This window comes from Schistocerca nitens, chromosome 2 (genome assembly GCF_023898315.1).
Source record: "Schistocerca nitens isolate TAMUIC-IGC-003100 chromosome 2, iqSchNite1.1, whole genome shotgun sequence".
Taxonomy (NCBI): domain Eukaryota; kingdom Metazoa; phylum Arthropoda; class Insecta; order Orthoptera; family Acrididae; genus Schistocerca; species Schistocerca nitens.
This window is the reverse complement of record NC_064615.1, coordinates 489959297-490516824: the sequence shown is the minus strand read 5'-3', so window position 1 is coordinate 490516824 and position 557528 is coordinate 489959297. Positions and strand designations below refer to the sequence as shown.

At 40.5% G+C, this 557528-nt stretch overlaps 2 protein-coding genes, 1 long non-coding RNA gene and 2 other non-coding genes across 5 annotated transcripts; 4 read left to right on the top strand and 1 right to left on the bottom strand.

Annotated features, from left to right (window-relative positions):
• The first annotated feature begins 14901 nt into the window (after nucleotides 1-14901).
• On the top strand, nucleotides 14902-36495 carry LOC126236437 (uncharacterized). Its single transcript, XR_007544913.1, has 3 exons — nucleotides 14902-17528; nucleotides 17684-17795; nucleotides 36484-36495. It is a non-coding gene; the product is annotated as an uncharacterized LOC126236437 (long non-coding RNA).
• A 37517-nt stretch (nucleotides 36496-74012) lies between these two features.
• Nucleotides 74013-223859, bottom strand: LOC126236435 (nuclear pore complex protein Nup85). The gene is made up of 12 exons (XM_049945738.1): nucleotides 223756-223859; nucleotides 223584-223680; nucleotides 196617-196806; nucleotides 172492-172646; nucleotides 162467-162726; nucleotides 156920-157042; nucleotides 156593-156808; nucleotides 139858-139967; nucleotides 125606-125823; nucleotides 122135-122353; nucleotides 108001-108100; nucleotides 74013-74391 (listed from the first exon to the last, which is right to left on the bottom strand). The coding sequence occupies exons 1-12, from the start codon at nucleotides 223774-223776 to the stop codon at nucleotides 74085-74087; spliced, it is 2016 nt and encodes a 671-aa protein (XP_049801695.1). The 5' UTR covers nucleotides 223777-223859; the 3' UTR covers nucleotides 74013-74084.
• A 360-nt stretch (nucleotides 223860-224219) lies between these two features.
• LOC126236434 (poly(A)-specific ribonuclease PARN-like) lies at nucleotides 224220-531897 on the top strand. The gene is made up of 14 exons (XM_049945737.1): nucleotides 224220-224447; nucleotides 246850-247063; nucleotides 264025-264167; nucleotides 284660-284816; nucleotides 291070-291355; nucleotides 316360-316481; nucleotides 330625-330743; nucleotides 372875-372985; nucleotides 390386-390452; nucleotides 421984-422039; nucleotides 426829-426915; nucleotides 427904-428108; nucleotides 470347-470423; nucleotides 531276-531897. The coding sequence occupies exons 1-14, from the start codon at nucleotides 224429-224431 to the stop codon at nucleotides 531356-531358; spliced, it is 1746 nt and encodes a 581-aa protein (XP_049801694.1). The 5' UTR covers nucleotides 224220-224428; the 3' UTR covers nucleotides 531359-531897.
• Trnat-ugu (transfer RNA threonine (anticodon UGU)) lies at nucleotides 513395-513469 on the top strand. Its single transcript has one exon. It is a non-coding gene; the product is annotated as a tRNA-Thr (tRNA).
• Trnat-ugu (transfer RNA threonine (anticodon UGU)) lies at nucleotides 513835-513909 on the top strand. Its single transcript has one exon. It is a non-coding gene; the product is annotated as a tRNA-Thr (tRNA).
• Nucleotides 531898-557528: the final 25631 nt, after the last annotated feature.

Here is a 557528-nt window from a genome sequence, read left to right as displayed (position 1 = left end):
GAAGTAATACTGCTACACTTGCCAACACATGTGCTATAAAAAGAAGTCTCACTGTAGTATCAACAGTCATTTTATAACAATCGAGAGTATGAAACAAACAGCTCTTTGTAGATGGTCTGTAAAATCAATTTTTGTGAAGAAGAAAAGATCAAATTCTGAAGATTCTCCAAGAATGTTGTCTGTACATTGCTTCATCTGTATAGTATCAGGTGAAGTGAAGCTTTGCAAAGATATGTTTTTGAGTACACTGCTGATAGTTTGAAGGAGCTCAGAGGTCTTGTAAAAGTTAAGTCAAGTGAATTCCAAGACAAAAGAGGAAGATATGTGCCACATAATAAATTTCCTGAAAAAAGAATTCATTGAGTCAGAAGTCGTATTAATTCATTTCCATGCTAAAGGAATTACTACTGTTAAAAGGTCAGTCCCAGTAAGGAACATTTGCCTTTCAGTCTGAATTTAAGCTTGATAAAGAGCAATGGGCAGACTCTGAAGTTGGGTCACAGTCGCTAAAGGAAAAATGTTTCAAAACTGAGTTTAGTCTCATATTTAAATCACCACAAAAAGACCTATGAAAATTGTAAGGTTGCTGTTGTTGTTGTTGTTGTGGTCTTCAGTCCTGAGACTGGTTTGATGCAGCTCTCCATGCTACTCTATCCTGTGCAAGCCTCATCATCTCCCAGTACCTGCTGCAGCCTACATCCTTCTGAATCTGCTTAGTGTATTCATCTCGTGGTCTCCCTCTACGATTTTTACCTTCCATGCTGCCCTCCAAAACTAAATTGGTGATCCCTTGATGCCTCAGAACATGTCCTACCAACCGATCCCTTCTTCTAGTCAAGTTGTGCCACAAAATCCTCTTCTCCCCAATTCTATTCAATACCTCCTCATTAGTTATGTGATCTACCCATCTAATCTTCAGCATTCTTCTGTAGCACCACATTTTGAAAGCTTCTATTCTCTTCTTGTCCAAACTATTTATCGTCCATGTTTCACTTCCATACATGGCTACACTCCATACAAATACATTCAGAAACGACTTCCTGACACTTAAATCTATACTCGATGTTAACAAATTTCTCTTCTTCAGAAATGCTTTCCTTGCCATTGCCAGTCTTTTTATATCCTCTCTACTTCGACCATCATCAGTTATTTTGCTCCCCAAATAGCAAAACTCCTTTACTACTTTAAGTGTCTCATTTCCTAATCTAATTCCCACAGCATCACCTGACATAATTCGACTACATTCCATTATCCTTGTTTTGCTTTTGTTGATGTTCATCTTATACCCTCCTTTCAAGACACTGTCCATTCCGTTCAACTGCTCTTCCAAGTCCTTTGCTGTCTCTGACAGAATTACAATGTCATCGGCGAACCTCAAAGTTTTTATTTCTTCTCCATGGATTTTAATTCCTACTTCGAACTTGTCTTTTGTTTCCTTTACTGCTTGCTCAATATACAGATTGAATAGCATCGGGGAGAGGTTACAACCATGTCTCACTCCCTTCCTAACCACTGCTTCCCTTTCACGTCCCTCGACTCTTATAACAGTTATCTGCTTTCTGTAAAAATTGTAAATAGCCTTTAGCTCCCTGTATTTTACCCCTGCCACCTTCAGAATTTGAAAGAGAGTATTCCAGTCAACATTCTCAAAAGCTTTCTCTAAGTCTACAAATGCTAGAAATGTAGGTTTGCCTTTCCTTAATCTTTCTTCTAAGATAAGTTGTAGGGTCAGTATTGCCGCATGTGTTCCAATATTTCTACAGAATCCAAACTGATCTTCCCCTAGGTCGGTGTCTACCAGTTTTTCCATTCGTCTGTAAAGAATTCGCGTTAGTATTTTGCAGCTGTGACTTATTAAACTGATAGTTCGGTAATTTTCACATCTGTCAACACCTGCTTTCTTTGGGATTGGAATTATTATATTCTTCTTGAAGTCTTAGGGTATTTCGCCTGTCTCATGCATCTTGCTCACCAGATGGTAGAGTTTTGTCATGACTGGCTCTCCCAAGGCCATCAATAGTTCTAATGGAATGTTGTCTACTCCCGGGGCCTTGTTTCGACTTAGGTCTTTCAGTGCTCTGTCAAACTCTTCATGCAGTATCGTATCTCCCATTTCATCTTCATCTACCTCCTCTTCCATTTCCATAATACTGTCCTCAAGAACATCGCCCCTGTATAGACCCTCTATATACTCCTTCCACCATTCTGCTTCCCTTCCTTGCTTAGAACTGGGTTTCCTCTGAGCTCTTGATATTCATACAAGTGGCTCTCATCTCTCCAAAGGTCTCTTTAATTTTCCTGTAGGCAGTATCTATCTTACCTCTCGTGAGGTAAGCATCTAGATCCTTAAATTTCTCCTCTAGCCATCCCTGCTTAGCCATTTTGCACTTTCTGTCGATCTCATTTTTGAGACATTTGTATTCCTTTTTGCCTGCAGCATTTACTGCATTTTGTGTATTCTACTTTCATCAATTAAATTCAGTATCTCTTCTGTTACCCAAGGATTTCTACTAGCCCTTGTCTTTTTACCTACTTGATCCTCTGCTGCCTTCACTATTTCATTCCTCAAAGCTATCCATTCTTCTTCTACTGTATTTCTCTCCCCCATTCCTGCCGATTGTTCCCTTATGCTCTCCCCGAAACTCTGTACAACCTCTGGTTCTTTCAGTTTATCCAGGTCCCATCTCCTTAAATTCCCACCTTTTTGCAGTTTCTTCAGTTTTAATCTACAGTTCATAACCAATAGACTGTGGTCAGAGTCCACATCTGCCCCTGGAAATGTCTTACAATTTAAAACCTGATTCCTAAATCTCTGTCTTACCATTATACACTCCTGGAAATGGAAAAAAGAACACATTGACACCGGTGTGTCAGACCCACCATACTTGCTCCGGACACTGCGAGAGGGCTGTACAAGCAATGATCACACGCACGGCACAGCGGACACACCAGGAACCGCGGTGTTGGCCGTCGAATGGCGCTAGCTGCGCAGCATTTGTGCACCGCCGCCGTCAGTGTCAGCCAGTTTGCCGTGGCATACGGAGCTCCATCGCAGTCTTTAACACTGGTAGCATGCCGCGACAGCGTGGACGTGAACCGTATGTGCAGTTGACGGACTTTGAGCGAGGACGTATAGTGGGCATGCGGGAGGCCGGGTGGACGTACCGCCGAATTGCTCAACACGTGTGGCGTGAGGTCTCCACAGTACATCGATGTTGTCGCCAGTGGTCGGCGGAAGGTGCACGTGCCCGTCGACCTGGGACCGGACCGCAGCGACGCACGGATGCACGCCAAGACCGTAGGATCCTACGCAGTGCCGTAGGGGACCGCACCGCCACTTCCCAGCAAATTAGGGACACTGTTGCTCCTGGGGTATCGGCGAGGACCATTCGCAACCGTCTCCATGAAGCTGGGCTACGGTCCCGCACACCGTTAGGCCGTCTTCCACTCACGCCCCAACATCATGCAGCCCGCCTCCAGTGGTGTCGCGACAGGCGTGTATGGAGGGACGAATGGAGACGTGTCGTCTTCAGCGATGAGAGTCGCTTCTGCCTTGGTGCCAATGATGGTCGTATGCGTGTTTGGCGCTGTGCAGGTGAGCGCCACAATCAGGACTGCATACGACCGAGGCACACAGGGCCAACACCCGGCATCATGGTGTGGGGAGCGATCTCCTACACTGGCCGTACACCACTGGTGATCATCGAGGGGACACTGAATAGTGCACGGTACATCCAAACCGTCATCGAACCCATTGTTCTACCATTCCTAGACCGGCAAGGGAACTTGCTGTTCCAACAGGACAATGCACGTCCGCATGTATCCCGTGCCACCCAACGTGCTCTAGAAGGTGTAAGTCAACTACCCTGGCCAGCAAGATCTCCGGATCTGTCCCCCATTGAGCATGTTTGGGGCTGGATGAAGCGCCGTCTCACGCAGTCTGCACGTCCAGCACGAACGCTGGTCCAACTGAGGCACCAGGTGGAAATGGCATGGCAAGCCGTTCCACAGGACTACATCCAGCATCTCTACGATCGTCTCCATGGGAGAATAGCAGCCTGCATTGCTGCGAAAGGTGGATATACACTGTACTAGTGCCGACATTGTGCATGCTCTGTTGCCTGTGTCTATGTGCCTGTGGTTCTGTCAGTGTGATCATGTGATGTATCTGACCCCAGGAATGTGTCAATAAAGTTTCCCCTTCCTGGGACAATGAATTCACGGTGTTCTTATTGCAATTTCCAGGAGTGTATAATCTATCTGAAACCTTTTAGTACCTCCAGGGTTCTTCCATGTATACAACCTTCTTTCATGATTCTTGAACCAAGTGTTAGCTATGATTAAGTTATGCTCTGTGCAAAATTCTACCAGGCGGCTTCCTCTTTCATTTCTTCCCCCCAATCCATATTCACCTGCTACATTTCCTTCTCTTCCTTTTCCTACTATTGAATTCCAGTCACCCACGACTATTAAATTTTCGTCTCCCCTCACTATCTGAATAATTTCTTTTATCTCATCATACATTTCTTCAATTTCTTCGTCATCTGCAGAGCTAGTTGGCATATAAACTTGTTCTACTGTAGTAGGCGTGGGCTTCGTGTCTATCTTGGCCACAATAATGCGTTCACTATGCTGTTTGTAGTAGCTTACCCGCACTCATATTTTTCTATTCATTAGTAAACCTACTCCTGCATTACCCCTATTTGATTTTGTATTTATAAACCTGTAATCACCTGATCAAAAGTCTTGTTCCTCCTGCCACCAAACTTCACTAATTCCCACTATATCTAACCTATCCATTTCCCTTTTTAAATTTTCTAACCTACCTGCCTGATTAAGGGATCTGACATTCCACGTTCCGATGTAATGTATTTCAAATAAAAACAAAGTCTTTTAAGTGTGCATGACAAAGACACCTGAAAATGTGAATCTCTTGCAGATGTAAACTTGGGAGAAAGAGAAATGCATTGTCGATAGATCAACCTTGCGAGGCCAACTTTGCAAAAAGACAGTGAGAAAGAAATAAATGGTAATTGAAAATTTCTTGCTTCAATTTGGGTATCTATTATTTGGGTGCGTCCAAGAAACTATGCACTTTTGGCATGAGGGAATTGCTGACTGGGGCCCTTATGAGATAGGATTTTGTCTTTTAAAGCATGTAAATGGTAGTACTATAAAAGAAATAGCAGCGCTTTGGTCAGACTCATGTGGTAGCCAAAATAGAAATACAACTTGTAACCATTCTAGTGCAAATAGACCCTGCCCAGCATATCAGAGAGGTCACTTAAACATATGTAATCCCAGGCTACAGTTCTCCGCTCAGTGACACCTGTATTTAGTCACATTGAGAGTAAGATGAGATGCAGTCAACACATCTACAATCCTTATGAAATCCAAAACATAATCAAAAAATTCAGGGTCTAGGAAGAAAAGTTCAATGTAGTGAAAATGAAAAGTGATGATTTCTTCAGCTCTTACAGTTTAACTTCAATTTTAAAATGTAAGAAAAAGGCTGACGGGCTAGCTATAACTTGGATGAACAGAAGATGCCTCAATAAGCAAAGAGAATCCCAATGCAATTCAGTTGAAGTGCCACAAGACTTAGAGGTCAGTCAGCTGAACTTCACAACTTTGCCCTGAATCCCATGTATCCCAGATGAAGATGGCTTATGAGTGCAAAGAAGAAGCCCGTGAGTCAATGCTGTGGTTCATTCCCACTACTTGACATGATTTTTCAAGAATTTACCAGGTGTTACCAACATAGCTGGAGATTCCAATGAAGTTGGTTAGTCAGAAGATAAGTGACATTCTCCAAAATTCTATTTAAAATATACAGGACGTTGTCTCTTAATAGCACATAACATATAATCTAATAAAATGAAACAAGACTGTTGTACTCATAACATATGCAATGAGACAGTACAATCATCCCATTCTTTCCACTTCCTTGGAATGAGCATATTTTTTGGGTTCTAATGTGTCCGTTCTATACAAAAAGCCAATAAACAACATTGCATATGTGTTAGGAGTCTGCTTTAATAAATGTGTAAAATCTGGCGCATTATATTATTGTAAAATATGTTTAAAAGTTATGTCAATTATTTTAATCTTACTTATGTAAAGAATAAGTCATTGTGTGTGTGCCTGATGTGAATTAATTTTACTCCCATCATGATACCACATCCCAATGATGACCTCCACTCTAAGTGGTTTGTCCTGATCCTGCAGAGCTTTTACATGCTCTATGCACTAAATCCGGTTCTTGCAGTCGCATTGTGAAAGTGAGTGACAAACATGTCAACATGGGTGTCAGCAGAAATTTTATCAAGAGGGAACAAGATTGGTAATTTAATGAATTCAAAGACAGATCAATATGGTGCCCGTAACATTATAATCTTGCCAAGAAGTACACTAGACTTATTATACTCTAAACAACTGATACTTACCAAATGAATATATTTTCGAAGCTAAATTACTTTGGTACGTAAAGCAATAAGTGTATCTCATCATAAGTGTATGCAAAGTATAGTGTTTCATACTAATAAAATGATTATGGATGCCACCTTTTCGTGAGTTAATGATCTGAAATTACATCCTCATATGATTAATTACGTAGTATTCAATAAGTTAGGAAATAGATTTAGAAAATATTTCGATTCATGTGCTAATAAAGTTAGTTTGACACTGAAATTTAAAAATCACATGTGGAGAGAGAATAGGAATGGCAATAAAATCTTTATGGATATCAACAAAAATAAAAAGTGTCATTGATCAATACTATCAAAATAGAGAAACATGAAATAAAATTTAATAAATTGCTTATACAACTTTGATGTCAAATGTAATACTTGTTCATGTACAGAACTTTACATTAGATCAACATAATGGATTTATTAGAGTAATTTCACCTCTTGTATTTTTAAAAGCTGCCCTGCAACTAAATGTGAACAAAATGCTTTATGAAAACTACATTTTGGGTTGTTTGTGTAAAGTGTAGTGTAAGTAGATGAGTGTGGAAAACCTTTGAAAATCACTCCCCCATAGGCTAATATACTGCTTTAGCAGCCCATGTCTGAAGTAAGATGGTCCTTGTGTCTCCAATATGACACATTACTATGCAGCCATGCCAAATGCATTGCATAATTCATAATTGTGTGACTTCATGTTTCAGAGTGTTGCACTTCACAGGATCTGAGATGATGCTAACTCCTAGGCTGATATCTTTTTTGACCTTAAGTGTTACTCTTTTCTAGTGTAAACTCTTCTCTCTCCTGCCCCCTTCCCTCCTGCTCTGACCATTACCTTTGGTTCTACAGATGAGCTCTAAGGCATTGCATACCACTCCAGTGGGCTTGCACATCCCTATGTATTCTTACTGATGAATGACACTCACAAATGAAAACCATAAAACAAGTTATCATTGAGGAGAGTGCAAATATTGTTCAGTTCTGTTATTTTATTTGCATGTGAGGAACCATGCGGAGGGGCAGCACGTCTTCAAGGTGGAATGGCGATTGGAGTAACTTTGTGAGATGAAGTACGTGCACAGACGCAAATATATATGAGCTTCTAGCATTGCCAGCCCACATTGGAGAAGTGGAACCTCCTCCGAGAAAATTGTTGTGTTTGGACCCTGGCAAATGAAATGACATTCTGATTCCATCATTCCTTGTATAAACTTGTATGAGGAGGTTTCGTGTTGGACATTCTGGTTTGACATTTAATGTTATGCATTATGTAAAGGATATTGTACATGCTTCTGAATAATAGAAAGATTGAGTATACAAAAGGTGTCTTCATAATTATTCTAGAAAAATGGAAGTTTCAGTGTTGCATTTCCTTTCACCATGAAGCAAGCGAGGGGGGGAGTTGTAAATGAGCGGTAATTTTTTTGGTCTCGTTCTTTGACTGGGATTTTGTTAAGGTTTATAATAGTGTAACCGTATTTCATATGGAGTGAGATTAGTATCTACAATGACAACACGTTCAATCTTGTAATAAAAACATAATATGTTTTGAAATTTTTTCTATGATCCTTCATTTTGGGCATGGGCATGCAGTAGCCAGTATAAACCTTTTGATAATCAAGCACACTGTTAATGTGACTTACACGCTAATCTGAAATTGCTAACCCTGAAGCAGTTTAATGTCATGTGACACACAGTGTGATGAATCAGTTCATCAACTTGTTTCTTGTTGAAGGACTAACTGTTGTCAATGACTGTTCTTCTCCTGGTTTATCAGCATGTGCTTCTCCAGCTATGCTCTTTCCGAGACAATGCTGTCTATCGCTTATATGAGCACCCTCACCTCCATTACTGTTAACAACTTTTGTCCATGTATCTTCACTGCACTAAAAATTTGATGACAGCACTTTACTTGGGTCTGTGCTCATTGTTCAATTTTTACCTGAGCATACAAATAGCAATTCACTTTGATGAGTTGGTTGTAGGACAACCTCACACAATATATTATAATGTGTTTCATGTTGTTTAAGCAGTCTGATCATATAGGCATTATATGTCAGTCAACCTTATCATTTATATGTATCACAGCTACTTTCTGTTGTATTATTTATGCTCAAAAATGTTGCATATCGTTTGATGTCAAAGCATTCATGTAGTTTATTTGGTCTGTTGCATGTTCACTATGTCACTGGTCAAAGCTGATGGCTCATATCACAATTTCGTCCTCATCTGAAAAAGTTTTGATTATTTAGCATGTAACAAAAATGCTTAATTTTTCATGTGACTTATTTTTCCATTTATGAATTATTAGTAATGTCGTGACTTCTCACACTATATTGTGCATGGCAAAGACTGTTGCACAGATCATATACCTGGACTAGGGCAAGGAACAGTATAACTAACTCAAGAGAAAGGTGTAAAAATTGAAATATTGGGCAAGTTTAAACCGCTCTCTGTTGACTGTTAATCTGTCGTAAGTTTGTTCTGTACTTAAGGTAAATTAATGATGTTATACCGAAGAGTCACAAATATAGTGACCAAGTCTAGTAAATAACAACCACACAGTTAAAACGTACATTTCCTGGTACAAATGTTAATGATCTTTTTTTATTACTCAGTACCTTATACTGTAGTGTCAGGCGTCATGTGCTTTAGCCACAAGATTCGAAGATTGTGTAGCAACCACTGATGTCAACTCTTTAGAGTTACCTGGAATGCACTACATGGAGGCAAGCTGACATTGCCTCTTTTCAAACTCATTCCTATAACTTAAACTGAGATGTGCAATTACATAGCTGTTTTCATCAATAGTTTTCTCGATCAAAGTCGGTTTCTTAGTAGGGTAACCACATCTTAACGGATACGGAGTTGCAGGTTGCCCTTATTCATTTAAACTCATGGAGAGGAGCTGCTTTACTTTGAAGTTCAGGGTTCGAAATGTGGCTCAAAATGAAAAGCCACACAACAGGTGTGTGTGTGTGTGTGTGTGTGTGTGTGTGTGTGTGTGTGTGTGTGTGTGTACACATACGTACGCATGCATGCGTGCTATTGAGTCTAACGGTAGCACTTTATTCTACAGTAGAGTAGACCATTCCAGGTGCTGAAGTGCACAGAGTTTCAACAGTGGGGAGCCCCAGGTTATTCACACAACTTATGTAGATTGTTGTTCCTAGGTCATGTCTTCTCAGTGGGGTTTTGCAGATGACTTTTATATGACAGTGTTCAGTAACACCTAGATATTTTAGACTACTGCAACACATTCAGCACCCAAAAGCATCCATAGAAAACAACATTAAGTCATTGGAAGAATATAATAAGCTCTCGGTTAATTTCATATATTGATCAGGAACTTGACTGTATTACATTTGATGAAAAGTGATCTGCAGCAGAAAAAAAATTATATCACACATAGTTATTAATTAGGAACTCTGTGTAAGCTTTTTTTTTTTTAATTGTTGTAAAGTCACTTTCAAGAAAGTTCCAAAAACAATAGATAATATTCATGATTTAGACAGTATTATAAAATTTGCTGACAGTTGTGTGTACAACGAAGAAGAGAAACATCTTCAAGATATCGTTGTTAAGTCACTGTGCAACTTAAAATGAGAGAGCAAAACTAAACCTGCTGTTGAATACATAAAGAGGCAGCGTGAGCTAAGCTTTTGATCCCCTGAAAGACGTAGGTTTGCTCCCCGTGTTAAGGTGTTTGCTTCTTTGTTGTTTTTTATTTCAACCCATGCTCACTAATTCATATGTAACACTGGAAATATTATTCAGCCTCATCCTGATACTATTAGAAACATATGTGGAAAATGTTAATGTTGATGTTAATCTTAACAGTCAAAACTTTCTACCTTACATTTGGGAGAAAGTATCCAATCTGAATCATCATTAGTGTTTTGTGACACTCAAGTTGGATGAGATAGATGTTAAATCAGCCATGGATTAAAAAAGTTGAAACTTATTTTATAAGATACTACCAGCCCTAGATCTATGTTATTTGCGGACGTGAGCAAAAACTTGATAGTGACACCCCCTTTCCACTCCAGCGTTTGAGATAGGATGTAAAAAATTTTTAAAAATTGTTTCTTCAAAAATATGTTCGTTTTGTAGCGCACATCTTCGTGAAGGGTTTCATATGTATAAAACATATGTTCGAGGAAAAGTAAGACAGTGCAGTGCCACACCTCTTCAAATGGCTTTCTTCTATCACGTATCACTGTATTTCGCTCTGTGGAATTCAAATGTGTGTATTTTGTAATGGAAGCCATCAAACCTATATTCTGGATAGTGGAAATTAAAATGTCCTGTGATGCCTCTCCTAATCCCACTTGGCTGGTGTGACATCCTACCCCACAAAAAAACCTCACAATTAATACTTTGTGGGATTACCTTGTAACCAGGAGAATAAGAACTCTTCAGAAAATTTGCACTCTTTTTTTTTTTTTTTTGTCTATCAGCAAATAACATTCTCTTTTGTGTGGCATAAAATTAAATATAGAAAACTTAAAACCAGTAAAGACAAGGGACAAGCAAGGCAGTAGCTACACATTTCTTCAATCCTTAGGTCTCAGCATTTTTTTCTCTCTAACCTTGCTGCAGCTTTACATGGTGTGCTTTCCTTTCTGCGAAAGAATCTATTACCTCATCAAAGTTCATCATACGTTTTGATACATGAAAAATCAAAATGTCACTGTCTAGTATTGAAAAAGCTCTTAATACGAATATTACCCAAGAGTGGCATGGTTTCTCTTTTTGATTACGTCTGTATTGTCACTGTCTGCAAGATAAAATTAAATAGGCCTTTATAATATTTCAGCAATTGTAACACACGCCGAATAAGCGAGACCCTTTTGGCACAAACAGTCACTTTTACCTACCTCATTTACATAACACAACATAATATAATTCACAAAGTACCAATATCAAATGCCTATTAGGCCTACTACAGGCAAAAAGTCATATGTTACGAAATAGTTTCACATTTCATTCATATGCTCCAGTTTCTCAAGCTTGAGATCAAAAGTAGTAGCAGTACGAAATTTTTATATAAATTTGGAATCATCATATTCTTCCATATAATTCGCATGATGTCCCCTTTTTTTCACATTCCTCGTTCTAACAATCTTGTTATCACTAATTCTGTCACTATTATTGCCACTGAAAAAACTTATTTTCCGGTTAACTTCACTAACCCTGCCAGAATCACCGGTTCAGTTATCCTCCATTTATCCTCTAGTTGGGCATTATTATGTGTTCGTGCAATGCATTTTCCGCGAACAAAACATAAGGTGCTGGCCGTTAGTAGTGTAGCAATAAGACAAAAATTTTCTGACAAAGTTTCTTTTTCTTGGGTACACCATGAAGATAATATGTAATCTTTTTTACATGTTATTCCTGTTAGTGCCGGTTTTACAATCTCCGGTTAGCAGCCGGTTAAGCGCTATTCTTGGAACAGTGCGAGAAACGCTTTCTACGAAACCGGAATAATGCCTAACTAGAAAATAAACTCGCAATAACTTACCCGGCAAATTCTGGCCGGTTAGCAAGCTTAACAGGGGAATAAGTTTTCAAGGTGACAGGAACAGTGACAGATGTAGACAAAAAATGGCTCTGAGCACTATGGGACTTAACTTCTAAGGTTATCAGTCCCCTAGAACTTAAAACTACTTAAACCTAACTAACCTAAGGGCATCACACACATCCATGCCCGAGGCAGGATTCGAACCTGCGACCGTAGCGGTCGCGTGGTTCCAGAATGTAGCGCATAGAACCGCTCGGCGACCTCGTCCGGCAGATGCAGACAGCGATGAAGATATTTTGGCTGAAGTGTTCATGAGAATGAGGAAGGAGAAGAAAATGAAATGACGCTGATTCCGAGTTTACATTCACATTTCGCTTAACAAAAGAAGCCGTACTTCGTGTTTTCAATCTGTTACTCGGAGAAGCTGGGACTACTGAAGAATGGGATACAACCCGTCGGCTTTGACCAATGACGTCAGAATTTACCAGAGATGATTCATTATACAGATTTAATAGCAAAGACGAATGTTCATCAACAAAGGAATGCAGGAGACAGAAAACAGTTGGTAGATGTCACAGTCTAACATAACAGTCGCGACACTTCACCTCGATTTTGTTGCCTACCCCGCCAGCAGCCAACACCACCTAGGAACAAGGCCTCACATCATGAGTCTAAGGAGCCTGTGACGTCATGAGTAGGGCTCTGAGAAGCTAGGTAGCGACACACGTGATTCGAAGCATTTCCATATTGTACTTTGTGCTGATTGTGAGTGGTTATTTGATCTATACTCAGTTACAATGCCCCGAAGGTGTCGTATGCCGAATTGCAGGGGCAATTACGATAATGGACCTAAAGTCAGTGTATATTATTTTCCATCTGATGAGAATTTAAGCCCCCCCCCCTGCCCCCCCCCCCCCCCCCCCGCCCCCCATGAACCATAGACGTTGCCATTGGTGGGGAGGCTTGCGTGCCTCAGCAATACAGATAGCCGTACCATAGGTGCAACCACAACGGAGGGGTATCTGTTGAGAGGCCAGACAAACGTGTGTTTCCTGAAGAGGGGCAGCAGCCTTTCAGTAGTTGCAGGGGCAACAGTCTGCATGATTGACTGATCTGGCCTTGTAACACTAACCAAAATGGCCTTGCAGTGCTGGTACTGCGAACGACTGAAAGCAAGGGGAAACTACAGCCGTAATTTTTCCCGAGGGCATGCAGCTTTACTGTATGGTTAAATGAGGATGGCATCCTCTTGGGTAAAATATTCCGGAGGTAAAATAGTCCCCCATTTGGATCTCCGGGCGGGGCTACTCAGGAGGACTTTGTTATCATGAGAAAGAAAACTGGCGTTCTACGGATCGGAATGTGGAATGTCAGATCCCTTAATCAGGCAGGTAGGTTAGAAAATTTAAAAAGGGAAATGGATAGGTTAAGGTTAGATATAGTGGGAATTAGTGAAGTTCGGTGGCAGGAGGAACAAGACTTTTGATCAGGTGAATACAGGCTTATAAATACAAAATCAAATAGGGGTAATGCAGGAGTAGGTTTAATAATGAATAGAAAAATATGAGTCCGGGTAAGCTACTACAAACAGCATAGTGAACGTATTATTGTGGCCAAGATAGACACGAAGCCCATGCCTACTACAGTAGTTCAAGTTTATATGCCAATTAGCTCTGCAGATGATGAAGAAATTGAAGAAATGTATGACGAGATAAAAGAAATTATTCAGATAGTGAAGGGAGATGAAAATTTAATAGTCATGGGTGACTGAAATTCTACATCCATATCCATACTCCGCAAACCACCTGACGGTGTGTGGCGGAGAGTACCTTGAGTACCTCTATCGGTTCTCCCTTCTATTCCAGTCTCGTATTATTCATGGAAAGAAGGATTGTCGGTATGCTTCTGTGTGGGCTGTAATCTCTCTGATTTTATCCTCATGGTCTCTTCGCGAGATATACGTAGGAGGGAGCAATATACTGCTTGACTCTTCGGTGAAGGTATGTTCTCGAAACTTCAACAAAAGCCAGTACCGAGCTAGTGAGCGTCTCTCCTGCAGAGTCTTCCACTGGAGTTTATCTATCGTCTCTGTAACGCTTTTGCGATTACGAAATGATCCTGTAACGAAGCGTGCTGCTCTCCGTTGGATCTTCTCTATCTCTTCTATCAACCCTATCTGGTACGGATCCCACACTGCTGAGCAGTATTCAAGCAGTGGGCGAACAAGCGTACTGTAACCTACTTCCTTTGTTTTCGGATTGCATTTCCTTAGGATTCTTCCAATGAATCTCAGTCTGGCATCTGCCTTACCGACGATCAACTTTATATGATCATTCCATTTTAAATCACTCCTAATGCGTACTCCCAGATAATTTATGGAATTAACTGCTTCCAGTTTCTGACCTGCTATTTTGTAGCTAAATGATAAGGGATCTATCTTTCTGTGTATTCGCAGCACATTACACTTGTCTACATTGAGATTCAATTGCCATTCCCTGCACCATGCGTCAATTTGCTGTAGATCCTCCTGCATTTCAGTACAATTTTCCATTGTTAAAACCTCTCGATATACCACAGCATCATCCGCAAAAAGCCTCAGTGAACTTCCGATGTGATCCACAAGGTCATTTATGTATATTATGAATAGCAACGTTCCTACGACACTCCCCTGCGGCACACCTGAAATCACTCTTACTTCGGAAGACTTCTCTCCATTGAGAATTACATGCTGTGTTCTGTTATCTAGGAACTCTTCAATCCAATCACACAATTGGTCTGATAGTCCATATGCTCTTACTTTGTTCACTAAACGACTGTGGGGAACTGTATCGAACGCCTTGCGGAAATCAAGAAATACGGCATCTACGTGGGAACCCGTGTCTATGGCCCTCTCAGTCTTGTGGACGAATAGCGCGAGCTGGGTTTCACACGACCGTCTTTTTCGAAACCCATGCTGATTCCTACAGAGTAGATTTCTAGTCTCCAGGAAAGTCATTCTACTCGAACATAATACGTGTTCCAAAATTCTACAGCTGATGGTTGGAAAGGAAGAGAAGGAAACGTAGCAGGTGAATATGGATTGGGGGGAAGAAATGAAAGAGGAAGCTAACTGGTAGAATTTTTCACAGAGCATAACTAAATCATAGCTAACACTTGGTTCAAGAATCATAAAAGAAGATTGTGTACATGGAAGAAGCCTGGAGATACTGACAGGTTTCAGATAGATTATATAATGGTAAGACAGAGATTTAGGAACCAGGTTTTAAATTGTAAGACATTTCCAGGGGCAGATGTGGACTCTGACCACAATCTATTGGTTCTGAACTGTAGATTAAAACTGAAGAAACCGCAAAAAGGTGGGAATTTAAGGAGATGGGACCTGGATAAACTGACTAAACCAGAGGTTCTACAGAGTTTCAGGGAGAGCATAAGGGAACAATTGACAAGAATGGAGGAAAGAAATACAGTAGAAGAAGAATGGGTAGCTTTGAGGGATGAAGTAGTGAAGGCAGCAGAGGATCAAGTAGGTAAAAAGACGAGGGCTAGAAGAAATCCTTGGGTGACAGAAGAAACATTGAATTTAATTGATGAAAGGAGAAAATATAAAAATGCAGTAAATAAAGCAGGCAAAAAGGAATACTAACGTCTCAAAAATGACATCGACAGGAAGTGCAAAATAGCTAAGCAGGCACGAGTAGAGGTCAAATGTAAGGATGTATAGGCTTGTCTCACTAGGGATAAGATAGATACTGCCTACAGGAAAATTAAAGAGACCTTTGGAGAAAAGAGAACCACTTGCATGAATATCAAGAGCCCATTTGGAACCCAGTTCTAAGCAAAGAAGGGAAAGCAGAATGGTGGGATGAGTATATAGAGTGTGTATACAAGGGTGATGTACTTCAGGACAATATTATGGAAATGGAAGAGGATGTAGATGAAGATGCAATGGGAGATATGATACTGTGTGAAGAGTTTGATTGAGCACTGAAAAACCTAAGTTGTAACAAGACGCCGGGAGTAGACAATATTCCATTAGAACTACTGACAGCCTTGGGAGAGTCATTCCTGACAAAAGTCTACCATCTGGTGAGCAAGATGTATGAGACAGGCGAAATTTCCTCAGACTTCAAGAAGAATATAATAATTCCAATCCCAAAGAAAGCAAGTGTTGACAGGTGTGAAAATTACTGAACTATCAGTTTAATAAGTCACGGCTGCAAAATACTAACGCGAATTCTTTACAGATGAATGGAAAAACTGGTAGAAGCCGACCTTGGGGAATATCAGTTTGGATTCCGTAGAAATGTTGGAACACGTAAGGCAATACTGACCCTACGACTTATCTTAGAAGCTAGATTAAGAAAAGGCAAAACTACGTTTCTAGTATTTGTAGACTTATAAAAAGCTTTTGACAGTATTGACTGGAATACTCTCTTTCAAATTCTGAAGGTGGCAGGGGTAAAATACAGGGAGCAAAAGGCTATTTACAATTTTTACAGAAACCAGATGGCAGTTATAAGAGTCGAGGGCACGAAAGGGAAGCAGTTGTTGGGAAGGGAGTGAGACAGGGGTGTAGCGTCTGCCCGATGTTATTCAATCTGTATATTGAGCAGGCAGTAAAGGAAACAAAAGAAAAGTTCAGAGTAGGCATTAAAATCCATGGAGAAGAAATAAAAACTTTGAGGTTCGCTGATGACATTGTAATTCTGTCAGAGACAGCAAAGGAATTCTAAGAGCATTTGAACGGAATGGACAGTGTCTTGAAAGGAGGGTATAAGATGAACATCAACAAAAGCAAAACGAGGATAATGGAATGTAGTTGAATTAAACCGGGTGATGCTGAGGGAATTAGAGTAGGAAATGAGACACTTAAAGTAGTAAAGGAGTTTTGCTATTTGGTGAGCAAAATAACTGATGATGGTCGAAGTAGAGAGGATATAAAATGTAGACTGGCAATGGCAAGGAAAGCGTTTCTGAAGAAGAGAAATTTGTTAACATTGAGTATAGATTTAAGTGTCAGGAAATCTATTCTGAAAGTATTTGTATGGAGTGTAGCCATGTATGGAAGTGAAACATGGACGATAAATAGTTTGTACAAGAAGAGAATAGAAGCTTTCGAAATATGGTGCTACAGAAGAATGCTGAAAATTAGGTGGGTATGTCACATAACTAATGAGGAGGTATTGAATAGAATTGGGGAGAAGAAGAGTTTGTGGCACAACTGGACTAGAAGAAGAGATCGTTTGGTAGGACATGTCCTGAGGCATCAAGGGATCACCAATTTAGTAGTGGAGGGTAAAAATCGTAGAGGGAGACCTAGAGATGAATACACTAAGCAGATTCAGAAGGATGTAGGCTGCAGTACATACTGGGAGATGAAGCAGCTTGCACAGGATAGAGTAGCATGGAGAGCTGCATCAAACCAGTCTCAGGACTGAAGACTACAACAATAACAACAACAACAACGAGAATTTAAGGCGAAAATGGTTATCAGATGTTCACAGACAAGACTGGACACTGAGTAAGCACTCTGTTGTGTAAGTATCAGTGTGTTTGTTTGGTTAGTGTGTCGTAGTTACTTGAAATGTAGTCCACCTGAACAAAATGCAGTAAATAGAAGAATGTATTTATAATCTCATACCTCATTAATTTTCGTTATATGTTTTAAGGAGAACTGTATGCTTCTTTTTAGATATGTGAACTGCATTTCAACAAGGACGGTATTTTAAGCAGTACCAGCATGTATAACCCGAAAACTGGTACACTCCTGACAGCACCGTTGGATCGTCGACACTTGAGAAAAGGTGAGTTATGTAACACGCTCTTAGTAAAGTACAGTGGCATAAGAACTATCTTTATGTCACTTGTATGCTGTGAGATGGGTTTCATATTTCGTTATTAATTTTTCAAATGCTATCTCATCGAAGTTGCCTGGATGCCCATCTTACTTGTCGAGTCATCAAACTGCAGTACGAGAGTACCCAGAAATTCGTAGGGGGCGTTTAGAAAATCGTGCTCTTCAAATTGCTATCCAAGAAAGTGTGGACACACATGTGAAAATGATTGATGCAATATCGTTCGATAGTTTAGAACAACTGAAAACAAAGTTGAGTGAATGTGAGAAGCACAGTGACTGGGTAGTGATAAACAAATCTGACAGTGTGAGCCTAGTGTTACTAAAGTATGATCCTTACCCAAGAATTTTTTGTCACGTAGTTATAAGCAGTGGTTTATTACTCAGTGTCTTCAATAATGATGTTGACGTGAAATGTATTGGAAACATGAAATTTCCCATGAAAGTAAACAACATACAGGTGGTAAGTGATGTTCTTAAGAACATTTATCATCTGTATAATAGTTCTGAGGCTCCTGTAGATAACATTTTGTCTTTAATTGATCAGTTATTGCAAAATTTATTAGAAAAGTTGTCAGGAAACGAAACTAAAATTACATTTTTGAAGGAACAGATTTCATTTTTGAAGTGCAGAAGTTCAACTCAATTTACGTATGATGCTAACTCTGTGATAATGTGGTCATTAGTACATTCTATTAGCCCACATGCTTTGTAGTAAACTCTCAACAAATCCTGTCATTGAGCAACAGGGTGATCAGTTTATGAGCTACATCACAAATAAAGTAGGTACTTTATCCTCAGATGATAAAACTGTGCTCCTGTTGATGGCTGAATTTCATCTGAAGTCTCAGCTTGATTACAAAGCTGGAAATGTTTTATAATGTGCCTTTAACACTGACAAATGTTTGTGTGCAACCAGTGCCTATGTTTTTATGGTTCAGAGCATGGAATCACCTTACAAGGATGTGGTATCTATTCTGCCAGCTCATACTATTCGGGGTGATGCTCTGTTCTCTTACATTAAAGCAGTCATTCTTAAATTAGAAGCAGTTGGACTTGAGGTGGTTGGTATAGTAGCAGACAATAATGCAATTAATAAGAAAGCAGTGTCTAAGTTTTCTACTCCTCCAGATGTGAAAGTAAAGTATGATCACTCTGTACAGTCTTCTCCAAATCGCCCATTGTATTATTTTGTGGACACTGTCCATATTTGGAAGTGTATCCACAATAACTGGTTTAGCCAAAAGGAGCAGATCTTGTGTTTTCCTGACTTCACTGACAGTTTGAAGGGAGGTTTGTCATCTGTTGAAGCACTGAAAGAATTGCACTTGATAGAAAAAGATGAACTGCTGCAATATGGCAGTTCCTTAACTTTGAAGTCTCTATTTCCTAACGCAATTGAGCCCCAAAATGTCAAGTTAGTGTTGCGTATTTTCAATGATACGACAGTTGTTGCTTTGGACACATTTGGTTCAAAGAAAGCAATTAGCAACTGCGAAAGTACTGCAACATTCATAAAAATAATAAATCGTTGGTGGGGTATTGTAAATGTAAAAACATTACTCAAGGGACAGAGGTTAAGAAATATTTTCCAAGAACCTGTGACTAGTAATTCCCATCACAAACAAGAATTCTTACAGTGCTTCATCTCATGGTTATGTTCTTGGGAAGATTGTAGTGATGAAAGAAAACTTACTCGAGAGACACATAGCGCTTTGAAACACACAACTGCTGCTTTGATCGACTTCAGTGACTACTGGCTTTCTGAGAAAAACAGATCATATTTGCTGTTAGGAAAAGTACAGACAGACAGTTTAGAAGACAGGTTCGGCAAACACCGCCAGCTATGTGGGGGAAAATTATCATGTTTCTCTAAGACAAGTTTTTGAAACTGAACAAAAACTAAGGGCACAGTCTATGTTTTCCCTTGTGCTTTGGTCAAAAGTAGTTGGGGATGTTGTTATTAAGACCACTGATATTTTTTTCTACTCATACTGGAATTCAGGAATTAAAAGAAACATCAATACCAGAATTTTTAAATGTAGCAGTAGATGAAAATGATGTTGATGGAATAGATGAGAATACTTGGCCACTGTTGCATTACATAGCAGGTTATTGCTCACACTACGCTATTAAAAAAAACCCAATGTGAATATTGTAAGGTATTCCTTATTACAGATGAAATGAAGCAGGGTGATGATTTGATTATGGTAAAAGACAGAGGAGGGTTGACATATCCTACAGATGATGTAGTAGTGTGTGAGATATGTGTCTATTTAACTCTACAGAAAATTCTGAAAGACCAGGAAATTTTATTTTTAGAACAGGCAAATCAGCGAAGTGTACTTGTGAAGGTAGCATCCCACAACATTACACACTCACTTGATTCAGTCATGAATTGCATACTGTTTTGCTGTGCAAATATTTTGCCAAACAATTTCACCAAGAGGAGAAATGATGAAACTACTGTTAAAAAAGTAACTGTGTACAAAAGATTGAAAGAAAAGTTAAATTATACTGTGGTTGTATATTTTCACTGTTTGAGGCTTGAGAAGATGATGTGAAATAAATGTTTATTTCTATTTTCTGTTTTTATTTCATGCACAGTATCCCATACATCTTGTTGGTAAATGTTATGTATTGGATCCCTTCTACTCTCTTCGATATGGTGCAGCCGTAAAAATGAGGCTTTGCTACAGATTAATTTGTTACCACAAATTCTCTGTGAAACCCCAATCTCATAGAATTAGGGGAATAGTCTTTTCTGTTCATCAGTAAATGTATAATTAATGCTGCTCCTGCTCTATGGTTGTTTTTGTATATACTTTTGTCCAATCAGTAAATTAATTATTCTCACAAGGAGAACAATTCATTGCCAGTATTAGCATGTCAGTCTGCCATCATCATAAGTAAAAATTAATCTGCAGAACAGGTCCAGTCTGTCAATACAATCAATATTTCAGGGGGGGATGACAATACTTAAATTTATCCATTCTTCATTTGAGATAAATTCTATGCAATTTTATTTGATAACATTTTTGGAGTTTGGAATAGCAGTGCTTTTTTTCCTCTGGGACAACATTAAACAGTGAATAATAAAAGAATTTTGTTGTCGTTTAGCTGTTGCAGGAATAGACAGTCAGATTACAATTTTTTTAAAAGTATACAGCATGTATACAAAAATTACTTTACACAAATTAAAAAACAATATGTTACAACAGATTTTCCATAAAAAAATATTCAAGCTAAAACGATTTGTGTATTACATCTTAAACTGAAATCATTAAGGAAATTATGGTACACTCATCGAGCAGTTATCACTGTGATATTTATACTCATGCATTCAAGTGAGTAGGAAGGATTTACCGATAACCAACTGTACTACTTGTGCTTGAATAAATCAAATAAAACTTCTACCCATTCTAGAGGCAGTTTGTTAAACAGCTTCATACTCACTACATTGCTGTTCTATGATTTAGATAATCTACAGTAAGGTATGTGAAGTTGCCTACTATATCTAGTTCTGCCATTACTGAAGATTGGGATACCACTCATCTGCTTTCACAAATGGCCCTATAGATGACATTTTACACTGTAATACCCATTGCCAATGATCAGTGCATCAAATGACAAGTATTTTAATTAAAAGATGGGGATCAGTATGTGGATGGGTGAATATAAATGGATCAGTTTGTACAGTAAAAAGTAATAACAGGTTCTTAAGATATGTCATTACATGAAGCTGATGGGTGGTGTCCCATTCTTCAGTTAAACCCTAGTTCCATGAGAGTGTAAATCCTGCCTAAGCTGGTATTCTGGTAAGTTAGTCTTTTATACAGTAGAACAGTGTAAATGTGCAAGTTTATAACAGTTAATATTTTCAAGTTGATAAACAATGGCTTACAGTGGGCAAGTTTTTCAGATTTTGTAATAATTCTAATGTGTGGTTCCCATGTCAATTTATAATACCTAAAACCTTAACACTACCTAGTCTTCTACGGGAAAATCTCTTAAACTAAGTAGTATGTAGAAGGTTCAGTGAAGTTTGCACTAGTTTCTGTACGGTAATGTTTTCTTAAGTATAAAACTGTAGATGACTGCCAAATGAGGTATCTGCCATACAAAAATAAAATTTGACATAGATACAAGTCTCAGAGTACCTACTTCGATTCATTGGCAGCCTTTCCAATTACGGTACCTCATTTTCAATTAAATTATGCAAGGCGACTTACACGGTGAAAATAGTGCTGTCAGAGTTATGGAATTAAAAATTCGCATTTTCAAAACGCGAGTGACGGAAATTAGGAAAAAGTTTTTTAACCTTCGGAGCTACAGTTTACGAGATTTGAATAATTTAATTCTGAAATGAGAAGTTTTAATGTTAATTTACATATTTACTTAAACAATGCATAATTTACCAGGAAAGTGTTGAATGTCTTTATAAAAGTGACACTGCTGATTATAGAAATTCGCAGTAGCAAAACGCGTGGGTGACGGGAATTACGAAAAAGTATTTTCACCTTTGGAGCTATAGTTTACGAAATTTGAACAATTTAATTCTCCAGTGAGAAGAATTAGCGTTTGTTTACAGATTTATGTATAAAACACTATGAGTAGTCTACCAGGAAAGTGTTTAATCTTTTCATATACGTGGCGCAGAGCCTAACAAGCTGCTCGGCATTTCAGACCCCTAGTCATGACGTCACGAGTCGCGCTGTGAGGCCTTGTTCCTAGGTGGCGTTGCAGCAGCGCGCCAAGCGGCCAGTAACTTAAACTGTGAGTTCGGCGCGATCGTGAAAGCGAATAGTGGTTGTTTATTTTGATTTCTACAATCGTTTTTACAAGCGGGACAGTTTGTAGCACAATAAATTGCAACAACAACAGGAAGAAGACACCACAGCTGTCTTTTTTGGTTTCCTATGGATCCTGAGAGGTATATACCACCATGTTACTAAACTGTATCGCCAGGATTCACTTGCAAATTACATCTGTATTAATGATTAATGTTTCGTTTTAGGAGCAGAAAATGGGTAATTAATAGCAGACGAGAAGACCTTAAGAAAAAAGACCCAGTTTACCTGTATAATAATATTAGGTTTTGTTCGCTTCATTTCGAACAAAACCAGTTCATGAACGCAGATAATAATAAAGTCGTGTGGAATGCAGTACCCACACTGTTTGACATCACAAATAAGCCACCTCAACTGACTGCCACAAAGATTCGACAATCCATCTAAAGCTGTAAAACAGTCCTATGACACAGAAGCAGCCATTTCAGCTCTCTATGTATTAGTGCCAGATTCGTGTGAATCGTCAACACAGACCTGCTTTGACGATGAAGTGGTTAGATTAAGTGCAGTTATTCGTGTCTCGCTAAAGTGTAACGTTTGGTATGTATTTCATTCACTTCTATTGTTAGTCAATTTTCCTTGCTTCCTTTGTGGGATGACATTATTTTGTTAGCACCTTGTTCACTGGTTCAAATGGCTCTGAGCACTGTGGGACTCAACATCTGAGGTCATCAGTCCCCTAGAACTTAGAAATACTTAAACCTAACTAACCTAAGGACATCACACACATCCATTCCGGAGGCAGGATTCGAACTTGCGACCGTAGCGGTCGCGCGGTTCCAGACTGAAGCGCTTAGAACCGCTTGGCCACTCCAGATGGCCCTTGTTCACTGACAGATTGTTTGAAAATTATTCAAATATTTGGTTTTGCGTTAAATGTAATGTAATCAGCTCATTATAATGTTTTAAATATATTTCACCCACTATATGGCATTTGCTTGGTCCACTTAGATAATATAAAGATGAAGGTCGTACTTGGGGCAACAGGCGACAATGACAAACACAGTAGGTCTACCAAACGATACATGAGCTGTCGATCGCTTTTGCATGTAGAGGTACATGTCTGTATTTCTTACGTGTGAATATGTGTGTTCTTCTTTTGATATCAACGAGGTAAGCTGCAATTCTATCCAACGTCACAAGTGTTTCATCACGAATGTGTTGTAGCTAGCCACTCGATTCATGGTTTTTGTCCATACTTGTGCTTATTTTAGAATCAGTTTTAGAAATATATATGTGTCCTAATACTACACAAACCCTTGGAGGCAAGAAAATAACTAAAATATTTCGTAAATTACGTAGGAAATGGATGCAAAACTAACATTATGCTTATGACGCGTCTGATGTTCACCTTGCTCGCCGCTTGGAGCGCTAGTGACACTCCATCTGTCAAACGGTAACAACTTTTACAGTAGTGAGTGTCGCGACTGTTACGTTAAACCAGGGGCGGGCAAACGTTGCACGCGGCTCATGAGCGCACAGCGCTGCACGTGTGCTGCTCGCGTGCAGGCGTCGACCGGGGCTGTGGCGACAGCCGGCAGGTTGCGACAGTGTAGTGCCAGGCTAAGCTGCGGACGTTGATGCGAAGCGAGCACTATGTAGTGAACGTTGTATTTCAAGAAACGGAGAAGTGGAGATTTGCTATCTTTTAAAAAGTAGTGGGAGAATCATTTTTTCTTTGTGCAAAATCGTGAAAATTCGAAATGTTTAATATGTGGCAGTATTCTCGCTGGTCAACGGATGTTTAGTATTGAAGGCCATTATAATAAATTTTACAAGGACGAGTACAATTTATTGTCGGATTCTGAGCGGATGGGGAATTGACTGAGCTTAAGAAGACCGATCTGACGATACCAGATGAATCTGTCGTAGTTGGCCGGCCCAAGTGGCCGAGCGGTTCTAGGCACTACAGTCTGGAACCGCGCGACCGCTATGGTCGCAGGTTCGAATCCTGCCTCGGGCATGGATGTGTGTAATGTCCTTAGGTTATTTAGGTTTAAGTAGTTCTAAGTTCTAGGGGACTGATGACCACAGCAGTTAAGTCCCATAGTGCTCAGAGCCATTTGAATTTGTCGTAGTTGCTGTTGTCACGAGAGATCTGCGACTTTCTCTCGTCATGTCTCTCATCTAACTGATCGAACATTTTATGGAGCACTGTTTTCAAGTTTTCAGGACGACAACAATAATAACCCAGCTTAATATAGCGAGAGCTGGAAAACCATTTGCTGAATTAATACGTCTCGGTTAAGAGCAAACATCAGTGATGAAAATTTACGTAACTGTTTGTGTTTGTCTGTATGTAGAAATTTTTTTTCAGATATTAAACGTATTGTAAACTCCACCTGCGATAATTAAATAAAACGTATTGTAGGTAATAGGTACTCTTTCAAACCATGATTTCTTTCAAGCACTCCTACTAACCTTATTGATTCACTCAATAAAGCAAGCTAGGAAACAAAACGCATTACAGAGGAAGGAGCGGACAGAAGGTATGGTGGGGATGGGAGATAAGCGGGTGGCCAGCTTGCCCCTGTGTGCACGCGGAACACCTGTTAACTGCACGCGTGCAAGTGCACCGCACGTGTGCAGGATTCCTGCCCGCCCCTGCGTTAAACTGTGGTAGATGTATAACACATCAATTAATATTTAGAACATAATGTTAAAAATATTGCTTGTTTGAGTCCTAGTATCCTATTCTTCAGTTCTGTATAGCTCGCGTGAAAAAATGGGATACTTCTGCAAAAAGTTAAAAAAAAAGGGACAGAAGTAACGTTATGATGGAAAACCTCAGTTGACACATACATTAGTTGTATCCCGAACTTCAGTTGATCCGTGTAGGTTAACCGCAGTACAGGATACAAATTTAACGTACGTCGATATCTTCGTTTTCGTTAGCATTAGTATCCTAGTCTTCAGTTGACGTATATAGGTCAAATGAAGGACAGAATAAAAATTTTGCATGCGTTGCTTTATTCGCCTCCGCTGCTACTGGCATTCTGTTCTTCCATAGATACTATTGCTATCGAAGGCGAAAAGACTTACACATATAATATTTGTACCCCATACTTCATTTGACCTACACAGGTCAACTAAAGAATAGGATACTAACACTAATGAAAAAGAAGAAATCAACGTACATAACATTGCCATCCTGTACCTCAGTTGAACTAAGCGAAGGCAAAAAAAAAAAAAAGAAAGGAAAACAGCACACACAAAATTTGTATCCCATACCTCGATTGACCTATATAGGTCAACTGAAGTAAGGGATACAAATTTTATTTTTGCCTTCGATAGTAATAGTATCGACCAAAAATTATCATAGTCTTATTAGCGATGACAAAAAACCGAGCAACAGTAAAATTTGTAATATCCACGGGTGTAAAATTTGTATCCCATACTTCTGTTTGAATTATGTAGGTCAGCTGAAGAATAGGATAATAGTACTAGCGAATGCGAAAATAACGATAACATGAGTATCCTGTACTTCAGTTGATCTATTCAGGGTGGTCCATTGATCGTGCCCGCGCCAAATATCTCACGAAATAAGTGTCAAACGAAAAAGCTACAATGAACGAAACTTGTCTAGCTTGAAGGGGGAAACCATGTGGCGCTATGGTTGGCCTGCTAGATGGCGCTGCCATGGGTCAAACGGATATCAACTCGTTTTTAAAAAATGAACCCCCATTTGTTATTAAATATTCATGTAGTATGTAAAGAAATATGAATGTTTTAGTTGGACCACTTTTTTCTCTTTGTGATAGATGGCACTGTAATAGTCACAGACATATAAGTACATGGTATCACGTAACATTCCACCAGTGCGGACGGTATTTGCTTTGTGATACATAACCAGTGTTAAAATGGACCGCTTACCAATTGCGGAAAAGGTCGATATCGTGTTGATGTATGGCTATTGTGATCAAAATGCCCATCAGGCGTGTGCTGTGTATGCTGCTCGGTATCCTGGGCGACATCATCCAAGTGTCCGGACCTTTCGCCGGATAGTTACGTTATTTAAGGAAACAGGAAGTGTTCAGCCACATATGAAACGTCAACCACGACCTGCAACAAATGATGATTCCCAAGTAGGTGTTTTTGCTGCTGTCGCGGCTAATCCGCACATCAGTAGCAGACAAATTGCGCGAGAATCGAGAATCTCAAAAACGTCGGTGTTGAGAATGCTACATCAACGTCGATTGCACCCGTTCCATATTTCTATGCACCAGGAATTGCTTGGCGACGACTTTGAATGTCGTGTACAGTTCTACCACTGGGCACAAGAGTAATTACGGGACGATGACAGAATTTTTGCACGCGTTCTATTTAGTGACGAAGCGGTAACGTAAACCGGCATAATATGCACTATTTGGCAACTTAAAATCCACGATAGCTGCGACAAGTGGAACATCAACGATCTTGGCAGGTTAATGTATGGTGTGGCATTATGGGAGGAACGATAATTGGCCCCCATTTTAACGATGGCACTCTAAATGGTGCAATTATGGTGATTTCCTACGTAATGTTCTACCGATGTTACTACAAGATGTTTCACTGCATGACAGAATGGCGATGTACTTCCAACATGAAGGATGTCCGGCACGTAGCTCGCATGCAGTTGAAGCAGTATTGAATAGCATATTTCATTACAGGTGGATTGGTCGTCGAAGCACCATACCATGGCCCACATGTTCACCGAATCTGAGATCCCCGGATTTCTTTCTGTGGGGAAAGTTGAAGGATATTTGCTATCGTGATCCACCGACAACGCCTGACAACATGCGCCAGCGCATTGTCAATGCTTGTGCGAACATTACGGGAGGCGAACTACTCGCTGTTGAGAGGAATGTCGTTACACGTGTTGCGAAATGCATTGAGATTGACGAACATAATTTTGAGCATTTGTTGCATTAATGTGGTATTTACAGGTAGTCACGCTGAAATATAATGTTCAAACGTACCTACACTCTGTATTTTAATTTAAGAAACCTACCTGTTACCAACTGTTCGTCTAAAATTGAGAGCCATATGTGTGTGACTATTAAAGCGCCATGTATCACAAAGCGAAAAAAGTGGTCCAACTGAAACATTCATATTTATTTACGTACTACACGAATATGTAATAAAAGATGGGGGTTCCTATGTAAAAAAAACGCAGTTGATATCCGTTTGACCTATGGCAGCGCCATCTAGCGGGCCAACCACAGCGCCATCTGGTTTCCCCCTTCAAGGTACACAAGTTTCGTTCATTGTAGTTTTTTCGTTTGACGCTTATTTCGTGAGATATTTGGTCCGGTCACGATCAATGGACCACCCTGTATACGACAACTGAAGAATAAGATACTAATGTAAGAGAACGCAAAAAATAGCGACATACATAACATTCAGTCAACTGAGGTATGGGATACAATTTTTTTACCCTTCGATAATAATAGTATCGACATAAAATTATGAGTGTCTTACTAGCGACGACAAAAAACCCAACAACAATAAAATTTATATTCAATTCTTCAATTGAGCTATATAGGTCAACTGAAGAATGGGATAATAGTACTAGCGAATGCGAAAATAACATATATAACATGTGTATGCTGTATTTCAGTTGACCTATATAGGTCCAGTGAAGAATAGGATACTAGTACTAGCGAAGGCAAAAAATAGCGATATCATAACATTTGTATCCTGTTCTTCAGTTGACCTATATTTGTAAATTATACCAATGTTATATATGTCACTTTTTTCGTTTTAGCTAGAACCTGTATCCTATTCTTCAGTTGACATATAGGTCAACAAATTTTACGTATGCCGGTCTTTTCGCCTTCAGTAAGTGCTAGTACAGACTCGAAAAAATCGTAGTAATACCGGTGTTAGCAAAGCAAAAAAAGAGCAACAACTGTAATGTTTGTATTCGGTACTGCAGCTAACGAACCCATACTTAAAGCAGAGCAATATAATACGACAAAGAATTACATGAAACAAGACAAACTCAGTACAACATAAAAATAAAAAAAAACTAAACTTACCATACTCAGTCTCCTCCAGTAAAAACCAAAGCTCGTCTTCAGAGATGTCAACAAAAATCAAATACCCACATAAATATGAAACACATCATCACAAAAAAACATACACACATTCAAACATATAAACCCAGAAGTTAACATCAACCAAACGAAGTAAAATAATAAAAAAGTCCACAGAAAAAAGTTACCTAACATAAGAAAATAAAGAATGATGGATCAAACCCAAATCAATATCTTAACCATCCCAACCAAACCCACCCTTTTCCTTAATTATCATTTAGCGCCACACCATCGCAACATGAAATTAACCAACAAATTTTGGAGGATTATTTGCCCAACATGTTTAACGAAACACTTACACAAGCAATATATATCGGGTGCACTACGCCTACATGAATATTGAATATTGGTTTAAATGACTCTGTAATGTCAAATTGCGTCGTTTCCCCCTCTCTACAACAGATTTTATGGCCGACCAATAACCTTTGATACTATTGGTACAAGCCCCAGCTGATGAAGATCTGAACTCAATATTATGATTCACAACACGAGGCTAAAAACCCCTATTCCCCAAATTCGTATGTAAAGAAAAACCATTGGAAATAATTACAGAAGCCTGTGCCACGTGATATTCAATTAATTTTACCAGCACTTTCTTCGTTCGATTAAAAACTACTTTAAAAACTACATTATCACAGTCTGGACGTGAAATTACAGCCCTCAAACCCATAGTCGCACCACAGTTTCCCCCCTGTTGTACTTCGTTTTGCCAAAATGAGACTCATCGATTTCGACTAAAACAACTGGAACCGCCATAGGCCCCTATACTTTATATATTTCCCAACAAACTTCCGTACAAAACGAATACCAATCTAAAATTGGCAGACTCACTCACATGACATTCATGTACACACAACCACACAGGATACCTCAAACACAAACAGTATTTAATTTTTATTATATCTCACAAGACCAGCTTCGATTTCTCAAATCATGTTCTTCGCCTAATTGAGCACCATAGTCGGATCTTTACTACACCTCCATATGAATAAATCATGAGTACGACGAGCAGACATACTTCTCAGGTGCATATGTTCGCCGCACACACGATAGCGAACATAATCAGCCAGAAGATCACACAATTGCAAAAATCGAATGGTTGCCATCATATCCATCCCGAAAGCCTGCTTTAAGTCTTCCATATCACAGGAATAGATAAATCCATACCTACAAACGAAAATCAAAAAGTAAAAGTAGTTCTAAATGAAAAACTATTTGCTAAAAGAAAACAAAAAAATTGCGTGAGGTCTATGTTTATTTGCTGCTCCATGACTCTGCTGTCAATGTCTTTATTCTTGGCTTTTGTGTAACTTCTGTGTTTTTTTTCAGTAAATGTGTTTTTTTCGTATCCAGGGTGTAATTATAAAGTTAACAAAACGTCTTCTTGCCTTTAAAATAATATTTTTCATCAGGTTATGGGCCCAGTACAAGTGTGAAGGCAAGCAACATAGTTTAATTAAAACAATAACAATATTTGAAATGAGCCTATGTCTGTAAAGAAACATGATTGTTAGCGGCGATTATAAGGTCATCATTCATAAGCTTGAAGGACCTGGGGACTGAGCCAAATGGAAATGGCATATTTCTATGGTGCTGCGTTCATATGGACTAGACACTAGAAGATATTATTAACGGTACGCGTGAACGTGTAGAGTTGCCGCAAGATGCGACTAGTGCACAAAAAGAAGCGTATGTGGAATGGCACAAGGACGACGCAAAGGCAGCACAGCACGTCTTATATAGCAAGTGCGCTAAGTAAACCTGTTGCAGAGCTCGTCTTAACGTGCAAGAATGCTAACGAAATCTGGGACAAATTACGCGCCCGATTTGAGCGTCACAGTACTCAGCGTTTGAATATGTTGATTGAAACATTTTTCCGTGGTAAACGTGATGAAACGTAAGATAGTAGTGCACATGTGGCCAAACTGCAAAAGTTATTTGTGGACCTGAACGATGAATTAGCAAAACATGAAGAAAATATGCCATCTGAAAGAATCTTAAATGGTCGAATTTTGTCTACACTGGGAAAAGACTACGACAATTTTAAGGATCTCTGGGATACGTTACGATAGAAAAGCAAAGCTTGAATTTATTAATTGAAAAACTCAGTACTATTGAACTATGTGAACAAGACATTAATGGAAGCTTTCGTCGTTTCTAAAACAAGAAAACGGCGAACAAGTAATCAGCACTAAAGATGACGAAGTCACAATTAAAACAGAAGTTTCCGTGTAATATATGCAAACAATTAGGTGACTGGGCAGCAGTGTGTCCACAGAACACTCGTGACAGCAATAAAAGAAAAGAGAAGAAGCAAGAAAGTGAACACGCTGCATTTACTTCATATGTATGGGTGTGTGTACCAGTAATCACAGTGACCCAAATAAATGGTATTGCGACAGTGGCGCTACAAATCATATCACTCCCAACAAACAATATTTTGTTTCGTATAGTGAATTTGATGCTCCTCAAGTAATTTCATTGGGAAAACGAGATGTCAAAATGTGTGCGTACGGTCAAGGAACAGTTTACATCCAAATTCGACGAAACAATAAATGATACAATGCTAGAATGGACAATGTTTTGAACGTCCCTGATGCAAGTGCTAATCTGTTCTCTGTGAGAGCCATTGCTTGCAGAGGCTACTGTACTAATTTTAGTTATAATAATGTCTGTGTTCGAAAACAAGTCAATGGCAATATTGTTATGACAGGTTATATGAAAAACGGACTTTATGCGTGTTGTTAGAAACGGAAAAATTAATCATGTGAACTTGATGACTTCATCCGAAACATTGCAAGTATACCATGAAAGGTTTGGTCATCAAAATAAACAACATGTGAAGAATTTCTTCTGTGAAGAATATTTAAAAGGAATGAACATTAATGTGGAAGATGCCAAGAGTGGATTTTGTGACGGCTGTGCGGTTGGAAAGATGGATAGGCTGCCATTCAAAACATGAACAATACGCTCTACCAGTATTGGTGAATTAATCCACACGGATGTCGATGGACCAATGAGCACGAAATCTTATTGAGATAAGCATTATTATGTATGTTTCAAAGACGATTTAAGTAAATTTCGTCGAATTTTCTTTTTAAGACACAAAAGTGAAGTGTGTACTGTGCTTAAGCAGTTTCTAAATGAAGCACGAACTAATGGACATGTTGTCAAACAATTTATATGTGATGGTGGCAAAGAATTTAACAATAAGAATGCCAGTGAACTGCTTGCAGACAAGGGAATAGAGCTTCTGATTCCTCCTCCTTACACTCCTGAACAAAATGGTGTGGCTGAACGGGAAAATAGGACTACTGTTGAAGCTGCCCAGTCAGTGCTAAATCCGAGTAAATTACCTAAAGGGTTTTGGGCAGAGACATGTAACACAGCAGTCTACCTAATAAATCGTACTGGAAAATCTTCAGTTGAAAATAAAACCCCTTATGAACTATGGTTTAATCGACCAGTAGGACGACTTGATCATCTCAGAATTTTTGGCACAGGCTGCTATGTTCACGTTAACAAACAATTCCGTTCCAAGTTTGATGTTAAGGCAGTTTTTGGACGACTTGTTGGATATGTTAATAACAAGGATGGGTTTAGAGTTTGGATTCCATCTAAAAGAAAAGTGGTGTTGAGTCACGATGTGAAATTTAAGCCAGAAATTGTTTGTGATTTACATAGTGATCATGTTGAATTTGAAGTCCCTCAGGAAGAATTTAATGGTCCAAATTCATCTAAAGATGACCTATGTAAATCTCCTAGGCTGTACACTTCTGGAGGAAGTCAAACTCAAGAAAAAATTGGCACTCTCGATTCTAGAGGAAGTCAAGAGTCGCGTGAATCTGATGAAAATAAAGAAGTAACAGAATTTCTAAAAGCAGAAGCTGCTGAATCTTCTAATGAGGAGAAACAGAGGAATAAAAGACAACGAAGAAAACCAACTTGGAGGGAAAGTGGTGAATTTTGTATGGCAACAAAAGTTGATGCACTTGAATACAAAGATCCAAACTGTTTTTCAGAAATATTGCAGTCAAACGAGAAGGAAGAATAGATGCAAGCTATCAGTAAGAACTTCAATCACTAAAGAAAAACAATACCTGGGTGCTGGTTGACCCTCCGAAGAGTGCCAAAGTATTGCAAAACCGCTGGGTTCTACGGCGAAAGGTCGCAGTCAATGGAGGTACTCGCTTTAAAGCCAGATTGATTGCAAAAGGCTGTATTCAGAAAGCAGGAATTGATTATGACGACGCCTTTAGTCCTGTGGCACATTATGACACCATACGAACTCTGTTGGCTGTAGCTGCTTCAAAGAAAATGCTGCTAGAACAATTCGATGTAAAGACAGCCTTTTTGAATGGAATACTTGAAGATGAAATATATATGAAACAACCAGAAGGTTTCGAAGATGTGTTTCTTAAAAAAGAGTCTTTATGGGTTGAAGCAAGCACCACGTTGCTGAAACAAACGCTGTGTTGAGTTCATGAAGAAAGCTGGTTTTTCCAACAGTGATGCAGATCCATGCCTATTTTATCTTAGACAAAATGGAAATAGGCTTTATGTGGCAGTAACAAGAAAGAAATTGCTGTTTTTATGGATGTTTTACAACATGAATTCGAAATAACAACTGGCAGTCTTTATAATTTTCTTGGCATAAAAATAAAGCAATATGAAGATGGAGCAATAATAAGTCAAGAGAAATACACAGAAGAAATTCTGCAAAGATTTCGAATGGCAGAATGCAATACAACTCCTATTGTACGTGAGTACAATAATCAAAACGAAGAAGTTTCATCATCTGTACCCTACCGTGAAGCAATTGGTTGTCTCAAGTACCTTTCAACAGTAACTCGTCCAGACAATTCTTTAGCAGTCAATAAAGCAATAGAGTAAAGCGCATTTTCCGGTGCAGATTTCGCAGGTGATAACCGGACAAGGCGCTCAACAACTGGAATTCTTGCAAAGTACTCAGGTGGTGCAATGTCATGGACAAGTCAGTTGCAGAAATTAGTGGCCACATCCACAACCGAGGCGGAAATAATTGCAGCTAGTGAAGGATTAGAATTAGTGGAAATGTCGGGGCAGCCTCCAGTTCTTTTCATTGCCAATGCTAGTTCGTTGAAGTTAGCAGAAAACATCGACGTTCTAAACAGATAGAGGTCCGACATTTCTATGTTCGTGAAAGATATCTGAATGGTGAGATTTTCTTGGAACACATTGATGGACACAACCAGTTGGCAGATATTTTGACGAAACCCCTTGAACGAGTTCGATTTAATTTTCAATGTTCAGTAATTGGCATGGAAGAGACAAAGGAATAATTTCATGATTTTTATCTTTTGGAGGAAGTGTTAAAAGAAAAGAAAAAATTCCTTGAGGTCTATATTTATGTGTTGCTCCATGACTCTGCTGTCAATATCTTTATTCTTGGCTTTTGTGTAACGTCTGTGTTTTTTTCAGTAAATGTGTTTTCTTTTATCCAGGGTGTAATTATAAAGTTAATAAAATGTTTTCTTTCCCTTAAAATAATATTTTTCATCACCATTCTTCCAAATTACTTCAAACTGACTAAGAATAGAAATAACTACTGAATGAATAGGAAAGTATGGCGTCTTCTGTCATCATCCAGCACCATGACATGCGCGGTTGTTTGCAAGTACAGTGCCGCGAAACTTTCCTGGTGGACGCCAGAGACACTATACACAAGCGACGTATGTTCTCTGATTTACTCTTTGATTGTTGATTTCTGTACCACGTCCTACTTCTTGACTAAAAGCGTGAATCCAAGTATTAGATACGGAATAATTTACCATACTGAACTTCATGACAAATTTTGAAATGTGACAGTAAATCCTTATTCACAACAGCTGAAAAGGTTCTGAAGAGTGTGCAACAGTGGTTTTACGCTAATAAGTTAACACTCAATTTAAATAAAACAAATTACATACAGTATGGTAGAGTAAATGAGAAGGATAATCACCATTTATCATTGTGTGACCATGAAATAGAGGAAGTCTGGTCTACAAAATTTTTGGGCATGTACATTGATCAGCACATGAGCTGGAAAGACCATGTCACATACATTTCCAAAAAACTCAATTCAGCATGTTTTGCACTGAGAATAATTTCTAGAGTTTTCAGTGAAGAGTGTACAAGATTAGTGTATATGGCTTATTTCGATTCTATTACATCCTTTGGAATAACATACTGGGGTGCAACTAAATGTCGCCCGAGATAGGTTTTTAAATTACAGAAAAGGGCCATTAGAATTATTACACACAGCTCCCTGCAAACACACTGCAAGCCCCTTGTTCATGCAGCTAAACATACATACAGTACCATCTTTATACATATCAAAAAGCCTACTGCATACAAAAACACACTTGAGTAGTTTATGTGTAAATTCAGATCAGCATGACTACAATATACCTATCTGTAAGAATCTGCATGTAGAAAGAACAAGAAAAACAAAAACTCAAAAACATGTGAGCCACTATGGAATAAAGCTTTATAATGCTCTGCCACTCTACATCAGGGGAACAGAAGATGAAGGAAAATTTAAGTCAGAATTAAAAAAGTTTATGATAAATAAATGTTTTTATAGCATAGAGGAATATTTTGAATCCTGAAATCACTAACTGATAGTTTTATTGTCAATATCATGTTGTTATCATGTCAGTTCTATGTCTCATTTATACTCCTTTAACTCTAAAATTATGTGTAATATGTGTTTTCCAAAATGTTCTAAATGTAAATAAATCCGTCACATACGGTACATGTTAAAAGAAAATGTAAAAGAACAACACATTAATTCAATGTTTTAATTTTCTACATATTATATAATGTTAATTTTATGTGTTTTAATTCAATGTTTTAATTTTCAACATAATGTTAATTTTGTGTGTTTGATAGAAATTTGTAATATTCTGCTGTGCATATTCTGGACAGTATCATGACAATTCCTATATCATGTAAATGATGAAAAGAATGATAATAAATGAAATGAAATGAAAAATGACTGTTTAGTTTTATTAAGCATACAGTGCTATAATAGACTTAAACAAATCGAAAAACCACATGTGTTATGTGTACTATTTGTTTTAACAGTTTTTTCTGTTTTAGACAAAACATCAATTTTCGGGTTGCAAAACGTTTTGATAAAGTAGTAGCGTCCCTTGTTTGCCTACCGAAGCCGCGGGCTGGAAATGACATAAATCGAACGAGCGATTCTAAATCGATCACGCGACTGTGGTGGCGGGCTTTATGATAAATTATTTGTGTGATGCTAGGAAAACCCAAACGACTTATGACGGTAGTGAGTGGGATGTGTGGTATTGTAGACATTTCTTCAGCCGATTGCCTCACGTGGAAGATTGTAATTCCATGCTTATGCAATGTAGAAAATTGTTTGAATTTTGGATGGAAATGTGACACAGTAAAATTAACAGGAAAGTCAGTTTTTTAAGACAGCTATAGCAGATAGTTGTTGTACTTCTCAGTTATTAATGTTATCCACATAACTACATCCACATTTATCATAAAGTAATTGTTATCTTTGTGTTATAAGAAGACAGGTAGGTACTTGGCATTCAGTTAACGGGAATCTTTAGTTACTGAATCTATATAAGCAGAATAGTGAAAGGGGTGCCTGGCAAGTTATATTTTTAAATTTCATTTGAATTGTCTCATGTCATTCTTTTCTTCCTTTCAGAGTAACTGTTCCACCAATGAACCAGCTACTATTGACACTCAAATATTGGCCTCTGGTGATTTCCTTCTGCCTATTGGAGACTTCATTGGTATTAAGAGTATGCACATGACACTGGACAACATGCATAAGACAGTTTTTTAGAATTATTTCAGTTCTCTGATGTAATTTAATGAAAATAAAATACACCATTGTGTATGGATTAGTGTATTTTTATTGTGAAATCATTTGTTTCAATTTTTATTTTTTGATTGTAATTTTGAGCATTATGCTTTTTCTTTTTTTCTTTAACCGATACTGTTCTTCCTCCATTCTCTGGTTCACTACTTTTGAAGCAGCACCATCTGTGACTGCACTACTCCTTTCGCACTTGAGAACAGGTATTTTTATTCTGAGAACAAACCTGACTGCTCTAAGCTGAGATGACTGCAGAAAGGAAGGAAGAACACAGTAAAGGTGTCATACCTCCAATTATTTTCCCTTTCCTCCCAGATTACATACAGCTGCTAGAGATGACTGCACAAGCCAAAATTATGTATTAAATTGTCGCTGCTCCTCAAACATTCAGGGTGAAATACAATAACAATAACCTCCACTTTGATATGTGCCATAGGTACATTCTTGTTCCAGGATTATAGGAAAGATAATGGCTGCTTGTTGTAAATTCTGGCATCTTATTCTTCACATATACCATGAATATAATTAATAAGCACCATATTACAGAAACAGGATTTATACATGCCAAAGAACTGCAAAGTGAATGCATAAATAGTGTTCAGTAATTCAGCAAGGATATTTTCTATAGAGCACCTATTGCTGCTGTAATGACATAAATACAACAGCAAGCTAGCCACTAACACCTCTCAGAATTTTCAGTCAAATCAATCTCCATGATGTCACTGTTTATTGGAGGTACTGAAAAGACCGACTACGTCACAAAGCATACTGCATTTCACAGTTGCTTATATATTACGTACCTACTTACACTTCAGCATCTACCGTACATCTACATTTGATGAAATACTACTGTGCGTGGAAATGTTACATTTGAATCGATCTGACAAGGGTGTCCTGTTGACAACTTTATCAAATCATGTACTTCATTGTACACAATTTGGAACATTCCAAATATGGGGCACCAAAAATCTGCAGCCGCTGCTACCTTTTCTGGATATGAATATTTGTGTGTTTCTCAAAAAAGGAAAAAAAAAAAAATCTTGCATCTATTATAGCTGCTCTGTCGATCTGTATGAAGTTGTTTGTGAAAGGAAACTTTTGCATATTTTTCCTATACTTTAATCAGAAATCTAAAAAGATTTCTTACTGGTCAAGAACAAAATACCTTATCCTTTAATCAATTTCAAGATAGGTCGTTAGTATAAGTACCCTACTGACTTAGTTGAATGCCATGCACTAATATTTTCATTGAATAAGACTGCAGCAGTTTTTGTGTTTTCTGCTACTATCTTGAACTCATTTACAGCATCTACTAGCCTCAAATTATCCTCAAGCAAATAGTTTTGCGATCTGGAAAGCTGGTCAGTCATGTTTGACAGTCTATTTCTGCAGACGACAGCTAAGTAAATATGAAATGACGTATACGAAAATACGTAGAGTGTTCTTCAGTCATTGTCAACTTAATGAACACGAATGCTACGCAGGGAATAGCTAACCAGGGAATAAAATGCCGTCATACAATGCACTCTCCAAGTTAGCTCGTGGTTAGCCTATTCCTCAGTTAGCTATCCCTTGATTTATCCCCAGATTGTACAACTGGTCCTTAGTCATTTATTTACACTCTCGTAGTCTGAATCTATTGTTTTCTGTAATAACTACACCAATGCTTATAATTCACACACCCAATCAATCACTTAAACAAACAGCAATTGGCATTTACATTCGAGTTTATTCAGCTCAAATCTTGCAGCCCCATCCCCTTTTGTCTGCGAGAAAGTTTTTTTTATTTCTGGATGCGACAGGATTCCCCTGGCAGAGACATTTCATACACTATGTGTGCATCCAAAAATCAACTTATGGTTCATTCAGAAATCAACTTAGAATGTGTTTAAAAATGTTCAGAAACCAACAAGGATGCATTTCAAAATCGTATGAATATTCGATAGACAAATGTGCACTGGATGCTAGGCACTTTGTAAAACAAGGCCCTTCTCTTCAAGAATATGCCTTTGGTGCACCCTGACATTGCCGCACAGGGCAGATGCCCCAGTTTGCCCCCTCCTCCTTCCTGCCAAATCGGGCCTGGGCACTACTAGTCTTGCAACAACTGCAATTTATGGTGCAAGGTGTGAGGTGTGATGTCACCATTTAAAGATGGTGTTCATAGCTTGTCTGTGAATGAGATTACTACTGACCAGTTGTTCAATGGAATGAAAAAATGGGTTTAAAAGCTGTTTGTATTTCTTCTGGCAATAACTCAATTAACAGAAAGGCAATTTGTAATTTCACAAATCCAAATGCCCTTGCTTTATGTGATGAACTGTACATATTTTAAAGTACGTCAGAAATAAAAACCTAAATTTGAAAGATGATTAGTGACGTTGTACCATAGCATTAACAACACATCTAAAAGAATGTAAGGTTCTTTTTCTGCATTTTGGTCTGTATTTAATTGTGAAAACAACAGATTGTTAAAATTTGGGTATAGTTTAAAAATTAAAGCACTGTGGTCCCTTCATTAGAAAAACAAAATGTAAAATGTGTTTGTCAAATTTTCATTGACAACATCAGATATAGCTTACTTGAGTAATATTGGAAATTATGAAGGCACTGCTGAATTTATTGACATAATAAGCATATGGTGTAAAATTGTGAATATTAAGGAAAAGACTTAGGGAGGAAATCAAGCAACAAGGATGATGAAAGGTGTAAATTTCTAGAAAAGTTTTTAAAGTGGCTTGACAACTGAAACTCCAAGAATTTGTCAGCTCGTAAGCTCACTCTGCACTTAAGCATACAACATATACCTTACTAGAACTGAGAACTTATTGTGTGTCACAGCTTAAAATCTGTGTTTGGACAGTACTGACAGTTGTCTGGCTACCAGTATCAACATGGCAAATATTTCAGGCAGAGAAAAAGCTGACGTTTTGTCTTGATGTCATCTTGGACAGCTAAGTATAAAATATTTGTAAACTGTCAGTCTGATTTGGAACTTATGAGCATGAGCCAAATGAATCCAGAAAATGAAAAAGAAACCTAATCACCAAGTGGTGGTAGGAGAAAACATATATAAAGGTTAAGGAAATGTGCAAGATTTTAGAGCCAGTGGCTCCTCCTCCTGGCAGAAGGATTGAAGGGTAAGGAAGAGGGATGAAGTAAAAGGACTGATGAGGTTTGGAAATGGGGAGAGTTCAGAAAAGTCACTCAGTACCCCCAGTCAGGGGAGACTTACCAGACAGACAGGATGACAAGGAAAGACTAATTGTTGGGGACTGCATCAGACAAGATTTTTATTGATGTTGATTTCATCCTCAGCGATAGTCAGATACACACTTCTGCTCACATTAAATCAATTAACTAGCAAACGTTTTGACAGTTGACATCCTTTCCATGTCAAATGTTCCCTTGTTATTCTAGTCAAACATATTTGTTCAGATGCAGACAGTTTAGAGAAGTACACCACCTGCCAGCCGGTGTGGCCGAGCGGTTCAAGGCGCGTCAGTCTGGAACCGCGCATCCGCTATGGTCGCAGGTTCGAATCCTGCCTCGGGCATGGATGTGTGTGATGGCCTTAGGTTAGTTAGGTTTAAGTAGTTCTAAGTTCTAGGGGACTGATGACCTCAGATGTTAAGTCCCACAGTGGTCAGAGCCATTTCAACCAAGTACACCACTACTCTCAATCCAGCCTCCACTGGATGTAATTAGCCTACTAGCTTAGTTCAAATCCAGTTCTGATGGTACTGATCCCTTACAAATTAAACGTCTCCACAAAATCCTGGTCAGGTCCTATGCTGCTTTTGCATCCTATCCCTGTGACTGTCCCCGCAGTAAGACTTATCCTATGCATCCCCCTACCACCACATATACCAGCTCTGTAACTGGCAAAACATATACTATTAAAGGAAGTGTCACCAGTAAAACAACACATCTTGTGTACTAGCTGTTATGTAAACACTGTTCAGTACTTTACATTGGTATGGCTACCATCAAGTTATCAGTACGGATGAATGGGCATAAAGAAAGGGCATTTATTGGCAGAACAGTCGCAGAGCCTGTTCTACAGCGTAGCAGTTGTGACCTTGGTGTCTTTTTCACCACATGTGCCATCTGGATTCTTCCCCCAGATGTCACTTTCTCAAAATTCCACATTACCTTAATTTATATTAATTATGTTGTCTGATTTCCTTGGTCTCAGCATTTCTTCTCAGTAACTATTCTTTTCTTCATTCCCTTTTAGTTTTCTACATCTTTTATTTGTCCCATTCCCCCCCCCCCCTCCTCCCCCCTATCTCTACCATATACGATGATGCATTTAGCTTTCTGCTTTTATTAACTCATGCACAATGTTTTGTCAGTATTCTCTGTCTTACCTGTTACCCTATATTCCACCTTTAGTCTCTCACCTTTTTGAATGTAGTCTGGTGCAGTGACATCTCATGAGCCCCTAACCTGGAGTTTTGGCTGACCTTTCCAAACTCTCCCCATTTCCTAAACCTCACCAGTCCTTTTCCTTCTCCAACCTGTCTGCCAGAAAAAACAGCCACTGGCTCTGAGGGTTGCAAATTTCCTTAGCCTTTATATTCATTTTCTCCTGTCACCACCTGCTGTGCAGATTTTTTTATCTGTCCAGTTACATTGAATGAATATTTCATTAGTTTTCTTTATTAGAGCAATAATGAGCTGTTTAATGGAATTAATAGCATTTTCATTAAGACCATAGTTTTAGCAACTGAGTTCTTGGTAAACTTTTTTTTTAATGATTTACTTCAAACTACATGTTAATTATGGAACAGTTGTATATTATTACATCACTGGTTTTCAGTTTGAACATATGTGTATACAACTTCTTTAGATGTCCAGTGAAGCATCATATTGTCATAGTGTTATACTTTTTCAAAGTGTTTAGTTGGGTTTTGATAATTATTTAGATATACCATCTGTATATTTTACAGTTATGTTTGTTGTGGCAATGTTATGGGAATGGGAATAAAACTGAATCAGCAGAAATAAAACTTTGGCACAATTGCAGGGATCAATTGAAAGAAGTGCCAGCCCTCAATTTAGATCATATTGTCTGTTGCTTTCCAACTGCACCACATGTTACTAGTTTCATATGTAAAATAAGAAATCACTGTCTGCTATGTAAATTCTTTTTATCTTTCTGAATATAACAAAACATGTGGCAAAATATGCCATTATGGGTGAGCACCTTCTGCCACTGACCGCTTCATTTTGATGCATCATATCCATTACTCTACGTCTCATATACCTTTTTTTTAAAAAAAAGGAAGAAGAAGAAGATGCTTACGTTTAGTTTCCAGGATAAAAACAAATAACAGTAAGCACTTGGTATATATCAGCTTCTAAAAGATATTAGTGCAAAGATTTGGCAAAAGGTAGGGTTGATACTAAAACCCTCACCTGAAGTGGATGACATCACAGTCAAGCTATGAAGTCTCATTGTTCAGTAGGTGCTGACCCTGTATGTCCAGAATCTCCTCCCAAGCCATGGATCAATTACAACGAAAATTGGCACAGAAACAGTGGTCTTCACGAGTATCAGCACTAGGAGGGTTTATAACCACCTAACTACAATGGAATTGGAGATACAGACAAAGATGTGTTTTTCCACCCCCCAGTATACAGCTGCCCTGCACAACTGGCATGTTGTGTGAGAACAGTATTATCCTTCCAAATCAACCTGCTTTGCAAGGCACCCTACATGTCAGGGGCTGGAAGAATGCAGAAGCTGGCACGGCACTTACCATTGCATGCCATCTGACATCCTCTCTCTGATGCCTCCCCTTCATCTTAGTCTTTGCTCATTCTCACTTCAGGTAGGTCCCCTTTCCTCTTGGGGTCCGAGTGATCTGCCACAGGCAATGGGATTTCCAAAGACTGGTAGTGTGTTCCATTTACTTTTGTATGTGTCTGTCGGTAGTACGGTACAGTTGTTAGTCATAGTTCTGTCAACAGTTTTCAGTCCTTGAGTCTCCTTTGTAATGTGACACTATGAATTTTACTTTAATTTTAAGTATTAATTTCAAATTTTATGTTTCATCAAGAAACCAGATATAATGTGGATGCTTTTGTTATTTTTGTGCCTCACTTCATGTTGCACCTTTCTATTCTTGTGAGATACTTACATTTACATAATGCTACAAACTTGTTAGCTTTGCATGAAAAATTTCTAATTAATTTTTTAGTGACTTTACATTTATATAATTATTTCACTGTGACTTAATATTGTTTTTCGATTGTTATTATTAAGGCTATCATATTTTTAGAAAGCGTTTAATGGGTGCTAAAATGAGTCTTTTTTCCAGTCACTTTTCACATACACTGCTTGAACTTTGTCATTAATTTAATAACTTTGATACATGAACTAAACTGTACTTCTTGTATTCAGTATTGGAACTACATACAGTACAAACTTACATTTTGATATTTCTTTCCTGAGGAAAGATACTATTTGCTAAAGATTATGGTTGTCAGTCCTGAAGGGACAAAAACTGAGAGTTGTTTCTATATATTGATTCAAGATTATTAACAGACTTTTTCATTAAATCTAACTATTTGAATGTAATGGAAAATTGAGCAAGCAAGCACAATTTTGTTTTTATAGTTTTGCAATCGACATTATTGAAATACTCAAAAATAATAACTATTTTTTAGTATCGCCATAATTCAATTAACTATAAGAAATTAAATAATCACCTTTATTGTGTGCTGAAGGCCCTTCATTTCTACTTCCGTTAAGTCACATTAGCATTACTGCACAAACATTTATATGGCCCATAATTATCTTTGAGTAACAATATGACTTTTGAAATATAATTTTGGCAACTGACATGAGAGGAACAAAATAGTAAGCTTTCATGTAATACTAACACATGTTATTGTAAATGAAGTCTTTTTGCCGACAATTAATTATCATCAACTGTTTCCAACATAACTGATTCTTCCTTCACAGATCGAAGTAGAAGAGAAAATTTCTTGCCTTCTTAACTAAACCATATACTTATGGTATCTTCACACCTCATATTAAACATGTTGCTGCTGCTCACGATGTTGCATTTCTTTGCCATGGTGCTTGCTGGACTTAAGGTGGGAGCAATGATGACAGAATTAGCTTTCAAAAATCTTGTATCTGAGGGCATTACGTACTTACTACTGTAACTCTATGAAAGCAATGTCTCCAGTTAACATTTTGCAATAATTTACTGCACAAAATTAACTGCTTATTGGGCACACTAGCCATCGACTGCACTGCACCACTTTCTGTCTACAACAGACTAGAAGTCTCTTTACACATTGTGCACCAAGGAAAGAAAAAAGACACCAAACTAAAACATGTGGTACATTATCTCCTGCTTTTGTGGTTGAAGACCAGGTTCAAGAATTTATCAGATAATTGTTAACTCAGGAAGAGAGCAGTTATTTATCAACATTAAGAGTGAAAATAACTGGATGTAAACATAATTTCAATAAAAAACTTTATTAAGTACATATTGCAGAATTATTCATAGTTAATCAGTACTTGGGGGATAGGGCCTCATTGTACGTTGCCAGAGACAACGAATATAAAGATCTTCTGACCTTCCTCAAAGATCGGAAGATCGAACATTACACGTACAGAACGCTGGACGAGAGAACCCAGCAGTACGTGATCAAGGGAGTGGATCCCAGTACCCCAAAAGAAACAGTACATGCGGCCCTTTGTTATCTGGGATTCGACTGTAAAAGTGCCTCCCGGATGACAGGGTTTCGTACACACGCACCGTTACCACACTACATGGTTGAGTTAGCCGACTCGGCTGATTCCCACGCCATCCTGCAGATAAAGAGCTTTCTGCAGATGGACGTACGTGTAGAACTTTACGAACCACCCAACGTCCCCCAACAATGCAACAACTGCCAGCGGTTCAGCCACTCGGCCCTCCGCTGCGGCCTGGCAACTCGCTGCCGCGGATGCGCTGGCAATCACAGATCCAACACTTGCACACAAACACAGCCAAACCAGCGATGCTGTGCCAACTGCGGTGGGCCCCATGCGGCAAACTTCAGACAGTGCAACTCATACAAACAGGCGCTGAAGCGAAAAAAAAAAAACAAAAGTAGGGTACTGTATGACATACCACGTCGAAGGGCAGCGCCGAACCCAGTAAGGAACGGCGTAACGTTTGCCACGGTTGCACACCCTGGCGGAATGGCACAGGCTGCGGAACCTCAGTGCCCTACACACACACGTGAAACAACCGCTGCAACAGCCACACAACAGCCACAGGCAACACCTGAAACCCAACAAGCATCGGTACCAACACCTATGCCCCCAAACAACACGACCCCACTCCCAGAAATCACGTGCTGCGAAGAAACGCACCATATACAAGAAAACACACCCACACAAGAACCCCCCGAACCCCAAGCCCAGAGGAGGAATAGACGTACACGCAAACACAGGGCGGGGAACACGAAATCACCACAACAGGCCACACAGCAACAACAGAACAGCAACACACAAGAAAACAGTCAACAAGACACCGAGACTGTAACTCACACTACCATCCCCCTCACCACAGAAGTAACACAGGCGCCACAACCTCTGTCACAAAGCACAAATGCCGCTCCTAACAACACACCAATACCCGCACAAGCGGCCGCTAACTCCAAAACAGCACCTCAGGCTGCCACACCCAACACCAACACACCACCTGGGGGAATACTGGAAACACTATTCCCTCGACACACGACCGTTCAAATCCTTACCAAGGTGCTGACGGCCGTCGCTACACTCATCACCCAGCTCATGAGCGCCGAACCCGGGCAATACTGGGCTGTCATTCACACTGCCATCACAACACTCTTACATGAATAATATACCACACCCGGCCCATAACACAGACCCGCATACACTATCACAGATCCTGTTCTGGAATGGAGACTCGATCCACAACGAAAGGGCAGAATTTGCTGCGTTCATGGAGCGCAAGGGAATCCTTGTCGTGCTACTGAGCGAGACTAAACTTAAACCGCACAAACAATTAAACTTTCCTGGCTATTGTGTCTATCGTACCGACCGACCGACCGGGCGACGCCGTGGCAGGTGGAACTGCAATCGTCATACACAAAGACATTGAGCACACAAACATAGAGCTCTCTGAACTGGAAAAAATCGAGGCTACGGCCGTCAGAGTCAACTTCAATGGAGCCTACACCACACTGATATCGGTATACAACAGACCTGTAGGCATCTCAACACGCGATATCAGCACATTACTCAACATTTCACCGCGAGTAATAGTCGCTGGAGATCTGAACGCAAAACACCCAGAATGGAATTCATGCATACGAAATCCCAACGGCAAAAAAATGTACGAACATTCGCTAGGCAGAAACTACATTATACTAGCGCCGACTGAACCGACGCACATTTCCTATCAGAGGGGACACAGGCCAGACGTGATAGACATGGCCCTCAACAAGGGCATTACAGCGACACTCAACATTGCCGTTGAAAACGATCTGCCCTCAAACCACCAACCTGTAATACTATACATTGAGGAAACACTGCAGCACACGGAACAACGCAAGATGTTGGACTACGGGCGTGCGAATTGGACATTGTTCAAGCAAACGCTTGATAGCCACATCCCACCTACAACAAAACAGGACAAATTGACGAGGCAGTAGAAACCCTCACTAACGCCGTTCGGGACGCAATGGCAGGCATCGCACCTCACAACAACGCAGTGCGGCCCTGCCCCAGGAAATCCTGGGCCTAATCTCAATGAGGAATCGCCTCAGGAGACAATGGCAGCGCACCAGGCATCCGTACTTCAAACGGCACATTAACAGAGTACAGGGCATCATACACGATAAAATACAAACACATAGAACACAACAGTGGAATCAAAAACTCGAAGGGCTGGACACCGCACGACCTGGCGTGTGGCAACTAGCCCGACACTTCACCAGGGAGAAAATATACACCCCAACGCTTCAAGGACCTGACGGACCTGCATACTCAGCGGAAGAGAAAGCAGAACTAATGGCTCGAACACTCGCAGCGTCATTCACACCGAACCTGGTACCATCAGATCCAGTGTTCACACTTGCTACTGACCAAGAGGTTACACGCATTCTAGCCCAACTATCGCGCGACGACATTCGACATGCTAGCACAGCCGAAGTCTCCTGGGCTATAATGCATTCCGCTGCTAGTAAAGCCCCTGGTCATGATGGCATTCAAAACCGTGTCCTCCAGGAGTTCACGGATAAAGCAACTGAGTACCTAACACACATAACGAATGCCATACTAAAACACCAACACTTCCCCGCCTTTTGGAAGACGGCCAAGGTCCTGAAGTTCAGGAAGCCGGGGAAAGACCACAGCCTCCCACAAAATTACCGACCCATCAGCCTTCTGAGCTCGCTCAGTAAGATTGTTGAGAAGGTGATTCTCAAACACATCACTAGGCACTGCATAACAAATGACATCCTGAGACAGGAGCAATTCGGCTTCAGGAATCACCACTCCACAACACAACAACTCCTACGGGTCGTTGAACATATAACACATGGCTTCAACATAAACAAAGCTACAGGGGCAGTGTTCCTGGACATCGAAAAGGCTTTTGACCGTCTATGGCACAACGGCCTCATCCGCAAACTCAGCGACGTGGGATTCCCCAACGGGCTGCTGCGTCTAATACACTCATACCTCACAGACAGGAGTTTCAACACTGACGTGCAGGGAAAACAATCAACACGACACGGTATACACGCGGGAGTACCCCAGGGAAGCGTCCTAGGGCCCCTACTGTTTAACCTCTACATAAACGATCTCCCAACCACACACAACACAATGATGGCAATCTACGCGGATGACACAGCCATCCTAGCGCAAGATTGGAAACCATCAAACATTACGTCACGCCTACAGACTGCACTCAGAGTGGCCGAGCCTTGGTTGGAGAAATGGCGTGTTAGAGTAAACGTTGACAAGTGCGAAGCCGTTCTGTTCACTAGAAGACCGAAGCAACTGCGCAAACACCGCTACTGCAGACCAATAACTATACATGCACGTCCAATACGTTTCCGCGAGAAAGTCAAATACCTCGGTGTCTGGCTGGACCGGAAATTACTTTGGGGGGACCACATACAACACATGACCAACCGAGCTAGCGCGAGGCTCAAACAGCTCTATCCTATGCTCAACAGGCGTAGCACACTGAACAGAAGGGTGTTGAGGTCCATGTACATGACACTTATCCGACCCCTGATGACGTACGAAGCTCCTGTCTGGGGATACGCTGCGCCTACACGCCTGCGCCGTCTGCAGCTCATACAAAACAAAGTACTCAAAATCATAAGCAATGCTCCACGATACACACGCATCGCGGACCTTCACCGGGAATACCGACTTGAGACTCTCACGGAGGTAATCCACAAACTCACCACAAGACTATACAGAAACTCCAGACATTCGCAGAACCCGTTTATTCTGAATCTGGGGAACTACGACCACAACCATAGATGGAAACATAAAAGACCAAAAGACATACTTGTAAGGACATAACATCTATGGCCAAGCATACACAAACATAATGGCACAGGCGAGCTCCTGTTAATCAGACACCATTACTGGATATCCAGCTGAAATCACTGTCGAATAACTGGCACCACACAGGGAAGCAGTACCGTACACTGCATGCAAACAAGCTCCACACATCCCCCACACAGTGAGATGATCTTTGGCCGATCTCCCACTACTGTATAACGATCTTGATTGTTCCAGGAATGAAGCACCTGCAGCAACTGGGACACATCGCCATCGCTTGTCACGGTAATGATGCATGATACCTATACTAACAAATCCAACCTTGCATGAGCTATCGCAGCTAGTAAGCCACTACTGCTCTTACTACCCATCCCACTGTCGCCGAGGTTTTTTTCCCACGGCACGAGCCATGGCACTTTTTTCCCTCTGCTCTTCAAATCGCTACCCTCACTCGCGTTTCGTCCACTATCTATCACCTGATGGACCGTGTTAATGCGTAGCTTTACCCAGACGCACGGACAACATCACAGCCCAGCATCCTGTGATCCACTTACTAGACAACTAACATGTTTACGGAGGTGACAGTAGAACTTTTGGTTTGGTCACCACGTTGGTGCGGGCATGGAGGGGCCCCATCTCTTAGTGGTTTTACTAACAATGTATGCAAAATGTAGCTGAAATTAACTTAAGATTGAAAAAGAAACAAGATAATAAGCAAAATACAGTGTTGTTAAGTTACACCCTCCTCTTCCTATTTTAAAGCTGGGAAAACCTTCAAATTTGTCTGTGCATGTTGTGCTGTGATTACTTTCTCATTAATTTAGAACTAATTTGTATTGTTGCCCACAAAAAGCGAAAATGGTCAATGCATCTACGTCTATACTCTGCAGACTATTATGAAATGTATGGCAGAGAGTACGTTCCATTGTGCTAATTATTAAGATTTTTTATAATTCCATTCATGTATGGAGTGCACAAAGATCATTTATTTAAATGTCTCCACGTGTGCTGAAATTAATCTGTCCTCACAATCCCTATTGAAGAGTACATAGGGAGTTGTACATTTGTGGAGTCATCAATTAAAGCCAGTTCTTGAAATTTTGTAATTAAGCTTTCTCTGAAAATTTTATGCCTGTCTTCAAGAATCTAGCATCTCTGTGACACTCTCCTACCACTCAAACAAACCTGTAAACATTTCTGGTGCCCTTTTCTGTGTATGTTCCACATTCCCTGTTAGTTCTGTTTGGCACAGGTCCCACACTTGAGCAATATTCTAAAATGAGTCAAACGGGTGATTTGTAGGCAATCTTCTTTGTAGACTGACTGCATTTCCTCAGCATTCAACCAATAAACCAAAGCCTATCGCCTGCCTTACCCACGAGAGCCTATGTAATCATTCCATTTCATACCCCTACAAAGTATTACACCCAGGTATTGATATTATAGTTGTAAGACACCACACACTTTTCATTTTGTTAAGTGTTTAACAACGTCCTTTGTTATGCACATTAGATGACTGTTAATTGTAATAAATGTTCATGGAGTAATTAAATATTGTTGGCTGGGTCTAGTGGTAGTTTTAAAGAAAAAATACTCATATTGTTTTTTGAAGGTCTCCTTCATTCTGTTGCTTGAATTCCTTCTGTCTGGAAGCCAGGTTCTCTTGTAAGTCTGGAAACACTATAGGTTGACGTGTTTGTAGAATAATGTAGACAACAAAACTGATTCGTATGTAATTTTCATATTTACAATGTTCACTCAGTGAAATACATTCCATTTGTATGCAACTCCAGAAAACTTTATATTTCTCATTCCTTCCTTCCCACCACACACACACACACACACACACACACACACACACACACACACACACACACACAAAATACCAGCAAACCACACTCAGTTAACATCATTCCAAAGTACATCAGTAAAGATATAGTTGTACTAAGGTCAAAACATACAACATTAAATTGAAATTAATTTACAAAAAAATGGCATTTACTCAAAAGCACAATAGAACAAATTATGATAACATATATTCACATAAAAAATATCTTTTTGTAGTACACTAATTTTATGAAATTTGTTTTTTAATCACAGGAGTTAATTGTGTTAACACTACATATACTACTAAAATCAGAGAGATTAGAGCCCACACAGAGGCATACCGACAATCCTTCTTTCCACGAACAATACGAGACTGGAATAGAAGGGAGAACCGATAGAGGTACTCAAGGTACCCTCCGCCACACACCGTCAGGTGGCTTGCGGAGTATGGATGTAGATGTAGATGTAGATACAGTCCGAGTTTAAATACATTTCAAATAAGATGGAAAGAATGATAAGATTGTAAATTTGAGAATATACATATAAAGTCTTATTGCACGTTACAAGTGCACAATTTTACATTTCTGAAAATTAAAATCAGGTTTGCCATTCTTTGCACCACTTTGAAATCTTATCAAGATTTGACTGAATATTTATGCAGCTTCTTTCCGACAATACTTAATTACAACTAATTGCATCATCTACTAAAAGTCTGACATTACTATTAATATTGTCTGCAAGGTGATTAATATGCAACATGAACAGCAAGGATGCCAAGATGCTTCCCTCAGGCATGCCCGAAGCTACATCTACATCTGTCGATGACTCTACATACAATATAACTTGCTGTTTCCTCCCTGCCAAAAAATTCTCAGTCCAGGCACAAATTTTATTTGATACCTGATACAATTGTGCTTTTGATAATTAGTAAATATTGGAAATCTACCTGATAGTCTTGATCCAAAGCTTTCAGTGTGCTGAAATGAGAAAAACGTGAGTTGGGTTTCACTGGTTGATGTTTTTGGAATCCATGCTGACTTGCATGAAGGTCTTTTTGTTCAAGATACCTCATTATGTTTGTGCTCAGAATATTTTCGAAGCAATGTCAAGGATATTGGACAGTAGTTTTGCTGATCACTTCTACTACCCTTCTTGTAAACGAGTGTGACCTGTGTTTTCTTCCAACTTCTGGGCATGGTAATTTGTTCAAGGGATCTACCTTGGTGTATACTTAGAAGAAGGGCTAATTCAGCTGCAAATTCAGTAAAGAATATGACAGGGATTCCACCGTGCCCTGTCCAGTTTTAACAATTTCAACTGTTTCTCAACACTACCGACACCAACACTTATTTCACTCATCTTTTCAGCGGTACGAGGATTAAACTTGACAAATATCCTGGGTTTTTCTTTGTAAAGAAACATTTTAAATGGAGCCAAGCATTTAAGCTTTTGCTTTGCTGCCATCAAATAGAGTTCCTGTTTCATTCGCAAGTGACTGGACACTAACTTTGGTGCCACTAACAGCCTTTACATGCAACCCGAATTTCTTTGGGTTTTGTGAATCATCATTTAACAATATTCTGCTATGGTAGTCATAGAAAGCCTCATGCATTGCTTTATTGGCAGCCAAACACATTTCATTCAGAATCACTCTATCTATAGCCCTATGATTTGTTTTACACCTACTGTGCAGTAATGCATGTGCTGAAAATTTCAAGTTGCTCACTGAGATATGATGCCACTGATTGTTTATTTAGTTTACTGAACATGTACATCTTTTTGTTTCTTTTACTTGACCTTTGTATTTTTGTAATCATTGTTGCCACATCCTCAAAGACATTAGGTCCATTTGTTGCCATTAGATGTAATATGTTTCCAACATGTTTGGGATTCCGAGCTATCTGATCAAGATAGTATTCAGAGAAGACATTTAGTAATCTTTCACAGGATGTCTTGTCATGCCAACATCAACAAAAATATAATTTTCCCAATTGATTATTAAATAATTAAAGTCTCCAATGATGATTATAGTATGAATGGGGAGCTTACATACAAGTGAACTGAGGTTTTTTCTAAAATTTTCACATGTGTGTGTGTGTGTGTGTGTGTGTGTGTGTGTGTGTGTGTGTGTGAGAGAGAGAGAGAGAGAGAGAGAGAGAGAGAGAGAGAGAGAGAGAGAGAGAGTGAGTGAGTGAGTGAGTGAGTGGGTGGGGGTCGGGGGGGTGGGGGAGGGGAGGCATTCCCCTGAAGCTTACAGTAATACGTCAGGATCTCCCACAGCTGTTGCTATCTGTGCTGGATGGGGAGCCACCTAATCTAAAAAAAACTTAAAACCCTTGTGTGCCCAGCTGTCACAGTGGTGCAGACTGAGATTAAAAATTCTTTGAAGAGGTTTTTTGCATGATATGCAATTACTTAAAACTGTTATTGCTTATGACATGTTTCTGGCACCAGTGATCTGTTTTTGTAACATATACTAATGTATTCTGTTTTAATCTTTTCGGACACACAACAATTAATATTCATTGTAGGTTGCTAGAAGAGTACTGAAATGTGCAGTTGCATTCTGGGGGATGAGTGAGCAGTGGCGACAGGTCGGTAGGACCAGTGGAACCACTGTTGATAGTAAGCAATGTCTTTATTTAATTCCAGTCATCAAGTGTCATGGCTCAGCAAGATAAACACACCTCACTTTGTTGTCCCCGGCCAGCACTCATGCAGGCTTCCATCGTTGTTGCTGCATAGGCATCCTGCGATTCTGACGGAAGGCCCATGGCAGGGCATTGGCTTCTGGAGACCACGACCATGAGTCAGCGGCGTCCTACTCCTCTCACTGGCATGGAGCCCTGGCAGCCCCTTGGCTCTGCAGGCCTTTACTGCAGCAGCACATGGAGACTGCTGTACATGGTCTTTGACTTGCTGTCCTCTGGCAGGAGTGAGATGGTGGTTGGTGCTGGGGCACAAAATCCTACTAGGAACTTAGTGTTGGTGGTAGCAAGCGCATCTCGGTCTTTAACTCACAGCTGCTGCTAGTGATGCTCAGTCGTCTCGCTGCCCATCACAGCCCTTGCCATCGTGGAGGTGGTGCTGCATTCCTGCAATGAGAGAATCACTTCTGCATCAAAATCCGGACATAAATATCAGTCTGAGATGCTTTTCTTTTTCACAGAAACCTTGCACCTTATTAAGTTGCCCATAACAAAAGACTTGCCCTGGTGTGGTGACATCGAGATGCCTTCCACAGTCATTACCACTGTGTGGTGCAGTTTTCCCCTGAGTGCAGTTAGCCTCTTCTTGCAATCCCATTACATGTATGTTGTTCTGACCTACATGTTGCCGGCCTTGCAGCTACCAGCCCACGACTGATAATGCAGTGCTTCATGGTGGCTTTCTTACTATGCCTCACTCATTATCCTAGCTAAAATCGAATAGTGCTGTTACACTGCCCTCCTCCACAGAGAAAACCCGGCCACTCGGTTTTTACTTTGACCAAGTTTCACGCTAAGATTACTCTTCCCCTTAATCCATACACAAATACAATTATCATTAGACAGGTTACTCCTATTTACAACACAATTACCTCATTAATTTTAAAGCTAACAATCTATTCTCCATCCCTCACTTGGGGAATCCAGTCCAAGGGAGCTTGAATCATCCCTGGATCAGGTCTCCAAGCCGCTCGTCTCAGACGCGTAAAGGCTAAACCAAGAAAAATCAGAGTTGCTTTGGCACTAGGAATTGTGGCACTCAAGGTCACAGTTATTTGACATCTCCCATCCCAATATTGTCTTACATGCAGCAACAACTGTTTCACTGTGATTTGCCCCTCCTGTGCAGCTATCATCTGACTCAATGAATGGTCCAGGCTGGGTTCCCAGGTGTTATTAAGAAAAGCGAGGTTCTGTTTGGACATCTCCAGAGGTCCATCTGGCCAATACGGCTGTGGCTATGTTATATTCAACAGAATAATTCTCATCATAGAGACTGGTAAATGAAACATAGGTCTTCTAACATCACACTTAGTCCTGTTGGTCAAAAACCCACTGCCTTGCAACTCTACACACTTTGCTCCCATGAGTTCTCCACACTCACAGCAGCTAGCTAACACTGCTATGTTGTTGTATACTGAGTACATCCTACGTAAAACTGCTCTCCAAAAACACAGTATTGGTTCAGTCACTTCTTTCCGGCAGGTATAGCCCTCTGCTTTACCTCTCACAACTGCATGATGCATGTACTTCCAATCGTTGCAACCGTGCATGTCAGGCATATGGCGACCATTCCACTTTGGCACTGCTAAAGCTCACATTTGATCATTACCATGTGCCAGTGACTGCCTTCTGCCACTAGCAACACTCCTTTTTCTCTCACTTGAATAATTTTTTCAATTGTCCCTAACTTCAATGGATAGGTGTGCACCATGTAACATCTGAATAATGCATGCTCAATCAATACTGTTGTTTTTACTGATATGTAGAGCTGTGCCTTATTCATCATTACATCCACAGTTGCATTTGGTAGTAGAATGACAAGTACTGCCTACCCAGTTCTGCTACTAACTGTAATTCTGGTGGTACTTCCCATTGTGCCTTCCTCAATCCCCTGAAATACTGATCAGGTGACAGCAAGACCAGACTGACCTGCCGGCGAAGCACGTGATGAATGGCTTCGTGCAGGTTCATCAGTTTTACTCTGCACCCATGCTTGTATGGCTTCCAAATCTCAGTTCAGATTACTAGCTGATGCCCTGGCATAATCCATAACTTCTTTGGCAAGCTGCCGAATCAGGCATGTCTTGTTTAGCACTCTACTCTCCAGAATCATAATGTGTGTGGAATGTCTCTGTTGTTCTATTCGCCTCCACTAACCCTTCAGGACTTCCATTGTTTCATTCAATTTGTTCACATCACTTGCATCTGCAGTCCTGAATATGGTTTTCAGAATTCTACCTCTCACATTTATCTGTCCCCTTTTTACCCTCCTTGGTTCATGTGGTATGCTGACCACTGGCACTACTCTGATTACCTCCTGCAAATGCTCTTTTAATCATGCATATGCCTCGAGTAACTTCCTGTGTTCCTTGACGACCTCTTTAAGCACCCCATCTGCTAATTGTTGTACCCTTGAACAAATATTAAATCTATGACCATCTGTGACTGAACAACACTATCTCTTGTTGCATGGAAAATACAATTCCCCTGTGCTGTTGATGACATGCAGTGCTCCCACTCTCCAGCAAGGAATACAGTGCTGCCAAAACTAGATTCTTGCCCTTTGTCTGTATGGCAACCTGAGGACAGGGCCATTATCACCTCTCCTCCCCTCAGAAGTCACCCATCTCCAACAGCATGTCTCAGTACACTGCAGATACATCCTATCCTAACAAAAACTCACAACTGAAACAATGTAAACAACCTGTACTACACACAAGAGAAAAAATCCTAAAATTACAAAAACACAATACATATGGACTTTTTTCCTTGAGCACAGTGCATATGGAACATGAGTTATCCGAACCTCCTTCTCCTGTTGTTGATCCCCTTGTTTATTCTTTTCTGACTCTTTACTCACTTTCGTTCCCACCTCCTATGGAATCGCCTGCACCCTCTTGAATGGCTGTAGATGCTCCAACATGCACAACTGTTGACCTTATTGGAAATTGTAGCTTTACATTTACTGGTGAAGTGGTCTCAATCATTTGGTACAGGCTCTGGTATCATGTTACAAACCACTCCGTTTTTACCTTTGGAGTGCATGGACTTGATAACATCATCCATTGTCCTACTTTGTGTCTTGGAACTATTCCCATTCGCTTCACAGCATCTTGTTGCTACTTCAATGCCTTAGCATTCGCTCCCTGGACTTTTTCCTTACTTCCCTTGCAGATTCTCACACCGACTCACTGTTCCTGCCTCCTTTTCGTCCAATCATGACTACTGGTGATGGAAACTTTTTTCCATATGACGCCTCGAATGATGACAACCTTGTGCTAGTGTGTACTTTGGAGTTACAAGCACTCACCACAAAGGGTAAATACAGGGTGTGTCTGGAAATAAATGCAACACATTTTTTCATGAAGTGACTATAAGTCACAGAGAGAGGTTGAACTGGTTGAGGAGGGTGGGAGAGGACCCTTAGCTTTCCAGTGGCAAGTCATTCAATTGCCTTCATGCTCTTGGAGGATTAGGACAGCTTCTTCTGTGAATCTCTATATAGTGGTCAGGTCAAACTTATGATGGAGGAAACTTTAGAGCAACACTATGTAATGAAGTTTTGTGTGAAGCTCAGAAAGATGCCGCTGGAAACTTTTGGAGTGCTTAAAGAAATCTTTGGGGGCAATTGCCTTCCAGATCATAGTCAAACAGTGTAGTTGAACAAGTGGCATAAAATGGATAGAGAAGGTCTGGAGAAAGTCACCAGTGATGCCTGTGCAGGTTGACCATCAACACCATGAACCGACAACCATGTGACGTGTGCATCAGTTACTGAATTCAGACCATTGAATGAGTGTTTGCTTGATGTCAGAATTATTGGACTTGCTTTCAACAGTTGCTCATGAGACTGAACAGGAAGACTTGGCCATGCGGAAGATTTGTGAAGAAATTGTGCCCAGAGTTTTGACCAATGTGCAAAACAAAAGCAAGACAGTGTGGAAGTGTGTGAAGAACACAAGTAAGTCTCTGAAGATCATCCCAATTATCTAAACATGTGATGAATGGGGACAAGTCATTGGTCTTTCAGTACAGTCTGGAGTCAAAGGGCAGAATGCGAAATGGCACTTGACATTTTCGCCATGCCAGAAGATGGCTCACATGAGTGAGTGTTTTTTTTAAAAAGGGGGGGTTGTCCACCAAGAGTTCGCACCTCTGGCCAGACCGTCAATGCTCAACTTTACAAGGAAGTGCTCCAAGGACTGAATAACAGGTTTGTCCACATCCAAAAGGAGTTCTGTGCTTCATGGAAACTGCACCACATGCTGGCTCACACTGCCTTTGTTGTTATGGTCTACCTGGAAAGGATCAGTGTGACAATGGTGCTGCACCCACCATACAGTCCCGATCTGTCCCTGGTGGATGTTTTTTTTTTTTTTTGTTCCCTGGGCTGAAAAGGGACCTAAAAGGAGAGTGTCTCAAGTCAGTGGATAACATGCAAGATACTTCGACTGCTTCTCTGAAGAGCATCTTGATTGAGGGGTTCCAGAAAGCTTACAATGCATGAAAATCACACTGGCGAAAATGTAGTGATGCAGAAGGGTCATACTTTGATGAATTTCAAGTTGTTAAACCTGTCCAATCAATAAATTTAAAATTAAAAAAAGAAATGTGACACATTACTTTTCAGACAAATCCTGTATACCTGTATGTCCATATCTGAAAGGTGTGCACTCACCTAATAACCAAGCATCTTTTCAATTGTCCAATGAACTCATTCTGTCATCCTGTTAGCCTGCGGCTGAAGTGGACTCATTCTTAACTTTTTAACTCTTAATAACCATCAACTCTTTCATTAGGTCTGACAAAGTTTGCCCCCTGGTCAGTAATTATTGTACCTGGCACCTCAAACTTTAGTATCCACCTATTCACCAACACTATTGCAAGTATGACTGCTTGTTGCCCCTTCATCTCTACCATCTCTATGTAACAAGAAAAATGGTCTATTACGGTTGGCACTGAATGGTTACCTGCTGGTGTTCAGTTGAATATTTCTAACATGTCCACACTAATTAAACTAAGCAGTTTTGTTGCCTCTGACAACCTCTGCGATAGCACCTCCTTTTGACTCCAATCTGTCTGCAGCACAATCTGTATACAATTTATAATGTATTGATCAACATCACTCTTTCTTTTCACGAGCATTTTTCCACCACTCTTCAATTTATCACCGTGCATCCTCCATGGCCCAAGACATGAATATGCATTTCACTTCCGCCTTCAACACCACTGGCACAACCACCTGTGATCCTAACTTGCTCATTCTGCACAACAACCCATCACGCATACTGAACTGTTGCTGCTTGCCATATCATTTACATGCCTCATTGGTGCTCTGCACAGCTTGCCATTCCTCAGGTCATGATGTAGTACTCATATTTTTGCAGTCTTCCTGCTGTCTGCCCCACGTAGCTGTGTGGTCAGCGCAACAGGCTGTCAATCCTAAGGGCCCGGGTTCGATTCCCGGCTGGGTCGGAGATTTTCTCCGCTCAGGGACTGGGTGTTGTTTGTCCTAATCATCATCATTTCATCCCCATCGACGCGCAAGTCACCAAAGTGGCGTCAAATCGAAAGACTTGCACCCGACGAGCGGTCTACCCGACGGGAGGCCCTCGTCACACGACATCATCAGTCTTCCTGCTAAACCTGTGTGTATTTACATGTTTTTTCACTGGTTTATGGATTACTTCATACTCAAATCACCAAGTTTTAATAATGAGCTTGCCAATCTAATGGATGAGTTCCTAAAACCTAGTAACCATTTCATAGTAGCATCATCCACCACTACCTTGAACTTTCTACTGCAGAGGTAACACTAGAAGTATGTTTCTCTGCAAACCAACCAAAGCTGTGGTAGCTGTGTTCAACTTACCTCGATGCAGAAACAACAGGGTTTTCTGACCATCAACCTCTTGACTTAAAACACCCCCAAGAGCATGATCTGATACATCACACGATAATATGTGTGAGTGGTCTGTTATATCCGCCGTTCCTCTTATAAACTTCTTACAATAATTTATATCTAAAAACAAAGATGATGTGACTTACCAAATGAAAGTGCTGGCAGGTCGACAGACACACAAACAAACACAAACATACACACAAAATTCAAGCTTTCGCAACAAACTGTTGCCTCATCAGGAAAGAGGGAAGGAGAGGGAAAGACGAAAGGATGCGGGTTTTAAGGGAGAGGGTAAGGAGTCATTCCAATCCCAGGAGCGGAAAGACTTACCTTAGGGGGAAAAAAGGACGGGTATACACTCACGAGTGTATACCCGTCCTTTTTTCCCCCTAAGGTAAGTCTTTCCGCTCCCGGGATTGGAATGACTCCTTACCCTCTCCCTTAAAACCCACATCCTTTCGTCTTTCCCTCTCCTTCCCTCTTTCCTGATGAGGCAACAGTTTGTTGCGAAAGCTTGAATTTTGTGTGTATGTTTGTGTTTGTTTGTGTGTCTGTCGACCTGCCAGCACTTTCATTTGGTAAGTCACATCATCTTTGTTTTTGGAAATATCTTACAATAATTTGTGAGACAGAGAAAAGACTGTAACTCCTTAGTTGTTACTGGTACCAGAAAAATCTCGCACTGCTTATATGAATCTAGGATCAATCCTCACACCATCCTTACTAGTGATATGACCTAAATAGTTGATTTCTTCCAGCACAAAGTGACAGTTTTCTGTACTGAGCTGCTCATTACCTCCTGAACACTTCCCTCAACTGTTGCCTACACTACAGCATATTTATTGAAAAGACGATTACGTCATCGAGCTAAATCAGACACTGATGCGGTTTTAATCCTTTCAGCATCTAATAACTGTTGGAATGTTATCGGTGTGTTTTTTAACGAAAGGCATCTTTCTACATTGATAGTGGCCTCAAGGTGCTGAAAATGCTGTTTCCCATCTATCCTCTGGAGCCACTTCCAACTCATCGTAACTACTCTTCAAGTCCATTGTAGGATATGTACTTTCATTGCCCTAGATTATCTATCGCTTCTGTGATGTTCGGAATCACGTAGGCATCTGTTGTAGTCTTACTATTCAAATTACAATAATCGCAAAAAAGGCAACACTGCTTTGATCTACCTAGAGGCTGCTTGTGCACGATTACAATTCCGGTCCCCATCAGCCAATTGTTGATTTATAAATTCCTCCAAAACTGGTTTCAAAGATCATGGTATTCTGTACAATCTCCAGTTCACTGGTGCTTCATTCCCTGTCAGAATCCTGTGTTGTGTTACTGGTGTGGCAGGCAACAGATTTTGCTCAAAAAACAGATCTTGAAATTCCAGTAACAGGTTCTCCATCTGTGTCCTCTTTGTTCCTTATAAATGCTTCAGTTTCTCATGAAATGGAGTCCTAGCAGCATCCTGTGCTCAGCTAGAGCCCAAACCTCCTGTGCAGCAATCTTCGTCATTTGTAATCTGCAACAATGTTCCTTTCAATAACTCCTCAGCACCATAATTATCTACGTCAATGGGTATTAGTGCGTCTATGTCCCTCTCTTGCACACATACAATACTATGTTTCACCAAACAACATTCAATGTCCAACACCTCACAACCTTCCAGTAATTCTAGTATACGGGCTACCCATAATTAATGTTCCAGTTTGAAAACACTGTAGAAAGGAAACAACTGTGCAGAAAATCATCAAATTTGAACAGCATATTATCGACACAGAAACAAAAAAATTAATGAAAATTTGATCAACAGATGGCACTTTAAGCATCAAAATATACACACCAACAGACAAGCAGCACACGACTTCCTCAATTTGTGTCCGACATGTCCAACTTTATTCAGGGTGTATACGCGGACAAGGAAAAAAATTCCCGGATTTTTCGGTTAAAAATACATTTTCTCCCGGGTGAAAATACACTTTTTCCATGCTAAGTGATAGTATACTTTCCCTCGGAACTGTAAACGTTATCAGTCCTTTGAATGACTACGGCTTTATACACCTGCGTAGTATTTCTCGCACTTCAGTAAACGAAATTTTTTTCTCTCTGATCTTATTACAGCTTTACATGGCGTGCTTTCCTTTCTGCAAAAGTATCTATTATCTAATTAAAGTTTGTCAAACATTTTGCTATATGAAACATCGAAATGTCGCTGTCTAATACTGAAAAAGCCGTTAATACAAATAGTACCGAAGATTGGTGTGATTTCTCGACCTGATTACATCAATTTTGTCGCTATCTGATAGATGAAATGAAACAGGCCTGTCTAATACTGCAGCAATTGTAACACACACCAAATAAACAAGACTGTTTTGTCACAAATGGTCATTTTTATAGCACAACAGAATATAATTCACGAAGCACCAATATCAAATGCCTATTAGGCCTACTAAAAGCAAAAAACTTTATGTTAGGAAATAGTTTCACACTTCCTTCATACATTCCAGCTTCTCAACCATGAGATCGAAAAGTAGTAGTATGAAATTTGTGTATAAATTTGGAATCGTCATATTCTTCCATAATTTGTGTGATGTCACCGTTTCTTCTCCTTGCCCGCTCTAACAAACAATCTTGTCATCACTAATTCTGTACTATTCCTGTCAGTGTCAAGACTCATTCTCTGGCTAACTTCACTAACCCTGCCACAATCACCGCTTTAGTTATCCCGCGTTTATTCTCCGGTTTGGCGTCATTATGTGTTCGTACAACATCTTTTCTGCGCTACTCCCAGAACTGAACTTACGCAGCTGCTAGCCGGGGACTGTACAACTGGCCCTTACAAGTGTAGCGATCTGGCTAAAACTTTTCTGTCCAAATTTTATTTCCTTGGATACACCAAGAAGATTATGTATTATTTTTCTTAACTGTTATTCCCGTCTGTCATTTACTTCCACTCTGGTAGTCTGAATCTATGGATTTCGCTAGTAATTATAACAAAGCTGATTATTCGCAAACCCAGTCAACCACATAAAAAACATCGATTGGCATTCACCCGTTCAGCTTTATTCCGCTCAGCTCGTATAACCCCGTCCCCTTTTGTTGGCAGGAAAATTAATTTCTAGATGATTCGTTCAAAAATATGTGTTCAGAAATATCAAAAGGGATGCATTTCAAAATCCTATGAATAATCAATAGATCAACATGCACTGGATGCTAGGCTTTGTGAGGTAAGATTTTTCCCTCACGAATATGAATTTGGTGCCCCCCCCCCTGCCCCCTCCCCACCCTGAAATATTTGCCTTGGGGAGACACCATGGTTTGCCTCCCCGGCCCAGAGATCCAGGGCTGTTGCGCATGAATGCATTTGGCAGCTTGGGCACGCCAGTAAAATTTTTCTGGGTATCATCTGGTTGCTTACTACTGCTACTGCTTATACATTACTGTAGCCAGAAGCGGGAGAAGGTAATACCCATACGCAACTCTACTGTGCATGCGCATGAGCCCACTCGCAACTGCTTGAACGAATCTAATGTGAACAGTTGTGATGTCCCGCTCATCAGAGGCATCGACGGAGAGGTTGGGGGTGACATCTCTTGTGGAATATCACATAGAATTATCTGACAATGTGCCTATTAAGAAAGCACCGTATAGGTTGGCTCCACCTCGAATGAAATAGTTGAAGGAAAAGATTGAAAAGATGTTAGATCAGGAAGCAATTCGGCCCTCTAATTCACCATATGCTGTGCCTATATTTCTTGTCCGGAAACCCAATCGGAATTATCGCCTGGTGGTCGATTATAGGGATTTGAATTAAAAAGTGGTATTGCAGTCAGTACCTCTTCCTGATCTGCATTCTAGTTTTGGATGGTTTCACGGTACTAGGTTATTTACCACCTTAGATTTAAACCAGGCTTATAATCAAATTCCGCTCGCAGAACCTTCCAAACTGATTACAGCCTTTGCGACCAATTGGAATATTTACGAATTCAGTTCGGATTATCTACGGGTGCTGCAGTTCTATCTCACCTCCTACACAAAATATTCTCGGACATTAAGTTTAAGTTTATATACCACTACTTGGACGACTTGGTAGTTTATAGTAATTTCATGCACGAACATTATCAACAAACTTTTGCAACCTGCACCACGCAAGTAACGAGCAGCCCTTAGTGGCTGCCCATCACAGTTTTTTATCTTAAATATCTTTGTGACTAATGCCCTTCTGGCATATTTATTATTTTATAAATGACATATAAGTACTGCCAGTCTTTCACGATGATTCCGTACTTAAACTCTGTATCATACATTTTTAGTCATAATTCTGTGACCATGTTATAGACCATTCTTTGATTTAAATTCTGAGGAAGACACTCCTAGCAGTGTTGAAACCTGGTTAATTCGTTAAAAATTAGTGAGCGAGGGATGTTTTCTTTCAATTGTAACTATTCACGATCTCTGAACGTGCAGCCATGTACAAAATTTTAAGAAACAGATGTCATTTTGCTTTTATGTGATTTTTGGCTCCAGGACAGTTAAAAACCAATTTTTCCCATCTGATGTGGTATGACGTTGCTGTGGTGGATGGGCTTACCTACCTAACAATGCCACAACTGTTGACTGCTGAACTTATGCAGTCATACACATTGGACAGGATGGATTGTGAAATGTGCAACTCAAACCATAACCATTGTATTGTGATTTGTATGTCATCTGTAGCCAACCCCATTTACGTTAGGATGCTTACAACGTCATCCATTGGTACAATTACCATTAATCTATCGCTCCCCCCCCCCCCCCCCCCCCCCCCACTGGGCACACAATCACACAAATCAAATTGTAATGTAATTCAAGAATCATAAAAGAAGGTTGTATACATGGAAGAATCCCAGAGATACTAAAAGGTATCAGATAGATTATATAATGGTAAGACAGAGATTTAGGAACCAGGTTTTAAATTGTAAGACATTTCCAGGGGCAGATGTGGACTCTGACCACAATCTATTGGTTATGAACTGCATATTAAAATTGAAGAAATTGCAAAAAGGTGGGAATTTAAGGAGATGGGACCTGGATAAACTAACTAAACCAGAGGTTGTACAGAGTTTCAGGAAGAGCATAAGGGAACAATTGACAGCAGTGGGGGAAAGAAATACAGTAGAAGAAGAATGGGTAGCTCTGAGGGATGAAGTAGTGAAGGCAGCAGAGGATCAAGTAGGTAAAAACACGAGGGCTAGTAGAAATCCTTGGGTAACAGAAGAGATACTGAATTTAATTGATGAAAGGAGAAAATATAAAAATGCAGTAAATGAAGCAGGCAAAAAGGAATACAAATGTCTCAAAAATGAGATCGACAGGAAGTGCAAAATGGCTAAGCAGGGATGGCTAGAGGACAAATGTAAGGATGTAGAGGCTTATCTCACTAGGGGCCTACAGGAAAATTAAAGAGACCTTTAGAGAAAAGAGAACCACTTGTATGAATATCAAGAGCTCAGATGGAAACCCAGTTCTAACCAAAGAAGGGAAAGCAGAAAGATGGAAGGAGTATATAGAGGGTCTATACAAGGGCGACGTACTTCAGGACAATATTATAGAAATGGAAGAAGATGTAGATGAAAATGAAATGGGAGATACGATACTGCGTGAAGAGTTTGACAGAGCACTGAAAGACCTGAGTCGAAACAAGGCCCCGGGAGTAGACAATGATGTGTTGGCAGAAGAGCCAACACCGTGTTGCTAGAGGAGGCCGAAATGCACGCGTTTAAGCTCACGCAGGCTGGCGCGAGGTCTGGAACAGTTAAAGGAGTAGAGTCTAAGAAATAAAGTAGGGAGCTCTTGGAATACTTAACTTTAATCCATAATTGGAGAACATCGCTCTTGATGATACATTAATTACAATCTCAATATAAACTGGTAATGGCGCCTTGCTAGGTCGTAGCAAATGACGTAGCTGAAGGCTATGCTAACTATCGTCTCGGCAAATGAGAGCGTATTTGTCATTGATCCATCTCTGGCAAAGTCGGCTGTACAACTGGGGCGAGTGCTAGGACGTCTCTCTAGACCTGCCGTGTGGTGACGCTCGGTCTGCAATCACTGACAGTGGCGACACGCGGGTCTGACGTATACTAATGGACTGCAGCCGATTTAAAGGCTACCACCTAGCAAGTGTGGTGTCTGGCGGTGACACCACAGACCACATTCCATTAGAATTACTGACGGCCTTGGGAGAGCCAGTCCTGACAAAAGTCTACCATCTGGTGAGGAAGATGTATGAGACAGGCGAAGTACCCTCAGACTTCAAGAAGAATATAATAATTCCAATCCCAAAGAAAGCAGGTGTTGACAGATGTGAAAATTACCAAACTATCAGTTTAATAAGTCACAGCTGCAAAATACTAATACGAATTCTTTACAGAGGAAGGGAAAAACTGGTAGAAGCTGACATCGGGGAAGATCAGTTTGGATTCCGTAGAAATATTGGAACATGAGGCAATATTGACGTTACGACTTGTCTTAGAAGAAAGATTAAGGAAAGGCAAACCTACGTTTCTAGCATTTGTAGACTTAGAGAAAGCTTTGACAATGTTGGCTGGAATACTCTCTTCCAAATTCTAAAGGTGGCAGGGGTAAAATACAGGGAGCGAAAGGCTATTTACAATTTGTACAGAAAGCAGATGGCAGTTATAAGAGTCGAGGGACATGAAAGGGAAGCAGTGGTTGGGAAGGGAGTGAGACAGGGTTGTAGCCTCTCCCCAATGTTATTCAATCTGTATATTGAGCAAGCAGTAAAGGAAACAAAAGAAAAATTCGGGGTAGGTATAAAAATCCATGGACAAGAAATAAAAACTTTGAGGTTTGCCGATGGCATTGTAATTCTGTCAGAGACAGCAAAGGACTTGGAAGAGCAGTTGAACAGAATGGACATTGTCTTGTAAGGAGGATATAAGATGAACATCAACAAAAGCAAAACGAGGATAACAGAATGTAGTCGAATTAAGTCGGGTGATGCTGAGGGAATTAGATTAGGAAATGAGACACTTAAAATAGTAAAGGAGTTTGGGGAGCAAAATAACTGATGATGGTCGAAGTAGAGAAGATATAAAAATGTAGACTGGCAATGGCAAGGAAAGCGTTTCTGAAGAAGAGAAATTTGTTAACATCGAGTATAGATTTAAGTGTCAGGAAATCGTTTCTGAAAGTATTTGTATGGAGTGTAGCCATGTATGGAAGTGAAATATGGACGATAAATAGTTTGGACAGGAAGAGAATAGAAGCTTTCGAAATGTGGTGCTACAGAAGAATGCTGAAGATTAGATGGGTAGATCACATTACTAATGAGGAGGTATTGAACAGAATTGGCGAGAAGAGGAGTTTGTGGCACAACTTGACGAGAAGAAGGGACCGGTTAGTAGGACATGTTCTGAGGCATCACGGGATCACAAATTTAGCATTGGAGGGCAGCGTGGAGGGTAAAAATTGTAGAGGGAGACCAAGAGATGAATACACTAAGCAGATTCAGAAGGATGTAGGTTGCAGTAGGTACTGGGAGATGAAGAAACTTGCACAGGGTAGGGTAGCATGGAGAGCTGCATCAAACCAGTCTCAGGATTGAAGACCACAACAACAACAACAATGTAATTTCTTGCAGTTTCACTCATCTCATATAGTAGAAGCTCTTCGCGTCAGTTCAACATTGACAACAGTTCCCCCTAGTTGGAATGCCTTCCCACTAAGCTCCACTATACATTGTCAAATGCCAGTTATGGCATGATGTTGGTGCAGAAAATCTAGCAATACAATCATGTTGTAGCTCTTGATTACATATGACACCACTTCCATATATTCTCTAAACTTTGTTGTCTCAAGTGAAAAATTCATCATTACTGTCCCCAATGGTTGTATATCATTATCCCCTACTCCACACTACTTTTAACAAGGCATGTTCCAACACTGCCTATGTACTAAATCTCTTGAGGCCACCGAGACATGCGCGCCTGTGTCCAACAAAACCTTGTACTCTCTACCGTTTTTCAAACGTTTTATGGGACATTTCACCTCAGCGTTTGTTTTTACTATATTTATTTTTGCCAGGAACTCCTGTCAGCGGCTCTGGGATTTCATCTTAATTTTAATGGACATTTCCTCCCCCCAACCCCCCTCCTCCTCACCACCACCTGTACCACTATACCTATATCCCTGTTCATGACGTACACTACCCACTACCACTGGTCCTATTAAATCAATGGTAGCTAGTGCTATCCCAGTCACTCCTAATCGCATTGCCTCTGCTTATCCCCATACACCCACAATTGAAACACTACATCTGATGAAAAAACATGTCTTCAATCCTGTATCCCTGTTCACCTAGCGATTTCCTCATACTTCAGTGTTAACCTAACCTCTGCATGGAGATCTTTAAGCTCCGTGGCATGCACGCTCCTTGACATTTCTGGTGCTAAACTTCTCAGCAAAGCATCAGTTGCTTGTCGCTTGGCCTCCTGTAGTACCACTTTGTTCACTTCCTCACTCTGACAACTCCTAAGTTTAGCACTCAACTTCCTAATCCTAGTCATGAAGTTGTATACAACTATCACCTCATTATACCTTCTCGACACCGTACCCAGTTGACCAAGAAAAAAACCATGCACTGTTTTCTCTCTGCTCCAATCCACGACTCAGCTGATCAAAAGTTTCTGCATTGCACAACACTTCTGTGAACGTCATAAACAATGTCACCTCTCTTGTTAAATGCAACCTTGCAATTAGCAATAAATGTTTATCTAACAAACACTCATGTCACCCAGTGACTTGAGATCCTCTACAAATGGTAACACATCCTCAGACTACCTACAAGAAAAGGGAGCGAGAATGTTACCAACAGCTGGATCCACTCCTAGGATCTGTGACTTCATTAATTCTATCTACTCATTCTTCTCTGCCGGTTTACTATCAACAACCACTCTATCTGCCCTTAATTCACGACCAGTGGAAAAAATGTAGATGGTAAAGCACGCCTTTACTTAAATCCAATAAATGACGTAGCTCTGTTGTCCCTGGCAGGCACTGATGTATGGTCAGTGGATTCTGCCTACAATGCTGATGGCAGAGCCATGGCAGGCTACTGGCCTCTGGAGGCCACAGCTGTGATGTCAGCAGCATCCTACTCTCCTTGGTGACATGGAGCCCTGAAGAGCAGCTGATTCCACATACATTTACCATGGCAACACCTGGAGATGGCTGTGCTTGGGCTTCGACTTGTTGCCCTCTTGCAGGGGTCGGACAGCAGCAGGTGCTGAGGCCTTAAGTCCCACTACTAACTCAGTGCTTGCAGCAGCGGGCATGGATGACGGTGCTACTCTTCTACTAAAAGCCTCAGAAACATGATACAAAAAATAGGATTTTTGATGCGATAAATAAAATTATCCCCCATCCTAATCCAATTGAGATAAAACCTATATGTTGGCAGGGCTGTGGCACTAAGTCCTGTGAGGAACTTAGAGCTGGCTGTGGCAAGTGCAGCCCGGTCCCGAACCTGTTGTTGCTGCTGGCAATGCCCAGTCATCTCGGTGCCCGGCATGGCTCTTGGCATCATGGTGTTGCTGTTGGACTCTGGCAATGAGAGAATCACTTAGACTTAAAATCCAAACAAATTTATATCACTCTGAGGTGCAATTTTTTTTTTTTTTTTTTTTGCTTAAACCTGGCCCCTAGCCACATCGCAAATAACAAGATACTTGCCCCAGTGTGGTGACATTGACATGCCTGCTAGTCATTACCACTGTACAGTGCAGTTTTCTGCTGAATGCGGTTAGTCTTTTCTCGCAATACCATTATATGTATGTTATTCTGACTCACATGTCACCATACTTGTGGCTACCTACCCATAGCAGTTAATGCATTGTTTCACTGTAGTTTTCTCACTACTAATTACTTTACCTAAATACTGGGTAGCAGTGTTATTTACAGTTACCAATAAACTGGGAGACAGGTGAACAATTGTTTGTTTTCTCATTTTTAAGTCCTTTTTTTTTTTTTACTGTGTTAACTTGTGTAACATTCAGATTCAGGGTAACTGTATTGGCACGAGTAAGGTAAAGGTATAATCAGATTTCTACATTCTGAATCAGTTTTGATTTAACAAAGGCATTTGACTGTGTTGATCTCACAATATTGCTCCAAAAGTTGGACCATTACGGAATAAGGGGAGTAGCTCACAATTGGTTCACCTCTTACTTTAGCAACAGGCAGCAAAAGGTCATTATTCACAATGTTGATAACGGCTGTGATGTGGGATCTGAGTGGGGTACTGTCAAGTGGGGGGTGCCCCAGGGATCAGTGTTGGGGCCACTCCTGTTCCTTATTTATATAAATGATATGCCCTCTAGTATTATGGGTAACTCTAAAATATTTCTGTTTGCTGATGACACTAGCTTGGTAGTAAAGGATGTTGTGTGCAACATTGACTCGGTTTCAAGTAGTGCAGTACATGACCTCAGTTCATGGCTTGTAGAAAATAAACTAACGTTAAATCACAGTAAGACTCAGTTTTTACAGTTTCTAACACACAATTCAACAAAACCTGACGTTTTAATCACACAGAACAAGCATATGATTAGTGAAACCGAACAGTTCAAATTCCTAGGTGTTCAGATAGATAGTAAGCTGTCGTGGAAAGCCCGCATTCAGGATTTTGTTCGAAGACTTAATATGCCATTTTCACTATTCGAACATGAGTGATACTTCGACACGTAAATTAGTCTACTTTACTTATTTTCATTCACTTATGTCATATGGTATTATGTTTTGGGGTAACTCTTCCCATTCTAGAAGGATATTTTGGGCTCAGAAACGGGCGGTTCGGGCAATAAGTGGTGAGAGTTCACGAACATCTTGTCGGCCTCTGTTCATGAGTCTGGGTATTTTGACATTGGCCTCTCAATATGTATATTCCTTATTGTTGTTTCTTGTTACCAATATTAGTTTATTTCCAACAATAAGCAGCTTTCACTCACTTAATACTCGACAGAAATCAAACCTCCATTTGGATCGGACTTCCTTAACTCTTGTGCAAAAAGGTGTGCAGTATACTGCTGTATCCATTTTCAATAAGCTGTCACTCGAATTCAAAAATCTTAGCAGTAATCCACACGCTTTCAAATCGAAACTGAAGAGTTTCCTCATGGGTCACTCCTTCTATTCTGTCGAGGAGTTCCTTGAAAAATTAAGCTGATTTTCATTGTATTGCTGATAGCGTTTGCTTAAACTTATGGACTGATTTTCTTTCAGGTTCATGAACATTTATTTTTATCTGTTATTACTTTTATGTTGTAAGTTCATGTACCGACACGTTCCATGACCTTGGAGATATGCTCCTCAATTTGCTCCTACGGAACTTGACATGTAAATAAAATAAAATTTGTTAAAAAAGCACATTCAGTACTGTAGCAATGAAGTTATTTACATACATATTTTTAAGCAGTTTTTCTCTTTGTTGAAGCAGAAAGAACAAAGAACTTTGCATTTTTGATACTGAAAAAAGTATTCTGTATCTTGCAAATTTTGCATCTTCCTATTGTCTTATTCCACAGAGCATAGCCTTCACTTTTGTCCTTTGACCCCGTACTTCATCTAAGATCTCCCGACCAAATTTAAATTCTTTTGTCCACTTGGCAACAGTTGAATATGAAAGAGGAGTGTATTCTGGAAATTGGCATGAATGCCCTTTGCTTTCATACCTTTCTTTATGAAGTACTTAATCACTGTTCGAATCTTGATTTTTTGCATCTTCACAAATCACTACGCGGGAACAACAGTGTGTCAGCTCTCTTCCAAGCCATGGCACATGTTTACAAGCAACAGTCCAATGAATATCGCATGAACAACTCGTTGTACTAGCGCTGACCTATCAAGGTGATTCCGATAACTTTTCAAACCACCCTCCTATTGTATGCCCATTTTAGTTCCAGTGTCTTTCATAACTTTATTAATTTTGGTGAATCATGTGGGTTTAGATTTAGTTGTTGTTTGGTAGGTTGAAGATCTGGCTGGTTAGTTCATTGCTATCCATTCGGTTATGAGTGTCCATAAAATTGTAGCCTTCTTTTCCTCATTACATCACTCAGCTTTTCCACTTTCAAATAGAGCTCTCTGATCTTAATTTGTACTCAACATTAGTATTATTTCAAGAGCCTAATATTTTCCTTAGAATTCTTCTTGTCTTTCATGCCTTACCACTGTTTGATAGTGTCCTAGTTTTGTGTTCCAGAACAAAGCTTTTCTTTTTCGTTACTTTTTTTTTGACATATGAAACACTCTTTCCATTTTATGTACTGTATTCTGTTTTACAAGGCTATCTTTTCTTTTGCATTGGTTTGTATCCATTCTCCTAGATATTTAAAACTGTTTTAGCTGTTGTGTTGATATGAACTTGGTTTTGAGGAGGGGAGGGGACATCATTGATATTTATCACAAAGTGTGGTTTTTCAAATGATATTTTTAGTCATATTTTGTCTTCTAGATTCTGTGACTTATTCCTTGGCACTATCCAGTGAATCAGTAGCTAATGCTATGTCATCTGCAAAAGCATGACAATCTATGGTGGCTTTATTTCGATTTCTTTCAAGATATCCACGTTTGGTACTGATGGATTTCCACCATTCTCTCACTGCCTTCTCTAATGCGTAGTTGAAAAATAGGGGTGATAAACCTTCTCCCCATTTTCCTCCTGGGTTCCCCCAAAATTTTTACTTTTGATGTGTTTGTTAAAGTTCCTTTAATTATTTATGCTGTTTTAGGTAAAGTTCAAAATCCTTTACAATACTGATTTGTGTATATCTATCAACTGAGTCATACGTCTTAATAAAATCTGAAAAAGTTATCATGTATTTCAAGTTTATGATTTTTCTCATTTCTACTGTGTTCTTTAGATTTTGTATTTGCTCTGCACAAGACTCTCTCTTCCTAAATCCTGCTTGATATTCTCCTAGTTGTGTCGAGGACTCCTTCAGCTCTCTTCAAAAGTGCCATGGACAAGATCATGTATGTCACTGACAAGAGGGAGTGTCCTCTATAATTGTTAGGATCAATTTTCTTTCCCTTTTTAGTTAGTGGATGAATTAATGGCGATGTCCATTCTAACGGTAAGCTATTTGCTGTCCAAATTTCATTAATGATTTCTGTTAGACATGGAATCATGTTTTCAGTTGAGTGTTTCCACAATTCAGTAACTATATTGTCTTTTCTTAATACTTTGTTGTTTTTAAGTTGTTTTATGATTTCCTCTATTGTTGGTGGTTTTGAGTCTGGTTGTATTTTAATTATGTTATCAAAATGAAATTCTTCTTTTGGTGGATCACAGTTGTGTGATTCTTTTAAGTAGTCTGCAAGTATTCCGCAGTCATCCGTGTTGTTATACGCAGTCTTCTGTGTTTTTGGATCTATAAACTGTAAACTTAGTCATGTGTTCTTCTTTAAACTATTTTTTGAATACTTATAAAAGTTATTTTTTGTTCTGCTTAAAATATGACAACTGACGCTAACCAATTTTTTAAATGTCATACTCTTGATCTCTTTGAGACCTTTTGACACACATTTGCGTGCTTCTATTCATTTTTTTCTGTTCTTACCATACCTTATTGTTTCTTTATAATCAACTAATCACACTCATCAGTCCTGCAGGCATATCTGCATTTCTTTTAAAGAGGAATACTTTCTTCTGCATTCTGAATAATGTCTTGCTGAAGTTGTTCCCAACATTTAGGGTATTCTCTTTTTTCTAATATGTTGTAATCATTTTCTCTAGGTAACTTCTGTATGCCACACGTTTTGAGTTGGTACTGGTTCCTTTTTCAAGAGGTTGGTCTAACCCTAAGTTTAACGATAGACAGATAGCAATTCGAATCTAAACTGATGCTCTCGGCAACTTTTACATTGAGTACCACCATTGCATAAAAGTTTCTAATTACAGTACAGCAACATCACGGAGTCTGTTATCACCACAAATTGGATTTGGTGACACCCATATAATTTGTTTTCTAGGAAGTTTTTTTTGAAGACTGTACATTTCACCATTTCTCTCTCTCCGGAATAAATATTCCACTCTGCAGTGGGTGTAAGGCTTATGAAACTTTCTGAGAGATAAATGTCTGAAGGGGGACTTTAATCTGGGACCACCTCCTCAGAAGCTTCTCAAATACCTTGCTGCAATGCTAATCTTAGGAGAAAAAACATTGCACAGAAATGGCTTAGCTTATTTCAAGAATGAATCTTTCCACTCTGCTGACTGTGTGTTTGAAAATAGATTAAAACATGTGTGAAAATGTGTCCTGCACACACTTTTTATATGAAGAACTTTCATCACAGTGTAAATTCTAGAAACAAACCTTTTATCATGGGGAAGGTGTTCATCTATAGTGTTTTTTTCCCCAAAGCACTAGTATAGCAAGGTATGCAAGAAAGCATCTAAAGTGTTTCAAAAGTGGTAACGTGGGCACGAACATCTGTACTTCACAAGCCACTTTATGGTGTGTGGCATAGATTAAGAGTATGGTGGGGTAGGCCAGGATAGATCACCTGATAATACCATTGTCTTCAAAAGGTACATGTTTGATTCCTAGCCTTGGTTAAAGTTACAGTCCACAGCTTTTTATCTGCATATATATCTTATGATCCAATTTAGCACCACATTTAAAAAAAAGTGTAAGTATTTCAGCAATTTACTTGAGTGTGCATTTCATTTGATATGTGAATTCCTATTCAACTAATCTACCTTGTCGGAATAATAACCTTGCTCGTGTCATTTGTAAACTCTCACTGTGCAGGTACTCATCTACCCTTCTGAAGTAAATAAATGCACTACTACTTTCTTACAACTTTCTCAAATGTTTCTCTCACAGTTGACTACCCCTAGTGAAATCCTGTGTTTCCAAGTTGTGCTCTGCAGTTTTTTCAAGCTTATTTACCAAAAGTCAATGAAGATATTGTATATGAACTGCTGAGGTGGGATGTACCTCAGTAATTGTTGTAATCTACAATTTGGTCCTTTTCAGGATTACGGATTTCAGCCTGTTACCACATATCAGCTACTATAACCAGATCTCAAAATAAATAGAGAAGTACTAGTTACCAGATGAACTATGTGGTGATTGACAAATAGTTTTTGTAAAATTCAGTTCATGAAGCTTGCTTTAAAGTGGAAAAGGTCCATATTTTTTCACTAAAGAAACTGAAGTGACTGTCGCAGTGCGCCCCTCACCTCGCCCCCTCCCTCCGAGAGGGAGGGGGGGGGGGGAGGAGAGAGAGAGAGAGAGAGATACAATTGCAAATTTTTGGAATAAATGAATGAATTAGGTAATTCTTATACACACACACAGCCAGATGTTTATTGGTACCAAAATTACAAATGAATAAGTTTTACAGAAATCTTTCATGATAATAAAAACACATCTTTGTCTGGAACTTCTTTCTTTACTATATGGCATGCTTCGTAATTAAGTGCTCTTGCAAGATTGCGAGCTAGAGCTACTCTTATTAGATTAATTTTGTCTGGCATTTCTGCATCATTTACAGACTTTTGGCTCTTTTTACACCTTGAAGTAGACAGAGAGACTATGCCCTTTTCCAACAAGAGTTCTTCCAGGCATTGGCTTAGTCCATAAGTGTCACTTGATGTGAAAATGATGTCATTTGACTCCAAAAGAGGCAAAGAATCAATCAGAAGTGTCATCCAGAAACTGAAACAGAAATAAGCAATAGGCTATTGCATTTCACATCAACAATACTGATAACATCATCAACTGTGATTAGTTAAGTATTAGTACAGGCTACAAAACTTCAGTGCTCTCGTGCCAAGTTATTCTCTGCTTTTGTGTAAATTTTTGTATCAAACCATGTGTGACAAATGTGGTGGTTGCCGTAGAAATCTAAAGGAGGGGGGTGTTCTGTGAAGACTGTAGGTTATGGTTTCATTGGGGTAAATGTAGCGATGAGGAAATGGTGATAGATAATGAGGCTGCAGAGTGAAAATCTCATTCTGGAATGTAGGTTATGTCGAAAGGACAGAAAAATCACTGAACAGGAGGCAAAAATTTGTGCCCTTAAGGCTGAATTTGGAATTATGTAGGCTAGGGGAGGAAAGATAGGGGGGTGCTGGGAAAAGGTAGCAAGCAAAGGGCGAAAAAGGGAAACTGTTGAAAAAACTTTAGAAATTCAGTTAATAAATCAGTTTGGGTTGCTTTCTGAAGTAGTGGAAGAAGGGCTTCATCCAGATGTAGTTGAATGTAGGTTGAAGCAGAATATGAACTTAAAGAAAAAAAGACAGGTCAGTATCAAATCAGAATAGGAAAAGAATAATTCTGCTTCTAGGTAGCAGTCGTGTGAGGGGTGTAGGCCAGCAGCTTCAGGACAAATTAGGTGCAGGGTATCAGGTCACAAGTTTTGTGAAACCAAGTGCTAGCCTTATCCAGGTGACTAAACTTAGGTCAGCTATGCAAGGACTTTGAGAAGGAAGGTCAGGTAATTATAGTTGGGAGAGCAGGAAACAGCCTGGCTATGAATCCAAGATTGGGAGTGGCCTGGACAAAATAGAAGCAAAAACTGGGAACACAAATGTGTGGTTTGTGGAGTTCCAGTTGATGCTATTGGTAGGTAGGGATACACTACACATGGCCTACAGCTAAAATAGGAAGGGAAAAGATAAGTTAGTTTCTCTACTAGCAGAGACTGTGAGGGGGGAGAGGGGGCACAGTCACACAAGGGATTATCCCTTGTGGTAATGGGACCAGGCATACAGGTTTTTTTTTAGGTTAAAGCGAAAGTCCAGACAGACAACATTCAAGAAAAATAGAATAAAAGAGGCTTCATGTACACCAAATAGCTATAAAGCTAAGGGTAGTATCAGTTTACTTCATCAAAATACCAGGGGAATAAAAAATAAAGTAGATGAGCTGTTAGTGTGTTTAGATGATCTCAAAAATAAGAATGAGATTGATATACAGAGTGTTCCACTCAAACCTTCCTGGTTTCAAAGACACAGGAAAAAAAGCCACACCACAGTAGATACAACATTGAAAAATACACCACATTGTAGAGCATCTCAAAGAATTTACTTATTTATCATCAGTACACCTCTACATGTGAACTTCTTGTAGCATGAAGAATATCGAATCTATATTCAATTTCTTCTTTGTAACATTTCCTCTGTTATTGTTGCAATCACATTAGTGATATGATGTCGCGACATAGGAATATCGTTCCACTTTGGTCGCATACACGCGGTCCTTCACGAATCCCCACATGAAGAAATCAAGCGCCGTAATGTCAGGTGAACGTGGTGGCCAGGCAATGGGTCCTCTGTGTCCGATCCAACAATTGGGAAATTTCCTATCCAGGAACTTGTGAACAGCCATTGACAAATTTGGCGGAGCTCCATCTTGTTGAAAAATGATGTTGGGTTGCAAGTTTTGTACCTGAGGGTACATAAATTGCTCCTACATGTCCACATACAATGACCCATCCACTGTTTGTTCTGCAAAGAAGAACAGTCCAACATACCTGTCATGCATTAGCCCACACCAGTAGTTTAGTTTACGGCTATCACAAACATGTTCAATGACAACGTGTGGATTTTGCAAACCCCAAATCCGAACATTATGCCTATTAACCCTACCTTATAGATGAAAGGTTGCCTCATCGGAGAATAAACATCCTTCCAGGAAGCTGGCATCCATATCAATACACTGCAGCATATCCGCAGCAAATTGTTGTTGGCATGGTTTGTTGTTCAGTGTCAGATGTTGCAGAATTTGCACTTTGTAAGCACACATAAATTGACATGTTCCACATCCATGAGGATCTCCTCAGCACGGATCTATGGAACGAAAAACTAATCTAATCTAATCACATACGAAGATGCTGGTGAACTACAGGATGCAATGTTGATCGAGGTACATCAAGTTGCCCAGACGCTTGACGAATTGACTTATGTGGGCTTCTGAGAAATGTTTGTCACTGTCTCTTCTGAAACTCCGTAACGGGCACCGCCACAATGTTTCAGAACACATCCTGTTGCCAGAAACTTCCTATGCCATTCCTTAATTGTTTTCACAACAGGTGGATAACATTCATAAACACAACGATAATTTCTTTGACAGTAATCTATGATTTTGTTTCTGCAAACCACACCACTGCTTGCATGTGCTGCTGTGGAGTTGCCATTTTCACTTTATGCGGCCATGCTGCACTCTGATGATGATACTTAGCATTTCTGACATGGGAATGTAAATTCTTTGAGATGCTCTACAATGTGGTGCATTTTTCATCATCATGTCTTCTGTGGTTTTTCTCTCCTGGGTCCTTGAAATCAGGGAGGTTTGAGTGGGACACCCTGGACTGTCTGTTTGAACACCATGAAACTGTGGGGAGGGAATTGTCCATATAAATGGATATAATTTAGCATCTAACTCTTGCAGATCTAGTTTGGATAAGGGGGGAGTCGCCATTTACACACAACAAGGGTATACGTACAAAACAGAAGAAGAAAGCAAATTTTGTGTCGATCAGAACTTTGAAGTTTGTGCAGGTGAACAACAGCTAGATAATGTAGTGTTGATATTAGCAACAGTGTACAGGTCCCCATTAGGAGATTGGGAGCTATTTATAAATAAGTTTGACTCCCTATAATGCTGTCTGTCAGACAAAAAGAAGAAGTTACCAATCTGTGAAGATTTCAATGTAAACTTTCTAAGTAATTCTAATAAGAAAAATGAACTAGATGTGTTATTAATGACATAGAACTTCGAATTAGTGATCAACTTCCCAACACATATAGCTCAATACAGTAGCAGTCTAATAGATAATGTATTTGTACAGCAAGATGATGTAAAATTAATACATGCTTTCCCTGTGATAAACGGATTATCACACCATGATGGACAACTGATTAACTTAGAAACATTTCAGTGATCAACTTCCCAACACATATAGCTCAATACAGTAGCAGTCTAATAGATAATGTATTTGTACAGCAAGATGATGTAAAATTAATACATGCTTTCCCTGTGATAAACGGATTATCACACCATGATGGACAACTGATTAACTTAGAAACATAGCAGGGTGTACAGTTCAGAAACCATTCAGTAGAAGTGTAAGGTGGTCAACCCAGTATCTATAGAGCACTTCAGAGAAAGTTTAAGAAAAGTTAATTGGAGAGATGTATACGATGAGCCAAATGCTAATGAAACATGTACCATATTTCTTGTTAAATTTATATCCCTTTTTGTACATTGTTGCCCAAATGAATTACTAAATGTAACACCAAACAGTTTTCAAGGAAACCATGGATTACTACAGGTGTTTAAGTGTCTTCAGAAATAAATAAATAAAAAATGTATGAGACAACACGAATTAATAGACCCAGAAGCAATTTTACACTATAAAAATTGTTGTAACATACTGAGAAAAGTTGTCAGAAAATCGAAAAATATTTATACCAGAGATGAAATTAACAACTCTGAAATAAAATCAAATCAATATGGAATGTTGTTAGAAGGGAGACAGGAAAAGCAACCACAGGGGTAGGTAGTATTACTATTAAAGAGAATGAGACCATCTTCACTAACAGCACACAAGTAGGTAATACATTTAATAACCATTTCTTAAGTGTAGGTGAAAAAATTGGTGAGAATTGTTCAAAAGAAAAAGCCAAGTAGTACATGGAAGAGTCAGTTTTGAGAAATCCTTGTTAGATCTATTTTCATCTAACAACCTCTTGTGAAATAAGGAAAAATCATCAAATCTTTGAAAAATAAATGTTCTGTTGGACTAGATGACATCTCAAACAAGATATTAAAACAATGTGCAGCAGTTACACCTGATGTTCCGAGTCACATCTGTAATGCATCACTAACACAAGGTATTTTCCCAGATAGGCCGTTGTCAAGTCTCTCTACAAAAAAGGGGGACACCACAGATGTCAATAATTACTGGCCAGTACTCTTGCTTAAAGCATTTTCAAAAATCATTGAGAAAGTATTGTACTCGAGTGGTTAGCCATCTCAACAGTGATGGGATACTTAGTAAACCACAGTTCCGATTTCAAAAATGCTGTTCCACTGAAATAGCGATGTACAATTTCACTGCCCACATAATAGAGTCATTAAATAGTAAAATGTCACCAATAGGAATTTTCTGTGACTTATCCAAAGCATATGAGTGGTTTAAGTCATATCTACAGAACAGGAAGAAAAATGTTTCTTTAAATCGTTTAAGTGATTTAAGGAAGTTTCCCACTTCATCTAACTGGGGTGAAATTACACTAGGTGTTCCACTGGTTCGATCATGGGTCCCCTTCTGTTATTGGTATATTTGGATGACCTCCCTTCTCATTTGAAACAAGAAGCTAAACTGACACTGTTTGCTGCTGATACAAGTATCTTTATAAATCCAGTAAAAGAATCTCCAATAGCAAATAATACAAATAATGTCTTTGGAAAAGGTATTGATTGGTTGTCTGCTAATAGGCTTGCTCTGAACTTAGAAAAAAACACAGTAAATCCAAATTTCTACTAGAAGGAGTACAGTTCCTTCAATAAATACAACACATCAACAGTATTCCATAGCCACAGAAGAACATATTAAGTTCTTGGGTGTAAATATAGATGAGAATCTTAATTGGAAATTTCATATTTTGGATCTCCTAAAGTGACTAGGTCCAGCAAACTTTTGCAATCAGAATAATTGCCAACTTTGACGATACAGAAATTAGCAAGCTAACATACTTTGCATACTTTAACTCTCTGATGTTGTACGGAATGATATTTTGGGGTAGCTCAACACTTTGGCAAAAAGTATTTGCTGCTCAAAAGAAAGGAGTTAAAACTATGTGTGGGCCTCATAGTCACACATCTTATAGGCATCTGTTTAAAAGGTTAGAAATTCTTACAACAGTCTCTCAGTACATTTACTCAGTAATGAAATTTGTTCACAACAACATGGACCAGTTTAAAAACAACAATGGCATTCGTGATTATAATCTTTGGCACAGAAAGGGGTAAAATATGCTGCTGTAAATCTTTTTGATGAATTACCAGATGAAATAAAATGTCTGACAGACAGCAGTAATCGTTTCAAAAATAAATTGAAATCATATCATCTTGACAACTCCTCCTATAACACAGATGAATTCTTATATAGGAATCAATAAATCCATACATATAATATATGCACTTTCTGCCATTTGAGGGAATGGGGTAGTCAATAAAAATTTTAAGCTTGACACCAAAAAATGTTTTATGAATACTCAACATCTTTTACAAGGAAAAACAATTGGAAGTAATAGCGGAACAAAATTGATTTCTTAGCTCTTAAATATTTCTTATGTGTGCAAAGTTGTGAAGATCTACACATCTGAATGTTTCTTCTACGAAATAATTTCACACAACCCTTAAATTTCTCATGGTTAGGTAACAAGGCCAAAGACAATCAAGGGAACAGTTTATACAGTTGTGTAGACAGTTTCAATATTTGATTCAGCGTTTTTAATCCAATCCTGACAGTGAAATGAATTAATATTCATTCAGTTACCTAATTTTACTATGGATAGGGCAAATATACAGGGAAATAGCAGTCACTGACAAAATTTTGCATTAGTCTTTAAATACACTGGTTGGTATTACTCCCAAGTTTCTGGCCTTTCATAATTACATCACCTCAGCATTTCAGGACACTAATTATGTTCGTTGTGGCTTATTCCACAATGCAACTTCTCGCCCTCCTCCCAAAAGGCTAAAGCCAGTATCATACAGGCAGTGACATTCAACATGCAAAGTGCTGACTTTACCATGCTGTTGAATGCTCAGAAATAGCCCGGTTTGTGCACATGGTACATGTGTCTCAGTGTAGGATACATGATCACAGTGCACTCCAGCTGCTGTTGACAGCTTGCAAATCACACAGTTTGTTAACAAAATTGGCAGGAATAAAATTCCTGTTAGCTCTATTAAAACATTTCCTCCCTTGTCTGTATGATAGTCATGTTGTTCTGTCTATGGTATACATAAACGAAAACTTAATATCCATGATCATGCTACAGGGCGTAAAGGATAGAATCATGTCTAGTTAGTAAGGACATCAGCTTATAAAAGTGCCATTGCAAATACAAATTTACAATAGTGCTTCACATAAGAAAAAATTATTTCATAATTCTCACTTTTTAGTAAAACTCTGCCATTCTTACTTGATCACTGTTTATATGCATCAGCAGAATCTTTAGAAGTGTGAAATACATGTCTTTAAACAAGAAATTTCTTACTGCAAGTTCTCTTGCAGATGAAGCCAATTGAAACACCTCACTTTTAAGAGAGAGCCCTCTTATATCTACATAACATTGAATATTTGAAAATGTACTTCTATTAAAGTAATGTGCAAGTATGACAATATGACAACCTTGTAGGAATCAGGAAGATGCGGTGTGTGTGTGTGTGTGTGTGTGTGTGTGTGTGTGTGTGTGTGTGTGTGTGAGAGAGAGAGAGAGAGAGAGAGAGATAGTGGGGGGAGATTGGATTTAGAGGTGTTAATTGCTGATTTATTGTGCCTTGAAGCAACATAATTTTCTAACATGAAGTTACTTAATTGCTGATGTATTGTGCCTTGAAGCAACATAATTTTCTAACATGAAGTTACGAGATGAAAATTTTTGTATCATCATTTTATTTCTTGTCATTTTATCGCAACATATCATACCAATGAAGATATGTTCCAAGAGATCCTCAATTTTCTGGCGCTCTAAAAATAGCATATATTCAAAAGATATAAGTCGTGGTATAAACCCCACCCTATAAGGGGTTCAATTAAAGTAAAATATAGCATCTGCCAATCCCATAGTCTGTACTGAAAAGAGAGATGGCCTGCATGTGACGTAAGTGGTGTTCTTCAGTCTCACTGGTCTATGTTCAAATGCATGTTCAGAATATCTGACATGCTTGATATTGCTCTGCATATTGGAAAATACTCCACACTGTGCTTCTTCCAGACTATGACATCAGAAACTCAGCACACTCAATGCTGATGTTCAAATGTGATGACAACTTAAGCCTTGTCTCTGCATCCACGGCTTTCTTTCTTCATCTCCATGTAAGAACAACATTTCACTTTATCATATATTTTAAATAGGATGTTCTTGGTCACCCCCCTTTTTTTCTTTCTGCAGTCTTCCCCTTGAAAATGTTTTTTAAAAGAAATATCGCATGTAATTAAGTGTCCAATGAGTTCTGCGTTGTGTTGGCCTACAGCTTTCAGGAGTTCATTCTTCTCGCCTATTTCTTGCAGAACCATCTCATTTATTGTTCTGTCAGTCCAACTAGCTCTTGCAATTGTCTTCAAGAACCACATTTCCGCAACTTCAAGATGAGCTTTCTCCTGCCTTGCAAGTGTCCATGTTTCACACATCCAAATGTCAGAACACTCTGCACAAAGCCTTTACAAGTCTTTTCTTAGTGTGGAAGCTCATAATCTTATTCAGTACAATTTTCTATTTATTTTGGAATGCATTCTTGGCCAGTGCTATTCTTCTCTTGATTTCCTTGAGGCATCTATTGTTTTTCTCCACAGTGTTACCAAGCTAGTGATACTAGGTTGCTGTCTCAAGTTGTTCACTGCCTATTCTTATATCAATCTTATGTCCACTTCATTTCTTGTCCATAACCATGACTCTTCTTGTTTATTATCTTTTGATTTAAGACCTTAAGCATATAAAATAGCTGTTTCTCAGAGTCTACCACTATTGTAATGTCATCAGCAAACCTCATGCAGTGAACAGGAATACCATAATTTTGACTCCAGTTGTCTTTCCTTATATGGTTTTTATTGCCATCTTGATAACAATATTAAATAAGTAAGGTGACAGAGGGCACCATTGTCTTACTCCCCTTCTGATTTTTACTTCTTTCTGGCTACCATTATTATCCAGTTCTGTGTTTTTGTATATACTCTCTTCCAGTCAAGTCCTACTTTGTTCATTGGTTAAAAAAAACTTTCCTACCAACCACCATATCAAATGCCTTTTCCAAGATGATATATGCTATATAAGCTTTCCTGTTTACTTCTAATATTCTGTCCTAAATCTAACAGAGCCAAAACTGCTTCTCTTGTTCCTTTTCCTGATGTGAAGCCAAACTGATCATTGGCTAAGTTCCAATATATTTTCATTTTAATCCTCTCTTTAACTATTGACAGTAATATTATTGTTGCATGTGATGTAAGGGCTAGTGTATTATAATTTTGAATTTGCCTTATTGGGTAAAGCAAAAGTTTTAATTTTTGTGGTATGATACCCCCTTCATAACACTAAGAAACTGCAGTGAACTATTTACTTTTGAGGTTGTGACTACAGGTCTGCAGGGATGTCACGTGCACCCATTGCTTTCTTTGATTTTAACCTATTTAGTGCAAGTAAGAATCTTCTTTTGTTGTTGGTGGCCCTTATTATTCTCATCAATTAGTTTTTCTATCTTCAATATATTCGTCTAAACTTCCAATTTCAGCATCACTGTACTTGTCTTCAATATACTCTTTCCATCTGCAACTTATATCTTCTATGTCATACAGCAGCTTCCCGTTGTTACCCCGCACTATGATATTTCTGGTTCTCTGTCTGTAGTATCTTTGCTTGTTGTTCCCAGATCTTTTCCATTTTCTAAATGGCACATTGTTGTTATCTCGTTTTTTAGTGCTTTATATTCTTCCGGGCTTTTCTCTTTTAGTCTGTTCCTTTTGCAAACGTGTTCCAATATTTTTGTGTTCATCTGAGGATTCCTACATTCTAACTTTCTTATTCTTAGGGACCTGAAAAATGTGCACGTCTGATAAATGCAAATATAGATGCGAATGATGACTCAAACTGCAAAATACTGACAAATGCTGTTTCATAGAGAACTGTCTCCAGATGAACTATTTTATCAGACATGGTTTTAAACATCTTTATTTTATGAATGTACACTTATCACCATGAAAAGAACTGCATCCAGACGGACAAAGAGAATTGCAATCACTGTAGGCAGGCAGGCAGGCAGGCAGATGGTACCATACACATGAAACAACTACACTTTCAATTTGGAAGGAACAACATGTAGTGCGCTACAGTGCCGCAAATCACGCATGCTAGCACAGTGTTGGGCCCCCGTGGTTGTTAATACATGCATTGAGATGTGTGGCATGGAGTTGTACAGGTCTCGGGTGAAGTCCTGTGAAACTCTATCCCCTCCCACTTGCACCTGACTGCACAGATGGATGTGGAGTCCTGAAGACACACTTCATGAAATCCCACACATTCTTGATTGGGGAAACAGTGTGGCATTCAGCTGGCCACAGCAGACTATCCACAGCTGCAAGACACACTCATAAGATGGCAGCACTATGAGGATGAGAGTCGTCCTGTTGAAACAGGACATGAACATTCACGAACAGCAGAGCTACCACTTACAGGACCTCATCCACTTACCATTCAGCTGTCATGGATCCCATTAGGAAAATTAACTGTGAATGGGCACCATACAATAATGGTATCCACATCATCACACCAGGCTGGCTAAAGGGTAATGAGAGCCCACAAACTACTCTTAGTGGCACACTCTATTGTGCCTCCAGACACAAACCCTGTGGTTGTCACCTCTAAGGTAGAAATGAGACTCATCACTAGAGATGACCTGCGACCAATCTGTAGGCCTCACGTATGTTGTTGCCGACACCAGGCGAATCAGTCACAATGCTGTGCAGGAGTGAGTGGCAGACGTCATAACGGATGGTGTGTGGTGAGCCCTGCTTCATGCAGCTGCCTGCCAATGGTAGCAGCGCAAACAGGATGTTAAACAGAAGGCAGGGAATCCCAAAGAATGGTCCCTGTTATTGCTACTGGATCTGCTTGCATGTGGCAGCCTATCTTTGTGGTGCTTATCACACATCCAGATACATGTTGCGCATGAATGCCTTCCTGTGTCCATTGTCACCAACAAGGGCAATGGTGTTGTCCACATAGCCACTGTGTTGGGTAATATGAAGCTAGTATCAACCACCCAGCCTTCCACAGCCCAATGCTGCAGCTCCTCTCAAACTCCCAGCTGGGAAACATATGGGCAAATATGTCACCTGAACATAGTGCATGTTCAGGAGTGCTTGCATGTGGTGGCCTATCTTTAGTGCTTATCACACATCCAGATGATACATGTTGTGCACGCATGCTTTCCTGTGTCCATTGTCATCAACAAGGACACTGGTGGTGTCCACATAGCCACTGTGTTGGGTAAAATGATGCTAGGACCACCCAGCCTCCTGCAGCCCCTCTCAAACTTTTCCAGCTGGGAAACCTACTATCAAATGTGTCACCTGAGCATAGTGTAAATTCAGGTGATGCTTTAGTGACATTACCCGCTGTTGTACTGTCCAGTACAGCCATTTGGGGCCCTCTTACATCAACCTATGTGCAAGACATCACGGGCCAAACTGCACTCCCTGAGTGCAGGCCAAACATGTGATAGTAATCATTGCATAGCTGGTGGTGTGCAATGTACCCATCCAGTTTGCAATGGATTGGTCAGTTCCTACTGGATGCAGCTCTTTTTAAGACAATAATATCGAAAATGTAACCGTGTTTGCTTCCTTGTATTGCACATTATCTGACGAAGTCCACTTGTGAGAAATAATGTGCATAAGGCTATATTTGCTGACTGGGAAGTGCATGAATGTAACAATGTATCAGTGTGTTTGATGCTCTGGTGTCACACTGACAGTGGTCAGTTAAACTTTCAGTTTAAGATGCACTGTGCATAATGCAAAGTAGGACTCAGCCACGGGACCTAGCACCTTAGAACAAAGAAACACTTACGTTTGTCTGGTAGCTAAAATTCAAGAGTATACAGGGTGTTTCAGAAGTGATAGTCAATATTAGATGGGTAGATCACATAACTAATGAGGAGGTATTGAATAGAATTGGAGAGAAGTGAAATTTGTGGCACAACTTGACTAGAAGAAGGGATTGATTGGTAGGGCATATTCTGAGGCATCAAGGGATCACCAATTTAGTATTGGAAGGCAGCATGGAGGGTAAAAATCGCAGAGGGAGACCAAGAGATGAATACACTAAACAGATTCAGAAGGATGTAGGTTGCAGTAGGTACTGGTAGATGATGAACTTTGCACAGGATAGAGTAGCATGGAGAGCTGCGTCAAACCAGTCTATGGACTGAAGACCACAACAACAACAACAACAACAACAACAACAAGTCAATATTCAGGGATATGACAGAAATCACCATTTGAAACAAAAACGTCAAGTAAACATACCTTCAGAGCTATTAGCAATCCTTGATCTTTGATACTGTGAAAGATATCTCTTCTACTGCAAGCTCTTTGCTTTACATATTTTTGGAAGTGGCAGTATTGACAAAAACAAAGGGAAAAAAAGTCCAGTAAACATGTGCTCTAAAATGCATACCTTAAATGTTATGAGCATTTGTTCATTAGAAGAGTTAAGTTTCAAAATAGCGAAGATGAAAAAGTGCTCATAGCTCTTAACGTATGCATTTTAGAGAACATGTTTACTGGACTTTTTTTTCTTGTTTTGGTCCACACTGCCACTTCCCAAAATATGGAAAGCAAAGAGCTTGCAGTGTAGAGATTTGTTTCACAGTATCAAAGATCAAGAATTGCTAATAGCTCTTAAGGTATGTGTTCAAGACCCCTTGTTTACTTGAATTTTTTGTTTCAAATGGTCATTCCTGTCATATCCCCAAATATCGACCATCACTTTTGAAACGCCCTGTATATAATGCAGATACTTTAACATGGCAATTTTAGCGGACGAGTGTTCTGAAATGTGGTTGTGTTAAATGCCAATAGAGGTTGGGCTTGAATTACCTCATTTACAACACTGTCAGCCTTGGAAAGCAATTGTGTAACAGCCATTACCAAATACTTTTGTGTTGTGCATTGATAGTTTTCTTATTTTAAAATGATTGCATAAACTAATCTGGGCCACAAGGGGAGTTAGATTATGACCCTCGCAATACCAGAAGAGATCAGGTCAGCGATCTCTATTGCCATGTGTCAGTTCTGCTTTTACAGAAACACAGAACATGAGTGAAAGGGAGACAGGGCTCATTTCCTCACACCACTTCTCTCCCCTCTGGTGCTCATAATTTTAGTTCACTTATGTTCACAGCCCACTGGCGATTTATGGTGTCCACACCCTGCACTACAGTGACCAGAAAACAAAATATGTCAACGTATTTCAACCACACTGAAAGTCTTCTCCTATCATGCAGACCGAATTATTTTTGGTTCTACTTTTATGCTAAAAACCTTGTCAGTTCTATGTGTAACATAGTTAAATATGGGTCACACTGCTATGAATTACCATGAAAGGTTGACATCAGTATTCTGTGGATTTTGTAGTTATCAAATTGGATGGGAAAAAAATAATGTCATAAACACTTTAAATCACAGGAATACTGTGTTCACCAGCAGGAAAATGCTGCTTCTCAACAGCAGCAATTATTTGTTACGAGCTATTTTTTAAGCTTATTTTGAAATGAGTGAAAAGAATAATCCTGTTCCATATGGCGATCCCTCTGACCATCCCCTCTGGCAGTTACAATTCCTATTTGTTTTCACTCATGGCCCACTGCCATTTTATAGTGTCTGTACTCTACACTATAGGGACTGGAAAACAAAACCTGTCAGTGTATTCAACCATGTCAAAAGTCTTCTGCTAACATGCAAATAAAGTAGTTTTTGGTTCTACTTCTACGCCTTGTCGGTTTTATCTGTAGCGTTGTCAGGTATGGGTCAGACAGCTATGAATAGTCACGAAAGATCAAAATCAACATTCTGCCTATTTTGTAATTTTCAAATTTGGTGGGCAAACAAAAATAATGTTGAGAACACTTTAAATTGGAGAAGCATGGTTAATTGGTGGGAAAATGCTGCCGATTACCGATGTAATCCCTTGTAGAAAGCATACGTAGAGCCAAATGAAGAAAACCACAAAAGCACATTTTACAAGGGGGGTTGGGGGAAAGAAATAAAACCCTGCTGAAGTTTCTGCAAAAGCAAACTTTCCCAGTCAAAGAGCTCCCCATCGTCACAGTCAATTTCAGTGCACTAAAGCTTTGTCTTCAGGCACTGAGTGACAACCTTTTACATTTGAACATCTAATCATTTACAAACAAAAAGAAATAGATGTTAATTTTGCCAGAAATGTAAGCTACATTTTCACATCCATACAGTAATACATCAGTGGCTGCATTTGTTATATCTGACTTGATAACCTCTCAACTTCTTTCTTTCTAGTCTGTTCCACTGTTGGACAGTTTAATTCCCGCACAACCTCAGGGTCCTTCAATTTATATACTGCCCATTTCTTCGGATATTTCAGGTCATGCTGCTTAAATCTTATATTGCACTTCGCTGCAACAAATGTATGCTCATTACCTATATAGGCACCAGTTCCTTGATGTCTCAAAATGAGTCCTATCAAGCGATTCCTCCTCCTAGTCTGGATGTGCCACTAATTTCTTTTCTTTCCAGTTCTATTCAGTACCTCCTCGTTAGTTACATGATCTACCCACCTAATTTTCGGTATTCCTCTGTAATACCACATTTCAAAAGCTTCTATTCTCTTCTTGTCTAAACTGCTTATCACACATGTTTCACTTCCATACATGGCTATGCTTCAGACAAAAACTTTCAGAAAAGACTTCCTGACATTTAAATCTATATACAGTGTTAACAAATTTCTCTTCTCCACAAACACATTTCTTGCCATTGACAGTCAACTTTTTATATCCTCTCTTCTTCGGCCACTACCAATTACTTTGCTGCCCACGTAACAGCACTCATCTACTACTTTTAAGTGTCTTGTTTCCTAATCTAATTCCCCCAGCATTAACCGGACTAAATTTGTCAACATTCCATTATTCTTGTTTTGTTTTTGCCGATGTTCATCTTATATCCTATTTTCAAGATGCTGTCCGTTACCTTCAATTGTTCTTCCAAGTGCTTTGCTGTCTGACAGAATTATAATTTCATTGCCAAAACTCAAAGTTTTTATTTCTTCTCCCTGAACTTTAGTTCCTAGCCTCTTTTTTGTTTCCCTTACTGCTTGCTCAATGTACAAATTGAATAAAATTGACAGGGTTGCCTGTCTCATTCCCTTCTCAACTGCTGCTTCCCTTTCATGACCCAATATATAATCATCTTATATCTCCCACTACTGCCTGATGTCTTCCATGTGTAGCATATACTCTTTGGAGCTTCATACCATGTGTCTGTTACAACCTTTGATGATGTTCCCAAAATTCCAATAAGTTTTCATCTCTTGAGTTCATTCTTCTCAACCTGAACTTACTAGCATACATTTGTTTCTCTCATATGCCTCCTAATGCATTAAAATCTACCATGAGACTAACACTGCCTTTGGTGTTTATTATTTCCATTAATTCTCCAATGAAATCACAAATGTTTTCTATTTCTTCATTGTTACAGTTTTTTTGTTGTTATGTCAAATGGGCTATCTTTCAACTGTGATATCCTTCACTCACATGGTATGTGTTCATTAAGTGGCACCCATTTCTTTGTTTAATAAAATAGCTGTGCAATTTTTCCCTGACTTTTGGCTTCCACTGTGAATTATTTTGAAATAATCTGATCTAAAGTCACTATTTTCAGCCTAAATAGTCCTATCTCACTGACACTGTCATAGTCCGACTTCATCCAGTTTTTCCACATTTAACTGTGTTCATGCATTCCATGTACCAGTGTTAAATTTATCTTTTCCTTCTTCTTTTTGGTTTTCTTCCTCCTGCTCTGCAAGGACTTTGTGGAATGATGACCTGAGAAGCTCATCATTTCTCCTGCTGGATCTTGTTATCCGAAACCCACAATCAGTAAAAATAAGTACATTATTAGACACTGTCATTGTTGCTACACATGGGATATCCAAATTGATGTTTCATGTGATAGTCTCCTGTTGCTTTCCACATCACTACGTGGCCTTGGTGGCTTATATCTGCCTTCAGGAATAGTTTCTCACCCCAAGGGTGAGGGGTAACCTACCTCCATCTGCTCATCTGCCCTCCAAGGGGACGGCTGACACTCAGAGATTCCAGGTGACATTCCTTATCACCACCAAAAGACTTTTTTTTTTTTTTTTTTTTTTTTTTTTTTTTTTTTTTTTTTTTTTTTGCATAAGTGCACCACAATTTTCTCCCCAAATGTATGCTTACATTTACTGTGGAATATATTACACAACAATAAATTATTTTCCCCATACAACTGTAAATCATTTTCCCCATATTTACACCTAATGTATAGTTATGAACTTACACGTTCATCAGCAACTAAATTAAAGATTGCTGTAATCTAAGACTAAGTGCTCCTGTTGTGATGGCTTACGGAATCTTTCAGCATGACATGTAGCTGCAGTATCTTAATACCTCACAGCAGCTTTCAGAGTGATATCAAGTGCCCCCCCCCTATGAACTACGGACCTTGCCGTTGGTGGGGAGGCTTGTGTGCCTCAACGATACAGATAGCTGTACCATAGGTGCAACCACAACGGAAGGGTATCTGTTGAGAGGTCAGACAAACGTGTGGTACCTGAAGAGGGGCAGCAGCCTTTTCAGTAGTTGCAGGGGCAACAGTCTGGATGATTGACTGATCTGGCCTTGTAACGCTAACCAAAACGGCCTTGCTGTTGTGGTACTGCGAACGGCTGACAGCAAGGGGAAACTACAGCCGTAATTTTTCCTGAGGGCATGCAGCTTTACTGTTCGATTAAATGATGATGGCATCCTCTTGGGTAAAATATTCCGGAGGTAAAATAGTCCCCCCATTCGGATCTCCGGGCGGGGACTACTCAGGAGGACGTCATTATCATGATAAAGAAAACTGGCATTCTACGCATCGGAGCATGGAATGTCAGATCCCTTAATCAGGCAGGTAGGTTAGAAAATTTAAAAAGGGAAATGGATAGCTTAAAGTTAGATGTAGTGGGAATTAGTGAAGTTTGGTGGCAGGAGGAAAAAGACTTTTGGTCAGGTGAATACAGGGTTATAAATAAAAAATCAAATAGGGGTAATGCAGGAGTAGGTTTAATAATGAATAAAAAAATACGAGTGCAGGTAAGCTACTACAAACAGCATAGTGAACGCATTATTGTGGACAAGATAGACATGAAGCCCACGCCTACTACAGTAGTACAAGTTTATATGCCAACTAGCTCTGCAGATGATGAAGAAATTGATGAAATGTAAGATGAGATAAAAGAAATTATTCAGATAGTGAAGGGAGACGAAAATTTAATAGTCATGGGTGACTGGAATTCGGTAGTAGGAAAAGGAAGAGAAGGAAACGTAGTTAGTGAATATGGATTGGGGGGAAGAAATGAAAGAGGAAGCCATCTGGTAGAATTTAGCACAGAGCATAACTTAATCATAGCTACACTTGGTTCAAGAATCATGAAAGAAGGTTGTATACATGGAAGAACCCTGGAGATACTACAAGGTCTCAGATAGATTATATAATGGTAAGACAGAGATTTAGGAACCAGGTTTTAAATTGTAAGAAATTTACAGGGGCAGATGTGGACTTTGACCACAATCTATTGGTTATGAACTGTAGACTAAAACTGAAGAAACTACAAAAAGGTGGGAATTTAAGGAGGTGGGACCTGGATAAACTGAAAGACCAGAGGTTGTAGAGAATTTCAGGGAGAGCGTAAGGGAACGATTGACAGGAATGGGGGAAAGAAATACAGTAGAATAAGAATGGGTAGCTTTGAGGGATGAAGTAGTGAAGGCAGCAGAGGATCAAGTAGGTAAAAAGACGAGGGCTAGTAGAAATCCTTGGGTAACAGAAGAGATACTGAATTTAATTGATGAAAGTAGAATACACAAAATGCAGTAAATGAAGCAGGCAAAAAGGAATACAAACGTCTCAAAAATGAGATCGACAAAAAGTGCAAAATGGCTAAGCAGGGATGGCTAGAGGAGAAATTTAAGGATGTAGATGCTTACCTCACGAGAGGTAAGATAGATACTGCCTACAGGAAAATTAAAGAGACCTTTGGAGAGAAGAGAGCCACTTGTATGAATATCAAGAGCTCAGAGGAAACCCAGTTCTAAGCAAAGAAGGGAAAGCAGAATGGTGGGATGAGTATATAGAGTGTGTATACAAGAGCGATGTACTTCAGGGCAATATTATGGAAATGGAAGAAGATTTAGATGAAGATGAAATGCGAGATATGATACTGCGTGAAGAGTTTGACAGAGCACTGAAAGACCTGAGTCGAAACAAGGCCCCGGGAGTAGACAACATTCCATTAGAACTACTGACAGCCTTGGGAGAGCCATTCCTGACTTAACTCTACCATCTGGTGAGCAAGATGTATGAGACAGGTGAAATTTCCTCAGACTTCAAGAAGAATATAATAATTCCAATCCCAAAGAGAGCATGTGTTGACAGATGTGAAAATTACCGAACTATCAGTTTAATAAGTCACAGCTGCAAAATACTAACACAAATTCTTTACAGACGAATGGAAAAACTGGTAGAAGCCGACCTCGGGGAAGATCAGTTTGAATTCCATAGAAATGTTGGAACACGTGAGGCAATACTGACCCTACGACTTATCTTAGGAGAAAGATTAAGGAAAGGCAAACCTATGTTTCTAGCATTTGTAGACTTAGAGAAAGCTTTTGACAATGTTGACTGGAATAATCTCTTTCAAATTCTGAAGGTGGCAGGGGTCAAATACAGGGAGCGAAAGGCTATTTAGAATTTGTACAGAAAGCAGATGGCAGTTATAAGAGTCGAGGGGTATGAAAGGCAAGCAGAGGTTGGGAAGGGAGTGAGACAGCTTTGTAGCCTCTCCGCGATGCTATTCAATCTGTATATTGAGTAAGCAGTAAAGGAAACAAAAGAAAAGTTCAGAGTAGGCATTAAAATCCATGGAGAAGAAATAAAAACTTTGAGGTTCGCCGATGACATTGTAATTCTGTCAGAGACAGCAAAGGACTTGGAAAAACAGTTGAACGGTATGGACAGTGTCTTGAAAGGAGGGTATAAGATGAACATCAACAAAAGCAAAACGAGGATAATGGAATGTAGTCTAATTAAATTGGGTGATGCTGAGGGAATTAGATTAGGAAATGAGACACTTAAAGTAGTAAAGGGGTTTTGCTATTTGGGGAGCAAAATAACTGGTGATGGTCAAAGCAGAGAGGGTGTAAAATGTGGACTGGCAATGGCAAGGAAAGAGTTTCTGAAGAAAAGAAATTTTTTAACATCGAGTATTGATTTAAGTGTCAGGAAGTCGTTTCTGAATGTATTTGTATGGAGTGTAGCCATGTATGGAAGTGAAACATGGACGATATATAGTTTAGACAAGAAGAGAATAGAAGCTTTCGAAATGTGGTGCTACAGAAGAATGTTGAAGATTAGATGGGTAGATCACATAACTAATGAGGAGGTATTGAAAAGAATTGGGGAGAAGAGGAGTTTGTGGCACAACTGGACTAGAAAAAGGGATCAGTTGGTAGGACATGTTCTGAGGCATCAAGGGATTACCAATTTAGTACTGGAGGGCAGTGTGGAGTGTAAAAATAATAGAGGGAGACCAGGAGATGAATACACTAAGCAGATTCAGAAGGATGTAGGCCGCAGTAGGTACTGGGAGATGAAGACGCTTGCACAGGATAGAGTAGCATGGAGAGCTGCATCAAACCAGTCTCAGGACTGAAGATCACAACAACAACATCAAATGCGGGATGGGCAAAGATGTTTAATGTAAGTATATCTGGTTACAGCTAGATCATGTTCGTGTCGATTTCATTTCAGAGTCCATGCAACAAGCACTGAGCTTCTAACAGTTTTACTATGCAAAGAATGTACAACGAAAACCTTGATTTGGGGAAAACAGACACTGTTGTTGTAAAATGCCATGGGCAATAAAGTGTTAATGACAGCAGTCATTTTCAACTACTTCTCTTTTCAACAGCAGATAGACAGTACAAGGTGCAGTAAATTACTTGTCAATTACATGCTGGACAACAGCAAATGTACCATCCAGAACTCAAACATCACTACCATTTCACCCAGAAGTGTACGACTTGCAGCACAGAGAGAACTATGGGCACCCAAAGCATGGAAGATAGTGGTCTGTACTGAAAGGTCATGATACATAGCAGTGGCAGGGTATGAAGATGTTGGATACCACGTAAAGGGTGCAATCCACTTTACAATAACACAGTGTTAAGGCATTCTCCTGTAAGGAAGATCTGCCATCATCTGTCACTTTCTGATGATACAGGAACATACTGCCTGATCATGGGAATCTATTTGTTTGCCTGTAGTACCCCAAATGTATGGAAATAAACCAAGATTATATGTTGTGTGTAATACCTCTGCAAATGTCATAAGAACTCAACTTGCTGATTGTGTTTTGGGTTAAATTACATACTTTATGTGCTCAGTGTATATTAGGTTTTACCAAAGATACACACTTACATTCAATTATAAAAATCTAAACAGTCTGTTTTCCATCAAAACTCTGACTTGCAAGGCAGAAAAATAAGTCACAAGTCAACTAAATTATGTTAGTCTTCATGACTATCTTAGGCTGTTGTTATTGTGGAGTGACATGGCATGGTGAGCAGAGCAGTGCTGACAAAACAAACCAGTGCTGGTCAGTACACGTGATTATAGTGGCACTACACGTAGAGTGGCATGGAACAGAGCGGCACTGAGTGAATTGAACATGGGTGCTTCTGAAAGCAGTAGCCAGAGTGTTCGAGTGACTCCGCCTGCATTTGAGCAACACCAGCAACATTCAGCTGTCGCTGGGGGTAGCAGTGTGCTGGCACTTGTGTTTCTTTTGTTGTACTGTTGAGAAAATGGGATCAGTGGAAACCTTGACAACAGCTGTTTTTATTCTGTATCTTTTGTGGGACCAATGAAACAACTATCATCAGAACTCATTCATTTTGGACAAATTATCTGACAAGCTGACAGCATAATTACAAGCAAATACAGAATAAATTTCCTTAATACCTTATTTCTTTCACTGTCTTAAAACAAGAGGTGATAAAGTTTAAGTAGCATAGCTGACAAACACAGGAAAACCATGTTTTAGTATGTGAAAAGTTTTCAAAGCTGTTTCATTCTGAAAGCTTCATGTGAAGCTCTGTCCAGTCTGCTAAGAGCCTTGCGCAGAATGCTATATTTCTACAGTATGTTGCTCGACAACATTCGGGGTCCTTCTAGGTCAATGAATGTTGTGGAGAACATGCAAATTTCACTGTATCATCAGTAAATTTTGCTGACATTTCTGTTGGCTTTCAAAATATGCTATACTATGCACTCCTTTTCTAAAAGTACATTCAATTAATTGTCATTGATTAATAGATTCAGGTGGTTATGGGACTAAACAGCAAGCTCATCAGTCCCGAGATTCCATAGTTCCTTGCGTAAGAGTGAGGTCCTGCTAGAAGTGGACTGATCCAGTCAGAGCATTCAACTTATAAAGTGAGGAAGTTAAAACAGACACAGTAGAAAGCATAAAACGCCAGGTCAAATCTAAATACTGGAAAACCAGAGGGATAAAAGAGCGGTCTTTGCACAGGGGAATGGTTATGGATCCCAGACCTAGAAAAAAATGGAGAGAGGCCCGAACTACAACCACTCTACCCCTACTCCAGGAATGAAGTAAAACCTTGTATCTGAAAATAAAAACCTCTTTCACATAGGAAACTGAGGATAAGTTGAACCATCTGTGAATTGTCTGCTAATACTGAAGACAAGGAATCTGGAAGACCATACTTAGTATGAGGGACAAAAGAAGGGGACATTCCACCAATATATGGGATGCTGTCAGTCTGCTTCCACAACCACACAGTGGGGGTGGTTCATTACTCTAGAGAAAACAATGTGGGGTGCCTGGTATGATCAATACATAGACAGCATAGGACAGTGGACTACTCCTGAGAGCAGCAGAAGAAAGAGTGCCAAGCCACAGAAGTCTCCTTGATTGTGCACAGTTTATTACTGAGAAGAGTAGTGCACCAAATGTCTACTTTTGGACACAGAGAGATTTTGTGCGTATCCTTATATCTGCACCTGGAATCATGAAAGGGAATTGGGGGGGGGGGGGGTGTAAGGGGGATAAGTAACTGCCTGTCTAGCCAAACAGTCAGCCAGTTCATTCCCTCAGATGCCCCATGCCTCCTCAGATGCCCTCATGCCTTGGGACTCTCGAGGCAGACAATAGAGCAGGCAGCACAGCCAAGGGCAGAGAGGTCATGGATAGCAATGATCAAAGGGTGACAAGAGTAGCATTGGTCTATTGCCCGTAGCTGCTCATTGAGCCGGTACATATTAAAACGCCATGGAGGGAGGCCTGAGTAAGAAAATGGAGGGCCCAGTTAGTGGCTTGCAGCTCTGCTGCGAACACATTACATGACCCCGGCAGTAAACGGTGTTCCATCCCAATAACAGGCGTAAAAGCATGTCCCATCTTATCTACTGTTTTAGAACCGTCAGTGTAGTAGATGGCGGCAACCTGGAATTCTTCAAGGATGGAACATAGCCGGAATATCACAGGGGCAACAGAGACCTTATGAACTGGAACAGGTTGGTGCTAATTCGTGGTCAAGGCACCATCTGAGGGAGAGATAATACATGGGCATCTTCCAGTGAGTGGATACGGAGACCCGACAGAAGGAAGTGAGATGCATTCCAACCGGCAATCCCACCAGATGTCGAGTATCATGAGGGAGACATCCCTCATTTGCAAAGATGATGGGGTACATGGGATTGTCAGGGAATCTTAGAATGGTGATTGCGTAAGAAACCAGGAGTTGACTCAATCATTTGTAGAGGGGGATTCCCACTCCTGCAAGGAGACTGTTGACAGGACTGGTGCGAAAGCACCAATAGCCAGACTCATCCCATAATGATAAACAAAGTTAAGTAGTTTCAGAGTGCAAGGAGCCGCTGAGCCATAAACCTGACAACCGTAATCTAGTCTGGGCAAAACCACAGCATGATAAATTTGGAGAAGATTAGTATGGTCTGTAGCTCAAGATATGTGGGCCAGGAGGTAGAGAGCACTGAACTTCCACATCACATAGTTTTCAGATGATGAATATGGGGCAGCCACGTCACCTTTTACTAAAATACAGCCCAAGAAACAATATTGTGCTGCATCATCTAGCTGCTGGTTGCCTAAATAAAGTTCTGGATTGGGATGTACTGTGGGTCAACAGCAAAAATGTATAACCCACATTTTTGAGGAAGAAAACTGGGCGACATGGGAGAGGGTCCATGCAGAGGCCCACTGGATGGCACCTCGTAGCTGGCATTCAGCAGATGCTACTGACTGGGTGCTGCACCAGATGTAAAAATCGTCAACATGCAACGCTGGGGTAATCAGTGCCCAACAGAGGTTACAAGCCCATTGATGGTGATGAGGAAGAGTGTGACACTTAACACAGAATCCTGTGTGGTTCTGTACTCCTGGATCTAGGGATGCTGAGTGAAATACCAACTCGAGCCCTGAAGAGCTGGTGGGATAAAAACTCGTGGATAAAAATCTGAATGGGGCCGTGAAAGCCCCCATCAAAGATGGTAACTAACACGTGATGGTGTCAGCCATATCGTATGCCTTATGTAGGTCAAAGAAGAGCGTGGCAAGGTGCCGGCAGTTAGTACAGGCCTGTAGGATTGCTATTTCCAATCTGAGTAAATGGGCAGTTGGAGAGGGTCCTTCCCAGAAGCTACACTGATATGGGGACAAAAGGCCCTTAGGTTAGAGTACCTAACATAACTGGAACCTAAACACCCTCTTGAGCAGTTTACAAAGTACGTTGGTAAGGCTAATCGGGAAGTAGCTGTTGAGAGATGTTGGGTTCTTACCAGGCTTGAGGATGGGGATAACTATGCTGTCTCGCCATTGTGGGGGGAAGGCACCCATGAGCCACATGCAGTTGAAGACCCTGAGTAGATGTTGCTTCTGGGTAATGTCCAAGTGTTGGATCATCTGGTTGTGGATGGGATCTGGGCCTGAGGATGTGTCATGTGAAGAGGTAAGAGCCTGCAAGAATTCCCATTCAATAAAGGGTTCAATATAGGATTCAGCTTGGTGGGGGGTTCAAACAGAGGAGTGTTTCTTCATCTCGTCGTTTCTGCTGGAGAAAGTACCAGGATAAAATGAGGACGCTGATGTTGTCACAAATTGTGTCGTGAAGTGTCCTGCATGGACCAATGGATCAGTACACAGAGCATCCTGTACAATTAATAAGACCCTGAACAGTTGATTGTCACTGGCTGCCCAGAAGGCTACAGAGCTTGGACTAAACCTGCAATGGCGAGGCATACATTCCCAGGGAGGAAACATACCACTCCCAGCATTCCTTGCTTAATAAGGTTGCGAGCCTTAGTGTGGAGACATTTAAAAGCGATAAGGTTGGTCTGTGAAGGGTGTCATTTAAACATTGCGCTGTGTGTCAGCATTCCTGGGTAGTGACTGCTGTGTCTTTGGTGCACTGCAGGACCAGTTGACGACAACGGGGACCTGTGGGTAAGAGGATAGCTGCACCAGCGGCGTGAAGAAGAGTGGTGGAGATGTCTTGCATGACCGCGTCAATGCAGTCCGGGAGAGAGATGTCAAAATGCACAGCAGAAGAATATAAACGCCAATTGGCTCCACAGAATGACCAACACAGGGGCCTGTCTGTCTGGTAGCGGCAGGGGAATTATAGGGTCACCGGAAAGTGGTCACTGTCACTAAGATCTTCATGGGGTGACCAATGTAGGGAAGCCATGAGAGGAGGGGCGGAGATCATGAGATCAATAGCAGAAAAGTTGCCACGAGTGGCACTGAAGTGAGTAGGGGCATTGCCACTGACAAGAAACAAATCAAAGTCAGTAAGAAGTTGTTCAATTAGAAGACCCCTACCCATGGAAGTGGCACTCCCCCCACAGGGGGTGGTGTGCATTGAAGTCCCCAAGGAGGATGCATGGGGGCAGGAACTGCTGTATTAAGGTAGGCAGTTCAACATAAGGTAGACATTGCAAATGGTAATTTCAGGGGTCATTCGCACCCTTACTGCTGTTGCTTCCAGGTTGGCACAAAGGGGGATCTAGTCACTAATGACATCAGTGTGAACCAAAGTGCAGATCTTTCCAGATGCAGTTCTGGGGATGGCGATGTTCCAATAGAATGCCTGATAACCACGAAATGTTGTAGCTTGGTCATCACTGGTGTGTTTCTTGAAGAGCTAGGCAGAACGCACTATACAAGGAAACAAAGTGTTTTATTTCTGGTAGGTGACGACAATATCCATTGCAATTCCACTGGATCAGCGTGCGGGGAGATCCCAGTTTAGACATAAAGAAGCTGAGGGGAGGTCATCTCACACCACCAGTGGTCATCATAGACAAGGATGGGGTGACATTCATAAAGAAGATGTCAGACTAAGGTCTTGAGAGGGGGGGATGGCCTCTGGGGGCACCAGGGGGCCTTGTGCTAGGGCTTATACTGTATTTCTTCTTCTTCTTCTTCTTCTTCTTCTTCTTCCTCTCTTTCAGAGGATGAGGAGGTCAGGGCACGGAGGGAGAGTAGGCTTCTGCAGGATCCAGGACTAAAATGGAGCACATGACCTTGGGGTGCACAGATAATGCACCTTGTGGCTGAGTTGTGGTAGCACGCTTTCGGCCTGAAAAATGCCTTGGGGGGGGGGGGGGGTGAGGGTCCTGCATGGCCCCCATCACTGATGGTTGCTGAAGGCGGAGGGCACTTCTTCAGCCAGGTAGGGGGAATTGCACCCTGAGGGGAGGGCGTGGGATCCACAGGGGACGGGGGAGAGGGAGTGGAGCTAGGGTAAGAAAGAAGTACGAGGGGGAAAGTATGTAACAGAAGCAGAAGTAGAAGAAATCGAAGTCTTTCATATTTTTGGTGAGCCTCAGCAATCCAGGGACTTGCACTCCTCAATCTTCTTTTTCTCTTGCAAGCTGGACAGTCTGACGAGTATGGAGAGTGGCAGTCACAACAGCTTACACACACAGATGGCAGAACACGGGCTTTCCTCAGGGAGTGGGGTTCACAAGCACCAAACAGAGGGACCACTGTACATTGGGGAGACATATGCCCAAAATGCAAGCACCAAAAGCACCTCTCACGTGGCGGGACATATGGCTTCATATCATATTGGTAACACATGACTGACCTCCTCTGGGAGGGTATATCCCTTGAAAGCCTGAATGAAGGTGCTGGTACTGACACAGCTGTCTACATGACCCTTCTGCACAAGTCAAACAAAGTAAATGCTGTGTCATTTCAGATTAGCTCAGAGTTCATTATCAGTTTGCAGGATAACGTCCCAATGAAAAAAATCACCCTTGGACCATATTCAGTGGCTGATAAGGGGTAGCAGGACATTGTCAAGACTATCGCAAGTATGAAGAGCTGCAGGTTGAGCGGCAGAAGCAGCTTTAATCAACAGGGAGCCGACCGCATCTTACTGAGAGACCCAACTTTTCCAAACTTGTCCTTGATATTCTCCACAAAAAATAATGGCTTTGTGGCGGTGACTATGTTCTCATCTGTCCTAGTACAGACCAGGTAGTGGGTAAAGTATTTCATCTCAAGATGGAGAGCCTGACCCTCCTCCCAGGGTGTAGCCAAGGAAGGGACGGCTGCAGGGTCATACAAAGCAGCATACAATGAGAATTGAGAATGGCGAGATTTTTGGAGCTTGATATGCCAACCATCCACCCTGAGACCACCCACTCCGATCAGGGGCACTACACAGTCACAGCAAGGGCTACTTGGCACAGCAGCCGTTGCCGGGAGTTCTGATGCTCCAGGATGACAAGCAACCACTCCCTGGCATACATGGGGAGGCAACTGCTCAGGTATCAATAGTGTGAACTCTGTGTTGTCAGGGGGCTACACAAGGTGGGTACATAACAGTCCCACCACAGGGACTGGCTACACGTGCTCATGACACAGCAGTGTGGAGGGGGGCTACGGTGGGGATGGAAGAGGTGAAGAAAGGGGTACAGAGGAATACATGCCATAGACACTAGGGAGGAAGTTCTTCCCCAGATGGCTAACACTAAATACAGATAATTTAGAAGTGGAGGTCAAAATGCAATAAAAGGATGAAAGAACAGCCAAGAGGAGCAAAATTGCAAGGAATACCGGGAACCATGTGGATAGCCAGGTTGACATAAATCAGAAAACCGAGAGAGGGGCAGGAGAGGGCAGCAGAGAAGGAGCGAGGATGCGGAGGGATGGGCATAGTGAAAGAAATGCAGCCAGGGAAGGAAGAATGGGTTGCAATAGCTCGGGATCCTTTGTATGCCACGCACAAACTCATGAAAGAACTGCGAGGCTCCTGGGGGCAAATTAATTGTCATGGTAGGATAAAGTGTCTGTTGAAATATTCTTTCCGTGGATCTAAAACACACTGACTACAGTATTTGATAGAATGTCTCAACAATGGATTCACCATGTTCGCAATGAATACGAAAGGCAATACAACTGCTGTCTTTGGTAATGGAGAGACTGGCACCCCTTTCACTTTCCTTCCCCTATCACCCAACATAGATTATGATGAATTTCCCATTAGGATTTGCCATTACTTTTAGTATTATTGAATGAAAATGTTTACAACTATAAAACATTGTACCAGAATTTTCTGGGCATTTTAGACAATTTTGTTATCTGTCAATATCACAGACTGCTTTTGAAAAGTTATGTATGTTATATAAATCATTTACAAAATTTAGAAAATGATCTTCAGAAGGTACTCTCAAGCGGAGTGGTTGCAGGTAAGCCCACAACACTTTCGTAGTTGACTCTAGAATTCTTACAATAGTTGTGGATCCCACTTCTGGTTTCTAGGAACCTATATAAAATTTTTGTTTCACCATTCACAGCTGACTCTTAAAAAAAATCACATTATTGCAATATTTTACCATGCTCGGTGAGGAAGTTATGCACAGTAACAATACGGCAACCTACTCTCCTCTTTGTGTGCTATCAATTGCCAAAATCTTGTTTCAATATCTTGCACCATTTGGGATACATGGGGGTTATGAATATTTCACTTTCACTTTATCCTCTGGGCACGAGAGCAGAACACAGTATGCTATATGCAATCCATTTTCCCCAGAATGGAGCGAGTTACAGATCCCACCCCCAGTTTAAAAAATAGTTCAATAAATTAACCACATTCAGTACACAGAAACGTATTACCTAATATACAGTGGCGGTCGAAATAATAGAGCCACCTCTATTGACGAGATTAAGAACTAGGATATCTATTAGTTCGCGAAATCGCCACGAGTGCCGTGTTGTCAGTCCCTTGTAGACAACATCAGGGAAGACGTTGCTGCTATCTTTAGTCGTCCGAAAGGAAGCGTTTGAGCTAGACGTGTGAAAAGAGGCATAAAGGTAAGAATCTTATGGGTCAAAATAATAGAGCCGCTTTACACATGTGCCTTTAAATTGATTTTTATGCAGTTGTTTTGTATGTAAATTGACGTGTGGTTTTGTTTACATTCGTCTAGATGGGCAGAGCAAAGCATACCAGTGAAGATGAGCGTATAGTAATGTTCCGGATGTTCAAAAGTGGGATGTCCATGAATAAAATAACCAATGTCTTGCACGTTTCGCGAAAACGAGTCCAGAACGCCATGAGACGGTCAAAACAAACAAAGCCGCAGGTGGAGAACAGGGGGCGACCTCGTGTAACTACTCCTCGCGTAGACAGACTCATCACTAGGGAAGTGAAGAAAGACCCATTTTTGTCAACACCACGACTGAAAGCCATTTTGTTTAGCGACGACCATGATGTTCAACCATCAACCTCAACGATTCAAAGACGACTGAGATCTGCAAAATTGAATGGGCGCATTGCAAGAAAGAAGCCACATGTTTCACAAGCTAATGTTCGGAAAAGGTTAGCCTTTGCCCGGAGAAATGAACAAAAACCTAATACTTGGTGGAGGAACATCCTTTGGTCCGATGAATCCAAGTTTAATAGGTTTGCCTCAGACGGAAAAGTCTATGTGCGCCGCCCACCAAACCAGGAATTTAATCCCAAGTACACTTTAAAAACTGTGAAATACGGTGGCGGAAGTGTTATGGTATGGGGATGTTTTTCGTGGTACGGCATTGGTCCAATACACCGTATCAACGGCATAATGAACGCAGAAATGTACAAAGACATCTTGGCAAATGTGATGCTGCCTTATGCTGAAGAGGAAATGCCGCTGAAATGGAAATTTCAGCACGATAACGATCCAAAGCATACTGCAAGGATCATAAGGCAGTTTGTTCAAGAGCACAATATCGAAGTATTAGAGTGGCCACCTCAGTCCCCTGACGCATCACCCATTGAGAACTTATGGGAGATCTTAGACAAGAGAATTGACCGCTCAAAAGCTACATCTTCAGAAAAACTGTGGGAAGAAATCCAGAGAGCCTGGTATGCGATCAGTAGTGACGAATGCAGGCGTTTAGTAGACTCTATGGGTAAGAGGTGCAGGGCAATCCTCAAAAATAAGGGTTACCCCACGAAGTACTAATGCAGTCCTATGCAAAAAAGACTGTTCCTGTACGTTTCATAAGACTGAGATCAAGTACAATATATTTGTTTCAATTGGCTCTATTTTTTTGACCCTGTGGTCTGGTATTCTTTTGAATATTATTGATTATTACTGATTATTTTGTGTTGTGTTATCTATATAACTGACTATAGTACAATGTGACTCGGTTGTAATGGTTTCCATCATAGTTCAAACATGTCTAGTAATAAATGTGCACTTTATTCCAAACCTTTGCCAGGTGGCTCTATTATTTTGACCGCCACTGTATATCAAATACAAAGGCATAGCTACCTCTAGTTTTCATTGCCTATTCATTTTTCTTGCAGTAGTTTAATTAATTTTGCAGTATCACAATAACCCTGACGATTTAAGAAATGACAATCATTTCCTCATGAAGTTGACAAATAAATCATGAAAATCAATTTTTTTACTGAGTAGTTTCTCTAAAATAGTTTGAGAAATATTTTAGATTGGCTGGCTTGTGCATTTGCTGTCCAACCAGTGAAGCGAGCCTGGTAGTTGCTACACTGCTCCATGTTCCCACTATACCTGGGCATGAAGCAGTGCTGCGGCAGCTGCCCGATGCACAGCCACTCTGTTGCACTGCTCCACTATAATTCTGGACTTACACATGTCACCTTCACCTTCTTATCCCTCAAATAAGCACACGCGTGCGCGTGTGTGCAGCCCCCCCCCTCCCCCACACAAACACATACAAAGGAAAAAAGAAAAGAAAAAAACCTCTGCAGCTACAGCAACATCACCTGATGATGAGTGCTTCAGCCAACTAATTATGGAATTATGGCAAGTGAGATAAAGGTAAGTAGTGTAATTGTATAGTGCAGGGCTTCACAACACACGTGCTCGCAGAGCAAGCTGTGAGCAGCAAGGCGCGAGCACGGAGCAGCGTGAGCACGCTACCCCCACTACCGGACCAGAGCGGAGAGTCACGTAGGGCACACAACAGCTACCGCCAGTCAATGTAAATCCACGGCCACCTGCAGGGATATCACTCACAAATTATACTGCGACAAATGAAACAAATAAAGGAGAATGTACACGTGCCAGATAATTTTATTAGCTTAGTGTATGCCTCTACATTCGTATTAATTTGTGAACTGTTACACAATAAAAGGTGTCACTGAAGTGTGGGATTCTCGGATATCTTGTACTTTTTGTCCTTTACAATTGTGTTTATGTTCGGAGTAATTGTTCTTGTGCATTGTAGGAACAGCGTGCAGTTTAAATTTCGATCAGAAAATGCGTTTCTCAGGTGCATCTTGTTACATTTCATTGCAGGGAACAGTTGTTCACAAACATACGTGGAACCGAACATTGATATTATTGTAGCCGCCAGTTTGTGCAAACGAGGAAATCTATGCTGAGGGAGGTGTCTTTAGAATTCCAAAATGTTTTTCTTGTTCTGAAATTTGTCTCTGTATTCTCTGTCACACTGTAGGTCAATAATTTCTAGTTGCAGCTCAGGACGAATCTCTTCAATATTCGCTGAATATGGAGAAGAGAACAGATCAAAATCACTGTCTAGTGCTGTCAGATCTTGAAAGCGTTGATCAAATTTTTGCTTAAGGGCAACTAAACTATGTGAATAACGTTCACAGTTTTTGTGAACATCTTGCATGGATGGTAATTTAGGAAAATGAGCTAGATTTCCTGGTTCCAGCTGACTCACCCAAAGTGTCAATTTCATTTTAAAAGCTCTTATTCGATCTATGAAATGAGTAATTAGCAGATCTATACCTCGTAGTGAAATGTTCAAAGCATTCAGATGGCTAGTTAAATCTGCTAAGAACGCGAGATCACATTTCCATGAAGGCTCTTTCAATTCAGAAACACACATGTTATTTATTTCCATGAACATACACTCCTGGAAATTGAAATAAGAACACTGTGAATTCATTGTCCCAGGACGGGGAAACTTTATTGACACATTCCTGGGGTCAGATACATCACATGATCACACTGACAGAACCACAGGCACATAGACACAGGCAACAGAGCATGCACAATGTCGGCACTAAGTATATCCACCTTTCGCAGCAATGCAGGCTGCTATTCTCCCATGGAGACGATCGTAGAGATGCTGGATGTAGTCCTGTGGAACGGCTTGCCATGCCATTTCCACCTGGCGCCTCAGTTGGACCAGCGTTCGTGCCAGACGTGCAGACCGCGTGAGACGACGCTTCATCCAGTCCCAAACATGCTCAATGGGGGACAGATCCGGAGATCTTGCTGGCCAGGGTAGTTGACTTACACCTTCTAGAGCACGTTGGGTGGCACGGGATACATGCGGACCTGCATTTCCTGTTGGAACAGCAAGTTCCCTTGCCGGTCTAGGAATGGTAGAACGATGGGTTCGATGACGGTTTGGACGTACCGTGCACTATTCAGTGTCCCCTCGACGATCACCAGTGGTGTACGGCCAGTGTAGGAGATCGCTCCCCACACCATGATGCCTGGTGTTGGCCCTGTGTGCCTCGGTCGTATGCAGTCCTGATTGTGGCGCTCACCTGCACGGTGCCAAACACGCATACGACCATCATTGGCACCAAGGCAGAAGCGACTCTCATCGCTGAAGACGACACGTCTCCATTCGTCCCTCCGTTCACGCCTGTCGCGACACCACTGGAGGCGGGCTGCACGATGTTGGGGCGTGAGCGGAAGACGGCCTAACGGTGTGCGGGACCGTAGCCCAGCTTCATGGAGACGGTTGTGAATGGTCCTCGCCGATACCCCAGGAGCAACAGTGTCCCTAATTTGCTGGGAAGTGGCGGTGCGGTCCCCTACGGCACTGCGTAGGATCCTACGGTCTTGGCGTGCATCCGTGCGTCGCTGCGGTTCGGTCCCAGGTCGACGGTCACGTGCACCTTCCGCCGACCACTGGCGACAACATCGATGTACTGTGGAGACCCCACGCCCCACGTGTTGAGCAATTCGGCGGTACGTCCACCCAGCCTCCCGCATGCCCACTATATGCCCTCGCTCAAAGTCCGTCAACTGCACATACGGTTCACGTCCACGCTGTCACGGCATGCTATCAGTGTTAAAGATTGCGATGGAGCTCCGTATGCCACGGCAAACTGGCTGACACTGACGGCGGCGGTGCACAAATGCTGCGCAGCTAGCGCCATTCGACGGCCAACACCGCGGTTCCTGGTGTGTCCGCTGTGCCGTGCGTGTGATCATTGCTTGCACAGCCCTCTCGCAGTGTCCGGAGCAAGTATGGTGGGTCTGACACACCGGTGTCAATGTGTTCTTTTTTCCATTTCCAGGAGTGTATTTATCTCATCTAATAAGCAAAAAAATCGATTTAATAATTCGCCACGACTAAGCCAGCGGACCTCACTGTAATAAGGCAAGCTACCATACTGGTTTTCTACATCCTCAAGAAACCTTTTAAATTGTCTGTGTTGTAGCCCATGCTTCCTTATATAATTGGTTGTACGAACAACAACACACATCACATTTTTTAGAGTGATACTCTCTGCACATAAGTTTTCCTGGTGGATCACACAGTGAACGCACCTTATTTCATTCGGCATTTTCTCCTTCAACAGCGCAATGAAACCTGATTTTTTTTCCCTGTCATCGCTGGTGCACCGTCTGTAGACACTGAAACTAAAGAATTCCACGACAATCCTATATTTTCAACACTTTCTTCAACATTACTTAAAATATCACCTCCAGTTGCAGTGTTCTTCATGGCTACTACATCGAGGAGCTCCTCCCTCACCTGAAGATCTCTATTAACACCTCTAATAAATATGGTAAGCTGTCTGTTCTAGTGATATCAACACTTTCGTCCAGAGCTAGAGAATACGCCATAAAATCTTTACAGATATTTGCAAGTTCACTCTGGACGTCGTCTGCCATGTCCTGTATGCGACGCATAATGGTCATGTTAGATAATGGCACAATCAGAAACTGTTCAACTTGAGATGAACACAAATGTTCCGCTGCAGCTACCAAACATTCTTTTATTAAATTGCCATCAGTGAAGGGGCGCAGGGATTTTGCTAAAAGCAAAGCAATTTTGTAACTCACTCTGAGAGCTGCCTGAGTTTATTTTTCTTCGTCGTCCAGATCTTCTTCGGATAGCTTCCTTTTAAGTTTAATAACTTCCTGTGCACGATCTGGTCCATCACATTTTCCACTTCCGTAGTCTTTCGCGTGGTACGACATAATATGTCGCTGCAAATTAAATTTCCTAAAAGAATTCAGCGTTTTGTGACATACTAAACATTTTGCAACTCCATCTTTTTCTGTTAACAGATACAATTCCTACCAATGGGGGTTGAACTGCGAAAGCATGGTTGGGGTTACACAACGGCGATTTGACATGATTCTTAACCAGTGAAGTGACTGTTAGAGCTGATCGTGGTACTTTAAACGTTACACAGTCGGTGCGAATTCAATAGGCATGCTGCGGCCCTATTCAAACGTGCGCGCGCATTTCCCCTCCCTCCCCTCCTTCCCTACTCCGCGACCTTGCACCTGCTCGCAAGCACATGCCTGAGCAGACGCGAGTACTCACGCTCAAAACCAGCCAGTTGTTAAACCCTGGTATAGTGGAAATTGGGATAGGGAGGGGTGGGGGTAGATCAGTCATTAGTGAAGTGTTTTATACTTGTGCAGACACCAAGAGTAAAAATACTTACTATTTTGGAGCAAGCTTTGATATCATAATAGAAACCAAGAGTGTTGCAGCCTCTCTGAAGTCACCTGCTCGGTACAGCTGATGAAATTCGCAGTACTTGCCTGTTGGGGAAAAAAAAAAAAAAAAAACACTTTTTATACAATACTTGTGAACAAGCTGCACTTTATGAAACAGGTTTCCAAAAGCACACAAGTACTACTACTACTACTACTACTACTACTACTACTACTACTACCACCACCACCACCACCACCACCACATTGTTTTCAAAAATTAAAGAGACTAATGTATATAAACAATTGTCATGTTTCACCTTCAATGTACTTTTCTACTGTGACAGCGTAATAATGGGAAAATTGTTGACAAATTGTATTTTCTATAAAAAATTCTAGGTCTCTGTCTGTTGTGAAGTTGATTATAAAATCAATGTTTCGGCTCCTTTTGCAAGTGGGGGTGATGTATTTACTACAGTGCCAGTTCTGTGTTCAGTTCTTATACAGGGTGAACTAACAAACTGCAGGTATGGATTCCTGACTGGAAATAGAGGAAAAAAGGTCCTATGAACATGTATCCCGAAACACATCGTTGCTACAGCTGATGGCGCTGATTAGTGACAGTTCCTCTGACCACGTGTTATGTGTTCCTTGTGTGTTGCAGATCGTGTGATTGACGCAGTGTGCTCTAAGCAGTAGAATGGTCTGGTACTCGTGTCAGTAACAAGCTGAGATAGTGTTTCTGTACTGCCAAGCAGATGGAAATGGTCAAGAGGCAGTACGGTTTTACCACAACAAATACCTTCACAGATACCAACCACATCACACCACATTTAAAGCCATTTTTAGATGTTTGTGTGATCGTGGGTCCTTTCAGACAGACAAATGTGTAAGGAGATGACGGAGTGTGTGTACACCAGCTCTGGAGGACCGGGTTCTACAGGATATTGAAACGAATGCTAGTACAAGTGCCAGGAAAGTGGTCCATCAACACGGAAGCGAAACTATGATCATGTGTATCCTGCATAACAACTGTTACTATCCCTATCACTTGTAACCCCATGGAGGCCACTCTGAACATCTGTTGTGATATGGAGGCAATGCAGCTCTGTTCTGTGTTCCAGGATGATTTGTTATCATTGCATGAACACTGTCCATTTCTGGACACACGTCCGTAAGACTTTTTTTCCCCTCCATTTCCAGTCAAAAATCCGTCCCTGCCCTTTGTTGGTTTTATTAATGTTCACCCTGTAAAATGTAATTTCATCCTGTTCATAATGTCAGTTTGTTGGGATTCTCACTTAGCTCACGAGGTTTTTATTTTAGTTCCTAATGGCTGTTAACAGTAAATATTATGCAATCCAATACAGTGACATAATATTTTGCTTCCATACAAGACAACTCAATGCACCGTGTGTATGGCTACTAAGTGTATTACGTGCCTGGTAGAGTAACCTTGAGAATGCTGTCAACCCTTAAGCTGGTTATTGCTGGCAGCCAAACTGATAGTACCCTGTTTCTGCTGTCAATCTGCTTCACAATTTCAATAACCTCCTCTAACTTTCTTTTAACGGTCATTGGGTGCCTGGCCACTACATGTGCTTCCCGAGTTCTATCACTTTGCTGCTCTGTTTGTGATATTCCAACACTGCTGGCTAACTGCAGCATCTAAGTTGTATATTCATTTTGTGTTTTATTAGGTGTGTGCTGATATGATGCCTCATCTCAGAAACATATTCTGTTCTGCACCTGCAGTTTACTTTGTACACTCCAGGCAAGTAGATTGTCTATACCACCCTTCGTGGCCTGAAGTACACTTCTGATTTTGTTTCCGTTCCTATTTATTGGCATGATGCCCATTCAGTGAAGAACGTTCCAAATTCATTCACTGATGTCCTGCACATGTAGTAGGAGGGTGATGTGCTTTTGTATCATCTTTTTCTCCCTTACAGTTTTATTTTATGATGCCACAATGCTACATACTATTCTGTTGTTGACTCAGGAAGTGGCTTGCAGTTTAAGATGCAAGTGTCTTGGGTAACTTACACAGAGTGCCCTCTATTGTTAGCATGTGCAGGGCAGATTTATCCCATTTTTGCTGATGTGCGAGTTGGCTTGCTGGTATATTTCAATATTGGTATGTTTCTGGATACACTGCCTGAGGAGTCATCAGGCTTTCTGTAAACTTCCACATCAAGAAAGGGAAGAATGCCACTATTTTCTATTTCCACTGTGAATTGGATATTGGCATGCTCTTGATGGAGGTGATAGTAGATGTTATCCAACTTTTCTTCATTGTGTGGCCAGGTGACAAAGGTGTATCTGTATAACAAAGCCAGCATATGGGGCAAAGGTGAACTGGTTCTTCAAATGCCTTGACAAAGATGTCTACTGCAAGTAACCAGAATTGGGATCCACTGATGGGCCATCTATCAGTTCATAAAATTTTCCTTTCAATCTTAAGTACCCAGTTATTAAGACAGTGATGCATCAGCATTTAGACCTTAGGTGCCATGCATTCCTATATATGTTGATGGTTTCCTCCTGTGATAGATTGATGAGTAAGGACTGCCATCAAACCTTTCTATAAGGTCTGTATAGGAGTCATATAAAATTGGGTGGGGTGCTTGATGAATGACAGTGTGGCCTACCAGACACCACAGCTTCTGAGTTACAGCCTGCCAACACAAATCTTTATGATAGATAGCTTCCTTCATCTTGGTTGCGTAAAGCCTAAGAGCATTTGCTGGGCTGCTGCATCAGGCACAGCAGTACACATATGGGTTGAAGGCACATAACACACTGAGTTATCTTGACTGTTACTGGGCACTGTGAGAGCAAAATATTGTGCTGGTTACATAACCAGTCTAATTGGTAATTGACATTTTTTACTTTATTTTAATTTTCTGTTTTAATATTCTCCTTTAATGTTAAAGTACAATTCATTGTGGACTATGTGCCAAGTAGGATTGTCACTCCAACAATGGTTGTTTGTTCTCACTATGCACCTTTGTGGGCAGCCAGTGGGGAGCATGGGAGAGAAATCATGCATTAACTATTCCTGGCTGCTGCCTGGAGAGTCAGAGCCAGGCTAGAGATGCTCTCTGGCACCAGCTTCTGACCAGCAATTATGTGAATTATCAATTATCGCCTACACGTTGTTCCTCGGACTACGTTCTGACACCAAAATTATCATGATCTCATGACTGTCACGATTAGCCAAGGGCCTCAAAGATTAATCTGGGGCACACCCTTAAATATCCCATCACTGGAAAAAAATGCCAGTACTGACATGCCCACTATCTAGACCAGGCCCCCTCTACATCTGTGCAGCATCATATTACTGTACTTCACTGATATCTGCCAGTATGTTTAAATAAAAACTGATATTACTGGAGGTTCTCAGTCCCCTTATTCCCTCTCCTGCCACCCAGTCAAAATAGAGTTCAATAATATTCTTGAAAATCAACTCTACAAGCACGATTAAATTCTACGATTTTAGACCTGAATACAGCACAAGCTGCTTGATCTATATATGTCCTTGATTAAGGTCATTTGCAACAGTTGGTTTTATATAAAACATGACAAAGATTTCAGATGTGTTTTATTGCAAATGACAACAGCAGCAGAATCCTATTGTATTGGCACATGAAGCTCTTTTAATCCCCAAATACAGGGAGCGAAAGGCTATTTACAATTTGTACTGAAACCAGATGGCAGTTATAAGAGTCGACGGACATGAAAGGGAAGCAGTGGTTGGGAAGGGAGTAAGACAGGGTTGTAGCCTCTCCCCGATGTTATTCAATCTGTATATTGAGCAAGCAGTAAAGGAAACAAAAGAAAAATTCGGAGTAGGTATTAAAATCCATGGAGAAGAAATAAAAACTTTGAGGTTCGCCGATGACATTGTAATTCTGTCAGAGACAGCAAAGGACTTGGAAGAGCAGTTGGATGGAATGGATGGTGTCTTGAAGGGAGTATATAAGATGAACATCAACAAAAGCAAAACAAGGATAATGGAATGTAGTCAAATTATGTCAGGTGATGCTGCGGGAATTAGATTAGGAAATGAGACACTTAAAAGTAGTAGATGAGTTTTGCTCTTTGGGGAGTGAAATAACAGATGATGGTTGAAGTAAAGAGGATACAAAATGTAGACTGGCTATGGCAAGGAAAGTATTTCTGAAGAAGAGAAATTTGTTAACATCGACTACACATTTAAGTGACAGGAAGTCTCTTCTGAAAGTATTTGCATGGAGTGTAGCCATGTACATAAGTGAAACATGGGCAATAAATAGTTTAGACAAGTAGAGAATAGAAGTTTTCAGAATGTGGTGCTATAGAAGAATGCTGAAGATCAGATGGGTAGATCATATAACTAACGATGAGGTGCTGAACAGAATTGGGGAGAAGAGGAGTTTGTGGCACAACTTGACCAGAAGAAGGGATCGGTTGGTAGGACATGTTCTGAGGCATCAAGGGATCACAAGTTTAGCATTGGAGGGCAGCGTGGAGGGTAAAAATCGTAGAGGGAGACCACGAGATGAATACACTAAGCAGATTCAGAAGGATGTAGGCTGCAGTAGGTACTGGGAGATGGAGAAGCTTGCACAGGATAGAGTAGCATGGACAGCTGCATCAAACCAGTCTCAGGACTGAAGACCACAACAACAACATGAGATGGCCCATGAAAAAGATGAAATGCACATGACAATAAACATACTATATTGAAGCAACTGGCTGTTCAAAAGTATCTCCTGGCTGTGTCCTTAGGAGTTTCTTAATGAATTCATAGTGTTTGATGTAGATTTTTATGTCACCTTGAGAGCACTGGTATTTGTTCCAACCGGCAAAGCCTGCCTCAAAGTATCCCACATGTAACCAAGACCAAATGGGCTCCTTTTTACCTGTCCACAGACGCAGGGGGATGAATGTGGTATTCTACTGGATACCAGGAAAATAAGGCTGCAGCAAATAAAGCTGCTCAAGAATGTTGCTAGAGCCACAACATAACACAATTTGCTGTGTGTCTACATGCAGTCACGTCATTGTTGAGGCATCAGACCACGTGTCAACAGAAGAGAGAATGGCTTGGGTTGAGGGAAAACACACTTCTGTTAAGCCGGTAATACAGTAGTGGCATTTCTTGATTTCCTCTCCTGTCTCACCAGTCAAGAATTAATTTTAACGCACCTCTAAGTAAGTCATCCTACTACAACAATTGGTCTTGTGCCAACTAGACCCATCAGTTTGTGATGCTTGAGGAGTATTGATTTTTATGTAACGTTTTAACAGGATGTGGTATCAAGACAAAACAGTAGATATCAGTTTATCAGCTAATCTGACCAAAAGACAAATGCAATGTGCATTCAGTACCATTATATCTACCTTCTAACGCATGCTGTAAAATAGAAATTTTACTGAGTTTAGGTTGGTTGGCTCATTCCTACAATTTGATACTTTACCACTTTTGAAAAGCTAGATTCTTTCCTACTACACACAACAGCCACTAAATGTGACAATGCTGTACTGCAACACAAAAACATAGATCCCATTCTTTGCTGGTGGAACAAACGGGTATCAAGCATTATAGTGATGTTGCACACTCATACATTGACCATGTTCAACCAGTCTCACACATACTGCAGCTTCTAAATCAAAAAAGGCTTTTTAGGAATAAATTTTTGTATGGGTACTGAAAAACCTGAGATTGTTCAATCCAGTTCGTTTATTTAAAATGTATTTGGAAAAAATATTTTGTGGAAAAGTATTTCAAATAGTTCTAACAGCTTGCATTCTTCCCCTTAATTTCTGTGTGAAATACAGTGAATGTTTTGGATGTAATTTAGTACATGTTCATTCTGGTACGTATGATTATCACATGCTGGTAACGGCACCCTTCAGCATCTATGCTGATGCTTGCTTCCTTAGGTGCACTTTGATTAACACCTGTCCTTTGACTAAACCCTAAATTTTCTGGTCTCTTGACAGTGTGTGGTGTGAGACTATGTGGGGCACCTATCTGGAATCTGCTGGTACATTGTCCTACACCTCATCTGAGTCTGGATTCATTTTGCCCATTCTTTCTGGGCATTACAATTTTCACTAATTTCAATGTATATACTTCTTTACAAGATTTTTTTTGTGCAATTTGTGACAAAATTACAGTTGAACATACCTACTGCTATCACAATTGCTTTATGAGACTACTTCATGAAGCCAAATAAGTATAAGGAGAACAAAGCACATATCATTCGCAGAACTTTAAAATTAACTTCTGTTTGCTAATCCCATGAAAATGACTAGTTTTGGTCTTACCTAAAACAAGTGAACAGATCAGTCATCTACAAAGTAGTCATCACAATGGCACTAACACAGAACGATGAAGAGAAGGCCAGTCTAGGGAATTTTGTCTTCCGATTGCCACACAGAGAAATATTTTACTTGAGATCAACTGAACTGTCACGTGAGTGCTGAACTGACATATTGACAAATGAATATAAAATTAACTAAAAATGCCAATTCCACAATGAGTCAAACAACATATTAGCTCAGAACTGGGATCTTTGCCTTTTGCGGGCAAGTACTCTACTGATCGAGCTATCCAAGCTTGACTCATTGTCTGGCCTCACAGCTTTATTTCCACCAATATCTCCTACCTCCCCAACTTCACTGAAGTTCTCCTGCACGTCTTGAGGGACTAGCATTCATTCTGGACATATTCCCCAGGCTATGGCTAAGCCGTGTCTCTACAATACACTTTCTTACAGGGGTGTTAGACCCACAAGGTATGCAGCAGAATTTATGTGAAGTTGAAAGATTGGATGTGAGATACTGGTGGAAGTAAAGCAGTGAGTGTGGGTTGTGAGTCATACTTGGATAACTCAATCCCTAGAGCACTTACCTGCGAAAGACAATGATCTCTGGTTCGAGTCCCTGTCCAGCTTACAGTTTTAACCTGACGCCGAAAAAACACACCCAGACATTTGAGAACGTGTCAAATCTTACTGAAAGGTCTTCCTGTGCTGCATCCATGAATGGAACAGAAAAGGAAAGAAATATTAATGGCACATTAAATGTATTCTGACACACAGCACGAGTAGCTTAAGAAGTATATAGATGCAAATGTATGCAAGAACTAAAGCACAGCTATAAAACCAGGATAAGTAATCATAATACTGGCCCACTAAAATTAATTGAACAAGCATTTACTGAAGAAAGAAAGTGATAATTTTTTGTTGTAAGGAACAAAGTTCTGTTGTGAGATGCAACTGGAGTTTATGCCGAGCCTGCAAGGCTCCAGCTGATAGTAATATTTTAGATTATGTTTGATAACACACAAAATAATAGTTTTCAGAAAGCATGTATATGTGATTCTGTGAATATTTTAGTTTGAATTAAACATACTCAGTAAGAGGACTAATGACCTATTGGCTCTGTTAATGATCTGCAGAGTATCAGTAGGATCTTGTGTTTGTTCATTGACGAGTGGTGCTGAATCAAAATATCATCAGCACCTCCTTGTCCACATAAGGGAAACAAACATCTTGTGGTTAGCATTGACACAGCGAATGAGGGTAGCTTAACAACGAGCCGGAGACCTAAATTCAGTCTGCAGAGTGGTTACATTACTATTTTCAGGCACGCACGCACGCGCGCGCGCCTGAAAAGGAAAGAAATATTAATGGCACATTAAATGTATTCTGACACACAGCACGAGTAGCTTAAGAAGTATATAGATGCAAATGTATGCGCGCGCGCGCACGCACGCACACACACACACACACACACACACACACACACACACACACACACACACACACGCACGCACGCACGCACGCACGCACGCACGCAGTAGAAAAAAACGATTTTTTAAAAACAGACAAATTCCACGGTTAGTAAGAGAAGACCCTACATAATTTTCGTAACTAATCAGAGTATTGAAAAAATTACTGAACTGTTTAATCACTGATATCATGCAATCCACATTTAGTTTTTCAGACTATCAATTGGGATTAAAGGTCATTAATTTTATGGTTAACAGTAACTTGTCTGCAGTGTTTTAGTTGTATAACAAATTTGTATACATAATGATGTTCCCTGCTGATTAGTAGTAGTAGTAGTAGAGGGGTTTTGTGGGCGCACGACAGCAAGGTCTTCAGCGCCCGTTCAGTATCCTAGTGAGACGGGTGTCAAGAAAGAAAAGCTCAGAGCATTTACATAAAACGGAACATAAAACACGGGGAACAATCATTGGAAAATATGTGCTCACCCACACCGAAGCGTGGGATGAAGCAGGGCGTCAGCAGTAAAACATGGACAACACAGGAAGAAAATGAGAGAGGGAGCTAAAACAATGTAGCAGATGGAAGTGGCTGGCTGACCGCAAGGAAAAAAAGGGAGGAGTCAGCCACTCTGCAATACACTAAAACCTCCAGCCTAAAAGTTTAGGCCAGAGTCCAGACACATCACAAAACTTAAAAACCCTAGACACACATGTCTCATCGTTAGCTAAAACACAAGGCAGATCCCCATCAACTTGTGCTGCTGCCCTTGCATCACGGTATAAAATGCAGTCTGTTAAAATGTGCCGGACAGAGATGTGCACACCACAGGCATCACAAAACGGAGGATCCTCCCGCCGTAATAAATAGCTATGCGTCACAGGACAGTGCCCGATCCGCAGACGTGTGAGGGCCACCTCTTCCCGCCTGAGCAACCGGCAGGAGGAACGCCACGGCCGAGTGGTTGACTTTACCGACCGCAGTTTATTGGCCGTCACCGCCAGCCATTTGTCCTCCCACAACTCCATGCACTTCCTGTGGAGTGCAGCGATGACTGACTGCAAGGGGATAGGACACTGGACCACATCCTGCTCTCTGCAGGCCTCCTTGGCAGCCCGATCAGCCTGTTCATTGCCCCATATGCCGACATGACCAGGCACCCAGCAGAAGGATACCTCTTTACCCCGCTGTTGGAGCAAGTACAGTTGGTCATGTATCAGCTGGACCATCTCCTCAGTCGGGTATAGGTTCTGCAGTGATTGTAAGGCACTAAGAGAATCGGAGCAGAGAAGAAATCGATCGCCCCGAACACGATTCATCTGCTCCAGTGCCTTCAGGATCGCGTGGAGCTCCGCTGCGAAAACGGTATATTCAGCAGGGAGGCGAATCCGGGTAACATTATCAGGGAACACCACAGAACAGCCAAGGAAATTCTCCTGTTTGGAGCCATCAGTGTAAACGACAGTGAAACCGTGATGCACATCTAAAATGCTAAAAAACAGTGACTGGAATGTAAAATCTTCTTAAAACGAGTCAAATCTAAAATAAGTTTGGGTCTCCGGAGGAGCCAAGGTGGAGATCTGCTCCAACCGCGACGTAAAACACGAAGACCAGCCATAGACATTGCAGCGAGGCAATCCTGTGCGCGAATCCCATAGGGCCGCGTCGCACGTTGCCGGTTATGAAATAACCGTGCCAGAGGAGGCTGAGCAACGGTATGGTATGCAGGGGTGTATGGTGTGGACAAAGTTTTATACGCCTGGCGGACCGTAAGTAGCCGTCGCCGCATATGAAGTGGCGGTTCACCAGCCTCTGCACAGAGGCTTGGTATGGGGCTAGTTCGGAATGCCCCAGTGGCCAACCGAAGCCCTTCATGGTGCACCACGTCCAACATCTTTAAGTAAGAAGGCCTCGCGGACCCATACACCGTGCACCCATAATCGAGCCGAGATCGCACAAACGCCCTGTAAAACTGGAGCAGACAAGTCCTGTCAGCTCCCCATGTACTGTGGCTAAGACATTTTAAAATACTTAAAGCCTGAAGCGACCGCCGTTTCAGGTCTTTAAGATGAGGTAACCACGTGAGCCTCGAGTCAAAAATGAGCCCCAGAAATCTCACCGTGTCTTTAAAAGACAGAATAGTGTCCCTCAAGCGCAACTCAGGAAAGGTGAAAATCGAACGAGAACGGTTAAAAAGAACACATACAGACTTCTCGGTGGAAAACTTAAATCCACTCTTCAGCGCCCAGTCATCCAAACGCCTAATCGTAAGTTGCAACTGACGAGTTGTCGTTGCAAGGCTTGAAGAAGAGCAGAACAAAGAGAAATCATCCACAAACAAAGAACACTGGACAGGACTTTTCACTATCGACGTAATGCTATTAATAGCGATGGCAAAGAGAGTCACACTTAAAACGCTACCCTGAGGGACACCATTCTCCTGCTCAAAGCGATCAGACAGGACATCACCAATTCGGTATCTAAAATATCGTGGCGAGAGGAAAGACTGAATAAAAAGAGGAAGACAACCACGAAAACCCCATTCGTGAAGCTGCTCCAGGATGAGACGCCTCCAAGTGGTATCGTAGGCCTTCTCGATGTCGAAAAATACACCTATAAGGTGATGACGGCGTAGGAAAGCTTGTTGTATAGCCGCCTCCAGGAGGGCAAGGTTATCGAAGGTGGAACGAAACCTCCTGAACCCACACTGAAAGCGACTAAGGAGTTGCCGGGATTCTAACATCCAGACAAGGCGGCGGTTGACCATCCGCTCCAAGGTCTTCCCTATGCAACTAGTGAGGGCAATACTACGGTAGCTACTTGGGCACGTGCGGTCTTTCCCAGGTTTTAAAAAAGGGATTAAAACTGCCTCACGCCACGCGTCAGGAAAGTGACCCGACGCCCAAATGTCATTAAAAAGTGCGAGGAGTAGTTCTCTGTTGCGCATTGTGAGGTGCCATAGCATACCGTAATGGATTCTGTCGTGACCAGGGGATGTGTCACGAGCTCCAGACAATGCAGAATCCAGCTCCCACATAGAAAAAGGGCAGTTGTAAACTTCATGAGAGGTGGACTGGAATTTCAGACTACACCTCTCAGCAACCGCTCTATGGCGCTGGAAACCTGGATCCTGATTGGTTGTGGCAGTAACTGTCGCAAAATATGCTGCCATAGTCTGGGCAATGTCTCGTGGATCTGTGTGGAGAGTGCCGTTATTCATCACAACAGCTATGGGGCACCTCCCTCCTCTGCCAGAAATTCTCCTGATGGTCTCCCACACAATGGAACTTTTGGTGGAACGATTAACGGTGTTCAGGAACTTTTGCCACGACCTCTTCTTGCTCTCACGAATAATGTGGCGACATCTTGCCCTCTCCACCCGAAAGGCTGCAAGATTCTCAGCAGTCGGCCGACACTTGAACCGATGCAGAGCCGCACGCCTGGTCCTGATTGTAGAGCGGCATTCGTCACTCCACCAAGGCACAGGTGGCCTTTTCCGGTGGCCTGTGGACTGTGGAATGGATGCTGCAGCGGCGTGGTGGACCGTTTTGGTAATATGATCCACCCACACCTCAACATTCGCACAGTGTTCGAATTGGGCCAACTGGCTATAAAGTGTCCAGTCAGCTCCACTGAGCACCCATCGTGGTGGTCTCCTTTCGGGCCCCACGCCATCTGGCAGGTGAATCCAGATTGGGAAATGATCACTGCCGTACAAGTCAGCGACCACTTCCCAGTGAGCACTAGCGGCAAGAGCTGGAGAGCAAAGCGAGAGATCTATGGCAGAGAACGACCCAGTCGCCGTGCAGAAATGAGTACTCTGTCCTCCATTGAGCAAGTAGGCACAGGATGACAGGAGAAGCCTCTCAATTGCTCTACCCCTGGGGTAGGTAATTGCAGAGCCCCAAAGCACATTGTGGGCATTAAAATCACCACAAATAATGAATGGCTGGGGGAGCTGTGTAAGGAGGTCGGTGAGGGCCGCTCCATCAAGAGCATCATGTGGGGGCAAGTAAAGTCAATGGATGACGCACGTGCACGGACACAGCGACGGCCTGTAGAGTCGTCGTAAGTGAGAGAGGCGAGGAATGGTAGTCCGTCCTGACGAAAATACCTACGCCTCCTCTAGCTCTCTCTCCTCTCAGGTCGTCCTTTTTGTGGAGTGTATAGCCTCGTATCTCAGGGGAGTATGATGGATGGAAATACGTCTCCTGGAGACAGACACAGTGGTCTACCCTGAGAAAGTAGACGAAGTTCCTCCACATGCGTCCTGAACCCTTGCAAGTTCCACTGGAGTATGGGAGCAATCTATGTTGGGGGTAGCAGCTTCATCCTGTCTCTCCGACGGGGTGGGGAGACCGCAGCAGGTGGAGGGGCAGGCGTGGGACGAGATGATTGCCCCACACATACATCGTACTCCATCAACTCTGGGGAAGAGTCAGATGAAGCCTCGCGTAAAACAACATCCGCATGGTCAGATGGTTTACCACGGGATTTGACCCGCTGTTGCTGCTGCACAGTAGCTTTCTGTGGCTTGGTGGACTTTGGGGGAGCGGATGTGGGAGTGGTAATTGGCGCACTGGGCTTGGGGACAACCTCAGCTGTTGGAGGCGCGAGGGGCTGGACCAAGACCGCCACTGTACCTTTGTCTGCCGTGCGAGGAGGGGCTACTGGCTCTGGAACACTGGCTGCGTTGCAAGTGCACTGACAGCTACAGGTGTTAGTGCCAACACTCACCACCGCAGTTTGCGTTGAGGCATCGACTTTTGGAGTAGGCTTCTGTACCAGGGATGCAAAAGATGTAGCAAATGTGGGAGGTTGCATCGACTTATAAATCTTCTTGGCCTCACCATAGGGGATACGCTTGGTTGTTTTTATTTCCTGGACCTTGCATTCCTCTAAAAATATGCGGCAGTCCCTACTCCAAACAGGGTGGTTCCCAGAGCAATTAATACATCTAGCCGGAGACGAGCAACCAACTCCTTCATGAGCAGCCTGACCACAGTTTCCACAAGTCGCTTCGCCTTTACAGCCTATGGTGGTATACCCAAAACGCTGGCATTTGAAACAGCGCATTGGGGCTGGGAAATAAGACCTCACACTAAGGCGAAGGAAGCCAGCTTGAACATGTTCAGGAAGTTTTGTGCTACTGAAGGTCAGAATAAAGGAGTCGGATTTGACAAGAGTGCCATCAACCCTCTTCATGATGTGTTGGACATCAACGATACCTTCCGGAGCCCACTCACGTTGCAGTTCTTCCTGGGGAATATCAGCTAGATCCCGGCATGTCACAACACCTTTGCTATAGTTCAAGGTGCTGTGCAGTTCAGTGTCTATGGCATACTCTCCAAGGCATTTAGCAGATTGGAGGTTAGTTGCTTGCTGAGAAGTGGAAGTTTCCACTAGCAAGGTCCCATTACGTAAGCGCTTCACCGATTTTAAGGAGCCACAGATTCCCTCCAATCCCTTTTGAATATAGAAGGGCGAAACCTTCTCGAAACTACCCTCCTTCCGTTTCACAATGAGAAACACATTCGGATTACCAGAATGCATTCTGTTACCTAAGACTGGACTTTTCAAAGAAGCGCCGGAGTCAGGGGGACTGACTGCACGGGCCCTCTTAAGAGACTGGGTGTTAGAACCTTCCAGCGGCCCACCCTTTCCGCTGGGAGGAAGGAAAGAGGATTTCGAAGGATCCATCTCGGTCCCACGAGCAGCTAGGGAACTAGAAGTCCACCTAGACAGAGCCCCGCGTGCCTAGGTAAGCCTTATACAACTGAGGTGCGGCAGGTTCCCCAGAGGTTGCCCGCTATCGACTGTTCCACCTCAACAGCCATGCATCTCATCGGCGCGCAGCACACCTTGAGATTGAGGGGTTTGTTATAGAGGTTTATTCCATCCTCGCGATCCGGGCGGTCAAGCCAAGATCCCCATTCCCTGAGACACACAACGTTCCACCGCCGCGCCGCACGGTGGTCGTTGAAGTATGCCCAGAGGTTACAGTGACAGGGGACTGGCGGCGCTTACCAGTCCCCAGCTCAGGACCCCGGGGTCGCCAAGCCCGTACCCAGCAAATGAATGCTGAGCCCCTGGGGGCCCCTGCTGATTAAACTGATTAACAAATGGTGCTTGAGGGCAAATTGGTTCACGTAACAGAAATACTGCTGTTTGTAATATGTGTTCATATATACCCGTATTTGCAGTTTTCTTTGAAGGTCCATGAGACGTTACTGTTGGGTGACACTTTACAGTCAACTAGAATAAAAATTATTTGCTGGTGATTTGACTGTTACTTCAACAACCAATTACTGAGTAAGCAACTGAATTTTATGTTATATAATACACACACTTTACTGACCAAGGAATGTTAGACGGTCACTTAGTAGCATGCTTGATCCCAGATTTTCAAGTATGTCAATAGATGAAAATGATCCCTTTGCACAATATTCTTGTAGGTACTGATCAGCAAGATATGATGCCATTTTAGAATCTTGTGACCGCAGAGCCCATGTCAATGCTGCTCCCCATCTTCCCAATCTTAACCACCGACGCACCATCACTCTGCTAACAGATGACACTGAAAAAAAAAAAAAAAAAAAGTGTTTGAATCTGTTATACTCTTTACACTCTGTAGTTATTATACAAATTATTTCTGTGGAGTTTTGAGAAGGAAAATACTCACAAATATTATCCAGCAGGCAATATATTAGAATGGGAAAAAATGTGTTCCTAACCACATGATACTTATTAACCATTTAAGCATATAATTCATAAAACATTAATAAGCCATTTTATTTATTATAAAAGCCTTTAATTTGGATAGTCTTACATAAATGTGACACAATTAACAAATAGGTATATCAGTTCCTACTTTTTAACACAAAGATCCAAAATGGAAGAGTTGCTTTAATTTTTTGGCGATTTTTTTTTTTCAATATTGTTTTCCAGTTCATATACACAATGACACAATGGAAAGCTTTCACATATACGTCACAAATATATTTTCCTATTGTCTTCACTTCTGCGTTTACATCTGCAATAGGAAGAATCTCACCATCATCCTCAGCAGCACTTCTTGCACTGTTACAGTTTTCCTGGGTATGAATGTCAATCACATCTTCAAAGATGTGCTTTCAATAGTGACAACGTTGTCACCAATAATTGGCACTGGAGTATGCTGGCAATTATTTTACTTTTTTAAAACACTGTATTTTTATTTGCCAAACACAAACTATTTAATTTTTCAAAGCTATAAGCATATACGTCTAGCACTACTGTAAAGTGCACTTTGCCATTTCCCCCATGACAATTTTTGCCTTTAAAGGCAAGTGTTTTGTACATAAGTATGCTGAACCAAGAGACTAGCTTCATTTATGCTGAAAATGTTCTTCGATTTATATTAATGTAGAAGGTCTTGTCATCTACCCTCTCTGGCATTCACCAATGGTTTTCATGCCTACATTACCTTCTTCACGACATACAATTTTGTACATCACAATATACTACTTCTTCAATCTTTTGATCCATCCGTCAGATGCAAAGTATTCCTCAATACCAAGCATATTTGCCAACTGCAGTGCCTTTTCATATATCATCATGACATTAATGGGGGTGTTGGACACTTGCTGTCTAAAACCAGTTTTTTGCAATTTTTCCTAGCACTGCATGTTTTGAATTTGGTCCACTGTTATTTGGGTTTTCCAAAATACAGTCTGTTTTTGATGGTGTTCAGCATAGACACGTTTCCTTAAAATCTGTGTTAAAGCAATGCATGTTCCTCTATGAACTTAATGACTTGAGAATTTTACATCCTCTTCCATTGAAAAGATGTTCTCTCTCTTATTGTGATATTTTCCATCTTTAAATGGGGACAGAAACCACCAAACTTCTACTAGAAAGAAAAAGCTAACAACATAAAACACTTCAATCTCTAAAGCAATGCTAGATGAACGTTACAATGAACACACAACAAATGGTGGTTGACAGGAGTAGGTGTCAACTGAAATCTACTTGCCTTGATCTGTAGCTACATCCATTGTAGTCAATCTTCAAATCTTCACCAGCAGATGACACTGTGTTCAGTTCCCCCCCCCCCCCCCCCCCCTCTCAAACCTACACAATATACTCATCCATCCTTACACAACCCCTGCTCCCAACCCCCTTACCTCATGGCTCATACCCTGTAATAGACCTAGATGCAAGACCTGTCCCATACATCCTCCTACCACCACCTACTCCAGTCCGGTCACGAAAATCACCTATCCCATCAAAGGCAGGGCTACCTGTGAAACCAGTCATGTGATTTACAAGCTAAGCTGTAACCACTGAGCTGCATTCTACGTAGACATGACAACCAACAAGCTGTCTCTCTGCATGAATGGCCACTGACAAACTGTGGCCAAGAAACAAGTGGACCACCCTGCCAAACATGACATCACTCATCTCAATAACTGCTTCACAGCCTATGCCATATGGATCCTTCCCAACAACATCAGCTTTTCTGATTTGTGCAGATGGGAACTTTCCCTGCAATACATCCTATGTTCCCATAACCCTCCTAGCCTCAACCTTCGTTAGTCACTGTCCTCACCCATATAACCCCCTCCTGTTCCCATTCCAGCACTAGACAGCCGTCATTTCACCGCCACACCCAGTTGGTTGGTTGGTTTTGGGGAAGGAGACCAGACAGCGTGGTCATCGGTCTCATCGGATTAGGGAAGGATTGGGAAGGAAGTCGGCCGTGCCCTTTCAGAGGAACCATCCCGGCATTTGCCTGGAGTGATTTAGGGAAATCACGGAAAACCTAAATCAGGATGGCCGGACGCGGGATTGAACCGTCGTCCTCCCGAATGCGAGTCCAGTGTCTAACCACTGCGCCAGCCACACCCAGTCTTTTAATTTCTTTTTATTTCTCTCCTTTCTGCTACTTACCCCTTCCCCCCTCCGCACCTTCTCTTCTGCCCTCCATCTAAAGTACAACACCTCACTGTCCACCACTCCCACCATACTATCCCTCCCCCTCTCCGCACCAGCCTCCTCCTTACCCCCACCCAGTCGCCACTCCCATCATGCGCTGGTGCTGTTGCTCACAGTGTAGTTTCAGCTCTCTGAGACTGCAGACATACGTGTGTGTGTGTGTGTGTGTGTGTGTGTGTGTGTGTGTGTGTGTGTGTGTGTGCGCGCGCGCGCGCGCGCACTCCTGACAAACGTCTTAATGGCCGAAAGCTTTAATTGTGTGAATCTTTTTACTGTGCCTATCACGACTCAGCATCTCTGCTATATGGTGAGTAGCAACTTTCCTTCTCCAATTGAAAAGTACCTTTGATTCACTGTTTAAATTTTCAAAGAACAGAGCTATTAATGAATGCTGACATGCGCCAATACTTTTTTTGTTGCCACACACTGTATGCAATTGTGCACAGTGAAACCTATTAATGGTAAAAGCTGGCTGGATAACTAGACCTGACATGAAAAATATTTTTGACTGGTAACAGTACACAGATGCTCAATTTTTTCAAATTTAAAATGGTAAAATAAAAGTGTGAAATTTAAGTGATGAACCCAGTTATGAATCTAGTGATATGGAAAGTAGTATTGTAGTACATCTAGGATTTTGTAAGGGTATGTGTCTCAGAGGACAGTAAAACATTCACTACAGTTTAATTTGGCACAGATCTTAAGTTTAATGGAGGATCAAAGAACTTGATGTGAATCACTTGGTCAAATTAGTTGAAATAGTGAGGATGTAGAAACACAAAATAATCCAGTGAGATAACTACAATAACCAATTCTGCACATTTTTTCAGATTTTCTAATATGGAATACAAACCTATTTCAAAGAGCCCTCGATTCCTTGCAACCTGGACAACAAGAAGAGCTTTGGATTCATTGGAAATTGGAACATGTGACAGCAAAAGTTCCAGGTAGTGACGTCCATATGTTTTACAGTGGTCTAAGTAACTAACCCCAACCTGCCACAGTGACTGATGGCTCATTAATAATGCACCATACTCCAGCAGTAGCTGTTCGTGTAGGTCGCTTGGTATTCTGTGGACACACAATATGTAAGAATGACATAAGAGCATGAGCAATACCTTTACATAATATAATATAATCCATAGCAACACTTTAAACAATACCCTTCAGTTTTTTTTATAATTTGGATTGGGAGACTTGAGGTCTTAGGAGTTTGGTATGAATCTTTGCAGTCACACATCAAAATGCACGATCAAAATTTTAGCTCAAGCCTTGTGCATTCCAGGACAACCTCTGCTGCTATGCCATCTTACACAATCTCAGGTATAACAATATTTATTCACTATACATATGGCAAATTCTCACTATTGTTCTAAATTAACATTATGAATTAACTCAGAATTCTCAGCAAGCACCAACTGAAGAACGAAAATTCAAGACATACTTTTAACTGTCCTCACAAACTTCATTCTTTCAGAATAATAAATGTGTGTATTTTACTCATATCTTTTGAGGTCATCATCATCAGCCAATTCAATCATTAAATGATGTGGCCTCTTCGAGTCGTGGATTCAGGTAGGCTTTCAGCAGTCTTCTCCAAGTGGGATGGTCTTTGGCAGTTCTCTGCCAGGTGATACCAGCGATCTTCTTGATGTCTTTGTCCCATCTGTCTGGTGGTCTTCCTCTAGGCCTCCGGTGCTCTCTCGGACTCCACTCCAGTACTAGCTTCATCCATCTGTTGTCTTTTCTTCTTGCGATGTGGCCAGCCCACTGCCATTTCAATGAACCTACTGCCTCTAAGATGTCATTAACCTTCGTCACAGACCGGGTGTCATCTGCCCTTTTCCTGTCCTTTCTTGTATAGCCCAGCATTGATCTCTCCATGGCTCTCTGTGCTGTCCTAAGTTTCCCTTTTGTAAATGAGTTCAGTGTCCATGTCTCGCAGCCATACGTCATCACAGGAAGAATGCATTGATCAAATACTGCTTTCTTCAAATTTACTGGCATTTTTGATCGGAATACTTTTGAATTCTTCCCAAATGCTTGCCAGCCAAGCTTGATGCGTCGATAGATTTCTGGCCTTATGTCTCCCTTCATATTTATAATCTGGCCAAGGTAGACATATTCACTGACCTCTTCTAGTAGACAGTCCTTGACTTTCACATCTCCAGCTGGGACCCATTTGTTGGACATTACTTTTGACATTTTGATGTACACTAATAAAATTTAAATAGGCTCATATTTTAGACTTAGCATCATTAGTTGATGCAAAATGCTTAGTTACTACAGAGAAAGTTAAATGTTCTAGTGTTAAGCTTAACTAAGTACAGAATTAATGTTTTTGTTCATGGACATCTAACTAGGGGATCTTGTGGCATGGCCCGGAATAGTTCCTCCAATTTTCTTCATACTTATATGTTTTGAAGGTCAGTGCCTGGACATCAATTTCCTAAAGCAGTATGATACAATTCTCAAGAAACCATTTGAAGATTAGAAGAGTCCGAAGTGCTGGTAAGTACGTTTTTAATCTGTTGACAGATTTATTAGGAGCTCAGTAGGAAGTGTACTCAGATTGAGTGCACAAAGTCACTGGTCTGAATTTCACTAATAGATTATTTTATACTGATTTTTGGATTCTATATGTATTGAAAAATGGAAATATTAATTTACAAGCATGGCATCAGTTTAATAAAATAAATCCTTTAATTATTAATTTGCATGAAAATGTGAGAGTTCACAAAAAATTTGACACTTCAAATAGAAAAATCAAATACTTTTTTCATTCAACCTAATTAAAAAAGAAAGGCTTTACTCATATCGATACCGAATTTTAATTTATTTTCACATAACCAATAATTTAATATAAGATTTTATTTTTATTACAATATTATGATTCAACATTTGTTAACTAACATTTTCATTTGTGAATAAAACTCCAACTTAAAAAGGTATACTACTAAACAAGACTCGAACTAGTTATTGCGATTCCAGTACATCACATGCTTAGCTAAAGAAATTCATTAATTAATCACAAATGTTTTGTACTCAATAATGGTCAGAAATCTTATCTTCAAAGGATAACAGTTAAATATGTAAGTAGGAAGGAGTCGGAAATCAGATGCTTACTCTTTAAACTGCAGAAGGAAAGATAGTAACATCAAGGGCTGGAAAACATGCAAACCGGCAGCATATTCTCTTATTATTAATTGTTTGTACAAACAAGCACCTAAAATTATCTTTTAATTTTCTTTAGAAATTGTGGCACTGTCCACCATTGCCTAATGGGGCTTCTTGAATTTCTGTCATGAGCAAGAATCAGTATTATGTGAGAAGTTTTAGGTGCAGTTCCTACTGATGTGATGCAGTATGTGATACAACACACTGCAATTAATGTTGTGCGACACAATACTTATCTGTGTGACACTTGTTTTCCCACTAGGGCAGGCAACAAGACAGCATGAATCATGTTTCTGCCTCAGTTGCAATCATGAACTCTTCTGAAGATGAAATTATTGTGGCTTACCATTTTAAGCTCAGAAAAAAGAAGAAGAAAAGGAAGTACTGGGTGCAGATTACAACACTTTAAATTTCAAACAGTTTTGCTATGATTTTTGGTGAGCTCTCAACATGAACACAAATTTCATTAACTTAGCGAATGAGTCCACACAGTTCCCGCTTTTTGGAGCAACTAGTATCTGCTACTCTATCAAAGCAGGACACACAACGAAGCAAGACAAGTTTTGAACTTGCTATTTCTCCTGCTGAGAAGCTACTCATTACAGTAAGGTAAGTTGGTCCAAGTGCTTCAGTGATGTTAAGAACACCACTTTGAAAGCTTTATTTTTAGGAAGACCTCCTAGTGTGATGCTTTATATAACATAGAAAATTGCTACTCACCATATGGCAGTGATGCTAAGTCGCAGATAGGCACAACAAAAGGACTGCCACAAATAAGCTTTCACCCAACAAGGCGTGTGTGTGTGTGTGTGTGTGTGTGTGTGTGTGTGTGTGTGTGTGTGGGCGCACGCGCGCGCACACACGCGTGTAATAGTAGTAGTAGTAGTAGTAGCAGCAGCAGCAGCAGCAGTAGTCTACTTTTGACAAAGGCCTTGTTGGCCAAAAGCTTATTTGTGATAGCCTTTTTGTGGCGTCTATATGTGAATCAGCATTTCCACTATATGGTGAGTAGCAACTTCCCTTTTCATAATACTGTTGTATTCCATCCTCGATTTTCCATTGATTTTACTTCATGTGGTACATATATAAATAATGGTTACAATTTAATAAAACTAGGATAGTATTTCTACAACTATTCAGTTTTGGAAAGAGGTATATGATTCAGTTAGAAGAAATGTTGCGAGATTTGAAGTGAGATCAGTCACCATCGATGATGTAGCAGAGTATGGTAAACTCTGCACAGGAGCCAGTCTTCCCAGATTGAAAGCAAATGTGCAAGTGGACATTTCAACTTGTATCAGCAGCTTACAAACATGAAAAAAAAAAGAGGTAGCTTCACATAACAAGCAGCAATAGCTTCACATGTGACTTGTCACTGCCACTGCCAAACATCTTTAACAACTTCCAATGTATATCACCTATTTACTCGCGACTGGAAGGAGGTATGGCTATCCTTCCTGTGTTAAAAACAGTTTCGATATGTTAGCTACATTTCGTATGCAGCAATCTATAACTGAAAAAGCATAAACTGGTCAGCAACTACATTTTTCACTGAAAACTTTTCAAAATATGTACAGTGGTTTTTTTCTTAACTTGAAAGTATCACTGTAACTATGGGTAAATTGCAAAAAAGAGAACCAGTTCACTGTTAAGCTATGAGGCACAGTCAATAAAACTTAATCGGAATAAATTTAGTGTGAAATTTATCCGAATATTATGATGATAAATCCTAATGGAGTGTATTTAGATATAAATGTGTTAGTGAAACATGGAGAGAAGCATATAATTTTATTCAAAGACACAGACAGGAATGACAAATAAATGGTAAAAATATTGTCACTGAACTGAAGAAAGAAAGAAAGAAACAAAATTAAATAAACAGGGGAGGTGTCAAGCACAGGAAATGAGGAAAGACTTGTTGGTCTTAGGATTCCAGGTGAGGGCACCCAGTCATAAGAACCTGCACATGCACAAATACAAACAGCAATCAAATAAAAGTAAGAGCAAATGTTCAACTCATATGAAACATACTGAGGAGCATTTAGTGAAGTGGTAGGGGGGTAAATACTTATGTAATAGCAGATACCTGCTCACATTCAGAAAATGGAACAGCAAGTTCAGAGTTTGTAGCAGTTGCACTTTATCTGAAATTTCTGGGCCCCATTATGTAACAAAGCAATAATTCAAGCTAGTAACTGAGGTTGGAAAATAGGTAGTTCAAAACTCAGGTACACTAAACTGAAAAAGAATGGTCTGCTGTGCGATTCAAAGACATCTAACAGTGTTCTGGTATGCTATTACATCTCAGCAATGAAAATTTTGGTCACAACAGATAATTTATTGCACTCAAACATGGCAAAAAAGACATGACGCTACAGCCAAATTCAGCCAATAATTTTATTGTATTTTTGTTGGGATAAGGTGGTAAATGTATAGTATGAAGCACAGGAAATTAATTTTGTAAACTACAAACAGTAATTTCTACATTAAAGTTTTTCTTTTGGTAGCACCTGGAACTTTGCCTCTTGGTCAGCCATTGTATCAACTTCTTATCTAACAGTTTTCTCAATGGAAGTTCCCAAAGTTGCACAAGAATCTATACTTCTGTCACATTTCATCAACGTTTGATACTAGAACTGTTGAGGGGGAAGAAGAAGATAAATAATCAATCAGCTACACATTGTAAATATACTGCCAGTTTTAGAGCTGTATAGTTAAGTATTGATTTATTATTAGATATCCTGTACATAACAAGTTAGCAGCCTGCTTATCCCCTTTAGAGCAAGAAATGAACGGAAAACTATACATGTACATGCTTGGCAATAACCATTTTGCTAACAGCGGTAACTGCATGTAAGTGACACAATAAAAGGAGTCTGATTTGTCTGTCATTTGATTTCATCACGTATCAGATTTGTCAGGAACACTTCATGTCGACTTCACTGTTTTTTCATTTCTGCAAATGCCAGCAAACTAGCACTCATAGTGTCAAAACTGTACTGTGAACTTAAACGTTGCAGTTTCTGTTGGTAGCGTCGAGTGCTGATTATGTTAGTATTTCTCTAACACGTCCCTGCCCAGTGCAAAGACCAATCTTGTCATTTAGATTTTTGTTCATCAGTTTCAGCACATTTTTGGAAGAATGCTGATGTGAAGAAGTAGCATCCTAGTTATGTTAAAAATTGCTTTTTAAGGCAACGGGTGTGCAATTTTATCACATCAGAAATATTGTTATTCCATTCACATTGCCACTGCTCCCAGACTACGAGCAACAGCGCATGATGGGAAAGGAAACCGGGTGGGGGTAAGGAGGTGGCTAGTGGCTGGGAGGGGGAGGGATAGCAGGGTAGGGTTGGAGGATGGTAAAGTGCTGCTAGTGGGAGTGCGCAGGGATGAGGAGGAGACAGGGTAGGGCAGCTGGTACGGTCGGAATGTTAGACAGAGGGCGGGGCAAAGAGAGGGGAGTGGGGTAGGGAAAAGGAGATAAGTGAAACAATGGGTTGCTTTGTTGGACTAGATGGCTGTGTAGTGTGGGAATGGGAACACAGAAGGGACTCTTGACTAATGAAGGTTGATGCCAGGATGGTTACAGGAATATAGGGTGTATTGCAGGGAGAGTTCCCACCTGCACAGTTCAGAAAAGCTGGTGTTGGTGGGAAGGATCCAGGTGGAACAGGCTGTGAAGTATTCACTGAAATGAAGTACGTCCTGCTGGGCAGCATGCTCGGCAACAGGGTGGTCCAATTGTTTCTTGGTCACAGATTGTTGATGGCCATTCATGCAGATAGACATTGGCTGTCACACCCATGTAGGATGCAGCACAGTGGTTGCAGCTTAGCCTGTAGCTCATATGACTGGTTTCACAGATAGCCCAGCCTTTGATGGGATAGGTGATGTTTGTGACTGAACTTGACTAGGTGGTGGTGGGAGGATGCATGGGAAAGGTCTTGCATCTATGTCTATTACAGAGATATGACCAATGAGGCAAGGGGTTGGGAGCAGGGTTTGTATAGGGATGTATGAGGATAATGTGTAGGCTCAGTAGGTAGTGGAATACCACCATGGATGTGTGGGAAGGATAGTGGGTAGGACATGCCTCAATTCAGTTCCTCCAGTTCTGGTTGGTACTGAGTCACAAGGGGAATGCTGTTCTGTGGCCAGAAATGGGACTTTGGGAGGTAATGGGTGACTGTAAAGATAAGGCCCAGATGATCCGTTTTTGAACATGGTTGGGAGGGTAATTAGGTTGGCAGGTGAGGTGCACTCAGCCCTTGTGAGGCAAACTGAGGAGCTACTTGATTGAGAAGTAGCGACCCTGTCTCGTGAAATGACATATGGCCTGGGGAGCAGTGTGCTGACCACATGCACCTCCATACCTGCATCCAATGACGCCTGTCAGGAGGATGACACAGTGGTCGGTTGGCACCACTGGGCCTTCATGGCCTGTTCAGGCAGAGTTTAGTTCAGTTTAGTTTTATAGGCCTCAGTGAGACCCTCGGTATATTTTGAGAGGGAAATTTTGTCACTGCAGATGTGACAGACATAGGTTGCTAGGCTGTATGAAAGAGACTTCCTGGTATGGAATGGGTAGCAGTTGTCTAAGCAGAGATATTGCTGGTGGTTGGTAGGTTTGATGTAAACAGAGGTACTGATGTAGCCACCTCAAAAAGCTCTCCACTCCACTGATTTCCTACTCCTGCCCTGGGCTACCATTGTCCACCACCTTTACAAAACCTCCAAACCTCAACCACATCTCCTCATAGCTGACAAACACTGTCTTGCAGTCCTATTACATTTACCCCACTCTCCAAAACTCCATCCATAATCACCACACAGAATTCAGAACCTAAACAGACCCGAAACACAGTCCTGAACCTTTCCTCCAAAAGCCTTGGCCCCACAGAAAACAGCCCTTTCCAAAGGCCTCACCTTTTGCCCCACTCCCAAATTCAGTCATGCAAGACTTGTTAAAGACCTTCTCTCCTTCTCCTGATCCCTACAGTGGAAACACTTTTTTGCCACCAACCCTACCAATCAGACAACCAGAGACCAATGTTCAACCCTGCCTAACCCATTTCACTCTTCCATCCAACTGTGATCCACCCTCACTGCTCCCAAATCACTCCGTTAACTCTCCACAATTTCTTAACCTCAAACCTTCTCTGACCATCATTCCCCAAATCCCTCAACATGCAAACTAACTTTATAACCACAGAAATAACTACAATTCCCCACCTAAAAACGGATACCAACCTTATGATACTACCTGCTGGCAAAGGCTCCACCACTGTTGTTTTTAACCATAAGAAATATCTATCAGAAGGACTCTGCCAGCTGTCATTTCATCCACCTACAAACCCTGCCACAGTGACCCCATTACAGAAATACAGCAGGATCTCCAGTCTCTTCTCAAATCTGTAGGCCCATCCCAGAACCTCTTCCCGGAATCCTCTCTTCCCTCACACCTACTACCCCCTGCACTCCTACCTTCTACATGCTTCCTGAAGTCCATAAACACAACCACCCAGAATGCCCCATTGTGGTCAGTTACTGTGCCCCCACTGAGAAAATCTCTGCTCTCTTCGAACAACACCTTCAGCCTATTACCCACAACCTACTCTCCTATATAAAAGATACCAACCATTTCTTCCACTGACACTCCACTGCTCCTCTTCTTTTACCATACAGTGTCCTGCTCACCACTATTGATTCCACCTCCCTTTACACTAACATCCCTAATGCCCATGGCCTTACCGCTAGTGAACACTACATTTCCGAATGCCTGACGGATTCCAAACCAACAAACTCTTTCCTAGTCGCCATGACCAACTGTATCGTCACCCACAATTGCTTCTCCTCTGAAGGCATTACCTACAAACAAATCCGATGTATGGCTATGGGTACCCACATAGCACCATCCTATGCCAACCTATTCACGGGCCATCTAGAGGAATCCTTCCTAAACACCCAGAAGCCCAAAACCCTCACACGGTTTTCATATTCATTGATGATATCTTCATGACCTGGATCTGGGGAGGACAACCTATCCACATTCCTCCTGAACCTGTCAGATTTATCCACCTTCAAACCCTGCCACAGTGACCCCATTACAAAAATCCAGCAGGATCTCCAGTCTCTTCTCAAATCTGTAGGCACATCCCAGAACACCTTCTCCCCCATTCGCTTTACCTGGGCCTACCAAACACAACAAGCCACCTTCCTCAATGTTTACCTCCACCTCAAAGATGGCTATATCAGTACCTCTGTTCACATCAAACCTTCCAACCACCAGCAGTACCTACACTTCGACAGTTGCCACCCGCTCAATGCCAAGAAGGCCTTCCACACAGCCTAGCCACCCATGGCAATTGCTCTGCAGTAATGAGCAGTCCCTATCAAAATATACCAAAGGTTCTCACTGAGGCATTTACAGATCTCCCATGCCTCATCTTTCCAGTCGCCCACCACCTCCCGAAGTCCCACTGCCTGGCCACAGAGGAGCACTCCCCTTGTGTATCAGTACCACTCACGAATGGAGCAACTGAATTACATTCTCCAGCAGGGTTTCGACTACCTCTAGCCGTGACCTGAAATGAGAAATGTCCTACCCACTATCCTTCCTACGCCACCCACCATGGGTATTCCATCACCCACTTAACCTACACAAAATCCTCATCCATTCCTACACAACCTCAGCTCCCAATCCCTTTGCATCATGGGTCATGTCCCTGCAAAAGACGTAGATGCAAGACCTGTTCCATACATCCTCCCACCACCACCACTGGCCCTATGTACTCCAGTATGGTTACAAATATCACCTATCAATCAAAGGCTGGGCTATCAGTGAAACCAGTCATGTGATCTACAACCACTTTGCTGCACTCCACATTGGCATCATGACCAACAAGCTGTCTGTCCACATGAATGGCCACTGACAAACTGTTGCCAAGAAACAACTGAACCACCCTGTTGCTGAGCACACCGCCCAACACGATGTTCTTCATTTCAATGACTGATTCATAGCCTATGCCACCTGGATCCTTCCCACAAACACCAGCTTTCTGAATTGTGCAGGTGTGACCTCTCCCTGCAATATATTCTACATTCCCACAATCCTCCTGGCCTCAATCTTTCCGTAGGCAGCAGGCTGATCTGGCAAACACAGCAAGCTTTGTGCACAAGGTGGAAATGTAGCCCCTTCACTGTTCCCATTTCTGAACTACACGGCCTTCTATTCCACTATTCCACCAATGGACCTAGTCTCTTTACTTCTCTCCTTTTCTGTTAGCCCCCTCCCCTCTCCTGCCCACCATCTAAACTCCTGACTGCACCAGCTGACCTACCCTCTCTGCCCGCCTCATCTCTGCACACTCCCACTAGCAACACTTTACCGTCCCCAACCCAACCCTACCCTACCATACTATCCCTCCCCCTCCCTGCTCTGGCCTCCTCCTTACCCCCACCTGACTGCCTCTCCTATCATGCACTGCTGCTGACAGTTTGGCTTCAGCTGCCAGAGAGTGTGGTCGGGTGTGTGTGTGTGTGTGTGTGTGTGTGTGTGTGTGTGTGTGGGGGGGGGGGGGGGGGGTTGCTATTTTTGACAGAAGCCTTGTAGTTCGAAAGCTCATTTTGTGACAGTCTCTGTTGTGCCTATCTGCGACTTGGCAACTCTGTTATTATCCTTTTCATAATACTGTTACGTTCCATCCTGGATTTTCCATAGTTTGAATAACTTACCTGACTTTAATACACATGTTCCTCTAATTCTTTTTAGCTGTGTACTTAGATTCATCCATTTTTGTTTGTTTGTTTTGTTTTGCATCTGTAACAACTACACTACGTATGATACAGTTCTATGTGCCAATATGGCAATATACATTGCACAACTACTGACATTCAACTCATCCTTTTGACATATGTTCCAATAGGACGTAACATGAAACATAATCTGCAATAGAAGTAGCCTCTTCCTGAGTGCAGTACACACCTAACATACTAAAAGGAATCAAATATGCTTGGCTAGCAACTGGAAGCCAAAAACTTTCCAGCAGTGTGTCACAGAATTGTCTGGACCTGCCCTCCACTTTTCTCCAAGCAAGAGGCTGTGATAAATACTGGCAACAATTCTTCGAATTATGGGCTACATTTCCACCTTGTGCACAAAGTTTGCTGTGTTTGCCAGATCAGCCTGCTGCCTACGGAAATTGAGGAGGACCTCTGAACTTGGATGGCATGTGTCCGTCATGACAAGACGAACTACAATTTTCTGTTGGCTGTGCTTGGTGCATTCTACATCAACTAGGATTGCCATCTACATTTATATTCCACAAGCTACCTTACAGAATGTGACAGAGGATACTTGTGGTATCACTATGTATTCCCATCTTTCCTGTTCCATTTGCAAATAGTATATAGTAAGAATGACTCACTGTAAACCTTTGTATTAGCTCTACTATGTCTAACTTTCTGTTGTGGTCATTTAGGAGACATGCGGGGGGAAGTAACATATTTCCAGACTCCATTGGAATATAGTATCTTGGAATATCAATAGTAAATCTCGCTGTGATGCACAACACTTCTCTTGTAGCATCTATCATTGATTTGTGGATGAATTACATTCTTCCTATGAATCTCAGCCTGGCATCTGCTTTATGTGGTCAACCCCCCCCCCCCCCCCCCCATAGTGGGGGGAGTGGAACTTTCATAGTTGCAACTATTTACAGCGTATACAAAATAGGTACATGTTTCAAAGTTTGACTTTGGTTGGTTGGTTGGTTTGGGGAAGGAGACCAGACAGCGAGGTCATCGGTCTCATCGGATTAGGGAAGGAAGTCGGCCGTGCCCTTTGAAAGGAACGATCCCGGCATTTGCCTGGAGCGATTTAGGGAAATCACGGAAAACCTAAATCAGGATGGCCGGACGCGGGATTGAACCGTCGTCCTCCCGAATGCGAGTCCAGTGAAAGTTTGACTTTCCTGCAACGTAATCACCAGCATTGTGTATAACCCCATTGCCAGCGATGTGGAAGTCCTAGGATACTAGGATGCCCTCAGAAGCACCTGCTGTGTTGATAGTTTGAGTGTAGTGGTTTATTCCCCAATGAATCTCTAACAGTTCTGAACCAAATGCCATAAAGTGCTTTCTTTAATTTAGGATTCAAGTTGGAGCTGCAAGGGCTTAAGCCCAGGGAGTGTGGTGGGTAATACAGCGCATCCCAGCCCAATTGATCAAGCCAATCCATTACAACTTGTACCATATGAGTCCAAGCATTGTTTTGCAAATGATGGGCAAGTCCAGCAGAAACTGCCACTACTTCTTTCTCTAAGCTGTTCATTTTTGGAACACACCCTGTTACCATCTTACAGAAAAATGTAGACACTTCCTGCAGGACTCAGCCACAATTTCGCAGGACAATGCTTGGGCACACATGGCAAAAGTTGAGACTGATTTGTTTGACTGGTGGGCTGGGAAATGCTGTACCACCAATCACATTCCCCGGACTTAAGCCCTTGTGACTTCAATTTTATTTCTAAATTAAGGGAAGCACTTCATTGCATTGACTTCAGAACTGTTACAGACATCTGTTGGGCAACAGAATGCTTCTCTTGAACTACTAACACAACTGGAGCTGCTAAGGATATCATATGACATCCACATTGCTCGGAACAGGTTGTTCACAGTGCTGGTAATTACTTCGAAGGAAGTAAAACTTTTAAGTATCTATCTGTTTTTGTAAGCTGTGAATAGACAGTTGCCATCATTAGCGATTCAGACCTTGTGTATATATTGCGAATACACTTCCTTGGAATCCTCCTGAAATAACTTTTATATTTGCTGAATTTGAATTTGTTCCATTACGAGTGACGTGTTCAGTTATACCTTCAAAGAAGTTCTGAACTCCGTCAAAAATCTGGTCCAGTATTTATAGGCTCATAATTTTTCATGAAATGGTAGTGCAGGACAATGGCATATGCTTTCCTGCAGTCAAGGAACACGGCATCAACCTCAGTGCCGTTGTCTACAATGCTATGGATCTCAAGGACGAACTGAGTGAACTAGTTTCACAAGATATCTGTTTGTGGAGTTCATTTTGATTGTTATAAAAGAGTGTTTCCTGCTCCAAAAGTGCCGTAATACATTAACATAAAACATATTCCATAATTCTACTACAGATTGATGTCAGTGCTATAGGCCAATAATAATGGAGTTCTGTCCCATGACCCTTCTTGGAAACTATAGCACAGAAGATGTACTAACCTAACCTATCTGAGATGAACTAGACTATGACACTGCCACAACAAAATATTGAAATACCTGACTTTGAAGCTATAGGTGGCATGGCACCACAAAGCTATATTACTCAAAAAGCAGGAAAACAAGAAACCAAATGAACCCTGGAGCCTTTAAGACAGTGGTAACATTACCTATACTTTTCCCTGCAAACAAAACACAAGTTTCTGAGTAAGCACTGACCAGGAAGACCATTAAACCCAAAGCATTCAGCTATACATTGTTAAAATTATGTAACTGTGGCACTGCAGGCACAAACCAACAAATGAAACAATGTGCTACAAAGAATAAAACCAAGGAAAAAAAAAATGGTTCAAATGGCTCTGAGCACTATGGGACTTAACATCTCTGGTCATCAGTCCCCTAGAACTACTTAAACCTAACTAACCTAAGGACATCACACACATCCATGCCCGAGGCAGGATTCGAACCTGCGACCGTAGCAGTCGCGCCGTTCCGGACTAAGCGCCTAGAACCGCTAGACCACCACGGCCGGCAAAACCAAGAAAAAAAATAAATAAAAAAAATAAAAACAAAAAAACAAAAAATAAAAAAGTAAAATAAAAAACCTTAGTTTATTTTAAGAAAGTTTATATTAAACAGAAGAGAATCAAACAACTTACTAGCTGTTGCCTATGATCCTTTGTACTGATTCACCAAGCACTTACACCTTTGCAAACAGAAAATAAAACCAGAGATTTTTTATGTTGAAATGAGCTCCTCAGTTTTATACTTTTAATGGAAGTTACTTGCAATGCAGAACAGTGAAAAATAAGTAAGATTATTGTGTATGGCAAGTAAACTGGTCCTTACAGAAAACAATTACAGACAAACAGTGGTGAAGCAAGTAAGTGATATAGAAAAAAAGAATGAAAAATGTGGGTGTCTGAATTTTCCATTTGAAAGAAGCAAGTTAAAACAATATGTATATATTCCTCCTTATCACCTGAAGAGGAATGCAAATTAATTCATCAATTTCCAACCAACTCAGCTTTTATTAAATTGTATTGTAAACCTCTCATCCACCAGAAGCACCAACTTACCTAATTCTTTTATTATAATTACAAGCTTTTCAGAAAACCATTCCATCTGCAAAAGCCATCCTCAATGTGGACGGCATGCAAATTAAGTTTTAAAGTGAACAATGCTCTTAACTGGTGCATGCCTACTGTTTCTATATGGGAGATTGTTCTGTTGATGCTTGTTTGTTTCTGTTACTTTCTGTTTGCTCTGATGTAAACCAGGCATTAGATGCTGATGGCACTAAACTTCTCCACAAAATTTATAGACAAAGTTACTGCGCAAGCACCGAGCACTAGCACATTGCACACAGGCAGACAATAAAAATTGCATTAGTTTTAATGGATGACTACTAAGGTCTCTTCTAGTATCGACAAGTTGTTAAAACCTACTCTTTATTTCTGTTTGAAATTGAAGAATACAAATATATAAATATTTGTAATATCGAGTTATAAAATGTTGGCTGTGAACCCACTACATCCCTGAACTATTTGTGTGTGTGTGTGTGTGTGTGTGTGTGTGTGTGTGTGTCGCGCGCGAGCGAGCGAGCTGCAACATTAATTGCCATTTTATGATCAACAAGGCTCCAAATTATTATGTTGTAGAAAAGATACTCACTTCCGTTGGAAACTTCCTTGAACTGGATGTAACGATGAAAGGAAAAGTAAATTTGTCAAATGTGCAGCAAACCAGCCATTTTCTGTTGTGGCCGAAATGTGTTTCACCACCTGAAAAACATACATCTTACAGTTACAAGCGTACTCTGCTAATGACAGTCAAGAGAAAAGTAGCACCTGAATAAAATAAGAAATGATGTACAATGCCACAAATTCTCTTTTCCATCACATGACCACATATAATAGCACTCACATGAGTTTGAAATAATTTTACTATTTATAGTACTTGTCAACAATGTTATTAATTCACACACACTATATAAGAAGCACTCTAGAACACCAAGATACATGTAGAAGTATTGGAGTAACTGTTTACACACACACACACACACACACACACCTACATTGTAATTAGAAAAGCCATACCTTGCCACAGTACAGAAGAAACTCGACACATGTAGAGATGTTAATGCCTCCAAATTTATGTGAAACTCAAAGATTTTTAAGTAAAACATAATTTATTAACATTCTACATCTTTATTCTTCATGTCTATATATTTATTTCTCAACAGTCACCCTGGTGACAAACACATTTCCCCTTACGACAGACCGTTTGTTGATACTATCACTGTAGAAAGTTTGACTTTGTTGATGGGGCCACAACCTCACCTCTGCTTGCATTGCTTTATCACCAGCAAAGTGAAGTCCTCCAAGGTGTTCATCAAGTTCTGGAAACAGACTAAAATCAGATGTGACGAAGTCGGAATTGTATGAAGGATGATCAATGACGTGTGGTCTGCCACTGTTGTGCTGAAAGTGGGGGTGCTCCATGCGTGGACAAACTCGATTACAGCACACTGTTTCTCATATATCGACATAGTTACAGTATACACCGCCACGTTACACGCAACAGTTCGGAGCCCTCTAGCAGCAGAGAGCTGCAAATATTTTGACATGAAGAATAAAGATGTATTGTGTTAAGAACATTCATTTTGTTTAGACAGCTTTAAGAGTTTTCATCCAAAAAACTCGGAAGCATTACTTTTCTGCATGCCCTCGTAGCATCTCTGGGGGTGTACTTCCCACTCAACTCACAATAGTCATGTTTACATGATACTGTCCTAGTATCAATGAACTGTAGGTAACTTCAGCATAACTTTATAGCTTCAGAAACTTATCAGGAATTTAACTCAAGCAATTCATTTCATTGTGATTAACCTTCTAGGAAGGGGAAAGCTGGGTGTGATCGGTTGTTTTAACTGACCTACATTTATTCTCTCTCACTACAATATGCTTACTTTGTCACTGTCACTGGTAGTCAGACTGTACCTCAAAACAGGGCACATAAAGAATTTTGTTATCTACAAGCCCCAGGAACTTCTAGGTAAGCATATATCCCAGAACAGATCAATCTCCTTCCTTTGCCTCTGCTAACGGAAGATACATTTTTAAATACAAAAATACAACCCCCCCCATCCCCAATCTCTCTCTCTCTCTCTCTCTCTCTCTCTCTCTCTCTCTCTCTCTCTCTCTCTCTCTCTCCCCTCTTCCTCTCTCGTGTGTGTTTGTTGGGAGGGGGGGGGGGGAGAGGTAGATAGAGAGAGAGAGAGAGAGAGAGAGAGAGAGAGAGAGAGAGAGGCGGGGAAGGGGGTGTAGCTTACAACGTAACAAAAAAATTTAAACAATGTAATTTCTGCCCACACAACCAACTAAATATTTGAGTATTTTTCAACTAATACCATTAGAATATGCAACCCCAAAACCATTATGTCCACTTAAAATTATATGGAACCCTTTTCCCTTTTATGATGGATATCAGTTCAGACAGTGGTTTGATACAGTGCTCTATGCTAATTTACCTTGAACATATCTGTTCATCCCTGTAATACTACAGCAACCTATAGCAATTTCAATCTGTGTACTGTATTCCAGCCTTAGGTTCTCTCGTCCTTCACACTGTACCAAATTAACTACTCCTCGATTATGCATAAGTATCCCACTGATCTATATCTTTCTTTGACTCAAGTTGTGCCATGAAGTTCTTTTCTACCCAGTATTGGTTACCTGAAAAGCGGAAGATTAGGATTTAAGATCCCGTCAAGAATGAGGACACTGCCGAGATCTTTTTGTTCACCTTATTGGGTATTAACTCAAACTGCTACTAATAATGTAGTAGCTCGTACTCATTTCTGTTCAGAGTGAAGCTGCACGGCTTCATAAATACTTTGTGTAATCTTGATTTATTACTGTACTGTCCATAAACAGGACATTGATGCACGGAACGACCGAAATCTGTTGCTGCCCCTGGGAGTCAGAGTTGCCACATTCATCATAGATAAAAAGAATGCAGCACTATCTTATAGACAGAAACAAATCTGTCATGACTCTCAACACAACCACCACCCACATAAGTGCTACTGCTAGCTTGACACCCACCCCCTGTTTGGGTGAAGCTTCTGCTTTTATTCTCAAGGCCAGTGGCATCCCTCCCATGCAGGCAGACAAGTCATGTGACAATTATGGCATGTTTTATGATCAAATTATGTATTTCGTAAATTTAAATTATTTTGATGGTTAACCACAAAGATAATTCAGTGAATTTAAATGACATTAGGAATCTCTCAAACTGTCAGTTCTGGCTGCATGGAAATTTCATTTACGATATTTTGATGGAATCACTTTGAAAGGTGTGTGAAGAGTTAAATACATATAAAATCAAAAATCACTGGAAAAAGTTTCATGACATACATTAAATGATGCCATTCGATCAGAGGATTAGAAAACTGTAACCGATTTTATCTAGGCAATGTATTATGAAAATTACGGATACATCTTTATCGATGTTTCAATTAGTAGAAATTAAAACACTGTCTCAAGTGAAAAGTTGTCAGAATTCATTTTGACCTCCCACTTTGATTGAAATACACGAATTACTTCAACAGGCATCCCCCAAGAAACCTGTTACAGCACTATGAATAAAAGTGGTTCTGACTTCCAAAATATGTTAATACAACTGGGGAAAGTATGTAAAAGAGGAACCAAATATGAAAACTTTAACCGCATGAAGAGAGATGATGAAGCAATTGTAAGTGAAGGGATCAATACGGCAAGGGACAGATAATTTCAAGTAATTTTGTGTACTGGCTGAATGTGTGTGCTCTGTCACATCAAAACCACCTCTTATTATGTAGAATTTGGGTAAAGCACTTTTCATCTGAAGCAGTAAATTTAGAAAAGATTGACTGGTCACACTCAATCTCATAGTTATAGCCATTTGAACAGAATTATATCACACTCTTGTTTATTTTCCATGTTTCCATATAATGTTACACTTCATTCAGAAAAGACTATCTAACCTTTTAATTTCTATGTGATGTTAATGCATTTCTCTTTTTTAGGAAAGCTTTTCTTGCCCCTATCAGTCTGTGTTTTCTATCCCGTACTCCTGACATGTTTAAATTACATTCAAACATCTCATTCTTTATGTTCTCTTAGCAGCATCTGACAAAGTAGCTCCAAATAAATATACTGGAAATTATTTTATGCTGTGATCTGTTAAGAACACTGCTGTATATTTTTACTGTAAATGATCCAGTGCCTTCGTCTCAGAAATTTTTACAGTGACATCCATTCTTTTGTAATGTTTCGGGATACTTAGTAAATGTTGGGGAATATCTCCGAACTTTTTACTTTGCTATTTAACCGCTCAAGCTTTTATACTATGGATATGAAAGGCTCAAATAATGGAGGAAATGTTAGATCTTAATGCCCTACTGATTTCCTTAAGACCCAAGCACTATCTCAAGTAGGTACAGATGGAGAGGAGGAGGAGGAGGAAATTTGCTGCAATCATACTGAAGGAAGAACCCTATATTTGTCAGATGCTTAAAAGAAGTACAGAAAGACTGAGATAAATAGCCAGATTGGCATTTGAGGTCTGCTCCTTCCATATACAAGTATAATGCCTTAATCAGGGTTCCACCTAACTTGTGAAGTGTTACAAGACACCAAAAATTACAGTAATGCTTTACGACTGCCATTAGCAGCTCAGTGATCAATGTTTAACTGTAGCAATTACAGTATGTTGTACTTTGCTAGAAAATCGTGAGAATGTATCTCACTGACACATTGCATCTTTTTCACAATATATCTTCATTTGGAACATGAGAACATTTTAATTTGTGTGGACAGTTCATAGTTACTTCTAGAAGCAGACCACTTTTGGCAATGTTATTTGTAAGCATTTAGAATATTTTAGAAATTTTTACGAGACAACAACCTTAAAGATCTATCTATTCGTGGTATACAGGGTGTTACAAAAAGGTACGACCAAACTTTCAGAAAACATTCCTCAGACACAAATAAAGAAAAGATGTTATGTGGACATGTGTCCGAAAACGCTTAATTTCCATGTTAGAGCTCATTTTAGTTTCATCAGTATGTACTGTACTTCACCGCCATTTGGCCCAATTGAAGGAAGGTAATGTTGACTTCGGTGCTTGTGTTGACATGCGACTCATTGCTCTACAGTACTAGCATCAAGCACATCAGTACGTAGCATCAACAGGTTAGTGTTAATCACAAACGTGGTTTTGCAATCAGTGCAATGTTTAAAAATGTGGAGTTGTCAGATGCCCATTTGATGTATGGATTAGCACGGGGCAATAGCCGTGGCGCGGTACGTTTGTATCGAGACAGATTTCCAGAACGAAGGTGTCCCGACAGGAAGACGTTCGAAGCAATTGATCGGCGTCTTAGGGAGCACGGAACATTCCACCTTATGACTCGCGACTGGGGAAGACCTAGAACGACGAGGACACCTTCAACGGACGAGGCAATTCTTCGTGCAGTTGACGATAACCCTAATGTCAGCGTCAGAGAAGTTGCTGCTGTACAAGGTAATGTTGACCATGTCACTGTATGGAGAGTGCTACGGGAGAACCAGTTGTTTCTGTACCATGTACAGCGTGTGCAGGCACTATCAGCAGCTGATTGGCCTCCACGGGTACACTTCTGTGAATGGTTCATCCAACAATGTGTCAATCCTCATTTCAGTGCAAATGTTCTCTTTATGGATGAGGCTTCATTCCAACGTGATCAAAGTTTTAAATTTTCACAATCAACATGTGTGGGCTGATGAGAATCCGCACGCAATTGTGCAATCACATCATCAACACAGATTTTCTGTGAACGTTTGGGCAGGCATTGTTGGTGATGTCTCGATTGGATCCCATGTTCTTCCACCTACGCTCAATGGAGCACGTTGTCATGATTTCACACTGGATACTCTACCTGTGATGCTAGAACATGTGCCTTTACAAGTACGACACAACATGTGGATCATGCACGATGGAGCTCCTGCAGATTTCAGTCAAAGTGTTCGTACGCTTATCAACAACAGTTTCGGTGACCGATGGATTGGTAGAGGCGGACCAATTCCATGGCCTCCACGCTCTCCTGACCTCAACCCTCTTGACTTTCATTTATGGGGTGCATTTGAAAGCTCTTGTCTACGCAACTCCGGTACCAAATGTAGAGACTCTTCGTGCTCGTATTGTGAATGGCTGTGATACAATATGACATTCTCCAGGGCTGCATCAGCACATCAGGGATTCCATGACGGAGGGTGGATGCATGTATCCTCGCTAACGGAGGACATTTTGAACATTTCCTGTAACAAAGTGTTTGAAATCACGCTGGTACGTTCTGTTGCTGTGTGTTTCCATTCCATGATTAATGTGATTTGAAGAGAAGTAATAAAATGAGCTCTAACATGGAAAGTAAGCATTTCCGGACACATGTTTACATAACATCTTTTCTTTATTTGTGTGTGAGGAATGTTTCCTGAAAGTTTGGCTGTACCTTTTTGTAACACCCTGTATAGTACAAGACAATCCATAATATGACTGTTCTTTTAAAAGAGTGAGAAAATTTTATTTTCAACATATTGTGACTCATCAAAAGTGCAAACTGTTTTATTGGTATAAAGATCTGCCTGAAAGCAGTAACACTGTACTTATTCTAAACTTATGCAATTTATTGACTGTCTACATTTTTATAATATGAGGAGAAAGAAGATAAACAAAATGGCATATTTAACATTAATTTTGAAATGAACTTCCTTTTTTGTTTATTAAGCCAGTCACCTATGATATTACTATCATCATCATCATCATCCACCTTAACAGTACAGCTGAAATTACAGTAACTGAAATGAGTGGCAATCAAATATATAATCTTGGCTGTCACAAATGTTTGGCATTTTCTTCTGAATGTGTTGTAATTTTAGAGGTGGAGGTTAGGCTTGGAGCTAATAGTATATCCGCTGCAGGTGAAACAGGCAGCAGCAAAATTTATAAACTTAGTTAACAGAAATACTGACTGTTTCTTCTGAATACATTACAATTTCCAAGGTTCGAGTTTTGGACTCTTGCTTCCAAACATGTCATCTGCCTGCTGCTCTCTCACTGGCTGCAAAGAACCAGCAACTGACACATCCCATTTCATTTCCATCATACCTTACCGCAAGTGTTAACAACACTTATGCACAATACATGTAAGTATGCTACTGGCCCCTATCAACACTGTTACCATCTCCTGTAGAAATTTATACTATTGTTGAGTCTTTGTCCAATTTTAAAGTAAGTTCCATTCCAAATACAAACCGATTCAGGCAAACTCCAATTTAAATGTGGTAGACTTTCTTAAAAGCCAAAGTATATTGTGTACATTCCTATTGTTGACATACAATGTACAAGACCTGGTCTTTAAATATGTCTGCTTGTCTCTGCATATGTGTGGATGGATATGTGTGTGTGTGCGCGCGCGTGTGTATACCCGTCCTTTTTTCCCCCCTAAGGTAAGTCTTTCGGCTCCCGGGATTGGAATGACTCCTTACCCTCTCCCTTAAAACTCACATCCTTTCGTCTTTACCTCTCCTTCCCTCTTTCCTGATGAGGCAACAGTTTGTTGCGAAAGCTTGAATTTTGTGTGTATGTTTGTGTTTGTTTGTGTGTCTCTCGACCTGCCAGTGCTTTAGTTCAGTAAGTCACATCATCTTTGTTTTTAGATATATTTTTCCCACGTGGAATGTTTCCCTCTATTATATTAATATCATTACCTTGTAATTGGGTATACATAAATGTACTGATAGTATAATCCACAATTGGCACCCATTGTGACATTTGCTCACACTGTCGTAACGTAAGGGTAGATAATTTCAAAGGGAGCTATAATCACTATCTTCAGTGTTTGACTGTGATCTACACATGGGTGCAACACTAGCGAAGTCTCATACGTTGCCTTATGCACATTGCAAGAGTACATGAAATATCAACAGATATGCAGAGGCACTGGAGTAGGTTGTAAGCAAATTTACCAGTTGCTGCAGTGCCTCAGGAACACAGTTAATATTTGCACACAATTACAGAATCAGTTATGGGATATTCTGTTAATAAAAAGGAGGAAAATCAACCCCCCCCCCCCTCACTCCCCCCCTCTCTATCTCTCTCTCTCTCACACACACACACACACACACACACACACACACACACACACACACACAGAGGTGCTATTTGCTATTTTATGTTTTAGAAACAAGGAAAGCAGATTCCCTGCTACAACCAGGGGAGAAGCAGTTACTCACATTAGGATCTTCGTGTCACATTAGTATCTTCATGTCAGTACTGTAATTTTTATTACAGTTGTGTGTAATGGTATGAAACTTAACAAACATGAAATGCAATATGTCTCAATCCGTCAAGTTATTAAAAATCCTGATGCTGCATCCACACTACAAATGAAATGAATCACACATGGTTTAGAACAACCCTGATGAAAAATATATAATGGTAAGTTGAGCTGAGCAGCAGGAGCAGCACAATACAGTCGTGCGTGTGTGCATAGTTAGGTGTGCGTTTTCTATTGGCTCTGAAGGATGATTCATCTGAAAGCTACTAATATTCTCAGTGTTGCTTATGTGCTTACTGCAAACACAATGCAGGCTAGAAAAAAACCGGACTAGTACTGGTGAAACAATAAAACGAATGCAATAAGGCTGAAAGTCGCGTGGCCTGTCATGTGACTCTCGCTCCGCCTACTGCTCGAGTTTCATCTGCCTCCTGCACTCAGTCTGCCCGTGGCGTCTGTTTTAAGTAGTTGACGCTTTGTCTGTGCGTCGGAAAATGTTGAGTGTACAGAAAGAACAGCGTGTTAACATCAAATTTTGTTTCAAACTAGGAAAATCTGCAAGTGAAACGTTTGTAATGTTACAACAAGTGTACGGCGATGATTGTTTATCGCGAACACAAGTGTTTGAGTGGTTTAAATGATTTAAAGATGGCCGCGAAGACACCAGTGATGACACTCGCACTGGCAGACCATTGTCAGCAAAAACTGATGCAAACATTGAAAAAATCGGTAAACTTGTTCGACAAGATCGCCGTTTAACAATCAGAGCAGTGTCTGAGTTAACAGGAGTTGACTAGGAAACTGTTAGGCAGATTCTTCATGAAAGTTTCAACATGAACAAAGTGTGTTCAAAAATGGTTCCAAAGTGTCTCACAATTGAACAGAAGGAACGCCAAAGAATGATTTGTTCTGACATCCTGGAAAACATTGAAAGTGATCCCACCTTCTTACAAAATGTTATTACTTGCGATGAATCGTGGTTTTTTTACTTACAATCCCGAAACTAAATGCCAATCGATGCATTGGAAAACTCCTGGTTCTCCACGAAAAAAAAAAAAAAAAAAAAAAAAAAAAAAAAAAAAAAAAAAAAAAAAAAAAAAGCGCGAATGTCAAAATCGAAATTCAAGGCAATGATGATTGTTTTTTTTGACATCAAAGGGATTGTGCACATTGATTGGGTACCAGAGGGACAAACAGTGAATCAGCATTACTACATTAGCGTCCTGGCTACCCTACGTGAGCAAGTACGGAGAAAACGGAACGATTTGTGGAGAAAAAAGTCATGGATCCTTCACCAAGACAATGCCCCAGCTCACAGTGCGTTGTCAGTGAAGACGTTTTTGGCAAAACACAACATTCCCATCTTAGATCATCCACCCTACTCACCTGATTTGGCCCCCTGTGACTTTTTTCTTTTCCCTAAAGTCAAGTCAGCTTTGAAAGGAACTAGATTTGAGACTGTTGAAGCAGTAAAAGAAAAAGCGACGGAAGTAATGTATGGACTTACCGAAAATGATCTGCAGCATTGCTATGAACAGTGGAAAATTCGTATGGAGCGGTGTAGAGACCGAGGAGGGGAGTACATTGAAGGAGATAACATGAAATTGTAAATAAATGTTTTTTCCAGCATCAGTCTGGTTTTTTTCTAGCCGCACCTCGTAGAGTGAAATGGTATCTTTACCTCAACCATTATTTAATTGCACAGTTTTTTTTTTCCATAGAGTGAACGGTAGCGCAAGTTACTTTACTGCAAAGTAAATATTAAGTCACACACAGTTCTCGTAGATTCCAGATGAAATACAAACAATAAGTACAGATAGCCAGTCATTATAAAGTGGAGACTCAAAGTATTAGATAAGAGTATAAAACTGAGACACTGCAGTTGTGAATGTCTGCATGCTCTGGAGCAGAACAAAGTTTGTATGCTGAAATAGTGTATTCCAACACTAGTTTAAATAAAAGATAAAACTATAGGAAAATTTGGAGCAGAAGCTGGACCCCAGAATCACACTGAGACCACTGCCAGACAGCTGGTACTGGTCACTGTACTGCGTGATTAGCTCCTGTGTCGCAGACCACAGGTGCCAGAACCAGGTCAGAGCCTGGTGTTCAGTAACTGATCCCACTTGGACAACCTACTGCTGGGTGACGCCACACCTTTCGGACATTGAAACACTCCAGATGCTTCGACACAACCCAGAAACATCACTGTTACCATAGAATCAGCAAGGAGAAGCAGTATTTAACCACGGCCAAACCAGCTCGTCCTTGTCCAACCAGCTGGCAGTATGTGACACCCACTGTGTATCAGCTGGATCTGTCCCCGTATCTCTGCCACTACTGCATTGTGAACCAATGACCACTGCCAGCCTGTCAGCCAGCAGCATGCCAGTCGCTCGCCCCTGCTCTTCAGCATATGCCTAGAGGTTGACTCCAGATAATGCCATTGCAGTGCCATTGGTACGTCATAACCTTCCACAGCAAAGAAGGCATGGAGGCTCCCTGTGTTTGCATGGCCGCATCCTCCAATCTCAGCTCATCTTGCATACCGGAGATGCCAGTGAAGTGCTCTGTCTGTCTGACAGCGCATGTACACCACTGGCCATGACTACACCTGCTGTTCAGTGTGGAATATGAAGTGAAGGAGGAAATGCATTTTAATGACAGTACAAGTCGGATGGAAAAATTAAAAACTTGTTCATGTTCGTGGAGGAATCAAATTGAATGACTAAATAAAGAACTTGTATATGCTCACCGCCGGTCTGTTGGCCATTTTATCACGTGTCTCCCATCTCCCAAACCATCTATGCACCACACCATGCCCACAGCAAGACTCCAACTCATCCCAAAAAGCAAGAACTGTTCACGTTTAACTCCAGTGTCTCTGCAGCTATCCTTGTCATGCTACATTTTGGCTCCCAACATAGACTGACTGTGTTCCTGGGATCTATAACTCTTATCAGAATTTAGATGGCTTGGAGACTGACGGATCAATGGCGACAAAGAAAATGTACAGCATACACAGGCCAGAAGACTTCAACCAGTAGTTAAAAAGGAACACCAAGATATGTAAGTAACAGGGCAAGCTTTTACACTTTCACTTGTAGGATTACCTACATCCTTTGGTTTGACATTTCCCTACCTATTTCTATAATGTTGGAATTAGATACCATTGTAATGTTTGGTACATGGCTAAGGGCCAAACTATTAACTCCAGCAATATAAATCCAGTGCAGTTTATCTGGGTGTTCCATCCCACGCACTGAGTCACAGCTCGTGATATGTTGGGTTTGCCATACAAAAAAAGCCAATGCAGAGAGAGAGAGAGAGAGAGAGAGAGAGAGAGAGAGAGAGAGAGAGAGAATGTCTGGCTCAGGTGTGAAAAATATCAGGGACCCTGAAAACTTTGATATGGATTAGCAATACGAGGCTTTTGCTAATAAAATGGAACTGTGTAGAAATAATGTTTTAGAATGAGATATAATGGTAAAAGTAACATGTATACTAGTAATTGGAGATAGGCAAAAGGTAGGAATTAAGGTCATGGTTAAGGCATGCATATTAGGAGATGAAATCTGGAAAATATGATGCCAGGAAAAATAATTAAAAGGTACTTCTTAGCTCATTAGGTTTAAACTGTGATACAATGCCAGTGAATGTGAACTAGAATAGAGTCGCAATGGTTTTGTTGGGTTAGGTTTTACGGTCTTCACATCATACAGCATTGTCTCAAACCAGCCAAAGCAATGAGATAACATGGCATTAGTGTCGGATAGTGTGTCAAATAGTTTGTGTGCATGTGAGATATGTTTTAGTGCTATACTAGAGACTTCCAAGTTGTCAGAGAAATATGATATAAACAGTTGAGAATATGGGAGATGCCAAATTTTATCAGGTAAGTATTATGCAGAAAGACTTGACCCCATACCTCGCCCACAGTGTGAATAATGGACGAAAAGTGAGATGATACGAAAAGTGTGCAAATAGCAGCATAAAGACTTAGTTGTTGAAATAAAATGTAAATGATGCAAAAGACAAGGTAATACCATGAGTGTAGTAACAAATACAAAGTTTAAATAAGTACAAATAAATTAGTGTTTTTATTTCAGTGAAATTCATGGAAGAATTATCTTCAAAGAAAGAAAGAGATTGTAACGGATAAAACTATAGGAAAACCTGGAGCAGAAGCTGTAAGCCAGAACTGTATCAAGGTCACCACCAGACAGCTGGCATGGGTCACTGAACTGCACAATCAGCTCGTTTGTATTCAACTCATGAGCACCAGAACCGAGCCACAGCCTGGCATCATGTAATCAACGCAACTTGGCCAACCTAATGCCGGTTATACAACACCTTCTGGACATTGACACACTCCAGACTTACTGTTACCGTGGAATCAGAAAGGGGGAAGTAGCGTATAACCAAGGCCGAACCAGCTCATCACTGTTTGACCAGATGAGCATAAGTGATGCCCAGTCTGTGTTAGCTGGAGCTGTCGCCACAACTCAGCCGGCACCAGGTCATGAACCAATGACTGCCCCCTGTCTGCCCAGCCCGGGCAGCCAACACCATACCAGCTGCCCACCCCTGCTCTTCGGCAACAATTCAGAGTTCCACTCTGGGCAATGTCATCGCCATGCCACTGGGATGTCGCGACCTCCCACAGCAGAGAAGATGTAGTGGCCATCCATGTCCACAGAGTGGCTGCACCTGCCTTCTCTGCTTGCCTCGCATAATGGAGATACTGGTGCTGTGCTTTGTCTCCTGGGAAGCAGGAGCACACCATTGGCTGTGACTACTTCTGCTACTCAGGGCATGGCATTACGTGAATAAGGAAATGCACTAGAATGACGGTATGAGCTGGCTGGAATAACTGAAGACTTGTTCATGTTCATGAAGGAATCAAGTTGAATGAGTCCTCTAATTGTCCATTGGCCATTTCCTCACATGTCATCTCCCAAACCATCTAGGCATCTTACCAAGCTTACAAGAAGACTCTAATGCATCCTGACAACCAAGAACTACTCATGTTTAACTCTGAAATAATTTTTGACAATATAATGTAATTAGATAGATAAACAAATCTATTCGCCAAATGATGGCAGGAGAACATACACATAAAAGAAGGTTATATTTACACAAACTTTCAGAGCCTCTGGCTCCTCCTTCCGGCAGAAGGGTTGAGGAGGAAGGAAGAGGGATGAAGGAAAAGGACTGGAGAGGTTTAGGAAAAGGTGTAAATTTCTTCCTTCCCCCTTCTACACTTATGCTGGAAGAAGGAGCCATTGTCTAAGCAAGTTTGCTCAAGTATAACTTTCTTTTATTCGTGTGTTCACCTTCTGCCACTTGGTGTGTAGATTTTTCTATCCATCCAATTACATTATAATGTTTAACTCTGGCTTCTCCACAGCTATCTCTGTCCTGCTACATTTTGGCACCCTATGTGGGTGATTCTGCATTTAATAGTTATAATTATATTCTTATCTACAGCACAATGCCTACGTTGCAAAGTGAGTGGTTGTTGATTAATATTACCCTTTATTTAATGGCAAGTATATATACTTTCATGACAGTCTTAAGTTCTTCGCAAGTGCTAGTTTTTTCGTAAGGAGTAATCATGTATCAAATATCGTTTGTAAGGAGTTTAATCAGGCAAATGTAACAAAACAACATGCACGTGGAGAGAGAGTATTTGGGTCATTCCATGTCAAATCGCCCAATTACTGATCATCATCTCGATCAACCATCACTGAGTTCGATAAAATTTTATGTGAATGTTTGCACATGCCCCGAATGAACATTTCAATAAAAATAAAAACCACATGCAATGAAAACTGCACAACACGTTACTGCAATGTAACCTGGTGCTACGGTACATTCCCTCTAATTTGTGCATCATTTTCAGGTACTGTTAGCACACACTGGAAAATCATACATGATTTTCTAAAAGCAAATGGAATGTGACCTATTTCTGTAATTTTTAAAAATCAAGTTTGAACTGACTTTGTAGAAATCTGGAAAGCAGCACATGAATGATATTTTATACTGGCCAACATTATGTTGCCAAGTTGTTGGGTCCAAAGTTTCATGTTCATCATGGCTTTAATCAATGAGATACAAAGAGCTGAAGTTAACACTTTACTCACAGTGTGAATTTTCCTGCTAGTTTGCCTCTATTTATGTGGCCTTGTCAGCCCATGTTGGTTTTGTAACAGAAGTGTCCAATATATCCTATTTTCATCTTTCCATAAAAATAATCTTTTTGATGAATTTGTAGATTATTGGGAAATAGTAGGTGAATGAAATTTTGTATTCCACATCCTTGTGCAACCGAGCTGTAAGTTTAATTTTCAGCATGCGTTTACTCTACGAGATTCTTGAATTTGAAGTTGATATTTCTTTGTTCCCACTTTTGATTCAAATTATTTAGTATTGTAGCCCATGTTGGATAATCAAATAGATTGTTTTTCAGCTGAAACCATGGTCTTCCTAATGAGCCCAGTCAGGAGTTTTGCAGAACAAAATTTAATGAAAAATCAAATTGAAAATACTGCATTTTTTAGCTTTTTACAAAATCATCATCTTTGCACTTTATTCAAAATTGGAAAGTTGCACATAAATGAAAGGTTGTTTGAAAAGTTCTCGGAATCACCATGAGAGGTCAATGCTAGCGCGACAAGTTGTTCATGTGATATTCATTGGACTGTTGCCGGTAAACACGTGCCACGTCAGTGCTTTTCGAAGAGAGCTGTGGTGGTGACATGGCTTTGTTGTTTTTCCCACGTAGTGATCTGCAAAGATCGGGAGGGGGGAGATTGAGATGTGATTAAGTACTCCATAAAAAGGTATGAAAGCAAAGGATATTCATGCCAATTTCCAGAATACACTGGGGGACTCTGCTCCTTCATATTCAACTGTTGCCAAATGGACAAATGAATTTAAATTTGGTCGGGAGAGCTTAGACGATCTGCGCAGTGGTCGGCCAAGATGTGTCACTACTCCAGAAATCATTGCAAAAGCGCACAAAATGGTCATGGAGGATCGCTGATTGAAAGTGCATGAAATTGCTCACTCTTTCCAGATGTCATCTGAAAGGGTATATCACATTTTAACGGAAGAATTAGAAATGAAAAAAATATCTGCAAAATGGGTGTTGCGACTCTTGATGCTGGATCAAAAACACATGAGAACAGACATATTGGAATAATTTTTGGCTCGTCTTAGGAGAAACGAGGGAGATTTTTTGGACTGGTTTGTGACCACGGACGAAACTTGGGTGCCCTACTATACCCCAGAGACGAAACAACAGTCAAAGCAGTGGAAACATGCTGATTCTCCACCACCAAAGAAAGCAAAGACAATTCCTTCAGCGGGAAGGATCACAGCATCAGTGTTCTCGGATGTGAAGGGGAGCCTGTCTGTAGATTATCTCGCCACTGGGCAAACAATTACTGGACAAATTGCAACAAAAGATATGTGAGAAAAGGCCAGGTTTAGCAAGGAAGAAAGTCATCTTCCATCAAGACAATCCGCGCCCACATGCATGTGCCATCACCATGGCAAAATTACATGAACTAAGGTATGAATCATTGTCACACCCGCCTTATCCACCTGATATCGCTCCGTCAGACTTCCATCTCTTTCCAAAACTGAAAAATTTGCTTGGTGAACAAAGTTTCACTTCAAACAAAGAATTGATAGCTGAAGTTGACAACTATTTTGCAGGCCTGGAGGAAATTCATTTTCGAGATGGGATGAAGACACTGGAACATAGTTGGGTCAAGTGCACTAATCTACAAGGAGACTACATTGAAAACTAAAAAAAAAAGTTTCAGTGATGTAAGTACTTGTTTTCTCTTCTGCTCCGAGAACTTTTCAAACCACCCTCGTACTATATGCCAAGTTTTACGTTCGTCATACCTTTAATACATGAGTATAAGAACCAAACCTCGAAATTTTTAGAGTTTCTATTTTTTCATGTATTTTGCCTAAAATTATCTAGCCAAATAAAAAATTCTTTTCATTATTATTCACATGAGAACCGTAAAAGTTGAGCTACTGAGATATATGTTTCATGTTCAGCATGCATTTACTCTGAGACATAATAATTTGAAGTTTACATTTTTTCAAGCCCAACTTTGGTCCAAATTATTTAGTACTGTAGCCCATGTTGGATAATCAAATTGCCTGAGATATAACAGCTCAAAGTCACCAGAAATCCATGCTTGCTCTGCACAAAGTTGCACATGGGTACAAACAAGTGACTATATCTTAGCCAGTATGGCTTTAACAGATCTTAAGCTTTATCAATGTTTGTTGGTGACGTGTGAAGGTTCACAGAAAATTTCAACAAAATCCAAGATAGTCAAGCAGGGAGGCCTAAGTGAATTGAGATCTAATAACCCATTTGATATACCCACTGGGTCTGTGACATCAAGATTTCCAGAAACTATTCTCAACTAATGTTTAAGCAATATGTTCTTGTCAGCTATATGGCTATTAAAGAGGACTCATAATGATGAAGACATTGACTACCCACCTGAATATTATTTTCATTTCATCCCACATATGAAATAGGCAAAATCAGACATTGGAAAATCCAGGATAGAATGTAATAGCTACTATTCACTACATAGCGGAGATGCTGAATTGCAGATAGCACAACAAAAAGACTGTCAGAATGTGAGCTTTCGACCAACAAGGCCTTAATCAGAAAAGGTCAATGAAGGCCTTGTTGGCCAAAAGCTCATGTTCTGAGTGTCTTTCTTGTGCCTATCTGCAAATCAGCATCTCCACTATACAGTGAGCAGCAACTATCCTTTTCATTATATTGTAAGTTTTGAAGTAAACAACAACAACAACAACAACAACAACAACAAGAGTAATCATCCACTAAATGTTGACAATAGATATGTTGGACTGCAACATAAAATATATAAACTAGAAATATAAACAACAATAAAGAGGCGTTGAAAAGAAACAACAACCAAATGCATATATTAACTATATGTAATGCACAGCATCATAGGGCACTTGTATGTACCTACTTGGTTCACATTACATTCCAAAATAGCGAGAAGCACCAGATCAACTTCTCTGAGTTCTGACTGACCAAATGCTGTCATACATTTTGAAGCATGGAAAGAAAGATCAAATGTTTTTACAGTAGGTTCTGTATACAGCAACCAGGCAACCATATACTGATACCAGGTACCACACTGCGACCGTACTTTTGCAAAAGCATCTGGTTCCCCAGCCATCACCTACAAAAAGTAATATATTAATTACATGAAATAGTTACTTAACTGCATCACATGCCGAATTCATGAAGTCTGAAACATACAATATGGCAAATATACTACACAGTTTTGTACCTGCATTAGAAGTTCCAGTTCTGGTTTAGAAGCAAATATTCCCGACTCAATTTTGGATTTCAGTTCATTTTGCCAGAATTTCCATGTCATATTAAATTCTGTTACTGATAGTCCACCATAAGCCTGTAACAACGGTGGAGAAATTTCTGTCAAGTCAGTTTCCTCTCTTCCCTTCCCCTTGCTCCCAACTTTTCTACATTTATTTATTCTCATCTATGGCTAATGTATATGTGCACAAGAATATCTTTAACTTACATTAATTTTTTCAGTGCTCATTATTATGAATGAAATAAGGGAGAAGCTAGTGCCACTGGAAGTTTACTGTAAAGTGAAACCACAATGACGTGCCTTCTGTAAAACTGCAGAGCAGTTGAGAAATCAACTTTTAAATGCCATACTGGATTTCATCTTATTTTTGTTGTTTGCATAACAACTTACACGTTATGATAGTACACCATTTCAAGGCAATGGTGCAATGACGATTTTTCACAAACAAGTTACTCTTGGTACAATTTGCCATAATTAAACATCAGTTGAAAACTTGTGTTAGATCACCACAGTGTACTGGTTACGATGTGGAATTACAAAGCAGAAGAAGAAGGTCCATGTCCTGCTCTATTAAAATATTTTCACGTACACCTTCACATTTATAACAGATTCTGAGACTTTCTGACTAATGTAATAGACGTATGTTCCGCAATAGAAGAATCCTCTCTCTCTCTCTCTCTCTCTCTCTCTCTCTCTCTGTGTGTGTGTGTGTCTCTCTCTCTCAGGAGTGAGTTTGTTTCATTTTGTGACTTCAATCTGATTAAAAAGTGAAAGATTAAATTGCTGTGAGTGAAATGTGCAGCAATGACATTTATATTCTTACTCGTCACACATATCTGGCTGTTTATTTCCAAATATGTCACCTTTTCTGTGTGTAAGATTCTCACATTTTACTCCCGTAAAACTTGGTTAGACAATGAAACTTTATAGTCGACAAATGTCTTGGACAAAAACACATTTCAACATCACTTCCCAGTAAACTTTGAGTGAAACTAGGTTCTACTTTGCAATAATGGTGACTGACATTCACCTTCTTACAATCTTAACTAGTGCCTATGCAATTGGAAGTTTTCAAGGGTGCATTAACTACAATATTGAGTTTAAACTATTCTTATCACAAAAATTTTTTTTAATATTATGAAAATCTAATGTATGATCTCAACACAACATGTAACACCATTATTTTTGAAAAGCTGATCTCAGCAATGTAATGGTTTTGGGAAGAGGACTACAGGTAGCTTTGAGAGCATCCAACACATGCTCTATGGAATTCAGGCTGTGGGACAAAGCTTATCACTTTACACAGCGTAATGACTGCTGTTGTAGAAATTAATCCAGGACACAAATTATGTGCTGTCGAGTGCAAAGTGAAATTTGTGCCACTTGCATCAACATAAATGTGCACATAAAGCATATTGAATTTCATCCATATAAGCCCATCCATTCCCATTTCCATGTGGAATACTGCCACCCTGCACACATTATTCATCTGTCTGTCAGTTTGCTCTTTAAGGTATCTGGTTAACAAGGCAGTGTGTGTCAGCCAGAGGCACATGCCAAAGTATGTCAAAGTACTGCCCTGAAGCTTATGAATTTAGAGAAAGAGACTGATTTAAATCACATACAAGAGACCATTTGACTGTTTTCTGGAAATTGTCTTAAAAGATTAATTGTGTCACTTTACACTTCTAAAAATGCTTTTTTCCTCCTGAATTTCAGTATTCTTTTATAAAAACAGTAATCAAATTCGAATAATCTGAAAGCCCGCTAAAGAGCTCCATTCGAGCTACACAGTGCCTGTGACCTCACTGGCTAGTTCGCTGCTCCTGCTGTCATAAAGCTCATTGACAGTGATGTCTTGTTTTGGAAAATGGGTTACAAATGATGTGTGTACTACCATACTGTACAAATACACCTATAAAAGCTCCTGAAGTCATTTTTTGAGAGTTCCAGAGAATGAGAAGATGCGTAAAATGTGGGTGCACTGAACAAGTTCACGAACTTAATTAAAAATGTGTTGCACTATGAAGTTGAGATTAATTTACCTCCAAGATATGCTCTCCCACTGATACAAGGGAGGACAGCATCGTGCAACATAATTAAAGTCCCAGTGAAAATTGTCATTTTGGCCAAATCTATCAAAAGTGCTTAGTAGCTTATTTGTTAGAGCTGTACATTGTTGAATTGTAGAAGATGATGTTCATAGCTCGCTGTTTTGAATCCAATCCGAAAGTATATTTTAATTTATTTGTAAAGTGACTTGACAGCCCTCTCATATTAAAACCAAATCACAATTGCAAAACTTAACCACACTGATCAGAAACAGAATATTCCTGTGTTTTCCTTGCTGTTTAAATGAGCTTACACTTGCAATAACTGTTCACACACGTTGCATTCAAAAAGATGTTTCTAGTGAATGTGGCCACACACTTTTTACTTTATTAGAAACAATGTTCTTTTTATCTTCCTACTGTCTGGCTAGGATCCTTAATGCATAAACTTTTGAAGTTTCATCATCTTACATAAAGATGAATTAAGTCTGCTTTCGAAACTAATTTAGTTTATACTCATAAACATCACAGCACTTACATTTACGTTGCCTGCATGTTATACACGCTTTATATATCTCCAAGCAGAAAACCTCTTCGTGCTACACCTTGTTGTACTGTGGCAGCATGGTGGTACCTTCACTACTAGCAGTGCTTCCCAAAAAAAGTGAATTGTATGTTAACAAAATAAATGTATTTTTCATTGTCCATCTCTCAGTCTAAGATTAATGTGAATATATGTATATAAAAAAACCCACTATCGAACAATTACTACAATCAGTTCTTGCTAATGCTATTCTCGTATTTCATGTAAAACTTTTAAAACTATATGACCTTTCAGTGACTGAACACATGATCTCTTTACTTTCAGTCCAACTGTGCTATCCATTGCGCCGCTGAGTGCCTTTCTGGTCCAGTGTCTCTGCCAAGTGTCTTCCAGAAATGAAATCAGCACTAAGGTTTGCCAAGAATAATTTTATTGTGCTTTTGGTCACAGCTCATGGTCATGACATAGTTGACAATCTAGTTAGAATATACAGTAATTTACAAATGTTCTACAATTCCTTAGAGAATATTGAATTGTGTTTTATTCATCTCATGGCGTACATTCGTAATCCTTTGGTTTGCGTACAGGAAACATGTCAAAAATTTATAACACAGTTACAATGATTTTTACATTAATAAATAATAGCACTATAATAAATAATAACACTATAAGGATATTTCTTGGAATATGTAACACAATGTAGCCAGCTCAAATTTCCAGTTTGTCCTGCATGAATTCATTCACTGAGTAATAACACTTCAGTGTCAGTACCTCAAATAGCTTTCTTTTAAGTGAAACTAAATTCATCTGCATCAACTTGTTCCCTTTTAATTTATTACCAATTTTCATTCCCATGTATTGAGGTCCCTGGGCATACAGTCTGAGGCTATGGGTGGGGAGCATAAAATTTTCTTTGTTTCTAGTATCATGTGAATGAACATTATGGTTTCCCTCAAATAATTCATGTCTGGTGTACAAAAACATAATAATCTCATATATGTCTAAGGATGGCAGAGTTAATATTTTAAGTTTTCTAACTGATGATCGACATGTTTCTTTGTGATTTGCAGTGCACACATTTCAAATGATTTTCTCTCTGTATTTTTAGTATCCGCACAATGTTTGTTGAGTTACCCCAAAAAACAATACCATACCTAAGATTGGATTCGAAGTAGCTTGTATATGCTACTAAACAGAGAAACTGTTTGCAGAAAAACTACATAAAAACGTCGTAACTTTGACCAACACTCCTGTAACATGTGTAGCTTCATCTTTACTCCTAGGCTATGACATCACCAGAGCATCAGCCAGCAGCAGAATGTTTTGATCATGTGACCAAATCTTGACATGTAATGATTTTTAAACTTTATCTACATAAAAATAACACATACTTTGTGAGAATATTGATCAGATATGCCATTTAAATGGTACAATCAATCAGAATAACAACAATCTGAGACATATTTTTAACACAGGAAAATAACCTAAAGCATTTCTATACTGGACCAATATCATTAAATAGAATAATGCTGTTACTATATGAACATGTATATGTGTATTAATATTGTAGTAAAACAGAGCTCTGAAGCGATTTTGAAGAACTGCCCATGTTAACACATTATTTTGTCTATTTTAGTAAAAACATCCCACTCTGCTATGCATGATGAACCATACATACCACTTTCATAAGCCTTCTAGATGTGCTGCAAGCTAACACCTTTGTTGTTAAGGGGTAGTGGTTCTATGCTATGAAAACTAATCTTTTTCCATTGCTGAACAGCTTACTAAAATAATTTTTCTCTTTGTTGTTTAAAAGTGATTTTTTGACCCATTTTGGGCTCTGCCCATCAGCAGAAATATCAAAAATAATTGTCTCCATACAGAGTACTTTCTTATTTTTGATATTTCTTATGATGGTCAGAGCCCAAAATACGCCAATAAATCAATTCTGAACAGGGAAGTGAAGAATTATTGAAGCAGTGGAAAAAGATTCAGGTGTACACAATGGTCACATGCCCCCTATGCTTCCTCATGTCACACCTGAAGTTATCCTATGAACACACTGATCACCGCTGCTCTGTTTAAAAATTTTGGATGCTGAAGCTACTGTTAGAAATTTTCACCACAGCATAGGAATAAAAGAAGGATGAATATCTAACTGACACTTCTGTCTTTGAGCTTCTTCCTATCTGCCGGTTATTCTCACAGAGTGTGTAGGAAGTGTCTTCCGTCACTCCGAGAACATCAATTTATATTCTGCTCTCAAATATGAAGATGACTATGCACAGGGAACAACAATATATAAATTTCATGGTAAATTAAAAGCATGTGCTGGACTGGGACCAGAAACAAGAATTTTGCCTTTGCGGGATATCTAGGTATGACTTTTGGCTTTCCTTCACAGCTCTACTTATGCCAGTATCTCTCTTCTACTTTCAAACATTTACAGAAGCTTTCCTACATATGTAACAGGACCAGGAAAAGGCCAAGTTATGAGTTTTGAGTCCTGGTCAAGTACACAGTCTACATCTGCCATGAAGTTTCAAAACAGTGCACACCTAACTTTCACATTAACTGATTTATACTTCCCTGAGTTTTCACAGTCTGTGGTTTTCCTTAATTTATCATATCCACAGTATATTAAAAGATTCACTGCATTTATTGTCTATTTAAGAATCTTATATCAAACACTATTTTTAACAGTTTTCCCTTAAGTTTGTACGTTCCATAAATCGCCATTAGGAAATGTGCAAATAATTAATACCTCCCATACTATGGAACTGAATTCATATTAGGTGGGAAGGTCACAGCAGTTTCATGAAAATAGCACAGATAATCATACAAGAGGGCAAAAAGACTGACAGTTTTCAATTCTAAATGGAAATGGTGGACACTATTACTCACTGAGTACACTGGCATCGTTTGGAATAATGCATCTGCTGCACAAATGGCGTCTCCATTGGCAGCTGAGTGAAGCTTCAGCACAGCACGAGCCGCATCAGTGCGACCTTGCAGCACGAGGCCCGTCAAGGTTTCCCAGTATTTTGCCTGTGTTTCTGCTGGGCTGCTACGACCACTGGTAGTGATCATCGCTGCAGCTTGCCGCTCATAGTGAAAGTAATGGAAACGCACCCATTCTAGCAGATGGGGCAGCACAGCATCACCTTCAAGGGTAAGCAAATTCGTAATTTTTTTTTAAAGCAAGAGAGACACATGTTAATATTAACGAATGCTTTACAAAATACAATTACACATTTTGAATACAGATTCCCTATAAAATATCCCATGCCTAAACTTACACCTTATATGCTTGTGTTAGTGTAGATAGTTTTGCATTGCTGTCACTATTATTAACTGTTAGGTTACTGATGTTAGAACAATAAAAAAACAGTGACAGGGATGGTGTTAAAACTGACAAACTAAGAGGGGGGGGGGGGCATGTGTATTTATTTACAGTGGTCAACAGAAATGCTATTAGCACCCTTTTTAAAACTTTTTTGTGCGTATTTGATAAAAAATTGTAAGAATGTTATCAATACCCTTTTCATAAATACCTACCTACGAAAGTCTGCCATTTATCTGGGAAGTGTTGTCTTTGTGACACCTAAAAAAACCTTTCCTAGCCAGATCTTGGCAAAAACTCTTTTAGTAAAAACTGTGAAGTTCCAATGATAAGACTACGAATGGATCAAAACACACTGCCCAATCCTACCCCAATCAACTTGGTGTGGAAATCAAATGCAACATACAGAAAAACCAAAAAATTAAATTTTATGAGGCATTTTTGAAAAGTAAGTCTTCTCTGTCAAACACACACACACACACACACACACACACACACACACACACAAAACCGCTACCTCTGGCCAGATTGCAACCATTACATTAAACAAAAGCAGCAATCTTGAGTGTGGGGGGAGAGCACGATATGGGTGGAGGAAAAATGTTGTTTGATGGAGCATGTAGGGACTAGAAAGTGGCAGGACAAGGCTGACGAGTACAGCATCAGGAGGCTATTGAGGAAGGTGGGGATGGGGGGGGGGGGGGGGTTAGTGGAAAAGAAGAAGAGCAGGGAGGGGAAAACACTGATGGGTGCATTGGCAAAGAGAATGTGATGTAACGGTAACTTCCATCTGCGCAGTTCAGAAAGTTGGTAGTTGAGGGGAAGGTCCAGATGGGCTGGACTATGAAATAGCTATTGAAATCCAGCATGTTATGTTCACCTGCACATTATGCCACAGGATAGTCACCTTTGCTCTTGGTCACAGTCTGGAGGAGACCATTCTCCCTGGTGAGCAGCTGGTTGGTAGTCACACCAATACAAAAGGCAGTGCAATGACTGAACAGAGCTGGTATATGACACGGCTGATTTCACACGTGGCCTGGCCTCTGATGGGGTAGGATAAGCCTGTGACTGGGCATGCCTCAAATTTGGGCAGGTCTCGCACTTGGGTCTTCCACAGGGATATGATCCCTATGGCAAAGGGATGAGGTTGGGAGTGGCATAGGGATGGACTAGGATGTTTAAGAGGTTGGGTGGGCATGGATCATCATCACTTTAGGAGGGGGGGGGGGAGGATCTTGGGTGTGATGTCTTTCATTTAAGGCATAGTGGTGGACAATCACAGCTTTGACAAAGGTCATGGATCAATTTTTCCAGTCCACCATAGTACTGGGTGATGAAGGGGCCACGTATTTGTAGTGTTTCTTGGGGATTGTGGGTTGGATGGAGGGAGGGGGGGGGGATATGTCACATGTCACTAGAAACCTGTTTGCAGACTAGGTCTAGGGAAGGGACTTTGGGAAGGATGGTGAGGCCAAACTGTAGGTAAGGAATTCTTGGAAGGCGACAGGGGATGATTAGGTGTGAGAGAGGAGGATCATGGCTGGATGGTGTACGAACTGGAAGAGGCGGGGTTCAATGTTGGGATTATGTTGGCTTTGCTTGTAGGGATTGATGGCAAAGAAGGGTTTCCATTGTAGGAATTGGGTGGAGGAGAGTAGATCTTTTACTAGTCTCATATGTTTAAATTTGTGTGCAGTGCCAACGGTGAGGTTTTTGGATAGGACTGAAACTTCTGTGAGGCTGAGGATTTTTGTGTAAAAGTTAAGCACAGTGTTTTGAGATCGTAAACATAAGCAAATGGGTAAATTCAATCTTCCAAGGTTTTTGGAAAGCATTGGAAAACATTTGGCACTATACTGTAATGTTGACTGATCCAAGATCTGGTAATATAGAGTATTTCTTTCATTTAGTACGTATTATACTCTAGATGGAATGACGCAATGTACCCGTGTATTTTTGGGAACTGTTTGAGAACTGTCAGCTTGGAAGAGCAATGGATGTCGAGGCTGTACAATAAATTATTTCATGTACACAGTTTAAAGAAATAACCCTTCACTCATTACTGGCTGATTTTAGTTGCTTTCTGAATAATTATTCTGTGACAATAAAGACAATGTACAGATTATCACAATTCTGTTTTTATGTACATAATTCTACATAGAGCACTAACATCATGCATGCACTGTTTTTCTTTTGCACCCTTGAGCACCACGTGCATATGGCTGCCAGGCTGTTTGGCACCTGTGCTGCAATGTGCCTCTAATTGCTACTATTAGTATGTCAGAGTGTCATGTCAGGTAAGTATGAAACATGCTACCATCAATTTTTATGTACTCAGGTAAGACAATTGTGACAGTTTGTTGCTTTGCAGTTTTGAGAGACCTGAAAAATTGGAGGTTATGAGATGTCCATTGTGATTTGTGGGCATTCTTATTTTAAGGCTATAAAAGAATAGGACATGGAGTTCGATATCACAGACAGTAAAGAGAAATGCTGAAAATCCACACATCAGAGAATGTATGGTGAGACAAATTTCAGGAGAATGCCAAGAACATTTAAGGTTTGCACCACCACAAATGAGCTCTTGCGGGCAATAGAAGTTTTTAACACGAGTTCACAAAAGGAGTCTTAAGTAAAATAAAATCACAGCTTCTACGGAGAAAATCTTTTTTAAAAGCAGCAAGCACACTGACAAAATTTACAAATAAAATAGAAGACTTCTATGAGCTAAATAAGTCAACCCTTTGACATGTTATTCAGAAACTGAGATTCAGATAGAGAAAAGTTAAAACAAACAGCCTGTGCTGATGGAAAATAACTGCATACTAGGAAAGAGAGTTGAGTTCTTGTAGGAAATCTAGAGACTTATGAAATATTGGATCAACTATTTAATACACTGGCTTCGTGTGGTGCATATCATTCCACCATTTGGATGGAAGGAACAGAAAATGTCTTGTGTATCAGGAAACAGATATGATCATCACTGATAAAGTGTTCAAATGTTGCAGAAAGAGAAATATACAAGAGTGAATCAAATACAAATGGGATTTCATTTACAGAAAATTGTTTATTGAGAAACAAGACAGTTACAATGTATTTTGCAACACAGTTTCCCCACTTTAGAAGTACATTTTTCAGTGAGAAGGAAGGTTTTGTATTGCAGCATCGTAGAATGAAGCTGGTTGCGTCAGGTGCCAACTGAGCACAAACTTCTCCATGCCCTCATCATCTTCCAATTGATGCCCTCTTAGGGATTCTTTAAGCAGTCCAAACAATTGAAAATCAAAGGGCGACCGATCTGGGCTCTAAGGAGGGCGATCAAGATCAGTCCAGTGCATTTCCTGTAGTTTGGAAATCGTTAGAGCAGCAGAATTAGACCTGGTATTGTCATGAAGGAAAATGACCCGTCAAATTGGCTGGTCTCGTCTTTTGGGATGATGTGTAAACCCTCATCTTCAATAGTTTGCAGTAGTATGCAGCACTGACTGTATGTTACTCATGCAAAAAATCAATGAACAAAATGCCTTGCTGCTCTCAGAGGAGGGGGGGGGGGGGGGGAGTTGAATGAAGCTTGCCTGCTGACAGTTGAGTCTTTGCTTACACTGGGGCTCCCTCCTCTCCTGGCTTGTTTGGATTTGGGAGTGCAGTGGTGGAACGACATTTCATCACAGGTGGCAATCTGACTCAAAAATGCTTGCTGTAAGATTCTGACAGACCTTCTAATGCTTCAGATTTTCAGTCAAATGGCAAGGGACCCATCTGCAACTCAATTTACAGAACTGTAGGTCATTTGTGGTGATCACTTGACAGCTCCTATCACTTATTCTGACCTGTTCCACAATTTCTGATACTCTCCCCCAAAGATTACCTTCAAGAATGCCTCAAACCGCACAAATGTTTTCATATGTAATGCTAGTCTAAGGATGCTGATCATGTTGCTGATGATCTTGGCCTTCCTTGAACTTTTGTGTCAGATAAACACAATGATCACCAAACTATGCAGTCTCTCTCTGTGAAATTTCCATTGCTTGATCTGCTTCACAAGCAAGAAATTTTAAATTATGCATTGCACAGCGGAGATGTGCACCCATTTCTTCAACATTGTTAGTGTTACTGATGAAGCTGTTGGAAGTATGTAACGACTGACTCTCCCCATGCCTAACACTAGAAGTGTGGGTCTGGTCCTACCAACTGTTGATACTCAGGACCAAATTCCCATTTATATTTGACTCATCCTTGTAATGCTGTGCATCAAAGACAAAGATAGGTTTGTGCAAAAGGGTAGCTTAATTTTATTGGGCAAAGAGGCAGTACAGATTACCATTCAGAGATGAATGAAGACAAAGAAATTAAATTCTGTGGTTGCATGTCCATTAGTCATAATGGGTAAAGAAACAATAGTACTTGGTATCTGATGAAATTTTAATATAGAAACTACTAACAGCTGTAAAATGACGTGTCTGGGACTGAAAATAATACTATTCTATAGTAACTGACAGTTGCAGACATTACACCATCAAATTGTTATTTTAAACACAATGTGTTGCCGCTATCTACCATCTTTTGTTTCTATGAGGCCTTTAATGATGTGGCACCTATTCAATCATATCTCAGTACTATTTGTCCACTGCCTCTCACATTAATGACAATGATATAAATTACTCAAAAATATTTTTTGCTACCTCTACATATCTGTGAATGTGTGTGACCTTAGATTCATGGGCAACTGGGAACAAAAGAATGAGTCTTTTGAAGGTAGAGAAATAATTAAAGGAGTAAATATAACAGCTCACTAAATAGCCTCTATATTTTGTGAGTTGTTTAGCTTTACTCTTTAAATGATTTACATTCAACCAGGGCTTTCCATTACCATATGAAACTACAAAAACAGATTTAGCGTGGAAAAAAAAAGGCATTATGCTCAATGGCGAACATCTTTACATTGCTATGAATCTCGGATTCTCGAAGGTGTGCTGTCCGTGAGTTAACAAAGACACTCCTGTTCAATCCCATTTTGACAGGGGCCCTCCTGAAATGATGCAAAGTGTGAAGAAGGTTCTTGCTATGGTGTACTGGCAAGTTTCTACTAAGCCCAAAGCAAGCACAATCAGTTACCTGTCAGAAGATGCTGTAGGACATTCCTCCTGCCAACAGATGGAAAGTGTTCAAAATTTGGGTCCAATGTGCATGCATATCATCATCTTGTAAGACAAACCCGTCACTGAAATACTGACTGTAGTATAGTAAATTAAAATGGAAAATTCTTTCCCGTTACTGCATAACCCTCTAATTCTCCATGACTGCACAGATGACCGACATCCATCCAGGATACTGGCACAAATCGTAACTCACCCAACCTGCAGCTGAATCCACAGAAATGCATGCCTACGATATGAACTAGTACCTGTCCACCTCTGCATGCTTATGGAAATCATCAGATGTCAGACAAATTCTGCATTCCTTGGTGAAGAAAACATTCATTTAGGTTCCACTCCAGTGCATTCTATGTGCACCATGGTGCTAGGAGAGTTCATAATGTTGTTTGTAATGGATGACTGCAGAGCGGATTGATTGTGTGGAGGCAGCTGAAAACTGTTTGGTTTTCTTCACAGCCCTCACAGTTGTCCCAAAAACAGGAAGTGCACAGATCTGTTGCATTTTATTTGGGAGTACATATGAATCAAAGGCCATATTTTAGGCAGCAGCCATCAGATAACGTAGCTGACAGGAAGTGATCGCTATCAGGAAGATAATAGTTGAATATTGTTGCACTGACTGTATCGCTTAATTTGCACTTTTATGAAACTTTTGTATCATTGCGAAATACATGTGTACACGCACGCATGCACACTGATTTCATTGTTTAGTTGCTCAAGAAAAGATGTATTCCAGAATTTTTTGATATATCTCTACATGAACAAACTTTTTTTTAGACGTTTTGGAAGTTATTAGTGTTTTACACAACATATATTGTAGTAAATTGGCATTTATAATTTTCAGTTAATATAGTATGTATTATATATACTTTATTTTAACTTTACATGTGGCAAGGGCCTTATCAACCATACACCTGCTCTATGAGCCTCTTCCACTTCTGCCTGTCCAATGTGCTGTTTGTCCAGTTGCTGCTGCTGTTCATCCTCATTGTGTCCTCCCGAATGTTATCCAGCCATCTGATTCTGGGTCTCCCTCTTCTTCTAGTTCCTTCTATTGTTCTGCTGAATGCCATTCTAGATGGTCTATTCTCTGCCATTCTTGCTATATGGCCTGCCCAATTCAACCTTCTCCTCTTGAGCACTTTGAAGATGTTGCGGTGTTTGTTCAGCCCTCTTAATTCTTCATTTCTTCTTATTCTCCATTCCATGTTATTTTTGTCGTATACAGGCCGAAAAATTTTCCTTAGTACTTTTCTTTCGAATATTAACAGTTTTTCTTCATCTTTCTTTCTAAATATTAATGTTTCACATCCATATAATGTCACAGGTATAGCGGTCGATTGATATAAGCAGATTTTGAAGTTACTGCTAAGTGATCTTTTTCTTAGAATTTTGATGAAACTAAAAAGTGTCTTGTTTGCTGTTGATAAACGGGCATCTATTTCTATATCTGTTCTGCTGTTATTACTGAAAATACTTCCTAGGTACTTGAAGTGGTCAACAGTCTTGAAATTAAATCCATCTACAGTCAGAGGTGCATCTTTTCTGGTTTTCTTACTTATGGGCAGGTATTCTGTCTTTTCTTCATTAACATGTAATCCTGTTTTCTCAGCAATTTTGTAGTAATTTTACATCATTCTGATTAATTCTCTTTTGGAACGACTTATTAGTGCTACATCATCTGCATAGGCAAGTCTTGTAATGTTCACATCTTGTAGCTGGATCCCTTGTGGACTGGTTTTAGAAAATTCTCTATCAATCTTCTCTAGGACAAGGTTAAATAAAATAGGTGAAATGGCGTCCCCTTGTCTCAGTCCAGTGTACACCTTAAAATCTTCAGTTTCTCCTACCGGTGTCTTTATGAGACAAAGTTTCATCGATACACATTTTAACTAATCTGATTAATTTTGATGATATTTTAAATTCCTTCATTATATTTAGGAGTGTGTCAGTGTATGCTATCATAGGCCTTTTTAAAATCTACGAATAATATGTGGACATCTACACTGAATTCTCATGCCTTCTCAGTTACTTGTTTTACGGTGAATAAGTGATCTAATGTGGATGTGGATCTGTTTTTGCAGAAACTGCATTGGTAGTCCCCAATCAGTTCTTCTGTTATTGGTATCAGTCTGTTTAATAGGCAGCTTGGTAAGATTATGTAGGTGACATCCAGTAAGGAAATTCCTCTGTAGTTATCACAAACTAGTGGATCATTCTTCTTAAATGTGGGGCACACAATTGCAGTTTTCCAATCTGCAGGAATGGTTTCCATCTCCCAAATTGTTTCTATTAACGCCTGTGTTTCTAATTCCAGTTGTGGGCCTCCATTCTTTAATAACTCAGCGTATATCTTGTCCTCGCCACAAGCCTTGTTATTCTTTAATTTCTTTATTGCTTGCTGTATTTCATTTACTGATGGGGTAGTAACTGTATCAGCTGTATCAATTTTATCAGGTTCTTCAAATTTAAAGTAAGAGAGTGGGTCATTGCAGTTGAGAAGTTGTGAAAAGTATGTCTTCCATCTGTTTTGTATATAACTTTTGTTGGTCAATATTTTCCCGTGCTGATCCTTTATAAACTGTTCCCTTTTATTGAATTTACCAAAGGATTTTTTTATGTTTTCATAAATCTGCCTTGTCCTGTGATGCTGGAAATCATACTCTGCTTCTCTGATCATATTGTTATAGTATTCCCTTTTATCTTGTCTTAGGGTTCTTTGCGTTTCTTGGCGGAGTTTATCGTATCTTTCCTTCAATGTCATATTGTCCCTTTCTTTAATCCATGCATTCCTCCCATTTCTTCTTATTATATATAGCCAGAAAAAATTTACATTTTGCGATAAATGTGACTTCTGCCTCAAAATGCAAAAATGCGTAATTATCTAATAGACGTTATTTCATAATGAACTGCATCCAGATGAACCATTTTATCAGAGAGAATTTGAAATACTCCTGCTTTATTTCCTGCATATAAATATCTGAAATTAAATTAATTTAGACAATCAACAAGGAAAAGTTCTACTAACTGGAGACTGTGACACATTAGTGCAATTGATATATGTTGTCTGAGCTCCGAAGTCATATTTTGATCAATCCAGAGAAGGAAAAAACATTTCGATTGCACTAGAGATCTTGAAGGCGCCTTCACTATCTGTCCTGTGTGGTCTAGTTAGCACTGTTGAGTCAGCCGTAGTGTCATTCTGATCATCACTGCAGGGGCAATTTTTGTACACAGTCTTTGCCAGTATTATCACTCTTGTGATATGGATGGTTTGAAAAAGGACATGAACCTGAAACTAGCCAGCATTAAGAAATAAAAAAGATTCTTCTTAATGCAGCTTATGATGGAGTTACAGCCATTTATTTCTTTTATGAAACAATTTGTGGACCTATGTTTCACTTGCAGCATGCTGTAACTTCGTAAATAATGAGCTATCTCTAACAGGATTACCACCTCCACATCAATAAGGTGGCTTCCAAACCTATCTTTCGTATGGAATCTGAGATTCATTTTTCTCACGTGACATCTTGCAAGCCATACATAATGCACTCGAGGAGATGAGACTTTTGAAAAGCATTTAACTCAGTGCCACACCTCCACTTGTTATCAGAAGTATGACTGTATGAGATACCAGAGGATATCTGTGAATGCAGCAATGATTTCTTGGTAGGAAGAATGCAGCATGTTACCTTGGTTGGAGTCACTGAAAGACAAAAAGTAACTTCAGCTGTGCCCCAAGGAGTGTGTTAGGATCTTTGTTGTTCAGGTTGCTTGTTAACAATCTGGCAGACTATATTAACAGCAAATTCAAACTTTTTCAGACGATGTAGATCTTTATAACATTTTAGAGTAGTGCAAAGAGTGAAGATTGTTTTAAATGTTCAGAAATGAAAAACTGTGCCTTTATCTTACATTAATTCACTCTGAATCTTTAATGGAAACATTCATGTTCATCCAACAAAAATATAGAATATGATACATTACTTTCTGCAGGTTACGCTTTTCATTTATTTCCTTCCCCTCTACACATTGTTCTATGTGCTGCAGAAACTGTGTTCACTGTGCTTGCTACTTCTGTGCTTAGAATCACATGTTTCATGGTATACAAGTAATATGCCTAAAAGACATACATGACTTTTCATTGAGGCTTTTAAAATTGATGTTTATCCTCACTCCCCCCCCCCCCCCCCCCCAATAAAAAAATGTAACTTATGAGATGTGTAGGCTGAAAACAATAGTGGTTGACAATTGTTGTCAAGACATTGTTATAAATTCACAAAGATTAGAACTATAACTATCAAACAAAGAAATTGTCAGCATAACTTGTTTGTAATTTAAATGAAATCTCATGATAAAATATGGTTCAAAAATAAGTACAAAGCACAAACTGATAACTGTAAAAATTCTGTGAATGAATTTTGTACCTGGTATAATATCTACGAACAAAATCTCACTTAAATGCCACAAAAATTCAATGTTGTAGAAAATAGTAACCAAATGCAGGCAGACATCCTTTTCTTCATCAGTAACAATGGATGCTTCAGTTTGGAGATCCTCAAGACATGCTCGGATAATAGATCTGTAAATTAAAGTACATTTCATCAGGATTAATGCAGTCACATATTATATGTAAAGAAAAGTAGTTACTTTTTTATGTAACTTCAGCAATTTCATCTCAAACTATCGGCTATCAATATATTGGAAAGGGCCGAAACTAGTTTAATAACAACATTAGTGTTAACAGGAATTCACATCCCAAAGCACAAATATTATGAAAATTATATAATAAGTTGCTTAAAAAACACTCTTTTACCTTGGTCTTAAACAGCTGGCAATTTCTGATTTCCTATCTTGCACCTGACATCTGGCATCAGCCCATTAAAGACATTTTCACCTTAATATAAAACTACATTCTGAACACTAGACAGGGACAAAAGTTTAAAAGAACATTACTTTTACCTGTAGTACTGTTGTCATAAACTTCACAGTTCATCCTAATTTCATTCTTACTATTAACCACAATCATGATTAGGAAGCCTGTGAGTGTAAAAATCCCAAGTCCAAGGACTGGTAGAATATTCTGATAATTATAGATCTCCAGCTAGCAACTTCATATAATATTACTACGGTATATGTCTGTAATATAAATACTTTTTTGATCATAGCTGCATTGCCACAGCAGATTATGTGATAGGATAGTACCAAGTGAAAGTAATTTAGAAATCTCTCTAAATGTGTCAATCTGCAAATGGTAATCGTAAGTGAAAGCTTGTAGAAGTGGCCAGGTTAATGTATCTGCCCACTGGTGGCACCTCAGACCATTACATGTCTAGGAATATCAGACAGTTTAATTTAGTGAGTGTACGTTGATTCCTACTTCTGGCACCTGTAAAGCCATTTTATTTGTCTCAAATTGCTTATGAGTTTTTGTAAGAAATAGTTATGCTGTTGCCATGTACAGGGTGTATCAGCATCCTATTGGCTGTGCCAGCTGTTGATGTGTTTGGACCCTTCTCCAGTGTACTTTGGTCAGCAGCAAACATCACAGTTTTTGAGGAGTTCTCCAGCGCCACTAGTTAATCATTTGTGTAGGTTAAGAACAGGAGTCAGTCATGTACTGAACCTTGCTAGGCACAATATTTAACTTTCCTCACTCAGAACTAAGTTTTATTCCTTTGGTACCATTTATTAATGCTACCTTCTGTTATTGAGTTCTGAATCAATCCATACCATGGATATATCTGTAAGGCCATAAAATTTTAGTTTTCCAAGTAAAATTTTATGATTCGACATCTCAAGCCACACCAATGTCACACAATATACTGTACCTTAATGTTTCTTGTTGATGTCTACCAGAACAGACTTTGTATGATCATATATTGCTTTCTCTGTAGCATATATTCTTCACGCAAACTGAACTCCCTGGTTGTTGAAAGGTTACTGACAGAAAAATAGTTTAATTTTCTGCTGTACACGATATTCTGATGTCACATGCTGGTCCATCCTTTCTTTTAGCTTCCAAGGAAATTATCCATAATATTGAAACAGAAAAGTGGAGTCATAATTTACTAAGAATATTTTAACAAAAGAATAAAGTTTTCCATCTACTATGTTCTTGATAAACAGTCATTTTTCATCCAAAAATCTCCCTGAATAGTGTGGCAGTTGCCATTTTTGATTTTGTGAAACTGTAATTTCCCCCTTTTGAGCTAACCCTGATCAATTGGGGGGAGATTTATTGCTGTCACTTTACCGGAACTGCCAGCCAAACCTTCTATTATAGCACTCAATTTAACAAAAAGCATATTTATAAATAAATTAGTAAACTATAAATTGATGTTGTGTAATGTCTTACAGTCCTTGAGAATGTTATATGGGGAACAAACCAAACTCTTAGGTGCACTTTATTAGTACTACCACACTTAATACATTTGAGACAGTGCCCAGATATCACTTGGGCACTGGCTATTAACATTTTGACAAAACTAATCACTCATAAGAACACAATCACCTTCATTGTTATTGTCAGAATCACTTTAACACATGGCTGCCTTATGCTTCTTTATGGGCCTAATGCTGTCACAGTCACTGGGATTGTCCTCAGAACCATAAAAAAATTCAAAGTAAACAGAAGTCCACTTCAGCCATAAATTTTGAACTCTCCCTTAAACTACCCGTTTCATTGTTACATTACAACATCATCAAGCATCTGTACACACAACAATATAATCAAGTGTAACAACAGTGGGAAATACTACTCCTCATCCCGTCCATTAAGTCTCCCCTGACCTGGGGCCTGGGTGACGTTTTCGACCTCTCCCCATTTCCTAAACCTCACCCAGTCCCTTTCGTTCACCCCTCTTCCTTCTACTTCAACCCACTGCCAGAAGAAGGCGCCACTGGCTCTGAAAGCTTACAAATTCAAATACCTTTATAAGTGTGGTCTTCTCCTGCCACTGCTTGATGAGTAGAGTTTTTTTTAACTATCCAATTACATTTTCAAAAACTGATTATTTTTGTTGATATAATACATATACAGAAACATATGATGGGTATTACAAATTTGCTACAGAACAACATTACAACACCATGCAGAAGGAACTTAAAAATTTAGTTGACAGTGAGTGAGCAAAAATTAAATGATTGCTGGATGGGATTCACTGTTCTGTGCATAAAGAAGAACTTTATGCTAAATGTGCAGGCATGGAAAAATGTGTGTGAAATTTTATGGGACCCAGAATGATTTTTCAACTTAAAACCCTCTATTGCTGAATATATGATGGAAAAAGTAATGCAGAAACAAAAGTCAGAACACCCGGAATGGATTGCAGGCCTCTCATTTTAAGTGGACTTGACTGCAAACTGCCCACAGTAAGACAATTCAAAGTGAGAAACTGCTTTTTATGATTTGTGGGGAACAGCTGTAAAAAGAAAATCATGTTACAGATGAGACCATTCTGACACAGTACAGTTCCCGAACTAACTGGTGTTAAAGAAAACGAGAGGTTTGAAGAATTCATCGTGGCCTATAAAGTATTAGGAGGCTAGTTTCCTAAAAGTTTTGAGCACACTGTCAATCTTATATCTGTTGTCAAGCTTGTTTGCCACTTCAGTCGAGAGTTCTCCTGCGCATGTGCAGATGTAACTGGTTGATCTGCAATGTAATTCCCATTTTAAATACATTAAAATTATCCAGGACATCTACAGTGTTTTCCTTGCATCAAGTTTCCACATGTTCATAGTGAGGTTACAAAAGTGCTACAATATTTCAAACAACATTAGTGTGTGTAAGACCTTTATTTGATTACGAAACTAAGTAAGTCCCAACTATATGGCAACCTGATTGCAAAAATCTGCGAAGTTGTTCACATCTGCCCATACACTAATAGTTTGTACCACATAAAAATTAAGTAATATTTTCCCCATGCCACAAGTAATTAAATTACCTGAATTTTTTATTACCTTTTTGTGATCTATGATGAGAAACATTGAAATATAAATCCTTGTCTTATACAGTGCAGCTGCATTGCCATTTAAATGTGACATCTTTCCAGTTTCCCCCTCTTCATGCTCAGATAGCCATGCCAGTGCAAGAAGTGTGCAGGCAGGCTGAACGCTAAGTCTTCCATGCCTGGGCATGGCTTGTGAGCCAAATTCTTGACTGCCCCTGCTATAGTGGAGTAGTGCAAAACCGGAACAAGAATGACAGGTGACTCAGTGGCTGTGCAACAAGACGAAAGAAGCTCAGAGGATAAAGCACGTTTCCATGCCTCTCCACTTCTCTCCCCCTCCTGGTACGCTTCTCCACATCCACATCCCCCACACTCCATATCACGTATACTGTTATGAATGGTGTCAGTTGTTATGGTGTAAGTGGAATTGATTGTTTCCACTTTGGAAGCTTCAAAATGGCTCTGAGCACTATGGGACTTACCATCGGAGGTCATCAGTCCCCTAGAACTTAAAACTATTTAAACCTAACTAACCTAAGGATATCACACACATCCATGCCTGAGACAGGATTCGAACCTGCGACTGTAGCGGTCGCGTGGTTCCAGACTAAAGCGCCTAGAACTGCTTGGCCACACCGGCCAGCACTTGGGAAGTATTAAGGCCCAATACTACAAAGTGAGCAACACATCACATATGATTCAGTAGTCACTGTGCATTTTGTATCCAGAATAAATATAGTCAAATGTTCAGTATCCTGAAGAATGAGGAGATAATCTTCTTCCCACAGCTGCCATTATTTTTTGCCTTACTAAACAGACTTAGTACACAGCAAACAGTAAACAACCATTAGTTTCAGATCCACATTGATAAAATAATATCTTTCATAATTCACTACTGTATTTCACCTATTTTACTAGAAGTGTCCATCTCTGCTTTTTGTGAACATCTGCCAACCTGCATAAATGTATGCTGCTGCTCTTACGGAATGTCGCACCCAATGATCAAATAGCCGAATACCAGCTTATGGTTTGTGCACAGTTATTTGCATTACAGGTGACCTAATGACAAAGATTTTCTACCTATCTATAAATGTTATAGTTAGGTCTGCTCTAATAATATTCCTCACAGAATCAATGTTCGCTTGCTCTGTAACGGTTTATGAAAGGGATAGTTGCTACTCACAATATAGCGGAGACACAGTCTCAGATTGGCACAACAAAAAGACTGTCACACAATAAGCCTTCGGACAACAAGGACACACACACACACACACACACACACACACACACACACACACACACACACAGTCTCTGGCAGCTGAAGCTGAGTTTGTGTGTGTGTGTGTGTGTGTGTGTGTGTGTGTGTGTGTGTGTGTGTGTGTATTTTTGACAAAGATCTTGTTGCCTAAAAGTGTGTGACAGTCTTTTTGTTGTGCCTATCTGTGACTCAGCATCTCCACTATATGGTGATTAGCAACTATCCTTTTCATAATATTGTTACATTCCAATCTGGATTTTCCATTATTTGTTTTCTTGCTTTTATAGTAATGCCAGACATCAATAATGCAGACTAACTTCTGAAGTACTAAATCCACAAATTTTGTTATTCGGTGCCAGCACTGAAAAATAAGTGAACATCAAAACACATGTGGGCACTGGAAGTTTAACATGGCTGTAAATAATGCAGCAGTGCCATAAACACATTTGCAGCCTGGTTAGAGTCCAGGAAGTGAGTACACCCAACACAGTTCGTAGCATTTGACTTCAAGATGATGACTGGGTTGGTCTTTGAAATCAATATAGACGCACATAAAAATTAAAGTGTTCTTGGGTAAAGCTGATGATACCTCCAAACCTACCCACAAATGGTGGTAGCTGTTGTAGTTGAGTTGGTGTGAGGGAAGTGATCACCATCTCTCTCTTTCAAACCAATGTGTTTTTCAAGTGAAACAATTTGAGTTTGTTCTCGAGCTTCTGTGAATAATCCTGAATGCTACTTAATGTTTTTGAATGTTCTAGCAAACTCTCAAATGTTCTAGAACAGATCTTTGAAATGACATATATTGCAATGATCTCCACTCCAGCAAAACTGTGTTACCTGATGAGCTGTGCACTGTAGTGAAGACAGAACAGTTCACTGAAAAAGTGAATCCATTTATAGAGAGAACTACGTAAATCGGGATTGGTTGTGTGAATGAACAATTCTAGCAATAAAAAACGATATAGTGCAATAAACAAATCAGCAAATACAGAATGTGATAACAGCTGCAGACAAAATATTTAAATCCATTGATAAAATGATGATCCAAGACAAAAGTGTAAATCTGCTGACAGAATTAAATTTATTCAATGACCCTAATATGCCCTTGAAAAAGTTTGTAAACATCAGCATGGAAAAAGAAATATTAACCAAAAAAGGAAAGGACAAGTCACTATTCACCCATGAATTGCTCTCGATTTCACTAATCTACCATTCAGCTTCAAAATTCTTCAATTTCTGGTAATATCAGCATACGGCCTGGCTATCAATAAATCACAAGGATAAACTTTATAGTGCTGCAGGTGAATTTAAATGAATGGAGTTTCTTGCAGGTGCAACTGTACATAGCATGTTCACATTTTGGACTTCCACAAAACTTTAGTCTTTGCACCTGAAAGCTAAATACGAAATGTTGTTTTGTAAGACTATATTTTGGGATCACTTACTTACTACAAAAACGAAATGTTTAATTGCAGATGTTTCCCAATTCAGAAATCAATTGGGGAAAAAAGACCAAGAAAGCAGGTCCTTTTGAGACATTATTGCGCACAAAAATGGCATCAACAGCTCGGTTCAGCAACAACTTATTATACTGAGACTTGCAAGATCAGGTCAAGGAAGTTGTTTGATGGATTCCGAGAGCTAAGAAACAACAGTCTATGCCTAATGAAAAGTAAGCATATGACATTAGAAACCACACAGCAGTGTCAAAGATGCATGTAGCTGAAGAACACAATCCAGTGTTAAGCCTGGAGGCAGCCTTTACACAGCAGTGAATGGCTGGCTGATTGGTTGGTAGGTTTGGGGAAGGGGATCAAACAGTGAGGTCATCTGTCCCAATGGATTAGGGAAGGATGATGAAGTAAGTAAGCACTGCCCTTTCAAAGGAACCATACCATCCAGGCATTTGCCTAAAGTTATTTAGGGAAATCACAGAAAACTTATATCAGGATGACTGGATGCAGGTCTGAACCATCATTCTCCCGAATGCAAGAGCAGTGAATGTAAATGGCTGATGATAATCTAAGATACGAATGTTTACTGTTGGAAGCATTTTCTTTCCCCCACCATCCCCCTCATCCACCCATTCCTCTCTCCTGTCTCACTCTTTATATCTCATGACAATGAAGTCTGATCTTAGCTACTGGCACTACTTTATGGCTGTCAAACCATTCGAGGGTTTGTTTATATTATAAGTTATCGCATTGTGACCTTTCAGTAGTCCACGACTCTTCCGTAACCTTGAAAACTCTCATAGTGGGTATAGCTGCAAGCAAATTCTATGTATGGAGATTGTAATTTTTCTGACTACCTAACTGTTACGGCAGCAGTCTTGGGCAGACCACAATGGACAGCCACAGTGGGCGGTGGGCCAGCCACCCACATGATTTTACAGTGAGGTCCTACAATAACACTGGCATAGTGTTCAGCAATTCAATGGTCAACTGTAGAGTTGGGACAAATTGCTATAGTCAAATTAAAATAACTTGATAGTTGACACTTGAGGCATCTTAGCTAGTTTCCTCCAATCAGAGCACTCAACGTCATACCCAAACCCTTCACAGTAGCTAAATTGTCAGTTCACTTCCAATTCCCTGTCCAGCTTTCTTTCTTGATGCTAAGTTTGTTTTATCACACACAATAATCACCCCCCCCCTCCACACACACACACACACACACACACACACACACACACACACACACACACGCGCGCGCGCTAACAAAATACACGTGTTTTACACCAGCACTAACCAAACACTATCAGATCCTTCTGCTCAAGGCAAGGCACGATTCAGCATGATTTATAATTATTATAATCACAGGGATCAGCTTACGTTAGATAAGGTTTGCACGACATTGTGTGAAGCTGAACTTTTGAAGACTGTCAATCATTGCGACCAGGCCACCGCAGTCATATATGCAACACATTACTGCAATAATGGTGTGGCATAATGGGTAGGATATAATTCTGACATGTAGAAGGTTGAAGGTTCGAGTCTCATCAAATACATTCAATTTTTTTAATTTTGTGAATCTAATCAAAAATTAGAATTATCATTTTTATTCAATTAATGAGTCAACTGCTTTTTCTATTTCTGATACTTTGCCACATAATTTTCATCATCATATTAACTTTTTCACTTGCTCTTATTTTCCTTCTTTTCGTTAGTTCTTTGTTTGGAATCTGCTTGTGTCACCTATAATCTGCAACCAAGTGCCAAGAAGGACTACTGATCGGTTGGTAATGCAGCATCCCGTGTAGCCAATTTCATGTAACCAATGACAGTGAGAAATTATAGGTTGCTTTTACCGCTAAACCTGAAATTTTGCTGCACAAGATGGCTATGCAAACAAATATATTATGAAATTTTTCAGTCTTGATTAGGCCCTAAACGCCATAAAGAAGCAATCATGATTTGAGTTCTGCCACAGATTGTTGATCTCCATATTCTTGGATACATTGGGCATCATGAGGTGGTTGTTAGATTAGGACAAGAGTTTAAACTCTTGTGGTACAAAACCCATCGTCTGCCACAGTTCAGTCACTGGTAACTTAAAATCAGCTGTCGACAGAGTATCTCCAGTTTCCATCATAATTTCATAGTGCCTGCTTCCAATATTTTTTCAAATTATATATTAACAACCAGCATTTATTAAGTGACCCGCCATGTTTATACGTCGCCTACATCCGAGCGATAGCTGGCAACAGATGTGGCAACACTGTAGCGGCAAATGACACATATCAACTATCAAATAATTTTATAATCTGACTATCCATGCTGTAGCATGAAGCAACTTTTCACAGCAAGTTAAGTGATGGGAACTGAGCTACTGTTCCAACACATCCAGTCAGGGCAAGCACGTATACCATCAGATCAGATGGTAGCTTTGTTCAATCACCACCATGTATTCACTCGGTGCAATCACCACGCCGGTCGGACACAAAGCTACTTTGTCAAAGCAAATTGTTAACTAGGCGACGCCACAGATCTGGGAGCCTTTGGGAGCCCCAGCAGTTTCAAGCTTTGAACTGGTAGATTAGATTAGATTAGATTTACTTTCATTCCAACTGATCTGTAGTGAGGAGGTCCTCCAGGATGTGGAACATGTCAGAAAAACAACAATACATGACAAATATTTACAACTAAAACAAATAAGCTAATGCACCATTCCACAGGTCCCAAGTGGAATGATCGTCATTTTTTAATGAACACTAAGAGTCAATTTACAAATACTAATGCACTGAATTTAAAATAAAAAAGATTTTTATTTATATGTAATACAACTACTGTAATACTTATTTACAATGAACACATTACTGCACTGAAATGGTGCAGAAGTTAGATTATACTTACACACACACACACACACACACACAAATTTTCAATGAACACATTACTGCACTGAAATTGTGCAGAAGTTATGTTGTACTTATATACAAATAAGTTGGTTTTACTAAGAAATTCATCAATGGAGTAGAAGGAGTTGGCCACCAATAAATCCTTTAGGATTCTCTTAAACTGAATTTCATTGGTTGTTAAGCTTTTTATGGCTGCTGGTAAGTTATTGAAAATATGTGTTCCTGAATAATGCACACCTTTTTGTACAAGAGTAACTGACTTTAAATCCTTGTGAAGATTATTCTTATTTCTAGTATTGATTCCATGAATTGAGCTGTTGGTTTGAAAAAGTGATATATTTTTAATGACAAATTTCATTAAGGAATTAATATATTGGGAAGCAGTAGTTAGTATCCCTAATTCCCTAAACAGGCTTCTGCAGGATGTTCTTGAGTTCACACCACATATAATTCTTACTGCACGTTTTTGTGCCCGGAAAACTTTAGCTTGGCTTGATGAATTACCACAAAAAATAATCCCATATGACATTATGGAATGAAAGTAAGCATAGTATGCCAGCTTTTTTATTTTTATATCCCCTATGTCTGACAAAATTCGCATTGCAAACAGATTTGTTAAGACGCTTCAGCAGTTCTGTGGTGTGCTCCTCCCAGTTGAATTTATTATCAAGCTGTAATCCCAAGAATTTAACACTGTCCACTTCTTCTATCTTCTTGTCATTGTATGTTAGACATATACTCTTGGGACACCCCTTACAAGTTCTGAACTGCATGTAGTGTGTTTTTTCAAAGTTTAGTGACAAAGAATTGGCTAGGAACCAGTGATTAATGTCCACAAATATTTTATTGGCTGATCTTTCTAAGACTACACTTGATTTGCTATTTATTGCAATGTTTGTATCATCGGCAAACAAAACAAGCTTGGCGTCTGGTAATGTTACTGATGAAAGGTCATTGATATACACAAGAAAAAGTAAGGGCCCAAAATGGAACCTTGTGGGACCCCACATGTAATTAGTACATTACTATTTCGAAAATTTTTGAGAATGCTGGCAACAGTGAAATTGGACGGAAATTTGATGCTATTTCTTTATCTCCCTTCTTAAACAGTGGCTTAACTTCAGCATATTTCAGCCATTCAGGAAATATTCCACTGATAAACAACTGGTTACACAGATAGCTTAATATGTTACTTAACTCCGAATCACATTCTTTAATTAACTTTGTTGATATTTCATCATACCCACTAGATGTTTCTGATTTTAAAGATTTTATGATGGACATTATTTCTGTTGGGGTAGTGAGGGTCAAATTCATATTATGGAAGTTACTTGAAATGTCTGGTCTAAGGTAATCCATAGCATCATCTACCGAACCTGACAACCCCATCTTTTCAGTAACAGTTATAAAATGTTTGTTAAAAAGTTCTGCAACACTATACACATCTGTCACCATTTACTCTTAATGCTATTTGTTCCTCTTCATGTCTGGTTCTACCGGTCTCCTCCTTCACTATATCCCATATTGTCTTTATTTTGTTATCTGATATGACTATCTTTTCCTTGTAATATATTTGCTTTGACATCCGTATTACAGTCTTTAATATTTTGCAATATTTCTTATAATGTGCTATAGCATCAACATTGGAAACATTTCGGATTGACAGATACAGTTTTCTTTTTGTTTTACAAGATACCCCTATTCCTCGAGTAATCTATGGCTTCTTTGTAGACTTTGCTCTAACCTTGGTAAGTTTTGGGGGAAAGCAGTGTTCGAATAAGGTAAGCACTTTATTAGCAAAAATGTTATATTTTTCATTCATGCCATGAGCACTGTAAACATCAGTCCAGTGAATGTTTCTGAGGAGTGTCCTAAAATAATCAATTTTTGGCTTACTGATTGCCCTCTTGAGCTCAGATTTAACAGATTTTATATCCTGTTCAGTATTAACATTTAACAGAAGGAACTGCATGTCATGGTCTGAGAGGCCATTGACTATTGGTTTTGTAATATAATTTTGTTCATTGGACTTTTCTATAAAGATATTATCAATGGCTGTTTGTGAGCAAGTGGCTATCCTAGTGGGGAACTTTACTGTGGGAATTAAGTTGAATGATAGTGTTACTAACTCAAATAAGTTCGTATTGGGAGAGTCTTTAAGGAAATCTACATTGAAATCACCAGCAACCACTATTTCTTTCAGAATGAGATTTTCACTCTGCAGCGGAATGTGTGCTGATATGAAACTTCCTGGCAGATTAAAACTGTGTGCCCGACCAAGACTCGAACTCGGGACCTTTGCCTTTCGCGGGCAAGTGCTCTACCGACTGAGCTACTGAAGCACGACTCACGCCCGGTACTCACAGCTTTACTTCTGCCAGTACCTAGTCTCCTACCTTCCAAACTTTACAGAAGCTCTCCTGCGAAGCACTTGCCCGCGAAAGGCAAAGGTCCCGAGTTCGAGTCTCGGTCGGGCACACAGTTTTAATCTGCCAGGAAGTTTCACTATTTCTTTGTTTTTGGTTGTTAAATGGGCCAGTACAGCTTCAAGGTGGTTTACAAACAGATTAAAGTTACCTGCAGGTGATCGATATACACTTATTATTATGAAGGATTTTTTGTGAAAATCTAATTCTGTTGCACATGCTTCCATATGCTGTTCTAGGCAAAATTTATGAATGTCTATGTTCTTAAATTTATGACAGTTCCTGATGAATGTGGCAACTCCTCCTTTCTCCATTTCTGATCTACAAAAGTGAGATGCTAACCTAAACCCTGTAACACTTGAAAGTTCTATACCAGTGGTCACATGATGTTCAGAGAGGCAGATTATGTCAGCTTGGTTTGAAGACTAATTCATTTATGCAGATAGTTGATTTATTAATTTTATTTCTCAGTCCTCGAATATTTTGATGCAATAAAGATAGCTGACATTTCACGTTGGGTGGAGTTAAAATATCTGCTGACAGTTGAAAATTCTTAACCAATGGCTGTTTATGCTGATGTAATAAGCTGGAATTATGTTTTTTGGTTTCTTTCTCAAACTGAAGGTTTGTCTCAGTTCTAACCTCTCTTAAAATTTGCTTTCTTTCTGTCCTCCCTACCCTAAAAAAGGGTCTTTTCTGAACCCTATAACCACTGGTATTTTACCACATGACAGTGCCTCCCCCCTTTAACTTTCCTGCTATTTCCCCAGCCAATTTACCCTTCCCCTTCCTGTTGAGGTGAAGGCCATGCCTAGTATAATCCCACCTACTGAGAGAATCAACATGAACCACACCAATGTGTGACCCCGCACCCGACATGAGCAGCCGTTCCAGCTCCAAATTAACTCTCTTGACAGAAGAGTTCAAATGAGGTCGGTCATGGCGCCCAAGAACAGATACAAACTCAACACTAGTATGCAATCTTCGCCAGGTCACTCTCTATACTGTACCCAGGATCTCTGTCAATACTGTAACCTGCCCCACCCACTATAACCACGGTGTCTTCCTTAGTGAAATCTTTGCAAAGTGATCCTAAATCCTCTGTCACCTGCTCCAGACCAGCACTGGGTTTAAAAAAATTGGTGACCTGGTATTCTGATCCTAGTTCATCCTGCAAAAGATGGCCAACACCTATTCCATGGGAACTACCTAACAACAACATTTTCTTTACTGATTTCCCTACATTCTTACTTTTCAATTTGCTGCTGAAAGTTTGTTGTGCCCTGTCTACACCTGCAACTGCTTGAGGCTCACCAGCTTCTAACTGAAGCAACAGGTCAAATATATTTTCCACATTCACCATAAAGCTGTCAGATAAAGTTCTAGGCCTGTTCCACCTGTTGTCTGTTGGCACTTCCCACCTCTCTTTACCCTTCTCCCTCCTTAACCTGTCAAGATCTCCCCTGGCCTTGTCTAACTCAGCCTGAAGGGCGGCAACTTTCCCCTCCTGTTCTAGTATCTTCCTATCTCTACTACAAATCCTACAAAACCACTGATGAGTCTCATTTACTTCCCCTATTCCCACGCCACTACAGTCACCCACATGGAAAAAACTACAGCACCCATCACACCAAAGCCCCGACCTAACAATTCTACGGCAAGTCAAGCACTTTTCACTCATGATAAACGTAATAGTTTATTAAGAATAAATCAGTTAAATTACAGATAAACACGAAAATATGGTTACACAAATTTGGCCTATACGCAACTGTGTGTAAACAAAAACAAAAGTGCAAAGTTTCTGAAACAACAACTTAAACTTTACGCTACTTTCCGGAAATGCTAGTTAAATAATGAAGAGGTACGCTAAGTTAAATTGCTGGAGAGAGCAAGGAACAACTAAACGAAATTCTATATATTTGCTGCAGCAGAACGTAAACAGGAAATACGACTGTACGGTCTTTTCGCGTTTTCTGCTATATTACGTAAAGAAAAATGAAACCTTTAATGGTACACTTAAACGGCACACTAATACATTTATTTACCACGTAATCAGTACTAATCTATATGTTTTATAATCTAAAATGACTTATCTTTACGAGAACACCAAAACTCGCGCTAGTCGCCTGGCTGCAGGGCTGGTCCATGACAAGCCCTCTCTTCAGCTGGTTTGGTTTGGTTTTGTTTCGCTTTGCTTTGCTTTAGGGCGCAAAAAACAACTGGGGTCACATGCGTTCAAGTGAAAACTAGAGAACACGAGGACAGAGAGGAGTTGAAAAACGACTATACAACAGTCTCAATTGACGTAATAGAAGACAGCTAAGAACAGGAACATGGAAAAAGGGCTAAAAATGACACCATACAGAAATGGAGGTCCAAAACCAAAAATTAAATGGCCTTCGCCATATCGCTTTGGCAGATAAAAAGTAAAATGCGTTCAACAGTTCGCGCGTCATTTGCTAAAACGGCCGATAAATCAGACGGCAAACCCAAGCTGGAATGTAAATTGTTAAAAAATGGGCATTTCATCAGGAAGTGGCGGACAGTTAAAACTTGGGTGCAATGTGTACAAAGTGGTGGGGTAGCGCCACTTAGCGAATGACGATGGCTAAAAAGGCAGTGCCCAATATGCAGCCTAGTTAAAATGACCTCCTCCCGGCAGAAGGGCCGAGAGGAGGTCGTCCAAGCCACTGGGAGAGGACCATTGGCGATACCAAAGGGACACCACCTCCTGACTGACAGCAACACAGAGATCATCGGAGGAATATACGTACTCGCAGGCTGAGGGATGAGGACTGCAGCCTTGGCAGCAATGCCAACAGCCTCGTTTCCTGGCAGACCGACATGGCCAGGTACCCACAGAAACATCATACTGGCTCCACTAAGAGTGAGCAGGTGACAGATTTCCTGGACCCACTGCACTAAGGGATGTGTGGTGTACAGCGAACATACTTTGAAGGGTGCTGAGTGAGTCTGAGCAGAGAACACAATTGAAAAGGCTGTGTCACCGGAAGCAATACAGCAAGGCTGGAGTAGTGTCCCTGGGAAGTGAATGAAGACCAAGGTTAACATGGGCCGCTTCACAAAGCCAAGGTTGTGAAGGGTTCACACCCACTGGGGAATTCGCAGGTAGTGTGAAGTTAAGCCACTGTATCAAGTGCCAAAAGCGGACTCCAGGAGGTACCAGAGAAGAGGGATGCACCCCATACTGACAATCAAAGGAATCATCAAAGAAGGAGGCATAGGATGGGTGGCCATGCTTGGCAGACAAACAGCATACATATCTGCTGAGGAGAAAGTCACAGCAGTAGAACAGCGGTAGTTTAGCAGCTTCATCATACAGACTCTCAATTGGGCTAGTGTAAAAGGCGCCCATGGCCAAAAGGAAGCCACGACGGTGGATAGTGTTGAGATGGCGTAAGAGGAATGGGCATTCAGATGCATAAACAAAGCACCCATAGTCAAGTTTCAAATGGACAAGGGACTGGTACAAATGTAAGCAGGCGGTTCAATTGGCACCCAGGAAGTACCATTGAGGACACGTAGAACACTGAGGAACCGTGTGCAGCAGGCTAACAGATAAGACACATGGGAGGACCAAGAGTGTTTCCTATCGAGCGTGAACCCCAGGAATTTCGTAGTTTCAATGAATGGAAGGGCAACAGGCCCAAGGTGGTAAGATGGTGGGAGAAACCACTTGCGTCGTCAGAAATTCATACAGATGGTTTTGTCAATGCAAAAGTGAAAAGACATTGTCAATGCTCCAGGAGTAATTAGATGATCAACACATTGCTGAAGATGCCACTCAATGAGACAGGTCCATGGAGAACTGCAATGGATGGCAAAATCGTCAACAAATAGGAAGCCGGAGATGCCCAGTGGGAGACAGGCCATTACAGGCTTAGTGGAGATAGCAAAAAGGACGACACTCAAGGATGGAACCCTTAGGCACACTGTTTCAAATGGCTCTGAGCACTATGGGACTTAACATCTATGGTCATCAGTCCCCTAGAACTTAGAACTACGTAAACCTAACTAACCTAAGGACAGCACACAACACCCAGCCATCACGAGGCAGAGAAAATCCCTGACCCCGCCGGGAATCGAACCCGGGAACTCGGGCGTGGGAAGCGAGAACGCTACCGCACGACCACGAGATGCGGGCCGCACACTGTTTGCCTGGAAAAAGACGTCTGACAAGGCAGAACCCACATGCACCTTGAAAACTCAATCTTTTAAAAATGCCTGAAGGAAACAGGGCAGGCAGCCACGGAAGCCCCACATGTAAAGAGTACGGAGGATACCAGTTCTCCAGCAGGAATCTTAGGCCTCTTCCAAAACGAAAAACACGGCCACAGTCTGGGATTTCTGCACAAAACCATTCATGACATTGATGGACAAAGTAATGAGATGGTCAACTGGAGAATGCCACACTCTAAATCCGCACTGTGCATTCGTCAGTAAATTGCGAGACTCGAGTCAACATACCAGCCTGGCATGAATCATACACTCCATCACCTTGCAAATGCAGCTGGTAAGAGAGATGGGGCAATAGCTAGAAGGAGGGTTATTGTCCTTACCAGGCTTAGATATCAGTTTGACGGTGGCTTCATGCCAGCGCCTGGGAAATGTGCCCTCTGCCCAGATTCTGTTTTACGTGTTAAGCAGAAAGTGGCTGCCCGCAAGAGAAAGGTGCTGCAACATCTGAATGTGGATGGCGTCTGGCCCTGGGGCGGAGGATCAGGATGAACTGAGAGCATGTAAAGGTGGCATTGTAGCACTCACGATTCAGAGAAAACAAGGGTCTCGCCCAAGCCTCCACCACTCGGATCTGTTAAAAGAATTAGTGAATGAAATCCAGCTAGCTGCTTTGCTATCCCGAAGAACGTGACAACATGTTGCATGCATCTGTTTATAATGAATGCAGTTTTCCATCGTACAATTATTATTAAAAAGGCGGAGAGCACATCTCCGTATGAGAACTGCGTCACGGCATGCCTCAGTCCACCAACGGACTGGGACATGACGTGGTAAAGAAGAAGTGTGATGAATGGAATGTTCTGCACCAGTAAGGATAATGTTTGAGACACATTCCACCTGGTCATCACAACTGGGGAATCTTGTTCTTCGAAGGTCACCAGTGAGGAGTAAAGCTGCCAGTCAGCTTTAGTAAGCTGCCATTTGGGCATGCAAATGGATGGGGTAGAAGTTAGCAAATGGATAGCACATGGGAAATGGTCGCTCGAGTAGGTGTCAGAAAGAACAGACCGCTCAAGATGATGGGCAAGCAGGGCAATGAAAAAGTATAGATCAAAATGGGAATATGAGTGTGAGGAGTCTGAAAGGAAAGTGGGTGCTCCAGTGTTAAGGCAGAAGAGGTCAAGTTGGTTAAGAAGGTCAGCCAAGGGCGCACCTCTCTGACAGGTCCTGGGAGAACCCCAGAGGGGACGATGAGCATTAAAGTCACCGAGTAGCAAAAATGGGGAAGATAGCTGCCCAATAAGCTGAAGGAAGTCTGCCCTGGTGATAATGAATGGCGGAGGGACATAAATGGTAGAGAGGAAAAAAGTCGGATGGGGAAGAGAAAGGTGAACTGCCACAGCTTGAAGATGGGTAGTCAGGGAAATGGGTTGACTATGAATGAGCAGCATGATGCCCAAATGAGATGGAATGCCATCAGGGGGAAGGTCAAAACAAATCAGTAACTAATGTGAAAGCTCAAAGCGGTTTTGAGGGTGCACTTTCATTTCCTGAAGGCAGAATACAAAGGGATGCTGTGATGCTAAAAACAGCCGTACATCCTCTTTGTGGGACTGAAGGTTGCGAACGTTCCATTAGGGGACAGTCAAGATGAGGAAGAGATGTAGGTGTGTCAACCCGACAGCTGCCGAGTTACAGCCGGCGTAATGTCACTACTACAGGGCACAGAAGCAGGAGGATCCTGCTCCATTGGGTCCACAGAAGCATCGGCTTCTTTTGTGGTGGGTCTGTGGTGTCCAACACTGAAAAACGGTTGGTGGTGTGCACTGGCGATACGGAGTCTGGCTGGGCTAAGGTACCACGGGGCGACACTGTCTAAGAGGATCTTCAAATTGGCGAATGAGAAGACCATTTGCCTTTGGTGGACTTCTTCGAGTCTTTCCGGTTAGAGGAAGGCTCAGGTGTTGTTTGGCTGAAGGGATGGAGGAAGTCTTCATGGGAGTACTCCTGCTGCCCTTTCCGGACCACCAGTTGTCTAGCTGGTGGCTTTGCCCTCGAGACGAGAGTTTGACGGTTTGTTGCACAGCTGGACAGGGGGATGGCGATGCTACCTTGACACTGGACGATTTCACTACCTCAGAGCTGAATTTGAGGTTGCATGTCTGTGTGGCCATGTCCTTCATGGAGTGAGGGGTAACAAGAACACAACTATAGGTGTCAGACGGGAGAACACAGGGTTTGCGTCTAGCCAGTAGCTTGCGAGCTACTGGGTAAGGCATATTTTCCTTTCTCCAGATCTTAGACAGTCCGCTCACCAGGATACACGGCATGGCCGACGTTTCAGTTGATACAGCAGGGACAAGGAGGCAGACAATCGCCCTTGGGTGCATCCCTACCACAGGTTGCACATTTGGCTGGGTGTTGACAAGACGTTCTAGTGTGGTTGAAACGATGACACTGGTAGCAGCGTATTGGGTTCGGAATGTACAGCCAGACTGTGATAATTTCATATCCTGCTTTGATCTTGGACAGCAGCACCACTCTATCAAAGATGAGGAAAAGAGTGCAAGTGGGCACTAAGGAGGAATAGACCTTTTTCATTACACAATGGATGGCAATGACACCCTGTTCAGAGAGGTAAGATTGGATTTTGGCCTCTGTTAGACCATCTATAAGTCTGGTGTAAATTAAACCACGGGAAGAATTCAAAGTTCTATGGGCATCAACACGAGCGGGTAGCCACAGAGAAGTGAGGCAGCAAGCAGTAGTTGTGCTTGAGAATCAGAAGCAGTCTCCAAAAGCATAGTTTCATTCTGTAAACGAGAGCAGGATTTCACAGGACCAGCGATTGCATCGACACCTTTCTGAATAATACACGGATTGACTGTGGCAAAGGACTGACTGTCTTCAGTATGTGAGACCACTAGGAACCGTGGTGCAGTGGGAAGGGTCTTGAATCATTAGCCTCATTACGTTTACATTTTGTAGACATTGATTGCCAGAGTCTCCGATGGTGCACACCTTCCAACTGGGGGCTCCCTTCACAAGGGGGAGCACCTGCCTTAAGTGATTGTTCACACCTCTGGTCATACCTCTGCAACACTGACAGAGGGACCAATCGGCTATTTGGGAAGGCTACAGCTCAGACAATTACCCCACCTTGGGCCTGGCGTGTACCAAAAAACCCAGTCACCTGTTACGCGTCAGACGCATGGGCCAGTCTTCAGGAGCACACAGGGAGGAAGAAGAAAAAGAGGAACCTCAAACACCGAAGCAGAGGAATGAGAGGAGAAGGAAACAAAGAAAGGAAAATAGCAAAAAACAAGGGTGAGACTGTTCTTACGTCAGCGACAGACAGTGCAGAACATTCCCAATAACATCCCAGACATGCTCCCCAAGGGAGGGGAAAAATAATAGCAAGAGGACAGACATGCAGCACAGAAGGAAAAAAAATGCTGCTAAGCCTGGGACCCCATGGTAGCTAAGCACAAACCCACCGAAGAGTGGTGAGACCCCTGCAAGGCTCTTCAGCTGGAATCACCTGACACTCATCTAGATTTTGAGACTCCTGGGTTACAGTCCAGGGATTCTGCTTAAGACTGCAGGCAGTGTACACCAGCCCAGACGTAAACACACCATGCTGCTGAGGGGACACACATCTCGCATCAACAAGGGTGCCATTGCTGCCAGCTATGTACACTGCTACAGCATTCTACTGCAGCAGTGGATTTACTCATTGCCACTAACCATGGACAGAAACTGGGCACATAGCCATCGATCTACTGTATGAGAACTGTTGAATAGCGGTAATAAGGAATGCTTTACAGAGAGAGCACTCTTGACCTGGCACTCACCATTGTATTTGAACGTACTATCCCCGCAGCTACCTGCACATGCCATTCTGGGGACACAAGTGGTCATTTGGCAACATTGGTGTAAGCACAGTGGTCAACAAAAATGTAACACCATTGCAAAACATATCTCTAGTTTCATTTGCATGTTATGTTAATGTAACAATATTATGAAAAGGAAAGTTCACCATAGAGTAGAGATGCTGAGTCGCCGACAAAAAGACCCTTACAATTAAAGCTAGCGGCTGTTAAGGCCTTCGTCAATAACACACACACACACACACACACACACACACACACACACACACACACACACACACACACACACACCTGTAGTCTCAGGCAACTGAAACCACACTGCGAGCAGCAGAAGCAGTACATGATGGGAGTGGCGAATGGGTGGGGTAAGGAGGAGGCTGGGGTGGGGAGGGGGAGGGATAGTATGGTGGGGGTGGCTGGGAGGTGGGGGTGGGGAGTAGCGGAAAAGGAGAGAAATAAAAAGACTGGGTTTGATGGTGGAATGACAGCTGTGTAGAGCTGGAATGGGAACAGGGAAGAGGCTGGATGGGTGATGACAGTGACAAACGAAGGTTGAGGCCAGGAGGGTTATGGGAACATAGGATGTATTGCAGGGAAAGTTCCCACCTGCGCAATTCAGAAAAGCTGGTGTTAGTGGGAAGGATCCATATGGCACAGAGTGTGAAGCAGTCATTTAAATTAAGGATATCATGTTCAGCAACAGGGTGGTCCACTTGTTTCTTGGCCACAGTTTGCCGGTGGCCATTCATGTGGACAGTCAGCTTGTTGGTTGTCATGTCTAAATAGAATGCAGCACAGTGGTTGCAGCTTAGCTTGTAGATTAAGTGTCTGGTTTCACAGGTAGCCCTGCCTTTGATGGGATAGGTTATATTAGTGACCAGACTGGAGTACGTGGTAGTGGGAGGATGTATGGGACAAGTCTTGCATCTAAGTCTATTACAGGGGTATGAGCCATGAGGTAAGGGATTGGGAGTAGGGGTTCTGTAAGGATGGATGAGTATATTGTGTAGGTTTGGTGGACAGTGGAATACCACTGTGGGAAGTGTGGGAAGGATAGTGGGCAGGACGTTTCTCATTTCAGGGCACAACGAGAGGTAATCTTAAACCTAGCGGAGAACGTAATTCAGTTGCTCCTGTCCTGGGTGGTACTGAGTTATGAGGGGAATGCTCCTCTGTGCCTGGACAGTGGGACTTTGGGAGGTGGTAGGAGACCGGAAGGATAAGGCACAGGAGATTTGTTTTTGTACAAGGTTGGGAGAATAATTATGGTCAGTGAAGGCTTCAGTGAGACTCTCAGCATATTTCGAGAGGGACTGCTCCTCACTGCAGATGCGATGACCATGGCTGGCTAGGCTGTATGGAAGGGACTTCTTGGTATGGAATAGGTCGCAGCTGTTGAAGTGGAGATATTGATGGTGTTAGTACGTTTGATATGGATGGGGCACTGATGTAGCCATCTATGAGGTGGAGGGCAACATTTAGGAAGGTGACTTGATGGGTTGAGTAGGACCAGGTGAAGCAAATGGGGGAAAGTTGTTGAAATCCTGGAGGAATGTAGATAGGGTGTCCTCACCTTCGATCCAGATAGCAAAGATACCATCAATGAATCTGAACCTGGCGAGGGGTTTGGGATTCTGGGTTTTTAGGAAGGATTCTGCCATGTGGGTGCCCATGGCCGTACCCCGGATTTGTTTGTAGGTATGCCTTCAAAAGAGAAGTAATTGTGGGTGAGGATATAGTTGGTCATGGCTACTAGGACGGAGGTTGTTTAGGAATGGTAGTGTTCAATAGCGGTAAGGCCATGGGCATTAGGAATGCTAGAGTACAGGGAGGTGGCATCAATAGTGATGGGCAGGGCACCGTGTGGTAAAGGGACAGGAACTGTGGAGAGTCGGTGGAGGAAATAGATGGTATCTTTTATATAGCAGGGTAGGTTCCGGGTAATAGTTTGAAGGTGTTTGTATATGAAAGCAGAAATTCTCTCAGTGGGGACACAGTAACTGACCACAATAGGGTGTCTTGGGTGGTTAGGCTTCCTAACTTGAGGAAGCATGCAGAAGGTAGGAGTACAGGGAGTGGTAGGGGTGAGTAGAGACACGGACTCCAGGAAGAATTTCTGGGATGGGCCTAAGGATTTGCGCGTGACTGGAGACCCTGCTGGATTTCCAGAATGGGGTCACTGTGGCAAGGTTTGTAGGTCGAAGTATCTGACAGCTGGCAGAGTCCTTCCGCCAGGTAACCCTTGTGGTTCAAAACAACAAAGGTGGAGCCTTTGTCTGCAGGTAGGATTATAAGGTCGGGATCAGTTTTTATATCGTGGACAGCAGTTCTTTCTGTGGATACAAGGTTAGTAGCACGTTGAGGGATTTGGGGAATGATGGTGAGGCAAGGTTTGAGGTTAAGAAATTCTGGAAAGTTAACAGGGGTGATTTGGGGGCAGTGGGGGTACATCACAGTTGCATGAAGGAGTGAAATGAGTTAGACATGGTTCAATATTATGTTAATGTAATTCTGATGTTGAATTTCTCTTTTGTATTTATATGAACTTAAATTTTAGCACTTAACAGAACTCTCTAAATTTCATATAAATTTACAATCATTACTTTTAAAATTTACCAATATGACAAAATAATTTACCAGTATGGGTGAAGACACTAGATACAAAGGTAAATAAACTACTCATACATACACGTAACTTGAAACAGCTACTTTGTTTACATTTACGGGAGTTTGGCCTTTTCACTATATCTCTGCAGAGATTGAAAGGTAATTTTGTTTTAGTTTACCTAGGTTTTGATGCCAATAACGATATCTTCTTCAGAACCTATAAATTAACCCATATGGACATATATTAAACATTGAAATACATCATCAATCTAATGATTTCACAATAAGAAAAATCATGATATTTACAAAAAGTAAATTATTTTGAGGGCCAAACATTGGCCATGCCACAGAATAAAAGTAATACAGAATAAAGACGCATAATCATAAGATTATGTCTGTGTATACTAAAAACTATATAAAAAAATAAAAAATAATACTAATAAGAAAAAACAGACAGAGCTACGCCGGGCCAGGAATAAGGGTCATACATAAGCAACAAGAAAACTAAGCATTACGAGTAGTTCCATGGCAAGGCTCAGAAAGCGGCCAAGCGCACGCGTGAATGCACGCATAAGCGCACGCGTTAGAGATAAGCTTTCTCAAAATTACTTGGTGCAACTTAAATTGTGAACAAAATGTGACAGGAAACAGACCTGCAAATGGATAAATGTCTACCTATGGTACAGTACATTAAACAATTTTCTTAAGAACTAGCTACTAAGCCCATGCTCCCAAGCCTCTAAAAGATATAGAACTTTTGCATAATGAAGTCAGAGGATGTAAGTTAGACACCCTTGAAGAATTGTAAATTTTTAAACATCTTACTATTGATAGAGAAAATTTACTTAATGATCAGCTGCAACTAAAAAATAGAAATTACTTCGAAGGATTTCAACCTTTACTCCAGTGGAGTTGACCCATGGCCCACTTCGAATGGCCGATGCTGTTTCCTATCTGCTTTGCCCCTTTATTATAGTGAGTTTGTTTAGTATGTCTTCCTATACTTGTATTATACTGGTAATGACACCAGTTGCAAAGGTGGTTCTTAATTTGCCTGTTTTATGTTCAAGATATTTCATGCTTCGCACGCCTATGTCTCCCATACTAATTTATTAGTTACTGTAGTGGGATTTCGCCCTTTTATTTTAATATTTTAATGTAAAGTTTTTCTGCCCTAGCTTCGTAGCTAGTTCTTAAGAAAATTGTTTAATGTGCTGTACCATAGGTAGGCATTTGTCAATTTGCAGGACTTTTTCCTGACACATTTTGTTTACAATTTACATTGCGCCAAGTAATTTTGAGAAAGCTTATCTCTAGCGCATGCGCGTGCATTCACGCATGCGCTTGGCCGCTGGCCGAGCCTGCAGAACTGCTTGCGACGCTTCGTTTCCTTGTTGCTTACGTGTGACCCTTATTCATGGCCCTGCGTAGCTCCGTCTACATTTTCATTATTGTTTGTAGCATTAACATATATAATCTTATGATTATGCATCTTTATTCTGTATTAGTTTTATCCTGCGACATGGCCAATGTTTGGCTCTAAAAATAATTTAATTTTTGTAAGTATCACAATTGTTCTTATTGTGAAATCATTAGATTGATGATGTATTACAATGTTTAATATATGTCCGTATGGGTTAATTTATAGGTTCTGAAGAAGGTACTATTATTGGCATCAAAACCTAAGTACACTAAAAGAAAAAAAAAATTACCTTGCAAATGAAGGCTGAATTCCTTATTGTCTGAACAATTCATGGTTGTTGAAGTGCTGCATTATGTTAAAGATTTATTTCTCCAGAGAAGTAATGTACTGTACAAACCAATAAAAACAATAACGAAACTATCTTCCTTGCCTGTACTGCCGGCTAAGTTTCAGCAGTCTGGATCTTACTTCACTTGCACTCTCCTTTTTTGCAATTTTTTGACCAGCCAAGAATGCCCCATTGGATTCATTTATAAGCTTCCTTGTAACTGGATGGAATAATACAATATTTTGTCTCAGGTGATGTAACTTTACTTCAGTAGTCTGTACTTTTCTTTTTTCTGAAAGAAAAGAAAACAAATGTTAAAATATTGCAGACCAAAATTTATAGGTGAGATGTTTTGCCACAAAATGTTCAGACACTAATTTTCCAATTTGCATTTTACTTGAATCTGAGGAGTGAGAAAGCAGTTTTAAGAAAATTTTTGTGCTGTAACTGAATATCTACATGTGTACAAATGATGTGGAACAAGTCTGGTGTATTACATAATAACACTAAAATCTCAACAGTTACATTTTCATCAAAAATGATTTTTTTTATTTTAATAACTGTCAGATTTCTTGACCACACTTCATTTCTTCCAAAAATTGCCTTTGAAAACGATGAAACGATAATAGACGCAATGCCAAATTCTCGGTTAAAAATGTTGACAAGATACAATGTATCTATTGAACAATTTTCTATGACAAATAGTATTGTCTTTAATTGACAGAATATCGAAATGCAGTATGCGATTTCAGAAATAATAAAAAGTGTGGTCAAGACCTCAAAGTTATTGAAGTGCATCCAAACGACCATTTGATCTCAAAGCATTTTCATACAAATTGTATCAGATTTCTTTATTGGTGGTCTTGCCTGCTGTACGAGAAGATATTTACACTCACACTAAATAACAACAAATGTTAATGTTGAACAAAACGTAAGAGACTGTTTGACAGTTATCAAAAGTATTATCCTACCTGCTTTTTCTCCAGTTGCTATGTAAATGTCTGATACAGTCTGAAATTTTCTGTGATTAATTGGATGTAAAAAGATAACAATGAAAAAAATGCAACAACTCCCTGGGCTTGTTCAATTTTATGAGTATGTAATTGACAGAGACCTTTGGGGGGTGGGTTGGTTGATTGATTGATTGTGGGTCAGGGGACTAAACAGCATGGATATCAGTCCCTCAATCAAGGCGTAGTTCATCTGGAATTAGTGACATCAGTGAAGTATGTTTCCTCATAATGAAAGCACATAAGAGCAGTAAGACCGAGGCACTGAAGGCAATACTGATGTCTGAGCCGAGAATATATTTATGGAGACGTGTATGGAGTGGGCTAGTACATATGTCAGAACAGACGAGACATCTCTCAGCTCTCATCCAATAGCTAGGAAGGGCCCACCCATCTGACTCCTGCCAGCCTGACGGTGGGTGAAGACAGTTGCAAAGCAAAGAATGTCTTCCTATCAGTGTATTCAGAACAGTAAAAGTGAGAAGGCTAAAAATGTACTGGACATCAAGCGGACAGTCAGTAATAAAAATGAGAGGGGAGAAAGAGGAAAGGTAGCAAGTTGGTGCCTCAGGGATTCTGCATGAAATGGGAGTTGCCTTATCCCCATCCATGTCAATCCTGCTCCAGTGCAGTCAAGGGACCAAAGAGCACCCAATCTTCAACAGAGTGCAACCTGTAAAATAGAAAATAAGGTGTGACACAAAATGAGACTAACTGTGTCCAAAAGCAAGTACAACAGAGTAAGAGAGGGATGAAAGAGTGACCTGATCAATGAGGTGGGGTCTGAGGTCCCCAGACCCAGCAAGAGATACTCAATTTCAACCATCTTGTCCCTATCCTGAAGGTAGCTTGAACTGTTACATCTGCAAATAAAAACCAGCTTCATGGAGAAAATTCAGAATCAGTTCAACCACCCAGGGATTGTCTGCCAGCATTTAAAGCAAAGAATTCATGAGGGGGCCAGAAGAATGGGGCATTCCACCAGGATATCAGCTGTTGTCTGTAAGGCTCTACATATACAATGTGGGGGTTGCTCATTATATAAAATGCAGAGGCGACATAGTACACTGGATTCCTTCGGGAGGGGGGGGGGGTTGGTTTATTAGGAGGACATTAGCCAACTAGATTTCATTCCATTTCTGAGTAGAGGTCTTATTTGCATCCAACAAATGTGCACCTGGAACTGGCAAAGTGAACGGGATGACGGTTGGCCAGTTCATTCACTGGAAGAGCCACAACTTGGGACCTGGACAGCGAGTACCTCGCACACAGTCAGTATGACTCCGAGTACTGTGCAGTAACTTCAGTGAAAAGGTCAGGAACAGCAACTCCCACAGGGTGATAAGACTAACACTGTTCAGCGGTTTGAAAACTGCTCATTCAGTCACTACATATTAAACCACAGCTAAGGAAGGCATGTTCAATAAAGTGGAAGGCTCTGTTAACAGCTATCAGTATCACCGTAATAACACTGTATGGTCCTAGTGATGAATGTTATTCCTGACTGGCAGAGGATGTAAAAACATATCCCAACTTATTCAAAGTTTTAGAGCTGTCAGTGTAAAGTATGGTTAGCACCCTGAAACTCCTGAATGTAACAGATGACGAAAGGTCATGGAGGCTACAGACTTTAGGACTTTGAAAGAGATTGGTCCTAATTTGTAGCTTGGACACAAACAACATGGAGAGGGGGTGCACACGAAAACACAGTGAGCACATTCCAGGCACAAGAGAGAGGTAGAAATCCTGGCAGAGGGCTGTTTGGCGGATTCCAACTGGTAATTCCAATTAGGGGTGGGTATCGAGAAGGACGATACTCACGATACTCCTTGTATGCGAAAAGAATTGGATACGTTGGATGATTAAGGAATTGTCGAATGAAGGCTGCATAGGAGACCAAGAGTTGGTACTGTTGGAGCCTAAGAGGTAAGGGCAGAGCTTTGGCAAGGAAATTGTCTATGGGTCTAGTCCAGAAGGTGCCAGTACCCAGAACTCCACAATGATGGACTGGATCTAATAATTTCAAAGTTGTGGGAACGAAAGAGCCTTAAACCTGGTGACCACAGTCCAGTTAGGATGAAACGAGGAACCAGTAAATATGGAAAAGAGTACCACGACCTACACCCCAAGAAGTGTGAGCAATGATACAGTGAGCATTAAGCTGCTTCATGCAGCTCCTCTTCAGTTGATGAGTAAGGGGCAGCCAAGTCAGCTTTTTAACAAAAAGTCCCAAAAATGGGACTCTGCAACAACATCCAAGTACTGTGAACCCAATGAGAGATCTGTGTCAGGATGACCTGTACCACCATGCCGAATGTATGACTGGCAAGAGAATTGGAAACACTGGGAAAGTGTCTGCATAGAGGCATATTGCATAGCATCTTGGAGCTGACATTTGGTCCTGGCTACTGATGGGTTATGTAGCAAATGCGAAAGTCATCTAAGTAAACGACAAGGGTGACCTGTAGTCTTCTGGTTGTCCTCTTGGACCCATGGAGAGCCAACTGAAGTGTCAATTCAAACCTGGAACAACCAGTAGGATAAAAACTGAGGAATAAAAATAAGTAGGGAGTCCTGGAAGCCCTAGTCATGCAGGGTAAGTAAAATGTGATGACGATATGTGATGTAGTATGCCTTATGTAGTAAAAAAACTGCAATGAGGTGTTGCAATTTAGAAAAGGTATCTCAGATTGCTGTTTCCAACTGGACCACATGGTCAGTTGTGGATTACCTGTATCTCTCCTAGAAACTACACCGATAGGGAGACAAAACGCCCCAGAACTCAAGAACCCGCATAATCTGTGAGCAACAAACCTTTCAAGCACTTTGTAGAGCATGATGGTGAAGCTAATCGTTCAGTAGCTGTTGAGAGATGCTGGATTTTTGCCTGGATCAAGAACTGGGATGATGATACTAGTTCCCCACTGTGAAGTGACAACACTTGCAAGCCAAATACAAGTGCAGACCCTGGGTAGAAGTAACATTTGAGTAACATTCAGGTGTTGGACATGTTGTGCCAAGAGACTTAAGGAGTTCCTGATCAGTAAAAGGTTCTTTATATGATTCAGTTTTGGGGAAGGGGTGTGTGCTAAATATGGGGGGGGGGGGGGGTGTCATTGTTTCTGCAGTAGAAAGGTACATGGATAAGAAAAGAATACAGATGCTATTGTAAAGAAGGTCACAGGGTGTTCAGCAAAATTGACACATCCATACGAAGATCATCCTGTAGGGAGAGACCTGGAATCGTTGGCAGCCCAGAAGACTATGTAGCTTGGCTGACACCAGGGATGAAGTAGTATACATCTTCAAGGAGGAGAGTGTTCACAGCATTTCTTCTTACCATGTTTATTTAAAGAGCAAGCTTTAGCACAAAGCTGCTTAAAACTGGTAAGACTGGTCTGCGAAGGACGTCGTTTCAAAGGTTGCTGGACTCTTCAGTGATCCTGAACAGCTATTACAATGTCTTTGCACCATGATGGCAGAGGCCAGGGACCTAAGAGGAATACCAGTACCAGTGGCATGGGTCGTCATGCCTGAGCCATCTAGCACAGTCTCACTAATGCAATCTCATAGAATGGCCAAAGGTAAAAGCAAAGGCATGCAGCTACCACTTGGCTCTTCAAAAGACCCAATTTGGTAGTGACTCTGTCCAGCAACGACAAGGAAGTGACAGGATATGAAACTTACTGGCAGATTAAAACTATGCCGGACTGAGACTCGAAGTTAGGACCTTTGCGTTTCATGGGTGAATGCTGTACTGATTGAGCTATCCAAGCACAACTCGTGACCCATCCTCACAGCTTTACTTTCACCAGTACCTCATCTCCTACCTTCCAAGCTTCACAGAAACTCTTGCTGTGATCCTTGCGAAACTAGCACTCCCGGAAGAAAGGTTATTGTGGAAACATGGCTTAGCCCTAGAAACAGGTAGAAGGGATAAAAAAAGACAGCAGATGAGCGTGGCTGGCCGACAATGAGAATAAAAAGGAAAAGCCAGCCACTCTGTGACACATTAAAACATCCAGCCTACAAGCATTGGAGAGGAGAACACAAAGGGACAAAGGACATGCACAGAAACTTATACAGGATGATAAAACCCACCGTCACATATAAAACTTAAAACTAAATTAGGCGATGAGGTGTTGTCAGCTAAAATTAATGGCAAGCCAAAGGAGGACAGCTCACCAAGATATGGGCCACTGTCAGCTGGGCGCTGTGGGTCATCACAGTGCAGGAGGTAGCAATGTGTCACCCAAGCATGGCCAATGTGGAGCCAACAGAGAACCACAGAGTCCCTGCCAGAGGCCCGCATTGAGGTCTTCCACACATTCGTAGTCTCCTTAAGGGCACACAGTTTGTTGTGTGTACTAAGGTTAGAACATTCTGTCTCCGAAAGCCACAAAACCTTGCGGCATATTACTGAACGCAGGCCAGTTGCAGAGAAGCCAATCTCCATAAGCGGTTTCTGCGTAGACTGTTTGGCCAGCCTGTCGACAAGTTCTTTGCCTGGGATTCTGATGTGACCTGGGATCCAGACAAACACCACTGAACAACTGGACCATTCCACGGCATAGATGGACTCCTAGATGGTTGCTACCAAAGGATGACTAGGATAGCACTGGTCGATAGCTTGTAGGCTGCTCAAGGAGTCAGTACACAAAAGATATGCCTCCCCAGGGCATGAACGAATGTGCTCAAGAACATGAGATATAGCCACCAGCTCAGCAGTGAAACCACTGCAGCCATTGTGTAAGGAATGCTGTTCAATATGTCATCCATGGACATGCGTGAAGCTGACGTTATCATCAGTCATCGGGCCGTCAGTGTAAACCACTCCACGGCCTCGGTACATGTCAAGAATCGAAAGGAAGTGGCGGGGGAGAAGCGCGGGGTTAACTGAGTCCTTACGGACAGGTGAAAGTTCCAGGCGAAGCTGTGGGCTAGGTGTATGCCAAGGAGGTGAATGGACCTCAAGTATATGTGGAAAGGCAAGGACTCCAGTTCGGAAAGAAGGGATCGGACACTAACAGTAATTAGTAGTCATGACCTGGGCCGCTGATGCAGGAGATGAAATGCAGAGGGGGGGGGGGGGGGGGGGAAAGAAGACGGTAATTTGGATGTGCAGGAGAACTACGAACATGTTCAACGTAACTGGCCAGCAGTTGTGCATGCCTAACCTGCAATGGAAGGACTCCAGCCTCCACCAGGACGCTGGTCACTGGACTCGTCCTAAAAGCTCCTGTCGCTAGGCAAACGCAACAGTGGTGCACTGGGTCGAGTAAAGGCAATGCTGACGGTGCCGCCGAACCATAAACCACACTCCCATAGTCAAGGCAGGATTGGACAAGGACTTTGTAGAGGTGCAGCAGCGAAGAGTGATCTGCACCCCAGTTGCTGTTGCTCAGGCAACAGAGGCCACTGAGGTGCTGCCAGCACTTCCACTTAAGCTGACGAAGATGAGGAAGCAAAGTCAATAGGATGACGAAAACCAGAATACCAGTCCTACGAAGTGACACGTCTACACTACAGTGAGTGGATCATTAAGGTAAAGTTTTGGTTCCAGATGAACGGTACGACACTGACAGAGAAGTGCATCACACAAGACCTTGTGGCTGAAATCTGGAAACCGTGCACCAGAGCCCATGACTGCGCCTTGTGGATGGCTCCCTGTAGGCACTGCTCAGCAACACTAGTACTGGTGGAGCAGTACGAAATACAGAAGTTGTCTGTGCACAGACAGAGAAGGTAAGACGGACAGCCCTACAGCTGCTGCTAGACCATTAATGGCCACTAAAAATAGATACACTCAATACAGAGCCCCGTGGGACCCCATTCTCCTGGACATGGGGGGCTATGGGAGGCACCAATTTGGACACCGAAAGTACGAAGTGACAGGAAATTTTGGATAAAAATCAGGAGCAGACCTCAGAGACCCCACTTGTATAATGTGGCAAGGATATGATGTCACTAGGTCGTGTCATACACTTTTCATATCTAAAAACAAAGATGATGTGACTTACCAAATGAAAGTGCTGGCAGGTTGACAGACACACAAACAAACATACACACAAAATTCAAGCTTTCGCAACAAACTGTTGCCTCATCAGGAAAGAGGGAAGGAGAGGGAAAGACGAAAGGATGTGGGTTTTAAGGGAGAGGGTAAGGAGTCATTCCAATCCCGGGAGCGGAAAGACTTACGTTAGGGGGAAAAAAGGACGGGTATACACTCGCGCACACACACACACACACACACACACACACACACACACATATCCATCCACACATATACAGACACCTATTTTTCCTACGTGGAATGTTTCCCTTTATTATAATCAATCATATATATATATATATATATATATATATATATATATATATATGACGGCAACCAGGTGTTGCATCTGGAAAAGACTGATGGGGTGGCAGACTCGAGGGACACAAGAATGTTAGTGGTAGAGCAACCCTGGTAGAAGCCACCCTGACGTGGAAGCTAGTAGGCCACGTGAGGACCCAACCCAACTGCGAACACACCATACATTCCAGCAGTTTACAAAGAACGTTGGTGAGGCTGATGGGCCGATAGCTATCCATATCAAGCAGGTTTTTACTGCGTTTGAGCACGGGAATGATGGTGCTCTCCCACCATTGCAATGGAAAGATGCCATCACACCAGATCTGGTTGAAGATGACAAGGAGATGTCACTTGTAGTCAGATGAGAGATGTTTAATCATCTGACTGTGGATCCGATCTGGCCCAGGAGCAGTGTCAGGGCAATGTGCAAGGGCACTGAGGAGCTCCCACTCTGTAAATGGTGCATTTTAGGATTCACTGTGGTGTGTAGTGAACGAGAGAACTTTCCTTCCAGCCACTGTTCGAGAGTGCAAAAGGCTGATGGGTAATTCTCCGATGCAGAGGCGCGAGCACTCAGCAAATTGCTAGGCAATCACAATTTCTTCGGTAGATAACATGCTATTTATGTTAACACCGGGAACACCTGTTGGGGTCTGGTACCTGAAAACACAATCGATCCTTGCCCAGACTTGGGACGGTGACGTAGGGCACCCAATGGTCGTCGCATATCTCTCCCAACACTTCTGCTTCCGTCGTTTGATAAGTTGGCAAAGGCGGGCACAGAGCCATTTAAAGGCTATGAGGTGCTCCAGGGAAGGGTGCCGCTTATGCTGCTGTAGAGTTCGCCAATGCCCCTTAATTGCTTCAGTGACTTCTGGCGACCACCAAAGGACTGGCCTTTTTCCGGGGGCCTTCTATACATTGTTGATGAAGTTCAATACTGCTTTCTCCAAAGCCACCCTTCACAGCTGCACAATGTTGAAAGTTCCTTCACGTAGTAGTTGAGATGCAAAGGCATCTGCTGGTGAATTCCAGCTGTAACATGCCATCCATAACATGATTATTCAGTGGAACTATAATAGATATTACTGTCGCCGGCAAGAAATACAACACCTGATTTCCTCCTCGTCTGCAATTTATGTTGCTCTATACAAGACCCAGCTTCACTGATGCTCATTCTCAAGCATTCCGTGGTTAATGTGCATTCTGTCAGAACCATGAGATCACATCCAGATCGGTCTGTACATTGGTTCACCCAGATACAGTCAGTGAGTGGATTCCCCTGTATACCACATTGGAAGCAATACTGGTGCGAGTGGAGAAAACATCAGTGATGGCCATTTGCAAAGGTTACATACCCCCAGGCAAGCCACTAATTTACACCGAGATGACCTCGTTAATCCCACAACTACCTTCCCCCCCCCCTCCCCCCCTTATCTTACTTAGGGATTTCAGTGTCCATCACAAGCTTCTTACCAAACATAGTTTGTGTCTTCTCAGTGATTCTAGTCCTATTCATTTCAGTGCTGTCCATGGCACCTTTTCTGCTACTGATTTCATGCTGTCTTCCCGCAGTCTCGTGGCTTCCATGGCATTGGTCACTAAATGATGAGCTTTGTGACAGTGACCAGTTTGCAGTATCTTGTCACTTCCTAAATGAAATTTTCACTCTGCACCCCCCCCCCCCCCCCCCGGGTCCTGGAGTTCAAATAGGCCGGAGGTATTCCTGCCTGTGGTAAGAGGCGACTAGAAGGAGTCTCTCATGTTTTGGTCTTTATGTGATAGTCCCCTGTAGGGTTTGACCTCCATTTTTCAAAATTTTCCTGAAGAGCAAGCCAATTAGGGAAGGGCCCTTTACATGGTGCATCGTGTCCATCAATCATCGAGACCTATTGCATCCTTTGTGGATCTGCACTTCTGTTCATTCTCCAACTGTTGGGTGAGGTCACCCTCCTGGGTGCATATTTTTCCATCAATTGTGCAATATCGTTTTCTACACTGACGATGATAATGGACTTGTTTGCTTGGTTGCACCTGATATTCAGCACGGCAGCCAGTCCATTTTGGTGGGGTCACCATGTACCCTGTTGTTTGTAGCCCCCTGACCATACAGGGACCGCTCTGCTGATGCCTGCGTCGTTAACTCCCCACATATGCGGAGAAGTAGATGCCCACCACCCTGGGATGTAGGGACTCCCGACAATGGCCAACCTGTCATGTGGCCTTTGCTACGGCTGGGTGGCACCAGTGGGGAGGACCCCTAGTTTGAGTGGGTGGCATCAGGGCAGATGACACGCGATGAAGCACAGTTTTTTTGTTGATCATTTAGAGGACAAGTTTGAGGGGGTGGAGGGCTTGTACAAAACGAGATCTGGGTCAGTCTTCATCAAAACAGCATCCTCTGCCCAGTCACAGGCATTACTCGCTTGTGACAAGCTGGGGATGTTTCTGTAACCATCGCGCCCCATAAGAGCTTACATATGGTCCAGGGTACCATATATCACAGGGACCTTCTTTTGCAGTCTGACGATGAGCTACATGTCAATTTAGAGTGGCAAGGTGTCTGTTTTGTCCGGCGTGTCCGCCGGGGTCCAAGGGATAATCAGGTTGCCACTGGTGCCTTCATCTTGGCCTTCAAGGGTGACAGTACCCAAAAAGGTCAAGGTGATGGTCTACCACTGTGACATAAAGCCATATATCTCTCTCCCAATGCAGTGCTTTAAATGATGGAAGTTCAACCATATGGCTTCCTGCTGGGGGGGGAGGTGGAGGGGAGAGGGGGGCAGGAGTGAGGAGAGAGGGGGGGTAGTAGGAGGAGGAGGAGAGAGAGGGGGGGGGTAGTAGGAGGAGGAGGAGAGAGAGGGGGGGGTAGTAGGAGGAGGAGGAGAGAGAGGGGGGGGGGTAGTAGGAGGAGGAGGAGAGAGAGGGGGGGTAGTAGGAGGAGGAGGAGAGAGGGGGGGGTAGTAGGAGGAGGAGGAGGAGAGAGGGGGGGGGGTAGTAGTAGGGGAGAGGGGGGGGGGTAGTAGTAGGGGAGAGGGGGGGGTAGTAGTAGGGGAGAGGGGGGGTAGTAGTAGGGGAGAGGGGGGGGTAGTAGTAGGGGAGAGGGGGGGGTAGTAGTAGGGGAGAGGGGGGGTAGTAGTAGGGGAGAGGGGGGGGTAGTAGTAGGGGAGAGGGGGGGGTAGTAGTAGGGGAGAGGGGGGGGTAGTAGTAGGGGAGAGGGGGGGTAGTAGTAGGGGAGAGGGGGGGGGGTAGTAGTAGGGGAGAGGGGGTGGGGGGTAGTAGTAGGGGAGAGGGGGTGGGGGTAGTAGTAGGAGAGGGGGTGGGGGTAGTAGGAGAGGGGGTGGGGGTAGTAGGAGAGGGGGTGGGGGTAGTAGGAGAGGGGGTGGGGGTAGTAGGAGAGGGGGTGGGGGTAGTAGGAGAGGGGGTGGGGGTAGTAGGAGAGGGGGTGGGGGTAGTAGGAGAGGGGGTGGGGGTAGTAGGAGAGGGGGTGGGGGTAGTAGGAGAGGGGGTGGGGGTAGTAGGAGAGGGGGTGGGGGTAGTAGGAGAGGGGGTGGGGGTAGTAGGAGAGGGGGTGGGGGTAGTAGGAGAGGGGGTGGGGGTAGTAGGAGAGGGGGTGGGGGTAGTAGGAGAGGGGGTGGGGGTAGTAGGAGAGGGGGTGGGGGTAGTAGGAGAGGGGGTGGGGGTAGTAGGAGAGGGGGTGGGGGTAGTAGGAGAGGGGGTGGGGGTAGTAGGAGAGGGGGTGGGGGTAGTAGGAGAGGGGGTGGGGGTAGTAGGAGAGGGGGTGGGGGTAGTAGGAGAGGGGGTGGGGGTAGTAGGAGAGGGGGTGGGGGTAGTAGGAGAGGGGGTGGGGGTAGTAGGAGAGGGGGTGGGGGTAGTAGGAGAGGGGGTGGGGGTAGTAGGAGAGGGGGTGGGGGTAGTAGGAGAGGGGGTGGGGGTAGTAGGAGAGGGGGTGGGGGTAGTAGGAGAGGGGGTGGGGGTAGTAGGAGAGGGGGTGGGGGTAGTAGGAGAGGGGGTGGGGGTAGTAGGCGGGGGGGGGGGGGTAGTAGGAGAGGGGGGGGGTAGTAGGAGAGGGGGGGTAGTAGGAGAGGGGGGGGTAGTAGGAGAGGGGGGGGGGTAGTAGGAGAGGGGGGGGGTAGTAGGAGAGGGGGGTAGTAGGAGAGGGGGGTAGTAGGAGAGGGGGGTAGTAGGAGAGGGGGTAGTAGGAGAGGGGGTAGTAGGAGAGGGGGTAGTAGGAGAGGGGGTAGTAGGAGAGTGGGTAGTAGGAGAGGAGGGGGAGGAGAGGGGGGAGCTGGTTGTGGTTAGTGGCTGGGATGGAGGTGACGGGTTAGCCAGCTACGATTACAGGAGGTTCAAATGGCTCTGAGCACTATGGGACTTAACTTCTTATGTCATCAGTCCCCTAGAACTTAGAACTACTTAAACCCAACCAACCTAAGGACATCACACACATCCCAGCCCGAGGCAGGATTCGAACTTGCGACCGTAGCGGTCACACGGTTCCAGACTGTAGCACCCAGAACCGCATGGTCACTCCGGCCAGCAGACTGCAAGAGGGAGGGGTGGCATATATATGGGCTCGCACAATTGTGGTGGCCAGAGGGAAATGGTACTCGCTGCAGCTGATGAGGAGAATTGAAAGAGGAAACAGCCAGATGTGGGGACAGTGGGAAATCGGAGACTGACACCAGGATTATTACAGAAGCTGATTATATGATGTAAGTTTAGCTCGATCTTGCAGTTCTAGATGGCACACTGGACGCTTCCCTCTCAGCTGCTAAGCACCTGCCCCCAGTTCCATTCCGTGCCTCACCCGACGCTAGCCCCACCAAAGACACAGTGTGTCTGACAAAAAATAGCACTGGCACTGTCGGTCCAGCCAGCACCATGTACGTGCATAAATATGCATGTGTCTGTGCACATGGGTGTGCATGTACTTCACTCTGGCTCATCAAAGGCTAATTCAGAAAGCTAGCAGATTTTCCTTCTTTTGTGTGTGCCTATTGACAAGGACACTTCTGCTTTTCGGTGAGTGGTCTTCTTTCACCCAGAATCATTTACAGTCCCAAAGAAGATTTTTACAAACCACTTGTGGGGGTTTAACGTCTCGCTGACATAGAGGTCATTAGAGAAATCACTTGTGCATCCTATCTTACAATATTGCCCTTGTGTGTGGGATGTACCTGAGGCATGATTAACAGAGGTTTTTGCATGTATTCAAAGAAGGGCACCATGGCTCATCACAATTTCATTTGACTCATGGTAGAGCATCACAAGAAACTCTGAGAAACCTGAACTGGTAGACTCATTTAGAAACCTGAACTGGTAGACTCATTAAGATAGCTGTCAATCTCTCATGAAAGCATACTTGCAAAGTTTCAGGAACCACTGACGTGAAATATTTAGAAATATGCTTCATTAAGTGAGTAGATGCAGAACAATTCATGTTACAGAATATGTGTACGTAAGTGGTGTGGATATATTCATCCATAAAGTTTCAGTTCTTGAAAATATTTTTGTAGCTTCAATGACAAAATAAAAATACCCTCAAAAATTGTAAAGTTACTATGGACAATATGGCCACACAAATGAAGAAAATGTTTCAAGACTTGTTTCACTCCCGGTGTATATGGGAGAGTCTGCATAATAACTATGATGGTTGCATGAGTTAACAACTATCAGCAAAATGTATGCATTCGACCCAACAGTTGTGAGCAGGTAGTGTTCGAAAGTAGGTGTGCAACCAAAGAGTATCAACGTCGTCATCACATATTGCAATGAAGCAACATCTCTACATAAAGTGTTCCAGATGTTTCTGGAGAATGTTCCGGTGAAGAGAAAACTGCGTGCGTTGGTCCTGCATACCTTGAACCTGAACAAAAGCAATGTGTGGACATCTGCCACAACTTGATGGAAGCGCAAAATGCAGACGAATCTTTTGTGCAAAAAATCATCAGGGATGACGGGGTTTAGTGTTATCCACACAAACCTTCCAAAACTGACAAAGTGGAGAACTTCATTAAGAGTCAATGCTTTGATGACATAGCTGACATTCAAACTATGCCAATGCTAACAACATCTCAATGAAGCACTTTTCTGACAGTTTCATGTGGTTGTATGAAATTTGCGTGTTGTACTCAATTATGGGGAGACTATGTAGAATACCTAAAACATTAACACCATCACCTTAACATTTTTCTGTTCTTTTATTAATGGATTGACTGAATATGTAAATAGCACAGTGGCTTAAATTTAATTAAATGAATATACAGTAATAGTCTTTTGTACTTATACTTCTAATGACAAATGTATTACTACAACACAAGTTAATATCTGACTTTTACACTACACTGGACACTAGTTTTTAATTTAAAAATCATTTTACAGAATAGAAGGATTTGGCGGAAGAAAAAATCGAGTTTAAGGTTTGCTTTGCCAGCTATCAGACTTTTATGTTGTTGCATTTACAAGACATTCACGATAGTCCATATCTTCTGTGGAGTCTCATCTCTGTAACGTGGAAAAAAAAAAAAAAAAAAGATGAATATGGACAGTTAATTTAAATATAATACAGTGAACTGAATAAATAAAAGTAATGTCTACTGGATACCTTAAATATGATTTCCAACAGTGAAGTGATTTCTAATTACAGATTAAACAAAAACACAAAATTTAGGAGTTTGTGAGGATACTCTTCAGTGGAGCAGTAGTAGTAGTAGTAGTAGTAGTAGTAGTAGTAGTAGTTCACAACAGAAAGTTCTTTAATTCAGTCTCAAACTTCAACACATTTAAGGTGCTCTGGTATATTATTGTATACACGTGTATCCTTGTATCAGACTTCTATCTGCACTGATGTTTGCCCCTTGAAATATTTGGTCTTTTTTTACAAAAAGGAAATACTGGTTACGAAAGAGAATGCTAATAAATATACACTGAAGAGCCAAAGAAACTGGTACACCTGCCAAATATCGTGTAGGGCCCCATGAGCACGCAGAAGTGCTGCAACATGACGTGGCATGGACTCTACTAATGTCTGAAGCAGTGGTAGAGGGAACTGACACCATGAGTCCTGCAGGGCTGTCCATAAATCCGAAGAGTACAAAGCAGTGGAGATCTCTTCTGAACAGAATGTTGCAAGCCATCCCAGATATGCTCAATAGTGTTCATGTTTGGGGAGTTTGGTGGTTAGTGGAAGTGTTAAACTCAGAAGAATGTTCCAGGAGCCACTCTGTAGCAATTAGGGATGTGTGGAGTGTCACATCGTCCTGCTGGAATTGCAAAGTCTGTCTGAAAGCACAATGGACATGAATAGATGCAGGTGATCAGATAGGAGTCTTAACTAGACGTATCAGGGGTCCAGTATCACTCCAACTGCATATGCATCACACCATTACAGAGCCTGGACTATCTTGAATAGTCCCCTGCTGACATGCAATGTCCATGGATTCATGAGGTTATCTCCATACCCAGACATACCCATCTGTTTCATAAAATTTGAAACGAGACTCGTCCAACCAGGCAACATGTTACCAATCATCAACAGTCCAATGACAGGGCTGACGAGCCCAGCCGAGGCGTAAAGATTTGTGTCGTGCAGTTGTCATGGGTACACAAGTGGGCCTTTGGCTCTGAAAGCCAATAGTGATGATGTTTCGTTGAATAGTTCGCAAGTTGACACTTGCTGATGGCCCAGCATTGAAATCTGCACCAATTTGTGGAGGGGTTGCAATTCTGTCACAGTGAAAGATTCTCTTCAGTTGTAGTTGGTCCTGTACTTACACAATCTTTTTCTGGTCACTGCAATGTCGGAGATTTGATGTTTTACCAGACTCCTGATAGTCACAGTACACTCATGAAATGATCGTACGGGAAAATCCTCACTTCATCGGTACCTCGAAGATGCTCTGTCAAATCGCTCATGCACTGACTAACATCATGTTCAAACTCACTTAAATCTTGATAACCTGCCATTGTAGCAGCTGTAACAAATGTAACAACTGCACCAGACACTTGTTATCTTATATAGGTGTTGCCAACCACAGCACCATATATTAAGTACTTGTCACAACACCCAGTTTTTTAAAGATATTTCTGCAGGATGTTCTACAATGGAGCCAGATATAATTTATTTTAACATGCTTCTGTATCCTGAAAACACTATCAATTTAATTGTCCCAGAAAACTATTCGTGAATGGAAATGCACAATAAATGAGTTTCTTCATTTTTGAATTGCCTACAGCAGAAATCATCCTTAACTGCAAATATAGCTGAATCAAGGCACTTCATTACTTCTAGGCAGAGGGTTTTCCAATTGAGCTTGTGATCTCTCTTTAGTGCTTAAAAATTTCATATTACATGTATTTTTATTTCATAGTCTCAGAAATCTGTTTGTATAGCTTATGGAATTCTATGAGAAGAACTGAACTGTATCACTGAGCCTTCTCATAATTCAGTGATGATCTGTCTGGTACAAACCATCTGTTGACATTTTTGAATATTTTGTTAGGGACCTTTGCAGTAAGGTGCCTGGTACTATATTTTTATTTCTGTACTTTTATCATGAGCAAAAAGTACAAAATTTGTTTCTTTTGCACCTACAAGTGAGATCATTTACGTATATCAGAAACAACAGAGTACTCCTAATCCAACCTTGTGCTCAACATCAGATCGCTTCAAATTCTCAGAGACTATCTATCATGTTGTTGACATGAAACTGAGCTTTCTGTAATAATACAGATGCGATAAAAACCATTAACCCGCATCATCTACTATTCCGTAGTATTAGGATACCATGGTTCAAACAATCAAAAACCTTACCAAATTACAAAATATTCCCAATGGTAACAATTTCCGAGTTATTGGTTCTAGCATATCATTCACTAAGGTAAATACAGTCTGTTCAATTGACAGTCCTTGTGGAAATCCAAATTGTTTGCTACTATGTTTTCCTGCACTAGGTACATAAGAAGTCGCCTGTACATGATCATCTCGAATATGTTTGAAAATATTGACAGTAACAAGATGAGTTGGCAATTCTTTATTAGCATTTGTCTCATTTTTGTAAAGTGGTTTGACAAAAGCATGTTTAAATCTATCTGGAATACTACCATTGTGACAGGAGTCTTTATATAAGGAACTCCACATACAGTGATCAGACAGAACATTATGACTACCTGCCCAATAGCTTGTATGACCACCTTTGGCAGAGGTAACAGTGACGACACATTGTGGCATGGAACCAATGAGGCCTCAGTAGGTCTCTGGAGGGAGTTGGCACCACATCTGTACATACAAGTCACCTAATGCCCGTAAATTCTGAGGGGGACGTGGCGATGAGCTCTGATGCCACGTTCAGTCACATTCCAGATGGGTTCAACCGCATTCAGATCTGGCAAGTAGGGGAGGCAGCACATCAACTGGAAATCACCACTGTGTTTCTAACAACATCATGCTCCTGGCTTTGCGACAGGGTGCACTAGCTCGTTGAAAAATGCCACTGCCACTGGAAAACATGACTGTCATGAAGGGGTGTACATGGTCTGCAACCAGTGCACGATAATCCTTGGCCCTCGTGGTGCCTTGCACAAGCTCCACTGGATCCATGGATGCCCTTTTAAATGTTTCCCAGGGCATGATGAAGCCACTACCAGCTTGTGTCCATCCACAATACAGGTGTCAAGGCGCTGTTCCCCTGGAAGATGAGAGATTCACATCCTTCCGTTGGCATGATGAAGAAGGCACTGGGATTCATCACACCAAGCAATGCTTTGCCACTGCACCGATGTCCAGTGCAGATGGTCATGTGCCCATTTTCGTCATAGTTGCCATCGTGTTAACATTGACATCAGTATGGGTCATCAGTGGCAGAGGCACATCATTTGGAGTGTCCAATGGACTGTGCATTCAGACACACTTTTACTCTGCTCAGCATTAAAGTCTGATATTAGTTCTGCCACAGTTTGCCACCTGTCCTGTTTTACTAGTCTGCCCAGACTGCAATGTTTGACATTAATAACGAGAGGTGGCTGCCCAACCAGATGACTCCTTTGAACACCCGAAATGGAAATTTGTGGTAAGGTCTTATGGGACCAAACTGCTGAGGTCATCGGTTCCTAAGCTTACATACTACTTAATCTAACTTAAGCTAAGGATGGCACATACACCCATGCTCGAGGGAGGATTTGAACCTCCGATGGGGGAATCTGTGCCAACTGCGACAAGATGCCTCAGACCGCTCAGCTACCCCGCACGGCTTGAACAGCCAACAAGTGGAGTAGTTTCCAAAATGCCAATCCTTCAGGCTATCACAATCTGCCTCCAGTCAAACTCAGATAGATCATGCAACTTCCCCATTCTACACACGGACAGCACACTTACTGATACTACACGACACCACGCGTGTGTCTCATAGCAGTCATTCCTCACCAGGTGATGCTGCTATCGCCTGGACAGGTTTATAATGATAGCAGGTCAGTGGTCATAATGTTCTGGCTGATTAGAGTATTACCACATTCACTTTATAAACATTTCATTACATTACTACTGAATTGAACATAACCACTTAACATTTATGTTTAAGAGAGGTGGTAACACTGAATATTTCTTTTCGAGATGTACAAAGTGGGCCAGTTGTCAAAAATGTGTTTGATACAATAATACTGAGCAAATGACAATACAAATTTATAATCAACACAGAAATACATGTACAGTTCAATGAACCCACGAAAGATGCTCAAAGTTGTTTCCATGCTGTCCAGCAAACATTGCACCTTTCCAATACTGATTTACAAATTTTGTTGAAAATCTTTCATAACTGTAGGTTATCAGATTCAGATTGGATTCATTCCTACATAAGCTCAACATCATGAATCTTGAGGGAATGAACTTCATTTTTTAGTATTCCCCAGACTGAAAAATTCACATGTGTGATACCTGGGGAACATAAAGGACATTCAATAGTACCCTGTTTGCCACTCACCGCCGAAAATCCCTGCCCTTATACTCACACCAAGAGTGTCTTCATTGCCACATGAAGCTTAGAAGAATCCCAGTAGACGTAGTTAATATTGTTTGTTCTGCTATTCACCTTAAAAGTCACACTGTCACCTCAAAGAATGCTTTTGTAAAACTGGATCAGTTTTCAGTTGGATTGTGTACAAGTCACAGAATTTCATACATCTGTCCAGATCACCTTAATTTAGGCCTTCAAGTAAAGTGGGCCACCATGGTCTCAATTTCAGCTTTTTATGTATCCCTCGTAGGCTTGTTCTTGCTATCCCATACTCCTTGGACACTTTTCTTCGACATTTTGTGATGTTTACACAAAACACTGCATGCCAAGTTTAAGATTCTTATCTATAACAACAGACTTTGGCCTAGCTGAACGAGGAAGCTCTGCTCTTGACCTAGTCTCTTCAAATCTCTAATTTGCGAATATTTTCCACAGGGAATCATAACTTTCTTGGCAAATGCCTTTCCGAGATTTATGTCTGAAATACTCCTTGGTGATACAGACGAGAGGGAGATTGAGTCAATAATTAATTCAATGAAGACTAAGGACTCTCGTGGTTATGATGGAGTGTCTAGCAGAATATTAAAGTACTGTGCTGTACATGTTAGCCCTGTATTTAGCCATATTTGTAATTTTTCCTTTAGGAATTGTCAGTTTCCTGAATGATTAAAGTACTCAGTAGTAAAGCCACTTTATAAAAAGAGAGAAAGGGATAATGTAGATAATTTTAGACCTAATCCTATGCCATCAGTGTTTGCAAAAGTTATTGAAAAGGCTGTGTATGTAACGATAATTGATCATTTTATATCACACAATTTGCTATCAAATGTACAGTTTGGCTTTAGGAGTCTTAACAACTGAAAATGCTATAGTCTCTTTCCTCTATAAGGTTCCAAAAGTTGGACCATTACGGAATACGGGGAGTAGCCCACAACTGGTTCACCTCTTACTTCAGCAACAGACAGCAAAAGGTCATTATTCACAATGTTGGGAATGGCTGTGATGTGCGGTCTGAGTGGGGTACAGTCAAGTGGGAGGGGGGTGGGGGGTGGGGGTGGTGGGTGCCCCAGGGATCAGTGTTGGGGCCACTCCTGTTCCTTATTTATATAAATGATATGCCCTCTAGTATTACGGGTAACTCTAAAATATTTCTGTTTGCTGATGACACTAGCTTGGTAGTAAATGATGTGTGCAACATTGGTTCGGCTTCAAATAGTGCAGTACATCACCTAACTAAGTTCATGGCTTACAGAAAATAAACTGACACTAAATCACATGACAACCAGCATGGATTCCAATACATTGATCACGTGAAACTGAACTCACACTTTTATGTCACATGACAGTGAAAGTTTTGAATCAAGGCAGTCACGTAGATGTCCTCCTAGATTTCTGAAAAGCAGTTGACTCAGTACCACACGTGCCCTTATGGTCAAAAGTTTGATTATAAGGGGTATCGAGAAATTTATAATTGGACTGAGGACTTTTTGGTATGGATGTCAGATGTAGAAGTAACTTCAGGTGTGACTCAGGGAAGTGTGTCGGGATCCCTGTATATTAACGACCTTCAGGACAATATTAATAGGAACCTCAAACTTCCTGCATATGATTTGGTTATCTATAATGAAGTACTGTCAGAAAGAAGCTGAATAAATATTCAGTCAGTTCTTGATAAGATTTCAACGTGGTGCAAAGATTGGCAACTGGCTTTAAATGTTCACAAATGTAAAATTGTGCACTTCAAAATTAACGAACAAATGTAGTCTCCTATGGCAATAATATCATTGAGTCACAGTTGAAATTGGCTAACTCTCACAATTACCTAGGTGAGACACACTGTAGGGATGTGACATGAAATAATCACAGAGGTTTAGATGTGGGTAAATAAGGTGGTAGACTTCTGTTTATTGGTATAATACTAGGAAAGTGCCATCAGTATGCAAAGGAGATTGCTTAAAAATCACTCATTCGAGACTACTGCTCAACATGTGAGACCAGTACCAAATTGAACTAACATGGGATATTGAATGTATATAGAGAATAGCAGAGCGAATGGTCACAGGTTTGTCTGACCCACGGGAACGTGTTAGAGATGTGCTGAAGAAACTGAACCCAGGCAGACTACGAACGAAGTCTACCAACAAAGTTTCAAGAACCAGCTTTAAATGTACTGCTCACACAGGGACTGTGAGGATAAGATTAGAATAATTGCAGCACACACAGAGGCATTGAAACACTCATTCTTCCCACACTCCATATGTGAATGGGACAGGAAAAAAGTGTAACAACTGGTACAATGGGTCATATCCTCTGCCATGTACTCCATGGTAGTTTGCAGAGTATAGATGTAGATGTACATTGCATAATTAATGGTATAAGAATAATTTTTTAGAGTCTGCCAAAATTATTAATTGGCAACAATTCTGTAAACATGTTTTTAGATTTACTTTTATCCACATTTTAGCTATCACACTGCAATGTAATCACATAAATGATTTTAAGAAAAAAAATACATGGTACACTGGCGACACCTATTGGTCAAATTGTCAACACCTATCCTTTACTGGTCACCACCTGCCAGTCTGTTGGCTCCCTGGCTGCAATGATATGTACTGTTGAGAGCGGCATAAAACAGATGTATGTGATGAATAACTGCATATATAGTTGCCTTAATTTTGACAGCTGATGCATCAGTCTTCTAGTCTGTGACGAACCTGCTATTTTATGAGAAAGAGTACTCTTACTGCTATGTTAAGACATATGCAATAACCTGTCTGTTGAGGCATGTTGTTGTTCTGCATTTTTTAATTTTATTTTGTACCTGATACTGTATATTAATATTACAACAAAAACAATTTTTGACAAATTAATTTAACTGGATAGATAAAAATAACTACTCACCAGCAGTGGCAGAACACACACATAATAGAAAGTTATACTCAGGTAAGCTTTTGGAGCCTGTGTCTCTCCCTTCGGGCAGAAAGGTTGAAGGGGAGGAAGAGGGGTGAAGGAAAAGGACTGGGAAAAGGAGTAGATTTCAGGAAAGTCACCCAGAACTGCGGGGTTAGTGGAGACTTATCGGACGGGATGAGAAGGGAAGGCTGATTGTTGGGGCCGGCATTGGGCAAGATTTGAAGACCTGAGAGCTTAACGGTGGAAGGAAGGGTAATATGCAAGACAGAGATTACGGCATTATCCAGATCTGCAGTCTTCCCTCCCAACACCGGTTCCTCAGAACTCCGCAAGAAGTAACAAGTGCTACAACATGTTCTTGGTTCGTCATCCCCCTGGCCTTAATTTATGGTAATTTATTCCGTCTCGGCATTTGTTCACAGTAACAATTCTTTTCTTCAATCTATTATAGTTTTCTACATGTTTCATTGTCTTACCTATCTATATTTCACTGCCCCCCCCCCCCCCCCCCACTCCCATTTCTGTTACGCACAAGGCACCCAGCTTTTCCCTCTTATTAACTCTTGTGCAACGTTTAAGCAGTAATCTCTGTCTTGCATATTACCCTATCTTCCACCTTTAAGCTCTCAGGTTTTCAAGTATCTTCCAATGCAGTCCCCAACAATCTGTTTTTCTTTTCCATCTCACCTGCGAAGTCTCCCCTGACCAAATGTTTTTCTTTACCCCTCTTCCTTCCCGTTCAATCCTTCTGGGATGCCACAACATCTGAAGATAATGAATTGCATCTGGCCTGCAGTGACCTAACCGCTCCGAAATATGGGCTCAAGGGAAGCATCTAATTCCACCTGTCTGCTTTAGGGTCATTCCATGCCAAGTGGTCTAGAGGCTCCCACATGACCCTCATGGATTTTGATGAAATTTTCTATGAACATTCACACATGTTCTCAATGAACACTGGTAAAGTTTCAGTTTCAGAAATTCAATACTTTCGGAGATACAGTCACTTGTTTAAGACTATAGCACAGCTTTCTATAGCGCGTCCTTGAATTTTCAGCAACTTTGAGATGAAAGAAACAAAACTTGGCTATCTTATACAACTTTTAGAACTCTTTAAAGTAAAATATTAAGAAAAGGATTTCTGAGCAATTTTCATATAGATAATTTGAAGCAAAGTTGGGTGAAAAAATAGCCATTTTTAAAAAAATGCCAACTTTAGTTTTTTATATCTCCAAAAGTAATTGTGGGATGTACATGAAACATTGCACACCATACCTCACCAACACAAAGTCTTAGAATATAAAATTTCATTCTCCTATTGCTTTCCATTATTTCACAAAACTAGGGTAAAGTTGACGATTTTTCAAAAAGTGCTAAAATCGGTATTTTTAGTCAAATTTTTCAAAAAAGGGTTTTCTCCAAACTCTTCTAAACTATGGTCATTAGAAAGAGCATATTCTAAACTATCTAGAAAAGTGGATTTGGTTTTCAAATGCAAGCATATAACGCCCTAAAAAGTAGCATCATCAAAGAGGCACACTGGAAGTTTGAACACATTTTTCTGGCACTCAAATTATACCTGAAATCTTTTATTTTGCCTTATACATGTTCATTAATTCCTGGGATAAGTGAAATAAGAAGTCCTGATGAATAGGACCTAGCTTAAGTCCGAACAGCAAAAGAATAAAAATAGAAACAATGTTATTTCTTAATTGTTGCCCCCCCCCCCTCTCTCTCTCTCTCTCTCTCTCTCTCTCTCTCTCTCTCTCTCTCTCTCTCTCTCTCACACACACACACACACACACACACACACACACAAAAGAATGTAAATTGTAAAATTTATTTGCATAATTATCTAATTATTAGTTGCCTGTTTAATGAACAACACCAGCTTACTGATGGAAAAGAAGTGTATAAATGAGTTGCTATGGTGGCTTAAGCACTGCTAGTTTCATTTCACCTGAGAAAACCAGCATTCCCATTGCCATAGAGGCCACGCCCGATAGCTTAGCAACAACAGCCATGGGTGGGTTTCTTCACCACATGATCCCAAGCCTGAAAAGTGTTTTTTTACACAGGTTCCCAAGCCTGATAGTAAAATTATTTAAGTGCCCTATGTAAAATTAGAAAGTACTCTTGGGTTCCTTAGATTCTTTCCTCTAACCTGTTTCAATTTTTGATATGCTACATTAATTTTCTGATAAATATCAAGAGGAATGGTGTATTGCCGGCCAGATGACATTTAAGGCCTTTAAGATGCAAGCTTTGATGCTTGGCAATGTAATGATGGCATGACAGACTCCATATTTTATTTTTTACATCTTCAATAAATTCATCCACTACCATTTGCTTCGTGTCCAGTGTGGCCCGATCGGTATGTATCCATCGCTTAAACACAATAACTTCCTGTGGCTCATGATCTAGGAAATGGCTGGCAATTTCAGATGCTATAGCTTTGGGCCCAGGACACCTTTCACAGCGATGTAGCATGCACTGTTTAGAGTTCAAACTGCAAACTGCCTTGCTGAGAATCTCCTTATAATTTTCACGTATACCAGCTCCGCTAAGCATAAGCTTAACATTTTCGCAAAATAAAAAATTTCAGGTATAATTTGAGTGCCAGAAAAATGTGTTCAAACTTCCAGTGCGCCTCTTTGATGATGCTACTTTTTAAGGCCTTATATGCTTGCATTGCAAAACCAAATCCACTTTTCTAGATAGTTTAGAATATGCTCTTTCTAATGACCGTAGCCGGCCGCGGTGGTCTCGCGGTTCTAGGCGCGCAGTCCGGAACCGTGCGACTGCTACGGTCGCAGGTTCGAATCCTGCCTCGGGCATGGATGTGTGTGATGTCCTTAGGTTGGTTAGGTTTAAGTAGCTCTAAGTTCTAGGGGACTAATGACCACAGCAGTTGAGTCCCATAGTGCTCAGAGCCATTTGAACCATTTTTTAATGACCGTAGTTTAGAAGAGTTTGGAGAAAACACGTTTTTGAAAAATTTGACTAAAAATACCGATTTTTAGCACTTTTTGAAAAATTGTAAACTTCACCCTAGATTTGTGAAATAATGGAAGGCAATAGGAGAATGAAATTTTATATTCTAAGACCTTGTGGTGGTGAGTTATGGTGTGCAATGTTTCATGTACATCCCACAATTACTTTTGGAGATACAAAAAACTAAAGTTCGCATTTTTTTGTTAAACAGCTATTTTTTCATCCAACTTCGCTTCAAATTATCTATATGAAAATTGCTCAGAAATCCTTTTCTTAATATTTTACTTTAAAGAGCTCTAAAAGTTGTATGAGATGGCCAAGTTTTGTTTCTTTCATGCAAATACTTAGAGATATCTCATCTCAAAGTTGCTGAAAATTCAAGGACACACTATTGGAAGCTGTGCTATGGTTTCAAACAAGTGACTATATCTATGCAAAAATTGAATTTTTGAAACTGAAGCTTCACCAGTGTTCATCGAGAACATGTGTGAATGTTCATACAAAATTTCATCAAAATCCACGATGGTCATGTGGGAACATTTCTCGATATTAGACCACTTGGCACGGAATGGCCCTTTGACCAGTGGTGTAAGTGTTGTGTGACATTATTGTGGCACAGTTTTTTGAGTTTGGTCATGTTCGTAGATGGTGAGCTAACTATTTGGTGGGGCAATCTTATTGGCAGGTGTTCATGTTTGAAGTTATTTTTGCTACGTGTGGTATTTGATCATTTGACTTTGTGGAACCATTATGTGAAGTGAAGAATGTGTTGTGTCGCCAGCAAGTTATTTGATTTATTGTTTCAGAGGTTTATGCATTCTTGTTTGCGTTAGGTATGATAAGTGCCTTTTCTATGGACCAAAATGAAATATAGTTTTTTTTTTTTGCCTTTTTTTAGCAATGGTTATGGCAGAAAAATATAATAGTTATTCACTTTGGGTTGCAGTGGGTGATGATATCATGACGACCATAAGGTTTTTGCAGGGGTTTGGCTTAAATGCAGACTACATAAGGTGTTGTGTGCAATGGAATTATCAAGTTGACTAGAGTCCTGGCTTCTTGAACCAGGGACCTGTGTATGTAGTGGTGTTGCAATGACAATAGTTGTTGATCTATTTGAAGGGTAACTGGTTCGAGATCAAGGCAGGCCTTTCTGGAAGATTGTTTTACTAATGTATTGATTTTGTTATCATTCATCTTTACATTTTTTGTGGATGTGAAACAGAAGCAAGTATGTGAAATGTGTAGGAATGATTTTCCTTTTTGTGCGGAAGCAGGTACTGAGTATGAAGTATAACAAACACACACAAACACAGACACAGAAAAAACTGCAGTCTCAGGCAACTGAAACCACACTGCACTCACAGTTTGTTCACAGGTGACATTTTTATTACATGGCATATAAAGAAATTGACAAGAATATTTTTAAATAAATTTAGAGACAGTCATATCTACATATGTTGGAGGCCATATATCCTTGCACATTTCACTGTTTTTAGGTCATTAAAATCCAAATCCCAGTTATATCCATCTATATTCACCTTACATGCATTTGTTGTAAAATGAATTTCAGAAACAAACATTACATCTACATGATATACAAGCTGCAGTTCCTATACACAAATCAGAAGTCCATTTATCTAATTATTAACCTTCTAAGATTTTTGATGTGTTAATTTTAATGTCGTCTTAATCTTCACACATTTTAGTCGAGGACGGGGGGATAAAAAAAATTCAGTTATATTTCGGCCTACTACTATAAATTTTCTAAATGTATAACTTGAAATCTGAGTTAACCCTAAAACAAGGTGCCACCATCACAACAATGACATTGGGGATACACTCATGAATGTCAGTATTCCCCCCCCCCCCCCCCCCCCCCAACAGATTCTGCTATAAACCCAGCTAGTTGCCCAATATCCCATTCACATTCCTGTAGTGATAGGGACCAACCTCTCTTGTCAACAATGACAACAGAAACCAGATCTAAGTTCGACCCATCACCTGACAGAAGCAACTGATCTAAATGTTAACCCAAGTCATAGAACTGTTTGACTGGGGACGACGATAATGCCTCAAAGCAGGAAAAAACTCAATGTTTGTGCAACTTGTTGCAGAATCTTTATTTACACAGTCAGAACTACCAGGATACTCAATTTTGTAGCTCTGGTTCCTGTCAATACTCTTTCCTGTTTTACCAACTACTACAACACGCTCACCCTTTCCAAAATATTTGCAAAAAGTATGTAAAATGTGGTGAGTAGAAATTATTAACATATGTATTTTTTTAAAAAAGGAGAAAGAAGCTTTTAAATGGTCAGCAAGAAGCTATATTAACATATGAATTTGTAATGTGAATGTAAAATGACTCTTACCACATCATTATTGCTAATCGTACAAATGACCCATGGAATATGAAGCTGATATATAGGGCCTAGACTACCACACAGCTAAGACGACTGGGCGAACAAAGATTTTTTGTGGATGCATATTAAACATACTTTCTGCACCACTGCACGATTTGGTGGCAAGTTGACAAAATTTCCCACAAAAATTCTTTCAATCATAGGTAGTAGATAAGCTAGAAAGTAATTCAACTTTATAGCAACCAGAATGTAAAACTCATTTTGAGATTGCTCTATTACTATTTAAAATTTTAAGTTTTTACTTTGTCTCATGCCTGTAATTAGGAGCTGTCTTCTCGTTCACTCTGTGCGTTTCGAAAGGGACAACTCCACGCATACAAACTAGATTAGAAAAGCGACTAGGGATAAACTGAAAACACATTACTTACTGTCATCCTGCAGGTTAAAGGAGAACGCTGCGATTTTGTCGCCAGGCAATAATTTTGCTGCTACGCCCAGTTCTTCGCAGAGTGAGTCCGGAATTGCCTGTTGAATAGAAATATTTCAATTAGTGCACTAGCGGAAACCAAATAAACACTCAAAATGTGACACTCCACCTACTAAAGTCTTCACGCCCTCCATTCCGACGCCTAGCGATTCACATTTCGCGCATACAAGGGCGGACTAATCAAGACTAACCACTCGTCTGTTACGACTTGATATCGATCGATGTGAGATAATCGGTGTCGGTAGAGTAAAGCGAAGTTCGAATGTAATTTATGAACACGTGCAGAACTATTACCAGTAGTTAAATAACATTCTGTGGACGGTAGATTTTTCTTGATGTCGAAAAACATACTGCATTTATCAGAAATGTCGGAGCGTGAAGTATTAATGAAATTACAACTGCAAAAACCAATTTCCGAAACATGAATCTGAAGTAAAGTTATTCATTTAGAGTGATATTAATTTATTATATTGCTCCTTCTCTGTTTCCCCGTTGCGGAAAATCGTGGCTCTATGTTATCTGTGGTTATCGATACATTCATTGAAAAGTGGCACATGTGAAGTACCGGCTTGTTTTATGTTATAGACTTTGAGATATTGGTAAACAACTGTGCGACGAATGCAACTACGCTACAGACGGGGAAATACCGTACACCACCCATGAGTATCAAGCAATGACAGCCATCAATGAAAGAGATACTTCTCATGATTGAATAGATTTGAAGCAATTTGCTTGTTACTCGAGCTGAAGTAGGGAAGAGGGGACTCCTGTTTAGCACTATCAACAATGGAAGTCACCAAGAAAAGTAAGTTTGTTCGCTTTGCAAAAACTGAATTGATTGGTGTTGATTAAATTTGTTGCTCCGCGGCAAAACCGAAAAGATGTATTTTTGGTCCACGACTCCACTCGCCTGCCAATCCTTCTGAATTACGCATAAAGGAAGGGAAATTAAACACTAGAAAATTTAAATGTTGCAAAGGTATAATCATTCGAATTAGTTCTCAATCGATTTATATAAGCTTATTAGATCATGACGCAATACGCGGGCAGCTGTAATCAGAATAATTAAAAAAACAATTCCAGTTGTACGTTGCTTATGTAGGAACTTGGTAGTGTATCGTCAGATGCTGATTCTGATTGTGCTAATGAAGCATAGTAGTGGTGCCACAACATCTGTTAATTTATTATAGGCTTAACATAGTTGCGGAACGCCTGTGCTGCTTATAGTAGTCTTACACGGATAATTAACTAGTAATTATGTTTTCCATGTCGTAAAGTAAAAGCAGCTTGATGCACGTGCTTTACTCTTGCATGTATTGTTAAAAAGACCCCATGTCTCAATTCATACTGACATTACATTGGTAAGTAGTAACACGACTTACGCGGCAGTTAGCGCTCGCATACATCTCATCGCAGTCCATAATGTACGAAATAGTTAGTTGGACTATTACGCTTCAAATGTTGACAAAGAGCTGTGTAGTAATGCCCCCACCCACCTATCCTTTTGGATAGATGGTGTACGATATATGTAGGCTTCTCAATACGTTCCAAAATAATCGCCAGTTTTTTGTATGTTAGGTAATACAGCGTTTCTGAATGTAACTGAAAATTCGGTATCTATAATGAAAAGCAATAAATGTGGATCAAAGCAAAGACTTAATGTTATGTTACAGTTCCATCTGCTACCAAAACATGTATTTCTTATTCACTGGGTTGGTCACAACCAGTCACAGCCAAGTTAGCTATTAACTTCTCCTCTGACATAGACATCGGGCTACATTGCAGATCAGTCTTGCACCAGTGCTACAGTTTACTGTCTTTTATTATGAAATTGGCATCTGGCTACATTGCAGATCAGTCTAGCACCAGTGCTACAGTTTACTGTCTTTTTATTTTGAAATTAAGATCAATACACCAACTTATCTGTTCAGTTATTGGGGAACCAATATGTGAAAACAGTTATTCTGGTAAATAACATGTACTGTCCATTCTCTGCGTCATAGTGGACACCTATTCCAGTTGAAGAAAGCTGGCCCAAGAAGTAGTAAAATACAGTGTTGGTGACTGCTTCCATTTGTCACAGTAATGAGGACATTTGAAAGACTTTGTCATTGTGAGTTTTCTTTTTATCTTTTAACAAAGATGTAAAATTCAATATGTGTACAATATTGAACTACACAAACAACATTGTTTCACTTTCTTAGGGTGCTAAAAGTAGATTCCATTTTGTTGTATGTATGTGATTCTGTTGACCTTGCAAGTAACAGTCACAGCGAAAAAAGGCTAACGGAAGTTTGTTGTCCAAGCTTACTGGGTCATTCCATGTCAAGTCACCCAGGCCTTGACACCAACCATGTCAGATTTTGATGAAACTTGGTACAATTACTTCTTTTATCATCCTGAAAGCACTTATAAAATTTTTTGCTCTATCTCTTATAGTTTTGTTTTTAATAAATTTTTAAAGTTTTTAGATTTGGCGTTGTTTCAGCAGTCGGAAATCGTAACTTAAACGTGTCCTCACAACTAAAACAAATTGTATGTTAAAGAATACTCAAGATATCAGTTTGAAATTTTGGTATAAGTTTGTGTATTATATCTAAATGTTAAAAAAATTACCATAAAGATATATTAAAATCTTCCAAATGAAAAAAAATTACAAGTTTTTTATATTTTTTTAGCTAACGGATGTTTAGTTTTAAAAAAACTGCAATATCTAGAGTCTCAGACCTGATAGAAAGCTCAAATTTGTTTTAAAATACTCTTATTCGTATAGGCTATTAGATAAAAGAAAAATTATGTTGGCTTTTTAACCTGTTTAATAGTTATCTAATTTTTAAAATAATATTAATTATATTTTAAAATATAAAAAGTACCAAGTGACTTAGACACTGAAAATAAGTTTTTGTCTTCTTGGAGTAACAATGTACGCTTGGATTTTGTTTTGTTACTCCTGTGTTTTGAAGTAAAAAATTATTACAGTGTTAAATAGTGCTTGGATAGTATTTTATTAAGTTTATTCGAACTTTCAGTAAGTACTGTTACTTAGTTTACAGAGATTCTTTTACAATATCCTATAAAAGTAACCAGAACAGTAATCAGACCAAAAGTGAAATCAGTATGTTAGATATTCAAACCTGTAGCGTAGGATTATTTAAAAAATCTTGACTGTTTCCAAACAACCTACACACCTTCAAAAAAGTTACAACCGTTATCTGAATTGAGTGAGGAAGAAAAAGATTTGATCCACTTACGATCTGGAATTAATCTGTGTGAATTTAAGAATATATGTTCACACCACAGCTACTACTTTTTAAATGTTTTTGAAAAGTATCAAACAACATGTGTAGACCCACTAAAAAAAACACAAAAAGCCCATCAAAAAATTGTTGAGAAGTGTAGGCTTGGATCTTTCTAAACAATTACTGACAAAAAATATTAGCATAAAACCTGGACAAAAGCTTTGCTCAGCATGCCGTAACTTTTGTGAGGAAAAATTAAGAGTTGAAATCAATGAAAGTGAAACAGATGATGAAGTCATGGTTGAATTAGAATCATTGTAATCCAGAAATGAATCCCTCGTACAAACAAACATCGCTCTTGATAATTTAGGTTTAGTACCGATAAAGCTTCATGGCTTGTCAGAACAAAGTAACGGTTCTTATTTTAAAAGGAAGGTTAGCAGTATTGAAAAGACTGCAAAAAAGGCGGTTTCAAAAGCATTAAAATATGATGCACCAAGTTCTGATGATGACGAAGAAGATAAAAGTGTGGTTGAGAAAGCAAAGGATTTTGATGTAATGATTTCTCTTATGAAAGAGAAGATTTCATCTGTTGGGAGGTCTAGAAAAAATCCAGATTGTGACCTTGGCTCCCGATTCTTGGAGTCGAAATAAAATGATGAAAGAATGTAATGTAAGTGAGTACATGGTGTGACAAGCTAGAAAGCTAAAATCTGAAAAGGGTATTTTGGAAACTCCTGGTCCAAAAAAAGGTAAAACTCTCTCTGAAAATACAGTAAGACTTGTAACAGATTTTTATGAAAAGGATGAAAGTTCCAGAGTGCTACCTGGAGCAAAATACAAAGTAAGTGTTCAAAAAAATGTGTACATGCAAAAAAAGACTCATTTTGTGTAACTTGAGAGAACTCTATTATTCTTTCAAATGGGAGAATCCCGAGGTAGAAGTAGGATTTTCAAAATTTTGTTTCTTGAGACCTAAATGGTGTATCCTTGCTGGTGCTGCAGGCGCACACACTGTATGTGTATGCAGTATCCACCAGAATGTTAAACTATTACTGGATGCTGTGAAAATTGAAGAATCTTATAAAGACCTAATTAAGATGCTTGTGTGCAATACGGAAAACCAAAACTGCATGCTACATCACTGCGACAGTTGTCCTGCAAATACTGCACTAACTGAGTACTTAACTGAAAAACTAAGTGAAGATTATGACTTAGAAGAAGAAATTGTAATCAGTCAGTGGGTTAACACAGATAGGGCAGAAATGGTCAAACAGTCTATCAGTGTTGAAGACCACATTTCTTTATTGGTTAGGTCATTGGAAAAGCTCACCCCGCACTCGTTTATAGCAAAATCCCAATCAGCAGCCTTTAAAAGATTGAAAGAAGACCCACCACCAAAAACAGCAATTATTGTGATGGATTTCCGTGAAAATTATTCCTTTGTTATACAAAATGAGATCAAAAGTTACCACTGGAATAGAGGTGGTTGTACTCTACACCCAGTTGGAGTTTTTCCAAGAAATGAGGAAAACAATGTTTTTGTTTCCAACCACTGTTTTATTAGTGATGAGAACATGACACTGGTTTTGTCAACTTTGTACAAAAAGAAATTACAAAGTGGCTGTCATTACATCATACTGACATTGACTCAGTTCACTACTTTACAGATGGTTGTGCCGGGCAGTACAAAAATAGAAACAGTTTTAAAAATTTGACTGAACACTTGGGAGACTTTAATTTGAAGGTCCAACACACTTTTTTTTTTTTTTTTTTTTTTTTTGCAACAAATCATGGGAAGCCAATTTGTGATGGCGTAGGAGGAACTATTAAAAGAATTTTAAGGAAAGCCAGTCTACAGCTTTCAGACGAAGAACAAATAATGACAGCAATCGAGGTGTACAAGTTTTGTGAAAAAAATATTGAAAACATTCATTTTCACTTTATTGACAAAGAAGAAGCTGATTTGCTACGGTTAAAACTAGAAAATCGTTTTTCAGCAACCCGAACCATTCCTGGAACAAGAAGTTTTCATAACTGCAAACCACTTCCAACAAACAACCTTGAAATTAGAAGGACTACAGATAGTGTAAAACCCTCCTTAGTCTTTTCTTTCCATTCTTCTTCTGATTGGGTTCGTGTTGAACCATCCATAAATAGCTATGTGGCTGCAAATTATGTTGGTAACTGGTACTTTGGACTGGTAAAAACAATATTCAATGATGAAGAAGATGCAGAAATTCTATTTCTACATCCTTCAGGACCAGCTGCATCATTTTATTGTCCTGAAAGAGAAGATTCTTGCATAGTGCCTTTGGAGCACATAGTCTGTGTAGTAGACGCACCTCAATCAAGCGGCACTGGAAGAATGTATTACTTCAAAAAAGACTGTATCAAAAGAACTGAAAGCTCTTGGATGAAGTGGAAAAACAGTTTGAACCAGCATTAATGTTTATTAAAAAGACAAAATTACTCAAAAAATTCAATGTTTCAAGCAATCAGTTGGGTTATACATAAGTGTCGGAAGTACACTATCTTTGTACATAATTCTAATGTAATCTACTATAATTAATAAACATGTTAAAAAGCCATCATTATTTTTGTTTTATCAAGTAGCCTATATGTTTAAGAGTAAATTAAAACAATTTGAGCATTCTATCAGGTCTGAGACTAGATACTGCAATTCTTATAAAACAAAACATCCGTTAAAAAAAAAAAAAAGAAAGAAAGAAAGAAAGAAAGAAATACATATATTTTTTTCATAGAAAATATTAATATATTTTAATAATATCATTTTTATCTTCAAATATGTATAATAAATAAACTTGTTGCAAAAATTCATGATGTTATCTAAAAGAGTTTTTAAGATAAGCAATTTTAAAGTTTTGAATACAAATTAAATTTACCATTTCCGAAGGTTCGGAAAACGCAAAACATAAAAACTTTAAAAATTTATTAAAAAAAACTATAAGAGATACAGCAAAAAAAAATTTGCAGGTGTTGTCAGGATGGTATTAGAACCATTTGAGCCAAATTTCATGAAAATCTAAGGAGGTGGGTGTAAAATTTATTTTTTATTGGGTGATTTGATATGGAATGACCCTACTACTATGTATTCTTAGTAGCCCTTGCCAGTTAAGGTGCTGTTTCAAAAGTTTGGTCTTTTTTTGAATGTCCCTCTTGTGTCTTTCCTCCATTGCCATAATTCTTTTTGTCTGTGCTTCAGACCTTCCACAGTATTGCATGAAATCTGATGCATTGCTGGGACCAGAATCTGAACACTCTTAATGATGTGGAATGCTACAGATAAATTATTATGCGACAGATTGATGTGCAGATTTACTTGGAAACATTTGTTGGTGAACTCAAAATAATTCTGTGCATAATTACTCTTGTTCAGTCAGTGTAAATAAGGGTTACCAGCCTCACATTGATGTACAACACTGTGCTAACTTTCTCTACACTCCAAAATCAAAAATTAAAAGCTCTGTAGCTGCTTAACTAATCTCAGGAAGATTCTAATATCTGACCACCCACAACAACAAAGCAGATAATAGTGCATGAATAAATGAAAACTCTTAAATGTGCATGGAATACATTATCAAATTTGCAGAGAGATGGCAGTCAGGTAGGTGCAGCAGCCCTCAACGCCTGTGAAACAATTTTACAACTGGAGCAGTTCGGGGTTATGCAGTGGAATATCAACTGTTCTTACTCCTGATTACTACATGCAAATGGGTTAGAAAGGCGCAACATGATACTTGTATACAATGTAATCTCTGCCAGAAATCAATGACAGCTTGTGAAGGATGGATGTAGATGTAAAGAAAACAGTGCAGGTACTTGAAGAGTTCTCTAAATTTTTCATGGTTCATGAGATGAATAAGATGCAAAGAAAAAGAGGCTAATAACATTCTGAAAGTGATGCCAGATGAGGCATACAAAGCCATTCCATTTACAAGGAAACAAAATCCATGCCCGGGGTGAGGGCTTTTCAGTAGAAATGGTTAAAGTTTGAGGTGAAGCAATAGAAAAGAAGTTTGTAAAATTGTTGACAGCTAACCCCCAAGAAAGAGGCACTCAAGATATAGGGGGGGGGGGTGGGGGTGTCTGTAACTTCTCCTTGATGTTATAGATATTTATTAAAATTGCACCAACATCATTCAGAACATTTTGGATTTTTATATATATAAGCAGGCTTCAAAAGTGGATTTAGCATAATAACCATTTGCAAGTCATGAACAGAGTAATGAGTGTGAAATGCCACTTTCTCTGTGATTTTATAAATTTTGAGAAATCTTTTGACTTAGCTTCTACATGTACTTTCAATTTTTGAGGAACAGTTGGTCCGAGAATTGGTAATAGCAATACCAGTTACAATCAGGTAGGCGATACATTCTTATGCAAACTTTTGATGCACTCTAAAGTATGTCTCTCACTGATATGCCTTTTGGTGCCAGACATTTGCACTGCTATGGGTGACAGACTCAAAGAATTTTTGAAGTAGTTGGAAGCAACAATCAACTATTATTATTTTGTTTGCAGTTCACCGGTACAGTGAGAGAACTATGAATACCTTGAATGGAATACATCTTCAACAAGAGTTATAGGATGTGGAAAGTAATGCACACAAAGGTCGTAATAAAATAAGACACTTGGTACGTTGCTGCCGTTAAACACGGCAGCGCAGGTGATGAAGCTTAAAATTTTTTTTGATGTCTTAAGAAACCATGTAGAACTATGTAGAATATGGTTATGGATTGTTGCTGCAAGTCTTCTACAATGGTTGTAGCAGTGATTGGTTCAGATTGTGGTCTTTGTCTATAAAAGGGGCATTCAAATGAAAATGAGCCAGATGGAGAAAACATAAGAACACTGTTCATTACTTCAAAATTAATCACCATAAGTAGTTACACTTTTGTCGCACTGTGAGGCAAGATAGTCAATGCCTTAATGGAAAAATGTTTGCAGTTGCCTACAGAACCATGATTATACAAATCAACAACCTTGAATGTCTTTCTCAAAGCTCCAAAAATTGGGAAATCGCATGGGGAGAGATTGGGACTGTATTGAGGGTATGTATAGCTTACCAGTGAAACTTCTGTGGTGTAGTCTAAACAATCTTGGCAGTGTGTAGGCCTGCCCATGATTGACCACAAGGGGATAAGGCTGGCTCCATATGTCTACATGATCCTGCCATTGCCAGTACCTGAGCTAAGGTTGGTGAGCCATCTCTATCCCTCTTGCAGCAACTCCTCATGGAGCTTTTGAGTTATCCAGAGTCACCAATAATTCATCTAGCATAATGGACACTCACAGAAATAGCATTTTTGGATCACCTTTGAACAATAAAGCCATGTAGGATTCTCACAAAAACAGACCTACACTCTGATTAAAATAGCTTGTCATTTGACTTTGTCCTGTGACACCGCAACTCCATGTTTTTAGGCTGTTGGTTGTACTTCGTTTGAGAGCAGGTTGCCTGCATGAGCATAATGTTTCTTTGCCCGCTGCAACAATTAAATGACTTGTGCAGACTAAGCTGTCTATTTGTAGTATCGTTTGTAGGGTTGATCACAGACGTCTGGTTTGGAGCAGAGTGGAAGCTCTAAAAGAGAGGCTCAGGTGACTGTTACAGTATCAGATGTGAATTTCTGAACATCCGTATTGGGTACAGAATTGCAGGGTTCTCTTTAATAAACTTCAGGAGCATTCAAGGAAAAGGCTGAGAATTAGTATCGCTACTGAAGGTTATAAACCACATATACTATTAGAACAGAAAGTAGCTTGAAACCAGATGTTAATGACAACAAAATCCTAAGTTCAGATTGGAATATTTATCACAAGGATAGGTTAGTTGCCAGTGGTTGCGGTGTGTTTTATTGCAGTAAAGAATTCGATAAAATCTAATGAGGTTATCACGGATTCCGACCGTGAATTAATCTGGATGAAGTTAAGTATCAAAGATCAGTCAAAAATGGTGATTGGATGCTTTTATAGACTTATTGAGTCAGGAGCTGTAGTCATAGAGTGCTTCAGACAGAACATGCAGAATATTGTTAGTAATTTATTTGATCATGCCATTGTAATAGGGGTGGCTGCAAATTGCCAGGTACTGATTGAGAGTGTCATGCTATTGCAACTGGTGCCAGAGACAGGGATTCGTGTGACACTGTTGTGGATGTCTTGTCCAAAAGTTACTTTGAGTAGATAGCCAGAGAACCAACTCATAGGGAAATGTCTTAGACCTCCTGGCAACAAACAGAACTTAACTTAACAAATCAGTTTACGTAGAGGAATGTGTCAGTGATAGGCTGTGATAGCATTTATGACAACGGATCTGACAAAGAATGTTAATGAAGGTAGGGAGATATTTTTGCATAGCAAGAGTAACTAGATACAAACTTCAGAATATCTGAGCAGTCAGCATCAGATATTCAGCGATGCGGAGGAAGATGTGGAAAATAAATGGAAAATATTCAAAGGAATTATGCAATATGCCCTAGTCAAATATGTTCCAAGTAAGGTCTTCAGGGATGGGAAATACACACTGTGGTATAATAACTATGTTAGAAAATTGCTACATAAACAAAGAGAACTTCTCCTCAGATCCAAGAGAAGATCATAGCTAAAAAACAAAAGCTGAACGAAGTGAAAATGAGCATATGGAGAGCAATGAGAGAAACGTTCAATGACTTTGCAAGTAAAATTTTGTCCACCAATCTGAGTAACAACCGTAAGAGGTTTTGGTCATATGTAGAACCTGTAAGTGGATCAGTATCGTCTATTCATTCACTCACTGACCATACTGGCACCGATATGGAAGATGACAGAGAGTAGGCCAAAATACTGAATTCAGTCTTCCAAAATTGTTTCACCGCGGTTCCTCCTTTCGACCATTGTGCGAATGTCAAATGGCGGATACTGAGATAACAAATTGCGGAATAGAAAAACAACTACAATCACTTAGTTGTGGAAAGGCACCGGGACAAGATGAGATACCTGTAAGATTCTACAAAGATTATGTGAAAGAACTTGCTCCCCTTCTAGCAGTAATTTATCATAGATCGCTTGAGACCCGAAGGGTACCTAGTGACTGGAAGAAAGCGCAAGTCATTCCAAAGCGCAGGTCATTCCCATTTTTAAGAAGTGCTGTAGGACAGATGCACACAATTATAGACCTATATTGTTGACGTTATACTGTTGTAGAGTTCAGAATGAGATTTTCACACTGCAGCGAAGTGTGTGCTGATAGAGAGAGTTGTGGGACAGGTTTTTTGCTTAAGAATTGTGACGTTCTTGGAGAAGGAAAATCTCGCCTATAAAAAGCAACATAAATTCCGCAAACAAAGATCCTGAGAAACGCAGCTTGCTGTGTTCCTCCGTGAGATCCACAGTGCCGTAGACAATGGTGCTCAGGTTGATGCTGTGTTCCTTGACTTCAGGAAGGCATTTGACACCATTCTGCATTGCCATATACTGAAAAGAATAAAAGCTTATTGAGTATTGGAGCAGATTTGCGACAGGATTCAAGACTTCCATACAGACAGAGCTCAGCAGCTCATTCTTAACGTAACAAAAAAGACAGGTGTAAAAACAATTTCCGATGTCCCCCAAGCAAGTGTAATAGGACCGTTACTGTTTACAATATATATAAATGATGTAGAAGAAAGTGTCGGATGCTCTCTAAGGCTGTTCACAGATGATGCATTTGTGCATAACAAAGTAGCAATGCCAGGAGATAGTAACAGTTTGCAGAATGACCTCCAGAGAATTGATGAATGGTGCAGGCTCTAGCAGTTGACCCAGAATGTAAATAAATGTAACATATTGCACATACATAGGAAAAGAAATCCACTCGTGTATAGCTACACTATTGATGACAAACTGCTGGAAACAGTATCTGCCATAAAATATCTAGGGGGTAACTATCCGGAGCGACCTTAAGTGGAATGACCTTATAAAACAAATAGTGGGAAAAGCAGACGCCAGACTCAGATTCGTAAGAAGAATATTAAGGAAATGTAACTCTTCCACAAAGGATTTGGCATATAAGCTTGTTCGACATGCTCTTCAGGACTGTTTGGGATCCCTACCAGATAGGACTGATAGAAGAAATAGACAACATCCAACGAAGAGCAGCACATTTCATCACGGGATCGTTGAGTCGGCACTAGTGTGTTACGGAGATGCTCAACAAACTCCATTAGCAGATGTTACAAGAGAGGCGTTGTGCAGCATGGAGAGATTTCTATTGAAACTTCAAGAGAGCACTTTCCGGGAAGAGTCTGATAACATGTTACTTTCCCCTACATACATCTCGCATAATGACCATCAAGAGAAAATACGAGAAATTAGAGCCAATATAGAACCTTATCAACACTCAACGCTATTCACTAATGGAACAGGGTTGGAGGGTTCAGTTAGCGGTACAAAGAGTACCCTCAACCACACACGATTAGGTGGCTTGTGGGGTATGATGTAGAACTAGGTGTGGATGATGGCAATGCACAATAGTAGATTAAGCATGTGCACCACACTACTTGAGAAGTGCAAGTGAAATGACATTTTTTGTGATGCATTAGCAGTGGCACATAATGTGCTCTTAACATTATGTTTCAAAGTGTAAAATATCAACCAGCAAGCTGTTTTAGACAGACCTTAGTATCGTTTGCTACACAAAAGATTTCAGTTTGTGTCCAAAACTGGAACTGTATACCATCTAATACTACGAAGGAGCATGAGTTTATTCTGGTCTCCTGAATGGATGAGAGAGAGTATTCCAGGTTAAATGTTTAAAATAAGGTTTTTATAAATTCTTATCCTAGTAGAACATTCCATTAGAACTACTGACGGCCTTGGGAGAGCCAGTCCTGACAAAACTCTACCATCTGCTGAGCAAGATGTATGAGACAGGCAAAATGCCCTCAGACTTCAAGAAGAATATAATAATTCCAATCCAAAAGAAAGCAGGTGTTGACAGATGTGAAAATTACCGAACAATCAGTTTAATAAGCCACAGCTGCAAAATACTAACGCGAATTATTTACAGATGAATAGAAAAACTGGTAGAAGCCGACCTGGGGGAAGATCAGTTTGGATTCCCTAGAAATGTTGGAACACATGAGGCAATACTGACCTTACGACTTATCTTAGAAGAAAGATTAAGGAAAGGCAAACCTACGTTTCCAGCATTTGTAGACTTAGAGAAAGCTTTTGACAATGTTGACTGGAATACTCTCTTTCAAATTCTAAAGGTGGCAGGGGTAAAATACAGGGAGCGAAAGGCTATTTACAATTTGTACAGAAACCAGATGGCAGTTATAAGAGTTGAGGGGCATGAAAGGGAAGCGGTGGTTGGGAAGGGAGTGAGACAGGGTTGTAGCATCTCACCGATGTTATTCAATCTGTATATTGAGCAAGCAGTAAAGGAAACAAAAGCAAAATTTGGAGTAGGTATTAAAATCCAGGGAGAAGAAATAAAAAACTTTGAGGTTCGCCGATGACATTGTGATTCTGTCAGAGACAGCAAAGGACTTGGAAGAGCAGTTGAACGGAATGGACAGTGTCTTGAAAGGAGGATATAAGATGAACATCAACAAAAGCAAAACGAGGATAATGGAATGTAGTTGAATTAAGTCGGGTGATGCTGAGGGAATTAGATTAGGAAATGAGACACTTAAAGTAGTAAAGGAGTTTTGCTATTTGGGGAGCAAAATAACTGATGATGGTCGAAGTAGAGAGGATATAAAGTGTAGACTGGCAATGGCAAGGAAAGCGTTTCTGAAGAAGAGAAATTGGTTAACATCGAGTATTGATTTAAGTGTCAGAAAGTCGTTTCTGAAAGTATTTGTATGGAGCGTAGCCATGTATGGAAGTGAAACATGGACGATAACCAGTTTGGACAAGAAGAGAATAGAAGCTTTCGAAATGTGGTGCTACATAAGAATGTTGAAGATTAGGTGGGTAGATCACATAACTAATGAGGAGGTATTGAATAGGGTTGGGGAGAAGAGAAGTTTGTGGCACAACTTGACAAGAAGAAGGGATCGGTTGGTAGGACATGTCCTGAGGCATCAAGGGATCACAAATTTAGCATTGGAGGGCAGTGTGGAGGGTAAAAATCGTAGAGGGAGACCAAGAGATGAATACACTAAGCAGATTCAGAAGGATGTAGGTTGCAGTAGGTACTGGGAGATGAAGGAGCTCGCACAGGATAGATTAGCATGGAGAGCTGCATCAAACCAGTCGCAGGACTGAAGACCACAACAACAACAACATCCTAGTAGTGCAAATATATATCAGTTTACATTGACAGGTCTAAATCAGAACCTTATTTGCTCTGTGGCGTGGTGTACTAAGATCTAACTACCTGTTGAATTAACCATCCATGACTTACTGTTGCATGGATGTGTGGTGGTACTAGAACAGGTGTATTTTAACTTTCAGGATCACTCACTCGAAGGACTATATCTCATTCACTCTTCACTCCCATTGCAGACTTCAGGCCATTCACTACATGTGCCCAGCAGAGAAACCAATCTAGTCCATCCAGGACACCAATTTTCAGCTACAACACATAGGACAAGAGGTGTTTTTTCCTTGCTGGACACCTGGACGTATGAGACAACATGGCAACGAATTGGAAGATGTAGCAGCTGAAGAGGCCTGCAGTTTACCTGCTAAGCTCATTGTAAAGTCTGCCTACTTGCAGTGTACACTCTATTTACACACAGGAGCAAATATTAATTGAAGGAGTGGCTTGAAGTGGAATAACAGTTTGTGGCTGGTGAAGTCTGCAACTCTTCTAATTCTATATGTTAGTCAATACCTCTCGACCTTTCTAACGAAAGCCCACATTGAATCGCTCAGTGAACTACTTTGCACAACTTGAAGCATTGCCACTCCCACAGGACTAACCCTTAGAGACATTTCAGGAGTTTATGACTGCCAGCATGATTTTGTCATCATTTCTCCACTGCTTACCTCCAGTACATAGGAATAGTCTGAATTATAGAATTGTCAATCACTCTAACAAATAGAATGGTGCAACTGTTGATTCACTTCATGGATACATTGTCAGTTCCTCCACTGTCTTCATATCTTGAAGCTGTTGCGTCATCTCAGTTGACTACAGTTTTTCCCTATCACTGTTGTCCAAACCAAAACTGCTCAACATTTGCAGAAGGTTCAGTCCACTAGGCCAATCAGATTTCAGACAGGAAAAACTGGGACACTCGTGTTTATACTTTATACCAAACTTCATTACTATACTTACGCTTACCTTTCTTGTTAGTTATCATGATATTTTGAAATCATTAACAGGCCTATGCTGATGAAGCAGCTGAAAAACCTACAGCAAGAATGTGTCTTCATTTTGTGAGTTGGAAAAGAATATGTAGATACATTACACATACATAAATTTTTTTCTTCAGAAATAAAAAAAGACATAGTAATCATATGCAAATTATACATTTCATACTAAAATTTAAAGTTTTGTTTGATTGCGGACTGGTAGGGCAAGTGTGCGTACATACCAAATAACATTCAATAAGCACATCTAACACAAGCCACATCGTTCACATTCTTCACAAAATGAATTTCCATATGGCTACCGGCCCATTAGGAGATGCTCCTTTTTACCTTCTTTGGTTTCAATCTCCCAGGAGATTCAAAGCTGTTTTGTGAGTACATGTGTGGAACACACAGGTCCCCGAGCTATTGCAGCCTTTCTTCTTTTCTGGGCTGCTTTACCTTCTCCTTCCCTGTCCTTATTTCTTTCTCTGTGCCTCTTCCTTTCTGGTGTTCTTATTTAGGTCGGCCTGACTATCATCCTGACTTCACTTTGTGCTGCTGTCTTGTGTTGTTTACTTTTCCTCCTCCTTTTTGGCCTTTCTTTTTTGAAGAGGTTTGACCTCTGTCTCTAAATCTGAAATCTGTTGTGTGAGCCAGGTGGGGAAAAAACTGTCCCTAGTGTGTTTGGCATGGGTACCTCTCCCCATCCGCCTCCGCCTCTGCCTCTCCTTTTTCCCCCTTCCTCCTCACCATAGTCCTTTTGCCTCCTTGCTAGGTCACGAGCTCAGTAGCCAGTGGGTGTTGCCAGTCTGTTATGTACGCATCTGGCTGAGCCCCCTGACACCACGGATCACAGTGCTGGTACCAGCACTGTGAATGTCTCGTGCAAGCCTAGGAGTGGTTGCCCATCTTATCGGGGCATTGGAATTCACAGCGATGACCGTCCAGCCAGATGGCCTTTGCTTTGGCTGGGTGGTGCCCACGGGGGGGGGGGGGGGGGGGGGGGGGCTCCTGTTTGAAGTGGATGATACCAGGGCGGATGTTTAACACATGAAACGTGTTAAACTTTCTGTCCACTCTTCAGTGGCCTCACCTCTTCCTATGAATAATGTTGTCCCAGTTCCTGTTCCTGCCTTTCCGGCCTTTTCCTCCCTTGGCGATCCTTGGGAGGAGGGCTAGGACCACTGGCTTGGAGCAAAACACTTACTGTGGTTCCTGGTCTGTCACAGGACTGACAGGGAGACTTTTGCCATCACCAAATCCCTTTTCTTTGTGGAACACATTGAGGACAAGTTCGGTGATGTTGAGTCCTTAATCGAGACGAGATCTAGCTCCTTCCTTATAAAGACAGCTTCTGCCTCCCTCCGTGCCTGAGACCATTTAGGAGACTTCCCAGTGAATATCACACCTCACAAGTCTCGGAGTATGACACAGAGTGTAATTTTCCATAGGGACCATCTCCTCCAGTCCGATGATGAACTAAATGCTGATCTGGAACAATGGGGCATTCACTTCATCTGGAGTGTCCAGAGAGGACCTAAAGACCATTGTGTAGACACTGATGCTTTCATCCTGGCATTTGAGGGGTATACCGTGCCCAAAAAGGTCAAGATAATGGTATACAGATGCAACATCAAACCACACGTTCCACTTCTTGTACATCGCTTCTTTTGCCTTAAGTTCAGCCATATGACCTTGCAATGCTACGCCACTTGCGTGTGTGGTGATTGTGGCCATCCTCCTCATATGGGGAGCCCTTGCTCCCCACTGCCTAACTGTGTAAACTGCTCTTGTCTACATTCTCCTCCATCACTGGAGTGTCCAGTGTATACAGAGGGAAAAAAGAATTTAGGAAATAAAGATCCTTGACTGTCTCAGCTACTTTGAGGCTCGGAAGAAGGCTGACAGACTTCACTCTGTGAATCACTCATCCGCTTTTGCCTCAGTTAAGTCTTTCCTCTTCCTTACCACCATCCTGCCCTCCTACCATTTCCTCTTCTATGCCTCCTGATAGTGCTGAGGCTCCCTCTTGGAGGGCTTGGGACACCTCTCCCCAGCCTTCTCATGATAGCAACCTTGGGTCGGACAAGGGACCGTGCTCCGAGGGACCCAAAGCCACTCATTCTCTGTCCGATCCAGACATCGCTGCCATCTATTCCCTTACTTACAACGCCTCCTCCCTCCTTCTGAGGGAGAAGAAGAAGCAGCAGCAGCAGTGCAACTCAAAGGACGAGGCTTCCCTGGTATCCCAGGGGGGTTTCATTTCTCGTCCTCATTCTGAATCAGACCCAGTTTTTATGGATGCCACCCCATCCTCATCGGTGATGACCACTGACCCATTAACATGACTTCTACTCAGCTTCTTTATGTCTAACCTCGACTTTCACCATATGATAATCCAGTGGAATTGCAATTCATATTACTGTCACCTACCAGAAATACAACTCATTTCCTCTTATTCTGCATTCTGCCTTGCCCTCCAAGAAACGCACTTCTGTGATGACCACTCTCCAATGTTTTGTGACTATCAGGTGTTCTGTCGGAACCGTGCTGGCCACAGGATAGTGTCTGTAGGGTTCTGCACTCTGGTTCACACCAGTCATTAGTGACTGGCTTCCCCCTCATACCAACCTGGAATCAATAGCAGTATGAGTGCAAACAACCCCAGCAATCACCATTTGCAATGTCTACCTCCCTCCCGGTAGGCCGCTTCATTATGTTGACCTGCTTACCTGAGTACAGCAACTCCTGCTCCTCCTCCTCAAGGACATCAGTGCGCACCACTCCCTGTGACAGAGTGCCACTTTGACAAGTAGGAGTCTTCTAATTGACCAACTAAATACAGATTTTGATTTGTGTCTCCTCAGTAATGGTTCCCCTGTCCACTTCAGTGCCTCTCACAGCACCTTTTCTGCTTTCGATCTCACGATCTCCTCCCCTGCTCTTGTGACTTCTCTGCATTGGTCACCCAATGATGATCTTTGTGGCAGTGACCACTTTCCGTTCATTCTGTTGCCCCCCTTCCACTGCCAGGCAAACAGATTGCCACATTGGGTATTCCCCAGAGCCAAATGACTTTTATAAATGTCCGTTGTGCACTTCACCACCTCTCTCTCGGATTGCACTGTTGTGGTCATGCAAGACCTCTCTGTGACTCATCTTCATGCTGCTGGCAGTGCTCTCCCCCATCCACTGGTGCCTCTTATCGTTGACTGGTACCGTGGTGGACCAAGGATGTAGCTGACACTATTCATGACCACTAACGCAACGCTGAAATGATTTAAATGACACACCCTTCACAGACCAACTTATCGCTTTTAAGTGTCTCCGTGTTAAGGGCCGCTACCTTATTAAGCAGAGTAAAAAAGGATGATGGGAAAGCTATGTTTCTTTCCTGGGGACATCGGGCTCCAAGCTCCGTAGCCTTCTGGATGCTCCGTAGCCTTCCGGACCACTAGCGACGATCAACTGTCCAGGGTCTTATTGTACAGGATGCTCTGTGTACTTATCCATTGGTCCTTGCAGAACACCTTGTGACACACTGCGCGACAGCCTTAGCATCCTGTTCCTGTATTGCTACCCTTTTCTGGCAGGAACGACAATTTGAACAAGCCCCAGTCTGAATCCCCACCAAGCTGAATCCTATAATGAACACTTCACTGAATGGGAATTATTGCAGGCTCTTACCTCTTTACATGACACGGTCCCAGTCCCAGATTCCATCCACACCCAGGTGATTCAATGCTTCGACGTTACCCAGATGCAACATCTCCTCAGGGCTTTCAACCACATTTGACTCAGAGGTGTCATCCACTTGCAATGGCCAGACAAATTAGTTATCCTTATCCTTGTCCTTGAGCTCGAGAAGGACCCAGTGTCTCTCGACACCTACTGCCCGATTAGCCTGACCAACATACTTTGTAAGCTGCTTGAGAGGATGATTAGCTTCGGATTATGTTGGGTACTCGAATCTCTGGGCCTTTTGTCCCCGTATCAGTGTGGCTTCTGAGAAGTACGATCTCCAACTGACCACTTACTCAGATTGGAAACAGCAATCCAATAGCCTTTTATTAACTGCGGGCACCTTATCATGGTTTTCCTTGACCTACATAAGTTATACAATACAGCTTGGTGCCATTACATTTTACCCTCCCTCCCCGCCCAAAACTGCTCTTCCGCTTTCAAGTTGACACTTCACTCAGCACCTGTCGGATCCAGGAGAATGGTATCTCCCAGAGTTCTCTGTTAAGTATCACACTCTACCTCATCATCATCAATGCCTTGTAACCTCTGTTGGGCCTCTGGTTACCCCGGCATCGTATATCAACAATTTTTTCATCTGTCCCATGGCTTCCAGATTTCTCTCTCCAAAATTTGGGTTATGTATTTTTTCTGTCACCCCACAGTACACCCTGATCCAGAACTTTATTAAGACATTCACTACATAGATGATACAGTACAGTCCCATTTCCTGGTTCTTACTTTTGGTAAAAAGCTGCTGTGGCTGCCCCATACTTACCACATGAAGACTTAATGCTCTCTGCCTATTGTCCCACACATCTTGGGGTGCAGATAGTACTACTCTTCTCAATCGTTATCACCCTCTGGTTTTGTTCAGAGTAGATTATGGTTGTCAGGTTTATGGCTCGTCATCTTCTTCCACTCTGCGTTTCGCACTACTCCTTTCCACAGTCTCCTCGCACAAATGGAGCCGACTCCTGGTTTCTTATGCAATCGCCATTTGTCGATTCTGTGACCATCCCGTGTACTCGTCCTCTTTGAAAACGAGGGATGCCTCTTTCTTGATACCTGCCCTCGGGTGGAATTGCTGGTTGGAATGCCTCTGTCTTCCCTGTGTGATCTCCATCCGCACTCACTGGAATGTGCCTCACGTATTTCCTCCCGCCCCTCTCCCCACTCCCCCCATTCCCCTAGATGATGCCTCGATCATGGGTTAGGACCGATCTATTCCAGGGTCCTGAGGTCTCTGTCGCCCCTATAATATTCCGGCATATTGTACATTCCGTCCTTGCAGAATTCCAGCGTGCTACGAACTTTTACACTGATCATTCTAAAACGATAGATAAGGCAGGATATGTTTTTATGCCTCCTACTGGCATGGAACACCGTTTACTGCTGGGATCGTGTAGTGTGTTCACAGCAGAGCTGCAAGCCATTAACAGGGCTCTACATTATTTTACTCAGCCCCCGCCCTCCATAGTGTTTTAATATGTACTGACTCAATGAGCAGCTTTCAGGCTACAGATCGATGCCACTCTCATCACCATTTGGTTTCTGCAGACGTACCAACTCTCCCGATTTAAGCAGGAGACTCCCGATTTTTCCTTCTTCCTCCCGATCTCCCGACCGTGAAGACCGATCTCCCGATTTTCAGAGCAGTTTCAATACTTTCCTTACTATTTGACAATCCTGTGCCTTCGATGTATTGGTGGATGACAAGGTATGGCTGCTACTTGTCTGTGTTAACTTGGAAGATTCGTGTGGTGGCTGTCGGGAGCGACAGTAGGCGTAGCTCGCGCTTTGTATCTACAAGGAAGTAAAGAACTTATCATTGGCAGCGTTCGGAATCAAATGAATATCTTTCAACTAGTTCCAATTTCCTCCACTTCTGGTAGCACCAGCGCAATCGTAAAGGTATCGTGGACGGGGAGTAATCTATAGTCGTTTCGAGTGAAGTGAGTAGCGTTGTTGTGTCTACAAGGCAGTGTTGCCAAGTTGGGGGATTTCCCCCTAAATTTAGGGCGAATTAAGCTGCCTAGGGGGAAGTTGGAGAGATAAATGGTTCAGGGGGGAAAATATTTACCCTCCGCTCGACAATTTAATTCTTGACTCCCTTTTACTGCTCCACCTCCTCGCTCGCTTATCCGACAGTGTGATAAATTATTTAGGGGAATTTGAAGTGCGATATAAGGGGAAACGGTACCCAGGGCTTGCATCAGTGCTACAAGACCATTGTCTAGAACGTAGGACCATTGTGTTCTCGGTTCTGCTGTGCGGTTTGTATACTCTGTAGTAGTTGTAGGCTGCATATCTTGGAGATGTTGATTATTTTTAGTGCAGAATGGTGAAGAAATACAATGCAGTGTTCAAGAACGTGTATAAGGAAGAGTTACCGTGTTTAAGTGAATCAAGGAAGGGACAAACTTACGCGTTTTGTAGTGTATGTAGATGCAAATTTTCAGTGGCTCATGGCGGGAAATGTGACATTTTTAAACATGTGCAACCTAAAAAACACAAGGAAAGTATCCAGTGTGTAGAATGGAACCCGAAACTTAACTTCTTATGTAAAACCCAAAATGTAGATTCTGTGACGAATGCCGAGGCTTTATTTACCTCATTTATTGCAGAGTGTAACTTGACTATAAACTGTGCCGACCACACTGGGCCTTTGTTTTGCAAAATGTTTCCCTATTCTGAAATTGCGAATGTGTTGTAATTCACAATGGTACATGGCTAAAATTCTCCTGATTTTCCCTTTTGAAAGTTGGCATGTCTGTTTCTGCTATCCATGACCACTTCTCTGCCTTTGGCCATCCCATCTGTTCCATTGTCCTCTGGGTCTCAAGACGTGGGCATCCCAGGGAATGGACTGGCTGACCATTTGGCCAGAGAGGCTGATCCTTACCGCATTCCCTTTCATGATTTCAGGTGCAGATATGTGAATACACATCAAATCTCTCTTTACCCAAAAGTGGGTTGAAATCTGGTGCACTACTGCTCTTAGTAATAAACTGCACACAATCTGGGAGACTACTGTAGTTTGGTGCTTTTCCTTCTACTCCTCTCGGAAGGAGTCCACTGTCTTATGCTATCTACTCACCGGTCATATTAGGCTCACCCATTGTTTTCCCTTGTATAAGGAGCGAGACTGATGGTATCCAAAATATTGATGGAATGTCCCTTTCTTTTGGCCCTTCATACCAAGTTTAGTCTTCCAGATTCCTTGTATTTAATATTAGCAGATGATTCACAGGTGGTTCAACTGGTCCTCAGTTTCCTACATCAAAGTGATTTTATTTTCAGCTATAAGGTTTTGCGTTGCTCCTGGAACAGTGGCAGGGTGGTTGTGGTTGGAGCCTCTCTTCGTGTTTTCTAGCTGTGGTACCCATGACTACTCTCCCATACAAAGACCACTCTTGTATCTCTGTTTTCCCAGTTCGCAGTTTTTAAATTTGGCCTACCCTTTTATGCCTTCTGCTGTGTGTGTGTATTTTAACTTCCTTCGCTCTGAATGGATCCACCCACTTCTAGTGACCCTCTATCTTACGCAAGTAAATTTTGAACTACGGGATTGATGACCTCGCTGTCTAGTCCCATGACCCCCCCTAAATCAACTAATCAATCAGTCATTCTTTGGTTTCGATTTTAGTCATGTCTGTTGTCTGTTCCTCATTGGAACCACTGATGGTTAACAAGGGGATGATGTAGAATGATTACAGCCAGAGACATTAGGATAGACAGTGTTGACATGTGAGAACCAACCAATTTGGAATGTGCTTACCCTTTTATCTGAGTTGTTGGTCATCCGGCAATGACTCGCCATCTTCACATATGTCCTATGCCACAGAAATACTATCAAGAATTTACTGATTTACCAAATACGTTTACACCACAGTCTGTAACTTTCTGAACTACAACAACAACAAAGCCCAAGCCAAAATCATAGGTTCACTATTTATTTGTGCAAAATTCAGTCCATTGGGTGGGAGCGGTTCATGACCTTCTTTTGTAAAATTCTCATGTTGTCCGCCACAACCTTCTGAATGTCATTTGAAAGTTAAATCTTAACCATTTTATGTGTATTTTTATATTTGGAAAGAGGAAATTGTCCAGATATGACAAATCTGTCGTATGTGGTGGAAGGTGAGCTACTGAGTTTTAGTTCTATTGAGGAACTGGAAATACATTGTTGCTAAATGAGTTGGATCACTGTGCAGAAGATTTTTTTTTGTTTATTTTTATTTTTTCCACCCTGGTGATGTGGCATTTTCTCAATCAGAACTCTTTGTTTTTCCAGTGATCATTGAAGTCGCATCCTACCATTAGTCGTTTTTTACTAAAAGTTTTCTTAATGGTTAATTATGGAGTTACTTTGCAAGGTTCAGTTGAGTTGTCCATAAACTTCCAGTATCATACCATGTGGGGTAAAATGAATGCAACATTCACCTGTTTCTGTTCCATTCTGAAGCCAAGATCCACAAAACCACATTTAGGGGAAGTTTAATGTCTCTTGTTTCATCTGAGACGTCACTTTCTGGCCCTCATTAATTGGTCCAGGAACAGCTACAACACTCTAATTGGCCCAAGGTGTTGTTGGCCAATTTCTTCATTCATTATTCTCCTTGGCCTTCTCCTAAGTAAGTCGCACCCACGAGTGGTCAATCTCTCTCTCTCTCTCTCTCTCTCTCTCTCTCTCTCGCTCACACGAACCTTCGCGCGCGCGCACACATACACACACACCATTACAAACTTAACAAGTGTATGAATGTTTTATGGGAAGCAAATGGGGAAGAATTGACCCACACGAGAATTGTCATCCTGTATTGTGAAATAAGGCGAGAGACTAGGAGGAAAATGTAATTTTTGAGATATCAGTACTGATGTTGGAAAAAACAATTTGCAGATGTACTAAATTTTTTATGCTTTTTACAGATTTTGCCCAAATTCTGGAGGAACTAGAGACTGTCATTCCAGCATCAGAATTTCTTGCCATAGATGGAGAATTTACTGGGTTGAATAAGGGTGAGGAAGTGACAGCATTTGACACTCCAGCTTTGTATTATGAAAAACTTCGCAAAGGATCTTCTGAGTTTCTTATTGTCCAATTTGGCTTGTGTGCCTTTTTATATGATGAAAAAAGAAAGAAGTAAGTAGTTTTTTTGAATAATTATAAATGTCTGTAAATTTAGTCATTTTGTATATCAGCTTTTTAATTAATTGTTTCCAGTGCATTTCGTCACACTAATATTACTGATTTTGCAGTAAAACGGATAGTATATAATATCTGTTTAAAGTGTGTGGTTACAGTCTTATTTCGATGGTAACAGCACCATGCATAATAATTTTAATTCGCATTTATTACCAGATTATTATTTTGAGGCAGGCATACATATAAACTGTGGAATTTGATGAAACTTTGAATCCAGTACACAAGCCATGTGTATGAAAAATAAAAAAAAAGGGGGATTTGGGGTGAGGGAGAGGGAGGGTATTGGCAGAAACGAAAGCCTTGAGAGTGGGATGGGAGAGACACTTGGATAACTCAGTTGGTAGAGCACTTGACCGTCAGTGGCAATGGTCACAGGTTTGAGTCCCGGTTTGACACACAGAGTAAATCTATTTGAAATTTACACATCAGGAGAGGTATCTGTGGAGAGACCAGACAAATATATGGTTCTTGAATATCAGCAGCAGTATCTGGCTGTGTAACATTAGACAGCAGGGCCTTGCTACATTGTTACTTTGGATGGCTGAAAGTGAGAGGAAATTACAGCTGCTATTTCTCCCATGTCATGTCTGCTGTATAGCTTAATAATGATTGCATCCTCTTGGTTAAAATATTCTGGAGTCAAAATAGTTCTCCATTCAGATCTCCAGCGAGGTACTACCCTGGAAGATGTTTTCATCACAAAAAACAAAACTTGCATCCTATGGGTTGGAATGTGGAATGTCAGATCCATTACCTGGGTAGGGAAGTTACAGAATTTAAAAAGAGAAATGGATAGATTGAAGTTAGATGTAGTGGGAATTTGAGAGGTGCAGTGGCAAGAACAACAGGGCTTCTAGTCTGGTGATTACAGAGTTATAAACACAAAATTGAATAGGATTAATGCTGGAATAGGTCTAAAAATAAACAAGAAAATAGGATTGCAGGTAAGTTGTTATGAACAATGCAGTTATTGTAGCCAAGATAGACAGAACCCAATGCCTACCACAGTAGTACAAGTTTATGTGGCAACTAGCCTTGTAGGTGATGAAGAAATGGAAAGAATGTGTGATGGATAAAGAGAATTGCTCAGATAGTTGAAGGAGATGAAAATTTAATTGTGATTGGTCACTGGAAATTGGTAGTAGAAAAAGGAACAGATGGAAAAATAGGAGAACCTGGGCTGGGGGGGAATTAAAGAGGAAGCTGTGTGGTAGAATTTCGCATCAAGCATAATTTAACCATCACTAACACTTGGCTTAAGGATGCTGAAAGAGGGTTGTATATGTGGAGCAGGCATAGGGACTCTGGAAGGTTTCAGAAACATTGTGTAAAAGGCTCCTTGAGAAAAAATTTATTTTTACATATTCTGACTAATCAGAATCGCAGACTGCTTTATTGATAGAGTTCGAAACCAGATTTTAAACTGTAAAGTGCTTGCAGGTGCAGATTTGGGCTCAATCATAATTTATTGGTTATTAACTGTAGAGTAAAACAGAAGGAACATGGATAAACTGTAAGAACCATACGTTGTTGAGAGTTTCAGAGGGAGCATTAGGCAATAATGAACTTGAAACAGGTAAAGGACTACAGTAAAAGACAAATAGGTAGCTTTGAGAAATGAAATGGTGAAGACAGCAAAGGTTCATGTAGGTAAAAAAAAAAAAAAATTCAGTGGAAATCCTTGGATAACACAGAAGATACTGACTTTAATTTGTGAAAGGAGAAAATACAAAAATGCATCAGATAAAAACAGGTGAAATGGAATTCAAATGTCTAAATAGTGAAATAGCAAAATGGCTAGGCAGGAATGGCTAGAGCACAAATAATTTAAGGCTATAGGAACATACATGGAGGAAGATAGATACCACAAATAGGAAAATTAAAGAGGTCTTTGGAGATAAGTTAAGCAGCTCTATGATTATCAGGAGCTCATATGGCAAACAAATACTAAACAAAGAAGGGAAAACTGAAAGGCGAAAGGAATATATAGAGGGTCTGTACAGGGATGACAAACTTGAGGTCAACATTACCGCATTTCCCCGGGAGTAAGATGACCCCCCCCTCCTCCTCCCCCTTTTTTAAGAGGCTCCTCGAGAAAAATTTATTTTTACGTATTATGACTAATCAGAATTGGGTCATTCCATGTCAATTCAACCAATTTGAGAAAATGTTCCAGCTTATAGTCTCAGATTTGGCTGAAATTTAGCACACCAATTCTACCAAGTGTGGTACACTCATGTACAAAATTTTAAGTTCCCCTGCCCAGAATTATGGGTTGTGAAAGAAGGTGGCATGACCCGGAAATTGCGAGCTGCATCTGGCAAACTATCTTCAGACCCAACTTCAGGTCTTAATAACTTTGGAACTATTCCTCACAGTCCAGTGAAATTTTTACAACCCAGTAACATCCACTTAGAGAACACACTCTATCAATCAAAACACCAACAACATATTTCTGAGGGAAAATAAAAAATTCCAAAATGTGATTAAAAAATATAATACATTAGAAGGTACATATTGTAGGTGCCCTCTATGCCAAATAGGTATAATTTTTTGTGGTAAGCTTAATGTGGTCTAAACACACAGAACTCATCTTGCCCATATCAGTCACACAAACAGAGTTACATGCACACGAAAATACAAAAATTTGAGAAATTACCTGAAAAACATGGATTTTCTAAGTGTGCTAGCACAAAAGGGACAAGTGATATCCAAGCCAAACACTGCATAAGTAGACCATAATATGACATGTGGCAAAATTTCAACTTGTTATTGCAAGGCATTTGTGTACAATAAAAGTTGACAGAGATGTATTTGCTTATGTTTCTTTTAACACGATTTAGCAAGTAATAGTGATGATGCAGACAGCTTGTTTCAGATAAAGCTGCAGCAATTGTTGGGAACCATTAGGCAACAGGAAGTTAAACAATGGTAGTTTTCAGGGACAGGAGGAGTCATTGTTAGGCAGGAACAACAAAGGAAACAAGTAACAATTACAGGTTACTAAGGTTTTTAAGATTCTAGTTCAGACTGGTCAGTGCTGTTGTGGAAAGTCAGTATGGAGGCAGAAGAGTGTACTAGTGGTGCTTTTGACAAACAAGTTGCAGTATTGGTAGAGCGCAAGCATCTGAATGTCATAAAACAACATATTGAACAAAATGTGGCATTCATTTTGTACTGTATGATCTGGATGAATCGGACCAAGATTTGTTGCTATGGGGATCCGGGGTGCACCCTGTGGGCACAAGAAGTACAGTTCCAGGAAACTTTAGTGTTTGTTTTCATCATATGAAATTGTTTCTGGATAAGTATTCTTTCCTACAAAGAAGTTGTTTTGATCCATTTCGGATTCATAAGAAGACAGTCAAGTGTAGCCTCAGAGAAATTGATATAAAATCAGCACTGTAAGTGAATCAGTGCATGGGGCTTAACATGAAATCAGGACAAAAGTTATGTTCCAGGTGTGTTACACTGCTAAAAAATGAAGAATATTCTGATAATTTACATGACAGTGACGAAGAGTATCAGCCACCTACAACCACAGCGGATGGCAATTAAATACTTCAGTGACTGCTCGAGCAATTAAATACTTCAGTGACTGCTCTTGGTTTGTCTCCCATGAAGACACACAAAGTTGGGAAAAGAGACAGGCTCAGCTATGGTAGAAGAAAACTACAAGAAGCTCAAATGGAATTAAAACACAAGATAGCCAACACACTAATGGTGGAAGAGGAAGAACTATCTGCTCCAAAGGAACAGAAAACATATCAGAAATGCTCTGATTTGGACAAAATTGTGCATGATTTGAAAGAAAAATGTGCCATATCCACACGCCAGGAAAAAGTAGCTGTTCTTACCCTTGCACCTTCCAGCTGGTCTATTGACTACACTGCAAAGGAATTCAATGTTTATACATATATGGTAAAGCAAGCTAGGAAAATAAAAGCAACCCAAGGAGTGCTTCCACAACTTCAGCAGGCTCAGGGTAAGCAATTGAGTTCAGAAGTAAAGGTGCTAGTTTTATGAAAATAATGACTACAGCCGAATAATGCCTGGAAAAAAAGACTATGTAATGGTGAAAATGGGAAATATACGTGTACAGATGTAAAAAAGACTGTTGCTATGCAACATATCGGAACTATATGTAGAATTCAAGGAAAAGTATCCCAATATCAAAGTAGGTTTATCATCTTTTTTTCAATATTCGGCGAAAATGGGTTGTGCCTGTAAGTGCAAGGGGCACACACAATGTTTGTGTATGTGAGACCCATCAAAATGCTAAGCTGATGTTTGCTGCTATAAAGGATTCTGGTCTGGATTACAAAGATGCAATGAAGATGCTAGTGTGTGACATCAGTTCCTACCAGTGCATGATACACGGGTGTGAAAAGTGTCCTGGTAAGGCAAATCTTGCAGAACACATGAATAACAAGCTGTATGGTGAACTCCTTATGGATGACGGTGAACTTGTTTCTTATAAACAATGGACACACATGGATCGCACAAGTCTTGAAACAAAGCAAAGTACAGTGGAAGATTTTGTTGAAATGTGTTGTCAAAAAATGTACAAACTGACCACACACAGCTCCACAGCAACAGCACAATCGGCTTATCTCCAGTTTTGTAAGGATAATTTGAAACAAGATGAAATTATAGTAATACTAGACTCTTCTGAAAATTATGCATTTATAGTTCAAGATTCCATCCAAGGATATCATTGGGACAACAGTCAAGCCACTCTCCAGCCATTTGCGATTGACTATAGAGGTGAATCAGGTGATGTGTCTGTCATGAACCTGTGCGTTTTTAGTGACTGTTTAATTCATGATGCCATTGCAGTTCATGCTCACATTCGCACTGTCATGGCATATGTGAAAAACAAGCTGCCTCACATACATTTTGCGAAATACTTCAGTGATGGGGCAGCTAGTCAGTACAAAAACTGTAAAAATCTGAAAAATTTATGCGTGCATTACCATGATTTTCAAGATTCACGCAGAATGGAATTTTTTCGCAACAAGTCGTGGAAAAAATGTGCTACCATTAAGCGCATGGCATCACAAGCTAGTCTGCAGCACCCTACAGAAGGTCACATTCTAACACCTCTTCAATTATTTGCCTGGGTACAGAAAAATATCTCTGGCATACAGTCATTCTATGTTTCGAAAGATGAGGTGAAATCAGTCGAAGAGTTGCTAAAAAGCAGACTAGAACATGTTAAAACTGTTGCAGGCACAAGGAGCAATCATCACTTCTCTCCAGCGGACTCTGACAATGTGCATATGAGCAGACTGTCTGGTTATAACTATAAGTTCATGCACAACATGTGTCTTCACAGTGTTTCTGACTCAGGATTCAGAAGCAAAAGCAGCGACATACAACCAGGTTGCTATGTTATTGCTGTTCATGATGACAAATGGTACTTAGGATGCGTTGCAGAGTGCTGTGAAGCAGAAGGTGATGTGTTTGTGAACTTCATGGCACCAGCAGGACCAGCAAGATCATTTCATTGGCCATGTTTGGCAGAGAGGTGTTGGATTCCTTTTGAACATATTCTTATGACAGTTCCAGTTCCTACCACAGTGTCAGGAAGACAGTACAATTTGCCACTCAGTGTACAGAGTACAGTAGCTAAAGTGTGGGAGAACTTCTGTTCGAAGCACAATCGACTGGTTTTTAGCAGTTAAGGTGCAGTAAACATTAATGATAGGTTGTGTTAATCTGTCTATATGTTGTTGCTTAGTGATTAAACAGTTGTGGGTGAAGATAAGAATAGGCAGAACAGTTTACGATATCTTTTTACAAAATTGTGTTGTGGAACAATGGCCACATCACCAAATACATCTGTCAACTTCCATTTTACACAAATGTCTTGCAATAACATGCTGAGTTGGATACCATTTGTCCCTTTTGTGCTACCACACTTCGAAAATCCATGTTTTTCAGGGAATTTTTGAAATTTTTGTATTTTCATGTGCATGTAACTCAGTTTTTGTGACTGTGTGTGTGTGTGTGTGTGTGTGTGTGTGTGTGTGTGTTTAGGCCACATTAAGCTTACCACAAAAAAATTTATACCCTTTTTGAGTGAATTATATTTGGCATAGCGGGCACCTGCAATATGTACCTTTTAACGTATTACATTTTTTTAATCAAATATTGGAATTTTTGATTTTCCCTCAGAAATATGTTGTTGGTGTTTTGATTCATGGAGTGTGTTCTCTAAATGGATGTTACTGTGTTGTAAAAAGTTCACTGGACTGTGTGAAATAGTTCCAAATTTATTAAGACCTGAAGTTGGGTCTGAAGATAGATTGCCAGATGCGGGTTGCAATTTCCGGGTCGCGCCACCTTCTTTCACTAGTCATAATTCTGGAACTAATTGGCAGGGGAAACTAATACTTTGTACACAAGTGTTCCACACATGGTAGAATTAGTGTACTGAATTTCAGTCAAATCTGAGACTATGAGCTGGAGCCCCTGGTTGAACTGACATGGAATAACCCAATTACAGACTGCTTTATCGACAAAAGTATCTGCCAAACAGTTAACATTATGCCTATTCTAAATTCACGCCATTTATTGATTTTCTACTCTTTGGTAATACTAGGGGAAATAAAATAAACAAAAAGAAGTGGTGTACATTAATTTTTCGACTATTTTCTTTTCTGCCTTTATTGCTTACTGACCTTGTAGTCCGTGGTATCGCTGTTTTTAATCATCATCATTGTCATCCAGCTGTGAAATTTATATCTTTGTTGTCACAAATATTTGGTTGTTTGTTCTAAATATGTTGCTATTTTTGAGGTTGTCGCTACGGTGGGACCTCCTTTTTTTTTCTGAATACATGTTAGGTTTTGCTTCTATACGCACCAAGAAACACCTAAGTACGCCACTGGCCCATATGTAGACGTTCACGGTCTCTCGCAGAAATAAATACTACTGTTGAGTGTTTGTCCAATTTTAGTCAGTTCGATTTCGACTGCAAATGGATTCACGCAAACTGCAGTTTAAATGTTGCAGCTGTTCATAACAATCCTAAACACATGGTATAGATTCCCGTGGTTGGCAACATGGTAAGTCACAGCTGCACTCATATCCTCAGAAATGTCATGCAGAAATAATCCGTTTCATAGACATAATATTTTTTGTTTACCTAGTTTCTGTGGTCAGGTAATCATGTTTATCTCTTCTGATACAATAATTTACACTCATTTGAGTTTTACCAAATCACAGAATTACTTCGTAGAAACTGTAATCACCTTGGGCAATAGTACAGCAAGTACTCACTCAGATCTTCTTCGTTGTTGGCTTGTGTTGCTTGGGGCAACATGGTATTTTTTTCTCTTGTTTTCTTCAAAATTTCTTGTAAAATCACAAATGCTCTCTCCTTTCCACACGTCCAATTCATGTCCGACACCAGGGAGCCAAATGAGGTGTTGTGGTGTTACTGCATGGTGTTGTGCACTTCTAGTAAAACTAATCTACATTTTCAGCTCTCTCCAACATCTTTTGTCATCCTTCGAGGATAAGAGTGGAACATGATATTCTGAAGAATCTTATGTTATGCTTCAATTCGGAAGTACTGTCATAGATGAAGGGACAGGTTTGATATTGTAGTGTTTAATAAAAAAAAGAAAATGAGAAGAAAAGAAAAAGAAAAGGTTGAAAATGTGATAAGAAATGGTGAATAAAAAGGGGGGTTTTAAAATCGTAAATGACCGTGAAAAAGGGAAAGAATGAAAAGCAAATCGGACTTCGTGTTACAGAAAAGCTATCGGACTTCGTGATTCGGAAAAGCTATTGTTGGGATGGCCCTTGTGGCGTTTTTGAGCAATAGTTAAACCAATTTCCACTACAAAAATTATTGAAGAAGTACAGAGAATAACAAAACGTAACTGACAGGGGGAAATGGTGTAGCTTAGAGTTAATTTTTTACCATGTTAACATGTCTTCTTGTTTCGTGCGGCGTCCAGGTCTTCAAAAATCTCCTACTTCATTTCTGCGTGAAAAGTCTGCTCCGAAATCTTGCAATAAGTTTCATTGTCCAGGAATTTCTAATGTACACAAAACCGTCTTGATATTAAATACAATTTATTTTACGTTGCTTCCCTCCTCCAAATTTCGTAACAACTTCCTCAATATTTTTACACATTAAAATCAGATCAAGACTAGCTATAAAGTTTTTTATGTTAGCATCAGATCACGTCTGCATTAAGCTTCCGCTCTCGAGAGACAATAGAGAAACGGATAGAAAAACAAAAAAAGTTACAATTTTAGTATTTTCTCTGCCGTCGAGCGCTCATACCACTGTGACGGTATAATTTTTATCTGAGGGAACGAGTGTAGCGCGGCAAAATTCAAAGTCCCGCTACAATATGCAGTTCTCAATTTCAATTAAATATTGCCCGTACCACATAATTTTACAAGCACGTACATTTTCAAGTATAATGTTTTTACAATTACAATTATTTGTAGTTTACATTATTTCTTATTACATTATAATTCATGATAAATTGAAGTGATAAGAGCATTTTAGGATAAACCACAATATCTTAATTTAATTGGGTAACAAGTTATTAAAAACAGCTCATTTAACATTGTGGATTTTTGCTGTTAAAGTTGATCTTCTATTAACCATATGGAAGTCTGTTCTATGCCTTGTTTCATAGTTGTGAATATCCATGTTTCATTTTGTGATCTTAGTGTCTTCTTTCACTAGCATTATAATTTCTATTATATACATGGCAAAAACTGTGAAAATATTCTGTCTAATGAATAGGGGTTTGCAAGAAGTTCCTGGTTTTACTTTTGCTATGATCCTCAAGGCTCACTTCTGCAGTATGAAAACCTTTTTCATATTAGTTTGGCATGTCCCACCCCACAGTACTAGTCTATAACATAGGAAATGGTACACCAATCCATAATATATAGCCCTTAGTGTTTCAGAATTAAGATATGATGATAATCTTCTTAATACATATAGACTGGGTGTTATTTTTTTACAGACATAATCAGCTTACTGTTTCCATGAAAGTTGATCATCTATGCATAAAGTCAAGAATTTACAATGTGTACAGGTTTTTGGTAGAATTTCATCAATCACAGTATTTTGTCTGTTTGGACCACTTAGTTTAAAATGAATAATGGTAATTTTTTCTATGTTTACTCTTAGGTTGTCTGTCTCAAAGTGAGCTCTTGCCTTTTCAATAAAGTTATGTATCTCTTCAACTAGGCTGGGCTCACTGTCAGCACAGCAGACCCTTGATGTATCGTCTGCATACACAGTGATCAATTGCCTATTGTCAAGAGAACTTGCGAAATCATTTACATAGCATGTGAATAGGGCTGGACCTGAAATGGAGGCCTGAGGAACACCAAAATGTGTATTTCTTTTACGTGACCTTCTCCTCCCCAGTATTTCTCCATGTTGTTGTTGTTCTGGTGGTCTTCAGTCCTGAGACTGGTTTGATGCAGCTCTCCATGCTACTGTATCCTGTGCAAGCTTCTTCATCTCCCAGTTCTTACTGCAACCTACGTCCTTCTGAATCTGCTGAGTGTATTCATCTCTTGGTCTCCCTCTATGATTTTTACCCTCCACACTGCCCTCCAATGCTAAATTTCTGATCCCTTGATGCCTCAGAACATGTCCTACCAACCGGTCCTTCTTCTTGTCAAGTTGTGCCACAAACTCCTCTTCTCCCCAATTCTGTTCAATACCTCCTCATTAGTTATGTGATCTACCCATCTAATCTTCAGCATTCTTCTGTAGCACCACATTTCAAAAGCTTCTATGCTCTTCTTGCCTAAATTATTTATCGTCCATGTTTCACTTCCATATATGGCTACACTCCATACAAGTACTTTCAGAAACGACTTCCTGACATTTAAATCTATACTCGATCATAGCGTGTAGGCTTTCACGGCCGGTGTCTTCAGTAATTAAAACTTCCGGGCTAAGAGGCCGTGGTCCAATAGTAGAAATACTTGTCCCTAAAACTTCCGGGCTAAGAGGCAGTGGTCCAATAGTAGAAATACTTGTCCCTAAAACTTCCGGGCTAAGAGGCAGTGGTCCAATAGTAGAAATACTTCTCCCTAAAACTTCCGGGCTAAGAGGCCGTGGTCCAATAGTAGAAATACTTTTTAGGGAGAAGTATTTCTACTATTGGACCACGGCCTCTTAGCCCAGAAGTTTTAATTACTCTATACTCGATGTTAACAAATTTCTCTTCTTCAGAAACTCTTTTCTTGCCATTGCCAGTCTACATTTTATATCCTCTCTATTTTGACCATCATCAGTTATTTTGCTCCCCAAATAGCAAAACTCCTTTATTACTTTAAGTGTCTCATTTCCTAATCTAATATCCTCAGCATCACCAGACTTAATTCGACTACATTTCATTATCCTCGTTTTGCTTTTGTTGATGTTCATCTTATATCCTCCTTTCAAGACACTGTCCATTCCATTCAACTGCTCTTCCAAGTCCTTTGCTGTCTCTGACAGACTTACAATGTCATCGGTGAACCTCAAAGTTTTTATTTCTTCTCCATGGATTTTAATACCTACTCCAAATTTTTCTTTTGTTTCCTTTACTGCTTGCTCAATATACAGATTGAATAACATTGGGGAGAGGCTACAACCCTGTCTCACTCCCTTCCCAACCACTGCTTCCCTTTCATGCCCCTCGACTCTTATAACTGCCATCTGGTTTCTGTACAAATTGTAAATAGCCTTTCGCTCCCTGTATTTTACCCCTGCCACCTTTAGAATTTGAAAGAGAATATTCCAGTCAACATTGTCAAAAGCTTTCTCTAAGTCTACAAATGCTAGAAACGTAGGTTTGCCTTTCCTTAATCTTTCTTCTAAGATAAGTCTTAAGGTCAGTATTGCCTCACGTGTTCCAATATTTTTATGGAATCCAAACTGATCTTCCCCAAGGTTGGCTTCTACTAGTATTTCCATTTGTCTGTAAAGAATTCGCGTTAGTATTTTGCAGCAGTGGCTTATTAAACTGATTGTTCGGTAATTTTCACATCTGTCAGCACCTGCTTTCTTTGGGATTGGAATTATTATATTCTTCTTGAAGCCTGTGGGTATTTCGCCTGTCTCATACATCTTGCTCACCAGATGGTAGAGTTTTGTCAGGACTGGCTCTCCCAAGGCCGTCAGTAGTTCTAATGGAATGTTGTCTACTCCCAGGGCCTTGTTTCGACTCGGGTCTTTCAGTGCTCTGTCAAACTCTTCACGCAGTATTGTATCTCCCATTTCGTCTTCATCTACAATGTCTTCCATTTCGAGAATATTGTCCTCAAGTATGTCGCCCTTGTATAGACCCTCTATATACTCCTTCCACCTTTCTGCTTTCCCTTCTTTGCTTAGAACTGGGTTTCCATCTGAGCTCTTGATATTAATACAAGTGATTCTCTTTTCTCCAAAGGCCTCCTTAATTTTCCTGTAGGCAGTATCTATCATACCCCTATTGAGATAAGCCTCTACATCCTTACATTTGTCCTCTAGCCATCCCTGCTTAGCCATTTTGCACTTTCTGTCGATCTCATTTTTGAGACGTTTGTATTCCTTTTTGCCTGCTTCATTTACTGTATTTTTATATTTTCTCCTTTCATCAATTAAATTCAATATTTCTTCTGTTACCCAAGGATTTCTACTAGCCCTCGTATTTTTCCCTACTTGATCCTCTGCTGCCTTCACTACTTCATCCCTCAGAGCTACCCATTCTTCTTCTACTGTATTTCTTTCCCCCATTTGTGACATTTGTTCCCTTATGCTCTCCCTGAAACTCTGTACAACGTCTGGTTTAATCAGCTTGTCCAGATCCCATATCCTTAAATTCCCACCTTTTTGCAGTTTCTTCAGTTTTAATCTACAGCTCATAACCAATAGATTGTGGTCAAAGTCCACATCTGCCCCTGGAAATGTCTTACAATTTAATACCTGGTTCCTAAATCTCTGTCTTACCATTATATAATCTATCTGATACCTTCTAGTATTTCCAGGATTCTTCCATGTGTACAACTTTCTTTTATGATTCTTGAACCAAGTGTTAGCTATGATTAAGTTATGCTCTGTGCGAAATTCTACCAGACGGCTTCCTCTTTCATTTTTTTCCCTCAATCCATATTCACCTACTATGTTTCCTTCTCTCCCTTTTCCTACTCTCGAATTCCAGTCACCCATGACTATTAAATTTTCGACTCCCGTAACTACCTGAATAATTTCTTTTATCTTATCATAAATTTCATCAATTTCTTTAACATCCACAGAGCTAGTTGGCTAATAAACTTGTACTATTGTAGTAGGTGTGGGCTTCGTGTCTATCTTGTCCACGATAATACGTTCACTATGCTGTTTGTAGTAGCTTACCCGCACTTCTATTTTCCTATTCATTATTAAAGCTACTCCTGCATTACCCCTATTTGATTTTGTATTTATAACCCTGTATTCGCCTGACCAAAAGTCTTGCTCCTCCTGCCACCGAACTTCACTAATTCCCACTATATCTAACTTTAACCTATCCATTTCCCTTTTTAAGTTTTCTAATCTACCTGCCCGATTAAGGGATCTGACATTCCACGCTCCGATCCGCAGAACGCCAGTTTTCTTTCTCCTGATAACGACGTCCTCTTGAGTAGTCCCCACCCGCAGATCCGAATGGGGGACTATTTTACCTCCGGAATATTTTACCCAAGAGGACGCCATCATCATTTAACCATACAGTAAAGCTGCATGCCCTCGGGAAAAGTTACAGCTGTAGTTTCCCCTGGCTTTCATCCGTTTGCAGTACCAGCACAGCAAGGCCGTTTTGGTTAATGTTACAAGGCCAGATCAGTCAATCATCCAGACTGTTGCCCCTGCAACTACTGAAAAGGCTGCTGCCCCTCTTCAGGAACCACACGTTTGTCTGGCCTCTCAACAGATACCCCTCTGTTGTGGTTGCACCTACGGTACAGCCATCTGTAGTGCTGAGGCATGCAAGCCTCCCCACCAACGGCAAGGTCCATGGTTCATGGGGGGGATTTCTCCATTAGAGTATATAATCTCCATTAGAGTATATAATCTCCGTGCACAGCTGTCTATGCTTTAAATATGTTTCTAGCAATTGCATGAGTTTTCCAATGACACCACTCTACTCTATCAAAAGCCCTTGAGAGGTCCACAAATACTCGTGCTGCTTGGGATTTTTCATTTATTTTTTCAAGTACGTGATGGACAAATTGTACTGCTGCTGACATGGTACTTCGACCTCTTCTGAAACCATGCTGGAAATCACCTAATATGTCAGCATTATTGTAATGTTCCAGGATTTTTTTGTGTTATTTTCTCTATAAGTTTGCTTAAAGTTGAGATTAGGGCAATGAGTCTGCAGTTTTGTACGTGCTTTATTTCCCCCTTTTTGTGTATTGGTTTGACTACTACCGGTTTCAACTTGTTAGGGAACACACAGTCTCCGAGAACAGTTTATTAGATGAACTAGTGGCTTCATTAGTTCATGTTTGCATTTTTTCAATAGATATGGAGACATTTTATCTAATCCTGCTAATTTTTTGAGCCTATCAATAAGCTGCAGAATGTCATATGTGCTTACTGTGGGTAGTGTACTGCAGTTCTGTTTGTTACTGGACTCAAATGTGTGCTGTGTATCCTGTTTCATAGAGATGTCATTTTCGACAGTACCTATGAAGTAACTATTACAAATATTGCTAACTAGAGGGGTATCAGAGATATTGTCATTATTCACAGTTAATTGTACATTAATTTTAGTTTCTACTTCATTATTTCTGATTGTACAAGGTGTATAACTTTGCTTCCGCCATTTTTCCCCCAACATTTGAGGCTTTAATAAAACAGATTGGTTACACATGTATCATTCAAAGTATTTTCCATCACTGGCCACTACTTTCTCCCATGTTTCGGGCAGTGTATGAATCCCATGTCAAAAAAATTGTTCATCTTTTGAAGCGATCCATGAATCGATCCAATTTGTGACTTCTTCATAAGATCGGGAGTGTTGGTCAGCCAGGCCCTGCGCCATTGATCTAAACAGGTGTCAGTCAGAGGGAGGAACGTCAGGAGAACATGGCGGGTGGGGTAGGACTTCCCATTTTAACGTTTCCAAGTATGTTTTGTCCTCTTTTGCAGCGTGAGGTCAAGCGTTGTCGTGCTGCTAAATCTCTTTATCCTGCCTCCTGTTGTATTGCGGCCATTTTTCTTTTAAGGCTCTGCTCAAACACATCAATTGCATTCGGTAACAAGCACCTGTGATTGTTTCACTTGGTTTTAACACCTCATAGTACACGACACCAAATGCAGAGCATGATCTTGGAGCCATGAATATTCGGTTTGGCCATCATCATGGAAGCATGGCCGGGATATCTTCATGATTTCTTGCATTTAAGGTTATTGTAATGAACCTATTTTTCGCCCCCGGTCACAATGTAATGCGGAAATCCCTTCTGTTTTTGCCTCTGAAGCAACTATTTATGAATGCCGTTCAACATCTCTTGGTTTCAGCTCACACGGGACCCAAGTTCCTTCTTTCTGAATCATGCCCATAGCCTTGAGATGTTTTGAAATGGCTTGCTGTGTCACTCCCACTAATTTTGCCAATTCTTCTTGAGTTTGATGCAAGTCTTCACTCAGCCGTACATGTTGGCTGATTTTTTTCTGCTTTTAATCTCCTGACTTCTTTGCAGTACTTATATTTGTACTGCTTGTATAGTTCTATATGTATCTCTTAGTCAGTCTGTGTAAGCTATGTTTTCCATTTTTTCTTTTTGTTTTAAAATCTAATGGCACAGGTTTTGATTTCTTCTTGATCACCTTGCGGACAGTGTGCCAGCTAGTGCTCAACCCTGTTGCAAAGCATGTGGTGGAGGAACATAATATTTAATGTTATCCGGTGGCAGACTTTGATTTCAGAGATGTGGGAAAATATGTACTTTTGAGAAGGTGGCTCTTATTTTAGTTACTTTTTGTTTTTACTTCACACTAACATTATTTTTTTTACTTTTGTAAGGCTTGTTTTGTTCTCTGCTCCCTTTGAGTTTAAGACCCCACATGGTCACCAGCTTGCAGAGTTGCAAATCCATCCTTGATAATATTTGACTTATTTTTCGTGAGAAAGCACCCACCTGTACAACCAGTATTCTCAAGTAATGGTTAGCCTATGTGGACACGCTAGTTGCTGACCATTCCTGTAATTAGTATCTTATCTCCTTTTTTTAAATAAAAAGTCTGAAATGCCTCTATATCAAGACTCCAGTGGTCTTTACGAAGTCCCTTTCAGAAGTGCTGTCAGAGATTGATAAAGAAAAATTCTGATGTGGAGGCTGCAGAAAGATAATTTAGGATTATGTTAAAGGTCAGTGGGATTAATTTGAAGGATGATATTTGACATACATTACTCTCCGCTGAAAAGGCATGGGAGTGGAATGTATGTCCTAATCTTCTCCTTCCCCTGTCTCTGTCCGTCTCCTCCTTTCCCCCTCTACCTGACTTTTGAGTCTATAGTTTATTGGTATTGCAAACGGAATCTTTAATGAGGATTGAAGTTGATTAAAATGAATGGGTAAATCAGTTGATATCATTGGTATATGTGGTGAGAGAGCAACCTGCCCAGCTGCTGGATCTGTGAGGCTAGTAGCTTCAATGACAGTATTTCACATAGTTTTTAAATCTGTTAATTGGTAGGATTACAAATTTCAGATGATTCAGATTCCGTAGTGGTATCCCAATCAAAAGCCAATGAACCATAAATACAACTTCCCTGTTTTTTGTTAAAACCGACTGCAAGGAGGAAAACAAAACAGCACATTCTTGTGTATATGATTTTTGTTAAAAATAATATATGTAATGTGTGTGTGTGTGTGTGTGTGTGTGTGTGTGTTTTCATTTTAACTGAAGACATTGAAAGAAAACTACAAATCAGACCAAAAAAAAATTTGGAATTATAATTTATTTTCTCAGATGGGGATATCCAACGATACCACACTGAACCTGCTACACCAACCTGTGCATGAATGGTGGTGGCGGGGGGTGGGGTGGGGGGCACATTGAAATCCTCAGTGGGAACCCCCCCCCTCCTTTTTTTTTTAATTGCAGAAAATGATTCTATGGCAAAATCTGATTATGTTTCATCTGAAGCTCTTTCTCAATTTTGCCACAGATGGCACTGTAATTGGAGGAATAGAAATTGGTACACAGTCTTAAATTACAATATGCTACTCAATGGCCCATGAATATCCAGTGGCATGTGGGAACTCTTTTCCCTTGTTGATTAATTTACTACACTGGCTACTTTAGGGTATGTGCAGCATGACTTCAGTGCAGATGTATTCACAGCTTTGGAAACTTCATGACAAGTGTTCAAACAATGGAAAATCCAGGATGGAATAATCACAGTATTATGAAAAGTATAGACTGCTACTCACCATATAATGGAGATGCTGAGTCGCAGATAGGTACAACAAAAGACAGGCAAACAAATAAACTTTCGGCCGAGAAGACAATCCAAAACACACACACACACACACACACACACACACACACACACACAGTCTCTAGCTGCCATGGTCAGTCTGTCTCTCAGCGATTCAGCATCTCCACTATATGGTGAGTAGCAGTCCATACTTTTCACAATATTTTTGTTACAAGTGGTGGTGTTTATGATTTTTTTAATTTTATTTTGTGGATGTATGCCGAATTCTGCAAGTATTTCATCAGGTTATTCAGATTTTTTTAAGACATTACCATAACTATTAATGTTTCATGTAATTTTTTAGACAAATAACTAAGTCCATCTTGATCATTTTCATTGTAATTCTTGGGTTTTGTTATCTGCCTTCTGTTAGATTCTTGATTATTAGAATTTGTTTCTTTGCAGATTTACTCACAAGGCATACAATTTCTACGTCTTTCCAAAGCCACCTGACCAGCGAGGCACAGAAAAATGTTTTAAATGTCAAGTATCAAGTATTCACTTCCTTGTTGAAAATGGCTTTGATTTCAACAAGCTTTACAGAGATGGTGAGAAAACACTTTGGTTCTACTATTGGTATGGCTGGTATATTGATATGTAGCAGTAGTAATTTTATTTATCCATAGATCTCATTTTCAAGGATATTGGACATGTCGTGGTGTTACAATTTATGGAAAAAAAAAACTATCCTCTGTAGCAAGCAAAGAAATACTTGTTTTGTAAATAAAACCGCCTTTTCCTGCTGCCACTTTATTTATCCCAGGCGTGTTTCGCCTTTTTCTAGTTCTAAGGCATCGTCAGTGGGATCTATAACGATAAAGTTTTGTTAGTTTTAGATTATTAAACAGTTAACGCTGCGATTTTGTATGTAAAAAAGTATTTGCCATTTTCTGATCTTTGTTTCCTTTCATCTGGTCTGGAGGTCGCACTAACACTTTATTAAAGACATATAAGCACAACTTTGCATTCTAACCTTCTTCACACTGTTCACCATGTTTCTCCTTCTTTTTGTGATGTACTGTTGTTCTTTTGCCACTCAATGTAACTATTTTGTTGCACACTGCTTTTCAGAATGTAAATATTGGCAACTCCTTTATTTATTTCATCCTCTTTGGAATGTTTACTTAATTGTTGCAAACTGAATGAAGTATATTATGTTAAAGACTAACTTCTATTCATGATGTTTATACCTTGTGTGTGTAAGAGAGAGAGAGAGAGAGAGAGAGAGAGAGAGAGAGAGAGAGAGAGAGAGAGGTTGGTGGTTTGAATTTTATGTTGTAGTACTAGCTGTTAGCGAGTGATTGAAAGCTTTGGTAACAGCTGATTTGACTTTTCGTTTCATTATTCTGTGGAGGGCTTCGTGGATGAGTTAGTGTAAAGATGTTGGGTGGTATTATTATTATATTGGATAGAATTATTATATTATTCCTCTTTGGGAGCGTTATTCTATTATTTTATGTGTTAGTGTAAATAATGAATTGATTGTCGTGTGTACTTGATCATTCAACAGGGTTTTCCTTTCTGCTTTGGTTTTCTGTATGTAGTAATTTTTCTAATTATTTTCGTGTCATCTTCTGTAGTGGTTGGTTTGAGGTGTTCTGCTAATGTCAAGTGGTTTGTTTCATATTTCCAGGCTCTCATGTGTTCTTCATTTGTGGCATCAAATCTAGAATATGATAACCAGTATAAAAACATAGCAACACAAAACAACAAGAACACACAATCTACGACACTCAGAAAACTTGGGAGAAAACTTCAAAATGATAATGTCATCATTTCAAAAGCAGACAAGAGGAACACAGTAGTATTAATAGACAAAGAACAATACATAGAAAAAAAACACAAGAATTCATCTCACAAAATAACATTACAAAATTAAAATCAGACCCAACTGACAGATTCCAGACAAAAGTAAAAAACACTCTGAAAAATATTGACATCATACTGGATAACACACAGAACAGGAAGTTGATACAGATCAATCCCACTGCACCTGTCCTCTGAAGCCAACAGAAAGTCCACAAACCGAATCTTCCTGTGGGGCCAATATTGCATTTCAGAAAATCCCCCACTTAGAAGCTTGCAGAATACATGTTAAAATTACTGTCAGAAAATTTCGAAGTACAAGAAGACAGAACCATTAAAAACACTACACAGCTAATACAACAAATAAAAGACATAAAAATCCCAGGCACAGCAACACTCCTCTCATTTGATATAGGAAGCATGTTTTCCAACATGCCAGTACCAGAAACAATAGAAATCATAGATAAGAAACAGAAAACTTATAGTCAACTCCCCGATGAACAGATTAAGGAAATACGCACATTAATAAATCTCATAACAGAACAAAATTACTTCCAATTCAATAATGAATTTTATTTACAAGAAGATGGATTACCAATGGGGTCCCCAGTTTCAGGAGCCTTAGCAAATATTTTTGTTAACCACATTCAACACATCATTTTCACAATAACAGTAACAAATGAATACATGTTATATTGGTTCAGGTATATGGGTGACATCCTTTGCTTAATAGATGAACCACAAACAAAAATTGAGAAACTACATAATGGTATCAACAAGATACCTAAAAATATAAAATTCACAATTGAAAGAACAGAACAACCAAATTAGCTGTCTGGATATAACAATCAAAAAACAAAAAGTAGGCATATGTTTGAAATTTACCGCAAAGCCACAGCAATGGACACACTCACAAAAGCAAGCAGCACCTCAACAAATGCTCCATAGACTCAACGAAGTGCCACTCACCAAAGAAAGCTACCAAAAGGAACCGGACATAATGCAGATAGCACAAAATAATGGTTATAATAATAACAGTCACAAAGCTAAACAACAAAATTAAAAGTAAAATAAGATAAATTCATGGAGAAGAAGTAAAAACTTTGAGGTTCGCCGATGACATTGTAATTCTGTCAGAGACAGCAAAGGACTTGGAAGAGCAGTTGAACGGAATGGACAGTGTCTTGAAAGGAGGATATAAGATGAACATCAACAAAAGCAAAACGAGGATAATGGAATGTAGTCAAATTAAATCGGGTGATGCTGAGGGGATTAGATTAGGAAATGAGACACTTAAAGTAGTAAAGGAGTTTTGCTATTTAGGGAGTAAAATAACTGATGATGGTCGAAGTAGAGAGGATATAAAATGTAGACTGGCAATGGCAAGGAAATCGTTTCTGAAGAAGAGAAATTTGTTAACATCGAGTATAGATTTAAGTGTCAGGAAATAGTTTCTGAAAGTATTTGTATGGAGTGTAGCCATGTATGGAAGTGAAACATGGACGATAACCAGTTTGGACAGGAAGAGAATAGAAGCTTTTGAAATGTGGTGCTACAGAAGAATGCTGAAGATAAGGTGGGTAGATCACGTAACTAATGAGGAGGTATTGAATAGGATTGGGGAGAAGAGAAGTTTGTGGCACAACTTGACTAGAAGAAGGGACCGGTTGGTAGGACATGTTCTGAGGCATCAAGGGATCACAAATTTAGCATTGGAGGGCAGAGTGGAGGGTAAAAATCGTAGAGGGAGACCAAGAGATGAATACACTAAGCAGATTCAGAAGGATGTGGGTTGCAGTAAGTACTGGGAGATGAAGAAGCTTGCACAGGATAGGGTAGCATGGAGAGCTGCATCAAACCAGTCTCAGGACTGAAGACCACAAAAACAGCAACAAGAAGATCAGAAAGCTCCAAACCACAGACAACAACACAACAGAACCAAACACAAACATGCAGTCCCATTACTACTAAACAGGATAAGCAGAAAAGGATGAAAGAAAACACAGGGTGGTACACGGTGACAAACAAACACAAACTCACCCAGAAAATCACCAACATTTTCAAAAGACAGGGAATAAACATAGCATACACGACAGACAATTCTATACAAAAATACATCCCAAAACTGACAAAAAACAGAGACATATACCAGAGAGCAGGTATATATCAACTACAGTGTAACACTTGTGAAGGCAGATACATGTGAGAAACAGGTAGAACATTTTCTGTCAGGTACAAAGATCACATGAGAGCCTGGAAAGATGGGACAAACCACTCAACATTTGCAGAACACCTAAGAGAACATGACCACAAACCAACCACTAGAGAAGATGACATGAAAATAATTAGAATCAACAATAAAAAAACACCTCCTAATGCTGCAACAAAATTACTACATACAGAAAACCAAAGCAGAAAGGAAAACCCTGTTGAATGATCAAGTACACATGCCACTCAATTCATTGTTTACACTAATAGATAAAATAATCCATGAACCCCTCCACAGACTATTTAAATGAAAAGTCATATCAGCTGTCGCCAAAGCTTTCAACCACTCGCTAACAGCTAGTACAACACCACACAATTCAAACCACGAACCTCCCCCGCTCCCCCCTCCAAAAAAAAAAAAAAGTGTCTCTTCAGCTCTCTCTCTCTCTCTCTCTCTCTCTCTCTCTCTCTCTCTCTCTCTCTCTCTCTCTCTCATACACACACAAGGTATAAACATCATGAACAGAAGTTAGTCTTGAACAAATACTTCGTCAGGTTGGCAACAAGTAGGTAAACACGCCAAAGAGGAGGAAACACGTAATGGAGTAGCAATATTTACATTGTGAAAAGCAGTGTGCAATGAAATAGTTATATCGAATGGCAAAAGAACAACAGTACATCACAAAAAGAAAGAGAACTGTGTGAAGGATGGCAGAACACAAAGTTGTGTTTATATGTCAGTAATAAAGTGTCCGCAGTCCATGGTCTTGCGGTAGCGTTCTCCCTTCCCGCGCACGGGGTCCCGGGTTCGATTCCCGGCGGGGTCAGGGATTTTCTCTGCCTCATGATGACTGGGTGTTGTGTGTTCTTCATCATCATTGACTCGCAAGTCGCGTCAACCAAAAATAAAGGACTTGCAATATGGCGGCCGAACTTCCCCGCATGGGGCCTCCTGGCCAACAATGTCATACAATCATTTCATTTTCAGTAAGAAAGTGGTAGTGCGACCTCCAGACCAGATGAGAGGAAACAAAGATCAGCAAATTGTAAGTAATTACTTTTTTACATAAAAAATCATGATGTGAATTGTTTAATAATCTAAAACTAACAAAACTGTATCATTATAGATCCCACTGATGATGCCTGAGAACAAGAAAAAGGCGAAACACATCTGGGATAAATAAATTGAGTGGCAGCAGGAAAAGGCAGCTTTATTTACAAAACAAATATTTACAGACTTACAGATCTAGGATGACAAGAATGGGACAGGTAGTCAGCTGCGGCCATATAGTCAGAACCATCCTGGCATTTGCGTGAATAATTTAGAGAAACCACAGAAAATTTCAGTTTGGATCGCTGGCTAGAGGTTGGAGTCTCCACCATTCCAAATACTACAAGTCCACTCTGTTTCAAACAGGGCTACCTCATTCGGTTTACCTCTTGTGTACAATGCTGTTTTACAAATAAAACAGAAACATCTAGGATGGAATAATGACAATATTATGAAAAGGACAGGAAATTCTGTTGCAGATAGGCATGAAGAACATACTATTATACAAAGCTTTCGGCCAAACAAGCCTTCATCAAAATTAGACAAACACACACACACACACACACACACACACACACACACACACACACACACACACGACCACGACCACAGTCTCTTGGCTTTGTGTGGCTGTCTTTTTGTTGTGCCCATCTGTTACTAGCATCTCTTCTGTATGGTGTTTTGCAAATAAGTTATTAAATAATGATACAAGGCTAATGGTACATTGTTCTTTCATTTCTCACTTCCAGTCACTGCCCACACGACACAAACTGTACACACATTGTTTTATAACACTATACTCATTATCAGGTGATATTAGGACCATTTTGTGCACCACAACTTCCCACTTGCTAGCCTTAAAAAACGAGTCAGCTTCACTCTGTAAAGAATGAGATGTTTAGCCCCTAAAGAAGATAAGGTGTTCTACATTGCATAGCTTTGGAAGTATGATGTTTTAGAAAAGGAAAAAAAGAAGGGAAAAATATGATGTGAAAGTGCTATGTGGAATGTTAGGTGTTTTATATTATTATTATTATTATTATTATTATTATTAGTGTTACCTTTTTTGCCCCTACTCTGTGTGTTTTTTTAATAAGTTTGGTTTAACAGTTTCTTTAATTTCCTTTGTTGGTACAGTTTTATCACTTGGAGGGAAATGCTGTTTTGTGTTTTATGTTTATTCTTTCTTGGTAAATGTAAGTTCAGTTAAAATCTTGTTCCATGGTCATGGACAGAGCCATTTGTGCAGTAATTATGAATGTTATTTTGGATGTGTGCAACTGTTCGGTAAATGTATTCACATGTTGCATTTAAAATTCCCAGTGGTTTGAACAGATCTTTACAGTGAGCTTGATTAGCATTTTTGGTTATTATTCTTATGGCTCTTTTTTACAGTGTGGCAGTTGAGTTCATGTTTTGTCCATTTGATCCCCAGAAAAGAATGCCATTGCTAGAAATTGATTGTACATATGAATAGTATGAAACTAAAAGACACTGGCTTTGTTCACTGATTACAGGACTCAAAGGGATGTAACATAATGATGACATTCTGTTGGCATGTATCTTTGTGTGTTCAAACCACTTCAATTGAAAATCAATATTCATTACTAAAAGTTTTACACTTGTTACATGGTCTATAGAGATGCCATCAACATTTAATTTAATATTGCCATTTCCCCTCTGCAAACTGAAATTTGTGGCACTTATTTTCATTGTGTTCAATGTAACTTTATTGCAGCTGACTACTAGTGAACTTCCTCGAGGGCTCCATTTGCTTTTTCTGCAAGGAGTTCTAAGTAGAAGTTTTTTCCCTGTGATTTACGCTAGTGGCAAAGTCATTGGTCTATATCAGGAACAGTGTTGGTCATAAAATTCTATGCTGAGGAACCCCATACAGTGGAACTTTGATTGTACATTCTCTGATTTTATGTTTTTCGTGATTCTACTCCATAAATTCATAGCCTCTGTGAAAAACCCATAAGATCAGCATTAAAAATTCCCCAATTTTACATTATTTCCTAGTTATCAATATAATAGAGGGAAACATTCCACGTGGGAAAAATATATCTAAAAACAAAGATGATGTGACTTACGAACGAAAGCGCTGGCGGGTCGATAGACACACAAACAAACACAAACACACACACAAAATTCAAGCTTTCGCAACAAACTGTTGCCTCATCAGGAAAGAGGGGAAGGAGAGGGAAAGACGAAAGGATGTGGGTTTTAAGGGAGAGGGTAAGGAGTCATTCCAATCCCGGGAGCGGAAAGACTTACCTTAGGGGGAAAAAAGGACAGGTATACACTCGCGCACACACACACATATCCATCCACACACATACAGACCAAGCAGACATGTCAGTCGAGGCGAAAGTGAAGAGGCAAAGATGATGTTGAATGACAGGTGAGGTATGAGTGGCGGCAACTTGAAATTAGCGGAGATTGAGGCCTGGTGGGTAACGGGAAGAGAGGATATATTGAAGAGCAAGTTCCCATCTCTGGAGTTCGGGTGGGTTGGTGTTGGTGGGAAGTATCCAGATAACCCGGACGGTGTAACACTGTGCCAAGATGTGCTGGCCGTGCACCAAGGCATGTTTAGCCACAGGGTAATTCTCATTACCAACAAACACTGTCTGCCTGTGTCCATTCATGTGAATGGACAGTTTGTTGCTGGTCATTCCCACATAGAATGCATCACAGTGTAGGCAGGTCAGTTGGTAAATCACGTGGGTGCTTTCACATGTGGCTGCCTTTGATCGTGTACACCTTCCGGGTTACAGGACTGGAGTAGGTGGTGGTGGGAGGGTGCATGGGGACAGGTTTTACACCGGGGGCGGTTACGAGGATAGGAGCCAGAGGGTAGGGAAGGTGGTTTGGGGATTTCATAGGGATGAACTAACAGGTTACGAAGGTTAGGTGGACGGCGGAAAGACACTCTTGGTGGAGTGGGGAGGATTTCATGAAGGATGGATCTCATTTCAGGGCAGGATTTGAGGAAGTCGTATCCCTGCTGGAGAGCCACATTCAGAGTCTGGTCCAGTCCCGGAAAGTATCCTGTCACAAGTGGGGCACTTTTGTGGTTCTTCTGTGGGGGATTCTGGGTTTGAGGGGATGAGGAAGTGGCTCTGGTTATTTGCTTCTGTACCAGGTCGGGAGGGTAGTTGCGAGATGCGAAAGCTGTTGTCAGGTTGTTGGTGTAATGGTTCAGGGATTCTGGACTGTAGCAGATTCGTTTGCCACGAAGACCTAGGCTGTAGGGAAGGGACCGTTTGATGTGGAATGGGTGGCAGCTGTCATAATGCAGGTACTGTTGCTTGTTGGTGGGTTTGATGTGGATGGACGTGTGAAGCTGGCCATTGGACAGGTGGAGGTCAACGTCAAGGAAAGTGGCATGGGATTTGGAGTAGGACCAGGTGACTCTGATGGAACCAAAGGAGTTGAGGTTGGAGAGGAAATTCTGAAGTTCTTCTTCACTGTGAGTCCAGATCATGAAGATGTCATCAATAAATCTGTACCAAACTTTGGGTTGGCAGGCCTGGGTAACCAAGAAGGTTTCCTCTAAGCGACCCATGAATAGGTTGGCGTACGAGGGGGCCATCCTGGTACCCATGGCTGTTCCCTTTAATTGTTGGTATGTCTGGCCTTCAAAAGTGAAGAAGTTGTGGGTCAGGATGAAGCTGGCTAAGGTGATGAGGAAAGAGGTTTTAGGTTGGGTGGCAGGTGATTGGCGTGAAAGGAAGTGCTCCATCGCAGCGAGGCCCTGGACGTGCGGAATATTTGTGTATAAGGAAATGGCATCAATGGTTACAAGGATGGTTTCCGGGGGTAACAGATTGGGTAAGGATTCCAGGCGTTCGAGAAAGTGGTTGGTGTCTTTGATGAAGGATGGGAGACTGCACGTAATGGGTTGAAGGTGTTGATCTACGTAGGCAGAGATACGTTCTGTGGGGGCTTGGTAACCAGCTACAATGGGGCGGCTGGGATGATTGGGTTTGTGGATTTTAGGAAGAAGGTAGGGGTGCGGGGTGTCGGTGGGGTCAGGAGGTTGATGGAGTCAGGTGAAAGGTTTTGCAGGGGGCGTAAGGTTCTGAGGATTCCTTGAAGCTCCGCCTGGACATCGGGAATGGGGTTACCTTGGCAATCTTTGTATGTGGTGTTGTCTGAAAGCTGACGCAGTCCCTCAGCCACATACTCCCGACGATCAAGTACCACGGTCATGGAACCCTTGTCCGCCGGAAGAATGACGATGGATCGGTCAGCCTTCAGATCACGGATAGCCTGGGCTTCAGCAGTGGTGATGTTGGGAGTAGGATTAAGGTTTTTTAAGAAGGATTGAGATGCAAGGCTGGAAGTCAGAAATTCCTGGAAGGTTTGGAGAGGGTGATTTTGAGGAAGAGGAGGTGGGTCCCGCTGCGACGGAGGACGGAACTGTTCCAGGCAGGGTTCAATTTAGATGGTGTCTTGGGGATTTGGATCATTAGGAGTAGGATTAGGATCATTTTTCTTCGTGGCAAAGTGATATTTCCAGCAGAGAGTACGAGTGTAGGACAGTAAATCTTTGACGAGGGCTGTTTGGTTGAATCTGGGAGTGGGGCTGAAGGTGAGGCCTTTGGATAGGACAGTGGTTTCGGATTGGGTGAGAGGTTTGGAGGAAAGGTTAACTACTGAATTAGGGTGTTGTGGATCCAGGTTGTGTTGATTGGAATTTTGAGGTTTTGGAGGGAGTGGAGCTGGAAGTGGGAGATTGAGTAGATGGGAGAGATTGGGTTGGTGTGCAATGAGATGAGGTTGAGGTTTGCTGGAAAGGATGTGAAGGGTGAGTGAGTTGCCTTTCCGGAGGTGGGAAACCAGGAGATTGGATAGTTTTTTGAGGTGGAGGGTGGCATGCTGTTCTAATTTACGGTTGGCCTGTAGGAGGATGCTGGTCTGTATATGTGTGGATGGATATGTGTGTGTGTGTGCGCGAGTGTATACCTGTCCTTTTTTTCCCCCCTAAGGTAAGTCTTTCCGCTCCCGGGATTGGAATGACTCCTTACCATCTCCCTTAAAACCCACATCCTTTCGTCTTTTCCTCTCCTTCCCCTGTTTTCTGATGAGGCAACAGTTCGTTGCGAAAGCTTGAATTTTGTGTGTGTGTTTGTGTGTCTATCGATCTGCCAGCGCTTTCGTTCGGTAAGTCACATCATCTTTGTGTGTGTGTATATATATATATATATATATATATATATATATATATATATATATATATATATATAACAGAGGGAAACATTCCACGTGGAAAAAATATATCTAAAAAGAAAGATGATGAGACTTACCAAACAAAAGCGCTGGCAGGTCGATAGACACACAAACAACCACAAATATACACACAAAATTCAAGCTTTCGCAACAAACTGTTGCCTCATCAGGAAAGAGGGAAGGAGAGGGAAAGACGAAAGGATGTGGGTTTTAGGGGAGAGGGTAAGGAGTCATTCCAATCCCGGGAGCGGAAAGACTTACCTTAGGGGGAAAAAAGGACAGGTATACACTCGCACACACACACATATCCATCCACACATACAGGCACAAGCAGACATATTTAAAGACAAAGAGTTTGGGCAGAGATGTCAGTCGAGGTGGAAGAGTAGAGGCAAAGAAGTTGTTGAGAGACAGGTGAGGTATGAGTGGCGGCAACTAGAAATTAGCGGAGATTGAGGCCTGGCGGATAACGAGAAGAGAGCATATACTGAAGGGCAAGTTCCCATCTCCGGAGTTCGGATAGGTTGGTGTTGGTGGGAAGTATCCAGATAACCCGGACGGTGTAACACTGTGCCAAGATGTGCTGGCTGTGCACCAAGGCATGTTTAGCCACAGGGTGATCCTCATTACCAACAAACACTGTCTGCCTGTGTCCATTCATGCGAATGGACAGTTTGTTGCTGGTCATTCCCACATAGAATGCATCACAGTGTAGGCAGGTCAGTTGGTAAATCACGTGGGTGCTTTCACACGTGGCTCTGCCTTTGATCGTGTACACCTTCCGGGTTACAGGACTGGAGTAGGTGGTGGTGGGAGGGTGCATGGGACAGGTTTTGCACCGGGGGCGGTTACAAGGATAGGAGCCAGAGGGTAGGGAAGGTGGTTTGGGGATTTCATAGGGATGAACTAACAGGTTCGAAGGTTAGGTGGACGGCGGAAAGACACTCTTGGCGGAGTGGGGAGGATTTCATGAAGGATGGATCTCATTTCAGGGCAGGATTTGAGGAAGTCGTATCCCTGCTGGAGAGCCACATTCAGAGTCTGGTCCAGTCCCGGAAAGTATCCTGTCACAAGTGGGGCACTTTTGTGGTTCTTCTGTGGGGGATTCTGGGTTTGAGGGGATGAGGAAGTGGCTCTGGTTATTTGCTTCTGTACCAGGCCGGGAGGGTAGTTGCGGGATGCGAAAGCTGTTGTCAGGTTGTTGGTGTAATGTTTCAGGGATTCCGGACTGGAGCAGATTCGTTTGCCACGAAGACCTAGGCTGTAGGGAAGGGACCGTTTGATGTGGAATGGGTGGCAGCTGTCATAATGGAGGTACTGTTGCTTGTTGGTGGGTTTGATGTGGACGGACGTGTGAAGTTGGCCATTGGACAGGTGGAGGTCAACGTCAAGGAAAGTGGCATGGGATTTGGAGTAGGACCAGGTGAATCTGATGGAACCAAAGGAGTTGAGGTTGGAGAGGAAATTCTGGAGTTCTTCTTCACTGTGAGTCCAGATCATGAAAATGTCATCAATAAATCTGTACCAAACTTTGGGTTGGCAGACCTGGGTAACCAAGAAGGCTTCCTCTAAGCGACCCATGAATAGGTTGGCGTACGAGGGGGCCATCCTGGTACCCATGGCTGTTCCCTTTAATTGTTGGTATGTCTGGCTTTCAAAAGTGAAGAAGTTGTGGGTCAGGATGAAGCTGGCTAAGGTAACGAGGAAAGAGGTTTTAGGTAGGGTGGCAGGTGATCGGCGTGAAAGGAAATGCTCCATCGCAGCGAGGCCCTGGACGTGCGGAATATTTGTGTATAAGGAAGTGGCATCAATGGTTACAAGGATGGTTTCCGGGGGTAACAGATTGGGTAAGGATTCCAGGCGTTCAAGGAAGTGGTTGGTGTCTTTGATGAAGGATGGGAGACTGCATGTAATGGGTTGAAGGTGTTGATCTACGTAGGCAGAGATACGTTCTGTGGGGGCTTGGTAACCAGCTACAATGGGGCGGCCGGGATGATTGGGTTTGTGGATTTTAGGAAGAAGGTAGAAGGTTGGGGTGCGGGGTGTCGGTGGGGTCAGGAGGTTGATGGAGTCAGGTGAAAGGTTTTGCAGGGGGCCTAAGGTTCTGAGGATCTCTGCCCAAACTCTTTGTCTTTAAATATGTCTGCTTGTGCCTGTATGTGTGGATGGATATGTGTGTGTGTGCGAGTGTATACCTGTCCTTTTTTCCCCCTAAGGTAAGTCTTTCCGCTCCCGGGATTGGAATGACTCCTTACCCTCTCCCCTAAAACCCACATCCTTTCGTCTTTCCCTCTCCTTCCCTCTTTCCTGATGAGGCAACAGTTTGTTGCGAAAGCTTGAATTTTGTGTGTATATTTGTGGTTGTTTGTGTGTCTATCGACCTGCCAGCGCTTTTGTTTGGTAAGTCTCATCATCTTTCTTTTTAGATATATATATATATATATATATATATATATATATATATATATATATATATATATATATATATATAGAGGGAAACATTCCACGTAGGAAAAATATATCTAAAAACAATAACATGAGGTTGAAATATATATATATATAGGGAAACATTCCACGTGTATGTTTGTGTTTGTTTGTGTGTCTGTCGACCTGCCAGCACTTTCATTTGGTAAGTCACATCATCTTTGTTTCGTGGATGTTATACTTTGTCAAGAGTATCGAGTTCCACTTTTGTGAATTGTACTATGGTTGATTCTGCACTTCCATCAGTTTTGAATGTCAACTGTGATTCACTGAAAAGGTTGTATTTGTCCAAAGAACTCCTTAATATGTCTGTCATTATTATGTTATTGTTGTTATTATTAGTAGAAGGATGACAGCAGGGAAATACAGTGGTAATTTTCTATGCCTTCTACATTGCCTTTCTGTAGCAGAGGTACGACTCTTGATTGTTTTAATTATTCTGGAAATTTTCATGATGTGAAGGATTCATTTATTATGTTTGGTAAAGGAGATTGTATACTCTCTCTGCATCGTTTCAGCATGCACATTGGTACTTCACCTAAGCATAAAGACTTAAAAGGGCATGCAAAACCCTGAAGGATATTTATGAGGGTGCTACTAGTTTCATTTTATTATTTCTGTTTGTAGACAGTGGTGAAAAGAAAAGCAATAAATTGTGAGACATATTTCAACTATCACATGGTTATCGTCCGTGCATATAACAACATTAGTCCAAAGTGTCCTGTGGTGAACAATACTAATTGGCATAGAGCATACGAGAGTCTAACATGAACATTGTCTATGTTAAATTCCTGTACACCCTGCATTAAACAATATTGTTTTATTATATGATACTTTGGACTGATGTGAGATGTTGCTATATACACTGAAGATGACTGTGTAATAGTTGAAATTTACATCTGTTGTAATAAAACAACGAATCTTGTGATTGATTGCTGTTCTTTTTTTCATTGCCTGTATTCAACAGTTGCTGCACACAATGGGATCATATGGATTCCAGTTTAATTTATGCCGCCACACAAAATTATGTTCACATTTGTATTTGAGATTTTGTCTAGAACTTCTGTTACTTTATTGAAGAAAGTGTCCACAGTACCACTGGGAGATTGATACAGACACAAAATGACAAATTTCTTGATGTTATCAAGTATTGTTAATTCAATAACTGATATTTCTTAGTGTTTGCATTTTTCTAATATAAATGCATGATCATCTGCCTGTGGGAGTAGGAGTCTGTACTTTCATACAGTGATATTAGTTCTATATCTGCATCTCTACACCAGTTACCAGCAATGCAACTAGTGTGCAGTTCAAAGATCAGAGCTCAACTTCAGATAGTGGTATTTTATTTTCTATTGTTTGTGTGTTTTGATAAAGGTTTGTAAAGCCTATGAAATGCCACATGTTTTTTCCAACGGTTTGTTTTCTTTCTGACATGTTTGTGTCATTGGACGTGTTAGAATTATTTTTGAGTGATTATTTCAGAATTTTTTAAGCTGCCGGAGATACTCTTTAGGCAGGGGAATCAGTTGTGTGCATTTATCATAAAAGAAGTTCTACTTCACCTACTCGTGACAACAAATATTTTTTGACTATGTGTGGTCCAAGACCACCTATACTTTCATGAGTCAGTTGTACCAGTCCTCCCTTCGGGTCATTCCATGTCAAGTATCCAGTCCGTGACACCCATTATCTAGTTGTGAACTGAGATTTTGTGTACTGTTTTTGTATCTAATATCTTGAACTTTTGCCAAATTTTATTGCTTTATATACATTCTGTTGGTAGCAATTGCTGAAAGTTTGTTGCAGTGTGTTACTTCAAAACAAACTGCAAAAAATTGAAAATTGGCTGCAGTTTTTAAACAAAAAATGGTATGCCGACAGTTTTATTCCTGAATATCCTTCCGGACATGTAGTTTCTGAAAACATGTTGAAATTGTCTAATTAAATTTTTATAAATTTTATTGTTAAATTAGAAAAAAATATTTTGGACTATTGCCCCCTCTGGACAGCACTGAAAAAATTAAGGTGATCTACAAATAGTAAAGTTTCATCACACACAAAATCAGTTTTGAGAAATGAATGGCACTGGGGAAAAAACATAAGTACACATAACAATATCTAGATTGAACAAAAATTGCAATATATGAAACAAAATTACACATTATAAAATATAGTGCAACTTGTACATTACATGACATATGAACTTAGTGTCAAAATACATAGCGTTTGGTTTACAATATTTAAGCATTTTGTCAAAAGCCAATATTGTCAACACTGCTCAAAATGCTGGTGCTGCAATCTGCATTCAGGTTGATTCGGAACTACACATGTGACAAGGCATTTTGATGCTTAGGTAATATTTTTTTGTATGAGAACCACTTTTCTTCCACCAACTTTTTTGCTCAGAAAATAAGTACGGCCTGTTGCTGTCGTGATATCAATCAACTTCATACAGAATATGAGAAAAAGAAACATCACAAACATCATTATCAGGCTAATAGAAGGACAGCGGTGGTCCATGAGGATGCATGAGCCTTACTGTAACATCTCCTCCTTCACAATTCACCTTCTCAACAATTCTCAAACACCAAGAAGAGTCATATCCACATGCAACATAGCACTTGGGATGCACAGTGCATTCTGGCATTAGTAGCGGAAGTGCGTCTGAGAAATTGTGCATGATACTAAAATTCATATCAGAGCTCAGCCTTTTTGCTCCAGTTTTGGTTGGTGATATTGGTACAGTATGATGCACAGATCGTATTCCAGGAATTGTTTTTGCACTTGTGAAGTTCTGAGAAAGATAATGTCGGACGTGTACCATTTCATCTTTTGAAACAAAGAGAATTAAAATGCCTTGCAGATTCTCACGACAGAATTCAAATATCTGTGAAGCTGTAATTATTTGATCTTTATAAACTCTTTGCAAACTTGTTTTTGTGACAAGTCCATTAACAGTGCCACCAATGCCATCACAGGGAGATTTGCCACAGCTGGTAGCAAAAAAGGACCAGCTGCACTTGATGTTGAAGTCTTGTTCATGGTAGCAGATATTTCTGAAATTCTTACAAGTTTTATATTGTGCAAAGCAACCATCGGTGAAATATTCAACATACTCAAGATGAATTTCAAGAAATTCACACTTTAAAAAGTTCGGTACAGTCTTTGAGTCTGGTACACCAAGGCAACATCATGTTCTAGACCATCAGAAACAGTACAAATACTTTTTGCAAGCAACTGTTTGTTCTTTTTGTAATATATATGGACAGTATGAAGAGTGCAGCTGCCATTGTTCCAGTGGTACCCCTGTACTTCATCTTGAACAACAAAATTGAGATTTTCACTGAAATCCATTAAAATTAACACTGGTCCTTTGTCAAATGTTTGCTTCTTCGTTTTCAGATAATCAGATTGTGATTGAGAAATAAGAGTAGTCATTCTGTCAGTTGATACCCATTGACTGTACTGAACCGTCTCATCAGGATCATAGTCTTCTATTTCAGTTTGTGTGTTTGAAGCAATGAACTGGTGGGGCATTTTTCACAGAGACGAAGCATACAGGCACAGTTATTTATATCACTTTATTATTTTAATTAGATCTTGGTATGTTTCTTTACTAGAAATGGAAATTAGAGGCAATTTAACAATTTGGTGGCAAATACACACACATATGGTATGTGTTCCTGATGTACCTGCAAGAACACACAGTTTTGATTGAAGAGAAGCAAATTTTGAGAATCCTATTTCGTCTTCAGGGTACTTTTTTTTTAGAGAGAGAATATAGTTCAGTTAAATTACTGAAAACAAGGTGCTTTTGTTCATAGGTATTTTTGCTGGTGCTCACTTTGTCTTTCTTCCCAGGCATTTTTATTGTGTTTTCGTCATCCAAATAAAAACTCTTCAGCTTTTTGCACTGTATGATGTGGCAACGTCTTTCCTCTTTTCTGCTCAGCCATTGATAAAATACACTTCTCTATTAAAAGAGCTCTTGCTTTTCGTACCAAATATTCAGAAACCTGAAATTTGGAACTGACTTTCTGTCGAGACCAAGTTGGCAGCACAAGAGTAAGTAACTGAATTTTTTCACAATTATTTGCATATTCAATTATCTGTTTGATTTTGTCCATGAGTTCATCATGATGTTTTGCCTTTTCTTCCAGTTCTGTTAAATCACTTGTCAGGGATAGTGCTTGCATCAGCAGCCAGCTCAGTTTGAAATTTTAGTTCTCAGAGCCCCAGCTGCTGATCCCAGTTTTCGTTTGGCCGCTGCATACCTACTATGCCGAGCAACTGAATGCAGCTTTGCAGGAGATACTCCTAAGCTAGTTAAGCTAGTATTAGCATAGATTTTTCAGGAGTCTGCACCTTCACATTTCTGTCATTTATATAGTCTGGTGACGAGTTGTCACTTGCTTATTTTTTGTTAATAAGTTTGATACAGGTTGGGCACATTTTCTCCCCAGGAATAATGCTAAGGCTTCTCATTTTGAAGGTCTTTGCCTTTTCTAAACTAATTTCACGCAATCCAGATGAAACTGATCGTTTATGGCACTTGAAGGGATCACAGCAAATTTTCTTATGTAGAGAGAATCTGTGCGCGCGCGCGCGCGCGCACACACACACACACACACACACACACACACACACACACACACACACACACACACATGAAACACTTAAGTCACAGTATGAATGACTGTTGCTTCACCATAACAAAAATTCTTGTTCTTCACTGGTCACTTCATTCACACAAGTCAGGGTGTTATCACATATATCTTGCAGATACTGTCCAAGAAAACACTGCCTACTTGTACTTTCCATACTGCTTCAGTCATAAAACCAATATTTGTCGTAAATAATTCAAAAGATGATTGGTGTAACCTAAAAAGTAATTAAATAATGAAAACTCATTCTATCCCATTGTCTCAATGCAAAAGTATTTCACATTATTATTGTAAAATTAGGGGACTTCCTTTTGTTTTGGAATGAATAGTTAAAAACTGCAACAGTTTAATTTTTAACCAATAATTGACTCTCGGTACAACTCAGTATAAGGGCTCAGAACTGCATGCTCAGTGAACACATGACTCAAAACAAAAAACTGGATGATGCAGTACATGTAGTGGCAATAAAACAGTGTTCTCAGATATGATTTGTTCCTAGGGAAATCCAGTGTAGCCAACTTCTGCAATTTAGTGGTGACATGGTAGAAGAAATATTGAATTTAATTGATGAAAGGAGAAAATATAAAAATGCAGTAAATGAAGCAGGCAAAAGGGAATACAAACATCTCAAAAATGAGATCGACAGAAAGTGCAAAATGACTAAGCGGGGATGGCTAGAGGACAAATGTAAGGATGTAGAGGCTTGTCTCACTAGGGGTAAGATAGATACTGCCTACAGGAAAATTAAAGAGACCTTTGGAGAGAAGAGAACCACTTGTATGAATATCAAGAGCTCAGATGGCAACCCAGTTCTAAGCAAAGAAGGGAAGGCAGAAAGGTGGAAGGAGTATATAGAGGGTCTATACAAGGGCGACATACTTGAGGACAATATTCTCGAAATGGAAGAGATTGTAGATGAAGACGAAATGGGAGATACAATACTGCGTGAAGAGTTTGACAGAGCACTGAAAGGCCTGAGTCGAAACAAGGCCCCGGGAGTAGACAACATTCCATTAGAACTACTGATGGCCTTGGGAGAGCCAGTCATGACAAAACTCTACCATCTGGTGAGCAAGATGTATGAGACAGGCGAAATACCCACAGGCTTCAAGAAGAATATAATAATTCCAATACCAAAGAAAGCAGGTGTTGACAGATGTGAAAATTACCGAACTATCAGTTTAATAAGTCACAGCTGCAAAATACTAACGCGAATTCTTTACAGACGAATGGAAAAACTGGTAGAAGCGGACCTCGGGGAAGATCAGTTTGGATTCCGTAGAAATGTTGGAACACGTGAGGCAATACTAACCTTACGACTTATCTTAGAAGAAAGATTAAGGAAAGGCAAACCTACGTTTCTAGCATTTGTAGACTTAGAGAAAGCTTTTGACAACGTTAACTGGAATACTCTCTTTCAAATTCTGAAGGTGGCAGGGGTAAAATACAGGGAGCGAAAGGCTATTTACAATTTGTACAGAAACCAGATGGCAGTTATAAGAGTCGAGGGGCATGAAAGGGAAGCAGTGGTTGGGAAAGGAGTGGGACAGGGTTGTAGCCTCTCCCCGATGTTATTCAATCTGTATATTGAGCAAGCAGTAAAGGAAACAAAAGAAAAATTCGGAGTAGGTATTAAAATTCATGGAGAAGAAGTAAAAACTTTGAGGTTCGCCGATGACATTGTAATTCTGTCAGCGACAGCAAAGGACTTGGAAGAGCAGTTGAACGGAATGGACAGTGTCTTGAAAGGAGGATATAAGATGAACATCAACAAAAGCAAAACGAGGATAATGGAATGTAGTCGAATTAAATCGGGTGATGCTGAGGGGATTAGATTAGGAAATGAGACACTTAAAGTAGTAAAGGAGTTTTGCTATTTGGGGAGCAAAATAACTGATGATGGTCGAAGTAGAGAAGATATAAAATGTAGACTGGCAATGGCAAGGAAATCGTTTCTGAAGAAGAGAAATTTGTTAACATGGAGTATAGATTTAAGTGTCAGGAAATAGTTTCTGAAAGTATTTGTATGGAGTGTAGCCATGTATGGAAGTGAAACATGGACGATAACCAGTTTGGACAAGAAGAGAATAGAAGCTTTCGAAATGTGGTGCTACAGAAGAATGCTGAAGATAAGGTGGGTAGATCACGTAACTAATGAGGAGGTATTGAATAGGATTGGGGAGAAGAGAAGTTTGTGGCACAACTTGACAAGAAGAAGGGATCGGTTGGTAGGACATGTTTTGAGGCATCAAGGGATCACAAATTTAGCATTGGAGGGCAGTGTGGAGGGTAAAAATTGTAGAGGGAGACCAAGAGATGAATACACTAAGCAGATTCAGAAGGATGTAGGTTGCAGTAAGTACTGGGAGATGAAGAAGCTTGCACAGGATAGAGTAGCATGGAGAGCTGCATCAAACCAGTCTCAGGACTGAAGACCACAACAACAACAACATGGTAGTCATGAATTAGCAACTTCAGTATTTCTTTTACAGTAATGTTGTTTTTCACACTTCCCATTATTTCTACAAACTGATTCTTTTTGTGTGACATAATGGAATATTTATAATAATATTGTAAATTTTTCAGAGGTATCTATGAGGGGGCAATACTTTAAATAAATTATAATGTCCATGCCTGGATTTTCTTTAAAAGAAATTATTTACTATTTTTTCTGAGATTTAGATGATGGTTATTCACTACAAGAAGCTCAACTATGAAAATATAAACCTTCCTCTTTAACTTAATAATAATAATAATAATAATAATAATAAAATTCGAGGTTCCACTGTAGGAACTACTGCATTTGTAAATTATAAAAGAGCTTGTCTATGAAAGCCTGAATTCCTGAATCTATACAACTTCTTTTTATCATAAGTGAGAAAGTAATTGACCTGAAACATTTACACTTTGGAAATGTGAATATATCTAGGTAAACTTACACTACCCAAAATTTCAAGTATTTGCGTGATGATGGGTGTCATTTCCTAAAATTTCTGGATGATTTCACATAGAATGACCCCTTCCAAATCCTGTTTAGGTGCAGGCTATGCCGCATGATACTCCTGACAGGCACCAAAGCAACATGGTTAAAGTTGACTCCATCGGGACCTTTATTGATCTGAAATTAATCCACCTCACAGGTTCATTAAGGTGTGGCTGATTGTGACACTGCAACAACTCAGTGAAGTGTATGTTGGTGCCACTAGTCAGGGAAGCTATCTTGTTCGGATCACCCCCTATCCCTGTCCAAACTGTTTCGTGCCCCGCCCACTATTAGTACAGGGTCCTCTTATGAAAAATTCTGATGTAACATCCCTAAGTCCTCCATCACTTGACTTGGCTCCACGTTTGGTTTGAACACATGTACACAGCCTCTAAACTTTCCTGTAACTGAGGCCTTACACCTCATCCATGGCCACTATGTAGCAATGGCAATTTCTTCTTCCTAACGCTTCGCACATTCTCAGATTTCCTGACATCAGTTGAAGCGTGCTGCACATTTTCTGCTGTTGTAATAACACGTGTACACTGTGAATGATCTTAATACTAGTTAGGCAATATAAAACATAGTTTCATTATTTTACAGGTATTCCGTACCTCAGACAGGATGAAGAGAAAAGACTGAGGGAGAAATTAGAGGAAAAACACAAAGCTAGTAGTTCTGCAAAGAATTGCAGCAATGGTGATGCCAATGATGTAATTCCAGTACCTGCAGACAAAGCGGAATTCATAGAAGATATGTGGTTAGTTAAATTAATTTTTATTTAGCTGAAATTAGAATATACAGAGTAGTACTGTACAAACAGAATTATGGTGTGACATCAATAAGTGGAGAAACTGTCGTGAATACTCAATCCAATTTCGGAGAAATGACATTTTCCTGTTCTGTAAATTATATTATTAATTTGGATTATAGTTATAGATTTCAGCAGTAGACTTCTTTGAGCCATTGCGCTCACTAAGGAAGAATCCATCATGGCTACAGTTAAACTTAAAAATTTCAACTTTTGTCCTGATCTTACTGCAGTTAATCTCAAAATGACACCGTTATATTTACCTCCTCATCAACCACTGCCGTGTTTCCAGCTCTCTGTCCAGGGAGCAGTAGTGCAGCTGCAGACTAGAATTTTGCCATCTTCTTCTTAAAATATTATTGCCTTGTTTCAATTTGCATCCACATACTTTTATTTTACTAAAAATCATTGAGTCTTGTACCACAAATTTTAAAATGAATCACATATTATGTTCCATGCATTACTCAGCAAGGTGGACTGACAATCTGACCATAATGGGAACTAACTTGGCCGCATGACTAGAAACATTCACGTTGCAATTAAAAGTAGCATGTGCTGTTATCTTGCAGCACGAGCATGAAAAGTGATCATGAAAGTGATTGTGGAAAATACCTGTGCAGAAAGCCGTGGCAACTTGCTGTTGGCACCATTGTTTTACTGGCAGTGAGGACGAGAAAGGTGTGATAGTACCAAAAGACCGCCACAGAAGGTACAAGCAAATGTTTGCAAACAAAATTTAAGTAAATGAATGGTGTGAAAACTATTCAGAAAGGAATATTATACTGAATGGAGCAGGATTTGAGTACATGTCTCAAAACAGAACAAGTAAAATGCGAGTGTCTGTGATATTGATAATCCAGAGAAAACTGTCTTTGCAGAAACTTCTTGAACTCGACTTCCAGGCAAGTAGAGAAACTGCTCCATCTCTTTAATGTCAGTCTAAACCATATGTGAATGAATGAGTCAATATAAATGAACAAGAGAACATACGTGTAAAAAGAGTTTAGTAATTAGAGTTTGTACAAGAAAGAAAGCAAAAAAGTTAAAGTGACCAGTGGTTTATTTGTGTTTCATACATACTTCACTGTGAATAATTGTTGTAAAGTGACAGTGTCCAGCAAGTATTTTGAAACAATAGTGCCAGGCAGTGTATCATTGTTATGAATACAGATTTTTGTTTTGTGGTCACTTCCCCTCTGTGACTCCTCATAAACTAACATGTAAAAGTGGCCGGGTGGGGTGGGGGGATGGTACTACATAGAGACATGTACATTCATACTCCGCAAGCCACCTGACGGTGTGTGGCGGAGGGTACTTCGAGTACCTCTATCGGTTTTCCCTTCTATTCCAGTCTCGTATTGTTTGTGGAAAGAAAGATTGTCGGTATGCCTCTGTGTGGGCCATAATCTCTGTGATTTTATCCTCATGGTCTCTTCGCAAGATATACGTAGGAGGGAGCAATATACTGCTTGACTCCTCGGTGAAGGTATGTTCTTGAAACTTCAACAAAAGCCCGTACTGAGCTATTGAGCGTCTCTCCTGGAGAGTCTTCCACTGGAGTTTATCTATCATCTCCGTAACGCTTTCGCGATTACTAAATGATCCTGTAACGAGGAGCGCTGCTCTCCGTTGGCGCGCTGCTCTCCGTTGGATATTCTCTACCTCTTCTATCAACCCTATCTGGTACGGATCCCACACCGGTGAGCAGTATTCAAGAAGTGGGCGAACAAGTGTACTGTAACCTGCTTCCTTCATTTTTGGATTGCATTTCCCTAGGATTCTTCCAATGAATCTCAGTCTGGCATCTGCTTTACCGACGATAAACTTTATATGGTCATTCCATTTTAAATCACTCCTAATGCCGCTGACCTGCTATATTGTAGCTAAAATGATAAAGGATCTTTCTTTCTTTCTTTGTATTCACAGCACATTACACTTGTCTACATTGAGATTCAATTGCCATTCCCTGCACCATGCGTCAATTTGTTGCAGATCCTCCTGCAATTCAGTACAATTTTCCATTGTTACAACCTCTCAATGTACTACAGCATCATCCGCAAAAATCCTCAGTGAGCTTCCGATGCCATCCACAAGGTCATTTATGTAAATTGTGAATAGCAATGGTCCTACGACACTCCCCTGCGGCACACCTGGAATCTCTCTTACTTCGGAGGACTTCTCTCCTTTGAGAATGACATGCTGCATTCTGTTATCCAGGAACTCTTCAATCCAATTACACAATTGGTCTGATAGTCCATATGCTCTTACTTTGTTCATTAAACGACTGTGGGGAACAATATCAAACGCCTTGCGGAAGTCAAGAAGCACGGCATCTACCTGGGAACCTATGTCTATGGCCCTCTGAGTCTCGTGGACGAATAGCGTGAGCTGGGTTTCACACGATTGTCTTTTTCGAAACCCATGCTGATTCCTACAGAGTAGATTTCTGGTTTCCAGAAAAGTAATTATACTCAAACATAATACGTGTTCCAAAATTCTACAACTGATTGACGTTACAGATATAGGTCTATAGTTCTGCACTTCTGTTCGACGTCCCATTTTGAAAATGGGGATGACCTGTGCCCATTTCCAATCCTTTGGAATGCTACACTCTTCTAGAGACCTACGGTACACCACTGCAAGAGTAGGGGCAAGTTCCTTCGTGTACTCTGTGTAAAATCGAACTGGTATCCCATCAGGACCAGCGGCCTTTCCTCTTTTGAACGATTTTAATTGTTTTTCTATCCCTCTGTCATCTATTTCGATATCTACCATTTTGTCATCTGTGCGACAGTCTAAAGAAGGAACTACAGCACAGTCTTCCTCTGTGAAACAGCTTTGGAAAAAGACATTTAGTATTTCGGCCTTTAGTCTGTCATCCTCTGTTTCAGTACCATTTTGGTCACAGAGTGTCTGGACATTTTGTTTTGATCCACCTACCGCTTTGACATAAGACCAAAATTTCTTAGGATTTTCTGCCAAGTCAGTATATAGAACTTTATTGAACACCTCTCGCATAGCCCTCCTCACACTACATTTTGCTTCAGGTAATTTTTGTTTGTCTGCAAGGCGGTTTTGCTGTGAAGTTCCCTTTGCTTCTGCAGCAGTTTTCTAACTCGGTTGTTGTACTACGGTGGCTCTTTTCCATCTCTGATCATCTTGCTTGGCTCATACTCATGTAATGCATATTGTACAATGGTTTTGAACTTTGTCCACAATGAAAACTGAACTTTTCTAATTAATTAAAAGCAGCTTCTCTGCTTCATTTTAATGACAAAATTTTGTCAGAAAATGGTTCCCTATCTACTGCCACCATAACTTCTAGACCTACGAAACTAGTCCAGAATCTTGAAAATAAGAAGAGCCATAGTCACAATATCTCGGGCATCTTCCTCTTTAAACCAGGAAAATAATGGTTGATGATTTTGCTGTTATTAAATAAACATCATGTGTCACCTTGCCTGATGCTAGTCTTTCGATGCGATGCTGCTTCAATTACCTGTGTTTTAGTAGGTGCTTTCATGTTCAGCTAGCTTTTCATTCGGTCTCAATAGGCAGAGTGGACCTCTTTCCAGACCTCTCTATCAGAAAAAAATTGAAGTGGTTGCTGGAAATCGAACTGGGACTACGTAGTCAGTTTGCTTTTGCTGTTGTGTTATTAGCTTTCTATGTTGTGACGTTAGAAGACTTGAAAGGCTATGTATCATGCCAAAAAAGTGTGATGACTGCTGAAGGAGAGAGACTTTGACGCCAAGAAAACTGAAAATATAACAAAATCACTCTTCAAGGATTTAACATAGTGTTCACACAGAAACAGCAAATGACAAATGAACAGAGGCCACTGGGGAAAATGTCAACATCACTGGGCAAGGCAGTTTTATGGGAACTGACAGTGAAGGTTCATGAGCAGCTAAGGTGAGATGTATGGTACATTTTGTTTCTCTTCTTGTTCTAAGTGGGCGCTTGATTCAGAGGTGAGTAAAGATGTGTGGTGTGTGACAGTGCTCCTCTTGTAAGACTACCAGAGTGTATGCTGCTGCTAATTCCTTGCCCTGCTTATCAGGCTATACATGATGGTGCTACCACTGTGACCAGATAACCAGTTCACCTTGTGAGGTGATAGCTATTCTTCTTCTGAAAAATGAAATTTATTATGTGCGTGAATTAAAATTTTGCTGTATTATAGACAACATTCTATGTGGTCTTGATGGCATGTGTTGCTTGGTACAGTCTGTCTGTTTGTGAAGAGCGAGAAGTGATCTTGGAAGGGGGGAAAAGCATTTCTTTGGGAGAATACTTCAATTACTTGTACGGGCATGATATGAAACTTTTTCCTGTCTTACAGTGTAGTTAAGGTACCCAGTAAGAGTGTTAATTAGTTAAGTGAGTTGATGGGCAAAACTTCCACATCACAATAAAATGGCCATAATGCAATGAAAAGATATTTTCATAGTAGAGAGTGTTAGTCAGTCGTAACATAGTCAGTCCTCATACTAAAGAGGAACACTGAAAGAAATCTTACGTAATGTTGAGAGTGCTAATCAAAGGACTGCAATGTATGCCAGTATGAGAAAGGAACATCAAAATAAAACACATGATTTGTTGGAATCAGGGAAGAACTTAAATGATTTTGACTATAGACCTTCTTTTGTGGATGTTTGAGAAATAGATCACCCAGCAAATGAGGCTCGATTTCCATCCTAATCAAAAATAATACCATCATTTTGTAAATGTTTGTATGCGGTAAAATAGAAGATTGATTTTCCCTTATAGAAGGATGATTTGCAAAAGACACAGTGTGGAATGAGGTTTCAAAAATCTATCTCTTAATTACTATTTGTCCAGTTCTATGAAAAATGCTGGCTGCTTAAAGCCTTTTCTCAGTGGTGTTGCTGCATATGCTGAAACCCCCCATCAAAATTTGTGTACTGATTTTCCAGTTGTAAGCAGAATAGGTTGACATCATTGGGACAATTGTTTTCTTCTATCACTTTATGTAAAAATAGTCTGTCCCGATAGATGAGTGGTCAGTGTGACTGATTGCCATCCTACGGGCCCGATTTCGATTTCCGGCTGTTGTGTTGTCTTCTTCATCATTTCATCCCCATCCGGCACGCAGTTCGCCCAGTGTGGCATCGGATGCAATAAGGACCTGTCCTGCGAGGGGCCTCCCAGCCAATGACGCCAAATACTCATTTCCATTTTTCCATGTAAAAATAAAACCATTTAACTTTCAGTGACTACTCAACTGATATTTTCTATTGTAAGAAAATGTACTAAATTCCTTGAATTAAATGAACTGTAGCTTTTATGTTGAAAATCTAACCAGACTCTTCCCATACCAGACTCTTCCCATACCAGACTCTTCCCATACCAGACTCTTCCCATACCAGACTCTTCCCATACCAGACTCTTCCCATACCAGACTCTTCCCATACCAGACTCTTCCCATACCAGACTCTTCCCATACCAGACTCTTCCCATACCAGACTCTTCCCATACCAGACTCTTCCCATACCAGACTCTTCCCATACCAGACTCTTCCCATACCAGACTCTTCCCATACCAGACTCTTCCCATACCAGACTCTTCCCATCCAGTTAGGAGGTGAATGTGATTGTGATTGTACATACTTTCAGATGGACAGGCACTGCATCCCATATTTGTAGTAATTGCATAAATATTATGATTTTCAATCATCTTTTAGCTTAATTGACTCTTCAGCACTATGATTTGAAAGGAGATTATATACTGTATATGTATAGATTTAATGCATGCGCCCCCCCCCCCCCCCCCTCTCTCTCTCTCTCTCTCTCTCTCTCTCTCTCTCTCTCTCTCTCTCTCTCTCTCTCTCACACACACACACACACACACACACACACACACACACACACAGTATAATTCCTCAGGCCTCTTTTCTGGTTGTGCACACTGTTTCCCCTGATTTAAAAAGCACTCTGCCAATGGCTTGTACAACCTCTTTGTCTGTTGGTGTTCGTTGTGAAGTAACGTAGTTGGGTTAGAAAATTGGGACTCACATTCTCACTCTTCATGTGCTGGCAGACAGAATAGGAAAAAATATTAATTTTTAGTATATTTGTTTCAGTTTCTGTTGAGTTGTTTCATTGTGACTAGTGATGTAAGAAAAAGTTTTATGAATTTCTGAAATGTGTGTTGAAGATATTTTTATTGATTGTTGTAGCTCACAGATCAAAAATTTCCTGTCGGAGGAGGGGAAAGAGGAGCTTACTCTAGAGGGCTGTAATGGTTTTGTACGAAAGTTGATGTACCAGGAAGTCTCAGAGCGCTTCCATGGAGTGCGACTGGAGACACGTAAAGCTGCTGGTGGTGACAGAATACTGGTTGCTTCAAGACTCGGGACAAATGAAGAAGAGCAGCAAAGACTAAAAGATTTACAACTAGCAGAAATTCAAGATCTTGATTCTGCCGTTGGATTTAGTCACGTTATCCGCATACTTTCTCAGTCGGTGCGTCAACATTCCATAAGTAAACAGCTGCTGTCCATATGATCAAATATTAATTTATATATGGTGTATTACTTAATAACTCACAAGAGTTATTTGTTTGTTAAATTTATTTCCTCCTAAATGATTAGTTACAGCAAATACTGTTTTATTTTAAGAGACGTGTTTGGAAGCATTGAGGCTATAACTTCGGAAACAATTACCTTCCTTTTTTATTTATTTATTTTTAGAATTGTGAAGATACAATTTTTTTTGATAACATATCATTTTTGAATTCCTAATTTAAAGAAAAATTATAAGCTCTTTGCTCTTAAATAATGTTGTTAAGTATGTCACAGCAAAAGAAAAGGAAGAAAGTACTTTTATCATTCACCTAATGGAATCGGTAACTTTGCACCAGCTACAAGGCACCCAATGGACAAGCACTACACAAATAAATATTCTGAGTTTGTTTCTTTTAAGAAGTATTGTTTTCTTAGGGTGGTTGAAGGACAGATCATTTGATGTTGATTAATATAATGTTTGGTACAGTCAGTTAGTGTGTGTAGCATTTTGATATCATTTAGGAAATAACTGTGATTATATCACTACCAAATATGTAAATAAACTGCAACTAGAAACTTCCTGGCAGATGAAAACTGTGTGCTGGATGCGGAATCGAACCTGGAACCTTTACCTGACACAGACAAGTACTGTACCAATTGAGCTACCCAAGTATAACTCACAAGCTGTCATTACACATTTACTTCCACTCAGGCTGTGTCGTAAGCCATGTCTCCACAGTATCCTTTCTCCATGGGGTGCTAGTCCAGCAGTTTATCCAGGAGAACTTCTGTGAACAGTCTCCTTGGGTTTGTTGCCAGATCCTAAAATCAGCATTACTCGAAATGATCTATCTGCCCGCCATTCCGAGGAGAACGCTGCTGCTGCTGCTGCTACTGCTGCTGCTACTGCTACTGCTGAAAGCTGTTGCTGAATTTGCAAATTGTTATCCCATGTAGGTCTCGTCTCCATAATGTACACGGTGCATGTGCTACCCACCACATTTGCTACCCTTGAAGACAGGGTTGGTGATGCCAAACATAGTAGAACACCAAAAACAATAATATTGTCATGTAGAAGAAGGTGTAATTAGATTAATGACAAACACTTGACTTAACGAAGGTTTATTTAGCACTTGCACGTACAAGAGGGCGGAATGAACAGCCTCTGGCCAGAACACGTACAGTATATATATTTATATATATACAGCTACAGAACATCCCAATACAATGATTCTTGACACTTGTGGATACTTCTAGAATGTACTCGAACCAAATATAGAAATTAAAATTGACAGTCCAGGTGAATTTTGAACTCAAGAGCCTCCATGCAACAGTTTAGTATCATAACCACTACACCATGGTGCTACTCAGCTTCTTCTGTGACATTGCTCCCTCCTTAAGAGAACAGCGTCTCAGTGTTACGTCACCCTAGTCTGGGAACGAGTCATCGGTCCTGCACACTCCATCTCCTGATGACTGATTCTCACCCTGGCGGTGATCTTCTTACAACTTCTTTTGCTGCTCACTCTTCATCACCTTTCCACTTGTTTCCTGTCGTTGAAGCTTCGAATTTATCCTGGGTTGCAGGATCCTTATAGGGCTTCATTTGAAGGATGTGGACCATATCTCTGAACTCTCGTCGTCTTGTGTCGGGATCGAAATCTTTAACTTCAGAAGTAACATAAGACAACTGTTGAAAACCTTAAAAGGTCCAAAGTAGCGTCTGAGGAGCTACTCAGAGAGACCAACCTTCCGAACAGGAGTGAAGATCCAGACGAGATCACCAGGCTGGTAGACAACAAGACGGTGGCTCGCGTCATACTTTCGGCGATTGTTTTCTTGAGCCTGCAGCGTGCAGAGTCGAGCTAACTGCCAACCTCTTAACTTCCTCAGCTCTGGTTAACACCTGGCCGATGTAGTCATCGTCTACGTCATCAGGATGTAACTGAAACACAGTGTCCATCATCGTAGTCTCCTCACACCCATGCACCAGGAAAAATGACGTAAGACCTGTGGCATTTTGGTTGGCGGTGTTGTAGTTAGCACCTCGTCCCCATTGATAGCATGTCGGCCAAGGTCTTATTAAGGCGTTTAGTAAGCCCGTTAGTTTGCGGATGGTAGGCAGTCGTCATGTGATGAGCAATGTTGCATGACTGTTTATCTCTGTCACAAGATTCGATTGAAAAACTTTCCCTCGGTCCGTAATTAAAAGACCTTGGGGAACCGTGTTTTAATACAATGCCTTCCATGATAAATTTGACTACCTCGGATGCTTTGGCTGTTTTCACGGCTTTTGTAATGTCATAGCGTGTCAGATAATCAGTGCAAACAACAATCAATCTATTGCCACTAGCAGACATTGGAATTCATCCGAGGGGGGGGGGGGGGGGCGGCAATCCCGACATGCTGGAAAGGCGTTTCGGCTGGTGGAATTGGTATAAGTCAGCCAGGTGGTTTCTGAGGAACTGCCTTTCTCCTCTGGCACTCTCGACAGTGCGACACATAGTGACGGACACTCCTAAATAAACCTGGCCAGAAAAATCTCTTGCGGATTCTATCATATGTCTTAATAAATCCTAAATGTCCAGCCTCAGGTGTGTTATGGAATTTCTGTAGAACATCTAAGTGCATGTGTTTAGGAATCACTGGTAGCCATCTCTTTCCAAATGGATCAAAGTTTTTCCTGCAAAGTAATCCATTAACTACCTTAAATTGTCCTTTCACATCCTCCGAGTGATTTAAGGCAATCGTAACTTGAGATATCTTGGTGTTCTCCTCCTGCTCAGCTGAGACATCCTGGAGTGCAGTGAGACAGTCACTATCTTCATCAAAGTCTTGATGGTCTTGCACAGGGTTTCTTGACAGACAGTCAGCACCTTGGTGTTTTCTTCCACTCTTGTCCACTATTTTAACGTCATACTCTTGACGATGTAGTACCCACCTGGCGAGTCATCCCGCTGGATCCTTAAGACCTGTCAACTAACAAAGTGAATGATGGTCTGTAACAACTGTGAATGGCCTTCCATAGAGATACTGTCAAAATTTGCACATGGCTCAGATCACAGCAAGACATACTGTTTCTGTAGTTAAGTAGTTTCTCTCGGCTTTTGTAAGTCAGGGTGTATACGACCCGGGAGATCCGGGAAAAACCCGGGAATTTTTTCATCCGGGAGAAAACCGGGAAAAAGCCAGGAATTTTTTATAATTCCAGGAATTTTTCATTGTTTTAGTTTTCAGTTAAATTTGTGTGATTTTAACTGGTAAGAACCAATACTCTAACAAAGAATATTACTGTATCCAGCTTAATAATACTGCAGTAACAAAACATGAATGAAAAAAAAAGTAAAGAAAACTTAAGTCGGAAAGGAAATGCACCATATACAACAACAAAACACAGTGCTCATACAAGTGTCTGCCAACAGCAAATTGTGTCATAGGCTTTAGGAAGACTATACAATGCTTCGTAACAACAAATTGCCTCCGATGAGCGCAACGTGACAGCTGTTTACACTAGATTCGTTTTAATGCAAGATCTTTTAATGTTTAACACGTACGAACATACGGGCTTCCTGCGTCATCGTAGCTGCGCAAGCGCAGTGATGCCTGTTATCTGGTGCTCTGCAACTGCTGAAACGAACCTATTTCTAACAGGTGACGGGAAAATATTGTGAATGGTGGTTTGAAAAACATTACTTCCAAAGTAAATTTCCTTTTATGCAACGTGAACTATATGTGAGAATGTACGACGAATTTCTTAACTCACTCTTTGGGGACGACCATCTAGAAGAATTTCGAGCCCAGAAGATCAGACATTTATGTCTTTATTAAAAATTTTACTGGCATATTTGTGTTATGTATCTTAAAGTGTAACACCCGCAAAAAAGATCAACATTATATGTCGAAGCTTAGTTTCTCTTGCAGCTTATTAATCTTATAGACCAATATTATATGTGAAAGCTTTGCTTTTCTTGTAGCAACAATATGTATACTAATTTAAACCATTAACTTTTCTTATATGTGCGTTCACGCTACTTTAGAGTGCTCTTGCTATTGGCTGACTACATTACGTGTCCTACGCTGTCATCAGCTGGTGAAATCATGTGACATGAGCTGTGACTGGCTAACAAAAGTGCATTGCTATCTCGATTTCAATGCTTCAGAAAGTAACATGCGGTGTTTGGTGGAATTTGAATTTATACCTTCGTAATACCAAAATATGCAGCGTACATGTTGCTGCACATCAAAGATCTAGATTCATTTTCTAAAGTGCTGGAAAATTCTATGTCGGTGTAGAAAACCATGAACCATCAAAGGATTGATAAGTTTTACAGTGCCGAGGAAAAGTATACTGTCACTTAACACGGAAAAAGTACTTTTCACCCGGTAGAAAGTGTATTTTCAACCGGGAAATCCGGAAATTTTTTTCCTTGTCCATGTATACACCCCGTTTTGTCCTAGAAGCATAGGCTATAATATAACCTTCTGTTTTCCATCCGAAATTCGCACCAGAACACCACCGATCCCATACCCGCTGGTATCTGTGTGTTGTTCTGTAGGTGCTCTCTCATCATACAGACCAAGTACAGAGTTAGTTGTCAGAGCTTTTCACAGCACATTGAAAGTATCTTGTTGAGCACCACCCCAGATAACAACTCTTGGAGTGGCTTGGCTTTGATAAAACGACGGTAATAAGAACAAAATCTGAGGAAGCTTTTCACATCTCTAGTACTTTTCAGAATAGGAAATTCCGTTATAGATCTCACCTTTTCTGGGTCTGGCCACACACCTTCGTTTAACACAAGGTGTCCAAGTATTTTGATTTCTTTTGCTCCAAAGAGAGACTTTCTTGGATTAAGTTTCAGTCCACCTTGTCAGAGACACTTAAGAACGGCCCTCAATCTTTTTACATGTTCATCAAATGTGTCTGAGAACACTACAATGTCATCTAAATAACAAGACACATCGTCCACTTCAGGTGACTTACAAGATTATCCATCATCCATTTAAAGGTTGCTGGTGCATTGCACAAACCAAACAGCATTACCTTAAACTCATACAGGTCTTCAGGGGTGGTGATTGCAGTTTTCTCATGATCAGCCTCATCTACTTCGATTTGCCAGTATCCAGAGTACATGTCCATGGTTGAGAAAAACCTAGCCCCCTTCATACAATCTGGTGTATTGTCAATTCGTGGAAGAGGGTAAACGTTCTTTTTAGTTATCTTATTAAGCTTCCTGTAATAAACACAAAAGTGCCAGCTTCCATCCTTTTTCCTGATGAGAACCACTGGTGACGACCATGGGCTCTGCGAAGGCTGAATGATGTCATTTTTCATCATTTTCTCTACCTCGTCACAAATTATTCAACATTCCATTGCTGACACACAGTATGCTGTCTGGCTTATTGGTTGATGGTCTCCAGTGCTAATCAGGTGCTTCACCGTCAATTTGTCTAATTTGCTCTTCACCAGTGGATTGAAGCATTCAGAGAACTCTTGAATTAGCTTCTTCTGTTATTTCTGGTGATAGTCGAGCTATAAATTCATGTCTCATAGTGATAGTGCTAATTTCGCCCACAGACTTGGCTTGGGAGCTTTCTATGATTCTCAGCTGTTCTTCAATTAACAGCTCAGCATTTGCTACGCACATGCGTCTTGGTGGAAGAATCTGTGGTTCTCGGCGACAGTCTTCGTAGCACACAGTCTGCACACACTCAGATGCGCATCTTCCTGTCCACAGTATCTCATCTCGCCTAGCATAATCTTTGATCGACCACAATCTATAATTGCCTGAGAAGCTTTCAAAATGTCCCATCCGAGAATGACGTCATGACTTCACTCATGTAAGACGATGAATTCTAAGGGCTGTATATGGCCGCTTATACCCACACGAATGACACATCTTCCTGTAGGTTTTACATATTTTCCATTAGCCACCTTCAGCAGAGATGTTTTGTTGTCGACAAATATTTTTTATTTTTTTATTGCAACTGGCAGTGGTATGTCTCCGAAATGACTGAATATGATGCTCCAGAGTCCACAAGAGCTTGGGCTGGTCGGCCATCCATGAGGATATTGACGTAGTTTCCTAACATTTTTGTAGTGATTGACAGCGGAGGATTTTTCTCTTTGGTGGCGTCACCTCCAGGGAAGGTCACACCCTTTAGTTTTCCATGTTGCGGCAACTAGGTGACCAGCTGGAGCTTTTAAACTGTGATGGAGACCTTGATCGGCGTCTTGGGAAGTGTCCTCTCCAGCGGCTAACTTGTGGCGATGGTGACCTACGTCATCCTGCACCTACATCTTGTTCATCTTTGTCGTTGGGGAGTTGGCGTCGCCTAAGATCGGTCTGCTGTCTTGTGGCAAGGGCGTCATCAAATACTTGCCGCTTTTCTCGACAATAGCGCACCCCATGTCCCTGTCATCCGCAGTGGAGAAATACTGGTTGGTTATCCTGGGTCCTCCAGACGTCTGTCTTCCTTGGTGTCCAAACAGGTTCCTCATGCGGCGTTGTAGGAACATAACTCCACCTGGGTCTCTACTTTTTCACCATTTTAAAGGGAAAGGAAGGACAAGAGATTGAGTTCAATGTCTGTTCCACTTCCTCCCTTATGAGCTCTTGAAGCGTCTCAGTTTTTTGCTCACTGTACAATCCAAGTGCCATCTGAACTTTCTCTCTCACTATCTGACGAAAAACACTTATGAAATCAGTTGCTTCCTCCATCACAGACATTGATACAACTCTTGGAAGCCATTCAAACTTCTTGCATGTAATCCTTTTTTGATGCAGTGTCTCAATATACTGGCACCATTTTATGAAGTCGTCTGCTGTCAAAAGCACCTTCAGAAGTAGGGCTTGATACATGTCCTCAGCAACACCATTCATGAGATGTGCATCCTTATCTTCCTCCTTCATTCTAAGATCCACTATTTTACAGAGCTCCAAGATGTCTTGAATATAGGATGCTGTAGTTTCTCCTGGACACTATGCCCTGCACTTTAATTTATATTCAGCCTTGCACTTCTGTTGTGTGTCGCCGAAATACTTGTGCAGTTCTGCCTTGGAATACTTCCCAGCTTGTGAACTTCTCCTCCTTGTTCTCATACCATTTGCTTGGCAGTGCCCTCCAAGTAGAAAAATACGTTAGCCAAACACACAGTATCATCCCATTTGTTAAATTTGGCTATACGCTCTTATACCCTCAGCCACTTTTTTGGATCTTGGCCATCATCGCCAGAGAACACGGAAGGATGTCTCATGTGGTGGCACAGAGTGAGGTGGCGCAGTGGTTAGGACACTGGACTCACATTCGGGAGGACGACGGTTCAATCCGGCCATTCTGATTTAGGTTTTCCAAGATTTCCCTAAATCGCTTCAGGCAAATGCCGGGATGGTTCCTTAGAAAGGGCACGGCCGATTTCCTTCCCCATCCTTCCCTAATCTGAGTTTGTGCTCCGCCTCTAATGACCTAGTTGTCGACGGAACGTTAAACAGTAATCTCCTCCTCCCTCCATGTGGTGGCACACAGTTGTTATCATAACGTGCTCTTTTTCTTCTGTCTCCGATAGATTACGATCAGTTGAATATGGCTCGAATTTGGGTTTCTCGCCATGTAAACGGCGGCTCTGTCGTGGCCTGATGGGAGCCACTGTGTCGTCGATAATGCGCGCTATCACAAGTTACAATACCCAGCGCCTCCCCCAGAATAATATTATGTAGAAGGAGGTGTAATTAGGTGAATGACCAACACTTCACTTAACAAAGGTTTATTCAGCACTTGCACATACAAGAGCGCGGAGCGAACTGCCTCCAGCCAGAACACATACACTTATATATACAGCTACAGAACATTCCAGTATAATGATTCTTGACATTTGTGGATACTTCTAGAATGTACTCAAACCGAATATAGGAATTAAAATTGTACAGTCTGAGAGTGAGTTTTGAACTCGCGATCCTTCATGCAACAGGTTAGTATCATAACCACTACACCACAGTGCTACTCGGCTTCTTCTGCGACAATATATCATACTCAAAGATTATTTTCAGGCAATGTTTTCATTTTTTTATTTCATTTTATATGTTCTGTAGAAGCAAATTGAGGAGCAACTCTCAAAGGTCATGGAACTTGCCAGTACATTAAATTACAACATAAAAGTACTAACAGATAAAATAAAATGTTTATGAACCCAAAAAAGGCAAACCATAAGTTTATGTAAATGCAATCAACAATATAAAACAGGAATCAGCTTAATTTTTTGAGGAACTCCTCAACAGAATAGGAGAAGTGAGCCATGAGGAAACTTTGCAGTTTCGATTTGAGAGTTCGTGGATTACTGCTAAGATCTTTGAATTCTTGTGATAGCTTATTGAAAATGGTTGTAGCATTATACTGCACACCTTTCTGCACAAGAGTCAAGGAAGTGCAATCCAAATGCAGATTGGCTTTTCACGTAGTATTAACTGAGTGAAAGTTGCTAATTCTTTGGAATAAGCTGATCTTGTTAACAAGAAATAAAAATAAAGAATATATGCAGAGGGGTCTAAAAAAATGTATCCACAGTTTAAAAGTCCGTAACTGCAAACTAATTGACGGAGTTCTCATTTTTGGTGAAAGTGTAGCTTAAAGTGCAACTTAAAGATATCACTGTGGGTGTTTGAAATGGTCACCATTAACATCCACACACAAACGATGCCGCCAAACTGCAGCACGAACTACTGACTGCAATGTGTTCAGTTGGATATTTGCACATGAATGTACAATGGATTCTCGAAGTTCCCAGTGTGCGTGGCTTTTGTCGATAAACAGCATCCCTACAGGTAAATTTCCAGAGGAGTCAGGTTTGGGGAACTTGGTGGATACTCACAGTGCCTCTTCGGCCTATCCATCTTCCTGGTAGATTTTCGTTGAGATACACCCTAACACAATTTTGGTAGTGTTAAAGTAAACTCTTCCGTCTCCATACAAGTCTCAGATGGCAGGTAAAATGGATGTCTGAAGCTTCTGAAGGTACACCTCACCGGTAACTGTGTCGTCAAAGAAGAATGGCCCAATCAAGCTGCGGTAAGACAACCCACACCACACATTTACTCCTGGCAAATTCACGGCTTTGTCTACATGGGCGTTCGGATTTTCGGTGGCCCAGTAGATGCAATTGTGGCGATTTACTGTACCATTGAGTTTGAACTGTGCCTCATCAGACCACACAATCATCTCTACAAACTCTTCATCGTTGTACGCCATGTTAATAACCACTTGCAGTACTCCATTCTACGATCTGGGTCATCCTCATTCGTTGCGTGTAGCAATCGTGGGATGTAGCACTTCCACTTTGCTGTCTTCAAAATTCGCCGAACACTTGAGCGACTCAATCCAGTTTCACGGGCACACTGTCTCACAGACTTTTGTGATGAGTGAGTGAATTGTTGTAACACTCGACAGGAGTTAGCTGGACTTGTTACTGTTATAGGTCGTCCAGATCGTTGTTTGTGTACATCTTTAACACAGCCTTCGGCTTCAAATTTGTCTGGAATGCGACGAATTGTTAAACGTGTTGGTGGCTCTGTTTGATACTCATTTCGCCATTGCCATTGAACCTCATTAATGTTTTCCTACTTAAAATACCACTTCAAAACTGACTTCCTTTTGACGAATGTAAGCCTTGCGCCAGCCATGTTTACTTTAGTAACTAGGTGCAACTAAGAACAAAACACTATCTGGCAACTGTCATCTGACAAAACAGAACAACGCAATACAATACTTGTGTGGCGATTGGCGGAACTACAAACTATTACACTACCAAAGATGAGACAACTCCATCAATTAGTTTGCCAGTTATGGACTTTTAAACAGTGGATACATTTTTTTGGACCCGTCTGTATATTGAGAGGCCAATGTCAGAATACCCAGACTAATGAGCAGGGGTCGACAAAAGGTTCATGAACTTAAACCACTTATTGCCCGAACTTCCCATTTCTGAGCCAAAAATATCCTTTGAGAATGAAAAGAGTTACCCCAAAATGCAATACCATACATCATAAGCAAATGAAAATAACCAAAGTAGACTACTTTTTGTGTCGAACTATCACTTACTTCAGATACTGTTCGAGTACTAAAAATGGCAGCGTTAAGTCTTTGAACAAGATTCTGAATGTGGGCTACCCATGACAGTGTACAGTCTATCTGAACACCTAGAAATTTGAACTGTTCAGTTTCACTAATCAAATGCCCATTCTGTGAAATTAAAACGTTGGATTTTGTTGAAGTTAGAAACTGTAAAAACTGGGTCTTACTATGTTTTAGTGTTACTTTATTTTGTACAAGCCATGAATTTATGTCATGAACTGCACTAGGTGAAACAATGCCAGTGTTGCACACATCATCCTTTACTACCAAGCTAGTGTCATCAGTAAACAGAAATATAGTACTGGAGGGCATATCATTTATATAAGTAAGGAACAGGAGTAGACCCAGCACAGATCCCTGGGGCATCTCTCATTTGACCATGCCCCACACAGACCTCACCTCATACCCATTCTCAACACTGTGAGTACTGATCATCTGCTGTCTGTTGTTAAAGTAAGAAGTGAACCAAGTGTGAGCTACTCCCCTGATTCCTTAATGGTCCAAATTCCGGAGCATTTATTTTTTATTTTATTTTATTTTAATTTTTGTTGTGATTAACACAATCAAATGCCTTAGTTAAACCTAAAAGATTGTAGCATTTGAAACGTTTTGTTTAATCCATCCATTACCTCACAGAGAAAAGAGAATATAGTATTTTCATTTGTTAAATCACTTCTAAAACCCAACTTTACATTTGATGACAAATTCTGTGAAATAAAATGATCAAATATCCTTACATACACAGCCTTTTCAATAACTTTAGCAAACACAGATGGCATTAAAAGAAGTCTAAAATTGTATACATGATCCCTTTCTCCCTTTTTATAAAAAGTGGTTTTACTACTTGAGTGCTTTAATCATTCAGGAAACTGACCATTCTTATAGAAAAAATTACAAATATGGCTAAGTACAGGGGTAACATGGGCAGCACAGTACTTTAATATTCTGCTAAGCACTGCATCATATCCATGAGAGTCCTTAGTTTTCAGTGATTCAATTATTGACCCAATGTCCCCCTTGTCAGTGTCATGGAGGCGTATTTCAGACATCAGTCTCGGAAAGGCATTTTCTAAGGGAGTTATATGATTCTCTGTGGAAACTAAGTTTGTGTTTATTTCACCAGCAATGCTCAGAAAGTGATTGTCAACTGCTATACATATATCTGAAATATTTTTACTACAAACTGACTTCATACTGTCGATCTAATGCTGCTGACCAAACACTTCGTTCACTGATGTGGGATAGTACAGTGTTCCATGTCCTGCTAAGAGGAAAATCTTTCTCTTTCTTAATAAAATTGTTATAGCCACTATTCCAGAAAACAGGAAGCATCACAGTCCTGTCATATTTCATCCTGTGTCTCTTACTGAAGCGATGTCCTGCTCCGGCCAATTTTTCAAGCTGTTGTAGCCTTGTATGGTGGCAGTGTACCACACACCTGACCTGAAATGTGTGAAGTGAAAGACTGATGTAAGCCTTCTCACATTGACACGGTATTGTTATATGCCAAACCATCTTTAATAGAGTCGAGTAGTGCCCTAATCTTGGAATGTGGTCGGAACACACTCTTAAGGTTAAACTCCTTAAAATTCTTCCAGTCTTAAACAATATGCCTCCAGTATGCCCCAAGAAATAAGGCTACAGATCTGTGCTCTCCATGCACCTCTGGGGAGGGGGATTGCAAACTCCAGTGATGAATAAATTTGCTTGTCATTGTATCAGTTTTCCTTAAACACAGCAATTAAATGTGCAGGTTCCTGGGGTAAATTGTCCATATCGGAAATGGCATATGCTCTACTTTCCAGAGTCCTAAGGATGCCATTGCATGGGTATGATGGTTTCAACTCATAGCATGCAGATACCAATTGGTGTGTGTCAGATTTCTGTGAACACTATGTCCCAGGGTACCATCGTTGTTTTGTGAACCATAATGCCCAAAGATTAAACCCTCTCATCTCACTCGACCTCCATAATAAATTTAATGCTGGAATGAAAACAGTTAAAGTATTCCAAAAAGCTGTTGAGAGCCATGAGGCCACTCTATCTGTCTTCAGCCCAGCATTAAATTTATCATGGAGTTTGAGAGTGTTGAGAAGCTTCCATTTTTGGACGTTGTGGTTCACAAAAAACATGGTGGTATCCTGGGACATAGTTTTCACCAAAAGCTGACAAGCACCAGTTGATATCTGCATACTATGAGCTGCTGTCCACTGTCCCAGTGCAGTGCCGTTTCTGATGCAAACAGCTTAATGCAGGATCTTGCACATTTGATAGGTATATTTAAGAAAAATGGATATACTGAGAAGCAGATCCATCAGACTATGGAGTTCAGACCATCCCTGGAGGTGCATATATGTGGCCTTTATTGTTAGGTGCAGGGGACATATCATTCAAGACTGGTAGAATTTTAAGGAGTTTTAACATTAAGAATGTATTCTGTCTACCTTCCAAGATTAGGACACAACTTGGCTCAGTCACAGATGATTTGGGACTTACGAAGCATGGCACATATAAAACTCTGTGTCAGTATGAGAAGGCTTACATCAGCTGTTCGATTTGCACAGTTGTGGGCAGGTGTGTGGTACATTACCATCACATGAAGCTACAGCCCCCTGAAAAAGTGGCGATAGCAGAACATTGCTTGAATGAGGAACATGGAATCAAATTTGAGGAGACTTTAATACTTCCAGTTTTTTGGAACAGTGTTTATAAAGAGACAGTTGAAATGAAGGTGCCAGACAATTTGTTTAATAGAGACAATGATTTTTTTCCTCTTAGCAGGATGTGGAATCCTGTACTATACTGCATAAAAAAACAATGTTCTTTGATGTGGCCAGCGTGCATGTCTGAGAATAATCTCGGAGTGTGATATATCGCAACAGTGCTTGGCAGACTGGACGGTCATGCATCCAGGTGCTAGCCAAGCTCGACAGTGCTTAACTTCGGTGATCTGACGGGAACCAGTGTTATCACTGTGGTAAGGCTGTTGGCAAAGGTGCAATTCACAGACCATAAAATACATTGAACTTTAGCATAGCCTCCTTATCATTCAACACATTCCTTCAGTGTGTAGGAAGTGCATAAACTCCTGGAGGAGGAGGAGGAGGAGGAGGAGGGGGGGGGGTGAATTTTGTTAGTGTGCAAAGCCATTTGTGCACCACCTACTACACTTGTTCATCGAAATGAAATTTATTTCCTCCGATTGCCTCTTTGAGTGGTTCAAACATGTGGTAATCACTGGGGGTTAGGTCTGGTGAGTATGTCGGACGTGGCAGAGTATCAGAATGCAGTTCATTGATGGTTGCAAGTCTTGCATGGATGGTATGAGGCTGAGCATTGTCATTCTGCAAAATGACACCTTTAATTCGCCTGTAATCAGAAGTCCATGTCTCTTTGATCTTATTACAGGCTGAAGCTAATTTTTTAACATATTGGAGTATGACACATTGTTGATGTTGTTTTCCCTAGTCATTTAGCATTTTAAGATAACGCGTGGTTCATCCTGAAAGAGAATCAGAAAAATAAAAACGGCTTTGGTTTTGGTGATAAGGAATGGAACCATTCCTTGCTTGCTCTCTTAGTTTTGGGTTGGTGGTGGTGTACCCACATTTCATCTCCTGTGAGGATTCTTACAAAGAAGCCATCAGCTCCTGCTTCAGAGTGGCACAAAAGTTATTCACTGATGTCAATGTATCACACTTTCAGTTCTGGAGTTAGCTGCCTTGGCACCCATCTTGCAGACATTTTGCAAAACTTAAGATCTTGGTAAATGGTGTGATGTGCTGAGCCACGACTAATGTTCAGATTTGCACGTCTTTCATTCACCGTTACATGGCAATTTTCCATCACAGTGACTTCAACTCTTGTAGTAGACTCTGGTGTCAGTTTTTTTCAGAATAAATTGTACAAGTAGGACTAATGACAATTTTAAATTGTAATTACAGTTTCAAATTAAACTGGAAACAAATGTTGAATCAGTTTTGTATATTAATTCTAATTATGACAAAATGAATTAGGTTTATAGATTTACTATTTTGATTCTGTTGGATCATGGCATGAATTTAATTAGAGTATTGATTCTACAGTATGTGCGAGATACAGATGTAGTGACCAGTTCCATTACAGTAACCCCCCGTGAATTTTGTAAGTGTGAATATGCAAACAAAATTCTGATACCAAAATGATTTAACTGCCCAAAGCTCAAATTTTGAAAAGAGTAAAAAAATTTAATAAAGTTTGTGATGTGTACAGTTGTTGTATGTGCAATAAGACAGAGCTAACATGATCAGCGTAAATTTGAATTGGCATATTGGATAAATATATGCAGACCGAAGTGACAAATGAAAATCTGTAGCGAGGCCGGAATTTGAATATGGGGTTCCTGCTCACTAGGCAAATGTGCGAACCACTCTGCCACCCTGGCACAGTGGCTTTGCACAACTTCACTGACTATCCTAGCATGCCTCCCTCCTCAATACAAATTCCTATTAATGCCTCAGCCCACTGGTATTCCCCCCAAACTTGGAACAGCATTGCAGAGGCTCTCCAACTGTATTGGAATAGAACCTCAGCAAAGCCACTCTGCTGTGGTGGCATAGTGATTAGCATATCTGCCTAGTGTGCTGGAGACCCAGGTTCAAATTCTACCCTTAGTACAAATTCTCATTTGTCGCATTAGTCCACATGTGAGCATGGTAGATGTTTGAAACTTGGAAAATGTCTTTGGAACCATGTAGTTTCATTTGATTTAAGCACCTGTGCCTGGATTTCAGTCAGGATCCCCCTTTCCAGTCGATGCTGACGTGCTATTCCAATGCAGTTGGAGAGCCATTGCTATGATGTTCGAGTTGAGGGAGCATATCAGTGGGCAGAGGTGTGAATGGGACCTTGGATTGAGGAGTGAGGCATGCTAGAGTAGTCGGTGCTGTTGTGCAAAGCTGCTGGCATAGTGGTTAACGCTTCTGCCCAGTGAGCAGGAGACCTGAGTTCAAATTTTCATTTGTCGCTTCGGTTTGCAGATATACATCATAGAATTTTGAGACTTGAAAATGTCTGTGGAACTGTGTAGTTTCATTTGATAATGAATAAAATTCGCATCTTACGAACTCATTACAAAGTTTTAACTTTGATGACAAAATTATTACTAGTACCATACAAGAAGAAAAATTAAGTTTGAATTATCTGAATCAAAATATTTTCAGAGAGACTCGTGCACAAGTATTTTCATCAAAACATGCAGCAGTTAGCGTACGCAAAATTCACATACACAGAATAGTTTTCATGCATCTTCAAAAATAATAAAATATTAATATTGTTGTTGTTATTATTAAACACCAAATTAATCGCATCAGGTAACATAACTTACAAATCTAGCTGGGAATTTACTGCAATAAGTAAGTGCATGAAAATTAACTCACTCTAATCAATTATACAGCATTCCTTAGTAGAACAATGTAAAACAAACAAAACTGATTATTGGCAAACACAAAAGCAAAATTTAAATAAAGGTTATATTTTCCATTTCCATTTGGAGATAATTTTTAGGCAAAGTCTCATTGTATAAAAATTGTGTATAAGAGAAAATGGTTTCACATAATTTTCCTTCTTTTTGTAAAATTTAGAAAAGCAATTTCAAATGTCCACCTTCAGTTTTAGTCACACCTCATTTTTTTTTGAAAAATAATCATAGCTCTTGCATGCATTCTGGTGGTATAAATCAGTGGTCAGTAAATTACAAATATTTTCCCAGCTCATTCTTCTGCTGTTTTCCATTATTGCTATTGCCCTAAGACATATTTTATCACAAAAGTCCTTAGATGTTCTCAATTTAACTTGCTCTCAGCCATCAGCACCACAGTAATTACATAATGAAATCTCAACATATTTCCAAACACAATCATCTACTCTGTTAATGTTACACATGTCAAAATACATTTCCCTGACATTGACTATCTTTATCTTGTGAATCGTCATCAATTGGAAGACAATTTGCAGTTTGTAAGCAGCTGTAAAAAGTGCCATTTCCAACCCTGTTAAAAATCTGTGTAAAACCAATTTCTAAATAATTGTCTTGAAAGAAAAACACCTGAGTACACTATTCTTTTCCCCTTTCCCTGAGGGCTAGGCCCCCCTTGCCCCCGAGTATGAATGCCCGTGCCTCTACCATCACTTTTTTCTCAACGTCTCACAAAATCCTACTTCAATATAAAGTCACAACATAATTCTCAACCTAGCAGTTTCATATTAAAGAAATTGTCTTCATTATAGTGTATCATCATTCACTGTATTATCTATGACAGTACATTGTTCACAATTTCTCAAAATGTTATCACCATTAATAAAGTTGACCTTAAACATTACTTTCAGCTCTCACCTATTTTTAGAACTTTCCTTATGTGTGAGGTGTGGAAAAAAGTTTTCTTTCTTAAATGTCATTTATAGCACACTATCATTGGGGCACTTGCTTAAAAGTTGCTGTTATACACGAAATTTCATGTCAAAAGCTTTTACTTATAATCAGATTATTTTTTCTTTTTTTAAAAGAAACTCATTTATTATGGAACAATCCGTATCTTGACTGTAACACTACAGTGTGACGTCAGTGACTACTCAGTCTGATTCATCTTACACTTACTTTATCTAATTAAATTTTTCCAAACAGATTCAGATTCCCATAAATATTGTGTAGCAAATCCCCTATTATATTGAAAGTCATATACAAGCATTCTGATTAAACAAGAAAGCCCAGAAATCCAAAAATATAAAAAATAACAATTTATACCAAATATTTACTCTTCATTGATTGTATGGCACAAAATTCATTTCAAAGTAATATAGTATTTTTCAAATGTATCCAAAATTAGTTACAAAAGCATAATAATGTTGCAAACTGCATTAAAATAATAACAACACACCTTCCAATGCTACTATACAGCAAAAAACATGAAATAAATCTAATGCAAAATCTGTAGGTAATATTTACAATTAAACTGCATATTTCGTTTTACATTAAGGGGATACGGAATCACCTATCCCCGCAATGTTAATATATGCCTACTATAGGGAACATTTTCTCACAAACTACTGGAGACAGAGAGGTAAAAATTTTACTGTATGTGCATTCATATGTTACAACAATACTGAAACAACAGTTTATTGTCAAAGTATTTTCTTACAGAGATATTGTACATTTATTTTTAAGTAAATTTTTTCCATCGCTTTTTACTAGACTATCACCCCTAAGTCTTTTGTAAATCAAGTAATTAAAAAATCGTTGTTTCAGTATGTAATAGGGACCTATGTCACTACGTCATAAAAATTTCAGACTTCTAGGTTGACCAGTACCTGAGATAATGTTCCTAGATGAAGTAAAAAGTAAACTTACGGGAAACAGAGAAAGAAGATTAAAACATTCCTGATCCGTAGCTAATACCCCCTTCACAGTCTTCATAATCATCTTCAAGTCTTCTTTTGGCACCCCTCTGCACCTGTCTTGCTTTTTTCACTAATGTCTTGATTATATCATCAGCATGCCTTAGTCTGTGCTGATCTAAAAAGAACATAGCACGTACCGTACGGGAACCAACACACATACCCAACTTTTGAAGGACCTGGCATTTAGTTATATTTCCAAGATTGAAGGTTGCCACAGCATCATACACACCAAAATGTAGTGTATTAATTCCGACAAACACTGTTTTTGGGAGACGATGCCATATCACACTATTCAAGCACTCGTTGGGGTTCTGCGTTTTTCCGTGAAGACATTTCATCAGAAGACTTCTGTCAGCCAGATCTCTGAAAATGGGCTTTATTTCTGCCATGATGGCTGATGGTAGACTGTGGTGGTGAATGTATTTCTCTCCTGTTGTTAGTCCCCTATTGTATTTACACCAGCTGTTTTCACCTTTGGGGCACAAACCATGTTGTGGATGCTCATCCGTGGATGCGGTGTGGAAATATAAAGCCCATATAGCTCTCCTCATTTCTTCAAGATTGCCTGTATTTTGCCTGATTGCAAGGCCATAGCAGTTCTGAATGTGGTCTATTATGGAATCAGTCAATCTTCCTCTGCCATCCAAGGTTTTCCCATCATCTAGTTTTTTCCCTTTCATAACTGATTTTAACCTTCTCAGCCTGGCACCCATTCTCTTCTGCACATGTCCTATACATTCAAGTTTGCTTATATTTACACTGTTCCCATATGGTTTGCTTTCCAAAACTTCTTTGAATGCTTTAGAGTCACCATCTCCCAGATATTTGACATAGCGAACATTATACCACTGTGAAGAGCGATGAAAAATTTTCTTCACCCCAGCAACCTCCATGCCACCACTACTACCATAATAATTAGCAATACAGTCATCACTATGTTCATTTTTCAGCCTGCCTGTGCACCTACAGTATTTAGACATTATTGCAACATCAATAACCTTGCCAGTATCAACACTAGTTGCTGTTACAACACCATTGTTGGAGGTGTGGCCCCTTTTCTGCCACGTGCCATCAAACGCCACTGTGAGGTCACGACTGCCGTCATTTTCTTCCACTGCTTCGTCCACAGCAACCTGCATTGACTTCTGTGCTACATCTTCAACTGCAGATCCTAGTACATAGTTGTAAGCTTCAAACTTTGAAGGTGCACTTGGAAGATTTAGAACACCACATAGCATATCACCAGCTGCTTTGCCCTTACCAATTGCTCGCAATCCATAAACTAACCTAATATTTACACTATAAAGTTCAGTTTTCTTGTATCCATTATTTACAGTTACTGAAACCGAACTTGGAAACTTACAGCTGTATTTACAAACACTGCATATTAAATTAAACTGGGCAGCCAGGCCAACATGGGATTCTACTTTCAGAGAAACGTTTCCATGACATTTTTTGCAGCACAAACTGTTTTCAAGAGCTTCACACAATATATTCGTATCAATGAGTTCAAAAACTTCATTCCCTCTATCAAGTAAATTATATTTCTCTTCCAAATCTCTTAGTTTTTTATGAGAAGCACTGTTTTCATTTGGTGTAAGTTCGTTCGGCAAATCAGTAATAAGTGGATTCACATTTTCCAACAGTGATGATGATGAACTGCTTTGCTTTGCTAATGAATCATTATTTCTTTTCTTTTGCCAGTTCACACGCTTTTTAAATACTTTTGCTTTAGCTCTAGGCATTTTCACTGCGAAAAATGAAGCACTAAATACGAAATAACTCAACAACAACTACTTTCTTATATCACACTGTTTACAAAACAGTCCCGCCACAAAGTCAAAGAGTAACTTGAGGAAACCAGAGAGAAACATTTTCGGGCAACTAGTGTATAAATAGTCGCTGGAAACCGGGATATTTGAATTCATGTCACTTTAAAGGTACTGCCAAAAAGTTCATGGTCAGCCACGAGAGACGTGTATAACTAAAGCGCAATACCCGATCTCACAAATATATAAAAATAAAATAGTTATAATTGTAGTAGAGCTATGTATGATACGTCATTTTAAAGAGGAAACATGGCAGAATATAATACGCCAATAAAAAAAAATTCGATTTTTTAACCCAAAATCCGATTCCGTATCCCCTTAATATGGTGTTTTTCAAAAAGAGACAAAATTTACCCACAAACCTTTCACAACAACAGATGAATGAAAATACATAGTACACTTAAGATTATTTCATGCAAAGAATATTCTTTATCAAAAATAACATAATATGTGTATTTTTAAGAGAAGAATCCTTTTTCAAAGTACAATTCATATTTTTATTTTTTAAATTTTAATTTCCACGTCTCAAGTACCTTTCACTGTAAAATACATTTTGCGTACAATTTTTGGTTTCTACTTTGGTTTGATGACATTATTCTAGTCATATAACTATTCAGTTAAATTATTATTCTACATACCTCTGGACTTGCATGTTTGTAAATTCAGCTAATCGAAAAATTTGCTTTTTCTCTTGTCTCAGATTTTTCATTAATTATTTTCTCTAATTACAAATGCTTCACCATGACTTCATACCACATGATTTCATAAACATAATTTACTACCATACATGGCACTAGTCCCTAACAACTTTCTTCCTCACAAATCATCATATTTATCCACTACATCTCTATATTATCATTATTTTTTCATCATATTCATCTGATTAAAGTTTCTCATAATGAGGGGAGAGAGAGAGAGAGAGAGAGAGAGAGAGAGAGAGAGAGAGTGTGTGTGTGTGTATGTGTGTGTGTGTGTGTGTGTCTGGACCACATTTAAAACTGTTTTCTATTGACCTGTTCTGACAGGTAAAACTGTCATTTTCAGATCTGTATCACATTTGAAACTGATTTCTGTTGCCCTGTTTTGTTGGGCAAGACTGTCATCTTCAGATCTTTAAAAACTTTTTTGATTGTACATTTTTGTCCATTGTGCATTCATTACTTGTGCCATATTAACAGTTTAGTAGAAAGTATATTGCACGTTCCACACAGATTTTCCAAAAGTAAAATTACAAACATGTTTGTCATAACTAAAAATATAGGCAGCTAAAATGCTCCTTATGGAACTAGGCATGTCTACATATGTAGCACCAACTTGAGGCTTGTCAGTTGTTAAAAATCCATAATATATAGTAAAAGTGTACTTTTATTTCTGTTACACTATGTATTTTAAGTGAGGAGGTTCCACATGTCATGTAAATGTAAACATCGACGTAAGTGTGCACTTTACTATATAGTACAGATTATAACAACTGACTAGCATCAAAGGAGTGCTACATATGCAGACATACCAAGTTCCAGAAGGTGCATTTAGCTGCCTATATTTTTACTTGTGACAAACTTGTTTGTAATTTTGTTTTTGACAAACTTGTGTGGAATGTGCAATATACTCTCCACTAAACTATTAACATGGTATGAGTAATGAACACACAGTGGAAAATGATGTACAAACAAAAAGAATGTTTAAAGATCTGAAGATGACGGTCTTCCCCATCGAAACAGATCAATAAAAAATAGTTTTGAACATGATTTTGGTTGTAAAAAATTTCTTTAATAACAATAATAAAGCCGTATCATATTTCCATTTATCCTCTTTTCTCTCAACATATTTTAATAACCGTACAACCTAATAGTTGTACATAGAAATATTGCTTCACTGTGGCTAATTAATGACTTCATGGCAATTTTATTTCCTAAAACCAGTGCACTAATGAATGATGACAATGAAATTAAACTTAAATTTCTTTTACTTGATGGGGCAGCTAAATATAAAACTTGACATTTTTACAATTAGATGCAGCCTTAAGATGAATGTCATTTATGGATAAAGTTTAAATTGACATTAATATGTATTTTGTTACATTTTTATTCACACGTTAAACAAAGAAACACTGCATGTAAATTGTTGCTACTTATTTTCCGTTTCACTAAAGCATCATTGTCTGCTGCCACTTCCCAAGCACTGCTGATTCGAAGAGAAGCTTTTAAATTGCAGTATGTCAGTGACTCTCTGTGGGCAGAATTTGCACTCTCTGTTGTGGAAATTTTTTTTTTCTTTCTTCAGATAAACATATAGGTCCACACATTGACATAATCGTAGCTGCAAACTTGTGCAGTTGTTATTTATGTTGGAGAAATTTTTTATCTGATTCTTCAAGAATTATTTTATTAGAAATTTATTGCTCAACTGCTTGTCGCCCTATAGGTTTATAAATTCTGAATATAGCTAGATGCCCTCCACTAAAACTACAGCGAACTTAACATGTTGTCATTCCTCTGAAGATAGTGTAGAGTTTGCACTTCACTGGCACTACATAATGATGTCTGACAACCACATTTTACTGTGAGTACTCACTACCCCGGTGGTGAGTGAGTCTGAGTGCTTGTGTTTACCTAGCTACATCCTGAATAGCCCTGGTATACATCTTAGTAAAAAAATTCAAAGTCCACATTACAAATAAAATAAGACAACAAGTAAGATAATAATATAATTTGTTCACTTGTAAATACAAATTTGTATGCAAATAACTATTTTCCTTAAAACACAATTAAAGTTTTTCAGATGTAACTAATAATCCGAAATGCCTTTAGGTTCTCAGTAAGAGACAAAATATTTCTATGTTACTTTTGCTTTGTGTACAGCTCATCAACTGTTGTAAATGTTTTATTACTTGCAGCATTACTACAAACAGGTATGCTTTTGTTTCTGTATTGACCACAAGATTCACTCTGGTACATTGACCACCAGTCAAGCTGCAGTTGACCACAAATTATAAAAGTATTTTGGAAAAAGACTTGTTTAAAAATGTCAAATATTTCCATCCACTCAGAGTGTTTGCACGTTAAGGGTTATGCACTGTCTTTAAAAACTAAGTTGGAAGGCCTGTTTTCACTGTACAATGCAGGTAGAGTTTCTTTTTTTACATCCCACACAAATTTCACTCTGTCATCAATGCAACTGACAACAGGTAAACTCTTTATACTCTCTGCAACAAAATTGTTTAATCAAAGTTGCACGTTTGCTAAATCATCTTGAACACCAGAAGTTAAGTCCCATAGTGCTCAGAGCCATTTGAACCATTTGCTCCTCTGTTACTAACAAGAATCATCAATTCCTCTTGTGCACGTTTTTAGATAAGTGTTGGCAATTATTTCTAGCACAAAGGAAGTTCAAAATAGTAATTAAATTTAAAATATACTTGGCTGGTTCTTGTTGATCTTCGTCAAACTCTGCCTCCTTGTAGTAATCGGTGTTGTCTAGGAATATGATTGGGTCAGTTCTTGGAAAATGAAACTGCTCCACGGTAAAATTTTATCCTTCCTTTTATATTCTTTGTGTCATATTTAAGGAAAGTGTCACAAATTGGTTTCCGTCTGTAGTATGTTCACAACAACTCGTGCTGTAGTACACTAACCTCTTAACTTCTAACTTATGCCACTTCATACTAACTACTACCAACTTGCAAGTCGACAAGTACAAATGTAAAAACGGTACAGTTCAGCAAATATGTGTCGCCCAAAGTTTTCAGGGTAAATTACACAAATAGGAATAATGACTATAATTTTAAATTAAAATTACCATTTCAGATTGAATTGGAAATAAGTCTTGTCAGTTTTAGATATTAGTTCTACTTACGAAAAAATTTGAGAGTGAATTAGGTTTTTAGATACAATTTTGATTCAGTTCATGTCATGAATGTAATGTGTGTATCGTATACTATGATATGTGAAAGTGATTGGAGCACTGATCAGTTCAATTACAGCTTGCGTGTTTGGTTTGTCATTTGTTCTGTTTGTAGAAAGAGCGAGCTGTAATTTGCGTGAGCAGTGCAGTCTGAATTCATGATGTTTTATGGGCAGAAGTTTTTTTATGAAGGAAACTCATTCACTTGGAAATTAAAATATGCTCAAGCATTCTGCCACAGACTGATATTACGGTTAATTGTTGTGGGAGTGGTACATTCATTGTTTCTACACACTAGTCTGCAATTCAATAGCTTGACTATCCATCTTGTTTTGCAGAAGTGCCAACATAAATTTTCATTGCTAGAACTGCAACTTGATTATTCGTGTTGGTGTAAGTGCTTCAGACTGAAGCCATCTTTTGTGGATCTTAATTCTCTGGATAATGTCTTTAACTTGAGCATTAATTTATTGGATTTATGTGAACATTGTCCAATTTGATGGATAAGAAAGAAAGAATGATTTGTATTTAACATTCCATTGACGATATCATTTGAGGTGGAGTACAAGCTGCATCCTTTCCAAAGTAGCTGTCCTAACATCTACATCTATATCCATACCTTACACACCACTGTGAAGTGAATGATAAATGTTACTTTCCATTGTATCAGTTATTAGGGCAGCTTCTTGTTCCATTCACTTACAAAGAATGGGAAGAATGTTTAAATGCCTCTTTGCACACTGTAAATAATTAAACTTGTCTAATGATCCCTGCAGGAGCAGTTTGTAGCGGTTTTTAGTGTGTTCCTAAATCAATTATTTAAAGCTGGTTCTTGAAATTTTGTAAATAAGCTTTCTCATGTTAGTCCACATCTATCCTCAGGTGTCTGCCAGTTCATTTGCTTCAGCTTCTCTCTGACACTCTTGCATGGGTCAGACAAATCTGTGACCATTCGTGCTGCCCTATCTGTATATGTTAAATATCCCCTTTTTTAGTCCATTTTTGTACAGGCCCCTCACACTTGAGCAATATTCTAGGATGGGTCACAAGAGTGATTTGTAGCCAATTACCGTTATAGACTAACTGCATTTCCCCAGTTTTCTGCCAATGAACCGAAGGCTGCAACCTGCTTTACCTACGATTGAACATATGTGATTTTTTCATTTTGTACCCCTACAAGGAGTGATACCCAGGTATTCTTCTGAGTTGACCAATTCCAGTTGTGACTTGTTGTCCTGTAGTCATAGGATACTTCGGTTTTTTTCTTTGTGAAGTGCACAGTTTTACATTTTTGAACATTTAAAGCAAGTTGCTAATATTTGTACCACTTTGAAAACTTGTCAAGATCCATTTGAATCTTTGTGCAGCTTTTTTCAGCAAGTACTTCATTGTAGAGAACTGTCGTCTGTGAAAAGTCTGAGGTTACTTAATAACTGTTTATTCCCCTGTACTTTCCCAAATGCAATTTCTTCACTGTGATTCCTGATTGATTTTGGCATCTTGATAGCAGCTTAACTCTGTGCAGTTGGAGGTATTTCTATTGTTTCCTGTACCAGTATATCTTTAAGCTTACATTACAGTAATTTGCTGTTGAAATATATTGCATATATCTGTGCACTGTATTCATATGATATGTATTCCCAGACTGAAATTTTGTTTGATTGTTTTTCAGGGAAAATTATTGATTGGACATAACATGCTGCTCGACATATGCTTGATTATCAATCAGTTTTGTACAGAACTGCCAGAATCTTATCTTGAGTTCAAGCAAATTGTTTCTTTTATATTCCCAAGGTGAGAAATGAATTTGCAATTTGTATACCTGTTTAAGTACAGTAAACACAAAACCCAAAATATAATTTGTACTGGGTGGATATCTAACAAAAAATTTACTCCTGGTTTTCATAGTGATGATGATGGTGATTGTGATGGTGATGGTGATGGTAGAGGTAGAGCTAGAGAGGTGTGGGGAAGAGGGGTGGGGGCTATGATAAGTTATCTGATGAATTTCTGTACTGGCAGTTTTCCACATTTGGTTTTGCTTCTGCTTCTGCCTGGAAACTGGTTTCTGAGATGAAAATATGTTTTAATAGGTAACAACATTAGTTTATTCTAAAATCTCTGACAGACAAATTTTTAGAATGGTGATCAAGAAATAAGAGGCTATGCAATTCACTGGGAAAGTGGTAAGGAAGCGATACTTCGTACAGTGTAGAACGAAGATATGCATGTGTGAAATTTGAAGAGAACAGAACAGCAATCTAATCACTGAACTAGTGTCTAGAGAAATTGAAGATGTTGGTAGCTGCTAAGAAGTTATATACATTAATTTGCTAGGTGCAGAACCAAGAGTAGTGTTCATATGAGTAAGGAATGATTATGGATTACCGGTTTATTGCAGTGAAATATGCTGACAATGCATTTGTACATCATTTATACACGTGATAAAAAATTACTCAAATATGTTACAAACTTTTCACATTTAAATAAGAGTGTGAGTTTGAGAGAGACAGCTATAGAAAATGAGCTGGGACTACATAATATTTTATTATCAAAGACAGCACTTGTGGGTTTGGAATGTTAATGTAGACAGTACAGGGAGATATAATGATTAACACTGTAAAATATGACCCAGCCCAAATGCTATAATTTATCTGTATAGTTGTTTTTATAATTCAAGATTTCACAGACAAATCATTTCCTTTGAATTGTAAGTCATTTCATATTTGGTGCATGAAATGTAATATAGGATGAATTGATAGTTTTTTACAGTATTTGCTCGAATGCTTTTGAGAAAATATTATTTCTAAATTTGTTAAGTTTTGCAAATGGCTAGTACTCACCACTTTTCTTGAGTTTTTGTTGCAGAAATCTTAAAAATTTGGTAGCTGCAATCACGGATGCAGCTATAAAGGAACATTGTACCACAAGAAACTGTCAAAAATAAATCACTTAGCTGTGGTGCCTACAGTACTTTGATAAGCAAACCAGATGAGATATTATTCACACCATTAAAAGGGCACACCGATTGTTTGGAGCAGATGGCATAGAACTGATAACAGTTGTCATATAACTTCCCACCATTGACATAAGCCATGACAGTGAGGTGGCGCGTATGAGCTAGTCAGTTGTGATGACATAGTACATTATTGTAACTCAAATGTATTTCATAGAGAGCAGAGGGAGTAGGGGACTAGAACTTGTAAGAGTTTGTATATTGCCATGAGCTGTGCTGCATACTATGTGGCATACCAGTTAGCATCGCTGATAGGTATGCTGCTGGTCGCCAGTTTAAACCCAACCACCCGCAATTATTTGTTACTTAGTAGTCATAATTTCCGAAACATTCTTGAAATTTTGTATGTTTGTAATGTTTGTGTGTTCTGGAATATTCTGTGTTTGTGTAAGTTGGCACACTCCATCCAGGAAGTGTGTACCATCAGGCTGTATGTTGGTGGTGCCTGTAATAAATGTGCTTTCAGTGCTAAGTGATGCACTTCATTGACAACCCTGTGTGGTTACAATATGACATTGTTTGGTGGAGACAGCAGGTAGCTCAAAAAATCTACATCGCCGTGGCTCAAAGCAGGCAATGTAAACACTGTTGCCTACAAGGACAGGAACAGAAATATAAGCAGCATGTTGTTTCCAAGTGCCATATGTTCAGGAGGCCAATAGATTCCTTTACAGTTGACACCAGCTGCACATCAGGCAGCTACGAGTGTTTTCGACAGATGATTATTAGGACTCAATGAGATGACTGTAAGGATTCCACTGTGTCGCTAAATCAGGTTGTATACGACCCGGGACAACCAGGAGATCCGGGAAAAACCCGGGAATTTTTTCTTCCGGGAGGAAACCGGAAAAAACCTGGGAATTTTTTAGAATTCCGGGAATTTTACGTTGTTTTAGTTTTCAGTTAAATTTTTGTAATTTTTACTGGTAAGAATCGATACTCTAACAAAGGATGTTATTGTATCACGCTACTGCAGAATAATACTGCAACAATGAAATGTGAACGAGAAAAAATATGAAAATAAAACATAAATTGCAAAGGAAATGTGCCATATACAACAACAAAACACAGTGCTCACACAAGCGCTTGCCAACAGCAAAATGTGTCAAAGGCTTTAGGAAGACCATGCAATGCTTCATAACAACAAATTGCCTCCGATGAGTGTGACATTACAATTGTTTATATTAGATTCGTTTTAGCAGTTACGAGCGGGCTCATGCACATGCGCAGTTGAGTGGCGTGTGAGTTGTATCTTCTCCCCCTTCTGGCTACAGAAATGTGGCTGTTGGCTGTGTAAGCAGTCGCAGCAAGCAGCTAGATGCAACCGGGAAAAAATTGACTGCTGTGCCCAAGCTGCCAGATTCAGGCATGTGCAGTAGGCCCGGATCTATGAGGGGGGGGGGGGGGGGGGGCACAAGCCGAGGTATCTGACCCAGGCGACAATTGTGAGGGGGGGGGGGTGCCAAATTCATATTCTTGAGGAGAAAAAAAACCTTGTTTCACAAAGCGCCTAGCATCCAGCGCACGTTGGTCTATCGATTATTCATATGATTTTGAAACGCATCCTTGTTTGTTTTTGAACACACTCTGTAAGTTGATTTGTGAATGAATCATAAGTTGATTTTTGAATGCGTGCATAGTGTACGTGATGTCTATCAGGGTAATCCTGTCGCATCTAGAAATAGATTTTCCTGCAGGCAAAAGGGGACCGGGCTATACGAGCGGAGTGGAGTAAAGCCGAACGAGTGAACGCCAATCACTGTCTGATTATGTTGTTGATTGGGTTTGTGAATGATCAGCGTTGTTATAATTACTAGGGAAATCCAGAGATTGGAAATAAACGACTAACAGGAATAACAGGTAAGGAAGATTACGCATTACCTTCTCGGTGTATCCAAGAAAATGAAATTTTGTCAGAAAATCTTTGGCCAGATAGCTACACTAGTAAGGGCCAGTTGTACAGTCCCTGTGTAGCAGCCGCTTAAGTTCTGTTCTGGAAGTAGAGCAGAAAATGGTTTGTACGAACATAACAATGCCTAATCGGAGAATAATCAGGGATAAGTAAATCAGTGATTCTGGCAGGGTTAGTGAAATTAACCGGCAAATAAGTTTTTGACAAAGGCAGGATTAGTTCCAGAATTAGCCATGACAAGATTGTTTGTTAGAACGAGGAAGGAGAAGAAATGCTGACTTCACAGAAATTAGGGAGGAATATGACGATTCCAAATATATATAAAAATCTTGTACTACTACTTTTCAGTCTCATGCTCGAGAAACTGGAGCGTATGAATGAAATGTGAATCTATTTTCTAACATAAAGCTTTTTGCTTGTAGTAGGCCTAATAGGCCTAGAGAGAATACAATGCTAGGAGCTAAGGATTGAAGAAATGTGTACTGTATTGCTTGTCTCTTGTCTTTACTGGTTTTATGCATCCTATATTTAATTTTATGTCACCCAAAACAGAAAGTAATTAGCTAACAGGCAATAAAGAGTGCAGATTTTCTGAAGAGTTCTTCTTCTCCCGATTACAAAATGTGAGCCCCCACCCCCGCCCGTTTTTTAAGGGAAAAAAAAAGGCAGGATGTCAAACCGGGTGACTGGGACTGGGAGCAGGAAAGGCACCACAGGACATTTTAATTTCCACTGTCCTGAATATAGTTTGATGGCATCCAGTACAAAATATACACATTTCAATTCCACAGAGCGAAATATAGTGACGTGCGACAGAAGAATGCTGTGTGAAGAGGGGTGGCAGTGCACTTTGGCACACTTAAGACCAAATAACATGTCTTACATTTCCTTGAATATGTATGTTTTATGTGTCAGACTCTCCAGAAAGATGTGCTCTACAAAAGGAACATATTATTAAAATTCTTCCCCCCCCCCCTTCCGTTGTATCTCAAATGCCTGAAGGAGGGGGGGCACTATCTTAGTATTGCCCCGGATCGGAAATATCGTAGGTCTGTGGCTGATGCGCAGAGCAGTCCGAGTTATAGTGGGGAAGTGCGTAGTTTCCACGTGACCTGTGTTTACATTTAGTAATTTTCCTGTTTCCTCTTCGTTTACTGCTCTCACTTCAAATGAAAACAAAACAGATTTCTGTGGCCAGGAACTATCAAGTGAATTAAAACACATTCATATAATTACGGAAGGATAATATATGTTATTAGTTTCAGATTTTAATTTATTTCCACCTTTCAGACAGTCAAGCACTAATTGCTTTGCGGAACAATGAAGTTTGTCGGTTTGCTAAAGAAATTTGGCTTTTATTAATCTCTTCCTCTGACGCAGTTATTTTATTTGAAACAAAGTGCTTAATTCCTCACTATTGGCTAGTTTCATCTGTTTGCTGCATTTCAAGCCCACATTTTCATCTTCTAGCACGTATGGCATTATGCCATAATAAAGAACCAAACATCAGATAACACAGAACTTGTACTCCAAGAAAATTTACATCAGAATCTGGAGATACAAATGTGCGCTTTAAGCCAAATTATGCATTTTAGTATTGATCACATAATTTTGATGCTCTTGAAGTGTCCTCTGGTGTCTTTTTTCTTTTATGACATAATATATTTTAATGGTTTACACGTATGAACATATGGGCTTCCTGCGTCATCGTAGCTGTGCTAGTGCAGTGACGCCTGTTACCTGGCACACTCTGGCAACTACTGAAATGAACCTATTTCTAACAGGTCACGGGAAAATAATGGTGGTTTTAAAAGCATTACTTTCAAAGTAAATTTCCTTTCACGCAGGCTGAACTATGTGTGAGAATGTACGATGAATTTCTTAAATCACAGACTGTTTGATGACGAGCCATTTCGAAACCAGAAGATCAGACATTCATGTCGTTATTATGAGCAAATTGATGTAGTTTACAGGAAGCTCTCTCTTCTCTGCGGTAGCTAATTTATTTGTGGAAAACTTCGAGGACAAGTCACTGGACTCGGCTAAAAATTTTACTGCCACATTTGTCTGATATATGTTAAAGTGTAACATGCGCAATGAAGATCAACATTATATGTGAAAGCTTTGCTTCTCTTGCAGCTTGTTAACATTAGAGACCAATATTATATGTGAAAGCTTTGCTTTTCTTGTAGCAACACTATGTATTTTAATTTAAAACATTAACTTTTCCTGTTTGTGTATATGCGCTACTTAACAGTGATGTTGCTATTAGCTGACTACATCACGTGTCCTGTGGTCTAAATAACTGCTGTCATCAACTGGTGGGATCACGTGACGTGAGCTGTGATGGGCTTACAAAAGCACATCTCAATGTCGATTACAATGGTTCGGAAAGTAACATGCAGTGTTTGGTGGAATTCGAATTTATACTTTTGTAGTCCGAAAATATGCAGCGTACATGTTGCTGCACATCAAAAGTCTTTCCAAAAGGGGTTTTCTTCCCTGAGTTTCGTTTTCTAAAGTGCCGGGAAATTCTATGCCCATGTATAAAAACATAACCATGCAAAGGATTGATAAGTTTTACAGTTCCGAGGGAAAATATACTGTCATTTAGTAACACGGAAGAAGTGTGTTTTCATCTGGGAGAAAGTGTATGTTTAACCAGGAAATCTGGGAAAAATCCGGGAATTTTTTTTCCTAGTCCACGTATGCACCCTGTAAATACAATAGATGGGATGATGACTTTTTTTTCTGCAGATGTGTACTGTTAGGTGAATGGTACAGCCCAGCGGTGGTTCAAGAGCAATGAAGAAAAGCTTGACAGCTGGGACAGATTCCAGGTTGAGCTGAAGAAAACATTTAGTGATAATAAGCAGCAAGTCTGCTTAGCTGAAGAACAGGGTACTTGGGGAAACGACACAGTCTTATCTCCAGATTGTTTTGATCCAATGCCACAATGTGAATCTTGAATATGCCAACAGCCTACAAAACCTTACACACAATATAAGGAGTTGCAGAAGACATGTACCAAGCTCTTTTGGTAAAAAATGTCTCAATAAAAGTGGAATTCATCAAGTGGTGCCTGCACATTGAGGAAATTGCAACAGAAAAGAAGCTGGACAAGTGAGGTACAACCGACTCCCGATTGTGGTCTTTGCGATAGTTGGGAAAGACCACCATGAAGTCACCTCTCTCATATAGGAGGTAGTTGGAGAAAAAATATTGCAGTTTATAGCAGTAATAACTGTCGGACTGAGTAAGCAAGATATAGCAGCCATGAATGTCAACTCCATATATCAGGAGATTGTAGAGAATGTTGAAGAAGAGGTGTATCCGTCTTTAGCACCAGTCTCCACCACCAGCCTAATAATGAATAAGTTTCTTGGTCAACTCTGATTTATGCTGCAACTGTGGAATAACAACCCAGCATCCAACCAGCAAAGGTACAACCCAACTCCTCCACCAAGCATAATGCTCCACAGTACAGATATTTGGAATACAGAGGACAACACTCTGGTATGTTTTGACTGTGGATGCACTTGACACGTTGCACACTACTGTAGAGAAAGGAGACAAGTTTCTGGTGACTACTACACTGCTAGATATCAACCACTAGAACAGTCCTATTCATGTCATCCAACTGTAGATGATTCTAGTTGACCTTCGGGATGACCCATCGCCACACACTGGACAACGAGATCGCTCCCAAACATGCCATAATCATTCTTTGTCACTGAACAGAAGCTCCATCCGCTCATCTAGCAACCAGATTCAGGAAAAATTATTCAGGGAGCCATCTGTGAAGCTGAGACCATCATGGGTGAAAATAGTCCTTCAGTGATAGTTACCAAGAAGTCAGAAAATCTCATTGGTGTCATCATTTACAGCCAACCTGTTTGGTTGCTAGTCAGCTCAGTGGCTTGTTTTTCTGTAATGCCAAATGCTTACTGCTACCAACTCAAGAATACTATGTTCCATAGGTTACAAGTGGGAAATATGTCTAACTGATAGGTACATGTATTGCAAGAATAACTATCAGTGACAGAACAAATCCCATTGAATTTATCTTTATAAGAGAATGTAATAGTCATGCTATTCTTGGATGGAACTTCTTGCCAGCATCACAAGCGGTCGTGGACTACGAAAGATCATAACTCCAGATTGACAAAGCTATTCCAACAAGCACATGTCACAAAGATTCATCTGAATGGTAGTTTACCATTGCAGATGTTGCTGTCCTACCGTCATCAGCAAGATGAGTTCCAGTCCTCAATCGAGATGTTCATTTGCACTGTGAAGTTTTTTTCAGCTGTAGAAAGCTACTGCGCTGTGATGTGTGGCTGGCGTGGACACCGTTACAGCATTGCACCGGTGACCAATGCTGTGACAGAAGCTGTGCAACTGAGGTGTTCTAATGAGTGCTGTTGCATGATGTCTGCTCGAAGAAAATTGCATTGAGACAATCACAAAAAGTAATAAGTACAGCAGCTCTTTGTTCCAGCATAATCATGGTTGAAAAATTGCCAATTGGTTGAAAATTTCACTGCTTGTCCCAAAAGTTTTTCTGTTCAAGAAACTGGAAATAAGTAGGAGAACGTTTGTAGACAAATACGGACATTTCTTCTTACACAATTCTGCTAACTTATTCTGTAGCGATTTAGAAAGAAAATGCTAGAGACGGGAAAGATTCTTGTGTAGCAAAAAAACCTGGAGAGAGGGAAAAAAAATGAAGCTAGTATGCATTTATTTTTAATGAGTCATTTATTTTGTGGAATTTAAGTGATATATTCGAGAACATACACTACTGGCCATTAAAATTGCTACACCAAGAAGAAGTGCAGATGATAAACGGGTATTCATTGGACAAATATATTATACTAGAGCTGACATGTGATTACATTTCCACGTAGTGTGGGTGCATAGATCCTGAGAAATCAGTACCCAGAACCACCACCTCTGGCCGTAATAACAGCCTTGATACGTCTGGGCATTGAGTCAAACAGAGCTTGGATGGCATGTACAGGTACAGCTGCCTATGCAGCTTCAACACGATACCACCATTCATCAAGAGTAGTGACTGGCGTATTGTGACAAGCCAGTTTCTCGGCCACCATTGACCAGACGTTTTCAGTTGGTGAGAGATCTGCCGAACGTGCTGCCTAGGGCAGCAGTCAAACATTTTCTGTATCCAGAAAGGCCCGTACAGGACCTGCAACATGCGGTCATGTATTATCCTGCTGAAATGTAGGGTTTCAAAGGGATCGAATGAAGGGTAGAGCCACGGGTCGTAACACACCTGAAATGTAACGTCCACTGTTCAAAGCGTCGTCGATGTGAACAAGAGGTGACCGAGACGTGTAACCAATGGCACCCCATACCAACACGCCAGGTAATATGTCAGTATGGCGATGACGAATACACGCTTCCGATGTGCGTTCACTGCGATGTCACCAAACACGGATGCGACCCTCGTGATACTGTAAACAGAACTAGGATTCATCCGAAAAGCCGGCCGCGGTGGTCTCGCGGTTCTAGGCGCGCAGTCCGGAACCGTGCGACTGCTACCATCGCAGGTTCGAATCCTGCCTCGGGCATGGATGTGTGTGATGTCCTTAGGTTAGTTAGGTTTAAGTAGTTCTAAGTTCTAGGGGACTGATGACCACAGCAGTTGAGTCCCATAGTGCTCAGAGCCATTTGAACCATTTTCATCCGAAAAAATGACATTGTGCCATTTGTGCACCCAGGTTTGTCATTGAGTAGACCATCGCAGGCGCTCCTGTCTGTGATGCAGCGTCAAGGGTAACCGCAGCCATGGTCTCTGAGCTGATAGTCCAGGCTGCTGCAAATGCTGTCGAACTGTTCGTGCAGATGGTTGTTGTCTTGCATACATCCCCATCTGTTGACTCGGGGATCGAGACATGGTTGCATGATCCGTTACAGCCATGCAGATAAGATGCCTGTCATCTCGACTGCTAGCGATACGAGGCTGTTGGGATCCAGCATGGCGTTCCGTATTATCCTCCTGAATCCACCGATTCCATATTCTGCTAACAGTCATTGGAGCTCGACCAACGCGAGCAGCAACGTCGCGATATGATAAACCACAATCGCGATAGGCTACAATCCGACCTTTATCAAAGTCGGAAATGTGATGGTACGCATTTCTCCTTCTTACACGAGGCGCCACAACGACGTTTCTCCAGGAAACGCCGGTCAACTGCTGTTTGTGTATGAGAAATCGGTTGGTAACTTTCCTCATGTCAGTACGTTGTAGGTGTCGCCACCGGCACCAACCTTGTGTGAATACTACTAAGTTGCTCCCAGTGCAGGTTCAAGAGGTATCACTCCACACTCGATATCCTGATACTGCTAGAAGTAGTGACTCGGAAAGCTTTTGTATGTAAGCAACACGTTATTGGCATATCCTTTGATTTGGAAAAGGCATATGATACTAATTGGTGGTATAGTATTTTGTTGCAACTCTTCAAGTGGGCTTTCTGGGGCCATCTCCCCATTTCTCTACAGTCCTTCCTGTTAGAAAGGTATATTAGATAGAGGGTTTGACATGCCATGATTGTTTTAAGCAGGAGAATGATGTACCTCAAGGGAGTGTTTCATGTGTAATGGCATTCACCATCCCAATAAACAGTATTATATCCATGGTGAGGAGTCTGGTATGATATTCCTTGTCTGGTATGATATTCCTTGTCTGGTATGATATTCCTTGTCTGGTATGATATTCCTTGTCTGGTATGATATTCCTTGTTTGTGGATGACTTCATCTTCTGTGCACCCACTTACCTTGCGAAGACTACTTCACAAACACATTTGATGATCAAGCAACTGGAATATTGGGCAAACACCACTGCTTTCAATTATCTTTGGAGAAAACTGTGTGTGTTGATTTTAATCATGTCTGCACTCTTTTTAATATGTTTTAATACTGGTGTTACCAGTCTCACTTTTAAAGAAAAGATGAAATATCTGGGCCTCACTTTTGGTTACAGGCTGACATGGCTGCCACACTTTGAGTAACTGAAATTAAAATGCCTTGAGATTTGAAACATTCTCAGACACATCAGTTATAAGTCACTGGAGGCTGATGGTGTTGTCTACTGCAGTTTTATAAAGACTTCGTGCGACCACAGCTTGAATATGGGTGCCAGATTTAAGGGTTGTCAAGGTCTTCAGATCTCAAAATGCTTGATGTAGTTCACTATGAGGGTAAGAGGCTGCCAGGAGGGGCCTATCAAATAAGTCCAGTATCTAGCTTGTGTGCAGAGGCTAGCGGACCTCCACTGTCTGTTCAACACATTCTCATCATGGTACGCCAAGCATACATATCTCTGTCTGTTCTAAAATCACTAGCATTCATCTCTGTTACCCAGCCGCTACCAGACCATCTGTTCAATCACCGACCATGGGCAATGAGATTGTTTGAGAGGCATGCGAGGGATAACCTTGAGTTATTGCAGGTGGAGGGCATTGAAGTCAAATCCAGGGGGTGGAGTAAGGGATTCCCTGACTACCAAAGAAGCCCTGATTACTTTGTGAATTAAATAGGTAGAGGAAGAACTGTACACCAAATTATATTTTTTTAAAACTAAATTTTACAAAATGAAATTGCCATCTGTATTATATTACTGTTTACACCTATAGATCTAAACATCGGGACTTTCTCAGCTGCTGCATTGTGTTCACTGAATTTGTCCTTAAGTTATGGCTCCCAGAGAAGTTTTCTGTTTACTGTGTGCAATTTTTTGCTGTTCTGAGGGTGTTGTAGAGACTGCATCGTGGCAAGAAATTCCTCATCTGCTCATATTCACAGTGTGCCCTTTTGGCCATTGATCAGATGTCCCAGTGGATAAGATAACACTAAGTAGCCCAGGACTCCTTCCTTGTGAAGACAGGAAAAGGTAGTAGTATTGTGCTAAGTTCCAGGGCACTTCAGGATCCAGGGAAATGAACTCACAGATGCTGCTGCCAAAGGGGCTTGCTTCCTTCCCCTTCCTGGTCACTGTTCTGTCCCCCAAAGGCTGTGCTCAGTGAAACCTTCAGTGTGACCGTGGCTAAAATCGTTCCTGCTGAAATGAACTGAAGGAGCAGCCCGTACATGGTTCAGAGTGGGACATTGCCAGTTGGCGCATGGCTTCCTCTTAAATCGTGAAGTGCCCCCAGTGTGTCAAAGATGTGGGATACAGCTGTTGATGCAACATGTTTTAATTGAGTTTGTCTTATATGACAACTTGAGGGCAGATCTACGTCATTCACAGGGCCTGCACTCTATTTGAACTGATAATGAGCTGAGAGGTTTGTTTTTTTAAGGTTTTGTATGATGTCAGAACTCTTTCCAAAATATTGGCTGCGAGATTTTAACCCAGAGTGGCTTGGTCAACCATCATTTCCAAGCAGTCACCAAGCCACAATAATCTTGGCACTTTTCACTGTATCTGCACTGATATTTTATCCTTTCACTACCTCCCTCCCTCCCTTCTCCCACCCTCCCCCATGCTCCTTCCCCTCCCTTGATGCTGTGCACTCACACCAGTGTATCACCACCACCATCAATGGAAGATATCTTTGGTATTTGGATGACATCCTTTTTTAAAAAAAAAGAAGAAGAAGAAAAGACATTTGAAGAGCATCTCAGCTCTAAGCTGCCTGACAACTGTGTTGAGTGTTCAGACCCACATCTCCGCCTGAATCTGAAAAAGTGCTTCTTTGTCTCCCAAGAAATTAAAATATTGGGGCACCTAATTAATGGGGATTGATTCCATCCTGATACACATAAAATAAGAGTGGTCACATGTTTTCTGAGTCCTCCACTTATTTGTGATGAGAGAAGTTTTCTTGGAATGTGCATGTGCTTACAGCAATTTATAAAGGACTTCTGCACCGAGGCACTATTGCAGAGAAATGCCGAATATTCCTCAAATGAGGTGCAAGGAAGTTCTTTCCTTGTCCTTAAAAGGTGCTGTAATCTTGTCCTAGCCCAGCATTGTATGATCAGAATGCCAAGACAGACCTTCACACTGATGCTAGAAGTTGTGGAATATGTGCAGTTGTAGGACACATTTAAGAGGGTGCTGAAAATGTGATAGCTTATGCTTCCTGAATACTTGCCATGTTCGAGACGTACTAATGTTCAACCAGCCGGGAGCACCTCACAGTTGTTTGAGCCATCAACTAGTTCTCATTTATTTGGCAAACCATTCATTGTCATGATGTACCACCATTCTCTGTGTTGACTGACTAGACTGTAGGATCCGTCTGACAAGTAGAGCACTGAGGCTTCAGCAGTATGGCGTAACAGTGGTACATGCCACATTACAATTCAGGGATTATGACTCCTCAACGATAAGACAAAAGCGCAGAGACGTCATTCATGTACTCGATATGAAGCCCTGCTACCATCCTGAGACACACATCAGTGATGAGAGGGCTTGGCATTCAAGGAAACTGAAAATATATTGAATGACCCTGGAGCTTTAATAGAAGGGGCCACCTTCAATGCTCATCATGGTAAAGAGGATGTGACAACTTGAGGATCCGCCAGGGCTAACTTTCAAAGGACGATTGACAAGATTTAGATTCAGATTGCTTCAGTCGTTTCCAGTGAGGGCTTCTGAAACAGTGGGTTGCTGTTTCTCCGTGAGAGGGAGCTATGCTGCTAATTGTGCCACATGCTATGTGACGAAGTGGTTAGTGTCACCGGCTGGTGTGCTGCGAGTTGCCATTTCAAACCCATCGACCACCAGCTACTTGTTGTTTAGTAATTAATATTTCTGGAAGGTTCACAAATTTCCTTCTGTTTGTAATGTTTTTATATTCTGTAATATTCAGTTTGTATAAGTAGCAGCATGCTCCATCCGGATCGTATTTGTTTTGGATGTATATTGGTGTCTTCCCTGATGATCCTGCTTTTGGATTTGGACTTGAGGTGACAGTAAGCTTTTCTGTGTGTTCTGGACAACTTATAGGGTCCTGGGTAATTCCATAAATCACCGAGATATTATGGTTGACTCAGCATTTACCACTGTGAGAAAAGTTTAAGGGCTTAGCCAAGAGGGGGGGGGGGGAGTAAAAAAAAGTTCGAAGTGTTCATGTTATGTTAGTTTCCTTCTTATCACAAACATGGTTGTCACTCCTTTGAAACTATGATTTTTTTGTTTATGGTAGGGCAACTCATTTTCAGCTAACACACGTGTTTTGATAAATCGTGTAAGCTGTTTGACAGAGGATGTGTAAATTCAAAACTGATAATGGAGCTCCTTTAAAGAATTAAAATATAACCACGTTGTTACTGGTTGCTACTGTATACTATCGACATTTTTATCAAATGTAACTTTCTGTGAAAAATTAAAATTGTACATGGTTCACTTCAGGGTAGAACTAAATTCATTCACAACTTATTCACAGAACAAAAACCATCAAGTAATGTGTTTGCTAATTTCAACGCATTCAGTATTTCTTTGTAATTAGTGTGTGTCACTAGAGCAGCTTTCTGAAAACTAATCTTTCATTTTTACTATATTTAGACTTTCATTATTATTTTTATACACACTTCAGTATTATTTTGGAGGGCATTGTTCAACAGACACACACACACTTTTGAGATGTGGCTGCATACAATCTATATAGTATGAAATTTTAGAGAAAATCACATTTTCTATGCCTGTAGATGTCATAAAAATTGTTGCTGCTGCTGATGCATTTCAAATGTCATGGATGTTACCTATTTGAAGTTTTACTGTTTAAGTCAAGTATCTATGTTCATTATATATATATATATATATATATATATATATATATATATATCTGTGTGTTAATATTAGCCCCCCCCCCCCCCAATCTTTCTCTTTTATGTGAGCTGAGTGTTGTCATGAGCTGAGTGTTGACAGCATGATGATGAGACCATTGTCTCTCTAAATGTGTTGTTGAATTGTGTGAAGTACATATAAAGTGGCTGAATGCTACGAGTTAACTCTGGTACATTACTGCTTTTTCAGGTTACTTGACACCAAATATATGAGTTTCTGCGAGCCTTTCAAATCGCTGGTAAGCTCTACCGTTCTTGGTCATCTGCAGAAGACATTATCTGAACCGCCTTTCGAGAGCATAAAAGCAGGTTAGTTTTACATTAGTGAAATTATGAGTAACCTTTCTGTGCTTTATGTGTTCAGTTTATTGTTCTTCGTTATTGGTGTAGAGTGGTTAGACTATGGTGCCAACTTTTGCAGATTGACGAGATCAAGCCAGTTCAGTGGTGCTGAATCTTTCTTGATAATAAATTGAAAATTAAAATTAATATTGGATTGAATAGTGTGTTTTCCCAGAGATCTACAGTGTGAAGGTTTTCATGAAAGTGTAACATATAAAAAATACATACTATTTTCAACCTATTTTTTTTTAAAGAGTCTCCTTGAGAAAAAAATATTTTTAACCTATTCTGAGTGATCTAAAATTACAAACTGTTTTATTGACATTAAGTATCTGCCAAAATGTTAACATTATACCTATATTAAACTTATACTTACTAAGCCTGTTGTCTTTGGTGTCATTATTTTTAATTACCTTAATAGCACAGTTGTGAGATTTATATCTTCATTTTCACAAATTTTTCACTTTTGTTCCAAATACATTGTGATATTTGAGGTTATTGTTATGGTAGAACCTCAGAAATGAGCTGGTTTTTGCCAAATACTTATCGGATTTTGCTGCTACACTGACATGAGAATGTTACAAAGTTTCTTTCTTTCAAACAAATTACCTGCCTGCCGCTCTCTCGTTGGCTGCACAGAACCATCAGCTGACACACCTCCTTTCATTGCCTTTATACCTCATGGTGGGCATCAGCAAAAATGTTGCAGGAAACTCGTAAGTAGGTCACTGGCCCCTATCTGGACTTTTACCTTCTCCTGCAGAAATCTAACATCGTTGTGGTTTTGTCCACTTTTAAAGTCATTTCAAATGGATTCAGGCAAATTGCAGTGGTATAGCTTACATGATTGGTGGCATCATGTTATTTGCTGCCTGTTCACTATTTCCGTCCCTGCTCCCATCCCAGTTCTCAGCCAGGATGGTGTCACTGTTTTCCCTCCAACCCTTCTGTAATGCTGTGCTGAGCAACTGTGGAACATAGACTGCAATATCTTCAAGGGTGCAGGTCATATGTAATAACACCAACTAACATATAAATAGAAGATCGGAATAATGATTCAATAAAATTCTCAAACTTTCGATCGTCCCACCAACAAGTGACGTTTGTTGGTACAATCTCCACGACAGGTCTTGCCGCTGTAATTTATTCTCATAACAACAGCTGTAGTCACTTTAAAATGATTTATTTTGTTTTTTAGACTTTTAATAATGGATTAATTATCTTTCTTGTTTCATCTGAATGTCACCAGCTTGTTCCGAAGCTGATTAAAAGATGTTGATTTTTTTTTACCCGTTATTCTAATACATTCCCTCAGGACCTCAGCATTCATTTGCTGGGTGCAGGCTTGGCGACCACTGGGTTCCTGAGCTGGGGACTGGTAAATGCAGCCAGTCCTGTCACCGTAAGCTCTGGGCATGCTTCAGCAACCACTGTACTGCACTGCAGTGGAACGTTGTGTGTCATACGGAACGGGGATCTTGGCTTGATCACGAGGGTGGTAAAAACGTGTGTAGATAAACCCTCAACCTCAAGGTGTACTGGGCACCGATGAGATGCATGGTGTGGAACAGTTGTGTCGTTAGCAGGCAACCTCTGGGGAAACTGATGAACCTCAGTTGTATGAGGCTTATCTAGGCATGTGGGGCTCTGTCTAGGTGGACTTTTATTTCACTAATTGCTTGCAGGACCAAGATGCAACCCTTAAAATTATATCATTCTCCTCCCAGCAGAAAGGATGGGCTGCTGGTAGGTACTAACACCCAGCTTGACAAGAAGGCTCATGTAGCCAATCCTCCTGACTCAGGGATTATCCATGGTTTTCCAGCGTTAGTGACAGAACGCATCCTGCTGGACAGAATGTGTTCTTGATTTTGAAGTGAAAAGAAGGGCAGCTTTGAGAAGGTTTTGCCTTTTTATATTCAGAAAGGTTTATAGGGCACACAGGTACTCTGAAATATCGCAGGTACTCTGAAATTAGTCAGGCGATTGCATAATGGAATGCTATTTGTTGAAACTGCTAGTTCCCAACAAATTACCAACCTCTGGGAAGCTAATTGTCATGGGGAATATGCCATGGAAAAGGAGCTGCACGACACTTTGAACTATAGCAAGGGTATTGTGACCTGCAGAGATCTATTCGACATTTCTAAGGACGAATTGATTGCTCAGGAAAGGATTATTGATGTGCAAAATATATTGGAAATGGTGGAGGGGAATCTCATAAAATCTGACTCCTTCATCCTTTCCTTCAGTAGCACAAAACTTTCAGAGTATATCAAGGCAGATCCCCTTCGTCTAAGCATAAGGCTATATGTCGCCAACATAATGCCAGCACTTTGGGCACACCACCGTAGAATGTAAGGGTGAAGCCACTTGTAGCACATGTGGCAAGGCCGCCCATAATATCGTTGGCTGCTCCTCCCCTCCAAAGTGTGTAAATTGCTGTAGGGATCACCCTGTCTGAAGTAGGGATTTCAGTGTCTTCCTTGAAGAATGGAAGATACAGGAGATTTAAGACAATCAAAATGCATTCGATATGGAGAGGACAAGAAGACGTATAAGGCTGTGCAGCCTCCCACATTCACTATATCTTTTGCTTCAGTCCATAAAAAGCCTATTTTGACAGCCAACATTTCTACACAGACGAAGGTTGCTCAAAGTGAAACTCCCGACACAGGCACAGCCTCAGTGCTTGTGTATAGAAAATACATTTCAAGGCCATTGATGTCCTTGTGCTATCTGTCTGTGCCCCCACTGAAAGGATGATCTGACTGGGGACATACCCAACGGAGGTGTTGCTGCTCTCTCCTTGGTTACGAACCTACAAGCAGTAGCCATTGCAGTTCATGTTGGTCAGAAGATCCCTATCTGCTCCCTGTATTTACCTCTGCAGGATGCAAAAGACTGAGGTGCTCGCAGACCATATTGAACAACTCCCCTGTCCGTTTGTCCTATTGGGTTATTTCAATGCCCATATTGTACAGTCATTGTTGTGGTCTTCAGTCCAAAGACTGGTTTGCTGTAGCTCTCCTTGCTATTCAATCCTGTGCAAGCCTCTTCATCTCCAAGTAACTACTGCAACCTACATCCTTCTGAATCTGCTTATTGTATTCATCTCTTGGTCTCCCTCTCTGATTTTTACCCCCCATGCTTCCCTCCAGTACTAAATTGGCGATTCCTTGATGCCTCAAATATGTCCTAGCAACAGATCCCTTCTTCTAGTCAGGTTGTACCACAAATTTCTCTTCTCCCCAGTTATATCCAGTACCTCCTAATCTTCAGCATCCTTCTGTAGCATCACATTTCAAAAGCTTCAATTCTCTACCTGTCTAAACTGTTTATTGTCCTCGTTTCGCTTCCATACATGGCTACACTCCATGCAGATACTTTCAGGGAGGATTCCCTGACACTTAAATCTATACTCGATGTTAACAAATTTCTCTTCATCAGAAATGCTTTTCTTGCCATTGCCAGTCTGCATTTCATACCCTCTCTACTTTGACCATTGTCCATTATTGTGCTTCCCAAATAGCAAAACTCATTTACTACTTTAATTGCCTCATTTCATAATCTAATTTCCTTAGCATTACCTGATTTAAATCGACTACATTCCATTACCCTCATTTTGCCTTTGTTGATGTTCATCTTATATCCTCCTCTCAAGACATCGTCCATTCCGTTTAACTGCTCTTCCAAGTCCTTTACTGTCTCTGATGGAATTACAATATCATCAGCAAACCTCGGAGTTGTTTTTTTTTCCCCATGGATTTTACTTCCTATTCCGAATTTTTCTTTTGTTTCCTTTAAAGCTTCCTCAATGTAGAGATTGCATAATATCGGGGATAGGCTACAGCCCTGTCTCCCTCCTCTCTCATCCGCAGCTCGTGGTCTAGTGGCTGGTGTTGCTGCCTCTGGATCACGGGGTCCCAGGTTTGATTCCTGGCTAGGTTGGGGATTTTCTCTGCCTGGGGACTGGGTGTTTGTGTTGTCCTCATCATTTCATCGTCGTCATCATCATCATCATCAACAACAACAACATTTGTAACAGTGGCTCAATAGGACTGTGTAAAAAATTGGACTGTGAAAAAAATTGGGACTTCGTACGGGCGTTGATGATCGCACAGTTGAGTGCCACACAAACCAAACATCACCACCACTCCTTTCTCAACTACTCTTTCCCTTTCATGCCCCTCGACTCTTATAACTGTCGTGTGGTTTCTGTATGAATTGTAAATAGCCTTCCGCTCCCTGTTTTTTTCCCCTACCACCTTTATAATTTGAAAGAGAGTGTTCCAATCAACATAGTCAAAAGCTTCCTCTAAGTCTATAAATGCTATAAACGTAGGTTTGCGTTTCCTTAACCTATCTTCTATGAGAAGTCATAGGGTCAGTGTCGCCTTGCATGTTCGTACATTTCTCCGGAATTCAAACTGATCTTTCCCGAGGTCGGCTTCTACCATTTTTTCCATTCTTCTGTAAAGGATTTGTGTTAGTATTTTGCAGCCGTGACTTATTAAAATGATAGTTCTGTAATTTTCACACCTGTCAGCACCTGCTTTCTTTGGAATCAGGATTATTATATTCTTCTTGAAGTCTGAGGGTACATATTGTATTATGGTGCTCAAACTATACTTGCCCAGAGGTCGATTCCTGAAGAATCTCGTGATGCCTCAGGACCTGTGTATCCTCAGTATGAGCAACCCCACTCATTTCTAAGCTGCTACTGGCTTGTCCACTGCCATTGAACTCATTCTGCTCTCCAGCCCTTGCAGACTCAGCACAGTTGGAAGCAACTGATGACCCTCATTCCAGTGACTACTCCCCACTGTGGATCCATGTACTGCCTGGAGGACGGGTTGAACAGAAGCCTCCAAAATGGATGATCAGCAAGACTTACTAGGCACTGTTCAGCTAGCTGGCTGTGCTTGAATACAACAATAGCATCCAGTGGTGTGTGGACCACACACACAAGTGATCCATTGTGCCACTGACCTAGTCATCCCAAAGTCCTCTGGTCATCTTAGGAGGCGACCTATACCTCGTTGGACAGATGAGTGCCGCTCAGCAATCTGGGACAGGTGTGTGACTCTTTGACAGTTTGAATGCCGACCAACAGCAGACAGCCTCAGAGCCTTTTGAGTGACGAAGGCCAAGGCTTGAGGCCAACGCTTGATGCGTCATTGAGGAGAGCAAGAAATGGTTATAGCAAGCAATCTTGCACTCTGTCAACTGTTCCACTTATTCTACTAAAGTATGGGAAGCCATCTGGAGGATTTTCAGTAAATGCAGTCCTTTACCAATAGCAGCAGTGCTGAAACAGGGGTGTCTACAAACAACACCCGAATACATCACTCAAATTTTACAAAAACTACTGCCAATGCAAGCCAAGATCTAGCATTTTGTTACTACCGTTCAACTGTCAAGAGAGGCAAGTTGGACTTCAAATCCAACAGTTCTAAGTCCTACAACTTCACTTTTACTGTGTGGTAGGTGGAATCGGTACTGTCAGAGACTGGTAACACTTGCACCTGTTCATGACTAAATCCAGTACTGCATGCTTTGACATTTGCCAGCTGCATCAAAGGAAATCCTCCTCAAATGTTTTAATCATATATGACAGACAGGCAACTTCCCCAACTCGTGGAGGGAAGTAGTTCTGATAACTCTCCTCAATCTGGGAAAGGACCACTCATATCCCAGTAGTTATGGGAGTTTCACCTTACAAGCTGTATGGGAAAGACTGTAGAGCAAATGGTTAAGCACCATCTGGTCTGGTTGTTAGAGGTCAGGCGGCTTCTTAGCCACACTCATTGTGAATTCCAGAGATTTCAGTCCACTGTTGAAAGCCTGACACTGCTGGAGGTGACTATTCAGCAGGTTTTCCTGTGTAAACATCACTATATCTGCATATTCTTCATTATCAGTAAGGTATACAATAGTACCTGCAGCTGCAGAATTCTCACACAACTGCATCAATGGGGCTTTCATGGCTACCTCCCCATCTTCCTAAGGTCTCTCCTGTCTCAGTGGCTTTTCAGGAGCCGAGTTGGTGACACACTGTCTGATTGTTTTGAGCAGGAGAAATGTGTCTCTCAGGGCAGTTTTTCAAGTGTTACTTTCTTTGCCATAGCCATAAACAGTATCGTATCTACAGTAAGGAGTCCTGTACAGTGCTCCTTATTTGTGGATGATTTTGCTATTTTCTGTTCCTCCTCCAGTGTGCAACTGCAAGCCATCACTTGCAACTTATAACGCGGAGGTTAGAGGAATGAGCTCCAAAGACAGGTTTTCAGTTTTCTTCAAATAAGTGTGTGTGTGTTCATTTTAATCATTCTCATTATATTTTTAATTTACCTGACTTGCTTATGAGGGACACCATTCTACATTTTAGAGACCAGGGCCCAGTATATGGATTGGCAAGGCCTTCTTATTTGAAGATCATTGACGTTGTCCACAATGAGGGGACTTGGCTGGCCACAGGTCCTTATAGGAGTAGTCACATACCCAGTCTTTGTGCTGAGGCCAGGGAACCACCACACACCCCCTGGTTGCAGCTGCTCACGGTTCATCAGGCATGTAAATTCCTCGCAGCTCCGACTTCACCCACATACCACACTGTAGCTCGCCTGCACTGGAATGCCTTTTCTCCAACTCTTGACGAGTCACAGTGCCATTTGGGATCTGCATGCAGCGTGTGCTGGAGTCACTTACTGTAGAGGAAGTAGAACCCCAAATGCAGGTTTTTAATCATATGCCACCTGGTTGCTGCAGAGGCCTAAAGTAATTTTAGACTTGGTGCAGTACACGAGATATTGCACTCTTACTTGTGTTTTTAATGCAATATTCTCTGACACCTTATATGAGCACCACAGCTACGCAACTGTCTTTATGGAAGGGTCTAAACAGGGGACCTCAGTTTGTTGCTCTGTTGTTTTCCTGGATCATGTCCTCACAGTCTGACTGCCTGAAGACTTTACTGCCTTTGGTGCAAAATTGTATACGATCTTATGGGCACCGGAGCAGATGAGACATTCTTCCAGTGTCAAATTTCTTGTCTGTTTCGATTCTCTGACTGCCCTTCAGTCTCAACAGCACCCCCCAGGGGATCCACAACTCTTTTGTGGATACGTGCGTAGCGAGCACGGGACCCCGAGCTGATGTGGCCTTCCTTCCTTTCCGGGCTGCATACCTTCCCTTTCCGCATCCTTCCCCATTCCCCATCTTCGCCACCCCCCCCCCCCCCCCCTTCACCTCTGGCTCTTTCTTTCCCTTTCTCCGGGGTTATGGTTTGTGCCTACGTCCGGAGACGGACGCTTGTACATGTACTACATTCTTCGCTTTCATTCCTTGCTTGTAAGTCTTCATCCTTCCTTTGTCCTTCTCTTTTCCTTACCTCTTCTCTCTACCTTCTCCGCTGCGGCGTTTGAGACCTCTCTTCTTTCCTTTCCCTTTCTCTTTCTTCCTCCCTGTGCGTGTCTGAAGGCCAACCCACGCACTTCCATGCGTAGCCGGTGACGGGGTAACGCGTAATTCCCCGCCCCGGGTAGACAGGTAGGACACGTACGTACCCCCTGGTAACGGCCAGGCCCAGGGAGGGGTGATTACCCGAGCTGATACCTTCCGAAAGTGCCGATTGGTCCCTCCGTCCGTTTGTCGGGAGGTGTGACCTGAGGTGTGAACAATCACCTAAGGCGGGAGTGCCCTCAGAGAGGGCCCCCACAAGGGAGGAGCGCGCCATCGGAGACGCCGGTAATCATGGGGGATTCTTCCGCAATGGTTTCCTCACCTTCCACTATGTCTGCTCACAAACGTAAGTTCACTGAGTCTCAACCACAGTCAGTTCTTCCATCGTTGCCACAGTTCCTTGTTGTTTCTCGGTCTGACGAAGGTCACGACTTCTCCACGGTCAACCCTTTCATTATTCAGAAAGGTGTCGACGCAATTGCAGGTCCAGTAAAGTCTTGTTCCAGATTACGGAATGGCACCCTGTTGTTAGAAACAGTCAGTGCCCTCCAGGCACAAAAATTGCTGCGTACGTCACTACTACACACCTTCCCTGTCCGGGTGGAACCGCACTGTACCTTAAATTCCTCGCGTGGAGTCGTTTATACACGCTCCCTCGATGGACTGTCTGACGAAGAAATTCAGCACTACCTGTCTGACCAGGGCGTAACGGCTGTTCATAGGGTTATGAAAAGGGTTGACACGAACATCATTCCAACCCGCACTGTCTTCTTGACATTTGACAAAGTTCAACTACCATCGAAAATCAAAGCCGGCTATGAGATAATTTCCGTTCGCCCTTACGTCCCGAACCCTACGCGTTGCTATCGGTGCCAGCGGTTCAATCACACCAGCCAGTCCTGTTCCAATCCGGCCAAATGTGTTACGTGTGGTAGGGATGCCCATGAGGGTGCTTGTCCACCTCCATCCCCTCGCTGCATCAACTGTATGGGTGACCACGCCGCTTCCTCTCGAGATTGCCCCGTTTTTAAGGACGAAAAACTCATCCAGGAAATTAGGGTGAAGGAAAAGGTGTCGACCTTTGCTGCTCGAAAATTATTCGCCAGTCGACAGCCCACCATGCCTCAGAAAGGAAACTACAGCACTGTCCTTGCCTCTCCTCGGCCAACAAAGGAGGCGGCCACGCAGACTTGCGACCTCACCTTTAGTGCCACGGTCGTCAGATCGGCCAGCGCAAAGATCGCCCGTTCAACCTCACCTTTTTCGCCTGCCCACTCTCTGGCTCACCCTTTGTCGAGTTCTGCTAAATCTCGAGCCCAAAAGTCAGACACCAAGACTTCGAAAAAAGAGCATACTCGTGAAGAGTTTTTACGTACGGCAACTTCCCAACCATCGGTTCCTCCTTCCTCTAAACATCATACTTCCAAGAAGGCTACAAAGAAACCCAGTCCCTCTCCTTCTCCGCCAAGGCGTGTCCCATCTACAGCACCACCTGGCGGAAGTCGCCCTCGGCCGTCTTCTGTGTCGCCGAGGCGCACTGCTGGCGGCCGATCAACCGGCCGGTCGCTGGTGGCAGGAGCTGCTCCTGACCAACCTATGGATCAGGATCTTCTGCCTTCGGCTGAATGCCATTCCATGCTGTCGGTCGCAAGCTCAGAGCAGTCGTTGAGTTGACAGCGACCTTGGTCGCATTCCTCCATTTTCTGTTCACCCTATGTCCATTATCCACTGGAATATCCGCGGTATTCGAGCCAATCGGGATGAATTGTCGATCCTCTTACAATCCTACTCGCCGGTCATCTTCTGTCTTCAGGAAACAAAGCTGTGTCCCCATGACCGCTTTGTTCTCCCTCATTTTCAGTCCGTCCGATATGATCTCCCCTCTGTTGAAGGCACTCCAGCACACGGAGGACTCATGATTCTTCTCCACGACACTGTCCATTATCACCCAATCCATTTAAACACTTCCTTCCAAGCTGTCGCCGTCCGTCTTTCCCTTTCCAGATACACGTTCTCTCTTTGTACTGTATACATTCCATCGTCCACACCAATGGCACGAGCTGATCTCCTTCATCTTCTTGGTCAGCTTCCACCCCCATATTTGCTGGTTGGGGACTTCAATGCCCACCACCCGCTTTGGGGATCTCCACATCCTTGTCCACGTGGCTCACTATTGCTAGACGTCTTCCACCAAGCAGATCTAGTTTGCCTCAACACTGGGGTCCCTACGTTTTTGTCTGCCTCCACGGCAAATTTATCTCATTTGGACCTTGCGGTCGGTACTGTTCCGCTAGCTCGGCGCTTCGAATGGTTCGCCCTTGATGATACACACTCCAGTGACCACTTTCCATGTGTCCTTAGACTGCAGCCTCAACGGCCATATATGCGCCTGCGACGCTGGAAGTTTGCTCAAGCCGATTGGACACTTTTTTCGTCTCTAGCGACATTCGATGACAGTCACTTTCCCAGCGTCGACGATGAGGTCACACATATTACCGACGTTATTCTTACAGCTGCGGAACATTCAATACCACGCACCTCCGAATTGCCCCGGCGCCCCCCAGTTCCTTGGTGGAACGAGGCATGCCGTGATGCACTACGTGAGCGGCAACGTGCTCTCCGCGTTTTCCGCCACCATCCTACTTTGGCCAACTGTATCCGCTATAAGCAGCTACGAGCGCGATGCCGTCGTGTCATCCGCGATAGCAAGAAGGCAAGCTGGAAATTCTTTATTAGCTCATTTAACACCTTCACTCCCGCCTCGGAAGTTTGGAGTCGGCTTCGACGGTTCTCAGGCTCGCCTAGTTTCTCCCCGGTCTCTGGGCTCACTGTCGCGCATGACACATTAGTGGACCCCGTCGCAATTTCTAACTCGTTGGGTCAGCACTTTGCCGAGATTTCGAGCTCTTCAAATTACCCGCCAGCGTTTCTCCCGAAGAAACGTGCAGCGGAAGTGCGACCTCTTGCTTTCTCCTCTCAAAATCGCGAAAGCTACAATACTGTTTTCTCCTTGCGGGAACTCCAACATGCACTCTCTTCTTCTCGCTCCTCCGCCCCAGGACCAGATGGTATCCACGTCCAAATGTTGCTGCATTTATCAACCCATAGTCTGCGTTACCTCCTTCGCCTTTATAATCGAATTTGGACCGACAGTACTTTTCCCAGACGATGGCGGGAAGCTATCGTCGTTCCTGTTCCGAAACCTGGAAAGGACAAACATCTCCCCTCTAGCTATCGCCCCATTTCTCTCACGAGTAGTGTCTGTAAGGTTTTGGAGCGTATGGTGAATTACCGTTTAGCGTGGTGGCTGGAATCCCGCAGTCTTTTAACACCTGCCCAATGCGGATTCCGAAAGCATCGTTCTGCAGTTGACCATCTTGTTGCTCTCTCCACTTATATCATGAACAATTTTCTCCGGAAACGCCAAACGGTAGCAATATTTTTTGATCTGGAGCGAGCATACGATACCTGTTGGAGGCCAGGCATCCTCCGCACACTGTTCTCTTGGGGCTTTCGAGGCCGGCTGCCCCTTTTTCTTCGCGAATTTATGGCAGAGCGCACATTTAGGGTGCGGGTGAACACTAGTCTCTCCCGCACTTTCTCCCAAGAAAACGGGGTACCCCAGGGCTCCGTGCTGAGTGTTGTACTGTTTGCCATCGCTATAAATCCAATTATGGATTGTCTCCTTCCTGATGTCTCGGGCTCCCTCTTTGTGGATGATTTTGCGATCTACTACAGCTCTCAACGGACCAGCCTTCTTGAACGACGTCTTCAAGGATGTCTCGATCGCCTCCACTCTTGGAGCATCGAAACAGGCTTCCGTTTCTCTCCCAGTAAGACCGTTTGTGTTAATTTTTGGCGACGTAAGGAGTTTCTTCCGCCCTCCTTACATCTAGGACCTGTCAACCTTCCGTTTTCAGACGTCGCTAAATTCTTGGGTCTTACGTTTGACAGAAAACTGTGCTGGTCCTCCCACGTTTCCTATCTTTCGGCTCGCTGTCTGCGATCGCTTAACACCCTCCGTGTCCTGAATGGTACCTCCTGGGGAGCGGACCGAGTGGTCCTTCTCCGTCTCTATCGCGCCTTAGTGCGCTCGAAATTGGATTATGGAAGCATAGTCTACTCCTCTGCTCGGCCGTCTATTCTTCGGCGTCTCGACTCTATCCACCACCGTGGATTACGTTTAGTGTCTGGAGCTTTTTACACTAGCCCTGTGGAAAGCCTTTATGCTGAGACTGCTGAACCTCCGTTGTCCAATCGGCGAGCGGTCCTTCTAAGTCGTTATGCTAGCCATCTGTCTTCCATGCCTGCTAATCCAGCCCATGCCCTTTTTTTCGACGCCTCATTTGATGTAGGGTATGCTGGCCGCTCCTCCTCCCTACTACCCCCGGGAGTCCGCTTCCGTCAACTGCTCCATTCTCTTTCCTTCCGCTTTCCTAAAACCTTTTTGACAACTTCGGGTACAGCACCGCCTTGGCTCCGTCCCCGGATCTGCCTGCTCCGTGACCTTTGTCGATTTCCCAAGGATGGTACCCCTACACTTGTTTATCGTCGGGCATTTGCTGCTCTATGTGCACAAATGACGGACGCCACATTTATTTACACCGACGGCTCGAAAACATCGTTAGGTGTAGGGAGTGCCTATATTGTTGACGACACCCCAAATCAATTTCGGCTTCCCGACCAGTGTTCGGTGTATACTGCGGAGCTTTACGCTGTTCTCCAGGCTGTCCACTACATCCGCCGCCATCGGCGGATACAGTACGTTATCTGCTCAGATTCTCTCAGCTCTCTCCTCAGTCTCCAAGCTCTTTACCCTGTGCACCCTCTGGTCCACCGGATTCAGGACTGTCTGCGCTTGCTCCATCTGGGGGGCGTCTCGGTGGCGTTCCTCTGGCTCCCGGGACACGCTGGTACCTGTGGGAATGAGGCGGCCGATATAGCGGCCAAGGCTGCAGTCTCTCTTCCTCGGCCAGCTATTCAATCGCTTCCCTTCACCGATCTACAGAGCGGTTTATGTCGCAAAGTTGCTCATTTATGGCATGCGCATTGGTTAACACTTCCCAATAATAAATTGCGGGAAGTGAAAGCTCTTCCTTGCACTTGGACTTCTTCCTCCCGAACGCGTCGTCGGGAGGAGGTAATTTTAACTAGACTCCGTATAGGGCACTGTCTTTTTAGCCATCAACATCTTTTAAGCGGCGTTCCTCCCCCACTCTGTCCCCACTGCTCTCAGCTGTGGACGGTAAGACACCTTTTAATTGAATGCCCCTATTTTAATCCGTTACGCGCCCGTCTACAGCTATCGCCTGATCTATCGTCGATTTTAGCAGATGACGCGCGCTCAGCCGACCACGTTCTCCAGTTTATTAGTGCTAGTGAAATGACGTCAGTCATTTGAAGCTTTTTTTGGGGACAACCAACCCATTTCTGTAGTGGATTTTTAAGCCTTCCTTCTGCTTTTCGTTTCTCCAATTTTATGACTTTGTTCCCATTGCTGCTGATTTTCAGTTTCGTTTTTTTTTTTTTACTATTTCCTAAGTCACAGGCTGGGCGCTAATGACCATAGCAGTTTTGCGCCCTAAAACAAAAAAAAAAGTCTCAACAGCAGGTAAAGTAGTCCAGAATATCCAGGATGCCCTCCTCCAACTATGACAACTAGGGAAGGAGATGTCTTTCTGATGGGTACCAGGGCACATAGTTATTTTGAGGACTGAAAGGGTGGATCTAGGCCAAGAAGCCGTGTCATGATCCTCGTTTGTTTCAGTGTGCCATCACCTGCATGCCGTCTCCTCGCTGTTGAGATCAAGAGTCTTGTGTCGGCGGGAGGAAGATTGGTTGGAATGTCAGATAATATGCTCTGTCTAGTGAAGCCCACAATGCAGCCAAGGCATACCTCCTTGCAGCCGCATTGACGAAACAAGTTCCTTCTTAGCCATCTTCGCGTAGGCTACGGTTCTTTGAAGCATGACTTCTTACTCCAGTGAAAGGACCATCCAACATTTGGTTCTTGTGGTGTACGTATCACCCCCCCCCCCCCCCCCCCCCACACACACACACACACTCTTCTAATATGTAGACAGTAACCAAATTACCCATTTGGCAAATCATTACAGTATCCCATAATCAAATAAAATATTGACTTGCATTCAGAATCAAGTAATGTTTTTTGAAGGGCAACATTTTCTCATTTCGATGTTAACTTTGCTTAACAAGCAACATATATGTTTGTGTGATATCCGTACATGTATGAATACTTTTATTGCAAACCTATTCAAACACAAGATTTTGTACGATAATTGCATTGAAGTCTATGTACTCCTGTGTTTCACAAAATTGTCAAATTGTGGCTAGTTCATAGAGACTTGTGTATTCCATGCATTCACACCACGCGAGTCGAATGTCACATGATTATTCGAGCAAGGTCGATACTATATTGAATGCTTGGTGTATAAGGAAGGCAACTATATTGATCTATTGAGCAACATAGAAATGTTGACCCCAGCAGCAGTAGTTTAAAATGTGAACAGAAGATAGCCCCATAGTTTTTGAAAGTTGAATTTGGGAAAAATTTTCCCTTATAATCGAGTAAATACAGTAATGAATAAGTGAAGTCAGTCTCAAGGCTTCCGCTACAGATTACATAGAAATGTATGGGATAGTTCCTGGACCAGACTGTTCCACCTAGAGTGCCGATCTGTGGGCAGGGATGGGGAAATGTTCAAAAGTGCCTGTGGGCTGTGGTTGGCAAAGACTAGCGTGTGGGCAGTCAACACTGTGTACTCAACAATACTAGTTAAGGAGGGGACTATGTGAAATAGTGTGTGTTTAAAAAGAATATTCAGTACAAGCAAAAGATGCTAGAGTTTGTATAAGAGAACTTGGCCACTGCGCAAAAATTCATTCTCATTCTCAGTTCTGGGAGAGTCCCCTCCTCTGCACCGAAGGGGCAGCTGGCTTGGTTTGCTGTTGCCTAGTGAGCTACCGAGCGAGGTGGCGCAGTGGTTAGCACACTGGACTCGCATTCGGGAGGACGACGGTTCAATCCCGTCTCCGGCCATCCTGATTTAGGTTTTCCGTGATTTCCCTAAATCGCTACAGGCAAATGCCGGGATGGTTCCTTTGAAAGGGCACGGCCGATTTCCTTCCCCATCCTTCCCTAACCCGAGCTTGCGCTCCGTCTCTAATGACCTCGTTGTCGACGGGACGTTAAACACTAATCTCCTCCTCCGCCTAGTGAGCTGTGCACTTTGTTTCTTTTGAACAAAAAAGTCTTTTCCCCACTTCACTGCAGGAACAGAGGTGCTCACACTTTGACTACTCTGCAGTCCATCTCAAACGATTTTAAAGAAGCTATTTGCTAAAAAAAAATGTTATCTCTCATCTCATAGTCTCATTCATCAGCTTTATGATGAATCGCCCTTCTTTTTGTTAATGGTCGTAGTTACTGTGATATTTTGACATTAATCCTTTCACAGTTACAAGGGCCGAGTGTCCCACCTGCTTGGACAGTTAATGGGGGCAAACCTACTGTGTGCCTGGTCGGCTGGTGGCCTACTCAGACCAATTACCACTGCACCTGTGGCCACTGTGGGCTAATTGCATGTTCCAGTATGCATAGAACCATTCTTCAGCAATTCTCTTCATAAAATCAGTATCACTATATGGTCACAGTGGTTGCAATTTCATTTGTTTGACCATGCACACTGTTTTCTGAGAAATTGTGTGTATTTGCTGCACTATTCTAGATTTTTGAAAATCTGAACACCATTTCTGTAGAATAATTCATGCCCTTTCAGATTATATATTTTTGTATTATGTGTACTTTATGAATTAGGAAATCAAATTGTATTTGTTTGTTTGTGTGCTGCACTGTTTTCCTTCTGTAAACAATTGATAAATCAGTTCATAAGGATAATTCACGCCCTTCAAATTATGTATGTTCGTGTCTTCTGTGTTGTGTAGGTTAGGAAATCAAATTGCATCTATTACATCATTTCGTAAGCAGAAAGGGCCCAGATGTTGTAAAAAACTGTATTACTTTCCAACATTATAAAGAAGAGAAGATAATCGCAGCATTGTCAGGAGTGTTGAAATGTAAAAAACAGCGAGTTGTCATTTTATAGTGAACCTTCACCTGTTTCCACACGCAGATGTAGATGAAGGCCTTAGCTGTTGGACCTTCTTACTTGTCTGGACATGCTTCCTGCCGGGTGTGAATGTATGCCTGTAGCTACTGGACATTATACCTGCAGGGCATACACTTGTGCCCATAGCTGCAAAAGGGTTAAGTGATCTACTGCCTGAAATCCAACTTGTGTGCAATGAAAAACAGGGATTGCTATGAGTTTGTGTTTGGTACACATTAGGTCATACATTACTGTGTGCAAACTGTACGTAACATATTGAATATTTATTTGAACATGGCGGCCAAGTTGAAAGTGTATAATGTGCCTCTATGAAAAAACGTAAATTTCGGTAGTAAAAGAAAAACATGTGCAAGTTGTAAGAATGAAATACTGAAGCTGTCTACAGTTTACAGTCTACGCTCAAAAGGTGGAAATAAGTAAACTACAATCTGAAAAACGTAAGACGCTAATGACGAAAGAAGTCTCGGTCTCGGGGAAAATGGAAGAGAATAACTGAAGGAAGTTGTAGTCAGAAGGTAAAAGATCTGAAAGACAGTGAAAATTTAGTGCAAAAAACTCTTTTGAAGTGCTTTCTGCCGTGGATTCAGTGAACACGTCGGAAAGGGTTGAAAAGTTGGAAAACAAAGTAGGCAAACCGTTGCTCGTTGTAAGTAGGTCAAACAGTGAAAATACTGCATCAGGAGATATTCTAAAAACTCCGAAAATAAGTGCGCACACCTACACTACCACAGACTTCAATGCAACAAAGAAAACTACGTTAAAAAGTGTATCTCCAGCGAAACTGCAAACTGAAGAACATTTAGAACATGTGCGGCAAAAAAGCAACACTAGTCAGGTGAGAAAAAGAACCTCAAATCCTCTGGTTACAAAACGTGTGAAACACAAAACAATCTGTGTGTTAGGTGATAGTCACGGCCGTGAAATTTCTGCAATGTTGATGAGAACATGTAGTTTCAAGGCATCTGGTTTCATAAAGCCAGGGGTTCCATTGAGTGCAATAACGGACCTAACAACATCAACAGACGTAGCTAGTTTGAATAAAGACGATTTCGCAGTGTTAATTGAATAAAGACGATTTCACAGTGTTAATAGGAGGATCAAACGACGTCTATAGAAATGAGACACACAAGGTCATTACAGAAATGAGGAAATGTTTAAATAATTTAACACACACAAATGTACTCATTGTGAACATCCCGCATCGTCATGATTTACCACCCTGGTCGTGTGTGAACCGCGAAATTAATGTTGCGAACTAATGTATCACTGAAATATGTACTAATTTTAAGAATGTCGATATTGTAGATATAAACAGATTGGAGCGAAGGTTCCATACAGTCCATGGACTTCATTTAAATACGCCAGGAAAGAAATTACTAGCCGAAAAAATATGTACTCGCATTTCGAAGAAGAGTGAAGAAAAAAGTATAAGTGACAAACAAATGGAGATTAAGAAGTGCTTTAGACGAGTTAAAAGCTGAGCCATTGTCCAAACGCAAATTACCAAGTGGTTTAAACCGATTAGGCAAGAAACAATCAATCAAGTCATCAGCAAACGAAAATTACGAAATGGTTTAAACCGAAGAGGACAGATGTGGATGAAGCAAAACTTACACAAGCACCAGAAGTTAACTCACTTGCTGATTGCCATCAGCAAACAGAAGCCACACACAAGAAAGATACAGAAATTTCTTTAGGGTAAGTGCTGTATTAGAAATGCCATTAGATAAAGAGTCAGAAATTGTTTCAACTAAAGTTACTAAATACCCAGATTTTGCTGTACTACACCATAACATTCAATCACTCACAAATAAAATTTCCATGTTGGAAGCACTACTCCAGTATGCACTAAACTTAGATATAATTTGCATTACTGAACATTGGCTACAAAATGACGAAGTAAAATTAACCTCAATCTCAGGATATAGATTAGCAAGTCATTTTAGTCGAGAGTTTTCCAAACATGGTGGCTCTGCTGTCTTTGTGAAAGAACAAATAAAGTTCTGTGATGTCAGTAAAAGTTATATTGACTCAATTGAAAAAGACTTTGAACTTTCCATTACCAAACTGCCAGAGCTTAATTTCATAGCCATTAACATATATACAGCACCAAGTGGAGACCTGTCAGTCTTCATGAATAAACTAGAGGTTTTGCTGAACAGGATCAGTACACTAAATATGAAGATAGTGCTTTGTGGGGATTTCAATATTGATTTTTCAAAAGACAGCAGCACCAGAGATGCTTTGATAAATATGGCAAACACATTCAATATAATCCCCACAATACACTGCCCAAAAAGATTAACAGAATGCACAAATTCCATTATTGACCAAATATTCATCTCAGAAACAACTTACAGATTCACAAGCAGAGTACTGAGCATGGGTTATAGTGATCATGAGGCACAGCTGCTGTGTATAGAAATGCCAACAAGTAGTAGCAGTTCCGGAAAAGTAGTTGAAAAAAGAACCTTTTCTGAAGATAAAATCAGAATTTTTTATCTCTTACTGGCAAAGGAAAACTGGTAAAGCATCGCCACTCAGAATGATAGCATGTACACGAGTTTTCAGAGCTTTCTTAACTATTTTAATGAAGCATTTCCAAAAGTAGTAAAAAAAGTAAAACCTAACAATAATAAGCAATGGGTAACTAAAGGCATAAAAATTTCCAGTGAGAGAAACAGATTTCTGCAGTACTCTTGTAAGAAATATAGAGTAACCCAAGAATTCGCAGATTATTCAAAAGCCTACAAAAGAATCTATGGTAGAGTAGTCAAAGAGGCAGAAATTACGTGGAATGACAATTTGATAAGAAACTCATCTAACAAAATGAGAGCCACGTGGAGAGTTATAAAGAAAGAAACTTGTAGTTCAGTCCCAAAGAAAAAGAATGTATCATTAACACTAGAAGGCTCAAAAGTCACAGACCCAAATTCGGTTGTGGAAAAATTCAATGAATACTTCACCTCACTAGCTGAAGACCTCATTAAAGTACACTGTCAAGGACCAGTCCCAAGTTTCTCCAGCAAGTCAGTGATCTCGACTGCTTCTATGTATGTGTATGAAACAAACTCCAATGAAATTATAAGTAAAATTAAATCATTAAGCAATAAAATGTCTAGTGGTCTTGATGAAGTAGCTGATTCCATATTAAAAGCATGTGCTCACCACATAGCAAACCCCTTGGTGATAATTTTTTCAACCTCTCTTTAAAAACTGGTATATTTCCAGATATTTTTAAAATAGCAAAAGTTTCACCACTGCTAAAAGAAGGTTCTGAAAAAATATCAAACTACCGACCTGTGTCACAGTTAAGTTCCTTCTCAAAAATTCTAGAAAAACTCTTCAATGACAGGCTTTTTAAGTTTCATAAATAAATATGTGCCTCTTACAGTACAACAACATGGTTTTAGAAAGTTTAAATCTACACAGACAGCAATATTCGGATTCTTAGACTGCATTTTAAAATCCCTTGATCAACATAAATTAGCTGCAGGTATTTTTCTAGATCTATCAAAAGCCTTCGACGTCCTGGACCATAACATTCTGCTCGAAAAATTAGAAAGACGGGGAGTAAGATGTGTAGCACATAGCTGGTTGTGTTCATACCTAAAACACTGCAGGCACAAAGTATCACTTCAGTATGAATTCAACAAAATGAATAAAACAAGAAACAACTCCTTTCTTTCTAGGGAATTACCAATAAAATATGGTGTACCACGGGGTTCAACCTTAGGTCCACTACTCTTCTTGATTTATGTGGACAACTTAGTTGAATATATGAGTCCCACAAAAACTATCCTGTTTGCCGATGGCACCAGCATATTGCTCACTGGATCCAGTCTAGAAACTTTGTGGTCCACAGCAGAAAGTTCTATGAAAAGACTTTCTGAGTGGTTCACAGAAAACAAACTCATTATAAATATTGAAAAAACTGTGTGTGTCGATTTTTATTTAATTCCTCCAACTAATCAAATGTCTATTCAAGCCCAATTAAAAAATGATCCCCTAGAAAATGTAAGTGTCACGAAATTCTTGGGTCTTCGGGTTCACCAAGACTTAAAGTGGGACACAAATATAAATAACTTGTGTAGAAAACTATCATCTGTGTGCTATGGCCTAAGAATTTTAACGGCTACAACAAGCAAAATAACAGTACTGCAGGCATACTATGCACAGTTCCACTCACTAATCCGATATGGAATCATTTTCTGGGGATACTCAACTCACAGTGTAAAGGTTTTTAGAATGTAAAAAAGAGCTTTAAGAATAATGTGTGGCCTTAAAAAGATGGAGTCCTGTAAATCCCATGTTACTGAGCTTGGTGTTCTAAATGTTCCAAGTTAATTCACTTATGAAACTATCTTGTTCACTAGGGACTACCTCCTGAAAACAGGCAAAGTGCTACAGAACAAAAATGTACACAACTATAGTACCAGAGGGGAATCAAATATACGTCAAAAATATCACAGAACAACCACCTATCAGAGGAGTATAATTAACATTGGTGTAATACTACACAATAAGATACCAGAGGAAATAAAAAATACTACTCATCCAATATTTAAAGCTAAACTAAAGTCATTTCTGAATAAGTAACAAAATTAACTGTAATAGGTACCTAATTTTAATTTGCCTACTATTTTGCAAATACTATGTATTATTGTAACTTATCTTTGACCTGCCCAATATCAATTGTACAATTTGCACTATATGATAATGATAAAACTGGACCAATAAAAAATCAAATCAAATCAAATCAGATCTATATCTATCTCAAGAAAATGGATTGTTGCTTGCTTGCAATAGAGTGAGAGTGAAATATTCATAATATCCATTATACCTTATCAATAATTGGAGATATTGGACCAGGGTGTATACGATCCGGGACAACCGGGAGATCCGGGAAAAACCTGGGAATTTTTTCATCTGGAAGAAAACCAGGAAGAACCCAGGAATTTTTAGAATTCCGGAAATTCGTCATTGTTTTAGTTTTCAGTTAGATTTTTGTAATTTTGACTGGTAAGAACTAATATTCTAACAAAGGATATTACAAATCATGGTTCTACAGAATAATGCTGCAGCAATAACACATGAAGGAGACAAGAAAAACTAAAATAAAACTTAAGTTGTAAACAAAATGCGTCATATACAACAACAAAACACGGTGCTCATACAAGTGTCCAATAACAGCAAAATGTGTCAAAGGCTTAAGGAAGACTATGCAATGCTTCAGAACAACAAATTACCTCCGATGAGCGTGATGTCACAACTGTTTAATTTAGATTCGTTTGAGCAAGCTGCGAGCGGGCTCATGTGCATGTGCAGTCGAGTCGTGCATGAGTAGTAAATCCCTTCTCCCACTTCTGTCTGCGGAAGTCTCTCTCTTAGTTGTATAAGCAGTAGCAGCAAGCAGTCAGATGCTGCCCAGAAAAATTGTACTGGTGCGCTCAAGCTGCCAGATTCAGCATGTGCAACAGGCCCAGATCTAGGGGGCTGGGACAAACTGGGGTGTCTGCCCCCAGCAGCAATTTCAGGATGGGGGGTCACCAAATTCATATTCTTGAGGGGGGGGAACTTGTTTCAAAAAGCGTCCAGCATCCAGCGCACATTGGTCTATTGATTATTCATGTAATTTTGAAATACATCCCTGTTGGTTTTTGAACACATTATAAGTGGATTTCTGAATGAATCATAAGTTGATTTTTGAATGCGCGCATAGTGTGTGAGCTGTCTCTGCCCGGGGAATCCCCGTCACATCTAGAAATAAAATTCCTGCAGACAAAAGGGGATGAAGCTATAGCAGCTGAGCGGAATAAAGCCGAACGGATGAATGTCAATCACTGTTTATGTGGTTGACTGGGTTTGCAAATGATCAGTGTTGTTATAATTACTAGCGAAAACTATAGATTCAGACTACCTGAACAGGAATAACAGGTAAGATAGATTACGAATTATCTTCTCGTTTTGTCCAAGAAAATGAAATTTTGGATTGTGGTAGGGTTAGTGAAGTTAACCGGAGACTAAGTTTTGACCCTGGCAGGAATAGTTACAGAATTAGTAATGACAAGATTGTTTGTTAGAACATGGAAGGAGAAGAAACGGGGACATCACACTAATTATAGAAGAATATGACAATTCCAAATTTATATAAAAATTTCGTACTACTACTTTTCTATCTCAGGCTTGAGAAGCTGGAGCGTATGAATGAAACGTGAAACTATTTCCTAACATAATAACTTTTTGCTTGTAGTGGGTCTAACAGGCATTTGATATTGGTACTTGGTGTATTATATTCTGTCGTGTCTTAAAAATGACCATTTGTCCCAAAACAGTCTCGTTTGTTTGATGTGTATTACAATTGCTGCAATAATAGACAGGCCTGTTTCGTTTTATCAAGCACACAGTAACAAAGTACACATAATCAGCTCGAGAAACCACACTAGTCTTGGGTATTATTTGTATTACCAGCTGTTTCAGTATTACACAACGACATTTTGTTTTTCCATGTAGCAAAACGTTTGGAACTTTGATGAGGTAATAGATGCTTTCGCAGAAAGGAAAGCACGCCATGTAAAGCCGAAGCAAGATTAGAGAGAAAAATATGCTAGGACTTAAGGGTTGAAGAAATGTGTACTGTCTTGCTTGTCACTTGTCTTTACTGGTTTTAAGTATCCCATATTTAATTTTATGTCACACTAAACAGCAAGTTATTAGCTAATAGGCAATAAGAGTGCAAATTTTCTGAAGAGTTCTTGTTCTCCCGGTTACAGATAATCCCATCCAGTATAAACTGCGATTTTTTTAAGAAAAAAAAGGAGAGGGCAGGATGTCAAACTGGCCGACAGGGAGCAGGAGAGGCACCACAGGACATTTAAATTTCCGTTGTCCTAAATATAGTTTGATAGTATCCATTACAAAATATACACGTTTGAATTCGACATAGCGAAACATAGTGAAGTGCGATAGAAGAATGCTTTGTGAAGAGGCGTGTCACTGCACTTCGGCACACTTAAGATCAAATAACATGTCTTACATTTCCTCTAAGACACATGTTTTGTGTATCAGGCACTTCAGAGAGATGTGCGCTATGCGCTACAAAATGAACATTTTTTGAAAAGTCGATTTAATTTTTGGCATCGTACCTCAAACAGTGGAGATCCAGGACTGATACACAGCAGTCTTGAGTTCTGTAGTGGGTGTCTCTACGTGACCCGTGTTTACGTTTAGTGATTTTGCTGTTTCCTCTTTGTTTATTGCTCTAACATCAAATGAAAACAAAATGGATTTCTGTGGCCGGGAGCTATCAAGTGAATTAAAATACATTCACATAATTACGGAAGGCTAAAATAAAAGCTTTTATTTTTTTTCCACCTTTCTGACAGTCAAGCATTAATTGCTTTGCAGAACAATGAAGTTATTTTTGTCGGTTTGCTAAAAAAATTTGGCTTTTATTAATCTCTTCCCCTGACGCAGTCAATTTATTTGAAATGAAGTGTTTAATTCCACACTATTGGCTAGTTTCATCTGTTTGCTGCATTTCAAGCCCACATTTTCATGTTCCAGCACATATGGCATTATGCCATAATAAAGAACCAAACATCAGATAACACAGTACTTGTACTCCAAGAAAATTTACATCCGAATCTGGACATATGAATGTGCGCTTTAAGCCAAATTATGCATTTTAGTATGGTTCACATAATTTCGATGCTCTTGGAGTATCCTCTGGTGTCTTTTTTCTTTTATGACATAATATATTTTAATGGTTTACACGTACGAACATACAGGCTTCCTGCGTCATCGTAGCTGCTCAAGCGCAGTGAGACCTGTTACCTGACATTTAAAAATCAACTCTTTGAGGATGACCATTAGAAGAATTTCAAACCCAGACGATCAGACATTGATGTCGTTATTAAAAATTATACAATGTGATGTACCTTCAAGTGCAACCCACACAAAAACGGTCAATATTATATGTGAAAACTCAGATTCTTGTGCAGCTTATTAATCTTCAAGACCCGTGTTATATGTGAAAACATTGCTTTTCGTGTAGCAACACTATGTTTATTAATTTAAACCATTAACTTTTCCTATTTGTGCGTTCACGCTACTGTACGACTGGCTGACTACATCACGTGTCCTATGCTCTGATTATCCACCGTCATCGTCTGGCGAGATCCGTGATATGAGCTATGGCCGCCTTACAAAAGCACATCGCAATCTCGATTTCAATGCTTTGGAAAGTAACATGCGGTGTTTCGTGGAACTCGAATTTATACTTTTGTAATACGAAAAGTTGGAACATACATGTTGCTGTATATTGCAGATCTTTCCAAAACGTGTTCCCCCCCCCCCCCTCCCTCCCCCCCCCCCCCCCCCCCCCCCCCCCCAGGTTTCGTTTTGTGAAGTGCCGGGAAATTCTGCGCTGGTGTATAAAACCATAACGATTCAAAGGATTAATAAGTTTTACAGTTCCGAGAGAAAGTATACTGTCACTTAACACTGAAAAAAGTGTATTTGCACTCGGAAAAAAGCGTATTTTCACCTGGGTGAAAGTGTATTTTTAACCGGGAAATCCGTAAATTTTTTTTCCTTGTCCGCGTATACACCCTGTGAACTGAGTTTTTGGCTAATGAGAACACGAAAATGTAGAGTATTTTGCCATATAGTTAATGTACAGAACTTTCTTATCTGCTATGATATACACTCCTGGAAATTGAAATAAGAACACCGTGAATTCATTGTCCCAGGAAGGGGAAACTTTATTGACACATTCCTGGGGTCAGATACATCACATGATCACACTGACAGAACCACAGGCACATAGACACAGGCAACAGAGCATGCACAATGTCGGCACTAGTACAGTGTATATCCACCTTTCGCAGCAATGCAGGCTGCTATTCTCCCATGGAGACGATCGTAGAGATGCTGGATGTAGTCCTGTGGAACGGCTTGCCATGCCATTTCCACCTGGCGCCTCAGTTGGACCAGCGTTCGTGCTGGACGTGCAGACCGCGTGAGACGACGCTTCATCCAGTCCCAAACATGCTCAATGGGGGACAGATCCGGAGATCTTGCTGGCCAGGGTAGTTGACTTACACCTTCTAGAGCACGTTGGGTGGCACGGGATACATGCGGACGTGCATTGTCCTGTTGGAACAGCAAGTTCCCTTGCCGGTCTAGGAATGGTAGAACGATGGGTTCGATGACGGTTTGGATGTACCGTGCACTATTCAGTGTCCCCTCGACAATCACCAGTGGTGTACGGCCAGTGTAGGAGATCGCTCCCCACACCATGATGCCGGGTGTTGGCCCTGTGTGCCTCGGTCGTATGCAATCCTGATTGTGGCGCTCACCTGCATGGCGCCAAACACGCATACGACCATCATTGGCACCAAGGCAGAAGCGACTCTCATCGCTGAAGACGACACGTCTCCATTCGTCCCTCCATTCACGCCTGTCGCGACACCACTGGAGGCGGGCTGCACGATGTTGGGGCGTGAGCGGAAGACAGCCTAACGGTGTGCGGGACCGTAGCCCAGCTTCATGGAGATGGTTGCGAATGGTCCTCGCCGATACCCCAGGAGCAACAGTGTCCCTAATTTGCTGGGAAGTGGTGGTGCGGTCCCCTACGGCACTGCGTAGGATCCTACGGTCTTGGCGTGCATCCGTGCGTCGCTGCGGTCCGGTCCCATGTCGACGGGCACGTGCACCTTCCGCCGACCACTGGCGACAACATCGATGTACTGTGGAGACCTCACGCCCCACGTGTTGAGCAATTCGGCGGTACGTCCACCCGGCCTCCCGCATGCCCACTATACGCCCTCGCTCAAAGTCCGTCAACTGCACATACGGTTCACGTCCACGCTGTCGCGGCATGCTACCAGTGTTAAAGACTGCGATGGAGCTCCGTATGCCACGGCAAACTGGCTGACACTGACGGCGGCGGTGCACAAATGCTGCGCAGCTAGCGCCATTCGACGGCCAGCACCGCAGTTCCTGGTGTGTCCGCTGTGCCGTGCGTGTGATCATTGCTTGTACAGCCCTCTCGCAGTGTCCGGAGCAAGTATGGTGGGTTTGACACACCGGTGTCAATGTGTTCTTTTTTCCATTTCCAGGAGTGTATGAATAACTGTAATTGTTTTCAGTGAAGTGTTATCATTTTATGAGCTATCGATAGTTGGTGAAATGAGAATTAGTAGGGGCTGCAGCAATATAAGTGAAGAAATCAAACAGTTATATTTGGCTTTGTAAGTTTTTGACATTATTCATCCACATTTGTTTTTAATACTAGTCTGTTTCAGGATTCTGTCACAGTTGTAATTGAGTAGCCCAGATGCAAAAGGCTCTTAATGTCTTTTTTGTCAATTTTGAGTTGGGCACACCGTTGTATAGATGTTTTTCAGTGCCTACATGATGGAATGGGTTTCGAGATGCAAAATCTGCTGTAAACCATTGAAAATGGTAGTAAAAATGGTAATCGGTAACAAAAGTCACTAACTGCATTTTGTCTTAGGGTGCAAAGCCAGCTAAATGTCTAACGTTTGCAAAACCTGCGAAGTTCAGTAGGCATGCCGGTCGCAGTGCCATGTACAGATGCAAAGCATGCCAACTGACAACAGACTGACCAATCTATACATTCAGAGCTACCTTTCAGTTTGTTATGATTAGAAGGGATAGTTTTCGTATTCAGAGTTAGGCTGGCTGCACTGTAGCAAATGTGTACACAACAATGAAGCTCTTGCTGTTGATGCATTATCGAAATATATGCCAGTAAGCACAGTTCAGCTGATCAGCAGGGTGTTTGTTGACATATTTGCATGAATGTTTTGAAGAAAATGGGTGATGTTTTGGACTGTTGAAATGCAGAAGATGGTACAAACAAAGTGGGTGTAATTGAAATTGTAGAAATTCTGCAAGAAGTCAAAACCATTGAAAACGACCAGTTGGAGACCGAGGGCAACGGTCGCTCCCCGAAAAGGAAAAGGTTTCCTGATCAGTGGAAAAGAAATGTTTCCCAAATAGAAAGATAATAACATGAAAATTATTATTAATGCAATGTTATGCAATGAAAACTAATGGCACTAATTGTTATGATGTAACCTCGACAAATTTGTGGTACGATCTGTGCTCTCCTGTACACAGTGGTGTAGTCCGACTAATTTAATGGACAATTCCTGCAAAATGAAACTGGTATCTGTCTGGCAACAAAGTAAGAGTCAAGCATGTAGCAAAAATAAAGAAAACTTGTGTTAAATGCTGTAGGTATCTTGCAGATTGCTTCCAGTTTGTTTGGCAGGAATTGTCCATAGGGGAAGATTTTAATCAACCATTGGGTGAGGGGTGTTGACAGTAACAAATGAAATTATATTTCAGTCATGTTGTTTAATCATGCTTTTTTATAGATGCTACTTGATTTTTTAATTTAGCTTGTCATGCTTACTGAACCTTTTATATCTATGTGTAGAGACTTCTGCCTACTTCTCAAGACCTGTGATGCGGTTTGCTCCCCTCATCACCGTTTATTGGTTCTACATACATAAGCATGGAACTTTGTTCCAGATACAAACCCAAGGCCTTTTCAAAGATGCCTGATTGTAAACAACCCTTCAGAAAACTAAGACGTAACAAACTTACCATGCAAGACATAAGAGAAATTCACCAAACCTTTTATCTGAAAAGAACCCGAGAATGGTAGAGCAACTACATAGCGCCACATGTCTGTACCACGTCCCCTGAAAGAAGATCCAGTGAGGATGAAAAAGGAAAATGAACCATCGCCGCCAACCCCCCCCCCCCTTTAAAAAAAAAAATACTAAAAAAAGGGACGAGGAGATCAAAAATGTTGCTGTTTGCAAAGCAGCTTTTTTGTCAGTTTCACAAATTAAGGAAGATAGGGTTACGGGATTGTGCCACAATTTGTAGACCAAGATGCAGTTCCCACTGAGACGAGAGAAGGCGACAGAAGAACCAAGTATGAAACGAGCAAAGAGTACGTGAAAAATCGTATTAAGAAGTTCACCCCCTTAAAACGTAACTATTTGTGAGGAACCAACACCCAAATAGCCTATTTAAGTAGCAAACTGAGCATAATGAAGATGCGGATCATGTATTGTGCAGAGAACCCTAAAACATTGCCAGATACAATTACAACAGGGGCATTTTTGCCAAGATTTCAATATTGTCTTTGGTGCCCCTTGTGTTGGCACCTGCTCGACATGCTCATTTCTGGAAAATCATATTAAAGTGAAAAAACAAAAGTGCTGAAAAGGAGAGCCTGCAAACCCAGCTCTAAGTCCACAAAATGAGAACTGATATGTTCTACACAAAGCTGAAAGAAAATGACAAGAATGAAAATTTTCTCAGCTACGATTGTCAACAGAATCTAATACTATCAAAGGTGCCAGGCCAAGTGACCTATTGCTCCCATCAAATGTACCTTTACAACTTTACAGTCACCCCCTGCGGGCCTGGGGATTAGAATAGGCCCGAGGTATTCCTGCATGTTGTAAGAGGCGACTAAAAGGAGTCCCACGTTTCGGCCTTCATGTGATGGTCCCTTGTAGAGTTTGACCTCCATTTTTCAAAATTTTTTCCAAAGAGCGAGCCAATTGGGGAATGGTGCTTTACATGGTGCAACATGTCAATCATGCCGTGAGATCTTTAGCCCACTTTCTCGTTATCGCACTGCAGTCCAGCTCATTCTCCATCTCTTGGGCGAGGACACCTTCTTGGGTGCATTTTCCTCCACCCACTGTGCTGTCGTTTTCTGCGCCGACGATATCCATAGACTTCTTTGCACCTAATGTCAAGCACGGTAGCCAGTCCATTGTGATGGGGCTACCATGTACCCTGTTGGTTCTAAGCCCCTGACAACACAGGGATCCCCCCCCCCCCCCCCCCCCCCCCCCCCCCAGGGGTCCGGTCCACAACTCTTTTGTGGATATGTGCGTAGCGAGCACGGGACCCCGAGTTAATGTGGTCCTCCTTCCTTTCCGGGCTGCATACCTTCCTTTTCCGCGTCCTTCCCTATCTCCCATCTTCGCCCCCCCCCCCCCCCCCCCCTCCCCTCACCTCCGACTCTTTCCTTCCCTTTCTCCCCCTCTGGGAGTATGTTTTGTGCCTACGTCCGGAGACAGACGCTCGAAAATGTAACACATTCTTCGCTTTCTCTGCTTGCACATCTTCATCCTTCCTTTGTCCTTCTCTTTTCCTTACCTCTTACCCTTTTCTCCGCTGCGGCGTTTGAGGCCTCTTCTTTCCTTTCCCTTTCTTTGTTTTTCCCTTTCTCTTCTTTCCTCCCTGTGCGTGTCTGAAGGCTGACCCACGCATTTTCATGCGTAGCCGGTGACAGGGTAACGCGTAATTCCCCGCCCTGGGTAGACAGGTAGGACACGTACGTACCCCGTGGTAACGGCCAGGCCCAGGGAGGGGTGATTACCCGAGCTGATACCTTCCGAATGTACCGATTGGTCCCTCTGTCTGTTTCTCGGGAGGTGTGACCTGAGGTGTGAACAATCACCTAAGGCGGGAGTGCCCTCAGAGAGGGCCCCCACAAGGGAGGAGTGCGCCATTGGAGAAGCCGGTAATCATGGGGGATTCTTCCGCAATGGTTTCCTCATCTTCCACTATGTCTGCTCACAAGCGTAAGTTCACTGAGTCTCAGCCACAGACAGTTCTTCCATCGTTGCCACAGTTCCTTGTTGTTTCTCGGTCTGACGAAGGTCACGACTTCTCCACGGTCAACCCTTTCATTATTCAGAAAGGTGTCGATACAATTGCTGGTCCTGTAAAGTCTTGTTCCAGATTACGGAATGGCACCTTGTTGTTAGAAACAGTCAGTGCCCTCCAGGCACAAAAATTGCTACGTACTTCACTGCTACACACCTTCCCTGTCCGGGTTGAAGCGCACCGCACTTTAAATTCCTCACGTGGAGTCGTTTATACACGCTCCCTCGCCGGATTGTCTGACGAGGAAATTCAACACTACCTGTCTGACCAGGGCATAACAGCTGTTCATAGAATCATGAAAAGGGTTGACACGAACATTGTTCCAACCCATACTGTCTTCTTGACATTTAACGGAGTTCAACTCCCATCGAAGATAAAAGCGGGCTATGAGATAATTTCTGTTTGCCCCTACGTCCCAAACCCTACGCGTTGCTATCGGTGTCAGCGGTTCAATCATACCAGCCAGTCCTGTTCCAACCTGGCCAAATGTGTTACGTGTGGCAAGGATGCCCATGAGGGTGCTTGTCCACCTCCATCCCCTCGTTGCATCAACTGTATGGGTGACCACGCTGCTTCCTCTCAAGATTGCCCCATTTTTAAAGACGAAAAGCTCATTCAGGAAATCAGCGTGAAGGAAAAGGTGTCAACCTTTGCTGCTCGAAAATTATTTGCCAGTCGAAAGCCCACTGTGCCTCAGACAGGAAACTACAGCACTGTCCTTGCCTCTCCTCGGCCAACAAAGGAGGCGGCCACGCAGACTTGTGATCTCACCTTTAGTGACACGGTCGTCAGATCGGCCAGCGCAAAGATCGCCTGTTCAACCTCCCCACTTTCGCCTGCTCACTCTATGGCTCACCCTTCATCGGGTTGTGCTAAATCTTGATTCCAAAAGTCAGACACCCGGACTTCCAAAAAAGAGCATACTCGTGAAGATTTTTTACATACCTCAACTTCACAACCATCGGTTCCTCCTTCATCTAAACATCGTTACCAAGAAGGCTAATAAGAAACCCAGTTCCTCTCCTCCGCCACGGCGTGTCTCATCTACAGCACCACCTGGCGGTAACCGCCCTAGGCCGTCTTCTGTGTCGCCGAGGCGCACTGCTGGCAACCGATCAACCGGCCGATCGCTGGTGGCAGGAGCTGCTCCTGAACAACCTATGGATCAGGATCTTCTGCCTTCGGCTGAGTGCCGTTCCACACTGTCGGTCGCAAGCTCTGAGCAGTCATTGAGTTGACGGCACTCTTGGTCACATTTTCCCATTTTCTGTCCACCCTATGTCCATTATCCATTGGAATATCTGCGGCATTCGTGCCAATCGGGATGAATTGACGATCCTCTTACGATCCTACTCGCTGGTCATCATCTGTCTTCAGGAAACAAAGCTGCGTCCCCACGACCGCATTGTTTTCCCCCATTTTCATTCAGTCCAATTTGATCTCCCCTCTGTTGAAGGCACTCCAGCACATGGAGGACTCATGATTCTTCTCCATAATACTCTTCATTATCACCCAATCCCTTTAAACACTTCCTTCCAAGCAGTCGCTCTCCGTATTTCCCTTTCTGGATACACCTTCTCTCTTTGTACTGTATACATTCCATCGTCCGCATCAATGGCACGAGCTGATCTCCTTCATCTTCTTGGTCAGCTTCCACCCCCCTATTTGCTGGTTGGGGACTTCAATGCCCACCACCCGCTTTGAGGATCTCCACATCCTTGTCCGCGTGGCTCACTATTGCTAGACGTCTTCCACCAAGCCGATCTTGTTTGCCTCAACACTGGGGACCCTACATTTTTGTCTGCCTCCACGACAAATTTCTCTCATTTGGACCTTTCGGTCGGTACCGTTCTGCTTGGCGTTTCTAATGGTTCGCCCTTGCTGATACACACTTGAGTGACCACTTTCAATGTGTCCTTCGATTGCAGCCACACCTGCCATATATGCGCTCGAGACGATGGAAGTTTGCCCAAGCCGATTGGACACTTTTTTTGTCTCTAGCTACATTCGATGACCGTCACTTTCCTAGCGTCGACAATGAGGTCACTCATATTACAGACGGTATTCTTACAGCTGCGGAACATTCAATACCTCGCACCTCCGAATTGCCCCGGCGCCCCCCAGTTCCTTGGTGGAATGAGGCATGCCGTGACGTAATACGTGAGCGGCGACGTGCTCTTCGCGTTTCCAGACACCATCCTACATTGGCCAACTGTACCCGCTATAAGCAGATCCGTGTGCAGTGCCATCGCGCCATCCGCGATAGCAAAAAGGCAAGCTGGGACTTCTTTACTAGCTCATTTAACACCTTCACTCCCTCCTCGGAAGTTTGGATTCGGATTCGATGGTTATCAGGCGCACCTAGTTTCTCCCCGGTCTCTGGGCTCACTGTCGTGCATGATTCATTAGTGGACCCCGTCACAATTTCTTAACTCATTGGGTCAACACTTTGCTGAGATTTCGAGCTCTTCAAATTAGCCGCCAGCATTTCTCCCGAAGAAACGTGCAGCGGAAGTGCGACATCTTGCTTTCTCCTCTCAAAATCGCGAAAGCTACAATACTGTTTTCTCCTTGCGGGAACTCCAACATGCACTCTCTTCTTCTCGCTCCTCCGCCCCAGGACCAGATGGTATCCACGTCCAAATGTTATTGCATTTATCAACCCATAGTCTGCGTTACCTCCTTCGCCTTTATAATCGAATTTGGACCGACAGTACTTTTCCCAGACGATGGCGGGAAGCTATCGTCGTTCCTGTTCCGAAACCTGGAAAGGACAAACATCTCCCCTCTAGCTATCGCCCCATTTCTCTCACGAGTAGTGTATGTAAGATTTTGGAGCGTATGGTGAATTGCCGTTTAACTTGGTGGCTGGAGTCCCGCAGTCTTTTAACACCTGCCGAATGCGGTTTCCGAAAGCATCGTTCTGCAGTTGACCATCTTGTTTCTCTCTCCACTTATATCATGAACAATTTTCTCCAGAAATGACAAACAGTAGCAATATTTTTTGATCTGGAGAGAGCATACGATACCTGTTGGAGGACAGGCATCCTCCGCACACTGTTCTCTTTGGGCTTTCCTGGTCGGTTGCCCCTTTTTCTTCGCGAATTTATGGCAGAGCGCACATTTAAAGTGCGGGTGAACACTACTCTCTCCTGTACTTTCTCTCAAGAAAACAGGGTACCCCAGGTCTCCGTGCTAAGTGTTATACTGTTTGCCATTGCCATAAATCCAATTATGGATTGTCTCCTTCCTGATGTCTCGGGCTCCCTCTTTGTGGACGATTTTGCGATCTACTACAGCTCTCAACGGACCAGCCTTCTTGAACGACGTCTTCAAGACTGTCTTGATCGCCTCCACTCTTGGAGCATCGAAACAGGCTTCCGCTTTTCTCCCAGTAAGTCCATTTGTGTTAATTTTTGGCGTCGTACGGAGTTTCTTCCACCTTCCTTACATCTAGGACCTGTCAACCTTCCGTTTTCGGACGTCACTAAATTCTTGGGTCTTATGTTTGACACAAAACTATGCTGGTCCTCCCACGTTTCCTGTCTGTCAGCTCGCTGTCTGCGATCCCTCAACACCCTCCTTGTCCAGAATGGTTCCTCCTGGGGAGCGGACCGAGTGGTCCTTTTCCGCCTCTATCGCGCCTTAGTGCGCTCGAAATTGGACTATAGAAGCATAGTTTACTCCTCTGCTCGGCCGTCTATTCTTCGGCATCTCGACTCTATCCACCACTGTGGATTACGTTTCGTGTCTGGAGCTTTTTACACCAGCCCTGTGGAAAGCCTTTATGCTGAGACTGCTGAACCTCCGCTGTCCAATCGGCGAGCTGTCCTTCTAAGTCGTTATGCTAGCCATTTGCTTTCCATGCCTGCTAATCCAGCCCATGACATTTTTTTTCGACGCCTCCTTGGATTTAGGGTATGCAGGCCACCCTTCCTCCCTACTACCACCGGGAGTCCGCTTCTGTCAACTGCTCCATTCTCTTTCCTTCCGCTTTCCTAAAACTTTCTTGACAACTTGGGGTACAGCACCGCCTTCGCTCAGTCCCCGGACCTGCCTGCTCCGTGATCTTTGTCAGTTTACCAAGGATGGTACCCCTTCACTTGTTTATCATCGGGCATTTTCTGCTCTATGCGCACAAATGAAGGATGCCACATTTATTTACACTGATGGCTCAAAAACATCATTTGGTGTAGGGAGTGCCTATATTGGTGGCGACACCCCAAATCGATTTCGGCCTCCCGACCAGTGTTCGGTTTATACTGCGGAGCTTTACGCTGTTCTCCAGGCTCTCAAATACATCCGTTGCCATCAGCGGATACAGTATGTTATCAGTTCAGATTCTCTCAGCTCTCTCCTCAGTCTCCAAGCTCTCTACCCTGTCCACCCTCTGGTCCACCGGATTCAGGACTGCCTATGCTTGTTCCACTTGGGGAGCGTCTCGGTGGCGTTCCTCTGGATCCCAGGACACATTGCTATCTGTGGAAATGAGGCGGCCGATATAGCGGCCAAGGCTGCAGTCTCTCTTCTTCGGCCAGCTATTCTCACGATTCCCTTCGCCGATCTACAGAGTGTTTTATGTCGTCGTGTTGTTCTTTTATGGCATGCACATTGGTCGACACTTCCCCATAATAAATTGTGGGATGTGAAAGCTCTTCCCTGTGCTTGGACCTCTTCCTCCCGAACGCGTCGTCGGGAGGAGGTAATTTTAACTAGACTCCAGATAGGGCACTGTCTTTTTAGCCATTGACATCTTTTAAGCGGCAATCCTCCCCCACTCTGTCCCCACTGCTCTCAGCTGTGGACGGTAAGACACCTTTTACTTGAGTGCCCCTATTTTACTCCATTACGCGCCCATCTACAGCTGTCGCCTAAAATATCGTCCATTTTAGCAGATGACACGCACTCAGCCGATCGCGTTCTCGAGTTTATTAGTGCCAGTGAGATGATGTCAGTCATTTGAAGCTCTTTTTGGGGACAACCAACCCCTTTCTGTAGTGGTTTTTTAAGCTTTCCTTCTGCTTTTAGTTTCTCCAATTTTTTGAGTTTCATTCCCATTGCTGCTGGTTTCCATTTTCGTTTTTTACCTTTTCCTAAGTCACAGACCGGGCGCTAATGACCATAGCAGTTTTGCGCTCCAAAAAAAAAAAGTGATCAAACACCAGCAGTCTCTAAGCATTCCAAGTCTCAGTAGAATGCAAGAAAGGATGACCCTAAATCATTCCCCTCTGTGGCCACACCATGGGAGGAACGCCAGGCCAAGGACTGCTGCGAACCTTATTCACTCCAGTACCTTGTATATACGAGAACTGATGGGGACTCGTTTGTTTCGATGAAGCCACAGTTTTTTATACAGCATTTAGAGGACAAGTTTGTGGAGATGGAGGTCTTGTCAGAAATGTGATCTGGGTCTGTCTTGATAAAAACAGCATCTTCTGCCCAGTCACAGACTTTACTCGCTTGGAACAAGTTAAGGGATGTTTCTATTACCATCACGCCACATAGGAGCTTAAATATGGTCCAGGGTATTATCTTCCACAGGGACCTTCTTTTGCAGTCTGACAACGAGCTGCACGCCAATTTAGAGCGGTGAGGTGTTCATTTCATGTGGCACGTCCATCGGGGTCCGAGGGATAAACACGGTGATGGTCTACTGCCGTGTTGTCAAGCTATTTACCTCCCCCCCCTCCCCCCTGATGCAGTGCTTTAAATGCTGGAAGTTCGGCCATGTCTTCCCACGAGTCCCCATCAGTTCTCGTACATACAAGGTACTGGAGTGAATAAGGTTCGCAGCAGTCCTTGGCCTGGCGTACCTCCCATGGTGTGGCCACAGAGGGGAATGATTTAGGGTCATCCTTTCTTGCATTCTACTGAGACTTGGAATGCTTAGAGACTGCTGGTGTTTGATCACCAGCAAGTGATGACATGGTATGCTTCACTGCACGTCATATGCCCTGATGTCACATGTCGAGATGTGGACGTCCATCACATTCCTAACAATCCATGTGCCCCACCTCCCATATGTGTCATCTGCGGTGAGCATCATTCACCTTGCTCGCCAGACTGCAGGATTTTAAAGAAAGAGAGGAAAATCATGGAATATAGGACTCTGGACCGACTGACCTACACTGAGGCTAAGAGAAAATATGAGTGCCTACATCCTGTGGCTATGACTTCCTCATATGCCGCCGCTACAAGAACAGTCGTAACCCCATCACTTCCGCGAATTCCAGTCAGCTCTCAGAGCCAGAAGGCTATACCTGCTCCATTGATGGTGGAGGGCACTTCCCCTCCTGTTGCTCCTGCACCACCTACCTCAGGAGCACTGCCCCCCCCCCCCCCCCCCCCCCCCAATCCCCCAACCATCGGGGACACCAGTCTCCGCTTCTTAGCTGGAGAAGTGTAAGTCTTCATTGGCTCCTCTCGCCAGGAAGAGGTCCCTTGGGTCACTCCCTTCCCAGGTTTCTACTAATGGAAAACATGATGCCTGATGCCTGCCAGTGGCTGAAGGGCCCAAAAGCAGCTGGTTGTAGGACTTCACGATCATCCTCAGCCAGAGAAACCCAAGGAGCAGTGAAAAAATTCCAAAAAGAAGACCCCTGGGATCAAGGAAATTGTGGTGGCACCTACACCACAGCTACCTACAAGCTCTGCATCTGGGGATAAAGTGGAGATTCTGGCGTATGCTGAGGACTTAGAACTTGTCCGGACCCTCAGACACAATGGATATAGACTGCTCAGGCAATAAGTTGGTGGCAGCAGTTGACCCTCAGGTGTAAACTGTCTCATTGAAAGTTCCATGCCTTCCCAGTCTCACGATGTCATCCTTCCAGTGGAATTGCAGCAGTTTTTTCCACTGCCTGGCTAGCTATGGCAGTTGTTAAGCTTTACACCTGCTTTGTGCATTGGCCTCCAGGAAACGTGGTTCCCGGCAATGTGGACCCCTCCGTGGCTATAAGGGATATTACAGAAACCGTAGCGACTATAATAAAGTGTCAGGTGGAGTTCGTGTTTATGTCCTAAACTCAGTCTGTAGTGCAACTATGCCCCTTCAAACCCGTCTTGAAGCTTTGGCTGTCAGAATAAGGGCGACACAGGAAATAACTGTCTGCAATGTATATCTTCCTCCAGATGGTGCAGTACCCCTGAATGTATTAGCTGCACTGATTGATCAACTCCCTAAACATTTCCTACTTTTGGGAGATTTTAACGCCCATAACCCCTTGTGGGGTGGCACCGTACTTACTGGCCAAGGCAGAGATGTCAAAACTTTACTGTTTGAGTTCAACTTCTGCTTCTTAAATATTGGGGCTGCCACTCATTTCAGTGTGGCTCATGGTAGTTACTCATCCATTGACTTATACATTTGCAGCCCAGGACTTCCCCCATCTATCCACTGGGGAGCACATGACGACCTGCATGGTAGTGACCACTTCCCCATCTTCCTGCCACTGCCCCAGCATCAGGCCCACAGACGCCTGTCCAGATGGGTTTTAAACAAGGCAGACTGAGAAACTTTCACCTCTGCGGTTGCCATTGACTCTCTCCTTCATGGTAACATCAGTGTGATGGTTGAGCAGGTGACTACAACAATTGTTACTGCGAGGAAAACGCGGTCCCTCACTCTTTAGGGTGCCCTCAGTGAAAGGCGGTCCTTTGGTGGTCACCGGAAGTCGCTGAGGCAATTAAGGAGCGTCGGCAAGCTCTACAGTGACACAAGTGGCACGCTCCCCTAGAGCACCTCATAGCCTTTATGTGCTCCGTGCCCGCGTTCGCCAGTTTATCAAGAGACGGAAGTAGGAGTGCTGGGAGAGATATTTCTCAACCATTGGGTGCCGTACGTCACCTTCCCAAGTCTGGACAAAGATCAGGTGTCTTTTAGGGTACCAGACCCCAACAGGTGTCCCTGGCATTAACATCAATGCCATGTTATCTACCGACACAAACGCTATTGCTGAGCACTATGCTCGAGCCTCTGTGTTGGAGAACGACCCCCCAGCCTTGCGCACCCTCAAACGGCGGATGGAAAGGAAAGTCCTCTTGTTCGCTACATGCCACAGTGAACCCTACTACACCCTATTTACAGAGTGGGAACTCCTCAGTGGCCTTGCACATTGCGTTGACGCAGCTCCTGTGCCAGATCGGATCCACAGTCAGATGATTAAACATCTCTCATCTGTCTACACGCGACATCTCTTCATCATCTTCAACCGGATCTGGTGCAATGGCGTCTTTCCATCCCAATGATGGGAGAGCATCATCATTCTGGTGCTTAAACCCAGTAAAAACCCGCTTGATGTGGATAGCTCTCGGCCCATCAGCCTCACCAACATTCTTTGTAAGCTGCTGGAACGCATGGTCTGTCCTGGAGTTATGTGGCCAACTGGCTCCATGTCAGGATCACTTCCGCCAGGGTCACTCTACCACTGATAATCTTGTGTCCCTGGAATGTGCCATCTGAACAGCCTTTTCCAGACGCCAACACCTGGTTGCCGTCTTTTTTGATTTATACAAAAAGCGTATGACACGACCTGGCGACATCATATCCTTGCCACGTTATACGAGTGGGGTCTCCGAGGCCCGTTCCAGAATTTTATCCACAATTTCCTGTCACTTCATACTTTCCATGTCCAAGTTGGTGCCTCCATATCCCTCCATATCCAAGACAATGGGGTTCCGCAGGTGTATAGCAGCAGCTCTAGCCCGTGGTTTCCAGTTTTTGACTGCAAAGTCGTGTGTTATGCATTTCTGTCGGCGTCGTACTGTTCATCTGGAACCAGAACTTTACCTTAATGATGATCCACTCACTGTAATGGAGACATATCAGTTCTTAGGACTGGTTTTCGACATCCGATTGACTTGGCTTCCTCACCTCCGTCAGCTTAAGCGGAAGTGCTGGCAGCACCTCAATGCCCTCCGCAGCCTGAGCAACACCAACTGGGGTGCAGATCGCTCTATGCTGCTGCAGCTGTACAGAGCCCTTGTTCAATCCCGCCTTGACTATGGTAGTGTGGTTTATGGTTTGCCGGCACCCTCAGCGTTGCGTTTACTCAACCCATTGCACCACTGTGGCATTCGCCTAGCGACAGGAGCTTTTAGGATGAGGCCAGTGACCAGCATCCTGGTGGAGGCTGGAGTCCCTCCATTGCAGGTTAGGCATGGGCAATTGCTCTCCAGTTACGTTGCACACGTTCATAGTTCTCCCGCACATCTGAATTACCGTTTTCTTTTCCCACCCATGGTGGTTCATGTCCCTCATTGGTGCCCAGGTCAGGGCTTACAATTGCAGCTCAGGTGCGATCCCTTCTCTCCGAACTGTAGACCTTTCCTTTACCACCAATACTTGAGGTTTATTTATGAACAACTCCATGGTGTACACCTAGGCCGCAGCTTCGCCTGGACCTTTCACATGACCCTAAGGACTCAGTTAACCCTGCGACTCTCTCTCTCACTTCCTCTCAATTCTTGACATGTACCGGGACTGTGACGTGGTTTACACCGATGGCTCGATGGCTGATGGTCGCGTTGGCTTTGCCTATGTTCATGGAGGACACATAGAACAGCACTCCTTGCCAGATGGCTGCAGAGTTTTCATTGCAGTCCTGGCAGCCATATCTAGTGCTCATGAGCACATTCGTTCATGCCCTGGGGAGTTGTTTCTTCTGTCTACTGAATCCTTGAGTAGCCTACAAGTGCTACTCTCGTCATCCTTGGGCAGTGACCATCCAGGAGTCCATCTATGCCCTGGAACGGTCCAGTCATTGTGTGGTGTTTGTCTGGACTGCAGTTCACGTCGGAATCCCAGGCAACGAACTTGCCAACAGGCTACACGGAAACCGCTTATGGAGATCGGCTTCTGTGAAACATAACCTGTGTTCAGTATTACACCGCAAGGTTTTGTGGCTTGGGGAGATGGAATGGCGTAACCTCAATACACACAACAAGCTGCCTGCCATTAAGGAAACTATGAATGTATGGAAGACGTCCGTGCGCACCTCTCACAGGGGCTGTGTGGTTCTCTGTCGGCTCTGCATTGGCCATATGTGGCTGATGCATGGTTACCTTCTCTGTCGTGAGGACCCACCTCGGCGTCGCTGTGGGTTATGAATGATGGTCGCCCATTTCTTGCTGGACTGACCACTTTTAGCCGCCTGCGGTGGACTTTCAACTTGACCTCTACCATCGGTGTTGGGCGACAATGCCTCAACAGTAGCTCTAGTTTTACGTTTTATTCATGAGGGTGAGTTTTATCATTTGCTCTAAGTTTTAGCACAAGTGCTTTGTCCCTGTGTGTCCTCCGCACTAGTGCTTTCAGCGTGGAGGTTTTCATGTTTTATAGAGTAGGTGGTTTTTCGTTTTTATCCTCATGGTCAGCCAGCCATGGTAACCTGCTTTCTTGTTTTAACCACTTCTACCTGTTTCTTGCGTCTTTGTGGTTTTGTTGTCCCCTTTTGTTCATTTAAGTGTTTGTTGCCCTTCAGTCGTTGTTGTGGTTTTGTGTTGTAAGTCTCATTGTCTTATTCCCACCCTTCTGACATTGTTTCCTTCAGAACAAAGGACCAATGAGCTTGTAGTTTGGTCCCCCGCTCACCCCTCTTTCCAACCAACCAACTTAACAGTCTGCCAGGATTCCTTGGAGTTCCCCAGAATACCAACACAATGTTCTTGTGTATGTGGTTGGAACATGGATATGCCAAAAGATCAAAATGAATAGTGCCGATGGTTCCTAACAGACTAACTCACCTAAACTTCAAAGAAGTAAAAAATTTAGTTGCTTGTTGATGGATTTTGGGGTCATCATAAAAAAAGGATGTTGATCAACATGCTGTGTCAGTGGTTTCTTCTTGGAGATCCTGCCAGTACAAAAGAAATAGAACTGTGGTTCAAAGCAGTGGAACACTCATTCATCCCACCTCCCAGTTACTGGTAACATCGAAAGACAAGTTTGCAATTTGAGTGTCATTGAAAACCCATCTATATACGTTCAGCACATTGAGAAATTTGCAACAGTAATATGTCAAGGACGAAATGAATGTCCTGTTCACGATTGGAAAGAATATGCAGAAAAAATGTGAGAAAGTTACTGGTAACTGGCATTTCCAGATTCAAAGAGCCAAAAAAAATTGTCTTCATGAAAAGCAAAAACAAAGAGATTTGTCTAGTTTATGAAGAGCCCTTCTACAATTTCGAAGCTGGAGAGGATAAGAGCACCCTGAAGAGAGGAAGAAATTTCAGCAAAGCAAACAGCCCAACACCAATCATAGTAGCCGGTGTGAAACTTTCAGGAACCATATTTGGAGACATCAAAAAGCTTTTGGCACTCCTCTTTGGTGGAGCGTGGGCGACCAACAATAAACTCAAATTATACACTGAGATGTTTGACAAACAGGAAGGCATTCCTAGAGTTGCTCCTGCCACTGCCAACCCTCAGAATGAGGAAGAAGCCAGAAGTGATTTTGAGTTGATGGACAGTGTTGAATTTAATGTCACTTAAAAGCAGTTTTCAGCCAGTTTCATGTTCTTGAATTTTTTTGTCGCTGTTTTAACTAAGATGCAACTTTCCACCAATTTTTTTCCTTCATTTTCTAACATTTTGTCGATGCTTTACTTTGATACAATTTGAGCTTATTTTATTTTCTACAGTGTCCTCTGATGCCAAAAACATGATTGGGGAAAAAATCCTAATGTTGAACATCAGTTTTTGCTCTCTTTTTGCCATTAACTAAATTGGTTTTTTGTGGTAAAATGATGTCCTTTTCCTATTTTCATTTGCAGTTTGTAATGAGTCACTGTAGACCACAGATCCCTTGTACTGAAATACTCAGTGAATATATTTGGACAACCTGCAAAATTTAGTCAGCTAAGATCCAGTTGACCCTCCAGAACGGAATGGGATTGTAAAGTGTGTTGAATGTTCTTCACAAACTATTCTGTAAAAGTGAAGTGCCTTTTCAAAGGAAACATTGAGCAAGAGTTTTGTGTAATGTATCCATGAATAGTGCTACCCTGTTTGACATTCTCTTAGAGTTAGGAAACAGGATGGGATCAAATAGTTTAACATATGCTGTAAGAATTGTAATTGGCCAGTTCAGGGCCAACAGTAGAATGCTGCTGAGATATTCAAATTGGCATAAGAATCAGGAAATAAATAATAATCTTTTCATGAGGTACTGTAGGGCTAATTTACAGAAATAGTTTTTGGATAGTGTGGACGAGTATATGCATCACATATTTCCTATAAATTACACGACGTCAAAATGGCAGAAACTGTGTTGCATGTGAAGCCATACATGAAAAAAATTTTCCAACTCTTCATTAGCAAATTGAAAATGAAAAGTAATGATGATGGTGCAAAGTTCGTCGTTGCATCCTGTATGTAAACTTGTGATGTATGGTGATACACATACTTGGAAGACAAAAAGTTTAATGTAATTTATAATTTAATACACAAATCACACATTTCCATTTAGTTTAAAAAAAATTATTTACTGGTGACAACTTGTATTAATCAACTTACAATTAGACCTATATTGAAAAATGAAATAAATTGACAAATAAACATGATCACTTATATAATATTTATAACATAATCATCTTGCGTTCAGGAATACATAGATAATTGTCTGTGATGAATAAGCTTTTTTCTGTCCTTTCTTGTTTGTTGCTCATAGAAACTGATAAGCATAAAGAAAAGGACATTGTGCTCTCTACCAATGATAATATTTTTTGTTTAATTGTTAATTGTAGATCCAGCAGAGGATGGGTACGGATATTCTGCTGATAGTGACAAGTATCATGAAGCTGGATATGATGCTTATGTTACTGGATTGTGTTTCCTTACTATGGTCCAGCATCTGGGTGAGTTCCAACTTCAGAAGTCCAACTTATATATATGAAATTATTTCTTTTTCTGCAATTTTTTTATGGTGTATAAGTAGTTCAAAAGCAGTTGAAGCCATTTCTTTCAGCTTCACTTTTAGCCAATTTCTAAAGTTATATTGTTAATATATAGAGCCAGGTTTCCCTCAGTTAAAAGCTCATTGTTATTTATCTTATTGGCATAAAATTCAGTTTCGAAAGATTGGCAGTATTTATTCTGGCCTGAGAGAGAAACAGTAGTGTTTAAGAATGTATGAATAGATCGTTACAAAGTTTATAGCAGTTTCAGTACATGTGGGAGCTTTGTTGTTATCTACTGATTAACGTTGTTCCAGTGGAAATTCATAGAAAATCTTGTGCTGTCTGGGAATTCAGCTCTACAATCACAGAAACTGAGAAGAAATTTGAGGTGCAGTCAACAACAATGATATTGTGGGGACTGATTGCTATAAAACATGCATATTCCAAATGTAATTGTTTGCAGCTTAGTACTGTGCTTGAAACTCTCAGAATGTCAAGTTCCACTTCGTTATGGATTGAAACTCGAAAAAGTGTGCACAAATGACTTTTAACTCAAGGTTAAAGTGTGGCAAAATTAAAATATCCTGCTGAAATAGTCAATTAAAAATAAGCTGATCTTAGGAGAAAGTAAATAATGTATTGCAACTACTTGGGATTTGGAACATGTCTTTGGAAACCAGTCTGAAGGAAAAAAGATGAGACGTGACAGTGTAATTAGCAATTGGTAAATTTAAACTTTTAGAGATTATTTGGAAAGAGGTGATGTAAAGAGAAAAATATCTTGTTTTCTTTTGAAATATTGCCGTGCTTTCTGTTCCATATCTATGGTATTTGTTATGGGCTCAAAATGTTTATCAAGAACAGTTGTCACAGGCTGGCAAAATCTCATTGTGTCATACACATTGAAATGCAATCTGAAAATGATCAAGGATGTAATTTCTTCACTGAGAGTCAAGGGCGTACAGAGGAGCGGGCAGGCCATATTAGTCTCAAGGAACAGGGAGCAGGAACAACTGGCAGCAGTTCTTAATAAATAAAACAGAAGAAAAGCAGTTAAAAAATTGCTTTTAATAAACATTTTAAGCATGAGAATGCACTTGCGTAACATAACAATTTTTTAATTTAGTGTTAATTTTCTTGCATTTGCCGCAAATTTGTCAACTGCTTCCTTTTCTAAGATCTCAAGTTTTTCTTTCATGTAATTTCGGTGAATGCTCATCAGGCTCAACCCAGTGCGCCTTTCTTTCCCAAAGTGCTTCTAAGCCATGTCTTGACACTTCGAAGGCTACTGAAGCATCACTCAGTGGTCACTGTTGTGCATGTGGAGTAGTGCTCTAAATTTGTAGTGCTTTTCTCATGCTATGGAAAAAGATATTGGTCTCATTAAACAGGCCAATGGCTTTTATGTCCCTTAACTTACTTCAGGTGTATTCTTTTTCCTCCATAAATTGTGCCATAGGACCAGTTCTCTGGAGATGTCATCCAGACCACAATTTTTTAAAAAATAGTTCTGCATTTTTATGAAATTTTTTTATACTAATTTTGCCCATATTCAAGGGATGTTGCTTATTTAGAACAAAAGCTTTAGTATTTTCGGGTGAAAATCAAATACTTAACAATGACATGAGTGATTTGATGTATGGCATTACCAGCAAATGTTACAATTATTCACTGTCACTGGCACTGGCAGATTGCTTCTGAATTTTTCCTTACAAGCAAAGTGTGGAGCAGCAGTTTCTGTTTCCAGTTCTGCTGCTGTGGCTTGTGCTTTTCCAAGTAATCCATTAGTTGTTCTGTCTGCTTCCTTTCGGTCATTAGTGAGAATGTCAAGGATTTTACTCATCAAGTGTTCCTTCACCATGATCATGTCTATAGACTTAGATTGCAGGACATTTTCCAAGTAATTCACTAGTTGTTCTGTCTGCTTTCTTTCAGTTATTAGTGAGAACGTGAAGGATTCCTCACCAAGTGTTCCCTCACCACCATCTTGTACATAGACTTAGATTGCAGGACATTAGCCGGCCGAAGTGGCCGTGCGCTTAAAGGCGCTACAGTCTGGACCCGCAAGACCGCTACGGTCGCAGGTTCGAATCCTGCCTCGGGCATGGATGTTTGTGATGTCCTTAGGTTAGTTAGGTTTAACTAGTTCTAAGTTCTAGGGGACTAATGACCTCAGCAGTTGAGTCCCATAGTGCTCAGAGCCATTTGCAGGACATTAGCCTCTAGTTCCAAAACTGTTGAGTATTCGGCTATTGTTTGTGAAGCTAAGAGGAACGCTGGCTGTGTAATGGTTGAATGCAACTGATAGGCAGATTTTTTTGTTGCGTAATTTCCCTTTGTGGACAATTTTTCTAGAGCTCTCTCAACCTCTGGGAAATGCTGAAAAAATGGTCTGAGGGTTTAAATTTTTCAGACCATCTTGTCTCACATATTCATGATAAATTGGGAACATATTTCCTCTGTGTAGTCAATTCTCTAAAGAACGTTTATAGTGTCTTTTACAGTGACAAGTATATCCAGTTTCCGGCACTGGATGTGCATTTTTTACCACAAGGTTGAGTTTATGACTTGAACAGTGAAAGTATGAATCTCGATAATACTTCTTTCTTAAAATGGCTGGCACAATGCTCTCTCTGCCTGCCATTGTTGAACAGCCATTGAAGCCAAATCCTACACATTCTTCTACTGGGAGATTACCCCTGATCAGGAAACTGTCAGTTGCTTTGGCGATTGATTTCTACAGAACCTACAAATTCTTTCCAGATTTTCAGTTTGCTTTCATCAGATAACTCCACACTTATTGATAACTGTTCCTTCCCAGCAATGTATGCTGTTTCATCAGCCAAGAGTATGTAAAACATTGATTTTTTAGTGTCAGTGGCTATATTCTCCCTAATAACATCATCACAGAAATTTATCAATTGATTTTTCATTTTCGGCAATGTGCAAACAGCATTGCGGTAACAATTGTCCAGATGACTCCCTGACTTGTCATCGCCAGAATTGATTCTTAAATTCAATAAATTTAATAAAACACCTTCTTCTGCCTGTTTCCTCTAAGAGGCATATCACGTGTACTGCAAAAAACTAGAAGAAAGAATTGATGACAATATCTGCCTGTTTCCAGCGATCACTTTTGATGCACGTTATACAGTTGGGCGTCTACAGGAACTTGTTCAAGAAAAGTTTTTGCTGCATCTGATGCTGTTAAGTGGAGCTGGGTTTTAACATGTTTCCAACAGTCTTCATGCATATTCTTGAATTTTGTGAATGGTCTAATCACAAATGACCCCATAATACCTCTAACAGTGCCAGTGAGAAGGAAATAAAACACAGTGCTTACATAGGGCGTCTTTTAGCAGCTTGGAATATACTAGCCATGGTGTATATTGTTCTCAGTTACAAGTTCAATGTTATTTATCTTATTGACATAAAATTCAGTTTTGAAAAACGGGCAGTATTTATTCTGGCCTAAGAGAGAAACAGCAGTGTATAAGAATGTATGAATAGATCGTTACAAAGTTTATAGCAGTTTCAGTACATGTGGGAGCTTTGTTGTTATCTATTGATTAATGTTGTTACAACGGAAATTCATAGAAAATCTTGTGCTGCCTGGAAGTTCAGCTTTACAATCACAGAAACAGAGAAGAAATTTGTGGTGTGGGGACTCATTGCTATAAAATGTGCATATTCCAATGGTTGGCAAAGCAAGATTAAATTTTCTTTGCAAATGGCTTGCATCACTTTGTCATAATTCCTTGAAGGGGTCCACGGATTTAGTTAGAGTTCCTTCTTCTTTTCCACTGATATCTAAGTAATTAGCCCAATATAATGACCCAGATCATTTTCATGGCACTTTTAATTGCAACTTCCGAATTGTCCTTGAACATACAAGCTCCTTGGATTGTTGAATGAGAATTATGTACAGGGACTGCTACAGTTATTCTGTTGAATCTGATTGTTGCTCAGTGTCACCTTTAAAATTGTTGATTGTGGCAATTCTGTTTTATTATGATCATCATCACTTCCATTGCTGCTATTTTGACTCCTTTTCCCTTCATGAGCAGTAGACCCCACAAAATAGATAAATGTAATTTATTTTCTACTGTTTAGCCATAGAATGAAACTAGAGTTAATATAAGTGGAAGACAGATACATTTATTCATAACATAATAACTTTCAAGTGCCAAGTAACAATATTATTTCTTCCACCAATCCATGAGCTGTAAGAAATTATTATTATAGTTTGTGAACTTGTTAATTTATCCATGTCATGTAAACTACTACGATTGATTTTGATAAATTCAGCACAAAGCAAACAGGATTTATAATCCAGGCAACAATAAATTTGTGTGTGGAACTAAAGGAATTTTCTATTGTAACTCTCTCAGTAAGAAAAATCTTCAGTTTTGGGAAGAAACGGAAGTCTGATGGAGCCATATCAGCTGAATAAGGTGGTTGTGGCAACAGTTCATACCTTAGTTCATGTAATTTTGCCATGGCGACAGCACGTATGTGGTCGCGCATTGTCTTGATTGAAGATGACTTTCTTCCTTGCCAAACCTGGCCGTTTTTGCATATCTCTTGTTGCAATTTCTCCAGGAGGTTAGCATAGTATTCTCCAGTAATTGTTTGTCCAGTGGGGAGATAATTCACGTTAAAATAAACAGTCCTTGATTATAACATGCAATTAATTTACGTGTCTCAACAATATTGTCATCTGACAGCAGTTGTATAAAATAATCGAAACCGCTCAAGGGCAAAATAAGTGTTTCAGTGGAACCAGTCAATGTTTCTTGTTCTTACCACGTGCCTACAATTATTTCGCAGCATTACAAAACTCATATTGCCAAAGTTTGCCATATTTACCGCTCTGCATGATAGCATTGCTGACAAGAAAGTAAACTCACATCGTTTATTGTAGGTCATAGTGTGCAACAATTAATTCCTTGTGTTAATGTATTTCAATAGATTGTGTTCCAAGTTCCTGAACAATTCAAATTAAAAGAGGGGCCAGTGACAAAATACATAAGTGATTTGATCTGCTACTAATGTATGGATCATAAGCCTATCTTAGAAAATGAAACCTTTTTAATATTATAATATTTTTGCAGCAAGAAAGCATTTTATATTTCAAAAAGCTGGGAGAAATGACATTTATGGTGACGTAACAGTGCTGACAAGTAGCAGAGCAGATTGCTTATTGCCAAAATTTATTATTTCCATAAACTTCCCTACTGACAGCCATGTGCGGATGATGTAAAAACAATGCTTGGGTCTGCAGGAACAAGTTCAGAATTTTCTGCAGGAGGGGGGGGGGATGAGGACAGCTGCCAGCTTCCTCCCCCCCCCACCCCAGAGCCCCCCCCCCCCCTGCCCCCCCATGCTCCTCGCTGGGTACGGACCATACTGAGAGTTGCACAGGTGTTCAATTTGTTGCAACAAAGGATGAATCTGAAAAAAGGATTAGAATACAAATGAAAGTTTCCAGGGCGTTAATAGGAAAGCATGCTTAAAATTATAATAAAATAAGTTGTAATATTCATTCCTCTTCAAAACTTTACAGAAATTGTGGGCAAAAGATCTGTGTTTGGAATGGGAAGGGAGGAGTCAGAGATCTCAAAAACAGTGAGTGTGATTTTGGAACATTGTTATTAAATTAATTGGAATATGGTTACATGGTTAAAAAATCTATGGAAGGATGTCATAATATTAACTTGAAAAAATAAGAAGCACTTTCAAATTACGGGAAATGTAAATTTACCAGTAAACCATTTTACGCTCACGTAACTACCTCATTAACACATGTCAAGAAGGTTCCTTGGTACTCCTGTAAGGTTGATTGAAGTGGCCAATTTGAGTGTGGTTCGGGAAGTTACCCACATTTGCATTATGCTTGTGTTACTGTATTTATCTGAGTATAAGAGTACCCTGACTATTAGGTGACCCCTTTCCTTTTTAAGAGGCTCCTTGAGAAAATTTTTTCTTAACATATTTTGCTAATCAAAACTTTTATTGATATAAGGGACTGTCTACGAAGTTAACATTACATCTGTTCCAAATTGAGCCTATGCCATTTATTGATAGTCTACAAGGAGAATTAAAATAAACAAAAAAATTGTTTACATTAATTTTTATTTTCACTACCTATTTTGTTTACTTAGGCTGTTGTCTATGGCGTCACTACTTTTAACTGCCATCATCCTAACAGGACAGCTGTGGAAATTGTATCTCTGCTGTCACAAATATTTGGCTGTTTATTGCGATATGTTGTGCTTTCTAAGGTTGTGGTTACTGTGGAACCTGAGAACTGAGAACAATGCGTAATGGATTATGCTTCTATACTAACTACTGACATGCGAATGTTACAATGTCTTGAGGTTCCAAAACATATTGTCTGCCCACTGCTCTCTCATTGGCTGTGTAGAACTGGCAGCTGACTCGCCCCCAAACATTCACATCATACCTCACAGTGAGTGTTGATAACATTGCTGCACAAAACAAATTAGTGTGCCACTGGCATCTATCTTGACTTCTAGCATCTCCTTCTGGAATGTATGCTATATTTGTCCAATTTTAAAGTGAATATTATTCTGAGTCAAATGGATTCAGGGAAATTGCATTTTAAATGTGGTGGATGTTCATAAAAATCCAAAATGTGCAGTATACATCCCCATGGCTGGCTGCACAATGAAATTTCTGCCTGCTCAACATACCCCTCCATGCACGGATCTGGTTCTCGGCTGAGCTGGGCCACTGTTCCCTCTTTCAACTTTCCTTGCTGTGCTTAGCAACAATGAAACATGGACAGCAATATCTTCTAGGATGCAGATCATATGTAACAGCGGCAGCTAATACATAAATAAAAGGTCACAATCATTATTGCATCCAGTTTATGAAATTCCCCTCATCCAGCGATCTAGGATGTCTAATCGTACTATCTCCACAACAGGTCTTTCCACTGTAATCTATAATCATGACTACAGTTACATACTGTTTAATATGATTTATTTTGTTTGTTGGACATTTCATTCTGGATTAATTTTCCTTGCTGTTTCGCCTGAATATCGTCACCTTCTTCTAAAGCTGATTAAAAGCTGGTTAAAATTTTCTCCAGTATTCTAATACATGTACAGGGACTGTATTTCTGATTGCAGCCCATTTGTTTCTCATGTATTTATATGATATTCATACATGCATGAGAACTTTTATTGCAAACCTTTTCAAATACAGCCAAAGTTTATAAGTTTATAGAATTTCATTTTATTTGCTCCTGTGTTGCAAAGAACTGACAATTTTTAACAAGAGCTTTACACTGTTGTAGTGGCTAGTTAATAGTTTCTCGCGTATCCCTGGCACGAGGCTGTGGGGCAAATGTCACGTGATTGTTCGAGCGAGGTTGAGTCTGTGCCAAGCACTTCAGCATATTTGGAAATCTCAAAACTATTCAACTGTAAATATTAATAGCAATATAATAGAGGGAAACATTCCATGTGGGAAAAATATATGTAAAAACAAAGATGATGTGACTTACCGAACGAAAGCGCTGGCAGGTCGATAGACACACAAACACACACACAAAATTCAAGCTTTCGCAACAAACTGTTGCCTCATCAGGAAAGAGGGGAAGGAGAGGGAAAGACGAAAGGATGTGGGTTTTAAGGGAGAGGGTAAGGAGTCATTCCAATCCCGGGAGCGGAAAGACTTACCTTAGGGGGGAAAAAGGACAGGTATACACTCGCGCGCGCACACACACACACACACATATCCATCCACACATATACAGACACAAGCAGACATATTTAAAGACAAAGGGTTTGGGCAGAGATGTCAGTCGAGGTGGAAGTGAAGAGGCCAAAGATGATGTTGAATGACAGGTGAGGTATGAGTGGCGGCAACTTGAAATTAGCGAAGATTGAGGCCTGGTGGGTAACAGGAAGAGAGGATATATTGAAGAGCAAGTTCCCATCTCCGGAGTTCGGATAGGTTGGTGTTGGTGGGAAGTATCCAGATAACCCGGACGGTGTAACACTGTGCCAAGATGTGCTGGCCGTGCACCAAGGCATGTTTAGCCACAGGGTGATCCTCATTACCAACAAACACTGTCTGCCTGTGTCCATTCATGCGAATGGACAGTTTGTTGCTGGTCATTCCCACATAGAATGCATCACAGTGTAGGCAGGTCAGTTGGTAAATCACGTGGGTGCTTTCACATGTGGCTCTGCCTTTGATCGTGTACACCTTCTGGGTTACAGGACTGGAGTAGGCGGTGGTGGGAGGGTGCATGGGACAGGTTTTACACCGGGGGCGGTTACAAGGATAGGAGCCAGAGGGTAGGGAAGGTGGTTTGGGGATTTCATAGGGATGAACTAACAGGTTACAAAGGTTAGGTGGACGGCGGAAAGACACTCTTGGTGGAGTGGGGAGGATTTCATGAAGGATGGATCTCATTTCAGGGCAGGATTTGAGGAAGTCGTATCCCTGCTGGAGAACCACATTCAGAGTCTGGTCCAGTCCCGGAAAGTATCCTGTCACAAGTGGGGCACTTTTGGGGTTCTTCTGTGGGGGATTCTGGGTTCGAGGGGATGAGGAAGTGGCTCTGGTTATTTGCTTCTGTACCAGGTCGGGAGGGTAGTTGCGAGATGCGAAAGCTGTTGTCAGGTTGTTGGTGTAATCGTTCAGGGATTCCGGACTGGAGCAGATTCGTTTGCCACGAAGACCTAGGCTGTAGGGAAGGGACCGTTTGATGTGGAATGGGTGGCAGCTGTCATAATGCAGGTACTGTTGCTTGTTGGTGGTTTGATGTGGGCGGACGTGTGAAGCTGGCCATTGGACAGGTGGAGGTCAACGTCAAGGAAAGTGGCATGGGATTTGGAGTAGGACAGGTGAATCTGATGGAACCAAGGAATTCAGGTTGGAGAGGAAATTCTGAAGTTCTTCTTCACTGGAGTCCAGATCATGAAGATGTCATCAATAAATCTGTACCAAAGTTTGGGTTGGCAGGCCTGGGTAACCAAGAAGGCTTCCTCTAAGCGACCCATGAATAGGTTGGCGTACAAGGGGGCCATCCTGGTACCCATGGCTGTTCCCTTTAATTGTTGGTATGTCTGGCCTTCAAAAGTGAAGAAGTTGTGGGTCAAGAAGAAGCTGGCTAAGGTGATGAGGAAAGAGGTTTTAGGTAGGGTGGCAGGTGATCGGCGTGACAGGAAGTGCTCCATCGCAGCGAGGCCCTGGACATGCGGAATATTTGTGTATAAGGAAGTGGCATCAATGGTTACAAGGATGGTTTCCGGGGGTAACAGATTGGGTAAGGATTCCAGGCGTTCGAGGAAGTGGTTGGTGTCTTTGATGAAGGATGGGAGACTGCATGTAATGTGTTGAAGGTGTTGATCTACATAGGCAGAAATACGTTCTGTGGGGGCTTGGTAACCAGCTACAATGGGGCGGCCGGGATCATGGTGTTTGTGGATTTTGCACACCAACCCAGTCTCTCCCATCTACTCAATCTCCCACTTCCAGCTCCACTCCCTCCAAAACCTCAAAGTTCCAATCAACACAACCTGGAACCACAACACCCCAATTCAGTAGTTAACCTTTCCTCCAAACCTCTCTCCCAATCTGAAACCTCTGTCCTATCCAAAGGCCTCACCTTCAGCCCCACTCCCAGATTCAACCAAACAGCCCTCGTCAAGGATTTACTGTCCTACACTCGTACTCTCTGCTGGAAATACCACTTTGCCACGAAGAAAAATGATCCTAATCCTACTCCTAATGATCCAAATCCCCAAGACACCATCCAAATTGAACCCTGCCTGGAACAGTTCCGTCCTCCGTCGCAGCAGGACCCACCTCCTCTTCCTCAAAATCACCCTCTCCAAACCTTCCAGGAATTTCTGACTTCCAGCCTTGCATCTCAGTCGTTCTTAAAAAACCTTAATCCTACTCCCAACATCACCACTGCTGAAGCCCAGGCTATCCGTGATCTGAAGGCTGACCGATCCATCGTCATTCTTCCGGCGGACAAGGGTTCCACGACCATGGTACTTGATCGTCGGGAGTATGTGGCTGAGGGACTGCGTCAGGTTTCAGACAACACCACATACAAAGATTGCCAAGGTAACCCCATTCCCGATGTCCAGGCGGAGCATCAAGGAATCCTTAGAACCTTACGCCCCCTGCAAAACCTTTCACCTGACTCCATCAACCTCCTGACCCCACCAACACCCCGCACCCCTACCTTCTACCTTCTTCCTAAAATCCACAAACCCAATCATCCCGGCCGCCCCATTGTAGCTGGTTACCAAGCCCCCACAGAACGTATCTCTGCCTACGTAGATCAACACCTTCAACCCATTACATGCAGTCTCCCATCCTTCATCAAAGACACCAACCACTTTCTCGAACGCCTGGAATCCTTACCCAATCTGTTACCCACGGAAACCATCCTTGTAACCATTGATGCCACTTCCTTATACACAAATATTCCGCACGTCCAGGACCTTGCTGCGATGGAGCACTTCCTTTCACGCCGATCACCTGCCACCCTACCTAAAACATCTTTCCTCATCACCTTAGCCAGCTTCATCTTGACCCACAACTTCTTCATTTTTGAAGGCCAGACATACCAACAATTAAAAGGAACAGCCATGGGTACCAGGATGGTCCCCTTGTACGCCAACCTATTCATGGGTCGCTTAGAGGAAGCCTTCTTGGTTACCCAGGCCTGCCAACCCAAACTTTGGTACAGATTTATTGATGACATCTTCATGATCTGGACTCACAGTGAAGAAGAACTTCAGAATTTCCTCTCCAACCTCAATTCCTTTGGTTCCATCAGATTCACCTGGTCCTACTCCAAGTCCCATGCCATTTTCCTTGATGTTGACCTCCACCTGTCCAATGGCCAGCTTCACACGTCCGTCCACATCAAACCACCAACAAGCAACAGTACCTGCATTATGACAGCTGCCACCCATTCCACATCAAACGGTCCCTTCCCTACAGCCTAGGTCTTCGTGGCAAACGAATCTGCTCCAGTCCGGAATCTCTGAACCATTACACCAACAACCTGACAACAGCTTTCGCATCTCGCAACTACCCTCCCGACCTGGTAGAGAAGCAAATAACCAGAGCCACTTCCTCATCCCCTCGAACCGAGAATCCCCCACAGAAGAATCCCAAAAGTGCCCCACTTGTGACAGGATACTTTCCGGGACTGGACCAGACTCTGAATGTGGCTCTCCAGCAGGGATACGACTTCCTCAAATCCTGCCCTGAAATGAGATCCATCCTTCATGAAATCCTCCCCACTCCACCAAGAGTGTCTTTCCGCCGTCCACCTAACCTTTGTAACCTGTTAGTTCATCCCTATGAAATCCCCAAACCACCTTCCCTAGCCTCTGGCTCCTACCCTTGTAACCGCCCCCAGTGTAAAACCTGTCCCATGCACCCTCCCACCACCACCTACTCCAGTCCTGTAACCCGGAAGGTGTACACGATCAAAGGCAGAGCCACATGTGAAAGCACCCACGTGATTTACCAACTGACCTGCCTACACTGTGATGCATTCTATGTGGGAATGACCAGCAACAAACCGTCCATTCGCATGAATGGACACAGGCAGACAGTGTTTGTTGGTAATGAGGATCACCCTGTGGCTAAACATGCCTTGGTGCACGGCCAGCACATCTTGGCACAGTGTTACACCGTCCAGGTTATCTGGATACTTCCCACCAACACCAACCTATCCGAACTCCGGAGATGGGAACTTGCTCTTCAATATATCCTCTCTTCCCGTTACCCACCAGGCCTCAATCTTCGCTAATTTCAAGTTGCCGCCACTCATACCTCACCTGTCATTCAACATCATCTTTGGCCTCTTCACTTCCACCTCGACTGACATCTCTGCCCAAACCCTTTGTCTTTAAATATGTCTGCTTGTGTCTGTATATGTGTGGATGGATATGTGTGTGTGTGTGTGCGCGCGAGTGTATACCTGTCCTTTTTTCCCCCTAAGGTAAGTCTTTCCGCTCCCGGGATTGGAATGACTCCTTACCCTCTCCCTTAAAACCCACATACTTTCGTCTTTCCCTCTCCTTCCCCTCTTTCCTGATGAGGCAACAGTTTGTTGCGAAAGCTTGAATTTTGTGTGTGTGTTTGTGTTTGTTTGTGTGTCTATCGACCTGCCAGCGCTTTCGTTCGGTAAGTCACATCATCTTTGTTTTTGCAACTGTAAATATTGTTTGATATGCCCTACCCCTCGGGATTCTTCAAAATAAATAAGCATGAAACCTCAGTAGCCAAAGCTTCATCTGTAAATGTAAGATGAGCCCACTATCAATGTAAAAACCTTGACCTCAGCAACGATAGTTTAAGCTGTGGATATAAGTTGACCCCATATTTTTCGAAAGATGAATTTGGTAACAAACCTTGTCTTATAAGCGGGTAAATATGAAATTAATATTATGACACACTTCTGCAGATTGTTTTTTCTTTTACTATGTATCCATATTACTATTAATTTAATAATAGTGTTCCAAAATGACACTCACTTTTTTTTAAGATCTCTGTCTCTCGGCTCACATTTTCAAACCGATATCTTCTGCTCACAGTTAGTATAATTTTTTGAAGAAGTATGCTTTCCTGTTAATGCCCTGAAAATTTTCAGTTGTATTCTAATCCTTTTTTTCAGGTGCATTCATTTTTGCAACAAGCTCAACAGCTGTTCTCATTGAAGAAAATACAACCTTAACCATTTCAGATTCTATTTCAACGTGGATACCACATAATGAGAGTTTACCAACATCTGCCAACTGCTCTTGATAAATATTTGGTGCCCATTACCGAAACCATGCATGTGGAACAGAAATTGTGGCAGTATCTTAATATAAAACAACAGATATTTATATCTTTACATCATTTCTTTCCAAATACTTCCTTGAAGCTTAAAATTACGAGCTCACTGAAATTTATAAAACAGCTGGTCATCACATTCTGACTGAAAAATGTCTGTCCCTGATAGCTGAGTGGTCAGCACGACAGAATGTCAATCCTAAGGGCCCAGATTCGATTCACGGCTAGGTCGGAGATTTTCTCCACTCGGGGACTGGGTGTTGGGTTGTCCTAATCATCATCATTTCATCCCCATCGATGCGCAAGTCGCTGAAGTTGCGTCAAATCGAAGGACTTGCACCCAGTGAATGGTCTACGCGACGGGAGGCCCTAGTCGCACAACATTTATTTAACTGAAAAATTAGGCAAAAAAAATAAAAAAATAAAAAAAAACAGGAAGAAAAATCTGTTGACGCTTTCTGCTCCGCTCACTCACTGATGATCAAAAAGTTTGCAGAGTGGAGTACTGCAGAGACATGAAAGGATTGGGTAGTAGGGATCCAGACCTCTAGTTTCAGATCATATCAGATGATGAAACATATGGTGTTGTCAGTATGAGCCATTTGTAAAGTGCCAAAGCTCTGCATTCGAAGGTCCAGAATATCTGACACCGAAAAAGTATGCATGTGGAAAAGGCGATCTAGATGCTGTTAACTATTTACTTTGATTAAAAAAAATTATCCACAAAAGATTCGGTCTAGAAGATCAATTGGTGAAGGTAGATCACTACTTTTTGCTTTAAATTCTTTATGAGCGGTGATTGTTCGGGTTCGACCTGAATACAGAATTAAAGAACTTGATGTTTGTTGCACGAGAATGCACCAGCACACGACAGTTCAATTACACGCAGTCTTGTGGCTCAATAATGTACTGTGGTGCTTGAATACACTACTTATTCACCTGATTTGTTTCTGCACCATTTTTGGTTTTTTCAACCTGATTTTGGGTATCCAGAAGGCTTTGACCATGGTACCACAGATAATTTCAGAGGTTGAGTATCAGAATTGTATTGAACAATGTGCCCAATGCTTCCAGTTGTGTGTTGACATACAAGGTGACTATTCTGAATAAAAAGTCACATAGACAAAAAATAAATGTCTATTATTTTATTGACTATCATTCACCTTTCATGAGGCGTGGTCTGTATACTGTAGGCATAAGAATTGAAATATCTTTTGTGAATAATTTTGAGATTAATTTACTAATGTGTTGGATATGATGGATTTGATCATATTGGTATTGAATTTTAAATAAGTATGTGGCAGGCATTAATGATATACAAATGTATACTTTGGCTATGCCAATGATATTAAGTTTTTGTTTTGGTATCAGAGTGATGTACCATCAACAGAATGAGAGGATAACTATTGACAGTTTAAGGTACAATAAATTTTATGTGGTCCTTGTAAGATTACACACTATTGAACAAGTTATATCAAAATAGGCAATTTTAGAATCTTGCACCAACTTAATAAATTTCCACAGATGCCCACAGACTAAAGCTGTAGCTGTTTTGTATCCAGGGTCAACATCATCAACAACAATAACAACATAAAGTCAGTGTTGTGCTTTGCTAAATGAAAAAGTTTTCGTATTTATGTTATCCTCACAGCTTTTGTCACTAGCTCATTATTTGAACATTTATTTATAAGCCTGAGTGAGATAAAAAAGCCTGAGTGAGATAAAGTTGCTTATAACTGTCCTGTTGGTCATTCAGTTAGTTGCAAAGGAAAATAAACATACTAGAATGGCCAATAATCATTATATATAACAGTAATAAGTTATTATGATTGTGGAAATCAAAAAGTAATCAAGTGCTTAAGTGAAATAGAACTTACTCTATATACCGGATCTGAAAGCAGAATCAGTTTGATATAGTAATGAATTAAAAGCCCAGTGTACTGCAGTCACTGTGGAATAGGGTGTTGATGAGATGTGCTGTACACTCCACTACAGAGTAACAGTCCGAAAACAACCAGTAGGCTAAATCACTCTTGACCATAGCTTTTTCTCTCAGGGGTCCTGTCAACTGTGGCATACAGGTGAGCGCGTAAGTTGACTTTGTATTGTCTAATGTGACAACATGGAGTGATGGGAAGATTACAAAATCATGACTGTGAGATTAACCAATTATTCGTCATCATCTTCTGTCTTCTACACCATTACATTTTTCCAAAGTTAAGTGTCATCTCCCAGTATATTTCCTGCTGTTTGAGTTATATAACATTACTGGTTTCAGCATTCATCCATTCTTTTCAAGTGACTTTCCTGTTTTTGCTATGTTGCTGTATTTCATCAGTTAAAACACATTTGTTCAGTTCGTATTGTTTGTCCACATTCCGGAATTGTTCCCGTTTAGTGCGTATTTTCCTTTCTTTTTAGAACTTGAAATTCTCATTCTTGATAGTTATTTGGACTTTTTAATTTACGGATTAATTTTCTCACAATAAACTTTATTTTGCAGTCTGACATAAATAAAGCTTCTACACGAGGCTCAAATGTCCCAGTACAGCTTTTTTGAGAACCCTATTTATTGTTTTGAAAGTACTAACAGCAAAAAGTTCTTGACACATTTCTTTAGAAAATCCCGGACCTGTGTGCTATCAATGACCTGGGAATTTCTTTATGGTGCCATACCATCTCACAGGGAAACAAAGCAATATAGTGCAAAATACTAATGCATGAAGCTTTGAGTACTGTTGAGATGTGCCCAGATTTCACAATTTGTAAGACTATTGACATTAAAGATCAAGGATTTGTGTACAGGTACCAGTCTCATACACAGTTGATAACCAGGAAATGTTGTAAAAACACAAAACTGTTTTCATCCAGGAAACACTTAGAATTTCTTGGAATTCCAGTAATTTTTAATTGTTTTAGTTTTCAGTTAAAGTTTTGTAATTATGGTTGGTAAGAATTGATACTCTAACAAAGTTTACTTTGCTACTGCAGCAATAAAACATAAAAGAGATAATGACACCAAATTAAAACTCTAAAAGCAAAGGAAATGGGCCATTTACAACTACAAAACACACTGCACACACAAGCATCTACCAACAGCAAAATGTGTCAGAGGCTTTAGGACAAAGACAATGCAATACTTAATAACAACAAACTGCTTTCGATGAGTGTGGTGTCACAACTGTTTATGTTTATAACAGATCATACCAGAATATTATGAATGGCAATTTGAGAAGTGTTACTTCCAAAGTAAATTTCCTTTATGCAAGATAATTATGTTACATGTGAGAATATATGATGAATTTCTTAAATCGTGGCATGTTTGACTCTCATTCAGAACTTAACATTTTGAGGACCAGGTACTTGGAAAAAATTTGGGCCCAGAATACCAGCTATTTATGCCATTATTTAAAATTTTACTGGAACATTTCCATTGGATATATGTTAAAGGGTAAACAATGACAAAAAAGACCAATATTATACCTGAAAGCTTAGCTTTTCTTGTAGCTATACTGTATGTATATTAATTTAAGCCATTAACTTTTCCTATTTGTGTGTTGGTATTACTTAACAGTGGTGTTGCTACTGGTTTGACTATATCATGTGTTCTATGCTCTGAATATTTACTGTCATTGGCTGGCGAGATCACGTGACGTGCTATGATTGGCTGACAAAAGCACATCACTCGGAGTAATTTCAATTTCAGTTGTTCAGTAGCTACTGTGCTGTATTTGTCGAAATTCGTATTTGTACCTTTGTAATATGAAAACATGGAGTGTACATGTTGCTGTGTATCAAAGATCTTTTAAAACTCACTGTTTTTTGCTGGGTTTTGCTTCCTAAACTGCTAGGAAGTTCTACACCTGAGTATAAACCCTTAACATTCAAAAGATTGATAAGTTTTATAGCTCCGAGGGAAAGTTTATTGTTACTTAAAATGGAAAAAAAAGGTACTTAAACCCACGAAAAATTGTATTTCCACCTGGGAAAAAAGTGTATTTTTAACCGTGAAAAATCTGGGAACTTTTTTTCTTTGTCCGCGTATACACTCTGGGTAGGAAATAAGTAGGACACATTGAAGGCAAAGATAAGAACTTAATTGAAATAAAATAAACAAGAAAGAAACTATTGAAGATAGGAATTTTGCATAGGTAAGAAAAAAAGGATGCAATATGTGTTAAGGGAAAAGGGGGGGGGGGGAATTTCATGAAGATAAACATAAAAAACAACAAATTCTAAGGGAGATGGGGGATGTGGAAATAGAGAAAGGAGGAAGTAAAATAACGAGACAACTGTTGATATATACTGTAGATGCTAAAGGAGAGAGATGAGAGAAAAATCAAAAGGGGGGAAATGTTTTACACATTGTGAGAAGCCAGTTGTCAGCGTCTGAAAATTTAAAATATGTAAGTTTTTACTTAGATGTAGGTAATTTCTTCATTTTGAAAACTGTTCAGTTACTGCTATAATTGTAATATGATTTCTGATGTATTTATCTTTTTTTAGGTTTAAAGTTAACCTCAGAGAAGCTTCTACTCTCTGCATCTCCATTACTAAAGCCATTTTTCAATAGGTAAGTTTCCTTCATTCCAATAGATTTTTCTATATAATAATTTGAGTATTGCGCAATATTTAAAATATGGGAAAGGCACCTATTGTCACTTATTGTGGGTTGATGCATGGAGCACAGAAACACAACACAACACAAAACAGCATTCACATTACCTCTCAAGGACTAGCTCTTTTAAGCAGATACACATTCACATTGACAACCACACAAATGCCCAAATGGAGGCTCCTAGGGCCACGGCAGGTCTAATTGGAATTCTGCATTATTTTTACGGTTTTGTGAATGCATTTCATGACCACAGCGTGATATGTTGCATAGGCTGGGATCTAGGTGTTGTTGATTCATGTTTGCAAGACTAATGTTTTGTATTCAGTGTTTTTCATTTGTATAATTTCAAAATATCAAGTTAGATGCGCCACATTGAAAAAGTCTTTAAGTGTGTCATTTTTATGCAATAGTTTGTCAAATTATCTGGAAACGACACATCGCTGACTAAAACTCTTACTGGAATGTATTTGTTTGACGTCACATCTGGAGTCGTAGTTCTCTGTGCAGGGAATCGACTGTTATTTGATCCCACACAATTCTCAGAGTTATGAAAAAAAGTCAGAAGCCCTTTTTGGCGTTTGGTAACTTCTGTTACCAAAATTAGTGAATTGCTACCCTCAGATTTACAACATTTTTATGTGGATACATGGGAAAATGTCAGTTTTGTGACATTCTGTAAAAACTGCAGCTTTTGTGTTACACCTTTAAAAATTGCAGATTTTGTGTTATTTTTTGCTTTATTATTCACATGAAATTTTCCTGTCCCTACCTCTAGATATTTTCATATGATGATTAAAACATTGTCTGATTTTAGATTTTTGCCATCTTTCACTGTTGCAATGTTTCTTACATATTTATAAATGTTTTTATGGAGTCCAGAAAATGATTTATGGTCATTTGGGGTGTATAAATTGGCTGTAATAAGGCTTTCAGCAACTAAACATTGTTCTCTCTTTTTTTTTCCTCCTATACATCTACATCTATGTGATTAACTTGCATTTCACAATAAAGTGCCTGGCAGAGGATTCAGTGAACCACCTTCAAGCCGTCTCTCTACCGTTCCACTCTCAAATGGTGCACGGGAAAAACTAGCAATTAAATTTTTCTGTGCATGCCCTGATTTCTCTTATTGTATCGTTATGATCATTTCTTCCTATGTAGGTGGGTGCCAACAGAATGTTTTTGCAATCAGAGTAGAAAACTGTTGATTACAATTTCATGAGAAGATCCCGTCGCCATGAAAAACGCCTTTGTTTTAATGATCGCCACTGCAATTCACGTTTCATGTCTGTGGCCCTATCTCCTGATACACATCTGTCTGTAACAGTGTTGGAGTGAGCAGGTTGCTTGTCTCATAAAGCTCCTGACTAATTTTGCATGGGTAACCATATTCCCTCTCCTTCATCACAGAGTAATAGGCCTATTTAAACCCAACAGCTTCAATTGTTTGTTGTGTACATTCCAGTCTCTTTTAACCCATACAATTTTTGCCCTCTAGATGTTTTCTCCCATAGAGCCATAGTGAGGAGATCCTCAACGATGTGAACATGTCAAGACAACAAGAATACCCATTAAATATTGACAAAAAAGATATGTTAATGTACCATCCACACATCCCAACTGAAATTGTCCTCAAAGATGTGGAAGAAGTCAAAAAATCTTAAGCATATTTTGATTTATAAGGTAATAAATGGCAAACTTGTCACAAAAATGAAATGTTCAATACACTGAGGTATACATATGATAATTCTTAGACTATTGAAGCCACAAATCATCAAATAGAAATATCATTTTACATCACTTATTTATATTGACCACATTACCACACTGAAACTGTGCTGAAGTCAGATTTTATGTGACACATTATTTTCCATTATTGATAATATACACTCATCAGTTGATTCTACTGGAACATTCATCAGCAGAGTAGTAGATGGACACCAACAAATCCTTTAGGCTCTTCAAAAGCAGAACTTTTATTTGTAATTAAACTTTTTATGGCTGTTGGCAAGTTATCGAAAATGTGTGTTCCTGAATAACAGACATCTTTCTGGACTAAAGTAAGTGACTTCAAATCTTGCAAAGATAATCCTTATTTCTGGAACTGGTACCACGAACTGAACTGTTAAGTTGAAAAAGAAATATATTATTAATGACAAATGTCATATTGGGAAGCAATAGTTAGTATCCCTTGTGCCTTGAACAAGCTTTTGCAGGTCAATCTTGTGTTCACATCACAAATACTTTGCACTAAATATTTTTGGACTTGAGGAAACTTAAGTGTGGTTCGATGAGGTACCTCAAAATATTATCTTGTCTAACATCATGGAATGAAAATAAGTGAAGAAAGCATTTTTTTGACAATATCGGCATTGTAAATAAAGATTTGTGTAGGCATTTCAGCAGTTCTGTGGTATGCTTCTCCCTCCTGAATTTATTATCAAGCTGTAATCCAAGAATTAACACTATCAGCTTTCTTTATCTGCTTGTCATACTGTAGGCACATACTGGGGTAAACCTCTTACAAGCTCTAAACTTCATGTTGTGAGTTTTTCAAATTTCAGTGGCAAGAATTGGCTAGGAACTGTTAATCAGTGTCTATTGAAATCTAATTAACACATCTTTCTAGGACTATACTTGATTGCTATTTGCTGCAATGTTTGTTGTTGTTGTTGTGTTGTTGTGGTCTTCAGTCGTGAGTCTAGTTTGATGCAGCTCTCCATGCTACTCTATCCTGTGCAAGATTCTTCATCTCCCAGTACCTACTGCAACCTACATCCTTCTGAATCTGTTTAGTGTATTCATCTCTTGGTCTCCCTCTGCAATTTTTACCCTCCATGCTGCCCTCCAATACTAAATTGGTGATCCCTTGATGCCTCAAAACATGTCCTACCAACCGATCCCTTCTTCTAGTCAAGTTGTGCCACAAACTCCTCTTCTCCCTTATTCTATTCAGTATCTCCTCATTAGTTACGTGATCTACCCATCTAATCTTCAGCATTCTTCTATAGCACCACATTTCGAAAGCTTCTATTCTCTTCTTGTTCAAACTAGTTATCGTCCATGTTTCACTTCCATACATGGCTACGCTCCATACAAATACTTTCAGAAACGACTTCCTGACACTTAAATCTATACTCTATGTTAACAAATTTCTCTTCTTCAGAAACGCTTTCCTTTCCATTGCCAGTTGACATTTTATATCCTCTCTACTTTGACAATCATCAGTTATTTTGCTCCCCAAATAGCAAAACTCCTTTATTACTTTAAGTGTCTCATTTCCTAATCTAATTCCCTCAGCATCACTCGACTTAATTTGACTACATTCCATTATCCTCGTTTTGCTTTTGTTGATGTTCATCTTTTACCCTCCTTTCATGACACTGTCCATTCCGTTCAACTGCTCTTCCAAGTCCTTTGCTGTCTCTGACAGAATTACAATGTCATCGGCGAACCTCAAAGTTTTTATTTCTTCTCCATGGATTTTAATACCTACTCCGAATTTTTCTTTTGTTTCCTTCACTGCTTGCTCAATATACAGATTGAATAACATCGGGGAGAGACTACAACCCTGTCTCACTCCCTTCCCAACCACTGCTTCCCTTTCGTGTCCCTCGACTTGTATATCTGCCATCTGGTTTCTGTAAAAATTGTAAATAGCCTTGTGCTCCCTGTATTTTACTCCTGCCACCTTCAGAATTACTAAGATAAGTCGTAGGGTCAGTATTGCCTCACATGTTCCAATATTTCTACGGAATCCAAACTGACCTTCCCCGAGGTCGGCTTCTACCAGTTTTTCCATTCATCTTTAGAGAATTCTCGTTAGTATTTTGCATCTGTGGCTTATTAAACTGATTGTTCGGTAATTTTCACATCTGTCAGCACCTGCTTTCTTTGGGATTGGAATTATTATATTCTTCTTAAAGTCTGAGGGTATTTCACCTGTCTCATACGTCTTGCTCACCAGATGGTAGAGGTTTGTCAGGACTGGCTCTCCCAAGGCTGTCAGTAGTTCTAATGGATTGTTGTCTACTCCCGGGGCCTTGTTTCGACTCAGGTCTTTCAGTGCTCTATCAAACTCTTCACGCAGTATTGTATCTCCCATTTAATCTTCATCTACATCCTCTTCCATTTCCATAGTATTGTCCTCAAGTACATTGCCCTTGTATAGATCCTCTACATACTCCCTCCACCTTTCTGCTTTCCCTTCTTTGCTTAGAAATGGGTTTCCATCTGAGCTCTTGATATTCATAGAAGTGGTTGTCTTTTCTCCAAAGGTCTCTTTAATTTTCCTGTAGGCAGTATCTATCTTACCCCTAGTGAGATAAGCCTCTACATCCTTACATTTGTCCTCTAGCCATGCCTGCTTAGCCATTTTGCACTTCCTTTCGATCTCATTTTTTGAGACATTTGTATTCCTTTTTGCCTGCTTCATTTATTGCATTTTTATATTTTCTCCTTTCATCAATTAAATTCAATATTTCTTCTGATACCCAAGGATTTCTACTAGCCCTCGTCTTTTTACCTACTAGGTCCTCTGCTGCCTTCACTACTTCATCTCCCAAAGCTACCCATTCTTCTTCTACTGTATTTCTTTTCCCCATTCCTGTCAATTGTTCCCTTATGCTCTCCCTGAAACTCTGTACAACCTCTGGTTTAGTCACTTTATCCAGGTCCCATCTCCTTAAATTCCCACCTTTTTGCAGTTTCTTCAGTTTTAATCTACAGTTCATAACCAATAGATTATGATCAGAGTCCACATCGGCCCCTGGAAATGTCTTACATTTTAAAACGTGGTTCCTAAATCTCTGTCTTACCATTATGTGATCTATCTGAAACCTGTCAGTATCTCCAGGCTTCTTCCTTATATACAACCTTCTTTTATGATTCTTGAACCAAGTGTTAGCTATGATACAATGTTTGTATCATCTATCTTCTGTAAACAAAATACACTTGGCTTATAGCACTGTTATTTATGGCATTTCATTGACACACACCAGAAAAAGCAAGGGTCCTAAAATTGAACCTAATGAGGCACTCCTTATAATTAGTTTCAAGTTCAGTGATGCCCGAGAGCTTAATACATGACTCCTTCATATTGACACCGCTTGTTTCCTGTTGGAGAGTGTGATTTGAGGCATCTTGAATCGATTCCTGTTATGTTGTAGTGTTGTACTTTACTTAAAACGGTATTGTGACTTACGCAGTCAAATGTGGTTGATCGGTCACAAAATATGCCGGTAGCCTGTAATTTATTATCTAATGAATTAAGAACATAATTGCTGTATGTGTAGATGGCCTTTGCATTATTGGAACCCCATAGTAATCCAAACTTTGACTTTGAAAATATGTTATTTGTTATCAGATGAGCAAGCAGCTGATTGTATATTACCATTTCTAAAATTTTTGAGAATGCTGGGTAGGTACAGTTGGATAGAAATTTTTTTCATTGTCTCCTTATCCATACAAAGGTTTAACTTCAGCCTGTTTAAACCATTCAGGAAATGTTCCACTGATTGGTTACACAAATAACTTACTAAACTCGATAACACAATCTAATTAACTTTGTTGATTTTTATCGTAAGATTTTGTTGTAGGCATATTTCTGCTTGATCAGCAAGGATCATATTCATATTACTGAGATTACCTGCAATGACTGGTCTGATATAGTCCACAGCAGCAGCTGCTGAACCTGACAACTGCCAGGTTTAATGAACAGCATAATTTTGACATGACCGTTTTGCAACACCACACACTTCTATTACCAGTGTATCATTTACTCTTCATGCTATCTGCTCCTCTTCATCTCTGGCTTTACCAGTCTCATCCTCACTACATCCCATATTGTCTTTATTTTGTTATTTGATGTGACTACCTTTTCTCATAAAGCATTTTGCTTTGATATCTGTGTACATCAATGACCCTTCGTGAGTAACAGTGCCAAATGCCAAGTTTGTTTTGTGTACAGTTGATACAAACATTGCAGTGCGTCTTGTAATGAGCTGTAGCACCAACATAAGAGCAGTGTCTGTCTGACAGATAGTATTTCCCTTTTATTGTACAAGATACATTTATTCCTTGAGTAATCTGCGACTGAGAAGTCATATGTATACTTTGGTATAATCTAGGTTAGTTCTGGAGGAAAACAGCTTTCAAATAAGATAAGGGCTTTACTAATAGTGTTGTATTTTTATTCACACAATGAGCACTGTTTGCATCACACCATTTCATGGCTTTTGAGGAAGTTATTAAAATAATCAGTTTGTCTTACTGTCTGCACCCTTGAAATTAGATTTATTAGATTCTGTATTCTGATCTGTATTAGCATAAGACAAAAAGAACTGCATGTCATAGTGTAATAGCCATCAACTAATGGTTTTGTAATATAATTTTGCTCATTAGATTTTTCTACAAAAAATGTTATGGTGGTTTTTGAGCAATTAGCCACGGTAGTTGGGAAGTTTACAGTAGAAATTGAGTGATAATGTTACTAGCGCCAATAAATTCTTAATGGAAAAGTTTTGAAGAAAATCTGTTGTAATGTTAAATACATCAATAAGAGCTTCAAGGTAATTTACGAATATATTAAAATTACGTGAAAATGCTCAGTATACATTAACTTTTATGAAGGGTTTATTATGAAATTCTGCCTCTGTCACACATGCTTCTATGTGCAGTTCTAGGGAAAATTTATGAATGCCGAATGTTCCTAAATTTATTACAATTCTTGATGAATGTGGCATCTCCTCGTTTCTCCATCACCTGCTCGTGGAAATGAGATGCTAACGTAAATCGTGTATCACTTAACACAGCTGAATCAGTGTCCACTTAATGTTCAGGGAGGCAGATTATGTCAACGGTGTTCAATGTTTCTGCTTCATCAGTGCAGATAATAATAAATTAATTTTACTTCATAGTCGCCAAATATTTTGATGGAATAAAGGTAGATGACTGAGATGATATTGGTGGAAATAAAATTTCTGTTGATTGCAGAAAATTTTGAACCAACCCCTGTTTGTGCTGATTCATTATGCCAGAATTATGTTTTTTGGACCTATAACTACTTGTATTTTACCACTCATGGTAGTGCCGCCCCCCCCCCCCCCCTTGCCCCCTCACACTCCTTTAGGTTTTCTACTGTTAACACAGCCAGCCCTTAGTCAGTCCAATGCCATAGAAGTTATTCCCCGACGTTTGAACATATATTATCCTCGCCCATCTTCTACTTTCTGTTTATAATGTATTCCTTTTGTTTCTTCCTTTCCTTTCCTCTCTGGTTGGGAGGAAATTTCTTATTATTCCCCTTAAATTTTAGCATCCATCTGTAACACATCACAAACTCTTCAGTTCTCATCTATTCCAGTTTCCTCACAGTCCACGGTTCGCCTGCGTATAATTCCCCAGAAATACTTTCTCTGAAACATTGTTATCCAGTTTCTTTGGACAAGGAATGCTCTCTGCTTGTCTGATACTTAAGTCATTGCTAATTTGTCATGCATTGTTTTGAACCTGAGGTAACAGAATTCCTGCACTTCGCTTACTCTCAATCCGTATTCTGCTCTTGCTAGTCTGTTCATTTCATTCAGAAGGTACTGTTATTCTTCCTCACTTTCACTAAGGATAGCAATGTTATCAGTGAATCATCATATTATTATTATATCCTTTCACCCTGAATTCGTATCTAATTCCTGAACACTCATTTTATTTCTGTCATTGCTTCTTTGGTGAGATACAGGTTGAACAGTGGGGAAGAATGACTGCATCTCTGTTCATACCCTTTTTAATCTGAGAACTTCACCTTTATTCTTCCATTTTTATTGGTCCCTCTTGGTTCTTGTTCGTATTGTATGTTACCCGCCTTTTTCTATAGCATATACCTATTTTTTCTGAGTAACTGAAGTATCTTGCAGCACATAACATCATCCAACACCTTCCTTAGTATTGTAATGTTGGACAAACACAATATCAGAATTCCGATCAACCAACTTTCATTCCATTTTTTTCATGAAGATATAAACTAAGAGACTAAATGAAGTAGGAATCAATACAATCACATTTAACCCTAGAATACATTCAAGCATAGTCTAACAATTGAGTACACAATCGTCATGTAAAATTTAGTCTGGCACAGAAACCGGCATGCTGGCTTATTTGAGGCTGTTTTGCACATGGCACAGTACTTGCTGCGCCAGCGCGGGCAACCTCTTTGGCCATACGTGGAGGTGTACGCTGTCTGATTATGTGACCTCACTCTAGAGGGTTACAACACTCGTCCCCTCTTGGGGGGAAAGTGTTCACTGTGGAGATGTCCATGCCTTCATTGGAAGGGGACGACTGCTGGAGCAGGTGTCGTGCTATCACAGAAGAATGTGGTCTGAAATGACACAGGTGTGGACAGGCGTGGCACTCACTCCCCTGCGAGAGACCGTAACTGAGCACTAGTGATGGAGGTGCTGTATCCGTGCCCCCTTCTGGGCAAGCACTGGGCGATGGAGGCAGCAGAGAAAATGGTAGTGGCGACAACAGGGGCTGTTAAGGTGGAGACAACCCGGTGCTCCCTACTCTACCTGATGGCGGCGGCACCCAGAAGGAAGGCAGCACGAGAGCAGGAGTGGGTGTGGTCTGAGTCACAAGGGCTGGCGCAGATGGAGGAGCAACCAAGGGAATGGAGGGCTCTCCGGCTTCAGTGGGAGAAGATTGAGTAACATTTCTTTTCATCTGAGTTTTAAATGTACTGACCAGTCACTCTACCTCAACATTAGGTTGGGGATGAAAGGGAGGGGTTGTAACATGCTGGATGTTGCTCTTTGTACAAAAATCTTCATAATCTTGAGACACAAGCTGTGGGTCGTTGTCCGTCACAAGCATATATAGAAATCCTTCCGAGGAAAAAATCTTTGAGAGGGCCATGACCGTAGCCCCTCTGAATGTGTACAGGTAACAAACCATGAAAGCAAATTTTGAGAAAGTGTCATCTACTACAAGCCAAAAAAAGTCAAGGAATGGACCCACAAAATCAGCATGAATACACTCCCAGGGGTGCTGGGGGTGGGCCACTGGGAAAGAGAGGCCTATGGTGCCATTCGATGGGTGATGTGGTGTGGGCAAGGTGAAAAAATACATGTGATCTCATTGTCAGTGATGTCATTCGTCAGCAGCCAACAGTAACACACCATCAAGAATTGAGAGGCGGTGGTAGAGAGCATAGTAATTGTGGAAGGGATCCTACACTCAGCCCGGCAGTTTACCCGACCAGCCGCGGTGGACAAAGTGAACAACCTGACGTAAGACAGGATTGCCCATGACAGCTGCCAAAATCTGAGAACCGGTAGTGGTAAAACAGTCCACAGTGTTTTGGTTGTCAATGTGTAAATGGAAACACATCAGTTCATCCTGATCAAATGCTGGATCAGGACCACTTGGCAATCAGGAGACAGCATACATATCAGCATGTTGTGCAGTGGGTTGGAAATGAATCTTATAGTTCGAGTGTGATAAAAACAGAGCCCAGCATTGCAAGCAATGGGATGCTTTGTCTGGTAAACATGTTAAAGTATGGAAAAGAGGAACCAGATGTTTATGATCAGTAATGAAATGAAATTTAGTACTGTGTAGGAAAACAAGAAATTTTTGAGTGCATACGCAATAGCAGTGTAGTGGATAATAAAAAAGAAAAATAGAAAAAAAGGTTGAAAATGGTGGGAAGAAAATGGTGTATAAAAAGGGGGTTTAAAATCGTAAATGACGGTGAAAAAAGGGAAAGAATGAAAAGCAAATCGGACTTCGTGTGACGGAAAAGCTATCGGACTTCGTGATTCGGAAAAGCTATTGCTGGGATGGTCCTTGTGACGTTTTTGAGCAAAAGTTAAACCAATTTCCACTACAAAAATTATTGAAGAAGAACAGAGAATAACAAAATGTAACTGACAGGGGGAAATGGCGTAGCTTAGAGTTAATTCTTTACCATATTAACATGTATTCTTGTTTCGTGTGGCGTCCAGGTCTTCAAAAATCTCCTACTTCATTTCTGCGTGAAAAGTCTGCTCCGAAACCTTGCAATAAGTTTCATTGTCCAGGAATTTCTAATGTACACAAAACCGTCTTGATATTAAATGCAATTTATTTTAGTTGCTTCTCTCCATCCTCCGAATTTCATAACAACTTCCTCAATATGTCTACACATTAGAATCAGATCAAGACTAGCTATTAAGTTTTTTACGTCAGCATCAGATCACGTCTGCATTAAGCTTCCGCTCTCGAGAGACAATAATAAAACGGATAGAAAAACAAAAAAGAGTTAGTATTTTCTCTGCCGTCGAGCACTCATACCGCTGTGACGGCACAATTCATGTCTGAGGGAATGAGTGCAGCGCGGCGAAATTCAAAGTCCCACTACATCGCCCCCTCGACTGTCGTGCTAAAACATTTAGCGTGGCAGGCTAGCAAACCTAAAAGTCAATATATGCATATTTTCATTGGAAAGGCCACGTGCATCCATAGGGGATAATACACTCCTGGAAATGGAAAAAAGAACACATTGACACCAGTGTGTCAGACCCACCATACTTGCTCCGGACACTGCGAGAGGGCTGTACAAGCAATGATCACACGCACGGCACAGCGGACACACCAGGAACCGCGGTGTTGGCCGTCGAATGGCGCTAGCTGCGCAGCATTTGTGCACCGCCGCCGTCAGTGTCAACCAGTTTGCCGTGGCATACGGAGCTCCATCGCAGTCTTTAACACTGGTAGCATGCCGCGACAGCGTGGACGTGAACCGTATGTGCAGTTGACGGACTTTGAGCGAGGGCGTATAGTGGGCATGCGGGAGGCCGGGTGGACGTACCGCCGAATTGCTCAACACATGGGGTGTGAGGTCTCCACAGTACATCGATGTTGTCGCCAGTGGTCGGCGGAAGGTGCACGTGCCCGTCGACCTGGGACCAGACCGCAGCGACGCACGGATGCACGCCAAGACCGTAGGATCCTACGCAGTGCCGTAGGGGACCGCACCGCCACTTCCCAGCAAATTAGGGACACTGTTGCTCCTGGGGTATCGGCGAGGACCATTCGCAACCGTCTCCATGAAGCTGGGCTACGGTCCCGCACACCGTTAGGCCGTCTTCCGCTCACGCCCCAACATCGTGCAGCCCGCCGCCAGTGGTGTCGCGACAGGCGTGAATGGAGGGACGAATGGAGACGTGTCGTCTTCAGCGATGAGAGTCGCTTCTGCCTTGGTGCCAATGATGGTCGTATGCGTGTTTGGCGCCGTGCAGGTGAGCGCCACAATCAGGACTGCATACGACCGAGGCACACAGGGCCAACACCCGGCATCATGGTGTGGGGAGCGATCTCCTACACTGGCCGTACACCACTGGTGATCGTCGAGGGGACACTGAATAGTGCACGGTACATCCAAACCGTCATCGAACCCATCGTTCTACCATTCCTAGACCGGCAAGGGAACTTGCTGTTCCAACAGGACAATGCACGTCCGCATGTATCCCGTGCCACCCAACGTGCTCTAGAAGGTGTAAGTCAACTACCCTGGCCAGCAAGATCTCCAGATCTGTCCCCCATTGAGCATGTTTGGGACTGGATGAAGCGTCGTCTCACGCAGTCTGCACGTCCGGCACGAACGCTGGTCCAACTGAGGCGCCAGGTGGAAATGGCATGGCAAGCCGTTCCACAGGACTACATCCAGCATCTCTACGATCGTCTCCATGGGAGAATAGCAGCCTGCATTGCTGCGAAAGGTGGATATACACTGTACTAGTGCCGACATTGTGCATGCTCCGTTGCCTGTGTCTATGTGCCTGTGGTTCTGTCAGTGTGATCATGTGATGTATCTGACCCCAGGAATATAAAGTTTCCCCTTCCTGGGACAATGAATTCACGGTGTTCTTATTTCAATTTCCAGGAGTGTATATGCCAACACTTACTTTCTAAACCTATATACTAAATACAATTATTACAGTTTGAATCCCTTTTACAAAATTAATATACATATATTTACATAGTGTGTGTTTGAGCAAGCTGCTCGCCAGCGCAGTTAATGTTGTGCGCTTCCATCGTTGGTTTCCCAATGCATCTCTGGCAGCATGTAGTCTTTGCGCATGTGCAATAGCATCACTGAATATTGCGTGCAGCAGTTTCAAAATCGCTGCGTTATGACATTCTTGCACAGTATTCACTTTCACATAGTGTTCATTACAAGTTATTATTCCAGCATAAATGGCATGCTAAGTCCGGTGACACCATAAGATTGAGCGTGTGCGTGATCTGAAGCAATGTCCATGTCTTCTGTTACGACACAACACTCCAGGTCCTTGTGCGTTTTCATGACTATTGTTCCCGGGGCATATATGGTCGATGTAGTTTTTAGCATCCACATCGCCTACGACAGGTGCTGAGTCTTTTGTCTCAAAGCATCTGAAGGCCGGCCAGGAACAACGGCGTCGATGTTCGCAAAGGTAGGAGTATCATCACGTTGTTTACACTCGCCAACAAACGTTCAATTGCAGTGTGAAAATCCTCATTATCGTCGAAGTAAATTGCAGTTTATATCGATTTACAAACAGTTATTTGGTTTATGCACCATAAGTTTCACAAATAACACAAAATTCGTCGTTTATAACGTTCACAGTTTGCAACACTTTTTTGCCATATTTACATTTTAACAAAGTTCACTGTGTCCCAGCATGTTTACATCGTTAATTATGAAAGCTTATTCTTCGTGGTCACATTTCAAAATATGTTGACAATATGCAAAGTTTTAACACATATACAAATACATATAAATTTACAAGAATATGCATGTGAAATATTTATACTAAAAATTATACCAAGTCCCATTGGCTTTCTTTTATGGGGGTTTATGGTCAGTTTGAGTTTCTTTATTAAGGTTTGGGCGTGCCAAGGGATATCAGACTTAATATTCAAAGCACGGGCTTTCCCTCATTTATTATTTCTTTCTTTCTTTTGATTCCATATCTTGGCTAGTGGTTGACCAGGCTTGTAATGCCATCAATATTCATGTCTTTTTATTCATACCTGAAAGTTTACTGTCACACAATATATTCTTACATTCCATAAAAAAACAATACCCAGCTGCAGGAGGTGTTAGGATAATGGAGAAAGAAAGAAAGATAGACTGGAAGAAACTATTCACTACCTATAAACTACCAAATCCTACAGCTACTACATAAATAGAGAACACGATACATTATAACGTTTGCATCACCTTCAAGGGGTGTGTGAAAGGAGGTGTTTACAATTTACCAAATCATGGGTAAATGCAAGTGTCCTTACGTCAAGTCTGTGTGGTGTAACATCATGACAGATTCTCTGTTTGTGTTCTGACTGTTCATATGGCTAAGTGTATTATACATTAACAAATCCTTGCGTGAGTAAATCACATAGCTGCTCAGTACTTCCTCGATATCTCCACTTCTTGTGGATACCATCTATACAAATGGAAAATATATCTCACAGAGATTGTCTCTTTCATAATGTGTATTATATAATGACATATCAAATTTCCTCTCAAGAGTTCAACCATGAACTTTCTTCTACTTTAATGAAGGTTAAAAATCATATATATATATATATATATATATATCATTTCTTTCTATAAAACATAAATAAAGAACATAGTATTATAATTGACAGTAAAATGTCTCTTTCTCAGTGTCCGTTGCTCGACGTTGGTTGCACGGGTGGTCACTGCTCCTTTGCACTTACCTTGCATTACCTAAAAAGTCAAATGTTGTCTTCAAAGTAGATAAATTGTCATCTGTTCGCTTAAGTGGAGGTGTTGTACGAGTCGCAAAAACGGCCTTAATCACTCTCCTATCTTTTGCTTCCTCAGGATTTTCTCTTGTGTGTAAATATAATAAAGGCTAACATGGCACTAAATTTCACTTTCGTAAAAAAAAAATATATATATATATATATATATATATATATATATATATATATATATATATATATATTTTATACAAATGTATTCACATGAGGGCTATGTAAAAACTATATTTCAACTTAAGTTCCTTAAAATATCATTCTCCTGTCTGAACACAAACTATAAATGTTTTCATCCACACATTGGCTTAACAAAACTTAACGAAAGGTTACTAAGTTACACTTCTGAAATAAATTAAAGCTAATTTGTTTCCAAGTTACATTCTTATTACACTTCTTTCGACAGCTGTAATCATCATCATGTTCACTCTGCTTTTGTTTGCATTCGTTCATTTTCAACGGCACTGTAAATAGATTCACATTTATCGTCTTGTACTCACGTGTTCTAACTCATCACAAATGTTTTCTTTCAAACTGAAATTCTTATGTAATCTTAAAGATGTAGACTATTTATTCACTTCTCTATGTAGCACAATATTACCAAAACATTCTCACTCATTCCCTACTCACACATTCCACGTGGGAAAAATATATCTAAAAACACAGATGATGTGACTTACCGAACGAAAGTGCTGGCAGGTCGATAGACACACAAACATACACACGAAATTCAAGCTTTCGCAACAAACTGCCGCCCCATCAGGAAAGAGGGAAAGACGAAAGGATGCGGGTTCCAAGGGAGAGGGCAAGGAGCCACTACAATCGCGGGAGCGGAAAGACTCACCCTAGGGGGGAAAAGGACACACACACACACACACACACACACACACACACACACAGATATCCATCCGCGCACACACACAGACACAAGCAGCCATTTGTAAAGGCAAAGAGTTTGGGCAGAGATGTCAGTCGAGGCGGAAGTGCAGAGGCAAAGATGTTGTTGAAAGACAGGTGAGGTATGAGCGGCGGCAAATTGAAATTAGCGGAGATTGAGGCCTGGCGGATAACGAGAAGAGAGGATATACTGAAGGGCAAGTTCCCATCTCCGGAGTTCTGACAGGTTGGTGTTAGTGGGAAGTATCCAGATAACCCGGACGGTGTAACACTGTGCCAAGATGTGCTGGCCGTGCACCAAGGCATGTTTAGCCACAGGGTAATTCTCATTACCAACAAACACTGTCTGCCTGTGTCCATTCATGCGAATGGACAGTTTGTTGCTGGTCATTCCCACATAGAAAGCTTCACAGTGTAGGCTGGTCAAGCACCCACGTGATTTACCAACTGACGTGATTACACTGTGAAGCTTTCTATGTGGGAATAACCAGCAACAAACTGTCCATTCGCATGAATGGACACAGGCAGACAGTGTTTGTTGGTAATGAGGATCACCCTGTGGCTAAACATGCCTTGGTGCACGGCCAGCACATCTTGGCACAGTGTTACGCCGTCCGGGTAATCTGGATACTTCCCACTAACACCAACCTGTCAGAACTCCGTAGATGGGAACTTGCCCTTCAGTATATCATCTCTTCTCGTTATCCGCCAGGCCTCAATCTCCGCTAATTTCAATTTGCCGCTGCTCATACCTCACCTGTCTTTCAACAACATCTTTGCCTCTGCACTTCCGCCTCGACTGACATCTCTGCCCAAACTCTTTACCTTTACAAATGTCTGCTTGTGTGTGTGTGTGTGTGTGTGTGTGTGTGTGTGTGTGTGTGTGTGTGTGTGTGTGCGCCTGTCCTTTTTTCCCCCTAGGGTGAGTCTTTCCGCTCCCGGGACTGGAATGACTCCTTACACTCTCCCTTAAAACCCACATCCTTTCGTCTTTCCCTCTCCTTCCCTCTTTCCTGATGAGGCAACAGTTTGTTGTGAAAGCTTGAATTTTGTGTATATGTTTGTGTTTGTTTGTGTGTCTGTCGACCTGCCAGCACTTTCATTTCGTAAGTCACATCATCTTTGTTTCAAGATATATTTTTCCTACGTGGAATGTTTCCCTCAAACGAAAGCGCTGGCAGGTCGATAGACACACAAACATACACACAAAATTCTAGCTTTCGCAACCAACGGTTGCCTCGTCAGGAAAGAGGGAAGAAGAGGGAAAGACGAAAGGATGTGGGTTTTAAGGGAGAGGGTAAGGAGTCATTCCAATCCCGGGAGCGGAAAGACTTACCTTAGGGGGAAAAAAGGACTGGTATACACTCGCGCGCGCGCGCGCACACACACACACACACACACACACACACAAGCAGACATATTCAAAGACAAAGAGTTTGGGCAGAGATGTCAGTCGAGGCGGAAGTGCAGAGGCAAAGATGTTGTTGAATGACAGGTGAGGTATGAGCGGCGGCAACTTGAAATTAGCGGAGATTGAGGCCTGGTGGGTAACGTGAAGAGAGGATATATTGAAAAGCAAGTTCCCATCTCCGGAGTTCGGATAGGTTGGTGTTAGTGGGAAGTATCCACATAACCCGGACGGTGTAACACTGTGCCAAGATGTGCTGGCCGTGCACCAAGGCATGTTTAGCCACAGGGTGATCCTCATTACCAACAAGCACTGTCTGCCTGTGTCCATTCATGCGAATGAACAGTTTGTTGCTGGTCATTTCCACATAGAAAGCTTCACAGTGTAGGCAGGTCAGTTGGTAAATCACGTGGGTGCTTTCACACATGGCTCTGCCTTTGATCGTGTACACCTTACGGGTTACAGGACTGGAGTAGGTGGTGGTGGGAGGGTGCATGGGACAGGTTTTACACCGGGGGCGGTTACAAGGGTAGGAGCCAGAGGGTAGGGAAGGTGGTTTGGGGATTTCATAGGGATGAACTAACAGGTTACGAAGGTTAGGTGGACGGCGGAAAGACACTCTTGGTGGAGTGGGGAGGATTTCATGAAGGATGGATCTCATTTCAGGGCAGGATTTGAGGAAGTCGTATCCCTGCTGGAGAGCCACATTCAGAGTCTGGTCCAGTCCCGGAAAGTATCCTGTCACAAGTGGGGCACTTTTGTGGTTCTTCTGTGGGGGATTCTGGGTTCGAGGGGATGAGGAAGTGGCTCTGGTTATTTGCTTCTGTACCAGGTCGGGAGGGTAGTTGCGAGATGCGAAAGCTGTTGTCAGGTTGTTGGTGTAATGGTTCAGGGATTCTGGACTGTAGCAGATTCGTTTGCCACGAAGACCTAGGCTGTAGGGAAGGGACCGTTTGATGTGGAATGGGTGGCAGCTGTCATAATGCAGGTACTGTTGCTTGTTGGTGGGTTTGATGCGGACGGACGTGTGAAGCTGGCCATTGGACAGATGGAGGTCAACGTCAAGGAAAGTGGCGTGGGATTTGGAGTAGGACCATGTGAATGTGATGGAACCAAAGGAGTTGAGGTTGGAGAGGAAATTCTGAAGTTCTTCTTCACTGTGAGTCCAGATCATGAAGATGTCATCAATAAATCTGTACCAGACTTTGGGTTGGCAGGCCTGGGTAACCAAGAAGGCTTCCTCTAAGCGACCCATGAATAGGTTGGCGTACAAGGGGGCCATCCTGGTACCCATGGCTGTTCCCTTTAATTGTTGGTATGTCTGGCCTTCAAAAGTGAAGAAGTTGTGGGTCAGGATGAAGCTGGCTAAGGTGATGAGGAAAGAGGTTTTAGGTAGGGTGGCAGGTGATCGTCCTGAAAGGAAGTGCTGCATCGCAACGAGGCCCTGGACGTGCGGAATATTTGTGTATAAGGAAGTGGCATCAATGGTTACAAGGATGGTTTCCGGGGGTAACGAATTGGGTAAGGATTCTAGGCGTTCGAGAAAGTGGTTGGTGTCTTTGATGAAGGATGGGAGACTGCATGTAATGGGTTGAAGGTAGGCAGAGATACGTTCTTTGGGGGCTTGGTAACCAGCTACAATGGGGCGGCCGGGATGATTGGGTTTGTGAATTTTAGGTAGAAGGTAGGGGTGCGGGGTGTCGGTGGGGTCAGGAGGTTGATGGAGTCAGGTGAAAGGTTTTGCAAGGGGCCTAAGGTTCTGAGGATTCCTTGAAGCTCCGCCTGGACAATAGGAATGGGATTACCTTGGCAAACTTTGTATGTGGTGTTGTCTGAAAGCTGACGCAGTCCCTCAGCCACATACTCCCGACGATCAAGTACCACGGTCGTGGAACCCTTGTCTGCCGGAAGAATGACGATGGATCGGTCAGCCTTCAGATCACGGGACCTTTGCCTTTCGCGGGCGTGAGTTGTGCTTCGGTAGCTCAGATGGTAGAGCACTTGCCCGCGAAAGGCAAAGGTCCCGAGTTCGAGTCTCGGTCAGGCACACAGTTTTAATCTGCCAGGAAGTTTCATATCAGCGCACACTCCGCTGCAGAGTGAAAATCTCATTCTGGAAACCTCCCCCAGGCTGTGGCTAAGCCATGTCTCCGCAGTATCCTTTCTTTCAGGAGTGGTTGTTCTGCACGTTTCGCAGGAGAGCTTCTGTAAAATTTGGAAGGTAGGAGACGAGATACTGGCAGAAGTATAGCTGTGAGACCAGGTGTGAGTCATGCTTCGGTAGCTCAGATGGTAGAGCACTTGCCCGCGAAAGGCAAAGGTCCCGAGTTCGAGTCTCGGTCGGGCACACAGTTTTAATCTGCCAGGAAGTTTCAACTAACTAATTGTTGATTCACCTTATAATTTACAATTAACAACAAATGTAACCTGCATAGACCTCATTCCTATATGAATATCTTTCCTCATTCAGTAAGTGTACTCACCTAGGTTTACATTCTCTTCATTATTATGTGTACAAGTGTAACTGCGGTATATAATTTCCATAAATTAATGTTTGTGTTCTTAGGCTGTATAACTTAATGTTCGTATATTCAATACAGATATTTATGATCTCCTTTTCACAGCAACTTGCTCATGTTCAACTTAAGTATCGTTATATTATGTTGGTTTAGTGCACAAAGGGTTTCAAATGTCTGTGGGGATGCAGCCCCATCGGCTTGTGAGATAACGGGTATTCTAGGGAGTAACACCCCGGGTGAGGTATGCTTGCTATTCTGAAAGGACCTGAATATAATAGCTGCCATTTTCTGTTCAGTTGTTTTAATTTTGTTGACTTGGGACGTGAACGCAAAAGAACAAGGTCATCAACCTGATAGGTTTGTTAATTCCTGTTCTGCTGTCATTTTGTCGTCGTACCTGAGGAAACAAACCGTCTCAGCCATTGCGCTCTTACAACACCCCACGACCGTTGCACGAGCGCTTAGCTCGGTCGTCGACTGTTTCCCGTCGTCTGCTGTGTTTGTCCGGGTTCATTGACCAGCTCCACTATGTTTACATTCTGGCCAGTTGGCGCCCACGCGTCAGCTGATGGCGTGCCGCAATTGTTATTGCTACTTCGTGGTGGGGAGTGCATAACTGTATTGGGAAAGGGCCGGCCGAAGTGGCCGTGCGGTTAAAGGCGCTGCAGTCTGGAACCGCAAGACCGCTACGGTCGCAGGTTCGAATCCTGCCTCGGACATGGATGTTTGTGATGCCCTTAGGTTAGTTAGGTTTAACTAGTTCTAAGTTCTAGGGGACTAATGACCTCAGCAGTTGAGTCCCATAGTGCTCAGAGCCATTTTTTTTTTTTTTTTTTGTATTGGGAAACGGAGGCGGTTTCCTTGGAGGGTTATGATATGTCATGCGTGAATTTTGTGTGTTCCACATATTATGTCGGTGATTGTTGGGATTGTTGTTGTTGTTGTTGTTGTTTTGTTGGTAATTATGTCTGTTATATGTCATGTTCCTGTCAAAGTAGCCCGGGTTGTACCGGTTATTCTCACGTCTCCTATTGCTGTTGTTGTTGTTGTTGTTGTACTGTCTGTGATTTTCATTTTGCTTGTAGTTACCATTTTGATATGGGTGATAATTATTGTTGTTATTATTATTCCACGAATTTCTGTGGTTGTTCCTACCGTCATACACGTTTCCATTTGAATATGTTTCGCGCGCAGGCATCGTATTGTGTCGCGGCGCGGACGGATGGTTCCACCAACCACCGTCACTACGGTTTCTTTGGGGTGGGTGCTGATTTTGGTTACTCATATGAGTAAAATTTGAATGGCGTGAATCGCCTCTGTAAACTACGTCCATTTGATCTAAGAAATTTAAGAAAGTCTTAATGTCATTCTCCGGTACTCCTATTAATCTGTCTCGGTATGGAAAGGGTAAGTGGCTCTTTAAAGTGTCAATTATCTCTGGCAAGTCGGCTGGTTTGTGTCTTGTCTAGGTACCTCTCAAAGTATTGTCTTAATGTCTCTTTTTTTAGGGTCATAGGTCTCGGGGTTGCACACTTCTCTCCTTAGACTCTGTTGCTCATTCTCGAACCAGAATTCGTCCAAGAAGTTTTGTTCGAACTGTTCAAACATAAGGCACCGCCGTTTCATAGCGGCACCCCACTTAGCTGCTCGTCCTTTCATGAGATTGGTGACGTATCTGATTTTATCGACTTCTGACCAACTGCGTGGAAAAACACCGTCAAATGATCTAATAAACACAATAGGGTGGACTTTGTGCTTGTCCTCACTGGAAAATGTCTGGAAATACCCATGCCTTACAAACGTGTCATCGGCCATGCCGGTTGGCATAACTGTATTGACGTAGTTTGTGTCACTTGCTACTCTAGGTGTGGTACAGTAATATTGCTCGTTTGGTGGAAAAGAAAATGGCACATTGTAATTTTGATTGGAAATAGGTGATTCTACAATAGGTGTTCTGTCTGTGTCATTAGCCATGGTTTTAGCTGTTTTGTCGTTCCCTGACGATGCGTTTGCACCAATCGCCAAACACGGCACAACATTGTCTCGTAATTTTGTCACTTCGTCTTCTGTGTGTTTTGTCTCGTCTTTAACACGTGTCTTTGTTTTTGAAAGTATGTCCTGTGTAATTGTTTCTAGTTTTTTGTCCAGATAGTCGTCACACAATTTACATTCATGTACAATTCTCTCGGCCATGTTGGTGTCGTTGTTTAGTGACGCGAGGTCCGCTCGATCTTCTAATTTTTCTGTCTTTTCTTTGAGGTGGGTTTGTTCAAGAACTACCATTGTGAGCTTTTGGGTAATATTTCCCACTTCTTCAGTCAGCTTTTCTTGGGTGGAGCTAGCTGAAGTGTGGGCCTGAGCTAACTCTTCCACACGGGTGTTCACTTCCTGCCGCACATTAACTATTTGAGTTAACTGATTCTCACATCGGGTGATATTGTTTTTTGTTTCATGTGTGAATGTAACCAAAGTTTCTTCCTGTTTAGTGACTCGGTCGGACAATGTCTCAAATCGCTGGCTGAGCTTTTGAGTGGTGTTATTTAATTCTGTCATCTGTTTTGTCGTTCGTTCAAAATTTTCGGTCATAGTACGGTTTAATACGTCAAATTTGTCGTCGCTTTTATCTAGCCTTTGTTTAAAGTCCTGACCAAGTGCGTCCAGTTTTGCGTCAATTTTCTGACTAACGTCTTGTTTCATGTCTGCAAATAACTCTAATAGTCGGTCCAGTTTGTCAGTCTCCTGTGTCCGATTTGTGTCACATTGCTGAATTTGTCTCATATTCGCTTCTGACATTGATGTTAACAATGGCGCTGACGGTCTAGTCTCGCGTCCATTCCACATTTCGTCATTTAAAGTCGCCATCTGTGTATTATCACAAATGTTGCGAGTTTGAGGCAAAATCATTGCATTGATCTCTGAACTCGTCCATGGAGGGAAACGCGGACTTTCTTGTTGGTTGAACGATGAATCTATGTCACTTAACTCATCTGCCGAAACTATATCTACCTTACCGCGTTCCATTGTAATAAGATGTATAATCGTAAGTCACAAAGGGAATAATATAAGTCTGATTAATAAAGATTTGACTCAAATTTAGGTTGAAATATTTTCTCGTCAATGTAAATGATTGCTCTATTGCAAACAATGGTTGAGAAAGATGCAGCAGGACGGACAGAATTTTTCGTGATAAATGACTGTTTGGCGGTCAAATTCACGATCAAATGGTTCAAATGGCTCTGAGCACTATGGGACTTAACATCTGAGGTCATCAGTCCCCTAGAACTTAGATCTACTTAAACCCAACTAACCTAAGGACATCACACACATCCATGCCCGAGGCAGGATTCGAACCTGCGACCGTAGCGGTCACGCGGTTCCAGACTGAAGCGCCTAGAACCGCTCGGCCACACCGGCCGGCTAATTCACGATCCTCATTTGCTACCACAATACTGTAATTACCACAAACTACAATAGAGATAGATAATTTTGGAAAAATCTAGAAGAAAACTACAGGATGTGTGGAAAGGGGAAAATGGATTCTGCAGTTGGCTATTGAATGTTTGAATGAAACATAATTGTGTGACTCACCATTAAATTTTCTGTCCTGCAGCGGCCGGTCAATCACTTCTGCGTAAATCGTATTCGTCAAAATATGGATTTCCTTAATACAACTCCATCGGATAATCACCGAAAGGTCTCAAAATAAGTTTTGCGGCAATATGTGCCATGCAAAGAAAAACAAATTGAATTAGTTACAAAAATTCTTTACAATATTGTGGTATAATCATTTGCTTAGGTACAATAAAGTTGGTGTTTTAGTTACCCTTTAAAGTTCAGGATTTTTGGATATTCTCTGTTGGGAAAAAATACAAATTAAAGTTTCAAATTTGCTCAAGAACGACACATCCGAAAATTGCGCCCTGTCGCGGGAGCCAGCTGTAGTGGATAATAAAAAAGAAAAAGAAAAATAGAAGAAAAGAAAAGAAGAGGGTTGAAAATGGTGGGAAGAAAATGGTGTATAAAAAGGGGGTTTAAAATCGTAAATGACGGTGAAAAAAGGGAAAGAATGAAAAGCAAATCGGACTTCGTGTGACAGAAAAGCTATCGGACTTCGTGATTCGGAAAAGCTATTGCTGGGATGGTCCTTGTGACGTTTTTGAGCAAAAGTTAAACCAATTTCCACTACAAAAATTATTGAAGAAGAACAGAGAATAACAAAATGTAACTGACAGGGGGAAATGGCGTAGCTTAGAGTTAATTCTTTACCATGTTAACATGTATTCTTGTTTCGTGCGGCGTCCAGGTCTTCAAAAATCTACTACTTCATTTCTGCGTGAAAAGTCTGCTCCGAAACCTTGCAATAAGTTTCATTGTCCAGGAATTTCTAATGTACACAAAACCGTCTTGATATTAAATGCAATTTATTTTAGTTGCTTCTCTCCATCCTCCGAATTTCATAACAACTTCCTCAATATGTCTACACATTAGAATCAGATCAAGACTAGCTATTAAGTTTTTTACGTCAGCGTCAGATCATGTCTGCATTAAGCTTCCGCTCTCGAGAGACAATAATAAAACGGATAGAAAAACAAAAAAGAGTTAGTATTTTCTCTGCCGTCGAGCGCTCATACCGCTGTGACGGCACAATTCATGTCTGAGAGAACGAGTGCAGCGCGGCGAAATTCAAAGTCCCGCTACAGCAGTGACTTCTTTTTCTATCTGTGAGCAGCTCTGTTGCACCTGATATAGAGTTTTGGAAGCATATGCAATAGGGAATTTGGAATCATCTGCAAATTTGTGTGTGAGGATAGCCCCAAGGCCACACTGAGAGGCAGCTATTGCTAAAACAAGATGGTGGACCCATTGGAAAGTAACCAGGCACGGCACCATGTTCATTTTTGAATTCAATAGGCTAAAAGCACATTTGCAGGCGGGCAACCAGTGAAAAGGAAGGCTTTATATAAGTAAGTATGAAGTGGCTGAGCCACTCATTGATGTGATGGCTAAAGGCCTGATGCCAGCAAGCGAGACTTCAAAACTGAAATAGATGGACTACTGAAAAAATTGAATTTTGTCCAAGTTACATTTCAACTTGTAGGAGGTATTCACTACGAGGATGGGTTTGGAATCATCATCCAGAGGCTTCCAACAAGTCTATATTTGAAAAATATTGGCCCCTGGAAAGCCTTGCTAAGAGTTCATCCTGCTGGGGTAAGAGAAAGCTATCAATAATAGACTGTGAATATACAGACTTTTTAAAATCGCCACAGAACAAGATGCAAATAATATGTAAGTCGTTATTTGTTGCGGAACCTGAAACCACAATATCATCTGGTAGTTAATGCACGGAAGCCGTGATTTGCTCCAAAAATCATTGAAAAATGGCAGGAGTACTAGCTTTGCCACTGATAGTGGTGTAAACTGAATGAGGTATTCACTACGACAGGGTGTATACGAACCGGGAAATCCGGGAAAAACCCGGGAATTTTTTCATCCGGGAGAAAACCAGGAAAAACCCGGGAATTTTTCGGAATTCCGGGAATTTTTCATTGTTTTAGTTTTCAGTTAAATTTTTGTAATTTTGACTGCAGAATTGATCTCTAGCAAAGAATGTTATTGTATCCTGCTACTGGAGAATGATACTGCAGCAATAAAATATAAACGAGAGGGAAAAAATAAAACTTTAGTGGCAAAGGAAATGTGCAATTTACAACAACAAAACACCGTGCACACACAAGCGTCTGCAAATAGCAAAAATATGTCAAAGGCCGTAGGGCGCAGACTGTAATTCTTCGTAACAATAAACTGCTTGTTATGAGCACGACGTCACAACTGTTCACATTAGGTTTGTTTGACCAGTTGCCAGCGGTCTGTTGCGCATGCGCATTTGACTCGCGTATAAGCAGTACCTTCTCCGGCTCCCCGCTACTTGAAGTTTGGCTGTTAGCTGTATCGGCAGTTGCAGCAAGCAGCCAGATGCAAACCAGAAAAATTTTGCTCGCGCGCCCTAGCTGCCAGATTCGTGCTTGCACAGAGTTGTCCGAGTTGCAGTGGGGAGGGGGTTAGTCTCCACGTGACCCGTGTTTACGTTAAGTGATTTCGCTGCTTCTCTTCGTGTACAGCTCCCACGTCAAACGAAAACAAAACGGATTTCTGTGGCCGGAAACTATCAAGTGAATTAAAATACATTCACATAATTATGGAGGGCAAAAATATATTATTAATTTCAGTTTTCTGATTTTATTTTATTTCCAAGTTAGTAGCAGTCAAGCATTAATCGCCTCGCACAACAGTGAAGTTATTTTTGCAAGTTTGCTAAAGAAATTTGGCTTTATTAATCTTTCCGCTGAGGCAATTATTTTATTTGAAACGAAGTGTTTCATTCTACAGTATTGGCTAGTTCCAGCTGTTCGCTGAATTTCAAGTGCACGTTATCATCTTCTGCCATGTATGGCATTATGCCATAATAAAGAACCAAAAATGAGATTGTAGAGTACTGGTACTCCAAGAAAATTTACATCCCAAAAAACCACACTGAAAAGCTTAATATCAGATGGGACCTACTTCATTGTGAATCTGGAAAAAGCCAATTTGCACTTCCAAGCCGAATTATGCATTTTAGTATGGTTTACGAAATTCTAATGCTCTTTGGAGTATCCTCTGATGACCTGTTTCTTTTATGGTGTAATGTAAGCCCTCTTTGTGCTTTATGCACACGAACATGCGGGCTTCCTACACCACGCTGCAGTTGCACACGCACAATAATTCCTGTTTTCTGGTGCTCTCCGGCAACTGGTAAATCGAACCTATCTTTAACAGCCTCCGGATAGTACTGCGAACGGTGGTTAGAAAAGCGTTACTTTTAAAGCAAATTTCTTTTTACGCAAGATGAAATATGTTACGTGTGAGAAAGTGGGATGGATATCTAAATCACAGAGCGTTCGAAACTGAACAGTTTGAGAACCAGCAACTTACAAGAATTTCGAGCCGAGACATTTACGTCATAATTTTAAATTTACTGGCACATTTGTGTGACGTATCTTAAAGCATAACACACGCAAAAAAAAAGATCAATATTACATGTGAAAGCTTAGCTTCTGTTGTAGCGTGTTAATCTTAGAGACCAATATTATATGTGAAAGCTTAGCTTTTCTTGTAGATATACGGTACTGTTTACATTAATGTAAACCGTTAACTTTTCCTCTTGTGTGTTCGCGCTATGTAACCAGTGATCTTGCTGTTGGCTGACTATAACACGTGTCCTAAGCTCTGAATAGCTGCTGTCATCGGCTGGCGAGATCTCGTGGCTTGAGACATAACTCGCTTACAAAAGGACATCGCAACCTCGGTTTCAACGCTCCGGAAACTAACGCACTGTGTTTGGTGCAATTCGAATTTATACTTTCGTAATACGATAATATGCAGCGTATATGTTACTGCAAATCAAAGGTCTTTCGAAAACTTCTCTCCTTTTTTTAAATTAAAAGTCTCTCGTAAACCTTTTCTGCCCCGTCTTTTCTTTATTTTTTATTTTTTTTTCCGGGAAGTTCTACGCGATTGTATAAAACGTTAACCATTCAAAGGATTGATAAGTTTTACAGTTCCAAGGGAAAATCTACGGGTAAACCTACTGTCACTTAGCACGGAAAAAGTGTATTTTGGCCCGGGAGAAAGCATATTTTTTAAACGGGATATCCGGGATTAATGTGGGAACTTTTTTTCCTTGTCCCCGTATACACCCTGTACGAGGATGGGTTTGGAATCATCATACAGAGGCTGCCAACAAGTCTATTTTTGAAAAAATTGGCCCCTGGAAAGCCTTGATAAGAGTTCATCCTGTTGGGGTAAGATATAGCTATCAATAATAGACTGTGAATATACAGACTTTTTAAAATCACCACAGGACCGAAGGTTGGTGTTAGATTTTGTGACAGTTGCCAGCTGAGTAGACCATTCACTAGGGGAGACAGGCATAACACCCAAAGATGTAAGGTGATGTAGTTCTAATTTGACACTCCCATAAAATGGTTGGAATTGGGCAGCCATGAAAAAAGGAATGGTGTGCCATCGGTTTCATTGTGATATAAGCCTTGAAATGTATGGCACCCCTAAACCTTCCAAAAATAGGGAGGAATATTCCAAGCAAAGCACATCCATTTGTTGGTACAGAACTTGATCTGATACCAGATGCACCTTTCAGAAACAGAGAACCAAAAATGTTGTAGTCATATAACTCAAAAAAGTTTTCAGTGTTGGCTTCATCCATCACTAGAAAAGTCAGAGGCCAAACAGCTGCTTTATACACTATGAGAGTAGTATAGAGAGACGGGATAATGCTGGTGATCAAATATCCCCATAGGTTTGAGAATTTAACAAAGTCACTGCTGCACCTGTGTCCATTTGCATTTTTAACATACTGCCCATAACATGTACTGTAATGTAAAGTTTATTTGGGGTTACCATCACTTGGGTAACACTGTTCGCATCTATGTTCATGTCTGATGGGGGAGGTTGGGCATTGAGCACATGGTCTGTTCACGTTGAACAAAACAATAAGGGCGTGATGGGAGAGGGAGAGGCACACAGCTGTTATTGTGATGCTGACTGATGATGTGATGCTGAGTGCTGTTGCTGCTTAGCACAGTGCTGCTCCGTGTGGCATGAAGATTGTGGTTGCACGGCTGTGACATTGTCTTCCCACTATGAGCTGACAGACGAGGCTGAGGAGGAGGAGAAACAACGGCAGCTGCTTCACACCCAGCTCTCACCTGATTTCCTGCTGCCCTAGATACTTCAGAGGACTGGGCAGTGTTCAAAACATCTGTGAGAGAGGGATTTTCATATCGTAAAGCATGCGCATAAATTTCCCTGTCAGGGGCCAGGTGTATTACAGCATCACGAACCATCAAATCAGCATATGAGTAACAAAACTGGCAATAACGACTAAACCCATAAAGATCGGTTGCCCAACTCTACAACTGTTGCGGTCACTTTTGACAACATGAGAACTCAACCTGAGCAGCAATAATATGAGTACACAGTACATTTGCAGTGATAAGTAGAGAGCAGCTGACGCATTTCATTGAAAGAGAGACTGGCAGGTTCCCGAAAATGAGCTAGCTGACACAAAAAGGACAAAACATGCCGAGAAATCCGTGACAGAAAGAAAGCCTTACACGTATTGGTGCAGGTGACCCCAAGAGCTTGAAAAGGTTGCTGAAGGCATTTTTCATATGCATCTCAATCTTCCACAGTATCATCATATGGTGGAAACGGTGAGGGTTGTGTCAAGGGTGATGAACCCTGATGTGTCAGCAATGCTGCTGCCACAGGGAGAGCATGCTGCTGGTTGGTGAGAGCTCACTGCTGTTCAACAAGAAATTGAAGAATTTCTTCCTCTGAAATGTTGGCCATAGCAAATCGAGAAAGGAGACGCACTGAGTAGAATACCACACTTGTCGCCAAAAATATTGTAACATTGTACAAACACGAAATCATAATTCCCACCAACCAACTTTTATTCCACTTCCACAAGAAGGGATACACTTGGTGCATCGTCTGTGTCTATGCAAGGGACCTCTTTAGGCCAGCCATGGAGGCACATGCTGTTAGATTACACGAGCTCACTCTATGGGGTTACAACACTTAGTTTGGCAAATCTTATTGAAGTGTCTTGGTTTTTTCCCACTAAGCTTCAGGTATCAAACAATATATCACAACTGCGTGTCTTAACCAAAATTGATTCTTATTTAACACATCAGCAATTACAAAATTATGAAAAGGATAGATTGGTATTCACCATATGGAGGAGATACTGAGTCACAGACAGGCACAATTAAGACTGCTATACATTTAAGCTTTCAGCCAAAAGTCGTACTTCTGAAGTAGAAAACACACACATTCACACAAGCACAACTCACACACACAAGTCTCCTGCCACAGTGCCTGGTGACAGTGGTCTTGTGTGTGTGTGTGTGTGTGTGTGTGTGTGTGTGTGTGTGTGTGTGTGTGTGTGTGTGTGTGTGTGTTTCTCTGTATTTCGGAAGAAGGTCTTTTGGCTGAAGGCTTAAATTTATAGCAGTCTTTCTGTTGTGCCTGGCTGCAATTCAGTGCCTCCTCTATATGGTGACTAATGATCTATCCTTTTCGTAATATTTTGTTTGTTACATCAGCAATTCTCTCTCTTTCATTCGTCTGTATGTTATTCTAGTTAGCAGTAACTTTGATGCATGAACTATTGAGCTGATTGTGTGGTAGTTTCCAAACCTTCGCTGTGTTCAGGATTGTATGGGTGATATTCTTCTGAAAGTCTGTTGTTAGATCTTCAGTCTCATAGATTTGACACACTAACTTTAATTATCATTTGGCTGATTTTAGAAATTCTACTGGAATGTTACATGTCCTGTCTGCCTTGTTTCATCACAGTCGTCTAAAGCTTTGGTCACACTCTAATACTGGATCTCGTATGTCCTCTAAAATCAATGCCAATTTGTAGCAACTTTCCTTTTCACGATATTGTTATTTCCTCCCTCTCGTAGAGACACTCAGTATACTCTTCCCATCGATTGGCTTTCTCTCTTCTGCATTTAATGGTAATTCCTTTTGCACAACTTTTCTTTAAATTCTCTGAATGTTATTCTCACTCCTCTGTATGCTGAACCTAATCTTCTAACAACCTTATCCATTTTGATTTCTTCACAAGTGTTTCTTCTTTTATCCACAGTTTCTTTGGTATTATTGTTGCCATACCTATATAAGTCTTTCCAAATATGGTTGCTGGTTTTATGGAAGTCCATTCCTCTTTAACAGGAGTGTGTACTGCATTATTCACTTTTACAGTATTTACAACCTCAGTGAACTTAAAATGCACATTCATTCATCCGCACTTCAGTATCCTCCTTTCTTGTTAGCTAAATCTTCATAACTAGTCTCTTAAACTTCATCCTACTTTGTATCATTAATTAATTAGGGTAGGGAGCGGAAATATGAAATGGAAAATAACTGTAGTGGACCGTATTTGGAATACTTGCCAGACTGCACATGCTTGATGCCTCTGGCTATATTTGTATGCCATGAATTTGGCTGTTGCTCTTGATTATTATATGTTACATACTGTAGTGTCCGCACAGGTGTGACAACACCACTTTATTACGCTATCAACACGAGTACTTCAAGGGCCAACAGTGGCTCAGTAATAACCGCAGATCAGAACCTTGTTAGAGAAAATGAAACTTGCCGTGCGATTCAATGTACGAGAAGCATTATATCCGAAACCATGGAGCACTGTGCACAGCAATAAACTTGCCACGCGACTGGTGTGGGCAACTAACAGTTTCACACTTGGCATCGACACTCGACAATATGCACAAGGCAAGTCCATGGTGGTTGTCTTGGCACTTGCCTGCTCAGCTTACTATCGCCTGCAAGCTAACACTTCTGTCAGCGAGTCTGTCCATACTACGGGTGTGCCCTCCATAGCAGCTTTCATAACTATACTGCTGTGCTACCTATGCCTTCTTAACTACCTCCATTACGATGTCTGCTGGCAGCGATACTAAGCATGCTTCTAATTATGACTGTTCGAGCTAAATGTTTGGAGTATCCTCTTCTGTCAGACAATTTGGTGCCTTGAAAAACCGAAATTTGTGAAGAGGACATATAATTAGGTTGCTAACACTGATATAGTTGAACCTATCTTACAGCCATCATCAGACCCCTCTCCCAAAACTCCTTTCAGTCCACAGTGGCGTGCTTGTGTGGTAAGTCTAGGTGGTTTCTTTTTGTCAACTTTATCGTATAGTGCCAAAAGTAGAAATGATTACTAGCTTTATTTATGATTGGATCCAGAAGCTATGCTAACTTTAAAGTCTTTGGCCATCTATATGTTAAGTACTTTATTTATGTATCAACTTAACTCGTCATTTATCATACCCAACCCCCATTTTTTCTTAAAAGATTTATGTACATTACTTAGCTCTGTTTTTGCAAAGCATCCTTTTTTTGCTCCTTGTCACTTCAAAAATCTTAGGAACTGCTGGGGTGGAGCTGTGGTATGTTGGATAATATTAGTGTAGATGTACAAATGAAAGTTCTAACAAACTGATTGTCAGATAAATAATGGGCTAATTTTTTTAGTGTAAATAAAAAGAAGGCCTTGCTGTTAACTAAAATGAGCCATTAATGTCTTCCTTCTTGCTTCAGTCCGGAACCACGCGGCTGCTACGGTCGCAGGTTCGAATCCTGCCTTGGGCATGGATGTGTTTGATGTCCTTAGGCTAGTTAGGTTTAAGTAGTTCTAAGTCTAGGGGACTGATGACCTCAGATGTTAAGTCCCATAGTGCTTAGAGCCATTTGAACCATTTTTGTCTTCCTTCTTGTTCATTTCAGTTTTGAATTTTTTTCAAATGTAAAGTACAAAATATTTTATTTTAGTTGATAGTAGCTTAAAGTTATTAGATTCACAACTGTGAAACTACTCTGCTGTATTTTCACTTTGGAACTAGTTTTCATTTTATAAGAAGGATATAATTTCCTTCTTCAGAAAACATCAACTCCTCTTTCATGCACACTGTTGTTAGGTTCCATTGTGTCATATCAGTTGTTGTAAAAGTTTCAATAAATAAAAATAATTTCATTTGGCTACTGTCAGTGTGAAGTATTTCAACAATGAGCCAGTTAGAATTCTTGTAAATTGTATGTTACTTGTCATATTGAAATAACATTGGCAGTTGATTTTAATTGAGGAAGCTAGAAACCCAAAGGAACTATAGAGACTGTTGCAGGTAGGGTCCATTGAAATATAAATCATTGAGCCTGGTTGTATGCACCCCAGTTCTGATGCTTGTTGCTTTATTTACAGACTTTACCTGATGAGAGTACTGGATCATCCATTCATCAGTATTGACGAAAATGAACGTAAGTAATCTGTGTGTACATTAAGGATTAAATATTTCATGTCATATTCTGTTGTGGCTGCAGCACTTTCGTTAAGTTTATAGCTCATTACAATGCTATAGGTGGCTATCCTCTTCCAAAGCAATGCAGCTTTGTACTTCAAAAAATTGTGAATGTGCATAAAAGCTCAACTTCTGTGCTCAATTTCTTGTTTGTATGTATATGTACTGCTCAGTGTCTCCTCTCCTAGTACATGGTAATCTGTTGCTGTTACGTGTATCTGGGGCAGGAAAAATTTGCATTCACAATAGCCCAAAATAGTTGGTTTCTGGTGTCGTTATGTAAAAATTGTGGTTTTTTATGAAATATTGCAAAATTTAGCATTTTCTTTGTTGCTGTGTAAAAGTTTCTGAGGATAGCAGTTTCCTATTTCTGCTGACTGGTAGCTGTTAAATGTTTGAATTTGCATTTTTACAATTATGTATTATTGTTGGTTGGTCAAATGTGATTTTAATGTCAGGTCCTAGCTCTTTAGATACTCAGAAAAATGGAGTGGAAAAGCAGATTTGGTTACCAAAAGGAAAAGTAGACATTGTCAAATAACTGCCTTTGTGCTGGAGGCAGATTGTCTGCCATGTTCAAATAAAAATTTTGAGGGCTCTTTTCAGTAGATAGTGAATAACATCGAAATTGAGCATAAAATAAAAGTTTTCTTTTATTTTCTGTGTGCCATATCAGTACATAATGTAATTGATAGCTTTATTTTCATTTTCAAAACAACGCTGTAAAACAGTGAAACAAGAAAAAATATAACGCTATAATTAAAAAAAATACCCCCAGAAACTGATATAAAAAAATAATCCAAAACTTGTCAGGAAAAGAATCAAAGTTGGCCAATGAAACAACGGTAAAGTTAGAATAAAATAACTCTAAAATTGGAAGGAAAAAAAAAAATAACACTGAGGGTGGGAGGGACAATGGAATTGGGCATTAAATGATACAGTCTTTTCCTGTCCCCATACTAGTCCATCTAAGATTTACTATTATTATCTTATCTGCACTGATTTTCATAACACGAGCGGGTGCACGGTGTGCTTTGTACACATGTAGTCAAAATCTGTCATTATGAAACATGTATGAGCTAAATCACAGTTTAATTTTAGTTTAAATAAACAACAATGCAAGAAACTTATGTTACATTGCTAATTTACTATTTGATTAAAGAAATAAGAAACTTTTGTATCATTCTATTGCCACAGCTGATATATCAATCTATTCCAACACTTTTTTAAGCACATACTGAACAAAAACACTCTTTCATGCAAGGGAAAAGCTTTATATATTGAAGAAGTATCAGTTATCAAAAAGTTCCTTCCATCTACAGAGTTAATTGTCTTGCGAATTTTCAGGAAATGCTTTACACTTCTCAAATGTATGCACTGTCTCTACATGTCTTTTGCAATTTACATGTCCTTTGCAAACAAAGCTATGGCATGAGTTACACCTTATTGTAGTAGATGTGTTTCTTACTTGTCCACATGCCATACACCAACCTCTTTTCTTGGTGGCAGGCTCCTCAGTTCTATCAACACATTGATCTTCGTATTTCATGAGGAAAGTTGCAGTTTCAGCAGGAAGTGAAGGAATATTAGCTATTTCCACTAGTTGAGCCTTCATAAGAGACAGTGCTAAATCTTTCAAGAAACTTTTTCTCTTTTTTTGGATTTGCCTCATTTGCATGAAAAATTATTTCATTATTGATTCCTGCTATACCCATTAGAGCATAGAATATAACCAATGGCCATCTTCTTGTCACCCGTGCAGAGGAATACGCCCCTCCCATTTGATTGGCTGTGTCGACTCTTCCCTTTGTTATATTGTAATCCAAAACTATCTCTGGTTCACCTGTAACTTCATCAGTGGTTCCAAAATAATGCATAGTTGAAAGTAATATAACTGCCTTGTTTTGTTTCGGCACGAAACTAGTGTCATATCATTTTGAAAACAAATAAAGAGGAGTGGATAGCCCTACATTTCTCAGGTAAAAAATTCTTGTGGAATCTCATCTTTGCTTTTTCTCAATGTGCTGATGCTTGTTCGTCTCTTTTTCAAAAGGGTGTGAGCCTTCAGTGTGAGTAACAAGCCTTCCTGCACTATCACAGGGAGAATTAATAACATTGTATGGGCCTTAAGGTTGTTTTCCACAATATGCTTCATATTGTTAGTGAAGAATCTTTTAGCATCTGCTAAATCAAAAATCTTCATCCCGTACTTTACTGGTTTGTTCACGATATACTGAACAAAAGAATAGCGACCCCGGATAGGTTGCAACTTTTCGTCAGCTGTCACAAATTGTGCTACGCTATAAGAGTTCTTGCTGTTCACCACAAAGGCATCTAATATTTGCTTTATTACAGCAAGTATATCAATTACTCTTCTTTCTTGCCTTGTACGCTTGTCGTCAAAATGGATATGTCATAAAAGGAACAGAAATCTTATGTAGCTGTTCACAGCTCTTGGAATCTCTGTACTAGTACCATCTGCTGTCCACAGTTCAGTGACATTTGTGTGGTTTGCTTTCTTAGCCCTGATGAGATACAGCAATCCCAACACTGCCTTTATTTCACACCTTGTAGTTTCCTTAGCATCCCTTTCTCTGGAATATTGTACACATTCTTTCTTTGACTGACTGTATATGTTCATGTCTCTTACAATTTGTCAATCTTTTCCAGGCAAAGTATTATCCATAAAGCCTCTGTGACCTCTCTAGCAACACTTGTAGGCCCAGGGAATATTTTCACAATATTCTTTCTTTTTGTTTTCGAAGTCACATTAGGACATATTTTATTCTATTTACACAGTTTGTCCCTCCCAGTAAAAATACCCCCATTGGAGAGTGGCTCTTCACAGCCATCATCTGAATTGTGGACTTGATCAGAATCTGAATTGTGGTCATTTCGTGTGATAAATTCCTCGTCTTCATCATCGTTTTCATTGTCTGGTACAGAGTTGAACTCTGGATCCTTGTTGAGTAACCAATCAAGCTCGTTGTCCGTCAGCTTTGATGTCGCCCTGCACAGTGATGTACCTGCTTGTTATGTGTTATATTTTGATTTGATTAAAAAGGAACAAAATAAAAGTGAAGGAAAAATTACTTACATGACTGGCACGTGGCGTTCTGTGTACACTAAGATGACACACTCACAATTTATTTTAAATTGCTGTAGCTCACGTGAACCTAAGACGACACAACTTCTCACTGTGCTAGCTGATAGAATAATGCAGGAATAGGTAAGGGCTTGCTATTTTACAACAACAATGAAACTGTGCACAACAATGTTGTTTGTGGTTGGCGCACTTTATACACAGTTGCATCCGCTCAAGGGTTAAAACTAATGCATTATAATGACCCACTTATTTTCATAACAGTAACCCACTTTTGTCAGTTTTGGTTGTCTCAATCGTTGTATACACTTAGCTAAACTTAGATTCACTCCCCCCGGCTTACAAAAAAAGCTTCATGATAAAATACAGGAGGCTGTTAAATTTGTACCAGTTTATTCCCTTCTACACTGTCCTCCAATGTTGCCGTCTCCATTACAGTGTGCTTGTATGTCTCTTCCTCCATGTTTTACCAAGTAAGTAACTCGATAGTGCTGATGGTCCTTATAAACTGCAACTTCAGATATTACATAAGGGAATCTGACCAGTGAGCAGTTACAATTGCTAACATCCATAATATTTTGCATGTAATGTCTCATTTGCAAAATGTATTTTCTTTGATACGCTAATCATATCTTAACTTGCAACGGTACTGACCGGCTGCTGTGTCACCCTCAGCCCACAGGCGTCACTGGATGCAGATATGGAGGGGCATGTTGTCAGCACTCCGCTCTCCTGGCCACATGTCAGTTTACGAGACCGGAGCTGCTACTTCTCAGTCAAGTAGCTCCTCATTTTGTCTCACAAGGGCTGAGTGCACCCTGCATGTTAACAGCGCTCGGCAGATGGGATGGTCACCCATCCAAGTGCTTGCAGCCCAACAGCACTTGTTCAGTGATTTGATGGGAACCAGTGTTACCACTGAGGCAAGGCCATTGCTCATTATTCACCTTTCCTGCCCTGGCTTTGATAGCAGTGTATAATTCTCACCTCATAATGTGTTTTGTGCTTCCATGCACCACTGACATTGCTTCTTACACTGTGTGATGTAATTCATGATTTGATGTAAGGCTCAAGAGCAGCTACAACACCATGTTTCGTAAGTTTCTTCATCTTACACTGAGCACTCACTCATGGTTCTACACTTTGAAACTCACTGGCAAAAATGGGATTGCATAATTGATTGCCAAAATGCATGATTGGTGGTGTTGGTTTTGAATTGAACACGTCCTGTCACATTTCAGATATGTCATTGCCCTTCAGACAGTGTATCTGGATGTTTTTAGGAGAGGCATTTACCATACTCCTGACATCTTAACCTACAACATTGTCATAATAACACTGTTTACTACATGATCTTTATCTGTGGACTACATGATCTTTATCTCCAGGAGGCACAAATCCCAGTATAGTGACTGCAGATCCCAGTATAGTGACTGACACACACACACACACACACAGTGTGTGTATGTGTGTACTGAAATAGTTTTATTTTTATTTATTAATATTGTCGTTGTTATTATGATGTGATTTCTGAATGGAATTTTCCTTTTTATGAAATTATGTTTATAATTTATTATTAAAGGCTCTTGTCTGCTAAGTTAAATATATTACCCAAAAGTTTGATATTTGTATTTATGAATTTCAGCGGAACTTCCAAGAGACCACGTATTTCATGTTACATTTCCAAAGGAATGGAAAACACATGATGTAATACAGCTATTTAGCCCATTTGGTAAGCTTGTAATAAATTTACCCTCAAAGTTATTTATTAGATAGTTGAGAAGCAGTATTTTTTAATAAATTTGTAAATAGTGTGATTTATCTGGAATACCGGAAAACTTGGAAATTAGGAATGATACAAATTTAATGTTATGAATATAATAGAGGGAAACATTCCACACAGGAAAAATATATCTAAAAACAAAGATGATGTGTCTTACCATACGAAAGCGCTGGCAGCTCGATAGACACACAAACAAACACAATTATACACACAAAATTCTAGCTTTCGCAACAAACTGTTGCTTCATCAGGAAAGAGGGAAGGAGATGGAAAGACGAAAGGATGTGGGTTTTAAGGGGGAGGGTAAGGAGTCATTCCAATCCCGGGAGCGGAAAGACTTACCTTAGGGGGAAAAAAGGACAGGTATACACTCGCACACACACCCATATCCAACCACACATACACAGGCACAAGCAGACATTTGTCTGCAAAGAGATTCGGCAGAGATGTCAGTCGAGGCAGAAGTACAGAGGCAAAGATGTTGTTGAAAGACAGGTGAGGTATGAGTGGCGGCAACTTGAAATTAGCGGAGGTTGAGGCCTGGCGGATGACGAGAAGAGAGGATATACTGAAGGGCAAGTTCCCATCTCCGGAGTTCTGACAGGTTGATGTTAGTGGGAAGTATCCAGATAACCCGGATGGTGTAACACTGTGCCAAGATGTGCTGGCCGTGCACCAAGGCATGTTTAGCCACAGGGTGATCCTCATTACCAACAAACACTGTCTGCCTGTGTCCATTCATGCGAATGAACAGTTTGTTGCTGGTCATTCCCACATAGAAAGCTTCACAGTGTAGGCAGGTCAGTTGGTAAATCACGTGGGTGCTTGTGTGTATGATTGTGTTTGTTTGTGTGTCTATCGACCTGCCAGCGCTTTCGTATGGTAAGTCACATCATCTTTGTTTTTAGATATAAATTTAATGTTATGATTGTTTTCAGGGCGGGTGTTTGTTTCATGGCTCAATGATACCTCAGCTTATGTATCGCTTGAAAACAGAGATCAAGCTAAGCTTGTTCTGCGAACGCTGACTCAGAGTGATACTTACAGGGTGATACCCTACAAACGCCATCAGATGTTGAAGCAGCCAAGTCCACCGTCCAAAAAACAACAAACCAAACCTTCAATGAAGAGGCTTCGCACTGAGTGAGTGTTGCTTCCTAAACTCCAGATTGATTACATGATGTATGTAACTTAATAATTTTCAAAAGATGATCTATAACCGAAATTGAATTCATTAATAATATTTTTTTTTATTTTATCAGCTAGATTAGGTCCTTTACATGCCCTTTCTCATATTTAACCAGACATCCACAGAGAATATTTTACAGATAAATTGAAATGTGACTTCTAGATGAGTCACATGTAGTAACACCAACAGTTACACTATGAACATATACTGATTGGCCAGAACATTATGACCACCTACCATAATAACAACTTTGGCATGGATAACAGTGGCGACACATCATGACATTGAAACAATGAGGTCTCCCATGAGGTCAGTCACATCCTATGTGTGTTTCATTGAGTTCAGATCTGCTGAGTTGGGGGGCCAGCACAGCAAATGGAACTCACCGCTGTGTTAGCAAACAACTCCACCATGCTTGTGGCCTTGTGACATGGTGCACTGTCATGTTGAAAAATGCCACTGCCACCAGGAAATATGATAGTCATGAATGGGTGTATGTGTTCTGCAACCAATGAATGAATGAATGGATGATACTCTTCCTCTGTCAAGATGCCTTGCATGGGCTTCACTGGACCCATTAATGCCCACGTGGTTGGCCCCCACGGCATAATGGGGCTGCTGTCACCTTCTCTCCGTCCTACAGTACAAGTGTCAAGAAGCTGTTCCCCTGGAAGGTGACGGGTTTATGCCATCCCATTGGCAAGATGAAGAAGGTATCAAGGTTCATCAGACCATGCAATGTTCTGCCACTGTGCTAACGTCTGGTGCTTATGCTCACATGCCCATTTCAGTCGTAGTTGCTGATGTCATTATGTTAACATTGACATGCATAGTTCATCAGCTGCGGAGGCTCATTATTAGGCACTGGCTGTTTAGTTCCACCACAGTCCGCCACTTGGCCTGCCTTACCCACTCCTCAAACTCTCGACAAGTCGTGCAGGTTCAGAAATGCTTGTGCTAAGCTGTTAGGCCATCACAATCTGCCCTTGGTCAAACTCAGATAGAACGCATGCCTTTCCATTCTACACACAGACTGAATGCTCACTAATGCTACGTGCACTGTGCATGTGTCTGACTAGCAATCATTTCTCACCAGGTGACACTGCTATCGCCTACACAAGTTTATACTGATAGTAGGTCAGTGATCGTAATGTTCTGGTTAATCAATGTAGGTACTACAGCTGTACAGAGTGGCACATGAATACTTGACACATTTTAACATTGAATAGAAGTTGTACATCTAGTTGTATTTCAGTCAGGTTACGCTCCAATGTGTTTTGTTTTATGAAAATGTCGGTAGAGCTCATGTTGCTGCAATATCGCTGGTCCCTTGGTTTGCAGTTAAGTGTTTTGCCATGGCTGAGAATGGAAGTTTTATCTGTTCAGCAGTGTGTTAAGGCAGTTCTCTTTTAGGATGATTTCAAAAGTGCCACTTCTCCTTTATGCAGATATGGAAAGTGTCATAATAATGCAAAGAAGATTTAGGGCAATATTCAGCACATGTTGGGCTCCACCACTTCATAGTTCTCTGCTTAATGAGAAAGTCTGAAGAAGTCTGTTTATTGGAAGGGAAATGGCCTCAGGCACCAACTGTTTGTTCTCCAGAAAACATTGCAGTGCTACGGGTTGCCATTCAACAAAGCCCAAACAAGTCATCGCAGTGGGCAGCAAGGGAAATGCAGATACCTCATACTTCTGTACAAAGAATTTTACAGAGTGATCTCATGCTCTCTCCTTAGAAAAATGACTGAACAGAAGTAGAGAAGACTGGAATATTCATTATGGGCTGAAGAAAAAGATAAAACATTTGGTTCTCAGACGAAGCTTATTTTCATCTTGGTGGGGCAGCAAAGGAACAAAATGTTTGGTTTTGGTGTAGCAAAAACAGCAAAATGTTCATGAAAAAATTACGCACAAGGAAAAAGTGATAGTGTGGGTAGCTCTATCCAGTCATCGCCTAATTGGATCAGTGTTTTCAATGAAACTGGCAATGCTGACCAGTACAAGACATTGTTGAAAAAAGACTTTGTGCCACATCTTCTTGCCACCAATCTTCCAATGAACACACAGTGGTTTATGCAACCTCATATGGCTAATGCTGTACATGGTTTTCTACCGGAAATATTTGCCAGTTGCGTGATATCCCATCATTTCCTGCAGTGCCATCATGGGAGATTCTTTTAGGCCTTCTACAAGTCCAGATTAATCCTTAAAAAAGATTGAAGAAGCTATTCTCTTTTAAATCACAAAATATTATGGAGACGCATTCTTGTATGGTGCAATTGTGCAAAGAGATAAATGAAGACTTCTGCCGCAAAATTGTACGGAATATGTGTACTCACCTTTGTGAAGTCGTCCACTGCCATGAGTTGTGTATTGAACTCGCGAGGACCAAAATCCATTACCATGGACCTTATTACCTGTGTGTAAAAATCCAAAAATTATAACTTCAGAAATAATTGTTGCGACAATATTAAATCAGGGTGTATACGACCTGGGGCAACCTGGAGATCCGGGAAAAAACCAGGAAACATCCGGGAATTTTTTAGAATTCCGGGAATTTTTTCATTGTTTTTTCATTCAGTTAAATTTTTGTAATTTTGACTGGTAAGAACTGATATTTTAACAAAGAATATTACTGTATCCCATTACTGCAGAATAACACTTTAACAATAAAACATAAACGAGAGAGGAAAACGAAAATAACATCAATTGCAAAGGAAATGTGCCGTATACAACAACGACACACAGTGCTCATGCAAGCGTCTGCCAACAGCAAAATGTGTCAAAGGCTTTAATAGGACTATGCAATGCTTCGTAACAACAAATTGCCTCCGATGAGCGTGAAGTCACAACTGTGTACCAGTTTACATTAGATTCGTTGTAACAGTTACGAGCGGGCTCATGAGCATGCGCAGTTGAGTTGCGTTTGAGTAGTAGATTCCCCTCTTCTGGCTACAGGAAAGTGGCTGTTGGCTGTGCAAGCAGTCGCAGCAAGCAGCTAGATGCTGCTGGGAAAAGGGGGCGTCAAATTCGTATTCTTGAGGAAAAAAACTTGTTTCACAAAGCTCCTAGTATGCAGCGCACGTTTGTCTATCAATTATTCATATGATTTTGAAACGCTTCGCTGTTGGTTTTTGAACACATTTTAAGTTCACTTCTGAATGAATCATAAGTTGATTTTTGAATGTGTGCATAGTGTACATGATGTCTCTGTCAGGAGAATCCTCGTTGCATCTAGAAATAAACTTTCCGCAGACAAAAGGGGACGGGGCTATACGAGTTGAGCGGAGTAAAGCCGAACGGATGAATGCCAACCACTGTCTGATTATGTGGTTGATTGGGTTTGTGAATGATCAGTGTTGTTATAATTACTAACGAAATCCATAGATTCAGACTACCAGAATGGAAATGTATGGGACTGACACGAATAACAGTTGAGAAAGATTACGTATTATGTTCTCGGTATATCCAAGAAAATGAAATTTTGACAGAAAATTTTTGACCAGATTGCTACCCTAGTAAGGACCAGTTGTACAGTCCCCGGCTAGCAGCCACTTAAGTTCTATTCTGGAAGTAACGCGAAAAACGTGTTGTACGAACACATAATAACACCTAATCGGAAAATAATCTCGGGATAACTGAACCTGTGATCCTGACAGTGTTAGTGAAGTTAATCGGCGAACAAATTTTGACAATGGCAGGAATAGCTACAGAGTTGGTGATGACAAGATTGCTTGTTAGACCGAGGAAGGAGAAGAAACGGGGACATCACACAAATTATGGAAGAATAAGATGATTCAAAATTTATATGAAAATCTCGTAATACTACTTTTCGATCTCAGGCTTGAGAAACTTGTGCATATGAATGAAATGTGAAACTATTTCCTAGGATAAAGCTTTTTGCTTGTAATGGGCCTAATAGGTTTTGTGAATTATGTTCTGTCGTGTTATAAAAACGGCTATTTGTCCCAAAACAGTCTCGTTTATTTGGTGTGTGTTACATAATTGCTGCTATACTAGAAAGGCCTATTTTGTTTTATCTAGCACACAGTGACAAAATATACGTAATCAGATCTAGAAACCACACCAGTCTTGGGTATTATTTGTGTTAACAGCTTTTTCAGTATTAGATAATGACATTTCGATTTTTCATGTAGCAAAATATTTTTCGTGTAGCAAAATATTTGACGAACTTTGATGAGGTAATAGATTCTTTTGCAGGAAGGAAAGCACGCCATGTAAAGCTGTAGCAAGATTAGAGAGAAAAAAATGCTAGGAACTAAGGATTGAAGAAATGTCTAATTTCTTGCTTATCTCTTGTCTTTATTGGTTTTATGTATCCTATATTTAATTTATATATGTATATTGAACAAGCAGTAGAGGAAACAAAAGAAAAATTCGGAGTAGGTATTAAAATCCACGGAGAAGAAATAAAAACTTTGAGGTTCGCCGACGACATTGTAATTCTGTCAGAGACAGCAAAGGACTTGGAAGAGCAGTTGAACGGAATGGACAGTGTCTTGAAAGGAGGATATAAGATGAACATCAACAAAAGCAAAACGTGGATAATGGAATGTAGTCGAATTAAGTCGGGTGATGCTGAGGGAATTAGATTAGGAAATGAGACACTTAAAGTAGTAAAGGAGTTTTGCTATTTGGGGAGCAAACTAACTGATGATGGCCGAAGTAGAGAGGATATAAAATGTAGACTGGCAGTGGCAAGGAAAGCGTTTCTGAAGAAGAGAAATTTGTTAACATCGAGTATAGATTTAAGTGTCAGGAAGTCATTTCTGAAAGTATTTGTATGGAGTGTAGCCTTGTATGGAAGTGAAACATGGACGATAACCAGTTTGGACAAGAAGAGAATAGAAGCTTTCGAAATGTGGTGCTACAGAAGAATGCTGAAGATTAGATGGGTAGATCACATAACTAATCATGAGATATTGAATAGAATTGGGGAGAAGAGGAGTTTGTGGTACAACTTGACAAGAAGAAGGGACTGGTTGGTAGGACATGTTCTGAGAGGCATCAAGGTATCACAAATTTAGCATTGGAGGGCAGCGTGGAGGGTAAAAATCGTAGAGGGAGACCAAGAGATGAATACACTAAGCAGATTCAGAAGGATGTAGGTTGCAGTAGGTACTGGGAGATGAAGAAACTTGCACAGGGTAGGGTAGCATGGAGAGCTGCATCAAACCAGTCTCAGGACTGAAGACCACAACAACAACATATTTAATTTTATGTCACACAAAACAGCAAGTTATTAGCTAATAGGCAATAAAGAGTGCAAATTTTCTGAAGCGTTCTTGTTCTCCCGATTACAAATAATCCAATCAGCTATTAATTGCGAGATTTTTTTTTAAGAGGGCCAGGCTGTCAGACCGGCCGACTGGGAGCAGGAGAGGCACCACAGGAAATTTCAATTTCCACTGTCCTGAAGATAGTTTGATGGCATCCATTACAAAATATACACGTTTCAATTCCACAGAGCGAAGTATAGTAACATGCGGTAGAAGAATGCTTTATGTAGAGGCATGGCACTGCACTTTGGCATACTTAATACCAAATGATATGTCTTGCATTTCCTTGAACACATATGTTTTATGTTTCAGTCATTTCAGAAAGACGTGTGCTGCAAGATGAACATATTTTTGAATATTCTTTTTTTTTTCTTTTTTTTTTTTTAACTATTGACCCGGTTTGCAAATATCGTAGATCTGGGGCTGGTGCGCAGAGCAGTCTGACTTAATAGTGGGTAGTCTCGATGTGACCCGTGTTTACATTTAGTGATTTTGCTGTTTCCCCTTTGTTTACTCTCACGTCAAATGAAAACAAAACGGATATCTGTGGCCGGGAGTTATCAAGTGAATTAAAATACATCCACATAATTACGGAAGGCTAAAATATGTCATTAATTTCAGATTTTATTTTATTTCCACCTTTCTGACAGTCAAGCATTAATCACCTTGTGGAACAATGAAGTTATTTTTGTCTGTTTGCTAAAGAAATTTGACTTTTATTAACCTTTTCCACAGAGGCAGTCAATGTATTTGAAACAAATGTTTAATTCCACAGTACTGGCTAGCTTCAACTTTCCGCTGCAGTTCAAGTGCATGTTTTCATTTTCTAGAATGTATGGCATTATGCCATAATAAAGAACCAAACATGATATAATACAGCACTGGTTCTCCAAGAAAACTTACATCCCGAAAACCTCACCTTAATGCCAGGTCGAGGTCTACTTCATTGGGAATCTGGACGTAAGAATGTGCACTTTTAAGTATGCACTTTAAATGTGCACATTTCAATATGGTTCACGAAATTCCGGTGCTCTTGGAGTATCCTGTGAGGTCTTCTTTCTTGTATGACAAAATGTATGATCTTTCAATGTTTTAACGTACACATACGGGCTTCCTATGTCATGATAACTGTGCAAGCGCGCTGTCACCTGTTATCTGCCCTCTCTGGTAACTGCTGAAATGAACCTATTTCTAACAGGTCGCGGGAAAATATTGCGAATGGTGGTTTGAAAAGCTTTACTTTCAAAGTACATAACGTTTTACATAAGTTAAACTATCTGCAAGAATGTACCACGAATTTATTAAATCACAGATTGTTTGACTCTCATTTAAAAATCAACTCTTTGATGACAAACCATTTAGAAGAATTTTGGACCCTGGAGATCAGACATTTATGTCATTATTAAAAATTTTACTGACACATTTGTGTGATATAAGTGTAACACGTGCAAAAAAAATCAACATTATGTGGGAAAGCTTAGCTTATCTTGCAGCTTATTAACCTTAGAGACCAATATTATATGTGAAAGCTTTGCTTTTCGTGTAGCAACACTATTTATATTAATTTAAACTATTAACTTTCCATGTTTGTGTGTTCGTGCTACTTAACAGTGATGTTGCTGTTGGCTGACTACATCACGTGTCCTATGCTCTGGATATCCGCTCTCATTGGCTGGCGAGATCACGTGACATGAGCTATTACGCTTACAAAAGTGCATCACAATCTAGGTTTCAATGATTCGGAATGTAACATGCGGTGTTTGGTGGAATTCCACTATATACTTTTGTAATACGAAAATACGCAGTGTACATGTTGCTGCACATCCAAGATATTTCCAAAATGTGTCTTTTTCTCTGAGTTTCATTCACAGTAACAAGTACCTAAAAAAGCAAAATTAAGAGTCTTTTTATACGTTTTCTATTTTTGGTACTTAGAAAAAACATTGACATATTCATTATGCTTGACCTTACGACTTATCTTAGAAGAAAGATTAAGGGAAGGCAAACCTATGTTTCTAGCATTTGTAGGCTTAGAGAAAGCTTTTGACAATGTTGACTGGAATACTCTCTTTCAAATTCTAAAGGTGGCAGGGATAAAATACAGGGAGTGAAAGGCTATTTACAATTTGTACTGAAACCAGATGGCAGTTATAAGAGTCGAGGGGCACAAAAGGGAAGTAGTGGTGGGGAGGGGAGTGAGACAGGGCTGTAGCCTCTCCCCAGTGTTATTCAATCTGTACACTGAGCAAGCAGTAAAGGAAACAAAAGAAAAGTTTGAAGTGGGTATTAAAATCCATGGAGAAGAAATAAAAACTTTGAGGTTCGCTGATGACATTGTAATTCTGTCAGAGACAGCAAAGGACTTGGAAGAGCAGTTGAATGGAATGGACAGTATCTTGAAAGGAGGGTATAAGATGAACGTCAACAAAAGCAAAACGAGGATAATGGAATGTAGTCGAATTAAGTCGAGTGATGCTGAGGGAATTAGATTAGGAAATGAGACACTTAAAGTAGTGAAGGAGTTTTGCTATTTGGGGAGCAAAATAACTGATGATGGTCGAAGTAGAGAAGATATAAAATGTAGACTGGCAATGGCAAGGAAAGCGTTTCTGAAGAAGAGAAATTTGTTAACATCGAGTATAGATTTAAGTGTCAGGAAATCGTTTCTGAAAGTTTTTGTATGGAGTGTAGCCATGTATGGAAGTGAAACATGGACGATAAATAGTTTGTACAAGAAGAGAATAGAAGCTTTAGAAATGTGGTGCTACAGAAGAATGCTGAAGATTAGATGGGTAGATCACATAACTAATGAGGAGGTATCGAATAGAATAAGGGAGAAGAGGAGTTTGTGGCACAACTTGACAAGAAGAAGGGACCGGTTGGTAGGGCATGTTCTGAGGCATCAAGGGATCACAAATTTAGCATTGGAGGGCAGCGTGGAGGGTAAAAATCGTAGAGGGAGACCAAGAGGTGAATACACTAAGCAGATTGAGAAGGATGTAGGTTGCAGTAAGTACTTGGAGATGAAGCAGCTTGCACAGGAAAGAGTAGCATGGAGAGCTGCATCAAACCAGTCTCAGAACTGAAGACTACAACAACAACATATTCATTATTGAGAAAATGTTTAGCTTAAAACTTTTTCAATTTAGCCATCATTGTTATTGTTAAATTTTTTATTATTGCTCAAAATCTTTGTCTTCAAGTCTGGGTGTTCAGTATAACAAACTCCTTTAAAAAAATAAAAATTTAGTATGAACTGAAAATGACAGGAAAAAATTAAAACTGAGTGTATTGGTCTTTCAAGTGTACTACACCTGAGATTGCATTGAGTAGACATGTGTGAAGAATAAGAAAACACTAATTTCATAGGAGGTATTATTTATTTGAAAAAATACAGTTACGACAGAGTGCTCCATCAGTATACAGTTAGTTTTAATTTTCAGTTCTTAATGAGATGAGTTCAATCTGACCTTTGAGTCCATTATTTCTGAAATATTAGGTTCCAAACTTGAAACATTCACTCTGAAATCAGACTGCATGTCGAGCCGATTCCTATTTTTGTTTTTCATGAAACACATGGAAGAAAATGCTTGCTCACACCGATATGTGGTTGCAAATGGAAGGATCTTCTTCATTGCCTTATCTCCAAGTTTCTTGTAGTCCTTGCGTGCTGATGCCCAGAAGTCTGTAATTTTATCACTGATGAAAATGTTTATCATCGTACCACAGCTGGACAGATGCATGTGAGGCCTTGGATTTTGTCTATTTCTTCACAGCTGAAGGGATTTGGAATCCATCTGTTGTCAGGGTCAGGTTCAGGTTCAGGGAAATACTCTCTAAAAGTGGTGGCTAGGCTGGGTTTATGCTCGGCTTCATTGATCTTGATCTGGTCAGGCAAACTGTCCTCTGATGACTCCAAGAATTGTTTTAAAGTAGAAAAGTTAGTTTGTGACTCGTTTTCTATCCTTGACGCCCAGATCTGACACTTTTTGACCATAGCACTAATCTTATCCTCAACTTTGAACATGTCTACATTTTTTTCTTGTAAACTCAAGTTTAACACATTCAAGTGTTCAAACACATCAGCTAAGTACGCAACTGGGTAAAGCCAATAGAAATTAGTGAGAAAATCCGCGTACTTTGTGTCAAGAAGGAAGACATGAACCTCGTCTCTAAGTTCAAAAAATCTTGACAAGATCCTACCTCGAGAAAGCCATCTTACTTCTGTATGAAGTAAGAAGTTGCTCATGCTCACTGCCGATCTCTTTACACTCTAGGAAGACGTTAGATGCAGAAGTTAGTGTTCGCTAAAGCTCTGCTCATGCACGAAGTGGCCAAAACAAAAAAAAATCTGTTATCATACGAAATATATTTAATATGATTCTTGAGTTTCTCCCGGCGTATTTGATAATCAAAACATCCACGGGTGTACTGCCTGTCTAGTGTCCAACGGGCACAATATTTCGGCGATCATACATGTCGCCATCATCAGGTGAACTGACAGACTGAGCTCCTGTGAATGTGCTGGTACGGAGATCCGTACGCTATGGCTGCTCAGGGGGACTGGTTCGGTCGCCGCGGCGGCCGATTTAAATACCCTCCGCCCGCGGCGCACTCTCTCCGCCGTCTGTGCCCCGCACCACGGTCGCGCGGTGGAATAGATTGCGACGGCGTCTGAGATGGCGTTGGTGTGATGGCTCTGTCTGCAGTGATCGTCACAACTATACGTCTGCTCGATTTACTCTTGATTAATCCAATCGCTGGTTGCCAAGCCTTGCTAAGATTATAGCCACAGTCACGGTTTGTGAGGTCGTCATTGGTGCGAATTTCGATGGCCTCTCTAACAACGCTGTCCCAGTATCTCGACGTCTGTACCAGAATCTTCGTGCATTCATACTCCATAGCGTGATTTTCCGACAAACAATGTTCAGTGACTGCAGAGTTGCCAGATGACAAACGTGTCGTCCACATAACGGAAAAAGCAAGTAGGTTTCCATTCGGATGACGACAGGGCTTCCTCCTCGAAGTTCTCCATGTACAAATTTGCTACCACCGGTGAGAGTGGGCTACCCATGGCGACTCCCTTCATTTGTTCGTAGTATTCTCCATTAAAAAGGAAATACGTGGAAGTCAAGACATGCCTAAAAAGTTCAGTGGTCTTCTCGTCAAACTTCTGACTTATCAATTCTAGTGACTCTATCAGGGGTACCCTCGTAAAACGTGGACGGCACGTTTGTCATCTGGCCACATGGTATGGATAAACTTCTTGACTTCCTTACACATCTAAACTCCATACACCTCAAACATCAAATTCACTATGGAGACTGAAACGGAGGGTAAATTACCTTTCCTTGACGTCTTGGTCAAGAGAAGGGCTCACGGCACCCTAGGTCATGGGGTGTATTGGAAGACAACGCACACTGATCTGTATTTGCACGTAGACAGCTGCCACCATCCTTCACAGAGGAATGGGATACTTAAAACTCTAGTACATAGGGCGCGCACTATCTCTGATGCAGAGAATCTACCCCAGGAATTGGAACATCTGAGAACTGTATATCGAAAAAATGGGTACTCAGAGTGGCAGATTCAACGTGCTCTCCACCCACCACTACAGCACAACCTGTGGAAATGGATGAAATCATGAGGGAGGAGGTAGGCACTGTGTTTATTCCATGTACAGGTGCACTCTCGGGGAAAATCGCCCGCATTTTGAAGAAACTGGTGGGGAGCACCAAAGATGACCTCGGTTTGAGGAAGGCCGGCGTGTACCAGATTCCGTTTCAATGTGGCAAGTCGTATATTGGTCAGACGATGCGTACTGTCGAGGAATGATGCCGTGAACACCAGAGGCACACTCGACTGATGATGTATCCGAGCAAGTCGGCGGTCGCTGAACATTGTTTGTCGGAAAATCACTCTATGGAGTATGAACGCACGAGGATTCTGGTACAGACGTCGAGATACTGGGACAGCGTTGTTAGAGAGGCCATCGAAATTCGCACCAATGACGACCTCATGAACCGTGACTGTGGCTATAATCTTAGCAAGGCTTGGGAACCAGCGATTGGGTTAATCAAGAGTAAATCGAGCAAACGTGTAGTTGTGACAACCTCGGCAGACAGAGCCATCACACCAACGTCATCTCAGACGCCGTTGCAATCTGTTCCACCGCTTGACCGTGGCGCGGACGGCAGAGAGAGTGTGCTGCGTCGGAGGGTATTTAAATCGGCCGCCGCCGTGACCGAACCCAGTTCTCCCTGAGCGGCCACAGCGTACGGATCTCCATACCGGCACGTTCACAGGAGCTCAGTCCGTCAGTTCACCTGATGATGGCGACATGTATGATTGCCGAAATATTGTGCCCGTTGGACACTGTAGACCGGCAGTACACCCGTGGATATTTTGATTATATTTAATATACTTTTTATTCTAATAGCATCTTGCGGGCCCCACTGGCATAGCTCGCGGACCTCTGGGGATCTGCGGACCACCTGTTGGGAACCACTGATTTAGAGCATTGTACCTGAGGAGAAGGAACTTGTTCATCTGGTGATTCCTATGGGCTCGATGGACAGGTACAGCCATGGGACACATACAGCTTTCGATGTTGGAAGAACTTTGTGAGAAGATTTTCAGATCTAGTTATGCTGAATGATTATGCTGTCCATCTCCACTTGAGAAACAATATAATCAAGCTGCAGTCCCTAGTACGTAATCAATTCTCTTCACCAAGGCTTACCAAACTACTGAAATGTGTCTGTTGCAAATCAAGATATTTAGCGGATCACCCGCGACAATTTGAAATAGTGCTGAATTTTGTTTTATACTGTGTTCTGCTTCATGTATATTACACAAAGAAATTTTGTTGATTTTTGTGTTCGTGAAGCCTTGTTTTAAGCATTTCTTTGCAGATTATCATTTCTGTAATGATTTTGTATCATAATAATGAGTTACTTAGTATTTTCAATTTGCAAAATAAAAAAAAGAACATGAATGTAAAATAACGATTTAAAACGTAAAACAAAATTAAGTAAAATAAAGGATAATGAATGTTAAGGTATTTTAATCAAGTGTGTCAAAAATACTCAGGCAACTCATGTACAGCTTATTTTCCAAAAACAGTATTTTAGAAACCAACTTCATTACACATGGATGTACGTGGCATGAGAGCTGCTTTAATTTATTCTCTAACAAAAATTTTCATTTGTCAAAATTAATTAATTGTGGTGCGGTATTCCACAAACTTTCAAAATATTCCAAAAGTTTATTACAGTTTTCACGAATTTTAATTACATATCAACTTTTATATGAAAAACATGTTTTATATATCATCATTTTGAAGATATTCCTTCCAAACCTAATATGCGAAATTACCTTTCAGGGTGTGTTTTACCCCTTTTAAGGGGTGAAATTGGGCACAAACAAAAAAATAAATATTGCATTATTTTGCCCCCTCTGCACACCTGGCAAGTTTAATCAAGATTGCTTATTTGCACTTGGGAATGTTTCCTTGTTAGTGGCTGTCATATCTGCAAGAGTGCTACTTTGTGGTGAATGGTTAGCTTTACTCTGTTACAATGCTGGTATCATTAGAGTGAAACAGTTTCAGGAAATTCTATTCAGAGTAAGATTTGAGCTGAAGGATTGTATTTGTGTGTCTGGCAGCAATAATGAGCTTTATTGTGACACAAGTGAGCAGAAGGCCGATTGGAAGGTTTCCACTGGTTTTGTGAGGTTAATAGATTACTCTGACAAGGAGGATAGACCTGTGTTTTCAGTAATTTTTTTGCCACTAGTGGTTAACTCCACTTGAAATACACAACAAAAGTTTCAGCTGTGTTACACACCGGAAGTTATTAAAAAAAAAAAAATCATGAAAACTAATGTTATATGGCTTGCCACCAATGACTAAGAGGTACCTCTGAATTTTGCTAGCTGTTGTTAAGGTGTGGTTTGTGCATATTCAGTGAACTGCAGCTAGTTGATGCAGTGCTCTTTGAAGAGGAACCCTGTTACTAAGCATTGTTAAAACCTGAAGCTGATATTTCAAGTCCAGTGGCAGTGAATAAAATAAAGAAGTTATACCATTGAAGAATTTTTGAGTGATAGTGCGACATTTGATTAAAAATTATCTTCCAAATGAAAGTCGGACACTTAAATTACTGCATTAGACAAAGGTAAAACAGCAGTTTTCTGGATTACTGAAGATGGTCGCTACAGATACATGAATAAGATCACTGGTTTTAGTGTTTCTTCCTTCTACGTTACAGATCAGCCTAATTTTGAAAAGAAGATGCAGAATAAAAGAAGTGCTTTCATTCAAAGGTGAAAAACATGCAAAGATACCTGCAGAGTTCATGTCAGCATCTATACATTCATAGATAATAATGCCCATGATAATTCTGGATGGTGCTTTTTAACATGTGTTACCTGTTTCTCATCAGAAATTGACTAGAAAGTGTGCAGCATGTGTGAAAAGAGCAATGTTTGGCTCAGAAAGGCTTGTGGCACACATGTCAAAAGTCTAGAGAAATGTGGAAAGAAAATTTTACATTTTTCATGCATCATGATTTTCTTCCATTCGGGGGAAACATATCCCTTCTCCTTAATAAAAATTGACAAATATGAACAGATATGGTACCTCAGATTTTATGAAAAATGTACTTCAACCATTAGACGCAAATTTTTCATTTTAGTTGTATGTGTTTTACTGAATACAACACAGAAAATTATTATGAACAGATTGCTTCACTAGCCCTCTATTTTATTCCACTCCTCGCAATATATGATTAAACATGCAGAACTCTCTTCAAAATTACCAGTGCAAGGCAGGTCTTGTTTCTAACTGGCCCAGTTTCCTTAAAAACGTTGAAGTCTGTCTATTACGTACACAGCAGTCATTTATCATACTTGGTTTATGTTCGTGGGATCAAAAGATACGTGTTTGGAACATTGCATCAATATTTTACATTTTTGCAGTAATTAAGAGAATGAAAATTAATGTAGATATTTTGGAAATATGTGTGCGCTTCATACCAATTTGGAACGTAAGTTACAGATAAAATGTAAGTTGTGTTTTGCTTCTTATGTTTAACTATTTTTTTGATCACTTTGAATTGACAAATCAGCACTGGTATTGCTGTGACAAGAGAGCAATGTGTAGCCAATGCCACTGGTCCCTAGATGACATTGTTGTAGTGTTGCTGTTCAGTAGGCAGTTTAAAGTGCATAAACTAAGTGTGAAATGTCTCTTTTATTTATATCATTATTGAATTCCAGTTCATGTTGGCATCTAAAATTTTGTGTAGACACATTTTTCAGAGTTGACTAACAATGGAAGAAAATTAACCAGATTCAATGTGACAAGTCTGATTATTCTCTTATGAGTAAAAATATCTGATCCCACACATATATTTTTATAAACAAGACTTCTGCTTGTATTTTGCCATTTGCATCCAACATATTTACTTGACCATCACTTATAAACATTTAATTTGGGATAAGCAGAGTGTAAAGAAAGTGTTAGTTTGAGCAATGTCTTCAACAGAAAACTTGAAAATTCAGTTGGTAGAATAAGTCATAAAATCAGAGGTATGTCACAGTGTGACTGCCTGCAGGCTTACATGCAACCACTACTTACTACACTCTCCAGTCACATTAATGTGACCACCTTCTGAAGTGCAGACTGCTGCAAGATTTGCAGGAAGAGCCAGAGAGGTTCTGGAAGGTACCAACAAGAATGTGTAGTTATGCTGATTCCAATATCATGACCAGCTGTGCTCAAGGTGGTCTCATACATACACAATTGGGTTTAAATCTGGGAGGTCTGGTGGCCAGGGAAGTATGGTTAACTCATGCTGGAGCTCTATGGTCCACGCATGTACACTGTAATCTGTGTGACACGTTACATTGTCCTGCTGGTAGACGTGGGATTGTACCACGAGAAAAACAAACTGCATATAGGAGTGGATAGAGGCATACTTATGTTGATCCATTGTGCCTTCCAGAATGATGAGAACACGCAGAGAACGACACAAAAACATTCGCCAGACCCTCATCTGACCTGGATCCTTCCGATAATTGTTGAAGGCCATGCATGCCTCTGGCCATCTGTCTGCTGGAGCATAAAACATGATTCATCTGAAAAGGTCTGTTGCCACTCAGTGGACATCTGCTTGTAGTGTTGGTGTGCAAATTCCATCCTCTGTCACTGATGAACAGCAGTCAGTGCGGGTGCATGAAATAGGCACCTGCTGCAAGGGTCCACATGCAGCAGTGTTCACTGAATGGTCATTGAGGAGACACTGTTGGTGCCCTGTTGGTTCATCTGGGTGGTCAGTTACTCGACAGAACAGTTGCACACCTATTCGCCCGTGCACGTCCACAGCTCTCATTCAACCTTGTCATCTATGGCCCATGGTGCGCCACAGTTGCCTTGGCGTCCAGTTTGGATGCACCATTTTTCCATGCACAATATACTTTAACCATGGCAGTACACAAACAGTTTACAAACTTAACTGTTTTGGAAATGCAAACCCAGACTCAAAAGTCAATGATGCTGATCTTTTGTATGTCAGATAAATCGCTCTGTATTCAAATTACGATGACAACTGTCCTGTTTCCCTGCAGCCTCCCAACATGCTTTATGTATACTCCATTGCTAGTGCTCCCACCTGCCATCTGTGAGTTGTTATTGCACATTGACTTAGAATGTAGGCGGTGGTCACATTAATGTGACGGGACCATGTATGTGGGAGGATGACAGTGTTCTCTATGTCACCTTTGTGCAGCATTAGTTCTTCAGGGGGTATCCAAAGACCTTCTCACACATTCTGTTTTTAAACAGTCATCTGTTAGCTTTGGCAAATGAAAAACTAATTAAAAGAAACTTTGGAAAAAAGGGCAGATTGCTCAGTGACCAGTAGTTGTCAACACACTAGAGTATTAGATGCTAATTGACTGCTTCTGTGTCTTTCAACAGTTACTAAGAGGCTGTAGATCAAGGAACTTAAATGAGACTGAATAAAGAATAGAAAAATAATGAAACTGGAGCTAAATGACACTATTAGCATAGGTAAAACAAATATAAATTGGAATTGATTATAAGTGATTTGGTTGACTTATATTTACTTTACAGATTTGAATCTGAACATTGACAGTAGTGGGGAGGAAATTGGAAAATCAAAAGGTAGATAGAGAGGCTTGCAATTAACATAGCTGATTAAACCTAAGTAGCACATATAGAAATACATAATGGAAGTATGTGAGATTTAGATAGTTACTCCAGTCTTGACACCTTTCTTTTTTCTGGATAATCTGTTCTTTGCTGATAGGATAAAGTTTTAATGCTTGTGGCCCTATGTTCTGCAGCTCCTGCCTGATTATGGCTTCTATCAGTTCCCATCAAGTTTACCTTTACACTAATATTCACATGTGTGATCATAACGAAAATTCGCCGGTGTTATCCCAGTAACTTTTGGACACTGATTAGTTGCCAACTACTTCTTCCCTGGCATTGTTGTAGTTGATCAGTGTCTCCCAGCTCTTGTTTTCTGATTGTACAGTCTATACTCAGTGAAATACTTCTGCAGTGATTGGTTTAATGTGTTACTACATTTGTTCGTTAGTTAATAACATCTTCCATGGATCATTTTGCATGATAGATCATAATGATATAAAAGAGTCATTACACATTCACATCACAAATAAATTTATACATAGGGTCACATTCTGAACATTTAAATTTTTTTGTGTGCGTTAGTAATTCATACCCGCCACCTTTTACACATTAAATAATGATAATTTTTCTACAGAATAGAAGGAGTGTCAAGGAGAAGCTTTTCAGTTTGTTATCAGATTTTTCTTTTCTGTCGTCAGAAATTTTATCTCACTGGGTAAATGATCAAAAATTTTGCTGCAACACAGTGCACCCCTTTTTGTGCTAAAGACAACCTTAATTTGGAGTAATGAATACCACTGTTCCTTCTGGTGTTGTAATTATGTACCTCATTGTTCCTCTTGAATGGTAATGGATTATTTACAACAAACTTCATGAGGGAATCAATATACTGTGAAGCAGTAGTCTGAATGTGGCTCCGTATTCTTAATTTAGTTGGCCATTCTTGTCCCAATGTAATAAACAATTCTGGCAAGTTTAGGTATTATACCTTCATTCCGGCATCTCAGCAGAATAGTGAGGGCACTCAGCAACTTCCCTTCTTCTTATGAAGTTTATCAAACTTCCTTACAAGTTCAAACATCTCCCTGTAGAGGCTTTTGATGTGGCTCCGTAAACACCAGAATACCCAACTCCTTAAAGAGATTTCTACAAGATGATCATGAGTGAGCACCACATATTATTCTCACAGCACGTTTTTGTGCAATGAAGATTAAATATGAGTTTCCCCAGAACATTATTCCAGATGGCATTATTGAGAGTGAAAATACGTGAACTTAACTGATTTGCCTCTCCCCAAGATTTGCAATGATTCTAAGTGCAATTGTGGCTGAAATAAGTTGTTTTAGGAGTAGCAGAATGTATTTTTCCAGTTTAAATTTTTCAATATGGACCCCTAAAAATTTTGACGTTTCCTCCCTATTTATTATTTCTTAACAGTGTGTTAGATAGCTTAAATTTTCATCAATATGGACCCTTAAGAATTTTGAAATTTCCACCCTATTTATTATTTCCTCACCATGTGTGACAGTTTTCATTGTTGTTGTAACTTTAGACATGCAGAACTGAATATTTTAAGTCTTTTTAAAATTAAAGGTGAGACCATTTGCAGTAAACCAGTCAATGATACTTTTAAGAACTTTGTTTACCGTTTCTTGTATTTCTGTATGTATGCTTCGATTGATTATAATACTAGTTTCATCTGCAAAAAGAACTAATTCTTCTAGACAGAAGATTGTTTACATATATGAGGAACAGTAGTGGACCTAAGATTAAATATTGGAGAAACCATATATGATTTTTCCCCAGTCAGAATTATGTCCCTGAGCTATTTTGCTTGAATTACTAAGTACATCTTTCTGCATTCTTTTGGTTTATCCATTGGTTGGCTATACCATCAGTCCCTTAAAATGCTAATTTATCCAGGAGAATACTCTGATTCACACAGTCAAATGCCCTAGAGAGGTCACACAAAATACTAACCAGTGCTATTTTATTATTTAATGCTTATAAAGTGTGGTTAGTAAACATGTAAATGACATTCTCAGTAGAGTAACCCCTCTGAAACCTAAAACTGTGATTTGCCAAGGATGCTACTGTTGTTAAGGTGAGATACTATTCTAGAATATATCACCATCTCAAAAATTTTGGAGAATGATGTCAGCGGTGAAACAGGTTGGTAATTATTGACATCTCTCTGGAAAAATGCCTTGAGTTAGTGATGTCTTACATATTTCAGATGAGAGTGAGCCTATTACATGGGAATGAATTTTTAGTAGAAAGGGTACAAGTTTTGCAGTACAGCTTTGTTTATTTAACTTTTTTGAAGTGATTTCCACCACATTGAATACACCTCTCCATCCTCTGAAGCCAATCTCTAAACCAGTTCTCCAAAGTTCCTGTAGGGAGTAGGGCACATTCATTGTTCCAAGCCCTCAGGAGGTCCTCATCACTTGAAAACTGGACTCCTTTCAGCTTTGTTTTCACATATGAGAGCAGTGCAAAGTCACAAAAAGCAACGTGTGGGCTGTAAGGAGGTTGCTCAAGAAATTTTAGTTCTGTACCCCGCAAATATTCAGTGGATGCTTTGGCGCAGTGAGATGGAGCATTGTACTGATGGAGGAATTGTGCCCATTCTTGACTTTGATCGCAGTCACTTCAAAGACTGGATGACTTTGGGGAGGTCTGTAGTATACAGAGAAGTTGCAGCATTAGAAAATTGCAATGAAATGCAGGAAGATCTGCAGCGGATAGGCACTTGGTGCAGGGAGTGGCAACTGACCCTAAACATAGACAAATGTAATGTATTACAAATACATAAAAAGAAGGATCCTTTATTGTATGATTATATGATAGCGGAACAAACACTGCTAGCAGTTACTTCTGTAAAATATCTGGGAGTATGCGTGCGGAACGATTTGAAATGGAGTGATCATATAAAATTAATTGTTGGTAAGGCAGGTGCCAGGTTGAGATTCATTGGGACAGTCCTTAGAAAATGTAGTCCACCATCAAAGGAGGTGGCTTACAAAACACTTGTTCGACCTATATTTGAGTATTGCTCATCAGTGTGGGATCCGTACCAGCTCGGGTTGGCAGAGGAGATAGAGAAGATCCAAAGAAGAGCGGCGAGTTTCGTCACAGGGTTATTTGGTAACCGTGATAGCGTTACGGAGATGTTTAGCAAACTCAAATGGCAGACTCTGCAAGAGAGGTGTTCTGCATCGCGGTGTAGCGTGCTGTCCAGGTTTCGAGAGGGTGCGTTTCTGGATGAGGTATCGAATGTATTGCTTCCCCCTACTTATACCTCCCGAGGAGATCACAAATGTAAAATTAGAGAGATTCAAGCGCGCACGGAGGCTTTCCGGCAGTCGTTCTTCCCGCGAACCATATGCGACTGGAACAGGAAAGGGAGGCAATGACAGTGGCACGTAAAGTGCCCTCCGCCACACACCGTTGGGTGGCTTGCGGAGTATAAATGTAGATGTAGATGTAGCTGTGACTGTCTTCTGAGTGTCCAAAACAACATGCTCCACAATGCAACTTGATTTTTTTTTTTTAGGGGGGGGGGGGGGCAGGAAGCTATTGTTTTCTTCTTTACTGATCGGGATTTTCTGACAGCTACAGGTGTGTTGTCATCTTGAAAGACCCAAACTTTGTTTTGAGTATTAGTTGGCACATCATAATAGTACAGCCAAGTTTTGTCACCTGTCACGATGTTACTCACATACTGAGATTTTTCCTTAGAAAACTTATGTAACATCTCCCAGCACCAAGTCACACCCCATATCAACTGCTCTTCCATCAGTCTATGCAGCACCCAGAGACAACAAAGTTTCTTTATTTGCAAATGATCATACAGAATTGAACAAACTTCTGGTGCATTTAGACCTAAGGTATCCCCTATCTGCTTATAGGTCACTCACCTGTCGTTGTCTAGCATTTTCCTAACAGCATCAATGTTTTCCTCCATAACTGATGGTCGTAGCCTTCACGTACTCTGTGTGCTCCAGAGGGAAATTTACTTTTTGGAATTCTCTGTACCACCTGAATATAGTTGCACGATGTGGACACTCATCACTGAGTGCAAGAGTCATTTCTTCAAAGCACTGGTCTATGTTTAAACCACACGCGAAGTTGTACTGCAGAACTTCCTGAATCTCAGTTTGTGGCCACAATGCCATAGTAAGCACTTCAAACTAATCCTGGTAGAGAATGACTGCACCCACGGACTTTGCACAGTGGCTACAATGCAAGTATGAAATCTTCTCAGAACACACCAACAATCAGCCTCCTGCGACTTATTGTTGTGTTGTATTGCAAAACTTTCCTAGTATCCTTTGTACTCTATTGGAAACACCAATTGAGGGAACGTATTATCTTCTTAATTTCAGAAGGAGAATTTGGTGGTATATTCATATAATTGAATTTTCTGAAAGTTACTTTTTTAACATACGATTTGATTTTGCTCTAGAACTGGTTGTCCCTGTGCTTTCTATTGTGTTTACGAAATGTTTGTTAACTGCTTTTGCAACCTGTGACTCATCATTTATAACCTTTCCATTCAGTTCAGTTGTGCTGTTGTGTTGTTCTGTAGCTTGTTGTCCTGTCTCTCACTTCATTGTATTCCATATTGCTTTAACTCTGTTGTTCGAAATACTGATTTCTGACCTTATGTGCATGTTCTTTGATTTTTTAGTAACCTTTCGTAGTATATTTTTTAGTGTGCGACTACTGCAGGATCCATACTTGTGCTTGCCAAAAGATGCATTCACGTTTTCCTTTCACAAGTTATTTCACTCTCTCTAGTGATCTGAGGTTTTTTACCTGGATGTTTAGTGTCCTTATGCGGTAAGCTACTTTCAAATAATGATATGAAATTCTCATGGAATAAATTAATTTTATGTTAGCATTTGGTTCATTATAAATTAAATCCCATGTCATCTCCTGTTAACTATTCTTAAAGGCATTTGTCCTGGCATCTAACTGATTTCCATGAGAAGTATCCATACTGTATCCATGATTAGAAAGACCATTTGTTAACTGTGTTAACAGTTATGTTCTTACTTTAAGCTTCATCAAAGAAAACCTTATCAATTAGGATCCTAGTGTCTTTATCAACTTGTGTTTGAAAGTTATAGGATCCAAATAAGGCTTCCATATTATTTTTCCTTTGAGAATCTCTTAGAAAATCTACATTGAAGTCAGCACAGGCTATTAATTGCTTGCTACTGCTGGACAGATAGCACAGTAAGGAATCCTTATTCCCCAAAAATAACTCAAAATTTTCCATTGGAGATCTGTATACAGTTACAATTAAAAGTGAATTATTTTTCAGCATTAATTCAGAAGCACTACGTGTCTCAATGCTTTTGAACTCATGTTCTGTCTTAATGTATGTAACAACTGCCCCTCTTCCTATGTTAGTTTTGCATGAGTAAGGTGCAATAGTGTAATACTTTATATTTAACTTATCTAACCCTTTGGCTATATGGCACTCAGACAGGCACAGGTTGTCTGTCTTTTCAGAGCACTCTAAATTTTCCAAAGAGACAAGAAGAAGCTCTTCTACCTTACTACTCTATCCTCTAATTTTTTGATGAACTAAGATAACCTTATGTTTCTGTGAATTATTAAGCATTTTGTGGGGCTATTCTTGATTTTGGCCTCGTTCAAAACAGAATGCCTGAGTCCTGTTTCTATCCTAAGAAAGGTGCCCCTCTGACACCAGTAACCACAGGGATCTTGCTATGTGTGATGGTGTGCCCCCCTCCCCTACACCATATATTATCTTTAAGAAGCTCAGTCACCCTATCTCTTCCTCTTCTATTCAGGTGTAGTCATGTATCATATATCCCAACCTCCCAATTGCAGCAACAGACACTGCACTCATATAAGATTTCATTTCAGTCAGCAGCAGCCTACTCAACTCATTGTTCACACAGCTCACAGCAGTATTTACCCAGGGCTGGTCATGATACTGGAGGACCTCCACAAAATTCATATTTTTGTTTGGAGTTGCTACACCTATTTCATCCAGGTCACCCCTTAATGCAGAAATTACTGTTTGAATCAGGCTGCTTCCTGCTCCTCCAACTATAAAAACCTGATCCTCCTTGCCAAAACATTTGTACAATTTACGTATGTCCTCTGTCACCTGGCTAACTTCTTGTCTATGACTGCTGCTATTCCTGTGTCCACAATTGCTTACACTGCAAGGTATGCAGTGTTGTGGCTTTCCAGTTGCATACTTACCTCTAAATGAATGAGCTGTCCATTGTCTGGCATCATTTACTGCCAAAGCCAGTGTACTTGGACAGCCTATGTCCCTGTCACTATTGTTGTTGTTGCCTGGTTTTGGTTGTGTAATATTAGTATCTTTGGTGTTAATATCTCATGGTATACAGCAAAATTCAGAAGATGGAAAAATAGCACCACTTTTGGTTTGGTTTCGCCTGAATACTTTCAGCCACTGGGCCATGACGTCCCAAATATTTTGCGGTGCTGCTTAAAGAATGTTAGATTTCCATGTTTGGTTGTGCTTTGGCAGTCAAGAGAGATGGGTAACCCACAAGTGAGAACCTAGGAGACCATCAACTAGAGTGTGCAGATAGTTTTCTGTACCTTGGAAGTATAATTTCTATGGATAATTTGACTAGACAACAGATTACCAACAGAGTGCAAAAGGTTTCTGAATTCAACCAAGTGAGAACCCTTTTATGTGATGACAGGAGTCCATTAAAAGCAAAATCAGTGATGTTCAACAACTACTTCATACCAGTTTTGATGTATGGTATTGAAGCATGCACCCCCCACAAAGAGAGACTCATGAAGACTTCAGGCATCAAATGAAATTCCTTAGAACCACCATCCAGAAGACCAAGAAAGTTACGGAGTGAGGAGGTTATGAAAACGTTGGAATCAAGGTGCCCCTTTTACACCAAATCAGCACAGCCAGACTATCAGGATGGAGACTAAAACAACAGCCTGGCTAAATTTGGAAAGAGAGGTGGAAGGAAAACACCATGGAGAAAGACCCAAAACCAGTCTGATGGACATATTCGAGGATGACCACACTGCCAGAGGAAGGACAGCGGATGATAATCTCTGTGACATGTTATATATTGGCAGAAGGAAGTGGAAGTGCTCATTAACAGTACCCAGTAAACTGGAACTTAACACTTTGCCGTCCGCACGTTTCATACAAATGTATTCGCTTGTCGCCAGCCGTTCTTGACAATATCGGGATATTATAAACCTTTAAGTTTTACTAATATCATTGTTAGTTCTCAGCCCTCGTCCCCTACTTTCATGAAATGTCAAAGACATACATATGTAAATGAATACAAAATTTGTTTGTTTCATATATTTGTTTATTTGCGTTGTCTTCAGTACTTAGTATTTCTCTTTCATATGATATGCAGCAAAACAGTCTCCAAGATGTAACGCAACTCGACAAGACTTACACATTAAGTTTGTTGTTCTTCTTTTTTGTTTTTGGAACATACATGGCAATTTCTCCGTTTTCGTTTATTCATTTCGGAAATAAGTATTGGTTGGTATTGGTTTATGTGACAGGAAAGTCTGTCAACCGAAACATGATGAGACATACACGATGTAGTGACAGCCTCCAAGTGTTGCTCAGAAGCAGGCATATGGTTTTTTATCCACAAATCAGACACTTTCAATAAAAAACTCATGAAATTGGAGACTCTAGTGTTCTGTATTGAAATATTGACATGTACGGAATGCATTAAATGATAAGAGGTACATGCAAATCTTTTTTGATCATTCTATCGTTTTTCTGTATATAGGGTAATAACTCAAATATTGGTCTGCCCGATCCAGTCCGTTCATGTATTTGTTGTAGTCTATTACACTTTCAGGTTTTTTTAAATTGTGTAATTGGTTTTTCTACATTTTCTGTGAGTGCCAGTCAAAGTGGCATTATGTATTGTAGAGATCATTTTTATCGTTTTAGTTTTCGAAGCTCTCCATACCTGTGCAAATACTTCACCTTTCCGGTGATGACAAGCTTCAAACACATTGACTCTTGCGCGCTTTAATTTTTCCAGAAATCCTCTATTTTGCCGTATCGTTCCTCAAACTCGATTTCATTTTCAAGTAACTTCTTACAAGTTCTGCACTGTCAAAATAATTATCCATGTAGAGGTGATGCCACTTTCCATAAGAAGGTGTCAATAGTTCCATCATTGTTTTGGTAAGGCTGTCCAGCGCCAAAATATATCTTGAATGAGGAAATGTATCCCGTACTCGAATCACACAGTATCCGAAAGTGTACGCCATATTTCGTAATTTTCGAGGGATTGTAAATTTTAAATTTTAACCGTCCACACGACGGTATCATTCCTTCGTCAGTTGAGATGTTTTGACGTAGATTAAAAGTTTCTTTAAACTTTTTGGAAAAATAATCAATTCCAAATTGCACTTTGTAAACCCGGTCCGCATTATCTGGTTTATTGTTGCTGTCGGAAAAATGTAAAAATGTTAATATTTGTCTGAATTGGTTGTGGGACGTCATTTTGCGAAATATCAGTGTGTCTATCAACGGATTCGTTGACCAATAATCATCGATCCTTGCTTTTTTTTACAATTCTCATAAGGATAGCAAGCTGAAACCATTTTCTAAGTTTGGGTTCTGTAAGGTCGACAAATTTGGCATTATTTTTATCCAGTTTCCCTCTATTGCAGTTTTGACTGTAGTACTTGTTGGTTTCGTTGCTAATATATTCAAATAAATAGTTCCCAGTACATAATTCTAAAATATCCTTGATGCTCTGTGTATCTTTGGGAAATATGTTTGGACCCAAAGATCCTTCAGATTTATTATTTGTCCTCGGTAAATCAAAGTCTGGCCACTGTGCACTGTCTTCTTCATCTGATTCATCTGAATCAGTTGGCAACCGTAGCGTTCGCTGAATTTTTCCTGGACGTATTTCACTATCTTCTGACGATTCTGCTTCATTTTCATTTTTTTTATATCCAATGTCTTCTTCCCAATCAGCCAAGTAGTCCAGAACATCAGACAAGACGTCTGCGTATTCATCGTAAATAATTGTATTGTCTTTCGTCTGCTACGATGAAAGGGCACAAGTACTCAAAAAAAAAAAAAACATGTTGGCATTTGTAATTTATGTTACCTAAACAAAACAACAACAGAATGCAAGAGATACTAAAGTGTTGTCGCCGGGCACTGCGCGGTACTATGCTCACGACATTACTGTGGTATCGCTGGCCACTGAGCGATACTATGCACACGACACCACTGCGGTGTCACCGGCCATAGACCGCTGTTTCGTGTATGACATCCACTGTGGTGGCACCGGACGGCATAGTGTTAACAACGATGATGATGATGATGGTTTGTGTTTCAAAGAGATTACAAGTGTGAAGGTATTTTTTGTTTTTTATATTTTTTTTATCATTTAAAGTAATGAGAACAGTCTGTCACCAGTTAATCCTGTCTGTTAATTAGCTCTGCATTCATTAAATTACAGCCTCCTCACTTTTCTCCAGAAAAAAATTATAATTTAGTCATTGACTTGTGCAGTATAACTGGAGACTCAATAATGAAGAGACACTAGCCGGAAACTTCAATTTATTTACCAGCTAACTGCACACTGCATCTGCTGATCATATCTAGTATGGTGTGCTCAATAATGTACAGTTTTATTGTGCAAGGGTAATCAGTAACAATTTAGCTGTCTTGTCCTGTGTCTGTTCATTCAGGCTCCTAGGTGGACAACTTCCCTTGGATTTTTGAGCAGTTGTCCTTTGCCTATTAAAGTTTTCTGTGATTCTACTGATGCTGCCAGTGCCGCCTCTTGTACTGCTGTGCCTTCCACTCTATTATCAGAATTGTAACTGTCCATGTGAGTCAGTGGTAAAGTGGATGACTACTGATCAAAAGGTCTGGAGTTTCATCCTCAGTTAATCCTAGGATTTTTATCTGTTTTTTATTGCTTCTTTCACATATGGCAGTGTTTTTTAATATGAAAAATGCTAAGCTACAACATACCTTTAAAGTGCACCTTTGTCTGTAGGTCCCGTTATTGGCTGGTGATAGGTTCATAGGTCATAGGAAAGCAAGGGCATACTACCTCCAATAGGAACATGTGCAGTAAAGCACCATGATATTCAAACCAGCCTTTGACTGATGATATCTTAACGTGTTAGCTGTTGATGTGTGGCTACATATTTGACCTTGTAATTTGAAATAGGTTCGAACTAGAGCTCATTTAGCTGCAGGCCATGGTAGCTGTTTCCTGTCGGGTATCACTCTTTTATGATCTCTCAGGTTTTATTGGCACAATTGATTAGTAGTGTGCTTCCTGGTGTTTGCCAGTTTGTTGTTTCCATTTTCTGCATAGTATTTCGATGATTGGCACAGCTGTCATCTTCAGGTGCTGTTAGTTTGCCATTATATATACTGGCTGCATTGACTCCAACCAGTCTGGATGGAGAGCAGGCAGAGAATATGCATAACGGCCAACTCACAGCATTTGAAGAAGATGCCTTGGTCTGTTGTTGAAATATTGTGCATAAAATGGAAACAGCATGGCGGAACATCTGGAAGAACACTGTTAATCGCTCTTTTACCTTTTACCTTTTACTGATACTTGAGGCTTTACATTGTGATGAACATTTAATTAGTAAATAAACAAAGCTGGAAGCATTTAATTAGTAAATAAACAAATCTGGAAGCATTTAATTAGTGTGTTTTAGAGAATGCCAACTTACGTGCTATGTTTTGAGTTACATATGTAGTACATCACTGTCACAGTGGATATTTCCAGACAGAGTGAAATAGGCATTTGTCTGATCCCTTTATGAGAAAGCTGCTTAAACAGATGTTATATTAATTATTACTTCTTGCTCAAAGATACTTGAAAAAAAAAATGATGTATATAAGAACCATAGCACCCCATATCTCAAAGCAAGCTACTGTGTCATTCTCTGTTTGGATTTCAAAAGGGTCTCTCTATAGGATGTACTACTTTTCGATTCACAAATCAGATTATACAAAACTTGAATGGCAAAATGCCAACTGGTATCTTCTATGACTTGTCAACAGCATGTGGTTTTTCAGTTAACAGTATGTTCTTAAACACGCACAAATATTATGACATAAGAGATCTTACTGCTAACTGGTTTTCATCCTTTCTACCTAAAATGATTCTGAGTGTTTCAATAAGAAACTCATACACAGTGAAAGTGAAACTACAAACTAACTCTCTCTCTCTCTCTCTCTCTCTCTCTCTCTATATATATATATATATATATATATATATATATATATATATATATATATATATATACAAAGATGATGTGACTTACGAAATGAAAGTGCTGGCAGGTCGACAGACACACAAACGAACACAAACATACACACAAAATTCAAGCTTTCGCAACAAACTGTTGCCTCATCAGGAAAGAGGGAAGGAGAGGGAAAGACGAAAGGATGTGGGTTTTAAGGGAGAGGGTAAGGAGTCATCCCAATCCCGGGAGCGGGGGAAAAAAGGACGGGTATACACTCGCGCGCGCGCGCGCACACACACATATCCATCCACACATATACACACACAAGCAGACATATTTAAAGACAATATGTCTGCTTGTGTGTGTATGTTTGTGTTTGTTTGTGTGTCTGTTGACCTGCCAGCACTTTCGTTTGGTAAGTCACATCATCTTTGTATCTCCAAGAAGCAGAAATAGTTCTCTTTGCTGACAATGCAAGTATGGTAGTGAAGCCTAATGGAGATTAACTTTGATACTTGGATACATAAATAATATTTTCTTGAAAATTAATAACTGATTCTCTGCAAGTAGACTACTAAATCTAGAGAGAACACAACACATACAATTCAATGTCACTCAAGGCTGATCACATAATTATATATAATGCATGAGTGTAAATCAATAGATGAAACAAAATATTGTAAATTCTTTGGTGTGTGTACTGATAAGAACTGGAACTGAAAGTCCCAGGTTAACGATATCCCTAATTGTCTTAGCTATGCAACTTTTGCATTACGGACAGTATTGGATTTTGGAGAGAAAATGACAAAAAGTTGATTACTTTTCCTATTTTCATTCACTAATATCTTAAATAAGGACAGTATCACTCTAGAAATTCCTTAAACAATTAGACATACTAACAACAGCCTCACAGTACATTTGCTACCTCAAGCTTGTTGTCAACAGTCAGAAACAGTTTGAAAACAATGATAACATTCAGGAATATAATAGTAAAAGGATAAATGACGTACAGTGCCCATCACTTAGCCTTAGTGTGGCACAGAAAGGAGTGAGTTACTCAGCCATAAAGATTTTGTTGCCACTCAGCCATAAAGTTTTTGCCGCCTACCCAGAGATATAAAGAATTCAGGGGATGATATTTGTGTGTGTTTGTGTGTGTGTGTGTGTGTGTGTGTGTGTGTGTGTGTGTGTGTGTGAGAGAGAGAGAGAGAGAGAGAGAGAGAGAGAGGGGGGGGGGGGGGGAGTGCTTTGATGAACATAGTTAAGTACTGTATGCATGTTAAAAGAACCATAATAAACTATATAAATGGTCAACATGTTGCCACATTTTCCTCTGAGAAAATGTGCTATAATAGTAAAACTGACTTGTTCCGTATCATAGTGAAACTTTGCAGTTAAAAGTCCATGGCACATGCAAATAACGAACTGTTTTGCTAGCAGTTAAAGGTCAGTTTTCTGAGGATATCATTGTGAACTTGTATTTCTTAATTCCATTTGTCATAAATACTGATGATGAAAAGCTGCAGTTACTGTGGGGAACTGGCCAGAAATGAATTCTGTCTAGAAATGTAGAAATTGTCTTTCCTAAAAAAACTTTGAACATTAATTTAAAAATATTTTTATATAGTTGTGGTGCCTTACAGTGTCACAGTTTGTGACTGACTCTTACGAAACAGTAAGAATACAATGTAAGTTGATTGTGTGTAAATTATCAGACATTGTTCTATATTAGGTTGAACAGTAATTGAAATAAATGCACAGCATTCACAAAATAAGGAACGCAGTAGTCTGCAAACATATGTTACTTTCTTCTTTTTTTAACCATTACAATTAAAGGTTACACTTTCTCTTTGTTCTGAAAATGACAAATCTTAATTTTTAGTCATAGTGGCACTTTCATTCATGGGGATCTATTTTGATTGACGTTAAGGTAAAAGGCTCTTGATCCAGAGTGGAATGATTCATTTTTGGCAAAATTCATTTTTGTCAGGGATATACTGTACTAATTTTTAGCCGGCCGTGGTGGTCTAGCGGTTCTAGGCGCTCAGTCCGGAGCTGCGCGACTGCTACGGTCGCAGGTTCGAATCCTTCCTCGGGCATGGATGTGTGTGATGTCCTTACGTTAGTTAGGTTTAAGTAGTTCTAAGTTCTAGTGGACTGATGACCATAGATGTTAAGTCCCATAGTGCTCAGAGCCATTTACTAATTTTTAAATATATTCTACATTCAGATTATTGCACATACTGCATTTTCTTAGTGAGTAAAATCCACACTTTAAGAGTGATTCTGTGAAGTTTGTATAACTTCTGCCTACTGCTGTCATGGCTGTGTCCTTGGTCTTGAAACTTTTTTTCCAGACATAAATTTTTCCTTTATGGAGATAGATGAGAGTCGAAAGGTGACAAACAGGGTGAATATTGGAAGCACATTTGTGGCCAGTTATCTGATTCTGATCAAAGATCTTTTTTCTTTTGGGATTCAGACCTCTTTAATGTTTTGACTTCACTCCTGGGTGCCATTTGTCCATAAAACCTGCATATAAATCACCAGTTATTGTTTTGCCCTTTGCAAAGTAAGCAGTTTTCTCTTGGCCAATATTCAACATATATTACACCCACTTTGTGCAGAACTTACACATAGTCAGTATTTCATATAAAATGTGCTATATTCATTCTTGGGCATGTTATGGTGTTAGCCACATTTCATACATGTTCAGTTCAGTTACTGATAGTCCAACACAGTATTAGGAGCTTCCTTCATGTTTGCATCTATGACTGCTGTCTTGAGATGTCATTTATGTGAATCATTTTGAAAATAAGTGTGGCAGCGTTAGAATTCAACTGTATATATCTTAAACATTTAAAGTAAAGAATCTCCATTAACAAAGGTTTATATGCAGACTTTGTGAGGGACAACCAGTTGATTTGTAATTTTACTTAGAGAAATCAATGATTAAGCTTGTTTTATCAGGTATCAATGTCCAAAACTGAGAATCAGGCCTCTGACTTTAGGACTGTAAAATGCACACAACGGCAAAAGTTTATGTGCTAATATTGTTATATTTATTTTCATGGTAATGGGCACCTTGCTCTCTGGTTCAGATTCGCCAACTGGCATATATTTGATGTTCCATGTAGCCAACCACCAGGATGCTGGACTAACTTGTCTTGAAACTTTCTTTTGCACTGACTGGTCATGCGTTCGATACTATATGGGGTGAGTCACTAACTATTGCTGCCATGAATAACTCTGAAAGTATGATGGGAGCTGAAAAGTTTGTCGGACAAAAGTTGCATGGGACAATGGGGGCCGTAATATGACATTGGTTTTTTGTTGTTAGGTGGGTTTGCTTCAAAGATACGAAGGTCAACTTTGTTTTTCTAAATGGGATGCTATAGTTTGGTACTAATTTTCTGGTCGTGGCTATAGAGACAAATCCAATGATGTGTAACAGGGAGGTATTTGAAGGTCACCGAAAGTCACTAAGGTGGCATGGACGTCCATTTACAGAAGGTGTTCGAAGTGATGACCATTGGTATCAATGCAGTGCCACAATCTTCTTATCATGGATTGAGTGGTATACCTCATCACATCGGCACTTACCGAAGCAGATGCTCTGACTATTCTCTCTTGCATATCTTCAGGTGTAGTTGGAACGTCTTTATAAACAATGTCTTTTATGAATCCCCGCAAGAAAAAATCCAGAGGCATCAAGTCTGGCAAACGAGCCGGCTATGACACATCTCCTCTGCGTCCAATCCTACGATTTGGGAATTGTCTCTGCAACTCATTTCTAGCCATCAGCAAAAAATGTGCCAGACACCCATCGTATTGGAATGTGGTGTACTTCCTACCATTAAGATTTTCTTCAGTGAAATAGGGGCCCATAATTCTGTCCTCCAGAATCCCACAACATACATTCACCGACCACAGTTTTTGATGTGCAACTTGCTGCAGCCAACATGGATTTTCAGTTGCCCTATAATGCATGTTATGCAAATTAACATTTCCGTGGTTCATGAATGTAGCCTCGTCAGTGAATAAAATGAAATTAATAAATGGGTCATCCCTTTGAATCTGAAGTTGAGCCCATCGGCAGACTTCAATGCGACGCATACAATCCGTACCAGTTAATTCTTGGTGGAGACTGATATGGTGAGGATGATATTTATGATGATGCAGAACACAAACTACCCTAGTCTGGCTCATGCCAGATTCCCTTGTGATTTGACATGAACTAACACAAGAATTAAACCACAGTGGTGAGAGTACCAATTTCCGTTTCCTTGTTAGTAACTTTCCTTTGCCAGATATGTTTCCGATTAGCTAAAGATCCAGTTTTTCTCAATTTATCATCCACATACCGTATTTACTCGAATCTAAGCCGCACTCGAATCTAAGCCGCACCTGAAAAATGAGACTCGAAATCAAGGGAAAAAAAATTTCCCGATTCTAAGCAGCACCTGAAATTTGAGACTCGAAATTCAAGGGGAGAGAAAAGTTTTAGGTCGCACCTCCAAATCGAAACAAAGTTCGTCTAATTGTAATATGAGACACAATGAGGTCGAATGAATGACGATACAGCTGCAGTAGTTTGGTTCGAGTCGTAAGCTTAGCAGTTACGGTTTACCAGGTAGCCATTGCTACGCGTCACGCGCTCCGTCCTTATTTATACGGATATCCTTCCTTTTTCACGTGCTTCGTCTGGTTTGAATTGATTGCTTATTTTTCTTTGATCTGATAAGTGCCGTTCTCTTTGTTATAGGTGTTTACGTCACTCTAAGCTGAAAATGCATTACTGTACTGTGTCGTGCATTGTTTGTCGCATTCTGATAGTGCGTGTTTACGGCCTGTCGCCGCTCGCGGCATGGCTTGCTTTTGTGCGCGCTACCGCCGCTTACAAATAAAAAATAGAGAGGAATCGTTTCATTAGCGAAACATTTGTTGTTACTTACACTACTGCTTTCTTTGATAATGATCAACAAGAACCAAATAATAGACTGCATATGATAGATGATGTACTGAACGAAATTTTAGCGAAAATTTTTCTCCGTTTGAAAATCTTTGCAGGTGCCTCTTTAGTTCATTACATTCTGCACAGAAATTAGTCATCTTAGATTTAAAAATTAGTCAGTTGCCGTGCTTCATTTCTGACTGTATCACTATCAGGCATAAGAATAATACGAATATAAACATGACATGATATGTATATTCTTCCGCGTTTGCTGTTGTCTCACTCTAGTTTCGTAGTTTATTAGGCAGACAGGATTTAAATGAGATAGTAGCAAACACGAAAGAATACATGGCAAAATGTTTATATTCGTATTAATCTTATGGCGAAGAGAATACTACATGTGATTCACAATTCATAAAAGCTCCTATTAGCAACCATCTCTTCTCACAGGTAGGAAAAAATTCAGAACGTAGAGTTGGCCATATTGACAAACTTCCCAAACAGTCTTGCCAGTCGGATTTTCGTAGTACATTGAAATGCTGCTACATTCGAAGATCAACAATACAGAATTTGTATTTACTTCGTTGGATAATGTACCAAAATGCAGTGGTCGAAACTCTGGGCGGAGGAAAAAGGCTCGTCTTCCACTTTTTTTTTTTTTTTAATTTATTTACTGACGCAGAGATTTTGGTGCCAGTATTTATCTTTGTGCCTACAAAACATGCCTGTGTGGCACTACATATATTCGACGGCAGAAGTTAGTTGTGGCGGCACCCACCAACATTTTTCAGAACTCCCGCTTGCTTTGCACTCGATTCTAAGCCACAGGCGGTTTTTTGGATTACAAAACCCGGAAAAAAAGTGCGGCTTAGATTCGAGTAAATACGGTATTTAAATGTATGACATGTAGGGTTAGTACGTTGAGGCATCTTTCAGCGTATAAGTCTCTAGCGCTCACTGAATTTCGTTGGCATTCTCTGTAAATGAGACGCATATCGATTTGCTCTTCATAGGAATAGATCATTCACTTTTGCTTGATTCGATGATACTAGTCTTACCGTTCCTATTAGTGTTGTATTGCGAAACTAGAGAGGTTGACTTTCATATCTCTGACACTAACCCACCTAGTAACAAAAACCAGTGTCATATTATGGCCCCCGATGTCCCATGCAACATTCGTCCCGCAAACTTTCAGCCACTATCATCTTTCGGAGTTATTCTAGGTGGCAATAGTTAATACTCACACTGTAGAGCAAAGTGACTGTACGTATCTTATATTCAAGAAACATGATACTAATAACATATAACACATTTAGTTTCAGAAATTGCATTTCTCACCACTTTGGAGCTGTTTGTAACATCACCGTGAAACATTTCAAAGTTTGTGTGTGTCTTATTGATCTGCAAAAGTGTGTTCCAGTATTTTTTGAATAGATGGTTTAGAACTGTGACCAGCTTGAGATTTAATGATCATACAGCAGGGAGCCTCATGAATTCCATTGTTCTAGAGCAGCACTAACAGCTTATTAAGAATGTTGAGAATTCTCTTCACATAGTGTATTGTCAGCATAAAATTAACTAATGGTTTTCTGTGGCAATTTATCAGTGCCGTGTATGAAGGTATGCTGAAAATCAATACCTCCGGATTTTTTATGTAAACACTCCTAAAAGTTTTTACATATATTTACAGCTCTTTGCCACGCTCTGTTACTAGATGAATCCAAACTGTAGCACGTAACATGACAGTGTGTAGCGTAACTATGTCAGTGCTTGAGCAACGACATGCTGTAATGGAGTTTCGAATTCTAATAGTTTGTCCACACATGGAGCACCGTCTCCTTCAGCATGAAAATGCCAGACCACACACAAGCTCTGCAACAATCAGATGCTTTGGGTTGACTGTCATCAATCATCCTCCATATAGTCCTGACTTGTCCCCCATTCGATTTTCATCTGTTTCCAAAACTTAAAGAACACCTTACAAGACTTCACCTTGACATTGATGAAGCAATACAAACATAGTTGAGGTTGTAACTCCATCAGGAAAGTCAAACTTTCTACAGTGACGGTATCAACGAACTGTTCTCTCATTATGAAATACAGCCGCTAACGAATGTTGATCTATGTCAATGGGGACAGGTGAAAATGTGTGCCCCGACCGGGACTCGAACGCGGGATCTCCTGCTTACATGGCAGACATTCTATCCATCTGAGCCACTGAGGCCACAGAGGATAGCACGACTGCAGAGACTATCTCGCGTACGCCTCCCACGAGACCCACCTTCTCACCTTGTATGTCTACACACTACATTCGTAGTGTCCCACCCCAACACACTCATTACTCGTGGGAGACATTCTTACCAAGTCCCGTAAGAGTTTGGGGAATATGTGAGCATCCATATAAGTATATACACTCCTGGAAATTGAAATAAGAACACCATGAATTCATTGTCCCAGGAAGGGGAAACTTTATTGACACATTCCTGGGGTCAGATACATCACATGATCACACTGACAGAACCACAGGCACATAGACACAGGCAACGGAGCATGCACAATGTCGGCACTAGTACAGTGTATATCCACCTTTCGCAGCAATGCAGGCTGCTATTCTCCCATGGAGATGATCGTAGAGATGCTGGATGTAGTCCTGTGGAACGGCTTGCCATGCCATTTCCACCTGGCGCCTCAGTTGGACCAGCGTTCGTGCTGGACGTGCAGACCGCGTGAGACGACGCTTCATCCAGTCCCAAACATGCTCAATGGGGGACAGATCCGGAGATCTTGCTGGCCAGGGTAGTTGACTTACACCTTCTAGAGCACGTTGGGTGGCACGGGATACATGCGGACGTGCATTGTCCTGTTGGAACAGCAAGTTCCCTTGCCGGTCTAGGAATGGTAGAACGATGGGTTCGATGACGGTTTGGATGTACCGTGCACTGTTCAGTGTCCCCTCGACGATCACCAGTGGTGTACGGCCAGTGTAGGAGATCGCTCCCCACACCATGATGCCGGGTGTTGGCCCTGTGTGCCTCGGTCGTATGCAGTCCTGATTGTGGCGCTCACGTGCACGGCGCCAAACACGCATACGACCATCATTGGCACCAAGGCAGAAGCGACTCTCATCGCTGAAGACGACACGTCTCCATTCGTCCCTCCATTCACGCCTGTCGCGACACCACTGGAGGCGGGCTGCACGATGTTGGGGCGTGAGCGGAAGACGGCCTAACGGTGTGCGGGACCGTAGCCCAGCTTCATGGAGACGGTTGCGAATGGTCCTCGCCGATACCCCAGGAGCAACAGTGTCCCTAATTTGCTGGGAAGTGGCGGTGCGGTCCCCTACGGCACTGCGTAGGATTCTACGGTCTTGGCGTGCATCCGTGCGTCGCTGCGGTCCGGTCCCAGGTCGACGGGCACGTGCACCTTCCGCCGACCACTGGCGACAACATCGATGTACTGTGGAGACCTCACGCCCCACGTGTTGAGCAATTCGGCGGTACGTCCACCTGGCCTCCCGCATGCCCACTATACGCCCTCGCTCAAAGTCCGTCAACTGCACTTACGGTTCACGCCCACGCTGTCGCGGCATGCTACCAGTGTTAAAGACTGCGATGGAGCTCCGTATGCCACGGCAAACTGGCTGACACTGACGGCGGTGGTGCACAAATGCTGCGCAGCTAGCGCCATTCGACGGTCAACACGCGCCATTCGACGGCCAACACCGCGGTTCCTGGTGTGTCCGCTGTGCCGTGCGTGTGATCATTGCTTGTACAGCCCTCTCGCAGTGTCCGGAGCAAGTATGGTGGGTCTGACACACCGGTGTCAATGTATTCTTTTTTCCATTTCCAGGAGTGTAGTTCTGGCAACACCGGTCATGACCTATTTCTTCTGTGTGGACGAATCTTCCACTGTGTATACAGTGAAATAAGGTTCTTTGAGAAATTAGCATTGGACAAATCATAAAACTTGTGTTGAATGCAATATATGCCTCAACATTGAATGCAAGCTGATAAGTGGAATGTGGTTACAGAAGCAGTGTATCATTTCCTCCTCAGTGTAACCACAAATAGCATGTCACTGTCTCCATTTGTACTGGAATAGCAGCACATGTGAGGGACATTTTCTAAGACAAGTTCTAATAGTTCCACAAAGTAGGTGTCTTCATTTGGCGCCATTGTCCCAGCACAAAAGTAGTATGTACATCTCAAGTCTGCCGGCCTTGGTGGCTGAGCGGTTCTAGGCGCTACAGTCTGGAACCACGCGACCACTACGGCCGCAGGTTCGAATCCTGCCTCGGGCATGGATGTGTGTGATGTCCTTAGGTTAGTTAGGTTTAAGTAGTTCTAAGTTCTAGGGGACTGATGACCTTAGCAGTTAAGTCCCATAGTGCTCAGAGCCATTTGAACCATTTGAACGTCTCAAGTCTGTTACTTTAGATGAGAGGCTGCAGTGAACCAGGCTTAATAATGAAGGCTGCAATTCATAGGGATGTTAGCAGTTTCTTTACAAACATTTTTTATCAGAGAAAATAAGAAACTAGCTGCTGCAGTGTTGCTTTATCATGTGTGCACATATTAAGTGAGGACATCTTTGTAAAGTTTAACAGTTCACCCATCATCCTCAGTGTTAAACATCTGTCTGATCTCACAAGAGCATGCACACATTTGATGTTTTCATCAGTTTTTGAAGTTGAAGGTCTCCCTAAGTGAGGTTCATCTTCAACATGTTCTCGGCATTTTAGAAATGATTTATGCCAGAGAAAAATTTGTCCTCTGGATAAGGAATGTTCCCCATACGCATATTTCAACTTCTCAAAGGCCACACTCACAGATTTCAGAAGTTTAACATGAAACTTGATTGCATAATGTTTTTCTAAATTCCGCTGTTCCATTTTCATAACACACAACAAAAACACAACTTCACTAATAGCATTCTCAAAAATCACGCGATGGCTGTATGGAGCTGAAACTCAGACAGAACATCTGGAAGGGATAAACACACCAGCCTATACAAGTAGAAGAACACAGATTTCCCAGATTGCTTGCAGTGTTGTCAGTCTCTTTACTTCTCTCACATGCCTCTTATGAAGTGATTCTTGTCTCCTTGGTTTATCACTTTGGTGTCTAAAATTAAGTATAAAATGATGTTATGTCTCCCATGCTCTTTTGTACTATATCAGAAGCTTAACAATTAGACAATCAGACAAGAGGACAGTCCCCTCTAGCTTTCACTACAGCAGCCAGTCAAAATGCAGTAGTTTCTGTTGACTCACTTTTCCTTCGAGAGCCTTGTGATGTCAAAAGTCTGCTGTTATAGCCTTGCTCAATTCAGATGTTATTTATGTCATGGCTCCAAGAACCAGAAATGGTACAGCCGACACATACCCATTTTCTCTAATGACCTCATTATTCCAAATTCTCTCTTTATCTGATCACGTATGTTAGGAATTAATGATGCTGACTAGAGGAAAGGGTGTCTATTGTCGGGAAAGTGAGAGTGGGGCTTTGGAGGAAGAGAAATGGAAGTAAGCTTGTTATGTATTTCCAAATTGTTGAGTGAATGTACCAGTGATTACAATAAATAAAAATTGTGTGAGTGAACTTACATTAATCACATTGCTTTGGTAAGAAGTGTGACAGTTGCAAAATTCTCTCTCTCTCTCTCTCTCTCTCTCTCTCTCTCTGTCTGTGTGTGTGTGTGTGTGTGTGTGTGTGTGTGTGTAAACTATCTGGTAACAAATGAGAGAAAAGGGAACCCCATACGTTTATTTAATTCTTTTACCCACCAACTAGCTCATCTTCATTATTTATTCTATTGATTATGTGAAAATTTGAAAACTTAAAAGTTATTAACTAATTGGTTGGCCATTTAATTATTACGTGCAGTAACTGATTGGAGTCACTGTTCCATGAAAAGCAAGGAAATTATAATGCTGCAGTCTGTGCATCATTCAGAAATGACCCATAGAGTTGCTATCTTGCTGGCAACACTCGAGCCCCATGTTAGATCTCACTTGCAGGCTATATTTGTAATTTGATATTTGTGAGTTGTGGGAAATTACGGCGCTTTCTTTGTAATAAAGTATTGAATTATTCTAGTAACATTGATGTTCGTCATACACATATTAAAAAAAAGTTTAGCATCACCTCAGTTCCAAGAGTTTTCCAGAACCTGTACAGAAAATTGGAATAGAGATCAACATAAACATCATTTCCGCCCATTTTATTGCTTATGAAAACCACACATTACATGCTGTACCACCATACAGCGAGACCTTCAGAGGTGGTAGTCCAGATTGCTGTACACACCGGTACCTCTAATACCCAGTAGCACATCCTCTTGCATTGATGCATGCCTGCATTTGTCGTGGCGTACTATCCACTGGTTCATCAAGGTATTGTTGGTCCAGATTGCCCCACTCCACAATGGCGATTTGGTGTAGATCCCTCAGAATGGTTGGTGGGTCATGTTGTCCATAATCAGCCCTTTTCAATCTATCTCAGGCATGTCCGATAGAGTTCATGTCTGGAGAACATGCTGGCCACTCTAGTCGAGCGACGCCGTTATCCTGAAGGAAGTCATTCACAAGACTTGCACGATGGGGGCACGGATTGTCGATTGCTGCCGATACGGTTGCACTATTGGTCGGAGGATGGCATTCACATATCATACAGCCATTACAGTGCCTTCCATGACCACCAACGGCGTACGTCGGCCCCACATAATGCCACCCCATAACAGTGGGGAACTTCCATCTTGCTCCACTTGCTGCACAGTGTGTCTAAAGCGTTCAGCCTAACCGGGTTGCTTCCAAACACGTCTCTGATGATTGTCTGGTTGAAGGCATATGCGACACTCATTGGTGAATAGAATATGATGCCAATCCTGAGCAGTTGATTCATCATGTTGTTGGGCCCATCTGTACCATGCTGCATGGTGCCGTGATTGCAAAGATGAACCTGACCATGGACGTTTAGAATGAAGTTGCGCATTGTGCAGCCAATTGCACACAGTTTGAGTCATAACATGACATCCTGTGGCTGCACGAAAAACAGTATTCAACATGGTGGCATTGCTGTCAGGATTCCTCCGATCCATAACCCGTAGGTAGCGGTCATCCACTGCAGTAGTAGCCCTAGGGCGGCCTGAGCGAGGCATGTGATCGACAGTTTCTGTCTCTCTGTATCTCCTCCATGTTCGAACATCATCACTTTGGCTAATTGCGAGACACCTTGACACTTCCATTGCTGAGAGCCCTTCCTGGCACAAAATAATAATGCGGACGCGATTGATTCACGGTATTGACCGTCTAGGCATTGTTGAACTACAGACAACATGGCACCCTTCCTGATGAAATGACTGGAACTGATTGGCTTGGACCCCGCTCCGTCTAATAGGCGCTGCTCAAGCATAGTTGTTTACGTTTTTGGGCGGGTTTAGTGACATCTCTGAACAGTCAAAGGGACTGTGTCTGTGATACAATATCCACAGTTAACATCTGTCTTCAGGAGTTCTGGGAACCGGGATGATGCAAAACTTTTTTTGATGTGTGTAAATAGGAATTTTCTTCATTCAGGAGACTGGTCAGCAGGCTGTGTTTTTATTGTTTTTGTGTAATAATCCTGCTTTAAGATGTAGGCAATGTGAGACTTAGAGAGAGAGACTCAGTCAAAATCCAATCAACTTCTCCAGTGACTTTTTCAGCATTTAGTCTAATGCACACAGACCAGTCTTAACATTCACGATGGTAATCAAACTTTTGGAGACCACAAAGGATGAATTAGCATGGTGTAAATAGCAGCAAGTCCATGCATCTTGCATCAGTGGTAATTAGCACAGTTGATGTTCGTGGATGGGTAATGTTTGAATAAGTGTATGAACTGCAATTCTTACAGTTAAATATGAACATTCTTCATTTGTGTGTCTATGATTTCATTGTTAGTATTGATGTATGGAAGAAACCATATATGTTTTGAAACAACTCTACTGTAATCAGTATGTGGAAGGAAGGTCCTTTCAGTGTTGACAGTATTGCCCAGTTGCTCACTTTTATTATGCATTTACTCCCCTCATAATAATACTGTCCAATAAACTTTTATACTACTCTTCAGTGGTTCTTGTTTTCCGCAAATGGTCAGAAGGCCCAAAATCTTCCTTACCTTGCACGACATCTGACTGAAATTGTATTCTGTTGCCTGCTTGTCACAGCACGCTGTAGGCTAAAACTGAATAGTGCTGAGGTGGATGAACTTCATTGAGAAAACCTTTACACTTGTTAAATTCACCCACCTTACCAAAAATCCAAATTGATCTCGATCTTGGATGAATAAATGAATAAATTCAAAAGATGTGAAAGAGACAAAGCAAAATAATTTTATAATCTGGTGAATCGTGACAAAAGCAGAGATACTTCTGTAGCTAAAAATCTGCATAAAAATCATGTTTATAAGGGAAATTTGATTGTTACAGAACATAAAGTACCTTACTCAAAAATTACACAAATTTTTAACTAATTAAATACCTTTTTTGCTAGGTGTTAACTGAAAGGACAAGAAATGCTTCTTATGAATAATGTGTGATGGAAGAGAGAATCACAGTTTTTATTAACTCTGTAACAAATAATACTGTTAACTGATTTAATAAGTTGGTTTGTGGAGAGAAATGTCTAATGAATGGTAGGAGGAAAATTTGAAGTATTTATGTGGGCATGCTGAAAAGTAATGTTTCCAAACCTTTTATATGAAGACTCGGAAAGCGTTTTAAATAAAACAAATGTTATTAATATTCTACATTTTTATTCTTCGTGTCTACATATTTACTTCTCAACATAGTCAACTTGGCAATGAAAGCATTTCTCTCAGTGAGAGACAAGTTTGTTGATGCCATCACTGTAGAATGTTTGACTGTTGACAGGGCCACAACGTCACCTCTGCGTGCACCACCTCATCACTATCAAAGTGAAGTAATTGAAGTTTTTTAAGTATTGGTGGGAAAAGGTGACAATCAGATGGGGCCAAATACGGACTGCGCGGAGGATGATGGATGACAGTGAACCCAGTGTGTCAGATTGTTGCAGATCTCACTGTGCTCTTGTGTCAACCGTGCACTGTCACGCTGAAGGAGAGGGTGTTTCATATGTGGATGAACTCTTTGAATTCAACATTGATTACAGCATGCTACTTCTCAGACACCAGCATAGTTGACATTACACACTGTCAAGTTATGCACTACAATTTGGAGCTCTCTAGTGGCAGAGGGCTGCAAATATGTAGGCATGAAGACTGAAGATGTAGAATGTTAATAACTTCTTTTGTAAAGCCTTAAGAGCTTTCAAATAAAAAAAATTTGGAGGCATTACTTTTCAGCATGCTATAGCGCTATTTTTGGGTATTATTTTACCCATGCAACTTGTATAGACCTCTTTTTCTCCCTATCACCTGGATAAAGTTGTTGCAGAATTTTAATTTTGCTTTCAGGAAAGGCATGGTCACTGGAAAAGGTGGGATTGGTACCATCCCAGAAGAAGATGAAGAGTTGGAAGTTCCTAATCAAGGTGTGTTGTGGCATGAACTAATCTTAAAGTGTTTCCTTATCTTATTCCTTATCCTATTCCTTATACGTTATGTTATCTTATTGTTGGACCTACCTTTCTGGCCATATATCAGTTGATATACACAAACATGCTTTTCCTCTCCTTTTGAGGACAGCAATGAAAGTACATAGAAAGGGTACATGCAAAAACGTGAAGAGGCTTAGAACACCAGACACAAATAAAATTAATGGTGTGGTGTTCCATATCACCTTAGATATTAAGTATAAAAATATATATACAAAATATTGTGAAGTGTCAGTGAGTTTTATTTGTCAGTATCCTGTCTTAAAATGCATATTAAATATATCTATGTTGAAAAAGCATTGAAGTGTATGTTCAGTTTATGAATGTATATTTAAAAAATGAGATAAATGCTCAAATTGAATGAACTGTGGTAAAAAAGCCAAGCTGACAAGCTTATCATAAAACTGAACTTATGTGAAAGGTGGAAACAGCTGCTAATGAAGATTGACTGCATGACATCATGAGTGCTCTCTGAAGGAAGAGAGAAGTCCTGCACCAAACTGATGTGTTTTTTGCAGGAATAGTACCCTTAACTCAGTCCTTTATATCGTGCCAAAGAGAAGTTCCTTCGGTAGTTACCTTATATCTGATAGTATACAAATTATGTGGTAGTATACTTTTTCATTGGTTTTGTTATTTTTTTCCTGCCAGATGTTAGGGATATGTTTTCTTGGATTCCTTTAGCTAGTAGGGACAGTCATTTTATGTTTGACTATTTTACTGGTAGGAGTACTGCAAAATTCCTGAATGTAGTGTTTACCAAATCAAGCATAGTTTGTTTTCCCCCCCTTGCTGTTTTGTCCTTCCATCAAATATGCTTGCTGCATGTAGGCAGGAAAACATTCTGCTTTTGGAAGTTTCTGAACAGATCAGACATAATTAAAAGACTTGTTTTAAAAATAAATGAATGATAGTCCATGGAAATTTGTTGATCTTAACATATCAATGCACACTCATTTTGATGTGGAGGTGGACTACCTTGATGAAGAGGCACTAGACGACCTTGATGAAGAGGCGCATCAGCTGGCAAATTACACAAACTACAAAATGATGTTTCGGAGGGTGGGGATTTTAATGGGAAAGTTGGGCTAGAAATTGAAGAATGATTCTTTAATGGAGAAGTTCAAATATGATTCCAAAAATGTCAGAGGTTATACATTACTAGATTTTCCGAAAATGAAAACAATGATGAGCTTACCCTTAACAACCAAATAGAAAATAGTAAGGACAAAAGAGCAAAATGCAGTTATCTATTTTTTATCAAAAAATAATGAAGTTGAAAAAGATGTAACATTCCAAAATCACTTAACTAACAACAGAGAGAAAATTGTTCCAGCATTCCTTAAATTTTTGTGTCGTTGAAGACATGAATCAGGATTGTCAACCGTCCATCCACGATTTATGTGCACATGTGCATTCATATAATTTCTGGGTTGTTTGTATGTCAGAAGTCACTATTTTCGCATTGAATCTTTTTCTGTTGTTGTGGGACATCAAAAGTTGCTGTTTTCCTATAGAATCTTTTTCCGTTGCTCTAGGAAATAGGAGTCGTGTTTTACATGTTCTCAAGTCAAGTCACACCCACACACTTTCAATTATACTTTCTCATACCAGCAATTTTTTAACCATTTTCTCAAGCACATGTATGGAACCTTGCCTTGAGTACAGTCAGAAAAATTATCAACAAGTTTCTTTTGTTTTTATACTGTTGAACACAGTTTTCGCATTTCCCGCATTATATACATTAAATTTGAATTAAAAATCACTTATAAATTCACTTTCTGGTCTTCTTCTTACAACTCTTTTATACAATCCTTATAGCTGTTCTCATTATTGAATAAAATTTGTCTGTAGTCTTATACAGAAAAAATGGAAAATTGCCTGCGATTGGAGCATTAATAGTTTATGAATAAAATGCACATACTCACAGTAATTTAAGGTGAAATGTATAAACTCGTTCAAGGAATTAAGGAAGAGAAGCCACATGGAGAAGATAGTGTGTCAGTAGAAATGGTTTAAGCTGAAGGCAATGTTTTATAAAAGTACTTGCGTAATTGTATACAGAATATCTATGTAGGCAGACCCTCCTCCAATACTAATACAAACACAGTATTATGAAAAGGATAGATTGCTAGTCACCATGTAAAGGAGCTATTGAGCTACAGACTAGCACAACAAAATTACTGCTAGACATTTGAGCTTTTGGCCAAAAGGCCTGCTTCTAAAGTAGAAAACGCACACAAATTCACAGAAGCACAACTCGCACACAAATGACCACTGTCTCTGATCGCTGAAGCCGGGTTCCACCCATCATTTTCTGTTTGTAGTTAATACAAAGCTATTATTATTCAGCTTCAAAAGATAAGAAACAAGACATAAGAAGCAATAGTTGTACCAGCTTCTTCCCAATAATGTACAGTATATGCTCTAAAATTGTCTGCAACTACATAGAAAAATGATTAGATTTTAATCAGGCAAAGCAATATTTGGCTGTGTAAGTGGAAATAACGTACTGGGGCATTTGCAAGTTGTGACTGAAACTGTTCAAGTGAACAGTAACTAGGAATTTCCATTTGTCTGGGATAGGTATATTTTGCAAAAGCATTTGATTCAACCCATACTAGTATGGTGAGGAATATGTACTGTACGTCAAAGTTACCTATTGTATTTGTCTTCAAGTTAGGAGGAAATTTGGAACTGAAAGAGGCAGGGATGTTCCATATTACCAAAAACACCAGTTAATTTTGTTGCTGATGATATTATATTGTTTGCCTTAAGTGTAGGTATGTTTTATCACCATATGGAAGCACTTAACTGAGCAAATTTGAAAGTAGGCCTGGATTTGGTTATAGTACACCTGAAACAAATTCTAAGCATCATATTGATAAAAAAAATTGTGCAAATTACTAACAAAGTCATAGAATCAATTGATGTGTTTTTGTATTTAAGGAAGTTGAAGAAGACTAGTGGACAGAGAGAGAAAGAGGGGAATTTTTTTAACACAGTAAAATTGAGCTGGTTTCCTTTTGGTTACAGAATGGAATTTTGAAAACTAAGCTTCCAGTTTGTCCAAAACTGAAAGTTGGCAATCAGTATGAATTACAAATTGTGTCTCATACAATGAGACACAGATTATTAATATGAAGCTATTATAAAAGTTGTGGTTTGCTCAGTATACAGTGGATAGATTTGTGATGTGAGTTTGCTGGAGAAATGGGAAAACGGATTGATGCATTACAGAACAGAATAGAGTTTAAGATCACATCGCTGTAATTAAAACAATATGTGTTTTAGAGATTTAACTAGATTTACAGATGTTAGATGAACCCAGACAGTTCTTTGCTGGATTCCAAGAGGTAAGAAAAAACTAGAGATGATGGTCCAGTGGAAGGTGTTTGGAAAACATGCAGGAGCAGCTTGGATGCATGAATCTGAAGACTGTAATGCATGTGTAGGATTATATGTTGCCTTTATTCAGCAATGTGTGTCAAATGATGCTACATGGTACTAGTGTGAGAACTTCCCGAGTTGACTAATGGTTTGTTAGGTGTATTTGTGTAAATAGTAGTAATAGTAATAAATAATAATAATAATAATAATAATAATAATAATAAACCCCGTGGAGGCCCGGGAAAAGAATAGGCCTCCGGTATGTTCTGCCAGTCGTAAAAGGCGACGAAAAGAACAAACCACTAATAGGGCTAACCCCCCTTTTAGTGTGATTACTTGGTTCAGGACAGAACTAAAGAAGCCTCGGACAAGCGCCGTCATGGTCGGGGACGGCGCTTGAACCCTATGCCCGCCCACAATGGTAATGACACTGCTAGCCAACTGGAAAATGATTTAAATCCAAATAGAGGTGTTTTGCAGGATATGCTTCCTGCAACCACCCTAGAAGGAAAACAAAGACAGAGGATGAGATGGTCAGATGAAGTTAATCGACACCTCATGTTCTGTTATTACCAAGCAACAAACCTAGGAACCAACACAACCGGATACAGATCACAAGTATACACAACATTTATTACCAGATACCCAGAATTAAAATTTTTAACAGAACAATGTCTAGCTGATCAGATTCGTGTAATAATAAAAAATAACAGGATACACCAGTCAGAATTAGAAAACATCAAACAACAAGTACAACAAATACTGGAACAAAATAATGTGCAATTAGAAGAAGAAGAAAATACAGTAATGGACTCAAACATCCCAGAGCAAACAAACAAAGAACAACCCGCATCAATTAAACAATCAGAGGAAAATGAAATTTTAAGACAGCCACCAGCACAAGCACAAATAGAACACGAAGTGACACACATGTTAGATATAGAAGAAAAATTTCAGTTGACATATATAGAATACAAAGACACAAATACAGACATTAGACCATTCTTGCATAGACCACCAAATAGCCCACAAGTCGAAACAACAATAAAAACTATCAACACAATCATACACAACAAAATAAATGAAAATACAACAATGGAAGAGTTACAACTACTGGTTTATGTAGGAGCACTCACTACACTAAATATACACACTAGGCAGAGATCAGAACCAACCAACACACAGAAGAAACCCACAAAACCAGCATGGCAACACAGGCTACAGATCAGAATAGAAAAACTGAGAAAAGACATCGGACAGCTAACACAATTTATAAGAAATGAAATATCAGACAAAAAACGAAAAAGGTTAGGTAAAATCTCACAACAAGAAGCAATAGAGCAATTAGATGAAAAGAAGCAGAAATTACAAGCATTGGCCAAACGTCTTAGAAGATACAAAAAAAGTGAAAATAGAAGGAAACAAAACCAAACATTCAACACAAACCAAAAGAAATTTTACCAGACAATAGATAACACACACATTAAAATAGACAATCCACCAAACATAACAGACATGGAACACTTCTGGAGCAACATATGGTCAAACCCGGTACAACATAACAGGCATGCACGGTGGATACAAGCAGAAACAGACTCATACAAGATGATACCACAAATGCCTGAAGTGATAATTTTACAACATGAAGTCACCCGAGCAATTAATTCTATGCACAATTGGAAAGCCCCTGGAAATGATAAAATAGCAAATTTCTGGCTAAAGAAGTTCACCTCAACACATTCACATCTAACTAAATTATTTAACAGTTACATTGCAGACCCATACAAATTCCCTGATACACTTACACATGGAATAACCTATCTGAAACCTAAAGATCAAGCAGACACAGCAAACCCAGCTAAATATCGCCCCATAACATGCCTACCAACAATCTACAAAATATTAACCTCAGTCATTGCACAGAAATTAATGACACATACAACACAGAACAAAATTATAAATGAAGAACAAAAAGGCTGCTGCAAAGGAGCACGAGGATGTAAAGAGCAACTGATAATAGATGCAGAGGTGACATATCAAGCTAAAACTAAACAAAGGTCGCTACACTACGCATACATTGATTACCAAAAAGCTTTTGATAGTGTACCCCACTCATGGTTACTACAGATATTGGAAATATACAAAGTAGATCCTAAATTGATACAGTTCCTAAACATAGTTATGAAAAACTGGAAAACCACACTTAATATCCAAACTAACTCTAATAATATCACATCACAGCCAATACAGATTAAGCGTGGAATATACCAAGGAGACTCATTAAGTCCTTTCTGGTTCTGTCTTGCTCTGAACCCACTATCCAACATGCTAAATAATACAAATTATGGATATAATATTACTGGAACATACCCACACAAAATCACACATTTGCTATACATGGATGATCTAAAACTACTGGCAGCAACCAATCAACAACTCAACCAATTACTAAAGATAACAGAAGTATTCAGCAATGATATAAATATGGCTTTTGGAACAGACAAATGTAAGAAAAACAGCATAGTCAAGGGAAAACACACTAAACAAGAAGATTACATATTGAATAACCACAGTGACTCCATAGAAGCGATGGAAAAAACAGATGCCTATAAATATCTAGGATACAGACAAAAAATAGGAATAGATAATACAAATATTAAAGAAGAACTAAAAGAAAAATATAGACAAAGACTAACAAAAATACTGAAAACAGAATTGACAGCAAGAAACAAGACAAAAGCTATAAATACTTACGCTATACCAGTATTGACCTACTCATTTGGAGTAGTGAAATGGAGTAACACAGACCTAGAAGCACTCAATACACTTACACGTTCACAATGCCACAAATATAGAATACATCACATACATTCAGCAACTGAAAGATTCACATTAAGCAGAAAGGAAGGAGGAAGGGGATTCATCGACATAAAAGACCTACATTATGGACAGGTAGACAATTTAAGAAAATTCTTTCTAGAACGAGCAGAAACTAGCAAAATACACAAAGCAATCACTCATATAAATACATCGGCTACACCACTGCAATTTCATAACCACTTCTACAACCCTTTAGATCACATAACATCAACAGATACGAAGAAAGTAAATTGGAAAAAGAAAACACTACATGGCAAGCACCCGTATCATCTAACACAACCACACATCGATCAAGACGCATCCAACACATGGCTAAGAAAAGGCAATATATACAGTGAGACGGAAGGATTCATGATTGCAATACAGGATCAAACAATAAACACCAGATATTACAGCAAGCATATTATTAAAGATCCCAATACCACAACAGATAAATGCAGACTTTGCAAACAACAAATAGAAACGGTAGATCACATCACAAGTGGATGTACAATACTAGCAAGTACAGAATACCCCAGAATACATGACAATGTAGCAAAAATAATACATCAACAACTTGCCTTACAACATAAACTTATAAAACAACACGTTCCCACATACAAGTATGAACCACAAAATGTACTGGAGAATGATGAATACAAATTATACTGGAACAGAACCATTATAACAGATAAAACAACACCACATAACAAACCTGACATCATACTCACCAATAAAAAGAAGAAATTAACACAACTAATCGAAATATCCATACCCAATACAACAAATATACAAAAGAAAACCGGAGAAAAAATTGAAAAATACATCCAACTGGCTGAGGAAGTCAAGGACATGTGGCATCAGGATAAAGTTGACATTATACCAATTATACTATCAACCACAGGAGTCATACCACACAATATCCACCAGTACATCAATGCAATACAGCTACATCCAAACTTATATATACAATTACAGAAATCCGTAATTATTGATACATGTTCAATTACCCGAAAGTTCCTAAATGCAATATGACATATACCGTACAGTTAAAAGGAAGTGACGCTTGATCAAGGTCCGCATCACTTTCCATTTTTAACCAGACTTAACGTCTGAGAAAGTAAAGAAATAATAATAATAAGCAGCAGCAACCAATGAAGTTGTTACATTAGTCACTCCACAGAGCTATCGTGCTAATACCATGCAACACAACCTCTAGCCTTAATATATTGGCATCAGTTTGGTGACATAGAGCTCCACAAGTTTTTTCAGACATGCTATGTCTAGCTGAAGCCATTCATTGATTAGATCCTGTAGAGCTACAATGTTGCTGATTTTGGTCGCTGTTTCACCTGCTGTTCCAGATAGTCCTAGACATATTCTTTATAATTAAGAGTGGATGTTTCACTGGGCTATTTGAGGTGCAGTAGGCTGCCTGAGTGTTCATGAAATCAGAAATGTATGCATGCATCCCTGTGAGGATAACTGTTATTGTCTTGGACATTGATATTAATCATGAAGATGTAGAAGAAAGAAAAAATTTGCTCACTGAGAATGTTGAAATAAACATCCTAGCTCATGTTCCCAGCGACCTATATGAGTGAGCCCATGTCATGTTACGAAAAACTCCCTCGAAACATTGCAGAACATACCTGCCCTGAATTATGCCCTCCACATACTGTGGGTTAAACAGTGTGACTTGTTGGATCATACTATACCCCTCCACTCAGCAACTATCCCTGTTCTGGCCCATTGAAAATGAGCAGGTGTTTGTGCCACAGTGAGAAGTGGCCTTTTGTGAGGTACTTGACTCCAAAAGTGCACTGCCTTCAGTTTCATTCACACTGTTCGCTCAGAAAGTGGTTGAGATGGACCTGTGTTCATTATCAGCAGCAATTCCTGGTGAGCTTAAAACTGACTACCACTGACAGTGACTCTTGTTTCTGATCTTTTTATGACCATTGTTCTTCTGCCATTTTAGATTACTGTGACTGGTGTGCCATTCCATTTAGACACTTTGGTCAGTCCATCTTGATACACAAACAAATAGGGCAATTTCACTCACTGTGTGCTTCGGGGTGCTTAGTGCATATAGACACAATAGATTCTTTCTGCCACACCATACTTCATTCTATTGTACAATGCTGACTCCACACCATCAACTAGTACATACACACCATTTCACTTCCATGACTTACACCAGCAGTTGTGGGTCACTTGACTGCCTAGTGGTTATCCTACATCCTTTAGAACCCTCCTGGATGAGCAGTGTTTTCTGTGGAAACAAAGTTTACCTCAGAATTTTCATGGATGCTCCAAGAGCTCTAGTGGAATGTATAGCTATAACAAACCAGCCCCGTGCATTATTGCAGAATTACTTGATGCTACATAGAACCTATCATACACTATGAGTACAGGTTGTCATGGATGCAGATACCTGCAGTACTATTTGCTTTGTGGATAATAGCCTACACCAATGTGGATGTCCACTGGTATATTTGCAGACATCTGCAGTAATATTAACTGTGTGGTTAAAAGTTAAAGGCCAGTGTCAGTATTACAATTTTCAACTGTTTCCATTGCAAGCCAATAATAATAATTATTATTATTACTATTACTATTATTATTATTATTATTTGGTCATTATTATTACCCATTTTAGATTGATGCCGCTATATTGGCTTGAATGCTCAATGTCCTGAAGATTGTAGACATCACTGACCCTCCACAAGCCCCTTCTTCCTCATTTTCTGCAACTTTTACATCTGCATCCTACTTCATTTTTACCTCTATTTGCCTCACAGCTCTCATTTTCCTGCTTCATTTGCATTAACAAAGGTCAGTAATTCAATTACTACAGCTCTTAGAAAGTGATGTGGAGGCTGTTCTTGGCCAGTTCAACCACTGAATATTTGCTTCATGGTTCAACTGTTTGTGTATCACATACAGTACTAAATGTATGATAGAAAATCAGTGAATTTGTCAATGTTTCTCCTAAATATATTGACACATACAGAATCCAGGGCTTACTAAATTGGGGGCCATGGAATATTAATATGGTATAACATTGTGGTGAATAATTGCCCAGTTGATAAACAAGCTAGATGACTAGCATTTTATAACGCGCAAGATGTGACTATAACTTGTAACACAATGTCGTTTTACTCCCCAATGCTGAGAAAAATTTCACAAAATCTGTGTCAGTAATTACTTCTGCAAGTTGTAACTTAAAGACACGTAGTCATGATTGGCCTTACGTACAAGGTGTTTATAATTAAACTTTTGCTACTTGAGAGGGCCCCCGTGGAAACAAGTGACTGTAGGATAATGAAAATTTGTAAGGATGTGTGGAAGAGAAATAACAAATAAACCATTGAAAGGAGCACATTCTAATTTCCACGTGGGAGTATAACATTTGTCAATTGCATACCATGTTTATGTTTCAGGTTACAAATGTTGCTCAATGTGACAACCATCTGCATCCAGGACAGCCTGGAACTGAACTAGAGATTACTCAGCTGCCCAAAACATGTTGGCTAAGTCCCTTGTTATACTCATTTTCACCCTCCAACACATGTTAGTGTTCAACTAATAAGTCTTGTTCTTCATGTAACACCACAGCCAGAAATCACATGAGTCCAAATCTGATGATCTTGATGGGGACAATTTGGAACGATCAGCCAATTCAAACTTCCATATTGTGTTGTTCAACCCCAGTGCTGAAAGAGGGCCTCTTCATATTCCCTTAATGTGTTGATATTTGTGAAGAACAGCAGCACTATTGATGTTCTTTTGATAAAACAGCTTTATGAGTAAAGCCCTGCTCGCCTTGTCCAGGCCCTGATGCTTGTGTTTCAACCATACATCACTGTATCAGTACCAGTGCCTAGCGGCAAGTAGTGACACCGGCACTATTAATAACACACATCCTGCAGTGCACTGTGAACATCATTCCTATAAAGTTGAGCACCCATACTTTAAATATTTTTCCTTCTACACTGCTTCAAATAGTGAAAGTTTAATAATAACCTCTGTGTATTTACTCTCTGCAATTTAAATTATGAGGCCCACAGATACAGATAAAAGTGATGTGGATAAGGTACTGGGAGATAAGATGCAGATAGCATTTTTCTTAACTGCACAGACTAACCATGGCCAACAACTATTAGATTTTAATAATTTATAGTGAAAAATTAACCAAATATCTAAACTTACTGACTCTCTCTCTCTCTCTCTCTCTCTCTCTCTCTCTCTCTCTCTCACACACACACACACACACACACACACACACACAGTGTAACATCACATGTAAGAAGCAGTTCTAGAAAAAGAGAACAAAGAATGTAAAAGAAACAAATACCATAAGATAAAAATTACTATCCTCTGTCTCTGCCTGCATTCCTCACACCTTCATCTCTCTCACCTGCTTCCCCCCCCCTCTCTGCCCCCTGCCTTTCTCTCTGTCCCCTGCCCCTTCTGTCTCTTTCTCTCCCCCTCCCCTCCCTTTTTCTTCACTCCACCTTCATCTCTCTCACCTGCTTCCCCCCCCCTCCCCTCTGCCCCCTGCCTTTCTCTCTGTCCCCTGCCCCTTCTGTCTCTTTCTCCCCCCTCCCCTCCCTTTTTCTTCACTCCACCTCCCTTGCTCACCCACCCCGCCCCACTGCCACCCCCTCACCGACACTCGCTCACTGGGGGAATGAGTGACTTACAAAGAATTTAAAACGATTCATATCACATAGCAGTTTCCTACTGCTTGAAGAAACTGTTGAACATGGTTAGTTTCAGTTTCAACACATATGTATTCATCATGTTCGTGGTTGCTGCTGTTATACTAAAACCTTTGAAAATATTGTCACACTCTTCAAGTACCCCTTGTATCCATTGCACTTAGAGACAAGTATCTATGGACCTACCAGTTAGGTCAGAATTGGTTTCAGCTGAAGTTTCATACACCAACTATTTCATGTACATCCGCAGGAAAGGGGGGGGGGGGAGAGAATCCACAGCACTTGGTTTCTTTCATCAAACCGATCAAGGCACTGATGACCATGGTGGTTTAGCATACAACAATTTAAAACCGATCCAGCTGTCAAGCTGATCTAAAGACAGGACTGTTCTTCCCAGTCTGACAAATAAACTATCTTTTGTCAAAAACTAGGACATCATCATCAAAGTGGGTTGAGGCACTGGCAAGTTGAAAACACATTCTCTTGCAGGCACTATATGCAACAGTTGTGGCAGCACTTCTTGAATGAAAACCAGGTTTCATGGACAAATCTGGTTGAATGGCAGAAAATAAGATCCTGTAGACATTGTACTATTATTCTCCACAAGTTGATAGAGAATCGTTGATGGTAACAAGAGGTAAGGCTGGCATTGATCTTTGTCCCTTCAAACATAGTTTTTGTGCCTGTTGAAAACTTTATCATTAGTAATGAAGGCCAATAGTATGAATTGCAGGAACTTCAACAAAAATACAATGCTGAATTATCCACTGACAGGGCTGGTTGGTGTTATACTGTGCTTATAGTGCACTTTGATATGTGCTTTTGATAAGCAAGATAATAGGTGCTTTTTGATGTTGATTCTCTCATGTAATGCTACATTTCTTGGCAGTCGGTTTAAAGGTTCTTGTGGGATGGTGCCATTTAAGTGCTTGCCACTGTGCTGTGGGATTGTGTGTACACCTGCACTGAAGTGGACAGGTGGGTTATGAAGCAGAATGAAGGTCATCATGTTAGATAATTCTTTTCCAACTATATTGAAGAGAATGTTTTTGCACCTTTTGCACAACTATCAATCAACTATTGTCAGATATTTCAGAAATTTCTGTGTTGTTGGTGCAGGGGGCTCATACTAATAAAGGTGGCGCAAGAACATTTCTCTGTCCTTTTTAGGGCTCCTTGCCTCTCTGGCACTGCTTTCGTGAAGAACCTTACCTCTCTTCTCGTGCATTTGAGAGTTGTGCTTATTTTTGTCTCTACCTTGCCTCTGAGACCATGAGATTTCAAGTCCCAGTTGGGCACTTTTTTTATATAAAGGACTTTGTCATACTGTTCTCCCAATTTTTATTTACCGTATGTACTCGAATCTAAGCCGCACTTTTTTTCCGGTTTTTGTAATCCAAAAAATCGCCTGCAGCTTAGAATCGAGTGCAAAGCAAGTGGAAGTTCTGAAAAATGTTGATAGGTGCCGCCACAACTAACTTCTGCCGTCGAATATATGTAGCGCTACACAAGTATGCTTTGTGGGCACAAAGATAAATACTGGCGCTAAAACCTCTGCATCAGTAAATAAATTAAAAAAAAAAAAGGTGGAAGACGAGCTTTTTTTTTCTCCGCCCCGAGTTTCGACCACTGCATTTTCATACATTATCCAACGAAGTAAATACAAATTCCGTATTGTTCATCTTCGAATGTAGCAGAATTTCAATGTACTACGAAAATCCGACTGGCAAGACTGTTAGGGATGTTTGTCAATATGGCCAACTCTACGTTCCGAGTTTTTTCCTACCTGTGAGAAGAGATGGTTAGATGGTTGCTAATAGGAACCTGATGAAATGTGAATCACATGCACTATTCTCTTCACCATAAGAATAATACGAATATAAACATTTTGCCATGTATTCTTTCGTGTTTGCTGCTATCTCATTTAAATCCTGTCGCCTAATAAACTACGAAACTAGAGTGAGACAACAGCAAACGCGGAAGAATATACATATCGTGTCATGTTTATATTCGTATTATTCTTATGCCTAATAGTGATAACAGTCAGAAATGAAGCACGGCAACTGACTAGATTTTAAATGTAAGATGACTAATTTCTGTGCAGAATTTGATGTACTAAAGAAGCGGCCGCAAAGATTTTCAAACGGAGAAAAATTTTCGCTAAACACTCGTTCAGAACATGTTCTATCATATGCAGTCTATTATTTGGTTCTTGTTGATCATTATCAAAGAAAGCAGCAGTGTAAGTAAGTACAAATAGCAGTCTCTTCCCATTGTTTCGCTAATGAGACGATTCCTCTTTTTTTTATAAGCGGCGGTAGCGGGCACAAAAGCAAGTCATGCCACGAGCGGCGACAGGCCGTAAACACGCACTATCAAAATGCGACAAACAATGCATGACACAGTACAGTAATGCATTTTCAGCTGAGAGTGACGTAAACACCTATAACAAAGAAAACGCCACTTATCAGATCAAAGCAAAATAAGCAATCGATTCAAACCAGACGAAGCGCGTGAAAAAGGAAGGGTACCCGTATAAATACGGACGGAGCGCCTGACGCATAGCAATGGCTACCTGGTAAAGCTTAACTGCTAAGCTTACGACTCGAACCAACCTACTGTAGCTGTATCGTCTTTCATTCGATCTAAATTGTGTCTCATATTACAATGGACCAACTTTGTTTCGATTTGGAGGTGCGGCCTAAAACTTTTCTCTCCCCTTGAATTTTGAGTCTCATATTTCAGGTGCGGCTTAGATTCGGGAATTTTTTTTTCCTTTATTTCTAGTCTCATTTTTCAGGTGCGGCTTAGATTCGAGTGCGGCGTAGATTCGAGTAAATACGGTATATTCCATTGAGATGTGTCCTAAGAGGTTGCATACATACTTTTTTAACATTAGAGGCCTATGAATGTAGATACTTCCTTGGCCTCAAAAGTTCACCATTTGATCAGTAGCTTTAAATTTAAAAGCTTATTTTGACACACTTATTTTAATTCTCTAACAAGTAATAACCTTTGCAGTAATGACAGGTGAACTCCTTAAAAGGAAGAGAAACTGCATTTTCAAATATTGCACAATTTGACTGGTAGGCTTTGCTGTGAAACATTCTGGCAAGCTTGTTTTATATCCTACGTGCTTTGCAACTGATGCACTAGGAATGCTTTCCTGAGTAAGTGTGCAATTATTTTCAGTAAATTTTTGACCAGTTTGCCTCAAAAGTTTGAATAATGATAGCTTCTGCATTGACTGAGATTCCTAGTTGCACAGTGGTGAACAAAAACATTTGTTGTAAACTTTAGGAGCATGTGGCAGAACAGCTTCGTCTGTGACATTCTATGCATAGTCTTTGGCAAATGTCACATGCTTGTGAGAGGAATTGTAAGAAACAAGTGAATGCATACTCAGATCTTATAAGTGCATGCCGACGTAGTTAATTGCTACTGATGTTCTGTATTTGTTACTGTTTCTTTCAAAGTAATTATAAAAACTGTACAGGTAACAGCACTTTACAAGGTGCAGGTTGTCACATGTTCTGCATTTTTCTCGAAGGACTGATACCTTCTCAAGATGAAGTGATTATGTTTCATAATGTTAAATTGCAGAAACTCTGGCACATTCACACTTTTTTAAATTTGTTCTGGCGTAAAAGTTCACCGCAGAGGTCTCTGAAGAATAATGTAGTATTTACACCAACCTACAAAATAAACTTTTTTGATTTCTTTTCGTTAAGTAACTTGTAATCTTACGGGTTCTTAGGGCACTGATTCCTTACCCATCCTCAATTCCCCCCCCCCCCCCCCCCCCACACCACCACCCCACCACCCTTATTTTCTTTCTTTTTTCTCCTTCAAGCATCTTATATAGCCTTTTATCCAGTGAATTGCCTGTTGCATGTCTTGGTTAAATGAACAACAGTAATCTTCAATCATATTGGTATTCTAGCAGCCCCAATTGTTTCAGTTACTTGGAGGTGTTGAGGAAAGTTCTGACCTTGTTCATCCCTGAAATTATCCAAACTTTTAGGGAAAAAATGAAGGTGACTGTTAAAAAAATGGATCTTAAGGCTGGTAAAATTTCAGACTTACTGAATTTTTTCAGCTTGTTGGCTACAAGATAAATATAATATGGAGCCTTTTTGCTGCCTAATTACGAATTGAGCCTCCCTCTCACTGACAGTAATTTTTGATTCAGAGATGGATAGAAGCATCACATTTCTAACTCCAGGTCCATCAAAAAGCCTTCTTCCAGTTTTGCATCGTGTTAGATGAATTTAAGATCAGACTGAGGTACATCAACAATTCTTCACCTTTGGGGAGGACTTTGTCAGATTATTTCATTACCGGTAGGCTCAATTTAATATGTAGAGGTGGTGACAGAATTTGTTTGTATTCATGAGGTTTTTATGCAAACCATTCTTCATTTCAGGTCTCAAACATTTTCTGCAGGCCAGTTTATTCAGTGCCTGTGTTGATCCCTTGCCTTCCTATCTCATTCACCTAAGCAGAAATAACTTAAACAATCTATTGGCTTCTGTCTCGGGTTCTTTGGCCGATGTTCATCTAATGATTTTTCTGACGTTTCGCCAGCACGAGTGGCTGGCATTGTCAAAGCTTCACCCTCCATTGCCGGTGGTGAACTGGAGCCGAGCTCGTGGCCGCAGACTATATGTACCTGGCGCGCCAACGTCCGAGGGCTTCTCCGCGGTCATTTCCAATGCGGTTCTCCTCTTGCTACCTGCGACGGTCGTTCGCTGCAGTATGGGAAGCCAGGATCCGTTTACCTGAAGGCTTTCCTCTTTCTTGTTGAAACTGTTTGTGTGTTTTTGTATTTCTACAGCTTCTCTGAACAAGCGTGTGTGATAGTGCTTCTCTACAGCCAGAACTTCCGTGTTGGCGAATTTTATTACGTGGTTGGTCTCATTCAGTGCGTGCTCTGCCACGGCCGATTTCTCCACCTGTCCCAACCTGCAATGTCGCTTATGCCCTTTGATCCTGGTGTTAATTGATCGTCCAGTCATTCCGATGTAAACTTTTCCGCATGTACATGGTATATGGTATATTTCCGACATTGCAAGTGGGTCTCTTTTCTCCTTCGCCGATCTAAGACACTCTTTGATCTTCCTTGCTGGTTTGAAAATCATCTTTATGCCATGTTTGTTTAATATATGGCCGATTCTGTCCGTCACTCTGGGAATGTATGGCAGAAAGGCCGTACCCGGCATTTCTTTTTCTGGTTCCTTACTTGCTAAATGTGATTAAAGCTAAGTGTGATTAAAGCTAAGTTAATGTAGTTTGCAGCAGTGAAAAAGACAGGCAGTTTTCATTAAGAGAGATGTACAATAATTATTCAAGGTACAATGAACAATGATTAATGCAATTAAAATATGTAATTATTCTACTTAAATTTGTGGCAAACTATGTAATATAATATTAAGTGTAATTAATCCATCTGATCAGGTTTTTAGGGCACTTCTAATGATACATCTAGTTTTAAGGAATTTCTGTGTAAAAAGATGTAAATAAGACTGATGGTTCCTAAAACTCATTAAGTGATGTACATTTATAGGATTTACAAGGGTAGAGGGACTGAACTTTAAAAAAATGGTGGCAAAATTGCTCTTTTGCACTTGCTTGGACAGAGTCAAACAGGCAGGACCTATTCTGCTTTGGGTAGTGTTGTAGTCTCACACATTCATTAACATAGAAGTTTTGTGGGTCGACAGCCACAATACTTTGAAATACTTCGTGCGGCAGTTTAGTAGGGATTCAGAAAAATTAGCAATCTCAACACTTAGAAATATTTTGTCAGAGGTTCATTGTAATTTGTAATTTTTCATATGTTAAGCTGGTTCAGACTTAATGATCTTGTACCAAGTCAAATTTAATTCAGTCCGCTTGTACCAAGTCAAATTTAATTCAATCAGCTTAGTTTATTTTTAGCACTGGTTGACATTTAGAATCATTTTGTAGTGCGTCTCTCGGACTTACATCTACTGTGTTTAGTGTTAACCTGAACAAAGAACAATTTTCAGTAGTGAATGTGGGGAGTGTTACCAGTTATTGTAAATGTATAGTGAGTTTACAAACCACTATATTGTAACTTATTTTAAATTTGTTTACCAATAGTGATAGAATTAATTGCCAGGCACAATTTTTGTTTTTGCTTTAAAGCTGAATAAGATGTTGGAACTGAAATTCAAAAATTGTTATTGGTGAACATTGTTTTGCGTACTGCAGCTATCTTCAACCTAATGTTAAACAAGTGATTATTTAATAAAGCAATAGGTACAGTTACAGCATCCCCTTTGATGATGATGGAATTAGTTATCAAAACTGTACAGTCACATCTTGGATTGAATTAGTTTAGTTGCAAAAGCTGATACTTTCATCTGAAACTGAAATTCACCGTGACCTGTAGTTGTGCTTCTGAAATACAGAGATCCATATTCATGAGTTATTGTGAGTGAGCGTGACTATGTTAATAGTCAATACTCTCTCTCTCTCTCTTTTTTGCAAGTTGCTGATTTAAAGCCAGATAACCTGTTATCACTGTTAATTATAATTCTTCTTCACGCATAAAAAGTAATAAATTATATTCCTTCCCCCCTCCCCCCATGTGTGAATCCACACTTAGATGTTAGCATGTATAATGAAAAATTACATGTACTGTAGCAATGTTTCCATGTAGTATACATTCTTAGCTGCTGCAGGTAATGAGCATTGCTAGTGGTATACTTTTTGATCACTTGGGGACATGGTTTAAGGCTACCATCTGTGGCAGTCATGAACAACTACAAGATTTGTCTGAGAGCGTAACAGAGGTACCAGTTTTTGTAGGGTACAGTTTAAGATTAGCATGGACAAATGCTTTCTGCGGAAGTCAGAGACATGCATTGTGATTTGTTGGTGGTATTTCTTCAACATGGGTTAATTTTAATCACTGAAACATATCTTGATTCATCAAACTATTTCGGACTCTTTTTCACCAAGCACCCAAATATTGCTGCTACACATATTAGGGCTTCTTTTTGCCCTAAGATGGTATAATTTGGTTCATAATTAACTTTGCATCATCTGACTTCAATCTGACTCACTGAGGAAAGGCTTGAATGCACATTGCTTTCAGTCTGACTTTGGACTCACCCGGGTCACACACAAATGGTTGTTCTCCCAGTCACTGGAGTTTTATGAATAAGATATTTAGAAACACTTATCTTATTATAAGAAGTGTGTCCTGATAATTGGTAAATGTATTAAAAATATGTAATATCAATATATAGTACAATGAAGTCTATTGGAATAATTTGTTTACTTTTCTAGTAGCTTTTTCCGTCTCCCCTTTCTTCTTTGTGTTGACTGGTCTGTAAATTTGCTATATTCTAGCATTCCTGTTTTTCCGGTTACTTATGTACAAAATGTGGTGACCTAATGAGAGAGAGAGAGAGATATCTTATTATTCGGTAAATCCATTATTGGCATTGATGCTCGTTAACTTGTTATATTAAGCCACTAAAATTAGTGAAAAAAATGTCATAATATGCCATATGTTACTGGAGATTCAATTTTTTACTTTTAAAAAGTTTTGCCATCTTCAAATACTGATATATAGAACACATACCACCTTTTATATCTTTGATAGACATAGAGAGCAAAGTTCTAATTGCAAGGCAGACTTCTTTGAAAGATGCTCTAGCACAGCAGTAGTCAACCTTTTTTACCTAACACCACTCACTTTTAGCAGTAAAATTTTCTAACCGCCCACCAGTTCCACAATAAAGGTGATTTATGAAGTAAGGAAGTGATGTTACATCATAAAATGTATAAAGCAGTGTTACAGCAAGTTAAAACGTATAATAATAATTATTTACCAAATACTTTGTCAAAATTTTATGAAAAACCAATGAAAAGATCTTTAACCAACAACAATTTTTTATGCAGATATTGCAGCCATGTATATATTGGCAGGTAAATAGGTTATTGGCATGTTTTAGATATGTAGATAATTAACATGTTTTCGACTAATTGCCATGTGTACAACCTCGGACACACTGACAGACTACACCAAGAAATGAAATAAATTTAATTAATGAAACTGAAAGGCAGCAACATGTATAATTTCTTTTATATGCTTGATCAGAGCTTGGAATTGGTGTAACATGTTTACATTTGAAGAAGCTGATCAATGTTAACAGTGCCACAAGCTGTGGTGCATGCGGTGTAGCATAGCGGTTAACACCAATGCTGTCTGGGATGCTGCAGGCTACTAACTCAAACCCGACTACCAGCAGTTATGTAGTATTTATCATTTATGGAAGGTTCTCAAGATATCCTAAAAATATACTGTTTGTATATTGTGGCATATTCAATGTCTGTATAAATAACAGCATTGTGGAATATTCTGTATTCTTATAAACAGCAATACTCTCAGTCAAGGAGTTCCGTTCCGTATTGGCTGTATGTTGGTGCTCATAATACATGTGCTTCCTGTACTAAGTGTTGTGCCTCATTGACGGCCTTGCTGGATTTGTACTTGATTGTGATTTTGATGGGACATTGTTTGGTGGAGATACTGGGTAATTCAAAAACTTTACATGAGGATGATTCCAATTAAGCAATGTACAGGAACTGGAATACAGACTGTACGTCATTGCCATGTTTCATATATTCAGGAGACAGATGGATTCCAAGCCAGCAGTAAGTCAGCTAAGCACTGTTATTGATGGCCAACCTGTCTGGGTGCTAATTACCTCGGGGCTTCCTTGTGTGCAATGTTGGATGCTTGTCGTCGTCAGCTGAAGAAGGCTATGTTTCATGATGTGATAGTGATTGGCCAAAGATCACAAATGGAGAATATATTCAGCTGACAGGAACATATATTGCAAGAATTGCTATGAATGACAGAACACAGCCATTTGAAATTATCATTTTAATGGCATGTAGTCAAAATGTTATTCTCAGATGATGCATCACAAGCAGTCACGGGCAATATAATATCAGAACTGTGGACTGATCAAGCTATTTCAACAACTACATGTAACAAAGATTTTGCATTGAAGACATTTTTATTCCACTATTATCCGTGAGATGAATTCCAGTCATCATTTAAGATGCTCAGTTAAATTGTCAAGCTTTTGTCGACTGCAAAAGGCTACTCGGGCTCACAAAAGAAATCCACATGCTAGCAATGATCATAAGAATTGTAGGTCGTCAAGTAGAACTTCGGATCAGTCACGGACAGCCACAACTTGCCCCTAAAGATACGTGCACCGGACAGCTGAACCAGTCCAAAAATACCAGATAGCTTACCGTATTTACTCGAGTCTAAGCCGCACTCGAATCTAAGCCGCACCTGAAAAATGAGACTCGAAATCAAGGAAAAAAAATTTCCCGAATCTAAGCCGCACCTGAAATTTGAGACTCGAAATTCAAGGGGAGAGAAAAGTTTTAGGCCGCGTCTCCAAATCGAAACAAAGTTGGTCCACTGTAATATGAGACAATTTAGGTCAAATGAATGACGATACAGCTACAGTAGTTTGGTTCGAGTCGTAAGCTTAGCAGTTAAGCTTTACCAGGTAGCCATTGCTATGCGTCAGGCACTCCGTCCGTATTTATACGGTTACCCTTCCTTTTTCACGTGCTTCGTCTGCTTTGAATTGATTGCTTATTTTTCTATGATCTGATAAGTGCCGTTTTCTTTGTTATAGGTGTTTACGTCACTCTACGCTGAAAATGCATTACTGTACTGTATCATGCATTGTTTGTCGTACTCTGATACTGCGTGTTTACAGCCTGTCGCCGCTCGCGGCATGGCTTGCTTTTGTGCACACCACCGCCGCTTACAATAATTAAAAAAAAAAAAAGAGAGAGGAATCGTCTCATTAGCAAAACAATGGCAAGAGACTGCTACTTGTTGTTACTTACACTGCTGCTTTCTTTGATAATGATCAACAAGAACCAAATAATAGACTGCGTATGATAGAAGATGTTGTGAACGAGAGTTTAGCGAAAATTTTTCTCCGTTTGAAAATCTTTGCAGGCGCCTCTTTAGTACATTACATTCTGCACAGAAATTAGAGTCATCTTAGATTTAAAAATCTAGTCAATTGCCTCGCTTCATTTCTGACTGTATCACTGTTTAGCATAAGAATAATACGAATATAAACATGACATGATACGTATATTCTTCCGCGTTTGCTGTTGTCTCACTCTAGTTTTGTGGTTTATTACGCAGACAGGATTTAAATGAGATAGCGGTAAAAATGGTTCAAATGGCTCTGAGCACTATGGGACTTAACATCTGCGGTCATCAGTCCCCTAGAACTTAGAACTACTTAAATCTAACTAACCTAAGGACATCACAGGAGGCAGGATTCGAACCTGCGACCGTATCAGTCGTGCGGTTCCGGACCTTGCGACTAGAACCGCTAGACCACTGCGGCCGGCAGATAGCAGCAAACGCGAAACAATACATGGCAAAATGTTTACATTCGTATTATTCTTATGGTGACGAGAATACTGCATGTGATTCACAATTTATAAAAGTTCCTATTAGCAACCATCTCTTCTCACAGATAGGAAAAAATTTAGAACGTAGAGTTGGCCATATTGACAAACATCCTGAACATTCTTGCCAGTTGGGTTTTCGTAGTACATTGAAATGCTGCTACATTTGAAGATGAACAATACAGAATTTGTGTTTACTTCGTTGGATAATGTATGAAAATGCAGTGGTCGAAACTCGGCGCAGAGAAAAAAAGCTTGTCTTACACCTTTTTTTTTTTTTTTTTTTTTTTTTTTTTTTTTTTTTTTTATTTATTTATTTATTTATTTATTTATTTACCGACGCAGAGATTTTGGCGCCAGTATTTATCTTTGTGCCTACAAAGCATGCCTGTGTAGCGCTACATATATTCGACGGCAGAACTAAGTTGTGGCGGCACCCACTGACATTTTTAAGAACTTCCGCTAGCTTTGCACTTGATTCTAAGCCGCAGGCGGTTTTTTGGATTACAAAAACCGGAAAAAAAGTGCGGCTTAGATTCGAGTAAATACGGTAGTGCCATCAATGAAGAATCCTGCTCCGCTGCCACTACAGTCTACCCAAGGAAGGGGGGGGGGGGTGAAAGCTACTATCAAACTGCCAATAGGATCTGGCCTGACTGAAGAACATCATCAGTGAATGATAGCTGTTTTGCATCAATTTTTGGGTACTTTAAAATCCAGAGAGGAGAAAAAGACAGACCAAGCAGCCCATAGTAAGGCACCGTGTCAATACTGGGGATCATTCACCACTTAGCCAGCACTCATATAGTGTGTTCCCAGCTGAATGGCAGCTAATGTGGCAGGAAGTGAAGAAATGCTGCGAGGTGACATAATTGAACCTGCAAAGAGTCCTTGGTCTTCTCCTGTGATCCTTGGCACGGAGAAGTAGTGCACATGGCATTTTTTTTTTTTTTTTTTCCTCCCCCTGACTACCAACTACTGAAAAAAATCACAAAGAAAAATGTCTGTCCATTGCCGGGCACTGAAGGCATTCTAAACAGCTAGAAAGGAGCAAAGTATTTCTCATTTGCAGATAAGGAGACAGGCTAGTGGAAAACTGAGGTTGATGAAGCTTACTGAGAAAAGACTGCCTTCATAACTCCTGATGGCTTCTATGCATATAAGACTTTCAGTACCATGGGGAGGGGGGATGGGGATTACTTCATGCTCGCATTTTGTAAACATTGTAATCTAGTCACATATTTCATATTTTAAAATTCTTAAAAAAATCTGTTGTTTTTAGTGAAGTGTTCTACCAGATTGCAAAGTGTTTTAAATTTTTCAGTTAAATTTAACCCAAAATTTAAGTCCTAGTAGTAGATGTGACTTTTCACACTGAATGCCATATTCAGTAGTTTCAGGCTCAGGACATTACTTACACATAAAAATCTCGTTAAAAAATGTCGTGAGTAGAACTCTACCACAATTATTGAAATTTGTAATTTTTTCTGATGGTGGTCATAAAATACCCCCCAAGGTGGTACATGTTATTGAGAGTGTATTGGCATTGCTAAAAGTGTGCGAAAAGGTATTTTCAGGTTCTGGATTCTACTTGCACATCACATCAAAGTATGTCATTAATATGCATCACCAACAATAAATGTTTTTTTTTTTTTAGGATGGACACAAAACATCCCCCCCCCCCTCCCGACTGTGTAATGCTTCAGTCAGCTTTGTACTATAATAGACAACCTGCTTCAGCATCTTTAATGAATGATATATCTTTGCTATTTGGATGACACTGCCAATCCCCGCAACCCCAGTCCCTGAAGATATTTGGAGAACATTTGAGCCAACTGACAAGTGTGTTGAAGTGTGTCCACTGCAGGCCTGTTCCTGACTCTGAAACGGGACCTCCTTGCCACCCAAGAAATAAGAATCATGTGAGATCTAGTGAATGCTGATGGAATCCATTCGAATCCAGAGAAAATAAGAGTAGTCACATTCATTTTGTGAGAAGTTTTCTCAGAATGTATTTGTACTACCAGCAATTCATAAAGAACTTCTGCACCCTGGCGCATCCCTTGCAAGAACTACTGCTGCGGGTAGCAGATGCCAAATTTTAGTGGAATAAGGTGCAAGAGAGATTTTTCTTTATCCTCTAGAGGGTGCCAACATCCAGTCCTAGCTTTGTTATGTGATAGATGCAGTTCTAGTGCAGATTCAGGGAGATGCTGGAAAGGTGATAACTTATTACTTCTTATCATGACAGTATCTTTCTTTCATACATGCTTGCATGTTGGTGATGGTCTGCAGCTGTAATAATTTTACAAAATGTTTTTGCAATTGTGAAAGCTGTATTACGCGGGTCTAATAGAGCTGATGTCAAAAATATTTGCTATAGCGACAAAGTTTTGTGATAGCTTATGTTTCCAGAGTACTCTCCTAGTCCAAGATGAAGTATTGTACAACTGAGTAAAATTGGTTTGCAATTGTTTGGGCCATCAACACATTCTGCTTGTATTTATTTGGACACATTCTGCTTGTATTTATTTGGAAAACTATTTACTGTTGTCATGGACCACCATTCTCAGTGATGCCTAACTACCCTGAGGCGTCCATTGAGTTGACTGGCAAGATAGGCACTGAAGCTTCAGGAGTACATCATCACTCTGGCGTACAGAAGTGTGTGGAAACACAAGGATGCCTACTATCTTTCAGGGAATCCTTTGACAGAACATACCAGCTTGGATGAAATCTCAGTCAGCACTGCATTAAGACACATGCCTGCTGAAGAGAGGGAAAAGCCAGCACTGCTGAAAACCACAGAAGCCTTGAAGCAGCAGGAGGAACTGGCCAAAGGAAAATTTCAGTTATTGAACATAGCCTTGTGTAATAGGAACTGTAATTCAGTGGGGTGGGGATGGCTGCTCATCTATCCAGCTCATCAATGGCCAGCTATCCTGCAGCATTTCCACAATGCTCCAGTATCTGGCCACCTGGAATTTCTGAGGACTCTAGGCAGAATGAAACACAAGTATTACTGGCCAGGTCGCTACTAATCCTTTACACAATAAACAGTACACTGTAAGGATAACCAATGATGGAAGCACATGCCATAGTTATCTCCGGGGCATGTGGTAGCAATCCCATCTAAAGCAAAGCCATTGGTGTTCCCGCAGTCGACAAATGGGCGTTGATGGATAATAGTCTGCACTGACTGCCTCGCCCTCTGTCACCAAAGCTATGCTGACTGCTGAAGCTCTGGAAAGTGCAAAGTTCCATGTAGAAGACAATATGGAGCATCTTGTATGATGATCTCTGATTCTGGAAAAATTTTGCAGTGGAGATTAGTATCGGAAGTAATTTCGTGTTGCAAGATCACTTGTAGGATGACAACTGCATACCACCCACAGATGAATGGCCTTACAAAACCCTTTTATAAGATGTTGGCAGATATGCTCTTGATGTATGTTAATGTAGTACAGAGAGAGTGGGCTATAATATCATTCATCATTTGCATAAAGTGAAGCAAGACACTACAGGCTTCATATCGCTCCTTTTGTTCCAAGATTAACAGACCAAAACAACAATGGATACACTGTTCCCATTGCAGCTGGACAATACTCAGGATTGACTGTGTGAAACACCTCATCATCTGGACTGGAGAAGCAATGCAACTGGCTAACATACCAACCCTTGACACTCATAAAAAGGACATAGAGCACTATAACACCACGCACTGGCTGGTGAGACACAGTCCCAGCACTGTGTCATCCGAACAAGACACAGCCATGACAAAAGCACCACAGATGCAAAGATACGAGCTGGTGCTAGTACCATAGAGACTTGCCGCCATTTGCACGAGTTCCACAAGTGCCATGGGTGGCGCTGAAAATTGCCTCGGCCAATTGCTGGCCAAGTACAATCTACCAATGACTGGATGACAACTGACAGAAGCCTACTCGGAGGACCGAAGAGCAGCTCTCACCCACATGGTTATAGATCATTGTCCAGGGCTGACTTTGACTGGGAATGTTGTTTACTGAACTCTTAGAAGTGAACAGGCAGTTGTTGTAAATTGCATTTGCTATGTACTGTGAAGTTTACCTACGATTATTTGTACTTAGCCATTGAGGGCAATTTTTTCTATAACATTACAATCAGTGTTGCAGACTTAAAAATTCAACAAGTCACATGGATAAGTAAACTTTTTTAACTCATTTGTGTGACTTCGTTACTAACTTGGAATTTACTAGGAGCTTTGTTCTCCTATCCTGTTACCTGACCCTGGGACATAGCTGTGTAATAGTGGCAGAGAGAAATTATCTTAGTGGTATGCTGCACCATAAGCCGTTTCATGAACTCACAAACTTGGCCTACTGTAACAGTGGCAACTCAGCCTCCACAGCAGTAGCGACAAGGCATTTATGAAACTGGCGAGGAGAGTTTACAGAACTGTTAGTGGTGTTGTGGATTTTTATGCCTGTGTGGATAGTGGGTCTAGTTTTAACTTCACCATAGCAATTAACTGTTAGTTTGTATTTAACATTTCCAAAATGTTCTCAAAATATCTTACGTTTGCGATGTTAATATATTCTGGAATATTTGATGTTAGTAGCAGTTCAATGCTAGCAGCAGTCTGGAATATTTTATGTTTTCGTAAATAGCAGCACACCCTGTCCAGGATTTCAGTTCTGTTCTGGCTGAACTGTGGTATTTGTAATAAATATACTTTCAGAGCTAAGTGTTGTATTTTATTGATAACCCAGCTTTTGGATTTGCACTTAGATGTGGTTACTATGTGACAATAGCATAGCCATGGCTGTCGTCGTACCACACAAAATTTAGTTTTGCATTTTGGAGCGACTCCAAGTATACACAACAACACATTTTTGGTTACTCTTTATAATTACTTTGCGTACATTTTGTAATTAAAAAATCAGTTTTGCTATGTAAGACTTCATACACAACAGTAAGGTGAGGTGGGCTACAGAGTGGTGCAGCAACTGTCATTATTTGAAAGTTGGGCAGAATCAGAAATGATTAGCGAACAAGCTGACATAACAAACAGAAGATTTTACTTATCTTGTATTTCTCCAAATGTACGAAGACTCAGTACAAATAGTGCAGTAAGAAACAGAGTCCAACTATTACAACAGCAACGACAATGATGCTGGAGCCCCAACTATGCAGCGTCTGCATGGTGTCGCGTGAACAAGTGGCTCCGAGCGTGAGTGGGCTGCATCACTGCCACCAGCCATACTATTTTGTGGCAGGAGGAGGCGCTTGAAGTACAGAGCTGCTGGAGGTCTGCCTTAGCAGATGTGTACACTAGGTTGGGTCTGTCAGATCCATCGACATCAAACGGAAACTTGCAGTTTCGTTACTATGATGCCCATGGGATGGTACAATATATGTTATGACAAGTTTTGTTTTCCTCTCCCCGATTCACAAATGTCTTACATTCTGTTGACATCATGGCGACACTTATATAGCAGTCATATTGAGAGATAACTCTTAGAGTTCTCCAGGAGGCAGCTAAGTGAGCATGATTGCTTGCACATGCTTGCCTCCTCGACTAGTGAGCCTTGCGGTAAAACCAGTCAGTCACATGTCATTCAGTAATGCAGTGAAGGGCAAGCTTTACCCAGTCTTCAGAGGAATGACCATGTCTCAGATTTGCCATAGCTTTATACACAAGCTTAAAGTGGTGAATGATTTATTTTAAATCAATGAAAAGCAGCATGGTGGCCAGTTTAAGAACTTTAAAGTGAAGATCAGACACATCAACATCAAGTTAAACGTTGTCAGTGCAGGATGTCTAGCTACAGGTAGAACTTATCTACAGTGTGACAGGCAGTTGCACGATAAATTTCATAATAAAATGTCTCATAGATAATTTTTTCTCAGCATAAATTTCCATGGTGTTACATATTTGTAGCTATAATTATGTTGATTTTTGGACCTACATACTTGTACCAGTGATTTTTTTCTGCAATGAAGAGAACTAAATCTACCCACAGAAGCGCAATGACAGACTTCAACTTTAAGGCTTATCTTCGAATTAGCAATGCTCAGAAACTGGTAGAAGGCAGTGATATTTTAGAGAAAAGTAGAATAAGTGGCATTCATGACATGCTTAGTGTGTGAATAATATAGTCATAAGTTTATGTTAATTTAAACTTAATCCCAAAACATCATGAGGTTGCATGAGTCGTAATAAATACATTCTGTACTTAGCTGCCCATGTTTGTTGCTTCATCTTTGAAAGAGATATAGGATATATCACTTTGTCTTTGAAAGAGATATAGGGTATGTCTCATTGTCATTTCTCATCAGTATTAGAAAATAAATTGACACAAAAAAGGCATTAATTAGCTCCATAGAGCTAACATTAGTAACTGTAGAACAGACTTCTTGAAAACAATTTATCGTGTGGACCTACCTTCTCCCAATCCTCACCCCGCCTCTCCCCCACCCATCCACCCCATTCTCGTGCCTTTTCTTTCACATTGTGCGCTGTGTGGTGGCTGTTACTTCTGGAGCATGAGCGCGAGCCAGCTCGCATGAGCAGATTGGCGAACAAGTCTGCTCTAGAGTATAAGGAGTAGCCAGTTCATTCCACAATACTGCAATAGCTCATGTGTGGAGTAAGGTGCCACAGTGAATAAATCCACCACAATTACATGCAGGAAGAATTAGCTTCAAATCTTCCTCTGGTCATTGGGATTTAAATTTTCTGTAGTTTCACCCAAATTAATGATTCCTTTTCGTTGAACAAATAGAGCATGTGCTAATGACCCAGTTATCAACAAGATTTTAAGTTCTAATCTTTGTTCTTTTTTATATGTCCAAGTATTCAACCAACCAAAATACTTTCACAGATTGTTTATTGTAAAAAGCCATCTCATCTGTTCAGCCATCTCATCTGTTCTTAACATGGTAATATTTATTAATTATGAAAAAGTTTACAGCTTTTGTAATCAGCAGAAGCACATCAGACAGAATAATCCTATTTTTTTTACTTACTTACTTTATATAGTCCAGTAATGGGGTACTTTTTGTTTGCAAAAAAATGAGGCAGTAGTTGTAATTTTTTTATCTTGTGCTGCTTACAGTTGAGAGTATATTGAATGCAAGTTTTCGACCCGCAAAACCCTCAGCACAATTTTTTGTGGGTAATAAACCCTGAACTTTGGCACTTTTTCAGGTTTTTGCCTATTACTCAGAAACTATGAATCCTACTGAAAATTTTACTATTACCAAAATGAAAAATAATAAAATTTTGCATCAAACAAAATACTTAAATATCAAAATCAATGCAGCTGTTTGGCCACAATGAGTTGTCAAAGTTCATTTATTTTTACTACCTGACTAAAAAGTCGTCTCCAACGCTTGTAACTCAGAAATGGCTATGCCAAATAAAAAATGCCAAGTTATCAAAGTTGTAGAAAATGAAATTTCATGTTACAAAAGTATCCAGTTTTTCAGTTTTAGGCACTATTAAGTGTTCATATACATGAAACCCAAAGAAATTCCATTTTGTTACTTTTTGTAAGTCAAAAGTTATCCAATGAAATGAAATTTCCAGTGGGAAGATGGCTCTCTTACGAGCACATACATGTCATCTATGAATATCTTTTTAATATTCTTCATTCATTTCTATTTTCATTCATTTTCATCCATGCCTTAATTGGTAACAGTGGGTTGCTAAAATGAAAACAAAGTTCTTAGTAAGTGCCAGTATGTATTTGCTTATGAGTAATATAAAATTTTGTACAAATCAGCAAATAAAAGGGCATTACAATATTAAAGAAACACAATTTAAATATCAGAGATTTACATTTCATCAAATTTCAGTTCCATCGAAGTCGTTTGGGAGATTGCAGCAGGTCCCGGCCCAGCATCTGATCTTCAGGTCCATCGCTGCACCTTCACCAACTTCCTCATCCTGGAACATATCTTTGATCTCTTCCTCGTCAAGCTCAATTTCTGGGACGTTCTTGCAAGATAAGCCACAACAATGTTTGCACATCGAGGAGCAATTCAGTCCAGATATGCGACATCCACACACTGCTGTGCATCCTGTTTTTCATGCACAGAAAATAATCTTCAGCAGTGTGTGTAGAGCCACATCTTTCATCATTGTCTCATGGAACAAGCTTGATAAGTTTTCTTTCCAGCCACAATGGCATGGATCAGTTTTTTTCCCGAGCCAAGATTGCACTTGATGGTAGGCATCTGATGTTGTTGGTAGCTTTTCAAGTTTGAAAGATTTTCTTTGGGCAGACTTCACAAAAAACTCATACTTGAGCACGTCCAAAGTTGCACTGTTGGAATTCCCATACAGTGCTAACATCAGCTGTTCTGCCTTTTCTATTACATCTTGAGAGACAGGGTTTAACAAATTCAGTAGCTTGCACTTTTAGGTATGGCTGTTGCTCTATAAGGTTTAATAATTTCCCTTTTCCTTGGCCAAAAACAGGATGTGATATCACAATCAGTGAAGGCATGGTTGAAAAGGGCAAATGCAGGGTCTAAATTGAAAGAATTACTGGAGTACGACACTCCAACTGATTTCCCTCTCCCCAGTTTATGAAAGTACAAGTCATTGTAGTTGTTTCCTCAACCCGTTACGAGAACAAGGATGTCAATGTCCTCTCTTACGATTGCCAGACAGTCAGACTCGGCAGCTTGGGAAATAGCTGTTTCCATGACTAACGAATCCACATCTTCTTCTGTTGCAAGTGAATACCTCCATCTTTCAAATTTCCACATGATCATCAAAATCTAGTGGTTCTTGTTGCTCTCATTTATGAGAAACTAACTTCTCCTGTGCAACTGCAGCATCTGTATCTTCATCGAAAATGACATCTGATGAAGAACCTGATGTCTTTAAATGACAAGATCTTTGAGAGGACATTGTTCCCATTTGCAAAGCATCACTTGGATAGCCATTGAATGTAACTGATTTTAGATCTGTAGTGCTTTCTCAAATAGGTTTCAGATTTCACACAGATGGCTTCCAACTTTTCTCTTATGTGCCAAACCTTATGGAGCAGATAACCACCATCCTCCACAAAGCTTTATTCTGTTGAAGAGGTGTGAATGTGTCATAGAGAGAAGATTTTGTCCCATTATTGAAACTGTCTTCTGTGAAAGACAATATGGGGGATGGGGAAAGTTCGAACACGAAACAGAACTTCAAGTCTTTATCAGATTTATTGATAACATGCAGTCTGTGAAACAATGTTAATGGGTTTGTGGTGGGAATCCTTTTCTTTCCTATCTTGAGAGCTGTAGTGCAGGATGAAAGTGTTACACCCTTGAGGTTGCGTTGAAATGAGATGTTCTTAAAGTTCTCTCCCTTAATTCTGGTGATCCCCTTAATTTCTTGTTCTAATGCCTCACATCACTTTACCTATTTATCACCAATTACTCCATTGCTTATTGACATAAATGTATTACAGTTTGGAAAAGATGGATTTTTAACAACCAATCATTCAACTTGTCACTGTGTGCTGCACTTCGATCTCTGCATGAATCTCTTAAATCCACAATTTGATCTCTTGTTGCTAATGATATAACACAGAATTCTTAAATGTTTTGACAAACATTCTGTAAGGATGCCATCCCGAAGTCCACTTTGTGAGTGTAGAATCTAGAAATCCATGTCTGTGAGTTAAACTTCCTTTCACTTACATTGTCTTCATGAAAGTTGGCTCTATGTCATATCAGACCATACGCCACACCAAAATTTATCACTTCACCTAATGGTGAAGTAGCCTTCAGTTGTAAATTTGTTGACTTCAGCACCATCCATTCGGTCTTCCAATGTGAGCATCCCTTGTAAGTAAAGGTGAGCACTTTCAGTGCACAGGAAATGACCAGCAGCATGGAAGTATGGTAGCATTTTCTTAATTGTGCGTAAATGCAGATTCCAGTTTCCAGTACGCTCAGCTTCAATGAACTGTTTTGTGAGTGTAACCATACAATAATGTTGCACCCATCCTCTTGTTTCAATTCTGCATATTGCCTTTTTGAACTTGGTTATCACATTTACGTAATCTTCATTTCCATGGCATTTGAATACTGATGGTCCATTATGGGGAAGCAACAGCTCCTCAGTTATTTTCATTTCACATTCTTTGAACTAAGTCTCCTGAAAGGCGCAATATGACAATACCACACGAACCAGTATATAAGATCTTACTGCTCGAGTGTACACATGCCCTTTCGTACCATTATCAGATCGATGACCCAAAGAAAGACATTAGAAGGTGAAACCTACCTAATCGTAGTCACTGGTTTTGCCTCTTACAATATCCATTGCCTTCAGATAAAGTGGCCGATTGAAGGTGACAAACACCACCTTTGACCACATTTTATATATTTTTTCAGTGCTATTCTTGTCAGACTCTACAGCCGTTTAGGGAGTGACTACCATGATTTCTCCCATGGAATGGAAAGCATTCAACCAATCAATCATGCAGATGTTAAAATCGATATTATCAAAGATGAACTGGATTATTCTCCCATGGAATGGAAAGCATTCAACCCATCAATAGTGCAGATGTTAAAATCGGTGTTATCAAAGATGAACTGGATGAATCCTTCACTGGTTATGTTAGGATGCACAGGTTGTGGAATCAAGGACATTTCAAATAGGGATGTTTCCTTATATGGAGCTGTGAATCCAATTGCACTAAGTGTGTCGACAATAAGTCCTGATCCAAATGTTTTGTGCATGAATGTACTGAGCCCAATCAGTAGTGGAGATAGAAATGACCATACTGCAGAATTCACTGCATGTGACAAAGCAACACACTTTTTTCTCCATTTATCTAGAGTTCCACGTATGTTTTTCAAAATTAATGAGCCAAAGAAATAGACTAATGATTTAGGGATCACTGATTGGACAACTGACAAAAAATCATCAGGTGGGGTGTATTATGATGATGATGATGATAAGGTTGACAATTTTGGTTTGTGGGGGTTCAACGCCACATTTATCAGTGCCCATACAAAGTCCCAATCTTTTCTCTGACCAGTCTTGCCATTTTCCCGAATGATGATGAAATGATGAGGAAAACACAAACAACTAGTCCCTGGGGGGGTGAAAATCCCCGACCAGACCAGGAATTGAACCCAGGACCTTTGTGATCCAGAGGCAGCTACCTAGCCACTAGACCACGGGCTGCAGATGGGGATATTATGATGTATCATAGACCTGTGTACAGATGTCCTCGTGAAATATATCTGAAGCAGCACGTACAATTCTAGGACGCTCTTCTTGTGGATTTGGTGGCTTGCTGTGATAGAAATTATCGGATGGTATCTTATAGCCTGTGCTTTTAAAATACACTATTGTGCTGTTTTTTTTTGTCTGTCAACAATCATTATTTCTTCACCATACTTCCAGAAGAGTCGGGTTTTTATGTCTCTTACATCTACCTTCCAGCCACTCGTGATTTGGCCCTTTAACTCCTGCAAAATAAACTGACACTCTTCTCATTGTTCAGTGTAGGAATAAATCATTTCCATTGCTTCATTGTTGAATGTAGGAATAAATTATTTCCATTGCTTCATCTGTTTGTGTGGGTTCAGGACTTCCTTATTTTCCTCCACCTCTGATTGACGGGTAAAAATCCCTCTGACAAAACCTGTGATATTAGGCATCTTTATCACAAAGGTCTTCATCATTGATATATTCCAGTACTTCGGGAACTCAGTCATCAACTCGCCTTTTTGCTACCCCAGTAACAGTATCTCTTAATTCAAGTTTCATCATTCTATGAAAAGTATATCACTTTGCACAGAGAAGTCTGCAATGTTGCTCCCAATCAGCACCAATTTCCTTGCCGCAACAAAAGCAGTGTTTATTAAAATCAAATACCTTCTTGCGTGATCGAAGACTTGTGGATGGTGCAGGGCCCTTTGTCAAAGACGATCTAATCAGTTTTGGATTATTGTACTATTTTTGACAAACCTTGTATGTGCACTTCAACTTCACCCAGACCAGTTAATAATTTACTATGGCCTGTAATTTTTCTATCCTTACTGGTTTGCAGTAGCATTTTCTGTCCTTCACTGAAACCACATCATCATGTGCCAAATTGCAGTCACATATAAAACACATCTCCGTATGATCTGGAAGCACTTATTTTAAAATCACTGACTGCCCATCGAAAGTAAACTCAAATGAGGAAACAAGAATTTTGGAACACACAAGGGGTGTTGAATATGTCTCTCTCACAATGCAGGAAGACTGGGCATGGCCAACAATGGAAACAATAGCAAAGGAATGGAGGGAATGGCAGTCTCAGCTGTTTACAACAAGTAAATCGAGGGGGATCTGTAGGTACCTCTACACCTGGAGGCGGGACAGATTCATGTCTTCCTATTGCAAATTTCATTTCATTGAATACCGTTGACTTACAAAAAAAACAACTAAATGTAATTACTTTGGCTTTCAAGTGTATGATCGCCTAATAGCGCGTAAAACTGAAAAACTTGATGCTTCTGTTACATGAAATTTCATGCTCTAGAATTTTGATAACTTTACATTTTTTGTTTGGAGTAGCTGTTTATGAGTTGATGCTGACTTTTTAGCGAAGTTGGTAAAAATGAACAAAATTTGATAACTGATTGTGGCCAAATGGCTGTGCTAATTTTGACATTTAAGTAGGTCATTTTACGCAAAATTTAATGCTCCTTTGTTCTTATAATAATAAAATTTCAGTAGGAGGCATAGTTTCTGAGTACCACTGTATTCAAAGAACTGTGACTGACACCCGAAGAACAGGGAACTAACGTGAATCGAGATCAGAAAATAGTGCCTTGATAATGGCTAGGCACTAGCTGAAATCTGTTGTGGCCAAATGGCTGTACTAATTTTGACATTTAAGCAGGTCATTTGACGCAAAATTTAATGCTCCTTTGTTCTTATAATAATAAAATTTCAGTAGGATGCATAGTTTCTGAGTACCACTGTATTCAAAGAACTGTGACTGACACCCGAAGAACAGGGAACTAACGTGAATCGAGATCAGAAAATAGTGCCTTGATAATGGCTAGGCACTAGCTGAAATCTGGATAATTTATAAATCACATAACAGTCACTGAGTGCACCCACATTCCAAATGGAAACCTGATATATATGAAAGTTATTATTTGGTCGTTTACAAAACAGACCAGAAAGATTTCAAAAAGATTTAATACTGGGGTATTTTCTGTACTTCTCATTTCAAGAGTTTTGCTGTAAACTGGATTGTATTGTAATGATGCCCTGCATACTTAATGTCCTTTCTTATGTTGGAAGCCATGTTTTGGTAGAAGTTTTGTGTGTTCACATGTTTAAGTCAAACTTGTATGTTTTTAAGGTCTGTGCACCTCCATTTACAAAATTATTTGCATGCTTTATTGTAAATAATTTTGTTGCATTGGCATGTTTATCATTCACTACTTAATATAGTGATAAAAAGTGACTGCCAGATTTTTTAAAAACGTGCTGAAAATCTTAATATTAACAATGATCCTTATCGGTAGATCTGAGATTATAAGGATGAAGCAGTGTATGTAATGAGTCATATAAAGTCCTGGGACCTGTTGGTAAATGTATAATTTTATAACATAATCAAGAATAATTTTTCTTGAAGAAATAAATTTCTCATCCCTTCTTTCTAGAAAATTATAATTTTTTAAGGATTTTAAAAATTTAAATCTCGTTGCATTGTGGCTTCACAACTTGCTTGACAACTGTATCAGTTATGCTAATGATTCTTCTATTAAGTGAGATGTCAAAATCAACATGAATTCCACAGACAGAGATCTTGCAAACTGCAGCTTGCTCTGTTCCTCCATGAAATCTGTAGCTCTGTAGACCAGGGGTCTCCAAACTTTTTAGTCCTGCGGGCCACGTTGACTCCTCCACGAAGTCATAAGGGCCAAGACCTACCTAGTGGGATTAAAGCACCCTAGCACTCCATGATCACCGTAATGTAAGGCTAAAGGAAAGATGAAATTGCAAAAATCTAAGGTTTTGGGAATAGCTAGCACTGAAACGAACCACGATTTTTATGCTGGCTTAGCTGCGGTAAAGTTCTGACCCGTTTTTTTGAACTCCGAACAGTAATTGAAATTTTTTATGAACGAAAGGAATCGCCCTGTGGAACGGTGAGTGGTAGCATTTTATACAGACTTAACATATGAATCACCTTAATTTAAAATTGCAATGTGAAAACCTGCTTCTGCTTGATTTATACACGCATGTTAAGTCCTATCGACAAAAGATTGCTTTGTTCCAATCTCAGTTGAACAATTTTGAATCACGTTTTTCAGATATCGATGCAAATTCAAACGATATCAAGATATTTCAAAATCCCTTTGACATCGATATAGAAGCATTACCCGCAGAACTTCAGTTTGAAATTATTGATTTGCAATGTAGCGACTTTTTTAAAGAAAAACATTCGAAGTCAACATTACTGGAATTTTATAAGTGTCTTCCATCCACACAGCTTCCAAATTTACATAAATTTGCCAGTGGCTTTTTTTTTTACGCTTTTGGCACTACTTATTTGTGTGAAAAAACATTCTCCAAAATGAAACATGCAAAAAGTACTTACAGATCAAAATTAAGTGATGAACATTTGAAGTCGCTGATGATTATCTCTACCAGTATACTTGATCCACAACTGGAGCTTATTGTGAAAGGAAAGTTACAGCTACATAAAAGTCACTAATTATCACTAAGATGTTAAATTTCTTTACGTGAATACTCTAACGCTGTGAGTTTTCAAGATATAAATTAACTAGTTATTTTTATACATCAGTTACAACTAAAATATCCAATATCATTATGTACACCAGGTATTGTATTTTCTTTAAATTGCCTTTAAATAAAAATATTTTATACGATTTACTTGCTATGTGTAATTTACAACGTAATCAAAAGAAAGTGAAACCTTGCTTAAGAAGCATCTTCCATAATGGTTGATTACTAAGGCTAGTCGCCGAAGTAGCGTCCATTTGAAAGACTTGCACCAGACTCGTGAGTAGAAAAAAATGCAAAGAATTTTTTTACTTAAAATGTTTCCGCCAAACTAGTCTGTTAACCGTCCTTTTTTTTTTTTTTTTTCCCCCCACTATCGCACGGAGAATGGTCTGTCTGTTTATTGCGGATAGCCACAAGTTTAACCATGACCTTCCGCTTTGTAAAGATAGAGCTCTGACAATGTTGCGGTGTATTGGTCGCGATAGGCCTCGAAACTCATTTGTTGGCAGTATAGGTACCACCTCAAATATTTGGTGGGCCGGATACTGGGGATGTCCGGCCAGCTAACGCGGGCCGGTTTGCTGGCCCTCGTGGGCCGGTTTCGGCCCGCGGGCCGTAGTTTGGAGACCCCTGTTGTAGACAATGGTGCTCAGGTTGATGCCTTATTCCCTGGCTTCAGGTAGGTATTTAATACCATTCAGTGAAAAAAATCTGAGCTTACCAAGTATTGGAAGATATTTGAAACTGGATTCAAGAATTCCTTGCAGATCTAACTCAACACTTCACATTTAATGGAACAAGATTGACACTGTAAAGGTAATTTTGGGAATATGCAAGGGAAGTATGATGGTACTGTTACTGTTTACAGCGTATATAAATAATATACTAGAAATCGTTGTAAGCTCTCTTAAGATTGTTCGCAGATGATGCGTTTGTCTATAACAAAGTAGGAACTCCAGAAGATAGTATCGATTCACAGAATGATACAGCGGATTGATGAATAATAAATCCTCCATCAGTTAACCTGAATGTAAATAAATGTAATCGCATACATACAAAAAGAAATCCATTATTCTACAACTACAATGTTGATGACAAATTGCCTTAAACAGTAACTACCATAAAATACCTAGGAATAACTATCCAGAGTAACCTTAAGTGGAATATAAACAAATAGTAGGAAAAGCAGATGCCAGAATGAGATTCTTAGGAAGAATCTTAAGGAAATGTTACTTATCTACAAAGGTAGTGGCTTTCAAGGCACATATTTGACTGATTCGTGAGTATTGTTCATCAATCTGGGATCCTTACGAGATAGGACTGATAGAAAAGATAGAGGAGATGAGTGGCACGATCCATCACGAGATTGTGTAGTTGGTGTGAGAGTGTTGTAGAGATCTTCAACAAACTCCAGTGGCAGATGTTGCAAGAGAGGTTATGTGTATCATGGAGAGCTTTACTGTTGAAATTTTGAGGTATTACTTTCTGGGAAGAGTCAGACTACATTTTACTTCTTCCTACATACATCTCGCAAAATGACTGCAGTGAGAAAATCCGAGAAATTATAGCTAATACAGAGACTTCCTATTATTTTCCCAAACGCCATTCACGAGTGGAACAGGGAAGGGGGTGATCAGTTAGTGAGTGATACTGGAAGTACCCTCCTCCACGCACTTTTATGTGGTTAGTAGAGTATGCTTTTTTTCCCCCATCTCACACCATTAAATGCCTGAGTGAATGTGATGTTTGTGACTCATGTGTTATTTGAATAGAATGTAATATTAATCATTAACATTTGTTTATATGCTGATGGGATACATCCTGCTTAACTTAGATGTTTGCGTGTCTCATTGCATACGTCGGCAATCTTGGATTACAAGCTTTTCTTTTTCTCTTGAGACTAACAGTACCTTTAACCTTAAAGCAAATATTACCTAACTGAACTTCGTTTGTTTGGCAAGAAAGTGGATTTCATTATTAAACAAAAAGTAGAAAATCAAAATAAATTTGTGTGAAAGCTAATTTGAACAGTTAAAGTTGACAGTTGTGAAGTGTTCTCTGAACATAATTGGCTTTCTGTTTAAGTTTAACCATTACAATTTTATAACTAACAGTTTCATATACTTAGACACTGTGCTAAAAAAGATTATTGTTTGTAACTGGCTCTGTTTTTTGCAAATTAGCTACACTGCTGTGCGGCTTCACATTTATAGTTGTGCACTAATTTTTATTTTGAAAGTGTTCATTGGTGTGCTAAAATAAGCACTGGAAATCAGTAAATATTAGTCACTAAAAACTATTTCATTAAAGGCAGTGTACTCATAAATATTGCAAGCTTTGTTTCTACTGCTATGTAACAAACTGTTAAAGCAAACTGTTCCTGCTCCTGAAAATATCTTCACATTTATCAGTCATGACCAGTTTATTTTAATTATTTTTACTCTCATTTCTCTCTCTCCATTTTTAATAGGATGATTCATCATCAGGTTATTACAATAATCATCATGATACTGACACACTTAATTTTCCCATGAAATTGCAGTGCTGCACTGAAATTTTCCTTAATGGAGATTGCAGACAACTTTGTACATGAAGCTTTGCAGTTTCTGAAAGAATCTGTTGATAGCTCCATTGTCAAAAGAGTTGTAAAAATGTATTTATAAGTGTATGTTATAATTAACAGATATTGTTACTGACATTGAGTACTGTTACTGCACTAGTAAAGCAGAATGGTTCTGTAAGTAGCACATGTTTGAACAAGAATCTCCATATGTACATATTAATCATGTTGTATTGTGTGCTAGCATACTTTTCTCAGTATCTCCTTTTGAAAACTGTATTCACACTCCCTCCCCCGTAAATTGTTATTGTAATAAATAGTACACGTATAACACACACCGTTAAAAGAAAGAAAGAAAAAGAGCAAACAATCCAATTGTCACATTGAGCTCTGCCAGTAAAAGTCTGGTCGATGTATACTGACTTCCACTGTAGTGTCTGATTTCCTCTTTCATTTACCCTCACTATGTGTAGAACTTCTGTGTGATATCACTCACGCATTAGCTTTCATTAGTTCAGTAACACTGTTCCATTCTTGTAGGAACTGAAAATGGTATTTCACCCCTGTGGTTTAAATGGCTCAGTCTATTTGGACATATTCTTTTACAATGTTTCTAGTAGTGGAATATTAGAACTTTCCAACTATATTTTAGCATAACTTATGCTGTTGGGGGGGGGGGGGTGATTCATGCACTTCAGCTTGTGCCCCCCCCCCCCCCCCCCACACACACACACTCGTGAGCAGATCCCATACAAATCATAAGAATGAGAACATCTTTTGACACATGAAATTTTAGAAAATCCATGTTAACAGTCAGTATTTCAAAAAGAAAGAAAGTAGGTAGGCATTTTGGCAGGAAATTGAAGCTTGCAAATTATCTTGTAGGGTTGAAAGTTCATCTTAAAGTCGCAATGAGATGATGCTTGAGCAAGAGTCAGCTTGCGTAGTTTGAAACGTGTTTGACAGTTTAGTTTGAAACATGTTTGACAGCTTAGTGAGTGCAATTTTCGTGTCTCTTCCAGGTGCTGTTCAGTCTTTGCTGTATGTATTTTGCTGATATTTGTTAATGCCTGTAGTTATTTTCTCTGGATAATCATTTATAATAAACACAGAATTAGTGATTTAGAATGTTGCATGATTGAACAAATTAGAACTGGAGGAGTTTTATGAATGTTTGACCAATGAAAGTGTTTATTGACCTTTACTTATTAGGCATAATACACATTCATTTTGTCTTCAAGTAGCTGGAAATCGTTCTTATCTCTCAAATATTTAGACATCAGTATAAGATGCCAGTCATGAGAAAAGAGGAAGACTCTAACAGAAATTAAACAACATTGTGTGTACATTACAGCTATGAGAATACTAGCAACCAAATTGTGTAGTGTGTGTGCTCAGCAGAAGAAACATTGTGAATCACAAGGAATGGTATTTGCTCTTGTTCAGGGGTCTTAAGAAATAGGCAAATTCTCAAGAATCATCTTGAGAAATTGCTGCACTAAGCTGGACAAGTACATACAAATAGCAGTGTACTGTGAGTGTTAGGCATGCTCTCCAGGGACTGCAATAGTTGGATTGTTCAAACAACTGCAGTTTCTGTCTCTCTGTTGTGGTATGTGTGGATCATCTACTATTGGCTTTGTATTTATATTAACATGAACAGGCTTACATATTTAGGTGCAAAAACGGTATATGAATAATACCAATTTAAATGATCTTCCAAAACGTAGCACAATGTATTGTTTTTATTGAATAAAGTTGTGTGTTGATCTTCCCTTGAGTTATACTATGTTTTATGTTATATTTAGAATAAATATTGTTATAATTTTCTTTTGTTGCCAGTCAAAAGATGAACAGTATGTATTTCTTTATTTATTACAAATGCAGTACTTGGTGACAAAAGTATTCGTACATTACTATTTGAAGTTTATGTTATGAATGAAAATAAATTTGAGTTTGCTGCAATTTTTCATCTAATACGTAAGCAAAGGCCCAAATTTGATATCTGTTCACTGCCTGTTGCCACTTACTTTCTTGAACAGATTGACAGTTGTGTGATGAGAATGACAATATCACCTGAAATACGAAATTTTAGCAGGAAATTGAGGCTTAGAAATTTTCTTGTAGTTGACAAACAGAGTCAGAAGTCAACCCCATTCCTGACTTTTGTTGCCAGAAAAATCTAAGACTATAAGCAGGAGTTCAACTTTAAAGTTTTACTCTAACCGTCATGATGTTGATTTTTTTAGGTCTATGGGAGCATATACAGTTCTTTCTTATTCATTTCAGTTGGACATTAGTTGGTGTCTCACCTAAGTTACGAGATCACCACTGGGTTGGGTATGATGACTCTTGGCAGGTTTTATTGTTATGTAGGATTGTAACTGTGTGAAGAGTATGACTTAGGTACATCGATTTTACAGCTGAATAACAATTTCATATTGAACCACAATTGACATGTGAGCCTGCAAGAATATTATTGAGGCACTAAACAAACCCAGAAATTCTGAGAAATATTATTCACGTATGCATCTAATAAACAAGTTTTGGAACATGTCATGCACACAGCTTTGTGCACAACGAACTGTAATGCTGGTCATATCAGCTCTTGGCACTGTTTATACTATCAGGGCTTTTATTAGTTATTTCAATACCAGTAACCTTGTAGTATAACAATAATTATGCATAAACTGTACAAAGATTAGGGTTTAATCTCCCTTTGATGATATCATTGAAGGTGGAACACAATCTTAAATTAGGGAAGGACTGTTATCTCCTTTTCAAACAAACCATTCTAGCATTTGCTTTAAGAGAATTAGGAAAACTACAGAAAACTAAATCTAGATGGCCAGATACAAGATAAAAAAGTTACCAATACAGTGTTAAAGTTTAATTTCCAAAGTAATATTTCTGTATGAAATTTTATTTTACTTTATACTAAGTGAGGAAATATAAATTCCATTCCACCATGCATAGTTAAGAATTAACACATGATTATTGCCAGCAGGTTTATTTTCAGATGTGACTTGTAGCTGGCACTCATAATATCTAAGGGCATATGAAAGAGAGTGAAGAGGTTTAAATGTTGGTGGAAATTCAGTAATTTGTTACATGAAGTACAGCGCAAAGTGTCTGTCTGGCTATAGGGATTACTGCACATTGTGTATCACCTCAATGTATCTTGTAAAGAAACTACAGACATTTAAATCAGTTGATCATTATGCATAATGAGTAATTGTTACTCTGCCTGAAATTTGAGGCTGTGGCAGAAGAAATAATTTCAAGTAAATTGTTAAAATTGGGATGCTGCTAATCACTTAATGTGAGGCACTTTAAGAAAAGTTTCGCAGCTGCAGGAAAAAAATAAATAAATAACAAATCAAAAAATTTGTGGGAGATGTGCTTGTTTCTTTTTAAAGGTGGTCATCTGACAATAGCTGAAGGTAAGGAAGAGATTACGTACAATAAATTTTTTCAGTTAGTTCACAACTTAATTTATGTTAGGTGCACCCAAGCTTCTTCATGCAAAACAAAAGTTTGTTAAGGGTGACATAATATAACATGTAATTGGAAGCAATTTTGATACCAATGATAATTAAATAGACACCCTAGCTGCAAACAGGCGTTGATATACTTCACTGGGGACATGTTGAAAATGTGTGCCCCGACTGGGACTCGAACCCGGGATCTCCTGCTTACATGGCAGACGCTCTAACTATCTGAGCCACCGAGGGCACAGAGGATAGTGCGTCTGCAGGGACTTATCCCTTGCACGCTCCCCGTGAGATCCACGTTCCCAACATGTCCACACCACTACATTCGTAGTGCGCCTAATAGATGTTTGCCCATCATGCTCATTACTCGTGGCAGATTAATCTACCAAGTCCCATACGAGTTCGGGTATAACGTGTGCGTTCACACAGGAAGGTCAGTGGCCGGGAAGCCATATTTTAACTATGGGACTTGGTAGATTAATCTGCCACGAGTAATGAGTATGATGCGCAAACATCTATTAGGTGCACTACGAATGTAGTGGTGTGGACATGTTGGGAATGTGGATCTCACGGAGAGCGTGCAAGGGATAAGTCCCTGCAGACGCACTATCCTCTGTGCCCTCGGTGGCTCAGTTGGTTAGAGCGTCTGCCATGTAAGCAGGAGATCCCGGGTTCGAGTCCCGGTCGGGGCACACATTTTCAACATGTCCCCAGTGAAGTATATCAACGCGTGTTTGCAGCTAGGGTGTCTATTTAATTATCATTTCATTTCTAGCAAAGTTGCATGGTCATCCACGGCATGTGTTCTTTCGGGAACAGATACTACCGTCATATATAGTTAAAATTTGGCTTCCCGGCCATTGACCTTCCTGTGTGAACGCACACGCTATGCCCGAACTCGTACGGGACTTGGTAGATTAATCTGCCACGAGTAATGAGTATGATGGGCAAACATCTATTAGGCGCACTACGAATGTAGTGGTGTGGACATGTTGGGAATGTGGATCTCACGGGGAGCGTGCAAGGGATATGTCCCTGCAGACACACTGTCCTCTGTGCCCTCGGTGGCTCAGATGGTTAGAGCGTCTGCCATGTAAGCAGGAGATCCCGGGTTCGAGTCCCGGTCGGGGCACACATTTTCAACATGTCCCCAGTGAAGTATATCAATGCCTGTTTGCAGCTAGGGTGTCTATTTAATTATCATTTCATTTCTAGCAAAGTTGCATGGTCATCTACGGTATGTGTTCTTTCGGGAACAGATACTACCGTCATATATAATTTTGATACCATAAACAAGGCATTTGTAATGTGAGATCCAGTGTAGAAGAAAAACTATGAAGAGATTAATACAGGAAATCCGGGATCTGTCATTACTCGTCCCCTGGACTGCGAATGGCATTTCAATGGCAGATCTAGGCATTCTGTACAGGTTAGAGAGGGACCAGGGAGGACACAGGGTGTTACGTCAATCCCTGCTGTCTTTCACTTTAACTGAAACTGAGCCAGTGGGATTTACTTCACGTGTTTTGGGAAATATGCTTTCTCCTGTGTCAAGAGGGGCAAACGCAAAAGGGCAGTTCAAATGTATGGCATAAAATTGTATGGCAGCAAGGGGAGGAACACCAAGTGCACTCAGTGTTTATGCGTGGAAGGCCTCATTCAACATGTTGAAGAGGGGTATTGTGACAGCTATTGCATCGAACAGGGAGTAACAACTGCTGATTGTGGAACATGTTGGGACGAACAGTGCCTGTTATCAAGCTCTGAGATCATATTTGGGTCATTCCAGCGACTGGCAGAGAATGTTAAGAAGACTGGCCTTGCTCACAGAGTTTCAACAAAGCTCACAGTTTGTGGTATTGTACTTAAAACTGATTGTGGCCCCTGAATCTGAGTCAAGTGGAAGGGCTGAACAAGAGACCTTTAGGGTTCTGTGACAAGATTGGCTGCGACTTTCTGGATTTGCATCATAGGACTGAGAACTGTAGTGTTCTCCTAAATGGGTCAAACTAGTGTACCCCTAAGTGGATCAGGTTTGTACTACACATCAGAGGCTGCTAGCCAGGAAGCTAATTGCGTGGGCACATTGAGGATTTTTAGCTTGGGCAACTCTCTATCCAGTCCAGATAATGACATCTGTGGGACATCCAGAAGTATAAGTGTAAGGTCAAGAATAATGCCCCCTACAGGCAAGAGTGTTAAAATCTTAGTAGTTAGCTTCCTTTGCAGCACTCCTGAAAAGAAATGGAGCTTACATAATGCTAGGTACAGAAAACTGGTTGAAACCTGAAATTGACAGCTGTAAGATTTTTTAAGAGAATTTAAGTGTTGATCAAAAAGATAGGCTTATAGGAAATTGAGGTGGTGTATTTGTCACATTAGACACTCAATTCCACTGAGATAGAAATTAAAGCTGCGTGCTAGATTGCTTGGGCAAGGCTCAGTATCAGGAGTGGGCATAAAATGGTAATTGGATCCTTCTGTCACCCATCAGACTCTCCTATGAAGGTAACCAAAAACTTTTAGAGTAAAACTCTGTTCCCTTACATGTAAGTTCCCAATCATACTGCAGCCATCAGTGGAGACTTTAATCATACAACAATCAATTGAGAAAACGACAGTTTTGTTAGTGGTGGGCATGACAAGACAATCTGTGAAACCTCACTAAACGACCTTGAAACCCACTCATGAAGGAAATGTATTAGATCTAATGGCAACAAATAAACCTGACCTCTTTGGGATGTCCACGTCAAAACTGGTTTTAATGACCATGATGTAGTTGCAACAACAATGATTACCAAAGAATGATATGTTTTCAGTAAACTAGATAAAAAAGTAGTAGTGTCATATCATTATGAGGAACTTGAAATGTTCAGCACAGGACAGGAGCATGTAAAAGAACTGTGGCTCAAGTTTACAAGAATAGTTGACCATGCACTGGTTACATGTGTACTCATTAGAACAGTTCATTATGGGAGGTACCCTCCATGGCATAAAGCCATTGTTGAAAAACTTCTAAAGAAGCAGAGACTACTGCATAATACATGTAAAACAAAGCTTAGGGCTTTAGTTAGAGAGGTGCTGAATGAAATGTGTGAAATATTCAATGACTACCACAGCAGAATATTATCAAATGATCTTTCACAAAACCCAAATAAATTCTGGTCATAGGTAAAGGCTGTTAGTGGCACCAAAGTCAGTGTGTAGTCACTTGTGAATGAGAGGTACTGAAATTGAGGGTAGCAAAGGAAAACCCGAGAGAATTGCCCCAATTAAATCCTTATATCACTGAGATGATGAGTGAAATAAGTATGCAAAATCCAATTTGCTCTTTTCTCACATGACATACAGAAATCTTTAGATCAAGGCAGTCAGGTAGGTGGAGTATTTCTCAATTTCCAAAAACTATTTGACGCAGCACTACATCTATGTTTATTGTCTAAAGTACAATCATATAGGGGTATATAGCAAAAATTGTGACTGGACTGAGGATTTTTTGGTCAACCGGATGCAGCATTTTGTCTTTGATGGAGAATCATCATCAAATGTAGAAGTAACTTCAAGTGTGTCTTAGGGAACTGTGTTGGACCCTTGCTGTTCATGTTGTGTATTAATGGCCTTGGGGACAATATTAATAGTAGCCTAGACTTTTTACAGATGATGCAGTTATCTATAGCGAGTACTGTCTCTAAGAAGCTGCAAAATTATTCAGTTAGATATTTATAAGATTTCAAACTGGTTCAGAGACCGGCAACTGGCTTTAAATGTTCAGAAATGTAAAGTCGTGCTGTGTGCAAATTGAAAAAATGTAATATTGTATGACTGTCACATCAGTGAGTCACAGTTGGAATCGGTGAGCTCCTACAAATACCAGGGTGTAACACTTTGTAGAGATATGAAATATCACATAGGCTGTCTTTGGTGAAGCAGGTGTCAGAAAGTGATTTATTGGTAGAAAACTGGGAAAATGCAATCTGTCTGCAAAAGAGATTGCTTGCAAATCACTTGTGCAACCCATTCTTAAGTGTGTGGGTCCTGAACCAAATAGTACTAACGGGGGATATTGAATGTATATAGAGAAGGGCAGCACAAATGCTCACAGGTTTGTTTGACCCATGGAAGAGAGACACAGAGATGGTGAAGAAACTGAAGTGGCAGACTTTTGAAGGTAGATGTAAAATATCCCAAGAAAGCCTACATACAAAGTTTCAAGAACCGCTTTTAAATGATGATTCTAGGAATATACCACAATATCCTACTTATCACTCACATAGGGATCATAGGGACAAGAGTAGATTAATTACAGCACACCCAGGGCATTTAAAGAATCATTCATCCCTTGCTCAATATGTGACTGGAATGGGAAAAAATCAAAATGACTGGTACAATGGGATGTACCCTCTTGCCATGCACTTCACAATGGTTTGCAGAGTATACAAGTAGATGTAGATATTTATGTATTGGGTAGAGAGAGCTTTCGAGAAACTCCAGTGGGTACCAACAAAGGAAATGAGAAAATTAAGATAAAGAGATAGACTGTTTAAAAAAATACCGAAAATGCATCTGGATGATTGTGCATTATTTAGTTCACTGAAATAATGAATCAGAATGAAATGCAGATTCTGTTTTGTGATGAGACTGACAGATTGCTGATTTTCATCAGTGATGATTTGATAAGTGAAGAAAAGTAGGGCAGCGTAATTTACGTAACTCTAGAAACTATTAAAACACCAGTGATTCTACTCAGTTCAGGATGGGAATGAAAATCAGTGATGTCATTTATATCTCTGGAATGACCACTGAAGGCTGTTTTAATCAAGACTTGTCTCAAAATGGGACATAGTATTGAATGTTTTAAAGATTAAAGGTCCCTGTTGCTGGACTTCGTCTGAAAAGAGCTGTTGAAATGCCTGTAATTGGGACCTCGGTAACAGTAATGTAGTTTCTCTTTATAATAAAGCCTGTTAATCAGGATTGTAATGCTGAAAAAAATATTGATTATATGGAGAATTATATGCATTTTGTAATCCCACAAAATATCTCTCGCAGCCTGTTGTTTTTCCAGCATGATTGTAACTGCATTTCTTGGTGATGTTTCTTTGCAACTTCCTAACTATCTCATGGTCAGGGATACGAATTGTTGAACAGTGTTGCTTGCTGCCACCCAACCACAGTCTTGTTTTAATATACTGTTTGGAAAAATAAAGTATTTTCAATCGGTACACAGTTAACAATGTGCATATGTAATGTAGATGTTTCAGACCCAAGCAACACTTCAGTATAGTTGGTTGAGCTATTCAGGTAGATCTGGAATTTATCTCCTTCTGACTTATGTGAACAGTAAGCTATTCCATTGTTAATGTTGGTTTTTCTTTAGACACCCTTGTCATCAGTATCAATGTTGGGGCTCACTGGCTTGTAGAGCTGTGAAATACTCATAATGCTATCATTAGTCCACATATGATGTACTTCCACCATATAAGTGTGTAACCATTTCACAAATTACACTATTTCTGAAATACTGCCCCACTTGCCCCGTAAACTGGTATCATCACTGTTTGAAACTTGGTTAAATCAGCCTTCACTGGGTCATGAGAGCAATGGCTGGAATTGAACAGACAACATAGCAGTTGCCCTTTGTTCATATTTCACCCACATATGATGGATATTCACGTCTACATCCTTAATCTGCAAACCTCTGTGAAGTGCACAGTAGAGAGTGCTTTGTGTTGTTATCAGGGTGTCTTCCATTTCCAGTCACATACAGCACATGGGAAGAATGACTATGTGAATGCCTCTCTAATTAATCTAATCTTGTCTTATCTCTACAAGTGTGATACGTAGGGTTTATAGTATATTGCTAGGGTCATAATATGAAATTTAAAACCGGTTCTTGAAACTTTGTGAGTAGACATTCTAAGGATAGTTTGCATCTATCTTCAAGTATCAGCCAGTTCAGGTTCTTTAGCATCCCTGCGACACTTTCCCAAGCGTCAAACAAACTTATGACCTTGAAGTTACAAGTAAATTAACATCTGACTGCAGGGATGCTATTCAATTTCTTTATTGCTTTATCACAGTACCAACTTCAGACACACAAGTGAACAGTTCCCATGTAATGGTGTGGTATATATATATAAACTGTCCATTGTGATGGAAGTTGGGAACCTGTCTATCAGCATTATTTTGGTATGAAAGTAGGTGACCAGGATAAGTCTTGAGCTCCACATATATGTTGCAGCACATGTTCAGTGACACTGAGGAATGACTGAAAAATAAGAAACAATCCATGGCTTTTGCTGTACCTATGGTTTGGCGGGAGCCTACACACACCTACACCCACAGATGACTGCTATTTCTGCTTGACTCCACTTATAATGGCGGTATTGTCTATGAGGTAAAGAACAACAGTTCAGTGCCCGAATCTTCGATCTGCTAATTCTCATTCTGCATTCAGATAGTTTACCAGTTCCTACTCCACCCAAAAATTGTGCGTTTGAAGTAGAAAATGATGACAGTGTGGAACAAGAAGAAGAAGATGAACCAAACAAGCCTTCTACATCCTGTGACACTGATTTTGAGGGAAAAGATGATAAATCACACAGACTATGTCAAGTGGAACTGAGTGCTCTCATTAGAGACCTTCACCTTTCAAAAGAGAAGCAGAAGTTCTTGGGTCTAGACTACAGCACATTTCACTTCTGGAAAGTGGTGTCACAGTTTCACAGTACAGAAAACGTCACATGGAACTGCTTTCCTTTTTGCAGAAGAAAAACAATATTGTTGTTTGCTGCAACATTAATGGCTTGATGAAATCTTTGAATTTGGGCCATGATCCAACTGAATGGAAGCTATTCATAGACCCCTCCTAGCTTAGTTTGAGAGCAGTGTTGCTTCACAATGGCAACCATCTTCCAGCTATTCCTGTTCGTTATGCAGTTCACATGAAGGAGACATAAGCAGATTTGACAGCCCTCTTGGACTCAATCAAATATTATGAACACAAATGGAAAATGTGTAATGATCAAAAAATCATTGCCATACTCTTAGGAATGCAACTGGGTTACACAGAACATTGCTGGTTCTTATGTATGTGGGACAGAAGGGATAGGAAATCACATTACATTAAAGCAGACTGACGTGCAAGAAATCTTACACTTGTGAGCAAAATGTCGTTGCCGAACCTCTCGTGGAACGAAAGGATGTCCTCCTTCCACACCTGCGTATCAAGCTGGGTTTGATGAAAAATTTGGTCAAAAGTTTGAACCAAGAAGGTTGAGTCTTTAAGTATACATAGGAGAGAAGGGTCAATCCTTATGAAGTGGTCCAGTGATGGTTGCTTGACCATTTCTAAATATTTTAATTTTTTTATATGTGACTGCCCTATATTAGAGAAGTTCACAACAATTTTTTTAAAAATAATTTATCTTGCACCTTTACTGGATGGCGGCCATTTTTATTTGTAGGCGCGCGATGATTTTTCAGTCTGGAGGCATTAGCGAAAATTTGAATATCTCTGCACTGGGTTAAAGTGTCCTCTACAACATTGTCTATTACACAAAATACCCTAAATTCAAAAATAACCAGTCCAAATTACCTCCAAAGTTTGGTATCCAAATTTTCAAAAATCCACATTTTAGGCCCAAAAATAATGAACAAGGAGTGATTTATGAGTGTCTATTTTTTTCCTATAGTTAGGTATCACACACTACTAGCCTCATTTAGAGCAAGAACACATACAAATGTTCCTTAACTTTTTATGAATTTTTGAAATTTGAAAATTTTAATTTTTTGTGCTTCAACTTACCACAGCAACTGGGAGGTCTTATTCCATATCACAGAAGCTGTCTGAAGAAATAAGTGTTCTTAATATTTACCACCAGGTTTAGGAACAGCTGCTTCTCGGAGGATGTTAATTGAAAATATTTATTTTAAGTATGCCAAAATAATATAAATGTTAATTTCAGTGATGTTTCCACTTTTTGTATGTAATTCAATACCTTACTTCAATAATAATGGATTATATCCCACCAATATCACACATGAATAGGCAACAGCCATAAGATCAGTTGTAGAGCAATGTGAATTATCTCTTCATTTTCAAAAGTTCCTATCTTTGAGATATCAATGTTGAAATTTTTACAGTACCTTGCTATCATATTGGTGTACAAACTGTGCAAAAATCATGCTTTTATATTGAGTTCCATCTGAGATAATTGACCCCAGACTTTGTAAAACATGAAAATTTTCAAATTTCAAAAATTAATAAAAAAATATGGAAACATTTGTAACTGTTCTTGCTATAAATGATGCTAGTAGTGTGTGATATCTAACTATAGGAAAAAATAGACTCTCATAAATCACTCCTTGTTTGTTATTTTTGGACCTAAAATGTGGATTTTTGAAAATTTGGATACCAAACTTTGGAGGTCTTTTTGACTGGTTATTTTCGAATTTAGGGTATTTTGTGTAATAGACAATGTTGTAGAGGACACTTATAATGTCAGTTGCAATGTTGTAACTTAACCCAGTGCAGAGAGATTCATATTTTTGCTAACGTCTCTAAACTGAAACAGCGTCGTGCGCTTACAAACGAAAACAGCCACCATTCAGTAAAGGTGATAGGTAAAATTCTTTTAAAAACTATTTTGAACCTCTCACTTTGGGTAATCACATATAAAAAATTAAAGTATTTAAAAATAGTCAAGCAACCAACTTAATTTTTATTGGACTGAACCAGAAAGTTCCAAAATCAAGTGATGCAAAAGTTAAGAAATGTATTTTTATTGGGCTACAAAGTTGAGAACTTGCAAAGGATCCTGCATTTGACCAGGTTTTGGAGGGGAAAGGAAAGGAAGCTTGGGAATCCTTCAAGGGAGCTGTTCATGGATTTTTAGGCAACAAAAGAGATGATAACTACACTCAGTTGGTGACAATGCTCCTGTAAAAATACCATAATCCTGGATGCAACATGTCTCTTAAAATCCATTTTATCCATTCCCACCTAGACTTTTTCCCTCCAATTGTGGAGCTGTAAGTGATGAACATGGAAAACGATTCCAACAGGACATTTCTGTTATGGAACAAAAATATCAGAGCCATTGGAATGAAGTAATGCTTGCAGATTACTTTTGGTCTTTGTTTAGGGATGCTCCGGAACTCTGTTACAAGAGGCAAGCTAAAAAATTATGATCTCAGGCAGCCACCACATGATTCTCTTCAGACCCAACCATCTGCAAGATATTCTTCCAGCAATTTAGAACTCTTAAAATGTAACTAACATAAAAAAAACTGAAATATATTTTCAATGTTTTGAGTATATCTAATTAAAATGTATCTTTTTCTCTTAATCCACCAGTATGAAATACTTCCACCTAGTGTGTATCACAGGAACTAGAGCCAAGGAAAATTTTTCATTGTCATCTACAAAAAGTGTGGGGTTACTATAAATATTGTATACAACACCAGTAATATCCATTCCGTGGGGCACACTCGAAGTTACTTTGTTGACAGCTCTCCATCCAAGATAACATGCTGCATCCATCCTACCACGAAATCCTCAATCCTGTCTTTATACCCCTTACAAATGTGCTTTTGACAATAAGCATAGGTATGGTACTCAGTCCAATACTTTTTGAAAATGGTGAAATACAGTATCTACTTGACTGCCTTGATATCCTGCCATTCAGGAGTTGAGTTTCACATGATTGATGATTTTGGGATCCATGCTGGTTGACATGGAGGAGGTTCTTCTGTTCGAGATACCTTATTATATTTTTGCTGAGAATTTTCATTTGTAAATGAACATTTGAAAACAGAGGTCAGCATTTCCACTTTTGATTTGCACCCTCAATTCCATATCCCATCTCGAGCATAAGGGTCTAGATGTTAATTTTGGTACCACTAATAGCCTGTACATATGACTAGAATTACTTTACAATACATGAGAGATTGTTCAATAATATTCAGCTGCAGGAGTTGTCGAAGACTTACAGCACATCCACCTTGATGCCAATTGTGTTTCTTCAGCATATCCCTACCTGTTGTCCTATGCTTTGTTTACAGCTATTATGCAGTAGTGTCCATTTTTGAAATGTATGCTCAACTATTGCATACTACAGACTTCCCTGTAGTTGGGCTCAGGATTTGACAGTGTAATTTTACTAGGGCATATAGCCTACACAGCTCAGCTTTTTAAGTATTGATTATCCTCTTTCTAAATAGGGTAATGAGAGCATCACATGCACTAAAGTTAAAATGAGATTTTTCAGAATTAATCAGATGTTCATAGGAGGAAGAGTATGCTGTGCCCCAGTTTTCAGATAGTGATGCTTACTATCTGCAGTTAACTACAAATATTGGAAAATCTAGGATGGAATGTAACAATATTATGAGAAGGAAAGTTGCTACTCACCATATAGCGGAGCTGCTGAGTCACAGATAGGCACAACAAAAAGACACTCACAATTACAGCTTTATCAACAATAGAGACACACACACACACACACACACACACGACTGCAGTCTCAGGCAACTAAACCCACACTGTGAGCAGCAGCACCAGTGCCTGATGGGAGTGGCAACTGGGTGGGGGTAAGGAGGAGGCTGGGGCAGGGAGGAGGAGGGATAGTATGTGGGGGGGGGGGGGGGGGCTGGACAATGAAGTGCTGCAGGTTAGACAGAGGGCAGGATGTGGGGGGGGGATGTAGTGGAAAAGGACAGAAATAAAAAGACTAGGTGTGTTGGTAGGACCAGGATTCAACCCAGCAAGCCACCTTCCTAGATGTTGACCTCTACCTCAAAGATGGCTACACCAGTACCTCCGTCAATATCAAACCTACTAATCACCACCAATACTTCCACTTCGACAGCTGGCACCCGTTCCATACCAAGAAGTCCCTTCTGTACAGCCTAGCCACCCGTGGTCGTTGCATCTGCAGTGACAAGCAGTCCCTCTGGACATATACTGAGGGTCTCACTGAAGCATTCACTGACCGTAATTATCCTCCCAACCTTGTACAAAAACAGATCTCCCATGCCTTATCTATCCAGTCTCCCACCACCTCCCGAAGTCCCACTATCAGACCACAGAGGAGCATTCCCCTCATAACTCAGTACCACCCAGGACTGGAGCAACTGAATTACATTCTTCGCCAGGGTTTTGATTACCTCTCATGCCCTGAAATGAGAAATGTTCTGCCCACTATCCTTCTCACCCCTCCCACAGTGGTATTCTGTGGTCTGCTGAACCTACACAAACCTACACAAACCCTGCTCCCAATCCCTTATCTCATGGCTCATACCCCTGTAATAGACCTAGATGCAAGACCTGTCCCATACATCCTCCCACCACCACCTACTACTCCAGTCCAGTCACTAACATTGCCTATCCCATCAAAGGCAGGACTACCTGTGAAAGCAGTCATGTGGCCTACTAGCTAAGCTGCAACTGCTGTGCTGCATTCTATGTAGGCATGACAACCAACAAGCTGTCTGTCCACATGAATGGCCACTGACAAACTGTGGCCAAGAAACAAGTGGACCACTCTGTTGCTGAACACGCTGCCAAACATATTCCCCACGAACACCAGCTTTTCTGAATTGCACAGGTGGGAACTTTCCCTGCAATACATCCTACGTTCCCGTAACCCTCCTGGCCTCACCCTTTGTTAGTCACTGTCCTCACCCATCCAGACCCTTACCTGTTCCCATTCCAGCACTACACAACCATCATTCCACCACCACACCCAATCTCTTTATTTCTCTCCTTTTCCGCTACTTTCCCCTCCCTTCCTTGCCCTCCATCTAACCTGCAGCACTTCACTGGCCACCACCCCCACCACACTATCCCTCCTTTCCCTGCCCCAGCCTTCTCCTTACCCCCACCCAGTCGCCACTCCCCTCATGCACTAATGCTGCTGCTTGCAGTGTGGTTTCAGTTGCCTGAGACTGCAGTTGTGTGTGTGTATGTGTGTGTGTGTGTGTGTGTGTGTGTGTGTGTGTGTGTGCGTGTAGGCGCGTGCATGCATGCATGCATGCTCGTACCTATTGTCGACAAAGGCCTTAGTGGCTGAAAGCTTTAGTTGTGAGAGTCTTTTTGTTGTGCCTATCTGTGACCCAGCATCTCCTCTATATGGTAGCAACTTGCCTTCTCATAATATTGTAACTATACCCGGGGTGGTGACATATTTCACTTGACAGCTCACGTATAGTTGGCTATGCTGCCACCGCACACGCCCACAACTCCAAAGTACTTTTTGTAAATGTAAGCTACAATTAACGTTTATACGTAAGTACAACATAGCACATTTTTCTAACAATGGAGAGAATGACGACGGAGACTAAGTGTTTGATAATATATGAAACAGGGAAATAACAACACATGAAGTTAATGACAATATCCACGAATAGTTGTTCCAAATTGTTAAAAGCAAAACACGCCTAGCCTACTTGATTGCAGAGATAAAGAATTAATTCTGTATACATTTACACTCACCAATTTATGATGTAGTGGCGCAATTCCATCCAGTTCTCCTTCACTTTCATTGGAATCGGTACCAAAACCATTATCTTCATTATCATCCTTGACATCATCATCATTATTACGAGAAACCATTAATTGTTCATTTTCATTTATAATCCCGTCTATAGCCTGTGCTTCTCTTATGAGTTTAGCAACATGGTCTACTTTCTTCCTCCAAGAGGTAGCGTCTACAGCAGCAAGACATTCACGTGGCAGCCGTTCCACTTCTGTTAAAGTAAACGTCTTGTTGGTACTTCTAATGTACATCTTGACTTCATTTCAACAATTCAAATGGATTAAAATGGCAGTGATAAAGCGGTAGCCTAATTACCAAGTGACCCAGTTCACTTACAATTTCATCCACAAGGTATTTAGGCATCACAGGCTTATTCTGTTTTACAAGCGAGTATAACAACGGCTTTGTCATGCTCATGTCCGCAGCAATGTCTCTCACCTGCAACCACTGCACCATAGTTTCTTTACAGTCACTAGTGGTGGGAGTTTTATCACAGAATGGTATGGTGTATTGTCCATCACAAACACTGTCAGAACACTAAACTGGAGCAACAAATTTTTAAACCTCTGCAGAAACCATAGGTGGTCCATATCCTCATGATAGTCACCGGTTTTTCTTGATCGAAAAACTGAAAGCCCTTCAGGCACAAAGCCGTTTGAAGATCCTGCATGGGTCACAATTAATCTGGATCCTCTTCCTGTTGGCTGATGGCCGCTGCTATTCGGAGTATCATTTGTCCAGCATTTCTCAACTGATACTCCAATGTTGATCCAGGTTTTGTCCAACCATATGACTGAATGTATGTCCTTTCCTACAATTTTGTGTAAGAAAGTGGTATGAGCTGGAACGACGTGAGCTTTTTCGAGTAACAGTTTTCGTCCATCTAACTTTTTAAAATGGAAGCACATACTTTTTAACACCATCTTAAGTGATGTTTTCCCCACTGAGAAAAGTTCACTTTCTTTTAAAGAAATTAGCAACTTTGCTATTGTGGGGTATTCTTTCCTTTCGTAATATCCGTATATGTGTCAACGAATTGCATTGGGTGGGAAAGAATCAATATCTGTAACAGGACAAGGCTGCCTTTTTTTTCCTTTCCAGGGGTACTTAAAAACACACTGTTTTTCCCACAGGGGCTTTCTTCCAGACTGCTTATTTCAGTGTCTTGTAAGTCTTGAAGTAGCATCCCTTTCCTTATAACTGTTCTTTGACCGAGTCCTAGAGTTTTCCAGAAACAATCTAAAACTTTATTGGCGGAAATCGACGCATGCCCATGAGCTCACAAAACTCATGCGTCCTTCATAGAAATTCCAAAGCTTGACTATTTAATGGCACTCCATGGCACAATGGATTATTGCTTGGTGAATGACATCATTTTGGTGACATTGTTTTCATAAACAGAAACTGTAGTCAAGGCAATAACAGAACACAAAAGCAGGTTGTCGCGCAGTAACGTACAATGTTTACACGGAAGCCAGCAACGTGGTAGCGTCGACGCCAGAACCAACTTTTATTCGGTCCTGTTAGTGGTTCAGAAGACACAGCGCCTCACGTTTCTCACTTGTTTGTCAGTTACATTGCCAACTTTACAGCATTTGGAGAGTGACCTTGAAGTGACATGTTTCAGTGGCCCAGGTATACAAATATTGCATATATGCCCATTTTATATGTTTTAATAGTATTGAATTGACATTTTAAGGAAATGCCAGGTAGATAGTAGCAATTATGTTTTGAGAACTAACACTTCTGAGGTGGCAGTCAATTCAGAGGCATCATCCGGATGATGAGGAAATTTTTAGTGCAAGGATTCAGCTGTCAAACGGGAAGAAGGGGAGATGAAAGGTGGGGATTGAAGGAAATTCTGATCCAGTGTCTTGTGTTTAATTGTGAACCTCTCTGTAGGGTCTCGTGTAGTGAGAGGTTGTGACACTGCTAGTGGTGGTCTGTCCATCAACAATATGGACATTAAATTCAGTGGCAATTTTGGTGCATTTTCACGACACCCAATTTTACCGACTTTCTTTTCTTTTCATTATAAGCAATGCGAACACCATGAGCAAAAAACAGTTTCTTGTCTTCATTTACTGTTACTCATTTTGTTGATGTTACATGTTCATCAGCAGATTTCTCTATATTACTCTTAACAATGCTTTTGATTATTCCTGTTGCCGTCTATCTTGTGCAGTACAGCTGGTGTTTTTACAGTTTGTCATCTGCATTTATTTTATTTTTGTTGGTGGTACCTAGTGGTTCTCAAATTATTGCAACATTTGCTGATTCAATACTAACTAGACAAGTAAAGGTATCCCTATTCAAATCTGTGCACTGACATGCCCACATTCTAATGAGGTAGTTGCTCTGTGAAAAACTGTAGAAATAATTAGGTCAAAGCATGTTCCACAGCAGGGAGCTATGATGCATTTGAATGAAAAATTGGGACAGAAATTAAAGACTGATTCACTGGTGGGTAGCTAATCTTTTTAACAATACCAGAAGTGCCAGAGGTAATAAACTGCTAGAATTTGCCAAGAAGACATTCTTCCAGAAGAAAACAAGTATAATAAGGATACCGTTTGATCAATTTATAAATTCAAAGGGTCATAAATCGGTGAGATACAGAGTACAAATAGAGGTACGTAACTAAAGAAAGAGGCAAACATATCGGGCAGGAATTTAAGAATAGAGATCAGAATTCTTTTTAAAAATCTGGAAGCAAACAAAGTTAAATTTACCAAGGAGTCCTGCATATTAAAAAGTGAAGGTAAAAGGGAAATGATTTAACAGAGGTGCTTTAGCGAACAACAGAGTATAAAAGAGGTGCTTTGGCAGACAACAGATGATGATGCAGATATGAAAAATGCAAGGCAGACTAAAACCTCAGTTGGAACAAGGCAACTGTTGGAGAGATGGCAAGAGTTTCAAGTAAAACAAACTTATGCTGAACCAAACAAAACTTTAGGAAAGTGGCTCCAAGCAGATGTGATTAGGTACAATGAAAACGTGGTAAGGGAAATAAAGAGAAGTCTCATAAAAGTAGATAGCTAATAATAAAAATGATGTTGCAGCAGTAATGCTAGATGCGTAAAAAGCCATTCGAAACATGAAAGGAAAGGTCTCGGGGATATATCAGCATCTTAGTAGAATTGTTTACAGCTGGAGGAAAGTAATAAAAAAGGAACTTGCAGAATTGTTTCCAATATGCCTGCAGTGGATGACAACACGCCAAAGCTGAAACAATGCTGTCATTATTCTACTTCACAATAATTTGTGCAGCGAGTCCAAAGTGTAACAATGCTGGAATTGTTCCGCTTCATGTCGAAGGAGACAACCAAAACATTTCATGAAATTGTAGAATGGAGTAATGAGTGTGAACTACTATTTTTATTAGGAGTCAGTTTCCTGGAAAGCTTTTGAAACTTAAAAAAAAAAAAAGTCTCCCTCGAGAAACCAGGCTTGCATAACCCCACAGATGTGCATAGGTCACAATCTGAACAGGCGGCTCAGTGTGCGTTCTCTATTCCTCACACTCTGTCGTGATGCAGCTAACCACAACATTTTTCTAAACTGCATGAAAGTATACCTATTGCATTGCAGCTGAAGATGTTCATGTGTGTGAGAGACCAAACTGCTTTGATAATGAGCTACCCTTCTTTCTTTTTGGTAATAAGATCTATTGAAACCCACAATATGATGTCCCTGGACTACCAGAAAACCTCCAATATGTTTTGCAAGAGCAAGAATAGAATCTGCCTTGTCATTTCTTCTAGTTTTGTGTGTATTTAAACATGTCTTGTGGTAAGAAACTGCAAAGAAATAAACTCGTGATCGTTAGTTTAAGTTTGTGTCTCTCACAACACTGAACCGTCTTTTTTTGCTTCTCTGATTCACCAGAGTTTTAAGGTTATCAGATCTACCACAAGAATTTTTTCTTTGTACTTTCTATAGTGCTGTTTTAATTGACACTTTATGTAGAAAAACATTAATCTCAGCAGTCACTTTTGTGCAAGTTGCATTTGTATTAGATGTAATAATCCTCCTTAATGGCTTTCTGATTCTGTCAAGAATTTTGTCTTCTCCTACTATTGTTCGTGACATTCAAAGCTTTTCCATGCAGTGTGTACTTGTTCATGACAGTAGACATGTAACTGTAAGATTTACGATTGCATACTAAGCGTGCATGATAGAAGGCTGTGATATAGCAATAAATAGGCAGACCACTATTACTGCCAATATACTGACAGCTCAGAATACTCTGAGGCATGATGTCTGAAATGGGAAAGCAAGAGAAGTACATTATGGATGCTAGACAACAAGTTTAAAAAATGAGTTGTTCGTATTAATGAGGCACAAGCAAAATATTCTCAACCTAAGAGAAAAAAGATATTTAAGAGATATGTTTTATAAGCTGTTCATCTTCAAATTCAGTAAATTTAATTTAGTGACTTTCCAGTCTTTTAATACTGTCAATAAAACAAGGTTTGCCGGGTTCCACAAAGACAAATTTAATTCATCCATTGAGTGGTTGTTTGTCCACTCAACCAACTCTTCAGGCTTGGAAATAAAAAGTAGGCACTGGGAACCAAATATGATGGACGTGGAAATTCTTTGAAGCAAAGATAATCAACTTTTGCAGCAAAAAGTTATGAGAGAGTATTATTATCATGGAAGATAACTTTATCCTTTGTAAGATGTGGGTAATAGTACTGAGTAGCAGCCTTCTACTTTTCTAGCAATGAAGTTTAATTCTCGTCAGAGATGTTTCTGCCATTATGGATGTAGTGTGCGATTACCACAACAAAAATCCCATTACACGATAGCCATGACTTTTTCTGCAGATGGGGCCATTACTTGCTTCATTGGTGCTCTTTGTGTTGTGTCAGCCACTGTTTAAACTGCTTCATCGTCTTTGACCAAGTGATGTGGCACAGTGGTTAGCACACTGAACTCGCATTCTGGAGATCTACATGTGGTCATCTTGAATTAGGTTTTCTGCGATTTCCCTAAATTGCTCATGGCAATTGCCGGGACAGTTCCTTTGAAGAGGACACTGCCAGTCTCCTTCTGCACCATTTCCTAATCCGAGCTTGTCGTCCGTAATGACTTCACTGTCGATGGGACGTTAAACTCTTAATCTTCCTTCTTAACTTTTGAAATATATCCTGACTGATGTTTCACCTATTTTTTAAAAATATCAGCAAAACTTGGCAATAGTTCAAAAACTATTGAGCCACAATCATTCAAATAGGAATTTGGTGAATGATAAACAGATGTAATGTCCATTAAAGGGAGAACTTTGCCATTCCAAAAGCTGTGTGTGATATGTGGTGGACGTATGCTATTAAGATCTTTGCAATTTGAGAAATCTTGTATGCTTCAGTTAGAAATTTTGAGTGTGTCTTTGTGTATTTTTCACAGAATTGTGTCAGCTTTTACCCACCCAGAGCACAAATAATATCCAGTCCATGCACTGCCACACTTAAATTTAGCAGTCATCTTTTTAATTATTAAAAATGCTACGGAAGAACTGTTTAATGTCAGAAAAGAGACAACATTTGAGTTTCAAAATAGAAAGAAGCAATTAACATGTATCTGATACTTAAAAATGACACTTTCAAAAGTATTACATTTTGTCAGAAATAAGTTCTGTGTGCTATGTTAAAAACTTTTAGACCATCCTTTGTTGCTTGCCCAATCTCCTCATATGCTGTTGGCAGCTGGTAACAATCACGAAACGAAGTAAGTTATTGCAGTTGCTTATTTCTATAACAGTCCAAAAAGGTATGCATAACTTATTTTTGGCTCAAACTGACTGGTACTTCATGTCAAAAATTTAAACTATTTAAATTACATTTTTCTTTAATATTCGTATCGTTTAGGAAAAGAGTCTTATAACCACATAATTTTTTGCTCATGATATGTGAATTTTTTATTATTATTATTATTTTTTTTATGGTTTCAGATGATCGTAAGGATTCGGATAGTAATGTAAGCAAGAAACTGAAACTTGAGAAAATATTTGAAGAAAATGAAACTTGGGAATGAGATTTTCCTAACAACAGAACCTTGCAGTGGACAATAAAAGTGGTTTTTCTTAAAGTGTTTGATGTAGTTTTGTACTGTTCTTGACATTTTATACTGTTATGAAACAACAGAATCAGATTAATGATTATATGTCAATCTGATTAAGATATTTTCTATTCGTGAACTTTTTACTTCTACTTTTATAAAGAATTTTATGTTTTTTAAAAGTGTGAAGTTGTATTGTTCTAGTTTTAGAGACAGAAGACCTTTTGTCTGATACCACCTTCTCCAGTAACGGAAAGAACAATGTCCATATTAAACTTGTCATAAATAAGTCATCAGCTGAGTACAGTAGTGTAAGCATCAATTAATCTCTAATATTACTAAATCTCCAACATTGCAGGAAAGTAATATCACCCTGTTGAATGTTTACTTTCCATATTTCACTACATAAATGTAGACAGTGTTTTTGTTTCATGTTGGTAGCAATACTGTAACAACAAATTGTTCACATGTTGTATCCTCTGAAATAATGGATATTGTATAAACAGTTTCAGTTAGAATTAAACAGATTTTCCAAAGTAGTTAATGTTGTTTGTGCATATAGTCCACTTGCATATCTGTTATTAGTGTTTTCAGGTTCTATTTCATTCCTTAATCCCTCCTGTGTTATGCTCAGTTTGTGCAAAACATTAAGCTAGGTCAAACTATCCTGGTGTGTACAATGTAAGGAAGAAAGTAACTTCTGCATGTTGTGTCACTGCCAGGTTACATAGCTGAATGACACTTGGAACACACATAGAAATAACTGCTACCATATGTTACAGAAAGTAACTGAAAGAAATATAAAATAAGACAAACTGAAATGACACATTTCAAAGACAATTTTACTGAAGTCACTGTAATTTACGATGGTTCCCTGAACATTACAAAAGGTGGGACATGGTTTTTAATAGGGTATGTGATCACCACATACGGTAGTGTGTGCTGTGCAACGTACTCCCAAGCTGCCCAAAGGAGTTCTTTTGATAAGACATTCCATTCTTCCACGACTACGGCCATTGGTGCATATGGACAGCCCACGGTATCTCTCCAGTGCATGAGCTCTCCCACCAGTGCAGTTTGATTCAGTCATGCACTGTCACCCATGAAAATGAAGTCAGGGCAGAATGCATCTGTAAAGATCCAAAGGGGGAGGGAGCACAGTGTTACAACAACATCGATTGCTGAGTGTATCATGTTCAAAGGTTTGCAGGTAGTATGATGATGCTATACATTATACTCCCCTCATCATAACATCTGGATCACTAAAATGAAGATGTTTGACAATATTCCTGGGTGCTACGGTGAGAGGTGGGATCACATAATGCACCCAGGAACGTTGTTGAATATGCTTGTTTTGGTAGTCCATGTGTTGTGATGTAGGGAGGCATAACAATGCGTAGGCATACAGACCTCCAGATCTTCGAACACAGTACACTCACCAGTCGATGTTACCTCGACTTTGTGCACTTTCCCCACGAGTATTTTTTCAGGGGTGCATTCGCCCCTCACTTCATTTCCACGGATGACAGTGTGCCGCAATCACATCAAACAGTGCAGGTGGAGGAGCTCTTGGAATGAGAGGATATTCGGTAAATGGACTGGCCTGCCCATTCCTCTGTGTGAAGCCCCTTGAAGCATATGTGGGATGTATTGGGGTGAAGTATTGTAGCATGTGCACACGCACCAAAAACCATCCAGCAGTTGTCAGCTGGTGGAAGAATGGAACAACCTATCACACAACTCCTTATCAACTTTGTGGCCAGCATGGGCACACGTTGCATTAAATTTTGCACACCAGTGTATTTCTAAATAAACTTTTAGTATGGTAGCAACAGATCTATCATTATGAATGAAAAGACCATCTGCCCACTTGAAATGGTACTAAGCCGTTGCTTTTGCAATACATCTCTCATTATTTATTGGATAAGTACCACTTATTCCAGAATTAAGTGATGAAGTAAGAAAAAAAAAAACAAAGAAAATGTCAGTAAAACTTGGCCTTAGGAATGTAATAACCTTATTGCTACTAATACCACAATGCCAGTGTTCAATGGTCCTTGTCATTTTTCAGCATGCTAGTATGTCATAAAATCCATGTTCTCTACCTGCAAACTTGTCATACCAGGCACTTACCTGGAACAATCATAAATATGACTGTGGAATAGAAGCACTACATTTGCTCACATTTAACTTCCATTTCACTTTATTTCTGCTTGTTTGGTTTGTAACTAAGCCACTGGTTGAGCTCTCTTAGTCTTCTTTGCCTCATGATCAGGAAATATTATTTTATTACCTGAGAGCTTTCTTCACGTGTTTATGTGTCTATATATTCAGCTTAGGGAAAGAGTGTGAGGAAATTTCCGAAAGTGTATGTTCTGGCGTAACCACAAGTGCCGGAATGAAGATGAAGAACGCAATTGAAGAGAAGGTGGTGAAACGACATCGGCCAGTGGTGCACTGATTAGGACCGCACTAAGACAAGAGCGGCCTCTACAAGAGCAGAATATAAGTGTCCCTCCTGCCAGCCTCGGCTGCTCAGTATCGGCTCAGTATACGGACAGGCCTAGCAGATAATGCTACGATAGCAGTTATTAGTGATCCACAAACTGTGTGTCAAACTTGCATGAACATTGTATATAGCAAAGAACTTGGATTTATGTTGCATGTTGCCCATTGCTTGTGACACCACTGTAAATACCAAGTTAAGTATTGTTAATCTTATTTGTAATAAGAGCTACTAATGTCATTTGCGTGAATTGTTGTATAGCATTCTGAGAACGCATCATCCCTTAGGCACCCTACAAGTGACAAGTGAGCAGGGCCCCACAGTATAACCTATGAGTTAAGAGAAAAGATTCCCCCAAATAAGGCCCCAATAAATGAAATAAGTATTGATGATGTCATGGAAGAGTATTGCTTCTAAATAGAATGTATTCATTTGAGCATATTAACTAACAAAGTCGGTCTTGTGAGGAGGAAAACTAAATAATAAATTTTTAGCCATGGGAATGTCGGTTCAGTAGGATAATACTATTTGGATAGTTTTGTGGGAAATGATTCACTTAGATTATGGTAGCCTTGATTAATGTCAAGATCTTGGAGTAACTTCTCTACTTGAAAATAGTGGAAGATTAGGGTTGGCATGCAGTTGACAAAGAGGTCATTTGATATGGAGCACAAAGACCACCCATTGGTGAGGAAGGAAATAGGCTCCACACTGTTAAAAGGAGCTGTCACACCATCAACTGTAAGTGATTTAAGAAAAACATGAGAAATGCAAATCTGCGTGGGCAGAGGGAGGGGGGTTTGAAGCCAAATCATCCCAAATATGAGTGAAGTGTCATATTACTGAACCACTTTGCTCAATCAACTGAATGTGGTCACGATATTCGTTTCACATTTGTTTGCTCAGAACAGCAGTATGCGCTATGAAGAGATTATCAGTGGATAAGGAAAAGTTATTAAGTGTGGAATAGAAGTATGTAATTATAATTTATGGATAAGTGATGAAATGGAGGAGGTGTATTTGTCACAGTAGACAAGACAGTCCGTTTCACTGTGCGAGATTGTTTGAAGACTCAATATTAAGGGTGGTCATAAAATGGCAGTTGTACACTTCTATCACCCACCAGACTCACATCCTGTTGTAATCCAAAAACCTTAGAGAAAACCACAGTTTACTTGTAAGTAAGGTCCCCAATCGTACTGTAATCATCAGTGGAGACTTTAATCACACAACAGTCAATTGGGTAAATTACAGTTTTGTTAGTGGTGGGCATGACAAGATGTCCTGTCAAACATTGCTAAATTTCTTCTTTGAAAACTACTTATAACAGATAGTTCATGCAAAGTTCACTCACTACACATGCACTTTCTATCATTCGTCTGTTGCAATATAATTGAGAGTTACCCATCACATATATTTAAATATGTCATGAGGGTTTTAGGTAGTTCAATCAGTAGACCAGAAATTTCTTCATTATTCACTTTGCAACAGTAAACAAACTAACTGACAGCACATCAGCAACAGCAACTATGTAAAGTCTCTGCATTGCTGTAGAGTCTATATTGTATTATTATTATTATTATTATTATTATTATTATTATTATTAGCAGCAGCAGTGGAAATGGTGTCCGTCAGTTGCAAGCTTTGGTGGCATAAAGTCTTCAAGTCTCTGCCAGTTTTACTCTGCAGTCAAGTTATTTACAAACAGTTGGTCTAAATATAGTGCACAAATATCAATTTGGTTGGTTTTAAACGGAGGTGGAGAGTGTGTGAGATGCAAGGCTTGCGGGGGAGAGGAGTGGTGCACAAGAAGTATGTTTTGTAACTAGTTGCTACCTGTAAACTGGATAATTAGTGTCCTTTTCTAAGAATGAGTCATAGGTAGTGCTAGTGATGCACTGAGAATTGTTTCATCAGTCTGTAAATAAAAGTTGCATTAATAATACCTTTTATATGTGTGTTGTTCTGCCTCTTGATGAGTAGAATTTTTAAATCTATCCAGTTACATTATGTTTTGTAAATAAAGGTTGTTAGAAATAAGCAGTACCGGCTCTCTTATTGACTCGTGGTTTAATAAAATAACTTCTAAAACTATATATCATTTACCATTCATCATTTAAACATGAAAGATTTCAAAGAAAATTCTTTTTCATTCTAAAATTCAGTTAGGTAGTAATTTTGATGATGGTGGAAGGTGGGGGTACTATCTAATATGTGATTTCACTCAGGGGTGTAACAAAGCATAGGGCTATTGATAGGAAGACGTTTAACAAAATGCATTTGGATGTCACGAGAACAATGTGAAACCTTCAGTGACTACTGTAGCGGAATGCTGTTACGTGATTCTTCACAAAATCTAAAGAAATTCCTGGTCATGTGTGAAGGCTGTTATTGACACCAAAGTTAGTGTTCACTCACTCTTGGATGAGACAGGAAATTAAACTGAGTCACAGTTGTAAGTGCAAACTCTTACAAATACCAGGTTGGAATATCAACAATATAAGGAAAAGGATAGATTACTACTCACTGTAAAGATGACACGTTGAGTTGCAGACAGGCACAACAAATTGACTGTTACACATTTAGCTTTTGGCCAAGCCTTCTTCAGAAAAGAAAACACACATGTTAATTATAGAAACTACCATACCTCTTAAATACACAGCTGCCATCTACAGCAGCTTGAAGTGCAATTGTTCCCGTCCAAGCTGCCGGATACGGCAGTCAGGTTTGCATGAGGTTTGCTAATCCCAGATGAGTATCTAAATTGGGAGAAACAGACTGTCATACCATTCAGGAAATCTTTCTCTTGCCTATGAGCAAGATGCAATGCAAAAGTTTAGAAACATATTTATACCAAAATAAAAGTTAAGTCCATTATTAGTCTTGCTGAATTTTGTCTATAGTGATTTAGGTAAATCTGGTTAAAATAGGGAATGTTTCAGATGACTCAAGCTAGCCATGAAACCTTCTTTGATACATGCATGTAGGTTATTTGATGACTTGTCAGTCCTGTTAAGTTAGGGTGGGTACCACAGAATAGTCAATATGTCATAGATTTCTTAGCTCCTAATGTCATCAACACCTTCCCTTGTACATAGATTACACTGGGGAACAATTTGTAACCCACTTTCTGTTGACTTCGATTCTTAGGCTGTTTTAGTGGTAAATGCTCATGCTGATACTAAAACTGTAATTAGTTTTCTTTCTATCACGTCAAGTTTTGTTTCTACAGTTGTTGCGCATGCGATTACGCTTCTGACAGGTAACTTGTTTGTTACAGAAAGCAGTGCTGCACTCTGTTGGCGAATCTTAAACCAATGACGGCTGTAGGCAGCACCTCCTCTATAGGGGGTGCTGCTGTAGGGGATAGGGACGCCGCGTGACAGGTTTAGATTCATATTGTCTAGACTAACTTGGTCAGTTACCCATGAGACGCTATAGTAAACAGGGTACTTCTCGCTCTGGTATAGTGAAGCCGGTTTCCGACGCGTAGTGCAAGAACTTGTATTTACACAAGATTAGCAGTATTTACTTCTTATTTATATATAAACGAAAAAGTTTCTTTATGACTGCCGCCGGTAGTTCGCGTACACAGGCCCGGTTCGTTTTGTTATATATGTGGCAGTTTTACCAATCCCAGTCAACCGACAAACATCAGTTATTTTGTCAGGGAAGCCTATTTTGCTTATTTTAAAGTAAAAATTGGCGACAAAGATAAATCATGGGTTTGAGAATGTGGACAAACGGAACACGCGATAAACTTCCGTTTGGTATACCAATGATTTGGCGAGAACCCAAAGACCACTCCAGTGATTGTTACTTTTGTATAGTAAAAACGTCAGGATATATATATAGCTATACGCCCTGTGCCGCATTCAGCTAAAATTTCAGTGCCAGTGTTTCAAGAATTACCCTCTTTGGAAACACAAGAAGATGCGGCAGGCGAAGATCGAAGTGACGGCAGCGACGAAGATTTTAAAGGTGACGATGATTCTGTTCGTAAAGGATTTAATCAGAATGAGTTAAATGACTTGGTACGGGATTTGGGACTATCCAAAAAAGCATCAGAACAACTAGCATCAAGACTGCACGAAAAAAACTTGTTAGAAAAAGGAGCTAAAATCACCTACTTCCAACCGAGAGAAAGTGCATTTCTGCAGTTCTTTCGGAGTGCTGATGGATTTGTGTATTGCTACAACACAACTAGTTTAATGAAGGAGTTGGGAATTTCAGAGTATAACGCAACAATGGCGATTGTTTATAGATAGCTCAAAACGTGGCTTGAAGTGTGTTCTCCTCCACAATGGAAATTTATGTGGTTCAGTGCCAATAGGCCATTCAGTTTTCTTGTATGAAAAGTACGAAGACATAAAGAAGGTCATTGACGTGTTGGAATCTAACTTGCACCAATGGATCATCCGTGATGACCTAAAAATGGTTTCTTTCCTTCTTGGCCAGCAATACGGATATATCAAGTATCCGTGTTTACCAAGTATCCATGTTTTCTGTGAATGGGGGACAGCAGAGCTCGTGAGAAGCATTAGGTGCAGTCAAAGTGGTCGCAAGATCTGACATGAAACCTGATGATCCAAACATTGTAAATCACCCACTTGTCGACAGAAAAAACATTATATTTCCGCCTTTGCATATAAAACTAGGTCTCATGAAGCAATTCGTTAGAGCTCTATCAACTGAAGGGGGGCTGTTTTAAGTATATCATTTCGGCATTTCCTAGCTTGTCATATGAGAAGATGAAGGCTGGTGTCTTTGATGGGCCACAGATTCGACAACTTATTAAAGATGGACGTTTCATAGAAACAATGACCGAACTTGAAAAGAATGCTTGGTTGGCATTCAAAAGTATTTCCAAGGATTTTCTAGGAAATACACGAGCCCAGAATTACGTCGAAATTGTTCAACAACTCTTAGGGAGCTTTAAATAGCTTGGCTGTAATATGAGTATCAAACTGCATTTCTTATCTAGCCATCTTGCTAACTTTCCAGAAAATCTTGGTGCTGTTAGCGATGAACAGGGTGAGCGATTCCACCAAGATTTGAAGGTCATGGAAGCAAGGTATCAAAGTAGATGGGATGTCGGTATGATGGCTGACTACTGTTGGAGCATCAAGCGGAATGTCCCCAGATAGAACATATTAGGAAAAGTTATAAGCGAAAATTTGTACCCTAATATCTTTGTTGTTATTATTTGTATAAACGCAATGTAACTTTGAATATTATAATAACCTTTGAATGAATAAAATATTCTACTACGTTTGGTTAGTACCCACTTTATTTTCCTTTGTATGTCCAGTTTTAATGACTTTTAGGGTAAAGAGAGAGTATCCTGTAGTTTAAAAACTTGACGTGATAGAGAGAAACTGCTAACAGTTTTGAACTCAGAGATCAAAAATTAGTTAAGAACAAGTCACATATCTAGGACAACAAAATGGCTGTTCCCCAGTGTTATCTATCATCATTCTAAAACCTTAATAAAACATATGATGCATTCAGATTCTTGGTTGTGTAACTCTAATAAATCTTTTCAGTTTCAGCCACACGTCTGAAAAGCGAATTAACCAATAATCTGTGTGATCAAACACCACACTGCATTCTAGAGCAACTACAAGTGTGTGCCGTAAAGTAATGCCTCAGAATTCTTTGGCGTTAAAACTCTTGAAGCTTTTTAAATAGAACAGGCTTTATTAACATTCTACATCTTTATTCATATCTACATATTTATTTCTCTACATAGTCACGCTAGTGATGAATACATTTCTCTGTTGACTCTGTCACTGTAGAATGTTTGACTTTCTTGACAGAGCCAAAACATTACATTTGCGAGCACCACGTTATCACTATCAAAGTGAAGTCCTCGGAGATTTTCTTTAATTTTGGAAACAAATGAAAAATCAGATGGGGCTAATACAGGACTATAAAGAGGATGATAAGTGACAGCGAACTCAAGGCACCAGACTGTTGCAGAGCCCTTGTATGGTCTGGCATTGTCATGCTGAAGGAGAGGGTGCTATACATGATGACAAACCCTTCAAATTTGAAACTATTACAGCATTCTATTTCTCAAGCACCTATGTAGTTACACTACACGCCGCCATGTTGCAGGCTACAGTTCAGAGCCGTCTGGCGGCAGAAGGCTACGAATTTGTAGACATCAAGAATAAAGATGTAGAAAGTTAATAAAGTATGTTTTATTTAAAAACAGTTAATAGTATTCGCTTAAAAAATTCAGTGTCACTTCTTTTCAGCACACCCTCATAAATCTGTTGTCATTGGTTGTTGTTGTGGTCTTCAGTCCTGAGACTGGTATGATGCAGCTCCCCATGCTACCCTATCCTGTGCAAGCTTCTTCATCTCCCAGTACTGACTGCAACCCACATCCTTCTGAATCTGCTTAGTGTATTCATCTGTTGGTCTCCCTCTACGATTTTTACCCTCCACGCTACCCTCCAATGCTAAATTTGTGATCCCTTGATGCCTCAGAACATGTCCTACTAATCGGTCCCTTCTTTTTGTCAAGTTGTGCCACATACTCCTCCCCAATTCTATTCAATATTTCATCATTAGTTATGTGATCTACCCATCAAATCTTCAGCATTCTTCTGTAGCACCACATTTCGAAAGCTTCTATTCTCTTTTTGTCCAAACTATTTATCGTCCATGTTTCATTTCCATACATGGCTACACTCCATACAAATACTTTCAGAAACGACTTCCTGACACTTAAATCTATACTCGATGTTAACAAATGTCTCTTCTTCAGAAACGCTTTCCTTGCCATTGCCAGTCTACATTTTATATCTTCTCTACTCCGACCATCATCAGTTATTTTGCTCCCCAAATAGCAAAACTCCTTTACTACTTTAAGTGTCTCATTTCCTAGTCTAATTCCCTCAGCATCACCTGACTTAATTCGACTACATTCCATTATCCTCGTTTTGTTCATCTTATATCTTCCTTTCAAGACACTGTCCATTCTGTTCAACTGCTCTTCCAAGTCCTTTGCTGTCTCTGACAAAATTACAATGTCATCGGCGAACCTCAAAGTTTTTATTTCTTCTCCGTGGATTTTAATACCTACTCCGAATTTTTCTTTTGTTTCCTTTACTGCTTGCTCAATATACAGATTGAATAACATCGGGGAGAGGCTACAACCCTGTCTCACTCCCTTCCCAACCACTGCTTCCCTTTCATGCCCCTCGACTCTTATAACTGCCATCTGGTTTCTGTACAAATTGTAAATAGCCTTTCGCTCCCTGTATTTTACCCCTGCCACCTTTAGAATTTGAAAGAGAGTATTCCAGTCAACATTGTCAAAAGCTTTCTCTAAGTCTACAAATGCTAGAAACGTAGGTTTGCCTTTCCTTAATCTTTCTTCTAAGATAAGTCGTAAGGTTAGTATTGCCTCACGTGTTCCAATATTTCTACGGAATCCAAACTGATCTTCCCCGATGTTGGCTTCTACCAGTTGTTCCATTCGTCTGTAAAGAATTCGCGTTAATATTTTGCAGCAGTGACTTATTAAACTGATAGTTCGGTAATTTTCACATCTGTCAACACCTGCTTTCTTTGAGATTGGAATTATTACATTCTTCTTGAAATCTGAAGGTATTTCACCTGTCTGATACATCTTGCTCACGAGATGGTAGAGTTTTGTCAGGACTGGCGCTCCCAAGGTTGTCAGTAGTTCTAAGGGAATGTTGTCTATTCCCGGGGCCTTGTTTCGACTCAGGTCTTTCAGTGCTCTGTCAAACTCTTCACGCAGAATCATATCTCCCATTTCATCTTCATCTACATCCTCTTCCATTTCCATAATATTGTGCTCAAGTACATCGCCCTTGTATAGACCCTCTATATACTCCTTCCACCTTTCTGCTTTCCCTTCTTTGCTTAGAACTGGGTTTCCATCTGAGCTCTTGATATTCATACAAGTGGTTCTCTTTTCTCCAAAGGTCTCTTTAATTTTCCTGTAGGCAGTATGTGTCTTACCCCAAGTGAGATAAGCCTCTACATCCTTACATTCGTCCTCTAGCCATGCCTGCTTAGCCATTTTGCACTTCCTGTTGATCTCATTTTTGAGACGTCTGTATTCCTTTTTGCCTGCTTCATTTACTGCATTTTTTATATTTTCTCCTTTCATCAATTAAGTTCAATATTTCTTCTTTTACCCAAGGAGTTATACTAGCCCTCGTCTTTTTGCCTCCTTGATCTTCTGCTGCCTTCACTACTTCATCCCTCAGAGCTACCCATTCTTCTTCTATTGTACTTCTTTCCCCAATTCCTGTCAATTGTTCCCTTATGCTCTCCCTGAAACTCTGTACAACATCTGGTTCTTTCAGTTTATCCAGGTCCCATCTTCTTAAATTCCCACCTTTTTGGAGTTTCTTCAGTTTTAATATACAGTTCATAACCAATAGATTGTGGTCAGAGTCCACGTCTGCCCCCGGAAATGTCTTACAATTTAAAACCTGGTTCCCAAATCTCTGTCTTACCATTATATAATCTATCTGATACCTTCTAGTATCTCCAGGATTCTTCCATGTATACAACCTTCTTTCATGATTCTTGAACCAAGTATTAGCTATGATTAACTTATGCTCGGTGGAAAACTTTACCATGCGGCTTCCTCTTTCATTTCTTAGCCCCAATCCATATTCACCTACTATGTTTCCTTCTCTCCCTTTTCCTACTCTCGAATTCCAGTCACCCATGACTATTAAATTTTCGTCTCCCTTCATTACCTGAATAATTTCTTTTATCTCGTCACACATTTCTTCAATTTCTTCATTATCCGCAGACGTAGTTGGCATATAAACTTGTACTACTGTAGTAGGCATGGGCTTCGTGTCTGTCTTGGTCACAATAATGCGTTCACTATGATGTTTGTAGTAGCTTACCCACACTCCTATTTTTTTATTCATTATTAAACCTACTCCTGCATTACCCCTATTTGATTTTGTGTTTATAACCCTGTATTCACCTGACCAAAAGTCTTGTTCCTCCTGCCACCGAACTTCACAATTCCCACTATATCTAACTTTTACTTATCCATTTCCCTTTTTAAATTTTCTAATCTATCTGCCCGATTAAGGGATCTGACATTCCACGCTCCAATCTGTAGAACGCCAGTTTTCTTTTTCCTGATGTCATTAGTATAGGTGCACTATTGACATATCCCAGCTGCCTTCCTTCTCTGGTACAGCAAATCAGTGTCTGTACCACACTGTCAGCTATCCCCAGATTTCCTTATATCTGTTACTTACTTTTCTTTAAGTTCCTTGCTCTTAACATCATTATTTATCACTTTTCCCTTGACTAGCTAATCTTTTTTTTTCCTGTTGGATTGCATTGCTGCCATGCCTTTCTACTAATATATGATTACAATCATTTCACAAGAATATTGAATATGAGAAATGATTAACATAAAGTTTATGACTGCCATTACTTTAGTACCTATTTTCTTTATTGTAGTTTATGTCTAAGTCATGTATAATTATCATTGTGAATTTATCTGGAAAGAAAATCTCTTAGGTTTCCTGGTTAGACATAAGAGAAACAAAGTAAAATTAACACAGGAATAAAAAAGTAAATAGTTGCTTCCTTACCTGCCCTCTGTCTGAGTGCTGCCTGATCTCATCATGCCTATTCTTTCTTCTGTTTCCAGTAATATTCTCGTGTACTCTAACCTAATGCTACAGCTACATAGGCTTACTAGATAAAATATTAGTCAGCCACTGGTCACTCCCTAGAGCTGTTGATACACTAGAGCTGCTACCAGGCACTTATGTGATCCCTCGCTGTTGATGTAATACATGTCAGTCAACTGGTGTATGCATATGTGCCACTTGGTTGTATGAAATCAGCACAGTGAATGTGCACATTCACAGCCTGATTGGTGTGTACTGACACGTCTGCAGACCTGCTCACCAACCCATCCAACTGTGTGTGGATAACGGCAACTGCTTGATGGACACTACCTGCCTGTATTGCTGGATTGTGGGCTACAAGGTAGAGGTCCGCTTGTCGAACAGACCGACCCCCCAGACCCATCACTCACTCACAGGCGCATTTGTCAAGGCAGACCTGCGTGGTGGACTCGTGTGCCTGTGTGTGGGAGATCATCTTGGAAACATAACAGAATAGGAGAAAGAAGCAATCGTGTTTGGATGTGTACATGACCCCACCGTGAACGAAGTTCCCAATTTGTTTGTGTATTAGTGAGGACTGTCCAGCGTGCTCACAAGAAATGATGTGCCTGTCCCACCCAAAAAATAACTTGGACGATTTTAAATAGATCCTAATGTACAGGAACCAGAGAAGAATGTCACGTCTTGTTATTGACAATCTGTTTCCCAACCGAAGGTGAATGAGTCTCATCACGACTAGTTTCTGAGCAGAGATTGCAAGGAATTGCATACAGTGGATACTGGCTGTCTGGTACCTCTCGAAAGGCCATTGGTCACAGTGGTACATTAAGCTCCACGTATTGAGTGGGCTAAACAACAGAGAAAGCGAACAGTAGATGGCTGCAGGCGTCTAGTGTGGTCCATCTATTCACAATTTGGTCTTGTTTCAAGTGGTGTAAAGTGTCGAGTGCACTGGCGATCCAATAAGACGGGAACCGTGCAGTGTGTAGAGGGTCTAATTGAGGCCGGGGTGGATGTTTTGAGGGTCTTTCTCGCTGTGTCTTCTATATTTTCATGGTGAGTATATAGTGGACATTCCCATCTTCCGAGATGACAAAAACTGTGCTCACAGGGTTGCACCTAAATGTTTCTAGTTTTGACACGTCTCGACTACACAGCTAAATCACCCGATCTTAATCCCACAGAAATTGTATGGGACTGTTTGGAACAGCGTGTGAGACATTGTATTTGATGTCACCTCAGTTTGTTAATTCTACAGGATCATCAATGAGTATCTTGAGCTGGATGTGGCGTATCTGAAGAAACTTGTGGACCTTCTCCGTTGCCAAATTGAGGCGATTATCAAGACCAAGAGGCGGTAAAGACATTTGCGTGGTGTCTCCTGAGTGTGCTTATACAGGGAGAATCACCTAAAACTTGCAATGCAAATGTTGCGGAAATGGAAAGTGCTATTGATGTGTGATTTTCACAGAATGGATTGGTAATCAGGGTTTTTTTTTAAATGGAACAATACCTACTGGCATTAACAATCTATAAGTAGGGTAAACTAGAATGTCGGTGGTGTTCATTGCAGGATTGTGTTGGGAGTCATTTAAGAGATATTGTATTTTGAACAGTTTCCACACCGGCTCTTCAAATGGTTCAAATGGCTCTGAGCACTATGGGACTTAACATCTATGGTCATCAGTCCCCTAGAACTTAGAACTACTTAAACCTAACTAACCTAAGGACAGCACACAACACCCAGCCATCACGAGGCAGAGAAAATCCCTGACCCCGCCGGGAATCGAACCCGGGAACCCGGGCGTGGGAAGCGAGAACGCTACCGCACGACCACGAGATGCGGGCACACCGACTCTTCTTTGTGCTATTTAGCATGTCTATTTGCTTACGGAGTGCTTGTGTGTTGCTTTGGTGCATTGCGACTTGCTTGTGGCACTGCAAGCAGGAGGTAGTGAGTGAACATGGGATTTACCAAAGCAGAAAATGCTGTTCATTCTTGCACGGTGTATGCAGCAAGATATCCCAAAAGACGTCACCCATCTCGGCAGTTATTTATCAAGCTCTTCAACCACTTATGTGAAAGTGGTAATGTAACTAATGTAACACCTAGACAACGTAGCAGAAGGAAACAAGTGGCCACAGAAGAAGGGAAATTAATGTAGCTGCTGCCGTTGCAGTTGATTCTCACGTTAGCTCGCGCGCAATCGCATGAGGAAGTAGCATGTGTCAGGCAAGTGTCCTATGCATTTTCCATCGACTTAGGTTCCATCCCAATCACGTCTTTCTCCAAGAGCTGCATGGAAGCGATTATGAGAATCGCTTTAACTTCTGGACATGCGCATTAAGACAAGATACTCCGGATGTATTATGTATCTTGTTTAATAATGAAGCCATATTTACCAATAATGGCCAGGTAAACCATCGAAACATGCACTATTGGTCTGCTGACAATTCCCATTGGCTTCGTCAGCTGGAACATTAGCATCCATGGAGTGTAAACATGTGGTGTGAGGTAGTGAACCACCAGCTCATGACCCATTTTTCATAGAAGGAATACTGAACGTGCACGAGTATCGCAGTCTCCTAACAGGTCATCTTCCACAGATGGTAGAAGACGTTCCTCTGCAGACTAGGAGGAACCTGTGCTAACGACATGATGGCTGTCCAGCCCATAGTGCACAAAATATTTCAGCATACGTTTACGAATCGTTTCCAAATCGTTGGACTGGACACAAGAGAACCAGTACCTCGGCCGGCCCGTTCCCTGGATTTGACGACTGTAGATCTTCTTCCATGGGGAAAGCTATGATATGCGACGACGTAGTACTGCAGCCTCCTCGGAAATCCCGTCTGAAATGCTAGCACGTGTGCAGCAATAATTCTCCACACCAAACTGGAAGCGTGTATTGACGGTGCCGTTGGTCATTTTGAACACAACATGTGATGACCAATTGCCTAGTTACTGGTCAGAATCCACATAACTAGTGTATGCAGTTGTGCTCTTCTTTAGTGTGTGCTACCACAGATATTGCACAAGTTTCGGCGTGGGAACTTTTCAAAATACGATACTTTGTAATCGATTCGCACTATAATCCAGAAACCGTCAACAGGCATGGTGATTTATCCTATGTACTCGGCTTGCCAGTGAACATTGTACTTCGTATAAATACTATTGACTTTGTTCCATTTCATTTACGTATTATTCCAGAATTTCAAGTTTCAGTTTGAAATAAATTATTGTTTACGTGCCTCGGCATGGGCCGTTATCTGTGTCATCTAATTTTCGTCCTCCGTGTGCGCGAAAATGGTTGCACCATTTTCCTCAGTAGATCTTTCCTATCGTCATTTCGCAAGAACAATTTAACTTTTTTTCCATAGATTTCACTTTATGTTCCTTGAACATCTCCCTTAGATTTTTAGATGAGCTGTATTAATCACATTACGACTCTAGCAGCGCATTACTGAATTTGTTCAATATATGCTGCCAAGCCTAGTCGATACTTTACGCAGCTGTGTAAACGGTGTTATAGGGTCCTGAAGTTTACGTCTGTTCTTGTTGTTTGGTACTATCGGACTATCGTCTTTATCTTGCATTTACCCAATCATGAAGAGATCCTTTCAGTACATCAAGTGGAAAGTCTCACTGCCATCCAATGATGATACGTTTCTGAAGACAACAGCATCATCAACGAACAACCTCAAGAGTGCAGGCGACCCAGTCTGATGAACTGTATATACACTCCTGGAAATTGAAATAAGAACACCGTGAATTCATTGTCCCAGGAAGGGGAAACTTTATTGACACATTCCTGGGGTCAGATACATCCCATGATCACACTGACAGAACCACAGGCACATAGACACAGGCAACAGAGCATGCACAATGTCGGCACTAGTACAGTGTATATCCACCTTTCGCAGCAATGCAGGCTGCTATTCTCCCATGGAGACGATCGTAGAGATGCTGGATGTAGTCCTGTGGAACGGCTTGCCATGCCATTTCCACCTGGCGCCTCAGTTGGACCAGCGTTCGTGCTGGACGTGCAGACCGCGTGAGACGACGCTTCATCCAGTCCCAAACATGCTCAATGGGGGACAGATCCGGAGATCTTGCTGGCCAGGGTAGTTGACTTACACCTTCTAGAGCACGTTGGGTGGCACGGGATACATGCGGACGTGCATTGTCCTGTTGGAACAGCAAGTTCCCTTGCCGGTCTAGGAATGGTAGAACGATGGGTTCGATGACGGTTTGGATGTACCGTGCACTATTCAGTGTCCCCTCGACGATCACCAGTGGTGTACGGCCAGTGTAGGAGATCGCTCCCCACACCATGATGCCGGGTGTTGGCCCTGTGTGCCTCGGTCGTATTCAGTCCTGATTGTGGCGCTCACCTGCACGGCGCCAAACACGCATACGACCATCATTGGCACCAAGGCAGAAGCGACTCTCATCGCTGAAAACGACACGTCTCCATTCGTCCCTCCATTCACGCCTGTCGCGACAACACTGGAGGCGGGCTGCACGATGTTGGGGTGTGAGCGGAAGACGGCCTAACGGTGTGCGGGACCGTAGCCCAGCTCCATGGAGATGGTTGCGAATGGTCCTCGCCGATACCCCAGGAGCAACAGTGTCCCTAATTTGCTGGGAAGTGGCGGTGCGGTCCCCTACGGCACTGCGTAGGATCCTACTGTCTTGGCGTGCATCCGTGCGTCGCTGCGGTCCGGTCCCAGGTCGACGGGCACGTGCACCTTCCGCCGACCACTGGCGACAACATCGATGTACTGTGGAGACCTCACGCCCCACGTGTTGAGCAATTCGGCGGTACGTCCACCCGGCCTCCCGCATGCCCACTATACGCCCTCGCTCAAAGTCCGTCAACTGCACATACGGTTCACGTCCACGCTGTCGCGGCATGCTACCAGTGTTAAAGACTGCGATGGAGCTCCGTATGCCACGGCAAACTGGCTGACACTGACGGCGGCGGTGCACAAATGCTGCGCAGCTAGCGCCATTCGACGGCCAACACCGCGGTTCCTGGTGTGTCCGCTGTGCCGTGCGTGTGATCATTGCTTGTACAGCCCTCTCGCAGTGTCCGGAACAAGTACGGTGGGTCTGACACACCGGTGTCAATGTGTTCTTTTTTCCATTTCCAGGAGTGTATGTACTGAGAACATTAACGGTTTTATTACGCTTCCTGTATCATACCCCATGTAACATTCGTTTCTGTTGAACACTGGTCTTCCATTATAATGTATTGTGTTATATTAATCACCGACTCTTTGAGCCAATAATATATTTGTGATGATACTGCATAGAACCATATCTTATTGTGGTCTTCTCTTAAAATACTCCTAGAGGACTATCATTTACAGCATCTCTCTTGGCCTTTGGTTTACTCCATTCAAGCTGATTTACACCGTTTACTTGGCGAAATTGGTGCTGAATTGAGCTCATTTCTACACGACTGCTGAACGAGAGGAGAAACGGTTGTGGAGCTCGTCCGTGTCCACAATAAAACGTCGCGTAAGTGTCAAACGCCATTCTAGAAAGACGGAACCACTGCAATAAGCGAGGTTTCGCAGTGGTTAAGGCACTAAGGGTAGCCGGATAGAGTTTCAGGACACTCTGTTGTCCAAGGGGTGGGAAACTGCCCCTAAAGGCGGAAGAATCAGCAATGATCAACGGCATAAGGATGCAGAAGGCTGTGGAAACCACTGCATTAAAGTGTCATGATGATCTCTCCATTGGCAAAAGATTCCAGAATAGTCCCCCATTCGGATCTCAGGAGGGGACTGCCAAGGGGAGGTGACCATGGGAAAAAGATTGAATAATCAACGAGAGTACAACGTTCTACGAGTCGGGGCGTGGAATGTCAGAAGCTTTAACGTGGTAGGGAAATTAGAAAATCTGAAAAGAGAAATGCAAAGACTCAATCTAGATGTAGTATGGGTCAGTGAAGTGAAATTTCCAAAGAAGACAAGGATTTCTGGTCAGGTGAGTATAGGGTAATATCAAAAGCAGCAGAAAATGGTGTAACAGGAGTAGGATTCGTTACGCATAGGAAGGTAAGGCAGAGAGTGGGTTACAGTCAACAGTTCAGTGATAGAGTTGTTCTTATCAGAATCGACAGCAAACCAACACCGACAGCAATAATTCACGTATACATGCCGACGTCGCAAGCTGAAGATGAAGATAGAGAGAAAGTATATGAGGATACTGACAGAGTAATACAGTGCGTAAAGGGAGATTAAAATCTTAATAGTCATGGGGGACTAGAAGGCAGCTGTAGGGGAAGGAGTAGAAGGAAAAGTTACAGGAGAATAGGGACTTAGGACAAGGAATGAGAGAGGATAAAGACTAATTGCGTTCTGTAATAAATTTCAGCTAGTAATAGCGAATACTCTGTTCAAGAATCACAAGAGGAGGAGATATACTTGGAAAAAGTCGGGTGATACGGGAAGATTTCAGTTAGATTACATCATGGTCAGACAGTGATTCCGAAATCAGATAATGGATTGTGAGGTGTACTCAGGAGCAGATATAGATTCCGATGACAATATAGTAGTGATGAAGATTTGGCTGAAGTTTAACACATTAGTCAGAAAGAATCAATACGCAAAGAAGTTGGATACGGAAGTACTAAGGAATGACGAGATATGCGTGAAGTTCCGTAAAGCTATAGATACAGCAATAAGGAATAGCTCAGTAGGCAGTACAGTTGAGGAGGAATGGACACCTCTAAAAGAGTCATCATAGAAGTTGAAAAGAAAAAACATAGTATAAAGAAGGCAACTACGAAGAAACCATGGGTAACAGAAGAAATACTTCAGTTGATCGATGAAAGGAGGCAGTACAAAAATGTTCCAGAAAACTCAGAAATACAGAAATACAAGTCGCTGAGGAAAGACATAAATAGGGAGTGCAGGGAAACTAAGACGAAATGGCTGCATGAAAAGTGTAAAGAAATCGAAGAAGAAATGATTGTCGGAAGGACAGACTCATCATACACGAAAGTCAAAATAACCTTCAGTGACGTTAAAAGCAAGGATGGTAACATTAAGGGTGCAACGGGAATTCCCCTGAGGCAGAGGAAAGAACGGATAGGTGGAAAGAATACATGAAAGCCTCTATGAGAGCGAAGATTTGTCTAATGGGATAGAAGAAGAAACAGGAGTCGATTTAGAAGAGATAGGGGATCCAGTATTAAAATCAGAATTTAAAAGAGCTTCGGAGGACTTAAGATCAAATATGGCAGAAGGGATGGATAACATTCCATCAGAATATGTAAAATCGTCGGGGGAGGTGGCAACAAAACGATTATTCACGTTGGTATGAAGAATATATGAGTTTGGCACAATACCATCTCACTTTCGGAAAAATATCATCCACACAATTCCGAAGACTGCAAGAGCTGGTAAGTGCGAGAATTATCGCACATTCAGCTTAACAGCTCATGCCTCCAAGTAGCTGACAAGAATAATATACTGAAGAATAGAAAAGAAAATTGAGGATGTGCTAGATGATGATCAGTTTGGCTTCAGGAAATAAAGGCACGAGAGATGCAATTCTGACGTTGTGGTTGATAATGAAACACCAAGACACGTTCATAAGGCTTGTCGCCCTGGAAAAAGCGTTCGACAATAGAAAATGGTGCAAACATGTTCGAAATTCTGAGAAAATAGGGGTAAGTTATAGGGAGAGACGGGTAATATACAGTATGTACAAGAACCAAGAGGGTATAAAAAGAGTGAACGACCAAGAATGAAAATGTGAAAAACGCTGATAAGGCGAAAGGACAGGACGATAGGACATCTGTTAAGACATGAGGGAATGACTTCCATAGTACTAGAGGCAGCTTTAGAGGGCAAAAACTGTAGAGCAAGACAGAGATTGGAATACATCCAGCAAATACACTCCTGGAAATTGAAATAAGAACACCGTGAATTCATTGTCCCAGGAAGGGGAAACTTTATTGACACATTCCTGGGGTCAGATACATCACATGATCACACTGACAGAACCACAGGCACATAGACACAGGCAACAGAGCATGCACAATGTCGGCACTAGTACAGTGTATATCCACCTTTCGCAGCAATGCAGGCTGCTATTCTCCCATGGAGACGATCGTAGAGATGCTGGATGTAGTCCTGTGGAACGGCTTGCCATGCCATTTCCACCTGGCGCCTCAGTTGGACCAGCGTTCGTGCTGGACGTGCAGACCGCGTGAGACGACGCTTCATCCAGTCCCAAACATGCTCAATGGGGGACAGATCCGGAGATCTTGCTGGCCAGGGTAGTTGACTTACACCTTCTAGAGCACGTTGGGTGGCACGGGATACATGCGGACGTGCATTGTCCTGTTGGAACAGCAAGTTCCCTTGCCGGTCTAGGAATGGTAGAACGATGGGTTCGATGACGGTTTGGATGTACCGTGCACTATTCAGTGTCCCCTCGACGATCACCAGTGGTGTACGGCCAGTGTAGGAGATCGCTCCCCACACCATGATGCCGGGTGTTGGCCCTGTGTGCCTCGGTCGTATGCAGTCCTGATTGTGGCGCTCACCTGCACGGCGCCAAACACGCATACGACCATCATTGGCACCAAGGCAGAAGCGACTCTCATCGCTGAAGACGACACGTCTTCATTCGTCCCTCCATTCACGCCTGTCGCGACACCATTGGAGGCGGGCTGCACGATGTTGGGGCGTGAGCGGAAGACGGCCTAACGGTGTGCGGGACCGTAGCCCAGCTCCATGGAGACGGTTGCGAATGGTCCTCGCCGATACCCCAGGAGCAACAGTGTCCCTAATTTGCTGGGAAGTGGCGGTGCGGTCCCCTACGGCACTGCGTAGGATCCTACGGTCTTGGCGTGCATCCGTGCGTCGCTGCAGTCCGGTCCCAGGTCGACGGGCACGTGCACCTTCCGCCGACCACTGGCGACAACATCGATGTACTGTGGAGATCTCACGCCCCACGTGTTGAGCAATTCGGCGGTACGTCCACCCGGCCTCCCGCATGCCCACTATACGCCCTCGCTCAAGTCCGTCAACTGCACATACGGTTCACGTCCACGCTGTCGCGGCATGCTACCAGTGTTAAAGACTGCGATGGAGCTCCGTATGCCACGGCAAACTGGCTGACACTGACGGCGGCGGTGCACAAATGCTGCGCAGCTAGCGCCATTCGACGGCCAACACCGCGGTTCCTGGTGTGTCCGCTGTGCCGTGCGTGTGATCATTGCTTGTACAGCCCTCTCGCAGTGTCCGGAGCAAGTATGGTGGGTCTGACACACCGGTGTCAATGTGTTCTTTTTTCCATTTCCAGGAGTGTAATTGAGGACGTAGATTGCAAGTGCTACTCTAAGATGAAGAGGTTGGCACAGTAGAGTAATTCGTGGAGGGCTGCATCAAACCAGTCAAAAGACTGATGAAAAAAAAAAAAAAAGACAGTGGACTCGGATTCAGCAGGACGACGATTCGAACCCCCGCCCGGGTCAGTGATTTAAGTTCTCCGTGATTTTCCTAAATCGCTTAAGGCGGACGCAAGGATGACTCCTTTGAAAGGACACGGCCGATTTCTTTCGCCCATCATTCTCCAGTCCAAGCTTGTTCTCTGTGTGTCTAACAAACTTCCCTTCTTGATCACCTGCACCTGTTACAAGTTATCTTCTGTGAAAAAAGCGAGCTGAGTTTCGCATGTAAGGTTTTTTTTTCCGAACCCATGCTGATTCCTTTCCAGTCGTAAAGTTTTCTAGTATCCCGCGAGAGACGGTCGTCAGTGATGTTATTCTGACTGCTCTGTTCTCTTACCCTGTTTATAAACAGCAGCCACTAGTTATCTCTTTCAATCGCACGGGATTATTCTCTGCGTGAGAGATTCTGGACAAGGAAGAGTCTAATTTCACAGCATCTTCAGTGTTCAATGTTTGCTTTGAGCAGTCATAATTTATATGTGAGCATACGGTGGTCAAATTCCGATATGGTAGGGGTAGCCTTAAGCTTGAACACTTTTCTAAAAGCGAAATTTAATAATTCGTTTATCATGCTTTGCCTTCATTCTCAATATCAAACTGAATTGGGCGGTGGCTGTGGATCAGTTGATTGACATAACAGAGCATCAGGAGTTTTCTCATAGATATTTCGCCAGCCTCTTAATGCCGTTACTGGCTTGACGCATAGTAGGTAAAAAAAAAATTAAGAGTTTTGCCCAAAAATAAGTGGAATTCTAGAAACTGTTCTTATCATTCAAAAAGACCTCTGATATAAATAATCTGAGTTTGCCAAGATTTCTGAGTGCAGCTCCAGTCGTGATGAAAAGAAAATCACAACAATATTGGACTTTTTCTGGTTTTATTTGAATTCCTCCGAAACTAAACGTTTAATCGGAAAAGCCAAGGTTAACGAAAATGAAGAGCATTAAATTCTACATCGATTGCGTACCAAACCATTGCTATATGATTAATTGTCCTATATGAAAGTTAAGTCTGAAAATGGCAATTTTTCACACTTTCAGGAAAACACTCGTTTCGTCGCCATAAAATGCGCAGCATCTGAGAATTGGCCAGTTTCACGCAAAATTTTATAGGAAGGAAATTGTAGAGCATCAAATTGTGTTTGCAAAATGCCACAGAAAGTTACAGGAAACCCAGCTGGTTAATAAATATTGTCATTATTAAGCCGTAAGTAGATAGCATGGTTAATGACGAAAGTAAATTTTCCATTCAAAGGATTTTTCTAATATTTACTTGTTTCTGGTACATAATCCCTGACCTACACGTTATCGAGAAATAGTTTTGAAAACTATGAAACCAACAGGATAATATTAATATAATATATAGAGAGCAAAACGTTTGTGTACAAGTGAAAAGAAATACCTTAGGCTTATTGTTCTTTTATTAGGAATAAAAAATTAATTCAGTTAACAATAAATAAGATTATATGCAACTGTGTTAAAGTAATACAATTAAACAAAGTATCTTATAGTAGAAGATATATAATCTGTTTTTCTTAATTTTCAAGATTACTTCTTTACACGCTTGGAGAAAGAGAGTCCAAATAGCATTAAGTCTTCCATTTCTTCCGTATTATATCTTCGGTGGGATCTCTTCTTCCTACTTCCAAAATGTCGTTATCTATGCTATAGTTATCAGTGTCAGAAATAGTGATGTCAGATGGAACATTGATGTTGTGTTGACCTTTGCATAGTTCGCAAACGGTGGTAAACGAATGTCATTTTTTCTACAGGAACAAATTCCGCGGCTCCCTGCGTCACATATGCAGCAAAAGGTTTTAAACAGTCCCGCTGGTGGTGCTTCATTTGTAGTGGGAACTGGCAAGATGCCCATTTTTTAAGACTTCCAGCCCTATTGCAGTGGTAGAAGTGTGTTGTTCTCCCAAGCTTGCACCTGCAAATAAGTTCTCAGGGAATGGTTTTAGGTATTTGCTTTTGTAGGAGGCAAAGAGGTAAAGCAGAGTGATGTCTTTGATATACATTTATCAAAGATTTGATATCGAAGCGCATTTAATGATTTTGTTTAATCTGCACAACAGGGCTGCTATGAACTCTACAGCCTCATCAATCTCATCAGCAGTAACGCTAGACCTTCTGACTATCTCTGCTGCTTTCTGTGGTTTGTTTCCGTCTCCATTGCCTCGAGGGGTTTCTTTTGCCGAAAAACGACGAAGTCGTACTGCAGCAACTGAAAGCATTTAGGAACAGAAGATGCTTGAGACTAGAAGTTTAGAGGGCTGTAGACAACGTCCCCTTCTCTGCCTTTGCCTGGCGTCAGCAGAAAAATGTTGGAAACAGTGAGGCTAAAGCTGTCAAGTCACAAGAAGGTCGGTGTCCTCTCCAAAACAGCACAGAGTGCCAAGCAACGTCAACAGCAGTAGCTACAATTACAGCATCGGCGTCCTCAGCAGATTGCTTAATATTGAAGTGTTCACCCTCAGTAAAGAAATGAGAAGTTACTCGTTGGACAGAAACAAATCCTTTACCATGGTTACTGAGGTTGCTTTCTTAAACGTGACAGTTGGTGCAGTTATTTTTGACGAACCTGCGCAACCGCTCAGCTAAGTCGTGCTCCTGTTACTTGTCACGTCACGGTACCCATCAAACACAATCGTGGCCCTTCTCACATACCAGCACTAGATACAATCTACGTATTTTGTAATTATGGAAGAGAATATTTTGCGTTCGATGCCACTCTAAGCAACAGAAATCCTCCGTCTACAACGAATTTTGCCTTTTCGAAGTCAATTGTGTCTTTAAAGGCATCAAACAACTGGTAAAACGCGCCTTTTTTACCAACGTGGGCAAGGAAACGAACAAGAGTGAACACTTGAAGAAACCATTCAACTGAAAGTAGAAACTTGATGTTGGTCGTTAAACATGTGGTTTACATACAATTTAATAATAGCGATATTTCCTTTGCTGTCATTTTCTTTGAGTTTTTGAATACACTTTTTGATGAGCTACAACTTTTCTTCAATAAAATTTTGCTTCAAATTAGCCAATTCTCAGATGCAGCACGTTTCACGGCAACGAAACGAGCATTTAGAAAATGTGAAAGATCGCCAGTTCCTGTCGTAGTGTTTCTCTCGGAAAAATTTAATCAAACACCCGATACAGAATTTAGTGCTTTACAAATTTGAAGGCCATGGCATTTTCGAATAACGCATAATTTAGGAAGAATCTGAATAAAACCAGAAAAAGTTCATTATTTTGGTTATTTTCTTTTCATCTCGGCTGAAGCAATCGGGGCAATCTCATTTTATTAATATTAGCGGCCTACTTGAGTGATTAAAATAATTTCCAGAAACCACTAATTTTTGGAAGGCAACCCTCATTTTGGAGCTAATTTTACTTACCTATAGCCCTTTTTACCGATTCCAGAGTTGCCATTAATTTTTACCATTTCCCTAGATTCTCTTGTGAAGTGATAGCGTAACCTTCGCTATTTTCACAATATTCTCGGAATAGTATCACCGAGCCATATTTTATTACTTACTCAGTATTTATTTATGTAGAATGATGTTTGTTATGTGGCTGAGCTAAAATCACAGCTGTTCTGTGTTTGTGACATTTGAATTAAATGGTCTCAGTTCAAGATCTAAAAAGAATGTCAGTGACTATCGTTTCCACCAGTCGCTAGTATTACCGTCGAATTTTTGATAAACCTCTTGACGTTGGTAATCATCGTCACGAATCCATGTCTCTTCGATGGCACTCTCGAAAACATGGGGTCCGCATGTGTGGTGGAGGGTACCCTGAGTACCTCTATCGGTTCTCCCTTCTATTCCAGTCTTGTACTGTTCGTGGAAAGAAGGATTGTCGGTATGCCTCTGTGTGGGCTCTAATCTCTCTGATTTTACCCTCATGGTCTCTTCGCGAGATATGCGTAGGAGGGAGCAATATACTGCTTGACTCTTCGGTGAAGGTATGTTCTCGAAACTTCAACAAAAGCCCGTACCGAGCTACTGAGCGTCTCTCCTGCAGAGTCTTACACTGGAGTTTATCTATCATCTCCGTAACGCTTTCGCGATTACTAAATGATACTGTAAAGAAGCGCGCTGCTCTCCGTTGGATCTTCTCTATCTCTTCTACCAACCCTATCTGGTACGGATCCCACACTGCTGATCAGTATTCAAGCAGTGGACGAACAAGTGTACTGTAACCTACTTCCTTTGTTTTCGGATTGCATTTCCTTAGGATTCTTCCAATGAATCTCAGTCTGGCATCTGCTTTACCGACGATCAACTTTATATGATCATTCCATTTTAAATCACTCCTAATGCGTACTCCCAGATAATTTGTGGAATTAACTGCTTCCAGTTGCTGACCTGCTATATTGTAGCTAAATGATAAGGGATCTTTCTTTCTATGTATTCGCAGCACATTACACTTGTCTACATTGAGATTCAATTGCCATTCCCTGCACCATGCGTCAATTCGCTGCAGATCCTCCTGCAT

Excerpts from the sequence above, each read along its gene's own strand:
- LOC126236435 (XM_049945738.1), bottom strand. The coding sequence starts at position 223,776 with ATGGAGGGCGTGAAGACTTTA. Across the intron at positions 196,807-223,583 it reads CTTTAACCTGCAGGATGACA|AAAAAAGAAAAGTACAGACT; the intron begins GTAAGTAATGTG and ends CTTTTCTTTCAG. Across the intron at positions 125,824-139,857 it reads CAAGGAAGTTTCCAACGGAA|AATACCAAGCGACCTACACG; the intron begins GTGAGTATCTTT and ends GTGTGTCCACAG.
- LOC126236434 (XM_049945737.1), top strand. Across the intron at positions 247,064-264,024 it reads TATGATGAAAAAAGAAAGAA|ATTTACTCACAAGGCATACA; the intron begins GTAAGTAGTTTT and ends GTTTCTTTGCAG. Across the intron at positions 390,453-421,983 it reads CTAAAGCCATTTTTCAATAG|ACTTTACCTGATGAGAGTAC; the intron begins GTAAGTTTCCTT and ends CTTTATTTACAG.